This window comes from Balaenoptera acutorostrata, chromosome 6 (assembly GCF_949987535.1).
Source record: "Balaenoptera acutorostrata chromosome 6, mBalAcu1.1, whole genome shotgun sequence".
NCBI lineage: Eukaryota > Metazoa > Chordata > Mammalia > Artiodactyla > Balaenopteridae > Balaenoptera > Balaenoptera acutorostrata.
In genome coordinates this window covers 117,889,231-118,442,435 of record NC_080069.1, presented here as the reverse complement: position 1 = coordinate 118,442,435, position 553,205 = coordinate 117,889,231, and the positions used below count along the sequence as shown (strand labels likewise).

At 51.1% G+C, this 553,205-nt stretch overlaps 26 protein-coding genes, 2 long non-coding RNA genes, 2 other non-coding genes and 1 pseudogene across 88 annotated transcripts in view; 13 read left to right on the top strand and 18 right to left on the bottom strand.

Moving 5' to 3' along the window:
- SPOUT1 (SPOUT domain containing methyltransferase 1) overlaps positions 1 to 4,752 on the top strand; it is a 7,820-nt gene extending 3,068 nt beyond the window's left edge. For both annotated transcript variants that reach the window (XM_007194547.3, XM_007194548.3), the window contains 8 exons: positions 119 to 208; positions 310 to 359; positions 588 to 718; positions 2,520 to 2,592; positions 2,700 to 2,798; positions 3,284 to 3,386; positions 3,550 to 3,697; positions 4,614 to 4,752. In XM_007194547.3, coding sequence (XP_007194609.1) covers positions 119 to 208; positions 310 to 359; positions 588 to 718; positions 2,520 to 2,592; positions 2,700 to 2,798; positions 3,284 to 3,386; positions 3,550 to 3,697; positions 4,614 to 4,682 — 763 coding nt within the window. In that variant the 3' untranslated portion in view covers positions 4,683 to 4,752. The remainder of the gene's footprint in view (positions 1 to 118; positions 209 to 309; positions 360 to 587; positions 719 to 2,519; positions 2,593 to 2,699; positions 2,799 to 3,283; positions 3,387 to 3,549; positions 3,698 to 4,613) is intronic.
- An 85-nt stretch (positions 4,753 to 4,837) lies between these two features.
- ENDOG (endonuclease G) lies at positions 4,838 to 8,995 on the bottom strand. The gene is made up of 3 exons (XM_028161939.2): positions 7,597 to 8,995; positions 6,330 to 6,439; positions 4,838 to 5,120 (listed from the first exon to the last, which is right to left on the bottom strand). Exons 1-3 carry the CDS (start codon positions 8,107 to 8,109, stop codon positions 4,838 to 4,840), a joined length of 906 nt encoding a protein of 301 aa, XP_028017740.2. The 5' UTR covers positions 8,110 to 8,995.
- A 150-nt stretch (positions 8,996 to 9,145) lies between these two features.
- On the bottom strand, positions 9,146 to 24,450 carry TBC1D13 (TBC1 domain family member 13). Of its 3 annotated transcripts, none has more exons than XM_057548522.1 (12): positions 24,293 to 24,450; positions 23,105 to 23,178; positions 21,430 to 21,470; positions 20,765 to 20,826; positions 20,511 to 20,610; positions 19,561 to 19,643; positions 17,640 to 17,799; positions 14,546 to 14,756; positions 13,870 to 14,033; positions 12,947 to 13,107; positions 12,695 to 12,752; positions 9,146 to 11,781 (listed from the first exon to the last, which is right to left on the bottom strand). In XM_057548522.1, the coding sequence occupies exons 1-12, from the start codon at positions 24,313 to 24,315 to the stop codon at positions 11,716 to 11,718; spliced, it is 1,203 nt and encodes a 400-aa protein (XP_057404505.1). In that variant the 5' UTR covers positions 24,316 to 24,450; the 3' UTR covers positions 9,146 to 11,715. The 3 variants fall into 3 exon arrangements, with proteins under 3 accessions (XP_057404505.1, XP_057404506.1, XP_057404507.1); XM_057548523.1 differs by having other exon boundaries at positions 17,640 to 17,796; XM_057548524.1 differs by lacking the exon at positions 21,430 to 21,470 and having other exon boundaries at positions 24,293 to 24,349.
- Positions 24,451 to 35,404: 10,954 nt separating this feature from the next.
- On the top strand, positions 35,405 to 66,499 carry ZER1 (zyg-11 related cell cycle regulator). 2 transcript variants are annotated; one of them, XM_057548979.1, is made up of 16 exons: positions 35,405 to 35,554; positions 47,084 to 47,335; positions 48,651 to 48,801; positions 49,026 to 49,462; positions 49,775 to 49,951; positions 51,456 to 51,570; positions 51,715 to 51,861; positions 52,194 to 52,361; positions 56,413 to 56,628; positions 57,585 to 57,626; positions 57,793 to 57,912; positions 58,593 to 58,708; positions 59,056 to 59,244; positions 60,454 to 60,551; positions 62,187 to 62,289; positions 64,798 to 66,499. In XM_057548979.1, exons 2-16 carry the CDS (start codon positions 47,178 to 47,180, stop codon positions 64,853 to 64,855), a joined length of 2,295 nt encoding a protein of 764 aa, XP_057404962.1. In that variant the 5' UTR covers positions 35,405 to 35,554; positions 47,084 to 47,177; the 3' UTR covers positions 64,856 to 66,499. The 2 variants fall into 2 exon arrangements, with proteins under 2 accessions (XP_057404962.1, XP_057404961.1); XM_057548978.1 differs by having other exon boundaries at positions 52,194 to 52,367.
- A 2,310-nt stretch (positions 66,500 to 68,809) lies between these two features.
- ZDHHC12 (zinc finger DHHC-type palmitoyltransferase 12) lies at positions 68,810 to 72,114 on the top strand. Of its 3 annotated transcripts, none has more exons than XM_007194557.3 (5): positions 68,810 to 68,950; positions 70,434 to 70,570; positions 70,932 to 71,009; positions 71,176 to 71,342; positions 71,534 to 72,113. In XM_007194557.3, the coding sequence occupies exons 1-5, from the start codon at positions 68,851 to 68,853 to the stop codon at positions 71,850 to 71,852; spliced, it is 801 nt and encodes a 266-aa protein (XP_007194619.2). In that variant the 5' UTR covers positions 68,810 to 68,850; the 3' UTR covers positions 71,853 to 72,113. The 3 variants fall into 3 exon arrangements, with proteins under 3 accessions (XP_007194619.2, XP_028017777.2, XP_007194620.2); XM_028161976.2 differs by having other exon boundaries at positions 71,176 to 71,364; positions 71,534 to 71,821; XM_007194558.3 differs by having other exon boundaries at positions 68,827 to 68,950; positions 70,406 to 70,570; positions 71,534 to 72,114.
- Positions 72,106 to 83,814, bottom strand: PKN3 (protein kinase N3). Of its 5 annotated transcripts, none has more exons than XM_057548976.1 (22): positions 83,413 to 83,813; positions 81,180 to 81,420; positions 80,838 to 80,983; positions 80,084 to 80,195; positions 79,883 to 80,010; positions 79,494 to 79,677; positions 77,909 to 78,055; positions 77,716 to 77,825; positions 77,463 to 77,606; positions 76,971 to 77,046; positions 76,719 to 76,887; positions 76,418 to 76,520; positions 76,239 to 76,306; positions 75,846 to 75,909; positions 75,609 to 75,700; positions 74,870 to 75,046; positions 74,105 to 74,167; positions 73,889 to 73,965; positions 73,312 to 73,454; positions 73,117 to 73,211; positions 72,720 to 72,800; positions 72,106 to 72,610 (listed from the first exon to the last, which is right to left on the bottom strand). In XM_057548976.1, the coding sequence occupies exons 1-22, from the start codon at positions 83,434 to 83,436 to the stop codon at positions 72,490 to 72,492; spliced, it is 2,565 nt and encodes an 854-aa protein (XP_057404959.1). In that variant the 5' UTR covers positions 83,437 to 83,813; the 3' UTR covers positions 72,106 to 72,489. The 5 variants fall into 5 exon arrangements, with proteins under 5 accessions (XP_057404959.1, XP_007194616.1, XP_007194617.1 ...); XM_007194554.2 differs by having other exon boundaries at positions 73,117 to 73,224; positions 83,413 to 83,812; XM_007194555.2 differs by lacking the exon at positions 83,413 to 83,813 and adding an exon at positions 82,260 to 83,379 and having other exon boundaries at positions 73,117 to 73,224.
- A 3,412-nt stretch (positions 83,815 to 87,226) lies between these two features.
- SET (SET nuclear proto-oncogene) lies at positions 87,227 to 95,102 on the bottom strand. Of its 2 annotated transcripts, XM_057548876.1 has the most exons (9): positions 94,655 to 95,102; positions 93,045 to 93,102; positions 92,237 to 92,379; positions 91,795 to 91,898; positions 91,584 to 91,697; positions 90,570 to 90,740; positions 90,320 to 90,466; positions 89,559 to 89,612; positions 87,227 to 89,039 (listed from the first exon to the last, which is right to left on the bottom strand). In XM_057548876.1, the coding sequence occupies exons 1-8, from the start codon at positions 94,725 to 94,727 to the stop codon at positions 89,589 to 89,591; spliced, it is 834 nt and encodes a 277-aa protein (XP_057404859.1). In that variant the 5' UTR covers positions 94,728 to 95,102; the 3' UTR covers positions 87,227 to 89,039; positions 89,559 to 89,588. The 2 variants fall into 2 exon arrangements, with proteins under 2 accessions (XP_057404859.1, XP_057404858.1); XM_057548875.1 differs by lacking the exon at positions 89,559 to 89,612.
- Positions 95,103 to 103,863: 8,761 nt separating this feature from the next.
- Positions 103,864 to 105,583, top strand: LOC103010561 (cold shock domain-containing protein E1-like). Its single transcript, XM_057549178.1, has 2 exons — positions 103,864 to 103,989; positions 104,728 to 105,583. The coding sequence occupies exons 1-2, from the start codon at positions 103,864 to 103,866 to the stop codon at positions 105,331 to 105,333; spliced, it is 732 nt and encodes a 243-aa protein (XP_057405161.1). The 3' UTR covers positions 105,334 to 105,583.
- Positions 105,584 to 118,911: 13,328 nt separating this feature from the next.
- DYNC2I2 (dynein 2 intermediate chain 2) lies at positions 118,912 to 144,939 on the top strand. The gene is made up of 9 exons (XM_057549177.1): positions 118,912 to 119,208; positions 130,855 to 131,103; positions 141,447 to 141,556; positions 142,051 to 142,208; positions 142,789 to 142,898; positions 143,307 to 143,474; positions 143,672 to 143,904; positions 144,235 to 144,392; positions 144,608 to 144,939. Exons 1-9 carry the CDS (start codon positions 118,912 to 118,914, stop codon positions 144,844 to 144,846), a joined length of 1,722 nt encoding a protein of 573 aa, XP_057405160.1. The 3' UTR covers positions 144,847 to 144,939.
- A 26-nt stretch (positions 144,940 to 144,965) lies between these two features.
- SPTAN1 (spectrin alpha, non-erythrocytic 1) lies at positions 144,966 to 204,767 on the bottom strand. Of its 8 annotated transcripts, XM_057548502.1 has the most exons (58): positions 204,614 to 204,714; positions 201,884 to 201,934; positions 194,195 to 194,434; positions 193,096 to 193,221; positions 188,840 to 188,980; positions 188,465 to 188,611; positions 186,977 to 187,110; positions 186,665 to 186,809; positions 186,435 to 186,589; positions 185,609 to 185,744; positions 183,629 to 183,730; positions 182,612 to 182,749; positions 181,994 to 182,104; positions 181,348 to 181,425; positions 181,082 to 181,237; positions 180,650 to 180,854; positions 179,925 to 180,106; positions 179,324 to 179,567; positions 179,001 to 179,123; positions 178,215 to 178,432; positions 176,927 to 177,019; positions 176,494 to 176,628; positions 175,276 to 175,424; positions 174,131 to 174,190; positions 172,821 to 173,019; positions 171,228 to 171,332; positions 170,761 to 170,784; positions 170,173 to 170,208; positions 167,988 to 168,035; positions 167,143 to 167,234; positions 166,720 to 166,864; positions 166,447 to 166,628; positions 165,789 to 165,888; positions 165,470 to 165,667; positions 165,221 to 165,367; positions 164,091 to 164,194; positions 163,823 to 163,985; positions 161,620 to 161,751; positions 161,210 to 161,347; positions 160,286 to 160,390; positions 158,194 to 158,402; positions 157,234 to 157,354; positions 156,928 to 157,049; positions 156,195 to 156,327; positions 154,369 to 154,467; positions 152,707 to 152,866; positions 151,959 to 152,035; positions 151,111 to 151,320; positions 150,429 to 150,725; positions 149,931 to 150,043; positions 149,538 to 149,555; positions 148,309 to 148,371; positions 147,048 to 147,102; positions 146,385 to 146,581; positions 146,192 to 146,245; positions 145,960 to 146,106; positions 145,728 to 145,875; positions 144,966 to 145,417 (listed from the first exon to the last, which is right to left on the bottom strand). In XM_057548502.1, the coding sequence occupies exons 2-58, from the start codon at positions 201,914 to 201,916 to the stop codon at positions 145,292 to 145,294; spliced, it is 7,518 nt and encodes a 2,505-aa protein (XP_057404485.1). In that variant the 5' UTR covers positions 201,917 to 201,934; positions 204,614 to 204,714; the 3' UTR covers positions 144,966 to 145,291. The 8 variants fall into 8 exon arrangements, with proteins under 8 accessions (XP_057404485.1, XP_057404489.1, XP_057404486.1 ...); XM_057548506.1 differs by lacking the exon at positions 167,988 to 168,035; XM_057548503.1 differs by lacking the exon at positions 201,884 to 201,934 and having other exon boundaries at positions 144,967 to 145,417; positions 204,614 to 204,767.
- An 11,048-nt stretch (positions 204,768 to 215,815) lies between these two features.
- On the bottom strand, positions 215,816 to 258,112 carry GLE1 (GLE1 RNA export mediator). Its single transcript, XM_007194571.2, has 16 exons — positions 257,926 to 258,112; positions 251,181 to 251,402; positions 245,195 to 245,305; positions 241,914 to 242,062; positions 241,595 to 241,655; positions 241,106 to 241,360; positions 229,639 to 229,870; positions 228,929 to 229,041; positions 228,699 to 228,768; positions 224,013 to 224,155; positions 223,718 to 223,908; positions 223,107 to 223,236; positions 222,228 to 222,332; positions 219,069 to 219,151; positions 218,214 to 218,277; positions 215,816 to 217,008 (listed from the first exon to the last, which is right to left on the bottom strand). Exons 1-16 carry the CDS (start codon positions 258,022 to 258,024, stop codon positions 216,940 to 216,942), a joined length of 2,097 nt encoding a protein of 698 aa, XP_007194633.1. The 5' UTR covers positions 258,025 to 258,112; the 3' UTR covers positions 215,816 to 216,939.
- LOC130708385 (60S ribosomal protein L27a-like) lies at positions 245,515 to 246,168 on the bottom strand. The gene has a single exon (XM_057548264.1). The coding sequence runs from the start codon at positions 246,166 to 246,168 to the stop codon at positions 245,569 to 245,571; it is 600 nt and encodes a 199-aa protein (XP_057404247.1). The 3' UTR covers positions 245,515 to 245,568.
- Positions 258,113 to 260,043: 1,931 nt separating the features above from the next.
- On the bottom strand, positions 260,044 to 290,238 carry ODF2 (outer dense fiber of sperm tails 2). 8 transcript variants are annotated; one of them, XR_009008602.1, is made up of 22 exons: positions 290,075 to 290,238; positions 287,342 to 287,432; positions 286,339 to 286,455; positions 285,938 to 286,063; positions 280,087 to 280,257; positions 279,006 to 279,166; positions 278,093 to 278,222; positions 277,407 to 277,538; positions 274,035 to 274,106; positions 272,884 to 272,955; positions 272,646 to 272,762; positions 271,792 to 271,977; positions 271,168 to 271,277; positions 269,007 to 269,142; positions 266,574 to 266,684; positions 266,324 to 266,428; positions 265,135 to 265,293; positions 263,681 to 263,781; positions 262,034 to 262,196; positions 261,485 to 261,610; positions 260,587 to 261,036; positions 260,044 to 260,487 (listed from the first exon to the last, which is right to left on the bottom strand). XR_009008602.1 is itself a non-coding variant. In XM_057548374.1 (22 exons), the coding sequence occupies exons 2-22, from the start codon at positions 288,836 to 288,838 to the stop codon at positions 260,848 to 260,850; spliced, it is 2,607 nt and encodes an 868-aa protein (XP_057404357.1). In that variant the 5' UTR covers positions 288,839 to 288,946; positions 290,075 to 290,207; the 3' UTR covers positions 260,044 to 260,847. The 8 variants fall into 8 exon arrangements, 7 of the variants coding, with proteins under 7 accessions (XP_057404357.1, XP_057404361.1, XP_057404358.1 ...); XM_057548374.1 differs by adding an exon at positions 288,807 to 288,946 and having other exon boundaries at positions 260,044 to 261,036; positions 290,075 to 290,207; XM_057548378.1 differs by adding an exon at positions 288,807 to 288,946 and having other exon boundaries at positions 260,044 to 261,036; positions 285,995 to 286,063; positions 290,075 to 290,207.
- Positions 290,239 to 298,684: 8,446 nt separating this feature from the next.
- LOC103019001 (peptidyl-prolyl cis-trans isomerase A-like) lies at positions 298,685 to 300,972 on the bottom strand (annotated as a pseudogene).
- On the bottom strand, positions 300,972 to 311,236 carry CERCAM (cerebral endothelial cell adhesion molecule). 2 transcript variants are annotated; one of them, XM_007194581.2, is made up of 13 exons: positions 310,979 to 311,236; positions 309,433 to 309,543; positions 309,142 to 309,259; positions 308,449 to 308,583; positions 308,090 to 308,294; positions 305,763 to 305,882; positions 305,428 to 305,504; positions 305,228 to 305,334; positions 304,233 to 304,365; positions 302,742 to 302,869; positions 302,420 to 302,623; positions 301,777 to 302,029; positions 300,972 to 301,466 (listed from the first exon to the last, which is right to left on the bottom strand). In XM_007194581.2, exons 1-12 carry the CDS (start codon positions 311,173 to 311,175, stop codon positions 301,777 to 301,779), a joined length of 1,788 nt encoding a protein of 595 aa, XP_007194643.1. In that variant the 5' UTR covers positions 311,176 to 311,236; the 3' UTR covers positions 300,972 to 301,466. The 2 variants fall into 2 exon arrangements, with proteins under 2 accessions (XP_007194643.1, XP_057404178.1); XM_057548195.1 differs by having other exon boundaries at positions 309,142 to 309,261; positions 309,377 to 309,543; positions 310,979 to 311,205.
- Positions 311,237 to 319,767: 8,531 nt separating this feature from the next.
- Positions 319,768 to 319,976, bottom strand: LOC114235564 (small nucleolar RNA U3). The gene has a single exon (XR_003621713.1). It is a non-coding gene; the product is annotated as a small nucleolar RNA U3 (small nucleolar RNA).
- Positions 319,977 to 329,777: 9,801 nt separating this feature from the next.
- On the bottom strand, positions 329,778 to 346,281 carry URM1 (ubiquitin related modifier 1). Of its 3 annotated transcripts, none has more exons than XM_028162000.2 (5): positions 346,187 to 346,281; positions 342,057 to 342,127; positions 334,014 to 334,095; positions 332,452 to 332,500; positions 329,779 to 330,049 (listed from the first exon to the last, which is right to left on the bottom strand). In XM_028162000.2, the coding sequence occupies exons 1-5, from the start codon at positions 346,219 to 346,221 to the stop codon at positions 330,026 to 330,028; spliced, it is 261 nt and encodes an 86-aa protein (XP_028017801.1). In that variant the 5' UTR covers positions 346,222 to 346,281; the 3' UTR covers positions 329,779 to 330,025. The 3 variants fall into 3 exon arrangements, with proteins under 3 accessions (XP_007194649.1, XP_028017801.1, XP_007194650.1); XM_007194588.3 differs by lacking the exon at positions 329,779 to 330,049 and adding an exon at positions 330,994 to 332,089; XM_007194587.2 differs by lacking the exon at positions 332,452 to 332,500 and having other exon boundaries at positions 329,778 to 330,049.
- A 1,424-nt stretch (positions 346,282 to 347,705) lies between these two features.
- On the bottom strand, positions 347,706 to 366,120 carry SLC27A4 (solute carrier family 27 member 4). The gene is made up of 13 exons (XM_007194589.2): positions 365,937 to 366,120; positions 364,454 to 364,620; positions 362,451 to 362,845; positions 361,024 to 361,182; positions 359,511 to 359,580; positions 359,312 to 359,403; positions 358,382 to 358,491; positions 357,903 to 358,112; positions 357,607 to 357,733; positions 356,914 to 357,051; positions 356,616 to 356,780; positions 356,378 to 356,524; positions 347,706 to 353,837 (listed from the first exon to the last, which is right to left on the bottom strand). The coding sequence occupies exons 2-13, from the start codon at positions 364,612 to 364,614 to the stop codon at positions 353,680 to 353,682; spliced, it is 1,932 nt and encodes a 643-aa protein (XP_007194651.2). The 5' UTR covers positions 364,615 to 364,620; positions 365,937 to 366,120; the 3' UTR covers positions 347,706 to 353,679.
- Positions 366,121 to 366,201: 81 nt separating this feature from the next.
- On the top strand, positions 366,202 to 375,557 carry LOC102998965 (uncharacterized). Its single transcript, XR_452197.2, has 3 exons — positions 366,202 to 366,570; positions 367,926 to 368,020; positions 374,788 to 375,557. It is a non-coding gene; the product is annotated as an uncharacterized LOC102998965 (long non-coding RNA).
- On the top strand, positions 366,602 to 366,691 carry TRNAR-UCU (transfer RNA arginine (anticodon UCU)). Its single transcript is given in 2 exon segments — positions 366,602 to 366,638; positions 366,656 to 366,691. It is a non-coding gene; the product is annotated as a tRNA-Arg (tRNA).
- Positions 372,156 to 385,416, bottom strand: COQ4 (coenzyme Q4). 2 transcript variants are annotated; one of them, XM_007194594.3, is made up of 8 exons: positions 385,356 to 385,373; positions 385,053 to 385,246; positions 384,819 to 384,950; positions 383,657 to 383,753; positions 383,029 to 383,131; positions 374,217 to 374,346; positions 373,518 to 373,611; positions 372,683 to 372,989 (listed from the first exon to the last, which is right to left on the bottom strand). In XM_007194594.3, exons 2-8 carry the CDS (start codon positions 385,120 to 385,122, stop codon positions 372,818 to 372,820), a joined length of 798 nt encoding a protein of 265 aa, XP_007194656.2. In that variant the 5' UTR covers positions 385,123 to 385,246; positions 385,356 to 385,373; the 3' UTR covers positions 372,683 to 372,817. The 2 variants fall into 2 exon arrangements, with proteins under 2 accessions (XP_007194658.2, XP_007194656.2); XM_007194596.3 differs by lacking the exons at positions 373,518 to 373,611; positions 374,217 to 374,346 and having other exon boundaries at positions 372,156 to 372,989; positions 385,053 to 385,416.
- LOC103015451 (myb/SANT-like DNA-binding domain-containing protein 4) lies at positions 377,536 to 379,407 on the top strand. Its single transcript, XM_057547939.1, has one exon. It carries the CDS (start codon positions 378,076 to 378,078, stop codon positions 379,108 to 379,110), a length of 1,035 nt encoding a protein of 344 aa, XP_057403922.1. The 5' UTR covers positions 377,536 to 378,075; the 3' UTR covers positions 379,111 to 379,407.
- Positions 385,417 to 385,437: 21 nt separating the features above from the next.
- TRUB2 (TruB pseudouridine synthase family member 2) lies at positions 385,438 to 410,831 on the top strand. 3 transcript variants are annotated; one of them, XM_007194591.3, is made up of 9 exons: positions 385,438 to 385,692; positions 386,179 to 386,310; positions 388,118 to 388,192; positions 389,319 to 389,380; positions 390,501 to 390,582; positions 393,083 to 393,155; positions 393,677 to 393,813; positions 410,098 to 410,288; positions 410,730 to 410,831. In XM_007194591.3, the coding sequence occupies exons 1-9, from the start codon at positions 385,584 to 385,586 to the stop codon at positions 410,814 to 410,816; spliced, it is 948 nt and encodes a 315-aa protein (XP_007194653.1). In that variant the 5' UTR covers positions 385,438 to 385,583; the 3' UTR covers positions 410,817 to 410,831. The 3 variants fall into 3 exon arrangements, with proteins under 3 accessions (XP_007194653.1, XP_057403923.1, XP_007194652.1); XM_057547940.1 differs by lacking the exons at positions 410,098 to 410,288; positions 410,730 to 410,831 and adding an exon at positions 409,636 to 409,944; XM_007194590.3 differs by lacking the exons at positions 410,098 to 410,288; positions 410,730 to 410,831 and adding an exon at positions 395,064 to 396,129.
- A 7,059-nt stretch (positions 410,832 to 417,890) lies between these two features.
- On the bottom strand, positions 417,891 to 423,377 carry SWI5 (SWI5 homologous recombination repair protein). Its single transcript, XM_007194788.3, has 6 exons — positions 423,354 to 423,377; positions 423,081 to 423,226; positions 422,699 to 422,747; positions 420,837 to 420,958; positions 419,936 to 420,030; positions 417,891 to 418,225 (listed from the first exon to the last, which is right to left on the bottom strand). Exons 1-6 carry the CDS (start codon positions 423,375 to 423,377, stop codon positions 418,161 to 418,163), a joined length of 501 nt encoding a protein of 166 aa, XP_007194850.1. The 3' UTR covers positions 417,891 to 418,160.
- A 63-nt stretch (positions 423,378 to 423,440) lies between these two features.
- Positions 423,441 to 438,913, top strand: GOLGA2 (golgin A2). 7 transcript variants are annotated; one of them, XM_057547738.1, is made up of 27 exons: positions 423,441 to 423,599; positions 424,905 to 425,027; positions 425,976 to 426,056; positions 428,893 to 429,009; positions 429,285 to 429,328; positions 429,430 to 429,493; positions 429,909 to 429,968; positions 430,172 to 430,252; positions 431,059 to 431,097; positions 431,372 to 431,434; positions 431,521 to 431,614; positions 431,714 to 431,820; positions 432,813 to 432,871; positions 433,174 to 433,315; positions 434,068 to 434,154; positions 434,262 to 434,369; positions 434,585 to 434,672; positions 435,091 to 435,428; positions 435,731 to 435,844; positions 436,575 to 436,799; positions 436,882 to 436,957; positions 437,167 to 437,258; positions 437,518 to 437,736; positions 437,827 to 437,929; positions 438,033 to 438,139; positions 438,213 to 438,363; positions 438,451 to 438,913. In XM_057547738.1, the coding sequence occupies exons 1-27, from the start codon at positions 423,519 to 423,521 to the stop codon at positions 438,666 to 438,668; spliced, it is 3,081 nt and encodes a 1,026-aa protein (XP_057403721.1). In that variant the 5' UTR covers positions 423,441 to 423,518; the 3' UTR covers positions 438,669 to 438,913. The 7 variants fall into 7 exon arrangements, with proteins under 7 accessions (XP_057403721.1, XP_028017748.2, XP_007194665.2 ...); XM_028161947.2 differs by having other exon boundaries at positions 423,453 to 423,599; positions 437,170 to 437,258; XM_007194603.3 differs by lacking the exon at positions 425,976 to 426,056 and having other exon boundaries at positions 423,453 to 423,599; positions 437,170 to 437,258.
- A 1,113-nt stretch (positions 438,914 to 440,026) lies between these two features.
- DNM1 (dynamin 1) lies at positions 440,027 to 485,868 on the bottom strand. Of its 14 annotated transcripts, none has more exons than XM_007194600.3 (23): positions 485,607 to 485,868; positions 470,364 to 470,437; positions 469,995 to 470,144; positions 469,429 to 469,632; positions 469,045 to 469,143; positions 468,781 to 468,941; positions 467,623 to 467,765; positions 467,354 to 467,489; positions 467,094 to 467,161; positions 465,809 to 465,947; positions 458,398 to 458,484; positions 455,832 to 455,902; positions 455,608 to 455,659; positions 455,391 to 455,402; positions 452,557 to 452,670; positions 448,658 to 448,767; positions 447,808 to 447,919; positions 447,332 to 447,343; positions 446,789 to 446,959; positions 445,462 to 445,703; positions 444,877 to 445,092; positions 442,237 to 442,273; positions 440,575 to 440,633 (listed from the first exon to the last, which is right to left on the bottom strand). In XM_007194600.3, exons 1-22 carry the CDS (start codon positions 485,765 to 485,767, stop codon positions 442,252 to 442,254), a joined length of 2,556 nt encoding a protein of 851 aa, XP_007194662.1. In that variant the 5' UTR covers positions 485,768 to 485,868; the 3' UTR covers positions 440,575 to 440,633; positions 442,237 to 442,251. The 14 variants fall into 14 exon arrangements, 11 of the variants coding, with proteins under 11 accessions (XP_057403726.1, XP_007194659.1, XP_057403734.1 ...); XM_057547747.1 differs by lacking the exon at positions 440,575 to 440,633 and adding an exon at positions 441,210 to 441,298; XM_057547748.1 differs by lacking the exons at positions 440,575 to 440,633; positions 465,809 to 465,947 and adding exons at positions 441,210 to 441,298; positions 464,013 to 464,151.
- Positions 485,869 to 494,670: 8,802 nt separating this feature from the next.
- Positions 494,671 to 511,594, top strand: CIZ1 (CDKN1A interacting zinc finger protein 1). 4 transcript variants are annotated; one of them, XM_007194606.2, is made up of 17 exons: positions 494,671 to 494,949; positions 495,509 to 495,632; positions 495,877 to 495,992; positions 497,503 to 497,574; positions 499,435 to 499,661; positions 502,072 to 502,150; positions 502,331 to 502,439; positions 502,940 to 503,568; positions 503,829 to 503,950; positions 504,587 to 504,784; positions 505,548 to 505,672; positions 507,990 to 508,077; positions 508,527 to 508,640; positions 508,839 to 508,988; positions 510,469 to 510,538; positions 510,763 to 510,884; positions 511,254 to 511,594. In XM_007194606.2, exons 2-17 carry the CDS (start codon positions 495,514 to 495,516, stop codon positions 511,467 to 511,469), a joined length of 2,556 nt encoding a protein of 851 aa, XP_007194668.1. In that variant the 5' UTR covers positions 494,671 to 494,949; positions 495,509 to 495,513; the 3' UTR covers positions 511,470 to 511,594. The 4 variants fall into 4 exon arrangements, with proteins under 4 accessions (XP_007194668.1, XP_007194669.1, XP_007194666.1 ...); XM_007194607.2 differs by having other exon boundaries at positions 502,057 to 502,150; positions 511,190 to 511,325; XM_007194604.2 differs by having other exon boundaries at positions 494,672 to 494,949; positions 502,057 to 502,150.
- Positions 511,595 to 513,070: 1,476 nt separating this feature from the next.
- On the bottom strand, positions 513,071 to 516,606 carry BBLN (bublin coiled coil protein). Its single transcript, XM_057548406.1, has 2 exons — positions 516,396 to 516,606; positions 513,071 to 513,554 (listed from the first exon to the last, which is right to left on the bottom strand). Exons 1-2 carry the CDS (start codon positions 516,472 to 516,474, stop codon positions 513,382 to 513,384), a joined length of 252 nt encoding a protein of 83 aa, XP_057404389.1. The 5' UTR covers positions 516,475 to 516,606; the 3' UTR covers positions 513,071 to 513,381.
- A 176-nt stretch (positions 516,607 to 516,782) lies between these two features.
- On the top strand, positions 516,783 to 528,669 carry LOC103001907 (uncharacterized). 3 transcript variants are annotated; one of them, XR_009008622.1, is made up of 5 exons: positions 516,783 to 516,940; positions 517,425 to 517,573; positions 526,848 to 527,017; positions 527,268 to 527,460; positions 527,562 to 528,669. It is a non-coding gene; the product is annotated as an uncharacterized LOC103001907 (long non-coding RNA). The 3 variants fall into 3 exon arrangements; XR_009008624.1 differs by having other exon boundaries at positions 517,425 to 517,601; XR_009008623.1 differs by lacking the exon at positions 527,268 to 527,460 and having other exon boundaries at positions 517,425 to 517,601.
- On the bottom strand, positions 520,057 to 523,963 carry LCN2 (lipocalin 2). Its single transcript, XM_007194608.2, has 7 exons — positions 523,769 to 523,963; positions 523,095 to 523,231; positions 521,778 to 521,857; positions 521,459 to 521,578; positions 521,120 to 521,221; positions 520,345 to 520,374; positions 520,057 to 520,239 (listed from the first exon to the last, which is right to left on the bottom strand). The coding sequence occupies exons 1-6, from the start codon at positions 523,904 to 523,906 to the stop codon at positions 520,352 to 520,354; spliced, it is 600 nt and encodes a 199-aa protein (XP_007194670.1). The 5' UTR covers positions 523,907 to 523,963; the 3' UTR covers positions 520,057 to 520,239; positions 520,345 to 520,351.
- A 12,697-nt stretch (positions 528,670 to 541,366) lies between the features above and the next one.
- PTGES2 (prostaglandin E synthase 2) lies at positions 541,367 to 549,593 on the top strand. Of its 4 annotated transcripts, none has more exons than XM_007194610.3 (7): positions 541,367 to 541,795; positions 542,981 to 543,178; positions 543,863 to 543,921; positions 544,293 to 544,442; positions 544,711 to 544,911; positions 545,241 to 545,358; positions 549,374 to 549,593. In XM_007194610.3, the coding sequence occupies exons 1-7, from the start codon at positions 541,526 to 541,528 to the stop codon at positions 549,560 to 549,562; spliced, it is 1,185 nt and encodes a 394-aa protein (XP_007194672.2). In that variant the 5' UTR covers positions 541,367 to 541,525; the 3' UTR covers positions 549,563 to 549,593. The 4 variants fall into 4 exon arrangements, with proteins under 4 accessions (XP_007194672.2, XP_007194673.2, XP_007194674.2 ...); XM_007194611.3 differs by lacking the exon at positions 549,374 to 549,593 and adding an exon at positions 545,827 to 546,473 and having other exon boundaries at positions 541,372 to 541,795; XM_007194612.3 differs by lacking the exon at positions 549,374 to 549,593 and adding an exon at positions 548,549 to 549,367 and having other exon boundaries at positions 541,376 to 541,795.
- The last annotated feature ends 3,612 nt before the right edge of the window (positions 549,594 to 553,205 follow it).

Here is a 553,205-nt window from a genome sequence, read left to right as displayed (position 1 = left end):
CCCACATTGTAACCCTGGCGGGTCGAGTTGCAAAGCAGGGGCACTGCAGAGGTCATACTGAGGGGAGGAGCTCTTGAAGGAAACCCGGTGGGCTTGAGCCCTATCTTTCTCTCTCCAGGACTGTGGAGGGGGAATTCAGGGGAGTCGGCAAGAAGGGGCAGGCGTGCGTGCAGCTGGCCCGGATCCTGCAGTACCTGGAGTGTCCACAGTAAGGGCATGAAGGACAGACTTGCCAGAGCATGTGGGAGGGGTGGGCACGGTGCAGGTCGGATGGGAGGTGGCCTCCCTGAGATCTGCATCCTTTCCTAGGTACCTAAGAAAAGCATTCTTCCCCAAGCATCAGGATCTACAGTTTGCAGGTAAGGCTGGGAGGGTCTGACCCCCATTTCCCATGGATCATCCCCCAGACCCTGAGAAATCATGATACAGTTGGGAAAGCAAGACCAGGCAGGACAAGGCCTGTGGCTGGTGGTAAGCAGCAGATCTGTGGCAGAGCTGAGACCTGAACCAGGGTTCCCAGCCTTACCTTCCACGCCTCCGTGTGCCTCTGCACCTCCCAGAATCTTCCTGGCCCTCCCCAACCACAGGGCTCCTGAACCCCTTGGACAGCCCTCACCACATGCGTCAGGATGAGGAATCTGAGTTCCGAGAGGGCATCGTGGTGGACCGGCCCACCCGGCCGGGCCAGGGCTCCTTTGTCAACTGTGGCATGAAGAAGGTAGGAATTGGAGGGTGGGTCGAGACACGTTTCCCAGACACACCCTGGCTACGGAGGGCACATGGGTGGGGAGCCCTGGCCCCAGGCATCTCTGCCTGCCAGTCCCCCATTGATGCAGATTTGGGCCAGAGAAGTGCCTAAAATGGGGCTCAACAGATAAAGCCAGGAGCAAAATTTACTGTTTTAGAAAAATCAAATCAACAGAAGATAGTCCTTATACGAAAAACAAACCAAAACAAAACCTGGGAAAATCAAGTTCACAATGCCTCTGGGGCTGCTCCAGGGCGCTGCCAAGCCAGGGATCGGAGCATTCATTTGCTGCCTGTTAATCCTAAGTCTCCTAGAGAAGGAGGCAGAAACATTTAAATGGATGAGGATCACAGATCTGAGATAACTGGCTAAAAACAGACCAGGATGACCCAGACCCAGATGAAGAGAGAAATGAATGTGCAACCCTCAAAAGAGAAAGTGTCCCATCCTGAATTCAAAACTGGTACAAGGGAATTCCCTCGCAGTCCAGTGTAGGACTCCACGCTTTCACTGCCGAGGGCGTGGGTTCAATCCCTGGTCAGGGAACTGAGATTCCACAAGCCATGCAGCACAGGGGGAAAAAAAAAAACTAAAATTGGGACAAAACACAAACATCAAGTGTCCTTCCTCACAGGCTCCCATGTAGTCAGCATTTACTTCATGCCAGGCCCTGTGCAGTGTAACAATAGCTATTGTTTATGGAACATCTTCTGTTTGACAGATTAGGACACTAAGGCTCAGAGGGGTTAAGTGACCACTCAAACTGCTATAGCTAGTAAGTGGCATAGCCACCAAAATGTAGGAAACTGGGATTTCATCTACTCATGAAATACTTCCTACTCTGTGCCAGGCCTGGACCAGTGTCTTTTTTTTTTTTATAAATTTATCTATTGATTTATTTAATTTATTTTTGGCTGCGTTGGGTCTTTGTTGCTGTGCATGGGCTTTCTCTAGTTGCGGTGAGCAGGGCCTACTCTTCGTTGCGGTGCACGGGCTTCTCATTGTGGTGGCTTCTCTTTTTGTGGAGCACGGGCTCTAGGCACACAGGCTTCAGTAGTTGTGGTGCACGGGCTTCAGTAGTTGTGGCTCGCGGGCTCAGTAGTTGTGGCGCACGGGCTTAATTGCTCTGCAGCATGTGGGATCTTCCCAGACCAGGGATTGAACCCGTGTCCCCTGCATTGGCAGGCGGATTCTTAACCACTGCGCCACCAGGGAAGTCCATGGACTAGTGCCTTGCAGTAGTCGTTTTGCAAGAATGGTCTCTTGGACTTCCCTGGTGGCGCACTGGTTAAGAATCTGCCTGCCAATGCAGGGGACACGGGTTCGAGCCCTGCTCCAGGAAGATCCTACATGCCGCGGAGCAACTAAGCCTGTGCCCCACAACTGCTGAGCCTGAGCTCTAGACGCCCAAGAGCCACAGCTACTGAGCCTGAGCGCCACAACTACTGAAGCCCATGCGCCTAGAGCCTGTGCTCTGCAACAAAAGAAGCCACTGCAATGAGAAGCCCGCGCACCTCAATGAAGAGTAGCCCCTGCTCGCTGCAATTAGAGAAAGCCCGTGTGCAGCAACGAAGACCCAAGGCAGCCAAAATTAATTAATTAATTAATAATTTTTTTAAAAGAATGGTCTCTGTGAGCAGGTCTGGCCCAGGTGCCGGGGAGCGGGGCTCGAAGGGTGACCTGGACCCCTGAAGTGCCCCCATGCCTGGGAGAGCAGTGACCCCCGCTCTCCTGTGGCGAACAGCACCCGTTTCTTCTGGCTTCTTCCCAGGAGGTGAAGATCGACAAGCACTTGGAGCCTGGACTCCGGGTGACAGTGCGGCTGAACCAGCAGCAGCTCCCAGGTACCCTAAAGCGTCCCCAGCCTGGCCAGCCTGCGGGCTCGGAGCCACCTCCTTCCACTTCCTTGTCCCCTCGCCCCGTCTTCACAGCCTGTCTGCTTCCCCTCCAGAAAGCAAGACCTACCGTGGAAAAGTCGTGTCGTCACAGGACCCTCGCACCAAAGCTGGGCTCTACTGGGGCTACACGGTCCGCCTGGCCTCCTGCCTTAGTAAGGACAGAGCTTCCTCCTGTGAATATCCATCCTCTCTCTCTGGGAGGCCACAGAGAACCTTGCTTGACCCAAAAGTCAGACCGGGGTCCCAACCCTACTCACTTGCCGTGCGACTTGGGCAAGTGCCTTTCCTTCTCTGGGCCTTGGTCTCCTTGAGTGCACTGCCTGGAATGCTTTTAAGGACTTCTGAGGAAAAGCGTCTTTAATAATGTCTGCCATGGGGTCTGGAATGGAGGCAAAAGGGCCAGATAAGTCAGAGGTCCACTACTTGCTTTTGGAGCTCCTTGCTGCCCACCCTCTGCTTTGTCTCCCCAAGCCGATACATGCACGGTCTCTGCCTGTTCCATCGCTGACTTCCCAGCAAGAGTGAGGGTCCTGGCTGTGGCTCTCTTACCTAAACCACGCCCCCCAACACGCACGCGCAGCCAAGTGGCAGTGGCTTGTGGAGAACAGAGCCCCCAGTGAGCTGGCCTCCCCCCCAGGTGCTGTGTTTGCTGAGGCCCCCTTCCAGGACGGCTATGACCTGACCATTGGGACATCAGAGCGAGGCTCAGACGTGGCCTCCGCCCAGCTTCCCAACTTCAGGTGGGTCCAGCCAGGGGAGGAGGAATGGAGCAGGGGACAGGACTGGTGGGGTCAGAGCTGTACGGACCGGGCCCCTGCGCGTATGGGGGCGCTGAGAGCCCTGGGGGCTGCACTCAGTGGGCCTTGATGGGCAGTCAGTGACCCCCCCTCCTGTGGGCACCAGGCACGCTCTCGTGGTGTTTGGGGGCCTCCAAGGGCTGGAAGCTGGAGTGGATGCTGACCCCAACCTGGAGGTGGCTGAGCCCAGTGTCCTCTTCGATCGGTACGTCAACACCTGCCCCAACCAGGGCAGCCGCACCATCCGCACCGAGGTGAGCCCGCCCTCCTCCCCGACCTCCAGGCCCAGCCTGCTTTGGACGGAGCCTTGGGGTCCATCCAGAGGGGGGCGTTGCAACCCTCTCCCCATCCCCCACCCCGCCCAGGGCTGCCCTGAGCCAGCCTCCTCTAGGCCTCCTCGCCCCCTTTGGCCTCTCACCACAGCAGAACTGCAGCAGGGACAAGTTAAGAGTGAGCTGGGAGTTGGGAATCCTGGGTGCTGGTGCCCATCCAGCTGCTCCTAGGCTGGCTGACCCAGGAGACCCCACCCATCCCTGCTCTAGGCCTGTTCCCTTAGCTATACACTCTGTGTTCCACTTCCCCGTGTCTGACCCTGGTGGGCAGGGCAGCCCTCCTCTCTGGCACCTCTGTCCCACGGGGGACAGGATGCGACCAGCTCTGAGAGCTTTCCACCTGGGCAGCCACTTCTGAGGGCAGCACAGAACGCTGTACCTGTGGGCACTTCCTGGGGGAAGGTGCCACTGCTTCCACTGGTCTCCAAGGGTGGTGACCAAACAGGTGGACAGCCTCAGTCTACCTGTCCCTGAGAGCCCGGCCAGGGCCAGGTGTCACACGCTTGCCAGCCACAGCCTCCCAGCAGGAATCCCTGCTCCCACCCTTCCGACACCTGCACAGAGGGCCCTCCTGCCCGTCACCTCCCCCTCCCCCTCCCCGACCCTGGGAAGCAGCTATTACGATCACCCCCATTTTATAGAGGAGGATACTGAGAAGCAGAGAGGTGAGGCCCTTTCTTGGCCAGTGACAGATCTGCAGGATGAAGCTGGGCCTGTGCTTCACACCCCCCTACCCCAGGCCCTGCTGAGGGCAGCATACCCCAAGGGGCTGGGTCCTGGGCAGTGGGGCACCCGCTAGCCTCCCAGGCCCCAGCCTGTTGCTGCGCTTCTCTTCCAGGAAGCCATCCTGATCTCCCTGGCTGCCCTGCAGCCTGGCCTCACCCAGGCGGGTGCCCGGCCCAGCTGAAGGTTCTGTCGGGCCCAAGATGGCACAGAAGCAGTGGTGAAGCCAGAGGTTTCCATGGGTCACCTGGGACAGACACACCTAAGACTTGTCTCCAAAAATAAACACCTTTAATTCGACCCAGTCCCCCCGACCCCACAGTCTGGCTGGGGCTGCCTTTACTTGCTGCCTGCAGTGATGGCCTTAAGGCTGCCTGTCCGTGCCAGGATATTTGGCACAAAGAGCAGCCCCGAGGCCCGCTCAATGCTCTCGATGGGCACCAGGAAGCGCTCCAGTGGGACTGTCTCATCCACAGGCACATTGGGCATCACATAGGAGCGGAGTTCGATCTGCCCGCCTGCTGCCTCCAGGATCAGCACTTTGAAGAAGTGGGTGGGCACCGCCACGTGGTTCTTGCCAATTACCTGGTACTTCACATAGGACTTCCCATCAGCCTCCGTCCTGTGGGCAGACCCAGGCACACATGGCCCTTTAGGGCTCCTGGGGGCTTGGTCAGACCCAAGGCCACCGCCTCCAGGAAGCCTTCCCTGACCCGACCTCCAGCTTGTGTCAACCTGCAGGACCACCCCTCAGTGTGAGGCTTCTTTTCCCTGCTTGGCTCCCCCAGGAGGCTGGGAGCTCCCTGCAGGGTAGAGACTCACTCTTCCCCTGTTTTCTTCATGTCCAACACTGGGTCAGGCAGAGTGGGTGGTGGCAATAAACGCTGCAGAAAGAATCAGGCCTTCATTCACATTCATCCCTGTGGACCCTTGATTATTGTCTGTCTCCCCCTGTGGAGGGTGGGCACCAAATGGGCAGGGCTGTGGCAGCGGAATTCCCAGCACCAGCACAGGGCCTAGGGCAGAGCAGGTGCCCAGAGCACTGGATGGGTGACTTCAGGCTAAGCCTCCACGGCCTCCGCTCCATTTCAGCAGGCCAGAGGAGGCACTTGCTAATTAAAGTACATCAGTGTCCCAGCCACCGCCTCAGCAGGCCCGTGCTGAGCCCTTACTACGGTGACATCCACCATCCCGCTTTGTCCCTTAAACAACCACGTGGTAGCTAATGGGTATTATCCCCATTTTACAGGAGAGGATGTTGAGTTCATTTGCCCACGGCACCCAGAAACGAGGTGACAGGGCCTGGATTCCATCCCAGGCAGAGCCAGCTGTTTGGCCACAACCTCTAGCCTCACTCATCCCAGTCCTCAGCAGGCTAGAAAAATCACCAAGCGAGCTCAGAAGAGCTCAGTCCCTTCTACCTGGGAGGCCAGGCTGCAGAGGGACAAGAGTAAAGGCGCAGGGTCAGGGAGATGGAGTTCAAACCTGGCTCCAGGGGAAGCATAGGGGAAGGCTGCTCCAAGCAGGGGAGACCGAAGACGAGAGCCTAGTGCAAGGGTTTCTACCCGCGCAGAATAGAGTCAGGTGGATGTGAAAAGAGATGACACAGGAGAGAGGAACAGGGCAGATTCAGGGCCTGGTGCCCACGGGCAGAGGAGATGTCTAGGTGGGTACCCCAAAGGTCTCTGTGGAGTAGAACTGGGGGGCCCGAGACAGGGAATGGACAGACTCGCCAAGAAACCAGATGAGTGGGGACCTGGCGGTGTTGACACAGAGCCTGGGGGGAGACTGGACGGGATGACTGGGAGGTGCCCCCCAGCTCTAGCCTTACCTGGGCAGGAAGAGAGGCCCCGTGCAGACATAGACATTTTGGTAGGTGCGGGTCAGGCTGCGGCTGTACTTTTCCAGGTTGTTCCAGGCATTCTGGTTGAGGTGGGGCACCTGGCAGGAGAAGTGGGCTTCAGTGAGGCTGGCTGGGACACTTGCAGTCAGAGGGCTGCCCCAGGCCCTGAGGGGCTGGCACTGGCATGGAGCCAGAAGGTTCCAGCGGGGGTGGGGGGTGGGAACAAGCATGCGGAGGAAACAGGTTCATGGAAGGAGAGTCACTTAGCGCACATAGTCACGAGGGTGGGGCCCAGATAGAGCTCAAGGAGGTGCTACTTTCGTCCAGCTAGACTGGGAGAACTAGCATCCCAAGTCTCAAAGCTGTTTCTCAGCTCCAAAGAGCCATATGAAGGAAAGGAGCAAATCTCCCAGAGAGAAACAGGCCTGCCCCCTGCCCCCAGGGGCTCATGGCAAGACCAGCTCTCCCAACCATCTCTCCTTTCCTTTTCCTAGTCTGAACCGCATGCAGAGCTAAGCGGGGAAGGTCAGGAATCTGCTCCTGACTCCACCACTTGAGCTCTCCAGTCCTCAGCACAGCGTCTAGTCAAATGGGTAGCACAGTCAGGTCAGAGAGGCTGGGACCTCACAAGCCTCACTCAGAGCCTGACATCCGTCTCCACGTGGGTGTCAGGCCCTGGTGGGAACAGGGCTAGAGGCTAGTCCAGGCGCACAGCGACTGCTACTAACAGCCACTGCGTGCAGCTATCTTTCCTTTTACTCCTGGAAGGAAGGCAGGGTAGGACAATGGCTGAAAGCTCAGGGTCCTCTAGGCAGACTGCCTGGGTCTCCACCCACTGACACTGTGCCAGTCACTTTGTCTCTCCGAGAATCACTTCCCTCATTATAGCTGGTATTTATTGAATGCTTGCCGTGGGCCATAAAGTGTGCTCAGTACTTTTACGTGCATGGTATCCCGAGTTCCTCAGCGCCTCTGCACGAGGTAGGTGAATAACAGTTTTATCTCCATTTTACAGACAAGGAAACTGAAGATCAGAGAGGCGCCCGGGGGCCCTCGGTTAAGATCAGAGTGCAGAGTGGATGCTCAGCGCTCCACCGCTCCGTCCCTTCCGCCTGAGGCGCGCGGTGTGTTTAGCCAGGCCTCTGGCATAGAGCGCGCACTCGGCAGCTTTCCCATCTGCAGGGGAGCAAATCGAGGCTCAGAGGCGAGCGGTGGCCTCGCCTTCCGCCGCCGGGGCAGGGGGCACAGGCGATACCTGGGGTGCGATGTTGCTCAGGTAGAAGGTGTCGTCCATGGCCTTCTGGCTCCAGCGGTGGTTGGCGGCGGCGGCGAGATGGCCGCGGTCGAAGCCGCTGCCCCCGTAGTCGGCGTTGGTGGCACGGTGATACGCATGCACCGAGTCGTCCTCGTGGAAGTCGCAGGAGCGGCGGTCGCCGTCGCCGCGGAGACTCTCAGGCCGCAGCTGCTCGACCACCCAGAGCGCGCCGCGGGTGCGCGCGTCGTAACACAGCATGTACGACTCGCGGCTCTTGAGCTGCGCCACCCCGGGCAGCCCGTACTTCGCCAACTCGCCGGTGCTGCCGCCCGTCGGAGCCCCGGGCACGGCGGGAAGCCCGGCCGCCGCCGCCACAGGCAGCACGGGCAGCCGGCTCAGCAGCCCCGGCGCCGCCCATGCGTCCGCCCGCCGCCGCCGCCAGCCCTCGGCGGCTGCACCCAGCCCTGCGCCCAGCGCCAGGGTCAAGCCGGCCCGAAGCAACTGCTTGGCCATGGATTGTGGCCGGAGTGCGGATGGAGCGGTCTGCGGAGACGAAGGAAAGTCTCGCCCTCACGCGTGCGACCCGGGAGGCTCTGAAAGGGGCCGCACAGGCCTGCGGGGCCCACCGCGAGGATAGCGCCGAGTGGAGGCGTAAGACAGCGGAACGCAGGTCCCTTCCACTCCCGAACGCTCCAAAGTATTAATATTATACTCAGGAGGCCAACAGCAGGGGTGAGGACCGGCCCAACTGGACCTGGCGGCGCCCTTTCTTCGCCCTTAAGACTGGGCGCTGAGGGCGTGGCATCGCCGCCGCGGTTTATGATTGGCTGCCCCCAGAACCGGCTCCGCCCCGCCAGGTCGCCTTGGTCTCCACCGAGGGATCTTCCCGCTCTGCCAACTAAGATCCCGCAAGCCCCACAGCGGCCAAAAAAAAAAGCCTTAAAAAGGTTCATACCTTCTAAATCACTTAGAGGAATGAGCTGGGGAAATAAATCAGGAATGCAAGGATTCCCCACCGTATTACTTATAATAGAGGCCGGGGAATAAGCAAAATATTCGGAAATAGGCACTGGTTCCGGACATTTTTAGCACATTAGATAGAATAGTATCTAGACCATAAAAATATTTTAAAATCATACAGCAACTTGCTCACCACCTAACGTGAAGGGAGAGACAATACACAAAACTCCGTATCAAGAAAATGACAATTATATAATAGTAATTACATCAACGAAGAAAAGACCAACATGTTACCGGTGATTTTCTCCAGATTGTGGGCTGTGAACGACTTGTTGAATTTCAAAATTTTTTCAATCTAAAAAATAACTTGCTATGAAATCATAATGTAATAATACCTTCTGGCCCAGTGTACACTCTCTCCTCCCTACAACTGCAAATTGCAGTTGTTAAAGAAGAGTTGAATAGGCTCTTCCAACAATTTCCTAACCTTTTCCTTTGACCATTCTAAGAGCTTCCTGACTCCATCTTTGCTCAAACGTTTTTTCCTGCTCCGAGGTCTTGAAGGTTTCAGCCCATCACAGAACCAATGCCCACTGCAAAGAACACATGATTTATTAAAGACAACTTATCATCAACAGCACTGATTCAAAGAACAAAACAGACGAAAAAACAAAAGCAGACTAACATTCTGACCCTTGGAATGAGACCTGCTGAATTCATACAGCCCATTCTCTAAGTGTCCAAAGTCCTGGGGGCAGCTTCCCAAGCAGGAAGCCTCGGGGTCTCTAGCTCTCTGGGGACCTCCCTTGAGAGGCTGGGGAGGGAGAATTGCCAAGGGCAGGTCCTCCCATTGGCAAGCTCAGTCTAACCTGGACGTGGTTCCTGTGCTCTTTTGACCTTCATCACAAGGTCAAGGAGAGGGCACTGGACCCAGGTCTGCCACTGAGGCAAATGAGATGCAGTGATTCAAGTAGTATGGTACCAGGAGGGAAGGCAGAGGGACAGGCAAGAGGCAATGCATCAGGTGTCCTGGGCAGTGCCTGCTGGGACCCAGGCTGTGGTCCAAGCGACACGCTGTGAAGGGATCAAGTTGTGACTGAACCACCAGCTGACAAGTTCTGGGAAGAGGGTGAGCCAGGCTGCTGGGAAGCAGCGCTTCTACCCCATGCCGGGGTCTTGGAGGCTGGCAAGGATACCAACTCTCTCGTCTCCCTTACACCCAGTTCTATTACAGAGCTCAGGGCCCTCCCAGCCAGGACCTGCTGGAAAACCAGGAAGGTCCCAGAGGCAGGGGGAGAGGATGTTGACTGACCTTGGAAGGTCAGGAAGACCATGACTCCCGCTGGTTTCCACCATTCCAGCCCTACCCTTCATCCCCAAATCAAGCACTTGCCAATCTGCAATAAATAACCAGGAGTCTGAATAAATAGTAAAAATCTCCCAAATACTGTGCTCGGAGAGGAGGAGGAAAAAGGCAAGTGCATGGAGTCCTAGAAGCATCCAAGGGACAGCCTGGAAAGGCGCCTCCTTGGGGAAGCTGTTCCCGGCCCATAGCCACAAGTCCTGGCTGTCAGGCTAAGGAAGTTTCCGGGGGGCCTGAGGGTCCCTGCTGGCCAGTCTGGGGAGATGAAGAGGGCCCATGCTACGTCACCCAGCCTTCCAGATGCAAACCAGCTGCCTCCTCACAAAAGGAGGGAGGGCCTTGGTCAGAACAGGCCCACTACTCCCACAGCCCAGCGTGGGCGGAGCCGGCTGCTCCTACTCGGTACGCATGTGCCCCACATCCTGGGAGCAGCCCGAGCAGGTGACCGGAGAAGGGCCTGCACCTCCTTCAGCTCCCCTGCCTGAGGGAGACATGGCTCTCCTGGCCCTGACAGGACCCAGGCCTTTGAGCTCGGCCACGCCTGACCCAGAGAGGCTCCCTTCGGTCCCACTGCCCATTATGGGGTTCACCTGCCCTGGGCCGGCACCTGGAAGCCATGGGAACGACTACACCTCAGAAGCACCTGGATCCCAACCTTAATGTCCTTTTTCTTTTGGGAGAGAAGGACCTTTGGGGGAACCTCTGGAAGACCCAGCTCTCCCTCTCCTCCCCCCTCCCTCCCTGGGCAGGTGGGTGAGGCTCAAAGCTTCATGGGCTATTAATTCTCAGCAACTCTGGGTTTCCAAGAATCCTGCGGTGGGGCAAGGGTTCAGGGCCCTCGAGTGAGGCACTGTGGACTGGGAGCCCTGGGAGCCTAGAGCTGGGAGATGGGAACAGGCTGCAGACGTCAAGGCTGACCTCCAGGAGCCTGGCTGAGCCAGACTCTTCATCCTGTCTCCAGGGTTCTTGGGCATAGAGAGGAGGGTGGGGGAGAGGCTGGGGATAAGGCAACCCAAAGAGAGGGGAGAGAGCGAGCAACAGAGAGAGGGGCGGACAGAGTGAGAGCCACACCCCCTCAGTGAAAGAGGTGGAAGGAGAGAGAGGGAGACGGAGGCAGAGACAGACAAGGAGAAGCAAAGACCAAGAGGGAGTCACCTCCCTCCAGACACATGGAAACACACACAGACGGAAGAGAAGTACACACGAGGGGGATTAAAAAACATACACAGCAACCCACAACTACACACACACACACACACACACACTCACACACACACTCCGTGGGAAAGAGACAGAGGGTGAGACCTGGGCCTGGCAGCCTCTTAGCTCCTTCACGGTGTCACCTTCCCTGTGGAGAAGCCCAAGCACCAACCTCCAGAAGTGGTTTCTGGCTCATCTGCCAAGCACCTCCCCGACCAGCGCCCAGAAGATGGAGCAAGAGAGCAGGAAGAGAGCAGCAGAGCAGAGGCAGGGAGGGGCCCTTGACTGCCCCCAGGGCCCGCAATCTGCCCCAGCCCCAGGAAACCACCTCACAAGCTCCTGCCTTGCTCATCAGCCTGGGCGAAGGGTCCAGGGTGGAAGGGGTGGAGTGGGGGGAGGAGCCAGGGCTCGGTGGTTAGGAAGGAGCAGGGCACAGCGGGCCCCCGGTGGGATCGGCCAGGGTGAGAGGCCTGGAGCAGGCTGATCCTGCAGCGGCCCCTCTGGCTGGGACCCCACAGGCTCCTGCACGTCCCAGAAGCCAGGGCACAGCGGTCGGCGGTGGCTTCTCTCCCAAACCTGGGCCTCTTGCCGCCAGGCTACTGTGAGTCTTGGAGTTCCTTGGCTTTCTGTAGGATCTGGCAGATGTCTGTGATGGGGTAATCCTGGGCAGGGGAAAGGCCAACAGTATGCTTGAGAAGTCAGCTCACCCTTCACCACCTCTGCTGCTCCCGGCCCTCTCCAGTAGACCTGTCACCATGCTGGACCCCGGGCCTAAGGGATAGGGAGCACAGGATACCCCCAGTCTGCCCAGACCTTGCACGGAGCTATACTACACCCACTGCAGCAGTAACTTAACCAACCCAACCAGTCACCACCCAAAAGGTCTCACAGCCCCTTCCCTAGGACAAGGACCACCTGCTTCACCTCTCCCCACTCCTGCCGTCGGACCCTGACCTCCACTGACAATGAGCCTGGAACAGGGTCGGATGCTGTCCATGTACTAGCTCACTGGGTCACCTCAACAGCCCGATGAGGGCTTACTGTGAACCTGCCCATTTTACACATTTAGTCAATGAAGTTATTGAAAACCAACCCCAGGCCAGGCGTTGGCAAAGAAATTAAGGCCTAGAGAGGTTGCCACTTAGCTTAGGTCACATGACTAGCACGGGAGAACAAAGATGTGAACCCAAAATCGTCTGACTCTCAAGCCCATGTTCTTAACCACTAAGGCCCACACTTTCCTTCCCCCGGTCTGAGCACGATTACCAACGGACATTATTAGCACGTACTGGGTAATAAGTCGCAGCCTTGAGTGAATGACTTGGCTTCTCTGAACCAGCTTGGTTCAGAGAAGCCAAGTCATTCACTCAAGGCCACACCACACTCAAGGTCAGTGGCAAAGCCAGATTCAACCCAGATCCAAACACAGATCTGCCTCAGGGGTCTGGACTCTTAAGCCCTGCTACCCTCTCCTGATCCTGACGCAGACTATCACAGCAGCTGGCATGGGGCGGCCGCCTGCTAAGTGTCTGTCTCATGGCTAAAGACTGAGCCTGCCCCTCTGAACCCCATTACCTGCAGGAGCCGCATGTTTACGGTAAAGTCCCCTTCCAGCAACTGCTCCCGGATCAGTCTAAGAAAAACAAGCAACAAAAGCACTGGGCCCCTGGGTCACTCTGAGTGCAGGCCCACCGGGCCCCTTCCCGCTCCTGCCGCCCCACCGCACCCGCAGCAAGTCTGGTTTGATGCTCGCCTGAGAATCCCAGAAGCTCTCACCAGCCTCTCGAGAGCAGGCCCTGCCCGCCCCCTGCTCGCGGCCACACTCACATGAGCATGGCGCAGCAGACCAGAAGGAGGAAATCAAAGCGGCTGCTGTCGGCAAACAGGGAGTCCCAGATCCGGATGACATCAGGCAGCAAGAACTCCTGGGACAGCAGCAGTGTCAGCCAGCGGAAGGCGAAGAACTGGGGCTTGATATTCTGCTCTTGCTGGGGAGACAGAGGTGCAGGGTGGGTGCAAGAATCCGTGTTGGCTGGTTGCCACGGAACACCACGCAACCTACTAGACATGAATTCATATAAGCAGCAGGCCAGGCGTGAGCGCCAGGCACGCTCAGGCGCGGATGGCACGGGGCTGCCTAGGAAGCCTCGCTCAGTGAAAGGGGGCAGCTCCTGCTTGCTGCCAGCCAATGCTGTCAGATCGTCTGATGTTTTCAATTATTCCCAATGGAGACGAGCCCTCTGGTCAGCCACAGTGAATACTATTGACCGAAAAAGCGTGTTACAAAACAGCAAGACATGATTCCATATTTGTTTAAAAAGATATGTTTATATATATCTTCTTGTTCACGAAACTTGTTTTGTTTGTAAATAAATATCCTTTTTACTGAACTGTTTCCTGAAATAAACATGGAATGCCACTCCACTAATTTTTAAAAATGAAGTTCATACTTCCTTTCTTGGAGGACTAACAGGCTGAACTAAGAGCACACAGTAAACGCCCTGCGCCACGCCTGGCACACGGGGCACTGTATCCACCTCCCCCACCCCCAGCCCGCTAGGCTCCCACCACCTGCTGCCCAGGTCCCCCAGCCCCGCCTCGGCACCCGGCTCAGCACTCCCTGGCAGCAGCAGCCACTTCCAATCCCCACACGCAAGCCAGTCCTCATCCTGGGCCTGGGGTGCTCAGGAGCCTGCCGTCCTCCGCCCCCTTCTGTCTGCCCTGGCCCGTGTGGTGCTGGGGGTCCTCACCAGTTTCAGGTAGAGTTCCATGTCCTTATCCTTCAGGGTGGAATACACCTTTTCCATCTTGTAGGTGATGCCACACTGTGAGTCGTCAAGGCTCTTGATGAAGTTGTCCCGGATCTCAGCCATGAGGTTGGTGAAGCAGAAAAAGGTGTCCGCCTCAGCGTGCTCTGGGAGACGGGCAGGGTGAGGGCAGCCATGAGAGAACTGGCGCCCTCCCGTGTCCCACCCCACCGCTCAGCTACGTGAGACCCCCTCCCCTCTGAGCCTCACCAAGTCACCCCGCCTTGGTCAGGCTGCGCCCCTCCTCTGTCCGTGGCCACTCTCCACCCCCAGACTAAGGACATCACTTCTTTCTTCTCGCACCTCTGACAATGCTGTACACCAGCTCAGCGACTGACTACATGCTCTTCTGCTGACATTTTTTCAAATCATTATTTACTTAAATCCTTTCTATCGTTCAGCTTCCTATATATACAGCTCATCTCCTCTATCAGAAATTCATTTACAGATAGCAAGAAATCAGTAAACACCTAACATTCTAGAAAGTTCAAGCCAGAAAAGATCTCAGAGATGATCCAGGCCAACCCGCTTATCCGACAGAAAATGGAGGCCCAAAAGAGGGAAGTGAGCTGCACAGCTTGAAAAATAAAGCCCATTAGCCTGGAGCCCGTGTATCTACCTTTCCACTCGCTGTTGGGGTCGGTGGCAAAGGTGTAGTACAGGGGCCCCACGATCTCATTCATGCCCTGCACGTAAGCGATGCCAGGGTTGAGCTTGGCGTAGATGAACAGAATCCGCTCCACGACCTCCCAGTGGGCCTCGCAGCCGTTGGGCAGCACCTCATACTCGTTCAGGGATGAGGGCGCCGCGTTCTTGTGCGGGGAACTCATCTGGGGGAGAAGAGGAGGAGCTCGTTAAGGTGGGTGGCACTACCGACAGTATGTTCTCACCGGGTATGTTCACCCACAAGCCGAAACCTAACTTCCATCTCATGGGCAGCCCAGGGCACAGAGGAACGAGTCCAGCACCACCGGGAACAAGCGGACAAATCCAGAATGTGTGACATTCTACAAGCCAGCTGGACTGCAATCTAATTTATGGTGATAAAGGTCAGGATAGTGCTTACCTCTGAGGGAAGGCGTACTGACCAGGAAGGGGCATGAGGGGACTTTCTGGATGATGGGAATGTTCCGTGTCTTGATCTGGTCGGCAGTTACACGGGTGTATACATAAGAAAAAGGTCATCTAGTTGTATACCTAAGATTTGTGCATTTATTGTGTGTAAGTTATACTTCAATTAAAAAAAAAAACTTAAAAATATAAAAATATATCAAAAACAGACAACTGGTTAAGACTCTTCAAAAAGTCAAATGTTGAGGAGGGGGAAGTGGAGGCGTGCTCCAGATGAAGACACTAAAGAAACATAACATCCTAATGCAACGCATAAACCCTGAAGAGGTGCTGGTCTGGATTTAAAACAACAAAAACATTCTTAGTACGACTGAGGACACCCGATCCCGGACTGGATGTGAGGTCTTATTACGGACTATGGTTAATCTCCGTAGATGAGACAATGGTAAGGAGGATGTCCTTATTCTCACGGGATGCCTGCTGAAGTACTTGGAGGTGAAGGGTCAGGACGTCTGTCTATATATGACACACACACAAACATGGCCAAAGGTTAACAACTGTTGAATTTAGGTGGAAAGTATATAGGTGTGCGTTGTACTCTTCTTTCAACTTTTCTGAATGTTTCAAAATTTTCATAAGAAAAAGTTGGGAGATGAATGAAGAGATGATGATCCCCACTGAAAACTCATGCAATAGAGCAGAGGTCCCCAACATCAGGATCCCCTGGGAGTTTCATAAAGGTTCGGGTGCCTGGGGTTAACTGTATGAGAGCCACAGGCACACCCATGCAGGGACAGAGTATGAAGCTGTCCTGGAAGCCCAGGATCCTGGAAACAGGAAACTCCCTTTTCCACTATATATACACGTGTATACACATATACATGCATGTACATGTGCACACACACAGACACACACATCACTAATGTTTACCCAGAGTGTTCTATTGCAAAACAGAGCTGCACAAGCCTTCCTGTTTAATGCCCTGAACAGCATAGAATACTCTCTCAACATCAATTTCAAGATGAGGAAACTGAGGCTCAGAAATGTTAGGCCACTCATCAAACATCTCGCATTACAGTGAGCCCAGACCAGCTCACTCTAGAACCCGAGGTCCAGGCCTCAGCGAGTGCCCACTGCTTTCCAAGAATCTGCACAGCCATGACCTCATTTCACCCTCTGGGCAATTCAAAAGCCAGACAGGGCAGAAATGATTACACCCAGTTTACAGAAGAAGAGGCGGAGGCCCAGGAAGGTGAGTCTGGTGTTAGTTGCCCAGGGTCAAACAGTCCGCTTCAACTCAAACTGCCCAGCCACTGGTCCAGAGGTCTAGTGATGGAGCTCTATCACCAGGACCAGGTCCAAACCTAAAATCAGTTCTCAGCCACCAATTACTGTAGTAAAATGAATGACAGAAGCCAGGTCCCCATCTTGCCATGCAGCCAGAACATCAGCAGCCAAGCAGGAGGGCCACCAACCCAGCCAGCCACGGGGCCATTTAGCCAAGCATTTGGCACCTCCTGACACATCCAGCTCTGTCGTGAGCACGTGGAACCCAGGGATCAGCCAGAACGGCCCCGTCACCCCTGTGGTGGAAAACGGCTGCTCTCCTAGAAACACAAAGCCCTGATCGGTCACTCCACTTGGGGGAAACGAGCTTAGCTTGTTGGAGGTTACAGAGGATTTTTGCATTGTTGGAAGACAGCGAAAAATTTTGAGGAACAAGTCAAAGCTCCAGGTGCCAAAGCAGTAGGTGTAAATTAAGGAACAAGACAACATACTTGTTTAGCTATAAGCAGCTTCTCAGAATCACAGGAATCTGCTAGAAGGCTGAGGTTCAAACACTCAGCATCACCTGGCCAGCATAAGACCTATCATTCTTTTCTCCTAGGCTTCTCACACCCCTCCCCACTCCACCCCAGCCCCCACCCCCACCCACTCTTGCCTGGACACCTCAGCTGCCTCCCAGGCGGCCTCTCCACCTCCATTCCTGCCCCCGCCAGTCAAATCTTGTATAAAGGCAGACGTAAATCACATCCCTGCTCTTAGAATGGTGCAAGGGTCCCCAGCCCTCAGGATAAAGGCCCCGCGTGGCCTCACCACCACTCACCTCTCCAGCATCCTCCAGCAGACCTCCCCCCACCCCCCGACCCCGCCCCGCCCCACCTCATGCTGGACTCCCTTCCTTGAACACACCCCGCTCTCTCCGGCCTGAGGACGTCCACACATGCCATTCTCTCCACCTGAAGTCTCTTTCCTCTTCATCCTTGGAGCCTCAGCTTAAATGTCACTTCCTCAGGGAAGTCTTCCCTGATGCCCAGACCAGGTCGGCTCCCCCCATCACTGTTCCCACCGCACTTCCTCATCACACTGGTAGTTACTTTTCCAAGCGCCGTCTACACCACAGACCAGAAGTGTGGCTACTTCACTGCACAGCAGGGCCCTCCCCCACACCCATGACACCAGCCTTTGATGCCTGACTTTCAGAGAGAGCCAGGAGGGGGACCGGGCAGGACCAAGGCTGCTTTGGGTAACTCTCAGGGCAGACGGTCAGGGGTCTGATGGCCCGTGGCCACTAGTCCAAGAGAAGCAGGAAGGACAAGGTCATCACGGGGCGTCCCTGGGGCTGCCAGGCTGCCTCTCACATTTGTGACCCCGCTCCGGTTCCGGGCCACCGTCTGGGATTTCAGTGTCGTCTGTTCCACCCGCTTACGAAGGGTCTCGAACTCATTCTGCGGATCCAGGATGAGGAGGCAGGGGTACTCGGTGGCCCTCTGGAAGAAGGATATGTCTGGGCACAGCCTTCTGTCAAGAGGGAACAGGGGAGGACTGTTACTCAGCGTGGAATTTTTAGGCATCCCACCAGCACCCTGCTGCCAGATGCCCCAGCATCCCCAAAGCCTCTGTATGTGTGTGTCTGTTTTTTAATTAATAACATTTTATTTCAAAAGCAATATAGTCATGGTATATGTATACATACCCATATATCTTAACGTGTATTTGCAAATAGACACACACACACGCATATATATTTTTAAGTGTCCTTAGGGTCTTAAATCGTCTCCTAAAACAAACGTCTTTCCATGTCAAAAATACCTCATATGTACAAACGTATTAACTGCATTGTGGCTTAAAATGGTAAAAGAAGTTTAGTTAAGTTACGCATTATACAATAGAATATTACACAGCTGACATGGGAGATGCTCAAGACAGAGCAAGAGAAAAAAGCAAGTTGGGAGACAGGCTCTAGATCGTGATCAAGTTTTTAAAATATATGTACTGCAGTACACGCGCATTTTCCAAAGATCTTATACAGAGCACATTGCAAACCTGCCCTCTAGAAACACTGAACAACGTGCTACAATCACTACCAGGGCAAGAACCTGTTTCCCCAGAACTGGGTTCAAGACGTGGTTCCTGACTTAAATGGGGCTATTAAACACCTGGTGAGTAGAGGCTCCAGCCTGAGAAGGAAGGAGGCAAGAGCCCGTTCTGCCCCCTGGCTGAGCCGCCCAGGGTTGGGGTCCCACTGCGGGCACAATGAGCACAGGAGAGGAGCAGCCCCAGGTGGCGAGGGGCTGGAAACACAGCTACAAACAGTGAAGGCAGAACTGAAAGCAGGCGGGCAGACTCAGAACCCAAGCTCTAACCACTGGGTCCACTGCGGACAGGCCTGCCGGCTCCTCACCCAGCCCTGTGGGAGAGTCACCCGCTGCCAGACTCGCCCACTCAACAGGACAGCACAGCCGGCGTCTCCACACTTCTCTACCAAGAGGAACGGCACGCACATGCATACAGCGTAGCTCACAGTTTAAAAAAAAACACACTTCTGACCCTGTCGCTCCTATGCTTAAAACCTTTGCGCGTCTGCCCCACATCCCTGGGATGGAGCGATGGTCCGACCCCTGCTTGCCTCCAGTGTGGCCGCAGGCACACAGGCCTTCGCGCTGCTCCTCGGACAGCCAAGCTCTGCAGGCTCGCAGGGCCTCCCACGGCAGCTCCTTGCCCAGCAGCACACGGCCCTCCGCTCCCCTCCCCCTGCCCCAAGGTGCCCGCTCCTCCCATCTCAGCTGCTGCCTCAGGCCAGGCTTCCCGACCGCCCTGAAGCACCCTGAACTCTGCCTTCAGAGCGTTCTCCACAAACTTTAGTGACACGGAAGATCTGTTTTGTTGAACATCCGTCTTCCCGTCCTCCCTGCCAGCTTCTAGGTTCCTTAAGGAGAGAGGCCATGTCTGTCTATTCCGTGTTCAACACCCAGCCTGGCTCTGAGCCTGCCATGTAGCGGGGCCTCAGTATTTGCTGAAGGAAGGAAGAGATGAATCCACAGATGCCAGGGCTACAACTGAAACTAAGGCAGGGAGAGAGGAGAGCCGGGCGCTCACCGCACCGCCAGCCCCACCCCAGGCCTGCTATCACTAGGGCCTGGACTCAGCTAGCAGGACAACTCACCAGCAGTTCCTCAAACACGCCCCTGTGGGCCTGGGCTGGGAAGGGACAGGGCAGAAGAACTGGGAATCCCACAGAAGCCCCAGGGGCCGGCTGCCAGCGCCCGGCGCCCTGCTCACCGGACATCTTTGTCGATCTGCAGTAGCACCTCGTTGTCCTTGAAGTACGTGTTCCATCGGCTGTCGGGGTTAGGGTTGAGTGGCTGTCAGGGAAAACGAGCTGCTCTGTCCTCGGCCGGCTAGGAGCCCAGGGACAGATACCAGCCTGGGCGCCTGAGCAGCGGCTCCGAACCAGCATTCCCACCAGAGACCCAGCTGTGGCTGAGACAGCCTGTGAGCTAGCTGGGGGGCAGCACAGGCCTCGCGCGGCCTCCCGAAGCACCATCACACTCCACACCCGGCGGCCGAGCCCCGCAGTCCGCTCTGAGTACTTCCCTGCGCAGCAAGGACTCTGTCTTTCCTGTCTGTAGCTCTAGAATGCTGCGTGTAACAGGTGCTCACTAAATGCTTGCCTGATGAATGAATGAATATTGTATCATTAGGTCTCTTCGAATCTAACTCATTACTACTTTGAGTTGCCAATTCCAGTCCTTGGAGGATCGGCCTGGGTCCAACCCATCTCCACTTCCCGACTGCAAAGCACCAGGGAGGAGCTCGGTATTTGTGGCTGGAACGAGGCTTCCTCCAGGCCGCACAAAGGCAGTTTATCCTCCCACCGGCCCTGTTCTGACTCCCTTCAACTATAATATCACAGAACCTTCCTCGAGGAAGGGAACTGAGGAGGAAAGGAGACAATGCATGTGGAGGACCTGGCTCAGCGCTGCACACGCACGCTGCCGTGACCCCAGTCATCACTTACAGTCCCGAATGGGCCCAGAGCCTGCGGAGAACAGGGAGAGACAACAGTCTTCGGGGGCTGAGGAGCTAAATGCAGAAATGAGGTACTGGGAGGGCCAGAGGGGACCAAGACCAGCTGCACCTGGCCTCTGGCACGAGGGACCTAGTCCACTCCAAAGCCCACACCTCTCCCCGCTCTGCAGCCTCGGTCCCCACTGCTGACCCCTACTCACATGGTCCTCAAAGGTCACATCCTCCCTGGATACACCCATGTTGGCCTTGGCAATGCCAGGCTGGATGATCATTTCCCTCAGGAACTGAGAATACAGCTCCCTGTAGGAGAGAAGAGGAGAGAGGGATGATTCCCAAAGGTCTCCCTCAGGGAGCCCGGCGCAGAGCAGCAGCAATAGGAAGTGGGCCGGGCTCACGCCACCTGCTCTGTTTGATACAAAGGGCCTCCCATCATCCCCCTTTGTCAGGGTCTCACCTCTGCTTGGCCAGGATGGAGGTCCATGACGCTCTCTCCAAGGGGAGGTAGTTCAAGAGAATCTGCAGAGAGAGAGAAGAGCAAAGCTCTGGCGACTCCCCCAGCCCAACCCTGGAAGTAGATGGAGGCTGAGAGGCCTCAAAGAAAATGTCTGGTAAAGCCCGGAGACAGCAAGATGGGCTAAATAAAACCCAGGAACACAGGCATGGGCTGGGGGCAGCCTCCCCTTTTCTCCCCACTGGTTTCCCCCACCTTCATCCTGAACCAGCCCTTTCTACTGCATTTCCTCACACAGACTCTTCCAAACGATAATAAAACTCTGTGCTCAAAGGGGTTGGAAACCAGGACACCGGGGTTCTGCTCCCACCTCAGCGAAAGGTTTTAGGCGAAGCGCAGCCTTTTTTTTGTCCCAATAAGCATCACTTCCACTGAGCTGTCTGGACCAGGAAGCAGAGGGCTTCGCTGGCATTACAAAGTGTTCCACCCCCAAGGGGATCCTGGAGGGGACGCCAAGAGAACCAGAAAACCCAGAACTTCCCAGAAAAGCTTCCTGGGACAAGCAAGGAAAGACAGAGAGCAGGAAGAAGGGGCCAGGGATAGGGGCAGCCCACGCAGGAAACCAGGGAGTCTCAGCAGAGCAGAAGCTCCACCCCAGGCACACCCACCTTCCAGCAGAGGCACCGCAGTCCGCCCTCACAGGGGATGCCTGTGGACATAGCAGGCAAAGGTCACGCCCCCGCAGAGTCCCAGAACCCCCCAGTCCTCCACCTCGGAGCCAGTCGGCAGGGAATGGAGTGGGCAAGAAGTACTTCTTCCAGGATCGTTTTCTGCCAGAAAGATCACTAGACTAGATGCTAATCCTGTGTGTACTCTCTCTCTGTGGCCCGTCTGGAATGTTCTTTTGAGGATAACACCTTCTCACCCTTGATATTTCTTCCTCAGAGCGGCCTTTACCAACCACCACCTCTTCCCAAACAAAGTCAGGTCCCTTGACATAAATGATAATAGCTCCATCAATTCTTCACAACATCCACCACAAATGGGATCGTATAATGTAATTTGTATATCTATTTAACATCTTTAACTCCTACTACTGGGTAAGCCCCAGAAAGACAGAGGACCAAATTTGTCTTACAGTCCCAGTACCTAGCCCAGGGCATGGCCCACAACAGGTAGTCCGTAAGTATCTGTGGAATATAAACAAAGCTATGAATGCTGAGTGTTTTGGGCTTTATGGACATTGTTTCACTTAATCCTCATTACAGCCCTAGTAAGTAGGGAAGATCAGCATCATTGTCTCCATCTTACAGATAAAGAAACTCATCTGGAAAGACAGAGAAATCAAGGACTCACACACAGGTCTGTCTGACTCTAGAGCCCAACTCAGCAGGCTGCATCCCCTGGGGCCTGGCAGATTCTTCAGCTCAGCACAGATGCCAAAACCCCTCAAGATCTTCAGGGCCATGTTATAAAGCAGAAACTAACACACCACTGTAAAGCAATTATACTCCAATAAAGATGTTAAAAAATAAATAAATTTTAAAAAAAATAAAAAAAAGATCTTCAGGGCCTAAATATCACTCCTGAACAGAAAGACAAACTTCTCCTGAAATACTGTCATGAACCTCGCTAAAGCAGCTGTTGCTACCGTCTCCCCAGTACCGTGAACAGGAGCTAATGCCCCCACCTCAGAATCTGCATGGGGATGAAGGGGGCAACTCAAGCACTACTTGCTGACAAAGTTACAAGGGCAGTGCAGTCACAAGAAGCTACCCAGAACACCTTGGGGTATTTTTAAAGACAAGCAGAAGTCTCTGTGCTGAAAAGTTAACTAGGCCACGGAGGGCAAAGTCAAAAACTGCTGGGGTTCAGCTCCTTAAAGTGGGTGTCTCAAGGCTGGAATTTTACCATTAACCAAAGTTCACTGTTGCCTGAGTTGGCTTTGATCCTAAGCCAGGGATAGAACCAGGAACCACTCTGCAGTTAACCAAATTCTACAAGACAGGAAGCTTGCTGAGGAGTGAGGAAAGACCTGACCTCAGCTCACAAAGTCTCCCCTCTGCCCTCCAGTTACTCTCAGGAAGCAATCAGCATCATTCATAGGCCAATAAGCACCCTGTCTAAGGCCTACAGGCATGCTAATTGTGGCCGCCACTGCTCCAGGAACCCCCTCCAAGCTCAGGGTAGTCACTGGTTGTTCAGCTCCACAGAAGCTGGAGATGGCCCCAAAAGGCAGGCTGGCCCCCAGAACTGGCCAGGTGTGGCCTTGGGCACCCTCCCCTCCATCTTAGTCACAACGTTGCTCTAGGAAAACCCTGAAAACGGAGAGTTGCCTCTTACCACTAAAACTGAGTTCCTGAAGCTTTTCCAAGGCAATCGTGGGCTCCTTCAGGACATCCTGGAAATCTGCAATCCTAGAAGGAGCGAGGGGGAGGCAAATGAAGCACAACCAAACCCCAAGATGACAGGCTTAGCGACCACTCCAAAAGCCCACAGCTCTCTTACACCACCAGTCTCCAACCTGTTCTTCCCTCCCCTTCGGGACATAAAGATGGCAAAGCTCAAGCAAAACCTGGCCAAAGGCAGCTTTGGAGAACGAGAGATCACTTTTTCCTCTAAGCCCAGAAATGTAGAGATATTCTTGTCTATAGGTTCTCAAATGAGCACCATGAAATTAGACACATTCTAATATTTAGTGAGCTGGCATTTATGGGGCACTTCCTGCTGGCCAGGCCCAACACACTGCTGCTATCTTAACTCAAAAAACCCTAGGAATCAGGAGTAATTTGATCTGTAGACAAGGACCTGTGTAATCAGCGTTCCAAGCTCAAATATATAACCATTAAAAGACCTCTGGGCCTGCTCGCAGGCAAGGACAAAAGGTTTAAAAAACAAGTCCTGCACCAAGGGGGGAAAGTGGGGGGAGGGGGGTGAATTGGGAAATTGGGATTGACATATATACACTAATATATAAAACAGATAACTAATAAGAACCTGATGTATAAAAAATAAATTAAATTAAAAAAAAAAAAAAAACAAGTCCTGGAGGAAAACTGAAGAGTGAGCAAAATTAGCCAATGCTGCAGGATTTGGCCTGAGGGGAGAACAAACTGGAGAATCCAGGTTTTCTAACATTTCTAGTAAGAAAAGGACACGTGGGACAGGGAGCATCTGGATAGACTAGGGTACTGGGGCAAAGGGTTAACAAGGGAAAAAAGGACAGGAGGTGGGGGTGAGATCGGGCATCGAGGCCCTGGAAGAGGAAGACACCAGGGGAAGGGATCCAGGGTGAGGAAGAGACAGAGAGAGAGACAGTGAGAAAAGGGGCGACACCGAGGGGCAGGTGTCCACGCTCCGTGCCCCCCTCAGGCCCACAGCAAAGAGGTTGGAAAGTGGGCGCCCAAAACCTTCTGCCGGGGGCGGGGGGGGGGTCTCGGTTCATGGCCGCATCCGCGCGCCCCCTCCGCAGGTCAGAAGAGGCAACCTGGCCAGGAGTGGCCTGGCTGGTCTACCCCAGTGGCCCCTTACCGGCTCTTGTGCAGACTCGACATGGTGTTGACTTCCGGATCCCCCCGCTGCCTCCGCCGCCGCCAGCGCCGCCGCCCCTCAGGGCCGCGGGGCGCTGGGCAAAGGCCTCCGACCGGAAACTCAGCCTCAGGCGCGCGCGTTCTGCTCCGCCCCGCCCCGTTCACGTGCCACCGCTTCTCCGCTCTGCCGTCTGGCGGCGCGGCGGGGTGGGCGGGGCAAAAGAACGCCGGGAACACGGCTCCGCCTCCGCTCCCCCACCTACGAGGCTCGCGGACCTAGTGCGCAAAGTTTGAGGTCGTGCAGGTGACCGCTTAGTCTGTGCTCCCCAAGGCTATTCCTTGCCCTTTCCTGGGCCTCAGCTTCCAACTAGGCAGTATACCTGTCACCTTGTCCTCTTCCTTACACGTTCCTCACCTGCAATAAGCTATTGAGTTATCGTTTCAGGGATGTAGACCTTCCCTGCTCAACTATACAAGGCCTCCCGGCTGGTCTTTTCACTGCTGAACCCTCGACGCCTATAGCAGTGACTGCACAGAGCAGATGGTGCGGTAAACATTGGATGGAAGAGCAGGACTACAGTTCAGGGTTTCCTTGACTTTTGTATTTCATGAACATGAAATTTATCATAAAATCAGGACAATAGAAAAGGAAAGCCAAAATTTCAGGATCCTTCCTAAGAAAAAACAATTGGCAGCCTCACAATGTTTTTTCTCTACCCCTATATGTGCATATGTGCATAATTGTCCTTATTTATTTTTTAGAAGGGAAATTTTATTTTATTCATTTTATTTTTGGCTGCGTTGGGTCTTCATTGCTGCGCTCAGCCAGCTGGGCTGCTCTTTGTTGCAGTGCCCGGGCTTCTCCTTGCAGTGGCTTCTCCTGTCGTGGAGCACACACTCTAGGTGCTCGGCCTCAGTAGTTGTGGCGTGCAGGCTCAGTAGTTGTGGCGCACGGGCTTAGTTGCTCCGCGGCATGTGGGATCTTCCTAGATCGGGGATCAAACCCTTGTCCCCTGCATTGGCAGGCAGATTTTTTTTTCTTTTAATAAATTTATTTATTTATTTTTGGCTGTGTTGGGTCTTTGTTGCTGTGCACGGGCTTTTTAGCTGCAGCAAGCGGGGGCTACTCTTCATTGCAGTGCTTTCTTTTGTTGCAGAGCACGGGCTCTAGGAGCGCGGGCTTCAGTAGTTGCAGCACGCAGGCTCAGTAGTTGTGGTTCATGGGCTCTGGAGTGCAGGCTCAGTAGTTGTGGCTCACGGGCTTAGTTGCTCCGCAGCACGTGGGATTTTCCCGGACCAGGGCTCGAACCTGTGTCCCCTGCAGTGGCAGGCGGATTCTCAACCACTGCACCACCAGGGAACTCCTGTCATTTTTTAAATTTCTCTGCAGATCAGTGAAAAGTTTGTCACTGGACTGTATAATCTCGAAACCCCCTCCAGCTCTCAGCTGCTGCCCATCAGGATTTCACTACTCCATGGAGCAAGCACAGGGACACCTGTTCCTTTATTCACTCATCCCACAATTTCTGCTCCCACTATGTGCTAGGTACTGTGCTAAATGTTTCTTCAGAATACAAAGATTATGTTCCTTTGCATGAAATATAAGAAATGAATAAATGTTGACTTAATTGCACATCAGGACAGGAATTTTTTCCAGGTTAGAAAAAAAATACCACCAGCCCTTTGAAAGATTGATTAGGAAGACAGGGAAAAACACAACGTGTTAAGAAAAAAAGACAGTTGGCTATCATTTGGAAAAAAATAAAGGTCTGTTCTTACCTCACATCTGACAGGAAAGTAAATTCTGAATGAATTAAAGCTCTGCAAGGGAAAAAACCTATGGGATTAGAAGAAAACTATATAGAAAAATGTTTTGAATCTTGGAGAAGGAAGACATAAGGCCCAGAAGCCATGAAATATAAGACAGATATATAACTACCTAAAATTTTCAGTCTCTAAATGGTAAAGGAAAAGACAAGCATCAACAGGGGAAAATATGTGTACCCTTTATGATAAAGGGTTAATCTCCCTAATGTATAGAGAGTTCTTAAATCAACAAGAAAAAGACAAACACCCCAAGAAGAAAAAAAAAAAGCATTCAGTCATTCAAGAAATGTATTGAGTGCCTACAACGTGCCAGGTACGTCGTAGGTATTGGGAATTTAGGAGTGAATAAAAGACAAAAATCTCTGCCTTCGAAGCATTGACGTTTTAGTGAGGGGAGTTAGACGTTAAATAAGGTAAATAAGTAAACTAAATGGTACATCAGATGGTGATAAATTCCGACAGGGGAAAATAAAACAGGAGTGGGCAGTGGGAGGGGCTGCAATTTTACATAGGGGGTCAGGAAAACTGCTCTGAGGTGATGTCTAAGCAAACACCTGAAGGAGGTAAGACAACAAAGCTTATAAGCAGGCACTTCAAAGAAGAAATAAAAATGTCTCACTAGAACCTGAAATAACAATAAATTGGACTAATACTCAGAGGAATATGAATTGAACAACCATATTGTGCCTCTTGGTCTGGGAAAAGTCATCAGTATTTATTGTACCCACCATCCCTTGGTTGTAGAGAAACAGACCTCTCTCAAACAGCTTTAAAGAGAGTTAACCTGTACAGAGTTTTCACAGAGCAATTTGACAAGCACTAATACAATTTTTTTAACTTTTTATATTGAAATATTATAGGTTCTCCCCAGTGGTTTCTTTTTTCTTTTTCTTCTTTTTCTTTTTTTTTTTTTGGCTGCGCTGCGCCGCTTGCGGGATCTTAGTTCCCCAATCAAGGGTCGAACTCGGGCCCTCAGCAGTGAAAGCATGGAGTCCTAACCCCTGGACCGCCAGGGAATTCCTCTGGTTTCACTTTTTTTTTTTTTTAATTTTTATTTATTACTTATTTATTATGTTTATTTTTGGCTGTGTTGGGTCTTCGTTTCTGTGTGAGGGCTTTCTCCAGTTGCGGCGAGTGGGGGCCACTCTTCATCGCGGTGCGCGGGCCTGTCACTATCGCGGCCTCTCTTGTTGCGGAGCAGAGGCTCCAGATGCTCAGGCTCAGTAGTTGTGGCTCACGGGCCCAGTTGCTCCGCGGCATGTGGGATCTTCCCAGACCAGGGCTCGAACCCGTGTCCCCTGCATTGGCAGGCAGATTCTCAACCACTGCGCCACCAGGGAAGCCCTCTGGTTTCATTTTAATACAATTTTACCAACTTCCGGATATAACTGATGTTCCGTAAACTACACATATTTAAAGTGTACACTTTTATAGGTTTAGACATGTATGTAGCTGTGAAACCACAATTAAAATAATAAACACATCCATCGCCCCCAAAATTCCTCCTGCCCTTTTGTATCTCCTCCCTTCTTCCTCTTTTTGTACGTCCCGCCCCACCTCCATACCCAGGCAACCACTGGCCTGCTTTCTGTTGCTATAGATTAGTTTGCGTTTTCTAGAATTGTTGATTTTTTTTTATCTGGCTCCTTTCGCTAAGCATAATTATTCTGAGATTTGTACATGTTGTAGCATGTATCAGCACTTCATTCCTTTTTATGGCCGTAGATTCCATTACTAGATGAATCAACCATAGTTTATCCACTCATCTAGGTTGAACATTTGGGTTGTTTCCATTTTTTGGCTATTACACCTAAAGCTGCTATGAACATTCATGCGCAAGTCTTTATACGTACATATATTTTCTTCTCTCTTGGAGTGGAATGGCTGGATGAATTTTAAAATTTTAAACTGCTAAACCATTTTCCAAAATGGTTGTATCATTTTACACCCACACCAGAAGTGTATGAAAGTTTCTGTTGTACTATGCCCTCACCAACACTTAGTGTGGTCGGTCTTTTTTACTTTACACATTCTAGTAGGTATGTAATGGTATTTTATTGTTGTTCTAATATGCGTTTCCTTAAAGACTAATCACAGGGACTTCCCCGGTGGTCCAGGGGTAAAGAATCCGCCTTCCAATGCAGGGGACACGAGTTCAATACCAGGTCGCGGAACTAGGATCCTACATGCCACGGGGCAACTAAGCCCGTGCACCACAACTAGACAGAAGCCCGCACATCGCAACTAGAGAGAAGCCCAGGCACCGCTGCTAAGACACCCTACACAGCCCAAAAAAAAAAAGACTAATCACATTAAGCATCTTTTCATGTGTTTGCCATCTATATATCTTCTTTGGGGAGGTTATCTGTTCAAATCTATTTCCCTTTTTTTTATTGAATTGCTTATTTGCTTATTGAAATTGAGTTTTGGGAATTCTTTAGATTTTCTGGATGCACATCTCTTTTATTTTTAACTGTGGCAAAATGAACATAACATGAAATTTACCATCCTAACCACTTCTAGGTATACAATTCAGTAGTGTTAAGTACACTCACATTGTTGTGCATCTAATATCCAGAACTCTTTTCATCCTGCAAAATTGAAACTCTACACCCACTAAACAGCTCCCCATTCTCCCTCCCCAAGCCTCTAGCAACCTCCATTCTACTTTCTGTCCCTATGAATTCGACTACTCTAGGTATCTCACATAAATGAGATAGTACAGTGTTTATCTTTTTTGTGTGACTGGCTTATTTCATTTAGTATAATGTCCCCAAGGTTCATCCATGTTTCCGCATGAGTCAGAATTTCCTTCTTTTTTAAGACTGAATAATACTTAATGTTTTGTTTATCCATTTATCCATCAATGGACACTTGGGTTGCTTCCACTTTTGGGCTATTGCAAATAATGCTGCTATGAACATGGGTATACAAATATCTCTCTTCAAGACCCTGTTTTCAATGCTTTGGGGTATATATCCAGAAGGTAAATTGCTGGACCATATGGTAATCCTATTCTTAATTTTTTGAGAAACTGCCATACTATTTTCCATAATGGCTATACCCATTTACCTTTTCACCAACAGTGCATAGTGTTTCAATTTCTCCACATCCTCACCAACACTTGTTATTTTCTATTTTTATGATCATAGTCATCTTAATGGGTATGATGTGGTATGTCTTTTTAAAATATGTGATTTGCAGATATTTTCTTGTGGTTTGTGGTTTGCCTTTATAACTCTTAACAGTTTTTTTTTTCCAAAGAGCATTAGTTCCTAATTTTGATAAAGTCTGCACTCCCTTTGATGTCATATCCCTCAAACTTTTACATACTCTGATATCACAAAGATTTTCTCCTACATGTTTTATAGTTTTAGGTTCTACATTTAGATCTATGATCCACTTTAAAATGTTTACAATCCATCTTGAGTTAATTTTGATAAATAGTGTGAGTTATGTATCAAAGTTCATTTATTTTCATATGAATATCTAATTGTCCCAGCACCATTTGTTGAAAAAGTAATCCTTTCTCCAACTGAATTGCCTTTGCAACTTTGGCAAAACCAATCATAAACACGCAGGATCTATTTCTGGACTCTCTGTTGCGTCACACTGATCTCCTTGTCTATTCTTTTGGCCTCACAACACTACTTAAGTAGCTCTGTAAGCCTTGAAGCTCCATGCTGTAACTCTATAATTCTGTAGCTCTATAATGTCTTTAAGTTAAATAGTGTAAGTCCATCAACTCTTTTGATGGTTATTTTTGCTTTTGCTCTTGATAATTTGCATTGTATATGAACTTCAGAATCCGCTTCTCAATTTCTAGGAAACAAAATTTGCTGGGATTTTAGTTGGGACTGCTTTGAAACTACAAATCAATTAGGAAAGAATTGATATCCTAACATTATTGAATCATCTGACCCATGAACATAATATATGGCTCCATTTATTTAGGTCTTTAATTTCTCTTAGCTGTGTTTTGTAGTCTTCAGTGTATAGGCCTTACACATAATTGGTCATATTTATTCCTAAGTAACGCACATTTTTTGATGCTATTGTAAACGGTATTTTTAAAAATTTCAATATCTAACTATTTATTACTGGAATACAGAAATAAAATTGCTTTTTATTTGTTTTTGTTATTACTTATAATGATAAAATTAATTTCTAATAATACATTATTTATTTATTTTTAAATATTTTATTTATTTATTTATTTACTTTATTTTTTGGGGTGCATCAGGGCTTAGTTGCGGCATGCAGGATCTTTCATTGTGGCGCGGGCTCTGCGTTGTGGCGTGTGGGCTTCTCTCTAGTTGTGGTGTGCGGGTTTTCTCTCTTTAGTTGTGGCACATGGGCTCCAGGGTGCATGGGCTCTGTAGCTTGCGGGATGCGGCCTCTCATGTTGAGGTGCGCGAGCTCAGTAGTTGCGGCTGGTGGGCTTATTTGCCCCGCAGCATGTGGGATCTTAGTTCCCTGACCAGGGATCAAACCCGCGTCCCCTGCAGTGGAAGGCAGATTCTTTACCAGTGGACTACCAGGGAAATCCCTATTATTTATTTTTAATTGCTTTTCTTGATCTCGTATCCAGAAATCTTGCTAAACTCAATCATTAGTTTGAGGACATCCCTGCCGCGGAGCAACTAAGCCTGTGCACCACAACTGCTGAGCCTGCGCTCTAGAGTCCGCAGGCCACAACTACTGAAGCCTGTGCACCTAGAGCCTATGCTCTGCAATAAAGAGAAGCCACCGCAGTGAGAAGACTGCACACCGCAAATTTATTAAAAAAAAAAAAAAAAAAAAAGAATTCAGTTTATTCTGTGTTTATTCTGTTGAAAATTGTTAAAATTTTTGCATCTATATTCACAAGGGATATTGGTCTATAGTTTTATATTCTTGTCATGTCTTTGTCTATCTTTGGTATCAGGGTAGTGATGGCCTCATAAAATGAGTAGGAATGTCTTCCCTCCCCTTCAATTTTTTTTTTTTTTAATTTATTTTTGGCTGTGTTGGGTCTTCGTTTCTGTGCGAGGGCTTTCTCCAGTTGCGGCGAGCGGGAGCCCCTCTTCATCGCGGTGCGCGGGCCTCTCACTGTCGTGGCCTCTCTTGTTGCGGAGCACAGGCTCCAGACGCGCAGGCTCAGTAGTTGTGGCTCACGGGCGTAGCTGCTCCGCGGCATGTGGGATCTTCCCAGACCAGGGCACGAACCCGTGTCCCCTGCACTGGCAGGCGGATTCCTAACCACTGCGCCACCAGGGAAGCCCCCTCCCCTTCAATTTTATGGAAGTTGTGTAGAACTGGTATTATTTGGTATATTTACCCCTTAAGTGGTAGAATTTATGAGAGTTTTTTTTTAATTTTTAATAAATTTATTTTATTGGTGTAGTTGATTTACAATGTTGTGTTAATTTCTGCTGTACAGCAAAGTGATTCAGTTACACACATATATATATACATTCTTTTTCATATTCTTTTTTTAACGTTTATTTTTTATTTATTTTTTCTTATTAGTCATCCATTTTATACACATCAGTGTATACATGTCAATCCCAATCACCCAATTCATCACACCACCACCCCACCGCCTGCCGCTTTCCCCCCTTGGTGTCCATATGATTGTCTTCTACATCTGTGTCTCAATTTCTGCCCTGCAAACCGGTTAATCTGTACCATTTTTCTAGGTTCCACATACATGCGTTAATATATGATATTAGTTTTTCTCTTTCTGCTTTACTTCACTCTGTATGACAGTCTCTAGATCCATCCACGTCTCAACAAATGACCCAATTTCGTTCCTTTTTATGGCTGAGTAATATTCCATTGTATATATGTACCACATCTTCTTTATCCATTCGTCTTTCGATGGGCAGTTAGGTTGCTTCCATGACCTGGCTATTGTAAATAGTGCTGCAATGAACATTGGGGTGCATGTGTCTTTTTGAATTATGGTTTTCTCTGGGTATATGCCCAGTAGTAGGATTGCTGGGTCATATGGTAGTTCTATTTTTAGTTTTTTAGGGAACCTCCATACTGTTCTCCATAGAGGCTGTATCAATTTACATTCCCACCAACAGTGCAAGAGGGTTCCCTTTTCTCCACACCCTCTCCAGCATTTGTTGCTTGTAGATTTTCTGATGATGCCCATTCTAACTGGTGTGAGGTGATACCTCATTGTAGTTTTGATTTGTATTTCTCTAGTAATTAGTGATGTTGAGCATCTTTTCATGTGCTTCTTGGCCATCTGTATGTCTTCTTTGGAGAAATGTCTATTTAGGTCTTCTGCCTAAATTTGTCAACTAAATTCCACCAATAAGAAGATTGTGCAATTACTGGAATACAATGCAACCATTCAAAAGAATTAAACAGGATTATATGATCTGACATAAAAAGTGATAAAAATATGTCACAGAACAATTTGTACAGTATGATTCTATTTATGTTGTTAAATCCATCCTACATTATGAGTTTACATATACACGTTTATAAATGTATTTTTAACACCTTCATTGGGATATAATTCACATACCGTTTTTTTTCTTTTTTTTTTTTTTTTGGTCTTCATTGCTGTGTGCGGGCTTTCTCTAGTTGTGCTGAGCGGGGGCTACTCTTTGTTGTGATGCGTGGGCTTCTCATTGCAGTGGCTTCTCTTGTTGGGGAGCATGGGCTCTAGGCATGTGGCCTCAGTAGTTGTGGCTCGCAGGCTCTAGAGCGCAGGCTCGGTAGTTGTGGCGCACGGGCTTAGTTGCTCCGCAGAATGTGGGATCTTCCCGGACCAGGGCTCAAACCTGTGTCCCCTGCATTGCCAGGAGGATTCTTAACCACTGCGCCACCAGGGAAGCCCCACACATACAATACATTTAGAGCATACATTTAAAGTGAAAAATTCACTGTTTCTCAGAATATCCACAGAGCTGTACATATACAACTATCATCCATCAACCATGCAATGATCATCACCATCTAATTTTAGATCATTTTCATTACCCCAGAAAGAAACCCTGTACCCATTAGCAGTAATTCCTTTTTCCCCACCCCCTCAGCCCTAGGCAACCACTAATCTACTTTCTGTCTCTATAGATTTGTGTATTCTGGACATAGGAATATAATCATAAATGTATCATCTTTTGTGACTGGTATCTTTCATTTAGCATGTTTTCAAGTTCCGTGCATATTGTAGCATGTATCACTACTTCATTCCTTTTTCTCGCCAAATAATATTCCATTGTATGACTATATTATTCCATATCATATTCATTCACCAATTGAAGGACATTTGGGTTATTTCCACTTCTTGTCTATTATGAATAATGGTGCTGTGAAAATTTTCTCTTGGGTATATACTTAGAAGTGGAATTGCAAGGTTATATGATAAGTCTATGTTTAACTTTTTTGAAGAACTGCCAAACTGTTTTCCAAAGCTGCTGCACCATTTTAAATTCCCATCGGCAACGTAGGAGGGTTCCCATTTCTCCACATCCTGGCCAATACTTGTTATTGTCTATCTCTTTGATCGTATCCATCCTAGGATATGAAGTTGTATCTCTTTGAGGTTTTGATTTACATTTCCCTGATGACTAATGATGTTGAGTATCTTTTCCTGTGTTTCTTGGCCATTTGCATATCTTCTTTGGAGAAATGTCTAGTCAGCTCTTTTGCTTATTTTACATTAGGTTACTTGTCTTTTTATTATTTAGTCATAAATTCTTTATATAGTCTGGATTACTAGTTCTTTACCAGATATGTGATTTGCAAATATCTTCTCCCATTCTGTGAGTTGTGTTTTCACTTTCTTTGATGGTGCCCTTTGAAGCACAAAAGTTTTTAATTTTGATGAAATCCAGTTTGTCTATTTTTTTCTCTTGTGCTTATGCTTTTGGTGTCATATCTAAGAAACCATTGCCTAACCCTAAATCACAAAGACTTATGCCTTTATTTTCTCCTAAGAATTTTGTAGTTTTAGCTCTTACATATGCATGCATATATTTAAAGGACTAAGGGGATGGATACTCACCAAACTGTTAAAGAGTGGTCCCCTCTGGGGAAGGGAATGAAATTGGGGTTGGGTTAGGGTTTGAATGGGACTTTTCATTTTTTCCACCATGTATTTCTGTATTGTTTGGATTTTTTATTTAAACAAGCACATCTTATTTTGAGAATCCAAAATCAAAAGACTTTTTAAAGGATTCAAAATTGTACAAACATGCTTACACATTGTCAAAGACTAAAAGATACTGTGCAGAACGAAAACATCCACAGAACTAGTTATTAGAATTAGGAGGAGGGTCGTGTCAAGAAAGGGTTCCTCAAGAAAATAGCATCTAAACTTAGACCAGAACGACGAGGAGTGTGTGCTGGATATAGATGGGAGCAAGAAAAGTGTTTAGTAGGGAAGAAATTATTTCAGCCTATGGAAGAGAAGAGGATCATTAAAAGAACCAAAAATGCTTTAAACTGTCTGGATTGGAGAATGAAAGCGTGGGGGGGGGGCAAATAAAGGGAGAGGGTGGGGAGAGAGACGGGGGACAGATCATCCTTGTCTACCTTAAGGGTTATAAGCAGCGGGGTGCCCTGGTCAGATTTATTGGTTTTGGAAAATTCACTGTCGAACTGTGGAGAGAATGAGGGGAGGGAGCAGGGAGTTCTGTTAGGAGGCTGTTGCAGAAATCCAGAGGAGAAATGATGGTGGACAGAGTCGGGCACTACTGGCGGAGGAGGGGAGGGGCTGGTTTGAGAGATCCTTAGGACTTGGCGACTGGAAGAGGAGCTGAGGGAAACGCAGGGGCCAAGGCCGACTCCCCATTTCCCAGGTGACAGCCGTGTTGCCTGGAGGGCGCATTAACTAGCTGGAGAAGTAGCAGCGCGTTTGGGGGGGTAAGATGGTGACCGCTTTTGGACGCGTGGGTGCGAGCTACCTGCGGATAAGCCATGGATAGATGTTCAATAGGGCGCTGGATGTAGGGGCTGGCGCTGGAGGCAAGTCCGTGCTGACGAGGAAGGTGGAGTCAGTCCGCCCTTAACTATTCCCTGGACTCTGGGAAACCGCAAGCCAGAACGGGCCCGGAAGCCGGTGTCACCGAGCGGGTCCTCCCCAGCCCCCCGAGCCCAGCGAGAGCCCGTGAGAAGCGCGCTGAGGACTGGGGTGGGGACCAACCGCTCCCTCCTCCAACCGCAGACCCAGCCGGTGTCCGGGAGGGGAGCCGCCGCGGAGCTCCGGAACCTTCGGCCGCCGCCGCCCGCGTTCGCCGCGGGACCCATCGGGGGAACCCGTTAGCTGTTGCTAAGGGGCGGCCCCGGAAGTGACGCGCCCCGGGTTTGTTGACAGCGGAGGCGGCGGCGGCTGCAGGCTGCGAGCCGTAGGAGCCGGATCGGGGGAGGGGCCGGGCCCCGGAGCCAGCACCCGGCGTCCCTCAGCCCCGCCCGCCGCCCTAAGGGCAAGGTAATGGCCACGGAGTCCCCCCGGCGCGACCCCCATCCCGCCTCGGGCTCCGGTCCCTGGGATCCCAAGCTCCGCCCCTCCGACCCCCGTCTTCCGCAGACCCCGGCCCTAGCCTGACGATATCCCATGCCTCCCCAGCATCTCCCGGGCCGCATCCTCCGCTCCTCCTCGCCGAGGAAGCATCCCGTCCGCTCCCGGGGCCAAGGGATATCTCTGCGTCCTCCCCCCTTCCCTTCTTGCCTACGGTGCCTCACCATCGCCGCTGCAACCATTTGCAAAGGTCCATCTCGGCCAGTGGTGGGAAGACTCCCTTCTCTACCCCTGCTGCCAGGTCTGAGAAACATGCCTTTAAAAGTGAGCACCCTTCCTCCAGAAAGAAAATGACGCCCTGTCGCATGCCCCTACAAAATGGGGGATAGATGCAGGGCTGAAAGAGGCAGCCTCTGCCCCTCCTACCTGTTGGATGAGCTTAAGTTTCCCCAAAGCAGTGCTTGAAAGCTCAGGGATGACAAGGCGCGGGGAAATCCAACAGGGTGGCAAAGGGATGGGATGGTAGCAAACCTAAGGGCCAAGGGAGCCTGATAGGTGAGTTGAAAGTGAAACTGACTGCTGGCTGCTATAGCTCTGTGGGTGGAACTTGACTTGGCTGCTTTTTGGCCCAAGGAGTCCAAGACTTCCAGTCTTTGTGCCTGTCAGCACATTTGATTTTTAAATCAGAGGGGGAATGCCTGATGCCCTCATGGAAAAATCACCCCCTATGATCTTTCCCACAGAATGTTTCTCTTCAGGGTTCAAACTGGTTAGAATGAGCATTGAGGACAGCTTTGAAAAGGGTCACAGGAGAGTGTACTTAGGGCAGGAGGTGGTTGCCAGTGGTGAGGGGGTCTCTCTGTTTCACTTCACTAGTTCATTCAGCAAATCAGAAATATATGTAAGGTGGAGAAAAATATGTGTAGGGTGGAGAAAAATAGAGCAGGAAGGGCCACGGTAAGTGCCAGAGAGTGGGGTTGCCCTTTTTATAGAGGGTGGTCAGAGAAGGGTTCTAATAAGGTGATATCTGAGCAAAGCCCTGAAGGGAGGGAGGGAGCAAGCCATGCAGCAAGCGCAAAGGTCCTGAGGTAGTATATCTGATGATTTTAAAAAACAGCAGGAGGACAGTAGGGCTGGAGCAGAGTGAAGGAGAGGAAGAGTGGTTGACAAGGAAGTCAGAGAAGAGTAGGGGCCAGATATTGGTGGGGAGGATATCAGGGGCTGTTCATGTGATGCAGGGTCACAGGGTGTCTAATGGGGCACCCTTTCAGAACTGTATTAATTTGAAGTGTCTGGTGGTCAGAGAAAATACAGATTTGTTCTAGATGACAAATGGACATTGTGCTCTGGCCTGGCATTGTAAGTACCCTTTCTCCACCTTTATAATGGCCACTGATGGAATAAATTTTAAAAGGACAGCCATAGAACACTGTAGTTAAATATGGTCATGCCACTTGCTTTTTGGTTGTGAGAACTTGGGCAAGTCAAGCAGCCAAGTCAAGTACCACCCACAGAGCTATAGTAGCCAGCAGTCAGTTTCACTTTCAACTCACCTTTTCCCACCTCAACGTCCTCATCTGTAAAAATAGGATTGTTGGGCTAAATGAGAGGTCATGCACTGAAGCGCTTAGTGCATTATTTAGCACATATTAAATCCTCAGGACATTGCAGGTATGCCGATGGCAATGACAATGGTGAGGAAATATTTGCATGTGTCTACCTCAAAGCCTTTCTTTTTAGCACCAGCTGATGATGTCACCAGCTGTTGGCTGCCTCCCTGAACTAGTAGAATTTTGGAGAACAGTGGGGGAGACAAAGTGGAAACTTGCTGTCACCCCTCAGTGGGAACAGTGGTTGCACATCACTGTCATGGTGGCTTGGTCCTGTCTTTTTTCACACCAGTGGAAGGTTATGGGGGCTTTTTTTTTTTTTTAAAAGAGCAAGCAAATCCCTATTCTGCCATATAATATAGGCTAAATGATGGTGTTGAAATAAATATGACATGGAGACGGGTTGGGAAGGGCAGTATATGTTGGCTCTGTTTGTGTGGTTGGGTTGTGTGTGGCGGATTTGCTGGAGACTGTTGATCCTAGATGTGCCCAGCAGAGGCTGAGATTTTGCAGCCTGCCTTATAGGGAGTGGAACAATGGTTGCTCTCTCTCCTCAATCCCCAAGCCTGGACTATGTCATCAGGCCTGGGTCATAAGCTGAGCAGGGCAGCTGGGGCAGAGGATTTGAAAATGAGAAGTCAGAGCACACCAACGCTGAGAGCCAGGGTGCTGGAGCCGGTTGTTGGGGGTAGAAGCGCGGACTACTCATCTGGGGAGCTGGGTTCAAACCCAGCTCTGCTCTGGTTCACTGTGTGAACTTGGGCAAGTCCTATCCCCTGTCTGCGCCTCAGTTTTCCTATCTCTACACTAACTGAAGGCTACTGGGAGGATGAAAGAGTTCGGTGCATTCTAAAGCTCTCTACAAAGGTTAAAAACAGTTCTTGTTATCATTAGCACCACCAGGATTCTGCGACTTATTTTTGGGCAGAGGGCTTCAGTACCTCAGCTGTTCTTGACCCCTGAAATGCGAGTTCAGAGACCCCTGTTGGATCATTTACTTTGAGACCAACATCCTATATCTGGTTCAATCACTGAAGCTGATTTTCCAGCTTCAGAAATGAACAGAAGGATCTCTCCAAGCATTATTCTTAGGAAATCACTCCATAATTATTGGTTACCACCTTCTTGCTGTTATTTCATGGCATCTGCTCAGCAACCCCATGTGGTAGGTTTGCAACCCATTGACAGATAAGGACCCTGATGAATATTGAGGCTGGTAAATATTGCCTGGGGACGTCATGGAGCTGAGGCTCCTTCACCTGCAACCAACCAGTCATACACTCACTGTGTCATGGAGACCCCATGGGTCACACTAGGTCTTGTCCTCAGGAAGCTTCTAGCCCTGTGGTCAAAAAATGATATATGCCTGTAGAATAGTTACCGGTGATCCCCGATCATCTACGCTCAGTGCCCAGGACCCTCCAGGTTGTAAGCAGGCAAAGGCTCATGCCGCAGAAGGGAGACCTGAGGCTTGGAGAAACAGTTCCTGCCCATAGCATAATGGTGGAGAGAGCCAGGCACTTACTGGGGGACTTGGGCACATCATTGCACATCTTTGAACCATAGTTTCTTCATCTGGAAAACAAAAGAGTATGTCCTTATAGGTTATTTGTGGCTTCAATGAAAACATGCATCGAAAGCTCAAAATCCTGGGTCTCAAACTAATGAATACATGTATACATACTGATATGTACATATAGACCCTTGTACATATACATAGTCTGTGGCCAGTTACGTCACCACTGAGTCTCAGCTGCCTCATCTGTAAGTTGTCGATTATAATTCCTGCCTCATGTAGTTGTTGGGAGAATTAAGTGAGTTAATGCATGTGGAGTACTTAGCAGAGTCCTTGGAATACGGTGCTCAGTATGGCTGTGATCACTGTTTGACTGCCGGCCTGGAACCCAGGTATCCCCAAGGCCCTCTGCCTCCAAGTGACACCAGTGAGGGGCGATGCGCATTCCCCCCTCATATCTTCCTAATGTAACCCACCCTGCAGATTAGTCTGTGCAGGTCAGTGACCCCCTGGGATGCGCTCAGATCCTCAACTGCACCCCTGCCCCCAGGGGGCCCCTGGTACTTGCCCTGGCTCCCTTCACATCAGCCTTCCACCCCCAATATCTGGCCTGTGATCCGCTCCCTCCTGGAAAGCTTCCAGCCTCTGTAAATAGGATATTTGTTTGGGTTTTCCCCCCAGCTCCTGGGTTAATATTTCACAGGGTGGGTGCCGCTCCAAGGCTCAGAGCTTCTGGCTCCCCCAGCCAACAGAGAGGCTGGGGGTCAGGACACTCGTGGGGTCCCATGCTCCCTCCTCTGGACCTCACATTCTCTTCCCCCTACATTGGATAGACAGAAGACTGGATGGTTTGGTGAGAAGCATGGGTTTGGTTTAGGTTTGGATTGTGTCCCACTCTTGTTAGTTGTGTGATTTTATTTATTTATTTATTTTTGGCTGTGTTGGGTCTTCACTGCTGAGCGTGGGCTTTCTCTAGTTGCGGCGAGTAAGGGCTACTTTTCGTTGCGGTGTGTAGGCTTCTCATTGCGGTGGCTTCTCTTGTTGTGGAGCACGGGCTCTAGGCACGCGGGCTTCAGTAGTTGTGGCACGCAGGCTCAGTAGTTGTGGCTCGTGGGCTCTAGAGCACAGGCTCAGCAGTTGTGGTGCACGGGCTTAGTTGCTCCGCGGCATGTGGGATCTTCCCAGACCAGGTCTCGAACCCATGTCCCCTGCGTTGGCAGGCGGATTCTTAACCACTGCACCACCAGGGAAGTCCCTAGTTGTGTGATTTTAGACAAGCCTCAGTGTCTTCGTCAGAAAACGGGGTAACAATCTCTACCTCACGGTTTTTTAGTGTGATAACTCAGGCAAGAACAAACCTTTATTCTGTTACGTGCCAGGCACAGACCAGGCCCTGAGGATCCAGGAGTGTGGAAGCGGAAAGTGTTCTTGTCCTCCTGGAGCTTGTGGGCTGGGGGAGGGGTCGTTTGACAGATTGTTATATAAATGATGAATTAGCCGCAAGCACAGGATCCTAGGGAATGTCGTCTGTTGGTTAAGTTAGAGACTATATGAAATAAACCCCTTAAGGAGCTCAGACTGGAAACAGCCAACTTGGAGGTGTCTGCTGCTATTCGCTCTCCACTGCTGCCCACCCCCAGGATGTCATAGCTCCTGGTGGATCCAGGCAAGAGACCGGATGGAGAAAGACACAGGGTTCTTCTTACTGTGTGCTCTTCTGTCATAATCAGAGTTCCCTCCATCTCCCGTTGCCAGAATCCCAGATGGCTGGTGCCTGCCACGAGAATGAGAAACCCTAGGGGCTGGGCATGGGGTGGCTAGAGATGGCCACCTCTGGCCGGTGCCAGGCTGCAGCTGGAAGGGGCCCAAGTGGCAGGGTGCTCCGGCCCCCAGGCCTCCAGCCTTGGTGCCAAGACAGATGGCTCCTTCCTCCTCCAGCTCACGCCAGCCCCCTGCATCGGGGTCAGCACCGCGAAAACGTGGTTAGCAGATCTGTGCCACCTGCCCGGTATCTTTTTTTTTTTTTTTAAAAAGGATTTTCTTATTTATTTATTTATTTATTTATTTATTTTTGGCTGTGTTGGGTCTTCGGTTCGTGCGAGGGCTTTCTCCAGTTGCGGCAAGCGGGGGCCACTCTTCATCGCGGTGCGGGGACCGCTCTTCATCGCGGTGCGCGGGCCTTTCTCTATCGCGGCCCCTCCCGTCGCGGGGCACAGGCTCCAGACGCGCAGGCTCAGCAATTGTGGCTCACGGGCCCAGCTGCTCCGTGGCATGTGGGATCTTCCCAGACCAGGGCTCGAACCCGTGTCCCCTGCATTAGCAGGCAGATTCTCAACCACTGCGCCACCAGTGAAGCCCTGCCCGGTATCTTTTGGAGGCTTTTGGTGATCTTGGCAGCTGACAAGGTGGTGTTTCTTCCACCTGCGGAGCAGGGTTAGGGCAGAGTGGCTACCTGGGTGACTGGGCTCATCCTGCAGAAAGGGCAAAGCCCCTGGCGGCTCTCGCATCCAGAGTGGTGAGGGTTCCACTGTGGCCACTGGGTGCCCAGCACTGTCCTGGGCATGGTGGGCAGGAGGAATCTGAGAGCGTGCCTTGCCTCCCAGGTTCCCTGCATGTGCTGCAACCCTACAAAGTGTCAGGCCCACATGGGGTGTGCAGCCCCTTGTTCAGCCAATAGTTGTGGTATTGGGCCCATGGTGCCAGTGTCCCACACCCTCTGCCCTTTCAGCCTGTGAGCATCTTATCCTTCTTCCTGGAACGCCTTTCCCTTCTCTCCCCGCCACCGGAGTGAACTATGACTCATCTTTTGGGTCGCTGCTGAAATGTCACTTCCAAGGACGCCTGCCCTGACTCCCCAGTCCAGGGCAGGTCCCCTGGCATGGGCACCCAGAGTCCCAGGTCCCACCCTCTCCTTCAGAGCGCTGGGTCCAGTTACGTGGCATGGGTTTGTGTGCTTCTTAGGTGGAGATCTGTCTCGCTCCAGAGCCAGTGTGCTCCACGAGGACAAAGACCTTGTCTGGTTTCGCTCACCCTTGGACCTACAGTGCTCAATAGACAGTAACCCTGGGCTAAGTACAGGGATGATGTCAGAGGAGACAGCCCGGTTCCTGCCCTCGTGCAGCTGGCCGTCTGGCAGGGAAGCTGGATAATTAAAACAGCATCAGTCCCAAATGTTAGTTGTTATGGTAGGGCCTATGGGGGCACACAGCAGGAGCACCCTGGCGGGTCAGGGAAGGCTTCCTGGAGGAAGTGACACTAAGGCCTGAGGGTGCATAGACATCAGCTGAGTCAAGAGGAGAGTTCAAAGGTAGTGTGGGCTGGAGTGGTTGGGAGATGCTTCCTGGAAGAGGGACATGAATGTGTTTGGGGGGTTGGGGGCAGTATTTAGAACAGAAAGTGGATGACCAAAGGTCCGAAGGTGACCTTGTGCCTCTGGCGTATTGCCAGTACAACGAAGGAGGCCAGTTCAGCTGGAGTAGGGAGTCAGGGGGTGGTGAGTAGGCCGCAGAGCTGGTTCCACTTCTGGAAGCCCTGAATGACTGCTTGAAGAGATTGGACTTGGCAGTTTCCAGCAGGGTGCGTCTCCCTGCCAGCGGTGCTCCTTTTGGGTCAAGATCTGAAAGTGAGTGCAGGCAAAGGAAGTCCATGCCCAGGGTCCAGGCAGCCTGTTTCTTGTGCTTTTCCTCGAGGGTGTCACGGCACCACTGGGACAGCTGGCACAGTGGGCCTCGTGGCAGGAGACCCAGGCCTGAGAAGCAAGGGCCTGGAGCTGGGCAGGAACAGACCTTGCTCTAGGGCCCCGGGCAGGTGAGGTAGGAGAAAGGGATGATGATGATGAAAGCTGCCTTTTAGTGAGCAGTTACTGTGTGCCAGGCACCACGCTAAGCCTTTTCTGTATTGTTCCGTGTTATCTGCACACAGTGTTCTCTGTTTTAGAGAAGAAACTGAGGCGCAGAGGTGAAGACGCTTGCCCAAGTTCACCGGCTCTTAAGCAGCAGGGCTGAGACTTGGAGCTGGGTTGGCCTGGCTCCGGAGCTCTTAGAGCACGGTCACCCGTGAGTGGCGCTGCCAGAATTTAGAACTGGCCATTGCAAAGGGCACAGCGTTCTGTGGCCGCCCACTCGGTTTCCTGAGCAGCCTGGAAGGCTCACATGTGGACTAGGAGGCTCCAAGAAGCCAGGGGCAAACTGAACTCCTGCATAACCCTCCAAGAGATGAGGTTCACATGCCGGTTTGGACAGAGTAGCCCCTCTCTCTGAGCTTGAGTTTCCTCATCTGTAAGCTGGGCTCATAACCACCATTTGTTGTGCACTGAGTCATCTCAAGCTTGAGATGAGGCATTTTCCCAACAGCCCTGTGAAGTGGGGATTGTTGTCCCCATTTTCCAGGTGAGGAAACTGAGGTCCAGAGAGGTTAAGTAATACACCTGTGAATTGTGGAACTGGATTGAAACATAGATCTGTCTAACCTAGAGCCTTCACTTAAAAGAAAAAAAAGCAATAGCTATTGAAGGACAATATAGATAAGGAAAGGACCACAAAGCATGAGCAGACAGTTTGATGAATTTCCACAGGTGTACACACCTGTCCCAGCCCTCCCAGAGGCCCCCCTGCCACTTTCTAATTACTGCCTCCCTGCAAAGGTAATCACCACCCTTACTTCTAACACCATAGATTCATTTTGCCTATTTTTTCCCCTTTCTGATGTAAACTCTCATAGGAAAATGGTTTGGGACTAATTCCTGACTGTCCTCAGGTCTATAAATGGTGGATTGTTTTCTATCTTGTTCACTCAACTTGAATGTGAAGGTTCAGTTTTCATTCTCTCCTAGCCACTTATTGTAGCTGAGGATGCATAGTCAGTTAGATCGTTACTTAGCTGAACCCCGAATTCCTTTTAAACGTGGACCTCTTTGGTGTCCAGGCCATTTTCTTAACTTTTTGTTGAATCGCAATATACATTTTTAAAAGTGCACACGTCATAATATACAGCTCCCTGAATATTCACAGAGTGCACATGCCTGTACGCCCAGCACTCAGATAAGGGACTAGAAGCTTCTCAGCTCCGAACCAAACCCCCAAAGTAATCACAGTCCTGACTTCTGCCACCACAGATTAGATTTTCCTGGTTTTTGTTTGTTTGTTAGTTTTTTTGCCGTGCCACCTGGCATACAGGATCTTAGTTCCTTAACCAGGGATCGAACCCATGCCCCCTGCAGTGGAAGCATGCAGTCCTAACCACTGGACCACTGGGAAGTCCCAGATTTTCCTGTTTTTTAACTTAAGGGAGTAAAACATAAATGGATTCATTCAGTATATGAGTATACACTCTTTTGCGTCTGGCTTCTTTCACTAAACATTGTGAGGTTCATCCGAGCTGTTGTGAGGTGGTACATTCTCATTGCTGTGTAGTGTTCCATTGGTGAGTGGACCGTAATATTCATTCTCACGTCAGTGGACATTTAGGTTCTGTTCTATTAGGAATAGCGCTGCTGTGGACATTTTGTCTGTGTCTTTTCGTGAACGTTTATATGCATTGCTGGTGGGTGTACATCTGGTAGTGGAGCTGCTGAACACTGAACATATGTGTTTGTACAGCTTTAGTAGATAGTGTCACACAGTATTCCAGTTACACTCCCAGTTTACACCAATCCACACTCCCACCAGCAGTGTGGGTAACTTCCCCTCGTGCCATAGCTTCACTATAACACAAGCTGGGTGTTGCCTGTATTACTGTTGTTTCCAATGGAGCCTTTCTGGTGGCTGCAAAATGGTATCTCATTATGGTTTTCCTTTCCTTTACGCTTATTGTCCATTTCTTTATCCTTTATGAAAAGCCTGTTCAAGTCCTTTGCCTATTTTTTAACTGGATGCTATGTCCTGATCTGTAGAAGTTGTTTATATATTCTGAATACAAGCCTTTTGTTGGATATATTATTAGAAATGTCTTCCAATAATAAACGGCTTGCCTTTTCTCTTTCTTTTTTTTCCCTATTTTTATAAATTTATTTATTTTTGGCTGCGTTGGGTCTTTGTTGCCCAGTTGCGGCGAGCGGGGGCTACTCTTCGTTGCGGTGTGCAGGCTTCTCATTGCGGTGGCTTCTCTTGTTGCGGAGCCTGGGCTCTAGGTGCATGGGCTTCAGTAGTTGTGGCACGTGGGCTCAGTAGTTGTGGTTCGCGGGCTCTAGGGCACAGGCTCAGTAGTTGTGGCGCACAGGCTTAGTTGCTCCACGGCATGTGGGATCTTCCCAGACCAGGGCTCGAACCCGTGTCCCCTGCACTAGCAGGTGGATTCTTAACCACTGCGCCACCAGGGAAGTCCCTTGCCTTTTCTCTTTCTTAATGGTACCTTTTGATGAAAAGAATATTAAATTTTGAGGCAGTCCAATTTATCAGTTTCTCTCTATGGTTTTTTTGTGACCTATTTAAGAAATTATTGCCTACTCTAAAATCATAAAGATATACTCCTATGTTTTCCTCTAGAAACCTATCGTTTTACCTTTCACGTACAGGTCTGTGGTCCATGTCAAATTAATTTTTGTGTGTGTATGAACGAAGGTTCTGCACTTCAGTACATATCAGTTTATCATTTTTCCCTTATGAGTCCTACTTAAGAAAGCTTTACCTATCTCAAGGTCATGAAGGTAGTAGGAGACTTCACTTTTTTTTTTATTGAGGTATAGTTCACGTACAATATTATATGTTACAGGTGTACAACATACTGATTCACAATTTTAAAGGTTACACTTCATTTATAATTACTATAAAATATTGGCTATATTCCCTATGTTGTACAATATATCCTTATAGACTATTTATTTTATACGTGATAGTTTGTACCTCTTACTCCCCTACCCCTGTCTTGCCCCTCCCCCTTCCCTCTCCCCACTGGTAACCACTAGTTTGTTCTCTATTTCTGTGAGTCTGTTTCCTTTTTGTTATATTCACTAGTTTGTTCTATTTTTTAGATTCCACATGTAAGTGATATCATACAGTATTTGTGTTTCTCTATCTGATGAGACCTTACTTTTTTTTTTTTAATATTTATTTATTTATTTGGCTGTGCTGGGTCTGATTTGCAGCGCACGGGATCTTCATTGCCTCATGCGGGATCTTTAGTTGCAGCATGCGGGATCTAGTTCCCTGACCAGGGATCGAACCCAGGCCCCCAGCATTGGGAGCACGGAGTCTTAACCACTGGACCACCAGGGAAGTCCCAAGACCTTACTTTTTTAATAACAGTTTTATTGAGCTGTAATTCCTATGCCATACAGTTCATCTATTTAAAGTAGACAATTCAGTGGGTTTCAGAGATGTTCACAGAGTTGTGCAACCATCACCACAGTCAATTTTAGAACATTTTCTTCCCCCAAAAAAGAAACCCACAGCCATTAGCAGTCACTCCCCATCCCCGCCCCCCCAACCTCTTAGCCCCAGGCAACCACTAATCTACTTCTGTCTCTGTAGGTTTGCCTGTTCTGGCTAAACATTTCATACAAATGGAATCATGAAATATGTGGCCTTTTGTGACTGGTTTCTTTCACTTAGCATAATGTTTTTAAGGTGCAGTGTTGTAGCATGTGTCAGTACTTCATTCCTGATATTGCTAAATAAGATTCCATTACATGGCTATACCATGTTTTTGTCTATCCATTTATCAGTTGATGGGCATTTGAATTGTTTCCATTTTGACTATTATGGATAATACCACTATGTACAACGTTTATGTGGAAGTATATTTTCATTGCTCTCGTGAGGAGCCTTCATTCTTAATCATATACAATGAGATTCAGTGATGATGTGTCTTTAAAGCACTGGCACATACTAAGTGTACTAAGCGTTCAAACAGTGACAGCTATATACAGGTTTTATATATATATATATACACACACACACACACACACAGCAACGGACACCACAATTTAGCTGTTAACGAAAGACCCTGTAGGGAATTCCCTGGTGGTCCAGTGGTTAGGACTCGGCGCTTTCACTGCCGTAGCCCGGGTTCAATCCCTGATCAGGGAACTAAGATCCCACAAGCCGTGAGGTGCAGCCAAAAAAAAAAAAAGAAAGCCCCTGTAATCCCCACCCAAGCACTGGGGTCCCCAACACACACATCTGCCCACAGACATTGGGAGGTCATGGAAATGCTCAGACAACGCCCCCTGCTCTTTGCAGGTCAAATCACACGTAGGTGGTAGCACAGCAGGGCAGGGAAGGGAGGAATCAGGAGTCCTGGGCCCTGACCCTGCTAAGCTGCTAATTTGTATGTGCCGTTCAGGGGCCTCAGTTTTTCTACTAGAGAGTGGACGTAGGGCAGCTGGTAGTTCTGGCCCTTATGCATGGCTCACTTAGCTTCTTTCCCGTTTCCCAGGCCGTGGCTCAGCCAATGATCCTGTGAGTGTCAGGGAGTCACCATTGCCCCTGGGGGCCCCTGTCCCGGAGTGGCCCACCTGTCTGCTCCCAGCATGGCGTCAGACACCCCTGAGTCCCTGATGGCCCTGTGCACCGACTTCTGCCTGCGCAACCTGGATGGCACCTTGGGCTACCTGCTGGACAAGGAGACTCTGCGGCTCCATCCGGACATCTTCCTGCCCAGTGAGATCTGTGACCGGCTCGTCAACGAGTGAGCAGGCGTGGGGCTGGGGCAGGGGCCTGAGCCTCAGCATGAGTGTGGGTGGAGAGATTGGGAGCATTGTGTGTGCCCCCCCGTGGGGATGTGCACACACGTGGGTATCCGTGGGTGCAAGAGAACACTGGCCCCTCCATAACCGTAGAGTTGTAATTGTGCATGTTGGTATGTGTGTGGAGGGGGGCGCACGTGAAGGAATGTGTTTGCACACACGTGGGCTTCTGCAGCACAGGGTAGGTTTGAGTGTGAAACTGCAGGTATGCATTACATCTATGAGAGGGTGTAGAAACCTCTCATATAATATAAATGAAGGAGTTATATGCTGTCCTGTGTGTGTGTTTGTGTGTGTGTGCACACGCGTGTGCGTACACACACGATGCACCTGTGCCTGTGAACACGTGTCTGTGTGTGAACCTGAATACATACATATTTATGCACCAATGCCAGAATAATGGACCCCTGAGCAGGGATCAGATCATTCAGAAAATCTCTATGTGGCTTCTCCGAGGGACTCCCCACTAATAGAGGCTCCTAGAAGGATGATATACAGGCCTGACTGCTGGGGGTTCGGTCCAGATGCCCAGAGGGAAATTGTTAGACCAGACAGTCGCATATAAAAGTGGGAACCTGGGTGTGACCTGAGAGCCCAACTTGTAAAAATGTTCTGAGCATCTAATGTGGGTCAGGCACTAGATTGGACACTGCAGAGCAGAGTTGTGTCCATTTTACAGGTGAAGGAACTGAGGTCTGGGGAATTTCAGTTACTCGTGTGAAGTTGCCCAGGTAGTGAACAGCCAAGCCAGGATGGTGTTTGACTCCACAGCCTTTTCCACCAGACCAGGATCCTTGCATCTGCTGGTATCTCAACAGAGTTTTACCGAGCGCTTGCTCTGTACCCAGCTGGGAACTCCAAACCCCTCGGCTCAGTCTTCCTGTTGGACAGGGTTCTGGGAAGGGCTGATCAAGGAGTCAGAAGCTGGCTTAAAGAAGATGGGGAGTGTGGACGTGTATGTTTGTTATAGAAGCGTCTACAGTTTGGCGGGTAAGAGCTTGGGATTCGCCATCGATAGAGGCCCCTTTATCACCAGTTGGTCTGCCTTTGGACTCCTGGTTCCTGGGGCCACCCTTAATCTCATCTGTAGGGTAGTCAGGATCCAACCAGGTGCTGTGAGGAAGAGGAGGAGGAGGAGGAGATGGAGGTTGCTGCCGGGGTGATCAGGGAAGGCTTCAGAGGAAGGGGAGGGCTTGTGCTGGGCCTTGAAGGGAGGATGAGGGTCCCTGCCCTGAGCCAGGCTTCCGTCCCTCCCAGGTATGTGGAGCTGGTCAATGCCGCCTGCAACTTTGAGCCGCACGAGAGCTTCTTCAGCCTCTTCTCGGACCCCCGCAGCACCCGCCTCACCCGAATCCACCTCCGCGAGGACCTGGTGCAGGACCAGGACCTGGAAGCCATTCGCAAGCAGGTGAGACCTGGTCACCAGGCACCAGGGATGGCCAGGGGAGGCCACCCTGAGACGGTCAGGCGGAGTTGGGGCAGGACCGGTCACCTCCAGCCCAGGAATCCTGAGGCGCCGCCAGGGCTCTCCCCCTTGTGCAGACCCCTCCCCAAGCCCCACGTGTGGCCCAGGGCCAGGCCTAGGCTGGGGTGTGGGTGCAGAGGTGATAATGGGGCTGTGCCCGCCGCCAGGACCTGGTGGAGCTGTACCTGACCAACTGCGAGAAGCTGTCTGCCAAGAGCCTGCAGACGCTGAGGAGCTTCAGCCACACCCTGGTGTCCCTGAGCCTGTTCGGCTGCGCGAACATCTTCTACGAGGAGGAGAACCCAGGGGGCTGTGAAGACGAGTGCCTCGTCAACCCCACCTGTCAGGTGCTGGTCAAGGACTTCACCTTCGAGGGCTTTAGCCGCCTGCGCTTCCTCAACCTGGGCCGCATGATCGATGGGGTCCCCGTGGAGTCCCTGCTGCGGCCGCTCAACTCGCTGGCCGCCTTGGACCTCTCGGGCATCCAGACGAGCGACGCGGCCTTCCTAACCCAGTGGAAAGACAGCCTGGTGTCCCTCGTGCTCTACAACATGGACCTGTCGGACGACCACATCCGTGTCATTGTCCAGTTGCACAAGCTGCGGTGAGCTGCGAGCCCAGAGCTCGCCGGGTGGGGGTGGGGAGGTGGGGATTGTCAGTCCCAGAAGATTCCTGAGCCCCCGGCCAGGCAGAAGGTGGGGATAGAAGAGACAGTCCCATTCCTTAAACCCACTGTTTTGGTCTGATCGGGGCTGTTAAGGGCACCTGGGTCCCAGCACGTTTTTTCCCAGAATGCCCTGGAGTGGTTGTAACAGGGATGGGCCCTCCCCTGCCATGGACTGAAACAGCAGGGGTCTACGAGGCAGCCCCAGTCTGTGTCCAGCTCCTGACCTGTGCCCCCAACTCCAATCTCCAGACACCTGGACATCTCCCGAGACCGCCTCTCCAGCTACTACAAGTTCAAGCTGACTCGCAAGGTGCTGAGCCTCTTTGTGCAGAAGCTGGGGAACCTGATGTCCCTGGACATCTCTGGCCACATGATCCTGGAGAACTGCAGCATCTCCAAGATGGATGAGGATGCAGGACAGACCAGGTGGGCACCCACCTGCCATGTTTGCTAGCAGGGTATCATTCAACAGGCATTGACCAAGTGCTGTCCTGGCTGCTGGACAGAAAGAAACAAATTAGGCCCCCCCGAGTCTGTGTGAGCTCGTGGGGACAGATGGGTCATTGTTAGGGCTGCACAGAGCTCTGGGGTTGCCCTGAGGGTCAGGAAGGAGGGAGGAGGAGGAATGGCACCCAGGCTGTGCAGAAAGCTCATTCTGAGTTTGCCAGAGGAAGGGTGTTCTACCAGAGGAAACAGCATGTGCAAAGGCTGGAGGTACCGCATGGGGAGTGACTGGGAGATTATGGCACTCAGACTGGCCGGAGCTGGTGTGGTGGTATTAAGGTAAGGCCAGCATACCCGCCACTCATTAGGTGTTGCGGCAGACAGGCTGGTCCCCAGGTTCGTTGTTTGGAGGAGAGAGCTGATTCAAACCCATCCAGCTGTCACTGGCCGTAAGCCCTCTCCCCGACCGGAATGGAGTGGGGTTTGGTTGACGGGCATGTGCCTTCATGACTGTTGGGGGAACCTAAAGGTGACACATCCTCACTAGAATGGCAGATAGGATTCTCCAAAGATGGCTGCAACAGTATCTCCTGTCCCACGTGTTCTCTACAGTGTGACCTTGTCACCCTCCCATCAAGAGGTGGGGTCTCTGTCCATCCCCTGCCTTTTTTTTTTTAAAGATTTATTGATTGATTGATTGATTGATTGCTATGTTGGGTCTTCGTTTCTGTGCTAGGGCTTTCTCTAGTTGCGGCAAGCGGGGGCCACTCTTCATCGCGGTGCGCGGGCCTCTCACTATCGTGGCCTCTCTTGTTGCAGAGCATAGGCTCCAGACACGCAGGCTCAGTAGTTGTGGCTCACGGGCCTAGTTGCTCCACGGCATGTGGGATCTTCCCAGACCAGGGCTCGAACCCGTGTCCCCTGCATTAGCAGGCAGATTCTCAACCACTGCGCCACCAGGGAAGCCCTATCCCCTGCCTTTAAAAAGAAAAAAAAAAAAAAATGGGACTTCTCTGCTTCCCTGGTGGCGCAGTGGATAAGAATCCACCTGCCAATGCAGGGGACATGGGTTCGAGCCCTGGTCCGGGAAGACCCCACGTGCCGCGGAGCAACTAAGCCTGTGCGCCACAACTGCTGGGCCTGCGCTCTAGAGCCTGCGTGTCACAACTACTGAGCCTGTGTGCCGCAACTACTGAAGCCCACATGCCTGGAGCTCATGCTCCGCAACAGGAGAAGCCACCCCAGTGAGAAGCCCGTGCACCGCAACAAAGAGTAACCCCTGCTCGCCACAACTGAAGAAAGCCCGTGCTCAGCAACAAAGACCCAACACAGCCAAAAAAAAAAATAATAATAAGACAAGGCTGGAGGGCCTATCAGAGGGCCCCAAGGAAATGCCTCGCCACCCCCCAGGGAGAGGCCCCCGTTTGTGCTGACCCAGGGCAGCCCTGGGCCCCAGGCCACTCACCCCAACACTCTCTTCCCTCAGCATCGAGCCTTCCAAGAGCAGCATCATGCCTTTCCGGGCTCTGAAGAGGCCACTGCAGTTCCTTGGGCTCTTCGAGACCTCCCTGTGCCGCCTCACGCATATTCCGGCCTACAAAGTGAGAAGGGGAGGGGGAGGGGAGGACCAGGGCGCCCCGGGAGAAGGGAAGGAGGGGTCTGCCCCAGGCCTAGAGATGGCGCTGGGATCGGGCATCCCACCACTTGGCCTCTTCTGGGATGTTCTGATCATGCTCCGTCTCCAGGTGAGTGGTGATAAAAATGAGGAACAGGTGCTGAACGCCATTGAGGCCTACACAGAGCACAGGCCGGAGATCACCTCACGGGCCATCAACCTGCTTTTCGACATCGCACGCATTGAACGCTGCAACCAGCTTCTGCGGGCCCTGAAGGTCAGTCCCGACCCTGGTGGCCCTCAGGCTCCGGTCCATTCCCACCACTCCCTCCTCTACACCCCTCCTGTTCCCCAGGACACCGGCCGTCCTGCCTCCCAAACCCCAGCCCCGCCTCGCGGTGCCTAACTTGCCCCAGCACTGGCCTTGTCCCAGCATTGTGGCCTGCCCCAGTTTCTGCTCCCCAATCCCTACTTCTGCCCTCAGGAAGCAGGATCAGGCTGAGCCCTGCCCTGGAGGACCGTCCGAGTCCCCTCTCACAGCCCCAGGCCTGTCCCCGCGCAACTTTGACAGGCCTGGCCAACCCCGGCCCGTACTCTGTCTTCATACAGCTGGTCATCACGGCCCTCAAGTGCCACAAGTATGACAAGAACATTCAAGTGACAGGCAGCGCTGCCCTCTTCTACCTGACCAATTCCGAGTATCGCTCAGAGCAGAGCATCAAGCTGCGCCGGCAGGTCATCCAGGTGGTGCTGAATGGCATGGAATCCTACCAGGAGGTGACGGTGAGCCCCTACCCGCTGCCTGCTCTGACCCAGCCACCCCACTTCCTGCTCACCCTGTGTGTCCCAGCCTCGCCAGCAGGCTCGCAGAGCCCTCCCGGTGCCATGCTTGCTCTCACCCTTTCTCTCCTGGCTCTGTACCGCCCCCCGCCCCCAACCCCCCTTTCCCGCGGCATCACTGCCAGACTCTGGGACCTGGCCCCACCCGGCCAGTCCATCGCCCACTGCCACCCTCCCCCAGGGGCCCTGTCCTCCTGACTCTGGGCCTTTGCTCGTGCTAACTCCTTAGCCCTTCTGCCCAGTGAGACTCTGCTGAGGTGGGTATTTTTTTCAATAACTGCTTTTATTATAAAAGTAATCAAAATTTTTACTGGAGAAAAATTACAGGTATAAAAGAAAAAAAATAACAACACCCGTAATCCCAGCACACAGAGAGCCAAGATTAACACTGGATATCTATTGTTCTGGCTTTTAGTCTGTGCATATTTATTTAGTAAATGGGACCATTCTGTGTATACTGCTGTGTAACCCGGATTTTCATTTCAACAGTGTCTTGTAAATGTGAACATCTCCCATATCAACAAAACATTTTACAACAAAATTTTAAAAGCATTGTTTCTTTTCTGATTACAAAAGTGAGATACCTAATGCTTAGAAAACAAATTCAAGTAATAGAAAATGCACTAACTAGAAAGTGAAAGTTCCAATCCCAGCTCTCCTCCCCCCTGGGCAGCTGGTTTGAACGGTCGGCTTCATAATTGTTGGTGTCAGCATAGCGTGAAGCGTTCTCATCCAAGGAGAGGCTGCCCTGGTGCTGACTCTGTGCTGGGGCTCAGAGGCAGTGGTCAAGCCCCATCCCCAGGGGGTAGCAGGACAGGGCTCCCCCGAATACACGGCTGCACTTACTGAGTCAGCCCCACGGTTGAACACTTAGGTTGCTTTTCATGTTTTGCTATTTCAAATAAGGCTTTGCTGAATACAAGTAATTGATGCTCCTCATGAGACACGTCTAAAAGGAGAATGGCTGGAGCAGTGGGTTTGTGTATTTTTAAAGCATTTGGGGGGCTTCCCTGGTGGCGCAGTGGTTGAGAATCTGCCTGCCAATGCAGGGCACGCGGGTTCGAGCCCTGGTCTGGGAAGATCCCACGTGCCGCGGAGCAACTGGGCCCATGAGCCACAACTACTGAGCCTGCGCATCTGGAGCCTGTGCTCCGCAACAAGAGAGGCCGCGATAGTGAGAGGCCCGCGCACCACGATGAGGAGTGGCCCCCACTCGCCACAACTGGAGAAAGCCCTCGCACAGAAACGAAGACCCAACACAGCCAAAAAAATAAATAAATAATAAATAAATTTACAAAAGAAATGTGAATACTGCCCTTGGCAACACAATCTCCTTAAAAAAAAAAAAAAAAAAAAGCATTTGGTACGTGTTCTTGCATTGTCCTCCAGAAAGGCTCTGGTGGGGATATAGCCTCTGCAGGGATGAGAAGGCCCCCTTTCCCACTGCCTGCCAACTCCAGACTTTAGAGCAACAGTTCTTCCTGCATTGAGATTGATTTTATAATCAGGTAAAAGGCGTGTCTTTTTTTTTTTTTTAACGAGAAAAGAATGCTAGTTGAAGACTCACAAATTCATAAACTCTTTCAAAGAAATAGAAATTCAAGTAACAAGATAATCACTTTTTGACTCGAGAGATTGATGATGTCCGTTGACAAAGGTCAGGGGAAGAACACACTTGCACTTTCCACTGGTGAGGTGTGACCTGAACCACCTCTTCACAGGGCAGCTTGCAGAACCTGCCAAAACTGTGAATCCATTTATCTTTTGGCGTAAATTCCACAGTTAGAAATGTTCTTAGAGGAAAAAGATACATGTACATCCTCCCTTTTTGATTAAATAAGAAGTCAGAGGCAACCAAAATGTTTTAGCAATAGGGGCCTGGTCCTGAAAGAGTAACGTAAGATCTGCCCACATCATGGGATATGATGGTAAATCTGTACATCCTAACATGGAAAGATGGATGGCCCTGCATGTTGATAAGTGAAGAGAAGTTTTGGACCAATATGGATAAAACCTTCTTTTGCCTCTCCCCTCCCCCAAGTATACATTTGTATTTCCATGGTAGAAAAATCTAGAAGGTTGTGCATCAAACTTTTTTTTTTTTTTTAATAATTTTGGCTGCGTTGGGTCTTCGTTGCTGTGCACGGGCTTTCTCTAGTTGCAGCGAGCGGGGGCGACTCTTCATTCTGGTGCGTGGGCTTCTCATTGCGGTGGCTTCTCTTGTTGCGGAACACGGGCTCTAGGTGTGTGGGCTTCAGTAGTTGTGGCACGTGGGGTCAGCAGTTGTGGCTTGCGGGCTCTAGAGCACAGGCTCAGTAGTTGTGGCTCGCAGGCTCTAGAGCACAGGCTCAGCAGTTGTGGCGCAGGGGCTTAGTTGCTCTGCGGCATGTGGGATCTTCCCGGACCAAGGCTTGAACCCGTGTCCCCTGCATTGGCAGGCGGATCCTTAACCACTGCGCCACCAGGGAAGTCCTGCATCAAACTTTTTTTTTTTTTTTTTTTTTTTAAAGGGATTTTTTTTTTTTTTTTTTTTTTGAAATTTGAGTCTCAGATTTTTTTTTTTTTTTAATTTTATTTTTATTTATTTATTTATTTATTTTTGGCTGTGCTGGGTCTTTGGTTCGTGCGAGGGCTTTCTCCAGTTGCGGCAAGTGGGGGCCACTCTTCATCGCGGTGCGGGGACCGCTCTTCATCGCGGTGCGCGGGCCTTTCACTATCGCGGCCCCTCCCGTCGCGGGGCACAGGCTCCAGAAGCGCAGGCTCAGCAGCCGTGGCTCACGGGCCCAGCCGCTCCGCGGCATGTGGGATCCTCCCAGACCAGGGCTCGAACCCGTGTCTCCTGCATTAGCAGGCAGATTCTCAACCACTGCGCCACCAGGGAAGCCCTGCATCAAACTTTTAACGGCAATTACTTCTGAAGAATTAAGTGGGGGACTTTAAGTTTCTGCTCAGATAGTATTTTTTGAACATTTTATAGTAAGGATTGCTTTTATGATTTAAAATAAATTTTTTTCTCAAGTTACAAAATATATATATATTGTGGGGGGAAAAAAAAAGAGTTAACAAGGGCTAACAAGTTAATTGGAGGATTAGGATATCCTCTAATTTATATAAGTAATGAAGTGTGGTGAACTTCCAGTATCTAATGAGAAAGGATGGAAGGAAATTATGAGGAAAATGCACTGAGAATACTGTAAAATAAATAAATAAATAACCCCACAGACAAGACAAAGAGTAATTGAGGATGTGGAGCAACTGGAACTTTTCTGTGCTTCCGGTGGGAGTATAAACTGGTACAGCCACCTTGGAAACAGTCTGGTGTTACCTGGTAAAGCTGAAGACGTGCACACCTTGTGACCTAGAAGCTCCACCCCACGCGTGGGTGCCCTAGAGGAGCCCACACACATGGACACCAGGATGCACTTACAGGACATTGTTTGAAGTAGCCAAACACTGAAGTCTACCCGAACGTCCGCTAGCAGTGGACTGCATAAATAAATTAGAATTCCATACTGCGAATGAAAAAAAAAAAAAGCATTTCAGCTACTTATAACAAGATGGTTGATCTTGCAAACCTGTGGTTGAACAAAAAGCCACAAGATCCTAGAGAATCTTTCAAGTGAAAGGCAGGGATGGGGCTGTCTCGTAGGGAGAGGGACTTATGATCAGGAAGGGACATATGGGGACTTCTGGGTGCTGGCAGTGCTGTTTCTTGACCCAGATGGTGCTTACATGGTTGTTGAAAAGCTTGCTTGCTTTATAATTATTTGCAAAACTATACATTTGTGTTTTATGCACTCTTCTGTATATTACAGTTCACGTTTTTAAAAAATATTGGAAAAAAAAAAAAGCCTCGTAGTCTCCTCTTCCAGACAGCCTTCGTGGACCCCCACAGCGCTGGATGATCTCACACCTCTAGAGAGCCCCTCAAGTCCAGCTCCCAAGTCTGACCCTGACTGTGCTCCGCTTGTCTCCCGGCCCCGCCCAGGTCCAGCGGAACTGCTGCCTGACCCTCTGCAACTTCAGCATCCCTGAGGAGCTGGAGTTCCAGTACCGCCGAGTCAACGAGCTCCTGCTCAGCATCCTCAACCCCACACGGCAGGACGAGTCGATCCAGCGCATCGCCGTGCACCTGTGCAACGCCCTGGTCTGCCAGGTGGACAACGACCACAAGGAGGCCGTGGGCAAGATGGGCTTTGTTGTGGTGCGTGCGTGCGGGGGCGGGGCGGGGCGAGGCGGGGGTGGGCGGGGCTGCCCCACCCTCCCTCCCTCCGGTGCTGCCCCTCTCTCCCTCCCTCCCTCCCTTTCGCTCCCGCAGCCCCACTGCCACAAGGGAGGATTTAGGCCGCACCAAAGGAAGAATTTCCTGCGACTTCCCTGGCAGTCCAGTGGTTAAGACTCCGAGCTTCCAATGCAGGGGCTGCGGGTTCGATCCCTGGTCCGGGGAACTGAGATCCCACGTGCCGCGTGGAACGGCCAAAAAAAAAAAAAAAAAAAAAAACTACTTCCAAAGGAAGAATTTCCTAACGGTGAAAGTTGCTGATGACCCGTAGATTTCCTCCACCACCTAGAGAACACTCTGTCATCGTCTCCCAGCCCCTCCATTCTCTTGTTGGGTCCCACTGTAGAAGTCACTCCTGCCTCCTCAGACCAGGTGCCCCTCTTATGTCTTGCCAACTGGGATTAAATAAATATCTGAGGGCCTATCTGTTTAACATCAGCCTCCCCACTGGGTGTGAGCTCCGTAGGGAGAGACGCCATGCTTGTTCCTTCCATCATCCCGTCCCCAGCACTTCCTAGCACAGGGCCTGGTGCACAGTGGGGAGTTAATAAGTATTTGCTGAAGAAAGGAAGGCACATCCAGTCTCCTAGTTTCATTCAGCGCTGGGGAGGCTGAAACCCAGAGCAGGAGGGCCATGCCCACAGCCACGTGGGGTCAAGGTCGAGCCACGACTAGCACCCAGGCATCCTGATGCCAAGTATCAGGTCCGTGGGTGGCACTTCTCCCAACAGCCTCCCAAATAGAGAGGCAGATTTGGTCTCGTCAGTATGTATTAACAGGAATAGAATTGCTGACTCTTCCCTCCATTTTGGTTCTTGGGGGACATGGTAGCTCTTGAAGCCCTGGCCCCCCCGGCAAGTTCTCTTCTCTGCCCACAGACCATGCTGAAGCTGATTCAGAAGAAGCTGCTGGACAAGATAGTAAGTTGAGTCTTCGTGGAGCCACCCTGCCCCTCCCCTAGCCTGAGAAGGGACTGGCTTGCCCGTGGGGGGGTGTCCACATTGTGTCAGGGGACCCTGTCACCGGGTGCCAGGAGCCTGCGGGCCCATCCAGGCGAACCTGTGCTGAGCCCTCTCCCCGCTTCAGTGTGATCAGGTGATGGAGTTCTCCTGGAGCGCCCTGTGGAACATCACGGACGAGACTCCCGACAACTGCGAGATGTTCCTTAACTTCAACGGCATGAAGCTCTTCCTGGACTGCCTGAAGGTAGCGTCCTCTCCAGAAGCCTCCTTGACCCCCCACTTGGCCGCTCTTCTGTCCCCAGGTCCCCCAGCAACCCCTCTCCCCATGGTTCCCATGGAAGGGCAGTGGGGACCAACTCACAGGCCCGCCAGCCCAGGATTTGCTGCTAACAGGAGCTCCAGAGGTCTTCCCTGACCCAGACGGCCCGGCTGGGCCCTCTCTTAGAGCCCTCCCTCCAAGGGAGAACCCAGCCCCGTCCTTCTCAGCATGATTTCTCAGACTCTCCAGGTCTGGCTGGGGTCCACTGAGATATCAGCCAGACAGAATTCTGTCCAGTAGGATGGTCTGTTCATCCTAAAACTCATTCTTGATTGTCTTGCTCTAGTTTCCAAAAGGATTCCCTTAGACTAATATTTTGAGCTTTGGTAAATAGAATCATGTTTGTCCCATTCATAATTTTATAGGTCAGATCTCCACTCAGCCTTTGATTTTGTGGCAGGGAGCTCTACCATTTTAATCCCTTGTAGTGTGTACCCAGCACTGTCCTAGGTGTACCGGAAGGTAGGAGGGCAGCAGATTGCACCCCCCCCACCTTTGTCTAGTTGAAATGGCCAGACAGATGCTCATAAAGCTTCTAGGTTACCAATATCAGACACTAATTAAGTACTCATTGATATGACCCCCAATGGCTCTCATTTTTCCAGGAGTTCCCAGAGAAGCAGGAGCTGCATCGGAATATGCTAGGACTCTTGGGGAATGTGGCAGAGGTGAAGGAGCTACGGCCCCAGCTAATGACTTCCCAATTCATCAGTGTCTTCAGGTTGGTACTTCTCTTCTTTCCCTTTTTGCCTTGGCTGCCAGGATGCTCAGAGCTCTAGTCAGTGCTCAGTTGCAGCAATCGCTGTTAGCCTAGGTTTCTGTTAGGAATGCCGCCTTCACTTTATGATGCAGTTTCTTATTCTTTCAATCCTCCATAAATGGTCCTGTTGTAGCTATATCTTATCTTAAGCAATCTTATATCCCCTTTATAAGTCATCTGGGTATGGATGATAAGTGATAAAGAAATCAATAGTACCTCTGGCATCTTGCCTGTTAGTTGGGGTCCAGCAGCTGGTATCTGAAGAGGGACTTAGGGATCAGGACTCCATTTTTCTCTCTTCTTGGCAGCAACCTGCTGGAGAGCAAGGCCGATGGGATTGAGGTTTCCTACAATGCCTGTGGCGTCCTCTCCCACATCATGTTTGATGGCCCAGAGGCCTGGGGCATCTGTGAACCCCAGCGGGAGGAGGTGGAGGAGCGCATGTGGGCAGCCATCCAGAGCTGGGACATCAACTCACGGAGAAATATCAATTACAGGTGCGGAGTGGGGAGGGGTGGGACATGGATGTGGGGTCAGTGCTAGGACAGGATGCTCCTTCCCAACAAGGTCTGGTGAGAGCTACTTGCCCTTCTCCTAGTCCTGTGTCAGATGTTACTAACCGAGGTGTAGTCCACGTAGAGCACAGCATGTAAACGCACACATCTCACCTCTACAGTTTGGTGCCTGTTTCCTCACATCGACACCTGTGTGTACCCAAAGCCTGCTGTTTACAAACATTTGATACATGTCCAGTTGTGAAAAAAAAAAAAAGAAAAGAAAATACAGACACGCAACAGGAAACAAAACGGAAACCATTTGTTCCCTAAGAGAGCATCCCCCCCTAACATTCTGGCATCTCCCTTCCCAGCAGTTTTCTATGCACAGATTTAATTACCTCCAGTCCAGCTGGCATCAAGTCTTACTATCTCGTGAGTGAATTTCCAGCCGCAGCTATGGGTCTCCCTCATCGTTTTATGACTGAGTCACTTTCTATGTGCACCTGGGCCATCTTGTATTGATGGACATTGGAGTTGAAAACCCATGTTGGGAGGAACAGGCTCATGCTCGTGGCTTTGCCGACACGCCAATTACTGTCATTTCAGAGGAGAGCTGAAGTGGAATCACTGGCCCGGGGAGGGGGTGGAGGTTGCACATGCATTTTTCAGGCTTTTGGACCATGACTCCAGATGATGCGTAGTAGAAGGCCGTTATGGGAAGTGCAGTCAATCTCTTCTGCTTCCCAGGGTCCTTCGTCCCCCACCTCCCAGGCTGGGGCTCCCCTCCCTGGCATGGTCCCCAGTTTCTGCACCACCTGATCTGTGTTCCTCCTGCCTCCCTCATGCTCATGACCTCTCTCACCAGGGCGCTCTCTTTGTGGAGCCTGAAGGGCCGGGTACCACCCTGTCCCCTCCATCCTACTGGCCTGCTCATCATTTGTCCACGGGACCCTTCAGTGAGGACAAACCCCCAACAAGAGACAATGCACCTCCCCCCACAATGCCCGGCATCAAAAGTGACCTTGAAAAAAAAAAAAAAAAAAAAGTGACCTTGAGGGAGTTCCCTGGTGGCCTAGTGGTTAGGATTCCAGGCTTTCACTGCCATGTCCTGGCTTCAGTCCCTGGTCAGGAAACCGAGATCCCTCAAGCCACACGGAGTGGCAAAAAAAAAAAAAAAAAAAAAAGTGACCTTGATTTTTCTTCCTATAGGTCATTTGAGCCAATTCTTCGCCTCCTTCCCCAGGGCATCTCACCTGTCAGCCAGCATTGGGCCACCTGGGCCCTGTACAACCTGGTGTCTGTGTACCGTGAGTACCCACTCACCCTTTGTTCACTCATCAGCTGAAAAGCAGACTTGCCCTCAGGGAGGTGATAATCCAGGTGGAAGTTCTATGAGAGCTGGTGTCAGTGTCTGTGCCTCAGCACCCAGCCCTCCACTTTCTGGCATTGGTGGGACGCCCAGCATAATGGCTGGCCCCTGCCTCATCGGCAGAAGCAGGTCTGGCAGATGAGCCAGCCCATCCAGAGATCCCAGACAGCTTTCTTAATGTTTCCTGCTTCCATACAAGTTAATAGTCAAAAATCTCCATGCCTTCTGTAAGGCAGGGTAAGACCAACCCAAACCAAGAACTAACCCCCGAGGAAACAGACGTCCGAGAGAACAGGAGAGAACTTGAAAACAAGTCTCACTCATTTCCTCAGAGAGACTCCCACCCTCTCTTAGAAGAGCCTGAACTGTCCTCTGCTCAGTGGCTTTGGGGGAGAGGAAAAAGAGGGTGCAGCACCAAGAGACTTTGATTGCAGACCAGGTTTGACCCCTAGTTCTCTCCTTTACTGGTTATGTGATCTCATGCAGGTTTTTTAACCTCTCTGGGCCTCAGTTTTCTCCTCTGTAAAATGGGGATAATAACACTTACCTCATAAGATTGATGTGAAAAGAGAACCAGCGGAAAGTGCTGAGCCCTGGTGCCTGGATACTGCTCAGTCCTGCTACTGGCAGAGTGAATAAGAGTGCAGGCCCCGGGGGAAGACTGCCTGTGTTACTTTGAGCAGGTTTCTTAACCTCTCCGTGCCTCATTTGCCTCATCTTTAAAATGGGATAGTAATAGTACCTTCTGCATAGGATTGCTGTGAAATAAGACATGTAAAGTGTCTGGAAGAGTGCTTTGGCACATCCCAGCTGTTCAGTAAGCATTTGCCAATTTTTTATTACTCCTTGAGGTTAGTCTTACTAAAAAGTAGCACCTTACCTCAAAGAGGCAGTGTAGCACAGAGGAAGAGCCCTGAGCCCGGACTCCCTCAGACAAGCCTCTAGAGTGACTTTGAGTGGATAACTTCATCTCTCTGAAGCTCAGCTCTTTCATCATTAAATGGAGATGATAAAAATAGCTCCTACGACATAGAGCTGCTGGAGGGCCATTGAAATGCCTGTGTTCTCCGTGGAGTGTATAGCCCTGGATACCGAGCCCTAGAATGTTCTTTGTTGGAGTGAACCATGAAGCCACCCAATAGGTAGGCCTGGTGGTTCCATCCTGGCTGGACATATTTTGTTAAAAGTACAAATAAACAGGTTCCTGGATCTGTTGAGTCAGGATACCCAAGGGCAGTGCTTAGGAAGCTCTATTTTTACAAAAACTTCTCAGAGAGTAGAAGGTGCTGGTTTGGGTGACATTTGGGGGGGGGGGGGAAATGCCACTGTGCGGCAAAGAAGGGAAGAGCCTTTTCCAAGGGGTTCACCCCTTACTTCCCCCAGGTGGCCTCAGGAACTTGGGCCCCAGGGCTGGGCAAACATGGCTCATGGCCGGTTGCAGCAGTGCCCTCACTCAGGGCCAAGTCTTCATCCCGCCTTCTGGGAGGGCAGTTCTTGCAGCAAGGGTGGGTTTCTGGGCAACAGGCTGATAGAAATCCCACCCTGATCACCTGCTGTCTGTCCCTATCCACAGCGGACAAGTACTGCCCCCTGCTGATCAAAGAAGGTGGGATGCCCCTCCTGAGGGACATGATCAAGATGGCAACCGCGCGGCAGGAGACCAAGGAAATGGCCCGGTGAGAGACTGGCAGTGTTTCTGCTTGGAGCCTAGACTTGGGGGAGCAAGGGACACAGCCAGGCCCTCTCGTGGTTAGGAATGGCTGCAATTCCCAGGGGCAACTCGGGGCTGAGTGTGGAGGTGGACAGCACACTGACGTCCGGCTGGGGCCTCCCTGAGTGTCATTTTGGCCACAGTGTGGCCGGAAACTGGATGATCAAGCTCCGAACGGAGCATCATTGCCCTCATTTGTAAGCTTTATTTTCTTTTATTCCCAGAAAATCCCATCCTCTCATCCCTGGGCATTAGCAAGTCAGGTCAGAACTTGTCATTATTTTTGGCCAAAGACATTCCAACTAAAGAGAGGACACGTATGGTAAAATACATTCTAGGGATCAGGCAGAATGCATATGAGTTTCTGAAAAATGTGAAGGTCCCGGACACGGCAGAGCCATCCAGGCCTTCCGCTGCTGTGTGGTTTTCACTACCGGGTCTAAAATATCATCTACCGGGATCTCACACCCATCAGTGCACAGGAGAGACCCTCAGAGATGCTACGTGTCGCAATCAGCAGTAACGACCTTGCTTTCTCCAGGATCCATTCTAGAAGAGAACGGAGTTAAGTTTACCCCAGTTCTAAACACAGCGCAGAATAAAGAGTATCGTGGGGGAGGGGCCTGGAGCTCAGAGGCTCCCCAGACAACTACTCACTGGCTGTTTCTGCAGTTATTGTCGGCAAAAGGCACTGCTTAAACGTTTTTTTCGTTTTTAATTTATTTATTTTTGGCTATGTTGGGTCTTTGTTGCTGTGCGTGGGCTTTCTCTAGTTGTGGCGAGCGGGGGCTACTCTTTGTTGCTGTGGGCGGGCTTCTCCTTGCGGTGGTTTCTCTTGTTGCGGAGCACGGGCTCTAGGCGCGCAGGCTTCAGTAGCTGTGGCTTGCAGGCTCAGTCGTTGTGGCTCGTGGGCTCTAGAGCGCAGGCTCAGTAGTTGTGGCACACGGGCTTAGTTGCTCCACGGCATGTAGGATCTTCCTGGATCAGGGCTCGAACCTGTGTCCCCTGCATTGGCAGGCGGATTCTTAACCACTACACCAACAGGGAAACCTCCTGCTTAAACATTTAATTGACAGATTGGTCTGAGTTTGAGAATGGTAAAATGAGTGGTTCTCCCACTTAATCTCCCTAAAGAATCACCTAAAAAGATTGTTAAAAACGTTCGGCCCGGGGCTTCCCTGGTAGCACAATGGTTGAGAATCTGCCTGCCAATGCAGGGGACACGGGTTCGAGCCCTGGTCTGGGAAGATCCCACATGCCGCAGAGCAACTAGGCCCGTGAGCCACAACTACTGAGCCTGCGCGTCTGGAGCCTGTGCTCCGCAACAAGAGAGGCCGCGATAGTGAGAGGCCCGCACACCGCGACGAAGAGTGGCCCCTGCTTGCCACAACTAGAGAAAACCCTCACACAGAAACGAAGACCCAACACAGCCATAAACAAATAAATAAATAAATTTAAAAGTAGTCGTAAAAAAAAAATCATTTCTTAAAAAAAAAACAAAAAACGTTTGGCCCCACCCTAGATTTTCTTTGCCGGTGGGCCTGGGAATGTCCATTGTCAACAGGGTTCCCAGGAGATTTGAGAAGCACTGGGTAAGACTGACCCATAACCTACCCCAGTCACTTTGAACATCTCTGTAAGACCTGAGATGTGTACCCATGCTGGCCAGCCTGATGGCAGGGTGCTTAGGAGAAATCTCTCTGCCTGTTCACCAGTCCTGTCCCACCCCAGGCATCCCTTACTTCCTAAAAGGCATTGAGGCACCTCTTTAGCACATGGAAGCTGCAGTGAACACATACACACACACACACACCCGCCACCAACCCAGAGGCTTAGTGTGAACGGGAAGGCCATGCAGGGTTCAGGGTGACACCTGACGGTGGTTCCCAAGGGCCAGACTAGAGTGGGAGATCTGAGCATGAGGGGTGATTCCCAAACGCTGCACGGGGACTTGGCCGCTGCAGGGTGTCGGGCCCTTGTACTTGTGCAAGCACAGCTGCCCTAGCCCTACACGGACCTGCCGCTGGATCAGGATCTCTGGGTGAATCTGATGCGCGGCCAGTTTGGGGACCACCAGTAGACTTTGGGGAAGAAAAAGGCCTGGGTGTACAGGGAAAAGGTGAAGAAGGAAGATGTTGCTGAAAAAAAGACCAGAAGGTTTTGGAGGTTAGGCCTGAGCTGATTCAGGGAAGCCCCTAACCGCAGATGCCCAGGCACTGAGAGGTGGGAAAGGGGGCCTGGGGAAGTAGGAGGGGAGCACGCGGGGCTGATGGTATTCGTGGCCACAAGTACCATTTCCTGGGTACCCCGCACATGCTGCACTGTGCCCGCCACTTTGTACACTTCATCTCATTCAGCGTCAGCATCATGGTTAACACTGGCTAACAAATCCAGCAGCCTGATCAGCTGGGAGGGGCTGGGCCCACCCCAACCCAAGCCCACCCTCCAATCCTCTTTCTCCCATTGTCTCCAGCAAGGTGATTGAGCACTGCAGTAACTTTAAAGAGGAGAACATGGACACGTCCAGATAGAGGCCTCTGCCCCCATGGCCGCCACTGCTCTGGACCACGAGGCCGGGAGGAAGCGCTCTCAAGCAGCCCAGCTGGCAGATCCCCACCCGGGGAGCCTCCCACTGGATGAAGGGACACAGGGGGACTTTTGCACAACCGACGCTTTTCCTTGACATTAGTGAGATATATATATATTATATATATATATATATATATATATATTATTTTTTTTTGGTTAGGAAGTGTGAAGTTTTGTGTGTATGATTTCTGTACAAAAACAAAAGAAACACTCCCTGAGTCCTCGCAGCTTCCTTGGCCATTCTCAAGCCCCAACTCAAAGCCTTCATTGCTGCCACACTCACTCCTACCCCTGCCAGACTAAATGCCTCTAACATTGTGAGTGTCCAGCCCTTGCCCTGTAATCTCTGACCTTGGCCTCCCTTCCTGTTAGGAGAGGCAATGGGCTTTTGATAGCCCACTCCAGCACCCTAACCCACCCACCAAAGCCTGAGAACGCCCTCTAGGTTCCTGGGTGCAGCTGATGGGGTTTGGAGATTAAAACTAACCCCACTGGGTCTCCCAAATGCCTTGGTGCTCCCGGCTTGGGCCTCTGGGGCGAGCAAGTAAGCCGTACCTGCCTAGGCCCAGGCAGTCCCAGCCCCAGAGGGCCCTCGAGGAGTGGAGCTCACAGTGGTTCTGCTGCCCTCTGGCCAGGCCTGCCTGAGGCCACGCTGCTATGGAGGCTGCCTCCTAGTCTCCCACCAGGTCCCAGGCTGTCGAAGGCCCCAGCCCAGGGCTGGTCAGAATTCGGGCAGATTCCACTGCCCCTTCTGCCAAACATATCCAGAACCTGCCCCCCACCCTGGAAGCCAGCACCTCCTGGGGCCAGGGGCTTTTTCCCCCTCACCCCCTACCCCTCATCTGCCCGCAGCACCCACGGTGCCCAGGCACCCCACCAGCAGAACTGAGCCTGCCTCACTCGCCCCTGCCTGCCCCGCTGCCCAGAGGACCCCACACCTCTCTCACAGGCAGGAGGTCCCCAAGCCAGCCTTTCCCGGTGGCAACAGGCAGACATCTCCAGACCAGCATTTGGCACGTCCTGCAGCGGCCCTGCCTGGCCCTCCCGGGCCCTTCCCGCGCCCCTCCCATTCTGACCCCAGGCTTTCCCTTGGAAACCTCCGTGCTGTGTTTCAGAGAAGTGTGAGACACAAATCATCTTGAAATATCTTGTGCTCCTCCCTTGATGTCACTCCGAATTGCTTCTCATGGCACAGACGGCGGTGAGGAGGCCCCTCTGGAACAAGGGGCTGGGGAGCAGAGCTGACTCTGCCCTTGGGGGGTGGCTTTTCTTCCCTCTTCCTTCCCTGGGCCTGTTTTTGGATTCTCCTGGCGTTTCTGCCTGCAGACAGAGCAGTCTGGATGAGCAGCCCAGGGGAGAGGCACCTGGCCTTTCTCCCCTGGGGTCTTTCCCTCCCAGCCGTGGGAAGGGCCAGCTGCCCTGTGTCCCTCAGCTTAGCAGATGGGCCACATCTGCCCCTCCCTTCCATGCTCACGTGGCCTGAGCCAGGCCCCGGGCAGAGCTCACATTGCATTGCTTTACCACCTGGGGCCTGGGTAAATGTCTGTACTTTGGGATGTCACAGAAATACATTTTTGTGCAAAGTGGAGCAGAGTGTCTTTTTTTGTGGAAGGGACGGGGTCTGGGGAGGGCCCTGGGCTGGCTCAGGCAGTGGGCCTTGAGTGAGGGTGCGTCGGGTCGGTTTGTGTGCCCAGCCCAAAGGGTCAACTGCAGACTGGGGACAGGTGGCAGATTGGGCTGGAGCACCTGTTTTTCCTCTGCAGTCTCTCCACACCCCTGTGCCCAGACACTGAGGGTACAGCTGGCAACAGACCAACAGGGGCCCTGCCCAGAATGGCCATCTGATGGTAGAGACAAATGTTAAATACGAGTTTATGACCCAGTGTGCGAGGAGCAGGGAGAAGGGAGCACAGAGCAGGCCCCTCCTGTGGGCCGGTGGGAGTGCGCAGGACAGACTGGAGTTAGCTGGGCCACAGCCCTTTAGGGAGAGGGAAGAGCATATGTGCAGATAAGGGACAGCGTGGTACCCTGGTGCGGGCAGGAGAGGCTCCTCACAAGGGGAGACATGCGAGCTGAATCCAGCAAAAAGACCAGGCTGCCAGCCCTGGCTGTAGGGGTCCAGGGAAAGGGTGTCCTAGGCAGAGGGCCCTGCCAGGAGAAGACCTCGCAGGGAGAACCACGAAGCAGCCCACGTGGCTGCAGCAGAGTGGAGGGCGAGGGAGCCAGCAGGAGGGGATGAAGAAGCCGAGGCCAAATCCTGAGATGACTCTGCTTTGGCCCAGGATGGTCCTGGTTTACACCTGTTGTCCTAGTGTAACTATCAGCAGTGACTTCCGTGCCCCTGAAGTACTACTGAGGCTGCACCCAATGAGGGGGAGCTCTTCCCCAAAGAACAGTCTAGGTGCTGGTCCCAGATCACGTGCAACCATTCCCAAACGTGCCAGGTGGTGTGTCCCCAGTGCCCAACGACAAAGGTTCTCTCCTAGACCAAACTGTAGCCAGGCTCCAAGCCCTCTTCTCCTCTAGGCCTCAACCTTGGCCTGTAAAAACTATAGACTTCAGCACAAGTGATTTCGTTCACTCCCACCTCTGACGTTAAAAGACTTAAACACTAACATAGCTTCTAACAGCTCAAGGTCACATCCCTAGGATGATCCTAGCCCCCCCTTAAAGTGCCTGCCTGAGAAAGCTCCAGGCTGCCAAAAGAATTTACTGTTTTTAACCAACACCTGACCACAGGCCCCTGACCACCCTTTCTTAGAGCATTTACTAAAAAGGGCTTACAATTGTGAATGCTTTCTCTGTCCCTTTGAGGTGTATTTGTACCTCCTACAACTCAGGGGTGTCTTTCTCAAGGACCTGATAGCCATCCCTTTAAAATGTAATCATCAGGAAGGATCAGGCCTCTGTCTCCCAGTCTCTGTGGGAGGATAGAAGCTGAACTTCAATTATTGCCAGATAGCAGACACAGCTGGCCTAATCAGCATTTACCCTGACCCACTCTTTGTAATTTTTCACTTCTCTGAGTCTCTTCAAGCCCCTGCCCTTCCCCATCTCAACTCCCTCATTCTCCCTTTAAAATACCCAGTCACCTCTATACAAATCAAAGTTGCACTGGGACTTTCCTGGCCTGAAGCCCTCAGTTGGGCAAGTCTGAAGGGTGTAGGTGCTGGCTTAGAGCTGGGGAGACAAGACAGTCCTGTGCTAGACACTCTATTTCCATTATTCAGTCCTCCAACCACCTCAGCAGGGGGGTACTATTATCATCTCCATTACATAGACAGAAAACAGAGCTCGCAGTTGTTCAGTAACTTGCCCAAACTCATACAGGTAGGAAGAGGCAGTGCTGGGATTTCTGACTATGACCCAAGTTGGGCCCCTCATAACCAGAATCTGCACCACGTACCTCCACTCTGCTCTCATCCCATCTGCAATATCTGAAAATGAATAGAAGGAAGTAAGGGTATCACCATGGAGCAACCTAGGGCGAGTCCTGCCCTCTCGAGGCCTCAGGCATCACATCTCCGAACAGCGCACAATTCTGCAACCTGAAGTCACAACACCTGGATCTTTGAAGCGTCCAGGAAGCTGTACGCATGCGTGAGGCTGTGGCCCTGGGGCTGGTGGTGGAACCCCAGTGGGGCTGGGTCGAGACTCCCGACGGCTCCCCGGCTTTCGAAAGTTACCTGGCTGGTTGGGGGTGGGGTTGGGGGAGTTACCAGCTGCGCGCGCGCCGGCCCCGCCCTCAGCCTCTTCAGGCACCTGTGGGCTCGAGGGCCTACTCGGCCGCAGCTGCCGTCCAATAGGCAGCCTCCCTGACCCAATTAGGCCCCGCCCACAGCCTGCATCCTCCAATCCCCGGGTGGCGGCGGGCCCTCTCCCTCGGAGGGCCCGCCCCTCTGAGCGCTTCTTCCGGGTGGGGCCCCGGGCAGAGGCGATGGCGCCCTGGGCGCTCCTCAGGCCTGGGGTCCTGGTGCGGACCGGGCACACCGTGCTGACCTGGGGGATCACGCTGGTGCTCTTCCTGCATGATACCGGTGAGCCGGACCCCGCGCGACCCTGGACCCCCCCCGATCCCGCGTGATTCCCTAGATGTTTGGGTCTCACTGAGTCCCTTGCCGAAGCCCGAGAGATCCTGGGATTCACCCTATCTCCTCCAGCTCCTAAGGCCCCCTCCCCATCTCTCATTCCAAGAGCCACCTGCTTTCTGCCTAATACCCAGTTGATCCCTAATTAATTCCAGAATCTTCCTGATCCCTGCCAGATACCCTGTCTGTCCCAGGACCCACCTGGTGCCCACCAGATCCGACGACCGACTCGAGCCCCCATCTCCCCTGATCCTGGGACCCGCCCGACCCTTCCCAGGAATTGACTCCCAAGATTCCGAGGATCAACTAGATGAAGGACTGGCATCCCGCCCAGCCCTGTGGCCACTAGCTGCCCAAGTCCAGGCTCCCCAGCCTCAGGCAAGAGAACACGGCACAGGGGAGCAGCCTGTCCCTCACGTCCTCATCCTTGATTCTCGCCCTGGTAGCATTCATTCATCCCATCAACCCCCTTCCACCCTTCCCCCTCTTTACCCACCACAGACCACCTCCGTGGCCACCTCCAGCACAAGTTTTCACCCTCCCTCACTACCACCATCACAGCCCCCACTCATCATCCCTCCTTGCTCCAGCATAAACCCCTGGACCGGGGGCGTTCTCACTTTCCTCCCAAGATCTCAAGTCTCCTCCACTGCCTCCGCCCCTTAGCCTAAATCCTGCTCAGTCTCCCCATCAGAAAGAACCCCCCCCAGTGCAACCCCCCTTCCTTCTCCGCTCCCTTTTACAGTCAAGGGGCACCAGAGTTGGCCACACTCTGCTGTCTGGCTGTCTCCTGCCCCTCGCTCTTCAGCCCCCCCGCCTCCCAAAATCCTTCAGTCACCTCCATGGGCTGGACCCTTCCTGGCCTGGGCTCCCCTGTTGTCCCTCTGCAGCATGCCAGCCAGCCTGCCGACCCTGCCCTCCTCTGTCTCTTGGGCATCTTGGACCTGGCCAGCCTCTCCTCATCTCAGAGCCAGACCCCTCAGCCAGACCCTTCCTCCCTCTCCCCCACATCCAGCCAAGTGTGGCCCCATCAGCCCCCTTACCCCCCTCTGTCCATCCCCTCTTCTCCACCCTTCCTGCCAGTGCCCTCGTCCAGACACACTCCTCTCCGTGTCCCAGATAAGCCTCCCCTCTGATCCATCTTTACTCCAGCAGTAAGAGGGCTTTCAGAAACATATCTGACCCTATAACCTTCCATGGTTCCCTATTGCGCTCCAGAGAGAGTGTAGATGAACTGCTTTTTTTTTTTTTTCGCTGAACGTGAACTTCTCCCTCCTGCACCCTATGCAGTGGCCACACCTGACCATTCATCAAACTCCATCTCCAGGCCTTCCCTCAGCCAGGGACACACTTCCCACCTCCAGCTGCACCCCTCACCTGCACCCTCCTATTCTATCGCCGCAGCCTCACTCTCCCCCTCTGGCCTCTCCAGCACTGCGGCAGTGGGAAGAGCAGGGGGAGCTGCTCCTGCCCCTCACCTTCCTGCTCTTGGTACTGGGCTCCCTGCTGCTTTACCTGGCTGTGTCACTCATGGACCCGGGATACGTGAATGTCTTGCTCCAGCCCCAGGTAACCAGGGGTCCCAAACATCTCCTCCCCCCAACAGGGAACTCAAGGCCCCAGTAACAATCTCATGCTAGACCCTGTGCTGAGGGCTTTTCTAGGGAATCCCAGGGAATCGTCTTGCCAGACCTAGAGCCCCATCCTACAATGAGGAAATTGCCAAGACCCAGAGAGGGGAAGTAACTGGCAGAGGTCACACAGCCTTGCAGTCCAGGGCACTCTGCCCCACTCTACCACCTCCATTACACAGGGGATGGATCCCCAAACGTGCACACTCAGAGTTAAGCTGGCCCCCAAGGGAGCTACCCACCAGTGCCCTCTGCCTCCCAAGGGAACCCCATCTCATACTGTGTCCCCCCATTTTCAGGAGGAGGCCAAGGAAGAGCAGACAGCCATGGTTCCTCAAGCCATCCCCCTTCGGCGCTGCAGATACTGCATGGTGCTGGTGGGTGATGCAGGGACCTCCGTGGGAGGGGTCGGGCAAGATTGAGACTCCTTGGCCTCATCCCTCCTCCTGGAAGGCCTCCCAGATGCCAGCCCTGACCTCCCGCCCACATCGTTGGGTCCAGAAGGGAGCCGGTGTTGAGGCCCGACTCCCTGTGTGCCCACAGCAACCCCTGCGGGCCCGTCACTGCCGTGAGTGCCGTCGTTGTGTCCGCCGATATGACCACCACTGCCCCTGGATGGAGAACTGCGTGGGGGAGCGCAATCACCCACTCTTCGTGGCCTACCTGGCGCTGCAGCTGGTGGTGCTTCTGTGGGGCCTGTACCTGGCATGGTGGGTTCCCCCAGCGCCCTGGGTGTGGGGGGCCAGGCAGCAGGCACCCACCAGGTGTGGAGAGAGCCAGGCTCCCCCTTCAGGGGCCTCGGACCCTCTCCCAAATGGCCGGCCCACCGGGGGTCCCTGGGGCAAAGCCGCCACACACACACCCGCCAGCTCTGGGTCCCTGTCGCCCTCCTTCCCTGCAGGTCTGGCCTCCGCTTCTTCCGGCCTTGGGGGCTCTGGCTGCGGTCCAGTGGGCTCCTGTTTGCCACCTTCCTGCTGCTGTTGCTCTTCTCCCTAGTGGCCAGCCTGCTCTTGGCCTCGCACCTCTACCTGGTGGCCAGCAACACCACCACCTGGGAGTTCATCGCCTCACACCGCATCGCCTACCTCCGCCAGCGCCCCGGCAACCCCTTCGACCGCGGCCTGACCCGCAACCTGGCCCACTTCTTCTGTGGATGGCCCTCGGGGTCCTGGGAGACCCTCTGGGCTGAGGAGGAGGAAGGCAGTAGCCAGGATGTTTAGGGTTGCCAGAGGCCGGGCCACCATCTTGTGCCTGAAAACCAGAGGGGCTGCACCCGGGGTCGTCAGCCCTCCGAGGGCCTGGGGCTCCTCACTCCTGCCCACTCCTCCCAGGCCTCAGAGTGGAGCTGAAGGACAGAACCCTGCCTCAAAGGCAGAAGAGGAGGAAGAGGACCCATGGTGGGGCTTGGGCACAAAGGACCTGGGCTGCGGAGACTTCCACCCTCCCCGCCCCCAAGCCAGGCTGCGTCCAATGCACAGTTTTATAAATTTAATAATTCATAAAGCAAGTCAAGTATTCAAAAAACAAACCAAACTGCTCCTCGCTGTACCACACTTTCGGGTCCAGGTCTTGCAGTGGGCAGGGGAGAGGTGGTCGGGAGAAGGGAGGGGAGGCAGCACTTTGCCCGGTGACTCAGCAACGCCCACAACAGCAGCCCATGGCCGCCACCTTGAGTCCCAAGGGCTCATCAATACCAGGGCGCCCAGGCGGGCAAGCAGAGGCTCCAATCGTCTGAGGGGCAGGGGGTAGAGAGCCCGGGAGGCCCTCAGGGCTCCAGGAATCGCTGAGACACAAAGTCGAAGTCCCGGAAGGCAGCCTGTTGGCGGGCGGTGAGGGGGCTGCGGGCATCAGGCGGCGTCAGAGCAGGCGGCAGCCCCGTGAACTCGCCCTCAAAGTAGCGCAGGTCTGTGGGGCCGCAGAGGGTGGGCACAAACGGGGGCCGGACGGCTCGGGCGAGCAGGGCCTGCCAGTCGGTGGTCTGGGGGCAAGGGTAGAGGTGCCTCAGACGAGGGGAGCGGCAGCCCCGCGGGCCCTTGATGCCTCCCACTGTGCCAGGCTCCTGGACCACTGCGGCCCTGGCCACTCACCCTGAAGAAAGGCTGCGTCTTGATCTCCTCGGCATCCCGCTCCCCCGCCCCCAGGCGCTTCTCGGGGCACTTCTGGAGGAGCTGGGGGAGAGGACAGGTGCTCATTCAGGGCGCTCAGGGCGCTTGGGCCCCAGGCACTGCCCGCCTCCCCCTCTCCAGCCTCTCGGGTAGGGATCCCCGAGCCACGAGCAGCTGTCGGCCCAGCCCTGGACCCTGCGGTGATTAACTTTTTTTTTTTTTTTTTAAAGAGTTTGTTTTGTTTTGTTTTGTTTTTTGGGGGACGCACCACGCAGCTTGCGGGATTTTAGTTTCCAGGACCAGGGATCGAACCTGCGCCCCCTGCAGTGGAAGTGCAGAGTCTTAACCACTGGACCACCGGGGAAGTCCCTGCAATTACCTTCTGAATGAGCTCAAGCCCTTGCACCGACAGAAAGCGCGGGTATGGGGCTTCCGCATTGACGATGCAGTCAAACACCTCCTCCTCGGTGTCCCCTGGAAACGGGCACTGCAGGGATGGGGCTCAGCAGGGTATGTGGGCCACCCCACCCCCACCTGACCTGGAGGCCCCAGCAGCACCCCGTCCAGCGCTCACCTCGCCCACCAGCATCTCGTAGAGCAGCACGCCCAGCCCCCACCAGTCCACAGCCCGCGTATAGGCCTCCTGGGTCAGCACCTCAGGGGCCAGGAACTCCGGGGTGCCACAGAAGGTGCTCGTCCGGTCCCCAAAGCCGATCCCTGCAAACCAACATCCACACTGATGCCAGCATGGTGTGTCATCCACAAGAACCTCTGTAAGACTCAAGCACCCACCCTTATGACCCCATGTACTGAACCTGTGTCGAGCCCTGCCCCATACCCTTGGAGGTGGAAACGGTTTTTATGCCACTTGATTGATGAGGAATCTGAGTCTCAGCCAAGCTCATGTGCCAGGGTCACGCAGAAAGCAGAACCCAGTGCCCTCTCCCAGCCCAGGATCTCCCTCTGGCCAAGGGCAAGGGGCTCTTTCAGAGCTTTTAGGGCTGAAAGGACGAGCCAATGTGTCCAGCTAGTCCCTGGAATGAGGGCTGAGAGGCAGATTTCCTGGGAGCTGCCACTTGCCCACCACCCTGCTGGCCTGGGCTGAGTGAGCACGGCTGAAAGACACGGGATCCTGGACAGGAGGCACCCACCTTCCTTACAGAGCCCAAAGTCTGCGATCTTCAGGAAACCCTGGGCATCCAGCAGAAGATTATCCAACTTAAGGTCTCTGAGGGCAAGGCGGGGCAGATCAAAGGGGCTAAGAAGCGCTGAGGCCCAAGGAACAGCGGCCCCACCCCAGAGCAGCCCAGGAGGAGGGTAGCATCTGCCCCCTCGCCCACTCCCCCAGCATTTCGGGGGCAAGTTACCTGTAAATGATCTTCTGCTCATGTAAGAATTGCAGGCCCAGGACCACACAGGCCAGATAGAACCTGGAGGGTTGATGTAGGGGGGAGTTCAGGCCCAGGACTGTGGGGGACAGGGCAGGGAGGCACCAGGATGGCCATGGCCTGGGGACCCCAGATGTCCCTGCCAGAGTCAGATGTGGGCGAGAGACTGGGAGGAGCCTCATGTGTAGCAGGGGCGGGGCTCCTCCAGATAACAGCCTGCCCTTCCTGGGCTCTTAGATTGTGCCAGGGATGACACCGAGTAACCTCACGCCTATCCTGGCATCCTCCCAGCAGCCTGCTGTGGATACCCATCATGCCTACTTTTCAAATGAGGATCTGAGACTCCTGGTAAATGACCCACCCAGGGTCGCACAGCTAGTGGCCGAGCTGATATGTGAATCCAGGCTCCAGAGCCCACACTCTGCTGGGCAAGAAATAACACCACCAGCTGTCGGTCACTTACTGCTCACCAGTCCCCGTGCTCGGCAATTTCTAAATGTTACGTTCATCCATGCAACAAGCCTATGAAATAGTTATCATTAGCCCAATTCACAGCTATATAAACTGAGGTCTGAGGTCACAAATGCTGTGAGGGTTGATAACCAGGATTTGAACCAAGGCCTCCCTGACTCCATGCTCTTCTGCTGATGGGCACCCTGGAGGAAGCAGGATGAAGGCGTCGCCAGGTACAGGGAAGCAGGGAAGGCTTGCTGGAAGAGGCAGACAGGAGAGATGGGAACCCACCGGGCCTGGGGCTCAGGGAAGACGTCCTCATGGATCTGCATCATGAGGTCGCCACCGGGCACGAACTCAGTCACGAAGCAGGCGTGGCTGGAGGTGTGGAAGCAGGCAAGGAGGGAGAGTAGGAAGGGGTGCCCCATGCGGCCCACAGCCTCCAGGATTCGCTTCTCGCAGTACAGGCTGCAGGAGGAGGGCGTGGGTTTTAGAGGGAAGGAGGGAACCCAAAAGGGAATGAAAACCTCCCCTGACTATGTCCTGTCACCCACACAACACCCCTGGGTCACTGGCTCTTGTCAAAGTGCCAGGCAACTAGAGTGATGGTTCATATGTATCAGGAGCTCACATAGGTCTTTTTTTTTTTTTTGGCCACGCTGTGTGGCATGCGGGATCTCAGTTCCCCGACCAGGGATGGAACCAGCACCCCCTGCAGTGGAAGCGCGGAGTCTTAACCACTGGACCACCAGGGAAGTCCCTCACATAGGTCTTGAACCTGTACCACCACCCTGTTCCCATTTCACAGATGAGGAAACTGAGGTGCATAGAAGAGGGGACCTGCCCAATGGCACACAGTTAACAACTGCAGTTGCTAACAAGAGAGCCCAGGCCTGGCTGGCCCCACAGGGTCACCTCTTACAAGCCCCAGTAGCATTCAGCTGCTTTCCTGGGCCACCAGCCCAGGCCTGCCATCCTGGGTACCCTCCACGTGCCCGGATGCCGGGAACCCCCTGGCCTCAGCACACACCTCTCTATCTCTTCCCGGCTCAGCACCTCCTGCTTCTTCAGCGCTTTGATGGCATAGTATTGACCTGTCCCCTTGAACTGGACCAGTAGAACCTGGGGACCAGAGAGAGATTGGGCTCCAGGTGGGCAGTACAGGAGTCTACTTCCCCCACCCACCGCCCCGCAGACCCCAGAGTCCCCCTAGCTAACATGTCGGGGCCTGCTCACCCCCCTCCACTGCACCCCCTCAGCCCACTACCTTCCCGAAGTGGCCCCGGCCCAGCACGGCCAAGCAGCGGAAGTCCTGAAGCCGGGGAGGTTTCCTGCAAGAGAGAGGGTACAGGAAGCCCCTGGGACAAGGGCTGGGGCTCCGCCAAGGGCCGCTCCAAACCCTCCCTCCATGCCTGGTCCTGGGCTGTCCCCACCTGTGGGGCAGGAGGGGCAGGGGCTGGAGAGGCCGGGTTAGGGCTCCTAGGACTGCCATTTCCTGGGGTCTGGCACGCAGGCGGAGCTCACTAACGTGGGCTCCACAAGTGAGAACCTGAGAGCAAGCCAGGGAGCTCGGGGCGATGTGAGAACGCCTGACATGCAAACACCCAAGTGAGTGGACAGATGTCTCTCTCAAACGCCAAGGTGAGCCTGCCAGGGGTACCTGGTGGCTGAGGCTGGCAGAGATGGCTCGAGTCGAGTCCTGGGCTCCATGTGGGGGCGTTTGGTGCTCTGTGAGGGCAGAGGGGCTCAGGGCAGAGGGGGCTTCCTCTCCCTTTTCCCTCCAGCCCTGCCGTCCCCACCCAGACAGCCCCCAGCATGACCAGCCCTGCCGCCGCTCACCGGCATCTCCTCGGGGGTCGGCTCCTGGGGCAGGTAGAGGCGCGGTGGCTTGGGTGGGCATTGGATCTCTTCTCGCAAGGGGGTCTTCTTGGGCGGGAAATTACTGTGGGGAGGAAGCAGACACACGACCGGGCACAGGCGAATGGAATAGTGGCGGGGCTGTGGGGGGTGGACCCACAGCCGTGTGAGACAGAGAGACAGAGAGACGGGTCAGAGGGCGAGCAACGGGGACAGGCATTGTCTGCATGTGTAGCGAGGTGACTCCACAGAGAAGCAGGCAGCCTGGGGCGAGCCTCCTCACCTGGGCGAGGCAGGGGCGGCGGCCCCCCGGGGTGTGGCTGGGGTCTGGGAGCACCCTTTCGGGGGGCTGATGGTGCTTGGGGAGCTGCAGGGGGGCAGCAGGCTCATGACCAAGCGCCCCCAGGCCGCCATGCTGAGGTTCATCTGGGAAGCCCTCAGGAAGTCCTGACCTGGGGCAAAAGGGGGCTCAGTCCCGGGGTGTCCTAAGGGTCCCAGCCCTGCCCCCTACTAGCCAGCCTTCTCCACTCCACACCTCTGCGTTTTGAGAAAATGCGTTTCTGCCTCTGCAGCCGGGGCCTTCTCTCAATGACAGGGTCACAGAAGGTCACCTGCGGGGGCAGGGGGCAGGGCTGAAGACCAGTCCCCTCCCACCCCACCTGCCACGGGCACCTCCTCAGCCTCCAGGCTCCCAGCCTGAGCCCATGTCAACAGACGCAAGAGCCAGAAGGACTCAGAGAGATGGATCCAACATCCTCATTGGTACCAGTGGGGAAACCGAGGCCCAGAGAAGAGAGGCGGTCCAGGGTCACACACGCAGCAGGGCAGTCAGGACAAGGATGCAGGCCGCTAGGCCCCCATGAAGTCCTCAGAGAGGGGCTGGGAATCCTTCCTTCCTCTAGATCTCCTCCCTCTGGGCCTCAATTTCCACTCCTACGTGCGGGTGCGGAGCACAGTCTCAAAGGCCCTTCTTTGCTCTAACGGAGCCAGGGGCCTGTGAGGTCAGAGGGCAGGGGCCAGTGGGCACCTGGGCAAAGAGCAGCCCCTGCGGCACCAGGCTGAGGGAGAGCTGGTGACAGGCATTGTCCAGGAAGTCCTCCAGCCTCAGGAAGGCCACGCCGCACAGCTGCCGCCAGTCCCGCCAGCGCACCCCGATCTCCAGCTCTCGGGCCTGCAGTGGGGAGGCCAGGTTGCGGGGTGGAGCGTGGCACCAGCCACTACCTGGCCAGCCTTCCACCCCACGGCCCACGGTCACCCCTGTCCACACAAGGCAGCCTCACCCGCTCCAGGGGGACGACAAAGGTCTGGTCCCAGGACTGCTTGGCCACAGGCCCCCAGCCCGTCTGGCCCACAATGCGATTGTCCACCTTCAGCACGGCCAACACCTCACCTGTGGGGCCAGAGCCGGGGTTCAGGGCAGGCCGGGAGCGGGGGTCCTTCGCTGTTCCCCAGCTTCCCATGCCCCCTACTCACTGGCCAGCTCGCCTCCGCCACGCTGCTGCTTGGCCCTGCTCCGAAGCCAGCCCTGGGAGGGGCTCCCGGCCAGTGCGGCCACGGGGGAACGACCCGGCACAGCTGTCAGCAGCTGCTCACAGCCCAGGAGGTGGACCTGCAGCGTCCCTGTCAGGGAGCATGGTGGGGGGCCATCATCAGGTGCCATCCTCCAATGGGCCCCTGGGACCCCAGGAATGCTACCTTCTCCTGGAGGTATAGCTAAACCCAGACCTTGCCCAGATTAGGCCTCGGCAGCCACCTGCCACCCTTGGGGCCGGCCAACTGGTCCTCCCCTCCTGCACACTCTCTACGTGTTGGGAGAAGCAGGGACACACAGGCAGAGGAGTGAGACTCAGACCTCAGCCAGGTTGCACGGGACCACAGCGCACGGTGACACACTGCTCAGGGCTCAGGGCCTAGGAATAGCGCCACGGCAGGGATGAGAGCCCGGGGAGGAGCAGGATGCCTGGCGGGCTGACCTGTCCCCCCTCTTCCCTGGGCCTGTGTCCCCATCTGTGCAGCGGAAAGGAGCGCTCAGCCCCACCTCCTGCAAGGGGTACAAGCGTGTTTTGCCAACCAAGCAGATTCATTTTAGGGTCATTAGAGATTTGTCCCTCAAAGGGTAGAGGAAGCAGTGGGACTCTGGCCGCCCTTGAGGACATACACTGGGCCTAAGAGTGCCATTTAGGGAGTCTGGGCCTGGGGTTTACACTCTGAGAGACCTCATAAACCAAGGCAGTGCCCAGGGTGGGAAGATCATCTTAGGAAGAATGATTGGAGGAATATGGGTATTCAGCCAGAAGACAGGATGTGGGGTGGCCCCAAGTACCTGAATTTTAGGCCATTTAACAAGCCCTTACCCCCACCTTCCCCAACCTGTCTACTTGGCTAACTCACATAAGCCCTTCAAGGCCAAGCTCAGACACCACCCCCTCCAGGAAGCATTCCTTGATTCCCTAAGGGCCAGGTGAGGGGGCCCATCCAGCCGCTGTACTTCCCCTTCTCAGCTCTGCTCACAATGAGATGTGGCCTGTCTACCCTGCATCAGCTCTGTGTTGGCAGGGGCTGGGCTCTCTAGTTGGCACCGTGTCCCAGGTGGGAAGCTCAGGGCTTCCAGAGTTGACACTGGTAGATTATTTGGAGGCAGATCCAGCTTGGGATAAGGAAGAACTTTCCAACAGTCCAAACTGCCCAGGACTGGGTATCAAGGCCTCCAGGGCTATGAGCTCCCTAACACTGGCACTTTAAGCACTCTCATGGTTCCTCACTTAAATAATAGCTTCACCGACTGAGCAATCTCTGTGCCCGCACGGTGCTGAGCACTTCACACGCAACAACTCACTGAATTTTCGCAGCAACCCTATGAAATAGGTGCTGTTATCACCCCCATTTGACAGAGTGAAAAACTGAGGTCTGGAGAGGGGATGTCAGTTGCACAAGGTCACACAGCTAGGGGATGGTGAAGCCAGGATTGGAAGTCTTCTCCAAGATTCTTCCCCACTGTGTTTCAGGCTCCTCCCTGGAAGGGAAGGAGAGCCCTGAAGTAGGAGGGACTCCCGGGTACCTGTCATGGCAGTGGGCTTCACGAGTGTCCCTGAAGGCTGGGCGTTCCCAGACACAGCAGTCCGCAGCTCCCGGGCCACTCTGCCACGCAGAGGGTGGGCAGGAGGCAGTCCCTCCAGCAGCTGCTCCAAGGCCAGCCGCAGGAGGTCCAGTTTCTGGGAGGACTCCTGGAGCTGGGCCTGAGCCTGCAGAAGGGATACAGGGCCATGGGGTAACGGCGGGGGCAGTGGCTCAGGCCACCTGGAGACACCCTGGATGAGGTCTAGACAAGAATGTGCCTCCTGTTTCCTCATTGCCACCCCTCACAACCAGTCCAGCGGCGTCTCCCGCCACTGCAGGGGGTGGTACCACTCAGAGAGGCGCAGCAATGGGAGGGGACCATGATCTGACCTCGGCTAGCACCTTGCGGTCCTGCGTTCGCCGGCTACCAAGCAGCTTCACCACGTTCTTGGCGCCCTCGGCCACGGCAGCCTCGATGCGTAGCCGGTGCCGCAGCTCCTCCACCAGCAGCTCCGGTCCTGGGAGGAGGGGGTCAGCCCTCAGGCCCACGCCCTGCTCCGCTCTGCCCATCCCCACTTCTCAAGGCCTCACCTGGCTCAGGGGACCCGCTGGCCTCCAGGCTGCTGATCTTCATTCGTAGCAGGGCCACCTTCAGCTGGCTGTCCTGTAGCATCTGCTGGGCGGCTGCCAGAAGCTTCCTCTCCTAGGGGGTTGTGACATATGCCCCCTCAGGCCAGGACTAGGCCAGAGCCTCCCTGGTCAGACCAGGGACTGGAGCAAGCCTCCCCCATCAGTCTAGGATTGAAGCTAAGCCTGTCTCGGTAGGCCAGATACTAGAGCCAAGCCTCCCTTTTTAGACTAGGTCTGGAGCAGACCTCCCCCATCAGACTAGACAAGGGAGGGCTAAGGTCAAGCCTCCCTTATTAGATCAGGGTGAGCCTCCACATCATGCTGGGAATTGGGACAGGTTGGGAGTTGGGCTGAGATTCCCCATTAGACTGGTGTTTTGCCTTCTCTGTTAGACGAGGGGTTCGAGCCATGCCTTTCCCACCAAGCTGAGATTTAGGGTTCTGCCTCCCCTGTCAGACTAAGGGTGAGACTGTCTCCTTTCCAGGGTCAATGGCTGGGTTGCATTTCCCTATCAGAATAGGGGCTGGTGGTTGGATGAATTGGGAGATTGGGATTGACATATACACACTAATATGTATAAGATAGATAACAAATAAGAAACTGCTGTATAAAAAAAAATTCAAAAATTCAAAAAAAAGAGAACAGGGTCTGGATCACCACCTTCTCTAATAATCTGAGAGCCAAACCTCTTCCCCTCAGATCCCAGGGGCCTTACCTTGGGAGTGCCACTGGCATACGTGTGGGTCATATTCTCGGCTCCCTGCTTGACCTTCAGCTCTACCTGCAGCTGCCTCTGTAGAGCCTCCAGGTGTCGGGCCCTTGGCTGCTCTGCCAGCGGCCAAGGTCCTGAGGCCGCAGGTTCTGTGTGCAAAGAGTGTGGGGCTCATGAACCCCTCCCCCAGAGCCGAGAGTCCCCCATGGCCTAGCTCTCTCCTCCCCGCCCCTCACGGGCAGGGGCTACATGAGGAGGCTCTGAGAGAGGTCAGGGCCAAGGCCAAGGAGCTGGGTCAGCCTGCCGCCTGCTGTCCCGAGGGGCCTGCTCAGACTCCTCACTCACCAGCCGGGCCAGGCCCGGGGCCGGGCAGCAGGATGCGGGCATGCAGCTCCCGCAGCTCCCCGTGCAGCTGCTCCAGGCGGCGGTTGGAGGACCGCAGCAGCTGCTGCACGTGGCCCAGGTGGCGGCGGTCGGTGGCTACCCGCCGCAGGTTCTCCACACCCTCCTTGATTTTCAGCTCCTTCTGGATGGCCCGGCGGATCGCCTCTTTCTCATCCCCTGGGGGCCACTGGCCCGCCCCAGGCTGGAAAGGCAGAGGCATTAGTCCCCTCAGTCCCCACCTCCACGGCCTCAGCTCATCACAGGCGGAGGGGGAGGGAGGCAGGCGTGGTCAGCACCCAGGACTGACACACACGGTTTGGGAAGCATTTATGAGCTTAGAGCTAGTATCCCTAAGCCAGATGGAAACCCCAAGGCTATTTATCCAGCCCGTGCTCCTGTCCTCTGCCATCAGAGAGAAAAGTAAGGGGGAAAAAATTGTCAGTGTTTACATGGTGTTCTGTCCTAAGAGCTGTGCAGACATTCACTTGTTGATCCTGACAGCAACCCCATGAGGTAGGTTTAGTTATTATCCCCATTTTATAGATGAGGAAACTGAGACACAGAGAGGTTAAGTAATTTGCCCAAGGCCACAACACAGGGAAGGAGATGCACCATTATCTCTTGGGCCCCAGCCTCTCCCTGCCGGTCATGCTTACATCAGGCTGCTCTCAGTCTGGGATCCAGGCTAAGGTCTGGGGACCAGAAAAGAGGCTCGGCACTGAGAAGGGCCCCCCCAATGTCATGCAGACAGGGCAGCCTGTGGCCTGAGGAGAAGCTAGGGCTGTTCCCCTGACCTTCCGACACCCCAGCTGGCAAAGCAGAGGCACAGAGGGGTTGAGGAGGTCTCCGAGGGCCCACTCCCAGCTCAGCTCCTGGGAGGAATTAGAAGGCTCTCTCACTGCTTCACCCCAAGTGGGAGCAAGAATGAGGAAAAACTCTTTCCCAGAGGCCATTTCAAACCAACCGGTGCCGATGCTGACCTCAGCCCAGGGTAACCCATGACGCCCCCAACCCAGGACTGCCTCAGAGCCCTCACCTTACCTCTCGGCTCTCCATCTCCTGAGCCCAGTGGAGCCTCGGGGACCCCCACCCCAGGCCTCCGCTGGCCCTCTGGCCCGTCTGTCAGAGGGCAGGGGCGGGGCTCAGGAAATCCTTTGAGGGCCCTAGGCCAGAGGGCCAGCGCCAAAGGCCTGAGCAAACAAAGATCCCACGGAGCTGGGGGCCCGGCACCGGGGTCCTGAGTCACCCAGCTGCCGCTGCTGGGCGGAGGTTAACAGGAAATCGGAAAATGTGTACAAGCCACGGCTGGAACAGGCAGAGGGACCTCCGGAGGAAGGGGGAGGGAGGGGACAGACGCAGCCCTGAAAGTTGCCCAAGGGGTGGGGGCACTCTAGGAGTCTTGTGGAGAACACTTCACCCTTGACCAGAGCCCATGGTCCTGCCTGCTCCGGGCTGGAATCCTGCCAAGTGCGCACACACCTCTCCCTTTCTGCGCCGCGGCTGGGGCGCTATCTTGTACACAAACGTCCCCACCCCCATTTGTTCTGGGCTAGTACCCCACCTCTCCCCACCCCCCAAAAAGACACACAGCCTCGGTCCCATGCGAACCTATTGCCAGCTCCGGCAGGAACCCCGCCCCCTCGCCATTTGGTCTGGAACCCTGTGTACCCGAGGGTTCCCCCGAGAACTGGGTAGGCCCCTCCCTCTGGGGTCCCCACTCCCCGCCTGCCTGTGTGCTCTGGGAAGGACCCCACGACCGCGAGGGAGTGGCACCCTCCAGGCGGAGGAGGGTTCTTCTCCCCTCCCAGAACCCGTCCCTAGGTGCCTGCACGGCCCCCCTTTGCTTTCGCAGCGGATGCACATCGGCCTTAGAGTGCTACCTGGAAGAACAGATTTTAGGAAACTTTGGGGCCCACCCTGGTGGCCCTGACTGCGGACTCAGATGTGCTCATGGGCAGGCCTGACTGGAGGCTCTGATTCACTTGGAGGTGATTTGGGGACGTCTCCAGGAGGCAGGAACGACTTACCCCCACTGCTCAGGTCTGCCCTGCGAAGGTGTAGGGGGGCGCAGGGCAAGGGCTGGGAAGGGACACGGGGAGGGGCTGGGGATGCGGCCGGAGCCCGGGGCGGTGAATGAGGCTCCCCCCACCCCCCAGCCCGCGCCCGCGGCCCGTCCCCTCCGGGCGCCGTTCACCTGCTGCGGCGCCCCCTCTTCCATGGCGCCGCTCGGGCAGCTCGGCCCCTCCTCTCGACCACTCCGGTTCCGGAAGCCCCGGCCCCTCCGCCAGGGCTTTCAAACTTGAAACTTCCCGGGAAGCGGCGCCGGAGTCGCGGGATCGGGCGCCCCCTCCCGAGGTCCGCTGGCCCTCGCGGGACCTGGGATCAGCGCCGCCTCTCGGCCGCGCGGGATCGAGCCTGGCTCCTGACCCAGAGGCCCCGGAGCCTCCCCCGGATCCGATGTTCCGAGGGATTTGGAGCCCAGTGCCCCTCATCTGAGGCCGCGGTTCCTGCTCCTTGAGACACTGACCCCCGCCCCGCGATACAAGGGCAGAAAAGGACATTTCCCGGGCCGGAGTTCTCGTTGTCCGGTCGCGCGCCCAGAGGGGCGGGCCCGGGTGGGGACAGCGCCGCCTGCCGGCCGCGGGGCAATGCCTGTGTGGCCTGTCCTCTCTGGGCCGGGTCAGCCTCTTCCTCGGAACCCCGCCGCGACCTGGCTCCCGCCCGGAGTCTCTCTTCCTCTCCCATGTCATTGGTGTAAAATGGGCTAATCCCATACCTGTCGCCCCCCAAGGAGCCTCGGCCCTGTCTGTAATCACTGTAAGAATGTATGCGTGGGAAAACAATAAAGCCTTACCCAAATTACACCAAATTACAAACGAATCCAAAATCCCTCAGGACCCCCGCCCCATCACTTGACTAAACTGGAGCTTTCTGGTTCAGCCAGAGCTGCTCAGCCTTTGCCCTAAAGGGCTCATCTAAACAGAATACACATTTAAACCTTGAGAAAAAGCCACCATTTCAGGAAACTAGCCTGCGCTAGGCGGTTCTTGCAATGGCTTAGGTACGTAGGGGACCCTGGTTCTTTACTGCCTAGTCTAGGGTTGTTTAGGCAATTCCTGTTATCCTGTGCTCACCAGCACTTTGTGCCAGGACTTTACTGGAAAGAGCCTCGTCCAAGGGGCCGGAAGTGAGTAAGGCTCAAATACTGAAGGTGGCTTATTTGCTGACTTGGAAGAGGTGCCCTCCAGTGCTTTTTTTTTTTTTAATTTTATTTATTTTTTATTTATTTATTTATTTATTTTTGGCTGTGCTGGGTCTTCGGTTCGTGCGAGGGCTTTCTCTAGTTGCGGCAAGTGGGGGCCACTCTTCATCGCGGTGCGGGGACCGCTCTTCATCGCTCTTCATCGCGGTGCGCGGGCCTTTCACTATCGCGGCCCCTCCCGTTGCGGGGCACAGGCTCCAGACGCGCAGGCTCAGCAGCTGTGGCTCACGGGCCCAGCTGCTCCGTGGCATGTGGGATCTTCCCAGACCAGGGCTCGAACCCGTGTCTCCTGCATTAGCAGGCAGATTCTCAACCACTGCGCCACCAGGGAAGCCCGCCTCCAGTGCTTTTATAGGAGGAAACCATGTCAGTTCCACTTTGCTCTATCACCTCCTTCACAGTGGACTGGAAAGTGAAATCGGCAAAACATGGGCAATCCTGGGATTGTCCTGCAATGGGAAATCAACCAAGTGACGTGAACATATGCAAAGGAGACTTGGTTCACTGGGGGACATGCCGACTTCATAATCAGAGCCAAGTGTGACACTTTTACATGTATACAAATCAGAATTATTGAAGGTTAGACATTTAACAGCGAGTAAGCAAGCTAGCCAGGCACATGGTAGGCTCCTTTAAGTGGGGGTTATCGAGGTGCCCTTAGCTGAATGTTAATGTTAACAAATAATTGAGATGTAAAAAGACTACCAGCTTCTGACTGTAGGTCATGGGTTTCAGAAAAAAAACATCAAACGAGCAAAGCTCTGCCTTTCAGGAGGGTATCTAGTTCCCATCTTGAGGCTCATTTATCCACTCCTCCAGCCAGAAAGCTGAATTATGTGGAAGAACAATGATTTTTAAGTTTGCTGTGAAGTGTTTCACTGTCTCAGTGGCCACTAAGGGAAAGGGGTTCAGAAATAGAATACATCCACCTTTCCTAATGAATCCCAGGCTGGACAAACCTATAGCCCTGGGCTGATGGATGAGTCTGACAAGATAGCTGCATCTTACATGTCTGATGGTGATGGTGCTTCATAAAATTCTAATTCTTAGGAAAACTGAAGTTCACATTTAACACCCAGTGGGGAGTGAACAGCCCAAACGAACTCTGGCTAACGAGCTATTAAAGTTGTGCAACATCAACCTGAAAGGAACTGTCCCAGCAGGCTACATAAAGAAACATTTACCCCTTTCTGTACTTTTTTTCCTTCTTGGTACTGCAGACATCAATCCATCTACATTTAGATTTGCCTCCCTTGGGTAGTATCTGAGTATGTGATGTCACTAACTAATCAAGTTGTAACACACCCTCCACTTTAAAAGTCCTCCCTGTTCTTGTTCTCATCCCAAAACTGCAGTCCCTTTCCCCTCAGACCCATTAAAAATAAAACTTGTAAGTCTTCATTAAATGAAATCCTGAAAGTCTTCATTTTTTGCAACAGAATCCCATTCTTAACAATAGCCAGAAAGGGTTTATAGCAAAATATAACAAAAAAGGCAGAAAAAACAAATTTGTATTTATGGGACCAAGTGAAACCATGAAACCAGTTGTGTTATAAAGCAGTAATGATAAAGATTACCAAATTAATACACAAACACAATTATACAGTCCTCTGAAGCCCCCAAACTCCCAAGAATCCATCAAGTAAAAGGCTGCTACTTTTCAGCACCCAAACAGCTAACACAGGTGAAGCAGGCCAGATGTCAAGCAAATCTGTCAGCCCAACAAGACATTCAGGTACTCCACTGTCATTTAAACTCTACATTTTAGAGCCAGCATTGGTTGAAATATAAGGGCCTGTCATGGAGGTCAGAGAGCACAGACTAAAGTCTTAAAACATCAGTACATCACTGGAGAGACAACCTCGATTGCAGAGCATTCCGTAAAAGTTTTGAAATTAAATGTAAAGACACATTACAAGCTACTGTCCTCTCTGCCCCAATTCATGCAGTTAAGTTCCCCTTGTAAGCAGAGTATGGCATACCTTTGGAAGAGGATGTCCCAAGAGAAACGACCTAAACAGCCACTATTTACTCTTTTCTTTTTAGATGTCCTTGTACCAAAGGCGCTTTGAGCCATTCACCTGGCACTTCCCAAAACATACTTGCCTAAGGGCCAGCCCAAGAACTCTTGCAGTTGGAAACAAAGCACACTACTTTGTAGCCATCTTCCAGTACACTGTTTGCCCCTTGTGCCTTCTCACAGCCTAGCACTCCTTCAGACTTATGGGCACAGTGGAAGCTAAAGGGTTGTCTCAATAATTGGGAAGAAATTACTTTTAGGGGCTCCTATTTTTTGACCACATTCCCCAAAATAAACATTGTAGTTTGATTAAATAACCTAACAGTGCCATGACCTCACCAGCACATTAAAAACCAGTTTTGATAAGCTGTCACTGTGTGAAACAAAAATCACAGGTTTACTTCATGAGTATTACTTCAAGTGACTTTTTTTTCTGTAGTGAAAAGTCCCTTAAATGCTGAGACTTCAAAATCAAAATACAGAATCCCCTCACGAATCTACTACATTCCAAGTTAACAGTAACTTGTCCATGACTTCCAAACATACCTTTCCACGTAGATGTACCTATGATCTGAAGCGCAGCTCTCCCCATTTCCCAGTCACTACGAACGGAAATAACAAGACCAAAAAACAAAAACAAAGCAAAAAAAAAACTAGCTTATCATCTAAATCCAAAAGCAAGTAGTAACATTTCTCTGTAAAACAAGGAGAATGACCCCAGCCAAAAAAATCTTTATGTTCCTTTATTGGAGCAAGATTCCTGACCAGTATACAGTGATGTATTTGCTACAGAGACCTGTGCAGAAATTACATACTATCCATCTAGACAGGTTTTCGTTACACTTTGCCTACTGATGGAATAGTTCCATTTATAAAGTTTTTATACATCAAAAAGCTTTGAATTTGACCAGGCGGTCCATTAATTCATCTCTGAAAAAGCTAAGTGGCATTTAATTTTAGCTACTATATTTTACAGCATTAAAAAGCTTATGCATTAGGTAGCTTCTCAAAATGTGATTTATGCACAATGGCATTTAGCAGACAGAGCAGAGTCCATCATCTCCCCCAGATTACACAGACAGGTCTCATTTGAGAGCTATATGCTAAAAGAGCTGGTACTTTGAGACAAAAGTACTCCTAACCTGAGTTTCTTACCACCAATACGGACTTCTTACTCTGAAAGCCTGTCTTTTCGGCCACATTTTACAGTGCCAGTGAAGACATGCCAACAATCGCCCTGTGTATTAACTCGGCAGTAGAGCACCAGGTCTGTCTGATGGTGGTGGCAGGCACTATTATATCCAGGTAAATAAAAGCCCATATTTTGAAATGCCAATTTGAGATACAAATCAAGGGTACAACATATTCAGAACTGAGTTTTCAGCAATCTGATATCCCAAATGATGTGAAAAATTTCAGAAACTGATGTCAAACTGTACCCATGATGGGTTCCCAGCTATGGAGACATTAATACATTGATTCAAATCCCTTTACTCAATCAACATAGCCCTGAGGTCATCCTGCAAAGTGCATATCAAAAAATACGAAGTTAAGGTGACAAAGTTTGACAGTAACATTATACAAGTCAAACTTAGGAAAGTCATATTAAGTATATCTGTTCTGAGAGAAAAGCATCAAATCCTTTGTGTACACATTTAGTTTTATTGTAACAAAGCAACTTGTACACTTTTAACGTTTAAAACTGAGCATCATCTTTCCTTTCCAGTGAAACAAAAAGAAAAATTTAAAAATAAACAGGAACAAAATTACAATAGAGAATGTCAATTGCAAATAAGATCCTACAGGTTCTGCTGATTCTCCCATCGAGTGGCAGGGCTCAAGTCATCATTAGGAGAGAATTTTATTTTAAAAGTGTCATCTTAAACTGCAAGGATGTCCGTTAAACATCACAATTAAACATGCCAAAGGAGAAGCCATGTTGTCAAAATGCCCACTTAACCCACCCAAACATCTCAAACCCACCCTTTGCTGACCTTCTATAACCCCATTTTTTTAAGTTTTTTTTTCTTTTTTTAAACAAGAGAAAGTAGACAGATACATGTTGGTAAATGCTAACTGTCCATATTCACATAGAGACACAGTGTAATCTCTGAGCCCAATATACAGAGAAAGGAGGAAAAAAGCTAGAATTCTATGCACTACTACACAGGGGCCTAGCACCCTCCAGCTTCCAGCAGAGCTAAGGGAGCAGAAGGTTTTTCTTTTTTCCCACAGAGCATGGTGGTGTTGATTCCATAAAGTTTTTGTTGAGACAGGAAGGGATAAAAATGAATCTGGAACAGAAAGGGGTAGAGATTCTTTTCCCACTGAATTCTGCTCAAGGTATTTCCCTCCAAAATAAGTTGTGAGCCATGGTATAAAGGAGAAAAGAGACCTCAAAAACAGGGCAACTGAGCACAAGAGGAGAAGGAGAAAAAAAAAAAAAAAGACTGCAACTTGCTCCCAGGGACTGGAGAAAATTAAAAAAGGAAGGTAGGAATCCATCAGTGTTCCATTAGTCATCTTCTCCTTCATCTTCCTGTAAGAAAAAAAAGCAGGCAGTTAATCTTTAGGGTTAATTCTAAGGTCAGTCCCCAGTAGTCATAATTCTAAGGTCAGTCCCCAATATTCATACGGACCATGACGGACTCCACAGAACATGACATGCCAAGGGAAATTAATTTTATGAATCTCCACCGTGGTCCCTTGGTATGTGCGAGGGATGGTTCAGAAGCCCCTCCACATACAAAAATCCTCGGGGGGGTGAGGGGGAGGAACTTCCTTGGCAGTCCAGTGGTTAAGACTCCATGCCCACTGTAGGGAGTACAGGTTTGATCCCCGGTGGGGGAACTAAGATCCCGCATGCCGCTCAGCATGGCCAATAAACAGATAAAGATATATAAATTTTTAAAAATTAAAAAAAATCCTCAGGATGCTCAAGTCCCTTAAATAAAATAGCACAGTACTTGCATGCAACCTACCCACTTCCTCCCACATACTTTTAAAATTGTCTCAGATTACTTATAATAACCAATACAATGTAAATAGTTGTGAATACAATGTAAATAGTTGCCAGCACTTGGAAAATTCAAATTCTGCTTTTTGGAACTTCCTGGAATTAAAAGAAAAAAATCTGCTGTTGGTTGAATCTGAAAAATGGGAACCCACAGATACAAAGGTCGAACTATACATCAGTCTTCATCAATTCCTTTTTTTTTTTTTTTTTTTTACCCCGGGCCACACAGCTTACGGGATTTTAGTTCCCCGACCAAGGACAGGACCTGGGACCCAGCAGGGAAAGCGCCCGGGTCCTAACCACTGGACCACCAGGGAGTTCCCCAATCTGTATCCCAATCTGATTCTTGACTGTAAGACCCAGTGATGTTTCAGACAAATTAACTTTTCAGAAGTAACCAAATCAGACATCTTTCAGACCAAGTAATACAAACCAAAACCCACTCTATCCCAATATGATCGTAAGAATTTTATAGTTTGTCCAAAACATGCGTATTTTTGTTACTTGGGAGATTTCTCAGAATTTGAGCAGCTGCACTGTCCACAGCACTTTCATTAAGTACTGGCTAGGGAATGACATAATTGAACAGTTATAAGAGCTAACCACAAAAGCAGAACTAATTGCATCATTAATACAATGAGCTTATCAAAATTTTCTTCAACCTTGGACGAAACAGCCTATCTTTTCTACAAGTCTTCCCACAATTTGTTGAGTCAGTTCCACTATACAATATAAATAATCTTCAAAGTAACATGGTGAATTCTTTGAAGATTTTCTTTTTGGATTTAACCAAATCTTTTTACCTCTCCTTCCTCCCCCTCATCATCATCTTCATCTTCTTCACCTTCATCCTCATCCCCTTCTTCATCAATATCTTCCAATCCTTCTTCCTCTTCATCATCATCATCATCTTCTTCTCCTTCCCCTTCCTCATCATCCATGTCCGGAACCTAGGGGAAAAAACACACACAAAAACCAAGAGTTACCTTAAGAACTCATTTTCAAACAAATGAAACAAGTGCAACCTTGAATAAAAGAACACTCTCAACTCACCAAGTAGTACTGTAATGGATTTGGCCAAATATCATCTTTGATGACCTCTCCTAACTCATCTGCACCTGCATCAGAATGATCAGTAAACCAGGTGAAGAAGCTTTCTGGTTCCTCATGCTGTCTCTTCCTGCTGGCTTTATTCTGCGTTTGACTTGAACGTTTTGTCAAATCCTAAATGAAGATGGAAGAACTTTTTTGACATAGGCTCACTACACCTTAAATCCCTATAATTTAAATAAGGTTTTAACCCAAAAGCAGAGCAAAAAATGGACGTTCCATTATCTACACTATTATTCTTATCTAAAAAAAGTTACAAAAAGTACAGCTAATAAAGAGAAAAAGAAGCCCAAGAATTTTAGGTCTACAAAGAATGCCATCAAATTTGTATGTCAAGCTTTTCTTGAAAGTTACCATCTAGACTTGGCTTTCTTTTTTAATTTTAAATAAAATTAGTTCCACTTAAAACAACCACTATCTTAACACAATATAATTTAAAATATATTTACTACTTAAACACAAAGAGGGCTTCCCTGGTGGCGCAGTGGTTAAGAATCCACCTGCCAATGCAGGGGACACGGGTTCGAGCCCTGGGCCGGGAAGATCCCACAGGCTGCGGAGCAACTAAGCCCATGCGCCACAACTACTGAGCCCGCGCTCTGCAACAAGAGAAGCCACCACAATGAGAAGCCCACGCACCGCAACGAAGAGTAGCCCCCACTCGTCGCAACTAGAGAAAGCCCGCGCGCAGCAACGAAGACCCAACGCAGACAGAAATAGGTTTTGGGAAACCGTAAGTCACCAATGTAGAAACCAAAATGATTTAGTCCATCTCAACAAAAACTTGCTCTACAATTTATAAGACCACAAGCTATCGTATTTGGCTTTAACAAAACAGACATTTTTATATTTTAAGGAACTGCATTTAACACGTCACAAAAACACCAAATATTTAATTAAATGGTTCAACTAGATCAAACTATAGAAAATATCACTGCCCAACAACCCCTCAAATACCTTTCCGGATTTCCATTTGATTTCAGTGGACTTTGAAGATGGATCACCACTCTCATTCAGATGAAATTCTTTGGAGAGAACTTTATTTTCAAAGTAAGGGTTTTCATCAAAATACTACAATAAACAGAGAATTAGAAATCAATACAAAACAGCCCTTCTAACCAATACTCAAGTTAATTTCCATAGTGACAAACAAGTTACTGATACTTACAAAATCTATTCTGTAACCTGATTTAATATCTTCAAATTCTGTCACTTCGACTCTTGTCAAATAATGCAGCGCCTCTTCATCCTCCTCCCCAAGCAATGCAGACACTAGATCAGCAAATAGGCCAAACGATTATTAAACAAACATTAACAAACAACTCAAGCAATCCCTTTTAAAATTTCCCAAATTTGGTTTCATAAATCCATTATAAACTGAAAACCAAATGGCTCAGTGTCAGAGCTGTCACTTTCTTTTATCAAGTAATTAAACAGAATCCCAAGTTAGAATAGGATCTCTTCTAAATAGAAAGCATGAATTGCAAGCCTCTCCCTGTTTCAACCTCTGCATGTAATCAACATGGTGGACCAAGTCCTCAACCAAGGTCCCTCCCCTCTTTAACAAGTGGACATCCCACACCCTTTAATAACGCTTTGCCGCAACATACCTTGTGGATGGTTAACAAATGTTGTTACCCAAAAATTTGGGATTTTGGCGATCAATTCCGACCTCTTCTGAAAAAATGGTTGGCGGAGTTTGTTATATTTCTGTTCTACTTTCAAAATCTCCTCACTGGCTTGTTCGTTAAGTCTGAAGCAAATGAAAAGACACGTTGACAAGGACGGTACTTAACAAATACAAAAATTTCTGAGATTACAAAATATTTACTCGTTAGCTTTAGAACAATGCAAAGTACGTATTTATAATAACCAAATCACCTAGATTTTTGTAGCCAGAGACCCAAGTCAAAATTGAGATGGCAATTTGATCAGCTTTACCAATAGGCACTAGATAATTGACAGTTCTTCAAGTGCCCAAACAGCATTTTGGTAACATTGTATATCTATCTACTCCAGTTACCAGGCCAACTTCAATTGTTTCCCTCAGGCAGATCAAGAAGAAGAAAAAAAAAAAAGCTGCGAATCAAGTAACAGAGTTATAAGGCAAGTCAGAGCAACACTGATGCCATAATACTAAACTATCACAAGTCCACACAATGCAACTCAGACAACTTGTAGCCTATGAAAGCAAACCCTGTCTTTACAAGGTCAATGTACTTTAATCAGAAACTTTTTGGTGACAGTAAAATGTTTCACAGAAAAGTAACACTGAATCCTCATATTGATATTTCCAACTAAGTTACAATCATCTCCACTTGGCCAGTAGATACAGATGTATTTGGCCATAGTTTCAATGATTACCAAACCATAAGATGCATGTCAGAAAACCTGAAAGCAAATTGAGAAAAACTTTACCTGTCTATTTCATTTTGTACTTCATCAATATGTTCAATTGCTTCTTGCTGTTCTTTTTCTGCAAAAAAAAGGTGCATGAGACTCAATACTAATTTGAAAATAAATTTAACTGGTTTTCCTTCCTGATGTTAACAGTCTGTGATGTGAGTTATATCAATAAAGCTGTTTAAAAAAAAAACTTGCCTCCTACTACAAGGCATGCTTTCCACGTGTTCATGTGTATAGTTGACATATTACTTTTCAATTAAAAGACTATTCACAAACCATGCTGTTAGACTCTTCAAAATGTTTGACTGTAACGCTTTTACGAGTTCCATTACAAGACCAATTAAAGCTTCTATAATGAGATAAGTAATAAACGCTATTCAGAAATCCTTAAGTTCTCTTAAAAAAAAAATCACATTATATGCCTGCAATAGAGTAGCACCAGCTATTAACTAAAATACGGAAACTAACCCATGACAATAACAAAAATTAGGACACCACCTATCTCCATGGTGGAATCACTTTTTACACGAAGTTGAAAATATTGCTCAGTATCGATCACTCTTAAGACATCAGACACGCCTACAAAGACAGGGAAGGCCCTGGGAACTACCTCACCACCGTAAACACTCGACTTTACCTTCTAAGAATGTGAACCCCCGGATTCGAATCCGACCTTTCTCGCCCCTCCAACCCAATTTCAGGCGGGTTGATCTCAGAGGCGGCCCCACACGACTTTGGAGCACACTTACAGGGAGCAAGCATGCAGTCAGAAACGAAGGGCCAAAGAACAGAAAGGAGGAAAAAGGGGTGTGCTACGGGAAAGGTACCCTTTTGTCCGGTAAAGACCGCAAAACCTACAAAGCTAAGGGGCGTGAAGGGGCCGGATCGCGCGGTTCATTTCCGGCAACCAGCCCGGGTGGTGCAGCCCCCCTGCCGAGAAAGCCTTTACGGAAAAGGCCAGTAGGTTTGCTACAAGCCATTGTAAAGACCCTCCGACACCCCGATCGCCGCGCCAGGATTCTCAGCGCCCTGCCGCGACGAGGTGGCCACCCCACGTGGGGGCTGCCCGGGGCCAGCCAAAGCATCCTCCGAGCAGCCCGGGCCGCGGCGCGGCCGCGTGCTTCCCCGCGCCCCCACCCCGCCCCAGCTCGAGACAGAGGGCCGCGCCGGGGCCGGCCTCCGGGTGGGAGTGCGGGGGCGCCGCCCGCGGGCCGGGCGCGAAGGGGGAGCCGCGCGGAGGCCCGGGCGCGGGGCCGCGTCCGGCCGCACCATGTGGCGGCGACGGCGGCTGATGGGAGCGAGGCATCATGGCGGAGCACAATAAAGAGAGGCTTCTCGGGAGGGAGGGAGGAGGAGGAGAGCGAGGGAGGGGGGAGAGGAAGGGGGGGTCTCCTCCGCCCGCGTCGAGCAGGCCGCAGCGCCCCCGCCTCGCAGCGCCGTCCGCCGCCGCGGCGCCACCCGGCCCCGGCCCCGCGCGCACAAAAAGGGCGCCGAGGCGCGCGCCGGCCCGTCCGCCCGGCGCCCCGCGCCCCCCGCGCGCCCCGGGCCCCGCCGGCGGCCTGCGGCCGGGCGGGAGGCGAAGATGGCGGCGCGGGCCGGCCCCCGCCTCGCCTGCTCCTCACCTGAGGTCTCGTCGGCCCCGTCGTGGTTGGAGTTGAGCTCCTTTTTACTGACTTTGGCCGCCGGCGCCGACATGGTGCTGCTCCGCGGTCGGGGGGGGAGCGGGGAGGGGGAGAGAAGGGAAGGCGAAGGGGGCGGGCAGCGGCTTCCCCTCACGCCACACGCGCGGGCGCTCGCTCGGTCCGGCCGCCTCCTCCCGGCGCTCGCTCGCTCGCTTTCCCTCCCCCTGGCTCGCGCGCGCTGCCCTCGCGGCCTGACGACGAGGGAGGGGCTGGGGCTGCGTGCCGGGCCCCGGCCCGGGCTCCTGCTTACGGAGGGGAGGCGGCGGCAGGCGGGCAGGCAGCTCTGCTCCCTCACTCACGCTCCGCGCTCCAGCTCGCTGCTCGATCTCCCCGAGCCGCCTCCTCCTCCACCTCCTCCTCACGGCGAGGGGCGGGCGGCAGGGCGCAGGCGCGCCAGGCCCCGCGCGCACGCCCCGCCTTCGGCCAGAGAGGCTCGCGCCGCCTCACCATTGGCTGGGGCGCCAGGACCAGGGGGCGGAGCCGCGGCGAGGAGACACAGGGCCTGGCGAAGAGGCGGGAGGAAGGAACGCCGCGACGTACGGGGACTGCCCCCCGCGCCGCGCTCCCCTCCCCCGCTTTCCCCTTCTCCAGCCCAACCCGGGACTTTTGCGCGCTACGGGCGCGCGGCGGCCCGAGGGGCGGGGCCTCGCCAGGCTGCGCGCAGGCTCCCAGGCGGGTGCGTCACGTGGTGGCGGAGCGGTTTCCCCTGTCGGCTGGGTGGCGCGGGGGAGAGGGGTGTCTGCAGCCCCCCGACAGCGCAGGCCTCGTAGTAGCCTGGCTTCAGGACACTGGAGCCCAGAAATATATCCACCCTGGGTTCTGCACTCTGGGACACTACTGGGGCGCCCCCTCCTCGTGAGGGAAGGAAGGCGGCACCTCCATCCTATTTCCCAGAGAGGGAAGCTGCCTTCGGAGTCAGGCTTGTTTGCAAAGCCCGAAGCTGCCCAGTCCACTCACAGGGAGGGCCTTTTCCTGGCTCTTAGTCCAAGCTCTGCCCAGCAGGCTATGTGCACTTGGGCAAGTCATTTTCCCTCTATTGGCCTATTTGTTATGAAATTACAAAATTCAAGAAAGGCTGACAAACGGAACGTTGTGTCAGTGGTGATGTTTAAGCAGGGCCACGCTAAAGTGGAAGTCCTCTGAAGGCAAGGAGGTGCCACATTCATCCGCGGGTGCTTTTGACCCAATTCAGTGCCTAATTAAAGGAGCTTGCAAGAATCAGTACAGAGTGCTAAGCGCCAATCCCAGCAACTGCGCCTGCATCGCACAACTTCGAAGATGGAGTCGGCTGTGTTAATTTCATTTCGCTACGTCAGAGAGGACCAACAAGGCCTGCTTTAGAGGCCAAGTCTTGAAACAGGAAGGCCAAGGCATTTCTGTTTAAACTGTGCTTTCCAGGTAACGCAAATGTACCACTCACTGCTCTACTCCTTCCTGCAGGGCCCCAAGACATGGACACAAAAAGTCTGAAATCTCTCCTTGGGTGTTTATAACCAAAACCAGGGGTTGGATTATTTGCCTTCCAGGACTCACATTTTACTATCAGCTCTTAAAGTTCAAGCAGTGTCTTTCATGTTCAAGATAATCCATTGGTGGGTGATCGATAAATGTTAAGTGGCTGACAGTCCATGGGAAGAGAATACAAATGTCTTATTGGGGCTTTCCCCAAAACCCAGAAATTATTCTTTCTTCTCCAAACCTTATTTTTCTCAATTGAGTCCAGCTCAATCCATACCCATCCCAATTGGACAGGATTTTTAAGGGAAGAATTATTAGCACCAATGAGAAGCTGGGAAATGTTTGACAACCAGCTCCCAGAAGAGAAAAAAACACACCAAAAACCTTGATTTGTAGCATTTGCTGATTTCAATGGTGTATAAATACTCCCACCATGGCAAATTTCCTGCTACCACTTTGATGTCACTGAACAGAGATGGAAAGAAATACCAGGCTCCAACTTCCCTGGTGGCGCAGTGATTAAGGATCCGCCTGCCAATGCAGGGAACACGGGTTCCAGCCCTGGTCCGGGAAGATCCCACATGCTATGGAGCAACTAGGCCTGTGTGCCACAACTACTGAGCCTGTGCTCTAGAGCCGTGAGCCACAACTACTGAGCCTGTGTGCCACAACTACTGAAGCCCGTGTGCCTAGAACCCGTGCTCCGCAACAAGAGAAGCCACCGCAATGAGAAGCCCGTGCACTGCAACAAAGAGTAGCTCCCACTCGCCGCAACTAGAGAAAAGCCTGTGCGCAGCAACGAAGATCCAGTGCAGCCAAAAATAAACAAATAAAATTTTTAAAAAATTTAAAAAAACAAACAAAAATACCAGGCTCCAGTGCACTGCTGAAGCATGTAGCATGGGCCACAGGCTGTGATAAATACACACATTTCGTTCTCTTTCAGTCCTCACAAAATACGAGACAGGTATTAATATCCTCATTTCACAGATAAACTCAACTTTTTTTGATACAGGTGGCAGGGCCAAGGCTAATGGATAACAAAGCTCCTGCCCTAAGGACAGAGTTTTTCCATTTTTTTGACATGAATTACAGTAAGAGGTACATTTGATATTAGGACCCAGTACACACCTACACACAAAACAATGCTTACCCTCACTGAGTGTGATGACTATTAATCTTCTATTTTCTTTAAATGCAGGTCACTCTCCACTAAAATGATTTCATGACCCACAAATGGGATGAAACGGTCTGAAAAACACTGTGCTGAAGGCTGCTTTCATACACAAAACAAAGCCTGCTCACCGGTTGGTACCAGTGACCCAGAGCATCTCCTAAGTGCCTGATCTACCAGTGTTTCCCATGTATCTGCAGGGGCTCCAGGGAGCCTTCTAATGCCTTCTGATTAGGCAATGGGCTTCAAGGCTCCCACCCCAGCCCTTAGGACCATCCTGTTCTTCCAGACCTTTCCCACAGCACTTCTCAAGATGAATTCAAGGAGCACACACTAGGAAGTGGAAGAGAAAGAGAAAGCAAAAAGCCAAGTTTCAGCAAACAAGGGAGTGGCATGGACACACTAAGAGATAATTCACCCACTGAATTATTCTCTGTGGTCTCTCTCCCCTCCAACATTAGGAGCTCTGCATTCTCTCCTTGGCCTCTCACCTCACTCTCAGAATTCCTCTCTCTTCTCCTTCCCAGCTTCCTTTGAAGGAGGAGAATCCCACAGCTTAAAGATTGGAACAGAGATGCTGGCATTCCCTAAAATGCAGCAGTGTCCCAGGATGAACCACCTTGGAGGGACTGTGGTTGCACCTTGCCGTCCCTTCTGGTCCTGTTAATTCTCCCAAGAAGCTAAACAGGAGGCGACCAGAAGGACTCATCCACATTTTGCTGCTCACAAGTGGGAAAGAGTTTACTATCCGTCTCAAGAGCACTGATTATGAGCCAATTGCTGTCTTGTGTTTCACTTCCACTTAAGCCTCACAGCAAGCCTAACAGATACTATGGAGCCCATTTTACAGAAGAGGAAAGAAGCACAGGTTATGTCACTTGCCCAACAAGGTCACACAGCTGGATGCAGCCAGGTTTCGAGCCCTGTCCAGCTTTACCACATCGGGATATTGGCTGGGCAGGAGGTCTTTGCATCTCATTTGGAAGGGGATGGACTGAGACCCATTAAATGTAAACTTTCCACATCACCCAACAGATCCACAGGAGCTCTGCAATGAGGGCTCCTCATCCAGTGCTCCTTCCATGAGCAAATGTGGACCTCAGCCAAGTGAGCAAATTAGGAAGATTCGTGGACTCCAAGCCCCTCCCCTCTGTGCTGAGCCAGCCCGCTGTCACTTCCTGGGGCAATGCTGTCCTGCCTTCCAGGACCTATCCAAACTCACCCTCACCCCCTCCAGCTGCCCCCCTGCCGCGAAGGCCCCACCACACCCGCAATCTATCCGGGAGGCCTAATCACCAGAACAATGCACTTTGTGCTTAACTCCAAGCTGTGTGTGTGCAAAGCACAGCCCTCACCTCCAAGTTAAGTGTTAATGGGGGGGGGGGGCAGACATGAAACCAACAATTAGAATGTACAGGCCAGGCTGGGGTGGCTCTGGGTGCTGCAAGGGCAGAAGGGGGCTCCTAACACACAGCAGCTGTTGCTCAAAGGAGAATACCTGCAAGGAGTGACTTTTCAGCAGGAAACTGCAGAACGAGTAGGCATGCACAGGTAGGGAGAGGAGAGCGATCCAGGCAGAGGACAGACAGGCTTCCAGGCCCCGAGGTGAAAGAATGGAGCCCCAGGAGGTGAAGAGAGGTTAAAGGTGCCGGAGGGAGCCTGAACCTGGAGAGGTCGGCAAGGACCAGGTGGGCAGTGCCCCGGAAGTCTCTTAGTCTGTACCTCGAGGGCAATGGGAAGGCTAGGAAGGGTTTTAAGCCAGGGAGTCACATGATTGGCTTTGCTCTGGCTGGAAGGGAGGAGGAAGCCGGAAGCAAGAGGAGGAGGAGGGGGCGGTAATCCGGGCCAGAGTTATGGGCGGGCGGCAACAGCAGGAAAGAGGTGGACGGATATGAGGTGTTGAGGAACTACTAGGACTCAGGGACCTGATGGCACGTGGAGGAGTGGAGGAGAGGAGAGGGGTCACCTATGTTTCCCCCAGCCTCAAGCTGGCTACTGGTGTCACTTGACCGAGACAAAAGGAATGAGTCTGGGGGCTGGGAGCGTAGGTGTGGGGTTGGGGCCAGGACCGAGCTCACGCGTGCTCCAGGCCTCCCACTTTCACCCCTTCTGGTTCTTCCTTCACATACACCTAATCCATGCACCCCATGCTTAAAATCCTTCAGAGGAATTTGCAGTCATCTCAAAAAGTGTGGGGCAAAAAAAAAGAAAAAATCACCTAGAAGTCAATCCTTGCAAATCCTTTAAATCTCCAATAAAACGTAGTGTCCGGACGTACCTTCCTTCGGCAAGTTCGGAGTAGCAGACGTTTCCTCTGGCCTGGAGGCAGGAGTCCGTCTTGGTTTTTTCGGTTTCTTTGCTTGGGGTGGAAGTGAAGACTGGTGTTTGGGGGCCATGCTGGGAGAAAAGCCAAGAATCCACCCAAGGGAAGAAGCTCGTACCAGGAGCTCAGAGAACTAAGGCTGCCCCAGGTGACAGAGGTTTAAATATGCTCTGGAGCCGCCTGGAGGGGATATTTACGTGACAGTGGGACACACCCCATTCCCCCTCCCCCAGCCTCAACCTCCTACCCACCCTCCAATCAAGATCAACCTCTTTGGGCTTCCCTGGTGGCGCAGTGGTTGAGAATCTGCCTGCCAATGCAGGGGACACGGGTTCGAGCCCTGGTCTGGGAAGATCCCACATGCCGAGGAGCAACTAGGCCCGTGAGCCACAATTACTGAGCCTGCGCATCTGGAGCCTGTGCTCCGCAACAAGAGAGGTCGCGATTAATGAGAGGCCCGCGCACCGCGATGAAGAGTGGCCCCCACTTGCCGCAACTAGAGAAAGCCCTCGCACAGAAACGAAGACCCAACACAGCCATAAATAATAAATAAACTTAAAAAAAAAAAAGTATAAGTATAGATTGGATGGTAGTATTATATCACTGGTCATATCTTGATTTAAAAAAAAAATCAACTTCTTTTACTTTCTCTTTGCTTTTCTCTCTAAGGGCTTTCAGCAGTGGGGGGGGGGTGTGTGCGGGAGGGAGGTGTTTTCCTTGGGCGGGGAGCAGTTCTGTGCTTTCCGGGACCCTCCTGGTCTTGACTTGAAGCACCAGTGGCCCATCCCCGAGTCCTGTCTCAAATATTCTCTGTAGGCAGCACTGCCCACATTGAGAACTGTACTCTTCTTTTTTTCCTCTGGCCTCTTAGAAGATTTAAACGTGCTCTTGTCTCACCTCAGCCTGGAACATTCTTCAGTCTCCCCACTCCCACCGCCTTGTCTGGCTAACTCCTTCCCAACCTCCACATCTCAGCTTGGAGAGATAAATGAATGTTAAAATAAAGGAATCTGGGACTTCCCTGGTGGTCCAGGGGCTAAGGCGCCACGCTCCCTGGTCAGGGAACTACATCCCACATGCCGCAACTAAAAGATCCCGCATGCCGCAACTAAAGATCCCGCGTGCTGCAACGAAGATCCTGAAACTAAGACCCAGCGCAGCCAAATAAATAAATAAATATTTAAAAATAAAATAAAGGAATCCCAGCCAAGTATTAGAAAGCAAGAGGAAAAGCAGGTACCCTTGAGAGGACTTGGGACAGCCGTTCATTCTTCTCTCATTTCAGGTACGATTAGAAGGTTAAGAGTTTGAAGAACCTGTAGAAGGCATGTTGTCTGGGGGTCCCAAAACCCAATGCCTGTCAGGTAACAACTATGAGTAAGGCAAGCAACTGGAATTCACAACAGCTGGAGGAAGGTAGGTTGGTATAACCACTCTGGAAAACATGTGCCGGCTCTATCAAAGCAGAGCCTGGGCTGAGTTACTCTTACCCAGCAGTTCTACTCCCGCCTACATGCTCAACAGAAATGCGTACCTGTGTGCGCCAATATGTGTGATAAATGTGTACAAGAATGTCCATAGCAGTGAGATTCATACTAGCCAAAATCTGGAAACAATACAGATGTCTACCAACAGCCGAATAAATAGGTTGTGAGATATTTATACAACGGAACGTGATAAAACGATGAAAACAAATGAACTACAGCTATGTGCCATCCTGTGAATGCAGCCTACAAACATAATGTTGAGTGAAAGACACAAGACGCAAAATAGGACAGGCTGTGTGATTGCACTTATATAAATTACAAAAACAGACAAAACTGATCTATGCTGTTAGAAGTCTGGAGTGTGGTTACCTTTGCCCTGGGGAGGGACATCATCTGAGGTGGGATTAAGGGCCTTAATCCTTTCTGGTGATGCCCAGTTTCTGGATCTGGGGTTTGCTATACCAGTGTGTTTGGTTTGTGAACCCCAAGCTGCCATATCTTTGATTCTTCTAAAGAACAGCCAGAGATATACATTTTGTTTTCAATCTTTTTTTTTTTTTTTTGGCTGCACCAGGTCTTAGTTGTGGCAGGCGGACTTCTTAGCTGCGGCATGCAAACTCTTAGTTGTGACATGCATGTGGGATCTACTTCCCCGACCAAGGATTGAACCCAGAGCCCCTGCATTGGGAGCGCGGAGTCCTACACACTGGACCACCAGGGAAGTCCCAGAGATACACATTTTTATATGAAATCTCTGGATTTTTAAAAGTTAGCAACTAGGGCTTCCCTGGTGGCGCAGTGGTTAGGAATCCGCCTGCCAATGCAGGGGACATGGGTTTGAGCCCTGGGCCGGGAAGATCCCACGTGCCGCGGAGCAACTAAGCCCGTGCGCCACAACTACTGAGCCTGCACTCTAGAACCTGCAAGCCACAACTACTGAGCCTGTGTGCCACAACTTACTGAAGCCCGTGTGCCTAGAGACCATGCTCTGCAACAAGAGAAGCCACCGCAATGAGAAGCCCGCTCACTGCAACTAGAGAAAGCCCGCGCGCAGCAATGAAGACACAATGCAGCCAAAAAAAAAAGAAAGTTAGCAACTAATTAAACATTTTAAAACACACTTTGTGGACGAAGTAAAGCATGTCATCAGGCCACTTTCAGCCTATGAGCCATGAGTTTACAACCTCTGAGATAGTGCAATGATTTTCCTTTTTTTTTTCTGTTTGTTTTTTTCCCATTAATTACCCTCTTAAAATAAATCTAAGGCATAAGTCAGTGATGTCAATACTGATAAAAAGCTGGGCTCTTTCCGGAGGAAGACCGAGCACCACCAACATCTCTTACTCCCTCCCATCCCTCCGTTCTCTGACAGCTTCTGAGGGACTTTGGGCTTCTTCTAAGACATTTTGGTTTCACAGCTAGGCAAGCTGAGACCTGAAAGAGGTGATTTACCTAAGGTCATAAGGAGAATAACAGTTAAAACTGGAACCCCAGTTCTGGGGTCATTTTATCACAGGGATGCACTTTCTAACCAGCCTAAGTGTCAGTGTTTACACCTGTAAAATGGATGATAATAATACATGCCTCTTTGTTTTAGGATTTTCAATTAAGGACAAAGAGTCATCTTTCTCCTGTTTTTACCAAAGAAACTGTCCAAAACAACAGCATGGAAAACAAAAACAAAAACTCTCTTTTTGATGAAACTGGGAGTCAGCTAAACCCCAAAGCACAGAATAGGTGGCTGGATGGCCAAAGCAGTGGAAAAGGAACAGGATGTATGCAGGAAGAGAGGACAGATGCCCTAGCTACAGATTTCTGGGTGTATCAGCAAAGGACACTTATGGAAGCTGAGGGGCAAACCCCAAATCCCTTGCTTGTAGCAGCCGGAAGGGATTGTACTGACAGAATGCTGCACCAGCTCAGTTCCTAGAAACAAAGGACAAGGGGGTCAGTGAGGAGTAGCAAAAGCAGCTTCATGAGACCCATACAAATTCCAATTACCTTGAGATTCCCTTTTATTACCCACCAACCTGAGATCCAAAAGTTAAAAACAGCCTACCTGGGAGAAGGCACCTGAAATGGATACAGCCCCTTTGGAGGGCAGTTTAACCATCAGAGTACCTATCAAAAGTGCAAAAGTACATACCCTTGACCCAGAAATTCTCCTTCTATTTTTTATCCTACAGATAAATGAGGTGGCACCTATGCAAGGCAATTCACTGCAACATCATAAAAGTGAAAGATTGGAAACAACCTAACAACTTCTTTGGGCTTTGGGTGACCAAAGGGTATAACCTATACAGTAGAATGAGCTGCAACCATTAAATCAAATAGGGAACAAGAGCCATGGTGAAGTGAAATAAGCAAGGTCCTACCAAGCAGGTAGTATGTTACCATTTGTGTAAAAGGGAGGGTAGAAAAAAAATACATGTTCACTTATTTGCCTGTATACTTGTAACAGCTATTAAAGGACTCCTGTGAAGGTGATAACTCAGCCATCCCTGGGGAGGGGACTAGGTGGTGAGAAATGAAAGGACAGGGATACAGGGAGATTTTTCACTCTTCACCCTGTTGTGCATTTTGAATTTTGAACCTGTGTATCTATTACATTAAAACAAAACAAAGATTACCTGAGCTCTAGTACTTAGAATCACTTACATCACATAAGAACAGCACCCACTTGGTACACGTCAGCTTAAACTCAAACATGCAAGACTCCACCTTTCCTTTCCTCCACAGCTTCCAAAACTTGAACTTCCTGGATTCCCAGAGGTGTTACCAGGCAACTGTGCAACTCTGCTCCATTCCAGAACTGGCTGCAGACAAGGTGGAGGCAAGGCAAATGGCCTCCCTCCACCCCACCCAAAAGTTGACAGGATCATGACAGTTCCATAACCCTGAGGCCAGGCTCTCTCTGGGAACCAGAATTTTCCAAAACATCCCAAACACCCATAGCTGTATAAGAGGATTTCAATAGCATTATCCTTTTAAATGCTCCCATCAACCTTTCCAGGACAGTATTATGTCCTTATTTTACAGATGAGAGAATCAAATCAAATGAAAAATTGACAGCCAAAGAATCTTGTCCAAAAATCAAAAGGATAGGAATAGAAGACTCAGGATTCAAACCAGTGTCTTTCTGGACTTCCTTGGCTGTCCAGTGGTTAAGACTGTGCTTCCAATGCAAGGGGCACAGGTTCGATCCCTGGTCAGGGAACTAAGATCCCACATTCTGCGTTTCTTGTCTTAAATGGGTGCCAGGGCCTGAGGGTCATTTGGTACCTCTTTCATTGCCCTCACACTATTCTCTGGCTCCTTGGTACTTATTAAAAAGTTAATAATAAGGAATTCCCTGGTGGTCCAATGGTTAGGACTCAGCACTTTCACTGTCTGGGGCGGGGACTAGGGGAAGGGGAGGATGGGGGGCGGGGGGGGAGGGGGAAGGTGGGGGGCCGGTTCGATCCCTGGTCAGGGAACTAAGATCTGCAAGCTGCGTGGCACGGCCAAAAAACAAAAAAAAAATTAATAATAGTCTTTAAAAAAAGTTACACCAGTATCCCACCATCAAGAGATAGGAACTACTCTTCGCCCCTTGAGGAGTGTTGATCCAACACAGACTGAGTACCAAGGAATGATTGCGATCATGGACGAAGGAGATATGAAAGGTGAGGTCTATCCATTTGGCATAGTTGGGATGGCCAACAAAGGGGATTGCCTACAGAAAGGGGAGAGCATCAAGTTCCAATTGTGTGTCCTGGGCCAAAATGCACAGACTATGGCCTACAACATCACACCCCTGCGTAGGGCCACAGTGGAGTGTGTGAAAGATCAGTTTGGCTTCATTAACTATGAAGTAGGAGATAGCAAGAAGCTCTTTTTCCATGTGAAAGAAGTTCAGGATGGCATTGAGCTACAGGCAGGAGAGGAGGTGGAATTCTCAGTGATTTTTAATCAGCACACTGGCAAGTGCAGTGCTTGCAATGTTTGGCGAGTCTGCAAGGGCCCCAAGGCTGTTGCAGCTCCACGACCTGATAGGTTGGTCAATCGCTTGAAGAACATCACCCTGGATGATGCCAGTGCCCCTCGCCTAGTGGTTCTTTGTCAGCCAAGGGGACCAGATAACTCAGTGGGATTTGGTGCCGAAAGAAAGATCCATCAAGCTGGTGTCATTGACTAACCACATCCACAAAGCACATCATTAATCCACTATGATCAAGTTGGGGGGATTCTGGTGAAGGGTTCTGAATATCTCCCTCTTCATCCCTCCCAAAATCTGGAATACTTATTCTATTGAGCTATTACACCAGTTTTAAAACCTTCCTCGTGTTATGTTTAAAAAAATAAATAAATTTAAGAAAACCATTTTAAAATTATGCACAGTTGCAGCCTGGAAAACTTAAGGTGGCGCCTTGTAGTATCAATTTTAGGAGCTTTATTTGGTGCATTTAAGGCAACTGGTAATTGCAAAATCTACTTTGCCTGTGTAAGTGAAAAATACAGACTGTTACCTTGTTGGCCCTATGAAATTCTGCACTTGATACTTAGTATATACTCTACCTTCATTACTTCTGGCAAGATGTTCTGCCTTAGCACTCAGTTGCATTCTTTCTCCTTTTCTTTTCTGTTCATTATGCTTTAATTCTGAGGACCATATGATGGTAGAATATATTAAAAATTACAAAAATTTGTATAGGTAAACCAATTCTTTAAGTTGATGGCCAAATGTTATTTTTCATATCATTTATAATCTTCTCACAGTCTATTTAATGAAGTTTGGTTAGATTTCAGTGAAAATTATCTTCCAGGGTAGTTTCCCCCCCGCCCCGGGATGGGGGGAGGTAACTTGATCACAATTAGTATATATGGTGCAGAATTTCATGCAAATGAGGTGTGTCAGCAGTGTGATAATTTAAACGTATTTAAACAAAAACAAGAGGATGAATGCACAAACTTGCTGCTGCTTAGACCACTGCAGCTTCTAGGACCCAGTTTCTTTTACTGATTTCAAAACAAAACAAACAAAAAATAATAAAAAAGCTGTGCCTGAAAAAAAAAAAAAAAGAGATAGGAACTACTAACAAAACATATATGTCCTATAATATGTATTTGTGTGCAGTTTAAACAGGATTATTGTACAAAGCTGGTTTTTAGTCTAATTTTTTCCATTAACGATTTTTCTTTAACATCTTTTCATGCCATTATATATACTCCTGTGACAACATTTTTCATTACTATATTGTTTTCTGTTGGGTAAATGTGCTATAATTTATTTAACCAAAACTTGACAATAGAAATTTAAGATGTTCCTACTATTTTGTTATTATAAGCAACGTTGTGATAAACATCCTGGCAACTAAATCTTGACACATATGATTATTTCCTTAGAATACATTCCTAGAACTGCAATTGTTGAGTGGGAAAGTATGTAAAATATTAAGGGTTTGTAACATGTTGCCCAATTGTCCAGCTGCTCTCCTGCAGTGTTTGTGTATATTTCACTGAACCCTGCCTCATTCTCTGAAGTTCATATTCAGTAGGTGGAAAATTTTATCTCAGAAAAACAGTTTTTCTTTTCTTTTTTTTTTTTGATTTGTTCTTTATTGAAGTACAGTTGATTTACAATGTTGTATTAGTTTCTGATATACAGCAAAGTGATTCAGTTATACATATACATATACATATATATATATATACATACATATATATGTATATATATATACTCGTTTTGGGGGGATTTTTTTGGCCGCATCGCGTGGCATGTGGGATCAGGATCGAACCTGTGCCCCCTTCAGTGGAAGCGTGGAGTCTTAACCACTGGACCTCCAAGGAAGTCCCTATATATTCTTTTTTTTTAATATAAATTTATTTATTTTATTTTTGGCTGCATTGGGTCTTCGTTGCTGCGCGCAGGCTTTCTCTAGTTGCGGCGAGTGGGGGCTACTCTTTGTTACAGTGCGCGGGCTTCTCATCGCAGTGGCTGCTCTTGTTGCAGAGCACGGGCTGTAGGCTTGTGGGCTTTGGTAGTTGTGGCACACGGGCTCAGTAGTTGTGGCTTGCGGGCTTAGTTGTTCCGCAGCATGTGGGATCTTCCCGGACCAGGGCTTGACACCGTGTCCCTCCCCTGCATTGGCAGGCGGATTCTTAACCACTGCCCCACTAGGGAAGTCCTATATTCTTTTTTATTATGGTTTATTACAGGGTATTGAATATAGTTCCCTGTGTTATGCAGTAGGACCTTGCTGTTTATCCATTCTGTATGTAATAGTTTGCATCTCTAATCCCAAATTCCCAATCCATTCCTCCTCCACCCTCCCTCCCCCTTGGCAACCACAAGTCTGTTCTGTATGTCTGTGAGTCTGTTTCATAAATAAGTTCATTTGTGTCATATTTTATTTTATTTATTTTTAATTATTAATTAATTAGTTTTTACTTTTTGCCTTGCTGAATGGCTTACAGGATCTTATTTCCCTGACCAGGGATAGAACCCGGCCCTGCACACACGCACCCCCACACCCAGGCAGTGAAATCGCCAAGTCCTAACCACTGGGACTGCCGGGGAATTTCCTGTGTCATATTTTAGATTCCACATGTAATGACATTATATGATATCTGTCTTTCTCTTTCTGACTTACTTCACTTAGTATGATAATCTCTAGGTCCATCCATCTAGGTTGATACAAATGGCATTATTCCATTCTTTTTTTATGGCTGGGTAGTATTCCATTGTATATATATACCACATCTTCTTTATCCATTCATCTATCGATGGACATTTAGGTTGCTTCCGTGTCTTGGCTATTGTAAACAGTGCTGCTGTGAACATCGGGGTACATATATCTTTTCACGTTATAGTTTTGTCCAGATACATGCCCAGGAGTGGGATTGCTGGATCATATGGCAACTCTACTTTTAGTTTTTTGAGGACTCTCCATACTGCTTTCCACAGTGGCTGCACCAATCTACATTCCCACTAACAGTGTAGGAGGGTTCCTTTTTCTCCACACCCTCTCCAGCATTTGTTACGTGTAGACTTTTTTTTTTAAGTTGGGTTGACAGTGCAGGTCTTATTTGCGGCATATGGGGCGTGTGGGATCTTTAGTTGTGGCATGTGGGATCTAGTTCCCTGACCAGGGATCGAACCCAGGCCCCCTGCACTGGGAGCACCGAGTCTTAGCCACTGGACCACCAGAGAAGTCCCGTTATTTGTAGACTTTAATGATGGCCATTAAAGTGAGGTGGTACCTCATTGTAGTTTTGATTTGCATCAGAACAATTTTTCTTATGCTTCTTGACAATGGCATTTCTTCTTTTATAAATAATCCATTCATATCAATTTGCCCAATTTCCTGTTATGATGCATCTCTTTTCTTCGTTAATTTATAAGTGTATTTTATATATTAGGCATATAAGCCTCTTTTTTACATATTACAAAATATTTTCCCTAGGTTATTTGCTTTGCATTGTATTTTTAGTGGTTTTTAATTTTTTTTGAGACTTATTAAAGTATTTTATTTTGATGTAAGCAAGGCTCTCGATCTTTTCTTTTTTAAAAAAAAATTTAGGGCTTCCCTGGTGGCGCAGTGGTTGAGAATCTGCCTGCCAATGCAGGGGACACGGGTTCGAGCCCTGGTCTGGGAAGATCCTACATGCCACGGAGCAACTAGGCCCGTGAGCCACAACTACTGAGCCTGCGCGTCTGGAGCCTGTGCTCCGCAACAAGAGAGGCCGCGATAGTGAGAGGCCCGCGCACCGTGACGAAGAGTGGCCCCCGCTTGCCACAACTAGAGAAAGCCCTTGCGCAGAAACGAAGACCCAACACAGCCATAAATAAATAAATTAATTAATTTTTTTAAAAAAATTTATTTATTTATTTATATATTTGGCTGAGCCGGGTCTTAGTTGCAGCACATAGGACCTTTTAGTTGCGGCATGTGGGATCTAGTTCCCTGACCAGGGATCGAACCCAGACCCCCTGCACTGGGAGTGCAGAGTCTTAGGCACTGGACCACCAAGGAAGTCCCAGAATTTTCTCTTTAAAAGATGAGAATTCCCTCGTCTGAGACTTTGAAAATTGCAAGGAATTGACAGCTCAGCCTTTTGTGGAGTGGATATTATATGTTGTCAGGCACTGAGCTAGGCCTTATGGTTGCAGCAATGAAAACGATATGGCTCCATCGTTCAAATCTCATAGACTAATGGAGTGTGTGTGCTTGCAGGGACTTTGAGGGCAACACCGTTTACTGAGCAATTTAAGTATTCTATTCCGCTCTGAAATGTCACCTTTGACAAACATTAAAATATATACTTGGGCTTCCCTGGTGGCGCAGCAGTGAAGAATCCACCTGCCAATGCAGGGGACACGGGTTCGAGCCCTGGTCCAGGAAGATACCACATGCCATGGAGCAACTAAGCCTGTGCGCCACAACTACTGAGCCTGTGCTCTAGAGCCCGTGAGCCTCAGCTGCTGAAGCCGGCACGCCTAGAGCCCGTGCTCCGCAACAAGAGAGGCCACTGCAATGAGAAGCCCACGCACCGCAACGAAGAGTAGCCCCCGCTCACCGCAACTAAAGAAAGCCCGCGCGCAGCAAGAAAGACCCAACTCAGCCAAAAATAAATAAATAAATTTATTTAAAAAAAAAATATATATATATACTTAAGTCTGTTTCTGGACTTGCTGTTCAGTTGAATTGATATCTATGATTATCCCAGTGTCAATTCCACATTCTATATTATTATTTTACCTGGACTATTACTCTCTCTTTTTTTTTTAACACTTCAACTTTTTTTTTTAAATTTATTTATTTTTATTTTTGGCTGCATTGGGTCTTTGTTGCTGCACGCGGGCTTTCTCTAGTTGCAGAGAGCAGGGGCTACTCTTCATTGCGGTGTGCAGGCTTCTCATTGAGGTGGCTTCTCTTGTTGCAGAGCATGGGCTCTAGGCGCGCGGGCTCAGTAGTTGTGGCGCATGGGCTTAGTAGCTCTGCGGCATGTGGGATCTTCCCGGACCAGGGCTCGAACCCGTGTTCCCTGCATTGGCAAGCGGATTCTTAACCACTGCACCACCAGGGAAGCCCATCGCTCTCTTTTTTTTTAACAGCTTCATTTAGGTGTAATTTACATGCCGTATATTTCACTCATTTGAAGCATAAGATTCAATGATTCCTGGTAAATTTACAAAGCTGTATAACCATCACCACAATCTGATTTTAGAACATTTCCATCACCCCCAAAAGAAACTTTATGCTCATTCCCACCCCCCGCCCCAGGCAACCACTAATCTACTTTGTGTCTCTATAAATTTGTCTTTTCTGGACATTTCATATAAATGGAATCATACAATATGTCATCTTTTATATCTGGCTTTACTTTATCTGTTTCTTAATATTTAGTGAGCCTGACTTCTTTCATTATTCTTCAATTTTAGGAAATTTCTCAGGCATTTCTCAGACTAAAATGATTGTTCCAGAAGAAGTTGTTATCACACAGAATTAAACTATAGCCCCAGGACTTCCCTGGCTGTCCAGTGGTTAAGACTCCATGCTTCCACTGTAGGGGGCCTGGGTTCAATCCATGGTCAGGGGACTAAGATCCCGCATACCTTGCAGCGCGGCCAAAAAATAAAATAAAATAAAAGTTAAAAAGAATACAAATAGGGCTTCCCTGGTGGCGCAGTGGTTGAGAACCTGCCTGCCAATGCGGGGGACATGGGTTCGAGCCCTGGTCTGGGAAGATCCTACATGCCGCGGAGCAAATGGGCCAGTGAGCCACAACTACTGAGCCTGCGCGTCTGGAGCCTGTGCTCCGCAACAAGAGAGGCCGCGATAGTGAGAGGCCTGCGCACCGCGATGAAGAGTGGCCCCCACTTGCCGCAACTAGAGAAAGCCCTCGCACAGAAACGAAGACCCAACACAGCCAAAAATAAATAAATAAATAAATAAATAAAATAATTAAAAAAAAAAAAAAGAATACAAATAGGGACTTCCCTGGTGGCACAGTGGTTAAGAATCCACCTGCCAGTGCAGGGGACACGGGTTCAAGCCCTGGTCCAGGAAGATCCCACATGCCGTGGAGCAACTAAGCCCGTGCGCCACAACTACTGACCCCGCGAACCACAACTGCTGAAGCCCGCATGCCTAGAGCCCGTGCTCTGCAACGAGAAGCCACGGCAATGAGAAGTCTGCACACTGCAACAAAGAGTAGCCCCCACTCACCACAACTAGAGAAAGCCTGTGCGCAGCAATGAAGACCCAACACAGCCAAAAATAAATAAACAAAATAAATAAATTTATTTTAAAAAGGATACAAATAAATAAACTATAGCCCCAGAATAATTATATACGTCATAACCTTACAAGGTAACTGATTGAAGGTTCTCTTTGTGTATTAAGCCAGTCTGCTTCCTAAAAACAAAAGACATATATACACTCAGCTGCGTGGCAAATCATTCTTCCTTTCTGAACCTCAGTTGTTTGTTCATAATCTGTATAATGGGGACTGTAACGCTTGGAATCGTGAATATCCACTTGCTTTACTTCCACTCTCCCTCTGTAGGGCCACACCAGCCCCTGGTGTGGCCCCACAGAGGCCACACAAAAGCATGCGCAGAACAGGTACGTTAATTATGGCTACATTTTATTAAGCTCTTTCAGGTGCCAGATGCACTGAATTTTTCACAATGACCAGGTGTGGCAAGTATTGTAATCATCCCACTTTATGTGTTCACTCAAGGTGGGCACATATTTATTGATGACCTACCTACTGTGGGTGAGCACTGGCCTGGCACAGGTAAACTTGAAGCCAAGGAGACAATGGTCCCAGCACATGGTAGAGTGAGGAGACACACACTGCCCAGCAGGAAACAAGCAGTGAATGTGTAATACCAAATTAAGAAGGCTGCCAAGAAGGCAGCCAAACAGGGTTGCAATGGAGAATAACAAGGAAAGCCTCTTTCAATCAAGTCTTCAGGGAAGGTTGGTCTAAGAAGAAAAATCTTGTCTCAGACTTAAAAAATAAAAAGGAGGGAATTCCCTGGCGGTCCAGTGGTTAGGACTCAGTGCTTTCTCTGCCGTGGGCCTGGGTTTGATCCCTGGTGGGGGAACTAAGAGCCCGCAAGCCACGCGGCACCACGAAATTAAAAAAAAAAAAATTAAAAAAAAAAAAAGGAGCCAGCACCTTGCAGGGCTGGGAGAGAAACATTCCAGGCCAAGGAAAGTGAGGCTCAGAGAGGGACAGGAAGGGCACAAAGTCACACAGGGACTACAGAATAAGCCAAGATTTGAAACCCTAATGCCAGATGCCAAACTCCCCTCCATGACATTCTAGTAACCGTCGTTAACCCGGCTAAGTGTGGGGACTCACACACAGGAGGTCCGAAGAAAAGTCAAGGCCTCGTTTGACGCTGAGTGGACGGATGGCTGCTCAAGGCTGTGGCTGAAGCTACAGCAATGCTTGTGAGTGCGGGGAGGATTTATCATCCTGGGCTCCCGGTTGGGGAAGGGGCGGGAGTTGTACCCCATTGTCCTTCCCTTCCTTCCCGCTCTCAGACTCCAGCTCTGACAAAGCTGTTTTAATAAGTTTATTAAGCCTTTGTCTTAGTCCACCTTTGAGCAGGGGCCTTTCCGGGTGGGGGAGGGATGGGACCTGTGCTGGGTGGAAGCAAAGGCCGAGAGGCAGAAAGCAGGCAGGCCAAGAGGGAATCTTGAGGCCTGGAGGGATTGAACTGACTTCTCAAATGTCACCTCCTCCTAGAGGTCTTCCTTGTCTGCCCTAGATAAAATAGTTTTTCCCAGATGTACCCTTATCCTTCTCTGTACCCTTCCCCTGCTTTGTTTTTCTTCTAGTCTTTGACTTATAGTAGGCATTCCATTAGTATTTGTTGAGTAAAATAGTTATTTGTGCTCTTCCATGTGAGAGGCATGGGGTTGGGCCTTTTATCACCACATCCTTCCCACCCCACCCTCCATCTCCCCAGTAGTAATGACCCTAGGCTTCTTCCAAGCCCTTTTTACCCTATAATTACTTATGTGTCAACGCTCAGAGTGTAAATTCCAAGAGAGCAGAACTGCTTGGTGGTGTCGGCTGCTCCTGAGCACAGTGTCTGACACGTAGGGGGTGTAGGATAATCATTTGCTGAATAAATGAATGAATGAGTGAATGAATGACTGAAGCGCTTACCTGGGCTGGTAAAGGCTTCCCAGGGCTGAGCTGGGAAGCCTGCCTATGTGACTTTGAGGTAATGCCTACTGCCCAGAACTCCAAGGGATTTTCCTCTTCTGAGCGGCTCTTATTTCACTGATACTGCCTTTACTCTAAATAGTTCTGGGATTCCTCTTGAGTAAGTGTCTCTTAAACCTCAGAGCACAAAAGAATGACCAGGGAAATCCCAGAGCACACCTTAGAGATAATGAATTAGCAGGGCTGTCCTGGGCTAAGGGAATCTAGCTGTTCACAATCCATTCTCCACTCTACATCCAGGCATCTTCTTAAAATACATAAATCCAGTCAAGTCACTCCCTTGCTGAAAACCCATCACTGGTTTCCTGGTGATCTAGTGATAAAAGTCCAAGCTCCATGTCCCTTTAGCATCTTCATGATCTGGCCCCTGTTCACATGCAGCATCAAGGCACCAGGTTCTCTGTTGCTTTGGGGACTTCTTCGCAGAGTTCTTCCTTCTACTTGGAAGACTCTCCCCCTCTTCCTACACCTATTTTTCATCTTCAAGTTGTCCTTGCCAGGCTGACTTTTTTTTCTTCAGACCTCAGCCTAGAAGCCCTCTCCTCCCTGAGGCCTGATCCGCAACTGCAGAGGGCCCTCTGCTGGCCACACATCCCTGGCCATCACCGAGAGCTGAGGCAGGGTTTTGTGACTGACTCTCTCTTGTGCAACTGTAAGCTTGTTGAGGGCGGGAACCATCATAGTTCCCAGAACCTATCACAATGCCTAGCTCATAATTGGTGTCAACCTGGGGGAAGACGGCACTTATTTAGATGGCCAGTCGTGTGTGTGTGTGTGTGTGTGTGTGTGTGTGTGTGTGTGTGTGTGTGCTGAGAACCTACCCTGTAACTTAGGACTAATCTTTCCCATCCTTTAAGGCCCAGCCTCCCTTTGTGTGGTCTCTCTGATCCCTTATGGCTTGGTGGTAATAATAACGTTAATAATTAAGAAGTACTGATAAGTACTGATAACATACTATGTACTGCTTTGTGTGCTTGCTTTCCAAGTATTAACTCATTCAGTCCTATTTCAACCCAATGGGATAGGCCTAGCAACCTAATTTTATAAATAAGAAAATTGAAGCATGGAATGATTTAAAGAAAGGAGAACGGTCTTTGGAATCAGGCAGTTCTGGGGTTTAGTCCAACCTCCACCTCACCAGCTATGCATGACCATGGGCAAGTCACAAAGGTCTCTTAGCCTTCGTTCTTTCCCACATCTGTGAAATGTGAGTTGTAATAATACCTGACCTATCAGGATGTTGTGAGAATTCATGCAAAGTGCTTAGCACATATTGAGAACTCCATACTCTAGGAGGTGTTATTATTATATAATTGTTTCGTCCTTGGAGCATGGTAGAGACATTCAGAAGTTGAGTTGTTTTACTAAATAGAACTGAATGTTCCTGAAAGAATTGCCACCAGGGTTTTAAAATGGGGATGTCTTCTTTTTTGACTCTTTTGTCTCCTTGAATGCATTTGAACATTCTCTGAACACACATTGGCTGAACTTTTTTGCAGCAAGAAGTAGAGGTAGGAAGCAGGAGTCTTCCTGGAAATGACCTGGGGTGAGGCCCAGTTGAGATTTAAAAGGGGCTCTGTCCTCAGGAATTCCCTGGCAGTCCAGTGGTTAAGACTCCACGTTTTTGCTGCCGAGGGCCCGGGTTCGATCCCTGGTTGGGGAACTAAGATTCCACAAGCTCATGGCGAAGCCAGAAAAAAAAGTGAGTGGGGCTCTGTCCTACGTATAAGGCTGGAAACTGTTCTCACTGATGGCTAGACATTCATTCAATTAGTCTTTTTTTTTTTTTAATTCCTTTATTTTTATTATTTATTTATTTTTAGCTGTGTTGGGTCTTCGTTTCTATGCAAGGGCTTTCTCTAGTTGAGGCAAGTGGGGGCCACTCTTCATTGAGGTGCGCAGGCCTCTCACTATCGCGACCTCTCTTGTTGTGGAGCACAGGTTCCAGACGCGCAGGCTCAGTAGTTGTGGCTCACGGGCCTAGTTGCTCTGCGGCATGTGGGATCTTCCAAGACCAGGGCTCGAACCCGTGTCCCCTGCATTGGCAGGCAGATTCTCAACCACTGCGCCACCAGGGAAGCCCCATTCAATTAGTCTTTACTGTATGCCAGGCACAGTGCTGGGCTCTGGGGACAGCTACGTTCCCCATGTTGGAGGAGCTGACTCACTGGGGCAAAGACAGGCAATACTACCTTGTTACTAAATTACAATTTTGAGGAGTGCTCTAGAGAAGAGAAACTCAGTCCCCTGAGAGCCAACAATGGGCTTAGGATCTGGTTTCGTAGTAAATAGGAGAGCAGGGAGGAGTGCTCCAGGTAGAGGGAAAGTACATGGAAGCCAGAGGTCAGGTGGAGGCGTTTGAATTGCTGTCAGGGTAACAGGGAATGGCCAGAGTGCCTGAGGCTTCAGGATGGGAAAAAGAGGGCTGGAGAAACACCACAGGGCCACTTGCTGCCCAACTGCTCCTCCTCCTCCTCCCCTTCCTCCTCTAGTGAGTCCTGCTCACCCTTTCAGCCTCCTCCTTTCTGGCATATCTGCCTGCTCAAGACTCTCCTACCCTGGAAATGTTTCCCCAACTGTCCTGCCCACCCAAGGTATAATACTCTCTCCAGCTCGCTAAGCATTTGTCTGTTCATTCATTCCCTCCTTTCTTTTCATAAATAAACCACATAAAACTTGAACCCTACAAAGAGAGAAAAACTTAAATTACCCAGAGGCATCTGTTATCCGTATTTGGATCTATACCCCTAGGTTTTGTTAGAAACATATATTGTTATAAAAACAGGATACAATGTATATAAATTGCATTTTATAAAAACTTTAATATCCTGCAAACATTTTGCCACATTTAAATAGCAAATAACAGGCTTCCCTGGTGGCGCAGTGGTTAAGAATCCTCCTGCCCATGCAAGAGACACGGGTTCGAGCCCTGGTCCGGGAAGATTCCACATGCCGTGGAGCAACTAAGCCTGTGCGCCACAGCTACTGAGCCTGCGCTCTAGAGCCTGAGAGACACAACTACTGAGCCCGCTCACCTAGAGCCCATGCTCCCAACAAGAGAAGCCACCACAATGAGAAGCCCACGTACCACAACGAAGAGTAGCCCCCCAACTCGCCGCAACCAGAGAAAAGCCCGCGTGCAGCAACGAAGACCCAACACAGCCAAAAATAAATAAAATTAAATAAATTTTAATAAATAAATAAATAAATAAATAGCAAATAACAACACTCTTAATGGCCACCTGAGATTCTATACCATGTATCATAATTACTCAACCAAAGGCTTACTGTCCATTCTTTCTCAAATATTTAGTGAATACCTGTTGTGTGCCACGACTTTGCTTGGAAATTTAGGCTGACTGCAGGATCTTGCTATTATCATAGTAATACTACCGTAAATGAATAGTTGCTGAATATCCTTGGGTCTCAGTGTCTGTGTGAATCAGATGTTGATTCAGGAAAAATTCCCAGAAGTAGGATTTCTGGATTAAAGAGGAGGCACACTTTAAGGTCAAATTACCCTCCAATTAGTTTTACCAATTTACACTCAACACTTACTTCCTATGTTGAGCTTCCCAATACTATCCATTACTTTCTCTACTTCCTCCTTTCCCTCCTAAACCCTCTGCAGGCTGGCTTTTGTTTCCACTACTCTCGTGCAATTGTTTGGGACATTTAATACCGTGGGCCACCCTTCTCTTCCTCTTCTTTTTAAAAAAATTTTTTTATTTATTTTATTTTATTTTTTATTTTTGGCTGTGTTGGGTTTCCGTTGCTGTGCGCGGGCTTTCTCTAGTTGCGGTGAGCCGGGGCTACTCTTCGTTGCGGTGTGCAGGCTTCCCATTGTCGTGGCTTCTCTTGTTGCAGAGCATGGGCTCTAGGCACGCAGGCTTCAGTAGTTGTGGCACGTGGGCTCAGTAGTTGTGGCTCATGGGCTCTAGAGCTCAGGCTCAGTAGTTGTGGTGCATGGGCTTAGTTGCTCCGCAGCATGTGGGATCTTCCCGGGCCAGGGCTCGAACCCGTGTCCCTTGCATTGGCAGGCGGATTCTTAACCACTGTGCCACCAGGGAAGCCCCACCCTTCTCTTCTTGAAATATTCTCCTTCCTTACTCAGGTGAAGCAGGTCTTATTAGCCTCATTTTTTCAGCTAGGAAACCAAGGCCCAGAGCAGTACCAAGTCTATTAAAGAGGACATAGCACTGTTCAGGCTTCATATCCAGGCCTCCTGATTCCCACAGCCTTGAGCTTCTTCTTCTTTTTTTTTTTTTTTAACGTTTTTTATTGATTGCTGGGAAGATGTTTTCATTTATTTATTTATTTGGTTGTGCTGGGTGTTAGCTGCAGCAGGCAGGCTCCTTAGTTGCGGCTCACCGGCTCTTTAGTTGTGGCATGCGAACTCTTAGTTGCAGCATGCATGTGGGATCTAGTTCCCTGGCCAGGGATCAAACCCGGGCCCCTGCATTGGGAGTGTGGAGCCTTAACCGCTGCACCACCAGGGAAGGCCCATTGAGCTTCTTTTTGAATGTGATTTTTGGAATCCTTGGTGATGTCTGCAAATGTTTCTAGTGTTAAGAGGGCCTCACCAGGAGAATTTTGTTTGGTTCTACTTTCTAGGAAGAAATTTCTATTGCATTCCATTCTTTCCAGTGTTGCTAATCTAATCGGTCCTCATGGCCTTGGCTGGAACAGGGTCCCAATGAGGACTCAGTCGTGGGTACAGAGGGGTCTCTGACTGGGCAGGTTTCCATCCTTCTGAGAGTTCAGGGTTAGGAGGAAAGCGGCCCAGAGGACATGGCCAGAGGATTCTTGCCAAGAGGCTCAGAACGGGGCCTTGGGGCCAAGCAGCTTTCCGGGGGGTCTTGGGCAAATGGGATGCAGGCTTTATGGGTGATCTAGGGCAGTTATTTTTCATACAGTCAGCACCCCCAAGCGACATGTAACAGTTGATTCCTCATAGAGTTATTTTAAGGATTATTAAGATCAACATACAGAAAGCTCTGGGTTCTACCTGACACACGGTAGATACTCAGTAATTGGTAGTTGTTCGGGCCTTTAACTTCGGTTTAACAAGCGTTTTTCTACATTCGAACTCATTTGGGCCTTCCAACTACGCAACCACACTGGATCCGCATACGGATATTTAAAATCGCCATTCTATTGTGGCAAAAACTGAGGATCAGACGGCGAGCACTTGGCTTCGAGGTGGTCGCCAATTGGAGCTCTGCTGGAGCACTCGGCTGCTGCGCCAGCCCTGCGCCCCGAAGCCCCACAACTCCAGCCCGCCGCGGCCACAGCCTCCCGCCCTCGCCTCTGCGCCTGGCCGCTCAGCGCCATCTTTGAACTTGGCACGAGTGCGTCGCTTCCGCACTTCCCTCCCCACCCAGAGTAGCCGCGCATGCCCTAAGCGGGCTCCCTCTGCGTTTGAAGAATCCAGAACTCGTATTGCTTGTCGCACTGTCGGAAAAGAATAATTTATCTCTTCTTGCGTCTTGGAACGGTGGGCGCGCTGACAAATTCAAAAATGGCGCCGATAGCCTCACCTTCCCAGCCTTCCGCTCTGGACGAGCGGGGGCGAAGGTTGCGTCGGAGTGCGCCGGCGCCGGAGAGGGGGTGGGGGGGCGGAGCCGTCTCCACGGCAACCCGCGCGCAGCCGGGGCAGCTCTGCCGCGCGGGAAGCGCGGGTGCTGAGGCGCTGGCTTCAGGCGGGGCTGCGAGTACCGAGCGGCCCGAACGGCCCGGGCCGCTGCAGGACGAGACCCTGGGCGTGGCGTCCGTGCCCTCGCAGTGGAGGGGCGTCCAGGGCATCCGCGGGGAGACGGTGAGGGCGCGGGCCTGGCTCGGGGCGACGTGGGCGGGAGGGCGAGGGGCCTCGCGCGGCTGCCGGGCCAGGTTCTGAGGTCCCACCGTTTTATTTTTATATTTTAACTCGCAGAAACTAACCATTTGGGATACCCTCGTCTCAATTTACCCAGTCTTTGAATAGCAACAAAAAGAGTTTCTTTAAAACCTCTAAAAACCCCACGTTTTGAAGGATTTCGTGTGAACTGCGGTTTTTAGGCATTTCAAACTAACTTTCACTTAAAAAACACGACCAAACTGCATCTTCAGGTCGAGATACACCCGTTTTCTAGTACGTAGTTTAAGCCAAAGCGCACAGACGAGGTAGTCTGAGATGAGGGCAGGGCTGCAGGGGGCCAGGGCTTCTGAGGGATCTCTGTGTAGACTTGGAGCCCCTGCTGCGTCGGTGGCGGTTCCTCCGTCACCAGTGGGTGAGCTTACACGGGGCGCTTGTCTGCAGCGGACAGGAAATAAACAGTGTACGTAATAAATAAGTATACTGTGTGTTAGAGGTGAACAGTGGACATGGACAAAAGAAAAAGGGCGAGGGATTAGAAAGACTGAGGTGGGGAGTGAGAGGGTGGGCTGCCGCGCGGGGCTCATGGAGAGAGTGATGTTTGAGCAAGGACTTGGAGTGAGAGAGTCCGCCAAGTGGATACCTGAGGTAGAACAGTCCAGGGAGAGCAAACTTCAAGTGCAAAGGCCCTGGGGTTGGAGCCAATCTGGTGTGTGTGAGGAGGCAGGTGGGGCTGGAGAGGAAAGAGAAGGGCAGAATAGTTCCAGGTGAGGTCAGAGAGGGTAAGGAGAGGCAGGTCAAGTATAGGGCTTGCTCATCATTGTAAGGATGTTGGCTTTTCCTTGGTGAAAATGAGCATTGCAAGGGGGCTGCATATTTCCCAGCAGAGGAAACTCAGGCTTAGCTTGCCACACAGGTGTTAGAACCTGCAGAGACCATGTCCTCACAACATCAATACCAATGAGGTTTCTATGATGTCGTACTCTTGTACTCTTGAGGACAGGTTTCTTGCCTCAGGCCAGCAGTCTGCAGGTCTCAAGCCAGATTTCATCTGGCTTCAGAGCACTTCACACTTCACCATGCTGGATAGAAATGGTTCTAGTTAAAAGCAAAGGCAGCGGATAGTTTAGTTATATCTATCCATCTTTACTGAAGGTAAATGTGTAATTCACATTCACTGGCTTTGAAAAAATACTTGAAATAGCTCGTTTGCTGAAGATTCAGATTTAATTTAATTATTATTATTTTTTTGGCTGTGTTAGGTCTTCGTTGCTGCACGCAGGTTTTCTCTAGTTGCGGCAAGCCAGGGCTACTGTTTGTTGCTGGTGCGCAGGCTTCTTACTGCAGGGGCTTCTCTTGTTGCAGAACGCGGGCTCTAGGTGCGCGGGCTTCAGTCCTTGCAGCACGCAGGCTCACGAGATGTGGCGCATGGGCTTAGTTGCTCCGCACCATGGGGGATCTTCCCGAACCAGGGATCAAACTTGTGTTTCCTGTATTGGCAGGCGGATTCTTAACCACTGCGCCACTGGGGAAATCCAAGATACAGATTTTAAAAGATTCCAGGTTGGGAACCACTGACTCAGTCTAACTTTTTACTTTTGTTTTTTTTTAAACAAAGAATGAGATTGAGGCTTGTTGATTTTCTTGTAGCTATAGTTTTAACCCGTAGGGCTCTAAGAACTGATTCTAATACTTGAGGTGTAAAGGCTTTCATCTCAGGTGGTTCACTTGAATCAGTCTCTCCTGTCTTATTGAAGGAGATTCTTGATTAAGTTGTAAGACTGTTGCAGGGGTCAGAGGAAAGTGGTAAATTGCTTTTTCCAAATTAACTTGTTTCTCTTTATAAAAGTTTCTGTGTCCAAAATTTAGGAAAAAATCTGGATAAGGAAAAACTGGAAATAAAAACTACCCCAGTCTCATTCCCCAGGCATTTGGTTTATACCTGCTCCTTTTTTGTTTTGTCTGTTTTCTCCCACTTTTTTTTGCAAAAATGGAATCACACTGTACATAATATTTTGTAGACCCACCTTTTTCACTCAGTACACACTGAACATCCTCTGTGTTTAAAATTTTTTTTATAACTTCATTTTATTTAATCTCCCCTTTTTAAAAAATTTTATTTATTTATTTATTTATTATTTATGGCTGTGTTGGGTCTTCGTTTCTGTGCGAGGGCTTTCTCTAGTTGCGGCAAGTGGGGGCCACTCTTCATCGCAGTGCACAGGCCTCTCACTGTTGCGGCCTCTCTTATTGCGGAGCACAGGCTCCAGACGCACAGGCTCCAGACGCGCAGGCTCAGTGATTGTGGCTCACGGGCCTAGTCGCTCCGCGGCATGTGGGATCTTCCCAGACCAGGGCTCGAACCCGTGTCCCCTGCATTGGCAAGCAGATTCTCAACCACTGCGCCACCAGGGAAGCCCTAATCAGTCCCTTTTGAAGGACTGTTTCCAATTTTTCTCTTATCGATAAACCCTGTGATGAGTGTTTTAGCTAAATTTGTATGCAGCTTCTTAATTTTTTTAGGTAACTTTGGAAAAGCCGAAAATTGTTCTTTGCTTGGCCCATGTAGTGGTGCAATATTGGAATGTAATTTTACGTCCCAGTGATGGATTTTTTTTAAGTATTAATGATCTTTGGCCTGATTTGACTTTTCTTGTCCTGTTTCGATTGGTTCACAGAGGAACAGGGTCCTGGACTTTGGGACCAGTCTGTGGGTTTGAGTGCACAGACTCTTTGGGGGCTTGGCCTTGGGCCAGTCATGTGATCTCTTTGCAAAGTAGGTCTTGGTAGAATACTTCTTTGGGATTAAATGAGATGCTCCTGAGAAAACAGTTTGAGATCCCAGTTCTGTTCAGGTGGGGGCGATCATGAGTGTCGTGGTCAGTCAACCAGTCAGCTGTTTGAGATGAAGGGCTCCTGATCGCCTTGACCTTACTCATCTGCTTTCTCAAACTTGGCCGACCCTGGAATGCCCTGGAGAGTCTTGAAAAATATGAATGTCTGGTCCTTACCTCCAGTGATTCTGGTTTAATCGGTATGGTGTGACCTAGGAATCTGGTTTTATAAAAGCTCCCCAGGTTATTCTAATGTGTGGCAAAACTTCAGAACCACTAATTTCATCCACCCTACTTTCCAGCAGAGTTGCCTTTCTGAAGCCCATTCTGATCCTATCAGAATGTAGGATGCATTTTTCCGTTTTTTGTGGTGAGATACATATAAAATTTACTGTATTAAAGTGTAAATTCAGTGATATTAAGTACATTCACAATGTGCAACCATCACTACCATCTAGTTCTAGAACGTTTTTATCAGCAGTTGCATTTTGGGCGTTCCAGTCTGTCTCCTTTGGACTCTGAGCTCCCAGAGGGGAGGGTGTGGGTCTTGTGTACTTTTGCATGTCCCAAAGGCCCCCAGGAAATACTGAATTGGATACTTTTCTTGTGTCCTGTCATCCATGGGCATGATTCTGATGCATTTCTCCCCTCCTGCTTTGAATTAAACTTAGTTGCCTAGCTGTCCAGCTCCTCACTCTTTCTGGGTCTGCTGCTGCTTCCTCCCCTTGGTGGGTTCTGTAGCATATGGAACCCCCTGCTGGAGGGTGTTTGTTTTTAACCTGGGGTTTGGCCTTTTACATGTTTTCAAGAATTAGATTTGTGGTTCTCAACCTTTTGGAGTTTGCTAATGGTTTTGATACTAGGGTTTTTTTTTTTTTTTTCAAGACACATGCGAAGACAACACCAGAATAGCCTGCAATAGTTATAACTCAAAGGTGGTGTGGCATAACATGGTCTCCCGGCTTCTATGAAAATGTTGATCATCACTGTCTTCATTGGTTGACTCTCAGCTCCAAGTCATCCTTTGAGTAACTGTTTGCTACCCTGATATACTCAAGAGGCAAGTTCAAGTAAACAGGAGGTCAGGGACTTCCCTGGTGGTCCAGTGGTTAAGAATCTGCCTTCCAGTGCAGGGGTTGCAGGTTCGATCCCTGGTCAGGGAACTAAGATCTTACATGCGGCGGGGCTACTGAGCCCGTACGCCTCAACTAGAGAGCCCGCGTGCCACAAACTACAGAGCCCACGTGCTTTGGAGCCCACGCGCCACAGCTAGAAAGAAGCCCATGAGCCACGACGAAGAGCCCACGCTGCAACTAAGACCTGATGCAGCCAAAAATAAATAAATAAATATTTTTAAAAAATCCCCCCAAAAACAACAACAAAAAGAACAGGCGGTTATACCTTGATGTTGGTTCTGGGTTCAGTTACCCCCACACTCTTGGAGGTCTCACACCAGCGAGACAAGAGACAGTGTAATTGTCTATGTTGCATCACAAAATCCACTCAGCTCAACTTGGTTTTTTTTTTTTTTTTTGGCTGTGCTGTGAGGCTTGCAGGATCTTAAGTTTCCTGACCAGGGATTGAACCCCGGCCCTAGCAGTGAAAGTGCCAAGTCCTAACCACTGGATTGCCAGGGAATTCCCATCAACTTTATATCCAAGATAGTCCCATCATACAGCTTCTGCTAGGTAACATCAAAATGTATTTCACACCAGGGTCAAATTTTGTTGGTGTGCTGATAAAGAGCCGCTGAATTAGGTCAGGAGTCATCTCAGCTCCCATCACACCTGAGTATCATCAGCTGTGTGTATAAGACTCAGAGGAAAGGACATGGAAGAGAGGGCTGGGAAGAGAACCTGAGGGAAAGGGAAATTCTGGGAGGGAGGGAGGGGGAGCAGGAGTGAGCCTGAGTGGATGGATGTGGAGGTGACAGTGCCGAGCCATGAGCACATTGGCAGCATTTCTCAGCCCCTGGGGAGGAGCCCTGTCTCACCCCATCCTACCCCAGGTGAAACCTGGGTCCCCAGAGAAGGGGAAGGGGGGCGATATGAGCACTGTCTGCACCTCGAGGGCAGAGATGAGGGCTCTGGGGCCTGGGGTGTGGCCACGGGAAGTATATAGCTGAGGGGCTAGGCCCACATCTGGGGTCTGAGTGCCCTCCCCGTGGCATCACCTGGGGGCTTGTTAGCAGAGCAAATTCTAGGGCCCCATCCTAGACCTACTGAACCAGAAACTGTACAGGGAGGAAGCAGCAGTTTGTCTATTAGGAGCTTCCCGGTGATTCTGGGGCCCTGCTCATTGACGACGCTAGTCTAGAATGGTCCCTGAGGTCCTCTTCTACTCTGGAGTCAGGTGTGTGGCTCAGGTGGGTTTTGGGGGTGAAATGATGGGCTGTGTGCTCCGTATTTGCTGGTGGTGGTTACTGCCGAGGGGAGTGAGGGGGCTCGGCCTTCAGCTGCACAGCGTCCCAGACCTCTGCCTATTCTCTGTGTGTTTCTGTATTTCGTCATCCTCCCAACCCCCATTTTAACAGATATTACAAAGGGGTGTGTCTCACAACTGATGGGTATATTTAATATAGTTTCCTCCTGAAGAGCTATTACTAAATAATTGGTATGTTTTATTTATTTATTTATTAAATTTATTTATTTATATATATTTTTTATTTTTGGCTGCATTGGGTCTTCGTTGCTGCACACGAGCCTTCTCTAGTTGGGTGCGCGGGCTTCTCATTGCGGTGGCTTCTCTTGTTGCGGAGCACAGGCTCTAGGCACGCAGGCTTCAGTAGTTGTGGCTCGAGGGCTCTAGAGTGCAGGCTCAGTAGTTGTGGCACACGGGCTTAGCTGCTCCGTGGCATGTGGGGGCCTGGACCAGGGCTCAAACCCGTGTCCCCTGCATTGGCAGGGGGATTCTTAACCACTGCGCCACCAGGGAAGTCCCAATTGGTATGTTTTATAATCAATAGTCAGGGAGATCTAGAAGGTATATTTTTAATAAGAAAGTGACTGTATTCTACTTACGACCTTGAAGTTTGTCCACTTCATGTTGACACCGTGTGAATGGGTTTCTTTTTGTTTTTAAATACTCTTGTTTCTTTTTTTAAAAATTTATTTATTTTATTTATTTATTTTTAATTTTTTGGCTGTGTTGGGTCTTCGTTGCTGCACATGGGCTTTCTCGAGTTGACGGGGAGTGGGGGCTACTCTTCCTTGCAGCGCGCGGGCTTCTCATTGTGGTGGCTTCTCTTGTTGTGGAACACGGGCTCTAGGCGCGTGGGCTTCAGTAGTTGTGGCACGCGGGCTCAGTAGTTGTGGCTCGTGGGCTCTAGAGCGCAGGCTCAGTAGTTGTGGCGCACGAGCTTCTTTGCTCCGTGGCATGTGGGATCTTCCTGGACCAGGGCTCGAACCCGTGTTCCCTGCATTGGCAGGAGGATTCTTAACCACTGCGCCACGAGGGAAGCCCCTGGCTGGACAGTTTCTGAATGAATGAATCATGCGTAGGCACTGTCGACATGGGATTCCTTTAACCTTTGGGGCTGAAGGTGGGGAAGAGTCCAGTTCTCTCACGGAACACCCCTCTGGGCCACTGTTGCCACCTGTTGCTGGAGAGTGGCTGGTCGCCTGGCTCATAAGGGCCATTTCCTCAGTCATGAGAAGTGTTCCTGAAATTGATCGACCAGTTCTGGAGGCCAGCAGAGGCATCTTATTTCCGAAGTGGGGCTTTGTGGGGTGGTGGTTTGGGAGGTGGAGCCCTCCTGGGTATGGGTTAGGGCTCTGGCAGAAAGTAACAGAAACCAGCCAAACCAGCTCCCGTCGGACGCTTTTCTTTAGGATGCGGAGGTGTCTCCTGGGCCTGGCATGGAGATGCAGCTGGTCCTGAGGAAGGGGCAGGAACCAGAAGCTAGGCGGCTTTGGGACCCTCCCTTCGCCTCTCAGCTCTCCTGTTGCCACGCACCCCCTGAGGCCTATCTCTGCACGTCTCCTGTCTGCACTGGGGCGCTGGCTGATGGTTGGCACTGTGTTTCAGTTCCAGGCATGTGCCGTTTATCTTGTTGAGTCTTTGTCTCAGGTCTGAATTTCCCTGAGAGAACCCAATTGGCCTGGCCTGGTTAGTCTCTGCTTCTCATCCAGTCAGTAGCTACAGGCCTGGTGTTTGGGCCCAGCCTGCATCATGGGTAGGAAGTTTTTGGAAACCTGGCCCTTGTGGGGAGGGCAGATTCTCTAGAAGGTATTTCCTCACCATACTGGGCCTCGGTTTCCTTTGTCAGCAAGATGCAGGAGCCCTGACATTCTGGGTGTCTGTAGGCTCTCTAGGGACTGGAGGGCAGGACTGCCACCTGGACTCTGCTCCCTGAGTCCCCCCGGCTTCCTGCTCCGCTGAAGGCTGCACAGAGTTTGAGGATCTTGGTTTGGGAGTGATTCTCCTGTTTCTTGGCCACATGTCCCAGTGTGATCAAAGTCTGGCTGGGTCCCACCTGTTTTCCCCTGCAGTGCCTCTGAGGTGCAGAAGGCAGGCGGCAGGCCCAGCATCCACAGTGGTCACCTGCCCAGGGAGCAAGGATCCTGCTCACCCCGAATTCTTCCTCTCACCTCTTAGAGGGCTTATTATGGGAGCCACGCCCTGGCGACAGCCACATGCTGCCTGGCATGGAAGGCACCACCCTGTGTGTGGCGGCCGTGGGCAAGCCCTTCCCCCGGGAGCCTCCGGGCCTCATCCCTAGATGGGTCAGGGTCGGGTGAGTTATGTGTATCTCGAACCATGGGAACTGACTTAGGTGCCCCAGAGTGAAGAGAGAATAATAGTGGCTTCTTACCAGTTAACAGAAAAAAATTATGGGTGCAGTGTCATTGGTTTTAAGTTTTTAAATTAAGTTTTAGTTAAGTTTCCCTCCTTAAATTTTCCTTAGTGTTTTGGCATCTGTTGTTTGCCTGAATAAGCAAACAGCAAAGGAACACGAGTAGCAATACCTGAAAAGTTAAGAGCTTGTTGTCTCTTTGGACATTTTTGCTTGTGGTTGTGACTTTACATTAATTTTTACATTAAGACATTCATGTAACATTCTCTTAGAAACATTGTTTTGAGTTCATCTGATGTGATTAGTGGCCAGGATTTTAGACTGAGAGAAAACACCTTAACTGAGAGATAATTTAGTGTCGCGTGTCAGAATGCCTGGGTTCAAGCTCTATTGTGATTGCCTCTTTGCTGTGTGACCTTGGGTGAGTTGCTTAACTTCTCTGTGCCTCAGTGCCGACCTTAGAAACGCAAAAATAGGATTTACTTTATAGGGTGGTCGTGAGCATGCATAAGATGATACAGGTAGGGGCTTCCCTGGTGGCGCAGTGGTTAAGAATTTGCTTGCCAATGCAGGGGAAACGGGTTCGAGCCCTGGTCTGGGAAGATCCCACATGCCGCAGAGCAACTAAGCCCGTGCGCCACAACTACTGAGCCTGTGCTCTAGAGCCCATGAGCCACAACTACTGAGCCCACATGCCACAACTACTGAAGCCCGTGCTCCTAGAACCCATGCTCCGCAACAAGAGAAGCCACTGCAATGAGAAGCCCGCGCACCACAGTGAAAAGTAGCCCCCGCTCGCCACAACTAAAGAAAGCCCACGGGCAGCAACGAAGACCCAACACAGCCAAAAATAAATAAATTAATTAAAAAAAAAAAAAAAAAAAAGATGATACAGGTAAAGCTATGGGGACAGTGCCTCAATTAACACTTAATAACTGGTACTGTTACAATCTTTGCGGCTTCCAGGAAGTTTGAGATTCACCCACAGTCTTTTAACATTTTGGCTCGGCATGTTTACTTTCTTTTTTTCTTTTTTTAAAAAAAATATTTATTTTATTGGGCTTCCCTGGTGGCACAGTGGTTGAGAATCTGCCTGCCAATGCAGGGGACACGGGTTCGAGCCCTGGTCTGGGAAGATCCCACATGCCGCGGAGCAACTGGGCCCGTGAGCCACAATTACTGAGCCTGCGCGTCTGGAGCCTGTGCTCCGCAACAAGAGAGGCCGCGATAGTGAGAGGCCCGCGCACCGCGGTGAAGAGTGGCCCCCACTTGCCGCAACTAGAGAAAGCCCTTGCGCAGAAACGAAGACCCAACACAGCCATAAATAAATAAATTAAATAAATAAATAACCCCCCCCCAAAAAAAGTTAAAAAAAATATTTATTTTATTTATTTATGTGGTTGTGCTGGCTCCTTAATTGCGGCACGTGGGCTCCTTAGTTGTGGCATGCAAACTCTTGGTTGCGACATGCATGTGGGATCTAGTTCCCTGACCAGGGATTGAACCTGGGCCCCCTGCATTGGGAGCTCGGAGTCTTAACCACTGTGCCACCAGGGAAATCCCATCGGCATGTTTACTTTCTGATTCCTTTGCCCATCCATTGATTGCTCAGTGTTCACGCTCCCTCAGTGGACTCCTCGTCTTGTGGCGTCAAGTCACATCTGTGGTTGGATGCTTTCCGGAGCCTCATGCCTTGTGACCAGTCTTAGAAATCCTCGACGCCTCCATGGGGATGTCTGAGAGGCATCTGTCTAAAGGGGGTCTAACAGAAAGCCTTCTGTGTTCTCTTCTCCTGGAATTTGCCCTCACTTTCAGTTCAGGGACACCCCATCCACTGGTTCTCATCATGGTCCTGTGGCTTATACTGCGAAGGAATCCCTAGCCCTTTGTCCTGGCTCACAGACTTTCTGTTGCCTGGACCTTGCCCATGGGCTGCCCTCCCTCACCCTCTGCTCCCAGGTATGCTGCCTGCCGTCCAGCCTCTAAGCATGGGGCCTTCTCTTCGTAAGGTTTTGTTCTGTTCTCTCCCCCACCCCTTCCTGGGACCCTATTTCCTGCAGCTTTCCACTTGTCCTTCACACCTTAGCTCAAATGCCATCTCCCCAGAGGCTTCCTCGCCATCCCATCCCAGTCGCCTCCCCAGCTGTTCCCTTCTCTCCCACACCTCTGCGTCCACCTAGCCCCACTTGTGTTCCATCATGTTTTTCTTGTGTGTTTATTTGCCTGCCCCCAACCCCTACGTAAGCTCCTTGGGCACAGGAATCTTTCATGTTTGTTTTCTGCTAAATCCATAATAGCCTGACAGCACCTGGCAAGTAGATGTTAAATAGAGAAATAAAATGTGTGTGTGTATACTATGAATGAACTTGTACTATCTGTCAAATACCATGCAAAGTGCTGGGGATGTAAAGATAGACAGGGTTCTTTCTTTTTTTAAAATTAATTAATTAATTAATTTTTGGCTGTGTGCGGGCTTTCTCTAGTTGCGGTGAGCGGGGGCTACTCTTCGTTGTGGTGCGCAGGCTTCTCGTTGTGGTGGCTTCTCTTGTGGAGCACGGGCTCTAGGCACGTGGACTTCAGTAGTTGCAGCAGGCGGGCTCAGTAGTTGTGGCTCGCAGGCTCTAGAGCACAGGCTCAGTAGTTGTGGCACATGGGCTTAGTTGCTCCGTGGCATGTGGGATCTTCCCGGACCAGGGCTCGAACCCATGTCCCCTGCATTGGCAGGCGGATTCTCAACCACTGCACCACCAGGGGAACCCGGGGCTACTCTTCATTGTGGTGTGTGGGTTTCTCATTGTGGTGGCTTCTCTTATTGTGGGCTTCAGTAGTTGTGGCACGTGGGCTCAGTAGTTGTGGCTCGTGGGCTCTGGAGCACAGGCTCAGTAGTTGTGGCGTACGGGCTTAGTTGCTCCGTGGCATGTGGGATCTTCCCAGACCAGGGCTTGAACCCGTGTCCCCTGCATTGGCAGGTGGGTTCTTAACCACTGCGCCACCAGGGAAGTTCTTATGCTGGAGGGGCTCAGAGTTTAATGGGAGATGGACAAGCAAAGAGAGGATTAAGTTGAATGTGAAGAGGAGCATGGAGACAAGTGCTGAGTTCTCCACGTTCTAACAAGAGCTACGCCTGTGTGCGGCCAGCCCCCTTCCTTCAGGCTTACTAACACTGGCCTGGTGCCCAAGTCTGAGCAGAGAGCACAGGGGTCCAGGCCTCGTCACTGTCCTGTAGCTGCAGGTGCCTGGTAAGTGGCCACATGAGGAGAGCCTCTTGTGGATGACAGTAATCTCAGTGGTATAGGGGCCCTCGCTTGGTAAAGATTGGTCATGTCTTCAAGAAAGGGAGGCTGCATCTCCTTCCCTGATCTGATGTCTCTCCTTCTGCCCAGATAAACAGGGGACAAGGAACTGGAGACAGGTGGCAGGGTGGAGAGGAGTGGCAGCTGGGGAGTTGTCTGTCTTCTCCCAACTAGCTCATCACGGACACACATGTGTCCTTTGATCACGGTGGCACCTTGGAAGGTACCCTACTGGAGAGGGCTGGCTGCCAAGTGGGGGGAGAAGAGGGGTGTTCCGTTGGTGGCCAGGTCTGAGGTTCTTCAGTGCTGGCTAAGACAGCCGCTGCTGGCTCTAAGATGACCTGATTCTTCTTGCTGTCCGTATTTTCAAAAAGGGCCCTCCCATGTTCCCTCCAAATAGTGTCACTGAAAGTCCTGGGTCAGGCCCTTACTGGGTCACCCCAAACCAATCACTGTGGCTGGGGGAGGGACCGAGTGCTCCAATTGGCTAGCTGGAGGTCATGTATCCCTCTCAGTGGGTCGTCTTCACCCCCGCCACAAAGAAAGATGGGCTAGTTACTAGAGGAAGGGGACAGACAGAATGAACTGCGGTCCATTGGTATTTATCCTTGGGGGAGGTTGAGTGCCCTGGGCAGGTGATGCTGGGAGTACATCTGGCTGGTGACTGTGTTTCGATCTCCTTCTCCAGAAAAGTTGCCAGACGGCCAGCATTGCCACTGCTGAAGCGTCCGCCCAGACCCGGAAGCATGCAGATGCTGAGGTGCAGACCAAGGCCCCTGAGCCGGTCAGCCTGCCATCTGTGCCCCAGTATGATGGCCCCCGGCTTGCGGCCTTTCTCCGGAGAGTGGAGGCCATGGTTACCCGAGAGCTGAACAAGAATTGGCAGAGCCATGCGTTTGACGGCTTCGAGGTGAACTGGTCTGAGCAGCAGCAGACGGTAGGGATGGGCTGGTGTGGGCCTGGGCTGCCTCAGGTTGAGGCTCTACCCCATTTTTAAGTCCTTCTTTTGTGCCATGCAAGTAATAGTAACACCAACAATAATAATAACAGCGTTCACCGAGCTCTTACGTTTTGCCAGGTACTAAGCTAAGTTAAGAAGAAGTCATTGGGCCTTCCCTGCTGCCCTTGAAGTAGGTGCCCTTGTTATCTCCATTTCACCGCTGGCAAGCAGTAGAGGCAGGATTTGAACCTGGACAGTCTGACTCTGGACCTTATTTTCTTAACCACTCAGCTGTGTTTCCCCAGGCACTCTCTGTGCCAACTCATCTATCCCTCAGGACAACTGTATGAGGTAGTGCTATCCTGATCTCCATTTATATATATATATATATATATATATATATATATATATATATATATATATATATTTACTTACTTATTTATTTATTTATTTATTTCGCTCCCAGGAAGAGCTCCATGTCTTTTTTTTTTTTAATCAGTCATCAGTTTTGTACACATCAGTGTATACATGTCAATCCCAATCGCCCAATTCAGCACACCACCATCCCCACCCCACCGCAGTTTTCCCCCCTTGGTGTCCATATGTTTGTTCTCTACATCTGTGTCTCAACTTCTGCCCTGCAAACCGGTTCATCTGTACCATTTTTCTAGGTTCCACATACATGCATCAATATACGATATTTGTTTTTCTCTTTCTGACTTACTTCACTCTGTATGACAGTCTCTAGATCCATCCACGTCTCAACAAAAGACTCAATTTCATTCCTTTTTATGGCTGAGTAATATTCCATTGTATATATGTACCACAACTTTTTATCCATTCATCTGTCGATGGGCAGTTAGGTTGCTTCCATGACCTGGCTATTGTAAATAGTGCTGCAGGGAACATTGGGGTGCATGTGTCTTTTTGAATTATGGTTTTCTCTGGGTATATGCCCAGTAGTGGGATTGCTGGATCATATGGTAATTCTATTTTTAGTTTTTTAAGGAACCTCCATATTGTTCTCCATAGTGGCTGTATCAATTTCCATTCCCACCAACAGTGCAAGAGGGTTCCCTTTTCTCCACACTCTCTCCCGCATTTGTTGTTTGTAGATTTTCTGATGATGCCCATTCCAACTGGTGTGAGGTGATACCTCATTGTAGTTTCGATTTGCATTTCTCTAATAATTAGTGATGTTGAACAGCTTTTCATGTGCTTCTTGGCCATCTGTATGTCTTCTTTGGAGAAATGTCTATTTAGGTCTTCTGCCCATTTTTGGATTGGGTTGTTTGTTCTTTAATATTGAGCTGAATGAGCTGTTTATATATTTTGGAGATTAATCCTTTGTCCGTTGATTCGTTTGCAAATATTTACTTCCATTCTGAGGGTTGTCTTTTCGTCTTGTTTATGGTTTCCTTTGCTGTGCAAAAGCTTTTAAGTTTCATTGGGTCCCATTTGTTTTTTTTTGTTTTTATTTCCATTACTCTAGGAGGTGGATCAAAAAAGATCTTGCTGTGATTTTTGTCAAAGAGTGTTCTTCCTATGTTTTTCTCTAAGACTTTTATAGTGTCTGGTCTTACATTTAGGTCTTTAATCCATTTTGAGTTTATTTTTGTGTATGGTGTTAGGGAGTGTTCTAATTTCATTCTTTTACATGTAGCTGTCCAGTTTTCCCAGCACCACTTATTGAAGAGACTGTCTTTTCTCCATTGTATATCTTTGCCTCCTTTGTCATAGATTAGTTGACCATAGGTGCGTGGGTTTATCTCTGGGCTTTCTATCTTGTTCCATTGATCTATGTTTCTGTTTTTGTGCCAGTACCATATTGTCTTGATTACTGTAGCTTTGTAGTATAGTCTGAAGTCAGGGAGTCTGATTCTTCCAGCTCCGTTTTTTTCCCTCAAGACTGCTTTGGCTATTCAGGGTCTTTTGTGTCTCCATACAAATTTTAAGATGATTTGTTCCAGTTCCATAAAAAATGCCATTGGTAATTTGATAGGGATTGCATTGAATCTGTAGACTGCTTTGGGTAATATAGTCATTTTCACAATATTGATTCTTCCAATCCAAGAACATGGTATATCTCTCCATCTGTTGGTATCATCTTTAATTTCTTTCATCAGTGTCTTATAGTTTTCTGCATACAGGTCTTTTGTCTCCCTAGGTAGGTTTATTCCTAGGTATTTTATTCTTTTTGTTGCAGTGGTAAATGGGAGTGTTTCCATAATTTCTCTTTCAGATTTTTCTTCATTAGTATATAGGAATGCAAGAGATTTCTGTGCATTAATTTTGTATCCTGCAACTTTACCAAATTCATTGATTAGCTCTAGTAGTTTTCTGGTGGCATTTTTAGGATTCTCTATGTATAGTATCATGTTATCTGCAAACAGTGACAGTTTTACTTCTTCTTTTCCAATTTGTATTCCTTTTATTTCTTTTTCTTCTCTGATTGCCATGGCTGGGACTTCCAGAACTATGTTGAACAATAGTGGTGAGAGTGGACATCCTTGTCTCGTTCCTGATCTTAGAGGAAATGCTTTCAGTTTTTCACCATTGAGAATGATGTTTGCTGTGGGTTTGTCATATATGGCCTTTATTATGTTGAGGTAGGTTCCCTCTATGCCCACTTTCTGGAGAGTTTTTATCATAAATGGGTGTTGAATTTTGTCAAAAGCTTTTTCTGCATCTATTGAGATGATCATATGGTTTTTTTTCTTCAATTTGTTAATATGGTGCATCACATTGATTTGCCTATATTGAAGAATCCTTGCATCCCTGGGATAAATCCCACTTGATTGTGGTGTATGATCCTTTTAATGTGTTGTTGGATTCTGTTTGCTAGTATTTTGTTGAGGATTTTTGCATCTATATTCATCAATGATATTGGTCTGTAATTTTCTTTTTTTGTAGTATCTTTGTCTGGTTTTGGTATCAGGGTGATGGTGGCCTCATAGAATGAGTTTGGGAGTGTTCCTTCCTCTGCAGTTTTTTGGAAGAGTTTGAGAAGGATGGGTGTTAGCTCTTCTCTAAATGTTTGATAGAATTCACCTGTGAAGCCATCTGGTCCTGGACTTTTTGTTGGAAGATTTTTTTTAAAAAATTTTATTTATTTATTTATTTATGGCTGTGTTGGGTCTTCGTTTCTGTGCGAGGGCTTTCTCCAGTTGTGGCGAGCGAGGGCCACTCCTCATTGCGGTGCGCGGGCCTCTCACTGTCGCGGCTTCTCTTGTTGTGGAGCACAAGCTCCAGATGCGCAGGCTCAGCAATTGTGGCACACGGGCCTAGTCGCTCCACGGCATGTGGGATCCTCCCAGACCAGGGCTCGAACCCGTGTCCCCTGCATTGGCAGGCAGATTCTCAACCACTGCGCCACCAGGGAAGCCCCTGTTGGAAGATTTTTAATCACAGTTTCAATTTCATTACTTGTGATTGGTCTGTTCATATTTTCTGTTTCTTCCTGGTTCAGTCTTGGAAGGTTATACCTTTCTAAGAATTTGTCCATTTCTTCCAGGTTGTCCATTTTATTGGCATAGAGTTGCTTGTAGTAGTCTCTTAGGATGCTTTGTATTTCTATGGTGTCTGTTGTAACTTCTTTTTCATTTCTAATTTTATTGATTTGAGTCCTCTACCTCTTTTCCTTGATGAGTCTGGCTAATAATGGCTTATCAATTTTGCTTATCTTCTCAAAGAACCAGCTTTTAGTTTTATTGATCTTTGCTATTGTTTTCTTTGTTTCTATTTCATTTATTTCTGCTCTGATCTTTATGATTTCTTTCCTTCTGCTAACTTTGGGTTTTGTTTGTTCTTCTTTCTCTAGTTCCTTTAGGTGTAAGGTTAGATTGTTTACTTGAGATTTTTCTTGTTTCTTGAGGTAGGCTTGTATAGCTATAAACTTCCCTCTTAGAACTGCTTTTGCTGCTTCCCATAGGTTTTGGATCATCGTGTTTTCATTGTCATTTGTCTCTAGGTATCTTTTGATTCCCTCTTTGATTTCTTCAGTGATCTCTTGGTTATTTAGTAACGTATTGTTTAGCCTCCATGTGTTTGTGCTTTTCACATCTTTTTCCCTGTAATTCATTTCTAATCTCATAGCGTTGTGGTCAGAAAAGATGCTTGATATGATTTCAGTTTTCTTAAATTGACTGAGGCTTGATTTGTGACCCAAGATGTGATCTATCCTGGAGAATGTTCCATGCGCACTTGAGAAGAAAGTGTAATCTGCTGTTATTGGATGGAATGTCCTATAAATATCAATTAAATCTATCTGGTCTGTTGTGTCATTTAAAGCTTCTGTTTCCTTATTTATTTTCATTTTGGATGATCTGTCCATTGGTGTAAGTGAGGTGTTAAAGTCCCCCACTATTATTGTGTTACTGTCAATTTCCTCTTTTATAGCTGTTAGCAGTTGCCTTATGTATTGAGGTGCTCCTATGTTGCTCCTATATCTTCTTCTTGGATTGATCCCTTGATCATTATGTAGTGTCCTTCCTTGTCTCTTGTAACATTCTTTATTTTAAAGTCTATTTTATCTGATATGAGTATAGCTACTCCAGCTTTCTTTTGATTTCCATTTGCATGGCATATCTTTTTCCATCCCCTCACTTTCAGTCTGTATGTGTCCCTAGGTCTGAAGTGGGTCTCTTGTAAACAGCATATATATGGGTCTTGTTTTTGTATCCATTCAGCAAGCCTGTGTCTTTTGGTTGGAGCATTTAATCCATTCACGTTTAAGGTAATTATTGATATGTATGTTCCTATGACCATTTTCTTAATTGTTTTGGGTTTGTTTTTGTAGGTCCTTTTCTTCTCTTGTGTTTCCCACTTAGAGAAGTTCCTTTAGCATTTGTTGTAGAGCTGGTTTGGTGGTGCTGATTTCTTTTAGCTTTTGCTTGTCTGTAAAGCTTTTGATTTCCCCATCAAATCTAAATGAGATCCTTGCCGGATAGAGTAATCTTGGTTGTAGGTTCTTCCCTTTCATCACTTTAAGTATATCATGCCACTCCCTTCTGGCTTGTAAAGTTTCTGCTGAGAAATCAGCTGTTAACCTTATGGGAGTTCCCTTGTATGTTATTTGTCGTTTTTCCCTTGCTGCTTTCAATAATTTTTCTTTGTCTTTAATTTTTGCCACTTTGATTACTATGTGTCTCGGCGTGTTTCTTCTTGGGTTTATCCTGTATGGGACTCTCTGCGCTTCCTGGACTTGGGTGGCTATTTCCTTTCCCATGTTAGGGAAGTTTTCGACTATAATCTCTTGAAATATTTTCTCTGGTCCTTTCTCTCTCTCTTCTCCTTCTGGGACCCCTATAATGCGAATGTTGTTGCGTTTAATGTTGTCCCAGAGGTCTCTTAGGCTAGCTTCATTTCTTTTCATTCTTTTTTCTTTATTCTGTTCCGCAGCAGTGAATTCCACCCTTCTGTCTTCCAGGTCACTTATCCGTTCTTCTGCCTCAGTTATTCTGCTATTGATTCCTTCTAGTGTAGTTTTCATTTCAGTTATTGTATTGTTCATCTCTGTTTGTTTGTTCTTTAATTCTTCTAGGTCTTTGTTAAGCATTTCTTGCATCTTCCTGATCTTTGCCTCCATTCTTGTTCCGAGGTCCTGGATCATCTTCACTATCATTATTCTGAATTCTTTTTCTGGAAGGTTGCCTATCTCCACTTCATTTAGTTGTTTTTCTGGGGTTTTATCTTGTTCCTTCATCTGGAATATAGCCCTCTGCCTTTTCATCTTGTCTATCTTTCTGTGAATGTGGTTTTACTTCCACAGGCTGCAGGATTGTAGTTTTTCTTGCTTCTGCTGTCTGCCCTCTGGTGGTTGAGGCTATCTAAGAGGCTTGATGGGAGGCTCTGGTGGTGGGTAGAGCTCTATATTTATTTTTATTTTTTATTTTTTCGTGGCCGCACCAAACAGTTTGTGAGATCTTAGTTCGCCGACCAGGGATCAGACCTGGGCCCCTGGCAGAATCCTAACCACTGGACTGCCAGGGAATTCCCATGATCTCCATTTTATAGATGAGAGTCAGAGAGGCTAAGGGACTTGTCCACAGTCATACAGCTGTAAGTGGCTGAGCTGGAATTTGAGTCCTGGTCTGTCTGGTGTCACTACCATGCTCTAGTGACTTCAGCATCGCCAAGTCTTTTTGGTCTCGAGGCACAGCTCAGAGGTGTCACCCTGTCAACTCAAATGTCCAGTTGGATACACAGCCTCTGCTTTGAGATCAGGTAACCTCTGAATGAAGGAGGGCCCCTTGGTGGCTTTTGCTCAGCCCTGGTGTTGCCTGTGGACAGGCTGCTGAGCAAGCAGTAAAAACTTTTCTTATACAACGTCTTCTTCCTTTAGAAATGGAGATAATTCTTTATTCAGAGGTCATAAGCCCTTCTCTCCTCCCCTCCTCTTCTTGTATCTTCCTTCTATCTATTTCCAGATACATAGCTGCCCTGTTCCCACCAAATTGTTGATAGGTATGGGAAAGTCGGTTTATTTGAGAGAAATCCTCAAAATCCCTCTGAAAAATTGTTGCCAAGTCCACACCAAAGTGTGGAGTCATTGTATCTTTTTAAGCAGAGCACAAGAAGAAGGTAATGAATGTTAAAAGCTCAGCTCAGCCTGCCCCCTTTTACAGTTGCATTCAGAGAGGTTAAGCTTTTGTTTTTAATTGTTGAGGCTTTTCCACCCTTCTGTGCATTAGTTTGGTCCACCTGTGTATTACTTTCTCCCCCTTTAAAAACTATTGTTTTCTGATTACAAAAGCAATACATGTTCATTATAATAAATTGAGTCATCGCAGAAATACGGAACGTGTAATACGTAGACAGTGAGTGGGAGCACTGGTTCAGAGGCCTTTCCCGTGCTACACTGACACATAGCATGAGTGCTACTACGGTTGTCATTAAGAGCATTTTAAACACAAATGGAAAGCACTGTACATTTTGTTTGTGACCTTTCTCACTCACCAGAGCTTTCCATGTCAGTTCCTGTAGAAGGGCCCCAGTCCCCCTGTAACCTGCTTCACGTCCCACTGCACAGACACACCGGCCTTTCCTGAGTCCCCGGTTGTTGGACATCCCAGCAGCAGCTTCACTTCTAGACACGTATCCTCCGGAAACACGTGAATGGGCGGGGGGTTGGGCAGCACCCTCTGGGTGGCCGTGTGGCGTGCGGTCCCCTCATGGCCCTGAAGTTTCTTGCCTTTCTGAATGTTGGGCAGAGGAGTAGTGCTTTCAAATTTTGCTATTATATGACAGAACTGAAGCGAATCTCTCTCTCACTGTTTTTCTTTTGCATCAATATTTTGATTAGTTCTTCCTGGTGGAATTACTATTTTGGCTGACATGTCTGGTTGTTCTGTCTCTACTCCAGCTGTCTAGGTGTTGGCCTTGACATTTCACTGCCGTCCTTGGCTCTAGTAGCCCCGGAAAGCCTGAGATGCCACTCTTTTTTTCTTTTCTTTTATTTATTTATCATTTTTGGCTGCGTTGGGTCTTTGTTGCTGCGTTGGGTCTTTGTTGCTGTGTGCGGGCTTTCTCTAGTTGCGGTGAGCGGGGGCTACTCTTCATTGTGGTGTGCGGGCTTCTCATTGCGGTGGCTTCTCTTGTTGCGGAGCACGGGCTCTAGGCATGCGGGCTTCAGTAGCTGTGGCTCGTGGGCTCTAGAGCTCAGGCTCAGTAGTTGTGGTGCACGGGCTTAGTTGCTCCACAGCCATGTGGGATCTTCCCAGACCAGGGCTTGAACCTGTGTCCCCTGCATTGGCAGGCGGATTCTTAAGCACTGCGCCACCAGGGAAGCCCTGAGATGCCACTCTTAATGAAGGACTGTAACTTCACAATTCTAAAATCAGTGACAATATGGCTGAACACTTCAGAATTAAAGATGAGGAAGAGGTGACCGGGGCGCCCCCTGAGACCTTTGACTTTTTTGCTGTGTCGTGTCCTGCCTCTTGTTTCCGTGTGGGTGTGGCTGACTGCTGTGAGGCACTGTGTCCAATCCTGGGGTCTTCTGTCTTCAGAAGCAAAGCCCATTCTGTGTTGTCAGGTTGCTACAGATGTCATCCATCTGTCTATCTCTCTATCTCTCTATTTCTCTATCCATTTATTTATTTTTAATATTTATTTATTTGGCTGCACTGGCTCTTAGTTGTGGCTTGCAGGATCTTCGTTGCCATGTGCAGGATCTTTAGTTGTGGCATGTGAACTCTTAGTTTAGGCATGTGGGATCTAGTTCCCTGACCAGGGATCGAACCTGGGCCCCCTGCATTGGGAGTGCGGGGTCTTAGCCACTGGACCACCAGGGAAGCCCCTGTTTATTTATTTTTTATTACCATTTTTTATTTTATTTATTTATTTTTGGCCGTGCCGTGAGGCTTGCGGGATCTTAGTTCCCTGACCAGAGATCGAATCCCGGCCCCCAGCAGTGGAAACGTGGAGTCCTAACCACTGGACCTCCAGGGAATTCCCTATTACCATTTTTTCAATTGAAGTATAATTTACAATGTTGTGTTAGCTTCAGGTGTACAGCAAAGTGATTCAGTTTTTTATATATATAAATATATATATATATATATATATATATATATATATATATATATATTCTTTTTCAGATTCTTTTCCATTATAGACTTATTTCCTTTTTAAATGCTACATGATGTTTCACCATAAACTTTTTTTTCTGGAGTCAGGTTTGTTGAGGTATATTTTGAATCTTGGCAAACACATACCCATCAGTGAAGGTATAGAACAGCCTGTCTTTTTTTTTTTTTTTTTTTTTTTTATTTATTTTTGGCTGCGTTGGGTCTTTGTTGCTGCCCAGGGGCTTTCTCTAGTTGCGGCGAGTGGAGGCTACTCTTTGTTGCAGTGCGCGGGCTTCTCATTGCGGTGGCTTCTCTTGTTGCGGTGGCTTCTCTTGTTGCGGGGCATGGGCTCTAGGCGCGCGAACTTCTGTAGCTGCAGCACTCGGGCTCAGTAGTTGCGGCATGCGGGCCCTAGAGCGCGCAGGCTTCAGTAGTTGTGGCGTGTGGGCTCAGTAGTTGTGGTACGCGGGCTTCAGTAATTGTGGCTCACAGGCTCTGGAGCGCAGGCTCAGTAGTTGTGGTGCACGGGCTTCGTTGCTCCACGGCACGTGGGATCTTCCCAGACCAGGGCTCGAACCCGTGTCCCCTGCACTGGCAGGCAGATTCTCAACCACTGCGCCACCAGGGAAGCCCCAGTGAGTTTTAATATATTTCCAGAGGTATGTAACCATTGCCACAGTCAGTTTTAGAACATTTTCATCACCTCCCCAAAACAGAAACTCCATATCCATTAGCAGTCACTCCCCATTTCCCCTGCACCTCCTGGCAACTGCTCCACTTTCTGTCTCTGTAGATTTGTCTCTTCTGGACATTTCATATAAATGGAATCATATAACAAGTGGTCTTTGTGGCTGGCTGCTTCTGCTTAGCAGAGTGTTATCAAGGGTCCTTGTGTTGTAGCGTCTATCAGTGCATCATTCCTTTTATGGCTGAATCACACTCTATCGTAGGGATATACCACACTCTGCTATTACGGATCGTGCTGTGAGCATTTGTGTACAAGTGTGTGTTTCCAGTTCTCTTGTGTATATACTTAGGAGTGGAATTGCTGGTCCATATGGTAACTCTAACATCTGAGGAGTTGCTAGACTGTTTCCCACAGCGGCTGCACTGTTCTGCATTCTCACTAGCAGTGCACAGTGCAGCTTCTTACAGATTTTGGATTCTTTCCATTGGATAGTTTCTTTATATGGGGTTATGAGGTCAAGAAGTGTGAAACTATTCACAGGAGTTTTGGTCTATGGTGCAAATACCTCCTGGAAAGTGTGTCTGTGGTGCAAAATCCCTCGCCGTGGCCAGCATCGCCGGCCTTCTCATTAGCTGCTGCGGGCCACCTATGGGCTGAGAAACAAGGTGCCAGAGTTTTAAAAAAAAATGTGTGTGTGTGTTTAAATACACATAACATAAAATTTACCATTTTAACCATTTTTAACCATACAATCCTGTGGCATTGAGTATATTCACATTGTTGTGCAACCATCACCACCATCCAGCTTCAGAAGCCAAAGCTTTTGAAACAGATGTGAGTACAGGGTCCAGCTCTGACCTGGAGCCTGGCGTCTGTCTCAGTTCCCAAGGCCCTTCCTTCTGGGTTTCTGGAAGCATCCTGTTAGGGGAGATGTTGGGATGAAGGCTCCACACTTTCCCCTAGGGCTGGACGGTGGACTTGAATCACTTACAGGGATTGGGCGGCCCAAGGCTGTGTGTGCTTTTCGTTACACTGCTGGGCGGCTTTGGGGCTCGGTGTTGGGGATGGTTTGTCTCTTGCAGGTGACCTGCCTCCACACCCTGGGCTACCCCCCAGCCCAAGGACGGGGTCTGCATGTGACTGGTGTCTCCTGGAGCACCACTGGCTCTGTGGTGGCCTGTGCCTATGGCCGGTGAGTGGCAGCAGGGCTGGGTGTGGGGCAATAGAAGGCCCTCAGACCCTCTTCTGAGCCTCTGTCTCCCCGTCTGTGCAGTAAGGGGTTGGCCCAGAGCATGGCCTTTCTGGGAGTCTTCCTTCTCAAGGCTGCCTGGGCATCAGGTTGGCAGGAAAAGAGCAGGGAAGGGACTCCCTTTGCCCACCTGCCAGCACTGGGCAGTGAGCCCCGGGCCTGCCTCACCTGCTCCAAGAGCTGTCTCCTGATATGCCCAGGTTTGCCCACCTGGAGACCCTTTTCCAGAGAAACTCATGCCCTCAGGGTGCCTCAGAGGAGCCTCTGCCGCTTTGATACCCAGCACAGTGTCTGTGTATGATGGGGCTATAGAGGCTCACCTGTTTGGGGGGGTAGGGGGTGAAGGTGGGTCAGGTGATAGGAGCACGGTGGGGGCAGGGTGGGTTGGGGTGAAGCCCGAGCCGAGGGGCAGAGCTAGCTCGGGCACGTCCGTGCAGGCTGGATGATGGGGACTGGAGCACACTGAAGTCCTTTGTGTGCGCCTGGAATCTGGACCGGCGAGGCCTGAACCCGCAGCAGCCGTCGGCAGTGGTGGAGGCGCCCAGCGCCGTCATGTGCCTGGCCTTCCACCCGACGCAGCCATCCCACGTTGCAGGTGAGCCGACCAGCCTAAGTTGCCTCTGCTTCCCACCCTGCAGAGGGTGGCCAAAGCCCTCCCTTGGGCCCTCAGCCCCTGGTCACGGCCCGGGCAGGTCTGTGGGGGAAGCAGAGACCACAGGTGGCCCTGACCCCTGGGCTCAGGTGAGGATGCTGGGGGTGCCCGTGCTGGGTGCAGAGCTTGGAAGAGGCGGCAGGTCCTTAGCTGAGTCTTGAGGGGGTGTGGGCCATGCAGAGATGCGGCCTGGTCGGGACAAGAGGCAGGACGGAGCAGGCACCCTTGGGGATGACAGAGGTGATGAGCCTCCCCACCCTTGGGGAAAGGGGGCAGGTGAAGCTGGAGGGAATGGGGGGTGCTGGGCGGGGGATGGTAGCCTGGCAGTGGGAGAAGCTTCCTGGGGTGGGGTACAGCGGGCTGGAGTGTGAGGCCTGGGGACCAGGACGTTTCTTCCTCAGGACTGTTTTCGAGAAAGTGGCCCCACATCCTGGCTCAGTGGGTGGGAGGGGTGGGGGCTTGGCCAGGAAGCTGGGCTGCTGCGTGTGGGTCGGCTCCTGCCCAGGCCCCCTTGGTCCCGCAGGTGGGCTGTACAATGGCGAGGTGCTGGTGTGGGACATGAGCCATCCTGAGGACCCACTCCTCTGGCGCACGGGCCTGACGGACGACACGCACACGGACCCCGTGTACCAGGTCAGAGCAGCGGCCTGCCTGGCGGGTGGGGAAGCACGTCCTCCCGGGCTGCGCCTTGATGTCGCGGGCCTGCTCCATGACGCGGGGCAGGAGAGGGGGCGCCTGCTCGCCACAGCCAAGGAAGAAGGTCACCAGGGAGTTGGCAGTTGAACAGCTGTCTCTGGCATTCTCGGAGCTCCCAGGCCATGAGTCACACCCGCCCCTTCCATCAGAGCCGCAGTCCCCACTGTCCTGGTTTTCTGCTGGGACTGGGGGGACCTTGGAACCCTCTGGTGGGTGAGGCGGCTCCCAGGCCTCCCGGCAGAAGTCTCCCTGGAAGAGAAGGGGAGGGGGGAGAGTGACACCTGGTCTTGCTGGGAGGTGGGGCAGGCGTCCTTTCTCAGCTCGGCCCCGCACCCTGTTGTCCAGGTGGTTTGGCTCCCGGGGCCCCAGCATGGCCACCGCTTCCAGGTGCTGAGCGTGGCCACAGATGGGAAGGTGCTGCTCTGGCTGGCGGTCGGGGCTGGCCGGCTGCAGCTCAGCGCGGGCTTCGCCCTGGCCGTGCAGCAGCTCCCCAGGAGCACCAAGCTGAAGAAGGTACGCAGGGGCGAGGCTGCTGCCCTGGAAACGGGCCCCCGAGGCAGCCCCAGGCTGTGGGACCCCTGAGCCAGTGAGCCTGGGGGCAGGCAGGTGGGAGCCACTGAGGGCCACAGCGTCCACGCACGTGCCTGGGCTCCTTGGGGACACCGTGAGCGGCTTCCCTCGGCTCTGCCCTGCTGTTCTTCTCTCCACAGCCTCCCCGGGGGGAGACCGAGGTGGGTGCCACAGCAGTGGCTTTCTCCAGCTTTGACCCAAGCCTTTTCGTGCTGGGCACGGAAGGCGGCTTCCCGCTTAAGTGCTCCCTGGCAGCAGAGGAGCCCGCCCTCACGCGGATGCCCAGCTCTGTGCCCTTGCGGGCCCCGGCACAGTTCACCTTCTCTCCCCACGGCGGTCCTGTTTACTCTGTGAGCTGCTCCCCTTTCCACAGGTAGGGAGGGCCCGAGCCTCCTCCGTCAGCCACAGGGCCTCTGGCACAGGGAGGGTGAGGGAGTCCCACCAGGCCACACCTAGCACTGCTTAAAGGACCCATGGTCTGCCCTGGGCCAGGTCTTCCCCATTTGAGCCCCAGTATCCGGAGCTCCTGGGGTTGGCGCCAGGGAATTGGCCCCTTACTTTCGAGGAGGACCCAGGTTTGGGGGCCTAGGGAGGCCTCTCATGAGCCTGACAGCCCATGAGGAGTCTGGCAGGAAGCCCCCAGCCGCACCTGAATCCCCAGCACTCATCCCCTGCCTGGCTGTCTGCCCTGCATCCTGTCTAGGAATCTCTTCCTGAGCGCAGGGACCGACGGCCACGTCCACCTGTACTCCATGCTGCAGGCCCAGCCCCTGACCTCCCTGCAGCTGTCCCACAAGTACCTGTTTGCTGTGCGCTGGTCCCCAGTGCGCCCTTTGGTGTTTGCGGCTGCTTCTGGGGAAGGTAGGAAATGGACACCAGGCTTGGATCCGTTGAAGTTGACATGAGCCCAGCCTATACCTGGAACTCTGGGTTGGGGAGATTGTACGTGGGGTGAGGATGACTTTCCTCGTGTTGGGTGGAGAGCTGAACTGAGTAACAGCCTGATCTTGTGCACAGGAAACTGTGAAGAGGCTGCTGCTCTGGGCCTCTCTTACCCCACGAATCTCTCCTTGAAGGTGATGTGCAGCTGTTTGATCTCCAGAAAAGCTCCCAGAAAGCCACAGTTTCAATCAAGCAAACCCAGGATGAAAGCCCAGTCTACTGTCTTGAATTCAATCATCAGCAGACTCAGCTCCTGGCTGCTGGCGATGCCAAGGGCATGGTAAAGGTGTGGCAGCTAAGCAGCGAGTTCACTGAACAAGGACCCCGGGAAACAGAGGACTTGGACCAACTGGCAGCAGAGGTGGCCACCTGAGGTGGGGGGAGTCCCAAGGTCAGAGGCAGGTGGGGTGAGGCTACATCTGTGCTGTATGTTTCTGATGGAAGCTGAATGAAGAAGACACGACAAGCTTTGGGGGGAGTCATTTATTTGTCTTTTATATGGAAACAGAAAATTGGGAGGGAGAACGAAAGGGGAACTAGCCAGCTGCTTAGATATTTCTGCAGTCGGAATGGGGCAGCTGGCTTCAAGACAGGAAGGGGTCCCCACAGCAACATGGCACCAGCGACTGGACCAGGAGCAGTTTACTGAAGCACCGTTTTCTACTAAGTCTTACCCCAAGCTAAGCAAGTTAAGGTTACAATGGAAAGCAACACTGTCTGTCTGGAGTATCTTTCTTAAGAGCACAGAGATGAGTTGACATGCAGCAAGGCGATGGCAGGGCAAGCGGCGTGGGCCAGGCTAACCTAGGAGCAGAGGATCAATTCACGAAGAGCGAGCGGGTAAATTCAATGTAGTCAAAAGCAGTGGGGAGTTCGCGGCCCTTGCCGTCCACGTAGGGCTTCATGTGGGAGACGCAGTAGTCGGCTTGTTCCCGAGTCAGGTTCTGGAGAGCAAGGCGGCACCTGTCAGCCAAGCCCCCACCAGCCATGCCCACTGAGGCCGGGGGACGAGGCCGACTTCAAGAACGTTAATGCCCAAGCTTCAGGACCTCTGCTGCTACGGCCTTTAGCCTGGACTGAGTTTCATTTGAAAATGGGGATAAAATGCCTGCACCCAGCAGCTAACGCTCAAAACTCGGGTGTGTTACTCTAGACTCGGCTCTGCCCCTAACCCAGGGGGCAACCTTGCCTGGGCTTCACTCTTCAAAGGAACCCCTCACCCCCACCCCACACTAGGGAAGCAGAGCCCCAGACCTGGTACAGCTCCTCCTTGGTCACATAAGGCTTCCCTTCGGAGCTCAGGGCCCGGAAGGCGCTCTCGATCTCCTCACTGGACTTGACGTTCTCGGTCTCACGGCTGATCATGAAGGCCATGTACTCTTGCAGGGAGACGTGGCCGTCCCTGGGGGGCCAAAGTGCAGTGAGCAGGGAGGGTGCGGTAGGAACCGCGTGCAGAGCTGCTTCTACCACGTTCCCTGATGCTCACCTGTTTGGATCCACAGTGTCCAGGATGGCCTCGAACTCGGGGTCGGGCTCCCCTTCCTCCACCATGGGCAGGTCGTAGCCCAGGGAGCGCAGGCAGGACTTGAACTCCTGGTGGTTCAGCCGGCCAGACTTGTCCTTGTCAAAGTGTCTGTGGCACAAGGCTGAGGGCTCAGCACAGAGGCCCTGCTGCTGAGCCCGCCTCCCCTGCCAGGAAGGGCGCAACGCATACTCACTTAAACATCATGCTGAATTCTTTGAGGGCCTCCTCGGTCACCCCGGTCGTGTTCCTGGAAGAAAGAACAGAATTAGGGACCGGATCCTCCACCCCATGCAGCTGGTGACACGTTCTGTCCTCCCAGTAAACTGACTGCTGGACGTGGGGGCGGGCCTGCTGCTGCTGTGCCCACCCGGGGAAGCTGCAGCTACCTGGCCTGGATCTGCTGCTCCAGGTTGTGCTGCATGCGCATGCCCAGCTGGTCGAGCTGGTCCCACTGCTGGGCCAGGCCCACGGTGCTGTGCTCTGTGTACTTGTTGTCCAGGATCAGGGCTTCCTCCATGGCCGCCCCCAGGTCCTCAATCTTCTTGAGCTGACTTCTCATGGCTCGAATCTCCTGGTGCTTGCGCTGCGGGGGTGAGGGAGCAAAGATGCGTGGGACAGGGGCTCTTGCCTCGGTTACCGGGCCTGAGAGCCTGCTTAACAGCCCTCCTCGGTCTCCGCACCCCCAGCCTGAGACCTGCAGGGCTGCCTGCAAGGGCAAAGTGGGGATGGGGTGAAGTTGAAGACATCCAGCAGCCTCAACAGAGGAAGAGGCGTCAGTGTGACAGTCACAAATCAGTGGGTTGACCTGCCAGGGAAACAGTATATACTGAGGACCAAAGGAGCCTCCTCCTTTCCCAGTAGAGCTCCTGGTAGCAATTGTCAAAGACAAAAAACTCTTTTAAAATGACGGAGGTCCTGGGCTGCTTTAAGCCAAGGGAAAGGGGGGTACCTGGCCAGCCCACCTTGTACCCGACCTGAAGCCAAGTACGCCTGCTGGCAGTGGTGGGGTGAAGGGTTTTAGCCGGGCCAGAAACACTAAGGGAACTTACTTTGGTAGCTTCAAGCTGGGATTCGAGGGTCCCGGATTCTTCCACCATGCAGGACCTAAACACAGAAGCACAGTGAGGCAAGAGGCCCGATCGCCAGCTCGAAATTAACTTCCCTCAGATAAAAGTGCCTGCAGTCTCAACTTCCTCTTATTAGGGTATGAAACCTATCTGCTATTGGCTATCTTTTCTTAAGCAGCTCTGGGAGCCAGGGAGGGCAGGTAATACTTCTCCAGTATACTTCTGGGAAGCTGCTGCCTGATGTGGTTGCCACCTGGTAAGGCCAACAGATAAGCCAGGGCTGAGCCCCCATCCAGCCTGCTCCCTGCTCCCCAGCTGGGACCCCTTGTCATGTGGCTGGCTCCTTAGGCCCTTGAAGGGGTACCTCGGGAACTGATTTTACGTTCCTCCATGGGAACAGAGAGGGGCTGCAGGCCTGGCAGCATGTTTCCTCCGCAACCAGGGGGAGAAGGACGCCTGTGCAACCCTTCAGGCAGGAGACCCGAAGGTGAGGGGAGGCTGGCAGCCACCCCCAGAAGTCCTGGGGTCTCCTGCAGGCTCCTGAGGAGGGGAGCCACACTCTAGGGTAAGCGACAGCAATGGGAGGAGATGCAGTCAGATGACCCCTTGACATGGGAACTGGGGTGTGAAGATCACGACCAGATTTGGGTTTGGTCCTGCCCAAAGGAGAGGTGGCTGTGACTAAGCCCCAGATTCAGGTTCTATCATCTACAGACACAGCGCCAGAGGCTCCTTCCAGGGCTAAGTTCTGAGGGAGCAGGGGGTCTCTGGGGAGCCGACAGAGGCTTTCCGAGAGAACAGTGTGAGGTCACAGAGGCTACCAGTGAACGAAGACAAATGAGGTTACGTGCAGGGATGAGTCACACTGTGTGCGTGTCCTGGGTGGGGTTTTAGCCCGGCCTCCCCTGTACCCACCTTTGCCCCAACCTACCCTTTCAACACCCAGCGAGCCAGCATTAGCTGTGAAATCTCCCCAGGTTCAAAGTGCTCTAGCAAGGCAAGGCACCAGGCTTCCTCCTACCCCAGCAGATCAGACTCACAGTCACGCCATGTCCCCCCAGGAAAAGCACACCCCCAGGACCTGGGGGCAGGAGGCCGGGTGCTGGTGCAGTGGGAGGAGGACAGACCCCTCCTTCCCACGCGGCCACGGGCGGTGGGTTAGTCAGAAAGCAGAGCCGCCTGGGGAAGTCAAGAGTGCACGGGTAAAACCACAGCGAGGTAAGAAAAGAAACAGGAGAAAAACCTTCCAGACAGATCATCCCCAACTTCATACTGATAGACACGAATGACCCGACGATACGCTATGCTATTCAAAGAAAAGAAACCAAATGAATACACCAAAGGAAGGGGAGGCAAGAGCATACCGAGACAGACACACACCACAAGGCCCAAGCTGGACAGTGCACAGGCAGGGCCTCCTGGCGCCCAGGCAGGGACGTGGTGGAGGCCGAGCCGACAGCCAGCCTGGGAGGGCAGGCAGCCTTGGGCGGCTCACACGGGGACCGGGCAAGACGGGACAGGGCTGGGAGGAGCCACGTGGTAAGGGGAGCATGGCACCTCATGGAGACAAGTCCAATGCCAGCAGACATGGCCACGGGCACCGGGGAGGAGAACAGACCCCAGGGCAGCTTATGAGCTCGAGCTGAACCTGCGATCCCTGGATCCCGCCCCGCTCTGCCTTCAGCACGTGCTTGCCTGAGTGTGGGTATGCTCCTCCCGCTGCCGCCTCTAACACCTGACGTGCCTGCCTGCAGGGCCTCGGGAGCGCTAGTCTAAGCCCATGGTCCCGGGAGAGAATGCAAGGGTGCCCGATCCGGGCAGAGGCCAAGGCCTCGTGGGGAGGCCCCACTGGCACCGGGCACGACGGCCCTGCTCCTCTCGGGGCTCCTCCCAAGTCCTGTGTCTCTCCATCACCCAGAAACCCTGAGCACTTGGGCTTCCTCTTGAGGCAAAAGACAGCCTCAGCCCTCCGTGGAGGCGCTGGGGGAGGAGGGGGTCAGTGCACAGACCGGGACTTAGTGCACCAGCTGGAGCCCCTCAACAATGTCATCCTATTTCACGCCCATGACCTCCTAGGCACTAAGCATGATCCCAACAGACACATGGGGGAACAAGGCAGAAAAGAAGTCCAGTATAATCCCAATGGCTGAATAAGCATGGGGATTCTCAGAGGCTTTGGACTCCAGCTCTGGCCTTCTGGCCCCATCTTATTCCCTAAGAGAACCCTTGGCATCTGAACAGGAAGGTGGGAGCGGCTCCCCTCCCCAGACTGCAGGCCGTCAGGGACAGTGGGCCATGGGTGCCAGGGAAGCGGGCGAGGGTAGGGCGGGGGACGTGCAGCCTGCCCCAGGCGGGAAGGTCCATTCTGGGATCCTCTGCAAGCCAGGCCACGAGGGGACAAAGGGCAGAGGGACAAGCACACGAGACACCATCACACCACAAAGCCCGGAGAAATAAGAAGTCAATATTAACCCATCGAGGAGATACGTTCTGTGGAGATGGGATCCAAGCAGCCACAAGACAAGGTGGTGTCCGGACAGCAGCATCGCGAGGTGGGGGACAGAAGCAGACACAAGAAAGAGAAAAAAAAAAACAAAACCAAGGTCATCAGTACCCACGCTGTGCTCAACCCTGTACCCTTGTCACCGTCGCTGTGCAGGGCAACCACGGGCCACGCTCAGTCCCACCCAATCCAGGACATCCGGTGACTCCATCTCTGGAGAAGTTCCTTCGAGAACCCTCCCAACCCTGCCCACCCCTCTGGCTCCAGCCAGACCAGGCTGCGCTCCTAACCCTTCTTCCCACACTCTGGGGCCCGAGGCCTGGGCATTCAGCCCCCAGGACCGAGCACTCCCGGGGCCGCACCTGGTCTCCTGGATCCACTGGTGGAAGGCGTTGGCGTGCTGGGCGAACTCCTGGCGCAGCTTGTCGTTCTCCTCCTGCCGGCGCTGCTCCTTCTGCAGCTCCAGCTCCCTTTCCTAAGGACCGAGGGAGGAAAAGGCGTGTCATCCCCGACCCCCTTCACGGACAGGCTCGAGGCTCAGCCACTGACCGGCTGGTCTCAACATTTGAGAGGAACAGGAGTAGTTTTCTGAAGCTACTCGGGGGTCAGGGAGGACGAGCTGTTCATCTCAACCCACAGACAGCACGGAAGGTGTCTGGGAGGCATTTGCCAGCCCGCTTCCCCAGAGACCTTGCAAGACGCGGGGCGGGGGAGGGCCGATCACAGCCATGCGGGCCTGTGGGACCCACACAGGGTGACTTGTGATGAATGAAACTGCGCTTCCTCCCCGACCTCCTCACGCTTCAGCCAGGAAGGGCTTCCCTGCCCAGGGCCCCACCCGGCCCAGCGGAGAAGGGCACCTTGATGATCTTCTGCAGGTTCCTCCAGGTCTCCTCCAGGGCCTCCATGGTGAACCAGGTGTAGGGGTTGGAGGCCACGCGGAAGCTCTTGATCTGGCGGTCCAGCTCCGCCAGCTGGTTGAAGTCGGCCTGGGCCGAGCTGAGCGAGGAGCGGAAGGCGTCGTGGGCCTCGCGCAAGGCCTTGATCTCTTCCAGGGAGTTGCAGCGCACCGGGTCTGTTAAGTCCTCCTCTGCGTTTTCAAACCAGCTGTTGAAGGCAGAAGCCTTTTTGGCAAAGGTCAGGAAGAGGTCCTCCACCTGAAAGCAGAGGAGACTGAGTCAGCACAGCTGCAAGGGCTGTATGGACCATCCTTGGTGGGCGGGTGGGCGGCGGTGTGGGCACCAGAAAGGCGGGGGTAGTTCCCAGGGCGTCGGGCTTGCTCAGCTTGGCTCGGCTCGGCTCTCTGCCGCCCTTCTCCCACTGCTCGAAAGTCCTCCCTCTTTCTCCCCTTGCTCCCCCTTCCCTGGGACATGCAAGCTCAGTCTTCCCGGAAGCCTCCGAGCAGCAGCCTCACGAAGGCAAGGGTCCCATTTCCCTTGGTTTACGTTGACTCCACACCCCCGTGCAGAACCTCTGTCCCGGGAGAGGGGTTTGCTTTCCCTATGCGTTGAGCTGGTTGAGCTCGGCTGGGGCCAAGCTTACCTTGCGGAAATGACTCTGAGCCTCCAGCAGCTTCTTCTTTCGGGTGGCTGAATTGGCCAGAAGCTGGCTCCACCTTTTCATGAGGGCGGCGTGCCGGGCCTCGATGGCCTTTGACTGGATGTGCTTGGCGGCCAGCAGCTGATCTTTGAGGGTAGTGATGTTGGCGATGCCCTCCTGCTGGAAGGCCTGCAGGCCAGCATCGAAGGTTTCCTGGAACAAGGAGCGAGAAGGCAACATGCAGGGACCGCACTGAGATGAGATCGTACACCTTCCGGCGCCTCAGCTCGGACGGCACCTGCATCTGTCCAGCCAGCTGCCCAGGCCAGACTGTCAGCCTCGAGTCCCCACCTCCTCCTGACGCTTGGTCACACCTTGGTCACCACTTTTCTGCATCTCCTCCAGACCTCAGGTCACTGAGGCAGCTCCTCCCAGACCCTGCTTTCAGCCTCGGGCTGAGGCACCCGGGCTCTCCACACTACCTCTGCCAAGAATACCCGCCCAGCTCTTCCCCAACCACTTTCAGTTTACCCTCCGTGATCTAGCTTGGATGTCACCTCCTCTGGGAAGACTTTCCCGTCAACGCCTGCCTGCTGGAAACCGAGTCAGACACCTCTTGACTGAAGTCCACATCCTGCTGTGCTCAGCCCTTTTAGCACCCATCAGGCTACAGCTCAGAGGCCTAGTCTGAGAGCTTCCTGAGGACCAGGACTGTATCTTGTTTATGGCTGGCCCCTAGGGCCTAATATAAATAGTCAAATGTCTCAATGAAAGATGCTGACCGTCATTCATCCACCAGGAAATACTATGTGAGAATATTTCAATCAATCAACAAAGTAGCCACGACTGACCTGTTTGGTAAGGAGAGTTTGGACAGAAGATAGATCTCGACCATAATCATCTGTCTTCAAGCTGTTCTCCTTTTCACCTAGAAAACCAAGCATGGGAAATCAACCATCCCTTCTCAATGTAACAAATTTAAAAAAAAAGAAAAGAAGAAAAAAGAAGAGCGAGGCACCTATTATTTTGCTTACATTTGAATTCCAATACTACTGACAGCAGTCTCTGAACCCCAATGAGCTGGCTCCTCCCTGCACCCGGGCCCCCTTCTATGTCTGTGTCCTGAAGAGGGCCCTCCAGCCTGTCCTAGATGCTGTTCAGTCGCTACTTATGCGACAGCAACTACCAAGGTCATGTGGGTCCTGAAATCAGTGCAGTTCCTTGTCGCCTGGGGGCTGGATCACACCCTGGACCCGTGTAGCTCAGGGGACAGTGCCGGTGTAGGCTGGTCTGGCTCGTGTGGCCCTTGTTTGTGTTGTGGTGCCCACTGCTTCTTTCAGCGTTACAGGACCTTTGTTTTGTTAACCCTCGTGCCGGCCCAGGGGCACCGCTGAGGCTCGGCTCTCTGCCTCAGGACCCTGTCTCCCGCTGCCACCAGTGGTCTGCCCGGCAGCAGGGGTCTCTGATACGCTCACATTCCAGCAGTTTCTTCTCCGCAGAAGAAAACCAGCTGCGTAGGAAGCAGACAGGCTGTGGTTCTGAACAATCTTCCCGGCCCGGGAGGGTAAGAGGCTTGGGCAGCGCCGAGGCCGTGCTTACCAATCCAGGACTCCACCACGTCAGCCTTCCAGTTGAACTGAAGGAAGGCCGAGTTCTCGTCGAGCTTTGCCTTCCTCTGGGCGGCAGCTTTCTCCAAGTCTGATACTTTCCCATTCAGGCCCTTCATCTTTGAAGAGATGTTCTCCTCATGGTGATTGTTCTAGGCCGTGGAAAAGGCACACTCTGTCAGCCTCGCCCCTGCTGCAGTTACCTGATCTGCACCCTCCCTGCAGGGCGCAGGCAGGCTTGCAACCTCTGTGACAGGCCGTGCTCCCCTGCCCACCGCCAGGAGAATGGGGGAAGGCTTTTCTAAGAGCCTTAAAGAGATGAACACTGGCAATTCTACTCCTACAAGTAATAATGAGGAATGTGATAAAATGTTAAGTCACAATGATGTATTCATCAGTGTCATTTTTGACAGCAAAAAATTAGAAAAAGCCTAAATAATTATGACTCAATGGCTACTATACGTATGCAATAAAAACAACGGCTTGGAACAATATTTTCACACTGTGGATATTAAAAATTATTAAGCCCCAAACACTCTGATGCAGTCTTGGTTAAAACTGTATGTGAAAACACAAACCATAAGTCCGCATAAAATTTAGAAAGAAACTCAGGGAGGAAACAAAGACTGCTGCTGGAAACAGAGCACCAGGCTCTCTGCCACAAGGCCGAAGGACAGTCACAAGCTGTCATCTCACAGGTGGGGCGCACTTGTGTGTGCTGAGTCGTACACAGGCCTCATCTACGTGGACATGGTCTGTATCTGAAATTAGTCTCCGTAAGGTTATTTGCCCACAAGAGTGAGGAGAAAAGCTCCCCAGTGAACACGGATTTTAACTACAGTTACCTCCTGTGGACCAAATCCCTAGTCTTAAGTAAGGCCTGATCAACAGTGCAAATTCTGTGATGAGGAATTTTACTCATTATGTGTTTGTGACAGGAAATCAGAGTCGATAGAAGTCATTTGTCTTGTGCAACTACATGTCTTGTGGAACTTGTGACAGATGGCGGCACCCCGTCTAGTCTGGATTTCAACTGGGGAGTGACTCGACTTCACTGCTGCTGAGAAAGCACGAAGACCCCTTATTTTTTGCTTTCTCCCTAGAAAGCTGTTTGAGTGAAATGAACCTTGTGATTCTGACAGACAGATTTATAAAACATCCTGGATAGCAGCCAGCTTTTACACAGCGATGTGCACCCACTGAACAGCTGCTGTTTAACCTGGTGGATGGCTCAGCATGAGGAGAGTCTGGAGGGTCAGGCACGGAGGTCTCACTGGGGTCATCTCTGGTGGTGGTTCTATGGGTGACTATTTTGATCTGCCCACTTGTGTTTTCTGCCACCTCTATAAAGAGCTTGTATTCCCGGAGAAGTAAACTGGAAGAGCAACCATGTGGGAGTGCCAATGTCACAGTAGGGATGCTTCTTAATTAAAGCAGAGAAAAACAACTGCTGCAGAATGGCTTTACTAACTGGCTTCAAGAAGGGGGTAAATATCCAGTTAAACACGGAATGCAGGAATGGAGCCGCCACTGGTCTCCACGCAGACCTCTGTTTAGTGAGTGTCCCAGGGGAGGAGCTTTGTGGGCAGTTGTGGTACCAGCACGCGGTGTCCCAGAGCGGGAAATGAGGGTCTTACCAGCGGGCCGGGCTCACCTTCTTAATGAGGTCTTGTCCGTTAGTGCAGACGTCATTCACCCGGTCCTTGTGCACAGTGAAGTCCGTCTCGAAGGCTTCATGTTTCTTCAGTAAGCCCTGGAGGGGAAACAGCAAGGCTTGCTACTGAGAGCCTGGTATGTGCGGTGGGCCAGGTCCCGGGCACAGAGGAGCAGGGCTGGAAGGTGCCCGCACATGCACCCCAGTCCAGCTGGGGCTCAGACAACAGACAGACACAGAATAAATAGGAAATCCTAAAACAGTAAAATGAGGACACCGCGCGCATAACCAGGGGTGGGGGGGCTCGGGAAGGCCTTTCTGAAGCGGTGAGGCTCCTGCCCGTCAACCAGCACAGGCCCCTCTTGCCCTGTCGGAGGCCCCAGAATGGATACCGAGCAACCTTAAAATAAGCACCAACTGAACAGCGACACCCACCCTAAGGTTTAACCCGAGCACACCTCCTGAGGGACCTCCCAAATCTTGTCCTTTCCTCCGTACAGTTGAAGTGCTGGAGACAACACCCCTTGTGTCGGCCTCCAGGAAACACAGCGATGCAGAGAACAGGAAACCACTGACTGCATCTGCCTCCTACCTGCGTCCCCCAACGAGCTGAACAGGATTCCCGGCGGGAGGAGCCCAGCTCTGGGGCTACCCTGACTCTCAGGAATGCTAACTCTGCCTCCACAGCTGGCGGCACGGACGGAGGAACACCCGACCACAACGTGCAGTTCCTCCTATGAAGAGGGGAGTCGCCTCACCCCCGAGACCCGGGGCTGCTCTGTCCCACAGGCTACGCCTTAGGATCCCTCAGCCTTGCCTTTGCCTCTTTGAACGCTGCCTGAAGAAGCTGATCTAAGCTGCCGGATGGTGAGAGGCCACGTGGAGGGGACTGAGACGTCCCAGCTGGAGCCACCGGAGTGACATCACCGTGCACCTCTCAGCCCAGCTGCCTTCTGCCTCAGTGCAGCTGTGTGAGAGGCTCCCAGTGAGAGCAGGAGAGGCAATGCCCATCAATGCACAGAATCGTGGGAAATAGACTGTTGTTTTTAGGGTTGTGACACAGCAATAGGTAACCTATGTATTTAAGAAGTATGTTACGGGTTGAACTGTGTCCCGCCCCAAAGATATGGGTTCAAACCTCAGCACCTAGGAATGTGGAAATGAGTTCTCTGCAGATGCAATCAAGTTAAGACAGGTCATCAGGGTGGGTCCTAATCCAATATGCCTGGTGTCCTACATATATAACAAGAGGGAAATCTGGACACAGACACACCCAGACAGAATGCCACGGGAACACAAAGACACAGAGGGAAGACAGCCATGTGAAAGCACAGGCAGAGGTTCGAGTTACGCTGCCACAAGCCCAGCTACCAGAAGCTGGAAGAGGCAAGAAAGGGTCCTCTCCTAGAAGCTTCGGAGAGAGCAAGGCCCTGTCAACACCTTGATCACAGACCTCTAGCTCTCCAAACTAGGACAAAACAAGTTTCTATTGTTTCAAAGCCACTGGGTTTGTGGTACTTTGCTAAGGCAGCCACAGGAAACTAACAGGGTACTAGTAAGCTGTGGTTAACGATACCAGCCACACTGCCGGGCTGACAGCGGGACTCCATGAACTGGGGCTGACAAAGTCACCCCAATTTTGTCTACAGAGGGGCAGCATCTCTCGCGTGGGATCTTGAGGACTGAGACCAGCCAACGAGACGCTGGCTGCCGGCTCCGAGGGCTCTCCCGGTAAGAGCACGGCCACCGAGCAAGCTGGCAGGAAAAGGGTGGAGCGGGCAGCGGCTAGGAGGGAAGAAGCAGGCAGCATCTCCGGTTTCTCTGACCTGGATGGCAGCAAGAGTGTCTCCATAATCTTCACTGGCCACCAGGGTCATCTTCTCATTGATCCAGGCTTCCTCCTCCTCCACGTTGGCTACAAACTGCTGATATTCCAAGGACTCTTCTAGCCGCTGGCCCCTAATCACAGGGGACAGTATAAAATCAGCCATAATCTCCTTTAACCTGGATGCTTAAAAACACGAATGATGGGGCTTCCCTGGTGGCGCAGTGGTTGGGAGTCTGCCTGCCAATGCAGGGGACATGGGTTCGAGCCCTGGTCTGGGAGGATCCCACATGCCGCGGAGAGGCTGGGCCCGTGAACCACAACTACTGAGCCTGCGTGTCTGGAGCCTGTGCTCCGCAGCGGGAGAGGCCGCGACGGTGGGAGGCCCGCGCACCGTGATGAAGAGTGGCCCCCGCTTGCCGCAACTAGAGAAAGCCCTCGCACAGAAACGAAGACCCAACACAGCAAAAATAAATAAATAAATTAAAAAAAAAAAAAAACATGAATGATGAGTGTGGGATGTAAACGGTTCATTCGAGCCCTCTTCCTAATACAAAGCAGAGAGTGCTGGTCCAACACGCAATTCTGGAACCATCTGCTCGGTCCGGATTCACATAACAGGACCAGCTCGGCGTGGGCCTGTCAGAGCAACCCAGGCGTGGTGCTGGCACAGCCAAGAGGCGGGCCCGCCCGCTGCCCACGCCCCGCCCGCTGCCCGTGCCCCGCCCGCTCACCGGGCGGCCGCCAGCTGCTTCAGCTCCTTCCAGTGCTCCACGAACTGCGCCAGGCGCTGCTCAATCTCCTCCTTCCCGATGGTGTTGTCATCGGACAGCTTCTTTCCGGTGTCCAGGACACCCTGACAGGCAAGAACGACTGGGTCAACAGATGCTTCCAGGAAAGGGCCTCGACATCAAATTCAGGCCTTCTCCACCCCGCTGTGGGATGAGGGGCCATAACCACGGTAGAGACCTCGGTGAGACGGGCTCACCTGGACCCATTCAAGCCCCGCTGCCCGCTTGGCCAGGAGAGGCCCTCCTCACCTGAATCGCCGGCTCATGGGCAGCCAGTTCTGCCTCCAAACGTTTGTGCTTCTTCCTCAGGTTCTGAACGCCCGTCAGGTCGCGGCCATAGTCCTCCGAGCTCACCAGCAGCTTCTTCTCCCTGGGCAGCACAGGCAGGCGGTCAGCCTCTGCACCTGCGTGTCTTCAGCTGCAGACGTGCAGTCAAAGAGCGTGAAGCTCACGGACCCCGTGATGTCCTTCACCTGCATCTACCCATCTCTCTGGGAAAGTCCTTCAGAAGCCAGGCTTCTGGGGAAAAAAGCCTCTACTTCCCCAATGAATGGGGTCCACGTACGTCTCCAGGAGCACCTCCTGTGTCCGACTCTGCAAAGGGTCGGGGTGCACTGGAGAACAAGGAGGTGCCACTGCTGTCACCCTATCAATCCTACCTGATCAAATACACACGTATCACACGTGGTAACATATGAAAATGCTAATGTAAACAGCGTTTTAAGGCAGTGAATTGAGAGGATCCTGTCCTTAAAAATGGTCTGTTTATAGGCTACATCATCTGGAAAAGGCAGACTGAAATTCTGGGGGAGGGGAGACAAAAACAAACAAGACGAACTTTTCTTCCTGCAAGCAGCAATCTTCCCCAGGAGATCAGACCATCTTTCCCAGATGGGAACTCACTAATGTCGCCAGTGACCTAAGGGCAGGGACTAGACAAGCCCTGGACGCCACCACACACACCGCCACGTGGAGGCCATGGCTGACCACTATCACCGCATGCCCAGACACCAGGAGGGGAAGCCGGGGCGTCTCCCCGCGGCTGTGCGGTGAGGCTGGGACCAGCCGGGCACAGCTGCCGAGTCCGTGCCGTTTCTGACCCACTTCCCATCTCACCACCACGGTCCAGGAGAGGATTAGCCCGGGGTTCCTAACGTCCTCCGTGAAAGGCTCCGAGGGCACCGAGGGGACCCGGAGCGGGGCACGTACTTGATCCAGGACTCCTCGTCGTCCATGTCCCGGAAGAACTGGTGCAGGCGGTGGGACTCGTTCAGCCTGGCTCGCCGGGAGGCCGCCATGCCCTTGATCTTCTGGAAACGGCCGTTGATGGTGTCCCGCTTGTCCTTCACTTGGGAGGTGTCGAAGGCACTGCTGGTCATCAGGCTGTCGGCCTGGCTGTTCAGGTCCTTCAGGCGATCCTGGGCAGGGGACATGACGGAGGGGTCAGAGATCTGGGTCACCCACGAATATCTGCTTGTAAACCAGAACTCGGGACTTCTTCATTGACGGGTTGGTTTAAGATTTATTCAGGTTTCTCTCAAAGTGTGGTATGTGGACCCCTAGAGTTCTAAGAGATCAAAACTACTTTCATAACAATACAAAAACATGATCTGCCTTTTTTACTGTGTGAACATTTGCACTGATGGTGCAAAATCCATGGTAGGGGTGGTGCTGCTCAAGGCAGTGGCAAACTACGAGCAGAAATCCAGCTCTTCACTGCCACGCACTCCCAGTAGAAATCGCTGTTTCACTTAAGAACATCCTTAAAAAAGCAGCAAAGTTGTTAATTTTATTAAGTCTCCATCTTTGAGTATGTGTCGTTTTAATATCGTATCTGATAAAACAGGGAACCCACACAAAGCACTTCCGCCGAGTGCCGAAGTTCAATGACTGTGCTGAGGAGAGGCATGTGTTCCGAGCTGAACTGGCCACTTCTTCCATGGACCGTCAGTTTCACTTGGGAGAACAGCCAACAGACAAACTATGGTCATTCTGACTTTGAGAGCTGACAAATACTTTGTCGAGAATGAATAAAGTGAACCTGTCACTTTAAGGAAAACTGAGTTTGCTGCTAATGATAAAATTCAAACTTTCATGAGGAAATTAAATTTTGGAAAATTGGCATCCACCTCCGCGAGCCTGACAGCTTCCCGATACGTGTAGATTTTTCCATTGAGACTGGCTGTGATGTTAACGAATGTGATGTTTGATACCATATACAGACATGCGTCAACATTTAGAAGATCTAAACTCTACGAATCAGTATTTCCCAAATGATTCTGTAACCTCAGGCCTGAGTAAATGATCCATTCCAAGTCCAAGATGGACCAGTGGATTTAAATATAAACAGTATGAAAAGCTGACAGTGTTTCAGAGTCCACTTTCCAACTAACCTTTAGAAACTACCACTTACTGAGTTGGATGTAGTATCAAAAAGTATCCAGTTATCTGAATTAAGATACTACTCCCTCCTCTACCTGTGTGAGGCTGTGTTTTCATCACACACAACAAACTGAATTCAGAAGCAGCTGTAAGAATCCAGCTGTCTTCTATCAAGCTGGACATCAAAGAGATTTGCAAAAAATGTAACCAGTGTGACTCTTCTTGCTATATTTTTGTTTTTGGAAAAACAGAGACATTATACATAAAAAATGTTACTTACGTTAACTTGTGATGGGTTTATTATTTTAAACGAATTAATACATTTTTCTCAGTTTTCTTACATTGCTACAATTCATAGACCTTATTCAGATTTCACCAATTTTTATATGCATTTGTGTGTCTCTGTGAGTATGTGCATGTAGTTCCATGCAGTTTTATTGTATGTGTAGATTTACGTAACTACCGCCAAGATCAAGATATGGACCTTGTTCTGAGAGCACAAAGGAACTTCCTTATAGTCTTTACAGTTGTACCCCTACCCTGTCCCTAACTCCTGGCAACCACTAATCTGTTCTCCATCTCTATAATCTGTCATTTTGAGAATACCATATAAATGAAATCATACAGTAGGTAACCTTTTGAAATTATTTTTAAATTTTTTTGAAATTATTTTTAAAAAATTTAGCTCTAAAAATTTAAGTTTTAATAATGGCAAATACCAATAGATAAAACCTACATAACTAACTCTCCTAGGGGCTCTCAATAATGGTTCAGAGCACAAAATAGCCCTGAGACCACAACGTTTGAGCACCTTGGCTTTAAGGGATGAACATCACTGTCCGTCCCCAAATGCGCCAGGTCTCCTTAGAGTCACGCACGGCCGTGTCCCAGAGCCCGGCCTGGCGCCCCCTCCGCTTACCTCATGGGCAGAGATGTCCGCCTCCAGCAGTTGATGTTTTTTTAGCAGGTTGTTCACAGAAGCCAGGTCTTTGCCGTAATCCTCAGAGGCCAGCAGGGCTTCCACCTGGCAATGAAACATGAACGGGAAGGCTACTGTCTGGAGCACATTCCGTGTCCTGGCGAACCCAGGATGCCCACTCGTCCCCCAGGCGCCCCTGTCTGGACAGCTGCAAACTTCCCCACCACACGCTGCTGTTGTGCCGGCTCGGCGTGGACCCTCCCCTGAGCAGAGAGGCGGCAGCTCGGGCAAAGACTAATGTACAGAGATGTTCACTGCAGCAAAACGTATCCCCCAAAGCTGGGAGCACCAGCGTGGCCCACAGTATGGGAATGGTTAAATTATGGCCTAACTCTGTGATGGTCTAAGGCAGTTATTCAAATGTTCAGGAAGACTTTTTCATGACTTGAAATAACACCACCAATACGTACTGATGAAAAATTACGTTATGAGCTCAAACACATAAAAGTACAGCTACACAAAAAGTCACGGAAATAGGTGTAGACCAGATAGATACAGAATAGTGGTCTTTAAAATTTTTTTATTTCTTTTTACTTTCTGTACTCTCTGAACAGTCTACAGAGACCGCAGGACTAACTCTGGCCTCCGGGCTCTTTGCTGTTCTGGTTTCTACCTGGGTACCGTGAGAGCGGCCTGCACACAGACCCCACCACCCACTCCTGTTTGCGTTTTCCTGTGGAAACAAGTGACCCACGTCCAACCAGAGATAAGCTCTCTCTTCTGTAAACATTCCCTCCCCCTGACTACAAACCCCTCAGAGTACACAGCTCACACTTGATGATGATTTCTGTTAAAAGGGATGTCGGGAGAGCCCTGCCTTTCCACGGAACCCTCCAGTGGGGAAGGGAAGCCCCGTGGCCTCACCTCAGAGAGCCAGAAGTCAAAGTCCTTGATCCCAGTGTTGAAGTTCTGCTGCTTGTTGGCTTCTTTCAGCTTCTGGCTCTTCTCAGCCGACTTCTGCACCAGGAACTGCCACTGGTCAGCTAAGGCGGCCAGCCGGGCCTGGGCAAGAGAAGGGAGCCGTTGGAGATGGCCAACTCCACGGTCCGCGCCCTCTCTGGAAGCCGACCTGACGCCCCTCACAGAGGAGGATGGAAGATGCTCCCAGGAGCCACTCTCACTAGCATCCCCTCAGCAACACAGCCAGAAGTCTTCTGTTTATTTTCCTAAGACTGCATTCCAGGGTCATCATCAAGCTGACGGTGATGCTGGAAGTCAAATCCAGCCCCCTCTTCTTCCCGGGCCAGGAGGAGGGGAGCTGGGGGACGGCGTACCTTGACGGCGTCCTCGCTGCCGGCACAGGCCCCGCGGTCAATGAGGGAGTTGCCCATGTCGATAACCCCTCGAATCCGGTCCGCGTTGGCGTGCAGTTCTGCTTCGAAGGCCTGATGCTTCTGGTGCTTGCTCTGAAAACACCAAAGAAACCCTGCCACAAACCTTTCAAAACCAGGTCCTGCTAGGCTCTGTCTTTTCAGGGAGAAGGGGTTCTCAGAAGGGAGGGAGTGGTAGCAGACTTGAGGAACTAGGGGCAAGTGTCAACATTTTTATAGAAGGTGATCACAGAATCTGTGCAAAATACTTCAGGGGTCAGTCTGATGGAAGTTCAGCAGAAGGTCCGAGCTGGGAGACAGGAAATGCACCAGCTCAGGAGTAGGTGAATTGAGTCAACTCCTAAATCAGCTGGACTAGTTATCTGTGAGTGAAATCCTAGAATTACACACTTTCTAACATTTTGCATGAGCTGGTAACGGCCAACTGTAGTTTTGAATCTACTTGCGCATCAATTTCCATCCACGGCTTTCTCCTTAGTGGAAAACAGCTCTAACTAATAACACACATATGGCCCTCTCATCACCTAAGGTGGCAGGCACTATGAAATAAGGTATCCGGGGGCCAGCCTCCCCTCCGTCGACAGAGAAGGCTACAGCTGCCGCAAACCCTGGCTTTGCTGGTTTCTCATCTGGCAGCTGCAATCAATCAAAACTGCTGGATTTGTCAAAATCCAGGCTTGACTGTAGGTAAGAATTTCTTTTTGCTAGAAGAGAGGGCTGGGAGGATGATGGGCATCTGAGGCTGGGGGGCACCACGGGAGACAAGTGGGAGGATGCAGCTGTGGGGCAGTTCTGGGTGAAAAATGCAGGGTTGCAGGCAAGAATGTGATCTGGGGAAAAAAGAACTAAAAGGAAAAAAGCAGTACAACTGGGGAAGGATTCTGCATCAAATGTTTCATTTCAGGGGCAGCAACTGTCAAAAGGTGGAGCCATGTGGCTGGCGAAATGCAGCACCAACATGAAGCGTCCTTGCACCAACTCTGTGCCCAAGCCCAACTACAGAAACAAAAAGAGTCTCAAATGCCCACACATCCTGACAAAAGCCCCTCTTCTTCTGTTTCTTGTTCTGATCGTTCTTTGCCTCAATTCCCATCCATTCTATTTCTTCATTTCTTCCATCCATTTAGGCAACTTCTAAGCTACATTTTGACTAGAAAGTCTCTTTCACTGCCCCTTGGGTAATGTTCACTTTTATCTTAACTTCTCACCCCCAGTTCCTCTTAGACTTAGGAAGCAGATCACCTGCCTCTCTGTGGATCTCTAGCTGTCCCTCTCCAGTGACCAGCACTTCTGGATGCCAGACTGCGTGGGCAACGAAACTCTCACACCTGGCCCTGCCCTAGTCCACCGAGAGCCACGAGCCCAGAGCAAGAGGAACCCAAGTTTACACAGAAAAAGCTATTTCATTTTTTAAAAGAAGCACACCTCTTAAAAGAAAGCAGTCAACTACTGCCCCCCAAATCAAACACTGTACAGAACTTGCCTAAGTGATAAATTGGGAGGGGGGAGGGGGAGTGAAAGGTTGCAGGCTAATTACAACAGAGAAAGCCACGTCCCACGGGGACACTTGAATGGAGGCTGATGGATGATTAGAAATGAAAAGCGTGGATGAGGAGACACCGGCAGAATCTACAATTACGAGAATCTACACACAAGAGCACAAACACTGGAGCTCGTTTAACTAAAACTCTTAAAAAAAAACATAAAACTTACCAGCAGCTTGGAAAGCTACAAAAATAGATTAAAATAACAAGAGTTCAGTACACTTATGTGAATATGCATATCAGCTATTCAACAGAAACTCATTTTGCTGTCATACTTCCCCTGGGAAGGTGAGCATTCAGGAACAGCAAATACAAGGGGGCCTTTTCTGCAGACTCTTTAATAGCAGACATGGTTTCAACAGAGGCAAATGAGGAAAGCGGCTTCTGAAATGGCTCTCATCATTTAAGTGAGGCTTTCCCACCGGTTCATCTTATTAAAATACTTTTTCAAAAAAAAAAAAAATACTTTTTCTTGGCATCACTGGGGGTACGAGGAAGTTGTCTTAGAGGTATCTCCCTCTTTTAAAGATACCTTATTTTAACAAGATCAACTCAATAACACAGGCTACTTCGGAGATAAACAGCTAATCTGTTCAGCTCACCTGGATGTTGGTAGGATCCTTATATGACTCATCACTTGCAGTCTGTAATTTTTCGCTGATCCAAGCTTCAATCTCATCCACATCCCGGCTGAACTGCTGGAGAGTCTGCGATTCTCCCAGCTTTGACCTTTTCTCAATCATCTGGGCTTTAAGACGTCGCCACCTGAGAAAGTGAAACCGAGAGCAAAGGTGAGCACCCCACAGAACTAGACAGGCCGGGCCGCTCACACAAGGGCGGCAAGACCCGTCGGCTGCACAGACCACCCACCTGTCCAGAACCTCATTGCGCCGGCTGGAGATGTCGCCTTTGGCGTAGTGGCCGCCGGCGATGAGCTGGTCGGCAAAGGACTGCAGGGCGGCAATCTTCTCCTCCTGTCAGCAAACAGAGGCGTAAGGTCAAGGCGGGCAAGACGACTCTGCCTCGCCTGGACTGCAGGTCTCGAGAAGAGAATGGTTATTTTGGGTGACTAGCTGGTGACGGGATCAGAATACACTGACACTCTAGAAGCAGGAGTGTAAAAAGCCAGAGGAAAGCTTGATTTCAATCATTATTAGAGTAGAGTTTAACTCAAGAAGATTCCAGGTCACGCTGGGGTGGGGCCGGGGCTTGAGCACCAGCAGACGTCACGTACAAAATTAGGTTTCATACGAAAACATTGTCCGATTTTCAACAAAATGGTTTATAAGCCTAAGAGTTTTGCATCTTTCTGGTTTATGTTCATGGATTCACTTACCTACCCATAAGTTTGTTTTTCTTCCCTTTCGGTATAAAATTTTTTCCCTGTGGCATCTCTGTTATTAAAACCTCAGAAATGGGACTTCCCTGGTGGCGCAGTGGTTAAGAATCCGCCTACCAATGCAGGGGACACAGGTTTGAACTCTGGTCCGGGAAGATCCCACATGCTGCGGAGCAACTAAGCCCGTGTGCCACAACAAGAAAAGCCACCGCAGTGAGAAGCCCGCGCACTGCAACGAAGAGCAGCCCTCCACTCCCCGCAACTAGAGAAAGCCCGCGCGCAGCCACGAAGACCCAACACAGCCAAAATTAAATAAATAACATAGAAAAAGACACAAATTGGATAATATGAACATTTTTAAAAGCATGCCTCAAACAAACAAACAAAACCTCAGAAATGCCAGAATTTATATATAAAGTTTAAAAAACGATTAACGTATGTCACTTTTCCTAGACTGCAGAGCTCTGCACTGGACCCAGTGGGGACCACGCTGCCTCCTCTGTAGTCAACACCAAGTATTTTCATTTGAGGACGCTACCAGAGCTCTGCAGCTGAGTTAAGCACACAGTAACTATTTTTTTCTCTAGTCACTGGGAAGGGAAAGGAGAATACGCCAACAGAGAGACAGAAGCTGTCCACCTGGAAAGGCACAAGGCCTCACCTGGACGTTGATGGCTTTGTCGAAGTCCTCGTGCTTCTTGATCAGTGCCTCCACGCCGTCCAGCGAGTCGCCCCTGTCCTCGGTGCTCAGGAAGGCCTCCCGGGCGGCCATCCAGCTCTCGGCCTGCTCGCAGTCCCGATGGAAGAGCTGCAGGAGGGGAGAGGCCAGTGAGGAGACAGAGCCTGCGGCGACCGGACACCCAGCCAGAAACCCCGCGGCAAATAGGGAGTTACTGGCCAGCACGGGCACCTGCAGCTCAAGGCACTGATCCAACATCATCCTGCGCTGCACCCAGGCCTTCTCCAGGTCTGCACGCTCTTGATCTAGAATCTGTAGTTTCTCCTTGATCTCGGGGCTGGCGTAGTGCCCATGAGCCAACAGCTGCTGCCCAAACTGCTCGAAGGCCTGGAAAGTGCCAGCCCTGGCGTCAATTTCCGTCCGGTGTTCCTGCCAAGAGGAGGGAAGGGATTAGGTAACTGGCAGGAGCTGCGTACTCTCACGTCAGCTGCAAAGGTCCTCCCGGCCTGGCAGGGCCACCACGTCTCTGCTGCTCAGCAGGCCCACCCACCTGGTGCCGTTCCAGCAGGGCCTCGGCTCCGGTGACATCCTTGGCTAGCTCGTCTGAGGACACCAACCCTCGGATTCCATTGATCCAAGACATGAGGTCCCTGGAAACCAGATCCACAGAGGAATGGCTATTACGCTACCTGGCAAGCAGGCCTTCTGCCCAGGAAAAGAGAGAACTACATAATTCTTATCTCAGAGGGTTATTTGGGGTTAATCTAGTTAATCTATTGAATGGGGCTAGAACTCCAGGCAAAGTATTTCAAAGCTTCTTGTTTGTCTTATTGAAATAATAAGAAAAGAAAAAATCAAGAATTCCTCAGAGGAAAAATGAACAGGTTTATAACTAAGATCTTCTCACCCTACAGAATAACAGGTTCTTACAGACAGTAGCTGTGGTTAAGTTTTCTACAGCTTCAAACGCAAATGCTTTTCTTTAGGATTAAGTGGTTTTTTTTTTTGTTTTTTTGCTGTGTGGCTTGTGGGATCTCAGTTCCCCAACCAGTGATTGAACCCGGACTCCCAGGAGTGAAAGTACCGAGTCCTAACCACTGGGCCGCCAGGGAATTCCCAGGATTAAGCCTTGTAAGTGCTAGATCCAGGCATGCATTTAATCCAGCTAGAAAGGCCCCTGGCCCAGAGCCAGCGAGCCGGCTTCTCACCGGAAGTCGCTGAGGAAGCGCTGCAGGTCGTGGGAATGGCCCAGCTTGGCCTTGCGCTGGTCGGCGCGCTTGCCCAGGCTGCTCCACGCCTGGTTCAACTCGGCGCACTTCTCCTGCAGGTCCGCTGCCGACTCGGGGTGGGACTGGATCAGGCGCTCGGCTGTTTCGCCAAGGGAATTCACCTGGGGAAGAAAGCGGTGAGCAGCGGGAAAGGAGGGGGCTCAGCCTCGGGCGGAATCGGGGGGAGGCGGCTCCCCATCCACACGCTCTCACCTTGTCGCCGAGGGCCGCGAGGTCCCTCTCAAAGCCCTCGTGCTTGCGCTGCAGGGCTTGGACACTGGCCAGGTCGTGGCCATAATTGTCTGTGTTTAGAGCCTGATTCTTCTCTTCGATCCACTCTTTGGTTTCGTCAGCATCTCTGTAGGTGAGACACACGTTCAAGTTAATGAGTGCTGAGTACGGCTGCCTTAACCTCAGGTCAAGTAGGGAAACTTAATTTCACTGGCACCAGCACATGTGTCGGTGGCCCACCAACAGCTCTAAACAGCAAGGAACACAAATTGATCTGCTTAGCATTACTGACTGAGAGCGTCCACCAGGTGCCAGAGCACAACCATCGACAAGACCCAGCCGTTACCGTCGGCGGGAACCCAACTGTCGCCTGCTCCTCCCCTGCCAGCCCCGGCCGACCCTCACCTGTGGAACCTCTGCACTTCGTGGGCACTGCCCAGGAGCTGGCTCCGCTCCTCGGCCAGCTGCTGCAGGGACCGCCAGCGTTCGTTCAGCTCCTGGGGGAGGGCAGCAAAGTGTCAGCCACACCAGACTCTGGGAGAAGGGCCAGAACCAGAGGACTGGTGGCTTAACGTGAAAGGAAAGGCTGGGGCACAGATGATTTCCTGTTTCCAAGCTTCCTAGTTCAGTCGTTGAGCACACCACGACAGCAAAAGTCCAGAAAGCCAGACCCTGCCACAGCTCGCCGGACGCCACGGCGCAAACACTCCACCAACACCTGACTTGGAATCACCGCGGAAGCAGTAGGAGAGACGCAGCTGACTTATCTTCACTCTCAGCTCCTAGCCTGGTGCCTGCCTCAGAGCAACTGCTTCCTAACAACCACCGAGTGGACAAGTCCCCAAGTCTACTGCTCCCCGACACCCCGCACGGCTGTATCGCCGGGCAGCAGCAGCCCAAGGAGCGCAGCGCAGCTGCAGGACCTTGTACTGGGGAGACAAACCAGCTCGGGGTCCAGAAAGGAGGCAAGAAAGGCAGTCACTGCCTTCCGACAATACGCTCCTCGCAGCTCCGGGCCCTCCTGGGGGTGAGGGAAGAAGCTCACCAGGCTCACCGCCAGGACCAGGCAAGCTGAGCACAGCCTCCTGCTGCACAAAGAGAGTAATACTGGCCAGGACACCCTCGGGCCCAGGAGAGTGACAAGTGCTACAGTTCATACAACTAATTAGGACAAGAGCCTTGCTGAAGACAGGAGAAGGAGACAATGAAGGAGACCGGGGAAGACAAGGAAAGCTGCCATGGTTTCTTACCTTGATGGAATTAAAGGTGGCCACGGTGTGAACCATCAGGCGAGCAGACTATGTGGGGAGGAAAGCAGAAGAGCAAACTAATCAAGTGTCTGCTGATTAAGAGAGAAATCTGAGATGCAAGTGCCATTAATTACGTCCCAAATGTCCACCAAAATGATTGTTAAAAGGATACCATCAAATTTCTGAGCAGAGCAGCAATGAGAGTATCAACAACTAGAAAGTCAGGCAGAAACCCAAGTGCACAATCACACCCAACTCAATGATTCATTTTACTCGAAGAGTGAAAAGAGCGGTGAAAACCACAATTAAAACGGCTGGTTGGACGGGAAAAAAAAGGCTCAAAGACTACTGATTGGTGTCTTTTTCTTGTCCCTACTACAGGAGAAGAGTCCAGAAAACACACTTAGTTGAACAAATGCTGGCAGCTGGGACTATTTAAATAGTCAAGGACATCACTAACTTCATTTCTGTTTATGGTTACTGGACTGTGGGTCCTTCTAACAGTATCCCCCTTGAACTAAGGGCAAGAGCCTTACTAGATGAAAAAGAAAATACACTGGCGACAGCTTCCTTCTCATCAATGTAGTCACTTCCAAAAATCAAACGCCCCTTGGGATCTCAGAGCCCACCTAGTTTTATGAGAAAGAAACCCTACTTGGCAGGCACTGTGATGCTCGTAACCTTCAAGTATGTAAAGAGAAGGAGGAGCTGAGCTTGGACGCAGCGAAGTTAGGCTCCTAGGATGTTCCTGTGACACACCCAATGGCATGTTCAACCAGTGTGGGTGCGTACAGGGCTCGGAAAGCAGACACCCATTGTTTCCAATCCTTTTCAGAAACAGGAGGTACTGACTGGTGTTTGTAAAGTCATCTAAAATACATTTCTGAAAAAACACCTGTTACCAGAAGAACTCTGGCAGGAGATCAGGTAGGTAAGGCTGCTGCTCATTCATGTCACCAATGACTGATTTTTGCTACGCAACGAAAATTAAGATTGAGAAAAGGGGAGAAAGCGGAATCCAAGGAAAAATGCACCCTCCCTGCCAATTTGGAGCCTATTTAATAAGCAGAATGGTCAGAGCCTGGAGGGATAAGGAGGCCAAAGAAACAAACCCCTTTCAGCCTAGGTCCTCACAACAGGTCAGACCTCATGACAGGGCTGAGAAGTACCAACCTAGGGACCGGTGCGGGGAGCCTTTTTGTTTTTAGATTTTCATGCTTTCTTCAGATTTTAGGAAGATGTACTTTCATAAAGTAGAAATCTGCTCTTTCTAGCTTGCCTATAACTCAAGTGGCATATTCCTGAAGAGCTGGGTCAGGAGGAAAGATGCTAGAATTGGCATTTAGGCAACTAGTTCCATAATCATGGCTATAAACGCTTCACATGAAAAAGCTTATCCCCTGTCCTCCTGGAAGTTATGCCCACCCGGGTCAAGCACCACCCCTGGATCTCTCTGGAATAATGTCCACTGAAGCTGGTAAACATCTGGTGTCCCCCCTTTATGTGTCTCGTCAGGATGTGGACCTTCTCTCAAGCCTTTCTTAGGCCATGGGAGAAAGCGGTCAGGCAGACGATGAGTGGAGTTTATGCTCCTTTTCATCCTCACTTCATGTGTCCTTTTGGGCTGTAGTCCTATTGGTGGGACCATGCCTGACGATGCAGTGTGACCTCTGTGAACTGCAGTCACCCCTGTAACCTTGGTACCCGAGAGGGAATGATCCCAGGACCCCCCCGAGGTACTAAAATCCACAGATGCTCAAGACCCTTGGAGCCGGCGCCCTGTATGGGCGGGTTCTGCATCCTTGGATTCGACCAACCATGGATCGGATGCTAGTATTTTCAATTGTTGGTTGGTTGAATCCGAGGATGTGGACCCACGGATGTGGAGGGCCAACTGTATACCCTGGCAGCGACGGTGCATGATAAACTCGACCTAACTGAATTTGTGCTGAGCATCTGCAGGGAGACATTTTGCTTCTGTGTATTAAGCATCACATTTCAAGGCATGACAGATTCCAAGAATACAACACCAGGGTCAGAACGACACCAGGCCAAACAAGTCCAGAAACAACCACAGGCTCAGACAAGCCTAAATACTCAGAAAACAGTCATGCCAGAAAAGGACGTAAAGTATTTCTGTTCCTGGAAAACCTTTGGAAATAATAATTTGCCAAGAAGCTCTTACCTTCCACGGGGAAGCCGTCTTGGAATCAGTTTCATCCTATTCAAAGAAAAAGGAGGCATTTAGGCAGCCAGGCAACTGTGCACAAAACAAAGCAGCCCCAGCCTTCCCTCTGGACGACAGGAAGTTCACAGAGGAATCAGCTGGAACAGCAATTCCCTCTGTGACTCAGAACTCAACACTGGCTGGCAGCGAACTGCAAGGCTGCTCGAGGGACATGAAGCGAACAAATAGGAGAGAAAAATTCCTTTTTTAATGCAGTAGGAGAAATGGAGACAATGAGGACATTTAATAAAATGTCCAGCTTTTCTTTATGTCATATTCAGAGGATTCTTCGAAGAGGGATAAACAAACCTAAAGAACTGCTGTGGAAAAAGTTCTAGGTAACTGAACAGAGAAAAACTCTTTTGATCTTTGGAGGATGGCAAATAGAGACCAACTTCTGCTATTTCTTTTCCACAGATTTTTACACACAAAAGGCATCTCTTGAGGTTCAAGAACAGCAATCCTTACGAGGTTCTTGACTTTATACTCTTCCCAGGATCTAATCCTTCTCAAGTTCAAGTTCCACACGGGGCACTGGACACTTACCCTGGGCATCGCGCCATACACCTCCTACAAGCAGAGAAGAAAACCAGTTCGATTATTAGAGGAAATACACACTTCTAAGTTACACTCATCACTGTCATGTCAAACCTGGAGACACGGGAGAGAATTACAAAAAGACAGGCAGCCTGACTGGCCAGAGGAACTTCTTAAAGTCTATAGAGAGACCAAGTGTTTCTATGTAATACCTTTTCTTTATTTATGGAACTGCATGAATTTATTACTAGTTAAGGGCTAAAGAAACATTCAACAACTTCCACAATATTTAATGGGCATAAGGAGGAGAGCTGTTTTGCCCTCCCGTCAAAGGTAACCAAGACAGTGCAGGTCACACAGAGAACCTGTGCCCTGGCCACACTCTATGCTACGGAGCACGCGTGTTGAGCTATGTAGGATGAAGGGGAAGCCAAACTGCTTCCTTAACAGACACCGTGCAGGGGCCAGACCCCCACCTGCTGCTGCACTGCCTGCACCTCCTCCGCCATCAGACCTTCGGACTCCAGGTCTTCGGCCACCTTGTTAATGTCCTTCAGCCGTGACTCATTGGCCTTGAGATCCTTCAAAGAAAAAGACATAATAACTAAAACCCACAACAGCAATTCAAAGAAGAGCAACAGATACTCATAAACTATGGTTTGAATATATAAATTTCTGTCCAATAGGTATCTTATAAATAGTTTTTCTACTCCTTGACGGTCACCTAAATCAGAAAATCCTGATTGTCACTATCAAGGAAGTAAGAAAAGAGCACGGCATTGGAGACGGTCTGTCTCATGTTTAGTGAACTACCTGTAGTTAATAATAATCTATTATGGGACTTCCCTGATGGTGCAGTGGTTAAGAATCCGCCTGCCAATGCAGGGGACACAGGTTGAAGCCCTGGTCCGGGAAGATCCCACATGTCGCGGAGCAACTAAGCCCCCAAGCCGTAACTACTGAGCCCGTGTGCCACAACTACTGAAGCCCACACACCTAGATCCTGTGCTCCGCAACAGGAGAAGCCACCGCAATGAGAAGCCCACGCACCACAACGAAGAGTAGCCCCCATTCGCCACAACTAGAGAAAAGCCCACGCGCAACAACGAAGACCCAACGCAGCCATAAATAAATTAATAAATAAATAAATTTTTTTAAAAAGTCCATTATTCTGGTTGGAGATTTTTTAAAAACCTTTCTTTGTGGGGGACAGGACACATGTTCAAACTGTGATGAAATTTTAATGCTAGCCACTCTGGGAGAAAAGCCCCCCACCCATCTGAATTGGTTATAAGAATACTTTTTTATTTGGCCATACCGTGCGACATGCAGGGGGGGGTCTTAGTTCCCTGACTGGGGATTGAACCCACACCCCCTGCATTGGGAGTGCAGAGTCTTAACCACTGGACCGCCAGGGAAGTCCCAAGAATACTTTTAAACTGAGGAATGGATAAACAAGATGTGGTATATACACACCATGGAGCATTAGCCATAAACAGTTAACGGATCACTGATCCATCTACAAGGATGAACCTTGACAACGTTATGCTCTGTGAAAGCTGTTAGTCATAAAATACATAATCTATGATTCCATTTATAGGAAATGTCCAGAATACATAAATCCAGAGACAAGCAGCAGCTCGGTGGCTGCCAGGTGCTGGGGGGGAGGGAAGAGGGGGATAAGGAGTGGCTGCTTAATGTGTCTGTGGTCTCCTTTAAAGTGATAAAAAATGTTTTAGACAGAGGGGATGGTAGTGCAACACTGTGAATGAACTAAATGTTTCTGAATTGTACCCTTTAAAATGGTTAACTCTACGTTACGTGAATTTAACCCCAATTAGAAAAACTACTTTTACACATGTTTGTATGTTAGGTTTAGGAAAGTTCTTAAAACAACATGTAGAAAAAACTGCATGTATTTCCTCAAAACTAAACTGGTGTGAGAAAAGTTTCGATTAAACTCGTTTAAAAATGGCTACAGAGATGAAGAAATATAATCTCTGAATTTTCATTCTGGTAATCCGCAGTCAAAAATCAAGAGAACCAAGTCTCTGAACAACTTTCCGTACCTTCTGGAAGTCATCGAACTTCTTCTGCAGCACTTCGACCTGCTCCAAGTCTGCGCCGACCTCCTCGTTCGTCAGGGCCGCTTCCTTCTCGTTGATCCACTGCTGTAGCTCGTTCGCTTCACGGAACAGCATAAACTTCTTACAACTCTTCTCCAACATGCCTTTACGCTTCTCCCCCAGTTCCAGCAAAGAATGGTACCTGATGTAATTCGAGAGGGTGACAAGAGGGAGCAGGGGACACAGTTAGCTTCCGACGGTGGCAAACTACCAGCTGTCTCCAAGATGTGGGTCCCAGGCTGTGAGTCGGTAACGATGATGCCCTGGTGACAAAGTATCGGAAGGCAGACGAAGACCCCAAGCACCCACAGACAGCCTCAGGGACAAGCACACACTGCACTGTTCACAACTGGGTGGCTGGGTGGCCCGGCACACTCATGCCCAGCCACGTGCGCACTGACATCACAACCACAAAGGACCGAAACCAAGCGTCTGGCACACCACCACAGGCTCCATGCGACTACAGCTGCGAGATGAGATGAACTTGCTGTGCGTAATGTATACAGAGGGCTTGTTCTCCTGTCGTATGATTCTGCCAGCAGCCCCCAGGCGGTGGGGGAAGGTATGCTGAGCTATCTTAAATAGCCTCATACAGGATTTTAGTTATCTCCGGAACAGTAGGAAATTTCTACTGTTTCTAAAATAATACATTTATTTCTCAGAAAGTTTTGGCCACTTCAGAAGGAGAAATCACATAAATCACATTTCATTAGCTGAACGTTTCTTATGAAGACTCAAATGACACTCACCCTTGGGAACTAAAATACAAAAGACTGAACTCCTAGTATCTTTAGAGATGTGAAAATGACAAACTTAGTACAACTGAGTTAAAAGTCAAAAAAAAAAAAATCTAGAATCCAGTCTAAGCTTCCAAAAGTGAAATAAAAAAGGAACGAATTACCAAGTACCAGAGCACTTTACGAGGCATGTGGTTTCCTGCCTACTGAGGAGGACGACGGCATCACCGGCCTCCAGGTCTGCTGAGAGTGGCTGGCCCAGCACAACAGCCACCAGCAGGGGAACCAACAACACTCTGAACGCACAGCTGCACAGAAGCAACCGACGAGAGAAGCGGCCACAGCTGACACAGCTTCACCCACACCCCTTCCCTGGTGAGCGAAAGCTGCTGCCAGAGACGGGCCCCTCCCGCCACCTCGCCTTCCTGGACCCACGAGCGCCTTCAAGAGAAGCGGCAGCGGGAGGGTGGACGGGGAGCCAAGGGCGGTGCTCGGCAGAGCTTCCGGCCTACTCACAGTTCTTCCACCTGTTTCATACGCAGAGACACGCTGCCGGCCTCCTTAGTTACGCGCGTCCTGCACAGAGGGGCACAGCAAAAGCACGCATGGATTAGGGGTTAATCCACGGGGACGGAAGGCGGCGGCTCCAATGGGTGCTGTGACGGCAGACGCTTTGAGTGGGGAAAATTAGGGAGTCACTCAAGAGCTCTTGGAAGCAGGCCAGGCCGGGAGTAAAATCACAGTAAGGAAAGAGCAGGAAAATCAAATTAAATTAGAGGGTTAGTTCACCTTCATTTTCCTGACGTCTGCCACGCTTAAGGCAGTAAATGTTCCTGTGCTAGAAACACTGGTCACTTCGCAGAGCCAGGCCAGGGGATACAATGACCACCCCGAGGAAGAGATTTTCCTGAGGGCTAACACGCAACTGTAGTCAGATATCTGGTCCACTTTTTTGCTCTCGTATTTATGATCCAGGCCAAAACCTCTCATTCTTGTCTTAACAGTAACAGAAAACGTCTAAGTGTACAAATAACCGATCTTCGCGGGGATCATCAGGGTCAGAAAAGTTCTATTATTCTAAACTCTAGTGAGGATGTATTTTCTGGATCTCTCCCAAGTGTCTAAAGCTTTTGATTTCATGAGCAGAGTAACATATGCCCTAAAGGAAGAACATAGCTCTTTATGGGGGCTTAGCTACAGAAAAGAGGACAAAGCCGTTTCATAAAAAATACACTCCATTCTCAGAGCACAAAGTCATGATAGACAGAGACGCTCTCTACGCGGCCTTTTACAAAGGGCAGAGCAGGAGGGGTGTGGAACAGCTAAAAACCCAATTTCAAGAGCATCTCCTGACCCGGAGGACAAAGACTGAGATGGTAATAATTAGCAAATGTCTAGGAAAAGAAACTTGCCAATGCAGGGGAAGACAACAAAACAAAGGAAAATAAAGGTACGGGTCAGGGACTTTAGGTTCCAGCAGAGCTGTGTGGGTTGGAAGTGACTTGGGAAAGGCAGGAAGAGTGTGTTCTTGAGTGCACACAGGCATCGTAAGAGCCTTTGCTCTGGAGCCTCGGGACGCTGCCTAAACCTCAGCCCATGTGTGATGCAGACTAAGCCCCAAGCGGCGCTGGGCCCTTCGTGCCCGACGGCGAGGCCCTTACTGGTTGTCGATCTGCTCCTGCCGCAGCGCAATGCTGCCCTGCTCCTCCAGGAGGTTCTCCCGGGAGGCCGACTGCGCGGGGTCCAGCTTCTTCACGTACGCGGCCGGCACGAAACCCTGACGATCGTTCACCTCCACTTTCCACCAGTCCTAAGGGAAAAAAAAGAGAGACTTGAAAGCCAATTCCTCGCCTGAGGAAGGAAGGATCCAAGGAGGCCTGTGTGCATACAAAAGAAAGCTCTCATCAAGTCAAGAGAATCCCGTGACGTGCCAAGTATGCAGAGGGTCTCGAGTGCAGCCCCGATGACTCGGGGCAGGAAGGCCAGCCTTCTCTTCGCGTAGACGCCCTGCAACTGTGCTGATACTGCAGCCATGAGCCACGCTTAAGTTAGTTCAGTGAAATTAAATAAAAACGCAGCTGCACTTGCCACTTGTGAAGTACTTCCCAACCACCCGCGGTTAGCAGCTACTGTGGGGCCAACACAGACATAAAACATCCACCACCGCAGAAGGTTCTACTGGATGAGGCTGCTGTTGAGTAAATCAGTCAGCCCGGATGGTTAGTTGAGGGTGAGAGTCAACATAAAGACACCAGTCAGGTTTTCTCAAACTCCCACGACTGGGGTAAGCTGAGGGTGTGGGAATAGGAGGTTCTTGACGACGGCCGGGCCGGGGACACTTGCCCAGCCTAGACCAAGAGGGGAGGCAGGCTCTTTGGGGATCAGTCCTATGACACGTGGAGGACCATGGCCTCACTCCAAGGACACTGCCAAACCAGAACGTGTCAGGCGAGAAATGCTGATGAACCAGGCGGCATTTAACTCTGACAAGACGGAGCCTATGGGGTGACGTTGGCGCTGTCTTCAACTGTCTGCTGCAGTCGTACAGTCTAGAACCAACAGGTACAAGCTACAGAGGAGCAGACTTTGGTTCAAGAAAGAAAAAAATTCCACGTGGAATTTTTTTCAGTGGTGAAAAAAGCTACCCTTGAGAGGGTGGGTCATTACACTAGCTTCCAGGTATTCAAGGAAACAAGACTGGTCATCCTGATCACAGGCAAAACAGGATAAACCTGTATGAAGTGGGAGGTGGACCAGGGAACTAAAGTCTTCAAACTCGAAACCAGCCTCATCCTGGAAAGACACACTCCCAAGACACCCAATTGAGCGAAACTGGCGGTGCTGATGGAGACCAACACACGGCCTCTTTCTGCGCTTGCCTTGTTGGTGCTGTTGAGTAAGGTGAGGATATCTCCTTTCTTCATGGTGACCTCTCGAGGACTCTTCTCCTGATAGTCATAGAGCGCCAAGACCAGCTCCTTCCCAGTCTCGTCATCCATGGGGGCCACTTGTTGCTAAAAATCCAAAGGAAGGGCAAACAAAGTTATAGGATGTCCCCGGTGTGCCACCTAAGCTCACGGCGGATTCCAACTTCCACAGCTGTCCCAAATTTACCAAACACACCTTTGTGAGAGTTCTTCTCTGAAGTTACCAACAAAATCTGATTCAGGAAGTTCAGCTGTCTGGGATCTTTAAGGTCCCAAGAACATCACCTATGACCGTGACACTTGCTGGCCGCATCCGGGTCCTTCATCTTCCCTGGCCCCCCAGCCCCCAGGGAACTCGCAGCTGCTGAACGGAAGCCACACTCACCCGGCACGACTGGGCCTGCTCTCGCAGAGCCTGGATGCTGCTGCCGTAAGCGCTGAGATCCGACATCAAAGCCTCGTGTTTCTTTAGCAGAGCCTGGAACCAAAATAACACACGGCGACCCTGAGCAAGAAGCCAGAGCCGCCCCGCTGCCTCTCCCACACGCCACCTGCCTCTGAAATCTGTTTAGTTACCCGGCGACCTGATCAGTCCTCCACTCTCTCCCTTTTTTTTTTTTTTAAACATCTTTATTGGAGTATAATTGCTTTACAATGGTGTGTTAGTTTCTGCTTTATAACAAAGTGAATCAGTTATACATATACATATGTTCCCATATCTCTTCCCTCTTGCGTCTCCCTCCCTCCCACCCTCCCTATCCCACCCCACTAGGTGGTCACAAAGCACCGAGCTGATCTCCCTGTGCTATGTGGCTGCTTCCCACTAGCTATCTATTTTACATTTGGTAGTGTATATATGTCTATGCCACTCTCTCACCCTGTCACATCTTACCCCTCCCCCTATCCTCAAGTCCATTCTCTAGTAGGTCTGTGTCTTTATTCCCGTCTTGCCACTAGGTTCTTCTTGACCTTTATTTTCCCTTAGATTCCATATATATGTGTTAGCATACTGTATTTGTTTTTCTCTTTCCCCTTTTTGATAAACATTTAATTTGGAGGAAATACTGTGATTTCTATTATCATCTTTTCAGCCTGCCTTTACATGCTTAACCATGCAACCCCTGAAGCACATGAAGGGACATAAAGAACAACATCACACATACAGCGGATCCACCCCCATCCTAAGAAATAAACATTCCCAACAAGTGGCAGCTCCCTCCTCCAAGGAACCCCGTTCCCCACCACACTCGGTACTTCTCCATTTTCCTCTACCACCACTTCCAAAAATCATCTCAGGTCGTGTCAATATTCAGCTCACTGTGGTTTTTGTGAAGACTGGCAAGAGAAGAGGTAGGCACACGGCTACACCTAGACCTTTATAAATAAAATTTAAGGGGTCCACTGAAAAAAGATGACTAACAAAGAACTGTGTTTATGTACGTATGTGTACACAGATGGGGGAGAAAAAATGAAACAAGAATGGAGAAATGGTCACAGCTGATGGTGAAAGGCCGTCTGCTCTCCTCTTTAAATATGACTGAATTTCCATAGTAAAAAGGGAAAGAAGACGCTGAAACACTTTGAAGAGCGACCACCGTGAGGCTGCACCTTCCACGTGGTCGTTCTCCTAACCAGCCCCCAGCCCGAGCCCGGCAGCCCCCAGCTCGCGTCACCTCAGCCGAGTCCTCGTCCTTCCCGTAGTCGGTGCTGCCTACGATGGGCTCCTTCTCCCGCATCCACGACTCGGCCTCGTTGGCGTCGGCGAAGTACTGCTGGGCCTGCAGCGAGTCCTCCAGGTCCTGCCGCCGCTGGGAGGCCTTAGATTTCAGCGACTCCCACTTCTGGTTCAGCTCGTTCAGCTTGGCCTTCACGTCCTCTGCAGCAAAATGGCCTGCGAGGCGGGCAGGGGAGGAAGGACGAGAAGCACGCGGACACGTTGCAGCAGGACAAACGTCCTCTGTGCGCTCAGTGCACCTACGACACCACATCCTGGGGAGCCAGGCCCCTTCATATTTTCAGTTTTATGAGAGGCCCAGGTTCCAGCCCAACAGATCTGCTTGTCTTCTGCCTCCTCAAACCATGAAGTCTACCTAGACTCTACGAAGCAGGTATCCCTAGTTGGCATCAGTGATGTTATCATAAAGAAACAATAAAAATAACAGCCCCCACTCCCCCAACTCTCAGTCACGGAGCCTCACCCTTGCCGGGCACTGTCTCAGGCTCCTCAGTATCTGACCTCGTTTAATCCTCACAACTGTGGGAGCAGGTGATATCATCCCCACCTCACAGGTAACAAGTTCGGCTCAGAGAGGTTATGGGCAAGTCAAAGTCATACCTCAGGAGAGAGTGGGGACGGTCTTCAACCCTACAGCCCGGCCTGACTTGGGTCCACGCACTCAGCCTTCTAAGAAGAGCGTCGTGATGAATGAGAGTGAAGCCACTTTTCCGACGACACTCACCTTCATCCACCATGGCGTTCCCCTTCTGTGTAACTGCTTTGATGCGGGGCTCGTGTCCGGCAATCTCTGCTTGTAGGGCTTGGTGTTTCTTTAGCAGATTCTGGACTCCAATTAAATCTTTGCCTGAAAGAGAAACCACTCCCAAGTCACCCAAGCCATCAAGAGAAGAGGCCGCACTACTGTCACGTAGCTTCCACCACGATTTACCTAAACTTCCAGTTCAACTTAAACTTGACCTTGCTCATTCTGACACTGGTCCCCTTCCTGCCATAAGGGTAGAGCCCTTTCCCAACTGGATTCTTATCTGATGGTGGGAGGCTGACCTCTGTTGGTGGATGCAGCAATGGGTTCTTTCTCTCGAATCCATGTCTCCTCATCCTCGACATCACGGAAGAGCTGCTGCAAACGCAGAGAGTCAGCCAGCTTCTGCTTCCGGGCAATCATGGGCTCCTTGAGAGCCTCATAGCGAGCCACCAGGGCTTCCTGCTTCTTCTTGATGTTTTCAGCATCGAAGTGGCCAGCATCCTGGAACTGGCGGGCCTGGATGGTGATGCCATCGATTCGATCCTGGGAATGGGTAGGACAGAGTCTTGAAAGCCTGGCCCAGTGTGGGGCAACTACGTTCTGGACATTTCTAGGCTGACTTGATTACTTCAGGTGTGGTTTGCTCACATACCGAGAAAGTATAACACGGTTCTTTTCCCATACCCGAGAGCATTCTTTCTGCCATTGTTTCCCCTCATTCTGGGATCCCAGAAAGGTCCGAGGGAAGGCAGTCTAATTTGAACTGAAGCATATGGCGCATACGTGGTTCTCTAAGAAAATCAACACACTTCATCCCTCCCCACACCAGCTGGTCTTGACTGACTGGCCACTCTCACTCCTGTGCTCAGTGGCCCAAAAGCCGCGCCCAGGTCACCGTACCTGGTGTGCTGCCACATCGGCCTCCAGCAGGGCGTGCTTCTTCTGGAGGTTCTGGACATTGGTAAGGTCTTTGCCGTAATCGTCCGAAGCCAGGTGACCCTCCACTTCGTACAGCCACAGCTCGATGTCCTCAACGTTGCGATTAAACTGCTGCTGCTGGTTAGCCTCGCGGAGCTTTATTCCTAGTCAAGGAGGCAAGTTTGATTTCATTAGTTAACACTATCCTTCTGCCAGCGCTGCTCTCAAACGACGGCACCTCACAGAAGGACCACGGGGCAGGATTTCAGCTACAGCTTCACTGCTATCAAGAGGGTAACGAAAAACCGCAGCCTCTGCTCTACCTTTCAGATGCTGAATTGGAAGTCGTTTAAGAAGCCTTCTAACCCCCATGGGATAGGGGCTGGTGAATGGTTAAGTGCCCTTGGCTCACGGCTGAGCTCTGACTTTCAGTGATGAGGCCCAAGTCAGTCAGGCCCAACGACCAAATCATCCTCTTCTCACTCAGGCTCCCTGCCCTCCCCGACCAGCACGCTCAACCACATTCACCAAATCAGCAAAGCATCAGGAACCCACGGCAGGTGACCCCTACCCAGGAAGTGAGCCCGAGTGCTCAGGTCACCCAGCTCAGCTTGGCTGGGTGGCACATGTCCCCAAAACACGGAACGAGGGAGGAAGATTTAACTCCCCAAACGGCCTCCCGTAACCCCGTGCACACCTCCTCTCACCTTTTAGTTCCGTGGCCTCCAGCAGTTTCTTCCACAAACTGATGACCTCATTCATTCGAGCTGCCACCTCGTCCTTGGCATAGTGGTTGACGTCAATCAGCTTTTGCCCGGCTTTCTCCAGGGCGTCAATGCGGCTCTGGTTTGCCGAGAGCTCAGCCTCAAAAGCCTGATGCTTCTGTACTTTCCCTTGCAGGTTGGATGGGTCCTGCCAAGGAAAGGAAGAAGGGGGTTCTATCTTGAACCTAAGGACATCAAGTTACACTGCATTACCCTCACATTTATCTTTATAGGGGCACGTATAAAATGGTCAGATTACATTAAATAGTGTGTATTTTGAAATTTCCGATTTCTTTCTTTAGCTACAATTTATCTGTGAGTGCTGTGTTTAGCTTACTAACCAAGTGCTACATGGCAATGCTAACAGGACATTACTTTATAAGCTTCATCTGTGGCGGTTTTCATCTTCTCATTGACCCAACTCTTGAGCTCATCAGAGTCACGGAAAAACTGCTGCAAGTGGAAGGAATCAGCCAGCTGGGCCCGGCGATACATGGCTCTCTCGTGAAGGGCGTTGCGGCGGTTCAACAGCTGGAAGGCAAGGCCCCCTGTGAATCTCCAGCTCTTACCCCCCTGCAGATCAGGCTCAGAAGGGCCACCCACGGACAGAAAGGAGGCGTGTAAAGAGGCTGCACACTTACCGCATCTCGGCGAGTAGCCACGTCTTCCATCGCATAGTGGTTGTTCTGAATTAGCTTGGTGGCAAACTCGTCTAAGGCCTAGGAAGAAGAATAAGGTTCTTCACTGGTGAGCGACTCTTCCACAGCTTGGCCCCCAGAGGAAAGTGCAGAACAGGGCGTGAAATGCTCTAGACCTGAACACAGGTCAAGGTTTTCACTCTGAGGTTTGCTATGACAACCTTTATCCCTCAACTGTTGAGTTTTTGCTTGATGTTCTTAGTCAGAGGGCACAGAGTTACGCTAGCTTCACTCAGGACTGGAGACATTAGCTGCAGCTAACGTCACAGCAGGAACTGACGGAGTCAGATATGGGTCAAGAGCCTTTCAATTCCTACTTCTAAGGTCTGTGTTCAATGGGAAAATATCTCTTACATTAATTCTTAATGACTTTTAGAGGAAGGTAATCTCAACTTGGAGGTTTACATCAAGAAAATGACTTCATTCTAGAAGTCGTGCTGTGTCTCCAACAAGGTGGTCAGTCATCACCGTGAGACTTTAAGCACCCGGAGCCTTCACTGAATCTGCTCAGAAACCTTTTGGAACGAGACGAGACCTCTGCTGACGCTAACGATCATTTGAAGGCACTGACAGCAAGGAGGGATCTTACTGTAATCTTCTCCTCCTGGGCACTGAGGGATTTCTCGAAGTCCTCGTGCTTCTTGAGAAGTGCTTCCACGCTATCCAAGGAATCTCCCAGGTCTTCATTCAACAGGAACGCCTTACAAGAGGAAACAAAGTGTTGAGATAATGTCTGATTCCTTTCACCTCCTAAGGCTGGAAAGCAAAGGCTATTCTGGCAGAAGGACAAAAAGAAGGAAAGAAGTTCTATGGCTATTAAACCTTCAGATCTCCCCCAGAAAGCCAGAAGTCTCTTCAGATTCCCTTTAAACTAATCCAACAAGAGCATGAAATCCTTATTCCACATTCCACTGAAACTTTTTTCCAATAGCTTCTGTTGCTTCTGTTAGATTTAAATTGCGCATAATGCTATGTTCTAAAGAAACAAAATCTCTTTGACAAAAAACTTCACACCATCACACTCCCCTGAAAAACTGGGGCCTTTTCTGAGGGCCTTTCAATCTCGGCAGCAAGGACCGTGCTGGCAGAGCCCACAGAAGCTGGCACCCCCTCCACTTGTCGCAGAACTGAACCAGTGGTGGCCCCGCACAGAATGCGCTGACGGAGCAGCGGATAGCACAGGCGGCCGGTTCCCGTCCCCAATCACCTCCTGTTTGCTCATCCAGTTGTCCACCTGCTCAGTGTCGCGGTAGAAGAGCTGCAGGTCCATGCACTGCTCGTACTGCTGCCGCCGCAGCTCCCACAGCTCCAGCAGCGCGGCCCGCTCCTCGGAGAGGATGGTCAGCTACGGGGGAGAGGGGGCAGGCAGAGGGAACCTCAGTGCCCACGGCCGCTGGGCAGACACAGAGGCTGCCCTGGCATTTCCAACCCTCTGCCGACCTTCAGGCCTCTGCTCCGATTGGCATAAGGGAAGGAGAACATTTCCTTGCACGTGTCAGCCAAGCCACAAGAAACCACAGATCCTGAGTGGCTTGCTGAAAGTTTATGTTAAACCTAAGAGGGGTGGCCCTGCTCGAATGAATCTAGAATTAATTTATTGCCACATTATCACAAATAATGTTAGGCAAAAATGGCAAATAAACCCCTAGGTAGAAGAAAAAGGGCATCTATGTAAAAGTGAGGCAGCATAAATGGAGTAGGGGCTCTTAGGTGAGAGATGTCAATTGAGTGGGTACTCCCCAGAATACTCTGACTAGACCCATGAATGCCCTAGGCTTAATTTTTAGGCTCTGAAGTTAATGACAATAAAGTGTGTCTTTGAAATGTCTCTTCTTGGTCTCTATAATATTAAAAATATATATCATTATCTAATGTTCCTCAAGCATCTTCATAAAGATACTTTGAAACTCTGGAATTATACACACACACACAAATAATTTAATACAAATTTGTTTCCTCTTGGCTCCAACTACTAATGCAGGACTCAGCTCCCTGCAAAGCCCCCTTTAAGTAGGAAATGTGTTGCATGTATCCCAAACAAATGGAACTTTCTCTCCCTGATCAATCACCACACATCTTCTTTTTAAATCTCTGGAGTTGCTGCTTCCAGGCGGAATCTCTTGTGTAAGTTTTCTCGCACACCAGGGTGAATGCAACGTCTGGATATTTAAGGCTGGATAACAGCTTTCGGAGACTTAGTAAAAGAGCCTTTCTCCTCTCTTACCTTCTCCCTCACTTCATCTGAGGCATAATGACCAGCAGCAAGCAGGGCCTGTCCAGACTCATCTGCAGATTTAAAGCTATCTTCATGAGCGTCAATTTCACCCTAATGGGGGGAAAAAAAGGACAATTTATGCCCAGCATCTTGTAAAAGAAGAGGAAGTTACTGAATTTCACATAATCATTACATATCAGGAATATCACATCTAGAATGAGGAAAACATCAAAGATAAGGCCAGGTTTCCTAATAACAGCCTAGGTCATCAAACAGGAGAGCATCATTTATTAAGAAGTCTGTTTCCTACTGGCTTTTCGTGCCACCTGTCAAACTGTCAAGTTTCCACACATCTATAGGGTCTGAGCTCTCTGTCTTCTGCTCCATTGGTCTATTTCGGGTCTTCCTTGCGCCAGATGGATTTTTTTTAACATTTAAAATAATTAATTAATTAATTTTTGGCTGCATTGGGTCTTCGTTGCTGCGCACAGCCTTCTCATTATGGTGGCTCCTCTTATTGTGGAGCACGGGCTCTAGGCGCGCGGGCTTCAGTAGTTGTGGTATGCAGGCTTGGTAGTTGTGGCGCACAGGCTCAGTAGCTCCACAGCATGTGGGATCTTCCCAGACCAGGGCTCGAACCCGTGTCCCTTGCATTGGCAGGCGGATTCTTTTTCTTAATAAATTTATTTTATTTTATTTTTGGCTGCATTGGGTCTTCGTTGCTGCACATGGGCTTTTCTCTGGTTGTGGCGAGCGGGGGCTACTCTTCGTTGTGGTGTGCAGGCTTCTCATTGTGGTGGCTTCTCTTGTTGCGAAGCACGGGCTCTAGGCGCACGGGCTTCAGTAGTTGTGGCACACGGGCTCAGTAGCTGTGGCTCGCGGGCTCTAGAGCGCAGGCTCATTAGCTGTGGCGCACGGGCTTAGTTGCTCCACGGCATATGGGATCTTCCCAGATCAGGGCTCGAACCCGTGTCTCCTGCATTGGCAGGCAGATTCTTAACCACTGCGCCACCAGGGAAGCCTGGCAGGCGGATGCTTAACCACTGCGCCACCAGGGAAGTCCTGCCAGATGGATTTGTTTATGATTTTGTAATACCTGGTAGGGTGAGTCCCTCCCCTTTCTTCATAATTGTCTCAGCTGGTTTTGATTTTTTTCCTTCCAAATTAATTTTAAAATCATCTTGTCTCATTCCAGAAATAAAGGCCTTCCCCTGGAATTGCACTGAATGTATAAATCTTGGGGAGGATTTGTACCTTTATAAGAGATCATTCCATCCCTGCCCATCCCTTTATTCAGTGTTTCTTTTCTTTCATCAAAACTTTACAGCTTTCTCCACAGATGTCTTATACAACTTTTGTTAGATTTATTCCCAAGTATCTTATGTTTTCCGATGCGATTATAAGTAGTATTTTTAAAAATTACGCTTCTAACTGCTGCTAGTGCAGAGGGGCATATCTGACTTTTGTATATTAATTTTTTATATCTAGCACCTCTCAGAAGACCTATAGTAATAATAATTTTTAAAATCTTGTTTAACAGTGTTTTCCAGAATTTCTTAGCCATAGAAACCCCTTCTTCTTCAGGTAAAGCCTATTAAGATCTCATAAAACTAGTTTCCCATGGATGCTCTCTGGGCAAACAGCAAATCATGAAATTTAAATTCACTCAAACCAACTGAAATTCAGCATTTAAACAAAGACATTGTTTAAGGTGGCACAGGACACACGTGCAAAACAGTAGCACCTCCACCTTGCCAGAGCTTGGCCCTTTGCTTTTACGAACCACAGTTATTCTCCTGACATGTAACTCCCTTAACCATCTATTAGAAGCAGGTAAAGCAAGTCTCCAAAGGAAAAACCAGCCACAATCCCTATGGTGAGAGCTACCTGTGAGCAAGGTTTCAGCCACTTCCGGCTATAAGTGACAGAGCTACAGTGATGCATTGTTTAGCTCATGGCTTTGCTTCTGGAAGACCCTGGAGACCTCACCTTGTGCTCCTGATGCCTATCCAGCAGGGCTTCGGCCCCAGCCACATCGTTGGCAAGTTCATCTGCATTGATGAGGGCTTTCATCTCAGTGACCCAGCTGGTAAGGTCTCTGAAGTCGGCAAGGAAGCGCTGAAGCCTGGGAAACCAAAGGTCAGTGAGGAGAGGTCTCCAGGGGAGGCCCCAGATGGAAGATACCGCCCTAGAGCTCTGAATTCATGTCCTCAGATGTCTAATGAACCATACAAACTCTAGCCCTTGGAAACATGGGACTCTTTCAAATCTAGACTATAAAGGAAAGCAAAAGAAAGCTGAAATCAAGCCTTTAAAATTTAGGTTCTGTCCATCACTATAATTCCCCAAGCTTGTCCCTTATTTTCAACTTCCTTGTCACTCCCCAGTTCAATCCTTAGTTATTAGTAAGAAGCATTCTCTCCCTTTCAATCCTTGATTTACTCAATTTTAACAGAGTATTTCACATGATGCTCAGATTGCTAAAGAGATTATTTCCATTTCTATTGGTTCTAACACAGTGATATGGGATGGAAAAAAGATACTTATAAAGTTATAAATATTATGTGTGTATATGCAAACACTACAAAGTTTCCAGTCTCCAAATATAACACAGAAATATATTAATATACAATATAAAAATACATAACAAATACAGTAAGAAAAAGTCATCTGCCTTTTCTTACTAGAGGAAAGCTGTCAAGCTATACAGAAGGTTTCTCAGCAGAGAGAACTGACCGTCAAGTCTGCCTTCCTCTCACCTCTAAAACAAAAGCCCCCTGGTACGGGCTGCGGGGCCCCGGAGGAGCATTTCTACCTGTAGGAATCATCGAGACGTGCGTGTCTCTCTGCGGCCAGGGTGCGGATCTGCTCCCAGTTGGTGATCAGCTCCTCTCGCTTCACTTGGATCTGGGTGGCACTCAGAGGGTGGGACTGCTGCAGGCGGTCGGCCTCGGCGCACAGGGCTTTGACCTGCAGACATACTCTGTCAGGGCTGCTCTCCTGACCGGGCTAACTCATTTATAGTCAGCTGCTTTCAAAACCCACCTTGTCCTCCAACGCAGCGAGATCTCTCTCCAAACCCTCGTGTTTCCGAAGCAGAGCCTGGACGCTGGCCAGGTCCCGGCCAAAATCATCAGAGGCCATTAACTGTTCCTTCTCCTTAATCCAGCTGATGGTCTCGTCCACATCCCTACAGCACAGAGGCACCTGTTAATCCATGGTTACGACGTCCATCTGGGACTGGGATGCCACGCAGGGCCAAGACCCAGTCAGCCCCACATCTTCCTAGACTCGCCCTGGGCTTCAGCACGCCCCCCGGGGGACCCCTTCCCGCAAGCCCCTCACTCAGCTCGGTACCTGTTGAAGCGCTGAACCTCGGCGGCCCCGAACAGCTTCCCCTGCCTCTGGAGGGCCAGTCCCTTCAGCCGCTGCCAGCCTGCGTTCACCTCATCTTGCTTCGTCTTGATGAGCTCCTCCTCGGGGTGCTGCTCCTGAGCCAGGAAGGGCAGAGACTGCGCTCAGACCAGCACCTCCGGCCCCACCAGCTGCCCGCCTGGCCTTGGCTCCCTGATGCGTCCGCCTCGGCAAACCTTACTGTTCTAAAGAAACACTGGCTTTTTGTGTGGAATGAAGGGGAGCTCATTCAAAAGGAGCTTCCATTTCTTGCTCTATAAAAAGGCGAGAGCCATTCTCTGCGCCCTGGAGCCGTGAGGCGAGTCTCTTTCTGTGCATCAGCACCAAACCCCCTGCGTTAAGGCCCTTCAGCTGCACCTCAGTTGGCGGCCTCGTCAACGCACCGCTCACCCCAGCTGCTCCAAAGTTCACTGTTTCAAACGTCACGAGGCTATTAATAAGCATTCCTGCCCAGACACATGGTTTTCCAGGTCTGTTCCTGACTTCAGACTGGAGAAATTCCTTTGAAAGTATCCTTCCCCACTAACCACATTCTGTCTTGTTTAAATAAAAATAACATGTAAAGTAATAAGGTGAAGCCCTTCCGGGTTGTGGGATCCACCTGTGAGATCTCGGGCTTGGCCTGCCTGCTCTCCTCAGCACAACCCTGGGACGGCCCAGGATTCCGGGGGCAGCTCACCCGCCACTTGGAAGGGTGAGATTACATCTGAGGAATGCTGGCTCTGGATCCAAAAGGGAACAAGTATCGGTCCCGAAGGATCTACATACATAAAATGTGTACCCCGCCCCCCAAATCAAGTTTTCCCTAAAGCAGAAACTCCCGAGTTCATCCTACTCGATGTCTCTGGAGCCCTGTGGTAGCAGGTGAGAATAAAGCGGCAGTGACAGGACCGCACATGCATGCAACTGGGAGAGGCTGCCCCACTCCCCTCTTAATGGCTCCTGAGCTCCCGGTGGAGAGCCATTCATCACGGGGCTCCCCAGGCTCCCGGGAGCCCACGGAAGCTCCGACTCAAAAAGGAAGGGAAGAGCAATCAGGCAGTGGTGGACGTCTGCCAACCCTACGACGCTTTCACCACCACACCCTAGTCTGAGAAACCCCGACACCCAGCGTCAGCAGCCCAATAAAAGCTTCAGCCCTACCTGAAAGTGGGTGAAGGAAATAGATCAAAGGAACTCTGCCCTTCCTGCCCACGGCCACAAGTTAAAAAGCATTTTCCAATTTAGGAGTGATCAGTATTGCCGCCTTACTTAGACCTAAACAGAACTCTTAGACATGCTTACCAAAACCTGCTCACTCAGAAATCAGGGACCCAATCAAAACTTCTCTTCTGGAAAAGTTAATGTAATGACGGTACATTACATTAATGTTAAAGCAAAGGAAGTTAACGTGACGATGCTGTGAGAAGCACACAGCACTTCCCCATTTACCTGAATGAGCTTGGCGGCAAACTGGTTCACTTCATTAACTCTTTCTTCGTGGGCAGCCATGTCTGTTTGAAACTCTTCAAATTTCTTCTGTAAAACCTCCACGTGCTCCAGGTCCTGGCCCAGCTCCTCAGAAGTCACAATTGCTTCCTATTCAGGGACCACAACAGAGCCACAGTCACCAAAAAACACTTGGGAACAATGGCTTCCAGAACCCCATCATGAAATGGGCTCCGGAAGGGGCCGCGGCAGCCTCGGCAGACGCAGTTTTCTGTGTGCTGCACTGCCGCTCTGCCGGCTCTCAGCTGCAGACGTGGAGGGGTCTCGTCCCCTTCTTTCCTCAAGGCCTCCCCAGCACACCTTCCTTCTCAAACACACCTTGTCGTTGATCCAGTCCATCACGTCCTCACATTCTCGTAGGAACTGCACCAGCTTCTGGGCCTGCAGAAGCTTGATTCCTTTCTCCCGCATCTTCTCCAGAAGTAATTCCCATTGGCGGTGCAGCTCCATCAAACGAGTCTGGAAGTTAAAGAGCCCAACCCCACAGATTACAATCATTTCTGTGGGATCTGGCTCCTCCACAGAGTTCCAACCAGTTAGAAACCTCACAGAGCTCTGAACAAGTCTTTTTAAAAAGATAATCCCTACACTGAGGGGAAATTGTAAAGTTAACTGAGAAGAGGAAAATGCATACACTTCACAGTGGTTTGGTAGGTCTTAAAGTACAAAATAACTGACTTTTAGTAGGTAGATGTATTCTAGTTTACGCCAAGGAATTTACTATTATTTTATAATTATCAATTATTATTGATATCACATTATTTGGTAAGTATTTAGGTAATGTTTTTAGTTATATTAACTGTTAAATTATTACAGTGGGATTTCCAGGTCAGAAGACTATTGGGGAAGGAAAGATGAGGTGTGATCGTGCAACCGCAGCAGGAATCACTGGAGTGCGTGTTCTGAATTCCCGGAGGTAAAGGGGAGAAAACAAGAGGTCCCATAGGCATCATACATGTAAAGAAATAACTATGAGGCACAAGTAAAGAGGAAAACCTTAGTATAAAGGTAAAAAGATGGAGTCCTGAAACACAATCAGCTATCAAAGAGGATTCCTGGCAGAAGCTGTTTTGGTGCTTCCGTGAAAAGATGCAGCTTGTGGTACATACAGTGCATCCCAAGTGAGGTTTACATCAAGCTGCGCCCAGGTGGCAGCCACAGGCCCAAACAGTCACTTCCCAGCATTTTGGGTTCTCATAGCACAGTCCTAGTAAGGACTCATCAAGAACTAGGGGGATTCTCATCAATTCAAGCTTAGGCGATGCAGTCTGGCATTCTAACCCAATCTCTAGGTGTTGATTACGCCTACCCAAGATACTGGGAGTTTCTGTATAACACAGACAGAAACAAGTGACACAAACACAAACAGTACCAGAAGAGAAACCTGGGATCCACCCATCGTTGAGATGCCACTCCCCACAAACTGAAAAGTTGAAAGCCACGGGATAGTCAACATGGGTGGATTCTCTTAGGAGCAAGTACTGGTGGTTCATTTGAAAGGAGAAAGCACTGGGAGGAAAATAAAGGCTCACACAATTCACTTCCACCACTACAATCACTTCCATCGCTGATGGTTCAAACCGGAGTCCACCACTGAGAAGGAAGTGAAAGGCATTCCCAGGCAAGGGGGAAAAGGCAACCAACAGCAAGTCAATACTCCACCTACTCGGATGTGGGAGCCAATGTGGGTGGCAGTCACTATGGGGCGCCACGCCGTCCGGTACGGTGTGAAAGTCTAAACCGGTGACAGACAGGTTATCCAGGACACAAACAGTCTTCACACCCCACCCACCTTCCTCTACGTTAACGTTGCCTGCCAAACTAAGCTACTGAGTTACTGGGCCAGGTCAATTGCCAAGCCAGGATGACCGTGGGACCTGGGAGCATGAACGCAGGGATTAAATGAGAACCCTATTTTTTTTTTTTTTAATTTTTTGGCCGTACCGCGCTGCATACGGGATCTTGGTTCCCTGACCAGGGATCGAACCCGCACCCCCTGCAGTGGAAGCGCAGAGTCTTAACCACTGGACCGCCAGGGAAGTCCCCCTTTTGCTCAAATTAAAATGAGGCCACAGAAGGCTCAAGAAAATCCTCACCTACAAGTCAGCCGTCAGTCTATCACAAATCTCATTTCCATACCCTCGAGGGAAGAACCAGGGCCAAGCCTGTTCCAGGACTGGAACAACTTTCCCACTCCCAGTATGTCTCCTCTTGTCAATACTGCAGTTTTGACAGAGGCCAGTTTCACAAGCTTGCTGGTGTCTGAGAGCGTGAGAGGGCAGGGAGGCAGGTGTGCTTAGGGAACGTGTGGACAGCTGGCAGGGTGGCGGAGAATCCTGGCTGGCTCAGGCAGAGCTCTCAACAGGGCCCCGAGCAAGCAGCAGCAGCTTTCAGAGAAGCAGTTGCGGGAAAAGAAAGGAAAGCTGATAGGAGTGAAACTCGGGCTGGGAAAATAAAGTGAATAACTGTAACCAAAGAAAGGAGTAGACTGAAGCACTGGTTCTGTCACCTATTAACTGTGCGGACCTGAGCAAGTTGCTCAAAATTCTCTAAGCCTCAGCTTCTACCCTTCTATACTATGGCTACCTCGCAAGCTTCTTGTGAAGATTATAGAGATAACGTATGTAAAAGTCCTAGCGAAGTGTTCGCACATAAACAGCTATTAACAGCTTCTCAACAAACAGTAGCTAACGGTAGTTTCAATTTTTTTTTTTTAAATAAATTTATTTATTTTTGGCTGCGCTGGGTCTTTGTTGCTGCACGTGGGCTTTCTCTAGTTGCGGCGAGTAGGGGCTACTGTTCGTTGCAGTGTGCGGGCTTCTCATTGCAGTGGCTTCTCGTTGCGAAGCACAGGCCCTAGAGCACGTGGGCTTCAATAGTTGTGGCTCATGGGCTCAGTAGTTGTGGCTCGTGGGCTCTAGAGCGCAGGCTCAGTAGTTGTGGCGCACGGGCTTAGTTGCTCCATGGCATCTTCCTGGACCAGGGCTTGAACCCGTGTCCCCTGCATTGGCAGGTGGATTCTTAACCACGGCGCCACCAGGGAAGTCCCTCAAATGCTGCTTTAGTAAGATCTCTAAACAGGGAAGAGGGGAATGAAGAGAGCTTTGGGTCTCCCTCCCCCACATTAATTACTAAAGACAAACACTTGATCTATTTCTCATATTCCCCATCTGTAACCTGGTTAAACTAATACAAAGCAGCTGAATCAGCAAATCGGCACTCTGGCGGATTTCATTTACATTAAGACTATGTACAAGAGTGGGGAAATGAGCAGATGCATCTTTGTACTTTCTTGGCTGCGCCACGTGGCATGCGGGATCTTAGTTCCCCAACCAGGGATCAAACCCACGCCCCCTGCAGTGGAAGCACGAAGTCTTAACCACCGGACCACCAGGGAAGTCCCACGTCTTTGTATTCAACTGCAGAGACACGTATTATATTGCCTGCATGGGTTGAATGTAGTAATTAAATGGCATATAGCATTTAGAATTTACTTTTATTGCCTGTTTACAATCATTACTAGTAATAGTTTATTATTAATAATAAGCTTAAGGCTAATTGCAAGTCTTCAGTATAAGACTGCAGAGTATATTAGAGCAAAAGAGACACAGTAAGTATTTACTAGACCAGAACCTAAGGGAATGAAATCCCTGTGGATGTTCCACTGTGGATCTCAGGGAACAGCAGAGGATGAAACATCTCTAGCTGGGGCTTAAGAATGTGGCTTTCATCTTAGTCTTTGGGACTGCCTCGACAGGTCAAGGACTGAAAAGGCTGGTCCCTCAATGGAACGAGATTTTGGATGACAAAGAACAAAACACAAAGATAGATAAGAAGGAAATCAAAGTAGATGAGAGCATCCAGTTATGAGAAACTAAGCATGCACACTTCATCCTAAAGAGGCTTGTTAGCCCTTAATACCTTGGTATTCAAAATGTTAAACAAAACAGAGAAAGACCAATTATTGCCCCAGCCTCGACAAATGGCACCCAAACAAGCCAGACCAAGTTTGAGGACTCCTGCTTCAAAGTAAGCTACATCGCCACGGTCACCGACCAACAGGTATCACACGTCATTCCTCGCAGCTGGACCTTCAACAGGCTTGCTGACCAGACCTCAGTAAACCCCTCCTGGGGCAAGGCACCAAGATCCAGAGAGCAAGCTTTCCAACAGAGAACTGTATAGTGTCTGTGATTAATCCTATTTATCTTTGTGTCCTAATCCCTAAATTCACCAATTTCACTAATATGCTCTCCCATCCAATTACCATCTGAAAATGTTAAAAGTTTAATATATGCAATCTTCTTTAAAGTCTAATTGCATCCTAATTTGTTCTACAAAAAGAAAATTAATTTCCTCACTGAGTACACAAATGCTTGTTTATAGACATACTGAATCATCATATTACAAAAGCAGGAGTTGGGTAACTCCATCAGGATACTTCCCAAATTCCTTTAAAAAGCTAGAAAAATCTATCTTTTTAGGAACCCAAATTTACATGTAAGCATTAATCCACATTCCTCTACCAACCAGACAGAGGAAGGCCATCCATACCAGGCACTGCTCTTACTCACCCTGATGGTTTCAGATGCAAAGTGCCCTTCTGAGATCATGAGGTTGCCAGTTTCATCCAGCTTCACAATGGCTCCCGAGTTGGCCTGCACCTCAGCTTCAAAGGCTTGATGCTTCTGCAGCTTGCCCTGTCAGTGGACCGTGAAATGAGCCACACGTGCTCCTTGGCACACGTCATTCTGCCCCCAGCTCCCTATTATTCACCCCCTCCTGCATCCCACTCCCTCTCTCTATGGACGCCTCACTCAGCCTCCCAACCGTCCCTCTACCGGTTCAATTACTCAAATGCTCTGCCTGCATCTATACTTGCCCTCTGAAAACTTGGCCATTGAGGACAACTTTGCAGACAGCAAGATACTACAAAATATCATAATTTTCTTGTGTATCAGGAAATTAGCCTTTATGGACATCCAATCCCTTTTAGAAATACAGAACCATACTGAGAGCCTTCTTAGCATGTAGTGTTTATCTTTGACTAATCCATTCACATTCATTCATGATATGACTTTTTTTTAGCTTGCTTTAGAAGCCATACTCTTTGAGTGATTTGATACATTCCATTTCTCAATACCTCTCTTTACTCACATGCTGAGCTGGGCAGGGCCTGCACCTAAACCAGCGTTCATCATTTTCTCTTCTCAGACGACTTTGGCATAGTAAGAGAACCATGGGTACAACCACTGTTCCACTTGCTAAAAAAAAGTCTTTCACCAAAATCAACAAGAAGAAAGGCTTTTTTTTTTTTTTTGAACAGCTATACAAATTTTCACCAGCAACAACATTGTTAGCATACCTTTCTCAAAAACACATATTCCAAGAGATCAAACTAGACCTTCCCTGAAAAATGATGAAGGATCACTGATGGTTGTAAGGCAGTGGATTGAGAACCATCAGCTTAAAGCATCCGCAAAAGATAAATTAAAACCTGCAGGATTCCACATTCATGCTCACTGATACAATCACTAAGGGCTTTTCAGAATAGCGAGTTAGTCCTTCCTTATGTCTGATCTACATTCAGTCTCTCAAGGTCATAATTAGGTCTGTATAAATTTTGGGCAAAGACATCTGAGCTCCAGAGTTCTGGCAGCACCTCAAACACACCTGCAGGTTGGTTGGGTCTTTATAGTTCTCATCAGATGCAATCTGAAGTTTCTCCTGAATCCATTTCTCCAGCTCCTCAGCATCTCTTTGGAAAAACTGGAACCGGTACGAATCTTCAAGCTTCTGGCGCCTAAGCGTCGAAAGCTCCTTGAAGCGGTGGTATCTGTCCAGGACCTGCTGCCTCCTCTCCTGGATGTCCTCTGCTGTCTCCAGCACTTTGACCCCGCTTGGGTCCATTTTCTGAAAAGACAGAAAGTCCTGAAGTAAGCACATGACACCAAAATAGACTTAATGGCATTAGCCTCTTGGAAGGAAATAAAGAATTACGAGAGCCCGAGCAGACAAATGAATTGAAAGTGGTCCCTTCTCAGGAGCTAACAGTGAAGCCCAGGCCCCATTCCCTCGTAAAACATGGCTGCCCAAGTGGGCCCCTCAGAGGATGCCTCACCAACACTGCAATGAGACCAGGCGAGAAGCGTGAAGGGGAGAACTGCGGTTTACACTGTCCCCTCTACAGAGCCTTGAGAATTCAAAGGAAACACCAACCTTGGAGCTCAAAGAATTACTGAGAAATCCATTCAACAGTCCTCTCATCTGGTCTGTGCATTTCATGGTGTGGAGATTAGATAACATTTACTGTTAATTCAGCTTTTCTATCTTTCTAGATCTCAGCCTGTTATTCATTGAAGAAAAGGGAATGATTATCAAGTAACTTGAGTCTTTTTTTTTATTAATTTATTTTTGGGGGCTGCGTTGGGTTTTCCCTGTTACGTGAGGGCTTTCTCTAGTTGTGGTGAACGGGGACTACTCTTCGTTGCGGTGTGCGGGCTTCTCATTGCTGTAGCTTCTCTTGATGCAGAGCACGGGCTCTAGGTGCGCAGGCTTCAGTAGTTGCGGCACGTGAGCTTCAGTAGTTGTGGCTCGCGGGCTCTAGAGCGCAGGCTCAGTAGTTGTGGCGCACGGGCTTAGCTGCTCCGCAGCATGTGGGATCTTCCCAGACCAGGGCTTGAACCCGTGTCCCCTGCATTGGCGGGCGGATTCCTAACCACTGCACCACCAGGGAAGCCCAGTAACTGAGTCTTTAGCATCAAAATCCAATAGAATTTACCTAAAGTAGTGGATTTCTCAGTCACCCCAAAAAGTCAATCCTACAATCTCCTTCAGGCTGGGCAATGAACAGGCTTTGCTTCATCTGAATGCACAAAATTAAAAGAAAATCACAGCATATCTTTAAAAAAAAAAGGTGTGGTGAAAGATTTATCCTACCTGACTCTTACCTGCTCCAGTTAACCACAAACACAGGCTAATTGAGTAGGTGGTACTTCCCCATAGCACTCAATCTACCCCAACTTTAAACTCTCAGATCTGGACAGTTTCACCAGCCTTTAATGTCAAAAAGAAAATCTGACCTATTTATGGGACAAACCCAGAATATGCTACCTGCTCTTCTCTCAGGAATAAGTCATTTTATCCTCTAACCAAGGAAGGACCCACAGAAGGAAATAGGTACACACTAATGACAAACAGCATGTAAATTTGTCAGTAACATGTGACCTTGTACGAGCTGCCTTCCCTCTCTGTGTCTCAATTTCCCAGAATGACTAAAAACACCAGTTGAAAATGAGATGGTCCCAAGACCCTTCTAACTTTAAAATTACATTCTACAGAGAAGAGTCTGTGACCTGGTAAAAAAGCAGACCAGATAAGCTTTATGGTCTTTCCAGCTCTTGTTCCATAATTTATACAAGATATAAAAACTGTGCTGCCCAGGAAACATATTTGACAGCTCTTCCTGTTACCCTGTTCGCCTGGCCCAGCCAATGGGAAAGGATAAGCTGGCTAAGGATTAGGTCTGGAGGCCCCTGTGTGCCCTCTACTCCCTGCCCCCATCCAGCTGTGAGATAAACAACACTGCTAAGCTTGGGGCAAAGTTTCCAGCTCTTCAGAGAGAAAAGCAGCTTTAAGAGGTGTCAAGAAAAGTATCGACTGCACCTAACCAACTCTGAGGCCTATCTTTTCTATGAAGAGACCTAGCTTCCTAGGGAGACAACGTGAGGGGATTTTAGCCCTATCACCATTCCTTCCAAATTACTCTCCACATATTAACCAGTTATCTTTATTGTTTTTCTCCCACAAAGTCCAATGTATTTATTTGACTATAACAAGAAACATATTCTTTGCCACGTCATTCCCATGCTTTAAAACCTTTCATCACTCCCTTCTGAGAGAGGAAAGAATCCACCTCTTCAGTTGAACCTTCCAATCTGACCCAGCACACCTGACTGATATGTCTCACCCATGCCCCATACCCTCTTGGCACAGAGAAATATTCTCTTCCCAAACACATAGTTCTCTCTAAAGACTCCAAGTCAGTTGTTCAGGCTTCCTTTGCCCAGGATGTTCTGTCTCTTCTCTGTCTGGATAACTCCCATTAATGTCTCAAGAGGAGCTGAAATGAGGAAGCTGCAGGGATCTGGCCTCCTTACCAAGCTGTACTGAAGGCTCCTTCCCTCCCTCCTTCTCTGATTTAATCACATTTTTCTGTAGATTTACAAAGCACTTGCACATACTTCTCACGGTATGATGAGACTGAGCAATGTAATCTTTGTTGTTGTGTCCCAATTTCTTTCTTTCTTTTTTTTCTAAAGATTTTTTTGATGTGGACCATTTTTAAAGTCTTTATTGAATTTGTTACAATGTTGCTTCTGTTCTCCATTTTGGTTTTTGGCCACGAGATCTTAGCTCCCTGATGCCCCACATTGGAAGGCGGAGTCTTAACCACTGGACCACCAGGGAAGTCCCAATTGTGTCCCGATTTCTAGCAGACAGATGTCATTAACAAATGTTTGTTTGAGTGCTGGAGAAGCAGCCCTGAGCTCCTCTGTGAAGGGTGGAGAGAGCTCAGTAGCCCACCCCAGTTTCATTTCTGTATCGTCAAACTGGAATTCTGGCCAGGTAACAGCTAGATTTGGGGGCTGAATGAACAGCTGGAATGTGCTGACTGAAGCTACACAACGGGGTGTCAACCTAATGACCAGACCTGAATTACTGAGCTTGGGTGGCCCACACCCGGTAACTGCTCTTTTCACGCTGGCAGGGTGGGACCTTGGGGAAATCAAGTTCAAGAAGGCACAGTTTTGTATCATCAATAGATAGCTGCGTCTGAAAAAAATAGTTTCTATTCTTAAAATGGGCTTCAAGAGAGTCCTTAAAACCAAAAACTGAGGGTAACCTTGACAAAGGAAACGTCTGTTAGGAACAGGGCAGTTCTGGTTTACGCTGCCGCCCTAGGACATCAGCCTCTTTGGGATCTTGACAAGAATCACTACCGGGTCCGGCCACATTTACGATTCACTCATTCACCTGCATGACCTGCTCCAGGCATACCTTACATCAAACTCCCTCATCAACCCCAAGTTACAGGCCCGGGGCAGGTTCACTTCCCAAACCAGAAAGTTCCCTCTGGCCGAAATGTTCTCTTCTCCCCCACTCCCAACTCAACCATTAATACCATTCAAACCCCTCCAAGTCTAAAGCAACTACGCTGTCCTCTCTGCAGCCCTGAATCAGAAGCCCTCACTCCCTCTCTGGCCCCCTTAGAGCACCATCACGTCACATTCTGCCACGTGATTACTGTCTTTTCCCTGCGTTTTTGTAAGTTCTTTAGGGAATTTAGAGTTCCTAAGGGACTATAAAAGAGACCTTATCTTACTCTCTGACCACAGAACTCAGCACACATTTAGAGAGTCAATTACACTCTGAGCTTAGAAATAGAGAAACTGCTGTCACTTCATTATTAAGTGGTCAGGAGACAAAAGATCATCTAATAAGCACGTTGTAGAGCTAGGGTGACCCAGGATGCTCCGGTTCCCAGACCAGCATGCTAGAACCAGTGATTCTTAACATGACCGGAGCTGACACACTCTTTATTAAAGGCTGTTCAGTTATTTATTAATTCCTTTTACTACCTCTTATCTTTTCCATCCCCACTTAAGGGGGGAAAAATAGGGGGAAGGAGCATACATGAATCATTAAAAAAAATCAAAATTAATTTTTTTAAGATTGAGTCTTCTTAAAGTTAGTAAACAATTAGTGTTAAGAATAATTTATATACTTCCTTTGTTCTCATCTCTCCGGAAACAGTTAGGTGGAGAAACAGTAGGAAACTGTGTGTCTAATTTGCTTGCTTATAAAATTTCCAAGGAATGTATAGCTAGTTATGCATGTAACAAAAGCTCCAATGTATGTGCCTTTCTACAAGATGCCTCAGTCTTTAGATTAATGTCTATGGTGTTTGTCCTGCCTCCCCAGATGACAGGATTCACTGCATTTCCTTTAGCTGCCACGGAAATCTCTGAACGGTCACATTCGGAAGCAGCCCTTTCTGATGAAAAAAGAATTCCCAACATAATACTGAAAAGGTTCCCCCTGAGCAAGCCCCTCGGCCTGGGTTCCGCTTGCTGATCTGACCCTACCAATCCAGGGAGACAGTCCAGCGAGGCCCTGCTGAAATTAACCAACCTAAAAGGCCCTCTTTGTCACCCCAGTGAAGTAGAACAAGTCAATTCTATACCAAGTGCTTTGGTCAGGCAATAATGGACTTTTCTTTCCTGCAGTAGATCAGCTGACGCCAGTAGGTGGGAGCTTGGCCAAGTCATAACTGGCTGTTTCCAGGGAGCTGGGCATCTGAAAGTCAGCAGTGCTCTCCCACTGCTGTGGGCACTCAGAGTTTTCATTTGCGTGATTACAGGAGCCAAGGATGACAGGTTAACGGCAGTTCCCCCCCGACCCCTTCTCCTGATAGGGAGCTGTCTCTATACAAGTTCCAGTTTCTCTTTGCTCCTAAATGGCTCATTTCCACAGACTACATTAAACACAGGAAAAAATCTCCTATCTCCAAAGAACTATTGCCACCCAAAGGTGCTACGACCTCTCACCCAAAAGTCTGTGAGAGTTAGTGGAATTTTCTGGACTCTGCCTGTGTGCACCGTGTTCCCTGAGGCTGCCGCACACTGCAAGAACTCCACCCCAGGCCAGAAATGTGCAGCTGACTGATAAGGCGGACTCCACAGAGAATGCCCTGGGCTGTTCCCAGCCTTAATGGGATTAACACCTTTTGAGAGCTAGAAAGGAAGACTTTGGGAAATGTGCCATTAAAAAAAAAAAAAATCTCCAACTATACCAGCCTATCTATCTATTCCACTAACTGCCTAAAAACCGCAAAGGAGCCAAATTCCAGGACAGCAATCAACTGACTGCTTATCTCAACTCTGATTTTGTCAATCAGGTCTATGCTTGCGGCTAACGAAGGAGGGGAGATGAAGGGCTAAATGTACTCTCTGTTTAAGGACAGCTTCCCATTTAAGGGAACTGAAGAAAAAAGGTCATATTTTGGCAAATAATTATTAGAGAAGACTGGCTATTTTTAAATGCTGCTGCAATGCAGCAGTCAAAATGTTAGCTGCATCATTCAGCAAGTAATGTGAATTGAGCACAGAGGATAAAACAGGAATTACAACTATGTCCTCTATTGTAATAAATAAAAAGAACTTGTCAGCATTCTTACAATACAGCTACATCTCTGAGAAGAAAGCCAAGATATGAATCTTGGCTAGAAAGTTCTGGTTTAATCCAAAGTCATGCATGAGAATGACTCCTCATAACCAACACCAACTTATACACATTATCAACGGAAAATGATTCCTACAAAAAAAGCTAGCCATTAATTAATATCTTTGTCTTCTTGACAACTGCCAACAGACAGCTGTTCGAGGCAGTTCTTGGTATGTACTTAGGGAAGTTTTTAAAGCCTTACCCTCATCCACAGAAGCTATAAGGCCACTGTGCAAGGGGAGGTGTCTGTCTCTGGAGGGCGGGGAGAGGCAGTGGGTGGGAAGGACACTGTTAAGCAACAGAAAAGACTGTGGAGACACACACTTTCAAACCAAAGGTCAAACGCTTCCAACTCTGCTCACTTGGCACCTGCAGTGAGTGAGTAGCTTAGGACACCCTCACGCAGATCTTGGAGACTGGAAGAATTCACTAGTCAGAGCTTCCTTCTGGAACCTCAGAAGAGAGTAAAACTTGTGAAGACAAGAGGAGTATCTACTTGGAAACAAAGGTCTGGGAGTGCCGACATCTTAGCGAGCTGAATGTGGCAGACAGGGGCGTTTGGAACACTGCAAGATGAATTCAGACCTCAGGCAGGACATCAGATATATTGTTTCGCAGGGAAAGGGATTTTCAGGATGAAGAGTGCATTTGGCTCTATGGAAAAATTCATAAACATCACCCAGAGCAAAATGTCAGAGGAACCATCCACCAGTTCTGTTTTTGTTGCTTAGTCAGAGCCCAAAGGTGCAGAACCAACAATGCCCTTTTTCCCTGGCTTAGAAAGCCAGCATATTTTACATTTCCAAAGCAGGAGAACTACATCCACGGATGCGCAAGGGCTCCCTGAGAACAAAGCACCAAAGAATTGGTGAGCACCATAAAATTTGATGCCAACTGATTCTCAGATCAAGTGAATTAAGTCAAAACCAGCTCGGCTGCAGATTTTAGTGGGAGACCTGAGGGTAAGCAAAGAGGTAAATAATGTATAAATTAAGAATTTTAACCATGGAAAAACCAGAAATATTTTTGCTTAAACCACATTCCAATCAGGATTGTAGATCTGCACGTCAGCCTTCAAATTGATTAATTCATTTCAGCTTGTTAGCAGGATTCTGCAGAGGTGAGCAGGGATTTAGCTTAAAGAAGCAAAAGATTCATACTGCACTGCATCAAAATCCAGAAACGCCAAGCAAGGTTGAGAACACTTACTTCTGAATGCCTCCCAAACACTACCTTGCTGCTACTTACCTTTTATAACCTGTAAAATCCAGATGAGACGTGTTTAAGTGCAAAATATTGTTACTGAGATTCAAAACAGGAAAAAGGTATATAACGTGCCTATTTTTATAAACCTTGTTTAAACAATTAACCCGTCTGATTTATAAAAGGGCTTGCCTTGGATTTATCACCCATAATCACTAGAAATTTGCAGAGCTTATATTTCTGCTTATGGGATATCAAGACATTAATTTTAAGCATTTTTCTTTCTGAAAAAGGTCCAATTTAGCAAACACTCAAAAACTGTACACAAATAAAAACATGGGTAGTGAGCTTTTTTATAAACAAGGAAATGCAAGTTCCGTTTCATTATAAGGATTGTGGCAAAAAACGTAAATCAATGCAAACAGGAAACAAACCCAAGTTTACAATATTTGTCAAATTGAAAAACACTATTTTTACATGTTTTCAGATTACTTTTTCTAAATATCTAAGATAATGTGTTTAGTCCCTTGGTTTTTAAGAATCAAGTAACCATCAATAAAAAAAATTAGCAAACAGTACATGCAGACACCAGTAGGGTGATAAGAAATTAATATATTCATGCCTTAAAGAGAGGAAGGTAAAAAAACAAAGGCTTTGGAAATTTTAGAATAAATCTACTAAGACTTTTGTTCATGTAACACCAAAGAAAACAAACAAAAGCCCAAACCCTAACCAATTTGCTTAACAGGTCATGCAGGCAGGGTTTTTTCCCCCTCTCTTTGCATCATTCAACCTCTTTGACACATATGTGTCTTCACTGCAAACCAGGCAAAACCGAAAAGGTAACACATTTCCTGCATGCTGGTCAAATACCTGGGCTCTGCGTTTACGAAACGATGACAACATGATGGAAAAATGTGGCGTCTGAAGAGGGAGGGGGAAGAGCAAGATAACAAGCTTCTAAGGGCAAACTGAACACAATAATTTCACAATGAAGAAAACAGATCTTTAAAAATATATGAATACAGGTAAAAATCAAATTTCAGCTATTTTCCCAGCGCCCTTCTCATTCTACAGAGCTTCTAAACCAGGAATTTAAAGTGCAGAAAGAACCAAGGTTCTCTGGTCTGAGCAGATGTGCTGCCTTGGCCACGTCATACCCTCTTCTGGGTCTCAGTTTCCCAATTTTCAAATAATCCTGAATAATACTAAATATCCCTTTTAACACTAGACGTGCACTCCCCCAATCCACGTTCCGATAAATTAGCTGAGATTCCCAGTACTAGATGATTTCTGTACCCCCTTCCATTCAGTAATAAAATAGCATAATTTCGTGAAGTCATCAGAAACAAGAACGAACTCAAGCTACGAAGATCGAATTTGGGCCTAGTTTACTGGGACATTTCCTTCACAAAATACTATTTCCTGTTCAAAACCCATACAAGAGGAGTATGCAGAAGAGGTGGAGGGAAGTACAAGCGCAGCTGCTCCTGCCCACTGGCCCCAAGCGATCAGTTCTGTGGGCCTCCTCTGCATTCCTGGAGTCGGCATTTGCCATCAGGGCGCTGCATTCTTCTACCTACTCCGACCACAGCTGATGGGCTGCAGCAGACCCACCGCACGACTAGCAGAGTCCTCGCATAGCCCATGGAGGATTGATTACAAGGCCGGATTCGTGCCCACTGTCCTTAGTGCAGGTTCAGCAATGACAGGACTGTGGACTACTCCTGACACCCACGTCTCAGCATCTGCAGTCGCCCCCCACCCCCGCCGCCCCCACGCCCAATGGAAGAAGGCAGGTAAAGGAAAAGCAGAGGAAATTCTAACCCAGGGAACCAAAAGATATACTTAAAAACAGCTCTCCCCACCTAAACCTGTTCATGAGATTGCTTGACAAGCTCATATTGTGAGCCTGTGACATATCAGGTTGCTAATTATTCGATTCCTACAAACGCCCTGCCAAAGACCAAAAGCATATCGGAGAATGTTACCCAGCTGACCGTTTACTGCAAGTCTGCCTCACACCTGTCCAGCAGAGAGGAAATCCACCTTCTGAGTCTCAGCTCTCCATCTAGGTCCCTGGATAACAGCTAACACACTTTCAGGGTCCCTTTGAGTAATACTGGCCCAGTTACTAAAAAAGCCTTACTGTTAATTTCCTGCACAGAGGCCCTTACTGCAGCACGTTTTTATTTTCCTGCAGCACATTTTTAAAACTCGGACTTCAATTTGACCTTTCAAAAGCTGACATTAGCTGCAGACAAAAGGGAAAATACATGACTAGTCAGATGAGTTGGAACCTTGGCTCGATGGCTTCATACAGCTGAGTGTTCCCACCGCTGTTCTTCAGGTTTTCTGTTTCCTGGCTGCAGACACTCCCACCCTTCCATCTTTGACACATTCTGTTTTAGTTAAGTCCAATTGCTATGATGACGCAATTTCTCAACACATTCTGAAAATATTTCATATGGTCTCTCTTCTCTTCTTCCCTAACAGCCATCATGGTAAGTTCTTCTAAAATACCATGATGAAGACAGAACAAAGGGCCTACATAGTCTAGGATCTATTATACAAAAGAGATCTGACAAGGTGTTGGCCAGTTCAAGCATCATCTCAACCCAGCTTCCTGAGCTATTCAAGCTTTTAATTTAAAACATATTCAACCCTTAACCTTGACAAGCCCTTTCTTTAAAATACATTTTAACCCAGTACCTCAGAGACTTTTAAAAGCAATTTTCTTTGGGAAGCATCTAATGAAATTCGCAGGGACTGCTTTCAAACAAAAGGCTGCTCTATCACTCAACACCGACATGGCTGTAGAATTTTTGACAAATAATAATTATGTCCTCGACTCGAAAGACCCGGTCTCGGGGCAAGAAAAAAAAAAAAAAAAAGAACTCTAAGCTATTAAGTTATTCGGTTTGGGTCTCATACAAAGCAAGCGCCGCGCATACCTGCTATTTACAAGCAAATCACAGTTGGGTAAGAAAAATATGTTTATTACAGATAAGAAACGGAGATGGCCGGTCTCGGACCTTTCCGTCCAGAGAAGGCCAAGAACCGCCACACAGGATGAAATTAAGGTCAAAGAGCCCTTTACTCCCGGCTTTTCCTCCTTCAAGGGCTGGGCCGGCACTGCTGGTGGGGATTTGAGAAAAGGAGCTGCACAAGTCGCTCCCCACTGAGGGAAGGGATTGGGGGCGGTGGGGGGAGCGCTCTGCGGAGAGGGGGATGGAGTAACGATCCAGACCAGGAAGCCCCCGCCCCACCTGCCGCAGCCGGATGGAGCAGGGCGGGGCCGCAGCCAAGCTGGGCTGCGGGGAAGGACCCGGCGGCCTCGTCGCCCCCTCCGCCCACTCAATGACATTCCAGCGGCCAGCGCCCAGGCTCGGCCCGGCTGCTCCTCCGCAGCCCACGCACCACAAGCCGGTCGCGGCCGGCTCGCCCGGTTCCCCGCCCGACGGAGGGAGCGGCGAGGCCGGCCGGGCTCACCTGTCCGCGCGCTGGCCCCGCCCTGCCTCAGGGGCCGTCCGGCTCCCCGCCCAGAGGTCGGCCGCCCTCGGGCCTCGCTCCCGCCCTGAGTTCGCCCGCTCCCCCTCTCACCGGCTCCTGGGGGTGAGGGCAGTGGGTGCGTCGGGCCGGGGGTGCTGGAGGAACCGACGGGGCTCAGCGGCCTCCGTACCTCCCCGTTCGCTCCGCAGCGAGTAGTGACGGCGACGCGCGCGCCCCGCCTCTTTTATAGGCGGCCACGCGCGTTCCGGCGGCGGGCGGTCGCGAGCTCGGGGGAAGCGCCGCAGCGCGGCGCGAGGGGCGGGGGCGAGCGCCGGCCAACCAAAGGGGGCGGAGCTCCCGCCTGCTCGCTGCCCGATCACCCGGCGGAAAGGGCCGAGCGCTCGCGGAAGGAGCCGAAGCGGCAATGCGGCGGAAGAGTCGAGCCCCGGGAGGGCCGCGGGAGGGTGGGGAAGGAAGAGTGCGCGCGCCAGGGGTGGGGGTTGATGGTGCAATGGAGTCGCTGCCTCCGCCCAGGCAGGCAGAGATGCTCCAGCCGCACCGCCCTCCCCGCAGCTGGCATCCTCCAATCTTGCCCCTCCCCGCCCTGCAGAGAATCTTCGCCAGCCACCCCTCCGCCCCTGGGAGCCCTTCCAGGACTGCAGCGAAGGGCGGGGCAGGGCCATCGCCGCAGTCTGGCTGGGGATGCTGCGCGTCCCAGCCGGAAAAACGCCCAGTCCCAAAGGGTGAGATCACCCGTGTGTTTTTCTTCCTCCTTCCCCCTTTCCCTAGGAGAAGGCTGGTGCCGGGGCCCCAAGTCAGCCTTCTCTGGTGGGAGTTGGGGTCAAGAAACCGAGGATGATTTGGGGCTCCGGGTTTGAGAAGGTGGTAAGAAAAGGCCGAATCCGATCATAAAAAATAAAGTCGACTAATTTGGTGTTTATGTCTGTCATTCCGAGATTTGAAGAGTTAATAATTTCTTATATTCTTACATCAAAAGCTTTCGGACAGCTCAGCAGTGGAATAGGATGCCTTCGTTGTATTTTATAAATGAGACATTGATTCTACTCGCCATTATTAATTGACCTTTCCTTTTGTACCAAGCACTATGCTATGTGTGTTACCTTTTTAAAAAATCTTTTTGCAATAATTTTATGATTTAGGTATTATTTCCTCATTTTACAAAAGAGCCCTGACATGGAAGCTAGGTCTCTTGCCCTGGATCAGGCAGCTAGCAAGAGGAAAAGCAAGGATTTGAATCCAGGCAGTCAGAACCTTCTCTTAAACAGTGTGCTATACTGCCTTGCCATAGGAAAGGGAGGCATTGTGATGGTGGATGCTGGAATGCTGAGAAAAGAAAAACAGAGGATTTCTGGAATTTCTGTTCCTTACAGTCTTAGCAGTTTAAGGGCCTGGCTCTGTAGCTAGAAGCCCTCAAGTAGGACGCCCTTTCCCCACCCCCATGACAGCTGGGCGACAGCCATAGAGAGTAGCATCCAGATCATTCCTGTGCAGTCAGGCAGACCAGGAGCTCTGCAGCTCAGGAAGGCCTCAGCCTCCTGGTTACCAAGCACTCTCCCCTTTAAATAAATATAAAGGCACTAGGCACTGCACCAGAACTTGGGCCCGGGCCCAGCCCTGAGCTTCTTGGTCCTCAGTAGTTTGGCTTCTTCCCTGTGCCTGGGATCTGTAATCGGGTTTCTGAGCTGCTCGGGCTGGAGCCCTGATAATGAGGAAAAACTCCCCTATTCCCTTACTCTACCAGAGTGCAGAGAAAAGAAAAGGAGCGGCCACACCCCAGAAGCGGCTTTACGGAATCTGGAGGAAAGATATCGGAGCTGAGAGGCATTTCCTGCAATCCTCCATGTAGAGAAAACAGGACCGGGTAACTCCTGCCTGGGGTGTGCATTTCTGGGAACAGCTGATGGCGTCTTCTCCAGTGGGTAGCAGCAAAATGTTTAACCAAATACTCAGCTCTGGGTACAAAATGGCTAACACAATCATAGCTCTCCAAAATTTCCAAGACCGTCTGCTCCAGCAAAGAACGGGGCTCAAGGCTGTGGACAGGAGCTGCAAAAAAGGAAGTAATTTTCTTTTATATCAATCTGGCCTCCTAGTGAAATGGGGGTTTTGCTTTTACCAGGCGCAAAACAGATTTGAGATCTTAGAGACAGCTTCTGTATTGATACAGAAATGAAAGTCTTATTTGTCGATCCTTTGTCTGATCTGAGACGTGGCCAAAACCCAGTGCCTCCAGCCCTGTGTAGTGCCCACCCACTCACCCACCCCATCCGCATTTGGCGCTGGAAATGAGACATTTAGAAAGCCCTTCTTCCTGTGTTCTACTGTCTGCCTACCTCACCTCCCACCAATTTCACCATATGCCTGACACTCTGCTAGGTGTGGGGAAGGAGATGATAAAGCAGACACTGGCTTTCTTTGTTTTCTGAGAGCCGCTCATTCAGAACAAAAACAAAAACAAAAAAGGGCAGCACAGCGGCTCTGTAACCAATCTAGTCATGTCCATCCCATCCTCTTGCAAAGGCGGGGGTACGGTTAGGACTGAATTCCGAGCTCCTTTTTCTTTTTTCTGTTTTCGGCTGTGCTTTGGGGCTTGTGGGATCTCAGTTCCCTGACCAGGGACTGAACCTGGGCCACAGCAGTGAAAGCCTGGAATCCTAATCACTAGGCCACCAGGGAACTCCCCCAAGCTCCTTTTTCTATTCTAGCCGTTCTAGGAAGGTTTGATATGTGCCCTAAGCTTAGGCACTTAGGTAGTCCCAATACCTTTTCGAGTCATTCGAGAGGTCAACCATTGGGAGAATCTCTCTCTTTCTCTAACACACACAAACACACACACACACACACACACACACACACACACACACACACACACACACACACACACACACACGAAAGTTAACAGGCAAGCACCACTCTTTTATCCCCCCCAAGAAGGGAGCCGATTGGGAAGTCACCCTGGCAGGTGCACTGTACTTCTTCCCAGATGAGATTCTGCAGTGTCAGAGCTGGCAAGGAATAGCACAGATCTTCAAAACAGTGACTGGAAGAACCTTGAAGACATTCTGCTAAGCGGAATAAACCAGACACAAAAGGACAAATATTGTATGATTCCACTTACAGGAGAACCCTAGAATAGTCATATTCACAGAGAGAAAGTGGAGCTGGGGTTGCCAGGGCCTGTGGGGATGGGAAAATGGGGAGCTAGTATTTAAGGGGTACAGAGTGGCAGTTTTGCAAGATGAGAAAGTTCTGCAGATGGATGGTGTTGATGGTTAACACAACAGTGTGAGTGTGCTTGATGCCAGACAACTAACTGTACACTTAAAAATGGTTTAAACTGTAAATTTTATGTTAAATTTTAAACTGTAAATGTTACATTACTTTACAATGACTGCCTCTGAAATCAGGGGCCACATTAGAGGAGAGGCCTGATAGCTGCTGGGAGCATGGACTTGACAGGCTGGTTTGCCTAACAGGACGGTACGTGACAGCAGAAATGTGAGCCCCTCACTCCCCTGGCACACCTTCCTAATCCAGCTGGTTTATTTCCCGTATGTACTCTCGCGGGACCACCTTTTAAGCCCCATCAGTCTCTCTCCTTCCTATTCATCCTGAACACACAGAATTAGTTTCATAAACCATGTGAAACCTTCTCAAAAAATTCTAGTAGTGGACTTCCCTGGTGGTGCAGTGGTTAAGAATCCGCCTGCCAACGCAGGGGACAACAGGATCGAGCCCTGGTCCGGGAAGATTCCACATGCTGTGGAGCAACTAAGCCCATGCGCCACAACTACTGAGCCTGTGCTCTAGAGCCTGTGAGCCACAACTACTGAGCCCACGAGCCACAACTACTGAAGCTCACGTGCCACAACTACTGGAGCCCCCGTGCCTAGAGCCCGTGCTCTGCAACAAGAGAAGGCACTGCAATGAGAAGCCCGCGTACCGCAGCCAAGAGTAGCCCCCGCTCACTGCAACTAGAGAAAGCCCGTGCAGCAATGAAGACCCAACGCAGCCATAAATAAACAAATAAAATTCTAGTAGCTTCCCACTGCCTACCGAATCACCCAAACGATTTTATTGATTATTTTTTAATATAAATATTTTAATTAATTTATTCATTTTTGTCTGCATTGGGTCTTCCTTTGCTGCACGTGGGCTTTCTCTAGTTGCGGCAAGCAGGGGCTACACTTCATTGCGGTGCGTGGGCTTCTCATTGCAGTGGCTTCTCTTGTTGCGGAGCACGGGCTCTAGGCACACAGGCTTTAGTAGTTGTGGCACGTGGGCTCAGTAGTTGTGGCACACGGGCTCAGTAGTTGTGGCTCGCGGGCTCTAGAGTGCAGGCTCAGTAGTTGCAGTGCACGGGCTTAGTTGCTCCTAGGCATGTGGGATCTTCCTTGACCAGGGATCGAACCCGTGTCCCCTGCATTGACAGGAGGATTCTTAACCACTGTGCCACCAGGGAAGTCCCCACCCAAACTATTTTAATAGAGATTCCGAAGCCTCCACAAACTTTCCACAGCATTATTTCCTACTGCTCTTCTCTAGGTCTGAGCTTAGCCACTTCCTCAACAGGTTATTTATTCTTCCAACATCATGCTTTTGCTCATACTTTCCCCCTAAATTAGAATGTCCTTCTTTCCTAACACCCACTCCTCATTTCTGACAAATCTTACCCATTTTGAGTTTACGTAAGTAGAACCTTTCTGGAAGAGCAGTTTGGCGATATGGATCAGCATATGAAATTTGCATGCCATTTGACACAACGTTGTATTTAGGAATACAACCTAAGAAGGTAGAAAATATATTTAAGAATGTTAATAACTGTAAAAAAAAGAATAAGAAGCAGCTAGTCACCAACTGAAAAATGGTTAAGATTCATTAATTCAAGACTATATTGGTGATATAGTTCATACTGATTGACTTGAAAAATATCTAAGATGTTACCGAACAGTGGCAGTCAGTTACTTAAGAGCTATTTACTTAAGAGCTGTATTTGTATATCCATGTATATATGCACAGAGATGATTAAAGAGATGTTCACAGTGGGTACCTAGAATAAAAGGCTTTTTGGACTTTTTTATCTCCTTTTAAAAAATTTACAGATAGTTTTAAGTATCTGGATCAAGTACTATCTCAAGATATTTTCTTGACCATCCTAACCTCCAACTAAAGCATTTCAAAAAGTATATTCTCAGAAATACTAGTCCCAAGAGAAGCTCAAGAGTTCCGTGGTAAGTTGGGGAAACAATATAAACTCTTGGAGGTTAATTCAAAGTATCATAGTTAAGGCACCAAAAAGTCCTGCAAGAAAAGTCCTTTTTCTCTTCTTTATAATCTAAACATTTTATTATGGAAGATTTCAAAGATAAACCTAGAAAATGGAATAGTACAATGAACCTCTATCTGCTCATTACCCAGCTTCAACAGTTATCAACATCCTGCCATTCTTATTTCATATAGTACTTCACCTAGTTTACCTTTAACACAGTAGCTGCCAAACTTCTTTGCTGAACTCTTTTTTAGGATCCTGCAGAAAAACTTCCTGGACAAAGCTGACCTAAATGAAATGGAGCTATCTTCTGCACTATGGTAACTTTTAGTTCAAACCATCAAGCACTCCAAGTTTGTAAATCACATTCTCCATTGAATTAAAATTCTACCCCCCAGTCACCTACTTCACTTTAAGTAGGAAGCATTTTGCAAAACCTGTTTATTTTTTAAAATATTTATTTATTTATTTGGCTGCCATCGGGTCTTAGTTGCGGCACACAGGATCTTTGATGCGGCACACAGGATCTTTTGTTGTGGCGCGCAGGCTCCAGAGTGTGCGGGCTCAGTAGTTGCGGCACATGGGCTTAGCTGCTCTGTGGCATGTGCGATCTTAGTTCCCCGACCAGGGATTGAACCTGCATCCCCTGCATTGAAGGTGGATTCTTAACCACTGGACCACCAGGGAAGTCCAGCAAAACCTGTTTAGAGTCAACTTTCCATCCCTGCTACAGGTTGATGGCTTCAAGGTCACCTTGGCATCACCGTCCTGTTTTCAGGGTTGTAGGTTCTAGAGCTTGAATTTGTCACCTCATCAGAATTGTAGGCCTGATTTTGTTGTTGTTGTTTTTTTAAGTGGGGGAGAGGATTATCTTTTTTTTTAATATGTTTATTTATTTATTTTTGTCTGCGTTGGGTCTTCGTTGCTGCACATGGGCTTTTTTCTTTAGCTGCGGTGAGCGGGGGCTACTCTTCTTGCGGTGTGCAGGCTTCTCATTGCGGTGGCTTCTCTTGTTGCGGAGCATGGGCTCTAGGCGTGCAGGCTTCAGTAGTAGTAGCATGTGGGCTCAGTAGTTGTGGCTTGCGGGCTCTAGAGCTCAGGCTCAGTAGTTGTGGTGCATGGGCTTAGTTGCTCTGCGGCATGTGGGATCTTCCCAGGCCAGGGCTCGAACCCATGTCTCCTGCATTGGCAGGTGGATTCCCAACCACTGCGCCACCAGGGAAGTCCCAGCAAAACCTGTTTAGAGTCAACTTTCCATCCCTGCTACAGGTTGATGGCTTCAAGGTCACCTTTGGCATCACCGTCCTGTTTGCAGGGTTGTAGGTTCTAGAGCTTGAATTTGTCACCTCATCAGAATTGTAGGCCTGATTTTGTTGCTGTTGTTTGTTTGTTTTTTAAGTGGGGGAGAGGATTATCTTTTAATTTTGAAATAATTTCAAATTTGTAAAAAATTACAAGAGTAATAGAAAGAAATCCCATACAACCTTCATCCGGATTCCCCAATTTGTTAACACTTGACCACATTTGCTCTATTATTCTGATGGTATATACTTACACATACACACACACGTGTAGATATTTTCCCCCTGAATCATTTGAGAATAAGTTGCATGCCCAGTCACCCCTAAGTACTTTAAGAACAAGTACTTTTATTTTTATAACCACAATACAATGATCAAAGTCAGGAAATTAATGCTGACATAATACTGCTATCTAACATACAGATCTTATTCAAGTTTTGCTAATTGTCCCAACATCCTTTACAAGACAAACACACAGAAAGATCTTTTTTTTCCTGGACCAGGTTCCAATCCAGCATCATGTACTACATTTAGTGTAAACATCCTGAAGGAGCTAAAAGAAAAATGTTTCTTGAATACATCATCTGTGTAGACTGATATTTACAGTAAATGGAGCCTGGCTGTAAACTAGATATTATAAATTCCTCTATAATGGGTGTTTCTGTAAATCCATCACATAGCTGGGAGACCATAGCTCTCATCTGCTTTCTGCAGGTCCACAGGACCTAGTATCAGGGATTCATTAACGGCACAGAGAAAAGGGAAGTGAATGGCCAAGCCTGATAAGGCACCTGTGGGAAGCTCTGTAGCTCTTTTTTCCTGGCACTGAGATAGAAGACATCCAAACCTAATTACGTCACTGCTATCACCACAGGAAGCTTGAGAAGTGGGGGAAAGCTCCTAGCATGTGGGTGGGAAACCTCCAGAACAACTCCATTCTTCTATCCAAGGGATGTGTTGGGTTTCTCTCCCATTGGAATTTCCAATTCATCATCAAATTTGCTTTAAAATGATGTAGGACAGGATTTCCCTGGTGGCGCAGTGGTTGAGAATCCGCCTGTCAATGCAGGGGACACGGGTTCAAGCCCTGGTCTGAGAAGATCACACATGCCGCGGAGCAACTAAGCCCATGCGCCACAACTACTGAGCCTGCACTCTGGAGCCCGTGAGCTACAACTACTGAAGCCCATGCTCTGCAACAAGAGAAGCCACCGCAGTGAGAAGCCCACGCGTGACAATGAAGAGTAGCCCCTGTTCGTTGCAACTACAGAAAGCCCACGCGCAGCAACGAAGACCCAACGCAGCCGAAAATAAATAAATAAATAAATAAATGATGTAGGACAATGATAAGACAAAAATATGGGCACTCAGCCTAAGAAATGAGGTCAAACTTGAAAGGAGGCAAGCAGGCAAGTGAGTGCTTGAATTTAAAGACAGATGCAGTCCTTGGTATTCTACTCTTAGAAATCTGACGCTAGTAACCACCAGGAGTCACCACTATCGGCCAGCAATCTCTACCTCTGGAGGCAACGCTATCCGTGAGTATCGAAAACCTGGCCTCCCTGATGCTCTCCTTTCTTGGTTTACCATCAAGAACCCAATAGGAATACCAAGCATTAAATGACATGTGCAACACTTGTTAAACATGTCTAGAGAAAGAAGATTCAAATATTCTAAGAGGTGTTTGCTATGGAGTGGTACAAATTCAAAGTGGAGGAGACCTTAGAGATCATCTTGTCCAGTGATTTTTTTATATTTCATTTTTGGCAGAACTTTCCCATATATAATCTTACAAAGAACTCCAATATATACAGCACATAAAGCAAAAAGGCTGTGGCAGAGAGAATCCCAGCGTTCCATGCAGGCCCATTAGTCCTATTAAAGGCTGTGCAAATGTGAGCTGCTTAACTCCAGTAAGAGGCAGTGCTCACCTCCTGGTTCCATTTTCATAATTACTAATAGAACAGCTTTCCAGCAGATGGCAGTAGTAGGAAGGGAAGGCTTTTAAAAATTTGCACAAAGCCTCCATATGCTGACTGACTATACAGCTGAGCCCCATACACTCAACACCCTGAAGTCAGTGCTTCCCAAGTTGTTCCGTCATGATGCACAGAAAATGCCATTTGTAAAGCACAGGTAGAGAGAGGAAGTGCAAATGGCCACGGGCCCCATGGGCTACAGAGATCAGTGGGCTATGACACACAGCAGGGAAGCTCTGCCCTAAGGCACTGCTACTGAGCACAATTTGAAAACTACTCATCTGGTGACTGGTCCAATTCTTGTGTTTCGCAGGTGGGGATACTGAGGTTCAGAGAGTGGATGACCCACTCAAGGTCACAAACCTAAAAGTGAATTGAAAATCTGAAAGATGCCACCAGAAAACTAGTAGAACTAATCAATGAATTTGGTAAGGTTGCAGGATACAAAACTAATGCACAGAAATCTCTGGCATTCCTATACACTAACAATGAAAGATAAGAAAGAGAAATTAAGGAAACAATCCCATTTACCATCGCAACAAAAAGAATAAAATATCTAGGAATAAACCTACCTAAGGAGGCAAAAGACCTGTACTTAGAGAACTATAAAACACTGATGAAAGAAATCAAAGATAACATGAACAGATGGAGACATATACCATGCTCCTGGATTAGAAGAATCAATATTGTGAATATGACTATACTACCCAAGGCAATCTACAGGTTCAATGCAATCCCTATCAAATTACCAATGGCATTTTTCACAGAATTAGAACAAGAAATTTTACAATTTGTATGGAAACACAAAAGACCCTGAATAGCCAAAGCAATCTTAAGAAAGAAAAATGGAGCTGGAGGAATCAGGCTCCTGGACTTCAGACTATACTACAAAGCTACAGTAATCAAGACAATATGGTACTGGCACAAAAACAGAAATATAGATCAATGGAACAGGACAGAAAGCCCAGAGATAAACCCACGCACATATGGTCACCTTATCTTTGACAAAGGAGGCAAGAAAATACAATGGAGAAAAGACAGCCTCTTCAATAAGCGGTGCTGGGAAAAATGGACAGCTACATGTAAAAGAATGAAATTAGAACACACCCTAACACCACACACAAAAATAAACTCAAAATGGATTAAAGACCTAAATGTAAAGGCCAGACACTATAAAACTCTTAGAGGAAAACACAGGAAGAACACTCTATGACATAAATCACAGCAAGATCCTTTTTGACCCATCTCCTAGAGAAATGGAAATAAAAACAAAAATAAACAAATGGGACATAATGAAACTTAAAAGCTTTTGCACAGCAAAGGAAACCATAAACAAGATGAAAAGACAACCCTCAGAATGGGAGAAAATATTTGCAAACGAATCAACAGACAAAGGATTAATCTCCAAAATATATAAGCACTCATAAAGCTCAACAACAACAAAAAACAAACAACCCAATCCAAAAATGGGCGGAAGACCTAAATAGACATTTCTCCAAAGAAGATATACAGATGGCCAACAAATACATGCAAAGATGCTCAACATCACTAATTACTGAGAAATGCAAATCAAAACCACAATGAGGTATTAACTCACATTGGGCAGAATGGCCATCTCAAAAAATTTAGGAACAATAAATGCTGGAGAGGGTGTGGAGAAAAGGGAACCTTCCTGCACTGTTGGTGGGAATGTAAATTGATACAGCCACTATGGAGAACAGTATGGAGGTTCCTTAAAAAACTAAAATAGAACTACCATATGACCCAGCAATCCCACTACTGGGCATATACCCTGAGAAAACCATAATTTAAAAAGAGTCATGTACCACAATGTTCACTGCAGCACTATTTACAAAAGCCAGGACATGGAAGCAACCTAAATGTCCACCAACAGATGAATGGATAAAGAAGATGTAGCGCATATATACAATGCAATATTACTCAGCCATAAAAAGGAAGAAAATTGAGTTATTTGTAGTGAGGTGGATGGACCTAGAATCTGTCATACAGAGTGAAGTAAGTCAGAAAGAGAAAAACAAATACTGTATGCTAACACATATATATGGAATTTAAAAAAGTGGAAGTGATGAACCTAGTGGCAGGGCAGGAATAAAGACGCAGACGTAGAGAACGGACTTGAGGGCATGGGGGCAGCGGGGGAAGGGGAAGCTGGGATGAAGTCAGAGAGTAGCACTGACGTATATACAGTACCAAAGGTAAAATGGATGGCTAGTGGGAAGCTGCTGCATAGCACAAGGAGATCAACTCGATGCTTTGTGACGACCTAGAGGGATGGGATAGGGAGGGTGGAAGGAAGATGCAAGAGGGAGGAGATATGGGATATATGTATACATATAGCTGATTCACTTTATTGTACAGCAAAAACTAACACAACATTGTAAAGCACTTATATTCCAATAAAGATGTGAAAAAAATTTTTAAAAAAAGTGAATTGAACCCAAGTCTCTAGACTCCTTCCCCAGTGTTCATTCCATTGTGTCCACATCAAAAGACTTTAATTCTTTCCCATCTGCTAGATAAAACAGGGTCAGTTATTGGTATATAATTCCACAAAAGAAATGACAGAAAAAAAGCAGCTTTCCCAAGGTGAAGGTCAAGAAGACAAAAAAGGGAAAAACATACCACTCTATACCTAGACTCGGGCACCACCATGCCCCTTATGATTTACACAGCTCCAGGTACAGGAAGTTGATCATACTGAACCGACTAGATACCAGCAAGGGGTTTTTAAAAATCAAGCTTTATTACTTATCTTTTGGCACTACAGTCAATAATTCACAGAATGGGTTGCTTCGAGCGACTCAAGATTACCAGGGAATCCTCCACAACAAACACAACCCCACATACAACATTTACTACAGAGGAATAGATCCAAGAGAATGAGTCTTTCCATAAAGCAAATCTCAACTCTTCTCTGAACAGCCAGACTCTGGATTTTTGTAGTGGCTTTAGTCAGGCAAATCTATCATCATTCATTACTCAGAACATGTAAAAAAAATTATAAGGCAGTTCTCAATTCTTCCCCAACATCTTTATTAAACCCCTGATTCATTGCTTATGGATGCTCAGCTCATGTACAATGTTGCAAGCTCCATCTCAGCCCATCTTAATTCAAATTGAAAAACAAAGTTTGGTTCATGCATCCTGAGTCATCCAGGAACCAAATTCCAAAGTAAGAGGACAAACAGTGCTTCCTGGTTCAATATAACATGTGTTAACAGTCCTAATCCCAGACACTAAGCTACCTCCGATGCAATTTGGGACTGACTTAGCCCATGTCTACACCAGGCATTTCTTCTGAATTTATAATTACTTCACAAGCTGACTAAGGCAAAACAAACATAACCCAGTCCTGCATGTGAGGGTTTGGGCCTCATTTATTAACTGCTACTTTAAAGGTGACCTTGAGTCTTTGCTCCTCCTGGGAATTATTCTGAACGGGGACAGCATGTGGGGAGGGGCTGGGGTGTGGTGGTGGAGGGAAAACCACTTCAGCTCAGAGTGAAATGGTCAAGGTATTAACCTACCTTCTGAAAGATACTAGAGACAAAGGAAATCAAGGGTGAGATCAAGTGCTAAACTCTTCTCCTAATTTTGTTTTCAAATTTTTTGCAAAAATGAGAAAGGTCAATTCTGCTTACTCTGTCATGCGGACCCCTTTAAGGAGTCATCATATCTACTAAAGGACCTCTTAGATTTGTGACCCATGAAAATCTGCTCTCCTAGTCACAAGATACAAATACACAAAACACATATTGACATGACTTCTCCCAAATACAGCTGTCTTCAGTTGCTTTATTATTGTCCCTTTGCAACAAAATGGTGATGGTGGGTGATGGAGTAACATCAGGAACGCCAGAAGGAGGAAGTCAGAAAGCCCTTGGGGAGAGGAATCTCCTTGCGCTGCAAACATTTCTGGTCAGGGAAAGACAAAGAAAACAGAATGATTCTCTGATAACACTGCTTCCAACACTTAAAGTTTGGAAGAAACTTTGAGGGACAGCAAGTGGAAGTAAGTCCTATGGATGTAGTACATATATAGCCAATGGAATATTACTCAGCTATAAAAAAACCCAAAATAATGCCATTTGCAGCGATGTGGATGGACCTAGAGATTGTCATACTGAGTGAAGTAAGTCAGAGAAAGACAAATATCATGTAATATCGCTTATATGTGGAATCTAAAAAAATAGTACAAATGAACTTCTTTACAAACCAGAAATAGAGTCACAGATGTAGAAAACAAACTTATGGTTATGAGGTGGGGGGAGGGATAAATTGGTTGATTGGGACTGACATATACACACTATATAAAATAGATAATAAGAACCTACTATATAGCACAGGAAACTACTCAATACTCTGCAGTGACGTATATGGGAAAAGAGTCTAAAAGAGAGTGGATATATGTTTATGTATAACTGATTCACTGTGCTATACAGCAGAAACTAACACAACATTGTAAATCAACTATACTCCAATAAAAATTAATTGGAAAAAAAAAAAAAGGTTTTCTATAAGACTTCTCCTTCTGCATGAATTGCAGCGGAGGACAAATGCCAGGGTATTGTTAATGTCCGTCCCACTCTCATCTCCCACAGCCTGGCCTCACCTTTCACTACTGCAATTTCCCCAACTGGGCTACTGGAAACTGGAAGTCAGTTGGCTGTCTTGGCAGACGTACCACAGAGTTCTCAATGATCTGTCAAAATTCACCTCTTAAAGTTTTTTGGCACTTGGAAAAAGGAGAGGAGTCTGGCTCAAACTGCAGTCTGTTCTCGTGGAGAAAAGTGACCACACCTACCTGTCCCCTAGACCTGAGACTGAGAAAAGAACCTTGGCCAACATGCAAAAAGTGTATCAGTGAGGTAAGATTCATTACATATATTTTATTCGTCTCTTAGGAGAGCTTTTCCCCACGGGCAGTATGGACAACGACGTGTAGGAAGACGATGAAATGGCAGCCCTTAAGGTGAAGAGGGGTTGATGGACAAAAAAGTAGGGTTCGGAAAAATCAAAGAGGAAGAGACCGCAGTCAGAGTCTGGATGTGCAAGACACGTCGGACACAGGTGCACTGGAGGTCAACAGTCTGGGACGTGCTGGTCTAAGGGCATCTTACCTCCAAGAACTGCTTGAGGCGTATGAAGGAACCCATCTGTCCTGAGCTGGTGATGGCTTCAATCCTACAGGGAGAGAAAGAAGACAGGTGAGTCACACCTATGACTCACACTTATCTTTTGGAGGAGTTAAGAGACCTGCTGATCTGGAGGAAGGTGCAGATCAAACGACTCACAGACATGTCTTCTAAACTGGATGCTGTCGCTCTACTAAATGGTCTCAACATTTTTTTCTTTTCTTTTCTTTTTTCTTTTTTCATGCCCCCTGCAGTGGAAGCACAGAGTCTTAACCACTGGACCGCCAGGGAAGTCCCTCAACATTTTTTTCAAGTAAGTGGATGAAGGAGAAGAGAACACTGTTCCTTTCCAAGGTCTTTGTGACCAGGTGGGATGGGCGCTGCCAATGCCTTTCCCCACTTTGAAAGGCCAGTGAGTTGAGAGGAATGAGAAGGGTCCTTGAAGGTGAATGCCACAACAGAGTCAAGCAAACTGGCTGACCAATCAGTTTCACCAACTGATTTACTGAGGGGGTTTGCCTCCTTGGTTTCATTCATGACTGCATGTAAGCACCATCCCAGATTATCTGGGGGAGTTTAGAAAAGAAGAGAGTTTAAAAAATGTCAGGTATCTGAATCCAAGATCTTCCTAATTTGTTTTTTTTATTTAGTCAACAATATTTAAGAGAGACTTCAGAAGCGTTTATTCAAATAACAAAGAGGAGAAGGATGGGAGCAGATGTTACATGTAACACAGGTGCTTAACTGAGTCAGAAACAGCATGTAACAGCAGCCACGGTATCTGACGTCGTAAGTTTTCACCTACCAAATCCCCTGGTGTCTACTCAACAAGTCTAATACCTGGGGAAGTAGTCCTCTTTGATGAGAAGTATCATCTTCCAGAACTGGAGCTGGTACTGCTTCATGAGGGCATTCCCACACACCTAGAGAGGAAGGTGGGCACCGTCAGAGCAGAGAATGAAAATTCACACTCATATGAGAGATCCATAAAGGACAATCAGACCTTTGCCTTTTGTTCCTATAAAGAATTTCAACCACAATGCCACTTAGCCAGCTAAGCAAGGGAATTAAAATCCAGCTTTCTTCTGAAGCATTTCTCATATATGGTAATACCTCCATTTAACCAGACTGCCAGGTAGCCAGGTGTTTCAGAAAAAGTGAATCAAACTTAACTTACTATTGATTCTATGGAACAGGATAGAAAGCCCAGAGATAAATCCACGTACCTATGGTCAACTAATCTATGACAAAGGAGGCAAGGATATACAATGGAGAAAAGACAGTCTCTTCAATAAGTGGTGCTGGGAAAATTGGACAGCTATATGTAAAAGAATGAAATTAGAACACTCCCTAACACCATACACAAAAATAAACTCAAAATGGATTCTAGACCTAAATGTAAGACCAGACACTATAAAACTCTTAAAGGAAAACATAGGAAGAACACTCTTTGACATAAATCAGAGCAAGATCTTTTTTGATCCACCTCCTACAGTAACGGAAATAAAAACAAAAATAAACAAATGGAACCCAATGAAACTTAAAAGCTTTTGTAAAGCAAAGAAAACTACAAACAAGATGAAAAGACAACCCTCAGAATGGGAGAAAATATTTGCAAACGAATCAATGGACAAAGGATTAATCTCCCAAATATATAAACAGCTCATGCAGCTCAATACTAAAAAAACAAACAACCCAATCCAAAAATGGACAGAAGACCTAAATAGACATTTCTCCAAAGAAGACATACAGATGGTCAAGAAGCACATGAAAAGCTGCTCAACGCCACTAATTATTAGAGAAATGCAAATCAAAACTACAATGAGGTATCACCTCACACCAGTTAGAATGGGCATCATCAGAAAATCTACAAACAACAAATGCAGGAGAGGGTGTGGAGAAAAGGGAACCCTCTTGCACTGTTGGTGGGAATGTAAATTGATACAGCCACTATGGAGAACAGTATGAAGGTTCCTTAAAAAAATAAAAACAGAATTACCATATGACCCAGCAATCCCACTACTGGGCATATACCCAGAGAAAACCATAATTCAAAAAGACACATGCACCCCAATGTTCATTGCAGCACTATTTACAATAGCCAGGTCATGGAAGCAACCTAAATGCCCATCGACAGATGAATGGATAAAGAAGATGTGGCACATATATACAATGGAATATTACTCAGCCATAAAAAGGAACGAAATTGGGTCATTTGTAGAGACGTGGATGGATCTAGAGACTGTCATACAGAGTGAAGTAAGGCAGAAAGAGAAAAACAAATATCGTATATTAACGCATATATGTGGAACCTAGAAAAACGGTACAGGTGAACCTGTCTGCAGGGCAGAAATAGAGACACAGATGTAGAGAACAAACATATGGACACCAAGGGGGGCAAGTGGCTGCGGATGGTGGTGGTGGTATGAATTGGGAGATTGGGATTGACATATATACACTAATATGTATAAAATGGATAACTAATAAGAACCTGCTGTATAAAAAATAAATAAAATAAAGTTCAAAAAAACCCAACCTGGGCTTCCCTGGTGGCGCAGTGGTTGAGAGTCTGCCTGCCGATGCAGGGGACACGGGTTCGAGCCCTGGTCTGGGGGGATCCCACATGCCGCGGAGCAACTGGGCCCGTGAGCCACAATTGCTGAGCCTGCGCGTCTGGAGCCTGTGCTCCGCAACAAGAGAGGCCGCGATAGTGAGAGGCCTGCGCACCGTGATGACGGGTGGCCCCCACTTGCCACAACTGGAGAGGGCCCTCGCACAGAGGCGAGGACCCAGCACAGCCATAGATAATAAATAAATAAATAAATAAATAAATAAATAAATAAATAAATAAATAAAAGAGAAGTAAAATCTATGTTACCTTGCCTTGATTCTGGATGCTTATGGAAAAAAAAAAAAAAAAAAAAACCCAACCAAACAAAAAAAAACTTTACTATTGATTCTAAAGGTATGACATACTTCCCATATTGTGACTTCAGGAGCTTTAAGGTGACTAGAAACTGTTGGCGTTATAGGCCAAATGGTCCCAGATTTGTTATGGCATGTGCCCCAAGCCTTTATTCTTTAAGAACTGTCTCCTTTACACAGAAACCCTTACCCTTTCCCTATAGTGGGTCCCTAATAGGCAGTTAGGACTATACGGAGCCTTCTAGATGAGACTGGTGCCTGACCCACGCTGGTTAATCATATTTTCTTTCCTGGGAATTAGCAATCACAATGGTGGGACATTAGTCCCATTACACTGGGTGACCACACTGAGGCTGAGGGATATAGCCCAGGATGGCATCTTCTCCACTATGCACAGAAAACTTCAGAAAGTTGGCTTATAGAGCAAGAAGGAGGCAACCTGCAGGAAGAGCAGACATGAAAGACCACGTGGTCCCAGAGGGAGGCTGCCTTGCTACCTGGTGACATTCCAGTTCCTGGTTCCAGGCCCTGATGAGATTCAACCGCACATCTTACCCTTGATTCTGGAGTGAGTCACTTCTATATCCCTAAAACAAATTCCTTTTCACTTGTACTGGGATGTACAGTTTTCTGTTCTTTAGAACGAGAAGACAACCACACAGAGAAGGAAAGTACACTGGGAAGAAAAATCAAAAGCTTGGTTTGTCTTGGGGATCAGGAAAAAATTTATGACACTGGACCCTAATGCTGTCCACCATTAGTCTCTATTTCTTTTTTTTTAGCTCCTAAAATCCTTGTAATTTCCTAAGTGATAAAGGTAAAAAGAGTATCTTTTGTTGTATATATATTTATGTATTTTTTAAATTTTTTGGCTATGCGGCATGTGGGATCTTAGTTCCCTGACCAGGGATTGAACCTGCGCCTTCGCAGCAAAAGCGCAGAGTCCTAACCACTGGACCGCCAGGAAATTCCCATTAGTCTCTATCTCCATATTCCTTTCCCAGTCACGTCACACAGTGGCCCAAGGCTGCTTCAACCACTGGCTCTCTCTCGTGTGATAACTGTATTACGTACCTCCAGGAAATCAAAGAGGAGGGTGGCTGTCACATCTGACAGGGGCTCCATGTTTAAGATCTGTGCCAACCAGCGCCAGCCATGATTTAAGCCATGAGGGTGAATCTGGGAGGAGAGAGGCTTGGTCACTGTTTAATCTCATTTTATGCAGAGATCTAAATTTCCACCATTATCATCCAGCCATTACCAACAGGACATGAACCCCCAGATCATCTAACCTAAGCACATGCCACAGGGCAGAAACAACACAAGCCAAACAAATTCTGTTTTTAAATACTGCATATATTGGTACCCACACATTCTTCACAGCATCCCTTCAACACATGGCTGTCAGCTTCAGTTTCAGGGATTCCACAGTTACGCTCATAGACATTTTATTTATTATTCTTGGTATCTTTAGCACAGAACCTGGGACATAGCAGATGCACAATAAAAACTTCTTGGATTCAATCAACCTATATTCCTTTCTCTTTAGGTTTCCAAGTCCATCAACTTCTCCAACCCTCTAATCTCCATTCCTTGAAAAAAGGACTGGGCTGGGAGGTCAAAGCCCTGGCCCCCAGCCGTGGCTCTGTCATTGACAAGTGTGTATCACAACAGCTTGCTAAGCCTCCGTCTGTCCATCTGTGAAGTAAGGTATGTGACCTAGATGGCCTCTAAGGCACCAATTGGTCTCTGAACAAATGACTCTGATGATCCAAAAGTTTCCTAATAATCAACATCAACTTCTCTGAAGAGTACCTATGAAGCAGCAACAGTCTTTAACTTATCATGTGACTGGACTGCCTCTCTGAAAGGTCAATATTTCCTGCAGGTAAGATACACTAATGTGGACTCTGGTCCAACCTCTCATTATCAATACTAAGCCGCTTCTACTACCTCTTGTTGGTTTCCATACGGCCACCGGAGCTGGATGATGGCAGCGTAGAGACGGATCATCCCAGACATGCGTTTTAGAAAGTTGTCTTGCTGTTCTACTCTGGAATCCGTCACTTGGTAGCCAAGCATCCTATGTGGGAAGAAAATATTCAATGTGACAAGGCCAAAGTGAGGGTGACCAATTACTTTTTATGGCTAAAAGTAACAATATATTATTATTACATTTAGCATTATTATTAATACATTTTTACATGCTACTCACATCTATTATCAAATCTGTGCATCATATAAACCCTGAGAAGTAAATTCCCAGGAGGTAATGGATACCATTACCCCCATCTACAAGTCATGAAAAAAATGTTTAAAGAGATTAAATGATTTCCCCATTTTTGCAAATCTATTAAAAGACAAAGCAGGGATAAAATTCTAAGACCCCTGGATTCTAAATCCAGTATTCTAAAGCCATCCAGTTTGCACGAAAGACGCTGTATTCTCTGATAGAATGTTCAAGGTACATAAGAGATGTTCTGAGGAGAGGAAACAAATCCCAGTTCTATTTCTATTTCATTCATCACTCTAGGGATAGTGAGTAAGGAGAAAAACAACTTCACCTCTGATAATCTTCCAAAGCCATTCCCTCTTTGAAAGCTGGATAGAAAGGAACAGAGTAAGGACACTTCTTGTGCAGATGAGCAAGGATGAGGTCCCCCACTTTGGGGTGGAGCTCCCAGATCCCGGATGCCACGACTGCGATGGGGAATGCTGCTTCATGATGGGAGGCCACTTCCTCCTCCCCTTGTTTCTGGGAGCACAGAGAGGGGGTGATTTTAAGTTAATACTCGAGAAAGGTTTAAAGGTTGTACACCAGCCTCTTCTTCCCATACCTTTGGCAACAAGGTTCCTCACCACAAATTTCTCTGCCAGTTTGTACTGGACAAAGTCCAGGCCCTGTGGGTTAAGTGTGACGGACACAGAGCGCCCACCAGACTGAACGGGTTTTCCAGAGAGTAAGCTGTGGATCTTGTCAAAGATCTCCTTCAGCTTTGAGCCTGGGTATGAAAGACAAAGTTAGTGAAAAGATACAACTGCAGTCAATCTATTTTTTTCATCACTGCAGTAACAAATCCTCTATACAAACCCAGCTGTGCAGCCCTACAGAAAGTCAGAGCCTAAAGCCAAAATACAGATGCGGGAAAATGTATGACAATCAAATCCATGCTGTGGGGGATGAGAAAGTACATAAAGCGTGGTACTATTTCGAAGGAATTCCTTATTTGCAGAGTGAACTAATTCTGAAACTGACACAGCCGAGAGATGAACAGTAGTATAGAAATAGGTGTTGAATTGTTACAGATGCCAAGGGTGTGGCGGATGTCCCTAGAGAAGTCATTTGCAACTCTAGGGAAAACCTTCTAAAGGATCTTCCCCAACTCACAGTGATTCCCCCCTTCTCTTGGACCTGCCTTCCTCCATCCTCAGCAACACAGAAGCTACATTTGTATTACAGATCCTGTGCGCCCTATCTTCCACACGGGCTAGTTAGATTAGGACTAGTCACGCTGAGCTGATCAGCCAGCTGACAGAGTCGATTCCCTGAAGTGGCCGCTCCTGTGACACATACACATGTAAGCAGTGGGGTCGCCCCTGCTATGTGGACCAAAGAACAGCAGTCTACAAAATTAGAATGGAGGTGGGCAGAGGGAAGCCAAGAGGAGAGAGAAAAGGGTCCTAAAATTTCTGGCTCCTGAGATCCAGCTCCATTCCTGCCATAGGTTCTGTGAAACTGCTTTTTTTTTTTAAATAAATTTATTTATTTATTTATTTTTGGCTGTGTTGGGTCTTCGTTTCTGTGCGAGGGCTTTCTCTAGTTGTGGCGAGCGGGGGCCACTCTTCATCGCGGTGCGCGGGCCTCTCACTGTCGCGGCCTCTCCCTTTGAGGAGCACAGGCTCCAGACGCGCAGGCTCAGTAATTGTGGCTCACGGGCTTAGTTGCTCCGCGGCATGTGGGATCTTCCCAGACCAGGGCTCGAACCCGTGTCCCCTGCATTGGCAGGCAGATTCTCAACCACTGCGCCACCAGGGAAGCCCTGTGAAACTGCTTTTTAAAAATTAATTAATCAATTAATTAATTTAGGCTGCTCCAGGTCTTAGTTGCTGTACGTGGGATCTTCCTTGTGGCACGCAGGATCTTTTTTTTAGTTACGGCGTGTGGACTTCTCAGTTTCGGCATGCAGACTCTTAGCTGCGGCATGCATGCGGGATCTAGTTCCCCAACCAGGGATCGAACCCAGTCCCCCAGCATTGGGAGCACAGTGTCTTACCCACTGGACCACCAGGGAAGTCCCGAAACTGCTTTATCTTTAGAACAAACCCCCCCACCCCACCCACTTTTTCTTTCCTTTCTTTTTCTTTTCTTTCTTTTTTTTTTTTTTTTGCTTAAGCAGAAATCTCAAGGCTAATAATCCCAGAAAAACAGAAACAGAGACTGTAACCTTACTGAGATATTAAAATGTGTACATTTCCATACAAATTTACTCAGCTCACCTTCCTGCTAAGTCATACCCTACTATTCCTTGACTGACGGTTTCAAAGGGTTCCACTGGCCAAATCCCCAGCCGGCCTCTCTCCCTGTGGCTCTCCAGTTAGGAAAATCAGGTCCCAACCCTATGCCTGATATGGCCTCCCACATCCCATATGCCACACCGGCACCATATCCTTCTTTAAATTCTGCTCCGAATCTAACTACTCATGGACACCCACCTTTAAAGAGGCAGCAATTAGGTCACCTCTCTCTCAGTCATTCAACATTTACTGGGTACTAACTCTAGAAAATGTTTGTGTCTGACTGGGCTGTAAGCTCTTAAAGGGCTTACAATAATGATGGAGACAAAGGGACATAGTTATGGAATAGGCAGGAAAATGAAGAATGGCAAAACTAGAGTCTAATCAGATATAGAGAATGAACTAGAGGAAGCAGTCAGGGGGATGACTCGCAGGTTTCAACGAAGGTGACCGAGTAGATAAGGTGCTATTGATTACTTAGAGCGAACAGGAGAAAAGGCAGGCAAGAGGAAGATGATGAGTTCACATCGGAACGTTCTAAACCTGACAAAGCTGAGGGACATCTAGGCAGAGCTGCCCCTCGGGTAGCTGGAGAGAGGGAACCTGAAGCTCAAAGGAAAGGAATGACCCAGAGACCGATCTGGGTGTCATGTGCACAGAGGTCAAGTCTGACACCATGGGGGGTCTTTAGAACGAGAAGAACTTCGGGGTGGAAGCACATCCCTGAGGACACACTTACCACTGATGTGGGGGCAGGAGACTGAGGAACCCACAAAGGAGAAAGAGAGGGAGGAGGAGAAGCTGGAAATTAATGCTGCTGCAGAAGCCAGAGGAGTAGAGGTGATGGAGGGAATAATCAATGGTACCAAAAGGCAACATGGGGACTTCCCTGGTAGTGCAGTGGTTGAGAAACTGCCTGCCAATGCAGGGGACACAGGTTCGAGCCCTGGTCCGGGAAGATCCCACATGCTGCGGAGCAACTAAGCCCATGAGCCACAACTACTGAAGCCCGCGTGCCTAGAGCCCATGCTCCGCAACAAGAGAAGCCACCACAATGAGAAGCCCATGCACTGCAACCAAGAATAGCTTGCTGCAACTAGAGAAAGCCTGTACACAGCAACGAAGACCCAGTGTAGCCAAAAGTAAATAAATTAACCAAAAGGCAACAAGAAAATTAGAAAATACTAAGAAGACACAGAATCAAAAGAAACAGATTTTAGAATGTGAGTGACAGGCATGTTTAAAGGGAATGGAGCCTGTAAAAGGGAGTAATTTTGCAGAAAACAGGAGAGATCTCTCTTGAAGGAGATGGGAGGGGATGAGAATAAGGCTCCCGAGCCTCGTTCAAGGCTCAGGCAGAAGGGTAAGTGTGGGCCGGGAGGGTACCGCATCGTTTGAAGCAAGAGACGAAGAGGTAAATACAGCTGTGTATCGGTGCAAGAGGGCGCATCTGAGGATCTCACACCTGGCGTCTCAGATTTTCCTGATGAAGGAGGAGGCAGGGCTGCCTGCGGTCAACTGAGGGGTAAGGGCTTGAGGATGAGCCTGAGGAGAGCAGCGAAGGTGTGGAACGGCTGTTCAGTCAACCTCGCCCCCGTTGCCTTGGCTATCAAAGGAAATGGCACTTTCAATTCTAGAAAGTGATACGTTTTTACTTATTTAGACCTTGCCCTGTTCCAGAAGGAATTCCAGGCAGCCACGTGATATGGAAGTTCGGTCACGTAGCCTCTCAAGGGCAGGAACTGCAACTGCTTATGCTTTCTGGGCACAAGTTACTCAAGGGAACTGGGACCCAGGCTAAGTCAGAGCAGTTTGCCCGCTGCACGTGCTCCCCAGCCCCTGGGCAGCACAGTCTGTACTGTGGAGGCTTCCACATCTGAGCTCTGTGAAAATGAACCTCTGTTTCTAAAGAAGAAGAAAAAGGGGTCTTTCCCCTGTCTGGTTCTTCCTCTCTGAATCTCACGTCTCTGGAGAGAAAAGGAAAGCGTTCTCAAGTGTTAACAAGCAGGTTTCGAGTCTGGAAAAGCTAATGTTGTAGGACAAAAAGCAAAGAATACAAGTCACATCCTAGGTTCCCTTAGGGGTGCTTTCTGCAATAACTTCTAACTTTAGGTAAGAGCCTTCCTAAACAATTCACTTTTTTTTCTTTTTGGCTGCCTTGGGTCTTCATTGCTGCGCGCGGGCTTTCTTTAGTTGCAGCAAGTGGGGGCTACTCTTCGTTGCGGTGCGCGGGCTTCTCATTGCGGTGGCTTCTCTTGTTGCAGAGCACGGGCTCTAGGCATGCGGGCTTCAGTAGTTGCAGCAAGCGGGCTCAGCAGTTGTGGCGCACAGGCTTAGTTACTCTGCAGCATGTGGGATCTTCCTGGACCAGGGATTGAACCTGTGTCCCCTTCATTGGCAGGTGGATTCTTTCTTTTTTTTAAAAAATTAATTAATTTGTTTGTTTCTATTTTTGGCTGTGTTGGGTCTTCGTTGCTGCACGTGGGCTTTCTCTAGTTGCGGCAAGCGGGGGCTACTTTTCGTTGCGGTGCCCGGGCTTCTCATTGCGGTGGCTTCTCTTGTTGCGGAGCACGGGCTCTAGGCACGCAGGCTTCAGCAGTTGTGGCACGTGCACTCAGTAGTTGTGGCTTGCGGGCTCTAGAGCGCAGGCTCAGTAGTTGTGGAGCACGGGCTTAGCTGCTCCACGGCATGTGGGATCTTCCCTGGCCAGGGCTCGAACCCATGTCCCCTGCATTGGCAGGCAGATTCTTAACCACTGCGCCACCAGGGAAGCCCCCAATAATTTACTATTAATATATAGCTTATTTTTCTTTAAATGTGTCAACAAACACATAATGATTACCTTCTACATGTTGAGAGAAAACAAAGGAGAGTAAGCTATATGCATATAGCTTATATACCTAATCCAACGGTCAACATTTGTTGAAACACATTCTATTTATAGGAACCTTACAGATAAGTGGATTTGGAATCTCAAAAAATACTTGTACGATGAAGTGAAGTGCCGTGTTCTTAATCCCTCTGACCAACCTGCAATGGTGGAGATTTGGCTCACTGGAATGGTGGCAGCCTTCTGGAGGTCCATCTTGATCTTTTTGGCCTGCCAGAAGAGAGCAGTGAGAAGGCAGACCGTGTTCTGAAGAGCTGAGTAGATGCCCTTACGGTTAGGGAATGTGACACGCTGGCTACATTCCTCTGGGACACAAGGCTGTGGGTGGCACCGTGCGGCCCAGAGAATTCCCAACTCCCACCCCTCCTACCTGACTGTCTTTGCTGTTGCTCAGTCCCTCAAAGGCCAACACACACTGACGGGAGGCCTCCTGCAGCTGCTGGTACCACTGCATTGTACTGTCTTGCACCTTCACCTGGAGGTCTGAGGGATGAAAGAAAGGATTTCATAATAGGAGAATTTATTAAACATTTAATATGAGCCAGGTACTGTTCTAATCACCTTATATATGTATTAACTGCTTTCACTGTCATAATAATCCTATGAGGTAGATTCTATTATTATCTTCATGTTACAGATAAGGAAAACAGTCATGGAAAGGTTATGTAACTTGCCAAAGTCACATTGTCAGGAAGTACAAAAACTAGATTCCCACTGATCTAGCTCCAAAGGCAGCATTCTGAACCACTATGCTATATCGATGCTCTTATGCATTCAATAAACATATATTCTATACATACTTATTTAAAATACTCAGTAGCAGCAATACTTGGAATAATACATCTACTAGAATTATACAGAATTTCAAGTCCTCACGGCAAATGTTGGAATCTGACGTCAGGCTCCACATCAACGAAAACTAAATGTAATTCACTGAAAGTACTGAATTTTACCTTATGTAAAAGTTCTGGTAAATTGTCCTGTAGCTTACATATAATGTTCAAAACACGTCTTGTTTCTTTTCCCGTTCTGAAACTTTTACACATCAAGTTGAAGGACCATTTCCACACCAAGACCCACCTTCATTCAGTTTCCCTCCTGGGCCCTGCCTGGAAGCTGGGGGCTCTTTGCGGACCTCTGGCCCCTGCCGCACCTGTGACTCCTGCCGCTTTACCCGGGCCTCCTCTTCATCCTGCCTCCTCCTGTCCTCACAGGCCCTGGCGATTTCCTGCTGCAAGTCCACAAGGAGGTCCCGCATTTCCTGCAGCGCTCTCTCAGCCACAGCTTGCTCCTCTGCTGTGGGAAAGCCGTTCTGTCACAGTGACAGAGGCAGAGTTTAGTGGTTATTTCCTAGGTACCTGAGGTGCTGAATCATACCTCACGCAAGTCCACAAATTTCTAAACTGGAATTGTGACAGTGGAGTACCCACATTCAACACGTTGATACCTACTGCTTTCCTGTTCTCTTAAAGGTAATACCGATTTACCATCACACCCACAGGATCGACGGAGAGATTTTTCAATGCTCTCACCAACACTGGCTGGAATAACTTTTTTCTTTTTTTTAAAGATGGTAGCCAATTCTTTTTTAATTTAATTTTATTTAATTATTTATTTTTTGGCTGCGTTGGGTCTTTTTTTTTTTTTTTTTTAAAGGATTTTCTTATTTATTTATTTATTTATTTATTTTTGGCTGTGTTGGGTCTTCGGTTCGTGCGAGGGCTTTCTCCAGTTGCGGCAAGCAGGGGCCACTCTTCATCGCGGTGCGGGGACCGCTCTTCATCGCGGTGCGCGGGCCTTTCTCTATCGCGGCCCCTCCCGTCGCGGGGCACAGGCTCCAGACGCGCAGGCTCAGCAATTGTGGCTCACGGGCCCAGCCGCTCCGCGGCATGTGGGATCCTCCCAGACCAGGGCTCGAACCCGTGTCCCCTGCATTAGCAGGCAGATTCTCAACCACTGCGCCACCAGGGAAGCCCTGCGTTGGGTCTTCATTGCTGCGTGTGGGCTTTCTCTAGTTGCGGCGAGTGGGGGCTACTCTTCCTTGCAGTGCGCAGGCTTCTCATTGCAGTGGCTTCTCTTGTTGTGGAGTATGGGCTCTAGGCGCGCAGGCTTCAGTAGTTGTGGCACGTGGGCTCAGTAATTGTGGCTCCCGGGCTCTAGAGTGCAGGCTCAGTAGTTGTGGCGCACGGGCTTAGTTGCTCCACGGTATGTGGGGTCTTCCCGGACCAGGGCTTGAACCCGTGTCCCCTGCATTGGCAGGCGGATTCTTAACCACTGCACCACCAGGGAAGTCCCTGAATTCTTATATTAAACCAACTTGTCCCAGATAGTAAAACAACAGCAACAAAAAAATTCTACAGGATATTCATGATAAGTTTTGTCTTTTAGGTATTAAAATGTATTAAAAAGCTATATCAATTAAATTAGAATGATCCTGATATAAGAATAAAAACACATCATCAAGGAAACAGAAAAAAATACTGAATAGATACATGTATATGTAAAACTGAATCACTTTGCTGTACACCTGAAGCTAACACAACATTGTTAATCAACTCTACTCCAATATAAAATAAAAAATTAAAAAAAACAAGAATACTGAGAAAGAGCTCCTAGGATACTATTTAGTGTGATAAGAGATATTTACAAATCAGGAGGGAAAGTGGTAGTAAAATAGTATGAATATTTTACAGCATAAAGATCTTTATCTCCCACCAATCATCAAATAAATTCCAGGTGGACTAAGTGAGGGGCAAAAACCCAAAGCATTCTTACATCAAAAATGTAATAAGGGCTTCCCTGGGGGCGCAGTGGTTAAGAATCCGCCTGTCAACGCAGGGGACACGGGTTCAAGCCCTGGTGTGGGAAGATCCCACATGCTGCGGAGCAACTAAGTCCGTGCACCACAACTACTGAAGCTCATGCGCCTAGAGCCCATGCTCTGCAACAACAGAAGCCACCACAATGAGAAGCCCACACACTGTGACGAAGAGTAGCCCCTGCTCGCTGCTACTAGAGAAAGCCTGCGTGCAGCAACAAAGACCCAACGCAGCCAAAAGTAAATAAAAATAAAAAATAAATTTATAAAAAAAAAGATAAAGACCTTAAAAAAAAATGTCATAAACTATGGTTGCAACAGAACAGAGTGCTATGCAGTTACATAAAGAAATGAAGAAAACTACATGTTTCAAAGCAGTGATCTCCAAGGTAAATTGTTAAGTACAAAAAAGCAGGGTCCAGAACAGTGTATATAGCAAGTTATCTTTTATCTGGGAAGGGATATATACATACACACACACACACCCCCATATGTGTGTGTGTGTATATACATATATATATACACACACACCCCATATATATATATACATTTATGCTTTTTTTTTTTTGGCTTGTGGGATCTTAGTTCACCAACCAGGGATTGAAACCGTGCCCCCTGTTATGGAAGCGTGGAGTCCCAACCACTAGACCACCAGGGAATTCCCTGTATTTGTTTTTTCAATAAATTTATTTATTTATTTATTTTTGGCTGTGTTGACTCTTCGCTGCTGCACGCAGGTTTTCTCTAGTTGCGGCGAGTGGGGGCTATTCTTCGTTGCAGTGCACAGGTTTCTCACTGCGGTGGCTTCTCTTGTTGCGGAGCAAGGGCTCTAGGCACATGGGCTTCAGTAGTTGTGGCACGTGGTCTCAGCAGTTGTGGCACATGGGCTCTAGAGCACAGGCTCAGTAGTTGTGGCGCATGGGCTTAGTTGCTCTGTGGCATGTGGGATCTTCCCGGACCAGGGCTCCAACCCACGTCCCTTGCATTGGCAGGCGGATTTTTAACCACTGCACCACAGGTAAGCCCCCTGCTTTTGTTTTTAAGGAACAGATACAACACCCATACGCTAACAGAAACAACCACTGGCAGACAGGACAAGAACAGGGTGGAAGCAAATGAGAAGGAAGCCAGACTTCTCCAAATATACCTTGTTTTGTAGTTCTGACTCTGGAATCATGTAAATGTTTTAAATAAGTATAAAATAAAATTAAATCCAGTTGGAAAAAGCTCTTAAAAATCAAAAGCAAAAATGAAACAAATGAACCCAACTGTTTATCAAGTTGGTAGCTTAACAATAAGGAGAATTACTTCAAGTGAAATGAAACAGTAATTTAATCATACATCCCTTAGTGGTATATAGCTGTAGGCAAAAAGAACTGCAAATCTTTTTTTTTTTTTTTAAGATTTTTTTGATGTGGACTATTTTCACAGTCTTTATTACAAAGCCTTTGTTACAATATTGCTTCTATTATTTATGTTTTGGTTTTTTGGCCGCAAGGCATGTGGGATCATAGCTCCCTGACCAGGGGTCGAATCTGCACCCCCTGCACTGGAAGGGGGAGTCTTAACCACTGGACCGCCAGGGAAGCCCAAGAACTGCAAATCTTTTTTTTTTTTTTTAAATATTTATTTATTTATTTGGCTGCTCCTGGTCTTAGTTGTGGCATGTGGGATCTTTAGCTGTGGCATGTGGGATCTAGTTCCCTGACCAGGGATCGAACCAGGGCCCCCTGCACTGGGAGCACAGAGCCTTAGTCACTGGACCACCAGGGAAGTCCCAAGAACTGCAAATCTTAAACTGTTATCAGCAATCATATTGTTAGTATTGGTATTATTATTTTGAAATTACATGTTATGAAATTACACATATATATTACATATATACACACCTATATTTTACTATAGACAGTAGGGTAAGGTAAGTAAGTAATGTTCATCAATTTAGAAACTGAGATTTTCAATATGGGATAAAAATGATACATGCATAAAAGTAAAGAAGTTAAATAAATGCTGTAACCCTATACTCAAATGGAAAAGATCAGCATTAATTAATGATGCATTTTCACCTAAAAAAAAAAAAAACACAACACATTTCCTAGTGTAATCCATTGAAAAGGGCTAAAAACAATGACAAATCCTAGTAACTAATCTGTGTTTTCTAATACCTTTACCCATTAACAAGTAATAAGTCTTTGTGAAGAAATGCCCGATTCTAGCTCTGGAGAAGAAAACGTTCAAGATGAGATAGAAACAGCTTGCCTGCTTTCTGCTGCAACAAGTACTACTGGGGCCATGTCCAAAGGACAGAGGAGCCAATGTGAAGGTGTTCCCACTGGACAATTTGAACAACAATGAATCTATAATAGACTGAAACATATTACACATCAAGTATATAAAATTTGTATGTTCTTAATGATAGCTTAAAAAAAAAGAACCTCAAGTCACTGTGGGAGAATACTAGAAAAGCAACTCAACACTCTGAAAACGGATAAAGGGAAAGAATCAATCATTTATCCTTCCTTCCCTATATAGACTACACTTCAAGATAAATAGTTTACGGGGAAATTTTCTTCTTTGTAGTAGAATTCTAGCTAATAAATGTAGAAAAATGATAGCATTAGAAAAACTCAAAATTTACCACCCCTATTGAAATAATAGATATAAGTAATGATCAGCAATGGCTACTAAATCATTAGCTAAAGGCTCAGAGGAATCTTTAAAATGGAAGATAAGCCTGACGATATCTGAAGCCACTGGTTGATCTTAACATCACATATGGAAAGACCATCAGATACCCTACGCCTCCCAGTGTGATGCAGTAACAAATACACACTCCCAACTATGAAGTACTGTTGCAGGGGGGAAAAAATTCAAACCTGAATCTGATCAAGCCTCTAGACTGCACTGTGCAGTAAGGTAGCCACATGAGGCTCTTTACATTCAAGTTAATTAAAAACTTTTTAAAAATTAAAATTCAGTTCTTCAGTCACACTAGTCACATTTCAAGTGCTCAATAACCATATGTTGCTATTGGCTGCCGTATTGAATAGCACAGATATGGAAGATTTCCATCATCACGGAAAATTCTCTTAGCACTGCCCTAGAGAAAGTTACCAATTCACAGGAAATACAGGGAATAAAAGAACATATTAGGGACTTCCCTGGTGGTGCAGTGGTTAAGAATCTGCCTGCCGATGCAGGGGACACGGGTTCAAGCTCTGGTGTGGGAAGATCCCATATGCCACAGAGCAACAAAGCCCGTGCGCCACAACTTCTGAGCCTGCGCTCTAGAGCCCGCGAGCCACAACTACTGAGCCTGTGTGCCTAGAGCCTGTGCGCTGCAACAAGAAAAGCCACTGCAATGAGAAGCCTGCTCGCCACAACTAGAGAAAGCCCACGTGTGCAGCAACGAAGACCCAATGCAGCCAAAAATAAATTTATAAAATACATCCAAGGTGAGAAGCAAGACAAACTACAATCCTGCAGCCTGTGGAACAAAAACCACATTCACAGTAAGACAGACAAGATGAAAAGGCAGAGGGCTATGTACCAGATGAAGGAACAAGATAAAACCCCAGAAAAACAACTAAATGAAGTGGAGATAGGCAACCTTCCAGAAAAAGAATTCAGAATAATTATAGTAAAGATGATCCAGGACCTCAGAAAAAGAATGGAGGCAAAGATCGAGAAGGTGCAAGAAATGTTTAACAAAGACCTAGAAGAATTAAAGAACAAAGAGACAGAGATGAACAATACAATAACTGACATGAAAACTACACTAGAAGGAATCAATAGCAGAATAACTGAGGCAGAAGAACGGATAAGTGACCTGGAAGACAGAATGGTGGAATTCACTGCTGCAGAACAGACTAAAGAAAAAAGAATGAAAAGAAATGAAGACAGCCTAAGAGACCTCTGGGACAACATTAAACGCAACAACATTCGCGTTATAGGGGTCCCAGAAGGAGAAGAGAGAGAGAAAGGACCCGAGAAAATATTTGAAGAGATTATAGTCGAAAACTTCCCTAACATGGGAAAGGAAATAGCCACCCAAGTCCAGGAAGCGCAGAGAGTCCCATACAGGATAAACCCAAGGAGAAACATGCCGAGACACACAGTAATCAAATCGGCAAAAATTAAAGACAAAGAAAAATTATTGAAAGCAGCAAGGGAAAAACGACAAATAACATACAAGGGAACTCCCATAAGGTTAACAGCTGATTTCTCAGGAGAAACTCTACAAGCCAGAAGCGAGTGGCATGATATACTTAAAGTGATGAAAGGGAAGAACCTACAACCAAGATTACTCTACCCAGCAAGGATCTCATTCAGATTCGATGGAGAAATCAAAAGCTTTACAGACAAGCAAAAGCTAAGAGAATTCAGCACCACCAAACCAGCTCTACAACAAATGCTAAAGGAAGTTCTCTAAGTGGGAAACACTAGAGAAGAAAAGGACCTACAAAAACAAACCCAAAACAATTAAGAAAATGGTCATAGGAACATACATATCAATAATTACCTTAAACATGAATGGATTAAATGCTCCAACCAAAAGACACAGGCTTGCCGAATAGATTCAAAAACAAGACCCATATATATATGCTGTCTACAAGAGACCCACTTCAGACCTAGGGACACATACAGACTGAAAGTGAGGGGATGGAAAAAGATATGCCATGCAAATGGAAATCAAAAGAAAGCTGGAGTAGCTATACTCATATCAGATAAAATAGACTTTAAAATAAAGAATGTTACAAGAGACAAGGAAGGACACTACATAATGATCAAGGGAAAGATATAACATTCATAAATATATATGCACCCAACATAGGAGCACCTCAATACATAAGGCAACTGCTAACAGCTATAAAAGAGGAAATCAACAGTAACACAATAATAGTGGGGGACTTTAACACCTCACTTACACCAACGGATAGATCATCCAAAATGAAAATAAATACGGAAACAGAAGCTTTAAATGACACAATAGACCAGATAGATTTAATTGATATTTATAGGACATTCCATCCAATAACAGCAGATTACACTTTCTTCTCAAGTGCGCACGGAACATTCTCCAGGATAGATCACATCTTGGGTCACAAATCAAGCCTCAGTAAATTTAAGAAAATTGAAATCACATCAAGCATCTTTTCTGACCACAAAGCTATGAGATTAGAAATGAATTACAGAGAAAAAGATGTAAAAACCACAAACACATGGAGGCTAAACAATACGTTACTAAATAACGAAGAGATCACTGAAGAAATCAAAGAGGAAATCAAAAAATACCTAGAGACAAAGGACAATGAAAACACAATGATCCAAAACCTATGGGATACAGCAAAAGCAGTTCTAAGAGGGAAGTTTATAGCTATACAAGCCTACCTCAAGAAACAAGAAAAATCTCAAATAAACAATCTAACCTTACACCTAAAGGAACTAGAGTAAGAAGAACAAACAAAACCCAAAGTTAGCAGAAGGAAAGAAATCATAAAGATCAGAGCAGAAATAAATGAAATAGAAACAAAGAAAACAATAGCAAAGATCAATAAAGCTAAAAGCTGGTTCTTTGAGAAGATAAACAAAATTGATAAACCATTAGCCAGGCTCATCAAGAAAAAGAGGGAGAGGACTCAAATCAATAAAATTAGAAATGAAAAAGGAGAAGTTACAACAGACACCGCAGAAATACAAAGCATCCTAAGAGGTTACTACAAGCAACTCTATGCCAATAAAATGGACAACCTGGAAGAAATGGACAAATTCTTAGAAAGGTATAACCTTCCAAGACTGAACCAGGAAGAAACAGAAAATATGAACAGACCAATCACAAGTAATGAAATTGAAACTGTGATTAAAAATCTTCCAACAAACAAAAGTCCAGGACCAGATGGCTTCACAGGTGAATTCTATCGAACATTTAGAGAAGAGCTAAAACCCATCCTTCTCAAACTCTTCCAAAAAATTGCAGAGGAAGGAACACTCCCAAAGTCACTCTATGAGGCCACCATCACCCTGATACCAAAACCAGACAAAGATGTCACAAAGAAAGAAAACTACAGGCCAATATCACTGATGAAACAGGATAGAAAGCCCAGAGATAAACCCATGCACTGGTGGTCAACTAATCTATGACAAAGGAGGCAAGGATATACAATGGAGAAAAGACAGTCTCTTCAATAAGTGGTGCTGGGAAAACTGGACAGCTACATGTAAAAGAATGAAATTAGAACACTCCCTAACACCATACACAAAAATAAACTCAAAATGGATTAGAGACCTAAATGTAAGACCAGACACTATAAAACTCTTCGAGGAAAACATAGGAAGAACACTCTTGACATAAATCACAGCAAGATCTTTTTTGATCCACCTCCTAGAGTAATGGAAATAAAAACAAAAATAAACAAATGGGACCCAATGAAACTTAAAAGCTTTTGCACAGCAAAGGAAACCATAAACAAGATGAAAAGACAACCCTCAGAATGGAAGAAAATATTTGCAAACGAATCAATGGACAAAGGATTAATCTCCAAAATATATAAACAGCTCATGCAGCTCAATATTAAAGAACAAACAACCCAATCCAAAAATGGGCAGAAGACCTAAATAGACATTTCTCCAAAGAAGACATACAGATGGCCAAGAAGCACATGAAAAGATGCTCAATATCACTAATTATTAGAGAAATGCAAATCAAAACTACAATGAGGTATCACCTCACACCAGTTAGAATGGGTATCATCAGAAAATCTACAAACAACAGATGCTGGAGAGGGTGTGGAGAAAAGGGAACCCTCTTGCACTGTTGGTGGGAATATAAACTGATACAGCCACTATGGAGAACAGTATGGAGGTTCCTTAAAAAACTAAAAATAGAATTACCATGTGATCCAGCAATCCCACTACTGGGCATATACCCAGAGAAAACCATAATTCAAAAAGACACATGCACCCCAATGTTCACTGCAGCACTATTTACAATAGCCAGGTCATGGAAGCAACCTAACTGCCCATCGACAGATGAATGGATAAAAAGTTGTGGTACATATATACAATGGAATATTACTCAGCCATAAAAAGGAATGAAATTGAGTCATTTGTTGAGACGTGGATGGATCTAGAGACTGTCATACAGAGTGAAGTAAGTCAGAAGGAGAAAAACAAATATCGTATATTAACGCATGTATGTGGAACCTAGAAAAACGGTACAGATGAACCGGTTTGCAGGGCAGAAGTTGAGACACAGATGTAGAGAACAAACATATGGACACCAAGGGGGGAAAACTGCGGTGGGGTGGGGATGGTGGTGTGCTGAATTGGGCAATTGGGATTGACATGTATACACTGATGTGTATAAAATTGATGACTAATAAGAACCTGCAGTATAAACAAACAAAAAATAAAATAAAATAAAATTCCTGTTGCCATAGCAAAAATAAATAAATAAATAAAATAAAATGGATGACTAATAAGAATCTGCAGTATAAAAGAACAAACAAAAAAAACAACTAATACTGAACTTTCTTTGGGTTATTTGTATGGAAATATGTTAATATAAATGTTTCAGACATAACCAAAAAAAAAAAAAAAAATACATCCAAGGGTTAGGGTTAGCAATTGCATTGAAATTTTCCAGAATGTAGGAAATTTTATAGAACAAATGATCCAGATTCTTCAACAATGGCAAGAAAAAAGAGAGAGATAAGGGAGTCTTAAGATTAAAAGACCTAAGTAAGACATAGCAAACCAAAAAATTGAACTTTGTATGGATGTTAATTTTCCAACCAATTGTAAAAAAAAAAAAAATTATTGAGACAGCTGGAGAAATTTGAACACTGGCTAGATATCTGATCATATTAAATGAATTATTAGTTTTTTAGGTATGATATTAGTGTTTTGGTTATGTAATAGAGAGTTATATCTTTTAGAGATACATATTAAATTATTTTCCAGATGAAGCAGTATGTTTGAGATTTACTGTAAAACCATCTGGGGGAAGGGGTGCAGGTGGCAGCATAGATGAAATGAGACTGCCATGTGAGGATTCTTGAGGGAGCTGGGGAATGGGTGCCAAAAGGTACATCATGCTGTTCTCTCCACTTCCGTGTAGGTTTGAAATTTTACAAAAAGAAGGGTAAACAAAAGCCAAAAAGAGAATTGAAAGGTAACAATAAACTATAAATTTCTGCCTCAAATATGATAAACGCTTAAGGTTCTTAATATTTAGAACTCATATAAGTTGACTTTTCAAAACAAAAACTGGTAGAGATATGAACAAAGGGCAAAGAACATACAATTTAGGAATTCCCTGGCGGTCCAGTGGTTAGGATGCCATGCTTTCACTGCCGAGGGTGTGGATTCTATCCCTGGTAGAGGAGTTAAAATAAGATCCTGCAAGCTGTGCGGCGTGGCCAAAAATTTAAAAAAAGGAAAAAAAAAGTTAAAGAAAAAAAAGAACATACAATTCATAAAAGTGTGAACTGGTACAACTTTAGGATGCAAATCAAGAACCTTAAAGTTGGGACTTCCCTGGTGGTTCAGTGGATAATACTCTGTACTCCCAATGCAGGGGGTCCAGGTTTGATCCCTGGTAGGGAACTAGATCCCACATGCATGCCACAACTAAGGAGCCAGTGAGCTGCAACTAAGGAGCCCATGTGCTGCAACTAAAGAGCCAGCGGGCCGCAACTAAGACCTGGTGCAACCAAACAAAACCAAACAAAACAAAACCTTCAAGTTCTTTGACCAAGTAATCCCATTTCTAGGAATTTACCTCAAAGAAATAATCAAAAATACAGATAAGACATACACAAAGTGATATCACTGCAGTGTTACTCATGATAGTGAAAACACAGAAACTTAAATATTCAACAATAGGCATGTTTTTTCAATAAATTTTGGTATGGTTACATGTTGGAAGTATCCAATTTCATCTGTTCATCAAATATTTATTGAATACCTATTATGTGTCAAGGCAATACTTGCAGTTTTTAACACTGCCTTAAAAACAACAAAACATTTGTAATGACTATAGTAATTACGTGTTCAAAATACCGTATCAACTGAAAAAAAGCAATATACATTTCTGTAAGGTTTTAATTTTTATCATAAGCATAGCAGGCGTTCAGTTTATATTAATGAATGAACTAAAGTATTTTGCAGTTGGAAGAAACAAATTTTTTTTTAACCTAAGATAAGAAACTATATCTATATTAGCCCAATTTAGGGTGGGGATCACACACACACACACACACCCACAGGCAAAAAAGAAACTTAAAACACTAACAGTGGTTATCTCTAGGTAAGAGGATGACAAGTGATAATAAGCAGGTGTTATTTTTAAATCACAAAACAATTTTGCTTGCAGTGTTCTTCATTTCAAAGACAGAAGACAGGGCTTCCCTGGTGGCGCAGTGGTTGAGAATCTGCCTGCCAATGCAGGGGACATGGTTTCGAGCCCTGGTCTGGGAAGATCCCACATGCCGCGGAGCAACTGGGCCCGTGAGCCATAATTACTGAGCCTGCGCGTCTGGAGCCTGTGCTCCGCAACAAGAGGGGCCGCGATGGTGAGAGGCCTGCACACCGCAATGAAGAGTGGCCCCCGCTTGCCGCAACTAGAGAAAGCCCTCGCACAGAAACGAAGACCCAACACAGCCAAAAATAAATAAATAAATACATAAAATAAAGACAGAAGACAGAGTCTTCCTGAAGTCCCCTCACCTCAGAAGTGGCCCGGATGATCCCTGAGATGAGGCCGCACAGCTGGTTGCCGCGGGTCCGGAAGGCAGACAGGTCGACCTTCGGCAGGTCTCTGTGCTGGTCGGAGGAGTCCAGCTGCTGGCTGAGGTGCAGCACCTCCTCCTGCAGGGCGTAGAGGTTCCGCAGGCGGATCTGGCCTTCTTCCTTCCGGAGCCGCTCCTGCTCCGCTTGCTTCAGGCGCTGCTGCTGCGCCTCCCGCAGCTTCAGGTTGAGAATCTACAGAAAGGGCGGTCAAAGTAAGGGCTCCTGGGCCTTCTCTGTCTACATTCTTCCAGTCCTGTGTGGGCTACCTATTTTCACAGATAGGCCCAGAGCGAAAAAAGGACTGCCCCAAGTCAGCCACACAGCGGCACGACAGGGGCCAGGTCCTCTGTGACTGTGCTGGAGCCCGACTCCTCAGGCACGTCACTCAGACACTGAACACCCACACGGACTCTCCCAGGCTCTGACCTTCGCCCTGTGGTGATGCTCAGCTTTCAGCTTCTCTTGCTGCCCCAGGGCTTCTCTGGAGCTGAATGAAAAACGGAGGGAGGAACAGTCAGGGATGCTTCCTAAAATTGTTTTACCTCTCCTAAAAGCCTCCTCCCTTTGTGTTGCATTGATCGTCTTTCCAACGTTGGTCATTTTTCTAGGTTATAAGCTTCTCTGGCTATTTTATTTTGATATTTAAGGACTCAGAAGAAGTTCAACTCCTTCCCTTTGGGTTTTATGTAGGGAAAGAGTTCCGGTGGACCACGCTGACATTCCCGTTGTAATTCAGGGAACTCACCTCTTCTCCATCACTTCCCGTAAGTCCTGGAATTCTTTATGATGCTTCAGTTCCTTCCGTTCATCAAACCGCTTCAGCTGTTCAGATGCCATCTCAGAGAGGGCCCGCACCTTCCTCTCCTGCTCCTCCTGCCATTGCCTCAAGCCCTCCTGCAAAGGATCAGCACCAGCTCTCTGGAGCTCCATTACACCCTGCTCATTTATCCCTATGGGATGCCCTCCCATCAGCCCTTAACTCCATCAAAGATACTTCGGGGTATGGAATCATCTGCCTATTTCTTGGAACCTTTGCTTGAGTCACCTCTCCCCTTTGGGTTGATCTTTAAACTCAGCCGTTGTGGAAAGCTTTTCCAATTTGCTCCATGTGGTTTATGTCACTCCAGTATAAGCTAAGAATGGACGGGTATTCACCAACATAGTATCAAATAGCCCTGCACTTTTAAGCTTCCATCCTTAAGCTTACTGTACTCTTTTTCTTTTTTGGCCACACTCTACAGCTTGTGGAATCTTAGTTCCCTGACTGGAGATCGAACCTGGGCCCTCGTCAGGGAAAGCGTGGAGTCCAGTAACCACGGGACCACCAGGGAATTTCCATCCTGTGTATTCTTATGAGAGTTTCAGGGTAATCTAAAGAAATCCTTATTCTAATTCCATAAACATGCTATGCACATTCCTATCCCACTCCTTCCCTCAAGTTATTATCTCTGCCTAGATTCTTTTCCTCCACCCTCACTTAGGAAAGTCCCTTTCCTTTATACCAGGGAAGCCCTCTCATTTGGTTTTTAAGAGCAATTTGACATTTTAACTATCAAAATTTAAAGTGTATATATCCTTTGACACTCACTCCATTTTAGGAAATGTCCTGAGGAAATACTTGCATATGTGTGCAAACATATATGTACAAGGGGACTTCCCTGGTGACGCAGTAGCTAAGAATCCGCCTGTCAATGCAGGGGACACGGGTTCGAGCTCTGGTCTGGGAAGATCCCACGTGCACGGAGCAACTAAGCCCGTGCGCCGCAACTACTGAGCCTATGCTCTAGAGCCCGCAAGCCACAACTACTGAGCTCACGTGCCACAACTACTGAAGCCCCCATGCCTAGAGTCCGTGCTCCACAACAAGAGAAGCCACTGCAACGAAAAGCCCACGTGCCGCAACGAAGACCCAAAGCAGCCAAAAATAAATAAATAAAATAAATAAATTTATTTTTTAAAAAAAGATATATGTACAAGGATGCTCATTACAGCCCTGTTGATAATGGCAGTAAATTTGAAACAATTTAAATTAACAGGGAAATAATTAAATATATTACAGTAGGTCATACTAGAAAATACTCTGCAGCCCTTAAGGAAGATGACATGCTACATACACTGGCATGGTGATATGCTAATATATATTAAGATATTAGGCTATTGTATTTTAAAAGTTATTTTAAAACTTCCAGTAGGGCTTCCCTGGTGGCACAGTGGTTAAGAATCCGCCTGCCAATGAAGGGGACACAGGTCCGAGCCCTGGTCCGGGAAGATCCCACATGCTGCGGAGCAACTAAGCCCGTCGCCACGGCTGCTGCTGCGCTCTAGAGCCCACGAGCCTCAGCTACGGAAGCTGGCACACCTAGAGTCCATGCTCCGCAACAAGAGAGGCCACCGCAATAAGAAGCCCGTGCACCGCAGCGAGGAGTGGCCCCCACTCGCTGCAACTAGGGAGGGCCCGTGCGCAGCAACAAAGACCCAACTCAGCCAAAAATAAATAAATAAATAAATAAATTTATAAGAAGGAAAAAAAAAAACTTCCAGTAGAAGGCAGCAAATTGAACACAAATATATATATATACATATATATATATGTATATATATATATCTTCTCTTTTCTGAGACTGTTTAATTAAAAGTTGGGAAGAAAAAAGAAAGACTCAACAACAGAGAGCACATGAGGAAGATTATCAGCAAGGAAAAACTTTCTACTTGCATCTGGAGGACAGAAAGTCCATGGAGGAGTGATGACTGAAAGAAGAGAGCTGAGAAAACCCAAGAAGAAACTCTCTCTCTCTCTCTCTCACCATCTCCATTGCTACCGGCTCCCTTCCAGTCTAAGCAACCGTCATCCTTTTTTATCCAGTGTCAAAGTGAATGCTTCAATGACTGTTGCTGTCTCTCACTCAGATTATAATAGTCTTCTAACTATATTTTAGAACCTTGGTTCTATGTCTCTCCCTCCAGCATATAAACTCTATGAGGACATGAATTGTGTCTACTTTGTTCACTGTTTTTTTTTTTTTGGCCGTGCCGCGCAGCTTATGGGATCTTAGTTCCCCAACCAGGGATTGAACCCAGGCCATCGGCACTGAAAGCAAGGAGTCCTAACCACTGGACCGCCAGGGAATTCCCTGTTCACTATTTTATCTAGGCCTAGAACAAAAGTGCTCAATAAGTATTTGGTGACTCCATGAATAAATGAATGAGGGTAGATGTTAGAAGACTTTCAATTTATAAACTTATGTACTCTTTAAAAAGTTTTACAGGGACTTCCCTGGTGGCACAGTGGCTAAGAATCCGTCTGCCAATGCAGGAGACACGGGTTCAAGCCCTGGCCCAGGAAGATTCCCACATGCTGTGGAGCAACTAAGCCCGTGCGCCACAACTACTGAGCCTGTGCTCTAAAGCCCGCGAGCCACAACTACTGAGCCCACGTGCCGCAACTACTGAAGCCCGCGTGCCTAGAGCCCGTGCTCCACAACAAGAGAAGCCACCGCCATAAGAAGCCTGCGCACTACAACAAAGAGTAGCCCGCACTCGCCGCAACTAGAGAAAGCCTGCGCGCAACAACAAAGACCCAACGCAGCCAAAAATAAATTAAAAAAAAAAAAAAAGTTTTACAAAACATGCATTGTTTTTCTAATTAAAAAAATAAAGTCAAATAAACTAATTAAAATAGTGCTATTCTTTTCTCAAGAGGCTGCTAAGGTCAATCTTCTCAGTATAACCTTATCTGACAACAAAGATCATCTTCAAATTTTGGAGAAGTAAATGGAAGCCAGGAAAGCCCAAGTAATTTTCCCAAAGTCACACGTAAAATAGAAGAGGTAGGATTTGAAACCAGATTTGACTTTAGAGAGCTTACTGTTGACTGCTATGTTATGCTATCTCCCCAACTGAATCAGAGCTACTAGTAGGTGGGGCACGATGATTATGAGTACATGGTGGACATTCATAATCCCTGAGGAACTGCATTTAAATGTGGCTCCCTAGGGTTATGCCTGTCTTACTTCAAGGGTTACTTACTGCTCCTTTCATTCTGTGCAGCAGCTCATACATTCGGATGCAGCCTTCCACTTTGATCCCCCGGGAGGACTGAAGTACCATAGGTTCTGTATGCTGAGACTCATGTTTGTCCTATACAGACAGAAGATGGAAAAATTAAGCTTTTAAGACGGTAAAGTCGGTGTTATTCAATCTGAACAAAAATCACATCCTTACTTATGAACAACCAATAACAACAACAAAACAATATATGTTAGAACCAGTGTGCTTTTCATGATATTGACCTTATTTTAATTGTTTTCCTTAATAAATTAAGTGGATGTTTTCGCTTTGGACAGTTTTTTTTTTTTTTTTTTGAAAAGCACTTATCATTTAATGAATCCCACCATGTGGCTTCAAGCTACCAGGACACAAGCCCCACCGACACCCTTAATCTTCTCCTCAGCTCTTCTGCTGAAGAATTTGGCCTTCACGATGACAGGCTGCTTTGGGAGCTTTCCCTTCCCCAGAACTTTGTAGTAACCCGATCGCACATCAATGATAGGAGCAGCTCCAGTCTTGTTCTTGGCAGCATTTACCCGTGTCTGCTCACTGACCAAGGTCCACAATTTATCAAGGTTGACAGTTGGGCAGAAGCTCTGGTTCCTCTTTAAGTGGTAATGCCTCATACCAACTTTCCCAAAGTATCCTGGGTGATATTTGTCGAAGTTGATCCTGTGGTGATGCATGCCACCAGCATTACCGCGGCCTCCCGGGTGCTTCCGGTGTTTGCCGATGCGGCCGTGGCCGTGGCTCACGTGGCCCCTAAGTTTCCGGGTCTTCCTTAGTCTGGATGGCATGTCAGCGGCCGATACGAAAAAGCTGGACAGTTTTTTGTGTTTTTTTTTTTTTTGCTTGCTCGTTTGTTTTGATTTGTCCAGCACATTTTCCCCATTTCTTCTAGTAAGTGTCCATTTTTGCTGGGGTGGTTTGGACAGAGAAACCCCAGCCCACATCCCCGATTCTTCCACGCCCCCTAGCCTCAGGGGTCACTAAGCATGTGACCAGCCTGGCAATCAAAGTATTCTATCCCCCTGTACCCAGTATCTACTTCAGGAATGAGGCTTATGACCTAAGCTAAGCCAGAGTCCATCTCTGAATTTTCCTGATGGAGCTATTTGGGATGGCTTTCTCTTATTCTGGGGATGCTAAGCTAAGAAGATATGTTTCTAGGGTTACCAAGAGACATCCTGCCACACAGTCTATCTGAAAGATGAAACCAAGACGAGTTAGACAGAATTGAGAAATGGAGAAGCAACGCCCTGGGTCTGAGTCACTGAATCAAGTCAGAAATAATATCAAGGACAGACAAGCAGAAAATAGATTCTCTAGATCTAACTGATTTGAAATGCACTCCTAGATTTCCTGGTTATATGAGCTAATTAATTTCTCCCCTGACTCCCTTGTTTTGCTTTAGCTAGTTTAAACTGGGTTTCTGTTACTTAAACACCAAAAATTCGTAAATGATACAATTCATTATATAAAGCCATCCAAAACTTTACTTAAACCTTAAGAATTACGGAATTTTATACCTGGAGAGGACCTTGGCAATTTAGTCCAGTACCAGATTTACAGATGAAGAAACTGAGGCCTAAGGAGGGAAAGATGCCTCCCTGAGGGCATGCCACACTATTGGCAGGATCAGAACTAGAAACTGCTGCCTCTGAGAAGCTGCTCATAGAAACTTAATTTTTTTTTTAAATTTTGAAATAATTATAATTTACAGGAAGCTGGAAACAGTAAATTGACGGTACAAGCCACAGAACTTATTCAGATTTCACCAGGTTTTACAGGAATTCATTTGGGTACGTGTATAGTTTTATGCAATTTTATCACACGTGTAACCACCATCACAAAGTACAGAACTGTTCCATCACCATAAAGCTTCCTTGTGCCACACCTTTATATCGCTAACCTGTTCTCCATCTCTATAATGATAGCATTTCAAGAACGTTAAATAAATGGAACCATACAGTACATAATCTTTTGAGACTGACTTTTTTCATTTCGTATAATGCCTCTGAGATCCTAAGTTGTTGCATATTATCAAAGATTTGTTCCTTTTTATTGCCAGTAGTATTCCATGATAGAGATGTACCAGTTTGTTTAACCATTCATCTGCTGAAAGACATTTCATTGTTTCCAGCTTGGGGATATAATAAATAAAGCTCTTATGATCACTGGTATACAGATTTTTATGTAAATATAAGTTTTGATTTCTCTGGGGAAAATGCCCAAGAATGCAATTGCTAGGTCATATAGTTAAGTACCTATTTAGTTTTATAAGAAACTGCCAAACTGTTTTCTAGAGTGCCTGTACCATTCCACATTTCCAACCAAAATATATGAGTGATCCAGATTCTCCACATCATTGTCAGCATTTGGTGGTGTCACTGTTTTTTATTTTAACCGTTCTGATAGGTGTGTAGTGCTACTTTGTCCTGGTTTTAATTTGCATTTCTTTAATGGCTAATGATGGTGAACATATTTTCATGTACTTATATTGTCTATATATTATCTTAGGTGAAATGTCTGTTCATATCTTTTGCTCATTTTCTAATTGAAGGTTAGAAAGTTTTTGTTTAACCTTTGAGTTTTAAGAGTTTTTAAAATATATTCTAAATATATATTCTCGATATATATTTTAAATATATTCTAGATACATAAACCTTTGTCAGATACGTGGTTTGCAACTACTTTCTCCTGGTCAGTAGCTTGTCTGATCATCCTCTTCACAAGGTCATTCACTGAGCCACGCTTTTCATTTGATGAGGTCCAATTTATTAATTTTTCCTTCTATGTATTAAGTTTTTAGTGTCAAATCTAAAAACTCTTCACCTAGTCCTAGGTTCTGATTATGCTTTTTTTTTTCCCTAAAAGTCTTATAGTTTTACATTTAAGTTCATGATCATTTTAATTTTTATGTAAGTCGTAAAGTTTAGGCTAAAGTTCATTTTTGTGTCTATAATGTTCAATTGCTAGAAATATTTTTTAAAGACTAATATTTTAAAAGATGAAGTGTGAAATATAAACTAAAAAGTAAACTTTTTATGTATGTAATCATGCAGTCTTTCATAATATGAATAATTATCTCTGTCCTATATTATTTTTTAGGATTATTATTTACTGTACAATAAATTCTTTCTTATTGTGAATAACTCTTGCAAAGACATTTCTCCAAAGAAGATATACAAATGGCTAATAAGCACATGAAAATATGCTCAACATCACTAATCATTTAGGGAAATGCAAATCAAAACCACAATGATACACTTCATGCCCACTAGGATGGCTTTCGTAAAACAAAACAAAATAAAAACAAACAAACAAAAACAACCCAGCAAATAACAAATGTTAGCAAAGGTGTGGAGAAACTGAAACCCTTGTGCATTGCTAGTAGGAATGTAAAATGATACAGCTGCTGTGGAAAACAATATGATGGTTCCTCAATAATTTAAACATAGAATTACCATATGATCCATCAATTCTACTTCTGGGTACATACCCCAAAGAATTGAAAACAGGTACTCAAACTAATACATGTACATGTGTATTCATAGCAGCACTAGTCACCAAGAGCCAAAAGGTGGAAGCAAGCTAAACGTCCAGTGACAGATGAATGAATAAACAAAACGTGGTACATACAGTGGAATATTATTCAGCCTTAAAAGGAAGGAAATTCTGACACATGTGACAACATGGATGAACCTTGAAGACATTATGCTAAGTGAAATAAACCAGTCACAAAATGACAAATATTACATGATTCCACTTATACGAAATATCTAAAATGGTCAAATTCATAGAGATGGAAAGTAGAATGGTGGTTGCTAGGGACTGGGGGTAGGGGGAAATAAGGAGTTATTTATTTATTTATTTATTTATTTATTTTTGGCTGTGTTGGGTCTTCATTGCTGCGCGCGGCCTTTCTCTAGTTGTGGTGAGCGGGGGCTACTCTTCGTTGTGGCACACAGCCTTCTCATTGCGGTGGCTTCTCTTGTTGTGGAGCATGGGCTCTAGGTGTGCAGGCTTCAGTAGCTGTGGCATGCGGGCTCACTAGTTGTGGCTTGCGGGCTCAGTAGTTGTGGCTCACAGGCTCTAGAGAGCAGGCTCAGTAGTTGTGGCGCACGGGCTTAGTTGCTCCGCGGCATGTGGGATATTCCCACACCAGGGATCGAACCCGTGTCCCCTGCCTTGGCAGGCAGATTCTTAACCACTGCGCCACCAGGGAAGTCCTGGAGTTATTGATTAATGAGTGTAGTGTTTTTAGTTTTGGATGATGAAAAAGTTCTGGAGATGGACAGTGGTGATGGTTACACAACACTATGAATGTACTTAATGCCACTGAATTGTACTCTTAAAAATGGTTAAATGGTAAATTTTATGTCATGAATATTTTACAATTAAAAAAAAGGTTTAAAATTAAAAAAAAATGTTCATACCCTTTTATCTTTGACGCCAGTCAAATCATTTGGGCATTTATTTTAAGATATTAGCTAGAAGACATATTTTAAGATTAAAAACGGAAAAATCTCTCTGCAGAAAGTTTCTCAGTGTAATATTTTTAAAAGCAATCAAATGGAAAAATATAAATGCCTAATAATAAAGGAGCAGTTTAATAAATTACAGGACACTACATATCCTCTAAGTAGACATTTACAAAGGTGGAAATAACGTGAACAAATAATTCAAATAGTTCATGAACAAAATAAAGTTAGGAAGGAAAAGCAGAATATGAAAGTGCACATACAATTTAATCATGCCAAGGTACAAGGATGCAGGCATATGAAACTGGAAAGGAGTAACTGATGACTGAAATGATGAAACCATAGGGAGGTTTAACTTCTTCCTTTTGTTGAATTGATAATATATTTTCAGTAAACAAAAGTCTGCAGTGAGTATGAACAAAAAGAACAAAGAGCTTTGTCTTTTGGAAGCTAAACGTGAAAAATGTAATCTCTACCTTTCTAAAGAGTTGCCTAGTCTTATTTTGCTGGCACAAAAATCTAAAACTTGAAAAAGCACAGTAGTGCTTAGAAGTTTAGAAGGCTTTTTTTCTATTAACTCTTTACATTCTAGGCCAAATACTACTTGTTATACCTTACTTTGATCCAGAAAGGATTTAATGCAGCTTATAAAGGAACCTAAAACATAACAACAGGACTTCCCTGGTGGTGCAGTGGCTAAGAATCTGCCTGCCGGTGCAGGGGACATGGGTTTGAACCCTGGTCCAGGAAGATCCCACATGTTGCGGAGCAACTAAGCCCATGCACCACAACTACTGAGCCTGTGCTCTAGAGCCTGCAAGCCACAACTACTGAAGCCCGCATGCCTAGAGCCTATGCTCTGCAATGAGAAGCCACTGCAATGAGAAGCCCGCACACCGCAACGATGAGTAGCCCCCGCTCGTTGCAACTAGAGAAAACCCTTGTGCAGCAACTAAGACCCAACACAGCCATAAATAAATAAATAAATACCTCTAGAGATACAAAGAAAGAGAAGAGAAGAGCAGAGCACCAGCAACAATTTAACTGTTTTAAGTGGGAGAAACAAAGGCAGGAACAAAATAGAGCCAAAAAGAAGGTAAAAACTCATACAGAAGCAACAATAAGGTATGTAAATCTAAGAGCAAGTATAAAATTTACTCTAAGCTTTCCAGCAGCCAACAACAAAAAGGGAGACCTTGTTGAGTTAAACAGATGCAATGCTCATGAGAAAAAACAATCCACTTGCCCATGAAATTAATTACTATTCTTGGTACTAAGAATAGAGAGGAATTTCTCTCTCTGGGTCTTCATAAAGAGAACGCTGGGTGATGTGGTAAACACTGTCGCTACAAACAGCTACAAGGATTCGAAGAAGCAACCATTATTTTCTCCAGAGTAAGGTCACTGTAGTATGACAATGTTAAACACTTCAACTTTGCAGCCACCATTGTCTTTTGCCTTAAGTTGATCAAAAGCCTTACCTTGGTTCCATTTGGTGTTGCTGAGGAGGCTGGTGAGAAGGCAGGGTCTCTGACAGGAGATTTGGGAACAAATGAAGGTTGGTCGAGGGCTGAAGTAGATCTAGGGGATGTTGAAGTCTCAGAGGGAGGTGGGTTCTCTTGCATATGGGGTAGGACATGATCTACTACCCATCCAGAGTAAGAAGACAGCTTGGGAAGAGACATACATTCTTCTAAAACATCCTAGAGAGAAGAAGAAGGTTAAGCTCAACTTGCATGTCAACTGATCTAAGCAATCAAAAATAATTTTGTCCTTATAATCCACTACATGCTTTACTGAAAACCTAAGAAGGCCTAAATAAATATATACATACATACATACCAAAGACCCAAAGTAACTGTATTAACAATCAGAGATGAAGAGAAAGTACAGTAGCTTCTTGATAATGACCTTGACTATTATCCTTTTAGAGTATCAGACTAAATAACCCTAACTACAGAAAAAGGAACAATGCACAAAGATGGTCAAAGCAGATTTGAAAGCAATCTAAAATGTTGTAACAGAAAAGAACATGAAAGGAATTTTGAAGTAAACTATGGTATACACACTCAGTGAATATTAGTCATTTAAAAATACCAATTGTGAATCCTATGTAAGGTTCAAATTTTTCCAGTTTTATTGAAAAATAAGTGACATACACCACTGTAAAAGTTTAAGGCGTAAACACGATGGTTTGCTTTTTATATATTGTAAAAATGATTAAATAGGTTCAGCTAACAACATCCATCTTCTCATATAGATATAATCAAAAGAAAGGAAAAAGGAAAAAAAATTTCTTCTTGTGATGAGACTCTCAGCATGTACTCTCTTAACTTTCCTATATATGGTATAGCTGTGTTAGCTAACAGTCGTCAAGTTGTATATTACATCCCTAGTACTTATCTATCTTACAACTGGAAGTTTCTATTTTTTGACGACCTTATTCCATTTCCTCCTCCCCCAAGATTCAATTTTAAGTGAAAAAACAAGAGTATAAATAAATGTCTACAATGATATAAAATAAATACAAATAAATACCCTAACAAATTTGAAGGAAATATACCAGAAGTTAAGCTTGGGTGATCAGTGACATATTTCTACTTATTCTAATTTTCTGTATCTAATTTCTAAATGAACATGTTATACTTTTTAAAATGAAAATAAGCAAATAAAAAATAGGCATAGAAAAGTGGTTACGAGGGACGTCCCTGGTGGCGCAGTGGTTAAGAAGACACCTGCCAATGCAGGGCACATGGGTTTGATCCCTGGTCCGGAAGATCCTACATGCTGCGGAGCAACTAAGCCCGTGTGCCACAACTACTGAGTCTGCACTCTGGAGCCTGTGAGCCACAACTACTGAAGCCCGCACGCCTAGAGCCCGTGCTCCACAACAAGAGAAGCCACCACAATGAGAAGCCCGCACACTGCAACGAAGACCCAACGCAGCCAAAAATAAATAAATTAATTAATTAATTAAAAAGAAAAGTGGTTATTGATGTAAGAGCCAATGGCTTAAATAAAATAGGTTCTACAATATAAAGACCATAAAACAAGTCCCAGACACTCTCCAATATGTGTGTGGAGTTGTTCAACTGTACCAGTTATCTATTATCTCTATATGTTTGGTGTACACTGCTCTAAACCAAAGAAACGTATACTACTTAACTGTAGTTAAAGTATACAGCAAATTTTGGCTGAGAACTTTACTCAATGTCAGGAAAATATTATCAGGAAACATGGAAAAACAGTATAATAGTGTTAAGAGTCTTGAGTTTGGAACTAGCCTTTCTTGGTTTGAATTCCATCTCTGTATTCCACTTACCTGTATAACCATGGGCAAATTACCTAACCTCTCTGTGCCTAAGCTTCATTTCTTCTGAAATGGAATAATAGGGGATCTACCTCAAAACATTTGGGGAAAATTAAATGAGTAATAGATATAAAGAACTCAGCACAGTACCTGGCATATAATAACTACTCAGAAATCACAAGCTATTATGTTACGTAAGTCAGTGGTTCTCCAGCAGGGATAATTTTACTCCCCAGATGACACTGGGTAATGTCTGGAGATATTTTTGGTTGTCACGACTGGGAGGATACTACTGGCATTTACTGGGTAGAGGCCAGGGATGCTGTTTAACACCCTACAATGCCCAATACAGCAACAGCAGCCCCTACCACAAAGAATTATCTGGCTGAGCCCAAAATGTCAATGATGCTGTGGTTGAGAACTACTGATCTAGAGTGTGTATACAATAAACAGATATTCAACCCATGGGGAATAATCTAGACATAGAAGCAAACAGGCTGTATGCACACTTTATACAGTGACAAGGCTCATTTTAAAGACATATTGGAAGTAATGTTGAGACAACAACTTTCTTTTTTAAACTTAAGTGTAGTTGACTTACAATGCTGTGTTAGTTTCTGGTATACAGCAAAGTGATTCAGATACACATACCTGAATATATATATAAGTACTTTTCCATATTCTTTTCATTATGGTTTATTACAGGATACTGAATATAATTCCCTGTGGTATACAGTAGGACCTTGTTGTTTATCTATTTCTTTTTAAAATTATTTATTTATTTATTTATTTATTTATTTATTTATGGCTGTGTTGGGTCTTCGTTTCTGTGCGAGGGCTTTCTCTAGTTGCAGCAAGCGGGGGCCACTCTTCATCATGGTGCGCGGGCCTCTCACTGTCACAGCCTCTCTTGTTGCAGAGCACAGGCTCAGCAATTGTGCTCACGGGCCTAGTCGCTCGGCGGCACGTGGGATCTTCCCAGACCAGGGCTCGAACCCGTGTCCCCTGCATTGGCAGGCAGACTCTCAACCACTGCACCACCAGGGAAGCCCTGTTTATCTATTTTATATATAGTAGTCTGCTAATCCCAAACTCCTAATTTATCCCTACCACCACTCCCTTTCCCCTTTCCTCTTTGGTAACCATATATTTGTTTTCTATGTCTGTGAGTCTGTTTCTGTTTTGTAAATAAGTTCATTTGTGGGCTTCCCTGGTGGCGCAGTGGTTAAGAATCTGCCTGCCAATGCAGGGGACACGGGTTCGAGCCCTGGTCCGGGAAGATCCCACATGCTGCGGAGCAACTAAGCCCGTGCGCCTCAACTACTGAGCCTGCACTCTAGAGCCCGCAAGATACAACTACTGAGCCCGTGTGCCACAATCAGTGAAGCCCGTGCGCCTAGAGCCCGTGCTCCACAAGAGAAGCCACCGCAATGAGAAGCCCACACACCACAATGAAGAGTAGCCCCCACTCGCCGCTACTAGAGAAAGCCCACGCGCAGCAATGAAGACCCAATGCAGCCAAAAAAAAAAAAAAAAGTTCATTTGTATCATATTTTAGATTCCACTTGTGGTATCATATGGTATTTGTCTTTCTCTTTCTGGCTTACTTCACTTAGTCTGATAATGTCTAGGTCCATCCACGATGCTGCAAATGGCATTATTTCATTCTTTTTATGGCTGAGTAGTAGTTCATTGTATACATATACCACATCTTCTTTATTCATCTGTCAATGGACATTTAGGTTGCTTCCATGTCTTGGCTATTGTAAATAGTGCTACTAAGAACACTGGGGTGCAGGTGTCTTTTCAAAAGGGAAGCCTCATACACTGAGGTGCAGTGTATGAGGCTTCCCTTTTCTCCACATTCTCTGCAGCATTTATTATTTGTAGACTTTTTAATGATGGCCATTCTGACCAGCGTGAGGTGGTACCTCAGTGTAGTTTTGATTTGCATTTCTCTGATAATTAGCGATGTTGAGCATCTTTTCATGTGCCTATTGGCCATCTGTATGTCTTCTTTGGAGAAATGTCTTCTGCTCATTTTTGGAATGGGTTGTTTGTTTTTGTTATTGAGTTGTATGAGCTGCTTGTATATTTTGGAAATTAAGCTTTTGTCGGTTTCATCATTTACAAATATTTTCTCCCAGTCTGTAGGTTGTCTTTGTTTTGTTTATGGTTTCCTTTGCTGTGCAAAAGCTTGTAAGTTTGATTAGGTCCCATTTGTTTATTTTTGCTTTATTTCTATTGCCTTGGAAGACTAAGAAAACACTGCTATGATTTATGTCAAAACAGAGAATGTTTTGCTTATGTTCTCCTCTAGGCATTTTATGGTGTCTTGTCTTATATTTAAGTCTTTAAGCCATTTTGAGTTTATTTTTGTGTATGCTGTGAGGAAGTGTTCTAACTTCATTGATTCACGTGCAGCTGTCTAACTTTCCCAACACCTTTCTGAAGAGACTGTCCTTTCTCCATTGTATATTCTTGCCTGCTTTGTTGAAGATTAATTGACTGTAGGTGTGTGGGTTTATTTATGGTCTCTCTATTCTGTTTCATTGATCCATATGTCTGTTTTTGTCCCAATACCACACTGTTTTGATTACTGTAGCTTTGTTGTATTGTCTAAAGTCTGGGAGGGTTATGCCTTCAGTTTTGTCCTTTTTCCTTAGGATTACTTTGGCAATTCTGGGTCTTTTGTGTTTCCATATAAATTTTAGGATTACCTGTTCTAGTTCTGTGAAAAATGTCGTGGGTAATTTGATAGCGATTGCAATAAATCTGTAGATTGCTTTGGGTAGTATGGCTATTTTAATAATATTAATTTTTCCAATCCAAGAGCATGGGATATCTTTCCATTTCTTTGAATCATCTTCAATTTCCTTTCCTTTATCAGTGTTTTACAGTTCTCAGAATATAAGTCTTTCACCTCCTTGGTCAGGTTTATTTCTAAGGTTTTTTTTGGGGGGGGGGAATGTGACTTTAAAAGGGTTTGGTTTTTTTTTTTTTAACTTTCCGTTTCTGATATTTCATTGTTAGTGTAAAGAAATGCAACAGATTTCTGTATGTTAATCTCATATCCTGCTACCTTGCTGAATTTATTTATCAGTTCTAGTAGTTTTTCTGTGGAGTCTTTAGGGTTTTCTATAGATAGTACCATGTAATCTGCATATAATAACAATTTTACCCCTTCCCTTCTGATTTGGATACCTTTTTATTTATTTCCCTTGTCTGACTGCTGTAGCTAGGACTTCCAATTCTATGTTAGATAGCAGTGGTGAGAGGGGGCATCCTTGTCTTCCTCCAGATTTTAGCAGGAAGGCTTTCAGCTTTTCACCACCACTGAGTATTGTGTTGGCTGTGGGTCTGTCCCACAATAATAGTAGCTTTATTTGTCCCATAATAAAAGTAGCTTTTATTATGTTGAGATATGTTCCCTCTATACTCACTTTGGGAAGAGTTTTTATCATGAAAGCATGTTGAATTTGAGACAACTTTTTACTCTTTCTTTACGCCAAAATAAATTCCAGGAGCAAAGTTTCAAATGTAAAAAATAAACCCATACCCATAAAAAACACCATCAACGGAGAAAACAATTTCAACTGACAAACTAGAAAAAAAGATGCAATATATATCACAGATAAAGGAATATTATCCCTAATACATACAGAACTTGTAAAATATTGGCAAAACCCCAATAGAAAAATGAGCAAAAGACATAAACTGGCAAATATACACACACAAGGTTACAAGTAGTGGATCACGACTCACTGAATAAAATAGGAACCCATAAGGATACTGATATAAACAATTAAACAGAAGGAACCCATGAGGATTCTGATATGAATAATTAAACGGAAGAGAAAAGAAAACTCTTCCTTACAGTAGAATGCCAGCTAACAAACGTAGGAATGGTAGCTATAAAGAAACACCATTCGTCTACATCACAGAAAAGACTGATTCAGGAAGAAATCACCAATAAATGCTAAGGGTGGAGGTTTGAGAAGAAAAAAATATTTTGGTGTAATCTTGGACTACCTCCCAACAAAATACTAAGAAGTTACAAAAGGGAAAATGATGAATTTTAAGTGAATTTTACGTGGAAATATCTGGAAGTTACCATTGTAACCAAGTGATCAAGGTGAGCATCACCAGTGTTGGGATGGGCTGAAGCATCTATGTGTGACTGATGTGACTTACTGAGAGCACAGCATCATTCTGTGGTATTCCTGCCAAGAATGCATAACCTGAGTCTACACCATACAGATTCATGCTGGAATTCATCCTATAGAATGTAAGGTATGTATTCTTTAAAACCGTCAAAGACATAAAGACAGAAATGCTTTAGAAGTGTTTCCCATTTAAGTCTGAAGAGACAAGACATCATACCTGGAGCTAGATTACCAGCAACTCGGGAAGAGAAGCTATGCCTTAACTATCTCTATATTCCCCCACCTGCGCGGTCTAGTACAGGGCTTTGCGTATCTTAGATGCAGTGACCAAGCCCCCATTAAAGTTCCCAGGTCCGTCCAACGTCGTCTAAAAATTTGGTCATTTCACTGGCAGCAATAGGTTAGGTCCTGTTAACCGTTCACCGCTAAATCTGGATCTCCTAACACAAGAGACGCGCAGTAACCTAACTGACCCTGAGAGGCCAGGATTGCTTTGACAACATAGGCGCAGGCACCTAACGCCAGCTGCGGGGAGCAATGAAGCCTTCAAAGAGCACCTCTGAAGGGGCGCTCCACGGAAGGCTAGAATAGGCGAGAGACGGTGATGCACACACGAGTCAAGCAGCAAACCCGGGCTGTTACAAGAACGCACGGGTTCCCGGGCGCAGGACATGCCAAGGGCTAGGGAAGAGCAGAGTCCCGTGACGAGGGGCAGGAAGAACCACCGCCCCCTTTGGGGCCACTGCTCACCTCGCCCCGCAGCAGCCAATCGCGGTGGTAGCAAAGGTGACCTTTGTCAGACCTGCGCAGCGCCTGCAGGGTCTCCCAGCAGCGACCCTCGGAAGGCATGGCCTGCCCCGCTACAGTTCTCCAGGGGCGCCGCTTGGTACAAAACAAGTCCTCGAATCAGCCGCCCGGAAACAGGTGCTCGCTTCCGCTTCCGGGGCGCACACGTAGCGGCGCAGTTCAACCCCGCCCCTAACGGCTGCATGGCCCTGCCTCCGGCGCTGAGCCCGCCCACCAACGCGCTTGCGCACAGGGCTTGGCCCGAGGCTCGTTACCTTGCAGGGACCTCCGACCTGGGGGATTTAGAAGGCTGGGCCTTCCAGGTTGCAGAAAACTGAAAAGGTATTGATGAGCATGTGGAGAAATTGGAACCCTCATACATACGCTGCCAGTGGGACTCTAAAATGGGGCAACTCCTGTGGAAGACAGTATGGCAGTTCATCAAAAGGTTAAAGAGGGACTTCCCTGGCAGTGGTTAAGACTCTGCGCTTCCACTGCAGGGGGCGCGGGTTCCATCCCTGGTCGGGGAATTAAGATCCCGCCTGCCTGCGGCCAAAAATAAAGTTACCATTAACCCAGCAGTTCTACTAAATATATACGCAAAAGAAATGTGTCCACAAAAAACTGGTAGAATATTGAATTACTTATAACAGCCAAAAAATGGAAACACATGTGTTCGTCAACCAATGAGTCAATAAAATATGGTGTATCCACACAATGTAATATTATTGGGCCATAAAAATGAAGTACAAATACATGCTACGAAATGAACCTTGAAAACATCATGCTGAGTGAAAGAAGCCAGTCACAATATGGTATGATTTATGTGAAATGTCCAGAGTGACAAAGCCAGAGAAACAAAGAGACTGTTAGTGGTTGCCAGGGGCTGGGGGGCGGGGAGGGGAATGGGGAGCAGCTGCTAATGGTATGGGTGTGTCCACTGGGGTGTGATGAAAATGTTCGAGAATTAGATAAAGGTGGTGGTCGCACAACTTTGAATATACTAAAAGCCACTGAATTATACACTTTAAAAGAGTGAATTTTATGTGAATTATATCTCAGTAAATGAAATGTTCACCATTGCCTGAGGCCAGCTTTAACTAGGATCTTTTAACTTTGGACCCTTTTGCCCATTTCATGGGATCTCAGTCTGACACAGAAAGGAAAACTGTCGAGTTTGAAGCAATATAAACATTTTCCACAAACTCTCTGGACTTTTTGGAATACAACATTTTACAAAGAAAAATAGAACCGCTCTTGGGAGAATCCCAGCAATGGACCGGAAAAGAGGTGTTTCCCACACCATCATTACAAATAGCAGAACCCTGCACTGAGGAGGTTTTCATTAGTTTGACAAAAACAAGAATAATGGGATATACAGAAATGTATGCACATTGGTGTAAGTTTGCCAACTGTCTTTTCTTAGGAAGAGCTTTCATACATTGTATGAAAGTTCAAGTCCATTTATGTTTAGGGTGTGAAAATAGGTTTGGTTTTGTGGCAGTGGTAGCTGGTAGTAGTGATTTCAGTGAACTTCCTCGGCAAAATCAAAAGCTGGAAATAAAATTAAAAACCAAACAAACAAAAAAACCCAAAACATTAAAAGCTGGAAACTACGAATGTCTCCAAAACGGGGGGATGGGGGGCAGGGGCGGTTCTGGTAGTGAAATCCAGATGCCTGGGTGGGAGCCATTGCTTTTGAGGACATAGGGGAGTTCTTGGACTTGGGTTAGAGTGGCTGAGAGAGGACCAGACTGGATCACCCAGAGGTCAGTACCAGCATAGTATACCAAATTTGTTCTCTTCTCTCTGAAGAATTTTCTTTTCTTTTAAATACAGGAAAATGTGAAGAGAACAAAAATAGCCCATAATCTTATCATTCAGAAAGCAATTAACATTAAAAAAATAGTAGTACATACACATCCCATCTTCCTCCTAACAGCTAAAGTAGTCTGCCCTCACACACTGAGCAGTGCCTTTCAGTGTGTCTCCTCCAGGCCTTTCATGGGATTGTAAGTGAAAGCACACAAAGGAGAAAGAGCCAACCTGGCCAAAATGAAATGAAGAGTCTCACGCACCAAGTCCTTTAAAAACGTTTACTGGCTCTCCTGCAGCATTTTACTGAATCATTTTTAGAAGAGGGCTGGGGTGGGTAAAGGAAATCATCCGATGGAGCCTTAAATATTGATTATAAAAGCTTTTTGTAAAACAATGCACATGTTTCAAGAATAAATGCATTCCACAGATACAAACCTGGCAAAGAGAAAAATCAATGAGATTGGGATTGTATTTTTACAAGGCGAACTGGACATAAGCCCTCGAGTGTCTATTGGCAAGTGCGTGACGGCAAGTGGCCTTGAGGAAACTTGGCCAGCAGAGGTTTCCACTGGGCTTGGGAAGCGAGCACCTTGGGGAAAACACCATACCCATGAAATAAGGAAAACAGCAAGTGAACATGAGGAGCGGTGAGGACCTCTGGCGAACAGCTCCTGCTGGTTCAGGTCAGGGAAAACCCAAGAGAGAGTCCTAAAAAGAAGAGAGGTGTAAGGGAACTGGAGGCAAAGTCCAGTCCAAACATCCTCTTGGGGAAGGAATGAGCAAAGTCACGGTGAGTTAAAATCTGACCTTAATAGTAGTAACTTTAAGGCCTGTCAGGGTAATTAAAAACTTCCATCAGGCGATGCTATCAGAGAGGAGAGAACTAAGTGGGTTCTGCTTCATCCCCTGCTGCTTCAGGCACTTTTCTGGAGCTAGTAGCTAAGACAAGATCCTGAACATACTTCATCACAGGACGAGAGAGGAAACCAACAGGCTTTCCGGGTATGGCTTAGCAACGCCTCAGTTCCCACGGCATCCATCCGAGCTCCTAGCCCAAGAGTGGCCGCCTTAGGCAGGAGGAGACCGGGAGCGGATGGGAGAGCTTGTTAGGTAGGAAGTGTAGGGACCATCCCCAAACACGTTGGCATAGGACGACTTGAGGAACTGGACGTAGTTCTGCATGCTGCGGTTCGTGCTCTCCGACTGCTCCAGGCGGTCTTTCAGGTCTTGCAGGCGGCTCTGGTAGCGGCGGTCAGCCTAAGAGGAGGAACGGGGCCAGGGCCAAGTGTGTGTGACATCCAGAACAGACAAACCCATAGCGACAGAGACATTATTAGTGGTTGCCAGGGGTTGAGGGCAGGGGAATGGGAGTGGCTGCTAACGGGTAATTTTCTTTCTGAAAATATTCTAAACCTGGATTGTGGTGATAATGGCACAACACTGAATATACTCAAAACCACTAAATTGTGCAATTTAAATGAGGGAATTTTACGGTAAATGCTGTCTTAACAAAACTGTTAATAAAAAAGGGGATTGGCCTGGGATATCCTGAAGGGATGGGAAAGTGATGCGAGAAAAATAAAACCATGTCATATTCATAAAAACAACAAAACATCTTGCCCTGCAGGCGCCAGGAAACTCAGATCTCAACCCACTCCCTTCTTGTCTGCTCCTACCCCATCCTCCCACCCCCAGCCCGACTCACATCGTCCCGGCTCCGCCGGAGCTGGCTGAGTTCAGTCTTGGTCCTGCTCAGCTGGGTCTCAAGGTCCAGGATTTTGTTCTGGGCTGCTCGCTCCTTGGAGGCTGCGTGCTCCTTGGTTTGTTCCACCTGCCCGAAAGGCACAGAGGTGGGGCTGGCTTACCTGGCATGGGGAACACCTGGTAAAGAGAAGGCTGGGCCGCTCCCACTAACTGGTCTCGCTGCAGACAATTCTCTGGAGCCTCAGGGCAGGAGCAAACTATGGGGACAACTTCTGCAACCCCGCTTTACCTGCCCTTTGCCAACGCTCCATGAGTCATCACCTAAGACGTGGTACACCTGTCTGAGGCCCACTCAGGCAGCAATCAAAGGAGCAGTTGTGAAAAAAGTGCCAAGTCCTTTACAATAATTGCTCACTTGATCCTTATGATGATTTCATGAGGCAGGTACTACTTCTATATGCCCATTTCTCAGATGGAGAGATAGGCTCAGAGAGGTTAGGCGATTTGTCCAAAGACACAGAGATAGGTTAGTAATAGAATTGAGACTGACCTGCCTCCTGGCATCTTCAATGGCGCTCTCCAACTGCCTCGCCAGCGTCCCACATTCCCGGGTTTTCTCCTCTAGTCGCAGCTGGGACTGGTGGATTGCCTCCTCCCTCTTGGCAATCACCTGTAGGAACTCGATATTCTGGGCACTGGTCGCCTCCAGTTTCCTAGGTGATAGCATTCAATCAGATCCTGCTCGTCCCCCTACCTGTCCTGTTCCACACAGCTGGGGGCTGCCAGCCACCCCGGGCTGGGGTTCTCATCACACCAAGAATCTCCAGGGAACAACAGGAATAAACCAAAGAAATCTGCTGAGCAGCAAGGCGGCAAGGAGCTGTACGAAGAGTGGGAGAAGCACAGACTGACCGCGGCTGTGCTAAGTCTGTATGTCATCACATGTAATGTGACAACTTGCGGCTCAGGCAGGTGGGTTCCACCATGATCCCCACTTTACAGATGAAGAAACTGAGCTGAAGAGAGGTGAAGTCATTGGCTGAGGCCAGCACAGCTAGCATGTCTGTCACCGAAACCCACGCGCTCAACTTCTTCTGTTCACTGTTGCCTCCCTCAGCAAAGGGACTTCAGCTGGACCACTCAACATCATACATGACCAGCCATGGGGCAGCAGTGACCACCCCGTGTGTACACATGGTCCCCGCTGCACTTCCAGAGCACCTTCCAATTTAAGGAGCTCTGCAAGTCCTGCTGAATCCAGCTACATCTTCGAGGCCAGCAGAGTAGAGGTGGAGCCCAGGGAAGACCACCTGCTTTAAGTCCCTGCTGGCAGGCTGTGTGAGCCACCTGGGCCAGTTACAGCCTCCTGGGACCCCAAGCCTTTCATCTCTGAAAACTGAGGCTCCAGCCCTCATTTTACAGACGCTAAAAGCCCTGGAGGAAGACAGTCTAAGTCGCAGCTTTGCCAAGTACCAGCTATGTGACCTTGGGCAAGTCACTTAACCTCTCCCGGAGGTCAGTTTCCTCACATCTAAAATACCAACTCGTATATACTAACCTATATGGTGCATTTTTGCATGCCGGGTAATGTGCTAAGCGCTTTGAGGATTATCTCATGGAGGACTCACAATAACCCCATGAGCTGGATTGTTATCCCTACCTTGGTCCCTTTCTCAAGATGAGTAAACAGAGTTCAAAGGGTGAAATGACTTGCTCAAGATCACAATGCAGGTTAAGTGGCCAAGTTGGGACCAAGGGCCAGAGCTTCTGATTCCAAAATGTGTCCTCATTACCCGACTGCTTCCAACAGTCCGTGAGGAACAGGGAAGAACAGATCAGAAAGGTCTTGGGAAGGACGATCGGGAACAAAGAGCAGAATGGGGGGAGGCCCCCACCGCAGCATCCTGGCCCTGCCGGTTTGCTGGGACGAAGCATGCCTTTCTGATAGGTAATGTCTATGGATGGTCTGATTTTGATCACACTGTTATGGAGCGTCCCCCCCTGGTCGGAGACCACCTTCCTCTCTCCCACAACGCTTACCACTGCAATGGAAGCAGCTTTTCCTCTAAGGTCTGCCTAGTACCTTCCAGGGCCTTGAGTCCCTCAAACACTTCTGCACACTAAGCCCAGAGCAGCTAAGTGGCTGAAAGTCTCAGGTCCTAGGAAGAGGACAGAGATGGGACCAAGTGCCTCTAACCTCTCCAGTTCATCCACCTTCAGACTCAGCTGTTTATTTTCCTTCTGGGAAGCCTGATGTTTCTCTCTCGCCATCTCCAGCTTGTCCCCCTGATGTTCGATCTAAAATGACAGGAACACAGACTGGTTTACGAAAGAACTTCCCGGTACAGCCCTCCCTTCTCCCTGTGACCTGTCATCCACACCCAGGAGAAAGGCACACTGCCCTCAGCAGGCATCTGAGTCTCAACGCACAACCTGGAGGAGAGGGGAGAGAGGGGACAGGTTAGGCCCGACCCCCGAGACTGAAGGCTTTCCCGCGCCGAGAGAAGCCAGCTTTGATCCTGAAGAGCCACGACGACACTTCCTTGATCAGGAGAGGCCAGTCAGTGGGATCTGGGTGGACGTGAGAAGGCAGAAGCAGACGGCAGGCCTAACTGGCCCACATGACACACCACGGAGCTTTACCGAGGATGTTGTTGGGACCGCTGAGTTCATTCTTCTTAACTGGGGACAAATGCAGGCAAGGCCACAGAAAATCTACTGAGTCCTTCAGGCTGGCAAGTTTGAGAAGTTATCCAGAAGGCTGCTTTCTGCAGAAGCCTCAGACGTCTGGGCCTGAAAGGCCCTGAGAACGCTCAGGTTCAAGAGAAGCCTAGTGATTTAAGAGTGCTGAGAACCTGGGCTTGGGAACCAGACAGAGCTGGCTGGGTTCCAATCCCTGTTGACAAGTATTAGCTCTGTGACCTCAGGCAATGACTTCTCCTCTCTATGCCCTGGGCTGCTTTCTGTAAAACGGGGAAAATAAGACCCCTTACAAAGTTCCTGGGAGAATTCAATCAGGGAATGCTGGAGCACCGAGCACGTGCTCAAACAATGGTAGCTACTTTCACTGGTACTACAAGGAAACAGGTTAAGAGGGGGCAAGGGTCTTGCCCAAGGTCACAGTGCAGACGAGAGGCATAGCATTTCTTCCTCTCTTAGACACCGTAGGCTTGGTTCCAGTAACCCAGAGGCAGACTGCTTCTGGTAGAAAGGAAGTCCGGTTTCAGGACCCCTAGCTCAGGCAAGGGGTCTGTTAAGACTACAGAAAGGCAGCTAAAGCAAGAGAAAGATGGAAAAAAAGAAAACCTATGGCTTGGTGTCTGCTGGTGGCGCATGGTTGAGGGCAGCAGCGGAGCGTGAAGGGCAGAGGCCGGCGGAGACTTGGAGCCCTCGGGGGGCAAGAGCAGGAGGGCCCGGCAGCTCCAATCGAGTGGCGGCTCCTATGACTACAATCACTTGGTGCAAACACAAGGCATTTGGCACACCAGACTTTTATTTCACAGCACTGATGATAGCTCACTCCTCTGAGAAAGCGGCAGCCAAGAAAAAGGAAGTGGTCCTCCCTGGGGCGGGGTGGGGGCGTGCAGCTCATCTTGGTAAGCGGGCCCCTGCTCGGGCCAGTTCGTGGGAACCTTTCTGCCAGTCCCTTACCCGGCTGCGCAGGTCTGATATGATGGCTGTGAGGTCGATGTTCTTCCTCTCATAGCCCTGCAGCTGGTCTTGGCACTCTGCCAGCTTAGCCTCGGTGATCTTGAGAATATCAGGCAGCTGCTGCAGGTCAGCCAGCTGGGACTGGAACTGCCTCCGCGCCTGGAGTGGGAGAGAGGGGCCCGCCGTTGGGAAGGGCCTGGCTGCTGAAGAGACCAGGCAGAGTGCTTTGGATTTAGAGCAGGGCTGCCCTCAGTCCCCAGAAAGGATCCTGAAAGATCCACGGGCAGAAGTGCGGCCTCCCTGCAGGCCACTGAGGGTGTCTAGCTGTTCTCTGGGGGGACACACTTGGCCCTGACTGGCCACTTGAGCCTGCCACTCCTTCAGTCATTGAAGAATAATGGCAACCACGTAGCAAACTCCAGGACCCAGGCATTACTCATTAAATTCATACAACAACCTATTAAGTAGGTGCTGTTATCCCCATATAAGGACGCTGAGGATCAAAGGATCATTTGCCCATGGTCACTCAGCTACAAATTGGCAGAGCCAGGATTCAAGTCTAGTCTAACCTCAAAGCCCCTAGGAAGGCAATCACGATGCTCTAGGTCAGAGGGAAAGCTACGACCTATCTGTTCTTAGTCCATCCTTGTATTAACGAGGGGCCTGAGGACTAGAGAGAGGCAGTGACTTGCCCAAGGATATGCAACAAGTTAATGGCTGAGCCTGGACTCAATCCATCTCCAGGGTTACTATTAAGATGACCCCTTTGCTTCTAGAGAGCCAAGTCGTCTCTAGAAGAATAAGGCTCTTTGGGGAAGGGGACAGGAGGAACACTTTTGGTTGGCACAAAATAAAGACACCACACAGAATGAAATAGGCACAGCTAAGGCCTGGCAGATCTGTGGATTTGAATCCACTTGGATGTTCCAAGCAGGGGAAATTTTTTTTGAGGAAAGTGAAGAAAGAAGGAAACAAGGATGAAAAAGAGGGATAACGAGGAAGCAGGAGAGAAGGAAGAGATGAGACGAGGAAGGAGAGACTACGTACACGGTAGAGTGGACCAGCCCAGCAATAAGAACCTTCATGGATCTCTGTCACCCACATCGGAGAGGGCCAATGACAAACAAGAGGGACAGACTGACAGACATGGGACTGGGTAGGGGAAGAAGGCGAGCAAGGGGAGCAGTACCGTTTCAATCTCTTTGTTCATCTCATCTTTAAGGATCTTGTTCTCTTTGTCACAGCGTTCCAGCTGGGCAGCCACTTCATCAGCCTCCAGTCTGGTCTTCATCACCTGGGGACCAACAAAGCGTCGGGCCATCTTGGGCAGAGCCAAGTTTTGGTGAAAAACACCTTCCCAGGAGAGGCCTTATGGTGAATCTCCATCCCAGCCTGCTGGGAGGCGCTGCCCTGGCAGGCTTGGCACCTGAGAGGCCTACCTGACTCTTATAGTTGTCAATCATTCCCTCGTAGTTCTTAACCGATGCCTTCAGCTGCTGAACCTCGACGTGCGCCTGGTTGAGTTTCTCCTCCATCGGGGCGAAGCTAGCCTAGAAGGGATGGTTCGTCGGTAACCAGCGGGAAGGTTCCGGAGCAGGTGGCCATCCCAACCCCAGCTCCTACTCCGAGGGGCCAGCAAAGGGAAGCCCCACCTACTCAAACCCACGCCAGCAGTTTTCCTCAGAGAGGCACCAGGGCAGGATTCCTGATAAGACCAACTCAAGTGAATACAGATGCAAATAAGAGACTCCTATGTTTTTTGTTCTTATTACAAAAGCAGTACATTATGGGGGAATTCCCTGGTGGTTCAGTGGTTAGGACTCGGCACTTTCACTGCCGGGGGCCCGGGTCCAGTCCCTGGTTAGGGAACTAAGATCCCACAAGCCTTGTGGCTTGGCCAAAAAAAAAAAAAAGAGCACTACATTATCACTAAAGAAAAGGGATATAAAACCAAGAAAAATGAATCATGATGCCTTATTATATGGCTATATATTGATAACTGTGTAGCTATTTTATTTTTTCCAGTAAGAATGGGATTATGATATACTTACTGCCTTGCAATGAACTTTTTCAATTAACAAGTAAGTTGGGAACTACTTCTCTCATCAATGAATGTTCTCCTACAACCCAAATGCTCACCTTAGCAGATGGGACAAAATAAATCACGGTATCTCAATAAAATAATAAGCAATCATTTAAAAGAAAGAGATAAAGCAAAAAAAAAAAATCTAAAAAGATATCCATGGAATATGGTTGAAGGAGAAAAGCGAGCTGCAGAATAGTGGCTGGATGAATGGATGTGCATGTGTTTGAATGTGTATGTGAGTATCAGGGAAAAAACTGGAAAAATACACATCTACGGTAACAGAGACCTTCACTTCTCTATAACATTTCTGTGATGTTTTCAACTTTCACTACGAGCATATTTTACCTTTGTAATGATAACAGCTAGGAAAATACACTTCTACAATCATTTTGAACAGTCACACTGTGTTTCACCACACAGACATACCATACTGCAACCAATACCCCAGCTAATTGTTAGACATGGGGGTTGTCTGTCATTTATCCAACAATTGCACTACAACAAATGAGATACTACTATACTCCCACCAGAGTGGCTAAAATGAAGAAGATGGACAATACCAAGTGTTATCTCACATATCCCTGATGGGAGTGGAAATCTGTACAACTGCTTTACTATTTGGTGACATCTACCAAAGCTGAATTTGTGTATATCACCTGATGACCTGGCATTTCTATTATACTTCAAGGTATAGAAACTGTAAAAATACACCAAATATATGCACCAAAAGAGGTACAAGGGTGTTCTACAACCCAAATGTCCATCTACAGTAGAATGGATAAACACATCGTGGTACATTCATACACTGCACTGCACTGAGAATGATGAACTGCCACACAGGACATGGATAACTTCCACAAACTTAATGCTGAGTAAAAGCCATAAAGGCCAGGCACAAAGTTCAAAACCAGGCAAACTAATCTGTGGTGACAGAAGTCAGGATAACCGTGCCCTTGGCAGGGGGTGTCTGTAACTAGGCAAGGTCACCGGGGTGCTGGTTTTAAGGTTCAATCAGGGTGACTGATGGACAAAGTTATGTTCATTTTGTGTACCTTTCTGTATTATACTTCCTCAAAATCAATTTTACTTAACAAAAATCAGTAATAAATAAATAAATAAATAGATCTAGATGTTATTGCCCAGATCAACTAAAAACCAAGATCAAACCTGGCTCTGCAACATCTACCTCTTTTCGGTTGCCTCTCGCCCTCGGTGTGCTGGGAGGGTGTAGAGGGAGTGGTCAAGAGCTAGTGGTTAGAACCCCAGAGTCAGACTGAGGTTCAAATCCCAACTCCAACGCTTCCAAGGGCAAAATTTTGGCAAGAAACTCAAACTCTCTCTAAGCTTCAGTTTCCTTATTCTGTAAAGTAGCGACAATAATTACACTACTGGGAGGTTAAAGTGAGAATTAATGCATGTGAAGGGGCCCAGCAGTGCCCCAGGAGAGTCAATGTTAACCTCAAAGTCAGGTCCATCTCACGTGCATGGGCTGACTGTCATGCTAAGCACTTCACATGCATCACCACCTTCTCAGAAGGACCTCATTTCCCCCCGCTGAGGAAACTGCAGCAACACAGGAGGAAACATCCCGTTCAGGTCCTGCAGCTCTAAGAGGCAGAGTCACGACTTGAATCGGGGTCTTTCCGACTCCAGAACAAGCCCTCTTATCACACTGCTGCCTCCAGGCCCTCTGAAGGCCCCGGTGGTCATCTCTGGGGCCCAACCAGGAGTACCACCAGCCTCTGCTCTCCACCCAACCGTCCTGGTCCCGGCTCTCACTACCGACCTTCAGCCTCTCATTCTCTAGCTTGAATGCGGAATACTCGGCAGTCTGCCGGTGTAGTCTCTCCACCAGGCTGTCCCGGTCTTCCCGCATCTTCTCCTCCAAGGTTTGTTGTTGGTTTACAAGATCTGTCACCCGGCTGGAAGGTCACAAAGTGAAAGCAGACAGAATCAATTCCACAGGTTGTGAGCAGCCCGGGACTTGGTATGGAGTAGGGCCAAGTGTTCCTACCCAGGTCACCCATGTCTCTCTTCTTGGCACCCTGCCTGCTCCCCAGTCTCCACCCCGAGGAGCAGCTGCCCTGCCACTGCTGCCTGTGGCATTCCCAGGTATCCCACTTCGTATTAACAGCCTTTTAAGATTTGTCTCCCATACCACCCCCTCCAAGAAGCCTTCTCTGTTCTGATCCTCCCGTGAGGCTGAGACACTCCCTGAAGACAATGGCCAGAAGTCGCAGTCCCTCCCCAGCTCCCCACGGCACCCCCTGGATCTCTTAACCTATTAGGAACTGAAGTTAGGACAGAACTCACAGGCCCAGTGGTCAGGGATAACCCCAGGCACCCGTCTCCCTCAGACACATATTACACTGGGGTTCTGTCTCCCCCAGGCGAGGGCAGGTGCCATGAGCAACAACAAGGCACATGCTTCCCTTGGTCCCTTCCCCTACCCGCAGGCCCTCAGCAGAGCTATAATCCAAGAATAGAGACTGAGGAGAGGAGCACTGGGGCTCTGGACTGTAGACCCACCTGATACTGCAGAACCTTTGCACAGTGTATTTTCAGTATTGATAAATTACAGTTCACCGCTTAGCAAATATTTAGTGAGTACTGACTAGGCCCAAGCAAACACCTTGTATTGGTTTACCGGCAAACTCCTACGCAACTTTATTTTTTAATTTTTAATTTTTAAAATTTAGGGCTTCCCTGGTGGCGCAGTGGTTGAGAATCTGCCTGCTAATGCAGGGGACACGGGTTCGAGCCCTGGTCTGGGAAGATCCCACATGCCACGGAGCAGCTGGGCCCGTGAGCCACAACTACTGAGCCTGCGCGTCTGGAGCCTGTGCCCCGCAACGGGAGGGGCCGCGATAGTGAGAGGCCCGCGCACCGCGATGAAGAGCGGTCCCCGCACCGCGATGAAGAGTGGCCCCCACTTGCCGCAACTGGAGAAAGCCCTCGCACGAACCGAAGACCCAACACAGCCAAAAATAAATAAATAAATAAATATTAAAATTTATTTATTTCATTTATTTATTTTTGGCTGCATTGGGTCTTCGTTGCTGCTCATGGGCTTTCTCTAGTTGTGGTGAGCAGGGGCTACTCTTCGTTGCGGTGTGCGGGCTTCTCATTGCGGTGGCTTCTCTTGTTGCGGAGCACAGGCTCTAGGCGCGCGGGCTTCAGTAGTTGTGGCACGCGGGCTCAGTAGCTGTGGTTCATGGGCTCTAGAGCGCAGGCTCAGTAGTTGTGGCGCACGGGCTTAGTTGCTCCGTGGCATGTAGGATCTTCCCAGACCAGGGCTCGAACCCGTGTCCCCTGCATTGGCAGGCGGATTCTTAACCACTGCGCCACCAGGGAAGTCCAATGCATTTGTTTTTTTTACTGCTGTAGCCCTCAAGGCCAACACATAGCCTGTTATATAGTAGATGCTTGATAAGTATCTGTAAATGAATGATCACATGACTATAGCTGACTCTGAGAATGGTCACTGTTGACAGTTCACCAGTGGCAAGAAAGGTATGAGTTCAGTCACCTTTAACTTGAGGCCACTTTTGCCCCCTACTCCCAGGCCATACCTCTGACCTACTGACTGGCGGACAAAACGACTGAGAGAAGACAGAGGGATTACCAGCTGCCCCGTGCCCCAAGGACAGTAAGGAGGATACCAGCGTGCCTGTGCCCATTTCCCATGCTGTGCAGACTGGGGCCCAGCTCAAGCCCCTGCATAGTGCCTGCCGGGGGGTAGGACGCTGGGGCGGGGGCTGGAGCCAGTCCAACCAGAAGGCCGACCCCTGGGCCACCCACAGCTCAGTCCGATGCAGCCCCTGACCAGAGGAGACCAGATGGCAGCCGTATGAGCGACGTGAGCTGTCGCGGGTTGCCTGGCGCCGTGCACTAGCACACCCCCCTCCTCTCATCGGCCCACACGCCCTCTCCTAACACAGACGTACTCATTCAGGACAATAATTTCCAGCTCGAGGTCCCCCTTGTCTTTCACAACTTGGTTGTAGCGGCTCCTCCATGATTCCAGAGTGGATAAAGCTTCAGCAACATAGAGATCCTGGGAACATGGGACAGAAGGGCCCATCAGCCTGGTGTCACCGCTGAAGCCAAGCGAGCTGGGAGTCACTCCAGGTCACCCCTCACCCTGATAACTTCAACCTCACTCCTGCAATTCCTTCCTAGAAGCACTGAGAGTGAAGCGGGAGCCCAGCTGTTGCTTTTCAGTTTCCAGCATCCCACGCGCCCTGACTGCAAATCCTTCCTTAACTGTCATTCCCACCCACAATATGGACGCGGTTAAAATGTCCCACAAACCCTCCACTTGTCTCCAGCCAACTGCCCACCCCCATCGTCATCCTTTTACCCATTTACTGCCCCCCCACCTCTCCCTCCACCCAGCCAGCAGTCCTCCCAGCTCATTCACCCTTTCCACTGCCATCTTCCTCTCCGTTCACCCGCCCGGCCACCTCTATTCAGCTTTCGCCTCGCCCTGCTCAAAGCAGCCATCCGCCGGCAGCCAACCCACCCACGACGCTTCACCGTGGGCCTGCCCTTCTCGGGGAGGCAGCTACCTTGTCAGCAAGCTGCACGTGCAGCTGCTCAGCGTACTCCTCACTCTTCTCAGCTCGTTCCTTCTGGGCTCGGATGGCCCTCTTCAGGGACTCTTTGTCTCGTTCTCCCTTCTGCTTCAGTTCCTTCAGCTGCTCCATGATGGCCTCCACTTCCGCCTTGTGCTGGTTTCCGCTGCGCTCCAGGTTCTGGGAGAGGACGGCCCAGGAGCAGGTGCGGGGAGAGGGACAAGGATGAGGGAGAGACGGAGGAGAGAGACAAGGAAGGCCGGGAAAGGGCAAGGCAGAGAGCAGAGGTGAGAGGGGACGACCAAAAAGAAGGAATGAGGGAGAGAGAAATCAGGTCAACCGCGTGGAGGCTTAAAGCTCCCCCAGTGCAGAGCAGAGATGAAGGCCCTTCCCAGCTCCCCGTAGCACCTCTCCCATTACTGAACCCACTGGGGTCTTAGTGTTAAGATAGAACTCTTCTGGAATCCTTCCTTGAACTCAGCATAGTGGTCAGAGATATTCCTCAGTCACTCAGCAGAGCTGTGACCTCAGAAGGTCCCTGGCTCAAAGATGCAAGCAAGCTGCATTTGAGCCCACCCCCTACCCCATGGGTAGTTATGAGAACTGAAGGCCTAAGGGATTAAGTGATTGGCTCAGGGGCATGGCACCCAATTGGTCACTGCTGGGAAGGGCACCCAAGACCCTCAGGGTCCACTGCTCTTGCCACTGGCTCAGAATGCTTTGGCAACAGCGGCCCCGTATACCTTTAGGGCAAAGCCTTCCTGAGCGTGAGAGCCTTGGCCAGGCCACTGCCCTTCGACTGCCAGGCCCCGCCCCCTCCCTTCCCCACCTGTGGGGCTGGCAGGTACCTTGATCTGCATGCACAGGCGACTGTTCTCTGCCTCTTTGCACCGAAGCTGTGCCTGCAAATGCCCACGCATGGTCTCCATGGACTTCGAAAGCTCAGATGCTGTCTTCGCTTGAGCCTTTGGAGAGACGGAGAAAGTGGTAGAGCCGGGGTTTGAACCCAGCTCTCCAATTCCAGAGCACACTCTACCCACTAAGCTCTACTGGCCCATATCGAGGAGCAACTGTTGGGGACGGTACCTTCTCACATTGTATTTCCTGGAGGAGCTCTTCCACCTCCTTGTCTTTGTCTTGCAGCAGTAATAGCAGGCGCTGGAGAGAACACACACTGTCATGAGCTCCCTGCGAAGGGTGAGGAGGCCCCGCCCAGGGAGGACAAACACTCCTGTGAGTGCCTGGCCACTGGCTCAAGTCCCAAATACAGCGGCCCATGTCACAGAGACCCTAGCAGGAAGCACCTAACATCTGTACCACAATTTTTTACAACAATTTAAAATAATGTTAGTTGTGGGACACACTGAAACACAGACACACAAAACACTAAGGAAGCCCCATAATCCGCCACCCAGAGATAACCATTGTTAGCACACATTAAAAAGTCAGATACCTATTTTGCTCTATAACCACATTTACCATAGTGTGATTAAATCTTCTATATCTTTTGAAAAAGCACTTTAACATTTCAATTTACGGATGTATCATAATTTGATAAGGCTCTCGAGCTGGGAATGCAGGTTTAGGCATTATCGCCATGACCGTTGAATCCCCTACAGCGATGTTTGGCCAGGCACCGAGGGCCAAGGGCCAAACCTCGGGAACCATGGTCTCTACTTCTTTCTTTCTCTTGGAGACTCCCAACAGGCATTAATACATCAAAGGCTCCAAAAGGTATTGTAGTTAAGCAGCTGGTTTAACTTGTCATTCAGGCTAAGCAGTAGTTCCCCAAATTTATTTGGCCATGGATCAACCCCCCCTTTTGTTTCTTGTACCCATTAACACCTTGAGGAACTCAGGGTTCTACGGAACAGACTTTGGAACATGCTGCCTTGGGAGAGATTCCTTGGGAGAATTGGAAATGTTGAGTCAACAAGTCTGCACCATAATACAAATAAGGAAATTCAGGGAACAGACTCTGATGATTTACAAATCCATCACCGTCATCACCATCCCTCAAGCTGATGTCCAGCTTGGTGGTTCAAGTTCTCGAGTGATTGACTAGACAAGCCTGGTGGGGCAGGAGGGACGGGGATATGTGTTTCATGATTTCACAGATCATGAAACTAAGACCCAAAGAAAAGTCAGAGTGGGGCTCCAGCCCTCCTGCCGCCCACTCAGCACCTCTACGCCGTCGCCTATACCCCCTGGAGCAGGCAGGGGGCGCTGTGTGTTACCGCTTTCTCGGAGTCCGCCTCTGCCAGCCGTTTCAATAGTGCTCCTTGTTGCTCCATCAACTTTTCGGAATCCTTCAAGGGAAGGCAGGGAAAGCCAACTCATTAAGCAATAAACTGAGATGTCTACATCCTCTAGGTCCTGTTCCTTTTCCAAAAATTATATTTCTAATGATAGAAGTTGTAAATTATATTCTCATTATAAAATATTTAATGAAAACCGATAAAGCTAAAGTCCCCCTCATCCCCACCTCCAAACCCAGCCCTGCTGTCATGAGTTTGGACCGTCCTGCCCATCCTTTCTCTATGCATTTATACGTAGCTATACCTAGAGAAGTATCTTTTGGGGGATGAGGGGTGGGAAGGGATTAATGTGTAATTTTACCAAAATGACATCATACTGTATTTTTGTGTCACAACTGGATTTTTTAACAACAGTTTTATTGAGATATAAATTCAGATACAAGTCACCAACTTGAAATGTATAATTCAATGGTTTGTGGTATATTACATTATGATTTTTTTAATTGTGGTAAAATATAACAAACTTTGCCATTTTAAGTGTGAAATTCAGTGGCATATGGTACATTTCCAATATTGTGTAACCATCACTACCATCTAGTTCCAGAATTTTTTCATCACCCTAAAAGGAAACCTGCACCTGTCAAGCAGTCAGTCTCCATTTTCCCCTTCCCCCAGATCCCCCCAAACCCCTAATTTGCTTTCTTTTTTAGGGGGTGGGCGCACCACATGGCTTGCAGGATCTTAGTTCCCGGACCAGGGATTGAACCCAAGCTCCGGCAGTGAAAGCGCTGAGTCCTAACCACTGGACCACCAGGGAAATCCCCAACCCCTAATCTGCTTTCTGTCTCTAATATGCCGTGGCATTTTTTAACCTCTCGCCGTAACCTTTGGGCAATAAGGTGGTTCCCAGGTTTTGCAGCTGTAAACACTGCAGCAGTGGACATGTTGGGCACGTACTAAGTGTCTCTCCAGGATTGATACAAAGAGTAAGAATGGCTGGGCCCAAAGATCTGTGATTTCTGGCAGGTGACACGCCCTGCAAAATGCCTGCACTGACGCACACGGCCACAAGCAGGACGTGAGAACGCCAGGCAGTAGCCAGCCTCTGCCTGTTGCCAGTCTTGCCAGCATGAATCCTGCTGTTTTAATTTGCATTTCCCTATTTATGCATATGCTTATTAGCCATTTAAGCTTCCTTTTCCCCGGACTGCCTGCTCACACCTTTGCCCACTCTCGCATTGGTCTGTGTCTTTGAACTGTCTCTATTCTTCCCAGTCACCTAAACAAAGTGTCCCTAGAAGAAGTCTCACCCCCTTTCCCTTTCAGTCCCACAGGTCACCTTCACAGGCTAAGAGAAAAGGGCTCCCTGGTCCCAAAGTTTCCCAGGGACCTAGGAACTGAGGGAAGACAGCATTATGGCTTCTCTAGCAACAAGAGGAGGCAAAGAACGAAAACCTAGGCCAGGGACCCAGAGCCTGAAGCTATTCTCACTGCCCCGACAGGCCATGCCCTCTGAGCCTCCGGGGGACTCTACACAAACTAACACACCATCTCACCAAATCCCCCGCTCTAAGGAGCCAGGCACTATCACCACCCCCACTTCACAGATGAGGAGATCGAGGCTGGGAGAAGTGAGGTGAGCTGCCTGAGATCACACAGCCAGAAATGGCAGAGCTGGCTGCTAAACCAAAGGACTCCAGAGCCAGAGCATTCCCCCACCACACTGAGCACTCCCCAGTAAGCACCGCAGCAGAGCCTGTACAGAACCTGGAACGCCTGCTGCGGTGGGAGTTTAAATTAGCTGACCCTTCACCTCCAATTGGAGATTCTGGGATTCCGGGATTGTAGGAGCTAAGAAGGCGAAAAGGGAAAAAACTGGTAGGAAGAGGTTTTCTGAAGCACCCCCCTCACCGCCCCCAGTCCCAGAACAAACAGCAGCGACAGCCACCATTTACCAAGTACCCACTGCATGCCAGGAGTACACACAGTCCTCGCCCACACATCACCTCTAAGTCCCTCACAACCCCGCATGCAAGATGCTATTCCCATTTTATAGGTGGAAAAACTGAAGCCCAGAGAGGTAAAAATCACCCACCCATGAACATTGAGCTGGAAATGAAACAGATAAAACTATTTTAAGAGAATAATTTAGCTATAACTAGTAACATTCATAGAAATATATTCTGGAAACCCTCAAGTACACCAGGATAGTACAGACGAATGCGCAAAATAACACTTGTAAGAGCAAACAACCAAAAATTGTCTCCATCAACAGAAGAGTGGGTAAATAAGTTGTGGTATTGTCATAAAATGAAATAGAGCGGTGGAAATGAAATACCTTAGGCTTCAAGGATAACAATGGACGGATCTCATAAAAACATTGATTGAGAAAAGCAAACTCAGAAGAAAACATATGGAACAATATCATCTATGTAAAGTTTGAAAACATGCTAAACAATACTATATGTTGCTTAGGGATACATATATAAGTGAAAAACTCTCAGATTCCAGATAAAGTTTCCCTCTGATGGGAAGGAGATGAGGTTATTGCCAAAGGAGACACCACGAGGGATTTAACCATGTGGACAAGGTTTTGTTTGGAAAGCTGGAGAGTGGGTACACTATTACTTATTTTGAATATTAGTTTTTAAACTAAAAACAAAGGAAGTTGACACTGTTTTTTAAAAAAAGTTTAACTAAAAAAAATATCATCTCATCAGGACGGGCGTTTTTTTTTTTTTGGCTGCGTCTCGAGGCTTGCGGGATCTTAGTTCCCCAACCAGGGATCGAACCCGGGCCCACGGCAGTGGAAGCACCGAGTCCTAACCACTGGACCGCCAGGGAATTCCCAGCATGGGCATTTTGAGACTCTCGGTATCCCTTTGGTTTTGAACCAAACAGGAAGAGAGCTGTTTACACTGTCAGTCTTTTCAGAGTCATTTGCTAACATAAAATATATTTCAGAGACCATCTTTTAAGAAAACAAAGTGATACCATACAATGTGCCCGCCAGCCATTAAGCCTCCTACTTCACCAAAACTCAGGTCTAGTCTTTTCCCCGCTTTGTCGCATGACCCCTGGGTTGGGCTGAACCCCTCCCTGACTCTCCACTGCTCTTCTGACTTCCAAGGTCCTTCCTGTGCCACCAGGCCCACTTCAACAACAAAGACAGCACTCGTCTACCAGATGCCCAGCACTTCACATGAATGACTTCAGCAAACCTTTCTATGGCCCCCTCAGGTCAGGCAGGCACCAAGAATATTTTCTTTTTACAGACAGGAGCCTGCGGCGCTAGAGGGCCAGGGCTCCGAGCGAGCGCTGGGTAGGGGGGCAGCTAGGACCGCAGCTCACCTCTTTGCAGTGCTGTTCCCTCAGCAGTTCTCGGAGGGTGCGGTTCGTCTCCTCAAATGTGCTCAGCTTCTGCAGGAGAAGTTCCTTCTGCCTCGTTAGGGTGTTGATGTCCGTGCACGTCATTTGTTTCTCCTGGAAGACAGCAGGCAGTCTTGCCAGGCACGGGTGGAGAAGGGAAGAGCTGGCACAGGGAGTCCCCGAGGGGAGCTTAAGAGGTATTGGTGCCAGGCAGCCTGGGCAAGAAGAGCTGGGCAAAGGCAGGCTTCCCGGAGGAGGTAGACCTGGAAGGATGGGCAGGTTCTGAGCCTGCTGAGAATACCAGGTGGGGAAAAGGGCTGGAGAGCTCAGTGTGGGCGAGTGCAGTTAGGGCAGGCTGTCTGGACGAGGTGCGCTTCCTGGACGACAACGTTTGGTGGCTGATACTGGCAGGAACCAGACACATGCCTTGACTCACTGTGATCCCAGGAGACCCACGATGACACCTCAGAGGCCCTGGCTACCAAAGGTCATCCTCGAGGGTCAGGCCCCAGAAGTGAGAAGAGGGGTGGGGGCCGAGGAGTTAAGTGTGCCCTGCCCTGGCCTGAAGATGTCATAAAGTCAGCATGACGACTGCGTCAAGACCCCTCCACAGTGTGCAGCTGCCCCCGCTCTGGGCCCGGCCCTGGGTGGTTGGGCTGGCCACCTACCGTCTTCAGTTTCCCGATGGTGTCCTTCAGGGCCATGACTTGTTTGGCCGCGGCAGCCCCATCCATTTCAGCCTCCATCAGCTTGGACATGAGGCACTCCTTCTCCTGCTGGAGGTGTTTCTTCTGAAGCCTGGGCCCAGAAAGAATAGGGCTCTGTGAGCCCTCCCAGGCCCCTGCCCACCCGGAGCTCCGAGGCTCACCTCACAATGCCCTGCGAGGCTCATCTCCTGGTCAGGGAACAGTGGGGGAGGGGGCAGGGATGGCCCTTCTGGCCTGGGTGGCCTTCTGGAAGGACACCTGGTCACCAGAGCAGGGCCTCCACACCAGGTGACATTATGCCACCTGCTTGTCTCTCAGACAGAAACCAGTGTCACCTTGTCCCCCAGCCACTGCCATGGCCACCTAACTACCATCTTCAGATCCGCTTTTGAGCCCTCCCCTCCACTCTCCCCATTGGAGCCAAGTCTGGTCACACCACATCCTGCTTCGAAAACCCTTCTGTGGCTCCCAACCGCCCTCGATGCAAATGCCCCGAAGTGGCCACCAAGAGCCGGCCCCTGCCAACCTCCTGGGCCCCCTTCCCCTCGGCCCACCCTCTCCCCTTGCTCTGCCCCGCTTTTCATTTCTCAGTCGCAAACTCCTCCCGCCTTGGGGCCTTCCTGCAAGATGTTCCTGCTACCTGGCGTGTTTTCTTCCCCCACACTCACCTGCCTAGCTCCTAGCTATCCTGCCGGACTCCCGTTTTTTCCAGAAAGGCCTCCCTGACGCCCTCCCCCCAGAACTCTGCGGGGCCCTCTTCCCTGACCGGGAATCATGAGTGCATTAGTGACTTTGTTGAACACTGTAACCCGGGCTAGGCTGGTGCTCGGGCAGCCCCACAAGAGGGAAGGTGCCCAGGGCAGCGCCGCCTTACATGGTAAAGTCTTTCTCCTCCTTGATGCGCTCGATGTTGTGCCGTAGCACCGTGTTCTCGTGCTCGGTCTCGGCCAGCTCTTGGGCCACCTCCTCCAGCTCCTCCTTCCGTTCCTCCAGGAATCTTTTGGCCATCTGGCGCTCTCCCTTCTGCATCTTGACCTGTGCAGGGGCAGGCAGGCAGGGGCCACTGAGGGGAGGCAGCTCCTCTCCACCAGTTCTCAAGGCCCGTTGCTTTGGACAAAGCGAGGGGCACCTCTGATTGAGCGCTCCATGCTACTGAGGTCCTTTGGGCGCAAGCTCAGTCAGTCGTCACAAAGACTCTGGACAGACACGATTCCTCTCATTTCCTCGTCACCGAGGAAAGGGAGCGAAGGGAGCCTGAGTGACTTTCCAGTTGGGGACAGAGCCAGGATACAAACCACTGTTCAGCTGGCACACCACGGGAGGAGAGATGTCACAAAAAGGCCCCTGCCCCTCGGGCTGTGGAGAAAGGCGGGCCTGTTGCCAGGCAGCCACCAGCCACAGGTTCTCCAGGAGGACCCTGGGCCCCGGGCGCAGGGGAGGACTAAAGACACAGGCCCCGTCAGCAGCCACAACGTGGATTCCATGGCAGCTCCGCCAACTTCTTAGTTGGGGGTCTTGGACTTCCAGGTTGTTTCCAATTTCACTGCCACCTCCCACCCAAAGACACAGCCCAGCAACCGAGGACAAACTTCCTCTGCCTGTTTGGGGCATTGTTTCCTGTTTTTTTTAAACTTTTGTATAAAATGGAAAACAGAGGCCCCAGTGTCCCAGTCACTTCATCTCCAAGACAGGGATAATAATACCACCGGCTTCGTTTACTGTTGTAAAAAATCAAACCAGGCCATCCATACAGAGCACCAGGCAAGGTCAGGGCCAGGCCTGGGCTAAGTGCTTGATGGAAAGGGATCCCAGGTTGCCCCAACTACCTCCCCAGGGGCATCTGAAACCCTGGGAGGCCTGCAGAGGCAGCTGGAAGGAGGCGTCCACCAGGAACTCACCTGGCAGTCCCAAGTGTCCTCGGGACACTGGCCAGCCCAGCCCCCTACCTCCCTCACCTCAGACTTGAGACAACCAACCGCGTTCATTAGACTGTCAATCTTCTTATCATAACGGTTCATTTTACAGTGACCCGAGTCGTCATCTTCGGTAGAGAGGTCACTTAACCGCATCACTGAGACCAGCTTTTCTGAAGATGGTGGCGTGACCTCCAGGCAGTGAGGTGGATTCTGATGTAGAGGAGGGAGAGACACATGAACTCATAAGGCAGAACTGCAACCATTGGTCCCACCATCCCTGGCTGTCCGCTGGGCAGGAAGAGCTAAAACTGCTAAAGGGCAACCACAGAGACCCCAGGGGGAAGGACACACCGACTTTCTTGGTGGAACATTACCTCATTACCTACCCTTGTTTAAATGTTGTTTCTGAAGCTCTTCTAACACAGAAATAAAATGCCTGTGTTACACAACTACTGAAGCCCACACGCCTAGAGCCCGTGCTCCGCACCAAGAGAAGCCACCGCAATGAGAAGCCCGCGCACTGCAACGAAGAGCAGGGGCTACTCTTCGTTGCGATGCGCGGGCTTCTCATTGCGGTGGCTTCTCTTGGTGCAGAGCACGGGCTCTAGGCGTGTGGGCTCCAGCAGTTGCGGCACATGGGCTCAGTACCTGTGGCTCGCAGGCTCTAGAGCGCAGGCTCAGTAGTTGTGGCGCTCGGGCTTAGTTGCTTCGTGGCATGTGGGATCTTCCCGGACCAGGGCTCAAACCCGTGTCCCCTGAATTGGCAGGTGGATTCTTAACCACTGCGCCACCAGGGAAGTCCCCAGTGTCAAGTTTAAAATGAAGGATATAACAAATTGGCAAAAACTGTGATTCCCAAAGCTGGCAAAAGTTGGGGGCAGTAAATATTTTCATACACCTAGGGTAGACATGAAATATGTCAAAAGTCTTTTAAATGAATATGAATACATGACAGTGGATAGTTGCAAAGGCAAACAAATCTTCTATAACAGGTATTTTAAGGACAAGTGGAGAAATTTGAATATTAACCAGATGTTATATGATTAAGAAATTAAGTTTAAAAAAAAAAAAAAGTGAAGTTTTTAGGACTAATCACTGTTATTTTGGTTATGGAGAAAATGTTATTAGAAATGCATACTGAATTATTTAGGGTTAAAATGGTATTTCTGGAAAATATTTACCTAAATACATCAGCATAAAAAAAATATTTTTTAAAATGCATGTGCCCCTCAGAGAAGTTTATGCAAAGCTGTATAATACTTTCAAGACTTCAAAAAGATATTCTAATCTGGGGGAGAGTGTTTCCATGTTTTTTTTGTTGTTGTTTTTTTAACTGTCTTTTAATTAATTAACTTATTTATTTGGTTGCACCGGGTCTTAGGTGCAGCAGGCGGGCTCCTTAGTTGTGGCAGGCAGGCTCCTTAGTTGCAGCTCACAGGCTCCTGAGTTGTGGCATGTGAACTTTTAGTTGCAGCATGCATGTGGCATCTAGTTCCCTGACCAGGGATCGAACCGAGGCCCCCTGCATTGGGAGTGCAGTCTTATCCACTGCACCACCAGGTAAGTCCCTCCATGGGATTTTGATATACTGAATTTGACTCTCTCATTCTATACATTTATTCCGTTGTATTAAGTAATTGCCATTTCTCATTGTTTGCACCGTTTTTTCCTTCTCGTAAGCTGAGGTGGCTAAACTTCTGTGCTAATTTCCAGGGAAAGATGACGGCTATCAGGAATAAAAGGAAGTGTTTTATTTTTTTTTAACATCTTTATTTGAGTATAATTGCTTTACAATGGTGTGTTAGTTTCTGCTTTATAACAAAGTGAATCAGCTATACATATACATATATCCCCATATCTCCTCCCTCTTGCGCCTCCCTCCCACCCTCCCCATCCCACCCCTCTGGGTGGTCACAAAGCACTGAGCTGATCTCCCTGTGCTACGTGGCTGCTTCCCACTAGCTATCTATTTTACATTCAGTAGTATATACAAGTCCATGCCACTCTCTCACTTCGTCCCAGCTTACCCTACCCCCCTCCCAGAGGAAGTGTTTTATAAGGGTGTAACTGTTATGTCAAGTCAAGTAGGACTCATAGGGTGCAATTTAAAAAATGTATGTGCCCTTTGTCCCAGCAATTCTATTTTTGAGGGATTTATCAGGAATATCTAAGAATGTGAATCAATATTTAAATTCAAGGCTAGGATATAGATAAATGTACAGCAAGATAGTATTGGTTAAATACTTAACAGTACACAAATGTACACACAATGGAATAATGCCTTAAAAAAATAATGTGCGATGTAAATATAGTCAAAATATGTGGAAAAAAGAACATTACAACAATAAGTAAAATATAAACCCATTGTTACAAAAATCAAAAGAACGAGTCTATTTACAAGAAAAGATCCAGAAGGCTTGCACCTAGAAATTACATGGGTCTTCTCAGGGTGGTGGAATTACAGGTGGTTTTTACTTTCTTCCTTGCGCTGATTTAGATTTTCTAATTTTTCAAAAATGACTGTGCATTGCTTTTATAAGAAAAAAGTTATTTTAATATATAAAAGAAGGACAATAGGAAAATGTATAGACAGTATGATTACAATTTGAAAAAAAAAACTCCTCATAGGAAAAAGTGATAATAAATGTACAGAAATATTAATAGTTTTAGGAGAGTGGTTACCCTTGGGGGTGGCAGTGAAAAGAACAGGACCAGAGAGGAGCTTCTGGGGAAGCTGGTGATGTTGTTTCTTGAGCTGGGTCTTTGTAAAAATTCATCAACACACTTCTGATGCATGTACTACCCTGCACTTTCCAATGAAAAGGTTTTAAAACTTAATAGCAGCCAGATTATAGAGTAGTAGAATTACAGTGATTGTCTATTTTTCTGTATTTTCAGCTTTCTGTCATAAAAATAGATGACTTACTTAGTAATAGGGTAGAGAAAAAACCCAGACCTGCTTTTTCCCAAAGATCTTATCTTGTGTACCAGGAGGGGTTTTAAAAATGAAACACGGGGACTTCCCTGGTGGCGCAGTGGTTAAGAATCCGCCTGCCAATGCAGGAGACACGGGTTCGATCCCTGCTCCAGGAAGATCCCACATGCTGTGGAGCAACTAAGCCCGTGTGCCACAACTACTGAGCCTGCGCTCTAGAGCCCATGAGCCACAAGTACTGAGCCCACATGCCACAAATACTGAAGCCTGCTCGCCTAGAGCCCGTTCTCCCCAACAAGAGAAGTCACCGCAATGAGAAGCCCATGCACCGCAACGAAGAGTAGCCCCCACTCGCCACAACTAGAGAAAGCCTGTGTTTAGCAACAAAGACCCAACACAGCCAAAAATTAATTAATTAATTAATTTAAAAAAAAAGAAAGAAAAGAAACATGAATCCCCACAAGCACATAGCAGCTTCCGGGGTCCATGTCCAGCTCCACCACAAACTTTTCCTCCTGTGGTCTTTTCTCTCTTGTCCATAATGGTAAGGGCAGGCTGGGGCCTCCCAGGAACATGGAAGGCCACTGAAAAATGGAAAGGGGCTGAACCAAGAGGACAGCATGAAAGACAGCTACTGCTTGAGAGATGTTAAGTCACATCTCTGGGCCCCTCCGTTTCTAGGATTCTGTGGCCCCAGGACTGGAAGGGGCACTGAGCTTTCCAGGGGGGGACCATAGTCCTAGCAACCCATGTCAATAGGAAGTCCATTTCCATAGCGGCATGACTTTGATATATAATTTGAGAACTACTAAGTCTCTTCATTAAAAAACAAGAAAAGAAAAAAAGCATTTTAAATAAAATATAGTATGTTTGTTATAAAGAACTTCAAGCAAACCATGAAAAGATAAAGCATTAAAGCCTCCCACACCCAGAGGTAATCACTGTTTATCACTTCTTGTATTTCCTCCCCAAAACAGGTTTGCACATACAAACATATCCATACATACATGGACACACAGATGCCCTTTTCTGCACAAATAGGGCCAAACTCTCCGTGCTGTGCCGCTTGGTGCTTCATTATCATGTAGAAATATCTACCTCAATCTTGTAGTGGTTGCATGGCATTCCATTGTATGGATGCATCATAATTTAACCAATACCCTCCTGACAGACATTTAGGTTGCTTCTAATTTTTCTCTATTGCAAACAATGCTTTAACAAACATCCTGATACACACACAGAGCCCTGTACTCTTCTGTGACTTTTAGCATCAATTCCCAAGTGTAGCACTATAGAATCCATGTTTGGATGGATGCTGCCAAACTGCCTCCAGAACGGCTGAATCAGTTTCACAATCCACTCAAAACGGTCCAGGGACTTCCCTGGTGGTCCAGTGGTTAAGACTCCGCGCTTCCACTGCAGGGGGCACAGGTTCGATCCCTGGTCGGGGAATTAAGATCCCACATGCCACGCTGCGCGGCCAAAAAAAAAAAAACACAAACAAAAAAACCATCTAAAAAGATTCGTTGATACCTCCCATATGCTTGTCAACACAAGATATTCATAATCTTTTCAACTTTTTTCCATTCAATAAAAATGATAGCTTGTTTTTTCTAAAATGTAGTTGTTTCTAATTTACATTTCACTGATTAGATATGTCAGAACACTTTTCATTTATTCCCTAGAATACCAAACTCCCTTTGTCTCTTAGGGATAACATGGTAAATCAGGGAGTCAAGAGAGTGAAGTATGACTCTAAACTTCAGACTAATTACTATTATTTCTAATTTTAAAAGTAATAAGCTCTCAGAAAAAGAATCTTTCAAAATAGGTCAGGCATCATCATCTTAAGGTATAGTCATCCCTTGGTCTCCACAGGGATTGGTTCCAGGACCCTCATGGATATCAAAATCAAAGGATGCTCAAGTCCCTTGTATAAAATGGTGTAATATTTGCACATAACCTAGGCACCTCCTCCTGTATACTTTAAATTAGCTCTAGATTATTTATAATACCTAATTCAATGTAAATGCTTTGTCAGTAGTTGCTGGCACACAGCAAATTCAAGTTTCGCTTTTTGGAGCTTTATGGATTTTTTTTTTTTTTCTTAAATCTGTGGTTGGCTGAATCCACAGACGTGGAACCCACGGATACAGAGGGCCAACTGTAGTCTCAAGCCCTTTACTTGTCCCAATAATGAGATCTTTGTCTAAAACACAGTCACAGGCCTTGTCTTGTCAATGAGTTTCTTCACTGCAATTGACTAGAATGTAAGCATAAGGAAGGCACAGCTGCCAGTTTGCAGCTGTAACCCCAGTGTGCGGCAGTGTCGCAAGAAATGCATGAATTACTGCACGGATGGATAGATGGACAAGCAAAACGTTTTGAGGTGTGGCTAAAAAAAGACAACAGGTCTCTTGGAACCTTGGCAACTAACACGGAAGGCAGTTATTCCTCAGGAGATCATTCCAGTGGTTTTGATGACATCTATGGAATACGTGCATGGTCTCTTATGGGGCAAGCGTAAAAGTGAAGATGCTTTCTTGGATATGTACGTTCTGGTACATATTTTAAAATTATGCTTCGGACACTAGCAAAGTTACGTGGGGCAAGACATGTAGCTCCTCACATACAAATCAGAGAGCCTACGAGTACCGCCTCTAGAATGAGACACCCCTGAGTCCTAACTCCATCTCTGCTACTCTCTCTCTGAGACTTCACCTCTCTGAGCCTTGGTTTCCTCATGTGCACCTTGGGAGAGCGGGACCTACCGCACTGCAGTGTTGGCAGGACTCAAGAAGATTCCCATACTTTCAGGGTTTAGCAAGGCGCTCAGTAAGCGGGACCTACTGGGATGTCTCTGAGAGCTCCCGCCGACCCTGAACCATACAGAGTGTGAGGCCTGCTAGAACCTGACCAGTCGGAGAAGAAAAGCCTGAACGAGAATGAGCCTACCTCCCACTTGCATCCCACATGCCGGGCGGATGATTTTCCAGGGGGCATCCAAGGTACCTTGGTTTTCACCCGGACACTCCGACGCACATTCACGGTGTCCCCTTTCATTCCACGCTTATGAGATTTCTGTGGAAAGGGACAAACCCAGGGTCACTTCCCCACGCAGCTGCCCGTGGCATCACTCTGGTGGCATCTGCTTCCAACTCTGCTGGGGAACCGCTTCTGACTAAGGCTACTGCTGCCACTTCTGGGTGACCGTCCTACCTTCCAACCAGGCAACTGACCTCAGAAAGCCAATGTGTCTGTCTCTCAAACCTTTGGAGTTAGAAGTGTGAGGAGCTCAGCTGGGAGGTGTCACCTTGCTCCACAGCCTTGGCCTTGCCCCACTGGCATGCTCCTACCTGGCTGTTGATCGCTGATGCTTTCGGGAGTTTTTTTATGTGGACATGGACAGGGGTGTTCTCATCCACGTGAACATGTAAAGGGGGAGTTGAAGAGCGGTCCTTCATGGTTCGCTTCTGGCAGGTGGGGGAGGACAACACAAAAAAGGTTGATCTGTGGATGAGTAAACTGGGCGTGAAAAACCGAGCTCACAGCCTCTGGGGGCCACTGAAAGCCTAGCCACAAGCGAGCAGGACACCAACTACTGGCATGCGGGCAGGACACCAACTACTGGCATGCGGGCAGGAAGCGAGGCGGGCGTGCCATTCAGCAGGCTCCTGCAGAGATCCCAGCTGAAGACCACCGGGGAGATGCAGGTCCGCTCAAGAGAAGCGTCTGTGAGACCCACAAGTTCTACAAAAGAGCCCAAACCCAGGCCCCGGGGTCCTCAGAGCTGCATCTCTTTCCAAGCCTGCTGGAATGCAGAGCTCCTCCTGAGATTCAGCGCAGCACAGATGGAAAGCAGGCGAGTCCTCCTGCACCGGAATCTGAATGGGGCATGCGGATTAGCACGGGACACGCACAGAACGGTTACGGTGCAAAATACTTCAAGCAGCAGGTAGAATAAAGACGATGAAGACAGAAAGCTGGAGGAAATGCCGAGATGAGAAGGTTTTATGGATTCTAAAGACCACTTAAGCAGGGCTGAACACATACCCCTCACCTACCACCAGCTCCTGTCAATCCCCCTTTTTTTTTTTTTTTTTTTACTTTTTTCTTTTTTCCTTCATGTCTTTTGTTTTTGAAATTCTGTTTTAAGATTTTTGAAGTTTGTCTGGAAGGATTAGGTTAACACAACCTCCTCACACCCGGCAGCCTTACCACAGGCAAAACCAAATCCAATCAATCAGCAGGCTATGCATGAAGGCACCTAACAGAGCACCTGGCCACCGGGCTGCCAGCAGAAGCGTTTTTTCTGGCAGGGCACAGACCACGGGGCTGCTCTGGGCGCATGTCACCTACCGTCACACTCACACTGGGTGAGCCACAAGGTGTCCTCAAGACCTTTTTCTGCGTGAGACTCGTTACTCTGTTCTTCTCACACGATGGAAACCTGTACCCAGGCACAAGAAGCAGATTATAAGCAGAAAACTAGGGCTCTTCTATTTCTTAGATCTCCCGAAGTTATATACTACATATGGTGTCTAACGAGTCCACGGCTAGGAGAACCAGTCTGGAATCATTTGGCTCCCTTTACACAAGCACCAAACACTCATGGTGTGCCCAGCAGGGGGATGGAAGCAGGGGGTGATGGGCATTCGCAGGACTGGCCTTTTAACCTGCCATCGCATCACACATATTGTGACCTTTTACTGAAAAGCCCAGCTGTCATCCTGTCTGTCAGGAGACAAAAAAAGCAGGTAGCACGTGGGCAACAGCCAGCATACTAGTCTGGCCAAGGGTGAAAGTGCCCAGGACACCGCCTGGAGCAATGCTCAGTGAATGACTGCCATGAAAAGACAGAGGCATAAGCTCAGGAACAAGGTCTCTGTGACTCAGTTTCATAAAATTAATAGTCAAATATTCAAATAAGAGGATGAAAAATGACTGTTTTCCAAAATATTCCGCTTGCTACTCTTTAAGCACCTAAGAGGCAGGGTTCTTTTTGCTTTTACGGATTTTTTTTTAATACCATGTGTAATTCATCTTATACATAAACAGCCCCATCACCAAATTTGCAAATAAAGCAAAAGTTTAATCTCCAAAATCTGGCAGCAGTCAATCCAAGAATTCCAGGATGGGAAGGGACTTGGAAAGTACATTTGATCCATCCCACTGCCTGATGACAGCCCCCAAAATATGACCTTGCCCTCGTCCTCCATTATTTTGGAAAAAAATAATGCAACATAAAAATTCTTAAGCACTTTAGCATACGTTTTGCTGTATGTATATCACACCCTGATATAAAAGAAAAAAATTTGAGTCCTACTAATCATTTAGCCAAGGAATACCAAATCTGAGCAGATGGGTTTTTTTTTTTCCCTCCTCACTTAGAACATTTCTGTTCACTTGAAGCCAACAGATTTGAGAAAGCTCTCACCCTCAGCGGGTTTTAAATCAAACTACCTGGATTCCACCAACATCTGACTAACTGCTGCGTCCACCTCTTACGTGGTTGTTATTTATTTACACCTAGCCTCCTTTCAAAAAGGATCTGAGCCTAGTACTCCAATGACAACGATGGTGATCCTATTTGCTACCAGGAACTGGGGCACCTGAGGAGGGAGGGCCAGAGAGAGGCAGAGCTGGGATTACATGTGTGCATTTTCCTCTTTCCTCTTAAAAATTATTTTTAAATGTTTTGGCCCAGGCTTTCAGTACACAGAACAGAGAGCTGAAAAGAGAATCCTCCAGTGAGCCTGGCCTGGGAGCCCCTGCCCGCTTTTCCCTGCCCTGTGGCGGAGGCGCCCCCCCACAATGGCAGTACCTGGGGGAGCCGCCTGAGGATGAGGCAGACATGGTTAGGCATCAAAGCCGCAAAGGTGGGCAACTGGGTCAGCAGGCTCTGCTCAGGGGGACCCAGAGGGGCGTGTCAGTGAGAATCTCAGGGGCCCGGCATCAAACGTCCTGAGGGGAGGAGAGTGTAAGCTTTGGGGGTGACAGTTGGATGAAAACTTGGGAGGTGCTCCTCTGCTGTCCAAGTCGCACAGCAACTGACTGTCCTGCCAAAGTGGGGGGAGATAGGAGAGGCTGAGCGACCCGGTGGGCGGGGCAGTGAGAGCTCCCCTCCCCAGGGAGGGCCAGGGGGCGGAACTTCGAAGTAAAGGACCACCACACCCAGACCCCACGCGGGAGGGAAGGTGGGTGGCCACCAGGGAGGAAACCTGAGATGCTGGCTCGCGGGCGAGGAGGGCGGCAGAAAACCGCTAGGCTCTAAGTGGGCCCCAAAGGGCCGGAACCGGCGCAGGGAGCGGGAGGGATATTCGGGGCGGAGCCAGGGCAACTGTCTCCTAGGAGAAGGGCGTTCCCGGCAGAATAGACACCCGAGAAGACCAATAGTATTTTAAGGAGGAAGGAGCGGAGGCTGCAGGGGGAAAGGGGCGCTAAGCAGCGGGTGCCCCGACGGCACAGGGAAAATCCTCCCGGGCGAAGCAGCGGCCGCTGGGATTTAGTATCCGAGTTAGAGCGGGTTCGACGTCGGGTGGTGCAGGGAGCGGGGCGGGATCCCCGGGAGGCCCGCTGGACAGGTGAACCCACCCAACGGGGTAGGGCAGCGCGGAGGCGGTCCCCGGGGACTGCGCTGCCTACGAGGAGCCGGCAAATAACTGCCGGGCCGAGGCCCTCAGGGAGGGCGAGGCGGACGGGGCGACGCCCACCGGCGGGCAAGAGGGCGCGGGGCCAGTCTCCGTCGGCGGAAAGAAGGGACGACCACCCACCAGCGGGCAGGAGGGGACCAGTTTCTGCCCATAGAGAGAAGGGCGAAGCCCGGAGGGAGCAGAGCCCTGCCGGTGACCAGGTGAGGAAAGGCCCGCCCGTTAGCGGGAGGAGGAGAAGGCCCGCGCCGGTGGGCGGGACGGGGGGCGAGATTCTGACAACTGGACGAGCGCGCCGGAGGGTGCCGGCGGGGGCGGCCCGGGGGGTGCAGCGGGACCCGGCGACCTCGGCGGGGGCCACCCCACCCGTGGGGACCAGGCCCGGCGGCGGCCGCGGGGCGCCCCGGAGCGCCCTGGCTCCCGCCTGCCGGCGGCCTCTCACCAAGAGCGACACGGCTGCGCCCAGAAACGCCTCCTTATGAAGTCGTTGAAGTCGGAGGCCAGGGTCTTGCCATGGAGACGCCGCGGCGGATACAGTCCAGCTCTGGCGGCGACTCCTCCCCGCTTCCTCCTCCTTTTCAGACACCCGGTCGGCAGCTCGCCCATTGGCCAGTTCAAACCCCCCCGGGAGCCTCTCGGGTTTCGCCATTTAGGCCCAGCCCCTGGCGTCACAGAGATGCCCCGCCCACCAGAAGCTCCGCCCTCTTCCGGGCCACGCGTAGCGTCGCCATGGAGACGCGCGACGCCACTGACGGGCCTGGCCCGGGCTTGCCTCTCCCGGGCTTGCCTCGCCGTTCATGACCTAGCTTTCCCCCCTACGCCATTTTTACCCTGCCTTCAGCCCTCATCGGTTCCCCTAACTCAGAGGAAAGCCCAACTTCTAGCCTACTCCCTCTGATTCATATTAGGCCACTGGGCTCAGGGGTCAGGAAACATGTTACTGCCCGGAGCTGCGCGCTGCTTCTGGAAGTACAGCCCTGTCTCTCCTCCCCTGTTGGTGCAGAGATGGAGCCCGCTTCTGCACACCACCCAGACTCTCTCCCCCTCCCACATCGCCTGTCTTTGTCCAGGCGGGAGGAAGGGTCCACGTTCGCCTTGCTCCTCACTGCCCTCCTGCACACTGTATGCCGCTGTTGTGTACAGACCTACTCCGTTGAAGTTCTCACTGAGTCTCCATCTTCTCAACTATGCTTCACTGTCAGCCAATCATGGGGGGCTGTCACGTGGCTCACGCAGCCGCCCTAGATTCTGGGAGACTTTAACATCCTCAGGGCCATCCTGGCCTCAGTTCCTTGACATCCTCATCTCCATGACCTTCCCTGCACCTCAGCCATGCACTCCCAGGGTCACACAACTGGTCCACCTGAAATCTTAAGTTCCAGCTCCCCCCTCTCCATACAGAACTCATTCTTCTGCCTTCCCGCCTACTGTCTAATGCTTATGGCGTTCATTCCTCAGTGTTAGGGAGCCCTCCACTCCCTTGCCCCGTTCATTTTCTCCCTGTTGAATAAAATGATGGATCCCCAATCCCTACTGTAATCCAACCACCTGAGTCTCTGCAAAGATCAAATGCACAAATCATTTCCTCCACCCTCAGCTGAGCTCTCACCACTGCCCAACAATGGTTTAATTTATCCCTGGACCCCCTCTGCCTCCCCACGTTGGCTTTTTATTTATCTATCTATCTATTTATTTATGTATTTTTGGCTGAGTTGGGTCTTTGTTGCTGTGTGCGGGCTTTCTCTACTTGCGGTGAGTGGGGGCTGCTCTTCGTTGTGGTGCGTGGGCTTCTCATTGCAGTGGCTTCTCTTGTTGCGGAGCACGGGCTCGAGGCGCAAGGGCTTCAGTAGTTGTGGCTCGCGGGTTGTAGAGCGCAGGCTCAGTAGTTGTGGTGCACGGGCTTAGTTGCTCCGCAGCATGTGGGATCTTCCCGGACCAGGGCTCGAACCCGTGTCCCCTGCATTGGCAGGCGGATTCTCAACCACTGCGCCACCAGGGAAGCCCGCCATGTGGGCTTTTCCAAATCTTTGCCTCTTCCCCATCCCATATGACAACTCTCCTTTTTCATAGAGAAACATAAATTCATCCAGTGGAATTCTCTCCACCTTCTCCCACCTTCCCTCACCTTTAACTTCCCCCACCTTATGCCCCCCGCTTCAGAAGAAGTGATGTCATTTTTGCTGCCCAAGATAACCTTCTTGTTTCCAGGCCTAGGTCAAACATCTCTGTAAAACGTCTCTTGCCACCCCCAACGCAGAGTTGTTGATCATTTCTCAGTGCTCCCACATTCAATGAACCAACATTTATTAAGTCCCTACTGTGTGCTAAGCCCAGGGTGAGGGACACCAAACCAACACATCCCGCTCGGTCTTCAAGGAGTACACAGCCAACCCCTGTAACGTGACCAGATGAAATGATTAAAGCTTTCCCCTCCCCACCCACTGAAGGATTTTGCCTCTGTGGTTTTGTCCCCTACCCACCATCTGAGGAGGGTTTTTCTCTGCCAGTGCAGTTCTTCGGGGCTTTTGTGATGGAGAATCTGAGAATGGACAGGACTGAGAGGTCACCACCCTCAACACACACACACATACACATGCACACACTAGAAGCGAGTGACAGGAAGGAGAAGGAGGAAAATCTTAGAGACAGGCAACAGGGAGGAAGGGGTGCTGAAGACAGGGACGCAGGGACACCTGTAGTGGGTGAAGGACGTGCGATGGGAAAGAGAACAGGAATTTTTCTTTAAATATTATTAATTTATTTATTTGTCTGCGCCGAGTCTTGGTTGCGGCTTGCGGGATCTTCTTTGCAGCACGCAGGATCTTTTAGTTGTGAGATCTAGTTCCCTGACCAGGGATCGAACCCGGGCCCCCTGCATTGGGAGCTCGGAGTCTTAACCACTGGACCACCAGGGAAGTCCCAGAGAAGAGGAATTTTTAAAGCATAGCTGTGGTCTGTATATCTGTCCCTTTTGTGGGGTTTGAGAAATGCAGGTAAAGAACTTGAGTTATTCTGATATCACTTTGTTTTTTTTGTTTGTTTTTGTTGTTGTTGTTGTTTTGGCTGCATCAAGCAGCTTGCAGGAAGGACGTGCGATGGGAAAGAGAACAGGAATTTTTTAAAAAATATTATTTATTTGGCTGCGCCGAGCCTTAGTTGCAGCTTGCGGGATCTTCTTTGCAGCATGCAGGATCTTTTAGTTGTGAGATCTAGTTCCCTGACCAGGGATCAAACCCGTGCCCCCTGCAGTGGAAGCATGGAGTCCTAACCACTGGACCGCCAGGGAATTCCCTGATATCACTTTGGATTGCTGGACCGTGTTTTCTGAATTCAAGCCACTCCAAGCCTGGCCAGCACTGGCCACTTTTTCTTTTAAGAGCACTACCTAGCACTGATGAGGACATTGGGAAACAAGCAGTCTCACACATTGCTGGTAGGTTTAAAAATTGATGTAACTGGACTTCCCTGGTGGCGCAGTGGTTAAGAATCCGCCTGCCAATGCAGGGGACACGGGTTCGAGCCCTGGTCCGGGAAGATCCCACATGTCGCAGAGCAAGTAAGCCCATGCACCACAATTACTGAGCCTACACTCTAGAGCCTGCGGGCCACAACTAGTGAGCCTGCGTGCTGCAACTACTGAAGCCTACACGTCTAGAGCCCGTGCTCTGCAACAAGAGAAGCCACTGCAGTGAGAGGTCCGCTCACTGCAACGAAGACCCAATGCAGCCAAAAAATATATATATATATATAATAAGACAGATCAATTGTTGAATGTGGAAAGGTTTCCAAAACATATAGCTGAGAAAAGTAAAAGGCAAGGTGCAAAGCTGTAAGTCGACCATGATGCCATTTCTGTAGGAAAATAACCTGTGTATGTTAATACGTACATGTAAAAAAATCTGGAGGACTAGACACTGAACACTTAGGAGTGTTTATTTCTGGAAGGTGGAGTCAGAGATTTTTCACTTGTAAAGTGTAAATTTCTGTAATGTTTAAGTATTTTTGCAAAGGAATATGTTTTCAGTCAGAAGAAAAATCAGCAGATTAAAAACTTGTTGGAGGGACTTCCCTGGTTGTCCAGTGGTTAAGACTCCACGTTCCCTGGAGGGGGAGCGTGGGTAAGATGCCTGGTCAGGGAATTAGATCCTGCAGGCCGCAACTAAGACCCAGCGCAGCCAAATAAATAAATAAATATTTTTTAAAAAAAGGGACTTCCCTGGTGGCGCAGTGGTTAAGAATCTGCCTGCCAAAGCAGGGGACACAGGTTCGAGCCCTGGTCCAGGACGATCCCACATGCCACGAAGCAACTAAGCCCGTGCGCCACGACTACTGAGCCTGCACTCTAGAGCTCGCGAGCCACAACTACTGAGCCCACGTGCCACAACTACAGAAGCCCGTGTGCCTAGAGCCCGTGCTCTACAACAAGAGAAGCCATCGCAATGAGAAGCCCCCGCACCACAACGAAGAGTAGCCCCCGCTCACCACAACTAGAGAAAGCCCGCGCGCAGCAATGAAGACCCAACACAGCCAAAAATAAATAAATAATAAGAAGAAAAGAAAACTTTGCGTTAAAAAAAAAAAACTTGTTGGAGAAGATAATCGTGATCTATTGGTTGAAAAAATAGATTGTAGGAATAGCAAGTTCAGTATAAGACCATGTATTTGTTTGGGAGGCTGAGGAGAGATATAGATATATATTCACAGAGAAAAAAACTACAAATTTCGGGTGGAGGATATATGGGTGTTTCTTGTATTACACTTATATATCCTCTTTTTAAAACTGTGAACAGGGACTTCCCTGGCGGTCCAGTGGTTAAGACTCTGCGCTTCCACTGCACAGGGTACAGTTTTGATCCCTGGTCGGGGAACTAAGATCCCTCATATCGTGAGAGGTGGCCAAAATTTTAAAAATAAATAAAAAGTAAAACTGTGAACAAAAGAGGGTATGTAATGTGTATTAGTTTCCTAGGGCTGCCTTGACAAAGTACCACAAACTGGGTGAATGAAACAACAGAAACTAAACAGAACTAAACAATTCTGGAGGCCAGGAGTCTGAGACCAAGGTGTTGGCAGGGCCATGCTCCCTCTGAAGGTGCTTGGGAAGGATCTGGTCCAGGCCTTGGTCCTAGCTTTTGGTAGTTCCTTGGTAGCGGAACTCCAGTCTACCAATGGCCTTCTCCACGTGTGTGTGTCTGCGTCCAAATTTCCCCATTTTATAAGGATATCAGCTGTAGTGGATATTAGGGACCCATCCTTCTCCAGTATGACCTCATCCTAACTAATTACAACTACAACAAATCTATTTCCAAATCAAGTTGCATCCTGAGGTACTGGGTGTTAGGACTTCAACATATTAACTTTTGGGGGACACAATTCAACCCAAACATAATGCATATGTTCCATTTAAAGATGTATAATAAAATCGGGACTTCCCTGGCGGTCCAGTGGTTAGGACTCCGCACTTCTACTGCACGGGGCATGGGTTCCATCCCTGGTCAGGGAAGTAGGATTCCTGCATGCCGCGCGGTGCGGCCAAAAAATATAATAATAATAATAACAATAAAATAAACACTACTGGAGCCACCACCCAGCTTAAGTAAGAAAAGATTTTTTTTTTTTAATTTTTAACCAGAAGACACTATCTCAAAATGTTAACACTGACGATTTTAGTTTCCTCATTCTGTTTCTCTAAATTTCAACAATGAACGTGGGCTTTTCTTGTTCGTTGGAAGTAACCACAGGTGAAGGAGGAGCTGTCAGCTCCAGCGCTGGACCCAGCCCTGCGTGCAGCTCCCGCCAGGGGGATGGCCCGAGTCCTTAGGCTCTGGAGCAAGCAGCCTCTCCATTTCCTCTAGGGCCTGATTACCAGTTGTTTCCATCTTGGAGCACTTCCTCCAGGGCCCTGTTGCAATGGTCACAGCATAACCCTGGGGAGAAGGAATCCGTGCTCCAAACAGGGTCTAACTTTTTCTTTCAGGTGACTAGAGATTTCAAGTCGTGGGTAGAGTAGGGAGAGAAAATTCTTCCAGGCCCTGTCAAGGCTTGGCTCCTCTTGGACCTTTAACCAGCACCTCACTGACCCTGGGCCTCTGAGATTGGATGGACGCTGGACTCAGCTGAGAAGAGAGTCCAGGTTCTACGGTGGCCCAAAGCAGCGTTTCTCAAAGTGGGGTCCCTGTACCAGCGACATCAGCATCGCCAGGGAACTTGTTAGAAATACACATTGTTTAGGCTCCACCCCAGACTTACTGAATCAGAAACTGGGGGGCGGGGGGAGCAGCAATCTGTGTTTTAACAAGTTCTCCAGGTGATTCGGATGCACTGTAAAATTTGGACTCTAAAGTTTGAGAACCACTTCCCGGACCATCCGGGAGTGATCTTGGAGGGCAAATCTGGTCATGCCCCTTCATTTTAATGAAAGGGAAACAGACATTTTACAGAGAGGAGAAGGACCTGGCTCAAGGGGTACAGATAATTAAGTGGCAGAGGCGAAATTGGAAATTAGATTACCTGTTTAGAGAGACACCCTCCTCTGCCCTGCCCCACTTTTTCCTCTGACTCAGGCAGACCACCCAAGTCCATCCTGATTCACGGTCATCGTCTGGAGGGTCACCGTGATACCAGTGACCCTCAGTGCAGCACTCCCTCTGTGCCAGGCACTGCGCTCACCTGCATCAGCTCAATGAATCCTCACAACATCCGGTGAGGTTGGCTTGAGTATAATCCCATTTTACAGAGCAGAAGACTGAGCCTAGAGAGAGGTCAGGACACTTGCCCATGGTCATAGAGCTAGAAGGGGCTGAGACAACTCAAGCCAGTTTTCTCTGCCCGCAGGGCCTACGCTGTGACTAGTAGGTTTGCAGGGAGGGCTCTTCTCCAGCATTCCTTCATTTTTTTTTTTTTGGCCGCCCTGCTGTTTAAGGGGTTCCTCCTTAGTTCCCCCACCAGGGATTGAACAAGGGCCCTCGGCAATGAAAGTGCGGAGTCCTAACCACTGGACCGCCAGGGAATTCTCCAGCATCTACAATTCGGCTAAGAAACCAGAAGGAAGACAAAGAGCGCCCCAAGCAGGCAAAACGGTTGGCAAACAGCCAATGCCCAAAAGCTGCCGTTTACTCATAGCAAAGCCCCTTGTCTCTTGGTTTGCACACTATTGTGGCAGTAGCGGGGTGGGGGGGAAGAGCAGATTAGAAGTGATCCAGCAGGAGCGAGAAGGAGACGTGGTTCTTGCCCCTGACCCATCCCCACTCTCACTTTCTCGCAGTTCTCCATGCCTCCCCCAAGCAGTGGGTATGCCTTGGAGCAAGACTTCCCAGCCTTTTTTCAGAGCAGGGCACCCACAGAAAACCAAAATATTTACACAACATCTGAGTAGTCTGGTGGGTAGTGGGGGACGTTTGGAAGTCTTGATGAAAATTTCATACTTCATTCTTCATAATATATATTAGGATTAGACACTGTGGTATAAAATATTAGGGAAGACTTTAAAGCTCAGTTTTGTATAAAACTTCCAAATAAAACATTATACTGGCTAAAAGAAGACAGACACAAAAGGCCAGGTACTACATGATTCCATCCAGGTGACAGTTTGGAAAAGGCAAAATCAGGGACAGCAAACAGATCAGTGGTTTCCAGGGACTGGGGTGGGAAAAGGGAATTGACTGCAGAGAGGCAGAGGAGAACTTTTTGGGGGGATGTATATATTCCATATCTTCATTGTAGCACTGGTGGCATGACTGTTTACATTTGTCAAAAATCATCAAAGTACAGAGAAAGACAAATACTGTATGGTATCACTTATATGTGGGATCTAAAAAAAATACAACTAGTGAATAGAACAAAAAAGAAACAGACTCCTAGATACAGAGAACAAACTAGGGGTTACCAGTGGGGACAGGGAAGGGGGAGGTGCAGTAGAGGGTTAGGGGAAAAACAGGGTTATTATGGAATTATATGAAATCATGTGTGTGAAACTTTTGAAAATTGTAAAGCACTATAGAATTTAAAGAATCATTCATTCAAAAAAAAAATCAAAGTAAATTTTACTGTATGTAGATTTAGCTACAGTTCCCAAACCTGTCAGCTCCTCAGAATCACCTGCGATAGTTTTGTTCAAAAACAGTCAGGCCGGGCTTCCCTGGTGGCGCAGTGGTTGAGAATCCGCCTGCCAATGCAGGGGACACGGGTTCGAGCCCTGGTCTGGGAAGATCCCACATGCCGCGGAGCGGCTGGGCCCGTGAGCCACAATTGCTGAGCCTGCGCGTCTGGAGCCTGTGCTCCGCAACAAGAGAGGCCGCGATAGCGAGAGGCCCGCGCACCGCGATGAAGAGTGGCCCCTGCTTGCCACAACTGGAGAAAGCCCTCGCACAGAAACGAAGACCCAACACAGCCATAAATTAAAAAAAAAAAAAAAAAAAAAAAAGTGTTTGTCCTTTGGACCAAAAAAAAAAAAAAAAAAAAAAAAAAAAAACAGTCAGGCCTCACCCACAACCTACTGAATCAGAACCCTGGGCAGGAGAATTAGGAGGGGGCAGAAATCTGCATTTCAACCAGCTCCCCAGGTAACAGGTGGTGGAGTGTGTGGTTTGGGGCCAGGACTTCTGGGTCAGGACAGGGGATGCCAAGCTTCTATCTCCAGCCCAGACCCGACCCCTGAATCCCAGGCTCATGTATCTAACTCCTAATTGACACCTGCACCTGAATCTCAAATGTAGCACATCTGAAAATGATCTCCTGCCCCGCCCCCAAGCCAGTCCCCTGCCCCACACTCTGTAGTTTTCTCCATTTCTGTTGATGGCAGTTCCATTCTTCTAGTAATTTGGGTCCAAAACTTTGACATCATCATCAATCTGTCTATGTCTCTCTCTCTCTGTTGCTGTTTAGCTTCTATTTCATAATCATAAACTTAACTCTGCAATTCAGCTAGACCTGGAGCGGGGAATGGAAAATGTGAAACCCAAAGAACTGCAGCAAAAGCACAAAGATTATAGGATGCCACGAGCAGATGAGGGTGAGGGATGCTCTACCGAGCTACGGAAGGAATGGGCTGATGTTTAAGATAAAGCACGAGTCAGATTTATTACAGTTGTCCACAGACAGCAGTGGTGAGCTTCTTGCTGGTCTTGCCATTCCTGGAACCAGAGTGCTCCATGGCTGCCACACCGTTCATGCCCTTTTCCACCTTGCCAAAGACCACACACCTGCCATCCAGCCACTCAGTCTTGGCAGTGCAGATGAGAACCCGGGAACCACTTGTGTTGGGTCCAGCATTTGCCACGGCCAAGGTGCCAGGACGTGTGTGTCTCAGGGTGAAATTCTCGTCATCAAATTTGTCCTTGTGGCTGGATGCCACCAGTGCCATGATGGTACCACCCTGGCACGTAAATCCCGGAATGCTTCTGTGAAAGGAGGACCCTCATAACCAAATCCTTTCTCCCCGGTGCTCAGAGCACGCAAGTTTTCTGCTGTCTTTGGAACTTTGTCTGCAAACAGCTTGAAGGAGATGCAGCCCAAGGGCTCGCTGACAATGTGGAAGAACACAGAGGGGTTGACCATTGCTAGGCAGCGCAGGGAGCAGCTCCCAGCGGTGGCGTGTCAGTGTCTCCGCCTGAAATTCTGCCGCTGCCTCTCACCACCCCCACTGTTAACACCCTGGTCTGGGGCACCATCATGTCTCACTTGGATTATTACAATGGGTTTCTAACCCATCTCCCTATTTCTACCCCGGATCCAACTACAGTTCATTACAGCAGCCAGGGTAATCATGTTAAAATAAAAATTAGATTGTGTCATTTCTCTGCCTCAAACCCTCCAGGGGCTCCTCGTCTCAGAGTAAAAGCCAAAATGACCTCCAAGGCCCTCCGTGCTCTGGCCCTGACCTTGGCTCCATCACCTCCAGAACTTGGCTCCTCCTTGCTCGTTCTGCTCCAGCCACAGTGCCATCTTCCCTGTCTTTTGAGCCTGCCAGTCCTGTTCCTGCCTCAGGGCCTTTGCATATGCTGCCCCCTTGGCCTAGAATGGTCTTCTTTCCCATATCCCCATACTTCGTCCCCTTACTTCCTTGAAGTCTTTGTTCATGTGTTACCTTCTCAGCTCATGCTTGATGTTTCCTCCCTCATTTTGTTCTGTAGGACTTACCACCCTCCAATATTTGCTTCTCTGTTTTTGTCTGCCTCCCTCACTAGAACGTCAGCTCTATGAGGTCAGGGATCTTGGGGGACAGTTTTATTCACCGCTGTATCCCTAGTATCTAAACGTGGCCCACAGAGAGTGCTCAATAAATGTTCATTTTAATGAATGAAAGGGACGCCTGGAGCCTGGAAGGGAGAAGTGACTTACTCAAGGTCATAGCCATCCAGAATCAATGGCTTTTAGTCTTGGAATGAACAAAGCAGCAGTTCCACAGCTCTGGCCCAAAGTCCTTCTCAGAGCCATGCCAGGCTCTGGAACCAAAGCCAGGCCAGCGGGACCTCATCCCTGGTACGGAAGGAGGGAAAGCCCAGCCCCAGGGGGTGCCTGACTGACTCTGCCAAGACCCAGGTGCTTACAAGACCAAGTCAAGGGGCTGCATGAGGGAGAGGCTCCTCTGAAGAAGGAAACCTGGAGATGGCAGGTCCTGCGCTGGTGGAGGCCACGGCAGCTACAGACAAGACAAGGAGCCACCTCCCCATCCCCTCCGGCTGCCTGAGTGCAGGCACTGGAGACAGTTGCTGGGCCTTACAGGGGTGGGGAGGGAGGAAGCCCGGCAGGTCCCAAGCAGGAGAGCAGAAGAAGGTGAAGCTGCTGGAAGTAACCCAGAGCACAGGGCGCAGATTCCAAATGCCCCAGGCTCCCTTCCCATTGTTGGCCCCAAACCAGCAGAGGGCGCCCTGGCCCACAAGGTCCAGGTTCTGCCACCTTGCGCCCTCTGGCTGCCACACTAGTTAGGGCGGGAGGGGAGCCCTGGATCTCCCCAGCCACTTCCAGGGGAGGGGTTCCAACTGCACAAGTGAAGGTCCAAAGGCAAGGAGGCCTCAGCAGCCCTCGGTCTGGCCTGGGCCCACCCTGGCCAGCAAGGCGAGGCCGGTGATGACCATGACAGCCGCAGTGGGTAAAGCACTCACTGTGGGCTGGGCTCCAGGCCTGGCTACTTTATACCCACCTGGCCCGTGAGATACTTCTCCTCCCACCTCCACTTTACCAATGAGCAGACTAAGGAGGTCATGCCAGATTGATCACCTGACTCCTTCTCTAGGCTGCCCTCCCCTCTCTGTCTCTCCACCTGCTCAACCACAGATCAGGAACACCTCCCTCCCAGCCCTCAGGACACGCAAAGAGGCTCAACCATGAGTTAAAAAGTATAAAGTGCAATACCAGCCAGCTTTTATTGTGTGCTGGGTCCTCCTCCCACCTCCCTGCACTTCCCACTGGCCAGGGAAGAGGGTGGCAGGTGAGACCCATGTGTCAAGCTGGGTAGGGAGCTGAGGTGGAGGTAGAAGGCGGCAGAGGGGCCCCAGCAGCTGGGTCCTTAGCTGGGGGCAGGGCTCCTGTGTCCGCCCAGCTTGAAACTGAAGGCTGGGGACCCTCCCTTCTTCCCTCCACCCCAGGCCCTGAATCAGGCTGGCAAAGTAAGAGGGCCTGTGAGCCCTGCCCTTGTGCTACGTGACCTTTGGGGAAGGGGACCCATCTCTGAGTGGTTTCTCCCAATGGAAGACGGGTCCAGAGGGCAGAGTGGCCATGCCCAAGGTGGCAGCCAGGTCTCTACTGGGTCTATGGTTCCTGGTGGCGGCTCTTGCTCTGCTCCCTGGACAGCTATGGCCTATTCCCGGGTGCTTCTCTGGAGTCACCACCCTGACCTGGTGGGACAAGAGAGGTAAGAGGAGAGAAGTAGAAAGAACTAGAGTTGGACAGTGAGAGACAGAGACAGAAACAGACACAGAGATAGTGAGAGACACAAAGAGATAGAGATAGACAGAGAGAAAGAGAGCGAGAGAGAGGGAGTTAGAGGTGGACAGAGAAATGCAGACACAGTCAGAGATACAAACAGAGACAGAGAGAGAGAAAGCCCGAGACAGGGAGAGGGAGAGAGAGAAGACAGCTGAGAAGAGGAAAGGGAGACCCAAACACAGAGTCAGTCGTTAAAGGGGAGAGAAAACCGAGGCGCACCTAGAGCTCATCCTGTGGGTGGGGATGGAGGCTGTGCCCACTGCTGCCAGCCAGGTCCAGGCGGGGGTCCCGCAGGGTCTTATAAGAGCCACTCCAGCTGATGAGGCGGCCGCTGTCATCGTCCCAAGGCGAGGACGTCTCTGTGTCGCTGAACCACTCAGCGTCCCCCGCGTAGTGGGTGGGAGCAGCAAGCAGGGGCCGGACTGAGAAGGCCCGCAGGTCCCGCGGCCAGAAGTGTGCCTTGTACTGCTCGCTGGGAGGCGGGAGGCTGGCTCAGGGGGGCTGGGGTAGGCCCCTCCACCCAGACCCATGCCAGCCCGGAGCCAGGCACCTCACCCCCAGAGCACCTGACCGCCCTCCCCATCTAATCCTGAGGCAGGATTTCTCTTATCCCCATTTTCCGGATGGGGAAACTGAGGCACAGAACAGGAAAATCGCTTGACTGAAAACCACAGGGCATCACAGAATTCACACATAGATTGGTCTGACTCCAAGGCTAAGCTGGGCTATTCCTTGGTGACCAGAAGGAAGTGACTCAGCCCTGCCAGCCTGTCTCTCCACCTGCCCAGTGAGGGGACTTACTACTTGCTGAGGTGGGCTCTCAGGACAGACTGACCCTGCCCTGCCCCCATCTGAGGCTCACTTGGGGTGCTGGTCAAACATGATGGGTAGGAACTCATCCACGGGCAGCATTCGGCGCAGGGGCTGGGAGGCCAGCAGCTTGCGGGCGCCGGCCAGGCTCAGGACGTATGCCAGTGTCCAGTAGGAGTAGCTGGCCACCACCAGGTGCGGCAGCCCCTCCACGGCTGCCTCCTCCTCAGGGTTCACCTGCTTCCGGCCGAGGTAGCTGCAAGTGACACCAGGGGTCCCAGGAGTCACTGTAGATGTCCCAGGACCCCTCAGGAGGAGGCAGACCCCTGGAGGCCCACCCCTCTCCCTGGCCCCTGGGGGCAAAGGCTGCCTACATCAGGTCCCAAGGAAGTTTCTCCGCCTCCACCTCCTTCATCAGCTGCTCCAGCCGCATCTTGAAATTGCTCTCAAAGCGCACGTCGTCCTCAAACACCACGACCTGGGCCAGGCCCCGGGCAACCACCTGTGGTACACGGTGGGGAGCCTCTTTAGACTCGGGCTGTCCCCTCCCACCTGGCTGACCCTGACAGACGCTCCTGGCCTCAGTTACAGGCCAAATGCTCAGCCCTGGCTGCGTCGCTCAGCTGCTGAAGGCTGGGGGGGCCTCCCTTCTTCCCTCCACCCCTGGCCGCGAATCAGGCCGGCAAAGCAAGGGGGCCTGTGAGCCCTGCCCTTGTGCTACGTGACCTTCGGGGAAGGGGACCCATCTCTGAGTGGTTTCTCCTGATGGAAGACGGGTCCAGAGGGCAGAGTCTTGCTCTCCAAGCAGATCACAATGGCAATCAGAACCCTTGCTGCAGTCACTGAGCACTGGGGCCACAGTGTTCATCTCCAGGGACCCTCAGGAGGTACGATGTCCCCGTACTGCAGCAAGGAGATGGAGACACAGGGAGATGAACCCACTCGTCCAAGGACACACAGCCAGGAAGTGGCAGAACTGGGATCTGAACCGCATCTGCTGGACTCCAGGGCCTGGCTCCTCACTTCCGCCTCTGGAGCTTTCCTCGAGGAAGCTAGGCTGGGGGGTGGGGGGTGGAGGAAGACCCTAGCCCCACACATCCCTGAGAAAAAATACTTTTTGTAACTTTTGGAAATGTGAAAAGAGCATGAGATCAGCTCAGTAAGTGGTGAAACGTACATCATCCTTCAATCTGTTCAGAGGTAGCAGAAAAGCAGAAATATAAGCTCACACGCCCATATTCTGGCTACAGTAGAAAATAAAAACAAGGAGTGAGTCTGTGCTCCACCTCCTGGAGGGGGCACCCCTTGGAGGGCCAGGCCCGGGTCCTCTCCTGCCGTGTCCAAGTAGTGACCTCTCCCAGGCACTCACACCCCAGCCCTGGGCTGAGGCCGCTTGGCCAAGCCCTAGGCCTTTCTTCTTCCCACACAGAACACACCCAACTCCTTCAGCCCCAGGGCCTGTGCCCGCACTGTCTTCCTCTGCTGAGAAGGCTCTTCTCCCTGCCCCTCAATGGTGAGGCCCACCCTGACCCCACAGGAGGCCAGGAGGCCAGCCCAGTCCGCACTCTCAAACAGCCTGTACATCCCCCCTCCGTGGCAAGCTTAGTTCTTTCTTGATTTCTGCGCCTTGCTCTGGTCCCTTTGCCCCAGGAGGGACCGGCTGCATTCTTCTTGTTCACCTCTGTGTTCTCAGAGCAGAAGCTCTCCTAGCACACAGTAGGTGCTCAGTGGAGACCGCAGGGTGAATAAGGTATAGGGTTGGGCCCTTAGGAGGCTGAAAGCTGCTGGCCGGGTCTTTGTTAGTGTGCTCGGTCAACCCCCGGTCACACGAGTGCTGGCACAGAGCAGTGGGTGGGGGTCCTCACCTCCTCCCAGATGGAGTAGTGGCTGAGGAAGCAGCCCACCTCGCCCTTGGTCAGCGTGCGGCCCGAGTAGGGGTCCTGGTAGCCAGGAAGCAGGTCCACGCCGAGGTTCCTCATGACACTGCTGTTGAGCATCCTGAGGCAGATGGTGTAAGGGGGTCAGGGGTGCCCGCCAGGGACCTGTCCAGGGGGAACTGGCCTGTGCAAGTTGCGGACAGTCACACTGGAGTCTGGTTGGAAGGAGGCTTCAGTCTTGTTACTGCTTCGTGTGGCCTGAAGCCATCAGTGACTGGACCTGGAAAGCCACTGCCACCTTGGGCGGGGGGGATCCTAAGGGGAGGGGGCAGCAGTCTGAGGGGGACACACCCCAGGATGAATGCGGGGAACGTGGCAGATACTTCTTACGCAGCGGCCCAAGCAAAGGATGGACATCCTGCAGTGCACAGGGCTGGGGCATATGCAGCAAACAGCAGTGGGCACATGGGGCCGTGTGACCCCTGGTTGCCGGGGGAACACGACTGGCCTGCTCCCACCCCCGCCCTGCCCATCAGGGACCTAAGTTCAGGATGGAAAAGAATAACCCTGATAATCGTAATGAAGACATTATTAACCTTTGGGATACTTACTACATTTCAGGCCCTGGCTAAATCTTCACTGAACCCTTACAAACCCCTAAGAGGAAGGCAGTTACTCGCCGTTTACACAGTAGGGCTGAGAGATGGAGGTCACGCAGCTGGTGACCACGCCCAGAAGCTCCAGACCCTAGGCCTTAACCACTGTACTCTCCTCCCTCAGGTGGGCTGAGGGAGGGCAGCCTGTCCTGTTCTGTCTGCCCTGCGACTCCCCGAGACAGAATTACTCAGGCCCTGTTTGAACACCTCCTAGAACGGCAAACTCATTCAGCTCGTTGTCTGCTTTTCCCACCCCCAGGGAGCCGTGATGGACCACCCGGTCCCCACCGGCTGCACAGGGTCCTGTCCCCACCCAGGAAGCCTCACCGGCCGTCCACGGCATCCACCAAACGCCCAGAGATCTCCATCTCCCAGAGCGAACTCAGCATGCGCTCTCTGCGGTCGGGCCGGCGGGCCAGGCTGATGACAAACACCTGGAGGAGGAGGGGAGGCAGGGGAGTGCGTGCAGGGGGAGGGGAGAGCCCACCCACCTCCTGGCCCCAATCCTGCAGGCCGGGAGGACTTACCTCATCAAACCCCATCTTGCTGGGCCTCTTTGGGGGCCGGGACACATGAGCTGAGGCCCACATGGGGGGCCCATCCACTGCAGAGGAAAGCAACCCCCCATCAGGAGTCCCTACTGGCTCTAGTCAGCGGCAGCCCTGGAGTCCTAGCCCCCCTCGTTCCTGCCCCTTGGCAGAACACCCAGCAGGAGATCACAGAATCCACCTGCCTCCATTGTACGGATGGGCAGACTGAGGCCCAGCGGGAAAAGGGACTTGCCCAGAGTCAGGGAATGAGCTGGGGAGAGGCTTCAACCCCAGCAGTGGGGAGAGGGGACACACCGGCTCGCAGCCCTCACCCAGCGCTTCCAAGATCAGGTGGATGAAGTTGACTCTCTCATCCTCCAGCCCCTGGTGGGATTTCACAGGCACGTTCATGTACCCATAACGGTGCTCGTTGCACACGTGGGCCGAGACCCCTGTGGAGAGAGGCGGAGTGAGCACTGGAGTGCAGGGTAGGGCTCTCAGAACCCAGATGGGAGGTCCTAGCCCCAGTCCTGCCAGTGGCCCACCACGTGAGTCCTCTCTGGGACCCGGCGTCCCCACCTGGGCTTGGAGGGAGAAATGGCTTGGCTCAAACAATATCTAAGGGATCTTCCTGCCGAAATGGTTTATTCATGCAATAGACGCGTCTAGAGCACCAGCTGGCTGCTGGAACGATGGTGGTGAGAAAGACAGACAATCCCTGCCCTCGGGGGATCAAGGTGAGGAAGGAGCAGGCAAACTCACACCTGGCTACAGCCACCTGATGCCACCGGGCGTTGCTCCACCCCCTAAATCTTTCCCACCTCTGCCCATCCCCCCTCGCCAATCCAGCACCATCACCTCTTGCCCAGATCCCTACACTTAACCCCACCCCCTCGCCTGCCCCACCATGCTGTCCTCCACCTGGCAGCCAGAGTGGCCTTTTTTATTCCTTCAATGTTTATCATCTTTATTATAATTATTTATTTGGCCTTTGTCTTCTATAGACTGTGAGTCCTCCAGGGCAGGCACATGGTATCTATTAAAAAGTTAACCCCAGGCCCAGCATTGAGCACAGAGCCTGGCCCAGTGCAGGTGGTGGAAGCATGAATGATGGAGACAAAACCCCTGTTCACGAAATTCCTACAAACCGCTGACCAATAAAGAGCAGCTGATACTCAAAGCAGAGGTAGGAATGAAAAAATAAGGAAATAGGGTATTCCCTGGCGGCCTAGTGGTTAGGATTCTGTGCCTGGGTTCAGTCCCTGGTTGAGGAACTGAGAGCCCACAAGCCACCCGGTGTCGCAAAAAAAAAAAAAAAAAAAAAAAAGGAAATACTTTTGCTGCTTCTTATTTTTTTCTCCATGTATTTGTTTCACCTTCACTTGCTTTCTGCACTTGATTTTTTTTTCTTCCTGCATCTCTGCACTGCAGATGTTGCCAGCATCTCATGCACAAAAAAAAAAAAAAAGATGACACTCTTCTCCCTGGACACTTCTCACACTCTGCTTGCCCAAGTGCAACACTTCTTGATTAAATCATCACTTCTAATTCACCTCGCCCACAAGCAGAGTTCTCCACCCACCAGACAGCCTTCATGTCCTCGCCACCCGTGAGTACACACTGTGAAATACATTCTCTGTAGCGTTCTCAAGATCTTTATTCCAACAGCAGTATCTCTGTCTCACTCTCAACTTCGACTCTTCCTCAGAACTGGGTTTATCCCATCCAAACCCAAACACTTTTTCTTCTTTTTGTTTTTTTTTGGCTGCGCTGCACAGCTTGCGGGATCTTCGTTCCCTGACCAGGGATCAAACCTGAGTCCTCAGCAGAGAAAGCACAGAGTCCTAACCACTGGACCGCCAGGGAATTCCCCAAACCCAAACACTTTCTAGTAACCTTCATCTTAAAAATAACCACCAACAACAGAATGATATTTTCTAGTGTTCAAATCCAATCACGTGATCCTCTGATGGCTGCCCGACACCCACAGGCTAAAGACCAGATGCTTGCCCATCAGGTCCACACAAGCTGGCCCCTGCCTACCTTTCCTGCCTCAGCCTGCACCATGCCCCCTTTGTTTACTGTGCTCCAGCTGCCTGCCTTCTTGCGTCCCCTGCCACCACAGGGCCTTTGCACCTGCTGGTCCCGTTGCTTAAAATGCTCTGTCCTGCTCTGTCTACCTTGTTAATGTCTGCCCATACTTTAGATCTCAGCCCCAAAGTTTACATCCTCCAGGAAGCCTTCCCTGACAGGTTAACTCTAGTCTAAGCTCCCAAAACATCTATAATCAAAAAGCTCTTCTTCCTGTCATTGTGATTGGACATTGATTTGCGTGATCCTTTGATTGACTGGACTGGAGGATCCAGGAGGTCAGAGACTGCCTGATTTTACTCACCACTGTCTCCCCAGTGCCTGGCACCTGGTAGGTGTCCCATAAATATTTGCCTAATGAAGGAATACATGAAAGTGCCATGGTGGGGGCAGCCAGAAGGACATCTAACCTACTGGGGCAGTGGGCCCAAGAAAGGCTACGACCTGAAGGACAAACAGGAATTAAAAAGATTAATTGCAGAGTGGGGAAGGGCACGCCAAGCAGAGGGAATAGCATGTGCAAAGGCCTAGAGGCCTGGAAGAAATGCTCAAGGAGAGCTGTCCTCACCAGCAGCCTGACAGGCGTAGGCGAAGATGATGATGTCGTCGAAGGGCCAGGTATAGTTGGGGTGAGGGGGGTAGAAGCCCAGCCGTTCTGTCCCCTCCGCCCGCAGGGATACCAGGAAGGTGGAGTGGACCATGGGGACATGGAAGCAGCCCCGGCGCTGGCGGTTCTTGGTAGGGAAGTAGTCGGCTGTGCGGCGGTAGTAGCCCTGGGGAAGGGGTGGCTCCGGGCTGTGAGAGGGCGCCCCTCCATCCCCAGCACACTGCTCCCCTGCCGGGGCCCACGGACCCTAAGGCCTTCAGTCTCTCCACGTCCCTCCTCCCAGACCTCAAGCCTCCTGAGGCCCCCGAACCTGGCCTTACCTGGGGGGTGATCCCACACCAGAAATTGGAGTAGTAGGTCTGAGAGTCCAGCATCGGGGCCACCACGGGCAGCCCCTGCTCGATCAGAAACCGCAGTGTCTGGTTGTTGGTCAGAATGTTGTCCGTATCTGCAAACTGTGGGGAGGGGGATGTCACAGGCCCCAGCCTTGTCTGGGCTGCGGTCCCCCAAGGATTCACTGAGTGGGATCATTCCAGATTTCCAGAAACCCAGAAAGTCTCCCAGGATCCAACAGGGTTCCCTCAGAGAGGTCTAACCTATAAACCAGTAGATCCGTTTCTGGACCAAGGATCTAGTCTGGGGCACTGGCTCGGGGATTGGGTCCAGAGATTACACCCGAGTTGCTGATCTAAGAACTTTATCTGAAGTTTTAGGAAGTAAATCCAAAGACGTACTCTGAGCTCTAGTTCTGGGAACTAGGCTCAGTTTATACTCTGGGCTCTAGCCCAGGGATCGAGTCTCAGTATATACCCTGGGCTCTGACTCAGGGATCCAGGCTTAGTACCGAGTCTGAGCTCAAGCATAGGGATCCAAGCTCAATATCTGATCTGGGTTCTGACCCAGGTTGCTAGCTGAAGGAGCCAGCCTACAGGTGGTTAAGTCACGCCAAGATTTCTGTCAAGGACAGGTGCCACCACCTGTGGGAAGCCCAATTGTAGGCCAGGCTTCCTTACCAGGATATAGTCGGCCCCCCAGTCCCTGGCAAAGGTCAGGGCTTCCTGTTTCAGCTCCATCAGAAACTGGTGCCTTTCTTTGGTCCAGTGCTTAGGGCCCTCTTCGTCTGGGTAGGACCTGAGGGGGTAAAACGATGAGATGTTCCCATGGGGTAGGTGCATGTGGTGTCCCTCTCTGCAGGGCAGTGGACAGAGCCCTGGTCTGGAGGCTGTGGCTTGGGGCTGTCCCTTTCCTTCTCTGGGCTGCAGCTGTCGTCCATCTTCCCCAGAACGTTCCCCTCAGGTCACCACCTGGGCTCCCCCTCAGGCCTCCAGACCACAGCGGCATAGTCGTCGCCCACAGCAGCCAGCCACTCCTGCAACATCTCTGTGGTGTTGTCCACGTTGTGGTCCGTGGCACACCTGAGGACACAGGAGGAAGAAGGGTGAGGGGGCACAGCCACCGAAGGACCAAACCCTGAGGCAGCCTTGACCCCTGGAGTACCAACGCTTGCAGGGCTGGCCTCTCCTGGGAGCAGAGGAGGCAGGTGTGCTCCAGAGGAAGGCAGGAAGCCAGGTCCCAATCATAGCTCTGTGATACACTGTGTGACCTCAGGCAGGTTCTGACCCTCTCTGGGCTTCACTTTCTCCCTGTAACTTTAAGCTGTCCTGGCATGCTCAGGGGCTGAGATGACAGAACTCGAATGCATTTTGAAGGATGAAAAGTACCTCAACTTTGAGGAACATACCTGCCACATTCTCTGGTTACCTTCCTTCCCTGCTGTGTGACCACAGGTCAGGCGCCTCCACTCTCTGAGTCAGGACTGGACAGAGCAGCTGCTGCTTCCCTCCACCAGATAGTTGTAATAACGACCAAACCACACTCTGAGCGTCCCTGAGAAATGCTGATGGGCCCGAGCTCCATTGCCACCACGAGTAGCCTCTCTGAAGGAGCTCTCATGACAGAGGGGGGTACAGGGAGCTTAGCCAAGAGCCCAGGTTTTAGGTGATACTGCCCCTTTAAGTCAATTCCCCAGAAGTGAAGATTAACTACGTGTCAAGTCTTCTATGGGTGGGAACTAACTAACTCCCAAACTAGTAATTGTGGGCAGCCTCCTCAGGCCACTGGCTCCAACCCAGCCCAACTCTGGTGTGTTGGGGAGGGAGGGTAGTTTGGTCATTTCTCTCAGTTTATCCCCAACCTCAGCTTGGGACTCCTCCCTGCTCTGGCTTCCACAGACTGTGGCCTCTGATTCCAGTGCCCTGTGGGGACGCCTAGGGGGAGAGACTGCAGGAAGGGGGCTTTGCCCTTGGCCGCAGGACCCAGCCCCTCTCCTGAGAGAGGCTGGAACCAGCCCAGGGGAAGGGGGAACGGGTATGACTTCCCCATAGGGCAGCATGGAGCCCAGGGCTGACAGCACCCTCACGGGCTCCCCAGGAACCCGGAGGCCTGCTGGTCTGTGCCACATCGGGCCCCAGGGGACGCCAGCTGCTCCTGTCTGCTCCACTCCAAATCAGGCCAACCACAGGTCCCACGGGTTCAGTTTCAGCTCTGAGGGCTAGGGCAAGAGGGACTGGGCCCAACTTACACCCAGAGGAGGTCCCAAGAGGAGGAATAGGGGCCAGAATTAGGGAATGGTGTCCCCGTGTCAACCTAAGGCCTCAGAGGTCAGTCTGCAGGGCCAGGGGGATAAGGGGTCCTGTCCGGGGACACGGGTTGCGGAGGGCCTATCTGCGAGGGAGGGGCCTGTCTGGGTGGTGTCTGGGCAGCGAGCAGATGGGGCCATCTGGAGCCCGGACTGTCGGTGGGGTTGGGGGATAGATGCCCGGTGGATGCCGATGCCCGGGTCTCTCTCACCAGAGGGCCAGCCTGGCCCGGGGGTAGTCCAGCCGCTCCAGCGCGCCCAGGTAGTGGGGCAGAGAGTGCTCGGCATTGCGGGCCAGGATGGCAAGGACCACGGCGGGCAGCGGCGGTTCTGCGACGCCCGCAGCCTCGAGCCGCGGCCCCAGCAGGAGCAGCAGCTGGAGCAGCGGGGCGGCGGGGGCAGCGCGCATGGCGGGCGCTCTGGCGGCTGCGGCGGCCCCCGGGGCTCCCAGCCCGGCCGAGGGTAGTGGGCGGGGCCTAGGGCCGGGGCGGGGCCGAGACGGGCCCGGAAGGGGTTGTGGGGGGCGCACCCCCCAAAGAGTGGACTCCCACTCCCAACCCCTATTCGTGGATTCTCAAGTGTCCTCTCCTCGACCAGCGGCATCGCAGGGCCAGGGCCCGGACACCAGCCCCGGACGCGATCCAGGAGCAGCTCCCTCCCGGCTGGAGGGTCGTGGGGGACGGCATCCGAGCCGCCCGGGCATCTCAGAATGCTCGACTACGAATCCCTGGGCGTGCAATCGCCAGAATCCGGCTCCACTGAGCGCCCCTGAATCCGGATTCCCTGGCCATCCATCTGACCCTCCGCAGACCCCGCGGGGCGGGACCCACTGGGCCGCGGCCTTTCCCGGTTCCCCCGCTCCAGCCCCCTCCACCGCCCCCGGGCGCCCTCTGGCGGGCCCAGACGAAACTTCTCAGACCAGCCAGCCGACGCGTGGGCGGACAGCAAGACCGGCTTGGGGGGCGGGGAGGGGGTCCCCCTGACCTGCGGACGTCATGCCGCCGCGGTCCGAGCCTGGCGTCCCCCGCGCGTCATCGTCCTCGCCTCCGTCGTCAGCACCGGCACTGCTCCGGCCCTTTAGGAGAGCAAGGCCTACTCTTAGATTGAGTGTAGAACATGGGGCACCACTCAGCCGCTCACGGTGACCCAGCCCCCTCCAAAGCAGGGTGACTCCTGTGTCTGGTCAGAGTCGGGGTCCTAAGGCCCCTGCTGAGATGGAAGAGGGTCCCCAGACTCTCTTGGGGCAGGGGAGGGGAGGGGAGGGGTCTGGAGGCACCAGTGATGGGTTCTAGCTCCTCTCTACCACCAACCTCAGGCAGGCCACTTTCCCGGAGCCTCAGGGCCTCCTGGGTAGAATCGGGCTGCTAACAGCACCCACCTAGGAGGGTTTGCAAGAATTCCTTGAGAGCGTGAATGCACTTTAATTCTATGCATGGGGACTGGCAGGCGGGAAGAGTTCCTGGGGCTGGAAGACAGAACTGGAGAAGCCAGCCTCTCCTTCCATTCAGCCCCTCACCCATGGGAACCTACTCTCCTTTGGCACCTTTGGGTCTCCCTTCAGGTTCTTCCCAGGGTCAGGGAGGGGGGCTAAGCCTGTGCACATTATCCCCACTGCAAGGAAAGGGGTGGGGGCCCAGCAAGGAACAGCCTGGTGATGGGGCAGCATGTGGAGGCATCAGACCCCAGAGTCCTGGTCTCTAGCCCAGCTCCAAAGCCTCCAACAGCTTCCAGGTGGGGCTGCTTCACAGCCAGTGCCCTGCAATGGAAGGCTTGAGGCCCCCTGAAGCATCCTGGGGAAATAATGAGTCCCTTCCCTTGCATGGTTGCCTCTGCTGGAAGGCACTCCGAGCCCCAGAAAGGGGATACCTTTTTTTTTTTTTTTTTGGTCATGCTGAGCAACATGCAGGATCTTAGTTCCCCGACCAGGGATTGAACCCGTGCCCCCTGAAGTGGAAGCGTGGAGTCTCAACCACTGGACCGCCAGGGAAGTCCTGGGGATACCAAAGCAATGTCCCCAACCTCACCCATCCCAGGATCATCCCAGAGCCTCTGCCCATGCTATTAGTCATGGGGGCTTCCAGATTCTTCTCTCACCTCAGTCATCCTCCTCCTCCCAATGCACTGACCTCCCATCTTCACCTCTCTCCCTCCCCAGTCCACCCAGTGGTCCAGCCTGTCACTGACTCCCTTGCCCCAGGGTTCTCCCATCACTCCTGCCTGAAAAAACTCTACAGCCATCTTGCTTTGGGACACGTTAAGACTGCTGCACACTCCTGATCTCCACTCTCCACTGGACTTTCACTGAGCCCAACAATCCAGTTTCCCTGTGCTCCTGCCCCCGCTCCTCAGTGGCATTTCACATGCCCAGGTCTTCTGAAGCCCTCACTCCACTCCCTCTCCCCAGTGAAAATCTTCCTACCTTTTTTGGAAAAAGAGAAGCCATCACCTGAGAACTCTTATTCCAGCCTCCAAACCTTCCACGCCCTGCGACCAAGCTGGCCTCTGCTCTCACGGCCTATTACCATGGAAGAGGTACCCTTCCTCATAACAGAACCATCCTTGGACTCCAAAAGCCATTCCCTTGCCCTTCCTGGATCACCAACACCCGTCTCTTCTGGATCCTTCCTTCAACATTCCAAAGGACTTAAATCTCCCCCACCTTAAAATGTGAATACAGGGACTTCCCTGGTGGTCCAGTGGTTAAGACTTCACGCTCCTAATGCAGGGGGCCCTGGTTTGATCCCTGGTCAGGGAACTAAATCCCACATGCCACAACTAAGATCCCGCATGCCGCAGCTAAGACCTGGTGCAGCCAAATAAATAAACAAATATTTTAAAAATATATATGAATACAGTCAGCTCCCTGCCTGTGCTTTGCTCCCGGTCTCATTTCCTCACCTTCATTCACTGATTGACACACACCAAGGCTGCTCCAGCCAAACTGCTCCCGTCAAGACCGGCATCCTCCTGGTCCCTCATCCAAGAGGGCTCCCTCCAGCAGTTGACCTCATAGAGCACTCCGTCTTTCTGCAAAACTGACATGTGTCTCTGCTTCTCACCTGGACCCACATTCCATCTGTCTAAAACAGAACCCCAGTCTTTCCCCCAAACCTGCTCCCACTCCGGTGGCCTCCCTCAAGCTGGGGACCTGATGACAAGTGCCTCTCTCTCAGCCCACTCCATCTCCTCATCCTGGCTAGACCACCTCAGTGTCTCTTGCACGTGGCCACTTGCGTGGCCCAGGGCATCAGCACCACTCACCTGGGCTACAGCGCCTCCCAGTACTCACCCCTGCCCCCGAGGCTTTCTCCCTGGAAACTGTTCTTCACTCAGTGGTGCTTTCTCAACTGCATGGTATTACACCCTTTGGGGGCTGCCATTGCCCTCAGCATAGAGCTCAAACCCCTCAAGGGACAAGGAGGACCTTCATGGCCTGCCCGGTGCTTCTCCAACTCCTCTGACCTCCCCTCCCCTATCTCCTGCTCCAGCCAAATTGGACTATGTACAGTTTCCAGAACACTTCATGCTTGAAGACCTTCCCACATCCTTTTTTTTTTTTAATTCCTCTGCTTGAACTGAGCCAACTTCTAGAGGCCCTCTGGAAAGACTTCCCTGATGTCATGTCAGGGGGACCTACTCCTACAGGGAATCCTATATAATTCCATTCATTCAGCAAATATTTATTGAGCACACGCTATGTGCAGGTAGAATTCTAGGTACTGGGGATACAGAGGTACAGACAGTCTCTGTTCCTAAGTTGCTCACATTCTGATGAGGGAAGACAGACAGGAAACAAGCAAACTGATAAATTAATAGATAACTTCGAAGAACAGTAAATGCTACGAACAAAATAAAACAAGGTAATGAGAACAGAGAGTAGCTGAGGGTGGGAGGCAACATTGAATAGAGGGGTCAGTGAAGACATTTCAGAGCATAAGGGGAGCCAGCCAAGAGCAGATCTGGGGAAGAGTGTTCCAGATGGAGGGAACAGGTGGGAACAAGCAAGGAGGCCAGGGTGGCTGGAGCAAAGTGAGCAAGGGGAGTGTGGTAAGAGGTGAGGACCACTTAGGGCCTTAAAACTATGGCAGGATTTTGGATTCTTTTAAAAAGTGCAACAGGAAGACATTGGAGGGGGTAAGCAGAGGATTGACAGGATTTCTCTTAAAAAGATTGCTCTGGGGCTTCCCTGGTGGCGCAGTGGTTAAGAATCTGCCTGCCAATGCAGGGAACACGGGTTCGAGCCCTGGTCTGGGAAGATCCCACATGCCACGGAGCAACTAAGCCTGTGAGCCACAACTACTGAGCCTGCGCGTCTGGAGCCCGTGCTCCACAACGTGAGAGGCCGAAACAGTGAGAGGCCCGTGCACTGCGATGAAGAGTTTCCTCTGCTCACCACAACTAGAGAAAGCCCTTGCACAGAAACGAAGACCCAACACAGCCAAAAATAAATAAATAAATAAATAAATAAATTTATTAAAAAAGATTGCTCTGGCTGCAGCTCAGAGGGTGGACCACAGGGGCAAGGATGAAAGCCCAGGAGAGCCTGGTACCGGGAGAGATGACAGTGGGCTGGGCGGGCTGAGATGTAACGGAGGCAGAGCCCACAGCCTTATGGGATTAGATGTGAGAGATGGAGCGAGGAGTCAGGATGACTCACAGGGTTTGAAGTGGGCTGGGTGGTGGGATAGCTTCTGAATGGGGAAGACCTGAGAAGGAGCAGGTAGAATGTGAAATCAGGTTCTGCGTTGGACCTTATTTTGAGCTGCCTTTTAGACTCACAAGTGGAAAGATCACATGCCACGCCTGCCCAGCTGTGAGTTCTGAGGCAGGGACCCGTCCGCCGCCTTCACCATTTTATACCAGCCCTAGAGCAGGGCCAGCCAGGCACTGGCTGGGCTCTCAATAGAAACATGATGAGGTCATAAGAACCTACTGTATGGCACAGGGAACTCTACTCAATACTCTGTAATGACCTATATGGGAACAGAATCTAAAAAAGAGTGGATATATGCATATGTATAGCTGAATCACTTTGCTGCACAGCAGAAACTAACAACATTGTAAATCAACAATACTCCAATAAAAATTAATTTAAAAAAAGAAATATTATGAGGTCACTGACTAGGGTGGGCTGACCAAGCACCTGTGCTCCTACTTACACTCATTTCTTTGCCCCCACATATAATAATACGACATTCTCTGCAAAGGTAATATTGCGCCAAACCCGCCAAAATTCTAAAGCAGTGGTTCTCAAAACATGGTCCCTGGACCAGCCAGCAGCAGCCTCACCTGGAAATTGTTAGAAACGCAGATTCCTAAGCCCCTCCCCATATCTACTGAACCAGAAACTCTGGGAGTGGAAGTTAAACCAACAAGCCTTTCAGGTGATTTTGATGCCAGCTCAAGTTTGAAGCTGCTATTCTATGGGCCTAAGGACTCATTCTAGGGGTCACGTAGGACACGTGCGTAGAAAAAAATGATTGTTTTGGGTCCATCTGGCTGAATAGGACCCAGACCACCCCGGACCAACACATAGCTGGGCTCTGGATTTCCCTCCCCACAGCAGCTTCACTCCCGTCCCTCAGCCATTGTAGTTCTGGCCAAAGCCAGGTGGTGGCGCCAGTGCCTCAGGCTCCACCCTGGCTTCCGGAAACAGAGACCCTGGAAGAATTGTCCCCCTCCCCGCCACCTTCTTCTCCCCTCTGGGAGCCTCAGCTCCAAGGTCTGCCTACAGGCAAGGACCCTGAAGAGTGACCTTCATCAGGGAGAGGGGGCCTGAGGTTGGCACACCCAAGGTGAAGGCCAACCCCCTCTTCCTGGAGGTTAGGAAGGTGGGCTAGAGGAGCCCCCTAGGTCAGAGAGAAATTAGGGGTGTCTGGCCTGTGGGACTTGGGGGTCAGGAGCCCTGGCAGGTGGCTGTGGTCCAGTGGACCCTGGTCGCACCCCCATTAACCCTCCGCCTTCGCTGCCCAACCTAACACGAGGTCTCAGGTGCTGCTTCCCTGCCAATGGGTGGGGGCAGCCTAAAAGTACCCCAGGGCCCACACAGAGCCCCAGGGTTGTGGGTCCTCACAGCCTGGCAGCCAAGCAGGATGGGAACGGGGGGCCCACGGCAGAGGGGATGCATGGGTGGAGCTCTTACCAGCTGCGAGCTTCACATCTCCTGGGTTGGGGGCTCTCTGGGCCCCTGTCCTGCTTTGTGGCCAAGGGAGCCCAGGATCCTGGCCAGAGCAGGAGCCCACACCCCGCTCCTGGTCCTGGTGCAGCTCGGCAGATGGGGGTCCAGGAGCTCCAGTAGGCTCCCTCCTACCTCAAGTTCCAAGCCCGGTTCCAAGCGGACCCAGGGCTGAGCGCCAAAGTCTTGCCCCCCATCTGCTCCCCTGCCCCTCATCTTTCCTATCTGAGGGGAGACTGAGACCCCCAAATTCCAGCTGGAGTCACCACTCCGCTTAGACCTAGCATATCTTAGTCTCTGCTCGAGGAATCTGCCCACGCCCCCTCATCTCCCAGGGTCCCACCCAATGCCCACCCCACCCCAAAGGACCACCCTCTCGCTCTTGGCCATGCCCTCCTCTCCCAGGAGCCCAGATGTGGAGCTGTCCTCCTCTGAGGCTCTGCCTCTGTCCTCAAGAGGCTGGGTCCAGGCCAGCTGTTTTCCCCGTGTAGCCAGCTGTTTTGCCCATCAGGAAGCAGCCCTGGCTCCTCTGCTAAAATCGTGGCAGTCCTGCTGGGCCAGGGCCCGGGAGCTGTTAACTCCTCTGGGACCAGGCAGCCCCTTCCCCTCCCAGCCTGACCCCTTCTGCCTTCCTCTGACCTGCAGGAGTAGCGTGTCGCAACACTTCTAGAAACCCCCAAGCAGACCAAGCATTGCTATCCCCACCCCCACTCAGCAACTGCTAACCCACAGCCCCTCCCTCCCCTCAAAAGAGCCTTGTCCTCAGGTGACCCCAGGTGAGAGGAGGGTTCAAAAGGATAAATGTTACCCCATTCAGAATAATAACAGTAATAGCTATCACTAACTGTCTGCTGTGTGCCAGGCATTGTGCTAAGTGCTTGAAATGTATTACCTAACTTAGTTTTCACAACAACACTGTGAAGCAGGGAATATCTTCATCTTATAGATGAGAAAACGGAGGCATCGCGAAGCTAAATCACTTGCCCAAGCCCACACGGAACTGGGGTTTGAAACCAAAACCGGGCTGCCTGCCTCTCTCTGGCCGGCCCTGGTGGTCCCGGAATCCCTGTTGGTGTTGCTATTTAAGTTTCCCCGAGCTTCTCACCCCAGGCTTTCTCTCTCTGATCTGGGCCTCAGTAGCGCCCTCTGTGAAATGGGAAGCTGACGGGTGGAATTACCACCACCACCCGCTCTGTGGGGTGAGTCCGGAGTAGTGCCAGGCTCTGCGCTCAGAACCTTCCAAGTACTTATTAGTGGATCATTCCTCTCGGTGGTGGCGGTCAGCCTGGGCTAAGATCCCAGCTCTGCTGCTTCCTGGCAGCCTAGTTTTGGGCAAGGGACTTTACCTCTCGGAATCTCAGTATCCAAAGCTAGAAAATGGATAGAAGAACAATATCTACTGCGTCCTTGATTTTGTTGTGAAAAGGATGAGATAATGCAGGTAAAGCGGTTAGCCGGTACCTGACACAGCGAGAGTCGGTGAGAAATGTTGCCCCTTTACTATCACGACTATAAATGACAATCCGGAAGGATCTGAGTGGCCCACCCACCATTGTGCGCCCCCATGCCCAGCACGGAGCTGGCACATAGGAGGGCTCTGTCATTTCTTGTGAATGAATGCACCCTGGTCCAGTGATGCCCACGCGAGAGCAAAAGGCTGCGAGAGGGGGCACAGCTTATCCAGATCACACAGTTAGCGGGGTAGAGCAGTGGGAATCCCAAAGCGCCCTGCTCTTAACTCTTCCTGAGCCCGGAACCTGGTCTATCGGGAAGGGGAGGAGAGACAAGGGAACAGGGACAATCCCAGGGCTGAGACGGCCCAGAAGGTGACTGGGCTGTGGCTGGGTGGGATCTCAGGGTCTGGGAATGACCCCTCAGGATGCAGTGACCCGTGCTCTCCCCCTCTGTCCCCTCCCCCCTGCCCACCATGGGTCAGCCCCCTGGTCCCAGCCTAGACATCTGGAACTGGGGCAGACAAAGGGCTGCGAGGAGGGACAATACCCTTCTGTCCATTTTCAGAGGCCGGGCCGGGCCTGGCCAGGGCTGGGGGCCGGAGCCCCGGCAAGGCGGTGCCAGGCCCCCCGTGGGCAGCGGACAATGTTGGCAGTGATGGAGAGGAGGCATTTCAAAGCGTTTTGTTCCCGCTGACCCCCTCCCCCCAACATCTCGCCCCAGCTCGGGGTGAGGCCCCAGCCCCACCCCCAGCCACCCAGGCCCCTGCTCCAGGCGGCTAGGGGACCGGCCACATTCTTGACCTCAGGGGAAAAGTTTAGACTCTTTGCGCCCTGGGCAACAATAACAATGTCACAGAACTGATTTAGGAGCAGCACTTACCATCACAAAGCGACAGACAAAGAGCCGGGGCTGAGAACGCGCCGGGCCTCTGGCCTACTCTTCCAACCGCTGCTCACTTCTCTCCTGGGCACGGCCTGGGCAGGACTGGGGGCCAGGGCCCGACCCTGGGCACGGAAAGCCAGGGCAGGACTCGAGGTGGGAAGGAGTGAAGGAGAAGAGACAGGGGATCCAACTGGGAATGAGGGGACCTGAGAGCTTTCCTGCTGAGAAAGCCCTTCCCCACTCTGGGCCTCAGTTTCTCTCTCTGTAACGAGGAGGCTAAACTATAAGGCTGAAAGCAAGAGGCTCCGATCCTGCGGGCAGAAGGGTCTCAGTGACGATGATGATGACGATGATGAGAAGGATTTACCACTTCATTCTGGGCACTTCACAGGTGTCAGGCGCTGTGATCACTGACCCCTTTCTGCCTTAAGCCACCTCCCCCCACCTTGTTCTTTTTCTCTTTTTCTTCCTTTTTTTTTAACGACGGCAAACACTCAGGCAGCATCCTCTGCCTCTTACTCTCCCAAGAGAAGAACGATTATCAATGGCAAATGGCAGTTGCAGAAGCAACACCAAGAGCAGGTTTCACACTCAGGCGAGGATGCCGTGCCTCCTCCTCGCGGTTTCCGGTGCTCGACACGTTCAGAGAAACTCTTCTAGTAACAAACTACAGACATGATTCCTGAAAGTAGAGTTTTTCATCCGCTTTTATCATTTAATCCTCACCAACCTCACAAAGCGGGTGTACCATTAACCCTAGTTTACAGTTGATAACTGAGGCTCAGAGAAGTTGAGTCACTTGTCCAGGGACACACAGCTTGGAGGTTATGGAGCCGAGACACGAGGCAAGGCTCGTTCTCTTCTGATTATAGATTATACTGCAGTGGGAAGGAGAGAGGGACAACGAGGCAGCTGGACCCTGCTGAGTCCTGGGTGGGAAGGCCTATCCTCCCAGCCAGAAGGCTATGAATAAATAAATGTCTGATTACCCCCAGGGGGAACTCCACTCTTGGAGCAGGTGCCTTTAAAAACTAGAAGGATTCTTGTCTGTGAGCAGAGGTTGGCCTGGGCAGACACCCAGATGCGGGGGCTGGACACAATGACCTCTAGTGGAGACCTCCTAGGAATTTAGAGGCAGGATAGGAGAACATTTAAGGGCTCAGGGCACTGGAGCCAGGCTGTGAGTTCGAATCCCAGCTCTGACTTTTCCTGGCAGTGGGTCCACGGACAGTTACTTCTACTTTCTGTGCCTCAGTTTTCCAATCTGTAAAACTGAACCCACCTTTTAGGAGTGTGGAGACCATTCAGCGAAGTACATGCAAGGCCTTAGAACAGCACCTGACTCAGTGAGGGCTGCCTGTTTTTATTCAGGAAGGTGCCATGGCCAGGGCACCTCAAGGTGGGCACTTTGGGGACCCTGTAGCAGGCAGTCAGCTGTTGGCCTTGCTTTCCAAGGAGTGGTTGGGCTTTGATTACAGCATAAGGGACTACAGTTAGACCCTGAGATCTAAGGGGGCCACATTCTCTGGGATCTGTAAGGTCAAGGCCAAACCATGCCTTCTCATCAGAAGAGATTGTGGCTTCTCTGATGCCTGGGCAGGGGTTGCTTGGCCCTGGGCATGGTGCCTGGAGAGAGGATAGAAAGGGAAGGATGCCCTGGGAGGTGCTATCCAGAGTCTGCCCTCCCCCAACTGCCCCTGAAATCCAGAGGGACCAAACTGTATGTGGAGGGCGAAGGCAAGGTGGCCGAGCACAGCGCCCAGAGCACAAACAGTACTGCCCTTGGCGTCATAAGGGGGCCTGGTGGGTTTGAGTTCCAGTTCCACCAACTCGCTGTGTCACCCAGGATGAGTTGCTACCCCTCTCTGAGCTCATTCCAGAAGTCTTTTAGGATCCAAAGTGTTCAAAGGAGACCATCACAGGAGCCTCTGTGATTCCATAGGTCTTAAGCAAAAAGTTGGCTTGGAATCCAGAAGTCTCGCTCCCCAGACTCCAGCCCCTTCTGTCTCCCTTCATCCCCAGATCACCTCCAGCTCTCCTAATCATCCTTTTGGTTCCTCTCACCAAACTACAAATGCCACACGCACCGCAGACAGAGGGCGAGACAGTCCGACAGAAAATGTCACAGATTTCTGGGGACACATAGGGAGCCCCAACAAAGCCTCCCGCTCCCTCACTGCCCAGCTGTGGGGCCAGAGGAGCACTCACCTGGGCAGAGCATCTTGGGGTCCCCTCGGCCCGGGAGGTGGATGGCACTGCTGGGGCCGTCTCTGGCACAAGGTGACTTCCCTACCCAGTTCCTGCTGCTGAGAAGGGCTGGTCTGGCAGGCCCTCAGGTGCTAGCCCGCCCTTCCTGGGCACAGATTTTCCTGGCACCTGCTGGGCAGGAAGGGCACTGGCTGAGGGTTGGGCAGGGGGGCAGGGAAAGATTGGGGCAAAGGTGTCTCCTGGAGGGCTTGTCCCCAGTCCCTAAACCCACTCCTTTTCTGGACACTGTGGGCTGAGGGTCCAGGAAGCCATGGGCCCTTGGGAACCAGGGGAGGGTTGATGGGGCGAGGGTGAGACGAGCCCAGTCCCCTGCCCCATCCTGCCCCCCGCCCCAGCAGGCCAGCACAGCCCAGGCTGAGGTGTTTGCTTTTCCTGTCTCCACACTGACTCCATTCAGAGAGGCCTTTCTCCACCCCGGGCCAGCGGCCAGGGAGCCGGGGCACCAGGGAGAGAGATCACCACCCCACCCTCCCGCCTTTGCAACCCCTTCTGCCATCTTCCCTTTAGGAACGTCAGCCTCAAGAGCTTCCTGGTTTGTGGGGGGACTGCAGAAGTAGGGGGACTGTGGCAGGGGGCGCACCCTGGAGAAGAGGAAAAGAGGGAAACCAAATGGAGACGAGGGTGGTGGGGGAAGAGGGATGTGAAGTGAGGTCAGGAAAGAAGAGGAAGAGGGACAGGGCTGTAGGAGGGCCGGTGGGGAGAGCAGGGCTCCTAATGCAGGAGGCCCAGGCAGAGGTGGGCGGGACGGGGTGCACAGAGCCCGAGCCACGGGGCAGGGGGCTGGCATGGGAGGCAGGGAGCACCTTTACAGGCTGCCCCAGGGCCGCCCGCCTGGGCTCTGTGCCGTCGAGGCTGGGAGCTCCTGCCTGCCCCCTGAAGAGCAGCCTTCTCCTCGTCTCTGGGACCGGGGCCCAGGCGGGGCTGTGACCTGGTCTGGGGCCCAGGGAAGGAGGAGGGTGAAAAGTTTCCCCGAGTCAGAAGGCCGCGGGGGAGGCATCTCAGGGGGTCCTGCTCCTTGCTCTCTCTTGACTGTCATGTTGGTACATAAAGGGGGTAGAAAGGTCAGATGCGGTCTTTCAGGCCCGTGGGAAAAACTCTGCCCATTTCCCTAATCCATATTTATTGGTGTGAGACAGTGGGGTGAGAGGAAGCCCCCTGCCCCCACCCGTCGCCCCGGCCAGGCCAGGTTAGCACTAAGAACAGGCTCCATGTCACCCAAATCCTACTCTTTGTCTCCAGATTGGCTCCAGAGTCCTCCCCCTTTCCTCCTCCCCTTTGCTCCCCCCACCCCCCTTTGGGGTTGCCAAGCAACCGTGGAAGGGTAGCTGAGATATTTTCTTTATTACAAGCAAAGGCAAGACAGCATCATGGCCCCAGGAGGGGTGCAGGGTAGGGGCTGGGGGAGAGGGCGTCTTGTGCTCTGGGGGGATCTCGCTACCTCAGTCTGCTCATGGGCATGGGCAGCGGGGAGACAGGGCCTCAGAGCCCAAGAGAAGGGGGAAGATGGGGAAGATGGAAGAGAGTGGTGGTGGTGGGCTGGGTGGGTGCACAAATGTTGACCCAGCCTACATCACGCTAGAAGAAGCAGCGGTGCCCAGAGACCCAGGCCAGAGCCCCTCACCTGTCACCCACCAGCTGTGCATCCTAGGCCAAGTCACTTCCCTTTTCTGGGCCTAAGTCTCCCCCTCGATAAAATGAGGATAATAACATGTATTATCTCATTTAGTGCTTACATTAACCCCACGAGACGTTTATTTTCCCCATTTTACGGGTTTAGGGACCTGAGGCTCAGAGACGTGACGTGATGTGCCTCGCGGGTAAGCGGCAGAGGTGAGATTCTTGAGCCCCAACCATTTTCTTAATACCAGCTTTACTGAGATGTAATCCACATACCATACAATTCGCCCATTTAAAATGTACAATCTAATGGTTTTTAGTGTATTCAGAGTTGTGCAACCATCGCCACAATCAACTTTCGAACCTTTACATCACCCCCAAAAGAAACCCCATACCCATTAGTTTTCACTCCCTGTTCCCCCCAAACGTCTCCTCCCTTCATCCCTAAGCTACCATTTTTTGCTCTCTGTTTCTATAGATTTATCTATTCTGAATACTTCCATAACTGGAATCAGACAATATGTCTGAGTCCCAGCTCCTAACTTCCAATGGCTCCAACATCACCGGGTGCTGGGAAAATAGACGTGTCAGATGGTGGCTTGGATACGAACATGGCCTTTGCTGATAGGCAGACTTGGATCTAGAACCTGGGCTCTCCTGGAGCCCACGCGTTGCAAGTACTGAGCCCACGTGCTGCAACTACTGAAGCCCGCATGCCCAGAGCCCGTGCTCTTCAACAAGAGAAGCCACCACAATGAGAAGCCCACGCACCGCAACGAAGAGTAGTCCCCCGCTCGCCACAACTAGAGAAAGCCCGCGTGCAGCAACGAAGACCCAACACAGCCAAAAATTTAAAAAAATATAAATAAAACCTGGGCTCTGCACCTGGGGACAGTCACTTTCTCTCTCTGGGCCTCGGGTTCCTGGTCTGTACAATGGGAACAGTAACAGCGCTCCTCACGAAGCTGTCATGATCCATGAGAAGTGCTTAGCCCAGTGCCCAGGACTTAATATATGGTCGTTTTGAACTGGATTACAATGACCCATGCATCCGCCCGTCTATTTATCCCTTTACCCAGGCATTTAATAAAAGTTAGCACCTTCTAAGGGTCTGGCATTCTTCTAGGTGCTGGGGACACAGCAATGAATAGGACATGATCCCTGCCCACGTAGGGCTTACATTCCAGTGGAGAGACGAATTCCACAGTGGGTAAATATCAGGCTTTCAGAGAGGGGTACGTGTAATAAAGACAATGGCACAGCATGATGGGATGAAGCATCCCAGGTCGGGGAGGAAGGCTTCCCTGCCCTTCCTTCACTCATCTCGTGGAGAGGAACATCTTTTGTAAACGGAAATATACTATGCAGGGTGTAGGGGTCCTTAGGATCCCCTCTGAGTGGGGTCAGTGGCCTGGCTTTGTCATCTTCTGAGATTGGGGATGTATCAGGTTGTCAATTCATTTCCAAGGCAGGTTGCTCAGCTCGTCACCATGTAAGAGCACTGGATGCTCTTAGAGAACTCTGCACGGATGGGGCAGTGGGAGCCCCGAGCAGGCAAGGGCCTGGCCCGGGGAGACACACAGAGTCATAGCAGGGCTCTTTCCTCTCTCCCAGGCCACGGTGAAACCAGATGAACGGGAGCGTTTGGGGACAGGACTCCAGGGTTGGACATATCTGGATCAGAGATGCAGCCTGACCGACCTGTTGCCACAGCTGTTTCCTGTGCACCTGCCTGCCAAGCTCTGGTCATAAGCCTGCCTCTGAAGCACAGAATCGAGGCTGCAGCATGAAGGAAGCCCCCTTTAGTGAGCACCTCACAGCAATGCGTCCAGCTCCATACTTAGAACCTCAGCTGAGTGGCTACCTTAGGTACCCACAGTCAATTCTTTATTCATTTTCTCTTCTATTCAGCTGTCCCAATGTCTTCTTTTTCATCCATCTGTCTATCCATCCACCCATTCATTGAATTATGACTCCTATACAGCATTCATTCATTCATTCAACAGACAATTATGAGCATATCCTTTGCGCCGGGGACAGTGTTTGGTCTAGTTCCTGGTCAGATGCCAGTCCTGGTAGGAACGGCATGCCTAACTGGCAGTGTGGGAGACTTTGCCACCTTCTTCCTGAGAGCTGGTCTTTCTTAACAAGGGAGAAGGGAGAGAGCAGAGGCTAGGAAGAGTTGAGTGCATGCCTGAGCCTGAACGTGTATATATGTGTCTGTATATGCTGGAAGATAATGATAAAACCTGACTGCAAGCAAATGCAAGGTGTGTTTGGACCTTCCCAACACCACGACCATCTAATAACCATCTCTAGGGACACAGGACAGGCATGATGGCCCCATTTCACAGAGGCAATAACTAAGGTTCAGTCTACCGGAATTCACATGCCTGGAAGCCCGAGGCAGTGCTGCCTCCCCTAGCCGTTTTCCCACATCCTCCCCGTGGGAATGAATCGCTCAGTCCTCTATAATCCCAGAGAATTTTGCTAATGCTTCAGTTAAAGGGTTTTCCCGTGGCTCCACTCCTTTCACTGGGGCTGGCTCCTTTTGCTGTGTGTCTGTCTGTCCACTGGTCCACTGGATGGATACTTTTAGACAGGCAACATCAGACTCTGTTCATCTTTCCCTTCCCCCTCCCCCCAGGCTCCAGCGTACACACAATACAGCACAGGTGCTCACTAAATGTTAGTCATTAGTAACAAGACTGTCAGAAACACAGTTGGGGACTCTGCTCTGCCATCACCTCAGTCCAGGTCCCCCCACCAGCTCTCACCTGCAAACCAGCAGTAGCCTAACTGGTCTCCGTTGTTGACCAGCTTGCCCCTATCCCGCCCCCCTGCCTCCCATTTGCTACACTCCAGTGCCAGCACACCTTTAAACATGTAAATCTGAACTTGTCAGACCTTTCAGGATCCCCACTGCGTTTAGGGTAAAATCACAAATCCTCCCAGTGTCCTACAGGGCCTGGTGGGGTCAACCCCAGCTCCAACTCCATTTCCCCTTCGTGCTCCAGCCACGCCAAATCTCCTTCCCTCCCAAAACTCACCAAGTTGTTTTTTGCGTGTTAGCTTTGGAGGTGCCCTTCCCTCCTCCTGGAACAGTGCCCGCCTCGGCGCTCCGCTCGCCTTCACCTTGCTGGCAGCTCCTCGGGGCGGCTCTCCTTCCCTGGTGCTCTGTTGTGCATCTCCTCTGGGGACATCTGCCCATGCCGAGTCCCCGACTAGCACACAGTAGGCATGCTATAAATATCTGTTCAATGACTAGCAGGAGGACCCTTCTAGGCTCCTCAGTTTCCCTGAGGATGAGGGTGAGGGGAACTGACCCTTTTCTGCCCAGGGCTGATGGCTTTAAGTAGTTCTCACATACACGGAAAAGCCTTCCTCCCGACCCACTCGTGCAGAGACCACTCTTGTCCTCTCTGTCAAGGTTGTGTTTCTGCCAGGCTGGGGTGGGGCTGGAACTGGATTATAATTTATAAACAGACACGGGGTGCCTCCGGGGTTTCACCGTTTGGGGTGCACATTTACGCCAGTCCCCTCCGTATCTGCTACGTAAAGGCTGGGAATCTGTAGTGTGCGGCGGGTTCCAACTCTGGCTCCATCACCTTCTAGCTGGGGACTAGGGACTTAACTGCCACCAATCTTGGTTTCTTCATCTGTAAAATGGGGCTGATAACAGTGCCTACTTCCCAGGGTTGTTGTGAGGAGTCAAAAGGCTCCTACCTTTAAGGCGCTTAGTGCTTGGTACTTAGGGTACTTGTCACAGTTATTGTTGTTATTATTTTTATCAGATGGAGCATTCACAGGAGTTAGGACCTGGTTAGCCGGGGTTCCCTCTCTATAAAACCTTGACTTCAAGTATTACTCCCCAGAAGCCTTATTTTTTCAACTTCCGTAAGAAACTCCAAGAAGTTCACGTGGCTCGTTTTTAAGTCAGCAATGGCTTGTCAACGATTGGTTGGGGGGAGGGCACTGTACTAGGCTCTGGACACACTAAGATCATCAGTAAGACCCACTTCCCGTCCCAGGGAGGAAAATAGACCAAGCAATAATCACAATTCAGTGGGGCACGTGGCGGTGGCCCACAGACCACAGACCACACAGGAGAGGAGAGGATTTCAGGGCATGGGCAGGGACGCTTGGGGTGCCTGGGGAACCCTGGGGTAAATGGAGAGCAGAATGCATGGGAAGAAGGGCCACAAAGTCCCCTCCAGGGTGTGAGATTCATTGGGAAAGATAGGCTGAGTGAGCTCTGCAGGTGAGGAACTGGGTCTGTATCTCCCAGTAGACTGAGAACCTTCTTTGTGCCAGACCTGGCTGGGGTGGGCTGGGGTGGGGTGGGGGCATACCAGACCTAGACAGAGCCCCTGCCCTCCTGGACCAGTGTGGCTGTCCAGTGGAAGAGACAATGACAAGAATTAACAGATTTCATGCCCCTCTCACACCCTCCTGCTCCCCCACCCCCATCCCCACAACCCTGCTAGAGCTGAGATATCCAGGAGCCTGCAGGAGGTATCCTGGGAATAAGCCCTTGTCCTTGGCCGCAGAGAGGGCAGTCTCCAGATCCCTAGTGGGAGTGTGGTCTCTCGAGATGGCATCTTCAGCCTGGGGGTTGGGACTGCATCCCCTCCTCCCTTATCCTGCAGCACAGCCTTTTTTTTTTTTTTTTTTTAGCACAGCCTTTTAAGGGGGTGACCCTCTGACCTCTAGACCGTTCCCCCTCACCCTCCAGCTAGAAGCCCCTGGGGCAGGAGCTTAAGGCAGGAGGGCTCCAGAGGCCTCAGGTTTAGATGCAGATGGAAGGCCAGAGTTGAGCCTTAAAAGATTCTGGAGTCCCCTGGGCTCTCCTGGGGAGCTCAACCAAGGCCAGGGGCCTAAGTTGGGTCCATGGGAGTGCAGGGCCGAGATGCGGGTGCCTGGCCCAAGAGGAGGGAGGGGGAGATGTGCAAAGGGTTCAGGCGAAGGAGCTGGCGGGGCACTGGGAGTCTAGGATGCTGGGTGGGGGTGGGAGGGCGAGGGGTCCGGCCGATGCAGGGGGGGGGCGGCCCCCGGGGAGGGGCACGCTATGTCTTTAAGAGCTGCCTGAGCGCAGGTTGCAGCTGCCTGGCCAGCCCGAGAGACAGCGGAGATTCATTACCCGCCGACACAATGACCATTGATGGCCCCGTGGCGTTATTCAAATCCAGTACCAATTGCAGCCGAGCCCCTTTCTCCGCGCCAGGCCCGTATTGTTGGAGCGGCCCACTAAAAGCCCGCCCCGGCCCCGAGCCGCCAGAGGCGCCCGCTCGGGCTCAGCCCTGCGCCTCGCCAGCTCGCCGGCTCCCAGCCCGGCTCCCCGGGCGCTGCAGGTGACCCGGCGGCGCATTCCAGCGCTCCCCGCCGTCCCAGCCACTGCCGCCACTGCTACCGCCGGCGCCCCGGCCGCGACTCAGCCACAGGGAAGCGGAGAGCGCCCGAGCCGGTGCGTGCGCGGGGCTGGGCGGGGACGGGAGACCCACGAGTCCAGCAGCCCGGACCCCGGGTTCGGAAACGCGACCTAGCCTCGGGTCCCTGTTTTCCGGATTCCCGGCGAAACCGGGGAGCCCAGGCTGGGGGCGGGGAGAGGGGAGTCGGGGGTTCCCCGGGACTGACAGAGGAGATTCCCCCGACCTGGGGCGGCGTAGAGACCCAACGCGGGCTACTCTAGGGACCCCGGGCCGCGATCGAAGGAGACACGCGCCAGGGGCGACCGGGATCCCCACGCAGGGTAGGAATCCGCGTGCTTGCTCGTCCACCTTACCGCGGGATGGGCCGCGACTGCCGAGCATCTGCGAGGTCCGCGAATCTCCGGAGATCTGGTCCGGCGCTTTTAAGGAGCGAGGCGGAACCCCGCAGGAGACCGGGGCCCTGAACTCAGGGGCTTCGCCACTGATTGTCCAAACGCAATTCTTGTACGAGTCTGCGGCCAACCGAGAATTGTGGCTGGACATCTGTGGCTGAGCTCCGGGCACGACAGGGGCGGGAGCCGCAGGGACCGAGCTCAACGCGGGCGAGACTCCTCAGGGTGGCGGCTGGCTGGCCCCAGCGCGAGGATCGCGGCCCTAGCCAGGCGCGCGAAGGAGGGACACCGGTCCCTGTCACCAGCGCCGCCATCCTCCTCCCCTCGTCGTCGTCCTCGTTCTCCTCCTCCTCTGCGGGTGACCAGTCCTGGCTGGCGGGGTCCTCCAGTCGATAGCGTCGTTCTTCCCTTTTTCAAATTTCGGCCGGGAACGAAGCTGGCACGCCGCGGCGGGGCCCAAATGTGGTCCGGGGAGCTCGCCCTCGGCCCGAGCCGCAGAAAGTCCGGGACGAAAGAAGATGCCGGCGGACTGCTCTCGCTAACTCGTTTTGAATTGATTCTAACCCATCCTCCCCCACCAATATCCCCTAAGCAAGCCTAAACCGACCCCTAAATCCCAAATAAACCGACCCCTCCCGCCAGCCACTCCAGACCGACCCATGGGCTGAGCCTCCTCCAGCCGCTGCTGCTGGAGTGGGAGAAGCGCCGGGAATGATGCGCTCATTGCCCCAGAGGGGCAATCGCCTCGGCTTTGGAAATAGAACTTGGACAAACGAATTCTTTTCATTAAAGACAAATTTTCGGAGATAGTGGGGTTTATTTATTTGTTTATTTCCTCAGAAGTGGGTTCAGGAGTTGCGGGGTGGGGGGGCAGTCGGGTGTCATCGGGTCTGAGCCCAGGTCATCTATCCCTGACCCCTTTCGCGCTCAAGCTGAAAATGACCCAAAATGCTTGGAGTGTGGCCCCGGCCAATTTCAGCCGTGATGCTGGCATCCCTCGTTGCGGTGGAGAACCTGGCTTCCCCAGCACGTCCTCCTGCCCTACTCCTCGGCATTGACTGCATGCTGTGGAGGAAGGGATATCCCGTCTTTACCCCTCCTCTCCCCAGTGCAGGCAGGAAAGGATTCCTCTCGCCCAGTTCCCAGGACTTGGAATCCTGTGGGGGTGGATACAGGGGCACTCCGAAGCTCAGCGGGGCTGGAGGCAGGAAGGCACTTCCAGGTTACAAGAATCGGGACAGGTTGATCCTTCAAGTGAGGCTGTCCCTTACCCTGTTCCCTAACATGCAGACCCTGACCTCAGCACCTAGTGCGGGCTGGTCAGACAGCCTCTCCCTAGACAGCACCTGCACCCGTTACCTCAACATGGCCACTCCCACACACACACACATACCCAGGGGGCCTCCACCTGCAGCAGTGCTGGAGAGAAGCTCACCAGCCCGGGGGTCGTCTGCCCACAAAGCCTTGAGAATGAAGTGCACACACCACCGCCAACACTGTTAGGACAACCATTTGGCACTTTCATCTCCAGAGTGAGAGAAATTCCACCTTAAATTATTAACATTTAATGGAAAGCAAAGTTTGGGGGCGGGATGATGTTAATGCCCTAATTTTTTTTTTTTTTTTTGAGGTCTCCCTCCAGCAAACAAAGCTTTTCCTCCAGGTCATGGGAAGTGGGGCTCTGCAGTCTTATCTATGCCTCCTCCGTCCTGAGGCCGCTGGCTGCAGCTGGTGGGACAAAGCCTGGCCTCGGACAGACGGGTAGGGAAGTATCTTGGGACCCAGACTGGTCAGCATAGACTGGCTCTGCCACCCCTTCTCCAGATGGCCCTATCACATCACCCTTTCTCGGAGAGTCTGGACAGTCTGACTTTCAACCCCTGCTCTCTTTTCGGGTGAAGGGCAGTTCTGAAAGCCCTAGGCTAAGGACAGAGAGGTTGGACCAGAGACCACGGCTGGGGGAAATGTGGGGTGCCACCGGTTTCTAAGGATGAAGTTCCAGGCAAGGCCAGTAAACAACCTAGTCTTTTATTTGCCCAAGGCCAGCTGTTGCAGGCACTGAGGCCCCAAGACTTCCAGAAGGGATGGAGGGAGGAGGGGTGAACCATCCTGCCTACCAGGTGCTGCCTGCCCCCATCCTGCTTCCTGCAGAAGGTGAGCGAGGAGATCAAGTGTACATTTGTGCCATCAAATATCTCCCCAGTTTTCAGATACTATAAAAATTCAGTTGTTGTTGAGGAGGAAACTGAGGCACATTGACCCCCCAAACCTCTATCTGCCAGTCCAAGGTTTAGCCCACACCCTCCTTCTCTCCCCCCTCAGCGGAATGAGCTGCATGCTGGCAGCCTTTTGCCGGGAGGAGGGTCTCAGGAGCCCATCTGGTGGCCTGTGTGGGGGGAGGCCAGCCAGGGTCAAGGGCTGTGGATGGGGGAGCAGGAGGAGGGGTGTGGCTGGAAGAGCAGCTGCTGTGTGTGTGGGGGCAGCACTGAATAGGGGACCCCAGCTGGGGTTCCACAATGATATCAGTGGGGGACAGGCAGAGCCCTCTGCTGTCCAGATGGGGAAACTGAGGCGGAGACCCCTCCAATCTTTGAGAAGGGAGGGGCCTGCCATCAGCTATTCAGGTCCATTCATCTTCCCCCAGGAAGGCACCACGGCCCAGGAGCTGGAGTGCCTCGTCAGCGGTCACTCAGTGTTTAGACTGAGACACAGGAGTAGAGAGCTGCAGGGTCACCTGGCCGCACAGACCCCACCACTCCTGACAAACTGAGGGGCACCCTCCCCCACCTCAGCTGCTGGGAGAGGCAGTGCCGGGCTCGGGTGCCTGCCCGCCTGCCTGCCTTCCCCTGCTCACGTGCCTGAGAAAGGCTCATTTTTAGCACCTGGCCTCTTTTCCCTGCCTGGAGGGAGCTCAGGGGACAGAGGAGGGAAGAAAGCAGCCAAGGGAGACAGGGAGATCTGGAAGCAGGGCCCAAGGGGATGTCTGATTGTTCTGTTCTCCCCACCCCAAGGGGGCCCAGGCACAGAGAAGGGCCCTCAGCCGCCGTGCAGCGTGGATATGAAGAGGATGCTGTCCTGGTCCTGAAGCTGGTAGTCCAGCTCACCCTGGTCCAGAAGAGAAATAAGGAGACCGTCAAGGGCACTTTTCCAGTTTCTCCCCAGGTGTTGAGAGGGAAAGAGGGGGAGCCTGGCTGCTCTGGGAGAGAAAGATAGAATCTACCAGAAAATAACGGGTACCCTATACATTAACTAGCAAATCTCCAGGGTGGAGGAGAGCTCATCACTTCCCCCAGCTACCCATTCCTTCCTCACTTGGGGTGGGAGACTCAAGTAGCCTCAGTCTGGAGGCCAGATTGGGACAGAGGATTACGCAGCCACCCTATCTGCGTCTTACGAGAGGCCCAAGGCTTTCCTACCAAAGCAGTGAGGGGAGCGGTTGAGGGAGGGCTGTCCCCCGAGGTACTGACCAGCAGTTCCCAGTCGGCATCGTTAATCAGCACCAGAATCCCTGGCCGCCTGTGGGAAAGATGGTGGTGAGTAGCAGGGCGTGAAGGGCGGGAGCTGGCAGGGGCAGGGGCAGAGGCTTAGACATTTGGGCTGCAGGAGTGTGGTGGGAGCCTTTTCTCTCGAGGGTCCCCATTAAAGATCTCCCAGGGAGTGGAGGCGACAGGAAAGTCTGAGGGCCAGATGGAACACAGGTGCAAATTCCACTGCCACCTCCCAGACCTCGGGCAGGTCATTTTGTTGCCCTGAGCATCAGTTTCTTCATCTGAAAACAGGGTAAATCACAGTGCCTTCCTCACAAGCTCTGCCAGAGGACGAAGTGGGATGATGCGTGTGAGGTGCTTGCTTGCCAGGGTCTAGCACGGGAACCACTGGTAGCAGCCTGTCTTTCCAGGGGTCTAACCTCACTGTCCTAGGCCTCCCGCATGCATGTCCTGGAGAGGAGGCTACCTTGGCTTTTCTGAATCAGGGAAACCTACCAGTGGCCCCGAGCCCCTGAAGGCCTGAGAGCAGCCCTTCCTGGAGTAAGGCAGGGTAGGCCAACATTTGGACAGGTACCTTAGCCTGGTTCCTGCTGGCAATGACCCAAAGAGCACTGCTGTCCTTGGGGGTGACCTCCACGACTGTTGGACCATGACCTGAGCCACAGGTTGGATGGCAGCCCTAGCCCCCAGGGCCTGCTGGTGAACCTCTGCTTCGAGGCAGATGAACAAGTCCCACAAGTGCCCTGGCCACTTCTGTGACATATCAGGCTGGCCTTGTTGTAGGAGTATAGTGACTTCATGCCACATGGAATCTGGATCCTTTCCTAGGAGGCTAAGCTGGGTCTGGGACAGATACAGAAGCTTTGGGCTGGGCTAGGGGTGTCCCCAGTGAGCATGAATGTGCATGTGTGTGCACACGCGTGCAGTGACTCCCTGTAATCCTAGACCTGCGCTGTCCAGCCCAGTATCTACGAGCTACATTTAAATTTAAATTCCATTTAAGTAACACTGAACACTTAGTTCCTCAGTCACACTAGCCACATTTCAAGGGTTCAATATCCTCATGGGCCTAGCAGCTACCGTATTGGACAGCACAAACAGAGAACATTTCTATCATCACAGAAAGTTCCATGGGAGAACACTCTCCTAGGTTGTCAAGAGATGAGAGAGACCTTGGGTAGCATCTTTTCCTCAGTAATGTCTGTATGGAGAAAGTAGCTGAGGCCCAGAGAAGTGAAGTAACTTGCCCAAGGTTCCACAGCAAGTTTGTGGCAAGCAGAAGGCGGAATCTAAGTTTTTTGATAAATTTACCAGTCTCCTGACCCAGGTTTTGAAAAAAATCCCCAGCAGTCCAATGTGGTAGCAAGAAAACTGAAAATAAACTTCAACAGAGCTGGACAGAGCCAGCCTTTTCCTTGGAGAGCTAAGAGGAGGATAAAGGGAGAACAGGACCCAGAGAAGGCTGTGTTTGAACCAAGGACAGGGGCTCAAACCTCCTTCCCTTCACCTGCCCTCCTCAGGGAAGGGAGAAAGGGACTCACACGCTGTCTCCCTGGATGAACAACTCTGGCCGCTCTTTTAGCAAGTTCTTCTTGATCCAGACAAGGAGGTTCCGGATGTCCCCTGGAGAAGAAGGCACAAAACAAACTAATGTCAAATCCAAATGATTCTTGGCCCTCAGGGCCTTGCCTGGACCAGGAGGAAGTGAATATGGGGCTGAGAGGGCCTCTTTTAGACCAGGCTGTCATGGCCCCTGAACTAGTGGATTCCCAAGGTGAGGAAATGGACCTGGAGAGGCCAGTGACCTGCCCAGAGGTCTTCAGAGAAAAGTGGCATCTGGCACTGCTGAAAGCTTGAAGAAGAGGCAATGGGGATGCAAGGCAGACAGCAAGAGGAATGGTCACGTCCGAAAGGGTTGAGAGACAGACCTCCACCCACTAGCCCTTGTAGATGGTCTGAAACCGCCATGGGTAGGCTTCTGTGAGAGCCCCTCCACCTTTATCTCCCCAGCCAGTCCCAGATGGGGAGCATTCGGCTTTGCTCTTGGAAGGTCTGCATATATTTCCCTTTGTGAGGGAAGAAAAACAATTGCTGAGCCGATAACATCATTTAATTTCCTCTGACAGAAGGAGAGAAGGATCCTTCACCAGCCGGAGACGCTGACAAATCACTGCCCCTCTACTCCCCCTTCGCAGAGCCCTCCAGGCCAGGGGCGGCCACCCTGAAGAGGCAAGAGGTTCAGGGTCGAAAGGGCCTCTCCTGCTCAGCTGGACACTGCGATCTGCCTCTGTGATTCTGGGACAGCCACCAAGCTCTGTACATCATCTGGAGGCTCAGAGCCACCTGTCTCCCAGGCCTTCTCTCCTTTTCTGGGAGCCAGGTCCCAGGCCACAGCACACTGAAACCTGGCTCTACCGTCTCCTCGAAGGCTGTGGCTCTCAACGATCCACGGCTCAAACAGAGCATCCCTGAGGCTGCAGGAGTAGCCTTCTCAGAGACTAGCTGAGATGACAGCTAGTCTCTGAGAAGGCAGCAGGGGGCTGAAGGTTAGCCATTCCCATCCTGAGTCAACATCTCAGAGGGGCCTCTGTCCTGGGTCCGTGCCTGAGACAAAGCTCAGGGACTAAGCTGGAGAAGGGCCCAAGCAGTGCCTTGGTTTCCCTGACTGGAGGTGAACTCCAGGCGCGCAGGCAAGGGAAAGGCTGCCAATTAAGGAGAGGCCCAGCGCGTGTCACACACAGCACCAGCCTTGGGCAGGGTTTTAAGGCACTCAGGCAGGCTGCACCCTGGATGGACTGGTTCACTCTGCTCTGTGCCAGCTTCCCTGGATTGTACGCCAGCAGAGCACAGGGCCATGGGCAAAGTGTCCACGGACTGAGACTGCGCCTTTCAATTTTAATTCCTATTTTTAAACAAAGCAGATGGGAGTCTTCACGGTCCCTGGAGCGGGCAGGGGGCAGCGAGTGTTGCCTCCAACTAGCTGCAGTCCATTTAGACTCCTGGCTGGGTTCCTCCCAGAGGCCTGGGTTTCAGAGGTTTCCCCTTGGCCTCCATCTTGGCACTGTCTGGTGGGCCGCCAGCCCATACATCTTGTGGCCGCTCGATAGAGCCACCGGGGTCTGACACATCCATCAACCAGCCCCGGCAGGCGGGGTTGTGCCTGTGTGCGCAGAGGCACTGAGGGACTGGGCAGTGCCGGGCCTGAGGGCCACCAGCTGCACCTCCACAGCCCCCGCTGGCCTGTTCAGAACCAGGACCCAGTTGGGTGACAGCCCTGGCTCCCTCCAAGAGGGGACTTCTGCTCCACTCTCGTAGGCTGGGGGTGGTGGGGAGGACTAATGGTCATGTCGGGGTCATCCAAGTGATGGTCGTGGAGTCCCCAAGGGGTGGGCTGGGGGGAGTCTGCTGTGGGTGCTGGCTCATTTATCATGATGCTTCTCTTTGCTGAGGTCATTCCCTCCCTCCTCTGCACCCCCCAGGCCTGCCCACATTCTTGATAGCCTGTTACCATGGTGAGGCCACCGCATCACCACCCGTATTGTTCCCCCATGCCTGGATTTGGGGGTGGGGAGAGGTGGAACTCCCAGCTCCCTTCGCAGGCTGCAAGGGCCACTCCGCCTAGCCTGAAACACACCCCCAGGGACATCGTGCTAGGCTTGCCGAGGCCCAGACAATATGCAAATAGCCTCCAAGCCAGATGGTCGGCTTCCAAAGGCGCCCAGGGGAGGAGGAAGGGTTAAGCAGAGTCAGGGGCTGGTGGCTCGGGGATGGCTCTGGGGAATCTCACTTGCACCTTCCCCCTCTGTGTCCTCCTGCCTTCCCATTGCTACCGATGGTGGCTTCCCTCATGGGATCCCATGCAATCACTCACAAGACAAATATTTACTGAGCAGCTACTACGTGCCAGGTGCCAGGGAGATGGCGGAGAGCAAGGCGGACACAGAGCCTACCCTCATGGAGCTAAGAGGCCAGCAGGGGAGAAAGACATTACTTAATTAGTCGTGACAAATGCTCTCTCCTTTGTGTGGGATCAGAAAGAGCTCTCCTGAGGATATTAACATTGAAGCTGAGGCCTGAAGGATGAGAAGGGTGGGATGGGGGAGTGTGCCAGACAGAAGGAAGAACATATGGGAAGACCTGAGGCAGGCTGGAGTTGGCAGGTTCAAGGTAACAGAACAGAGAAGGCCAGAAGATCGGCCTGAGACAAGGCCAGAGATGTAGCCAGGGCTGGACTATGCGGGGCATGTGTGGGCCTTGAGAGGGGCTGCTTGGGAAGAGGCCTCTCCGTCCTCGGGAGCCCCAGGGGTATTTCCTGAGTGGGAGCCCCAGCATGCAGCAGGGAATCTCTCACACAAAACGCCCCTGAGACGTTTACTGAGCACGCGGACAACTGTGGACGGAGTGGGGGAGGAGGACTGGTTAAGAACGGGACTCAGCCCTGGGTCTGAGTTCGACTCCATCACTTCCTAGTTATATGACCTTGGGTAAGGAATTCTCTTGAGCTTCCTCTTTGTCAAATGGGAACTGTAAGAATGCCTCATAGTGTCGTTGTGAGGCTCAAATAAGATGGTCCACATAAAGCTCTTGGCACTGTGCCTGGCACAGCGATGCTGTAATTCTTCTATGAGCCAGAGGAAGAACCTGTACCCTTTAATCTCTCTTGCTGCCCTGAGCTTCCACATGCTCTGCCCAGGGGCCTGGCACCTCGAGGACATGCTTAGGAACCTCTGGAGGGTGCGGTACAGTGAACTATTGAACAGACACTACTGGGACTGGCTGGGGTTTTCTGTGGGATCCACTACCTTTCTATCAGACCTGGAGAGGGAATGAGAGAATGGGGGCATTGGGAGAGTGGCGAGGGGGCCCCAAACACCGGCCTTCCCTTCACTTTAGATTTTCAAACTCCTAAGATGCTCCCTAGACAACCCAGGTGGAAGGAATCACACTCTGAGGGCAGGCAGCCCAGGGCAGGGAGATGAGCACCCCAGTGTAAGGTTTCCAGTGCAGGAAGCCTTGGGACCTGGCCTGCCTACGTGGGGAAGAGCAAGCGATGGGAGCTACTGCTCCCACGGCAGAGGGGTGAAGAGTTCGGGTTCTGGAGCCGGAGGGCCTTGGGCCGTGCACTAGATGGCCCTGGGTAGGACGTCACTTGACCTAGGTCTCAGGGTTATCCTCTAACAAATGGGGATAATCATCCAAACTCCTAATGCCAGCAGCAGGCCCAGCAGTGTCAAACAGACCAGACAAATGCACATTTGCCCGCAGTGACTCAGGATTGCTTATCCTGTGGGCTGCCAGAACCTTCTCCTAAAGACTGCTGGGAAAGGGGCACCACACATGCCCCTCTTAGCACGTACAAAGGCTCCCACCAGAATCCCGTGCCCCGGTGGATTTGTCCTTGTCTGGGGACAATCACCACCCACTGTGGCAGGGCCCCCATGGTGTCCTAGCTCTCTGGTCTCATCTGATATTGCATCCCGGCTGCGGTGGACCCTCATTCAGCCTCTTCTTGAAGGCCTCCGGGGAGAGCTTTTCTCCCAACCAGAAATCTGGCTTCCTCTCCCTCCCACTCACCGAGCCTGGCTAATCCCGGGGACCACGCCAACAAATGTGGCCCCGCTTCCCCACACTATGCAGACTTGGGAGAGACGGATCCCCTACGTCTTCTCTTCCACAGGTTAAGCCGCTCCTGTCCCCACCAAGTCCACCAGGCTCCAGGACAGGGCTCTTCTGGGAGCCCACCCCAGGCCTTAGTTGAAAGGGGAGAAGAAAGAGCTGGGATGGGGGGAGTAAAAGACAAGAGAGGGTAGAGGGAACATCAGAGGGTCCATTTACAAGTGAATGGGGGTAAGAATGGAGCAGTTTGTGGGCTAAACTGGCCTCAGAAGGAGGTTTACAGATGTGCGTGGGGACGCTCCTCATTGTTTAATTAAGCAGAAAGTGGATCTTTTCAAAAGCAATTTTGCACAGGGACTGAGAGTGGTTGGGGGGAGAGGAGGGTGGTGGGGAGGGGATCAGCAAACAGGCCTCAGAGCAGAGAAAGGAACAGCTGGCCCCAGAGAGGCTGTGAAATGCATGCTAAGCAGTTTAAAGCGCCTGGGAGCTCCCTAGCCGCCCCTGCCTCCCGCGCCAGCCCCCCTTTAATACAATGGCAGGGCAGAGGGGCAGGGAAAGGTGAGGCAGACAAGTCTCTTCCTGGGGCCAAGGCAGGTAATGCCCACACTGGGACGGCCGAGGTTTTGGGTTTGCTCCAGGCCACTGACCAACCATGGGCTGCGAGCCTTGTGTTCAAAGGATCCTTGAGGCAAAAAAGCCAGCTCTCGGTGGCCAGTGCCCAAAGCTGGTGGGTGCCTCCCAACCCTGGCCACTCAAGGCCTATTCCATGGAGGTAGCGGTTAAGACCCACCCCCCTTTCCCCTGCACACGCAACTGCTCACTGGATCAGTGCACCCTGTTTCCCAGAGCCATATACTTAGATCTGGAAGCAACTTTTCCAAACTGCAGATGTCAAACAGATAACCAGCTCACTCCAGACTAAATCTAGCCCAACCTCCCGTTTTACAGGTGGAAAAAAAGAGGCCTGCAGAAATAACTAATTTGCCATCGCGCGCTGCCAGGGCTCCTCTCTTGCGATCTCACCCACTTTGGCCTTGCCCAGCCTCTTCTCCCAAGTTGGCTGGGCTGGAAGCTCTCCCCTGGCCCAGGACCCAGGGCCCTGTTTAGTCCCCTTGTTTGTGAGCCTTGTCACAATCCATGACCTTATGGCTGCTATTTTCTCTGCTGGAGTCTCCAAGACCTGCTTGGCCAAGTGGCAGCCCCTGGGCTGGGAACGCTGCCAGATGGCAGATCTGGGCACGGGCTTGGGGGAAGAGTGTTACTTTCCCAGTGGCACCAGGCCCCTGCCCTCCTGTTGGGCTCCGTGTGCCAGGGTGAGGCCTGGTAGCTGCCAACCAGCTCTGCAGCTGTGATGTGACTTACACCTCTGGGCACAGAAGGGCAAAAATGGAAGCCAGAGGTAGACATTCACAGCCAAGGGCCCAAAACTGAGCACATGGGCCATTTCCGCTTGCCTCTCCTGCCTCCTTTTCTTTATTCCAGAGCGGGGAGGATAGGCCCCCACCTGTTCCCTAAGCAGTAGATGGGGCATCCAAAACCTGGGTCTCAGCCCAGCCTCCCTACTTGAGTAACTCTGGACAGGTCACTCTCTTTCTCTCTCTGTGAGGTTTGGTTTCCTTGTCGATAGATAATATATACTGGGCTCATAATGAAAATTGAAATAAGTAGCTGTTGGAGGCATGAAAAAAAGTGTAAAAACTGGAAAATACACTGCACGTTTGAGATGTTATGTAATTCAGGGAACCTCTTGGGATAAACGGTAATGGGTTAGTGGTACCATGCAAGGACGGCAGCGACCCTGACATCTGCTTCTGAACCCCAGCTCTGCCATTCATATAACAGTATGACCTGGGGTAAGACTTTTGACATGTCTGGGTTTGGGTTTCCACTTTTTAAAATGGGAATAATAATGATAGCTACCACCTAAGAATTTGTGACAATTATTGGTACAACCAGCTGGGGCTTTGCCTACCATGCCACACTCAGCCTGTGCCCCTTATGACACTGGCCTTCCTTCAGGTCCTTGACCACCCCAAGGCCTTCTGCCCAGAAGTACTCTGTACTTGGAGTGGGCCCCCTGCATCTCTACTCTCCCTCCAATTTATTAGGGTGGCTTCTTTTCGTTCTTCAGGCCGTAGCCTCAAGGTCACCTCTGTAAAGAGGCCTTCCCTTACCACCTGTTGTCTCATTCAAAGCACCTTTTTGTTCTCCTCATGCCAGTGATGACCACTTGTTCAGTTACGCATTTGCGTGTTTACTTTTTCACTGCCTGGCTCCACTTCCGTTACTCTGTAAGCTCCGTTAGGGCAAGAACCATATCTGTTTTGCTTACGACTAAATACCCAGCAACTAGTACAGTGCCTGGCACAAAGGAGACATTCAAAAACACGTGTGCCAACTACAGGAAAGAATAAAGTACTTACTTCCATGCCTGGCACTTGGTGCCAATGAATGAATGAAAAGGGGCTGGAATGATTAAACTCGGGGACTTGCATGCCAAGCAAAAGCAGGGGGAAATAAATCATAACTTGTGATATTTTAATACCTTCCCAGATAAGTCTTTATGGCTGAATCTTTGAGAGGCTTCTGAGAGCCCCTTGTTCTCTACCAAGGCTGCAGAGACATCTGTCAAACTAAGAAACCATCGCCTTTATCATCTTGGGTCTTCCCCACCAGGGACACAATCCCACAGTCCTGACATTTAACCCCAGCCTAATGCCCACACCCAGCTCCAGGGGGCAGTGCCCTGTCCCTTAGTGAGTGTTCCCCGGCCTCTGAATGTGGCACACAGACCCACCCTATGCCATTGCTCTCCAACCCAAGGCAGGGTCAGAAACAGCCTTGGTAGCCAGTGAATCTGGGCAGTAATTGTCTGACTCTTGGCAGATGCATGTCCAGCCCCAGTAGACTCCTGTCGAACCTCACTTGACCATTTTCTACTGCTCACCTACAGGAACCTCATTCCCCTGCCTCCTCATAGAACTGATTTCCTCTTCTTCCCAGAAGTATCTCAGCCCTAGGCGAGACGGGTGCCCGTCCCTGAACATTCTGCTCTTGCTAGGATCCACTGCTAGGGCTGCAAAGCACCTCCCCAGTTGCAATGTCCAGCCCCTGCCTCTAGGTTACACTGCTATTTACCCAGCTGGACCTCTGGAAATCAACTCCTCACTCCCTCCCCCTGTCTGAAGGCAGGGTCTTGTCTCCCCAGTGCCTGGTACATGGTCTGCAACATGGGAGGTGCTCAGTGCACGTTCGCTAAAGAAAGGTGAACAGGTATTTGAATGAACACATGGAAAAACCCCCATCTCCCTTAGTCAACCTCCCTCCTCCAACCTCCTTTCTGGCTGGATGCTTTTCTTCTCATCCAAATCCTGTTCCCACCATGTAAGCCCGTGTGCATTGTTCCATTCTTGACGAACGTTACCTCCTTCACGAGGACATCTCTCTGCTGCCATCCAGTGCATGGTACAGCTGGCTGACACCTTCTAGCAACCCTGAGAGATAGGGATTACCATCCCCACTTCACAGATAAGAACACTAAAGCTCAGAAAAGTGAGGTGACTGGCCTAAGGGGCTAAGGGGATTCAAACTCAAGTCTGTCCAGGGAGTTCCCTGATGGCCTAGTGGTTAGGATTCCGGGCTTTCACTGCCATGGCCTGCGTTCAGTCGCTGGTTGGGGAACTGAGATCCCACAAGCTGCGTGACGCGGCCAAAAAAAACCAAACCAAAACAAACTCAAGTCTGTCTGAATACAGAACCCGCACTCGTAAGGACTAAGCTAGGCCATCTCCTCCCTACAAAGCTGGCTGATTGCGGAGAGGATGCGGGGACAACTTGGTGATCTCTCTTTCTTCCTCCCCACTGGCCAGGGAAGTTCCACCCATTCTCACTTGAACGGGGCTGAGCGACCCTGTGGAGCAGCTCCTGCCCAGTGGCCCCCAGGGAGGGGTTCAGAAGCCCATACTCACAGGGTTCCTCCTGTCCAGGCAAGGTGACCTGATGCTTCTTCACACCGTCAAACAGGAGCTCCGCACCGCCTCTGCAAAGGAGGGCCAGAGAAAGAGCTGGGTGAGCTCCTGCACACGCCTCAGAGACTGAAAACTGAGGAGGAGGTTGGCTCCAGAGGCCCAAGAGATGCAGAGACCAAGGTTCAGGAACACCCTGGGTACCAGCGATCAAGCCTCAAATGTGGCTTCCTGATGTGGTAAAGCAGGAGAGAAACAATTTTTATTAATATTTAAGTATCCAAATTTGCAGATTCTTGTTTTTATTCCTCTGCCTTAGTGCACAGGGGCAGAGCACAGGCTTTGGAGTTGTGGGCCTTGAGATGGAGACCAGGCTCTACCTGCGCCTGACGGCGAGACCTTGGGCACGTGACTTCATCTTCTGAAGCCTTAGTCTTTCCATCTGCAAAAATGTTGAGAAGCTACCATGTGGCACACTAGAGACCCTGTGTATCCAGAGGTTTCCTCTGGCTTGGCGATGCTTTGAAATTTCCCGGCCTGTGCCCCACGCCCACCCCCGCTGCTGGCCTGGTGGGCGCACCACAGTGCTGTAGGGTAAGAGACCCCACTGGACTTAGCAATAACCCTGCCATTTGCTACAACATTCTTCCTCTCATTTCATCTTCAGGGACTCCCAGGGAAGGCGGGAGGGAGGCGGATATTATTAACTCCAACCAGTGGAGAAGCAGACTGGGGCCAGGAGAAGTTAAGTGACGTGTCCAAGGCCAGACAGGCAGTGGCTGAACTAGGATTTGAATTCTAACTGGTTTCTGGCAGAAACAACCAAGACTCCCCCAAAGGTCAGGAAGCCCCTTGAGGGCAGAGTCTGGTTCACTTCTGTGTGCCAACACCTGGCCAAGGGAAGACTGGGACAGCAGAGATGCTCAAAGCCAAGTGCAGAAGCCAGGGCTCAGGATGCAGACACTTGGGCTCTTTCAGTGCCCCACACTGCTCCTCCCCCTGGGTCTCTCCATTCCCGTCTCAGACTTCACGTGGATCTTAACTGAGAAGGCCTTAACAGACTTTTGACGGATGTGATGCCTCCCACCCCACCACCCTTTCCCAATTTCAGAGAACAGAGATGTCCTGAGACAGTCCACTGGGAGGCAGAGGCAAGGCAAGCATTGTCATGGGGGAAACATGGGGCGACTGTCATCCAAACAAGGTCACGCTTTGTTGATGCAGAAATGTGGAGGGGGAGAGGAGGCCCATCTGTGGTCGTGCACAGGGCCATTTCAGCTGCAGGCCCGCACAGAGCGTCCATTTATCCCCTTCCAAGAGCCTCGTTCTCTCCTGGGTGGGGGCTGGCACATGCAGCAGCTGGGGTGGGGGAGGGTGGCAGGCAAGGGGCGACAGGAGTTGGGGGTCAGAGGAGTGGGAACTGGAAGCACGGGGATCCAGGCAAACAACTCAGATCGGCCAAACCTGGTGGTGCCAGGCTCAGAGGCCAGGGCTGTTTTTCCCTTCACAAGCGGATAAAGAACCAGTCTGGCTCAGAGAGTGACCTGTCACTGCTGGGTTCACTAGCCCTCGAGGGAGGGGTTGGCATTTTTGTTGTCAGCACATCTGGAGGGGAGGAAGGTGCATGCCCAGCCTCTAGAGTGATTCAGGGAGGCAGGAGGGGCCTGTTTTGGTCCCAGCAGAGAACCAAAGCCAGCCTCTTATGTTCTACAGGATTTGCTATTCAAACGCAATTAAGGCATTACAACCTAAGATACCTGTCTTTCCTCCGCTCCCCAGTTCTCGGTGGGAGGTGGCTGTTGGTACCAGTGACTGGTACAGACATTCCCAAAATGGCCTTCACTTTTTCTAGTTTATCGTCATTTTTTACCTTATATATTTTTATTTTTATTTATTTCCCCTCTACCTGCTGGCCTGGTACACAGCAGGCACTCAAGAAATATTTGATGAATGAATGAAAATGCCCATTTCCCTCACTTCTTCTCTGACCTCAATGGCATTCCCTCCCTTTGCCAATACCTACCTCCCAGACTAAAGGAGGAGGAAAAGGGAGAAGGAAGAGGGCATCTCACATCTGTACTACATACTCTGCATCCTCTGTGACCTGAGAAAATGCTCTGTTCAGGAGGCAAGATGAGGATGGCAGAACTGGTCAATGACAAGAGGGAGAAAGGTGGGCGAGGTCTTCTAGAGCGTCTATCAGAGCTGGTGGGGCTGAGGGGACCATATCTGCTCAGGGGAAAGAGGCAAAGGTCTAACCCAGTCTTTTCAAGGATTGGGGTGGCACTCAGGGACAAAAGGGAGAGAATGATGGGCAAGGCAGCTTCTTTGCACATCTACTTAGGTTCAGAATAAAGGATGAAGGAAGTCTGCTAAGAGATGTAGGAAATGAAAGAAAGGCCGGGGCAAAAACATGCATTGAGACAGAGACAAAGAGGGAAGGAATCTGGGCTTGGCATACATATTGGGCATTCTTGCTTCCCGAGAAGCTGCAGTTCTCAGGGGACACTGGGGTGGTGGGTGAAGGGAACGCTGTCTTGCCTTGCCAGGGTTCACTACTGCTCTTGGGGGTAAGGGAGGCTGAGATGGTCAAACCAGAAAACGGGTGCTCAAGCTAGTCTGTAAGCTCTGCAGGGCAAGGACCATATCTTCCTCATATGACTTCCCCCCTGCTGCCGGCACAGAACCTAGCAAACAAGACATTTCTGAGAAACAAATACCATGTCTGACTCAATGAGCATGACAGGTAAGCCGGCTGTAGATAAGCCTTAACACTGGCAATCTGCAGCTTCTCCCTCTTCAGCTCTGCTGAGGCCTGTCAAAGCAGCAGGGATCCTCCTAGAACCCCCAGGCTATGGGGGTATAGCTGGGCAAAAGGTCAGAAAAGCAATAGAGTCAGGAGGCCAGACAAACACAGTTCTAATTGGACCCATGGGGCCAGACAATATCATCAATTAAAATGCAGTTAACATTCATGAGACTACCCCCTTGTAAGGGCCAGAAACGCTGAACCGCTGGAGGGCATGGACAAAGTTCTATTTATCTTTGTATCCTCTGTGCCTGGCTCACCGCCTGGCACATGGTAGGCACTCAATAAATGACTGGTGAATGGACTATGCAATGAAGGAAAAACATGAAAGAAACTGGGGGCATCCAATGGAAGGAAAGGCATTTATGGGCAGAGGTTTTAGATTCCCATCCCGGACTTTTCCTTTCACATAAGCCTTGTCTTGTTTATCTTCACACACAAAGACAAATCTAGTCCCAGCTTTTCCACGGGACTCTGGAAATTATATCACCCATCTCCTAGGGTCTGAGCTTCTTTGCCTTCTCTCTAACCTCTGCAGTTTCTCTTAGCTCTGAAATCAGATGAAAAACCTTCTGTTTGTAGGAGGCAGAAGACAGTGGCTTGAGGAGACTTCCTCCCTCCTCTGTGTTTCTTCAGTTATTGGTGTGTGTGCCCCAATCCTGCACTTTTCATCCTGTGCATACTGTACTGTCATCAGGGTTAGTCTCCTCCGCTGTGCTACCTCACTTAGCCCCGTACCGCCACCTGACTCAGGAGCTGCAGGAGGCACTCAGTAAGTGACTGGTGAGTAGCAAGTTTACGGAATGTACTGAAAGGGGTTCAGGTCTGTTCAACACCCCCAAATCTTGGGGAAGGGAGGAAAGGAATCTCGTCTTGGCCACACACCCCACGAGAAACAAGGCTCCAAGAACCGTGTAAACGGAAATTGCTGCCAGAAGAAAGAAATCAGGGGGTGAAGGTGCTCCTTCTCGATCCGAGAAACTCAGATACCAGACACACGGGCCTGCTCCAAAACTGGGTTGGCAAAAAAGGTAGAGAGGCCGCCCGCTAACCGTCAAGCCTTTTGAGTCTGGCAGGGCTCAGGGTACGGAGGAGTGCCAAGACCGCACCTCCACGCCCCGGCGTGCGCCTCTATTCCCGGACATACGGCCTCGTGGCCCAGGCGGACCGAACCTCTCAAGCTCTCCGAGGCGGGTGCCGTAGCTCAAGGAAGTCGCCGGGAGCCTCGGCGATTCGGTCGTGACAGGCCCCAAGGCAGAGGGAGGGGAGTTCCGAGCCCGACGACTTCAATCCATCCCCACGGCGCCCCAGCTCTGTGACTCACCCGAACTCCACCTCCACAGACAAGGGCGCTGCCATGTTGAGGAAGCCGAGCTCACAGGAAACTCTCTTCAACTTCCGACGCTACTGCCTCGTTTCCGGTTGCCGCGGACGGAAGAGGCGGTGCCAGGGAAACGCTCCTGCTCAGCTATTGGAGGGAGGCCTGGAGCAGAGAGCTGAGCTTGGAGGATAGTGGGTCCGGTTGAGGGCCTTTGAGTTGGTCCTTTTGTGCAGTTTAGGGATGGGGCTCAAACAACCAGGGCGGGCAGCGACTGGCATGAGCCACAGCTAGGCGGAGGAGAGCCCTGGCATCTTGGTGCTGAGACTGTGAGCCACGTTACAGTTTATCTTGCATTAGTTACCAGTTCTCTTCAGTGCGCACACCGCTTGGACGAGCCCGTCCACTCGTCTTGAATTATAAGTGACCCCCAAATCTTTATTTCCGGCCCAGAAATCTCTCTCCTGAGCCATCGACTCGTAATCCAACCGCCCTGTCGATTTGGATTGCACTCATTCAACAGATATTTATTGCACGTCCTCCGTGTGCCTGGCATTTTGGTTGGTGCTAATGGATGCGGGGGTGAACGGGATAGGCAAGGTTCCAGCCCTTAGGGCACTCACAGTTTAGTGGGGGAAACTAATCAAATAAACATACGAGTCATGCTAATAAATGTAAAATCTCAAACTGAAAAATGATCTGGAATTATAAGAACTTCAAAAAGAAAATGGACTGGACGACTTGGGCTGAGCGCTAAAGCCTGAGTAGAGCAAACTAGGTGGACGTGAGGGGAGAAAAACCTCTGGGAGCATTCCAGCGAGAACAGACGGTGCAAAGACTCTGGGTGGGAGAACGTGCTGGAGCACCAAGAGAAGGTGGAAATTGGGGAGCAGAGGGCCTGGAAAGAGATGAGGCTAGAAAGGTGGGCAGGGGCCAAATCATGCCTTGCGAGCCAGGTAAGAATTTCAGTCTCTATTCTAAAAGCAATGGTAGACCTTGGAAGGATTTTGGGGTGTGTGTGTGGTGTGTGTGTGACATTATTAGAACTGTGTTTTAAAATATCCTTCCTGGGACTTCCCTGGTGGTCCAGTGGTTAAGACTCTGTGCTACCACTACAGGGGGCGCGGTTTCAATCCCTGGTCGGGGAATTAAGTTCCTGCATACTGTGAGGCGTGGCATATAAATAAATATATACATACATAAATATATTTAAAAATATCCGGGCTTCCCTGGTGGCGCAGTGGTTAAGAATCCGCCTGCCAATGCAGGGGACATGGGTTTGAGCCTTGGTCCGGGAAGATCCCACATGCCTCAGAGCAACTAAGCCCGTGCGCCACAACTACTGAGCCCACGCGCCACAACTACTGAAGCCCACACGCCTAGAGCCCGTGCTCCGCAACAAGAGAAGCCACCGCGATGAGAAGCCCACGCACTGCAACGAAGAGTAGCCCCCCAGCTCACCACAACTAGAGAAAGCCCGCTCACAGCAACGAAGACCCAACACAGCCAAAAATAAATAAATAAATAAACAAATAAATAAATTTATTAAAAAAACCCAAAAAAACCTTCCTGGCTGCAGTGTGGAGAACGTTTGGGGGGAACAGGGAAGGAGATAGGGAGACCACTGCAGCCTGTTACAAAAGCCCAGGGCACAAAAGGGGTAAAGTGGATCTCCCAGGGCATCTAAACCACACTTCCAAAATCGAACCCAGCATTAGTAGAGTAGGTGGGGTAGCCTGGTGGTTAAGTGTGGATATAAGGATGCAGTCATCACTAAGAGCTGCCGGCTTTACATCCAGGTCCCACCACTTCCTACTGTGTCTTTGGTTAAGTCCCTAACGTCTTTGTGTCTCAGTTTCCTCATCTGTAAAATGAAGATAGTAACAGCCCCCATAGGGTTGTAGTCAGAACTAAGTGAGTTCTTGGCACAGTGCCTCGCATCCTAAGACAGGCTCCCCGTGTTCCCCATCTCAAGGATACCACTGCCATCCACGGAAACACCTCAGCAAGACACCTTGGACATTGTTCTTAATTCTCTTCCACACCCAGACAGTCACCACATTTGGACTCATCTCCTTGTTAAGCTGATTTTGCAACCCCACGTTCTTCCACCACCACCACCCCCATCACCTCTCACCTGCACCTGCTTCTCTGGCCTGCCTGCCTCCCACTCCCTCCCTCTGGCCTTGGCTTCCTTGTACAATTCGACTCCACAGACAGCCCTGAGTGCCTTCAGTGTATCAGGCACGGTTCCAGGGCACTGGCAAAATGAGGGCAAATGAGACACAGCCCTGGTCCTCGAAAAGTACAGAAGAATCCTGTGGTAAATGGAAAGGCCCCAGTGGAAACTGTGGAACTCAGTTTCCCCAATCTGTAAAGAAGGTTTTGGGGCCAAATGATCTCTTAAGGTCTTTTCAGCAAAAATATTCTAGGGAATTCCCTGGTGGTCCAGTGGTTAGGATTCTGCACTTTCACTGCCAAGGGCCTGGGTTCGATCCCTGGTTGGGGAACTAAGATCCCACAAGTTGCACAGTGAGGCATTTAAAAAAAAAAAAAAATATATATATATATATATATGTTCGCACACATACACACATGCACACACACACACACACACATACACTCACATATTCTAAGATATTTCCACCAGCTCCTCCAAGGGCTGAGCTCTAGAAACCTTGCCTGATTCATCCTAGAGCCTTAGCTCATAATAAAGAGCTTTATACATTGTAGAGATTTGGTAAGTGCTTGCTGAATGAGTTAATGAATGAATGCATGAGTGAACACATATCAATTCCCTGCTCAAAGTCATTTAATGTCTTCTCTTTGCCAACAAGGTAAAGGCCTCTGATTTTAGCCCACCTCTATGAGTTGAATATCCTCTAACCCTGTGAACCGCTGCCTCCTGAGGCTGGAATGGGAAAGCTAAGGAGCTTTTGAAAAGCTTCATCCATTTGACAAACATTCATTGAGCACCTATTAAGTGCCAGTTCCGGTGCTGGTGCTGGGAACACAATGGTGAACAAAACCAAGGGGTCCCTGCCTTCCTAGGGCTGATGTTTTGGAAAAGACACAGATGTGAAAATAGACCACACAGTGCAATCAGTAGCATGAAGGGGAAACACGGGGGCCTGTGGGAGCTGGAGGAGGACTCTGTCCAGCCCTGGGGTTAGGCAAGCCTTCCCAGAGGATGTCACATCGAAGCCCAAGTCCCAAGGAATTGTGGGAGGTGGAGGTGGGCAGTAGAGGGCATGTAGGGAGGCCAGAGGAGTGGGAACCCTTCCCACATTTCAACAGGCAGGGTGGCCTCCCGTTTCTCCTGGCAAAGCCCCATACACTGGGAGCTCACTTCTCAGTAAGTCAGCCCACTCTGAATGCCTGGCTCTCATTCTTAGAAAGTCCTTTCTCCTGACCCCAAGCCTACCCTACTCAACCTCCTAATTAGTAACAATAACAGTTTAACATATTATACTCATTCAGCAAGTACTGACCCCCACTCTGCCTCTGCCAGGAGCTTCACATGCATGACCTGATTGATGCCTCACAGGGGTTACTATTAGCGCCATTTTTCAAATGTGAAAACTGAGGCTGAGAACCGGTGACTTGTTCATGGACCCCTACGTGTCAGGCCTCGACCCCAGGTTGTTGTGCCTTCAGGATCCCTGACCCTCACTGCGTCCTGTTGGGCTTGGCTCACCCAAATGCCTTCCCCTGGGATCCACGCAGAAGAGGGGCTTGGGCCCCAACCCCGTCCCTCCAGCAGGCTGGCTAGCCGGGCGTTGGCCTCCTTCCCCTCTGAAGCTCCTAGGGAGACAATGGCGGGGTCTGCAGGGGAGACGAGGGCGCGGGGGCCCCCCTGCCCGCTGCCCTTTGTCTCCCCGCCTGCTCCCCTCGTGCGCCCCGGGAGGCTGGGAGGCGCCTCTTGCAGGCTTCCACCTCCCATTCTTGTGCTAATTGGGTGTCAAGCTGAGATCAGTGAGAAAGAAATCCGCCCCGGCTCGGGTTAAACTGCCGCCAAAGATGAGGGCTGAGCCCAGAATATCATTAGGCCGGGAGGAAGCAGGGCCCCCTCCTCCAGGGGAGGGGCTGGCCACGCATTCAGGCCCCTTTGAAAGTCACTCAGTCGCCCCTTCCCTTGCCGCCAGCGCCTCAATAGGCCCCTCAGAGGTATTTAACCTTCTTCCCAGGGATTGAAAGTGATACACCAAGCACTGGCCTGGGCAGCCACTCGCCTGTCTAAGGGTGGTAGGACCTCTGGGACGCTCAAGGCAGGCCCCTACCAGCCTCCCCGGCCCAGCCTGCAGATGGGAACACTGAGGCTCTGGGAAGGGGGCTTACATCCTAGCACTGCTATTCACAGGCCCTGTGGTCTGTGGAGAGACTTAGCTTCTCTGAGCCTCAGATTCCTCATCTGTGGAGTGGGGATAAAAATTGTAGCTGCTCTGTGTTACGGATTTAATGAAATAACGCACATAAAGTGCTTGGTCTCACGTCCTGCACATAGGAGGTGCTCCACACGCAGTGGCTGTCAGCAAGTCGAAGGAAATGGGTTTGGCCTGATACAAGGATTACCTAGCTGAGCTCCCAGTCCTCAAGTGTGCAAGAAACGCCCACAAAGGATTCACTCTGCATACCTTGCCTCAACTCTCCCCCCAGCCCCACCGCTGCAGCCTCACTGCCCTTCTTTCATCTGCCCTGCTTGCCCTTCACCTCCAGGCCTTTATGTTTTGTGGCTCCTTCTGTCTGGGCCATTCTTCCCTCTCCTATTCTTGGATGACTCTTCCGTGAAAAGCCTCTGTGACCATGAAACACGACTTCCTCACCTCCCCCACACGCCGACCAGGGCTCTGGGTTAGGGTGCAGCTAAGCACACACCCTTTGCTTCTTGACTGGCTAGGCCCCTCTCCTCTGCCCCCAGACAGTGGGCTCCCTGAGGGCAGATCTGACCATGCCCCGTCCCCCTGCACAGAGTAGGGCTTTAGCATCTGCTCCGTTGATGTACTTACACAGTGCTTTGTAAACTGTGAAGCACTATGTAGATGTCAGGAAATGCCCAGTAAACAGCAGCTATCGTTAACTTCACAAGCATGTATTGAGCACCGACTGCAGGCCCAGGGGATGACTCACACAGCCGTGGTTTGGGATGACCAAAGGCAGACAGGAGAGCTGCAAGGCCCAGGGGCCCACCAGCCCCGTCCCTACATGGAGGGGCTGGGGGCGGGTGCTGGTGCAGAAGTGGGAAACAGGCCTAGTCTGGGGTCTTAACACCTCAACACTGCTCCTTTTTTCTTTTAACTACCATGTACTGCACAACTATCAGCACCAGACCCCGTGCTAAGAGATTTCCAAGCACGATCTCATTACACGTTCACAATTGTCCCAAGGTAGGGATTCCTAGACCACCATTTATGGGAGAGGAAACTGAGGCCTAGCCTGGCAAATGGACTTGAACTCAGGCCTGATTGGCTCCTGAGTGGGAGCTTTTAACCACCACTCCATACTGCCTCTGGGTGACTGTGTTCAACCAGGGAAAGGAACAGGGACCACTGGGGGGCTCCTTCCCGTCGGAGAGCAGTCATTGCTGAGGGTTAAAGACACGAAGCTTCACTGTCAGCCAAGTCCAGCCCCTTGGGAGCCTGATCAAAGGCCCACCACAGAGTCCTCTGGGCTGAGTACCGCTGGGGGTGAAGTGGGGACTTGCACTCCCTCCTTCCAGCTTCCCTTGGCTGAGCTCCAAAGGCTGGACTGGATTCTGCAGGAGCCGTGCGCCCTCCGCTGGTCACACTAGGGCACTGCAGCCATGCCTGCCACTCCCAAACCCCACCCGCACCAGCCTCGCTCTCCAGGGGCCAACTCCAGCGCTGCCTCCTCTTCTCCCAAGAGTGGCACCAGACTCTACTGTCTTTCAAAGGTCACTCCCCCAGGAGGCACCCCAGATTTCTCACCCATGTCACCCACCACCCAGTCAGCTGCTGGCCTGGGGTGTGGCTCACAGTTGGCTCCACAAGCATGCGTGGAATGGAAGCTCATCTGGCTTTCCTGCTGCCTTCTGCACCAAGGAGGCAGCGGAGCAGCGGGAAGGGCGAGGGGCTGGGGCTGGCATTCCAGTCCCCACTACTTGCTCTGTGGCCTCAGTCAAGTGACAGACGGTGCTGAGGGTTAAATAGTGAAGATGATGCCCTGGGGCACACACGCTGCCTGCTGCCCTGGCTTGGGGTGGACCCTCTTTCCATTGGGCTGCGCATTTCCAGCCTGCGTTCAACTCCAGGGTTGGGCCCTAGGGGACAGCTGGCCCTCCGCTGGCACTGCTGACAGCTCTGGAAAGACTGCTCCAGGAAGCTTTCCTAGACTCTACCCAGCTGGTTAGGCAGCCCTGCTCTGCCTTGCACAGCACCCCTGCCAAAGCCCTGGGAAAATGCACCCCTGGCAGAAGGAACAGCATGAGCAAGGGTCTGGAGATGGGACCCTGTGCTGGGTTAGGGTTTCCTCCCTCTAGGCCTCTGAACAGCCCTTTCCTCATACTGGCTCCCTTTAGCTCTCTGAATCCTAACTGATCATTCCCTTGTCACAGAGAAGACAAAGTCACTTGCCCAAGGCCACAAGCTCATAAGTGACACAGCTGGTTTAGACTCTCAAGATCATGCTGTTAAAACACCCTGCCAGGCTCAGGTGGGAACTGCCCCCCCATCTAAGATAACCTGCTATATCCCTCAGTCCAAATGAACGAATGAATGGAGGAGTGAGTGAATGGGGCAGAAGTTGGGGCCTGAGCAGGCTGGGGTGAGCTCAGGTGGCATGCACACAGGCAGGGGGAGGAAGGCAGAGTTTATTGGCCCCTGAGCGCCCCCCACCCCTTCTCCTTTCATAGCCAGGCCAGGCCGGAGACGGAGGAGGTGACAAGGACAGACCCACAAAGACAGAAAGGGCCTGCCTGAGGGACAGCGAGGCAGGCACCCAGAGAGAGGAGGATGAGAGGGGTGCCCCGTCCAGGCTGCTGCTACAGCTCAGTCCCTCTCCTGCCCTCCTACAGGCACCGGCAGGGCTGAGGACGCTTGAGCGGCTCCAGGGCCTGGATCTTATTCGGACACCTGATCCACGGCCACCGCTGCCCCCACCCACTCTGCTGGCTTCCTGAGTCTGGGGGCTTCTGCCCTGGTCCCATTTACAAGCTGCCTGTTCTCCGGAGAGTGCTTGGTGACCCTCCACCTCCCCTGTCCTGCCCTAAGACATCATCCTGAGGGGCCCAGTCTCAGTCTCAGCCTGGGGCCCAGAGGCCCCCTGAAGACATAACATGGAGATGAGGCTTTCACAGAAAGCCTCGGGGGGAGGGGGAGGCGGCAGTGAGTCCCTTGGCAGTTTTGAGGGGTAGGGGTCGGCACCTTGGGGTTGTGAGGCCAGGCCCTTCTTGCTTTGGTCTGGCTTTGCCCAGGAACCCTCTGGGGTGGGAGCTGGTGCTCTGGGTCCAGCATCCGGTGGCCCTCAGAGGGACTCGGGGCAAATCACAGCTTCTCCTCGCCCGCCTGGATGCGAGTGTAGGCCTCTCGGTCCAGAGGGACATAGCGGCCCTTCCGGGCATCCAGGTAGAACAGTGGGTCTTTCAAAACTGTTGGGTCAAAGCCCTCCTTTCGCAGGTCTGTCTTCTGTAGCTTGAAGGTCCCTGAGGGAGGGAGAAGACAAGGGGGAAGAAGGGTCAGAGGGTGCAGGGCAGGGGCCCGAGTTCTCGGAACCCGCCCTCCCGCCAGGGTTGAGGAGGGGCAGAGGAGGAGGGCTGGAGAGGACCCCGGAAAGGGGAGGCGTGGGAGGAAGGGCACAGCCCTCTACAGTTTGCAAAGGCTCCATCCATTACATTATGTGTCACTCCTCAGAGCAGCCCCGGCAAAGGGGAAGGGGCCAAGTTACCCACCCCTTTTTGCAGACAGGGAAACGGAGACCTGAAGAAGAGAAGCTATTCCTTCAGGGCCACATGCTGAGCGACAGCAGAGTGAAGACCAGAACGCAGGTCTTCCCTGATGGCTCCCTTTCATCTGAGCACCGCCCAGGTACAGACGTGATCTCATGCAATCCGCACATCAACCCCAGGGGCAGGTGCGCAACCATATTCTATGGATTCTAAGATGCACAAGATTTCAGATTTCAACATCTCTGAAATAGCTCAATTAGTGTTTTTCCCCCTAATAGTATGTAATATAAATGATGCATCTTTCAATCAACGGTCTTAGCCCCTCTATATATATGAGAAGACTGAGGCTCAGGGACACGTCTCTGAGCCAACGTCACACAGCTCGTAGGCAGTGGAGCTGGGATTTGAACCCAAGTGTGATAGATGCCAGAAATGGCTACAGCTTCTCCCCAGGTACTCCTCTGCCGTGTGGACTGGCCACTTCTCCCAGCAAGAGATGGAGTCTTTCTCAAGGGCTACTTGAATCCAAACTGGCCTTACAACTGGCTCTGACTCACAGACTGCGGAAGAGGCCATGTTGTGGGTGGTCTAGGCCTCAAGGGGCCTTGCAGCTTCCATCCCCACCCTCTCGGGGGTGCCCTGAGACCAGTCTAGCCTCTGAAGGAGGAGAAACCACATGGAACAGAGCAGAACCACCCCAGGAAGGGCCGCTTAGACTGGCGCTAAGTGGGTAGCCACTGGCCATATGTGGCTATGCAAATTTAATTAAAATGAAACGAAATTTAAAATTCAGTTTCCGTGTCACACTGGTCCCACTTCAAGTGCTCAACAGCTACCTGGGGCTGGTAGCTGCCGTGATGGAGAGCGCAGAGCGCGGATAGAGCACACTGCCATCACCACCGTTCTGTGGACATCACTGCAGAGCCAACCAGCCAGAAGCCCCACGTGAGGGAGGCCCTCTTACACCCGATGGCACTATTTGACCCTAGATGGGGCCAACAGAAGAACACTCAGCTGAACTTAACCCCAAACTGCTGACCCACAAATTGTGTGAGCAAATAAAATGGCTGTTTTGAGTCCTAAGTAAGTTTGGGGGTGTTCTGCAGCAAAGCCTGTCTGAAGCCTGAGGTCTGACAGCAAGCTGTCCCTCCTGGACACAGAAGTCACAGCGGCCGCCCAGCCCTCAGGGAGCTCGCAGTCTCGGTTCTGAGCGCAGTACCAGTGTCCGCGTCCGACCCTCCCCAGAGCTTCAGGTGTGCCCAGGGGCCACGTTAGTCAGGGAAGGCCTTCCATCCAGGCGGGGCTGACACGATGCCGCCCCGGGGGCGGCCGGGCAGCCTCGGCCCCGGCTGAGCAGCCAGGGAGAGGCTGAGCAGTGGGGGGAGGCAGGACAGGCAGCAAGGACCGAGGAGAGCGGAGGGGAGGTCGGGGCATGAGCCTCAGAGCTTCCTGCCCGGAGAAACTCCCGAGAGGACCGACAGACAGAAGGACGGCACCACCCCGCCGTGTGCCGGTGGACCCACCACTCGCCCCTCCCCTCTTTCGTCTCCCCCTCCCCCTGGGCCACCTGCAGCCTCCCCCAGCCTCCACACAGGACACGACTCTGAGCAGGTCACTACCTTGCTCAAACACTTCTGTGGCTCCCCACTGCCCCCGGTAGAGTCCAAGCCCCCCTCCCCGGCCCACAAGGCCCCTGCCGCCCTCGCCGTCCCACCTCACGCCGCTGCCCACCCCTCACTGCTCCAGCTTCGGGGGCCTCCTTTCATTCCTCTAGCAGCCAAGCGCCTCCCTGCCTCAGGGACTCCGCACTGGCTGTTCCCAGAGCCCGGAAGGCCTCCCACCCCCACGAAGTCCTCCCCCCGGCTCCTCCTCTCTCTCTGGTCTCCGCTGAAACCGCACCTCCTCAGGGGAGCCTCCCAGTCACCCCCAACCCCCTCATTCACTTTCCTGTCAGTTTCATCTGCATTCCATTCTTTATCTTTGGAATTCCTTATCCTGTCGCTGCCTCCCCTGCTGCTCTAGAAGCTCCCAGAAGGCACAGGTCCTGCCCCCAGGGCCTAGCACAGTGCCTGGAGCAGACTAGACACTCAGTCGGTATTTGTCCCACTGAGAACGGATGCACCCTCTCTCCCTGAAGGCTGGGTCTGCTCACAGGTAGGTCAGGTTACCAACCACTTGGCAAGGCTGTGGCTGAAGAGAAAACGACAGGCACCCCAGCCTCTCAGAAGGACCCAGGAAGGGGCCTTGGCCTCCTGGCACCTGTGAGTTGGAGCTGGGGTCAGGGGGTGGGGACAGACCTGTTTTGTGCAGCTCAGGCAGGAAGCGCAGGAAGATGGGGCGGGCATACAGGGGCAGCTCCTTCTCCAGGAGCTGGGCTAAGCGCTCCAGATCACAGCTGCCGGAGGGGCTGGCCACAGCGGCCATGCCGGCCCGGCCCTCGTTTCCTGGGGGTGGCAGAGTGGACGGTGAGCGGCTGGCGATGGCCCCTGCGGCCCCTCCGCACACACGCCCGGCACCTCCCGCCTCCCCGGGTACCTGGCACCTCGACGCCATACACGGCCACGTCGGCCATGGCCAGCAGGCGGCTGAGCGTGCCCTCCACCTCCGTGGTGGACACGTTCTCGCCTTTCCAGCGGAAGGTGTCCCCCGTGCGGTCCCGAAAGTACAGGTAGCCCAGCTCGTCCATCACCAGCACGTCGCCTAGAGAGGGGCTGGGTGAGGTGGGGCCCGGGGAGTCCCGGGGAGGTGCTCTCGGAGGGTGGCGAAAGGCCCCTTCAGTCCTCTCCCCCCTCCCCAAGGGGCGGCAAAGGCCTAGGGAGAGGTGCCCACCCACCGGTGAGGTAGGCCTGGTCCCCCTTCTTGAAGACATCCTTGGCGATCTTCTTGTTGTTGGCGCCCCGGTTGAGGTAGCCGTCGAAGCGCCGCAGGGGGTCCTGCTGCATGATGGCGCCCACCAGCTGGCCCGGCTCACCTGTGGGCAGGGGAGGCGGGGTCAGACCCGCCCTGGGGTCTCTTTCACACCAAGTCCGCCTGGCAGCTGTCCACAGAAACGCCCACTTCTCCCCGCCCCACCCCGGGAGCCCTGAGGGCAGGGAGCGTCTCGGTAAAGTCTGGTCACTGAACAAATGCAAAGTCGAACAAACAAATGAAAGGGTCGTCAAGCCCTACGTGGACGGCCTAACCAGAGCCAGCACTCCCCGGGCCCTGGCTCTGCTTAAAGAGCTTTACATTCCGTGCCACATGGTCTCCTCAGGACAACCTCGTGCAGGTGTGGGACTCAGGCACAGAGCTGGGGGGCTGAGGCGGCCTGGGCCCGGGGTCCACAACACGAAAGTGCACCAATAGACTGGGTGGATGGGACGGTGACTGAATGGATGGACGGATGAAGAAATAAATGCCTGGCAGCCTTGAGAGAAGAGCTGACTTCCGGCTGCTGATCAGGATGGGGCTCCCCACCCCGCGGCCCCATCTCCCTCCTGAGCCAGCCCCTCCCACTCTGACCCCCAACTGCAACCCTAGGGTAGACCTGGCTGGCAGGGAAGGCAAATGCCGTCAGGCCCCCGGATCAGCTCCATGGTGTCCTCGTTGACGCGAACCAGCCGGATGGGGTACACGAAGGACAGGATGCGGCTGTTGAATCCACAGGCCCCCACCTGCAAAGGCCGAGACTTGGGCCCAGGTGCTCCCACCAAGGGCCTGAAACTGGACAGTTTGGGGGCTGGGGGGGCCCTCCAGCACCCACACTCCCACACTGGAACTCTGCTCTCCCCTCTGCCACCCGTGCCTTCCGTGGTCCATCCGCGTCCCCAACCTGGGCCGCACCTGGCCGTCGAAGTTGCCCAGGCTGCAGTTGCACTCAGTGGCCCCGTAAAACTCGGCCACCTGGGGAATGTGGAAGCGGCTACAGAAGTTGGTCCAGATGGACTGCCGGAGGCCGTTGCCGAGTGCCATGCGCACCCGGTGCCGGTTTTCCGCCTCCCGGGGCGGCTGGTTCAGGAGGTAGCGGCACAGTTCGCCAATGTACTGCACGATCTGGGGATGGACTTGGTGTGAGTCTGGGCCCCTGAGGCTACTCTTACTTCACTGCCCCCCAACCCCCCAAGCCCCTACCCCTACTACCCCAGGGGCCGGCTGTGCAATCCCTTCCCTCTCTGGGCCTCAGTCTCCCCATCTGAACAATGGGAGTGTTGCCCCAAATAAATGGCTGGCTGCCCTCAGCTGTAAGAAAGATGTCCCTGGGTAGACCTGGTGGGAGGGTCACGATGGGACAGGGATGCTCATCCCTTTCCCCTCTCACTCACTGTGCAGTTGTATTTGATACAATCGTCCCAGAAGCGGGAAGCTGAGAACTTCTTCCGGATCACCACCGTCATGCCATGGAGCAGGCACTGCCCGATTCCCACGATGTTTCCTGAAGGCAGAGGGGTGGGCCTCAGAGGTCAGGTAGACAGGAGACCCTTCCCTCTAGAGCCTCCTCTTGTACAGCCCAACCTCCTCAAAGGCTCTTTCCCTTTCTCTCTCCTGTCCTGTCCCTCCAACACTAACTGGTCATATCTCTCTCGCCAGTCAGACACCTTCCATGGCTCTCCAGTGCCTATAGGATTGAGTACGCACTCCTTAGACTGTCCCCTGAGGCCTCTGGAGCTGGCCCCAAGCTCCTGCTCCCAGACCCGTAACGCTACCATTCAGCCAGGAGGCACTGAGCTAGCCCGCCTAGCTTCTGCACCTCACATCTGCCTGCCTTGGGTGCACCTCCTCCAGGAAGCCTTCCAGGCCATCACTGGGCTCTTCCCTTGAACTGAGCTCCTGCTCCCTGCCTCTCCCCACACTCAATGCCATTTCTTGTATTAAGAGTCAGGGTAGGGTCCCATCATTCATCCTGCCCCAAACACACACACCCAAACCCTAAGCACCTTGAGGGCAGGAATTATATTTATTCCATCTCTGTCTTTCTAAAAGCTCCTAAGACCAAGCAGCTCCTAAGACTGTGCATACCTGTGGAAATGAACTGAATGGTCAGACCAGCCCAGGTGCCCTGCAGGACACAGCCATACACACCACTTTTGCTGGTGTGGCCACTTTCATTCAGAGATCAATGCCCACGTCTGTATTTGAACCCAGATTTGACTCCAAAGCTCAAATGTTTCTACTTCAACATGCTGCCTGCCAAGAAAGGTGGGGCTTCCAAGACTCTGGGGGTGCTGGAGGCTGAGTGGACAGGCCTGGGATACCTGCAGAGTGGTAGAGGGGGAGACAGTCGTAGATGATGTCGTCGGGCCGCATGCGGAAGCCGTAGTACACCAGGGCAGCCATGCGGTAATACCTGGGAGGGCAGAGGGCCAAGGGCTCGGTGGGCCGCTGGAAAGGCAGGAAGAGTGGCTCCGAGGCCCCACCATCCCCAGGCCTCCCCCCAGGGCAACTTCCCCTTACCTGCTGTGCACCACGATGGCAGCTTTGGGCAGCCCTGTGGTGCCTGACGTGTAGATGTAGAAGAGCTTATCTGAAGAAAACAGACACAGGAACAGCTGTGAGAGGGGGCAGAACAGCGCTGGGCACAGAGTCAGGCAGACGAACATCTGTAGGTGTACATCACTCAACACCCACTCCCATCACACCTCCTCCAGAAAGCCTACACTGATGACCCCAGGCACCACTCTGCTCTAATGCCTGCACTGCATACTTCAACGAACTTTTTCTGAGCCCTCGCTCTGTGCCAGGCCTGGGGAGACATCAGTGACTAAGATGAGCACAGGCCTTGCCTGGGTGGAGGTGAGAGCCAAGTGGGACAGGAAGATGAGGACATGGTTATTTCCAATACTGAGCACAGAGTGTTGGGAAGCACAGGGCCTGCCAAAGCCCAGCAGCAGCACTTGACCCAGGCTCCAGGGAGGGGAGGTGCCAGGGAGGGCTTCTCGAAGGAGGTGATGCCTACTGCGTGGGGAGGGTTAGCTGCAGGAAGCCGGGTGCAGAGGTAGCTTTCGCACCACTGACCATTTCTGTATTCCCCCACTGCCAGGACCAGGGATTGTCACGTTACGGTTTCTGTATGAGGTCAGCCCCACCAGGCTGGAGGTTTTAGGAGGTCAGGAATGCCGCTGCATGTCATATAGTAACTATCTCACGTTCTCAGGGTGCATGCAGTATGTCAGCCCTAGGCTTGGCACCAGGCTCAACCAGCCAGAGTCCTGCCCTCAAGGAGCTTACAAAAGCACCCAGCGGACCAGATCCACACATGGCAGAGGTTAAACGATAATGACGATGACGGCCAGTTACTGAGCACTTCCGGTCATACCCTAGCTTTCCACTGGACCTTTTCCAACCCTCAAACATAGGTTCTGTTGCCATCCCCAATTTTATGGCTCTGGGAACCGAGGCTCAAAGGGCAGCTCAGGTGTTCAGGGTCATACAAGGGAAGCAGTAGAGCCGGGATATGAACTTGGCCCAGGCTCTGAACCCCCAGGCAATGCTGCAAGCCGTGGGCTCCACAAGGCAGGCTGGAGTGGACAGGAAGAGAGGTGAGAGGGTCTGGAAGGCTGCCTAGAAGTCGGGGGGAGGCAGCCCAGAGCAGGGAGGGGATCACAGACCAATAGGGGCCTGCACTGAACAGGCGGTGGGTGACTATGCACAGGGTCTCGCCCCTGGTCCAAGCCCAGCCCAAACTCAGGCGAGGCAGGCTCCTGGGCTCCACGTGACCCTGCACATGTCAGGCGTCAACGAAGGCTGTTCAAGAACTGTGCTTTGTGTGCCGGGCACTTTCACGCACATCAGCTCATGCAGCCTTCGTAGTAAGCCCAGGATTACTGTCCTCATTTTCCCAGACAGAAAAGGGAGGTGACATGACTCACTCCAGGTCACACAGCAAGTTTACAGAAGAACCCAGGCTTGAGGCCACTGCTCTGTCCCTGGCCATCTTAGAACCCCCCTGTGGGGGTGAGGGGCCCACCTACGAAGCCCTTGTTGGGGCGGCTGGGCAGGTGCTTAGGGGCATCTTCTAGCAGGGGGTCCAGGTGCTCCGTGCCAGCGGGCACTGCGCTGGCCTCCCAGGCACCGGTGCAGAAGAGGCTGACGGAGGGGTCCAGGTTGGCACAGATCTCAAGGACAGCTGTGGGGGAAACAAGGCAGATCAGCAGGCAGGCCAGGACACCCCGTGTTCCCAGAACCTCTGCTTGTGCCGGAGCTAAGCATGTCGTCAGGGGAGGCTGGCTGGGTAGGGCAGAGAGATGAGTGAAGCACCTGGGACCTCGTTGTAAGGAAGATGCTGAGAGGAGCAACAGCTCCCAGTAGCTGCTGGCTAACTACGCTACGGGCTCTTTACATGCATGCTCCTGCTCACACACCCCAGGAAACAGGTACCAATAACAGCCCATTTTACAGATGAGAAAATTGAGGCTCTGAGAATGGGAGGGATTCACTCACAGCTTGAATGTGCTGGAGCTGGGACTCAAAGCCAGCTCTATCTCACACCAAGGCTTACTATGGCCCTACCCACTGTACTATGCTAGTCTATGGGGGACTGGTTAGGAGGGAGGAGTGGGGGTCAGAGGCTGGCAGCCCTCCAGCCTCTTCAGAGGGTGGGAACCTTCTCTCAGGCTCTCCTGTGCACTACACATGTCCAGATACTCACCCGCCCTGAGCGCAGGCCAGTCTGGCCCACTCAGCCACAACTCCTCTGGCTTCCTCTTGACTTGTCCAACCCTCTCCCCTCTCCCTGCTGCATCTTTCCTCCTCCCCTGTCAGCATCTTAAGAACCTCTCCTGCCCATTATCCCACAGTCACAGCAGCATGGGGAGAAAGAACAGGGACACTGTGGTCACGCCCAGGATCAAATCCCGGTTCTGTCACTTAACGGCTGCATGGCTCTGGGTGAGTGCCTCACGCCACTCTCAACCTCAGTCTCCTCATCTGTAAAGCCAAGATGACAATCTCTACCTCACCAGGCTTAGTGGAGATTAGAGCTGCTTTCGTAAAGCCCCAAACTCAGCACATGGTCAGTGCCCAACGTGGCAGCCAATAAACATAAGCTCTGCAGGAGAGCAGGGAACAGATTCTTGCTCCCATTTTATAGATGAGGCCTAATTAGTCACAAGAACAGTTACCATTATGCCTGAGGGGTCACCTAGCATCGGCCACTTTGTTAATGCTTCAGGTCAAGTGTCTCCCTGAAAACAGCAGGAGGCAGGTGCTATGGTGAGGAGACCGAAGCACAGGGTCTCACTCGGGTCTCCAGCCTACCAGGGGCAGAGCCCAGGCCATCTGACTCCAGGGCTCATGCCCTTAACCGGTGAGCCACACAGGCTCCCCCAGGGCTGGAGGGGGGTTGTGGCAGTCCCGTGGGACTCCCTGCCTGTCCCCTGCCCCTTTGGGGCTCACCTGGGGCCATCTCGCTGCCGAAGATGAGGGCCCGGGCCTGGGAGGAGGTCAGGCAGTGGCGCAGCGCGTCCCGCCGGAGGTTGGTGTTGATGAGCGCTGCCTCCACGCCCAGCTTGGCCATGCCCAGCCACAGGCCCACAAACTCATTGCGGTTCTCCATGAAGAGGGCGACCACGTCGCCCGAGGCCAGGCCCCGCGCCTGCAGGAAGTTGGCCACGCCGCTTGAGTAGTCATCCAGCTGGCAGAAGGTCCAGTGGGTGTCCGTGCCCTCGAAGATCAGGGCCGTCTTGTTCGGGTGGCGCTGGACCGTGGAGGCGAACAAGATGGGCACCGTGCGCCGCTCCCGCAGGTACTGTTGGACCTTGGCCTTCACCTTCAGGAGCACTATGCCGCCGCTGGGTGTGGGGCGGGAGAGGGATGAGCAAGGGAGCTGTGACTGCTGGGCTTGGGAGTGGGGGTCCGGAGGCCCTGGTCTGAGCACTTGTGACACCCCTTTCCCAGCACCTGTGTGCGGGGCAGCGATACATGCAGCGGCTCACTGATGCTGCACGATAACATCAGGGACCCGATAACACCAGGGACCCGGGCGGTTACTCCCTCCCCGGTACAGAGGAGGAAACCGGTGCCAGGGTTTGCCCTCGGCTTTACGGGTGGAACGTGGCACTGTTGACATTTGAACCTCAGTTCTGTCCGGCTCCAGAGTTCAACTCCTAGCACACTCTAAGCTCTGCTCTGAGTCTGCTGCTCTGTTGGGGACTTCCACGACTACAGGGCCCCAAGTCAAAGTCCAAACTCCTCATCCTGGACCTCCCACACCCCCGTATCGTCCCTCTCCCCATAACTGCCTCAGTGAAAAAGGACGAGTTTGCGATTTGTCCCGTCTCCCTTCCAGTGAGCCCAGCAAGGTCCGCCTTGTTCACCATCTTGCCCCCGGGCGCTGCTCAGTGCCAGGCACAGGGTAGATGTTCAATAAGTGTTTGTGGAATCACTTGGCAACATCCTCCTTTCCTGCCCCACCCGTGGCACCTCTGACCCCTGAACTTTCCTGGCCCCCCAGCCTCTGTGCCTTTGCTGATGCCGTGCCCTCTGGCTGGAATCCCCTGCTCCCACTTCCTTGAGGTGACTCTCAAGTACAACTGCTTTTCCTCCAGGAGGTCTCCTCTGATTCCCCAGGGCCTGGGCCTGAAGCCATCTCCCTTTGTTCACGCTCCCACAGCTCTCTGCTGCGACCACCCTTCCCGCAGTGGCCACTCGATACCTCCTTCTGCAATCAACTCAGATTGACAAATGCCGAGCCACCTGTTCTGGGTGTGGGTCGGGGTGCTGGGCACTGGGATACTACCGTGATTAAGACTGCCAGGGTCTCTGCCCGCATGGCACTGCCAGTTTAGAGATTGACTGTGTGCCCTTCCGGTCTCCCTGACCAGTCTAAGCTTGGCCCAGGTCTGGGGCTGCCTCATTCCCCTCCCCACCCCAGCCCCCAGAGTCAGCTCAGCACTTTTCACAGAGAAGGTGGCAGCAGGTGTTTCTGGTACAGGATATCCCCATGAACCATCCCTGACTTTCTCTGGGAAGCAGGTTCTCCCTGACATGATTCAGGGCCTGCTCTAGAACTCAGTGCCCTCTCAGACTCATGCCAGCCGGAGGACAGGGCCTTCTCCACAGGGTTCTTCTTCACCCTCTCACAAGTTATAGCATGTTCTCGGGACTCCTTACAGATGTCTCCTCAACACGCCTGGTGTTTGATGTATGTCCCAGGCCCCCAAGTCTGCTCCAGGCTAAAGAGCACCAAGTTAAGGAGATTCCCTGGGAGGAGACTTTGACCTTGGCGATGGAGGTACCACATACTATTGCAAGGGGAAGGGTGTGGAACAGAGACTGCTCCTTTGGGGCCTGGGTGCCCTGTGCTGGTAGAGGCCATAGGGTCTGGCCTGGGGAGATTTGGGGGATTAGGAGCCCAGCATAGTGTAGGAGACCCAGGAAGGGTTGTACCAGGTACTCACAAGACATCACGCCTGATGGTCTTGACAAAGACTCGGACGAAGCGCCAGCCGCCAGACCCCAGGTAGAGAAACAGCAGGGAGAACCCTACTTGGGTCCAGGGCAGTTTCAGCACCAGCTTGGAGAACAGCAGCAGCCCCACCAGAGACGCCCCAAGCAGCATTGTGGCCTGTGGGCACAGGGCAGTCAGTGGACCCAAATGCCTGGATCCCCTACCTCCTGGCTCGGGCAACCAGGCCACTATCATCTCAAAGGGTTAACCTGTAGTGAGGCCATATTGAGTAGGGTAGCTGAGGACTGGGTCCCTTTCCGGGGCTGTCGGGAAGGGTCAGGCTAGAGGCATGGGACTTGAGGTGAGGAGTTCCAGGGCTGAGAGTCAGAGGCTGGGTTCTAGCCCCTAAGTCCCATCTCTGCCTATGACTCTCTGAATGACCTTGGGCAAGTCCCTTTCCCACTTCAGTCCTTAGTCTTCCCCTCTGTGCAATGGGTGTAATGAGAATTGCTCTCAGAGGCCCTTCCAACCAAAAGAAGACAGTCCACTCTCCTGACATCCAGGATCCCAACCAAAATGCCTTGAAGCGGGTATTGACTTGAGTGCCTCGGGCTCGACTCCCCACCCAGAGACCTACGGAGTTTCTGTGGATGATCAGGCCAAGCCACAACACCCAAAGGGGCAGCTTCTTGAGAAGGGGCCCTGCTCAGTCCCTGCCCATAGGCCCAGGCAGTGCCATGCCTCTGTTGGCCCACAGAGGGCGATGGAGAAAACAGGTGAGAGCCTGGAGGTGCCTGAGAGGTGACTGCCCAGAGGGGAAAGGTGATTGAGGGAGAGGAAGAGGGGCTTGAAGTCACCCCCACAAACACACTCAGCAAGCCACTCAGATGAATCTTAGGGGATTGGGGCTTAAGGGGAGAGGAACAGCTGGCAGGGCTGAGATTAGGACTCTTGGACTCTATTCCTGGTGCTTTACAGACTTGCTCAAGGGGTTAGCAGATGGGACTGTTTTCCTTCAGGTTCTCCTGTTCCTGCGGAGGGGCTGAAGATCACGTCTATGAGGTAGCCTGAGATTCTCCAAGCCAGGACGAAGACATGGTCTGGACCACAGGGAACCCTTACACCATCTCCCCCTCCTCCACACGAAAAGCAAAAGCCGGGAGGGGGACCGAACCAGCGCCTCCAACTCCAACGCCAAGGGTCTCCAAGGTCCTCAGACCTCTGGACTCCCAGAGCCCGCCAGGGCAGAAGGCAAGGAGCCGTCCCGGAAGGCTGGGGGATGGGACGAGGAGGGAACGGGATGCCCAGATCTCCCGGACCCCGATCCCGGGTCACTGTGGACCGTCCTGACCCCCAAAAAAGCCAGGGTAGCAGAGCGCCCGGCAAGGAGACAGCAGCAGGGCGCGCCCCCCACCCCAGACCGGTACCGCCACCTCCCCCGGACTCGGCCGGGCACATTCGCCCGGGGACCCATTGTCCTAGCCTGTGCTCACCTGGCGTCGGCCCCGCCGCGGAGCACGCAGTTCAGATGCGGCCCGGCTGCTGTAGCAGAGTGGGGAGCGCGGGGGGCATCAGCCGCGCCTGGGCGCGCAGAGCCAAGTCTCAGCAGCGTTTCGGCGGCTCTGCGCCCTACATGGCCCAGCAGCTCGGCCGGCCCCGCCCGCCCGCTGCGCTCCTCCCCTGCCCGTCTCCCGCCCGCCCGCCTCCCGCCCGCCTCCCGCAATCCAAACCCGCTGCGCCGGCCGGCAACGCAGCCTGCCACGCCTTGCCCAGGGTGAGCACGCCGCAGAGCTGGCAACGCTGCGCAGCCACCGCGAGCCCGACGCCGCCCGACCCAGCCCGTCCTACGCGCGCGACGGCCCCTGACGGCACCCCGCGCGGCACGCTGGGAGTTGTAGTCCGCGCCGCGCAGCCCCGCCGGGCCACAGAGGACCCCGGGGCCGTGAGGAGGAAGGTGGGCTCTGCCTGGACCCCGACCCCCAATCCCTGGGCGTCCGGACGTGGGGGAGAGCACCCCCATCGCACCGTTGGCGGAGAATCTGGAGTCTGCGCCCGGACCCGAGCAGAGTTCAGCAGAGGCCCGGCGCCACACCTAGAAGAACGCTAAAAAGGCTGTTTCAGGCAGAGGTGAGTCGGGGGTGGGAAGAGTCCTGCAACTGGCTCTGTGGCGCAATGGATAGCGCATTGGACTTCTAGCCGGCCTCGTGTGGTTATTCAAAGGTTGTGGGTTCGAGTCCCATCAGAGTCAGATTTTGACAGCTCCTCCTTCACTTCCATTTGGAAATTTTACGGCCTCCAGGGCCACAAGGTTCAGAAGACCCAAAGGCTCCTGCAGACCTCAGACTGGCACCTGTGCTTCTGGGACAGCAATAAACTTGGTGTAGGGATTGCTGCGTAGGAGCCCTTTCCCATCCTTGGTATCTTGAAAGCAACCTGGCACACTTGGTGGTACAAAGGGCATGGATCTGGAGACCCATACGTATCTTTGGCCTCTGAATGGTCTGGACCCTGAAGGCTGTGACCACGTTTGTCATGCCACCTGCCCAGCTCTGGGCCATCTGCCAGCTTCCCACCCCCTGTGTCACTCTGGGCCTCTGAAAACTGGGTTCCTTGATAATCAAACATGTTGGGCATCCACAGTTGCCACTTGTCCTTAAATAGATTCCTTAATCCCTTAGTCCAGTCAAAGTCCTTAAAAGTGAGGAAGGACAGTTTTCAGGGTATGTTTATAGGAATTAAAAATGAAATTTTGGGGCTTCCCTGGTGGCGCAGTGGTTGAGAATCCGCCTGCGCATGCGGGGGACATGGGTTCGAGCCCTGGTCTGGGAAGATCCCACATGCTGCGGAGCAACTAAGCCCGTGCACCACAACTACTGAGCCTGCATGCCACAACTACTGAGCCCGCATGCCACAACTACTGAAGCCCGTGCGCCTAGAGCCCCTGCTCCACAAGAGAAGCCACCACAATGAGAAGCCCGCGCACTGCCACGAAGAGTAGCCCCTGCTCACCGCAACTAGAGAAAACCCGCGCGCAGCAATGAAGACCCAACGCAGCCAAAAATAAATAATAAATAAAATAAATAAATTTATAAAAAAAAAAAAGAAATTTTGGTCTGATAAGTACTTGGACCTATTTCTTTCAGAGCACAGGGTATGCCTTTTTGGGGGACCAAGGTAAATTAAAGCACCACCTCCCCCATGGGTATTACATTCGGGAGGCAATGTGGTGCAGTGGTAACGGGCATGGGCATTGGCATCCAACAGACCTGGGTCAACTTCTCAGTTGAAATTTCAAAGTCTCCATTTCTTATATATAAAAATGAGGACATACTAATGGTGTCTACCTCACAGAGTTGGCGTGGAGAGTCACAGGGAGCATTTGAATTAGCGCTTGACATTTTTATTATTGAACCTTACAGGCCCATTGACCACAAGCACATACAACAGCTAGACATGAAGATTATCTCTGATTGTATCCACAGGCTTAGCAAATAACAGAAGCTCGATAAATACTTGTTGAATGAATGACAGGGAGAATGAAGAGGAGGCTTGACCTTGTCCACACATGGATCCATAGGTATGAGCACGATCATTGCCACATCAACTGCTGAGGTGCTGTGCAAGTGGGCAAGTGAGAATTTGGAGAAAGAGGCAGTGGTGAGCAGCCCCCCCTGTTCTCCTCCACCTGGGACACACTGGAGAAGCCAAAGCGGTACCCCACCAGACGCTAGGCCCAGCTTGAGGGGGAGACGCAAGGGGATCTAGAGGGAACAAGACAGTCTGCCTTCCAGTTGCTTACAGCCTAGCTGGACACACCGAGAGGGTGGGTGGAGATTAGGTCACTGGAATAGGTTGTCACCAAGCGCTGACTGTACTTCTGTTAACACCTACCACACGTTATTGTGGTTTGTCTGCTTTGCTTTCCAGTCAGACATACCTGGTTTGCCCTCCCAGCCCCAGCTGTGAGACGTTGGGTAAATCCCTTCTCCCCCTGGAGCCTCAGTGTCCTCGTCAGTAGAATGGGACTGGAGTCATCACAGTCTCTGCCTCCCTCCTACCTTGGGCTGAGCATGGATTCAGTGAGATGATGCATATCAGGCTCTCAGCACAGGGCTGGCGCGTCCAAGGCCCTCAGCTGCCATGACTGCTCAACTCCAAGAGGCCGGGGCTGCAGCCGTCTCAATCACTGCAGAACCCCGGCATTCAGCAAACGCTTAGAAGATCTTGATGACACGATTGAAGACTAGTGGGCTTGCGCACCAGGCTGCATGGGGAGGGGAGGGCCATGTGGTGGGAAAAGTGACTGGAAAAGGCTTGGTGTGATAGGCTGAGGAGTTTATGCTGGGGCAGTGAAGAACCACTGAGGGTTCTTAAGAAGGGCAAGCTGGGTGCTGTCATTTGTGGGACTGTGGGACTGGCTGAACTGAGGCTGACCTCACAGTGGGCTCCTTTCCACTGACTCGACCCCCACCTGCTCTGCATTAGGGAACTAACATCAGCACTTAAATCTCCAGACTTAACAGAGACTGACATTTTGGAACTCACTTGAAGGAAATAAACCTCCTCAGGGGACTGAAGTGATTTGGCCCTGGCACAGAGTAGGTGCTTACCCCGTAGATATTCAGTTGTATTTGGCATCAGGACCTCTGAGCTGTATGAGTCCTCCCACTCTGGGTGTGTGCAAAATAAATACCTCTGGCTGGAAGTACATGGTGACTTCAGAGGCTCAAAGGGCCTTCATGGTAAATGACAGCTTCCATTTCCTAAGTTCTTACTAGGTGCTAAAGCACTATACTTGCACAATGGCTTTGTTGTGAGATAGGTATATACTCTCCCCATTTTACAGATGAGAAAACGGAGGCTCAAAGGGGTGATGTGATTACTGCAAGGGTGCAGGGCTGGTCAGTGGCAAGGCCAGGTCTGTCTGCCTTAAGAGCCTGTGCCCCCAGAACGCAGGCAGAGGGAAAGGGAACCTCCCCTTGGCCACTGGGAGAGGACTTGGGGCCTGCACGTCCCAGGACAGGCTCCACCACACCCCAGCTGTGTGACTCTAGGGCACTCCCCAAACCTGAGCCCCTCACTGTGAAATGAGGTTGTGGGGACCGAATGAGATCTTGCAGGCGGGGTGCTCAGCACGGAGCTTGGCACCCATTCCTTCAACCACGAAGCAGGAAGCCCCTACTGTGCGCCAGGCACGATTCCCAGCAGTGAAGGGAAAGAACAAGGTCCCTGCCCTTTTGGGAGCACATGGAACTCATAAATAAACAAACAAGTAAGATAATTTCAGGGAGTGGTAAGCACTGGAAAGAAAATCGGGTGATGCCATGGCATGAGGGCGAGGGGGCTGCTTTAGACAGGTGGTCTGGGAAGGCCTCTCTGAGGTGATGTTTGAGCACAGGTGTGAATGACAAGGAGCTGACCATGTAACGACCTAGGACATGGTGTTCCCAAAGGTGGGCAGAACACCAACACGGTTTATTCAGATGAAGAATGGAAGTTTCTGGGCAGAAGTTGGAGGGCCTCACGAGCTGTAGTAAGAACTCAGTAAGTGGTAGCTATCGCCACTGTACTTTTTCTCCTGTCGTGAGCTGGAGACCAGGCTCCCTCCCCAGCTAGCCCTGAGGCCCAGGGCCCATCTCTTGAGGGCTGTAAAGGCCCAGGGTCATCAGGGCACTGAGTAGCTGGAGCAGGTGAGCTCACCAGCTGGGCAGAGAAGGCCATCTGAAGGTCTGACCTTCCCCCACGACCTTGGCACTGTCAACTTTTACTGACCTCACAGTAGAGGTGCCTAGAACCCTGGGAAGCTGTGGAAACAGCTGGCAGTTCTGGAAAGGTGGCCTGTACTGCAAAGATGGATGAGGTACAGGGAGCTCACCTCAACCCTCTCCTCTTTCTGCATAAATTCAAAGAGCTCAGGACGAGGCTTCCCTCTTGAAAAGGCCATGGTTCCAACGTAGGCCTCCAGCCTCCCACACCCTCCCTCTGCCGCTGGGAGCCCTGGACTGGGATGTGGTGGGCACAAGGAAGGCTGAGGCACCGGTGTGGCAGTGCTGGACAGGTCTTCCCTGACTCCAGCCCCAGCTCTGCGCCTACTGCCTCAGTAAAATACAAGTAATCGTACCACCTCCCTCCTTGGGTTGTTGGAAGTGTCCATGTGATAACGCATCTCAGTTGCCTAGGCACACGGTACAGCTATAAACTGCAGCCCTTATTATCCACAGGGAAACTGAGGCATAGGAAAACCAACCAGGCCATGTGGCTTGTGTTCTAGTTACTCCAGACAACTCCTTGCCTATCTCTGGGCCTTAGCTGCCCTACCCACACAATGAGGAGCTGGCCTCCAAAACTTCTAAAGGCTCTGCCACCTTGGGAGTCTTTCTGGCTCTAAATCCCAAGACAGGGCAGCCTACTCCTCCAACGATACTCTTCACCCTGCCCGTCCCCACTTCTTGGCTGTGACTCAAGGAAAATGCCTGGTTGCCAGTCCAAAGTGAACCTACAGCCTCACAGCTGCCTCCTCCCCCTGCAAACATGGCAAGAATAAAACTGCTCCCGGGGCTTCCCTGGTGGCGCAGTGGTTAAGAATCCACCTGCCAATGCAGGGGACACGGGTTCGAGCGCTGGCCTGGGAAGATCCCACATGCCGCGGAGCAACTAAGCCCGTGCGTCACAACTACTGAGCCTGCGCTCTAGAGCCCTCAAGCCACAACTACTGAGCCCAAGTGCCACAACTACTGAGCCTGCGCTCTAGAGCCCTCAAGCCACAACTACTGAGCCCAAGTGCCACAACTACTGAAGCCTGCGCACCTAGAGCCCATGCTGCGCAACAAGAGAAGCCACGACAATAAGAAGCCTGTGCACCGCAACAAAGAGTATCCCCCGCTCACCGCAACTAGAGAAAGCCCGCACACAGCAACGAAGACCCAACACAGCCAAAAAAAAAAAAACGCACAAAAAAACCCAGCTCCTGCTTGGGCCCTTTCTTTGGGCATCACCTCACGCCCCGCCCCCCCCACAGCAACCCTAAGAGGTGGGTGCTGTTTCATCCCCCTTTTACTTATGATTAAACAGGTCCAGAGAGGTGAAGGGACTTGCCCGAAGTCCCTCTACTAGAAAGCGGAGGAGGAGTGGGGAATTTGAATCCCAGTCTGCCCGACCTCAGACCAGACAAGGGACAAGCAGCGGAAGCTTAGGCTGGAGGGGACGTCTGCCCTCAGTGCTCGAAGGCCCAAGGCTGCCAGAGTCATGGGCAGCACAGGGCAAAGGCAGGAGAAGCAGACTCTTGACCTGATGGGAGCCTTTATTCAGACAGCAGAGACTCGCCTCCCGCCCTGCCTCCCTCTTCTCAGGCCTTGGGAATTGGGTACAGCCCTCCCTCCTGCGAAGACCCCCAGCCTGGCACCCAGAGAACTCTGGCTGGCAGGGAGGGGTCGGGAACAGGGGTGGTGGACCTGAGCCATCCCGGCACGAGCCTAGACAACTGATTCCTACGCACACGTGGTTCTGAAACCGTGCACCTCAGATTGGAACTTGAACCCACATGCCGACTCGAACCCGGCCAAAACCCAGATTGGGACTTGAACCCACGTGGCTGGGACTCGAATCTGGCCAAAACCCCCACTCTTCCAACTGAGATCACACACCTGGTTTCAGGACTTAATGAAGCTCAGGTTCTTGTTGTTTCATTGCAGAAAATATTCAGTGAGACAAAGTGATAGGTAAGAAGTGGATTTATTTAGAGAGAAACGCTCTCCACAGACAGAGTGTGGGCATCTCAGAAGGTGAGAGAGGCACCAGGGTATGGGGGTTGTCAGTTTTTACAGGGGTGGGTAATTTCATAGGTAATGAGTGGGAGGAGTGTTCCAGCTATTTTTGGGGGGAAAGGGGCGGGGATTTCCAGGAATTGGGCCACAGCCCACTTTTTGATCGTTGTGGATCCTTGGAACTGTCATGGCGCCTGTGGGTGCGTCATTTAGCTTGCTGACGTGTTGCAGTGAGCATATACTGAGGCTCAAGGACTAGTGGAAGTTGACGAGTCCGCCACCTTGGACCCATTTGGTTTTAATCAGTTTATGTCATGTCCTCGGGCTTTGTTGTTCTTTCAAAGGTTGTGCCCTGCCCCCTTCCCTCCTGTTTCAGTTCTCTTTGGGCAGCTCCTGGCTCCCTTAGGAGCTCCACCGCTGCCTGCTCCCTCCCGAGTTGGCCCTCAAAGCCACTGAGCAGTGGTTATGATAAATTATGATTAGTGATGTCCAAGGGTCAGTGTTCAAAGAAAAGGAACAAAGGTGATGGCAAAGGAGCGCTTCACCCCCAGAGGAAGCAGGGGTGGGGGGTGGGGAGCCAGGCCAGGCCCTCCGGCTCAGGGGCGCAGGGCCTAGGCTGGGCCCTGGATGTGCATGGGGGGCCCTGTGATGCTCAGCTCCTGCCGTAGAGCCTTCAGGGGCTGCTCCCAGCGCCGCTCGTAGTACAGGTTGAGGACACACGGGGCTCTGCGCGCATTCTGAACTGCCCATGGGATCAGCTTCGAGACCAGTGCTTGCAGGCTCCTGTGGGGCAGCAGAGGAAAAAGAAGACAAAAGACATAAGGTCCTGAGTGCTGGGCACACCACGTTCCCTGCAGTGGATGTGCATTTTCTCAGTTAATCCTCACACAGACCCAGGAAGGAGGTAGTTACTATCCCCACTTTACAGATGAGGAAACAGAAGCTCAGTGAGGTAAAGCCCTGTGCCCAAAGCCACACATTTTGAACATGCCAAAGCCCAGCTTTAAATCGAGGGCTACCTCACTCCAGAAACTAATGCCAGATTGCATCCCCCGGCCCCACCCAGCTCCCTGACTCTACTGTTCTCACCCGATACTGAGACCTGGCCCAAAAGACCCTAGAGTCCTATGAAACGTCCAGGCTTCATTCATCGTCCTGGAGCCCCTGTGCCAGGCCAGTCTCACCTCTCTGCCCCATTCTTCCCATCCTGGATTCCTGAGAACCACTGGGGCTGCTCAGAAAGGCTGTAGGCTCTTCCTATTTCCTGGAGCCCTGAGCCTTCCCCTGACCCCTCACCACTTGAGAACTTACTGGGCACTGAGTTGGATCGGTCCGAAGAGTGCACTCAGGATGCACATGGGCAGGCCGGTCTGGACAGCCTCAAACCACTTCACCACGATCTCCCCTGGCAGGCAGAGTGGGGAATGGGGTGGGAGGTGAGCAGGGGCCAGGAGGAGAGGCCAGTGATGCTCAGGGCAGGACACAGTGAGGCGTCTGCTCCGCTCTGAATCTCTACTAGGGGTCAGCAGCGCCCAGTCCCAGCCTGTGCTGGGCCCTGGGGCACTTGGCTTGGGGCTGGGGAGAGGGTCCAAGAAAGAGCAGAAGGAAATAAGGGCTGGAAAGGAAGCTTGGGGTCAGAATGCAGAGGACTCCAAAAGCCAGGCTGCGGACTCCAAGCCTTAGGGAATTGCTGAGGGTTTCAGAGCGCAGGGAGCTAGCAACGGGAACAGGGCAGGGAGCCCTGGTGTTTGGACGCTGCTACATCAGTGTAGGAGCCGTAAGAGGCAGTGGGGATGGAGGACAGGGGATGCACGGCACAGGTGCACCAAGATGTTCGGGTAAAGCAAAAAATGAGGCACTGGGCCAGCTGATTGGTGGGTGGCTGAGACAGGTGTGCCCTGCCCTGGCCCTGTAGACAGACTTGGGAGACAGGCTGGCCAGAGCGCCCTGCCCCACCCATGCCCCACTCCCACTCTGGATGCACTCAGCAGCCGGCTGGCTGGCACTCACCCAGGATGTTGGTGGGCATCCCCAGCAGGGTGTGGAGCATGTCGTGCACCTCCCGGTACCGCTGGATCACGTATGCTAGCTCCTCATCGTCCACGAATCGGGTGGGCGCTCTGGTGTCTGGGGAGACCCTCTGACAACCATGAACCTCCCCTAGACCCCTTCCTGATGGCTCCCAGGGTCCAATTTGCCAGCCTCTCCTTGACTCTCAACCACGCCCACCAAATTCAAACCCCACCAAAAATCCCTGGGGGCTTTGTTTCTGTGCATACCTGCTGACAGGGGAGTCCTCAGGCAGGGAATATGGTGGAGTGGTGCCCCCTTTGCCTACCCCAACTCACACATAATGTACACACCCTGTTGGAATCTATGGCAAAGAAACCCCTGGGGGTGGGGTGCGGGGAAGCAGGAGTTGTTTGGTTAATGAAACAGAGTTTCAGTTTTACAAGATGAAAAAGCTCTGGAGATTGGTTTCACAACAATGTGACTATACTTAACACTGTTGAACTGCCCATTTAGAGATGGTTAACACAGTAAATCTTATGTTATTATTTTTTTTAAAAACCACAATTAGGGGGCTTTCCTGGTGGCGCAGTGGTTGAGAATCTGCCTGCCAATGCAGGGGACACGGGTTCGAGCCCTGGTCTGGGAAGATCCAACATGCCGCGGAGCAACTAGTTCCGTGAGCCACAACTACTGAGCCTGTGCGTCTGGAGCCTGTGCTCCGCAACAAGAGAGGCCGCGACAGTGAGAGGCCCGCACACCGCGATGAAGAGTGGCCCCCGCTCGCCGCTACTGAAGAAAGCCCTTGCACAGAAACGAAGACCCAACACAGCCAAAAATTAAATAAATAAATAAATAAATAAATAAAAGATTACTTAAAAAAAAACAAACAAACCACAATTAGAAATAAAATGGGGGGAAAAAAACAAGAAGCACCCAAGGTCCCGAATTCGTCAGATGAACTGCTCCCAGCCTAGCGTGCTCTTTCCCTCCACCCTCATCTTCACCTTGACAGTTCCTACCTATCTTATGGTCTCTTGTAGCAACCCGTACCTTTTTGTGGCATTCGACATGATTGTATCGTGATGTTTAGTGCATGTGATTGTTAATGTCTCTTGTCTAGACCCGCACTGTCTAGTACAACAGCCAATCATGGCAGCCACTGAGCCTTGAAATGTGACAAGTTCCAATTGAGATGTGCTGTACATGTAAAACGCACACTGGATTTCGAAGACGGTATGAAGAGAATAATGTGAAATCTCAATAATTTAAAAATATTGATTACATGTTGAAATGACATTTTAGTATACTGGATTAAACAAAATATCTTATTGAAATTAATTCCACCTGTTTCTATTTGCTTTTATTTATCTGCTAGCGGCAGATTCTAAATTACCTCTGGGGCTTACGCACTATTGCTATGAAGAGTGTTGCAGCAGGCTGTCAGCAGCACAGGACTGGGGCTCACTGTTCTATCTCCAGGGCCTGGATGAATAAACATCCCTTAAATGCAGGAGTAAAAGGCCAGCCCCAGGCACTTTTCTGACCTCAGGTAGGGATGGCAACTGTCCTCCTTTACCCACCCTCTCTGAGTCCTCGGCAGCACCCATGCACAGTAGGGACACCCTGGTCTTCCTAGTGCCAAAGCATGGCCTCAGCCTGTCCAGAGGCCAAGGGATTTGATGCCTTTATTGCTTGGGGCTGCTGGCCCTGTGCCATGGTCTGTGTCTGTGACTTCATTGGGTACCAGGTCCTAATTTCTTCTACAGAGTTCTACCTGCTGTGTGAAGCTGAAGGTGGTCAGTGACGGCCTACATTTATTGAGTACCTGCTATGTGCCGGCACTGTATGAAGTCCTTTACACATATTGTCATTCTGCATCCTCGAGACCACCTGGGCGCAGATACTGTTATGAGCCTCAGATACAGATAAGAAAAATGAGGCTCAGCGATAGAAAGTAGCTTGCCCAAGATCACACAGCTGACTAATCAAGCGGCTGAGTCAGGATTCGAAACAAAGCCTGCTGGATTCCAAAGCCAGTCGCCTTAACATCCATTATTAATCAGCCATATAAGTGCCTTGGAAGATAAACATAAGGTTTCCTTACCTCAGATAAGGAGTCTGAGGCTCAGAGGTCAAATGATTTGCCCAGGGCTTTAAGGCTGGGAAGAAAGGCAGACTTCTAACTCAGGCTACTCCAGAGCCCATGCCCGTAATCTTGATGCCACAAGGACAACCACCCACGCCCCACCCCCCCCTCCAGAGTCAGCCTCAGGGAGGGCAGCCTCACCTTGAACTTTGATCTAAACCTCTGCTGGGACAAAGGTGTTCTTTTACGGTGTGTGGGCTGCTGGTTTCCAGGTTCCAGAAGTGTCACAGTCTCTAGGGCTGTTACCACAACTAAGGCTGTGGCTGAGCAAGGCACCCAGGGAGGCCTTGGCAGTCCCATCCCCTCCACAATAGGACAAAAGGCTCTAGGGGAACTTCAGAAGATTCTCCATTCCTGGGTGGCACCTGGAGCAGGTCACCCTGGTGGGTTTCCCACTGATGAAATAAACTTGCATCTCGGTGAAATCTCCGGGTGATGGTATAAAATGGGGCAGGGGCAAGTGTTAGGAGAGTATGGGAAACAGATTATTTTCTCAGGGACAATAATCTCCTAAAGCAGGGGTTCTCAACTGTCCACCAGGGGACATCTGCAATGTCTGAAGACATTTGTGGTTGTCACAACTTAGTAGGGCGAATGCTACCGGCATCTAGTGGGCAGAGGCCAGGGATGCTGCTAAACAGCCTACAGTGCACAGGGCAGCCCCACAGCAAAGAATCATCCAGCCCCAAAGTCAACAGCGCCAAGGCTGAGAAACCCAGTTCTAGAGCAACCTTTGCTCACTCCTCCAGCCTGGCTGGCTCCTGCAGCTGGACTGGATAGCCACTTGACAGAGGTGCTTTGATGGGAAGTATATGTGTTGGGGCAGGGAGGGGAAGGGACAGGGAAGGTGCCCTGCTGTATCCTTGGGTCCTTCTATAAATCAGATCATGTTACTACCCTGCTCGAAACCTCGATGGCTTCCTATTGCGTCTATTACAAAATACAGACTCTGTCTCTAAGCAGATAGGGTAGGGGATCCCTGGAGAAAAAGAACCAGGCATGGCATTCTTGACATTAGAGAAGCCATTTTGACCTAAGCCATTTTGTGACCTAAGCCTAGACACAATGCTTGCCCTTCAACAGGTCTCAGTAATTAATGATCTTCAAGGAATAAAGGAATGCAGGAACAGAGGAAAAGCAGTCAAGAAACAATAGCTCGAGAGGCGAGCGTGGGGAGGTGCTGCCAGCGTCGTAGAAGATTTTAAATTACATGTGTGGATCCCTATTTCTATTGGTGTAGTCCAAGGACCAGCAACATCGGCATCATTTGGGAATCTGTCAGAAATGTAGAATCACTGGTCCCACTCCAGACCTACTGAATCAGAATCTCATTTTAATAAGCGCTGCAGATGATTCAAATACATAAGGAAATGTGGACCTTAACAGCCTCATCCCACCCTCTCATTTTGCAAGCAAGGGAAAAAAATCAGCTCTGTAGCAGTGATCAGTATGTGAATTTGAAGTCATAAACCATGGTTGACTCATTTATTCATTCAAAAAGTTTATGGTATGCCTGCCATATGCCAGGATCTCTGCTAGACTCTGGGGACATGATGGAATCATCCATCCTGCCTGTGCTACTGGATGAATGGAAAACTGATTTAAACAAAGTACTAACAAGGAATTGTCCTTGATTTTTGTACTTCGTAGCATTCCTCAACATTCTTTTTACATTTTCTCTTACTGTAAAAACTGCATTTAAGTTAGAAAATGAAGCAATTGAAAAGGAAAAGGAAAAGCAATTTCAGTGTACAAGAAACTCAGACCCTTTTGAAAGAAATTACAAAAAGGAAAGAAGTCATTTTTTCCAAGCAGCTCAATACAACAATTAATGTGATGAAGCGAATGGCTTGGGAGGAGATTGCACAGTGTGTGAATGCTGTAGGAGAAGAACAGAGAACAGGGACAGAAGTGAAAAGGAGGTACCTTGACTGGCGAGCACTTATGAAGAGAAAGAGGATGAAGGCGAACATTAAGCTAGTTGGTTCGGGGTTTCCCCTTCCCACATCCGATTTAGATGACTCTCTCACTGAAGAGATAGATGAAAAGATTGGATTCCGAAATGATACAAATTTTGATTGGCAAAATGTGGCAGATTTCAGGGAGGCAGGTGGATCCTTAACTGAGGTCAAAGTGGAAGAGGAAGAAAGAGATCCCCAGAGTCCTGAATTTGAGATTGAAGAGGAAGAAGAAATGTTGTCATCAGTCATACCAGATTCCAGGAGGGAAAGTGAAATTCCTGATTTCCCCCACATTGATGAGTTTTTTACTCTGAATTCAACACCATCTAGGTCTGCATATGATGAGCCCCATTTGCTTGTAAACATAGAGAAACAGAAACTAGAATTGGAAAAACGACGGCTCGATATTGAGGCTGAAAGACTGCAGGGAGAGAAGGAACGCCTACAGATTGAGAAAGAGAGGCTGCGACAGTTAGACATGGAGCATGAGCGGCTTCAGCTGGAGAAGGAGCGGCTGCAGATTGAAAGAGAGAAGTTGAGGTTACAGATAGTCAACTCAGAGAAACCATCTTTGGAAAATGAACTTGGTCAAGGAGAAAAGTCCATATATCAACCACAGGATATAGAAACAGAGAAGTTAAAACTTGAGAGAGAACGCTTGCAACTGGAAAAAGATAGGCTGCAGTTTTTAAAATTTGAATCAGAGAAGCTGCAGATTGAAAAGGAGCGCTTACAAGTAGAGAAAGAGAGACTACGAATGCAGAAGGAAGGACACTTGCAGTGATTTATTTAGGTCTCCATTTATCAGTTGTTTGTAAACCATAGGCTTAGATAATATAAAAATGGTTGCAGGATTAGCTGTATTATTTTTTTTTCCTGTTTAATATTAGTGTTTTCAGTAGGAAAAAGATAGTTATTTGTGGGTAATTATATGCTTAAGTAGTATATTGTATAAAAACTATGTGCCCTTGCATAAACAGTATAGCAAAAACTATTGTGCTATACTCTTTAAATTAGTAAAGTTACATAGAGTCTTGTCTAATCTGTGCACTCAGAGTTTACAATTATGTCTGTAAAATTCTAGCTCAATAGTTCTCAACTGGGGGTGACTTTGGGTCCCAAAAGACATTTGGCAATGTCTGGAGACATTTTTGGTTGTCAAAACTGGGCAGTGGGGCACGTTGCTACTGGCATGTAGTAGGGAGAGGCCAGGGATGCCTACATCCTGCAATGCACAGGACAGCCCCCCACAAAAAAGAATGATCCAACCCAAAATGTCAACATTGCTGAGGTTGAGAAACCCTGTCCTAGCCTGACTGAGCACCTCTTCAGCTTTGTTTCAGTTTCAGAATATTAAAACCTCAGATATTTATGTGGGAGTTACTTAAATGGCCCAAAACTTTAACTATGAAACATTACTGTGTAGTATATTGAATATAGAAAGTAATGAAGATTATAGGTATTTTATTCATATGTTTCCATCTGTAAATAACGTGAGAGTCAGAAAACTGCAGGGAACATCAGAGATTGTCTAAAGTGGGTCACTTTGAAAAGCAGTTCATTTGTCTAGCTATTGATGCTTTAGAAACCACACACACTTTTTAAGCTTTAGTTAGTTACCCTTTCTTCTTTGATTCCATTGTCTTAGTTTAGACAAAAATTTTCATTTCAACCATGTACTGAAATCTTAATGTAAGTGGTTGAATCTAGTAAACATGTTACCAGTTTAAAAATGGTACCAGTAGTCAATGAGCTTGAACTCAGTAAGTGGTAATTTGATTTTTAAAATAGATAATAGCTATTTGGAACTGGGAGTGGGGGTGGGGGGAGAATGTCCTTGTATCCAATAGTAATGATGATGGTGATGAAATAATGATAGTAGCTGTGTGTTTTGAATTAGGAAATCACTGCACACTGCCTGACCTAATCTGTAGAAAATTGAGAGTAGTATCTATTATTATTCCTGAATCTGAGGCTTAGAAGTCATACAGTGTGTAAATGGCTAATTTCATATATCATGATGTATTTTGTCTTTGCCCCTCCCTGTGCAACAAAGTATGTATCTTTAGTCCCTTTGGTATTTATTCTGAAACCAAGGGCTTGCTTTAATCTGGTGATTTGCCTTCAATCCCCTGAAGGTACTTCTTCCACAATCCAGGTGATTCTAATGCACACTAAAGTTGAGAATCACTGCACGAGATCACTTTGTATTTTCCCATTTCCAGGGCTGATATGTAGCCTTAGTATATCTCTTCTATTGACAGGTACTACCTTGATTCTGCATTTGGTCCTTGTTAATTTAAGAATGTCTTGAAACCATATGTGACATTTGAGTCTGGGTATGTAAGGAAAAAATATACTTCTTCTTAGTTAAAAAAAAAAAAAAAAAAAAAAAGAAACAATAGCTCAGGGACTTCCTTGGTGGTACAGTGGTTAAGAATCCGCCTGCCAATGGAGGGGACATGGGTTCGAGCCCCGGTCCGGGAAGATCCCACATGCCGTGGAGCAACTAAGCCTGTGCTTCACAACTACTGAGCCTGTGCTCTAGAGCCCGTGAGCCACAACTACTGAAGCCCGTGCGCCTAGAAGCCGTGCTCCACAACAAGAGAAGCCACCGCGATGAGAAGCGATGAGAAGCGATGAGAAGCCCGTGCACCGCAATGAAGAGCAGCCCTTGCTTGCCCGCTGCAACTAGAGAAAGCCTGTGTGCAGCAAGGAAGACCCAATGCAGCCAAAAATAAATAAATAAATAATAAAATAAAAATAAAAGTGAAAAAAAAAAACCAATAGTCCTCCTCAAAGAATATACATAACAATCTGAGGTGTATCTTTAAGCTTTTCTATAGGAACTAAGGCCCACATCCAGGTGGAGGATGGTAGCTACATGCTAAGATCCCAGACTAGTCAGTACCTAAGAAATGATGACGTTGACCTTTTCTGACCCTCTTGACTTCAATCAACTAAGACTTGGACTCCGTTGACCTCTGCCCCAATTCTATGCTGAATTCTCCTCTGCTCAAGCCCCTTTATGAACACGCATATACCCTTAGCTTAAAACTTCCCCAATTTTGCTGTTAACAGACACTGCTTTGGGAAAGATCCCTGGTGTTCGCCTTACTTGCTGCAAGGAATAAATCCTTCCTTCTCCCCATCTTTGGCTTGATTGTTTCTTTTGGCTCAATGCCCACCAAGAGGTGAACGCAGTTTTCAGGTAACACTTCCCATGGCAGGCAGGGTCTGGCTGGGCCAGGCTGACCTCCCAGCCCATTGCCTGCCTCCCCCCAACTCACTCCTCTAAGGCCATACTGGCCACATTGGTCAGTTTTCCTTTTCCTAACCACACAGAGCCTTGCACTTGCCAGTTCCTCTGCTCGGAATGTGCTTCCGCATCTCTCCTCAGAACTGGCTCCTCCCCATCTTCCACGTCTCCCCAGCAGGGCCTCCCATGACCACCCTGTTAGAAGTGGCCACCTGCCACCCTGACTCCGCCCCGTCCTCTATCATGTTGACTGCTGTCCTAACAGCACCACCTGCTAGAGCAGAAGCCCCACAAGGGCAGGCTCTTTGCTGGTTTAATTCATTGTATCCCAATTGCTGAGGACAGTGTCTGGTATGTTCTAAGTACTAAATAAATATTTTGCCTGAATTTTTATATGAAAATTTTCTTCTTTTACTGCTTTATAGTCTACCTCCCCAACTAGAATATTAGCTCCATGAGGGCAGGACCTTGTCTGTCTAGTTCGCCACTGTATCCCCAGCACCTGGAACAATGGATGGCACATGACCGATTCTGAACAAATGAATGAGTCCCTTGGTAGATGGGACTCTGCCCCCCAGTCCCTGTCCTCTCTGCCTGGGGTTGGAGAGTGCCACACTTGTCACACCCAGGGAAGACACTGTCTCTAGAACAGGGGGACACAATGCGACAGTTAAGAACATAATCTGGGTTTGAATACTGCCTCCATTAATACTGGCTTGTGAAATCAGCAAGTTGCTTAAGTGCTCTGGGTCTCAGTTTCCTCATCTATGAAAAGGAGATAGGGACTTCCCTGGTGGCGCAGTGGTTAAGAATCCGCCTGCCAATGCAGGGGACATGGGTTCGAGCCCTGGTCTGGGAACATCCCACATGCCGCAGAGCAACTAAGCCCGTGCGCCACAACTACTGAAGCCCGCACGCCACAACTACTGAAACCCGTGCGCCACAACTACTGAAGCCCGTGCGCCTGGAGCCCATGCTCCACAACAAGAGAAGCCACCGCAATGAGAAGCCCATGCACCTCAATGGAGAGCAGCCCCCGCTCGCAGCAACTAGAGAAAGCCTGCGCGCAGCAACGAAGACCCAATGCAGCCAAAAAATATAAATAAATAAGTAAATTTATAAAAAAAATAAATAAAAATAAAAGGAGATAATAATAGAACATACTTGGCAGGGTTGTTGGGAGGATTCAGTGAGATCATGTATGAGCCTGGCACCTGGCATGCAGTAAGAGGTTAATAAGTGCTGGCCAGTGTAATTGCTCGCAGCGATGTTCCCGGCCCATCTGCCTGCCCCATAGAGAATGACAAAGCCTTGGCGCAAGAGACTGCAAGGCACTCCTGCCCATGCTGGCAGCTCAGGCTCCTCCTTCCTCAGGACATTACTCCTGTGCCATTCCTCTGCCCTTCCTGGTGACTACCAAATGCACAGAAGCTGGAAACTCACATTCACATCCAGGAAACGGAGATACTCGCGTCCAAGAGAGCCCTCAGGCAGACTCCGGAGCTTGCCCAGGTCAAGAGTGGACAGCGAGATCCGGGGACGCTCCCTGTGAGGCAGAAGGCAGGACTCAGGTATTGGGAGGGCACCAGCAAGGCAGATGAAAGGTCCAACTAGATCAAGGGTGTGAGAGGTGAAGGGGAAGAGAGCAGCAATGGGGCCACAAGTCCTAATGGAGCACTTACTACTGGCCAGGCCAGTGGCAGGGACTGAGGAGAATACCACAAGCTAAGGCTATGGTTCCTGCCTTAGGTAAACGGGCCTCAGATGTGATCAGGGTATTCACAAAGGGCACTGAAGGGGTGGGGGTTATAGGCAGCATATGTTATGGGACCTTAGTGAAGGCACAAGAGCCCTGTTGCTGGAACTGGGCTGAGGCCACCATATTGCACTACCCAGGGGTCATCACAGTGTCTATGTGAATGGCACCCACGGAGTTGGGCAGTGCCCAGCCTGTGCAACCATCCATGGCCAAGGTATCAAGAAGAGCTCTCTAGAGGAACACAATGTGATTCCAGAGAGATCAGAATCCCCAAAGAATGCCCTCAATCCCCCAGGCAAAGCTGGGACCTACTGCAGGATCTGGGCACCCTCTGGATCCCTCCTCATCTGGTCCCTGAGGACCTTCAGGGTACGGCATCCTGTGGTCTCCCCCAGAACTGCAACCATGTCTGAAAGGAAAGAAATGGGGACAAATGGAGAATATGATCTTAGGTAAGTTACCTGACCTGATCTGAGCCTTAATTTCCTACATGATAAAACAGAATATCTACCTCTTAGTTATGAAGATTCAAGTTAAACACTTAGTGAATCACCTGGCACACAGTAAAAGCTCAATATATCTACAGTTACTACTATGGTTGTTAGTTTAATGGGGTGAGATGGCTCTGGTTAGTACAGTGCTCTAAAGAGTTCATAAATCACTTCCACATCCATCATCACGACAGAATACCATGTCTCCATGGATGGGTATAGGCTTTGGTATCAGAGAGTGCTGGGTTTGAGGGCTGGTGTGATCACTATCTAGGTGACCGTGTGCAAACTGCTTCACATTTCCAACCCTCAATGTCCTAATTTGTGAAGCGCAGGTGATACCTTTCATATAGGGTTAATGCAAAAAATCAATAACAACACTCATATAAAACAGCACAGTGAGTAAGCAAAACAAGGGCTCAGTGAGCAGTTAGCATTATCGTTTTTAGTAGGAGTAACAGTACTTTCCAGACTTAAGAATCCTGGAGGAGATGAGAAAAACACTGTAGGATCCCAGAACGTTCTATTAAAACATCCAGCAAACATTTATTGAGCATTTATTATGTGCCATGCACTATCCAAAATGCTAATGGGATGTTATAATTTGATGGGCCCTCATAAATCATCTAATCCAGAGGTTCTCAGTGTGGCTGGATGACAGAATCTCCCGGGAAGCAGTTTAAAAAGGCAGAAGCTCAGATTCCACGCCCCTTCCTCCCTCCCCTCCCCTCCCCACTCCCGGCAGATTCAAATTGAGTAAGTTTAGGGTGGGACCCAGGCATCTGCATTTTTATGAATATTGCGGGTGATTATGAGGTGCAACCAGGGGTGGGTACCCTGGCCCAGTCTGGTCTCCAGTTACCCAAAGCAAACGGAGGCTTTGACAGTGTCCGGGACCTCCCCGGTCTTTCAAGGCAAGGCAAGGCAAGGGCGCGCCCAGACCCCAAGCCGCCCCAAGGAAGCGCCGGCGCGGGCTGCCTTACCGTGGCGATACGGGTCATAGAGCGCCATTCCAGCAGAGCCCGCGGCCAGCAGCGCCTTCTGCAGCGGGGAGGTGGGGATGTGTTCGGGGTAGAGCAGGCCGGCGCCATGGCTCGTGGCTCGAAGGGGCACATCTGCGGGGAAAGAAAACAGCCGCGGTGAAAGGAGCGGGGGTGGGGTAGGGGGGACGGCGGCGTGGCGGGTCCCCAGCACTCCTTCCCGGCCCCGCCACTTGCCTGCAGCGGGCCTGGGACGGCTTCGGAAGGCGCGGAGGGGGCGCAGGACCCCGCGCAGCAGCGTCGCCATGGGAGCGGGCACTGGAGGACTTCCCAGGGAAGATGGGCGGAGCAAGGCCGACTCCTCAAGCTTCTCTGGCGAGGACGTGCAAGAGAAGTCACAAGGACTCGATCCCTACTGCGCTGAGTAGGACCTTTTAAGGGGGAAAGATAGCACGGACAGGGAAGGTCTCTAAGTATGCGGAAACCCAGGCAACCTGTTTACCTCCTACTTCCACAGATATAAAATTCTCCCCGTTTCACCTAACCCCAAAAAGGGTCTCCAAGTAAGCTCCGCTAGCTTTGGGGGTTCAGCTCCGGACCCTACTCCCTTCTCCGAAGCACGTTTTCCCCGAGGACAATAAGACACGAACCTCTTCCGGCTGTGAAACATGGCGGCGCCCACTGGAAGGACCACATTTGGGAGCGGGACCGTAAGGCACTTCCGTCCGGGTTCAGCTCTTCCGCGAGCCCGGGACGCGGGCTTTAGGCATGGGGTTAGCCGGCCTGGCGCGGCTGCATGGGCTCTTCGCCGCCTACAAGCCCCCGGGGCTAAAGTGGAAGCATCTGCGCGATACCGTGGAGCTGCAGCTTTTGAAAGGTGAGTGCCTCGAGCGAGACCCACGATCCCGCTCCCATTTTCCCGGGAGGCCATCTCCGCTTCTGATCCTTGCTGCTAAATAAAGTCATGTGACCTAGTCGTCTGGGCAGAGCGGTTTCCTAATCGACTGTTCTATACACTCCTCGCCTTCCCCTGTGTTCAAATGGGTAAACAGACTCAGTATTGTCCGTTGTCATAAGTAGTTAGTAAGTACTAAAGTCAGGATTTGAACCCAAGTCTGTTTCTTAACTTCCGCTTTCAGAAGCAGAGTACTCTAAAACCTCTAAAACCCCTTGGACAGAAGTAGTCAGCGAGTTTACAGTATAACAAAAATAACAAGTATGATGTGTTGAGGACCTAGTCTGTACTAGGCGCTGTGTGGGCTTTCATCTGTCTTCTACATCTCCATACTTACCTGTCCCTCCACCCCCCACCCTCGGTGTTCAGACAGAATCGACAAGATGTTCTTTACTTGTGTGTGCTCAGGTCTCAATGCTGGGAAGCGTCCTGCCTCTGAACATCGTGTTCGCTTCCTGCTGGGCCCCATGGAAGGCAGTGAAGAGAAGGAGCTGACCCTCACAGCCACCAGTGTGCCCACCCTCATCGACCATCCGCTGGGTAAAGCACATTCAGGAAGGGGCCTGGGTGTCACTTCCCAGGAAATTCCTGCCCAGTGTCAGTGTCCTAGCCAGACCTCAGACTCCTTCTGTCCCAAACCAGTGTAGGGCCACAGTGGGGATGAAGTATTGGACCAGGGATTGGCAAAATTTCCTGGAAAGGGCCATAGTCAATATTTTAGGCTTTTCAGGCTCACCTCTGCCATTGTAGTGCGGAAGCAGCAGCTGTAGACGGTATGTAGAGCAATGAGCCTGACTGTGTTCCAATAAGACTTTACTGGTGGATGCTGATATTTGAATTTCATATAATTTCATATGTCATGAAAATTATCCTCTTGATTTTTTTGAACCATTGAAAATGTAAAAACCATTTTAATTTGTGGGCCATAAAAAAAAAACAGGCTTGAGGATTTGACTTGTGGACTATAGTTTGTTGACCTCTTTATTATTCTGGGACTCCAGGTAGGAATTGAGACCCTCAGGTAGAAGTCATAAGGAGGGAGTTTTGAGCTCCTGTGAAAGAGTGGTCTTTTTTTTTTTTTAATTTATTTTATTGAAGTACAGTTGATTTACAGTGTTGTGTTAATTTTTGCTGTATAGCAAAGTGATTCAGTTATACATATATGTACGTTCTTTTTCATATTTTTTTGCATTATGGTTTATCACAGGATATCGAATATAGTTCCCTGTGCTATACGGTAGAACCTTGTTGTTTACCCATTCTGTATATAATAGCTTGCATCTGCTAATCCCGAGCTCCCAATCCATCCCTCCCCCACTCCCCCTCACCCTCAGCAACCACAAGTCTGTTCTCTGTGTCTGTGAAGAGTGACTTTCTATAGTCAACAAAGCTGCCCAACAGTGAAACTAGTTCTGACAATGAGCCCCTGTCATTAGACATGATTAAAGCATGTGTTGGGGAGGCTCTATAGGAGGGCTAAGGAGCTTGACCAGGAACCTCTAAAACCCCTTGGAGAGAAGTAATCAGTGAGTTTACCGTATAACAACAATAACAAGTCTGATGTGTTGAGGACCTACTCTGTACGGGGTACTGTGTTAAGCTTTTCCCAAATACTACCCCACTGAATCCTGTGAGGTGGGTCCTAGTTCCATTTCACAAATGAGGAAACTGATGCTCAGTGTTGACTAACGTTAAGTCCTGTAGCCTGGATTCAGTAGGCTCTTAACCACCCCATACTGGTCTCCGAGGTTCCTCTTGATCTACAGAAGTGTAAAAGCATCTAACTCATTGCTGCATTCATTCTTTTTTTCTTTTTTTCCAGCTTTCTTGAGGTATAGCTGATATACAAAAAAACTGTACATACTTAATGTATACTAATTTGATGGGTCATTCATTCTTTTGGGAAATAGGTTATTTCCCGAGCAGTCAGTGAGTTCTGGGCTCTGGGGGCAGAACTGTGAACACACAGACCCAGGCCCTGCCTTAAGGAGCTCACAGCCTCCATTTTCTCCCTGGGAGAGTGGCCAGGACTCTCCTTCTACAGGAGCTGGATAGGGAACCCCCAGTCCTGATTCCAGTGTTCTGCCCAGTCCACTCAAAGCGTCTCACGGGGGGAATGGTGATGGACGGACTTCACAGGCCTCCTGGGTTGCCCTTTCTCTGGGCCCAGGAAACTGAAGAAGTGGTTTTGGGCCCCAAATTCCATGGTGAGGAAGCCTGAAAGTCCAGCCTGATGCTGGTTTGGGCTCCATGAGGCTCCATTCTAGGAATGAGGTCACCATGCAGCCCAAAGCCATCCTGGAGGCTGGATTCTTTGAGGAAAAGGACCTCGTTTGTTTCTTTCCAGTATGTGGACCAGCATTCACCAGCCTGAAGATTGGCATCGGGCACCGACTGGATGCCCAGGCGTCTGGGGTGCTTGGTAGGTGGTGTGGTGAGCCTGGGGTGCAATGATAGAGGCTTGGGAGAGGATTGGGGAGCTACCAGGAGCCCAGCCCATTTCTAACCTGACAGCCATTTCCCACTACTGCCTTGCTCCCCTGATTCCTGTCAAGTCTGATCCTCTGGAGAGGTGACTGGTGGGAAGGGGGAGGTCGTGATCGCCCACGTTTATCAAGTGATTACTGCCTGTGACGTGTGGTTTGAAACTCTTTGTGCACATGCATTCACCATAATAACCTTATTTGGTAGATACCATATGATTTTAGGAAGAAAGTAAGGCTCCAGGAGCATAGGTGACTCATGCTGGGTCATGTGGCTAGTGAATGTCCCTGGACCAGAGAGGGAAAACTGTCATCGCTTGCATGGGATAGCCAAGTGTGTGACCCTGGCCCCACTGGCTGGGCTCTGGATGTCGCTGGAGCTGGACACACAAAAAGCCCTGAGTCATGAGCCATCTGTGTCCCCAGGATCAGGCGGTGGCCACGTCCTCCATACACAACAGTCACAGCAACTTGTCTTGCTTCCTGGGACACAGGCAGGCGGATGTGATCTCATGCCCCCCTCCCTCCAGGAGTGAATGGGTGGTCATTCTTTCCTTCAGCCAGAGGGAGACACAGACCGGGGGAAAGGCAGGGAGTGGCCACAATGCCCCCATTTATTTGCCGGCTTCTTCCTTCGTGTACATTGCCTCGATCATCACAACACCCACAGGGACCAGACAGTATTTTTATCCCCATTTTACTGATGGGGAGCCTGAGACCCAAGGAGGTTAAAGGACATGCTTAGAGCCACCCCAGATGTGAATGTAGGTCTGTGTGACTGGGCCAGTGGTCTCTTACTTCTGAGTGCATCAGGACCCCAGGGAGCTTGCTAAGGATCCCTAGGCCCCCTCCCCAACACGAGTCAGAGTCAGTATATATGGGTGGGTCCCGGAAATCTGCATTTTCATATATGCACAGAGGAGCTCACTTGTTCCCTGTAGAAGAAGCTCTTCTTGCCCCCTTGCTGGCTTCCACAGCCTTGGAAGTGGGAGGGGGTGAGGGTTGGAGGACCCAGGGGAACAGGAAGGGGGAGCCAGGTGTGAGATCAGGCTGGGTGCCTTTCAGTGCTTGGCGTGGGACGTGGACGAAGTCTCCTCACCGACATGTACAACGCTCACCTCACCAAGGTACGGGGGCTGGGGACGGCCTGCTTATCCCTTGGCCCTTTCCCTGGGGGTCACTGGTACGATTCTGAAGCAGAGATGATTCCATGGGGAATACCCAGGCCATCAGCAAGCATTTGTTTTCGGGTCATGTACCAAGGGAGACTGTAACATCATAATGACAGCTGGCATTATCGCATGCTGGCTACTCTGTGCTGAGCACTGTATGCGGACTCCCTTGTGGATGCCTTACAGCGTCGCCGTAAAATGGGATCTATTGTTAACCCATTTTACAGATGAGAGAATGAGGCTCAGGAGACGACACTTACTCGGGGTCACACCGACTTTAAGGGGCAGAGCTGGGATTTGAATCTGGTTTTGTCTGACACCGTCTTGGTGTCAGGAAGCTTGCATCCATGCTGGGCTGTGGGGTCTGGCATCACGATCGTGTGCAGAGACGCCACATTAGAAGGCCCGTGTTTTTAGTGGTTAAGAGCACAGATTCTGCAGCCAAGTTTTCACTTCAAAACTCAGATTGTACCACTCTGCCAGTTCTGTCTCCTTGGGTGGATTACTTAACATCTGTGTGCCTCCGTTTCCTCATCTTTGAAATGGGAGTGGTCGTAGTACCTCCTCTGTACGGTTGCTTTGAATGTTTAATCAGTGACCATACGTAATGTGCTCAGCACAGCCACTGGCACGTGGTGGATGGTCAGTCGATGTCACTGTTGTCGTCCTCTATCATCGTCATTGCTGTTATTTGACGCAGAGGCAGGTAGCTGCACAGATCATATTTGGAGGGGAGAGAGAAGCTGACAGAGCATCCTGGGAGGGGCCTGGCATTCTGAGTTGTCAGGTTGGGCAGAAGTGGAGAGGTGTGGAGGCCCGGGGTGGTTGCAGGGTGGCTCGGGGCACCCCTTGCAGGCTGCTGATGCTTGCTGTCATAGGAGAGGAAGTCGGGTGTCCTTCCCCAGGGGCAGCTGAGCAGGGGCTGAGCACCTGACCTCCCTGAGGGGAGACCTGAGGGCCCCCCAGCCTCAGTCTAGCACCTCGGGGGCCTGAGCTGCTGGGCCACACCTCCGTCCTTGGCATGGCGGCTTAGAGCCGAGAGGCTGATCATACCTCCCCCTCCCTGTCCTCGCAGGACTACACAGTACACGGCCTCCTGGGCAAAGCCACAGATGACTTCTGTGAGGACGGGCGGCTGGTGGAGAAGACGACGTATGGTGAGAGCCCATGGGAGCCCAGGGCGGGCGGGAGGGGCAGTCGCGGCTACCTTTTCATTTGCTTCCTTTGATTCCTCACCCTGACGTGGGCTGTGAGGGCCCCCGCTCAGTTATTCTCAGACACACCAAGCCAGGGCTGGCTGTTGACGTGGACCTGTGATTCTGACTTCCAGGAATGCCCTGTGCTCCCCTGTGCTCTGCTTAAATGGTTTCAATGTACTGTCAGAAAAGTAATCAACTAATGATTAGTGATTATTTAATATCTGTCTCCCCACCAGAATGTCAACCATGAGAGCAGGAACTATGTAGTTCCACTCCTGTGGTCACACACAACACAGCGCCTGGGACATGGGAGGTGCTGTATTGATGGATGGATGGATGGATGGATGGATGGGTAGATGGGTGGGTGAATGGATGGATGGATGGGTGGGTGGGTGGATGCATGGGTGGGTGGATGGATGGCTTATTCTTCATTTCTCACTCTCCCCATGTTCTGAGACGTCCTGTATGATCTGTTGCATTTGCTTATTTGACGTTTTTTGAGCACCAACCACGTGCCAGGCACTGGGGGCAGGGGTCAGGGGCATATGATGAATCAGATGGGTCCCCAATCTTAGGCCTCACAGTCTAGCAGGGAGAGCAGACACACACCTCTGCATCTCCTGGAGAAGATTAAAAACGTGGCGAAGCAGTGCTGTCTATATATTTGTACTTGTATGTATGTGTCAACATCCAAAAAATGTCTAAAGACAACTACCAAGTTGACACTTCTGAGAGGGAGGAAGCCAGAATTTGGAGGAGGGGAGATGTTTGTTGGTGTTGATCTAAATTTTATTTTTTTTTAAAGAAGAGGAGCAAGTGTTATTTTTTATTATTATTATTAATTAATTAATTATTATTATTTTTTTATGGCTGTGTTGGGTCTTCGTTTCTGTGCAAGGGCTTTCTCTAGTTGTGGCGAGAGGGGGCCACTCTTCATCGCGGTGCGCGGGCCTTTCACTATCGCGGCCTCTCTTGTTGCGGAGCACAGGCTCCAGACATGCAGGCTCAGTAGTTGTGGCTCACGGGCCTAGTTGCTCCGCGGCATGTGGGATCCTCCCAGACCAGGGCTCGAACCCGTGTCCCCTGCATTGGCAGGCAGATTCTCAACCACTGCGCCACCAGGGAAGCCCCCTAAATTTTTTGAAGAAGATTCTTGTATCAATTATATAATTAAAAATAGGACTTCCCTGGTTGTGCAGTGGTTAAGAATCCGCCTGCCAATGCAGGGGACACGGGTTCAAGCCCTGGTTGGCGGGGCCTGGGTCCCCCCAAAATAATAATAATAATAACGTAAACACTAAAGAAAACTAAGTGCTGGGAAAGAGACCCAGGTGCAGAGTGGCAGGAGCCAGAAGGAAGAAGCCACGTGCTCCAAGAGGGGCTTCCTGGAGCAGGCGGCATTTGAGCTGGGCTATAAATGAGTGGGGAGGAGGCTGCAGCAGGCGCCTCCAGATAAGACAGCAGCATGAATGAGCCCAGACAGAAGGGATAAGAGGCCCAGGCCCTTCCCAGCTGGCCAGGCCTTAGTCACCACACCTGCTCCCAGAGCTCTGGCCTGTGGAGTCAGAAGTTGGTGGCTGCCCCAGCTGGCCTGCAGGCTCGGCCTCCCTGCAGTCCGTGGGCATCCCCCGGCTTTGCTGCTGCCTGCTCCACAGTCACTTGGTTGGACCAGCAGGCAGAGCCACTCCCACTTCTTGCCACCCATTTCTGCATTTGGACAGATGGCACCCTCCCTCCTGGTGTCCCTGGCCTGAAAAACCCCAGACTGGGGCTCAGGGGACCTGGCTTACAGTATGGGGCAAGGGACTTCCCTGGTGGTGCAGTGGTTGAGAATCCTCCTGCCAACGCAGGGGACACGGGTTCGATCCTTGGTCTGGGAAGATCCCACATGCCGCAGAGCAACTAAGCCCGTGCGCCACAACTACTGAGCCTGTGCTCTAGAGCCCGTGAGCCACAACTACTGAAGCCCGCGCGCCTAGAGCCTGTGCTCTGCAGCAAGAGAAGCCACCGCAATGAGAAGCCTGCACACTGCAACAAAGAGTAGCCCCCACTCACTGCAACTAGAGAAAGCCTACATGCAGCAACGAAGACCCAACACAGCCAAAAATAAATAAATAAAATAAATAAATTTATATATAAAAAAAAAGAATATGGGGCAAATCACATTACATCTTTGGAGCCTCATTTCCAGAAGAAGGTGTTCTTAACTTGGGGTGTGTGAGCCCCTTGAAAATGTCCTCAAAATGTTGAGTTCATGTGTATCTTTCTGAGAAGCGGGTCCAGAGCTTTCATAAGATTCTCAAAGGACTCTCAACCCCCTAAATGGGAACCCTGGGACCAGAGGATGCTCTGGGACCCCATCTAGGTTCCAAGGACAGGGCTGGTTTATGGGAAGGGAATTTGCCAGTTTGCCTCCTCAGTGGGCACCTGTGTGCTGACCATCCCCTGGCTTTTCCAGACCACGTGACCAGAGAGAAGCTGGAGCGAATCCTGGCCCTGATCCAAGGTTCTCATCAGAAGGCTCTGGTGATGTAAGTGAGGCCCGACCCACACCTCCCTGAAAGGGGACCCTCAAGGAAGTGCTGGAAGGGCAAGAAGTTGCCCACAGGGCTCCCTGTAGGCTCCGCCCACCTCTGGGGCAAATTCCAAAACCAGACGCAAGCACCCATTCCTTTCACAGCCTGCAGAAGTGTTTCTTTATGCTGGGTCTTGGGCCAGCCCCTGGGGAGACCAAGGGGAACAAGAGATCCCAGCTGGCCTCCTAGGGAGGATATGAGCTAAGGGAGAGGAGAGCTAGGGGTCCACACCATCACGGCACAGAACCAGGGGGCGGAAGTGGTCAACACAGGTATGACCGTTGAAGCCAGGGAGAGTGTGAGAGGGGGTCAGAGCCTGCAGTTAGGGATTGGAGGGGACAGAAGAAGCCTGTTGCAAAGGTGCCTAGAGGGGCAGGGAAGGTGGAAAGCGAATGAAGAGCTTCAGGAAAGGCATGAATAGGGCAGGGCCAGGGGTAGGCAGTCAGCTGCCCACTCTGGGCCCTCCGGATCCCCAGGTACTCCAACGTTGACCTACAGACCCAGGAGGCCTATGAGATGGCCGTGAGCGGCGTGATGCGGCCCACGAACAAGTCCCCGATGCTGATAACTGGCATCCGATGCCTCCAGTTTGCGCCTCCAGAGTTCCTCTTAGGTAAGTTGCTCCAGGAAGTTGGGGGCAGTGCCACGGGGCTCCTGGGTTTGGGGAGTCACTGTGGAAGGCCCTTGCAGAGGCCAGCATGTGTGAGCCCTAAGCTCTGCTGGCCAAGGCACCGGGGGCCGACTTCCTTCCTAGCCTAAGGCTGGACTTGGCTGATCACACAGCACACAGAACAAATGCTCTCCTATCTCCTGCCAAGTCCCCCTTTGAAGCCAGACCTTAACAAGCAGAGATTATATTTAGTGGCTCGTTTCCAGAGCCCAGTGTTTCAAGTCATCGAGCGGCATCAGACACCACTCTCCCCTCCCGGATCCCACCCAACTCAGAAACCCCACCACCACTTCTTTCTTTGTTTATCGTATTAACGAGGGCTCCTTGCTCCTTTTTTTTTTTTTTTAACAGCTTTATTGCAGTATAATTGCTTTACAATGGTGTGTTAGTTTTTGCTTTATAACAAAGTAAATCAGCTGTACATATACATATATCCCCGTATCTCCTCCCTCTTGTGTCTCCCTCCCACCCTCCCTATCCCACCCCTCTAGGTGGTCACAAAGCACTGAGCTGATCTCCCTGTGCTATCTTGCTCCCTTTCTTGAGTGCTGACCAAGACTCTCCCGATGCTAAGTGCCTTAGAGAAATTATCTCTTAGATTCCTCACAACCACTCATTTTACAGATGAGCAAACCAAGCCTTAGAGCAGCACTTTGCGAACTTTAACTCGCCCACAATCACCTGGGTGGGGTTCTTCTTCTTCTTTTTTTTCCCCCTGGCCATGCCACATGGCTTGCGGGATCTTAGTTCCCTGACCAGGGATTGACCCCAGGCCCTGGCAGTAAAAGCGCTGAGTCCTAACTGGTGGACCGCCAGAGAATTCCCAACCTGGGATTCTTCTTAAAAGGCAAATTCTAGGAATTCCCTGGTGGTCCAGTGGTTAGGACTCAGTGCTTTCACTGCCGGGGGCCACGGGTTCAATCCCTGGTTGGGGAATTAAGATCCCACAAGCTGCGAGACCAAAAAAAGGCAAATTATGACTCAGCAGGTCTGGGTGGGGCCTGAGATTCTGCATGTCTAACAAACTTTCAGGACCAACCCTGGGCTACACTTTGAAGAACAAAGCCCTAGAGAAGTAAGGTGTCTTGCTAAGGTTATTACACAGCCAGGAGGTCTCAAGGGGTGTGGATCTAGATCAGCGGACACCAGAGGCCGTGCTTCTGACCACCGCCTCTGTTGTGTGTCCCTGGCAGAGGTGCGGTGCGTGCATGAGACGCAGAAGCAGCTGCGAAGACTGGTGCACGAAATCGGCCTGGAACTGAAGAGCACCGCTGTCTGCACCCAGGTGCGGCGTACACGCGATGGTTTCTTCACCCTGGACGATGCCCTCCTAAGGACCCAGTGGGACCTACCCAGCATCCAGGATGCCATCCAGTCCGCAGCACCCCGAGTGGCAGCAGAGCTGGAGAAGAACTTGAGGCCGGGGCTGGGCACCCAGCAGCCCTCCAGTCCAGGCTGGCCCTGGGACTCCGAGGGGCCAAGCTCTGCCTTGGGGCTGGAGAGCCATGCGGGGCATTGAAAGGCCAGGCAGCTGGTGGAGCAGTGGGTGTATAAAGATAAGAATTGTTCATGAGCCAGAACTGATGACTGTGCAGAACGTGGGGGGGGCGGGGGGTGGGAGCTTTTTAACACGTGACAGAAAACCCTGAAGCTTTAAGAGAAAAGATCAACAAGGACTTCCCTGGTGGTCCAGTGGTTAGGACTTGGTGCTTTCGCTGCCGGGGCCCCGGGTTCAATCCCTGGTCAGGGAGCTAAGATCCTGCAAGCTGCATGGCATGGCCAAAAAAAAAAGATCAACAGACTTGGCCTAGTTAAAAAGAAAAAACTTCTGTACAGAGGAAAAGATGCTAAACGAATGACATTGATAAAAATATGTTATATATTTAAGAACTAATATCTATAATATATAAAGAGCTCTTATAAACAATAAGAAAAAGATGACAAGAAAAGATGGGTCAAATGACATGAATTGTGTGTTTATACAGCAAAAGAAATCCAAATGGCCAGTAAACCTGAAATGATGCTCAACCTCTCTAATAATGAAAGACATTCAGTTGAAAATGAGATGACTTTTCCTTGCCTTTCAAATAAATTAAGAAAAGATAACACCCAGTATTGGGGAGGATGTGAGAAGATGGGCAATCTGTACTGTTGGTAGGAATATACAACTGTGTAACCTTTTAGGAGTAATTTGGTAGTATGTATCAACATTTAAAATATTCCTGCCCGAGTGAAGTAAGTCAGAAAGAGAAAAACAAATACAGTATGCTAACACATATATACGGAATCTAAGGGGAAAAAAAAAAAAAAAAGGCCACGAAGAACCTAGTGGCAAGACGGGAATAAAGACACAGACCTACTAGAGAATGGACTTGAGGATATGGGGAGGGGGTGGGGTGAGATGTGACAGGGTAAGAGAGTGTCATGGACATATATACACTACCAAATGTAAAATAGATAACTAGTGGGAAGCAGCCGCATAGCACAGGGAGATCAGCTCGGTGCTTTGTGACCACCTAGAGGGGTGGGATGGGGAGGGTGGGAGGGAGGGAGATGCAAGAGGGAAGAGAAATGGGAACATATTGTATATGTATAACTGATTCACTTTGTTATAAAGCAGAAGCTAACACACTATTGTAAGGCAATTATACTTCAATAAAGATGTTAAAAAAAAAAAATTCCTGCCCTGGGGAATTCCCTGGTGGTCCAATGGTTAGAATTCAGCACTTTCACTGCCGTGGCCGGGGTTCAGTCCCTGGTCAGGGAACTAAGATCCCGCAAGCCTCACAGCGTGGCCAAAATAGAATAGAGCAAAATAAAATAAAATACTCCTGCCCTAACCAACAAGAACCTACTGTATAGCACCGGGAACTATACTCAATATTTTTAATAACCTATAAGGGAAAAGAATCCAAAAAAGGATATACATAACTGAATCACCTTGCTGTAGACCTGAAACTAACACCACATTGTAAATCAACTATAATAAACCAACAAACAAATACTCCTGCCCTATGACTTAGCAGGTACAGTTTCAGGAATCTGTCTTCTGGAGTAGGTTGCAGAATGTTTTAGGTACATAGGTGTTCATGGCTGCACTGTAATAGTAGCCAACAGGAAATGTAGGGACTTCCCTAGTGGTCCAGTGGCTAAGACTCCATGCTCCCAGTGCACGGGGCCCAGATTTGATCCCTGGTCAGGGAACTAGATACCACGTGCCACAACTAAGAGTTTGCGTGCCGCAGCTAAAAAGATCTGGCACGTGGCAATGAAGATCCCGAGTGCTGCAACTAAGATCTGGCGCAGCCAAATAAATAAATATTAAAAAAAAAAAACAGGAAATGTGATTACCATCCATCAGTAAGGGACTGGTTAAATAAATATGGCATGTGCAGGGTCAAAAGTCTCTATTCTTGGGACTTCCCTGGTGGTCCAGTGGTAAAGAATCCACCTTCCAATGCAGGGGATGCAGGTTCGATCCCTGGTCGGGGAACTAAGATTCCCACATGCTGTGGGGCAGCTAAGCCAGCGCGCCACAGCTGGAGAGCCTGCGTGCCACAAACCACAGGGCCCACACGCTCTGGAGCCCGTACACCACAACTAGAGAGAAACCCGAGAAGACCGTGCACCGTAACAAAAAGATCTCTCATCCCTCAACAAAGATCCCGTGCGCCACAACTAAGACCTGACACAGCCAAAAAAAAAAAAAAAAAAAAAAAAAAAAGGGAAAATAAATAAATAAATTTTTTTTAAACAATTCTTTATTTTTTTTTTTAATTAATTAATTAATTAATTTATTTATTTATTTTTGGCTGTGCTGGGTCTTCGGTTCGTGCGAGGGCTTTCTCTAGTTGCGGCAAGTGGGGGCCACTCTTCATCGCGGTGCGGGGACCGCTCTTCATCGCGGTGCGCGGGCCTTTCACTATCGCGGCCCCTCCCGTTGCGGCGCACAGGCTCCAGACGCGCAGGCTCAGCAGCTGTGGCTCACGGGCCCAGCTGCTCCGTGGCATGTGGGATCTTCCCAGACCAGGGCTCGAACCCGTGTCTCCTGCATTAGCAGGCAGATTCTCAACCACTGCGCCACCAGGGAAGCCCAATAAATATTTTTTAAAAATCTCATTCTCTTGGTTTTGGACACCTTGGCCTCGTGTGTCTTTTTTTTTTTTTTTGACTGCATGGCACGCGGGATCCTACTTCCCTAACCAGGGATCGAACCCACACGCCCTGCAGTGGGAGCACGGAGTCTTAACCACTGGACCGCCAGCGAAATTCCTTGGCATGATTGATTGTCTTTTAACCTCTTTCCATGTGGGTATTTCCCACTCAGAACACTTGGGCTAGAAGGAGCGAGTTCGCCTCTGGCCAGGGCTCTGATTTGTGCCCTGAAGGGGAGCACTGCCTGTCCCTTGTCCCTGCTGTCACCCTGGGAGAGGGGGCCCAGCCACTGAGGCTCCCTCACCTTCACTCGGGCAGCCCGCAGCTTGGAGCAGTGCCGAGCTGATGAGGCCTCAAAAGCTCAGCCCCCTCATGCGGAACAGAACAATGATTTCACCCACCTCATGAGGTTGTTGTGAGGACAAACGAAGTCATGGGCAGGTGCTTGTCATGTAAGAACTGCTCTCTACGTATGAGCTGTACCCTTGCTGTGGTTACTTTCTCCTGAACGGTGCCACCCAAGAGGGTGGTCACAGGTAGGGTCAGAGGCCTTCTCTCTGTCACCTCTTGTTTCTCTGGCATAAAAATGAGTTGGGAGCTGGGTCAGTACTGCCTCAGCTAGAAGATCAAGGTCAACAACAATAAGTCATGCTGCAAGTATGTACTCTTGATAGGATGTGATGAAAATGGCCCTTCACCTCTAGTCTTCCTCCCAACACCCCATAACCCCAATATAATCCTGGGAAGTACATCAGACAAATGCCGGTAGCGGGGCCTCCTACAAAATACCTGAGCCGTCCTCAGAACGGTCAAGGTCATCAGAAGCAGTGAAGTCTTAGAAACCACCATAGTCAAGGGGAGCCTGAAGAGACTTGACAACTGAATGTACTGTGGGATCCTGGAACAGAAAAAAAGGACTATAGGTAAAAACAAAAGGAAATCGAAAGAATCTCTGGACACTAGTTAAGAATATATCAGTATTGGTTCATTAATTGTAACAAATGTATCACACTAATCTGTTAATAATACGATAATATGGGAAACTTGGTGCTGAGTATGTGAGACTTCTCTGTACTGTCATCTCAATTTTTCTGCAAACTACTCTAAAAAGACAGTCTACTGGGGAAAAGAAAAAAGATCACCTGGAGAGATCTTTGAGAATCCAGTTTCTAGCCCCAACCCTCGGATTCTGACTCAGTAAGTCTGGAGTGGGGCCCAGAAATCTGCATTTCAGCAAGTCCCCAAGGAATCTGATACCAGGGCTTTAAAAAACTGGGCCCTCCAGAGGCCAATTAGGTGTTGTCATTCCCTTTGGGTCTTTTTTTTGTTTGTTTAAGATTTAATTTTTTAAAAATTTATTCTTGGCTGCGTTTGGGTCTTTGTTGCTGCACGTGGGCTTTCTCTAGTTGTGGTGAGCGGGGGCTACTCTTGTGGAATGCGGGCTTCTCATTGCGGTGGCTTCTCGTTGCGGAGCATGGGCTCTAGGCGTGTGGGCTTCAGTAGTTGTGGCACGCTGGCTCAGTAGTTATGGCTCTCGGGGTCTAGAGCGCAGGATCAGTAGTTGTGGTGCACGGGCTTAGTTGCTCTGCGGCATGTGGGATCTTCCTGGGCCAGGGCTTGAACCCGTGTCCCCTGCATTGGCAGGTGGATTCTCATCCACTGTGCCACCAGGGAAGTCCCCCTTCTGGTCTTCAAGAACAACTCTGATGGCTATTTGAGAGGCCATTTAAGAAGAGCAAACAACCATGAGTGGTGAGGCATGGTGCATTAGTTTACTAGTGCTGCCCTAACAAAGTGCCTCAAACTGAGTGGCTTATACAATGGAAATTTATTGACTCACAGCTCTGGAGCCTAGAAGTCTGAGGCTGTGAGAGAGAATCTGTTCCATGCCTCTCCTAGCTTCTCTGGTGCTTTGCCGGCAGTCTTTGGCATTCCTTGGCTTATAGAAGCATCACCCCAATCTCTGCATTCATGTTCACATGGCATTCTCCCTGTGTGCATGCCTGTGTCCAAGTTTCCCTCTTTTATAAGGACACGAGTCAGATTGGGGACCCACCCTATTCAATATTACTTCATCTTGACTAATTATAACTGCAGTGACCATAAATACATCCAAATAAGGTCACATTCCGTGGTACTAGGGATTAAGACTTTGACATGAGAATTTGTCAGGGACATGGCTCAACCCATAACAGATGGTTAAACATTCACCTGGGCTGCCCAGTGCTCCTCGGAGCACTACTGTCCTGTAGCCAGAAAACTCCCCCGAGTTCAGGGCAGGCCGCTTCCTCCCCTCCACTACCTCTGCTACGACCGCAGCGTTGGCCCCTCCACACCTGCTGCAGGTTGACTGGGGCACGTGTGATGCTGTGGTTGATAAATGCTCCCGCAGGAACCCCTCCATGGGAGCATTAGGGGCCAGGGCTGCTCACAGCTTTCTGCACTGCCAGCCCGTGGAAGCGGGGAGGGTGTAGGACCCCAGAGGGTCTAGAGGGTGGCTACCCGGGTCAAGTAATCTAGCTGTCCCCTCCAGGTCCTCTGCAAGCAGCTCCTCTTCCATTGTCCAAATAAGAACTTAAACTTTTTATTTGATTGCACTGTATGTAAGAAGTATATCTGAATTTCATTCTGCAATCTACAAAGTTTGGGTTGGTCTTCGATTATAAAGCTAAGTTTCAGGAGTCCATTGAGAGATGGGCTTTGTCTACTTCACTCACCTGAGCCCTGCCATGGGTTTCTAGGACAGGATGTGTCTTAGCGTTCTTCAGAGAAACAGAACCAGTAGGATGTGTATGATATAGATTTATTTTAAGGAATTGGTTCATGTGATTGTAGAGATTGGCAGGTCCAAGATCTGCCAATTTTGGGTAGGGCAATCTGCTGGGTAGGGCAGCTGGCTGAAGACCCAGGGAAGAGGTGATGTTGCAGCTCGAGTCCCAGGACAGTCTTTTTTTTTTTTTTAATTAATTAACTTATTTATTTATTATTGGCTGCGTTGGGTCTTCGTTGCTGTGCGCGGGCTTTCTCTAGTTGTGGTGAGCAGGGGCTACTCTTCGTTGCGGTGCATGGGCTTCTCGTTGCAGTGGCTTCTCTTGTTGCGGAGCATGGGCTCTAGGCGTGTGGGCTTCAGTAGTTGTGGCGCATGGGCTTAGTTACTCTGCAGCATGTGGGATCTTCCCAGACCAGGGCTCGAACCTATATCCCCTGCATTAGCAGGCAGATTCTTAACCACTGCACCACGAGGGAAGTCCCTCAGGACAGTCTTGAGACAGAATTTCCTCTTCTTCTCTGGACCTCTGGGCTTTTTCCTCTGAAGGCCTTCAACTGATTGATGAGGCCTACCTGCACTGTGGAGGGTAATCTGGTAAATCTACTGATTTAAATGCTAATCTCATCTTGAAAATACCTTCACAGCAACATCTAGACTGGTGTTTGACCAAATATCTGAGTGACTACTGTGGCTCAGCCAACTTGACACATAAACTTAGTCCCCACAGGATGTATCTCTCTTTTTCATTTAGGAACATGACACCTGCTCCCCATGCTAACTGAAATGGTCCAAGGGGTGCTGTGGGATTGACCACTGGGTTTGAATCCCAGCCCTTCCCTTTCCTCAGGATGCGAACTGGACAAGTGACTTCATGTTGGACACTTCTTACTTGAGTCTTAGTTTCCTTACCTGTCAGATGGAAGTGGTGACCAATAGAGCCTGTCTCATACAGGGACCAGACAAGCCCAAGGTCACAGGGCAAAGGCTTACAGAGAGCTTGCTCTGTGCCAGGCCCTGAGCTAAGAGTGGTTAACATACCTGATCTCATTTAATCCTCAAATGGGCCTAGAGTTTAGGCACTATGACTATCCCTGTTTTACAGATGAGGAAACTGAGGCATGAAGAGGGCAAATGACAAGCCAAAGGACACCTAACAAGGGAGTCCAGAGCCAGGGTTCACATCTATGCTGTCCAGAGTCAGCATTCCTAACCACTACACCATCCTGCCTCTCTGCTGCAGCTATTGCTGCTTTTGTGGTGGTGGTTTACGAACCTAGTCCCGGACCTGGCACATAGTAGGTGCTTAGTAAATATTTGTTGAAGGAACCAAATACCTATTGTGATATTGGGATGTAATAAGAAATATACTTTTTGGTCTTTGTACCCAGCTCCCAGTCAGAGCTCCTAAAATCCTTGTAATTTCCTAAGTGATAAAGGTAAAAAGCATCTTTTGTTGTATATTTTGTCCCCAGTTCCTGAAAGAGCTCCAGAAGGGGAAAGGAGCAAGTGTCTTTTGTTATTCATAACAAGCCCCTTTCAACCACACCTGCCTACTTAATAGAAGCTCCATAAAAAACCTAAAGGATGGGATTTGGAGAGCTTCTGGGTTAGCAAACACATCTAGGTGCTGGGAGGGTGGTACACCCAGAGAGGGCGTGGAAGCCCAGCACCCCTTCCCACATACCTTGTCCTCTGCACCTTCACCATTTCGCTGTTCTTGAGTTGTATCCTTTATAATAAGCTGGCGAATGTAAGTAAGTGTTTCTCTGAGTTCTGTGTGCTATTCAAGCAAATTATCAAACTTGAGGAGGGGGTCATGAGAACTCCCGATTTATATATATATATATATATATATATATATATAGCCAGTCTGTCAGCAATGTTCCAGGTGACAACCTGTGACGTGTGATCAGTGTCCGAAATGGAGGCAGTCTTGTGGGACTGAGCCCTTGACCTGCATGGTGTGTGTGAATTCCAGGCAGTTAGTGTCAGAACTGAGTTAAACTGTAGGTCACCCAGTCCTGTCCACCAAAAATTAGAGAATTGCTTGGTGTGGAAAACCCTACACATCTGGTGTCAGAAGTACTGTGTACAGAAAGGAAACAGGAGTTTTTCTTTTTACTTGTATATGTGTTCAGTATATACATGTTGAATGAATAAATAACCCAAGTGGTTAATTTTTTAACAAAGTGGAATTACAATATACACAGTTATCACAACTGGCTTCTTTCATTTAACAGTAGAGTGTGGCCCTTTCTTCCTGTCTGTCCATCAGGTATGAGTGTTCTTTCCTCCAGACCCCCTGGGGGTGCCCAGCGACACAGGCTGTCTCGGAGGAAGGGCCTGACCTCTGCCCCTCCTTGGGCTGTTCCTTCCCATTGTGCAAATTGTGCCTCCAGGATGGGGTGGCTTTCCCAAAGGCCTGGGTTTCAGCCAGTTTATTCAACATTTACTCAACAAATATTCACTTAGTGCCCACTATTTGCCAGGTCCTGGTGTAGGCATCAGGAGTACATCAGTAAACAAGACAGCCCAAATACCATGTGGGGAAAGGGAAGTTGGCAATGTTAACGAGGGCTGCCTGAGAAACAGTCATTTGAATAAAGAGCTGAAGGAGGTGAAGCACTGAGCCAGGAAATTATCTGGAGGTAGAAGCCTTTGAAGCCAAGGGAACAGCCAGTGCAGTTCAAAAGGTATCCAATGTATTAGGGGACAATAATGGCCCACGTGGAGATGTGGTGTCCACTGATACACTTGACTGCCTGTCAGTGAGAATCATCCTGAGGCCTTCACACCTGAGGTGAGTGTCCCACATTCTCAGAAACTGTGGCCTTGATCCTTTGTATCAGAATCGCCCTGAGTCAGCGACCACTGTGTGGCCAGGACCCTGGACAGAAGATCTGAACCTCGGTTTCGTTGTCTATGTGTTTTTTTGTTTTTTTAAATTAATTTATCTTTTATTTATTTATTTTTGGCTGTGTTGGGTCTTCATTGCTGTGTGCAGACTTCCTCTAGTTGCAGCAAGTGGGGGCTACTCTTTGTTGCGGTGCGCAGGCTTCTCATTGTGGTGGCTTCTCTTGTTGCGGAGCACGGGCTCTGGGCACGCGGGCTTCAGCAGTTGTGGCTCATGGGCTCTAGAGCGCAGGCTCAGTAGTTGTGGCACATGGGCTTAGTTGCTCTGCAGCATGTGGGATCTTCCTGGACCAGGGGTCAAACCCATGTCCCCTGCATTGGCAGGCAGATTCTTAACCACTGCACCACCAGGGAAGTCCTATGTGTTTTATTTAACCTCACAGGGTTAAGAGCCGGCATGAACAGTGTTTGTTCCTTCAAAGGGACCCCAACTCTGAGGGCCTTTCCTCTGGCATTTACACCAGTGACTTCTACAGAAGGTAAGAAGTGGCTGGTCACACTGTTTTTCTTAAAGGCCGGACTGATGCCATCATTGTAAATTGTTTCCAGGGCCCAGGGGCCAGCCCAGGGCCTGGGTGGGTTTGGCAGTCTGCAGGCCAGGTGACCTGAAGGGACAATGATGATACTGATATTAATAATAGCAGCTATCGGGCTTCCCTGGTGGCGCAGTGGTTGAGAGTCTGCCTGCTAATGCAGGGGACACGGGTTCGAGCCCTGGTCTGGGGGGATCCCACATGCCGCGGAGCTACTAGGCCCGTGAGCCTGCGCGTCTGGAGCCTGTGCTCTGCAACAAGAGAGGCCGCGATAGTGAGAGGCCCACGCGCCGCGATGAGGAGTGGCCCCCGGTTGCCGCAACTGGAGAAAGCCCTCGCACAGAAATGGAGACCCAACACAGCCAAAAAATAAATAAATAAAATAAAAAAAAAAAAAGAAAAAAAAAAAAGAAAAAAAAAATAATAGCAGCTATCACTTACTGAGGGCTTCTGATGTGTGGTCTCTGTGCTAAGATCTTTACACGCACTATCTCACCTAGTATGGAAGTTATGATGATTATCTCCACTTTATGGGTGAGGAAAGCTGCTAGGGAGGGAGGGACATCCTGTCTAGCAGAGCATCTGTGTCTCAATAGGACCCTGCCTCCACACCCCCATTTCCGAGCAGGTAGTTGCTCAAGACGTCAGTTTAACCTGCATGCCTCCTGCATCTCTATATTGTATTCCACGCAAATGGAAATCAAAAGAAAGCCGAAGTAGCAATACTTATATCAGACAAAATAGACTTTAAAATAAAGACTGTTACAAGAGACAAAGAAGGACACCACATAATGATCAAGGGATCAATCCAAGAAGAAGATATAACAATTGTAAATAAGTATGCACCCAACATACGAACACCTCAATATGTAAGGCAAATATTAACAGACATAAAAGGAGAAATCAACAGTAACAGGATAATAGTAGGGGAACTTAACACCCCACTTATATCAATGGACAGATCATCGAGACAGAAAATCAATAAGGAAACACAGGCCTTAAATAACACATTAGACCAAATAGACTTAATTGATATATATAGAGGAGTCCATCCAAAAGCAGCAGAATATACATTCTTTTCGAGTACACATGAAACATTCTCCGGGATAGATCACATGCTAGGCCACAAAACAAGCCTCAGCAAATTTAAGAAAATTGAAATCATATCAAGTATCTTTTCTGACCATACTGGCATGAGACTAGAAATAAACTATAAGAAAAAAACTGCAAAAAACAAAAACACATGGAGGCTAAACAATATTCTACTAAACAACCAATGGATCACTGAAGAAATCAAAGAGGAAATTAAAAAAAATACCTAAAGACAAATGAAAATAAAAACACAATGATCCGAAACCTATGGGACACAGGAAAAGTAGTCCTAAGAGGGAAGTTTATAGTGATACAAGCTTACCTCAGGAAACAAGAAAAATCTCAAATAAACAACCTAACCTTACACCTAGAGGAACTAGAGAAAGAAGAATAAGCAGAACACAAAGTTAGTAGAAGGAGAGAAATCATAAAGATCAGAGCAGAAATAAAAGAAATAGAGAGTAAAATAAAAAATAGAAAAGATCAATAAAACTAAAAGCTGGTTCTTTGAAAAAATAAACAAAATTGACAAACCTTTAGCCAGCCTCATCCAGAGCCCCTGCTCTTAATCTCTTTTTAACCATGACCTCCCTATCTTGACCTTGGCCCAATTTAGGCCCAACCCAACTCTACCCTTGGTGTGTCTCAATTTTCCTATTGAGACCTAGGAACCTGGGGAGATATGCATGATTCAATCCCATCTAAGAGGTGTGGCCCTGTTAGATAGGAAGGATATGGAAATACATATTTTTGCAAGTAGAAAGTACAGGATATAATCAAGCAATAATTGGATCAGCTGGATCCAATTCAATGGTGAGGAAACCTGGGTGGGGCAGAGGGTGTTTGCAAATCTCCATTAGTTGGAAATATTAGGTAACTGGACCCAGGATACATGGGCCATCCCACCACCCCATTCGGATTTCTTATTGGCAAAGAGATTATAAAAGAGGACTCATTGTGGTCTATCATGATCTTGGGATTTCAGGGAGCAGAGGAACCCTGAGTCATGGCCAAAATATTCAGTCAATATGCAGCCCCAGTCTGCCAGAAAAACCACCCCAAATCCCTTGTTTTCCTTAGTAGATGTCTTCAACCCGGAGAGTACTTAACAACAATTGTTAAATTGTACCAAGTGTATAAGCAACATGAGATTTGGAAACTGAGCTTTTAAATTTAAGTTAAACTATTGAGTTTCTTTTTTAAAAAATAATTTTATTTATTTATTTATTTTTGGCTGCATTGGGTCTTCGTCATTGGGTCTTCGTTGCTGCACATGGGCTTTCTCTAGTGGCAGCTAGTGGGGGCTACTCTTCATTGCAGTGCGTGAGCTTCTCATTGTGGTGGCTTCTCTTTTGCAGAGCTTGGGCTCTAGGCGTGCGGGCTTCAGTAGTTGTGGCTCGCGGGCTCTAGAGCGCAGGCTCAGTAGTTGTGGCACGCGGGCTTAGTTGCTCCGCGGCATGTGGGATCTTCCCGGAACAGGGATCAAACCCATGTCCCCTGCATTGGCAGGCGGATTCTTATCCACTGCGCCACCAGGGAAGTCCCTTGAGTTTCTTATTTCAAGAAATAGACTGTTTTTGAAGACAAAGAACGTGCAAAATAGTCCTTACTGTGCACAGAGTGGGCTCTCAAGAACATCAACTTCATTGACAAACCCACTGGCCTCCACACTGGCCAGTCACCTGCTGGGGTAACATAGGGTGGCCCAGGGAGGAGGGATGCAACCCCAGGCTTTGGTGGCGGAAGGGCCTGCGTGTGAACCCCAACTTGCCCTGTTTACCGACTGGGTGATTTGATCTCTGTGAGACCAGTCTACCTATCTGTCAAATGGGGATGAAAATGACACCCACATTCCCCAACTCAGCCCTCCCCCAGGTATTAATTGCGTTCTTCTGTGGGCCAGCCATTGCTCTGGCATGGCGAACTTGGTGTGGAAGTGATGCTGAAAACTCGGCCTCTGTGCACCAGGTGCCAAATTGAATCTTGGAGACACAGTTCTGGGTGAAGTAGAAAAGAATATCTTTACTGCTTTGCCAGGCAAACGGGGACACAGCAGGCTTGTGCCCCTCAAAACTGCGTGTCCCAACCCGGGAGGATTTGGTGAGGAGTTTTATATCAGTGGTTCAAGGGTGGAGTTGCTAATAAGGGTGTGTGCAGGGCCTGCACTCCTTTAATCTGGCCTCAGATAGTCTCCTGATGAGCATCTCTGGTTCCTTTAATATGGCTTAGGTGGTCTCCTCCCTTGTCTCTGCATCCCCTCCCTTCCCTGATTAGCAGCTGTTCACATCTGCTCTTTGGAACTCAGGGAAGGTCATGGAGGCTGGAGTCTATTCCCTACAAACAAGAAACAGGGGACACAGAAAGGCTTCTGTGCCCAGGAGCCCCTCAGGGTCCTGCTCAGTTTCAGAAGGACAGATAAGGTCCTTGGTCTCATGGAGTGTACATTGTAGGAGGAGCAGGCAAGAAAATAATGGGAGAGACTATCCTTTGGAAGGAAATCAAACAGGGTGAGTGAAGTGGAGACAGGGGAGCTACTTTAGGCCAGGCATCCAGGAGGGCCTCTCTGAGGTGGTGACATATAAGCTGGGACCTGGAGGCCAGAGGAGCAACTGCTGCAGACATCTGGGGGCAGAGCTTTCTAGACAGAGGAACACAGATACTAAGCCCTAAGTGGGCAAAGGGGAGAAGGCTGAGGATGGAGAAGGGGGGAGGGCAGATACTCCGTGAGGCCGTGGGGCCCCAGTGAGGAGTTGGACCCTGGTTTTGAAACCACACAACTCAGATTGGGACTTGAACCCACGTGCCAGGACTCGAACCCAGCCAGAATGCAGATTGGGACTTGAACCAATAGTCTTTTAATTGAGATCACACACCTGGAATGCTATTGATACTTTCAAGTTCACTGTTTTTGGCACCTAGTTCTAGACAAGTGCATGCAGCTGCCTAACCACTGCTACCACAATCAGGATACAGTCAGGTCCATCACCCCCAAAAGTCCCTCATGCTACCCCTTTGCCGTTGACCCCTCCCCCCTCCCCAGCCCCTGGCAACGTCTGTTGTTCCTATCATTTTTCATTTCCAGGATTTCATATGAATGGAATGAGACAGTATGTAAACTTTCAAGACTGGCTTCTTTCAGCATCGTGCATCTGAGACTCATCCACGTTGGATACCTCAGTAGTTCATTCCTTTTTGATCCTGTGTAGCATTCCACTGCATGGATATACCACACTTTGTTTATCCTTTTACTAGTTGAAGAGCTTCTTGGCTGTATTTAGAGATTGTGAATAAAGCTGGATAGTGCTTTCTTCTTTGATACATGTTGTTCCTCCTAGTTTCACTGAGAATATCAAAGCAATTGGAAGAAGACTTGCATAAGCTCCCTCTACCGCATCCTGGTCCATAAAATCTGTAACTAAGGATAAACTTGGGGCTGCTACCCACGGCCAAGCCTCCACTTGTACATGAGATCCCACCTTCTTTCCTGACCCAAGGTCATTACCCCAGCAATTCTCTCCTCTCTTTTGCTTCATCAATTTCCTCCTTTCTATTTGATCATTTCCACCACAATACAAACATGCTATTTAATCTCCTATCTTAAAAGCAAACAAACAGAAAACAGCATGGCAGGTCCTCAAAAAATTAAACATAGAATTACCGTATGATGCAGCGATTCCATTTCTGGGTCTATACCCAGAGGAATTGAAAGCAGACTCAAACAGATGTTTGTGTACCCATGTTCAGAGTAACATTATTCACAGTAGCCAAAAGGTGGAAATAATCCAAGTGTCCATCGATAGATGAATGGATGAGCAAGATGTGGTCTATCCACACAACAGAATATTATTCAAACACTAAAAAGGAAGGAGTTCCTGACACCTACTACAACATGGTTGAACGTTAAAGACATTATGCTAAGTGAAATAAGCCAGTCACAGGAAGACAAATACTGTGTGATTCCATTTATATGAGTTACTTAGAGTAGTCAAATTCACTGGGACGGAAAATAGAATGGTGGTCACCAGGGGCTGGGGAGTGGGGAGTTAATATTTAATGTGTACAGAATTTCAGTTTTGCAAGGCAGAAAGAGATATAGAGATAGATAGTGGCGATGGTTGCACAACAATGTGAATGTACTTAATGCCACCAAATTGTACACTTAATGATGCTTAAAATGGTAAATTTTATGTGTATTTTATGTATATTTTACCCCGAAAAAAGCTCCAAACAGAAAAACAAGCATACTCTTTCTTGACCTTCCATCTCTCACCAGTTACTGCATTTCTCTGCCTCCTTTAAAAGTAAAACTCCGGGCTTCCCTGGTTGCGCAGTGGTTGAGAATCCATCTGCCAATGCAGGGGACACAGGTTCAAGTCCTGGTCCGGGAAGGTCCCACGTGCTGTGGAGCAGCTGAGCCCGTGTGCCACTACTACTGAGACCGCGCTCTAGAGCCCACAAGCCACAACTACTGAGCCCGCGTGCTGCAACTACTGAAGCCCACGTGCCTAGAGCCCGTGCTCCGAGAGGCTACCACAGTGAGAAGCCCACGCACCGCAACAAAGAGTGGCCCCCACTCTCTGCAACTAGAGAAAGCCCGCGCGCAGCAACAAAGACCCAACGCAGCCAAAATTAAATAAATAAATTTATTTTTTAAAAAAAGAGTAAAGCTCCTGGAAAGATTGTCTCTAGTCGCTGCCCCCAGTTCTCACCACATGCTCCCTGGAACCCACTCTAATCAGACATTCACTCTCCACTGCTTTTCAGAAACCTCTCTTGCCAAGATCAAGGACGACCTCCTCCTCTTTAAATCCAGCGGCTCCTTCTCAGCAGGGTCTGCCACAGCCAGTCACTGCCTCCTTCTGGAACAGTCTCTTTCTTCCTCCCTGGCTCCTTCTCAGCCTCTCTGCTGGAGCCCCTCCTCCCCTGCTCTCCTCCACGGTGCCCACAAGCTCCAGGTAGCTCTTCTCTTGGCCCACACCCACTCCTTGAGGATGTCAGTCTGAAATCACATGGCTTGAATCCCATCAATCTGTCATGCTGCTGGTGCCCACATTTATGTTACCTCTCACTGGACCTTTCCCATGAACTCCATTCCTAAATATCTGTTCTTTAACATTTCCACTTCCATGTTGAGCCGGCATCTCAAACCTAACAGATCCCCAGACTGACTCCTTATCTTCCCCTGCACCCTGCTCTGCCCCAGAATTCCTCACTCCAGTAACTCACAGTTCCACCCTTCCACTCGCTTAGGCCAAAATCCTAAAAGCCCCCTTTTCCTCACACCCCATATTTAACCCATCAGCAAATCCTGCTGGCTCTACTGTCAAAATACTGTTGTTTCCAGAATCTGACCCCTTCCTTCCCCCCTCCCTCCCTCCCTCCCTCTCTTTCTTTAGTTCCCCATCTGGGATCGAACCCGTGCCCCCTGCAGTGGAAGCATGGAGTCTCAACCACTGGACCGCCAGGGAAGTCCCAGAATCTGACCATTCACCTCCGTCCACCCTTCTACCCCCTCATTTTGCTGTACACCTGAAATATTGTAAATCAACTATACTTCAGTTTAAAAAATGCTATTTATAAAATTTAAAAAAATATATGTATTCGGCAGGGAGGGGAGGGGAGGGAGGCCCAAATTTTATGAGCTTCGGGTCCCAACCCTTTTTGGCGTCGTGGCGTGCAGGATCTTAGTTCCCCAACCAGGGATCAAACCCGTGCCCCCTGCCGTGGAAGCATGGAGTCTTAACCACTGGACCGCCAGGGAAGTCCCTGGGTCCCAACCCTTTTTCATAAGTGCCAGCACTTACCACCATCTGAAGAATGATTTATTTTTTATTTGCTTTATTGTCTGTCTCCCCCACCTTAGATGAATGAATATCAATACCCAGATAACCACAGTTTTCAAGGTAATGAATTTTCTCTTCTTACATTCCCCAGCTCACTCCCCCCACCCCACCCTATTGCACCAAGAATGTTAGCTCATTAAGGCTCCACTTTGAGCTGTAAGGACCTTGCATTCCCAGGGGAGCCAGGAATATGCTTAGAACGCACAAATATATCATCATAACAATGAGCTGACATTTGCCTATTTCATTATAGTCATTAATCCAGCTTTTATATCTATGATCATTTGTGAAGTGGCCACTGCAGGTATTATTTTACCTACTTTATAGATGAAGAAACTGAGGTCTGGGGAGGTCCAGCCACCACCAGCCCAGCCTCCTGCACCTGTCTATACATGGCATGGCCTGCTGAGCTTTAGCTCTGTTTGGCCACAGAATAAAAACAAACAAAACCCCATTCCCACCACCGTATCATCATCTGATTTCTTCTGCAATATCCAGTCAGACCCTGACTAACCCCCTCCTCCGAGCACTTCAGCAGGAGGCGTGGGACTCATCTGGAGGTGGGCTGGGTAACCAGAGGGACAGACATTAGTTACTCCAAGAAGTTTCCCTCTTGGTGAGACTTGGATCGGGATGCTGTCGGGGCAGTGGACGTTGACTAAGAGAGACAAGCATCAGGTGGGTGGCCGGGTGTGAAGGGTGAGGTGGTGGGCTGTCCCGGGGCTTTCCAGCCCCCTTGTGGTCTGCAAAGCAGCCTGCGACCCCCTGCCCAGCAATCTTCTCCAAGTAGTCCCCGCCCCCAACCCTACAGGTACTTCCTGAGCCCCTAGTAAATCAGAAGCGAGAAGAGCCCTAATATGGCAAAACAGACCAGTCTCCTTCCGGGCAAACCAGCTGGGCAGGTCTGCTGGTGCCAGGGTAGAGGTCGGAGGAGCAGAGCTAGCAAATGCCTGGGCCTATGAGAAGGCTCTGGGGAGAAGCCAGATACAATCTCACCTAGGTTTGATCCAGAGCTGGCTCTTAGGGTCTGGTGGCTCTGTAGATGGGTTTGAAGATGGCTGGTTTGGAGGCAGGATTTGATTGGATGTTATTCCTGGTGGTTAGAAGCAACCTGTCAACCATCCAGGAATGCTCATCGGAGAGGCCAGATATCAAAAACACCTGGGGAGCTTGTTACAAAAAATACAGGCCTGCCCCAGGCCTACCAAAGCAGAATCCCTAGGGAGGAGTTAGAGACCCATATCTTTTTCTTTAAAAGCCCTCTCAGGTAATTGTGACACTCAGAGGTTTGGAAATCATTACCTGGTCTTTAAAGAGAATGACTGTGGGGGCTTCCCTGGTGGTCCAGTGGGTAAGACTCCGTGCTCCCAATGCAGGGAGTCCGGGTTCAATCCCTGGTTGGGGAACTAGACCCCTCATGCATGCCGCAACTAAGACTCGGTGCAGCCTAAATAAATAAATAAATAAATATTAAAAAAAATAAAAAGAGAGAATGATTGTGGAACCTTCAACCTCGGAGTTGGCCACTTAGCTTTGTTTCCTTGGGAAAGTGACTTAACCTCTCTGAGCTTCATTTGCCTCATCTGGAAAATGGGGCTAATGATGTACCTCTTAGGGCTGCCATTGGAAATACTTGTTGTAGTCATGCTGAGCTCTAGGCTTGGGGCCTGGCACAGAGTGTGTGCTCCCAGTGTTGGCTGCTATGATTGTCATTGCTGCTGAGATCCTCTGGGATTCTGGAGTGAACACGAGAGGCTGAGGGAGCTAAAGGCTAGGAGAGGATCTCCACCTGTTCAGAGTTCCTAATGTTGGGGATGAGAGGTTCCCTGGGAAGGGAGCGAAGCCTCCTGCTCAGAGGAATTAGGAGAGAGGCGCCAAGGCCAAACTCAAGGTAGAGGCCTCTAGGTCAGGGCCTTGGGCAGGTAAAATTCGAAGAAGCACAGTGAAGATTTGTGGCTAAGACCTTGGGCTTAAAGGCTCAGAGTTCTGGATTCAAGTTCTGACTTCTTTTATTAATGTATGACCTTGGGTGAGACTCAAGAGAGGCTGATGGGCTTCCCTGGTGGCGCAGTGGTTGAGAATCTGCCTGCTAATGTAGGGGACACGGGTTCGAGCCCTGGTCTGGGAAGATCCCACATGCCGCGGAGCAACTGGGCCTGTAAGCCACAACTACTGAGCCTGCGCGTCTGGAGCCTGTGCCCTGCAACGGGAGGGGCTGGGATAGTGAAAGGCCGGCGCACCGCGATGAAGAGTGGCCCCCACTTGCCACAACTATAGAAAGCCCTCGCACGAAACGAAGACCCAACACAGTCAAAATAAATAAATAAATAAATAAATAAAGTAGCTATTAATTAAAAAAAAAAAAAAAAGAGAGGCTGAGCCTCAGCTGGGAGGAGGACAGCTCACCGTCAGCCAGGCTCTGGAGCCAGACGGCTCAGCTGCTTCTTGGAACTGTGACCTTGAGCAAGTTATTCCACCCCTCAGACCTCAGTTTGGAAATGGGGATACTCCACCTACCCACACTCTGGTTGGGAGGTGCCGGTGAGATACTGCCCATGAAGCACTCATCTCCCTGCTGACCCACAGGGTTTCAGAAATGTTAGTTATCTCCATCAACCCTTCTCTGGGGAAACCTTCGGCTTGTGACTGGTTTGAATGGTGGTCGTCACCTTTCACCTGGTGACAACACCTGACTTGACAGTACCCAGAGCTTTCATCACAGAGCCTCCAGGCGTCAAGGTTGCAGGCCCCTCAGGCACCACTCTTCCATAACAGATGGCCCCGATCTGGCCTTCCTCCCCTCTGCAAATTGTCCTCTTCTTCTGAGCAAAGCTAAAGCAGGGTGTTATTTGGTGACACTGCCTTGATGAGGTCAGGCTGCCCGGAAACGACCCCTTTCTGCCCTCAGGGATGAGAATACAGGCTGTATTTCATAAGTGTTTTGAACTCCAGTATGTACCAAATGATGAATGTGTTGGAGTAAGGTTTACACTGGATGTGATCAAACAATGTTCCTGCACTCACAGTGTCAGTTGCCCTTGGTAGCCTGTTTCCTAGCACCATCAGGGCACGCCCTGACCAATGGCATGCGTCACTATGCACATCTCACAACCAGTTGGCTCCTTACTGCCCAGGGTGGTGGTTGGGGTCACTTCAGACTCTGGGAGCGGTGCTGCCATAGAGAACCCCCTCTTCTATGTGGGGCATTCTGAGGATCTTGTCTGTGGCCAGTGGCTTGGCAGGACCAGACCTTCCCAGGCAGGGCCCTCCCAGGGGCAGCTTCCCCGGCAGCTGAGTGCATCTCTGAGCAGACACTGCCCCCTTGAGGCCTCTGCTTGCCATCACACCTGGGAGAGCTGACCTCACACAGAGGGAAATGGACCCAGATGATGCTTTCCAAGCATCCTCCAGGGGTGCCTTAAAATTGGCCCCAAATGCAAAAGTTTTTGGAGCACTGGCAGTGTATTCATTCTTAACTCGAGAACCTGGAATCTACCTTAGTGCCTTTTGTTGCCTTCCAGAAGAATGCAGCTCTGGGCGATCATCAGAAAACAAGCGCATAGCCACAGGAGGTCTGTAATTTGTAAAGAGGCAGGGGGATCTCCCTGGTGGTCCAGTGGTTAGGGCTCTGTGCTCTCACTGCCGAGGGCCCGGGTTCGATCCCTGGTTGGGAAACTAGAATCCCACAAGCTGCGCGGCAAGGCGGAAAAAACGAAAAACCGTAAAGAGGCAGGGATTTTAGGGAACTAGTGAGAAGTGTCCTTGCTTTCTAGTAACATTTGGAATTACGGCTGGAATTAGGGTTGAGGATAAGGTTAGAGTTAAGCAAAATGACTAGTATAGAGTTAAAGAGGAAAAGATATCTTGCTATAAGTTTTTTTTTAATATAAATTTATTTATTTATATTTATCTTTGGCTGCGTTGGGTCTTTGTTGCTGCGCGCAGGCTTTCTCTAGCTGCGGCGAGAGGGAGCTACTCTTTGTTGCGGTGCGCAGGCTTCTCATTGCGGTGACTTCTCTTGTTGCGGAGCATGGGCTCTAGGTGCGTGGGCTCAGTAGTTGTGGCACGTGGGCTCAGTAGTTGTGGCTCATGGGCTCTAGAGCACAGGCTCAGTAGTTGCGGCATGTGGGCTCTGGGGTGTGCAGGCTTCAGTAGTTGTGGCTCATGGGCTCTAGAGCGCAGGCTCAGTAGTTGTGGCGCACGGGCTTAGCTGCTCCATGGTATGTGGGATCTTCCCGGATCATGGATTGAACCTGTGTCCCCTGCATTGGCAGGCGATTCTTAACCACTGCACCACCAGGGAAGCCCTCTTGCTATAAGATTTGAAATTAGCTACCAAAACGAGGTGGGAGAAATAAAGAAAATAAAAGAAAGGATGAATTAATTACAGGAAGGTCAACATTAACTAGCTAGATTGAGAACTAAACGAGTAAGAAGTGGTGGAGGTGTGGAGACGTGGTCCTACAACTGTGGTACTGACGACAGTATAATAACATTGCATGCTGTATAGAGAAGTGGGAAAAAAAGGGGAAAACCACCAATAATCCTACCGTCTTAAATAAGCATTATCATGGTTCATTCCCTTTGTTTTTGTTTCCTACATGTCTGCTTTTAATGTCTTTATTGGATTTTTTTCAAATCATAAGAGTTAAATTATAGGGACTTCCCTGGTGGCACAGCGGTTAAGAATCCGCCTGCCAATGCAGGAGACACGGGTTCGAGCCCTGGCCCGGCAAGATCCCACAGGCCGCGGAGTAACTAAGCCCGTGCACCACAACTACTGAGCCCGCGTGCCACAGCTACTGAAGCCCGCGCGCCTAGAGTCCGTACTCTGCAACAAGAGAAGCCACCGCAATGAGAAGCCCGCGCACTGCAACAAAGAGTAGCCCCCACTCACTGCAACTAGAGAAAGCCTGCATGCAGCAGTGAAGACCCAATGCGGCCAAAAATAAATATAAATAAATTTATTAAAAAAAGAGTTAAATTATGAAACATGTAAGTTGTGGAAAGTAAAAACCACACCCATCTCAAAAAAAAAAAAAAAAAAAAAGATTGGCCCAAAATGCAGAGTTGGGTTACAATTGTGTTTGGGAGAGGCTTCATTCCTAATCACTCTGCAACCAGAGTCCCTTGGAGTCCTGGCTCCACTAAGTTCTCGGCCTCTGGGCCTTTGTAAATAGTTTCCCCCCTGGAATACTACTCTCCCACGTTCTTGTCTGGCTGACTCTTTTTACTGCACAGGCTTCGATGTCTCTTCTCCCAGCATTTCCCCAATGTCCCAAATTGGTTAGGTGCCGCTTAAATGTGCTCCTGTAACCCCATGACAGCCTTTATCATGTTGCACTGTCACTGCTTCTTACTTACTGCTGGCAGAGAAGCACTGTGTGGCAGAGACCCAGACACCGTGGCTCCCAGAGCTCCTCTTTCTGCGGACAGAGGCAAGACAAGCCAACTGTCTGCAATCTGCAACAGGACCAGAGCATGGGCCTGGGTCATGCCATCCCCTGAGCAGGACGGGTTGCTGTCCAGTAATAAAGGGGAGCTGGACTGACGTTCCCAGGTGTTGGGTCCCATCAAATCCCTGAAGCACTCTTTGGAGGTAGGTACTTGTGGCTGTGACAGCAGCTGGTCCCTATCAAATACCTGGGTGCTCACCCAGAGCAGTTTAGGCCACATGACTAGTTCTGGACCATTGTCTGTGAGAAGTGACGTCTGCCCATTTCGGGGTGAGTCAGTTCAGAGCTGACGTGTCTTCTCCACCTCTTTCCCCCCACTGTGGGTTCCAGCGGTGAAGCTCCAAAACGTAGGAGGGCTACCAGATCCTCATCAGACTTTGTGAAACAAAGGCACCTTTACTGCATTCAGCCAAGGAGGTTTGGGGGTTGTTGAGGCAACTAATGCTAATTGCCCTGATGCATACAGCACTACTATCATTTCTACTTATCGAGGCCAAGCCAGCTGCCCACGGTCACACAGCTTGTAAGCGGGCAGAGCTGGAACTCAAACCCAGGCCTGACTTGCATGGCTGGTTTTTAGAAACTAAACTTACTTCACCTCATGAAAGCCTGTCCCCAAACACTGCTATAACTTCTGAAATCTTATGAGAATGTCCAGCAGGGACAGGGCAGAGGGGCAGCGGGAACAGTCAGAATACTTAGCAAGTCCGACGTGAGATCCTGCTGTTCTGGATTGCACTCAGCAGTTATAACACTCAAGTTGTACTTCTGCCAGTGATGGTTGTTCAGGATGCACAACACGCGGTGAAGAAATGACAACAGCTCACCCATGCTTGGCAGAGAATTACAATTGGGGAGTGGAACCCTGATTCTATAGATCAGGGAAGAATTCCTCCCAATGTCACTATTTCACTCTCAGCTCTTACCCACTTGTTTCCCAGCCCAGAAAGGCAGTGTTGCACACCAGAAGCTTCAGAGTGAAGACTTGGGCTCATATCCCTGCTCTGCTACTTACTGGCTGTGTGACCTCAGGCAAGTCACTGTGCCTCTCTGAGCCTCAATTTCCTCATCTGTAAAATGGGGATAGTAACACTAATTCCTCATAGGATGGATTGAAGCATTAGAGGTAATGGATATAAGGCATTTAGTACAGTGCCTGGCACATGGAAGTTTGTTATAATCCAAGGCAGGCTCTCTTTTTCCAGGGTAGGATCAGGGGGCTATCAGAGGAGAGGGAATCAGCATACAGATTTGCACCAAAATTGCTCATATGTTTATTTACAAACAGGATACATATACACATACACAGGTGTCACTGGAACATTTCAGGAACCTCATAGCTGGGAACTCCCCTTCTTTCTGCCCCCTCTTCTTCTCTGGGCTCCCTCCTGACTCGGCTTGGGCTCTCTAGAAAAGGGTTTCTGACACTTTCTCACTGGAAAGCCTGTAGGTGCTCTGGTTGGGCTTTCACTGCTTCTCATGTCCACATCGGCCTGTCCCAGTGGGCCGTGGACAAGGGGCTGTGAGCTCAGTCATTCATGTCCAGGTCAAATTCTGGATACAACTCTTTGGTGGTGACACCTCGGATCACGGCTGAAAGGAAGGAAGGAAGAATGTCCAGTGGGAGAAGTGGGAGGGAAAATGGCCAAAACCCTGGCCTACCCAGGACCCTCTCCAGCACTTTCTTCCTGCTCCCCTAGTTGGCCCAGATAACCCTCCTGCTACTCCTTCCAGGCTCCTCCACTGTGGGCCCTGTCTGGTCCCTCCAAACTAGACTCACTTAACCCTCACCCACATGAAGCAGCAGCAAGAGTCATGTGCTGAAAATGTAAGTTTACACTTACATTGTATCAGTGGCCAGCTGCAAACCCTGGCCCATGTGCGTGCCCTTGCCATTTGGTGATGCCCTTCCTCATGCCTCCTCACAGACTCTTCTCTCCTCCCAAGGGAAGGGGTCTCCTCAGAGGCCCTCCCTGACCACCCTGGCTCATCCCCCCCTGCCACCCTGTTCATACCTCAATATTTTCCATCTCTGTCTTTTGTTTCCTTCACTGCACTTAACACATTTTATAATTCATTTATTTGTGTTCCTTTACTTCTTGACCATTCCCCTCCCCCACTCCAACACCAAAACATAAGTCACATGAGAATGGAGACATTCAAGTGTCCGGTTTGGACTTCCCTGGTGGCTCAGTGGGTAAGACTCCACGCTCCCAATGCAGGCGGCCGGGGTTCAATCCCTGGTCAGGGAACTAGATCCCACATGCATGCTGCAACTAAGAGTTCACATGCCACAACTAAGGAGCCCGCCTGCTGCAACTAAGACCTGGTGCAACCAAGTAAATAGATAAATAAATAAACATTAAAAAAAAAAAAAAGTGTCGGGTTCACCAAAATGTCCCCATACCCTGTTGAGTAGCACAGAGTAGGTGCTCAGGAAGTACTCACTGAATGAATGAAAGAGGACACTCCGCCTGCTCCAGGTCCTACGACCTGGAAGGACAGGTCTCAAACTGGGTTCTCACAAGAGCTTATTCCCCCGTTGGCCTCTAGGCTACAGTCCCCTCACATTCCTTTCTTCTTGGGCCCTGATCATCCTCCACCACCTTCTGTTTTCTCCCTCCCCTCCTTTGAGACCCATTCCCCACTGACACACGGAGAAGCCCTTCCTGCCATGGAATCCCGGATGCTGATGGGCAATTCTGCGACGAGAGCTGCAACTCAGGCAGCCAGCGGGCCGACAGCCCAGCTCTGAGCGCTGTCCCAAAGGGTCCCTGCTGGTTGAACATCAGCGTGCCCACCGATCCAAGCCAGGTGATGGAACCAAGGCCACCTACACATTTCCTCACCTCCAAGGTGGGCTGTCCCAGCCAGCTCAGACACACAGGTGCCTGTGTCTCGGCTCAGCCCTCTAGATAGTGAGACTGTGTTCAAGGAGGAACAAAATACCCCTTTAAGCCACAGAGTTCCCCTTGCACTTTCTGCCTCTGTAGCATGTCGGCCACTTGAGGCGAGGCTGGGGTCTCCACTGGTCTGAGTAGGCCCCGGGGGACTGGGAACCCTAGTCCTCAGGCAGGCGGGTGAGCCCAGGCTCAAACCTGCCTGTAGCTCCAAAGCAGGCTCTATACCCGAGGGAAAAACCGCAGGCACTCAGGTAAGAGCTGTACAGTGGCTTCGCTAGGTGGCCAGGAAGGGGAGGAGCATTCAGGGAGCGTGGCAGCTGAGAATGGTAGGGGGGTTGGGTAAGTTTAGAAGGCCCAGGAGCAAAATCCCACCACCCCTGGGGCATGGGGACTCCCTCACCTAGTTTGCCTAGCAGCATCTGGCCTACATCCTTGATGTCATTATACTCGTGGAGCTGGGAGATGTGGTCCTCCAGTTCATCTACACTGTAGCCTCTGAGGTGAGAAATGGAGAGAGAGAGAGAGAGAATATCATTGAGAAAGCCGATGAGTCTCCAAGGTTCAGAGAGTAATGAGGCATCTATTTAACAAATGTTCACTAAGGGCCTACTGGGTGCTTGGCATTGGGAACCAGGATAGTGATGCCAAGATAGACCCTGCCCTCATGAAGCTTAAGGTAGGGCAGGAGATCTGTCCACCCCCTCACTGCTGGCAAATTCTCCCTGTACTCTTAGGGAGGCATCCTCAGCCACGCTGGTACTATGTAACCCTGGTCACAGCCAAGGGATTCACAGATGGGCACATGAGTGGCTAATCAGATCCCCTCAAGTGTGACATGCACGTTCAAAGGCTGCTCAGTCTGTGCCATGTGGCTGGAGCAAAGGGCATGGGAAAACCCAGGGGCTGTGGAAGAGCCAGCTTCCCCTGGGCACTGAAAACCCCACCTGCAGAGGGAGGACAGAGCCCATGTGCAGACAGAAGCAGAGGCAGAGACCGTGGGCCCCAGAAGAGACTGGGAGAGCCATGGCTTTCCAGTTCCTAGTTCCCCTTATTCTCCTGGGAACTCCCGGCGCAGTCCTGTTTTTATGCTAAGCTAGGTTGCAGTTACTGGGCACTAGTTAAATGTTATCTAGAGAATCCCTGGCAGTCCAGTGGTTAGGACTCGGTGCTTTCACTGCCGTGGCCCAGGTTCAATCCCTGGTCGGGGAACTGAGATCCTGCAAGCTGCATGGCATGGCACGGCCAAAAAAAAAAAAAAAAAAAGTTATCTTAAGCACACTGAGGAACCCAAAGAGACTTACTCAGATATTAATTGGGAGATTTCCTTGTCCAGCATGTCCTTCTTCTCCTTCAGCTTCTGAATGTCAAGGTGCAGAGAATCCTCGCTGGCCCCATCAGCCTGGCCAGACTTGGGAGATGGCCGCTGCGTGGCACAAAGAGTTGTAAGCCAGACTGACCAATTATCTACAATTCAGAACCTACACATTATCCCCCAATATCCACTCCCTGCTTCTGGTTGGTAACAGACACCCTCCACCCCAGAATAAGACTACATTTCCCAGCTTCCCTCGGAATTAGATGTGGCCCTATAACTAAGTTCTGGCAAGTGGAACTTAATTAGAAATAGCATATGCGATGTCTGGGAACTGTCCTTCCACGGAGAGGGCATGCCTTTCTCTAGCCTTCCTCTTTCCTACCAGCTGGAGGGATGCTGGAGTTGAACGGTGTCTTGGATGATAGAGGCATGGGTCCCTGATGACTGTTCAAGCCACCATTATTTGGGGTTTTCTTTCACTCCCAGCCAAACCCAACTTTAACTAAAGGACCCATCCTGGTTCCCAACCTGACCCCAGAGAATCTACTTCAGGTCTACCTCTTGGATTCTCCTGTCAAGTCTATGATGTCGCTGGCTTTATAATCGCATTGGGTAGCAAAACCCATCCCTGGGGCTACAGTTCATCTTTGTCCTTTCTGCGTCTAAAAGCTGTGAAGGCCGGTGCCTGGTACACTTCTAATTTTCAGGAAATGTTTGTTGGAGCAACTGTAATACAAGAGACCGAGGAAGACGTGGTTCCCATTCTTAGGACAGGGGATTTTAACCAGTCAGTCAACACATCGTGAGTAAACACTAGCTGCCAGGCACTGGCAAAGGCTCCAGGGGTTCAGCAATGGATAAGACATCAAGCCTGGCCCCTGCCTTCATGGAACATATAGCCTAGTCCCAGACATAGAACCCCCAACAATCATGCTCTTCCTCCAGAAATTTCCATTTAAAGCTCTGCTCACAGGTCACACGTCATCAGAAAGTCCTTTCCTGACCACCCCGTTTAAATGGCCACACCTCAATCACTATCCTTTTGTCCTGAAGTTTTCTAACATCTATCATCACCTGACATATTGTATATTTGATTAATATTATTTTCACTGACGGCCTTATACCACTGGAGTGTAAACACCATGACGGCAGGGACTCTGTTTTATTCACTGCTGATTGCCCTGTGTCTACAACAGTACCTGGCACATAGTAAGCACTGTTTCAAATGAATTTGTCAAATGAATGAGTCAATGACAAATAACCAATCAACTAACTACCAGTCTGAAAAGTGCTTTGAAGTTGAAGTACAGTGTGCTAGGGGAGTGGCTAACAAAGCTATTGGCCTGAGCCCGAAGTGGGGCTAAGACTTCTCTGAGGAAGCTCAACTTTAAAGGATGAGTAGGCATCAGTTTGGCAAAAAGCTGGAAGAAAAAGTATTCCAGACGGTGTATTCAAATGCCCTAAGGCAGGAGAGAGTACATGCCTTTGAGGGAAGTTTCCATGTGGGTGGAATGGGTGAGGGAGGGATAGTGGTGTGAAAAGAACAAAATCAACCAGCCACTTGTGGTGCTGTCAGGAAGGATGAGAGACAGAGTCCATTTGGAGAGCCTGGGTTACCACTGACAAAGTACAGGACGCTGTTTCTTCTCTGAAGCTTGGTGGGCAGGAGGAAAAGATGGGGAAGGACTGAGAAATGACCTAGAGTTTCTCAGCAGAATGAGGTCAGCTGGGGGAAGACCTTGAAGAGGACTGGGGGTGGGTCAGCTGCTGCTGGGGACGGAGAGGAGGACTTAGAGCAGCAGTGGGGTACAGGGTAGAGGGCAAGGAAGGGGACACAAGCATACTCACAGGGGATCGGAAAGCCCCGCGGCAACTTTTGGAAAGTCCTGGTTGAGTCCTGTAGAGGAATCCGAGGGAAAAAGGCTGATTGGACCTAGAGGCCGCTTTGGGAGGAAAGGGGTACTGTGCGAGTGTGAGAGGAGGAACTGCTGTGAAGTACAGAGACCGGGACTGGATCCGGTTGGGAAGAGGGTAGATAATGCTCCCGGGATCGGGGTAGGGATCCTGGAGGAAGGAGAGATTCTGATGTGGAGCAGTGGAAGCGGGGGGGCGGGGGGGTGGTCTCTGGAGGCGATCTCTGGGGAGAGGAAGTCTGGGGCAGAGCTACGGGGAGTCAGGAAAGTGACTGGGAAGAGATGTGCTTTCCCCCTGCTGTCCGCTCCTCGCCCACCTCCTCAGCCCTGGGGTCCGGGGTCCCCGACTCGGGGAGCTCTGCAGTGCCGGAGGGTCCAGGGCGCGTGCGGGAAAGCGGCCCCTCAGGTCCGCCCAGTATTCGCAATTCTCTGACGCACACCGCAGCGTCACAGAGCTAGCTAGCTACATAAGCCCGCTGAGAGGTCGGGCCCCGCCTTTCCCCGCCCAGATAGGCAAGGAGAGCGGCTGCGCACGCAGTCTTTATTAGGCCTTCCCCCGTCCCTCCTGGCTAACTGTGGTTTAGTCACGCCCCTTCCCCTTTCAACTTTCCCATCGACTAATGGGATTAGGGATTTGAGGCTACGCTCACACCGCTGCGGCCTAGTACCGCCCTGGTCCCTCCTTTTAGGGCTACGTCTCACAGCGGCGCGGTGGCTGCGGAAGCAATTCCGCGGGGGTTGCCGGGATCTTGCTGATGTGGCACCCCTTTCCCCCGCCCCGTCCCGGGATGTCGGAAGAAACCCGACAGAGCAAATTGGCTGCGGCCAAGAAAAAGGTAAAACGTGCGGGGTCGCGGCTCCCTGACCCAGCCCGAGACCCCTCCGACGGCCGGGTCATGGCCAGAGTCTGTGCTGCCTCCGAGGCACACGGGGCGAGCCTCTCGGCGCCCCTTGGCGCCCCCCCAAAAAGTATTCTCAGCCAGTCCCGCCCCCCGGCAGCCCAGCCCCCGCCCTCGTTCGTCACTCCTGGGTGACTTTGGGCCGGTGACCCCGGGGGCTTCCCGCACCAGGCTCGGCCCTCGCCTCCTGCCGCCCAGAACCGGACCTGTTGGGCTCCCTGGGCTCCCTAGGGTCCCGGTATCCAAGGACCTCGGTCCTGGCCTTGCGTTCCCCTCCCCCACCGCGAAACGGCGACTCGGGCATCGTTAGGGAGGAGTGAAATGTAGTTACGTCATAATCCCCCTCTGAACTGTCATTACCGCCACGAGCCCGGTGTTTGATCTTACGACCCAGTCCCCCTGTGTTTTCACATCCTTTCCGGTTTCTCTGGTCGCAGCACAAATTTCCAGCTTGAAGGGGACTCGGGACTATGGGACTTAGGTCCCACCTGGGTTTCAGGCTCCCTCACTCTAGACTGTACCCCATCCTTTGGTGTTGATAGCGTAAAAAGCCTACACTTCACCAGTGATCTCGAAACATTGACAATATCTCTGGGTGGCAGTGGGGAGAATGTGCTTTGCTTAGTTTGGTTTTCTCCCAGGTTTCTATCCAGAGAGACTTTCACAGTTTTAATCTGAATCTTCTACCTTACACTCTAATTCGCTATGATTCTGAGACCAGAGTGCCCATCATTCAGTGCTCCTTTGGAGTGAGATCTGCTTATCCTCTGTGGAACAGATCGCGTGAAACTGAGCTTCACAGCTGGGAATCTTTCCCAAATCATCATCTCAACATGGGGTGCCCTGAGTGCCACAGGATAAACATGGGACTGGAGCATCAGTTTTGCTTGATTCTCTTGAGAGAGAAAAAGCCTTTTATATTAATGTGCTTAGGGATGACATTTGCATAGATTTGTAAGATTATAATAGACTTCTCTCCGAAATGGTGTTTGGGTTGTCCTCTTTCTGTTACGTTCCCAGATTCACTAGGGTTGTGTGCCTTCACTGCCTTCTGCCATTAGGATACACTGATGTAAAAGTTTGAGAAGCAGTGGTGTGCAGCTCTAACAGAGGTGTAAGAAAGGACCCTGATGTCTGATTAAATGTTTACTTTTCACCTCTGCTTCTTGTAAACTGTAAAGTAGGATGTGAATATAGGGGGCTTATAGTTCTCATGAGCCTCACTGCTTTTCCTTTTTGCAGTTAAGGGAGTATCAGCTGAAGAACAACCTTGGTGTTCCTGCAGGAGCTAAGAAAAAAAGAAAGATCAAGAATGGCAGTAGCCCGGAGACAACCACTTCTGGTGGTTGTCCCTCGCCTGAGGATGTGAGTATTGCCACCTTCCGGGGATGGGGTGCTCAAGGGACAGCAGGAGAGGGTAGTGGTTAAGATTGTGGAAGAAATGTCAGATATTGGCTAAGAAGTTTGGGTTTGAATTCTACCTCTCCCTCTGTTGGGGATATGGTTTTGGGCAAATTGTTTAAGCTCGTTGGGTCTCTGGTTCCACACTGGTAAAACTGGGGTAATACTGTCTTACACTTATGAAGTTTAAATGAGATTGTTGTTGTTTTTATAACAATCCCCTAATACAGGGCCTGGTGCAGGGTAAACGTTCAGTAAAGAGTAGTTGCTATTTGACTTACTGCTCTGGTGATCTTCCTCAGCCCCAGCCTCAGTGGGAAACCAGGCAGTGAGAACAGCCTCTTGTCCTCAGGCTCTCCATTTAGAGGCACCAACAGAACCCCAGGGTGTGGTGAGGAGAGTCCCAGGCCCTTGGATTAGGAGATCATCTGAGTTTCAAGGCCATCTTTGCCACCAGCTTGCTGGGTGATGTCAAGAAAATCACTTCGTCCCCTGGGCCTCAGTTTCCTCATCTGTAAGATGACACTGTTGGATCAGATCATTGTCTTTCAGACTTATTTTTTAGCTGTAGCCCGCTTTGTTCGAGTGGACCCTTGTTCTGAAGTCTGGTTTTTAAAAGTCTGGGCCTGAGGGTCTAAGAAGCTATTAAGAGCTGCATTGTTCGCCTAAGGAGCTATGTGACTGCATTGTTCCGGGGACTTTTCCATCTGTTTACCTTGATTTCTGCCTCTGGCAAGGCAGCAAGTGGCTGTTTGGAAAATGGCACAGGCTGTGGTATTGATCCCTTTCTCTCTTCTCCAGCATTCCATTGCCCTGAACCCATCTCTTCTTCCTTCCCTGACTCTCTTGCCTCTCTAAGCCACTTTTCTCTTTCTCTCCCTGCCCTTGTTTTTCCCTTTTTGCCTCCTATAGATTCAGGACATTCTGAAGGTGCTGGTGTCCGACCTTAACCGCTCCAATGGGGTAGCGATCCCCCCATTGGACAAGTGGAAGGTGAGGCAGTGCCGAGACCCCCTCTCTGGCTTGCTCCCTCCCGGCTCTGCATGCCCTGAGGCTTCTCTGGTTTGGGGGATACTTTGCCTCTGGCTTATTTTATGTTGCTGTCATTAACCCTGGGCCTGTTCATGTCTGCTTTTTCACCTGCTTGGTTGATTGGGTTCCCCCCCGACCCCCCATCTTTTATCGTCTTGGAGAAGGTGAGATGCTCCTTGGAGGTTAAAGGTAACTTGGGAATAGCTTCCAGAGCAGGTGTGTGGGATTTGGGCTCTTTGAGCCTCCAGTTTGAATGTCAGTGGTGCTATCAAACTAGGAGAGGTTAAATAAAACCAAACCTTCAAGTCTTGGCCCCTGGGCATCTGACCCCAAAAGACCAATAGACCACAAAGTAGTTTGTGATTTTTTTTTGAGTTGATCAATTCATTTTGGTTTGGCAGTAGGGAATGTAGGGTTGAGAGAAAAGGAGTTTGCATTATAGTCACAAGGACTGAGGTTATTTTTTTCAATGAAACTATCTGTAAGGGGTGTGAGGTTAACCAAACACATGAGTGATCAGGACATTCTGCCCCTCTTCTCTTTTAAAAATTAACTGGACGTTTAACCGTATTCAGTGGGCCCTTGAGAGCAGAGGCATGTGGTAGGGGCTGTAGAAAACAGATGAAAGAAACATTTGGAATAAGGCAACATTCCAAATGCTCGACAAGGCAGAGGTTGGTTCTAAATGGACTTGAGGCTGGAGGGGGTGGCATTTGAGGCCGGTTTGAAGATTAGAGGTGGGTAGCAGTCATCCACATTGAGAGCAGGGGAAATGGGAGTCCCAGGCAGAGGGTGTAATACAGGTAACAGCCAGGGTTATGAGCTCACAGAGAACTTTCCAGAAAGGCGGGGAGCCTGGGGTGCCCCTGGACTAGGAGATGACCTCCTCCGGACGTGATGTTGGCACTTCCTCCTTAATTAACTTCCTCGGGGGACATCTGCCAGGCTAGAGGAGTAGGGCAGGGGGAGAGGGCCTGGGACAGGGAACTGTTGGCTGGGGTTAGAGAGTCTTTCAATCATTAGGACTGCTCATGCCCAGTCGGTCGGGTCTGTCCAGGTGCTGTGACTCACCTTGTTGGCTCAGAGGAGATGCTGGGTGGTGCGGGGAGTGGAGTGCAGGCCTACAGGAGTCCCGAAGCTGTGCATCTGTACTCTTGTTCCAAGGCCCTGGGCCCGCATCCTTCTGCCGTCCTGGAAGTGAAGACCCAGATACCCATATTCCCTTCTTGTCGTTCTAAAATCCTCTCTATATCAATAACTGTTTCTCACTTAAGTTTTCTGCTCTAGTAGTGCAGGCCTGTGATTGCAGTATCCTGGGCAGAGCTGATGGCATTTCCAGAACTGAGGACTAATGGATAGAAAAAAAAGGTTTTTTTTTAATGGAATGGGACATTGGAGGGGAGTGGGCAATGTTTTTAAAATTCCATACTTAGCTATATGACTCAAAATTATGAAGTAACTTGGTTGCTCACAAGATAGTCATATTAAGTATATTTAAGTCCTCAGAAAAAGACTTTTTTCCCCTTCTGAGCTTTCTTGTTTCTAATGCTAGGGATCCGTGGGCACCCAAGAGGCCAGGAGGGACCCAGGGCTCGCCAGGGCCCATGGCTAAGAGTGTGCTCCCCTCCCCCGAAGTCTCATGCCTAGCCAGCTGCTGAACCCCTGCTCTTACCTATTAGATTCAGTAGTCCAGGTTGACAAGGCAACACCAGGTTCTGGCATCAAAGGTCACAGTGGGGACAGTCACCAAGCAAATAGCTTGATTCATCCTTAGCTTCCCAGGCTCTGCGGTGCTTGCTCTAAGGAGAGCAGTAGATTTGGGTTTTCAGAGGCCAGGGCTGAGGCTCCAGAGAGCAGGGAGCCCTTTCCCCCAAGAGAGGTGCAGCCTCTTCCTTCCAGACTCAGCTTCGTTGGCCAGGCCTTGGCTCCCCGGTACTCTTCTGTCGTCAAGCTTTGGCTTATCGGCCCTCTTCCCCATCTCACCTATTGAATATTAGATCCCTCGAGCCAGAGGCTTGGACTAAGTGTCAGGCCTGAGCCTGGAGAGAGGCCGAGTGGGGCTCTGGTCAAGCAAGTGGATCCATTTGGGCCAAGAGAGAACTTCTCCATGGCTCCTGGCCCTCAATCCCACGATTGTTATCCAGGATGACAAGAGTCAAAGGGTAGACGTCTTACCTCTGGTTTCTCAGCTGTTTCTTGGTTGGGTAGGTGTTTTGGAGCCAGGAGGTTGGGATGGGTAGTGGCCATGGTTTTCTTTTTATCTCTAAGAGCAGGGAGGGCCTTCTCGCTGGGCAGCTTCTTTCCCAGAAAAGGCCTGAGTCATGGAGACACACCAGTAGTTGCAGGAAGGAGGGAAGGAAGGAGGAAGGGAGAACAAGAAGAAAGAGGCAGATTGCTCTGCTCCTTCATCACTGCCACCCTCTGCCCAGCGTGGGGCCCCGGGAGAGGGGCCCTCTGGGCACAGACTGGCTTTCTGGAAGAGCAGGGCCTGCTTCTCCCTGACTTGGCACACCTTCCTTCCACCTGCTGTAGCTGCCGTAGGTCAGCCAGGGAGCTGAGCTCCAGGGAGAACAAGGCCCTCGTGTTCTCGAAGGAGGCTGTGCAGCCCCGGAAGGCTGCAGACCAGCCCGAGGTCTGCGCGAGCCATAGCCACCCCCCAGAGTGGCTCCCAGCATGCGTGACTGTCACTCTGACTGCAGCAACACCTGTCCTACCCGCTCTGCACCCCTGCGTTCATGGCAGTGAGGCGACTTTTGCCCTGCCTGGCCCCCTAACCCCCTGCTCTGTTCTGTGACAGGCGCCCAAAGACCGCGCCGCTCCTGTTACACCGTCTGCTGATGACACCGTGTCACCTGGCGGTGTCCCTTCCCCCTGTGCTAGTCCCCGCCGTGTCACTAGCATGGCATCAACTCAGGTTCGTGCCTCTTCCCCCTTGGCCTGCTGCCCCACTCTATGCTCACCCCCTCCTCCTTCCTGGAGGAATAGACCTACCGTGGAGCCTCTTCCCCTTTCTTCAGGTAGCTTGGCTCCTAGAGCGAGGCGCCCTTCCAGAGGACTGGGGTGGGGGAGGCCAAAAGCAGGTTCTCCTTACGGTGCGGGCGGACGGAAAGCGGTTGGAATGTGCTTGGCGCCCGTGGGTGGTTCTTACTGGAAACTGAATGACCGATTCATACGTTTCTTTCCAAACAGAACCGTGAAGCTGACCATGATCCTAGTCCCATTGATGAAAGCACGTGAGTGTCTCCCACGGGGCCAGCGGTCCCTAGGCCACTGCCCATGACCCCCTCTTTCCCATCGAGCCTCCTGCACCCCTGACTGCTGTGTTCATCCCCAGATCTTTCTCATCCACCGAGAGCCTGCGACAGCTATCTCAGCAGCTCAACGGTCTTGTGTCCGAGGTACCACCCCCAAAATTGGAGCCCGGAGTGGGCTATAGAGGGAAGGAAAATATGACGGAAAGAAACCGAGGCAGAGTTTCCCAAGAGGAAGGGGAGGTCCTGGGACCAGGCAGCTTGGCTGGATAATGTTTAGCTAGTCATTACTTCTCTGAGTCTCCTCTTTGACACTGTCCAAATGAAGGGGTTGGACCATGAGATTGGTTACATCATTTTATCCTGCAGATGAGAGCTGCTTGGGAGGTGGAGGACAAGGGGGAATTAAGAATGAAGAGAAATTGGCACAGGGAGGGGTTAAGGGGGTGTGGCAAGTTAGGCAGAAAAGGAAATGTTGCCAGTTGATGGGGAAGATGTTGGAGGGCTTAGGCCTTGAGAGGGATAGATCACGTTTCCATGTGAACCCTTTCATCTCTCCTAGTCTCCATCTTACATCAACGGGGAGGATCTAGCATCCTGTACTGACATAAAGAATCTGGAGGTAAGGGGGCCTGCATCATGGCCCAGTGACCCTGCAGGCCAACCACCACCTGCCCCCACCTCCCTCCTCCCACAGAGGGGGCTGGGTGCCCCACTGCCAGCTGAGACAGCCCAGACACCCCCCAACCCTAATGATTGCTCTCTCTACCTCTCTCCCCCCCCTCCTCCAACTCCTCCTCCTCCTCCTCTCTGCATGCGCCTCAGAGCCGGTACCAAGAACTATCAGTAGCCCTGGACTCCAGCAATCTAACAAACACACAACTCAGTAGCAAGATAGAGCAATTGGTAAGAGTCCAGTGTTGTCCCCAGATTCCACGCTGCCAATCTGGGGCCCCAGTCTCACCTTGGGGCTCTGAAGAAAGGGGCTGGGGACCCCTGGTGCCATGGGAGAATGGGGTGCCGGGGGGCCTAGGTCTCAGTTGGAGGGACCCCGGAGCACGGCATGCAGCATGGCTCTCTCTGTGGCTGCCCTCTTTGCCTGCTCTGTTCTCCAGAGACCCCTGCTTGAGTCCTCCCCACGCTTGCCCTGGGTCTGTTGCCTGTAGGGGGAGCACTAGCTTGACTGGTGTGTCCCAGCCCTGACTCAGCCCCTGATTTGTTCCGACTTTGACCTTGGACAAGTCAACTGTCCTCTCTGGGCTTTAGTTTCCTGAGGAGGTAGAATTAGAGGGTGTCCAAGGTCCCTTTAAGCTCAAAAAATCAAAGATTTAAAGGTCCTTTTCGTTCCCATATCTGTGCTCTTAAGAACAGAACCTGGCCTGCAGTGTGTGCTCAGGAAACATTCCTTGAGTGAATGCCCCCTTCCAGACCGTGAGCTGGCAGAGGGTGGTCTGACCTTCTCAGACTCCATTTCTAGAGGTTTATGTCATTGTCCCTTCAAGGGAATCAGATCCAGACTCTCGCTACTGTAGCTGTGAGCAAAACTTCCCAAGACCCAAAGTCTCTTAGCTTGAGAAGCGTTCGTCCGTTCATGTCCCCATGAACTCTCCCTTTCTAACCCATTCCTGGCCCCTGACCGTCCCTCCTCCTTGGTCTGAGGATCGTGGGAACGGGGGACAATCTCAGTCACCTTCCTATGACTCTCCCCACAGAAACAAGAGAACCAGGAAACTTTGGATCGACTGGAAAAAGTAACGCGATTTCTTTGTCTGCTCCTCCCATGGCTGATGGGTTTGGGGGAGGATTCAGATGTAGAGGCCCATTCTCCTCTTGCCTGCTGGCAGCCTGGAGAAAGAGGGGGCCTACCCCCTGCCCCTCCCCGCCCGTCCCCTACTCCCGGGGTGGCTGATTATCTGTTCTCATCGGTGGGCCTGTCCTGGGCCAGTGATGACATTCTGGGGGCTATATCCTTTGCTGTTTCACCTCTGCCTACCAGTAAGAGCTGTTTCTTCTCTTTTCCTGCAGGAGAAGAAGGAATTTGAGAAGAAGCTCGTGAAGGAACAAGGGGCTCTGAGAGAACAGCTGCAGGTGAGTGGGCTGAACCAGGGTCCCTCATGGCCCCCAGGAAACATTGCTTTTCTGCTTTTAGCACTTGTTTGGCCTTTCTCCCAAAGGTCCACATTCAGACCATAGGGATTCTGGTGTCCGAGAAGACGGAATTACAGACAGCTCTGGCTCACACCCAACACGCAGCCAGGCAGAGAACAGGTGGGAATCTAGGCACCCTTTCACCCCTCGGCCGGGCACACTGGCTGGCCTTCAGTGGGATTCCTTCTTTGGGCTTCCCTTCTCATGCTGTCATTTCAGGAGAGTTGGAGGACCTTGCTCGTCGCCTGCAGTCGTCCAGGCAGCGTGTGGGAGAGCTGGAACGGACGCTGTCTGCCGTCTCCACGCAGCAGAAGCAGGCCGATAGGGTGAGCCCAGCAGTCTGCCCATCCGCTGGAGGTGGTGTGTGTGTGGGGTGAGCCTAAAGGTCCCTTCGGCAGGATGGAGTGACTTGCTCCCCAGAAGGCAGCACTGGCCATTTCTTGCTGCTTTAAAGTTGTGTGATTGTGAGAAGCAACCCGGGCGTGAGTTGGTTGCCATGGCGAGTTGTTGGGGGAGGGGGGAGTACTGTCTAGAGCGAGCACTGGATGCAGAGCCCAGAGCCAGAGCGCCAGCCTTGCCCTTTACTGGCTGTGGGCTCTGGCCCAAGTGCTAGGTCTTCGGGCTGTGAAGGTTCAGAACAGTATTTTTAGTCCATTACCGCACTAAGAGAGAGAAGTACGTGTGTGAAATATATATAAGACAGGTCGGAAAGGATTCATAAAAACCCAGGGGAGAGGAACAGGATGGCTGAGAGAAATGTCACTTTGGTACCTTCTGAGTTAGGGGCTATGTGAGTGTATCATCCATTCAAAAAATGAACAAGAAATTACAATACAATTTAATCCCCCCATCACATCTGTGCTCGCACCCCGGGGAGAGAACGTGGTTCAAGAATCCCAGCTCTAAGTGACGTTAGGCGAGCCACTTAACCTCTAATGCTCTGTGTTGTTCACCCGTAAAATGGAGATAGTAATAGTAACTGCCTCCCAGGGTGCTTGTGAGTTTGAAACGGGAATGTTGGCTGAGAGAGTGTTCAGGAAAGGTTCAGATGTGGGGCTGATAACAGTGAGGATGATGGCAGTGTTATCTGCTGTCCCCGGGCCTGTGAGCCAGCCATGAGTTAGAGCTCTCCGCCTGCCTTTTCCACCCTTCCCGAGTTCTTATTAAAACCAAATGAGAACATGAGCTTGGAAGTGCTTTGAAAAAATATAAAGCCTGACACCAGGTGAGGCCGTGTTGCTGGGAGTCGTTCCTGTTGCTGCTGTCTGTCTGCATCTTCCACCTCCCTTCTCCTGACCTCGCCTCTCTGTGTTTGCAGTACAACAAAGAATTAACCAAAGAGCGAGATGCCCTCAGACTGCAGTTATACAAGAACAAGTAGGATGGGGATAGTGGGGGAGGGCTGGGTGGTGGGGGGGAGCCAAGGGAGTGGGGTGAGGAGCTGGTACAGGTTTGCATGCGTGCAGAGCCAGGCTCTGCTGTCCCAGCTGTGCCACCAACTCCTGCTGTGGCCTCAGGCAACTCATGTCCTCTCTGTGGCCTGCCACTTGTGACTCTTGATCCTGGGGTCCCTTCCAAAGAGACTGTTTTGTGGTTCTGCGGCAAAGGTAGTGGGCTGGTCACCGGAGCGACCCTTTCTGTTCTTTACTCACGTCTCTCTCCACTACCGCCGGTCACAGCAAAAGCAGCGAAGACCTGAAGCAGCAGACCTCAGAGCTGGAGGAGAAGCTGCGGGTCATGGCGAAAGAGAAGGCGGCCATGCAGCTGGGGATAGAGGAGCTGCAGAAGAAGATGGAGATGTCCGAGCTGCTGCTGCAGCAGGTGGGGCTGGAGCCCCAGGGAGTGCGGGCCCCACCTGGCGGGGCCAGGGCTTCTTAGGGTCATTGTGGGTGTCCTCCGGCCAGGAGCCAGAAAATTTGGATCCTTGTTCTGGTCCTGCCATAGACTCCTCTAGAGATAGGAGAAAAATTGGGGCCTTGCCCAGACCTCTGGAATCAGAATCTCAGGGATAGGCCTTTTTAATTTTTATTTTTAAAGCATCCTGGTTGAAAACCATTGTTTTATGGATGACAGTTATAAGGCTAGCCCGTGAGTCCGCTCCCTTCCTCTCGGGGCCAAGCCTCCAGGTAGACAGGGTGCTCAAGTCTCAGAGAGCCTCCTCTTTAGTTTTCCTGCGTGCACAGTGATTCTCTGCCTTCCTGCCATCAGTAAGGGTGTGGTTAAAGTATGCCATGTTCATGTATTGGACTACTGTGTAACCATTACAGAAATTAAGTATATCTTGTTTGCAGCAAAGTGAAATTAAATTGCAGAACCGTATATGATACCACCCCGTGACAGCACAACTGCACTGTGCATTAATTAAACATGTTTGCATATGTGTGGAAAAGGGTCCAGAAGGATACACACTGGATTGGGGTGGTTGGGGAGCAATGAGTATTTAGTAAAAATAAAGCCTGTGGACCTGGTTCTAATAGCATGAGGACAACCTTGAGTTGTACATTGACCTTTTGGGGGGCATTGCATGGAACAGCCTGGGCTTCCCAGATCCAACCTCATTTTTCACCATCCAGTTTTCTAGTCAACCTACCCCTGACAGCAGCCAGCAGTTACAGCAGGCCCTGGAAGAGCAGGCACAGCTGGAGACCCACGTGGAGCAGGTGAGATTGTGCAGAGAGGGGGGTGCGGGAGGAGGATGACCCCAGGTGACCGGGAGCAGGCGAGGCCCCGTGACAGCCCGTGGTAACTTCTGTGCCCACTCTCGCAGCTGAAGGATTCTCTGAAGCAGCTGCAGGCAGAGAGAGACCAGTATGTGGTGAATATGAAAGAAGAGAACGCCGTTTGGCAGCAGAAGATGCAGCAGATGCTGGAGCAGGTGAGAGGTGACCTTCCACCCCGCTCCTTAGACAGGTCATTTGGTCTTCCTGGGCATCTGTGAAATAGGAATCACGTCACTTGCTGTGTGCAGCCAGAGGTGGAAGTGTATATCTAGAGGGCGGGGGTGGAGAGGGAGGTGGTTGCCCAGCCTTGACCCCCTCTGCCTCCCTCTTTGTGCTCTCCCCCCACCCCCCCCACCCATGCTTTGGGCAGATGGGCAAGTTGAGGGAAGAAAAGGAGTGCAGCATGAGTCAGGTGCAGGAGCTGGAGACCAGTTTGGCCAAACTGAGGACCAAGATCGGTAAGCCGGGTTTGGTGTTGGGGCTGGTGAGGGCGGCTGAGAATGGAGGTTAGTGGGTAGAAGGGCACCGTGGCCAAAGGAAAGAGGTCTGTCCCAGGAGTTGGCAAGTCTTGCAATTTCCCTGAGCCTCAGGGTCCCCATCTGCAAAAAAGGGGTGAAGTGCCCAGTGTTGTCTTGAGCATAAAGATGTAAGGAACTCTGTTTGAACGTGTCTTGAAAGATTGAGCCAGGAAGCCAAGATTTGGGGCAAGGAGGCTGAATCAGAAGCTGTGGACCAAGAAGAGGGTGTTTTGGAGGGACTTCCCTGGCGGTCCAGTGGTTGAGGCTCTCTGCTTCCGCTGCATGGGGGCACGGGTTCGATCCCGGTTTTTGGAGACTGCAGAGGCGAGAGGCCCTGACGGTGTGCTCCCTTTCTCAGCTGTGCCTCCGCCTCAGGAGCCCCCAGCCGGGCCCTCGGAGGTAGAACAACGGCTGCAGGCGGAGGCCGAACAGCTACAGAAGGAACTGCAGAGCCTGGCACAGCAGCTGCAGGCGCAGGTGAAGGACAACGAAAGTCTGAGTCGCCTGAACCAGGAGCAGGAGCAGCGGCTGCTGGAGCTGGAGCAGGCAGCCAGGTGCTGGGGGGAGCAGGCAGAGGAGTGCAAGCAGATTCTGGAGAGCATGCAGAGCGACCGCACCACCATCAGCCGCGCGCTCTCCCAGAACCGCGAGCTCAAGGAGCAGCTGGCTGAACTGCAGAACGGATTCGTCAGGCTGGTGCGCAGCCCTACCCGGCCAGCCTGCCCTCCTCCCTGGCCAAGTCCTTTGGGGCGGGGCGAGGCACTTAACCTGTCTGGGGCCTTGGTTTTCCCACCTGTAAAATGGGTGATATGGACCTTTTGTGAAATGGTACCCACGAAGGCACGCTGTGAGCCGGAGAGCCCTGCTTGGAGGGTTGTGGGGGGAAGGGGCAGACTTTCCTACCTGCCTCCACCCTTCCCTGAGCTGTGGGAGGCGGACACCAAGTTCTGGGGTCTCCAGCTGCATTGGGTGGCCGCTGATTGCTTCTCTCTGTGCAGTCCAATGAGAACATGGAGACAACCAGCACGCTGCAGTCGGAGCAGCACATCAAGAAGGAGCTGGCCAAGAAGCTGGGCCAGCTGCAGGAGAAGCTAGGAGAGCTGAAGGAGACGGTAACCGCTGCCCCAGTGGAAGGGCTAGGAGACAGGCATCAGCCTCTGGGGAGTGAGGGACCTGGGGCCAGGACAGGTGACCCCAGAGTCCTTCAGAGCCTGTGACTGCTTGTTGCCCCCTGGCCTCTGACTTTCAGAGTTGAGTAGCCCTGGGCCATAGGTCGTTGTCCCCACTAGAGGCATCGAGCCCCTAATTAGAGGGGAAGAGAGGGTGTACGGTGGCCAGCTCCTTGGGTTCAGCCCTGGATTCAGCCCTCGCATCTCTAAGCCTCAGTTTCCTTATCTTAAAAGGTTAGCGGGACTTCCCTGGCGGTCCAGTGGTTGAGACTCCACTGCAGGTGGTGCGGGTTAGATCCCTGGTCGGGGAACTAAGATCCTGCATGATGGTGTGGAGCTGCCAAAAAAATAGAAAAAAAAAAAAAGGGTTATTATTTTCCTCCTAGAGGTGTTGGAGATTAGAGAATCATGCATGTAAAGCCTTAGGCATTCAGTGTGCACCTCACAGATGTTGGCTGGAGCTCTGCTTTTCCACCCGTCTGCGGCCTCAAGTTAAGATAGAAAGAAGCTTGTTATGAGGGCTGGGTGAAGGCGGCATGGGGCTCTGGACAGCCAGCAGAGCCTCGCGGTGCCTGCCTCAGGCAGAGGGGTCTGTGCCCAACCTCCCCAGTCTCTGGGCTCAGACTGCGGAAGCAAGCCACCGCCTGCCCTCACCCCCAGGGTCTTCCCGCAGGTGGAGGTGAAGAGCCAGGAGGCTCAGGATCTGCAGCGGCAGCGGGACCAGTACCTGAGCCACCTGCAGCAGTACGTGGCAGCCTATCAGCAGCTGGCCTCTGAGAAGGACGTGCTGCAGAAGCAGGCGCTGCTGCAGACCCAGCTCGTGGACCAGCTGCAGCACGAGGAAGTCCAGGGCAAGGTGGCGGTCCAGATGGCCCACCAGGAGTTACAGGAGACCCAGGTGAGGGCGTCGGAGTGCTGGGCCCCTGACGGGGAAAGCCTGCAACCTGTGTCCCTCCTCACTTTCTTTCCTGGCCCCTTAGGAGCGCCTGGAAGCAGCCAACCAGCAGAACCGGCAGCTACAAGCCCAGCTGAACGTCATGGCTGTGCCTGGGGAAGGTAAGTAGGACGGCCCGGAGGGAGAACACCCAGCCTGAGGAGCAGGGGGACGTTTAGCAGCGTGGAACTGAGTTAGGAGAGACCTTTAGGACAGCGAATCCTCTTCCTGCAGCGAGTGAGGTGCGGGGCAGAGCTGGGCCGCACGCTCTCTTCCCGGCCTGCTCCACCTGCCTTGTCGGGTTGTCTCAGGACCCTCCATCTGTCCCCAGCAGGAGATGGACTGGACGGTGAGGAGAAGGAGGAGGAGGCTCCCCGGCCGAAGCTGAGCGTGCCGGAGGAGCTCGATAGCCGAGAGCTGCTGGTGAGCCGACCTCCCCGCTCCTTGCCTGTCTTGCTTCCCACCTCCCTCTGTGGTTCCGCTCAGACGCTCTTTGCGGTTTCCCTCCATCTGACTTCTCTGGACCCCCAAGCTCGCCTGGGAGCCATAGTCAGATGCCATGTCATCCTTGAACCACAGGCCTGCCCACTAAGACCCCGAGACGGGGAGCATCTCTCTGCCCCCGCCCCTCGCTGGTCCTGAGTATCCCGCACAAAAGCATGCGCACACCTCTTGCCCGCAGGTGGCATTTTTTAACTCGGCCTTAGCCAGTGCTGAGGAAGAGCAGGCCCGGCTGCGCGGGCAGCTGAAGGAGGAAAAGCTGCGCTGCCGGCGCCTGGCTCACCTGGCAGCCCCGGCCCAGGACGGGGCGGAGAAGGAGGCCCCAGCCTCCGGGATCGGGGGGGACAGTGTGCCTGCGGAGACCCACCAGGCCCTCCAGGTGGCCATGGACAAGCTGCAGGTGAGTGAGTTGCCCCCAGTGGGGTCCAGGAAGGGTGGGGGCCTGCGGTCATGTCGCTGCTGAGCCCTGACCCTGCTGTTCTGGCTTCAGGGCCGTTTTACAGCGCTCATGCAGGAGAAAGTGGATCTGAAGGAGCAGGTAGAGGAGCTGGACCATCGCTGTATCCAGCTGTCCGGAGAGACAGACACTATTGGTGAGTGGAGAGGCTAGGGCCCGGGGCGGGGGGGCAGGGGGCCGCAGGCTGGATCAGCGCAGCCCCGCACCTGAGCCCTGTTGGCCCTCCCCGCTCCCCGCAGGAGAGTACATCGCCCTTTATCAGAGTCAGAGGGCGGTGCTGAAGGCGCGGCAGCGGGAGAAGGAGGAGTACATCAGCCGCCTGGCTCAGGACAAGGAGGAAATGAAGGTAGGGGTCCTTGTGACCATCTCTGCGGGCAGGGGTGGGGTGGGGTGCGGGTGCTGAGCGCCTCTCCCTCCAGGTGAAGCTGCTGAAGCTCCGGGAACTGGTATTACACCTGGTGGGCGAGCGAAATGAATGGTATGGCAAGTTCCTGGCTGCCCAGAACCCTGCTGGTGAGCCCACTACAGCGCCCCCAGCCCCCCAGGAGCCCGGTGCTGCTGACAAGGGTGGTGAGTAGCGCCCTCGGGGAGGACCGGCGGGCGGGCAGGGGAGAGCTGGCACACCACTCCGAGCCCTGCCTCTCTCTCTCTACAAAGGTCTCCGTGAGGTGAGCCTCGAGGACCACGTGGACCCCACCCAGGGGGAAGCCCTGCGGGGCCAGACAACCCCTGAGAACCCCACTGCACAGCAGATCATGCAACTGCTGCGCGAGATCCAGAACCCCCAGGAGTGCTCAGTCTTGGGCAGCAACACCTGCATCCCCTTCTTCTACCAGGCTGACGAGAACGATGAAGTGAAGATCATGGTGGTCTAACTGCCCAACACTAGCGGGCAAAGACCAGAGACCTGGGGCCGGGGCGCTCTGCCCCTACCCGTACCTGCTGCCCCGTCCCTCCTTCCTGGCACCCCTTCATCCCTAAAAAAACCCCTGAAAAGGGGGTATAGACAAATAGGTGCAGACCCCTTGCCATCTTGGCCAGGGCTGTGTCTTGATCTCTGGGCTATTAATAGTTCCAGAAAAACAAAGAGCCGGAGGCTCAATAAAGGTTGTTTATTTAAGAGGCTGCCGTTCTTGGGGAGCAGGGGCTCCCTGCTCGTCTCGTCACCGCCACCAAGCAGTCCTCCATTCAGAGGGGCTCATGCATCCTCTATTCAGAGGCACTTTGGGGCACAAGTGCCCCCCCGCCCCCTCGCCCAGCCAGACAACTGGGCAGCACTCTCACAGGCCTTGGGCAGGTTGGGCAAACCGAGGCCAGGCAAGGACATAAGCTGGTGGTGGGGTGGGCTCCCTCCCAGTGTTTATACTGTAACTGTGTAACATTTTGTATATTCTGGAGGTAGGGAAGCCCCCTGTATCACAGTGGAGGTCGGCGCTGGTAAATGGGGAGGACCTTCTATTAAATATTTGGGGCTGGGGAAAATTATTTATTGATAGTGTAGGATGGAGAGAGAAGGTGGAGGCGGGGACGGGTTTGTGCCCGGGTGATTCGACTCCAGTTTCACTTGTTTCACTTTTTATTTCAGAATAAATGAATTTAGCCATACTGCTTGTCCTTGCATGTTCCTTTTTCTTCCGTCACTGGGTCCTGTGCCGTAAGCACTGAACAGGGAGCGGCTCCTGCCAGCAGAGGGCAAGCTTCTGGTTGTGCTGGTCCCCAATGTGTCTGAGCACATCCAACCAGGCTGTTAAGAGATCTTCCAAGGCCTGTCACCTGCATGCTGCCTGGTGAAGACTGGGGGTTCCCAGGGGGACTGCCGCGGGGCTCTCGGGGCAGTCTTGCCTTAATGGCGGAGAGACTCAGAAGTCAGATCTAATCCCAGGGAGGGAAAGCGGGGTGCCACAGCACCCTGAGTGCTGACTTCTGGTCCAGGTGTTTTCCATTCCATCCCCCTGCCCCTCTGCTGGCCTGTCCTACCTGTCCTTCCACAGTGCCTGCCAGGCCAGCACCTCACAGGCCTCCCTCCGGGCCCCCTAGTGGCCAGAGCAGGTTTCACAGGACGAGGATCCGCTGACTCCAGGTGCTTTCCCAGGAGGCCTTGGAAAGGATGGGGCTATTTCCTCCACATCTTACAGCACCCTAGCAATAGCTGGGCCCTTCCCCATCCCTCACCCCAATGTTTAAACCTTTACCTCTCCCTGAGCGCCACAGAGAACACAGGCCACAGAGGATACGCTGTTCCCCATCATCCAGAAATGGGTTTTATTCTCAGCCAAGAGACAGCAAGACTGGTAGTGGTCAGAGAACCACACAGCTGCCAGTACAGCACCCCCGTGTTCGAGGGGGGGTAGGGACGGGAGGGTGGCAGAGGGGGGCTGGCTGTCCACAGGCTGGGTACGACAGGGGGGCTCATCGGAGGTGGCACGCTTTGGAGGGGGATGTCAGGGTGACGGCGTTCCCGTGTAGTTGGGCCACAAGACTCCTCAAGGACAGCATGGTGATTGATTCCCGACACTAGAGGTGAGGCTTGGCCATATATGTGTGTGTGTATATATATATATATATGAGTATTTATAGATATTTATAGAACTGGGCAGGAGCAAGACCACAGAGGGGCACAAGTTTCACCAACGTCACGCCTGGATGTGTCAGCTCACCACAACAGACTAAGTCACAGATGAAGGGGAAGCTCTGGGGCTGGGTAGCCACTGTTAAGTCACAGAACAGCCGTCCAGGCAGGCTTGGAAAGGGAGGTCTCCGAGGAATAGGAGGGATCTGGTTAGAGGTCGAAGGGGGGCCTGGGGCTCTCAGGTCGGGATGGACTTGCCTGACCCGATCGGCTGGCAGTTGGAGAGAAAGCAAAGAGAGAATGGGAGAGAGAAAAGGGGGAGAGAGCTGGTAAGGCAAGGGCAGCTTAGCCTGGCAGTCAGGGGAGAGGAGGGCAGGGGCAGAAGACCCAGGTGTGGGCAAGGGTTCTGGAATAGAGAAGAGAGACGAGAAAGGGAAGGTAGAAGGGCAGGAGATGGGCAGGGGCCAGAGCCTCACGGGGGTCTGGGGTAAAGGCTGGGGCAGCGCCCACCCCTCCACACACGCTGGTCTCTCACACACCACCAGGCAGTGCACCCACAGCTCCAGACACGTGCTCGGCCCCCTCTGGCTTCCCTCTTCTCTGGCCCCCTGTCTTTCAACCCACTGGCGCAGGGCCATCCCTAGCCTCAGGGAGTATGGGGCCGTGAGCCCCACGTGACAGCCACCAGGCCTGATGGAGAAAGACAGGAGAACGAACACTGTTTGAACCAGGAGGGCAAAGCTAACAGAATGGCTGGAGGGAGCACTAGAGGCCCCTCTGGGTGGGCAGAAAGCCCACGAGTCCTCTAAAGGGACCCTGGGGAGGCAGGGAGGGCAGGCGGCCGGATGCCAGTGGCCACAGGCTTATAAGTCTAAGAGGGGAGCCTCAGCTGGTCGGGGGACCGCAGGTCGTGTAGGTGAGGCTGGGCCCTTCCTGCTGGGGAAAAGCAGAAGAGCAAGAGTCAGCGCAGGTGCAGAGTGGCAGGCAGGTTCGCTGGGCGAGTTTGGGGGCCCAGCTGGGGCGGAACTCTGAGAAGCTGGCTTGCCCAGGTCCGCAGACACTGTCATCCCCTTAGCGGAAAAGTGGAGGTCACCCCTAGGAGCAACAGGCCCAGGTGGATGGGCCTGCGGGCTGGCTACGGTGCTCCACCTGGGGCTGAGGACGCTGCCTTCAAAACTGCACCAGCAGGAGTGACAGTACCGTGGAGGCAGGGGAGGGGGCTGTGTGACCTGCCTGGCCTGTGAGCTGTGCTCTGGGCTGATGGTGGGGGGGACACTCAGGCTTTCCCAAATCATCAAATAACCAGAGCCTTCACCCCCAGCTGCTGCTCGCTTGCTGGCTCGATAAAGGAGGTGGGACTTTGACTTCCTCTGCCCTATCGTGGATTCGGTTTCCAGAGCTCCCAGACTGGGAGCTGGCTGCCCTGCCCCAGCAGCAGGGCTCAGATCGGGGAATGAGTGTGGCACCCCAGGGTGAGATGCCAAGGCCTCTGGATGCCTGAGTCCAGCCCTACACACACCCCCCGCCAAGCTCCCTGCCCCTAACACCATGAACCATGAGCTCTGCGCTCTTTCTGACGCCTCCAGAGAGCACCCAGGTTTGCCAGCTTGGGTGCGGAGCCTGTCCCAAGACCTCCCCAGGCTCAGCCATGGAGGTCTTGGGCAGTGGCACTGAGTCCCGAGGCTCGCTGAGAAGGGAGGTGAGAGAGCCAGCTGGCAGCGAGGACAGAAAGAGGAAAGAATAAGTCTGGAGCTGCAGAAGGGAGAGGGAGGGGGCCTGCCTCTGAGGTCCCAGGTTCGCCCTGCAGTGTGGAGCTGGTGCGGCAGGGGGCAGACACACCGGTTCATGCAGCAGGCGGAGAGGCCTGTACCTACCGTGGCTGACGCTCCTCAGGGGTCACTGATAGTGATTCTGAAAGACAGCACGAAATCAACGTGGCAGTTCACGTTCACGGACGGGGCAGGCCTGGGGGTGGGGGGACACGCACACGCACACGCCCGGGCGTGCACACACATGCGGTGAGGCCCCACGGCCCCGCATGCACACGCTGACACACATGCCCACAAACAACACGCATACACCCTACCCCCCAATGCCCAGCAACCTCGCTGGCCGGCACGTGCAGCATGGATCTGGGGCATGCAGCCACTTGGCACACTGAAGCACACGCGGGCGCGGAGTCACAACACAGAAGCTCGCCCGCACACAGGAGGCATTTGCACCAGCTCCCTGCACACTCGTGCCTGGTGTGCTCAGAAGGCCACCTGCATTGCTCCAGGAGAGACAGGTCTTGCTTTCTTAGGGTCCAGCTGTCATGTCTCCACCCAAGAGCCTTCCATGGCTCCCTACTGCTCACAGCAGTGAGTCCCAACAAGTCAGCCTCTTCTGTGGACTTTGAAGGTTCTCCAACCTGCCCCACCTTACCCAGGGCAAACTTTTTTTTCTTTTTTTTGGCCGTGCTGCGTGGCACGCAGGATCTTAGCTCCCTGACTAGGGATCGAACCCATGCCCCCGGCAGTGGAAGTGCAGAATCTTAACCACTGGAACCTCCAGGGAAGTCTCCAGGGCAACGTTTTCTTATTCTTCCTCATTCTACCTGCACTCTGCTCCGGCCAGCAGCTCTCAATGCATTCCACACTAAACCTTTGCCCACTTGCTGCTCCTTACCCAAACGCCCTCCTGACTCCTCACCACCTGAGCCTTATCTCCATCAGCCCTGGGATCTCACTGAAGTCAAGCTGCCTTGAAGCTCCCCAGACTGCTCTCTCCTCTGAGGCTGTGACTTCCCATGTGTCAGCCAGACTAGAGTCAGAGCAGGTGCTAAATCTTACAGTTCTCATGTCACACCTCAGCACAGGCCTGGGCATGTCAAATACCCTTAAGAATCTGAACTCACATTGGAAGTTAGCAAATAGTTCCTATAGCCACTTTTGCAGTTAATGTGGCATCCCTATAGCCACTGTCTCCCCTGATCCCCACACCAACCTGGGAGAAAGGCAGAATGTTAAATATCATTTGGTAGAAGGGAAACTGAGGCCCTGGAAGGGAAAGTGACTCGCCTAAAGGCCCACTCCAGTCCAGTGCCCCTGACCAACACCATGCTGCCTGCTTTACCCCATCTGCCTTGGCCGTTAGGTCACCAAAGAGCAAGCCCCATCTCTGCTTCACTGTAGGTTCATGGAGGTTAGACCCATGGCCCTACCCTCCAGCCATCTGGAAACATAAATGGATATTATTGGTCTGATGTGTTCTTCCTCAGAGAACATGGCCAGTGGAAACAGGGCAGACTGAGTTAAATATCAGAGTGAGCTTCCTTGAAAGAAGGTCATGGATCAAGAAGGCAACGGCGGGCTTCCCTGGTGGCGCAGTGGTTGAGAATCTGCCTGCTAATGCAGGGGACACGGGTTCGAGCCCTGGTCTGGGAAGATCCCACATGCCACGGAGCAGCTGGGCCCGTGAGCCACAATTGCTGAGCCTGCGCGTCTGGAGCCTGTGCCCCGCGACGGGAGGGGCCGCGATAGAGAAAGGCCCGCGCACCGCGATGAAGAGCGGTCCCCGCACCACGATGAAGAGTGGCCCCCGCTTGCCGCAACTGGAGAAAGCCCTCGCACGAACCGAAGACCCAACACAGTCAAAAATAAATAAATAAATTAATTAATTTAAAAAATAAATAAATAAATAAATAAATAAATTAAAAAAAAAAAAAAAAAAAAAAGAAGGCAACGGCAAGGGATGAAGTAGAACCCTTTTCCCTGGAGATTTCTGGGAATGGGGCAGCCTCCACCCACTCCTGCCGCCACACACACCACGTTGGTCCAGGCCAGGTAGGGCCGGAGGCAAGGGGAAGGAAGAAAGCCATCAGGCTGTCCCATGGCTCCCAGGCCCCTTTCCCAGCTGCTCCATGTCCTACCGCATGCCTGGGTGCCATTCTTACACTCTCACATCCGTGTGCACGCCCACGCACACATCACACACCTTGCTGGTCACACAGTCACAACCCTCGGGGACAGGTCCAAAGAGTCAGGACTGGGAAGTGCGGGCACCAGGGTAGCCTTGAGTGTAAGTGAATAAAATCTACCCATCCAGAGAGGATTTGGGTTCAGATCCTCAGACCTGAGGTAGGCTCACTAGGAGCTGGGAGACAGAAGTAGAGGACGGAATGGAGAACGGAGGAGAGCGGCTAGAAGGGGAAAGGAGAAGGGAGGCAACGCGTGGAAGAGAGAGAGAGTGAAAAAGGAGGGAAGCGCCATGCAAGTGCTGGAAAGAAGAGGGCAGGTGGGAAGCCCCACGGCCCCCTCCCCAGAAACGACCACCTGCGGAACTCAGCGCTCCCTGGGGGCAGGCTCCGCCAGCCCTCGGCCACACCCCGGTGGCTCTGGCACCCACGGTCCGAGTGACCTGGACGGAGAGGGCCGGCTCTGGCGACCTGGGCCGATGCTCCGGAATCCGGCCCCACCTCCCTCCCGGCCACGCCCGCCCGGCGGTCTCTGCCGCCGCTTTCAGCCCCTACTCACCTGGGGACCCCGGGCGGGGCGCGGTTGGGGCGCGAGGGCACCTGGGGGGGAGGACCGAAGGGGTCAGGGGAAGCCCCCGGCCTGGAGGGCACGGGGGGCGCCCCCCCTAGGGCGGACCCAGCAGGCGGAGGCCCAGGAGCAGGGCCCCGCGACCCGGGCCGGGCTGGGGGCACCGCGGGGGCTCGGCGCTGCGGTGTGGGGCTGGACGTGGGTGACCTGCGGGCGACAGGGACCGAAGGACAACGAGGGGAGAGAGATGAGCGGCTCCGCCCCACCGTGAGGCCTCGCCCCCAGCTGGGTGCCGGCCACGCCCATGCACGCAAGCCCCGCCCCTCCGCGCCTTAGGTTTTCGCCGGAGTTTAAGCCCGCCCCCAGAGGCTCCAATGTTCCAGCTCCACCCCTCCCGGCAGCCAGCTCTCCAGGCAAGCCCCGCCCCGCGATAAGCCCCGCCCATCTCTAAGGCCCGCCCCTCGCTCCAGGTGGGAGCCATCCCGGTGACGCCGGCGCGCCACTGCCCGGTCCCGGCCCTCTTCCAGCGGGCCCCGGGCTGGGGGGCTTTGGGGCCGTGGGAGCCGGCCCTGGTACCTGCGTCCAGCCGGTACGCTCTGCACCTGCAGCCAGGAGTCGTCCACGGGCGGGGGCATGGGCGTGCTGACAGTGGTCGTGTTGATGTCGCCGATGATGCTGAGCGCCTCTTTCAGTGCGTGGTACATGCGCAGCATCTCGTCGCGCCGCTGCGCCTGCTCGGCCGACTCCTCCATCAGTGTGTTCTGGTCCCCGCACGAGTACAGGTTGGCCAGCAGCTCCGAGAAGATGAATTCCTTGGTCTGCGGGCGGGCAAAGAGAGGAGAGGGCTGGGACCTGACGCCTGTACCAATTTGTACCAATCCCCGCCGGGCCCTACTAACTCGGGGATGCGGTTCTGCCACTGCCTAAACTCAGATCTCCCTTGCTTCCCCGCCCGCCCTTTTTCTCAGATGGTCCAGAGAAGAAAAGTGAACTGTTCAAGGTCATAGATCTAGGAGAACACTCAGGGCCTATTATGCACCAGGACACCTGGTTACTCAGCTTACTTCAACCTCAGTTTCCTCATCTGTAAAATGGGGTAGTTACACCCTTTCCAAAGACTTGTATGCTCCACTGGACCAAAATAAGGAAGACGACAGTTTAAAATTTTCTGAGCCCTTGAGTAACAGGTGTGAATGTGTGCCAGGACTGGGTGAAATGTGAGTCTCTGTGTGTAGGGCATGGGTTAATGTTCTCCTTAAAAATTCCCAGATGTTACCTGGCCCAGGCTCTGGAATATTTGTGGAGAGATGCTGAGGTTTTTTATGCCGTAGGCCTGTGTCTCATTTATTCGTTATCTAAATTTATGTTGAGCACCTACTACATGCCAGGCATTGTGTTGTTATGCACTTTATATTCATTTAATCCTCAACTCTATCATTATCCATATTTTGCATATAAGAAAACAGAGGCTCAGAGAGGGTAGTTCGTTTGCTCAAAGTCACACAGGGAATTTGCGGCAAAGCCAGGATTCCAACACAGTTCTAATTCCCCTCGGGCCATGCTTTTTCACTAAGCCATGGGTGGAAGTGGTTCCGGGGGGTGTGTATCTCAAAACATGGTGTGGGAGATCTCAAAACATGGTCTGGGAGTTCTCAAAAGATGCAGATTCCTAACCGCTCCTGGAAAGCATTTAAGCATTCTTGGAACAACTTGGTTGTGTGAATCTACAAAATAATATACGAAGCTCACATTATATTTCTATTGGATAGCTCTGGCTTGGACCCATGCCTCCCTCCCCAGACTTGGTCCCACGTGACTAGCCCGTGCCTACCCCAGGCCAACCTGGCCACCTGCCTCCCTGGTCCCACGAGAGCACCCGCCCCCCACGCCGTGGTGCACCCACATTGTTGATCATGAGGTGCATGATGGTCTTAGGCATGAGGTCCCGGACGGTCTTGTTGACGATGGCCATGTATGAGTCCACCAAGTTCCGGATGGTCTCCACCTGCCGCTCCAGCTGTGGGTCCATGGAGTGCATGAAGTTGTCTGAGCCATTCTCCTCCGTCTCACTGGCCTGCCATTGAGGACAGGGCATCAGGATGGCTGGGCCCTCAAAGTCAGGTTCCAGACATCCCCAGGGTCCCAGCCCCTTCAAGGATGCCTGGAACGCTGAGGTACGGAGAGAAGCTATCTCTGTGTACAAAGACACCGGCTCCCCCGTAGCTCTGGGTCTCTGGGCTCTGCCCACCCCAGTGCCTCTCAGGACCCCAGACCCTCATTCAGCCTTATCTTGGCTCTGACTCTAGTACCTAGAATTTGCCTTACTTTCCCAGTCCATAAATTAGGAAAGGACATCTCCAAGGACCCTTCCTGATCCTAAAGGCCTGGCCAGATCTGTCGCCAGGCTAGAGACGCCTGGCAGAAGGTGAGAGAGGGACACACTCACTTTCTCTTTGTCCTGGGAGGCCCACACCAAAGCCACAGAGGTCACCACACCAGCATTGCCATCGTCGCCGCCGCCACCAGCGAGCACAGCCGTAGCAGACACACACAGAGAGGGAAAGAGGAGGGACTGAGTAAACCCAGGGCACTGCACGCCAACTGTAAGGCAACTCTAGACGTTGTCACAGTGAAAGAGGGTAGAAAAGTGAAGGCAGTCACAAGAAAGCATGATCATATGCAAGGGATGCCGGAAATGCCATCTGTGTCAGAGAAAGGGTCGTGTAAAACTTCACTGGAGAAGGATGGGAGGAAGGGTTAACTCTGATCCCACCCCAGAGCAGGTAGGGGGAGGATCCCTGCTATTTCTGAGCCCAAGAAGAGCTCGAAAATATGCCATAGCTTGGCATCACTGTGGATGGCTCCCCCCGGAGCCCCTTATTTTAAGCAGCTTGCCCCTCCCCTACCTCCCCTGCCACTCACCCCAACACGCTCGGGGTACACGCCAGCCCTCAGGAAGGAGGCCTTCCAGCTATCCACCTCCTCCTGTGTCTCGCACGCCAGTTCCAGCTGCCGATAATCCTTGTAGACGTTCCTGCAAGATGGGGCAGGTGGTGAGGGGAGATGGGGGGCAAAGCCCATTTACCTTGGTGGTTAAGGGCGTGCGTGGACTGGGGTCATCGTGCCTGTGGGCCAATCCTGGCTTTCTTACTTCCCAGCTGTGGCAAGTCCCTTCTTCTCTCCCAGCCTTAGTTTTCTCGTCTGGAAGATGGGTTAATAATAACAATTCTTGCCTTTTAGGGTCATTGAGAGGATTTAGTGAAATGAGCAGTAAAATACTCTATTAGAAAGGGACTGAGCTCTCATAAAATGGGCACCCATGACAGTGCAGCCCCTGGCTTAGATCTCAACCCCCATTGGCCCCCTCCCAGGCTTTCCCCTCTTGGCAGCTGTATTGAACCCTCATCTCTGAGTAGGAGAAAGTCCACTAGAGTCAGCCCTGGGTTGGGAGGGGAGAGGCCTAGTACTGCCAGTATCTTATGCAGGGCAGGTACTAACCAAGTGATTGCAGAAGGACAGGAAGGGAGGAAGGAGGGAGGGAGGGAGGGAGAGAGAGACGGAGAGGGAGGGAGGAAAGGCAGGAAGGAGAAAGGAAGGGGTGGCAGGAGGGAGGCCAGGAACGAGATCTTGACATGAGTCTAGCACAGATTAGAAACTCAACAAATATTTGTCAAATGAATGACTTGCTGGGGAGCCCGGGGCAGATCTCTCTCTCTTCTGGATCTGTGGGCCCGTCTTTACTCCCCAGGGCCCCGTGGGGGCAGGCAGGCACCTCTGCTCCGTGTTGAAGAGGGCAAAGATGTGCTTGCTGGACATGAAGCCCTTCTCCACGTCCCGCAGCTTCAGGTTGTCCACGGACAGCATGTATTTCTTCTCTTTCTCCTGGGGGAGAGGGAGGAGTGATGGGTGAGGTTGGTGCTGTCTCTGCTACGCCTCACTCCCTAAGGATGCTCCATGTTGCAGGGCGGGGGGACCTGGGACTGTAGACCACCAGCCGCCTTGCACTGCACGGGCGCTGTCTGATGAAAGCCTGGCCACGAAGCCCTGGGTCTGCTGGGCATCTCGGCTCCCCATGGCGTTCAAGCCCTTCCCACCACCTCCGCATCCATGCCAGAGCTCAAGAGCCTGGGGTGGCGAGGCTGAGCTTGGCTCCCACATCCCGCCCCAAGCAAGCCCTGGACGCAAGCCAGGCCAGCCCCAGCCAGGGACCCCGCACTCGGCCTCTCTTGCCCCCAGCCTGGCCGATGGGGCCTGCTTTGGATAAGCCTCTGACTTCATTTCCTGACTGGAGAGACGGGGAAGGGGGGCGGCCACCAGGCCTGGCAGCTTCAAAGGGCTGGCTCAGCCCACTCCCCACAGCTGCCCATGTGTTAGCAATCAGGCACACAGCACAAGCTTGGAGATGGTGAGTCTGTGTGTGCAACGTGTGTGGTTGTATGCCTGTGCAAACATGTGCACGTCTGAGCACGTGTCCTCTCACCACTGTGCGTGTGCCCATGTGTCCCTGTGTGTGCACGAGGTTGCCTGAGGAGGTGCCAGCCCGGCCGTGTGTGCGTGTGAGCATGTTTGTACGTGTGCACAGTTTCGTAGGTGTGGCAACTGTAAATGTCCATGTGTCTGCATGAATGTACCTGCGGGACATGCGCTGTGGGTGCACATACTTACGTGCATATAGTTTTCGTAATGGGCTGAATCTGTTTGGTTTATCTGTATCGTCTGGGAGGAGTTATGCTTATCTGTGGATGGCATGTGGGTGCCAGGCCTGTGTGCACATGTGTGTACGTCTGGTGGGGGCTGACACGTGACTGTAGGCTTCTCTGTCCTACAGACAGAGGGGAGGAGCTCAGGGATCTTCGGAGGAGGTACCCCAGGATGGGGCTCTGGGAGGAGGGGAGGGGTTTCTGCTGCCTGTACCCCACTAGCCAACCCAACACCACAGGGCCCACGCCCGGGGACGCAGTGGGGGGTGACTGTGTGGGTTTGGAGGACTCGGGGCTAGGGCATGAGCCTCGCCTTGGATCTCGGGTCGGGGGCTGGGTTTCGGAGGACCCCGCTCCCCGTCCTGGCGTCATCCTGCCCACCTCCCTCTGCCCCCCACACCCCCCTGGCCCGTCCAGCCACATAAAGCCCTCTTTATGCCAGGCGGGTGGCCGGGAGCCCCAGAGGGCGGCTGGGGGAGGAGAGGAGGAAGTTGCACACGCGGCCAGGGAACATCTGGAAGCATTCGAGGGAGGCCCCGCCGCCACCCGCCCTGCGCTCTGCTCTGGGGTTGGACACTAGGTAGGAGCAGCCTCCTTCCCGCAGGCCGGCCCGTCCCCAGGCCCCTCCTCCCCAGCCAGAGCTCCCGCTCACCCCTGCCACGTCAAAGGAGGCAGAAGGGGAGTCAGAGCAGAGAGGGGACCCCGGGCTGGCTGGGCTGGGCTGGGGACCTTGCATCTCCAGGACGTGGGGCTGAAGCTCTCACCCAACGGACAGACATTGCAGCCTGGAAGGATCAGAGGACACCTCCACTCCGTCTACCCAGTGTTTAGACTATCTGTTCAGGACTCCCAAATTGTACAGTAGTCTGCACATTGGTTAGGCTGGGCTGGGTTAGACCCTCGGCACCGCCGCTGGAGAGCTGGACCGACCCCCGCGCGCCATCCCAGAACCGGAGCCTGGAGCCGGGGCAGGGGGCTTGGGGGGCACTGGGTGGGCTGGGAGGAGGCAACAGGGGTGGGGGCGCCACCATGCTGTGGGACGGGGTGGGGCTGCTGATGGGTGGCGGAGGAAGAGTGAGAAGGTGGGGGGTCAGTGAGGGCTGGGGATGTGGGCGGCCGCCTGTCTGCCCAGAGGATCACCCAAGTCCCAAAGACCAGACGGCTGGTGGCTGGGTGGAGAAGGGGGACAGATCACCCTCCGCCCAGCCCGGACCACCTCCGTGTCCCCAGCTGTTTTAGGGCAAAAAGATGCACTCACAACCCAACACACACACGCAACCTTACCTCGGCACGAACACACCTACAACTCGGAAACATACATTCCCGCACTCGAATTTTAAATCACACATCCGTGTCCCAAGCACACACAAGTGCATGCACACACATGCGCGCACAGACGCACACACCCACTCACAATGGAGCACCAGCCCTCCCCCATCCTTACATCCCCAATACATACAATACACATCCTCAGACGTGCCACACGCACGCCCTCCCTCCTCAAGCCCACTCGCCACACATACACACAGACGCTTACACACCGGGCACGGGCACACACGCCTCAGGCACACATGGTCTGCCCCCAAACACACATGCAAACCCTCATACACCGAACATGCCCCGACGCTTATACCCCAGACACTCTCCTGTCAAACTCCCACACCCCACGTCCACAAGCCTCACATACACCCTCACCTCCCAGCACTCACTGCCCAGCCCTCCCCCACCCACACATACACTCAACGCCAGGTCACACACGACTTAACTCAAATGTACACACGAAGTTCCACAGAGACCAGCCCCCCGACACACACACACACATACAAGGATGGGGGCCCCGCTCAGATATACTCCCTCCTCCCCACCAGTGTAGCCCGTCGCTGGCCCCCAGCCCCAGGTCACACTGTCCCCTGGCCCTGTGCAAGGAACCTCAACACAGGAGCCCAAGGAGTGGTGGGGCATGGGCACGTCTAGGGAGGCTGCCCGGGCGGTAGAGCAGGAAGCGGTCCCCACACCCGTGCCCCGCACCGCCCCACACTCCACCCCTTCGAGGGGCCCCATGCTCTGGGAGAGGCCAGGGTTGGGGTAATGAGGTCCAGATGGCTTGGCGCCCCCGCCGGTGACGACAGAGGGCCCCGCCCAAAGTGAGGAGGGGGGCCCTGCCTGGGGAGACTTGGAGGGGGCAGGGATCAAGGAGGGGGGCTTGGAGAGTGAAATCAGAGGCCACCGCCCCAGGCTCTGCTCCCCCATGGAGAGCACCTTCGCCTTCAACAGACCCCTCAGGAAGAAGGGGGTCCCTCCCCCCAACTCTTTGGCCAGCTGGAGTTCATTACCACAAGCCCCCTCCCCCCCAGCCCTCCCTGCTCTCTCTGGTCACCTCTGGAATCCAGATGTGGAAGCCAAAGAGACTTGTTCTTAAAGGAGACCAGCAGTAGGGAAGGGGGGTGGCTGGGCTTCTCTGTGCCCAGTGGGCAGGGAGGGGCTTGGGGTGGTGCCTCTGTGGGGCCCCATCGCTCCTCGCCCCTCTAGCTGGAGGCACCCTGGGCATCCCCCTCGGACTGCTGGGGGCTGGGGGGCTGGGGTGCAGGGGTTAACAGCGTGTCTGGCAGCTGGACTCGTGTGTGTCATGGGCCTGTGGAGGCCACGGAGTAGAAGGCACGCCCTGGAGCAAGAAAACAGGAAGGCTGCGGGGCTGGTGGGGTCAGGGAGGGATGCCCAGCACCCCTGCCCACCCCAGGGCTCTCAGCCCCAAGCTCCCCAGTCCTGCCAAGCCATCTTCTCCATCCAGCCTGGATAAGCCCCCAGGATTGCCTGCCTCTGGTCCTGACCTCCCACCTCCACCCCGAGGTCTTTGATGGGATTTTTAAATACCCCTTTTGGGTGGTTCAGTCCACTCCAAGCCTGTGGTAGGGTCTCAGCCTGCCTCTGGCCACCAGCCAAACCCCTTGATGACCAGTGGCCCTTTACTTACCTCGTCATCCTTGTACCAGGACAGATTCTCGGCGGTCAGCACAAACCAATACTCCTTGGAGCCCCCCTTCATGATACCGATGTTGTTGATGGTCAGCCAGCCCTTCCGGATGACCTGGAGGGTTGGGGTGGGCAGGAAGTCAGTGGACAGAGGCCAGGATTCCCCATGGAAGATGGGGTAGGCAAAGAGAGACCCTCAAAAGCTCACCCCTCCCCCAGGTCTTCAAGGCCTGGCTGGTCAGAGAGGGTGGGGGCCAGACCTGCCCTGGTTTGAACCACAAGTGAACAGAGGGGAAGACAGAGGAAGGCAGAGGTCAGCTCAGGATAAAGAGCCTTCTGACAGAGCCATCTGAGTAGGGGACTGGTGGCCTTGGTAGGGGACAAGCTCCCCACTGCTAAAAAGTGTGCAAGCAGAGTTTAGGTGGCTGATTGGGCAAGATAACTCTGAGTATCTTTTCAGGTTAACAGTCAGTTTATTCAAAGACTTTTTCTGACCTCAGGGACTTTGCACATGCTTCTGTTGACTCTGCCTAGAAAGCACTTCCTCCTGTTTGCCTGGCAAATCCTACTCATCCTCTGGGTATGAGCTCAGAAGTCACATTCTCAGGCAGGCTCTCCCCGGCCCCCCATATAAGCCAGGACCCCTATTGTAATCGTTCATCACTCCCTTAAGCTTTCTTCTATGACGATGACTGGAATTTTGAATTTGTGTGTGTGTGTGTATGCGTGTGATTATCTGTTGATGTCAGTCTGTCTTGCTAAATTGTGAACTGTCTCCCTCACTGGTGTATCCCAGCACTTGGCAGAGTGCTAGGCAAACAGTAAGTGATCAATAAATATTTGTGGCATGAATACATGAATGCTATGATAGTAGGGTTCTAAGAGTCTTTGCCTTCAAGCCCCAGACAGGGGTGGGGTGGTAGAGCACGGACGCGGGGGGGTGGGGAGGGGCTGAGCACAAATTGCCCAGACTCCTCTTCCTCGGAGAAGCCCAGAGTAGCAGGCAAAGGTCTCTTTTCACAGCAGGAAGCAGCTGTCCCTGGGACTGTCCTGAGCCACTGACGCAGATTAGGGCCTGTGGATTCTGCTCCAAGGGCAGGACCACTGACCAGACCCTGGTGGCGGGACAGATGAAGGAACAAGGGAGCTACTTCTGCTCCCTCCCCCAGCCCTGGCCTCCCTGGCTTCTCCCCTGAGCATCCGGAGAAGACTGAGCAGCCTGGGGCTGGCAGGAAAGCCCTCTGGGGTCAAGCCTGCTTCTAAGGCCCTCAAAGCCGCCCCCCCGCCCCCACTCCCAGCCCTCCTTAAACCTCTCTGGCTTCCCCAAGAACCTTGCGGAAAACCCAAGTCATACAGCGGATCACAGCTAGTAGCTGCCTTAGTCATTAACAGGGATGTGGTAGCCAAGTGCCGCATGACCACTCTCCCACTCTCCCGGTCTGGAGAGGATCCCCTCAGCATCTTGTCACTGTCTTTGGAATTGAGTCTGAATACCACACCCTGGCCCTCCATCTCCCCAATCTGACCAACAGACCTCTCCACCCTGCTCCTGCCCTGACTCGCAGCCTTTGTCCTCCCTCGGCCACCCCCAGCTCTGCCCTCCTCCCTGCTCACCCAAAACCCCCTTCCAGAGCCCCAGCACCAGGGGTCTCCTGTTCCTCCCACTCCCACCATGCCTGGGGCTTGACTACAAGCCCAGGCTTCCAAGGGGCAGGGCCAGAGTCTGACTCCTGTCCAGGGGCCAGCACAGTACAGGCACCAGTGAGTGTTTGATGAACCGAATTGCCCTGGGATATTGCATTCATTAGCTTCTTCATTCTATTTAGCACCTACTGTGTGCCAGGCACTGCACTGGGGGCTGAGGATTTACTGGTGAACAAGACAGACCCAGCCCTTCCCCTTATGGGGTTCAAGAGGGAAATGATATGATGCCAGTAATCACACAAACACCTAGATTATCACAAAGAAACTACAGCCTCTGGAAGAGCTCAAACTCTATGGCTGGTGGTACAACCAGGGCTGAGAAGTGATGTTTCAGCAGAGATCTGAAGGACCGAATAGGTAAGGAGGCACTGGTCTCTTGACATTTCATTCATCTCTTTACTCAACTCTCTGATAGAGATGTCAGCTTAAAAACATTCTCTTGGGCTTCCCTGGTGGCGCAGTGGTTAAGAATCTGCCTGCCAATGCAGGGGACACGGGTTCGTGCCCTGGTCTGGGAAGATCCCACATGCCGCGGAGCAACTAAGCCCGTGAGCCACAACTACTGAGCCTGCGCATCTGGAGCCTGTGCTCTGCAACGGGAGAGGCCGCGACAGTGAGAGGCCCGCGCACCGCGATGAAAAGTGGCCCCTGCTCGCCACAACTGGAGAAAGCCCTCGCACAGAAACGAAGACCCAACACAGCCAAAAATAAATAAATAAATAAATGAATTAAAAACAAAAACAGAAACAAAAAAACCCCCAACATTCTCTCTCATCCATCCGTCCATCTATCCATCCATCAATCCAGCCATCCATCCATCCAACAGATATTTAAAGAGCTCCTACTCAGTGCCAGGCCCCTGCCAGGCATTTTCACCCACCCCAGCCCACATGGTCTACCTCTGGGTGAAGTAGATGCTTAGTTCATGCGCAATGATGGACAGATTGGTGGGACTCTGTGTGTGGCTAGACCCAGCCTCTGGCCTGAGTGCATATGTGGACACCCATGTGCTGGTGTGTGCAAGCAGCTCAAGCCAAAGGCTGCCCTCTTGACCCCTGCACATCCCCACTACAAATGGGTCCCCTCCTCCCCCTCACTACACAAACCAAGAGCCCCAGTCCTGGTACTCACCAGAATCTCATCCTGCAAAGAGGTAACCATAGCAACCACGAGAAGCACCGGGAGAGAGGAGAGAGGGTTACTGATGCAGAGTGGGAGGCTTGTGGCTGGCATCTGACAGGCTCTCTGGCCCCTGTGGGACCCTTCCCCTCGGGGGAGGGGGATCTCAGAGCTTGGCGTCCATCCGGCACCCTCCATCCCTCCGGCTGGGGCACTGGAGTTCACTCACCTGGTTCCCTGAAGCCTTCTTCTTGTTCATCTGGTTGCTCCTCTGCTGAGCACTAATGAGGAGAGAAAGAAGAGTCCCAGAAACTTCTCTCAAGAGGCCCAGCTTCATTGCTACTGCTCAGTGGGCACCAGACCCAGAGGCTTAACCCAACAGGCCTGGGTCCTACACACACATACACACACAGTCACACGAGGTGTCACCTTCTCTGACCAGGGAGCACTCACTTGGCAAAGCCTATGAAGTCCTCATGGTTGGTATTCATGTAAGCCAGTTCAATATCGATGAGGAGCATGACCTTCAAGGATACACAGGTCAGCAGTAAAGTGGAAAAGATACCACAGAGTTTTAAAATGCATGAAAAGCTGGGAGAAGCATACTTGCAGCATGTATAGAGTCCATAATAAATCAATCTATAATCCACAATAAATAAATGTATCCATAATAGTATCCATAATAAACAAAGAGTTCCTATAAATCAATAAGTGGAAGACAAGAAACACAAATCAAAATAGTCAAAGAACATGAATGGGTAACCCATAGAAGAAATGCATACAACCAATAAGGATATGTAAAAAATGCTCCCTCTCATTAATAAAGAAATGTGAGTTAAAATGAGACCCCTTTTTAACCTAGCAAATTAATAGTAAATATTGATAATGACCAGTGTGGGCACAACTGTGGGAAGACAGATTCTCTCACATACCATTGGTGGAACTGTAAATTAGTATCACCTTCTTGGAGGGCAGTTTGGCAATATCTGACAACATTAAAATGCATATATTCACTTCTAGAACTATATCTCACAGATAAGCTCCTTGAGTGAGCAAAGATACATGTACCAGGGTGTTCAGTCTGGTGTGGTTTGTAGCAGAGAAAAACTGGGAACAAGCCAACGGCTATCAGAAGGTGAAATAGATTATGGTATCCTCGAAACTAAAAGGCACTCTACAGCTGTTCAGAAGAATGAGGATAACTTCTAGATTCTGGCATGGGAAAATCCCCTTTGCAAATAATTAAGAGTGATGGGATTTGTAACCAAATTGTGATGGGGGTGACATTCCTGACGCTCAGTGCCGGGTTCAGACCCAGGCCCTGCTGCTTCCTGTGAGTTTGTCCTCACCGAGCTTCAAATTCCACAAATGAAGGGTTTCAGCCTCACAGTAGTGGTGAAGACACAGTGAGAGGAGGAAGGTCATGGGTCTGACCTGTAATAGGTGCTCAACAGATGTTAGCTACAATTATCTTCAGAGAAAAAAAGGCAAGACACACCGCAAGATTGTGATTCTTTAAGAGTAAGAGGAAATCTGGAATCTGTATGTGCCTAGGGAAAATGTCTGGAAGGAGACACACCAAACTTTTAATAATGGTTCTTTTATGGGAGACTGGGGGCGGGGAAGAGTGAATGGAGGAACACTTACTCGTAATTTAATGACTTCTATACTGATTGAATATTTTATTGAGTATTTATCATTTTGTCATTAAAAAGAGACCAGTGAGGATTTAGAAACACAACATGGGCAACAAAAATGTGAGTGATTAGGGACAGCACCATTGTGGAGAAGGGGTGTCTGAGGATGGAAGCTGGGAATTGGGAGCCAGAGGTGGGTATAGACAGAAGATGACAGGGAGATGGCCAAGGAAAAAGGACTCGCCTGTGAGCTCTGTGAGAGCCATGAGAGAGCCTGCTCACCTCTGCTCCTCCCAGCTCAGAGGAGCATTCAGGGAATATGCTTCTTATTTAATGAATGAATGAATGAATGAATATTTGATAAATGACTACATAAAAGGAAGGGAGGGAGCCTATGAGGGGTGTATGGTGACCCAGAGAAACAGCAAAGAGAGAGAGAGAGGCCCAAAGTGAGATGACCAGAGTATAGATAGTTGAGAAGCAGATGGTGGGATTGTAAAATGGAGCAGCTTCTCTAGAAAACTGTATGGCAGGTCCTCAAAAAATTAAACATAGAATTACCATATGATCCAGCAATTCCATTTCTGGAAATATACCCTAAAGATTTAAAAGCAAGCTCTCAAAGAGATATTTGTGCACCTGTGTTCATAGCAGCATTATTCACAATAGCCAAAAAGTGGAAACAAACAGATAAACAAAATGTGGTCTATTCATACAATGGAATATTATTCAGCCTTAAAAAGGAAAGATATTCTGACACGTGCTACAACATGGATGAAGCTTGCAAACATTATGCTAAGCGAAGTTAGCCAGAAACAGAAGGACAAATGTTGCATGCTTCCACTTATATGAGGTACCTAGAGTCATCAACTTCATAGAAACAGAAAGGAGAATGGTGGTTGCCAGGGGCTGGGAGGAAGGGGGAATGGGAGTCATTTTTGTTTGTTTGTTTTTGACCGCACTGTGTGACATGTGGGATCTTCGTTCCCCAACCAGGGATTGAACCCGCACCCCCTGCATTGGGATCGTGGAGTCTTAACCACTGGACCGCCAGGGAAGTCCCTAGGAGTCACGGTTTAAGGGGGACAGAGTTTCATTTTAGGAAGATGAAAAGTTCTGAAGATGGATGGTGGTGATGGTTGCACAGCAATCTGAATGTACATAATACCACTGAACTGCACAATTTAAGTGGTTAAAAGAGTAAAATTTATGTTATGTATATATTTTCTCACAACAAAAAAGAGCAAGAGAGAAGCAGAAAGTTAATACAAGGAGAGGAAGTATAAGAGAGACTGAGACAGAACAGACAAAGTGGGAAGAAGGAGGTGAGCCCAAGGACAGGAGTGAAAGGTGAGGGAAGAGGGGGCGGTGCGTGGGCTCACCTGCTCCTTGGTGCGACCCTCGCGCTCCCGGATGTGGGTGGTCACGATGCGCTCCATCTCCTCCCGCAGCCGGGGGTACTGCTGGAGCTGGGGAGGTGGGGAGGGGAGAGAGCCACGTACACTGGGGGCACGGGTAGGGGGCACCCAAACCCCACCAGAATCCAGGGGCGTGGGGTGGGAGAGACACGCAGAATGCCCCACACCTGGGGGCCCAGGAAGCTGATGGCACCAAGCCACAGCCACCCCTTTCCCCCAACTGTGGGTTCCAAATGGCAAGTCAAGGGTCTTCCCAGTCCCGGGCCGTCTTCACTAGCCTACCTGGGCAACTTCATGGGCCCGGCAGTTCTCATGAGCACAAATGCCTTGGGAATCGGCCTGCTCCTCGGCTGCCATCTTGGTGGCAGCCATATTGGAAACAGACCTATTCGATTGAGGCCTTTGTTTGGGGCGCTGTTAGCGCCCCAAACTTTCACTGCTCCTCAGGGCTACCCCTTGCCTCCTCAAAGGCTTGGAGGCACAGTCAGGTGGGGAAACAGGCAGGTAACAGCCTGCAGATTACGATCCAGGGAGAATCTGGGGAGGGCAGGGCCCGAGGTGCCAGGTGGCCTCCTGAGTCAGGCTGGGGACAGGCAATGCTCCTTGTCAGAGCTGGGGGAGGGGAGCAGGGGAAAACCAGCCGTCACACAAAGGACATGCAGGAGGCACAGGCATGCGAGGGCGTTGGGGGGTGGGGTGGGCATGCGGAGCGGGAGTGCCAGCGGCATGAGCAGTACCCTGCGGGGGCCCTCTTGGTAGCATCCACCCGGCTTTGCCTCCCTTTGCATGCCCTGTCCTGGCACCACTACACCGACACATCTGCCTGGCTCAGAGCTGGCCGGCCAGCCTGTCTCTACCCCACTCCTTTGGGGGTAGAAGCTCAGTAGCACCCTTCTACCCAACCACCCACCCCCCTCAGTTTTTATCAACTGAGGCCAAAGGGGAAGTTGCTCCAAACCCTTCCCCCCTGCCTGTGAACTCTGCCTTCAGCTCAGCCAGGCTCTGGACAAAACCCGGGTTGACTCCTCCTTCAGAACTCTGTTGAATAGCGTGTCTTCCAGAAAGCCTACTGTGACCACCTCCACGTGCCCCATCCCTCTCCACCCCCCTTCCCTCCCCAAACTGGACTGTAATTGCCCTGAAGGTAGGGCCCAGGGCTGGGCACACTGCCAGTGCCCAAAGAGGGCATGTTGAAAGAATGAGGGAATGAATGAAGGATGGAAGTCTTTGCCCTCCTTGCCAGGGTGAGCAGACATGGGCTCCTCTGCCCTCTGGCTCATGAACCGGCAGCTCCTTGGAGAGAGGGACTCGCTGAGCTGCTGATGGTGGGAGTCTACCCAAGGGGACCTCCTCCTCTGCCATGGAGGGGCCCAGGCTGGGCAAAGCTAGACCCACACCTTGTCCCTCTTCCCATCCTGGGTCAGACCCCGCAGGTGGATCCCCCTATGTGGGAAGAGAGCTGGAGGTTAGCGTGCCTGGGTCACAGGTAGTGATTCTGAGGGCAAGATGGAGGCCAAGGGGATGGGGTGGGGGGCATCAGGAGAGGCAGGAGGGTGGGGGAGAAAGCAGCGCCCTGGATGCCAGCCCAGGAGAGGCAGACTTGAGAGATGCCACATCCTCCCCACTCCCCCCCGACTGTTCCATGGCTCTGCCAAGGGTGTGGCTCATGTGGCCAAGCTCAGGGGACCTGGGAGAGAGGCAGCCTGAGAGCCGGGGCTTAGAAACAGCACTGGCTGGAGGGGCCCAGTGGACCCTGCTGCCCCGAGAGGCTCAGGGATGGATCATCACTCCTCACAGTCCCCGAGTTGGGGCGGATTTGGGACCGAGTCACGGCCACCAGAAAAGCCTCCTCTGAGATGGTCCCAAGTGCTCCCTCCCTGGGTGGCATTGCGGGAGGGGCAAGGAGGGAGGAGGAGGGAGCAATTTGCCAAAGAGCGTGACCAGTTCTCCCACTAACGGCCTGGATATTAACATTTGTCAAGTTTTCCATGTGTCACAAATGACAGGGCAGCCTCAGCCCCTTTGGGAAGTTCTGTTCCCTTTGAGCATCTTTTTCCATTCTGGCTGCCTCTGCGCATTTCCAGAACTTTCAGCCAGTTTTTAAAATGGAACTTTTCTCTCTCAGGTCTTGGCTAAGTGGGGCAGTCAGCCTGGAGCCCACTGTTTAGTGGTCAGGAATGCAGACCCTGGAGCAACCATGGCTCTGGGTTCAAAGCCAGCCCCCTACCCTGCTGACTTTCCTTGGAAAAGTGCTTGGCCCCCTCTGAGCCTCAGTTTCTCCATGTGTGAAATGAGGTAATAATGGCACCTTCCCTCTTAGGGTTGTTGAGAGGACTGAGCAGCACACCCTGTGCTGGACATTAAACTCCAGATTTCATCCAGAGATGAAACTCTAATCCCAGCAGGGCTAGGAATAATCAGCAGGAGTGGCTTGCTAAATTTAGAAGATTTGGGGAGGCAAAAAAAAAGAGGAAGATGGGTGAATTTTGCTATGTAAACAAAAAACTACTATGCATTAAATCAATTAAAAGGCAAGTTTTTAAAGAAATAATTTATAAGCTTTCCTTTCTAAAGTTTTTGTTGATCAATTTTTCTCCTTACAAAAATTTACCGACTCACTGTAAGAAATCTGAATATGACTAAAGTTTGTGAAGTAGAAATGAAAAAATTCCTGTGTTCTTTGCCTTCTTAAAATAATGGTTAGTAACTATGCCTTTGGAATTGTATCACTTATGTAGATTATTATATTATATTATATATTTTATATATTTATCATTTATATATATTACTTTCCCCCCCCAAATTCTACACGTTCGTCTCTGAAACCTGCTTTTCCCCCCACGGTACATTGTGGAAGGACACGTGAATGGAAATAAATATCCCTTGCCCTTTTAACAACTATAGTCTTTCATTGTCTGTGTGATACCATAGTCAATCCCCTCTTGATGGACATCTGGGTTGTTTCCAAAATATTACCATTTACGCTAATTAGTGCTTTTTTGGAAGGCAATTCAGCAAAGTGTTCCACAGTTTTTAAATGTTTATATCTAGTAATCAGTCTTCTAGGAATCTATCCTAAGGAAATAATCCTAGAGAAAGAAAAATAAAATTCTTTATACACAAAGATGTTCATTGCCAGGGTATTTATAATATTGAAAAACTAGAGACTGTTTCAGTGTTCACCAATAGGAAAATGGTTAAGTAAACTATGATAAACCTATTCAATAGAATAGTATGCAATCATTAAAAATGTTCACATAGGGACTTCCGTGGTGGGGCAGTGGTTAAGAATCCACCTGCCAATGCAGGGGACACAGGTTTGAGCCCTGGTCCTGGAAGATCCCACATGCCGCGGAGCAACTAAGCCCATGCGCCACAACTACTGAGCCTGCGCTCTAGAGCTGGTGAGCCACAACTACTGAGCCCACGCACTGCAACTACTGAAGCCCGCATGCCTAGAGCCCGTGCTCCGCAACAAGAGAAGCCACTGCAATGAGAAGCCCGCGCACCGCAACGAAGAGTAGCCTCTGCTCGCCGCAACTAGAGAAAGCCTGCGCACACCAACGAAGACCCAACGCAGCCAAAAATTAAATAAATAAATAAATAAATAAATTTATTAAAAAAAATGTTCACATCGACTATGTAATAACACCCACCAAAATGTATGTTATTAAGAGAAAAAGCAGGATACTAAATATATTCACAGTGTAAATACCTAACAAAGTAAATAAACCTATGTACAGAGAAAAACAGTTTGGAGGAATAAATTGGTGAAAACTCTTTGGCGAGCAAATCTTGCAGAAGTTACCAAAACTGTGAATGCTCACATCCATTGACTAGGCAATTCTATACTAGAAATTTGCTCTAAAGAAATGACAGGATAAGTACTACAAATATATTTATAAGGCTATTCACTGCAGCACTGTTTGTAAAAGAAAAACAAAAAAAAGGTGGAAACAACCTAAATGTCTGTCAATAGGATATTGAATATATAAATCATGTCATATTTCTACAGTGGAATACAATTCAGCTGTTCAAGGGCATGATCTTTACGTAGCTACTACAAGGATTCCACTCCGCATTGCTCAGTAAAAAAGAAGAGTTCACCGATCAGTGTGGTCAGTGTGATCCCTTTTAGGTTAAAACCGGTGTATATTTGTAATTAGTTAGGAAAGGTGTGCTGCTAGGACACCCTAGTCCTTATCTCTAGGGCTGTGAGCTTATAGGGACTTTTGCTTTCTCTGTGCAGTTTGAATATTTTGATAACAATCATGTATGATCAGAACAAAATCAATACCGATAATTTCCTTTTTTTAAAAAAGGAGTGTATTTGCAGGAAATGTACAAAAATCTCAGTGTGGCTCTTGGAAAGGGAGTGTTGTTGCCTCCTTTTCACTCTTGGGCATTTTCCAAATTTTCTCTAATTGAGAATGTATCCCTTTCACAATGAAAACCCAAAGTTTTAAAAAATTTAGATATATTTTGTGTTCTTTTGTAAAGAGATTTGAGGTAGCTTAAAATAAACTCGGTATTTTTTAGTTTAGCAAAAGTTAAGATTGCGTTGCTTAGTATTCATGATGCAGTGGGACCGTGATTTAGATGTCATAATATATACTATGCAATGGAGAGTCCAGCCCAGATTTGATTCTACCTGGATCAGGCACTGAGTGGATGCTAATTTGCTTAATCTATCCCCGTTTGGCACAGAAGTGAGCAAAAGTGAGATAGGATTGTGTAAGGGGCGCACAGGACTAATTATATATGAGCCACGAAAACCGCGATACTTATTTAAAACATGAAGTTAAGGCAGATGTTCCCCCACCTCTCAGTGTAGGGAGTTTTTTCAAATACAAGTGAGGCTGGACTCATGCAGGCCCCTGGGAAGAACTGCTTTAGACGATCTGGCGAAAAGTCCCCAAAATGCCCCAAAGTAGACAAATAGGAAAAAGCCATCTAAAAGGTCACGGATGACTCAAAAGAGGCTGACCCTGTCAAACATGTATGGATTACAGTAAAGTGAGTAACCCAATATGCTTTTAGGCAAATTGGTTTTGAGGGACTGGGATAGCTCCCCTGCCCCAGGAGGCCCTGATCCCAGATCTCTTCCCTCAGCCTCCCTAAATCTGAATCCCACTCTGCTGTTCCTTTTCTGAGACTCAGTTTTGTCATCTGTAAAATGGGGATAAGACTACTCACTGCTTAGGGTTGTTAAAAGGATTAAGTCAGATAACAAGGGCAGGCACTTAGCCTAGTGCTTGGCACACAGTAGGTGCTCAATAAACAGCGGCCACCTCCTTATCATCATCACCATCAAAGCGGCCATTGAGGATGCTTGGGTTAGAGCAAAGTCTTCTGGCAGAGGTGGGGGCCTGAAGGAATCATGAGTACAGTAGACCCAGGGTTAGAAGCTGGCATGAGACCCTGGGGCCAGGAATCACCCGGGCCGGCCTGGGCGTCTGGGTCCACCTGGGTGGCTGAGAGGCTGCCAGCCTTGCTCAGCAGTTGGTTCTTGCCCACGGGAGGCCCTGGCCATGAGGAAGGGGTGGCCAGGCCCAGCCCCTCCCGGGCGGCCATCATACCTTTTCGCTACACTTTCTGATGGTGGCCGTGAGCTCACTGACTACCATATCCACACACTTGATACTAGGCTCTTTAAGCTTCTGCACCTGCTTTTTCACTGTGGCTTCAAAAGCGAGGTCAGGTGTGAAGAGGCCTGTCCTGCACCCGGGGAGGAGGAGGGGAACAGGAGGAGGAGCAGCCGGGGGTGGGCGGGCGAGGAGAAGGAGGGGAGTGAAAGCCAAGCAGGGCCAGGGTCCGGGGTGGAGGATGGCACGGACACGAGGGAAGAGAGAGAGACACCGACACAGAGAAAGAGAGAGAGAAAAGAAGACAATGTGAGCATGGGACCTGGCCCTCCTGCCGCCACCTGGATTGGCACCTCCCAGGTGCTACCAAGCAACCCCCAGGGCTCTGAGGGCGTGGGAGGGGTCTGAGGGACCAAGCCCCTGCCCCATCCAAGGGCACTTACTGAGTTCATATTCTCTCTCCAGGGCTTGCCTCCCTCCTTTCCCCCACTCTTCAGCTACACTGAACCTGCCCTCTCTCTCTTTTCCTATGCCGTTTTTGTCCTTTTCCTATGCCATCCTGCTGAGGAGCTGACCCAGGCCAGGACCCCAATCACCCACATTCTGTTCAATTCTAGGTTTCCCAGAACCTCCTGTATTCGCTTCATCCCGACTCCAAAGCCCAGCACCATTCCCTATTCTCCACCAAGGTTGTTGCATTCAGCCTGCTGCCCAGGCTGTGCACTGCACAACTCCAGGGGGCTCCATTTCCATAGACTATGGGGCAGATGATGCCTCCTGGAGTTGCTGTGTAGCTGCCTGATCGCCATTCTCCAGCTCCCTGCTCTACTCCTGCCCTTCCCTTTCTCCTCAAGGGGCATCCTTTGCCTCTCCTCCTAAGGAGTCTGGAGGAGCTCAGTTTGGAAAGACAGAGAGAGAGAAGAGGAAAGACAGAAAGAGTGGAGATGGTGATAGAGAGGGGCCAGGGCAGCAGTGGGGAGGGGAAAGGAAGGGAGTCTGGGGGTGGAATCAAACGAGCACTGGACTTGGAGTCCAAAGCCTTGGCTCCAAGTAACAGCTCTGCCACCTCCTAGCTCATATGACCTCGGGCAAGTCACTTGATCTCCCGAGCCTCAGTTTTCCTGCTGTGAAATGGGTGCCATCCTCCCTGCCCTGCCGTGCCCTCCTCGAGTGGTTCTGTGAGGCTCAAATGACATAGCAGAGGGGGCTCTGTCCCTGGAAGGCTGGATGTGGATGGAAGGGACGGGGAAGGTCCCGAGTGAGGGTCTTGAGTGAGGGTCCTGAGTGAGGATGGCGTGAGATGGGGAAGATGAAGGACAGTGGGGAGTCAGGGTACCTGCTTGACCTGGGTCCTCTGAATCCCTCTGGCTGTCCAGGCCCCTAGGGCAGCACCCAAGAAGGTCCTGTACTTCGTCTGTCTCCAGGGACAAGACTTCCCCAAGACCCCTCCCTGGAGCCCCCAAAGATGACCCCACCTCTGAGAGCAGGGAGGGGGCTCAGGGTCTCCTCTTCTCCCTGAGCTGGGGGAGCTCTTGGTGGGCTCTCAGGGCAAATTACCACCATCATACCTGTCTTTCCAACGTCTAATCCCTTGGTTCCCCTGGTCTGGGGGATGGGGCTGGGTGAGGCCCCCTCAGAGAGTCCCCCTCCCCTGGACTGTGGTGGCCTGCCTCCCCCACCCCGCTGAGGTCTGTACATGCTACCAGGAGGCACTGGGGGAGGTGGGGAAGGAGCGCCTGGCAGCAGAGCAGGGCGGGGCAGAGGCAGGGGCTGGCCGGGCAGCTGGTTACCTTCTTGGTGCACTGTCTAACGGTGCTGATTAGCTCCGAGATAACCATGTCCACACACTTGAGACACGGTTCTCGGATCTTCTTCACCTGCTTTTTCACAATGGTCTCAAAGGCCATGTCTGGGGTAAAGAGCCCCGTTCTGAACGCCCGGAGCGGAAGAAGGGCACGGTGTCACAGACCGGCTCCTGCCAGGAGCACCAGGCCAGGGCCCCGCCCCGCCCGCCTGAGCTCTGCCCTCGGGGTCCTCCCACTACCCCTCTCTGGACTTCAGTGTCCCCATCTGTAAAATGGGCAGGAGGGATTCTGATGAAGGCCTTTCAGTGGAAGCTCTTTAGGGCAAGACAAGGTCTGCTTATAACTGTTGCATTTGTCCTGCTTTGTCTTCAGATTCTGCTCATACAAAATGTTCTATGGCTAGAAATGGTTTGAAAACTGTCAAACTGGGTTTTCTTTAAGAGCCTTTCTGGGAATAAAGCATTTTATTTTAAGACTAGGAAAGAGATTTTTTTTCTTTTTTGTGCCTTAGCCAATGCAGTCTGTAAATTCCATGCCAAACCTTGGAATTGAACCTGCATGAAAGCAGTGACATTTTAGTCTTGTTCACTGCCTGGCACATAGCAGGTGCTTTAAATTTTCTTGTTGAATGGACAGTGTAGATCTGGGTCCCTGGAGCAGGGCTAAGCTTTTTAAGGAACAATCTATTCTCCAGTCTTTGTCCCGGCTCCACAGGCCTTGGGGTTGGCTAGGAGGAGGAAAGTGGGGTGGAATGGGGCCAACTTCGGGCTAATGGGACTGTGGGCGGGTCTGGACGGTTGAGAGGCCTCATCCCATCATAAAAGGTTCACAGACTAACACCTGATGCTCCGCCCCAGGCCCCACCCAGCGGTTTGGGCAGCTTTGCACTGGATAGCACGGGGTGGGGGGGTGCGGGGGGGAGAGCTGTCCTACCCTGGGGATGGGCAGGGGGCCCAAGCCCAAAGGATGCTTCCCCAGCCACCTGTGTCTCGGGCTCTACCCCACTGGTCTAGCCTCTGGGCTGCTCCCAGGGACAAGCAAAGGAGGGTAGCAGGCTGCAGGTAGGGGGGTGGCCTGGGTCTCCCATCCCCCTCCCCTATCCAGAGCCTGTCCAAGTTGGGAGCCAGAAAGTCGGGGTTGAGGAGATTGGGGACTAGGTAGGGCTCTTGGTCCTTCCTGAGGGAGGCTCACTCCATCACTCCCTCTGTCTCTGCAATAGACCCCTCCTGCCTTCCAGGGTTCAGCTCCCCTCCCCGGTCCCAATACGTGCCTAATGCCATGTATATTCTTGATGGCATAGCTGATCTCCCTTCGGAGTTCCTTCTCGTCAAACTCCATCTGTGTAGGAGACAAAGAGATGGCTGGTCAGGGCCTGTTCTGCTACCTGGGAGGTCAAACAGGGTCCACCTCACTCCCAGAGCTGGGCATCAGGGCCTCTAGTGGGGTCAGCACACGTACGCATGAGAGAGTCTTAGGTAGGTGGGTGGGAGGATAGTCCTGAGCCCTCCTGCCCCTGGGGGGTGTGCCTACCTTGACCAGCTCAAAGGGGAAGCGCTCATGGAAGATCCGGTTGATGCGGGCTCCCCCCGACAGTTCATAGGTGTCGATCTGGTCCCCTGAGCCCTCAATGCGCTTCTCAAAGTCTACAGCAAATTGCTGGACCATCCTGGGGAGAGAGTGGTATGACCTGAGGGGGCAGCAGCAACTCAGTGCAGCGAGCCCTGGGAGAGCCCTGTGCTGAGAGGCTGGGGGGAGGGGCAGCCCCATGATGGGGAGTCAGGGGTTGGGGAGGGCCTCACTGCAGCAGAGCCTTGGTCTTGCGCGCTGGGTCATCAGGGCGGAAGTTCTTGTACTCCTCCACCTCCTTCTCAATGGACAGCAGCTGGCTCTGAAGCTTGTTCCGCAGCCCTGGCAGCGTGTCCCGGATGTGGTTTGTCAGTTGCTGGCGGTGGGGGCGAGGAAAGGGTTAAGGCCATGGTCACAGGCCCAGAATGCCCACAGGACCAGGCAGGGGCCAGGATGTCTGGAGCCCAGGTGGACGTGGTGAGGTGCAGAGCCACAGCCCTGCCCAGTGCTGTCCTGCCCACCAGAATGAAAGCTACCTGAGGGCAGGGACTGACACACAGTAGGTGCTCACAGAGGTGTATTAATTGAATTAATGAGTCAATAACTCCATTTTCAGTAGAAGCCAGAAATCTAGATTTTTATTTGAAATTACCTGTTTTTGACTAATAGTTTTAGACACCACAAGAGCCAGATGAAATGAATCAGGGGCAGTGATGGCTGGAAGACTGCCCCCTTGTGCCCTTTGGGTTTAAGGCCTCCCTTAAGGTAATTCTCAAGTTCTGAGGCTCACTCTGGTTAGGTCCCCACACACAGTATCTCCCTGAACTGCAGAATGACCCTAAGAAACAGGTCTCATCACCATTATCACCGTTTTACAGATGCAGAAATAGAGGCTCAGAGAGCTGGAGAGTCTTGGTGGGTGAGTGACAAAGCTGAGACTGGAACCCAGGTATGTGGCCTCCAGAGACTCCAGTTTTGTCCCATGCCACACTGCCTTCTTACTGTCAACACACATACACACACACACCCCTCAGTAATTCTGGAAGTCCCATTCCAGATGGAGAAACATCCTAGGGAAGCCCCTGGGATCACCCCCTCCGCAGATCAGCCTCTCCCCATTTCAGAAGGAGCAAAGGTCTTTAGCCAACCATACTCCAATCCTAGCCCCCAAGCCCAAGCCCTTGTCAATGCCACCCTCCACACAAGGTCTTGGACTTCTCTCCATTCTGGGGCGTTCCTAGGGCTCCCCTTCCTGGCCCCAGACAGGGAATGGTCAGCAAAGCTCTGGTGCTACCTCACTGTGGGACAGCGGGCAACCCTCACAAAATACGCTTAAATGATTCTGTTCTCATGCTGGTTTCCCCAGGCCTCATCCTGGCCTGAGCCCCTACCTGGTTAAGGACCTTCTGCAGGTAGGGCGTGCCCATGCGGTCAGCCAAGTGGCGGTAGGAAGGGTGGGAGAGGAAGAACTTGCGTTCAGCAGCCAAGGCAGCCGTGATATCTTTCTTACCATCGATGTCCTTCTGGCTCCGGTTCACCACTCCAATGTAGCCTGTGGATGGGGTGGGGGTCAGGGGCAACCAGCCTTGCGGGGGGTGGGGGGGCAGTGTTACGAGGAGGGGCAGTGGGGTGGGTCAGGTGTGTGGCCTGCCGACCTCTGCGCAGCGGGAGCAGCTTGTTCTCCAGAACATCACGGGCATCTGTGCCCTCGTCCATCAGGTCCAGCTTAGTGATGACCCCGATGGTGCGCTGACCTGGGGGTGGCAGGAGAGGGTTGTCTACATCTGCACTTGCCCTCACACAGGCGCCCCAGGCACTCCCAATCCCACCCCACTCCCCCCATCTCCCAGCCCACACCCTCCCTTACCCACTGCCTGCCTCTGCTCTCCCTGCCTCATTCATTCTCCACAGTAGCCAAAATGATTTTTAAAGGCATAAATCTGATCCCAGGCCTATTCGCTTAGACCCTCCAGTGGCTCCCCCTTACGCTGTGAATAGACCCCCAGGGCCTTGCGCATCGGCTACCTGTGAAAACCTACCCTGGGGGTCCACCTCCTTGGCGACCTTGAGGGCATCAGAGTTGGCCAGGTCGGAGTTGGCTGGGGACACGGCCAAGATGAGGCAATTCTCCTTGGTGACGAACTGCATAAGCATGTCCCGGATCTGGAACTCGATGTCGGGAGGCTGGTCCCCCACTGGGACCTTGGTCATTCCGGGCAGGTCCACTAAGGTCAGGTTCAGCACTGGACAGGGCAGCGAGAGGGCGGGCTCAAGGCGAGGGGCGTGGCCGGGGGCGGGCGGATTAAGGAACAGGGCCGGGCTTAGAGAGGATCTGTTAGGGAATGTGGCCGTAGGTGGGTGGGGTTAGGGAAATGTGAAGGGCTAAACGAAGGCCCGTTAGAGGCGTGGCCAGGGGTGGGCGGAGCCGTGGCAGTGTGGGACTAGGGGTAGGATACGCAGAGGAGGAGTCGCTGTTGGGGCGGAGGAGTGAAGCCCTTGAGGAGGTGCCAGCTAAGGGGCGGGGCCAAGAAGATGGTTCCCAAGGGGCGGGGCTCAGAGACGGAGCCGAGAGGCTGGGGGCGGGGCCAGGGCCAGGTCTCCTCACCGTGCGGCGAGTAGACGCGGAGGTTGATGGGCACCGGAGAGATGCCCTTGTTAGTGCCAGTCACCCGGTCGGTCTCAGCCTCAATCTCCTGGCGCACCTCCTCGAAGTCGGTGAATTTCTTGCCCTTGCAGTGCAGGAACTCAGCATATTCTGCCCCAGAAGGAGGGGGGCAAGGGGGAGTAAGCATCATAATAGCCGGAACCCACCTGGGTCCCATCTTCCGCTGGGAAAAGACACCCCCCCACACCATACACACACACAAAACATTGCCTTCTTCTTCCTCCCCCCACGCAAAGCCACCTCTCTGTTACGCATTTTTATCCCCGCTGTTCGGATGGGGAATGAGGCCCAAAGAGGGGAAGCCCATACCTGTGGTAGCATTGACCAGCTGCAGGACCAGGGGGCGTCGGGTGACAATGCCAGATCCTCGGGGCAGGAAGTCCCTGCAGTGAGTTGGGGGTGAGAAGAGGGGCAAGGTCTGAGGAGGCTCCCTCTGTCCCAGGGGCACTTGTCCTGCCATTGGGAGCCCCAAAACTTGCCCAAAGTTCCCTGCCACACCTTAGCCTAAGGGCTTCACTATGGGGAGAGGGCAGCTGAGAAAGGTGTAACAGATCACCCCAAAATCCTGTGGGTCACAGAATTTGTGCCTCTGAACTGACCCCTAGACCTCTCTCAGGTCTGCCCTGTGTTAATTCTGAGCCAACAGGAAGTCCCTGCCCCAACCCAGCCACTGCCATTCAACTCAGGAGAAACTGAGGCATGAGGTGCCCCACCCCACGTGCCCAAGCGTCCAGTGGCCACAGAGTGGATGCCAAGGAAACGGAGTTGCACCTCCTCCCAGCCCCTTCCGCTGTGGGGAAAGGCAGCATCTCACTTCCCCTTCCCTGGGCCCCATCTGGCTGGGGTTGAGGATGAGGGGGATGGGGGGAAGGAGGAGGCAAGGAAAAGAACTCATGCTCCTTAAGTACCTACTGCATGCCAGGCTCTTCGTGGGCAATATCTCCTGGACTCCACACAATAGCCTCATGAGGAAGACACTGTTATTATCCCCATTTTACAGACGAGGAAACTGAGGCTCAGAGACATTCAGGTTGCCCAGCCAGTATCTACCAGACCCTGGGCACAGATCTGTTTGACTCTCTGGTGAAAGCTTTCTGCCCTTCAACTCCCTGAAGACCCAGCTCCCTTTGAAGGACTGGACTGAGGCGTCCCAAAGTCACCTCATGCCCGTAGACCTGATGTCTATTCCTCAGACATCTGCTGTGTCACTGTCAACCTCAGCAATCCTTTCAGCTAACTCTTGAGGGTGCCACTTCTCTCTGTCCTGTCAGCTCTTCTCATCTCCCCACCCACCCACCCACGGCCCCACCCAGGCCAGCACAAGAAGGAGGGTGGAGGCCTCTCCAGGGATCAGGCTGTTGGGATCACAGTTATGGGATTCCCAGGACTCAGGAAAGGGGGGAGCAGGCCAGAGCCTGAGGGACCACAGAGATCTGGCCAGTCACCTCATTCATGGAGAGGCACATGGAGGCCCAGGGAGGGGAAAGGATACACTCAAGATCCTATAGGGGGGACTTCCCAGGTGGCGCAGTGGTTAAGAATCCACCTGCCAATGCAGGGGACATGGGTCCGAGCCCTGGCCCAGGAAGATCTCACATGCCACGGAGCAACTAAGCCCGTGTGCCACAACTGCTGAGACTGTGCTCTAGAGCCCGTGAGCCACAACTACTGAAGCCCGTGCGCCTAGAGCCTGTGCTCCACAACAAGAGAAGCCACTGCAATGAGAAGCCCGCGCACCGCAACGAAGAGTAGCCCCCGCTTGCTGCAACTAGAGAAAGCCCGTGTGCAGCAACGAAGACCCAACACAGCCAAAAATAAATTAAAAAAAAAAAAAAAAAAGATCCTCTAGGGTTGGGACACAGCCAGATCATGAACATGGGTCCCCTGCCCCCAGCCCAGAGCCTGACCCGGACTCACAAAGCAGGTTTGGGGCAGAGGGTTTGGGGACAACAGAGTAGGCCCAGGTTTCTGGGCTCAAGGCCTCATCTGGGGGCCCTGGGGAGGCCTCTTCCATCCCCTGTTCTCACCTTGCCCCACCTCTGGGGAGAGCAGAGGCTAATGGGGAGGAGTCAGCCACCTTATGGGGAAGGAGAATGATAAATCCTGCATTTATCCATCATTTCTAGGTGCCAGGCAAATGCTTTTCATTTGTGCAAGACTGTGAGCTTCAGAAGGGTGGGCTTGCATCTTTCTGTCTGTCTCTGTATCCCATGGCTCAGCACAAGGCTTAGCACACAAGACGTCCTTAATAAATGGGCACTGAATTCCCAAGTCCTCAAAAAGTGCTCTCATATGGAAATGATCATTTTACAGATGAGGCAACTGAGGCTCAGAAAGGTGAAGTGACTTGGCCAAGTTCACCCAATGAGGAATGGCAGAGCTGGGATTCAATCCTGGTGCTGTTGAACTCCAGAGCCTGTGAACTTTCCCATCAAACTCTGCTGCCCCCTAAACCTGAGGAGCCAGACTTGGCTTTTTATGTAATTCAATTAAATTCAGTCTAGAACATATTTGGGAGCAGCTGCTCTGTGCCAGGCTCTGTGCTGGGCCCTGGGGATGGGAGGAGATGAGTCAGACCGTTCCCACCCCGAGGAGCTCACAGCATGGTGGGAGAGACAGAAGTAAACAGATAATGCAATGCAGTGTGACATGTGCTGGAATGGAGATGCACCAGGCAGCACAGAGAGGGAGGTGATTAACTGGGGGGGAGGCGAGCAGGGAGGGAGCTTCCTGTCTCTGTCTCTCCCATCCTTTATTCGCTGATGCCTTTGCAGGGGTGAGCCCCTAGTACTTGGGATCCCTTAGGGCTGTGGAGGTAGGACATCTGTTCTCACAGAGGCTGGGGTGGGCCTGGGGGCCTGGGGTCTACCTTCTTCCCCACCAGCTCCTCACCCAGCAGTACCATGGCAACAGTAGTTGCCATGGAAACTGCAGGAGGGGCTGGGAAGGATGGGACTCCCCACAGAGAGCCCCCTCCCCATGCAGAGACATGAACCTTCCCTGGAGCTCTTCCCTGAGAGCACCCCTCCGCCCCTCACACAGATGGGCCCACCTGGCCCTGGCAGGCCTGAGGGGTGGAGGTCCCTGAGGTGCCACATAGAGGGTGTGGGGAGCCCAGGGCCCAGCTGGAGGGGTGGTCAAGGGTCTGTGCCAGCCTGCTCCGAGTTGCTGCCTCCCAGGGCTACTTAAAGGACAAGCAGCTTATGGGAAGCCGAGATTAGAGCACAGGGCCATGTGTGGGAGCAGAGAGCCTCCTCAGACCAGGATCTCCCAGGGCCGGGGTGGGGATGGGGTGCCCAGGTGGGGAGGGGCCCCATCTTGGCCCTGGCCCAGGTTCTCAAAGGGAGGCCCTCACACAGTCTGTGTCAGAGTTCCCCAGGCAGCTTGTTCAAATGCACATTCCTCAGACAGGCTGGGTTAGAATCTCGGGGGGCAGGGGAGGGGAGGAGGGAATCTGGATTTTAAACACGATCCCCATATGATTTTCATGTTCCTGTCAAGTTTAAGGATCACTGGCTCAGTGATGAGAAGCCAGTGCCAGGCAGAGGCCCTGGGTTCGAATCCTGCCTTGGCCATTCCCCGGCCTGGTGCCCCCGGGGCAAGTTGCTTCACGCTCTGGGCCTCAGGGTCCTCAGCTGTAAAGCACATGATCTAAACCGGGCATCACATACTACCACGCACAGCTGCGGGAGGATCCTTGGAGCCCTTTCACCAAAAGAGCTTAGCCCATGCCTGGTACATAGTAGGCGCTCAGCAGCCGGAGGGGCCTGTCAAGGAGGTCCTCCTGTCCTCAGTCTCTTCCCTCGGAGGCTCCCCAAATTTCAGCAAGGAATCCAAGATCCTGAAGAGCCCTCTGCCTCACCTCCTTCGGGCACTGAATTGGATCTTGGGATTCTGACCACAGAATGTTGGGTGGAAACGATGGACATCAAGGAGGTGCAGTTTTCAGAGAACATCTCACTCCCCTGTCATTGTCCAGAGGGTGGAACAGAGGCCCACAGAAGGGCAGGGAGCTGTGAGGCCACACAGCAATGGGAGAGGTGGGAGAGGTGGCGGGGATGGGACCAGGACCGGGAGGCCGGCTTTCCAGTCCCATGCCTGGACAGGCAGTGACAAGCACAGACTGGTTCCCATGTCCAGACTGAGCGCCTTGCTCCCTGTTGGACTCCCACGCTGGGCACAGGCTGGGCTACAGTAGGGGCTCAGGCAACCCTGGGAGGAGCGAGCACGGCTGAGCGGCTCCACAGCTCCTGCCTTTCAACCGGAAAGACTGCCCCACGCCCTCTGTTAAAGTGTACCTTGGTGCCGCCCCACTGGGGATTCGGGCCTGATCTGGCCTCCAGCCAGAGCCCCCCCTGCACCTCCCACCCAGCTCCTGGTTAGCCTGCGGGAGGACAGAACAGGTGCCCAGAGAAAAGTGTGCCGGGCCCACCAGCCTCGATTGACGTGTGGGAGGGGTGGATGGTGACAGGCCAGCTCCTCCCACTCATTCTGGACAGATGGTGGTTTCCCGGGGAGGCCTTGCCTTGCCATCTGCAGAAGTACCTTCAAGCCCGAAGCACAGGGAGGATGAAATAAACACATCTCACGACCTCCAGGCACCACATACTCCCTGTCTGAATTGGCCCTGTCACCCCAGAGGGGCCTGGAGAAATTACACCAAAGGGCCGAAGTGACCCCACCCCTACTCTGGTATCCGAGATCCGGGACTATTGCTCTGGAACCCTGGTTTCCAGGTCCTGCTGAATGTAAACAACAGCAGAAAGTAGCATGCTTGGTCTCGCATGTACCCAGCGGCAGTCATCCTTATAAGTCTCTTGTTTCCTGGGCTCTGATGTCAGACAGGCCAGGCGTTGGATGTCAGAGCTGCCACTTAGGAGCTGTGTGGCTATGGACAAATGACCAGGCCTCTCTGAGCCTCAGTTTCCTTATCAGTAAAATGGGTTTCTGTGAGGCTTATATAAATTAATGCCTGAATAAATGGTAGCAATGATTATAAATATAACTTGTTGAGCAATCTGAGAACACAGGCTGGGCTCCCACAACCATGTCACCAATTGATGCAGCAGGGAGGGAGTTGGAAGGTGGGTCTCCTGGGGGCTGGCCGGAAGAGTGGGCGGAGACCAGGATATTTCCTGCCAAACCTTGCCTTGGAAGTGGAAGGCAAGGGGGCCAGGCAGGCTGTGAGATGCCCTCTGAAGCAGGGATCCAGGGTGGAGGTGAGGGAGTGGATGGGCCAAGAAACACAGTGGGGAGGAGGTGAGGCCAGGCAACAAGTCCCTCTCTGTTCCTGCTGCCCCAGGAGGCCCCTGGCCGGCCCACTTCGTTGCACAGCCCATGAATTTCCAGCTGAGGTTTGAACATTTTAGGGCAGCCCTGGCCTTAGCTTCCCCTGATATTTTGATGTCCTGAGAGCAGGGGCTGGGTTGGTCCTGTTTACCACCGTATTCCCAGCACCCAGCTCGGAGCCTGGCGCTGAGCGGGCACTCGGGACACCCCTGTCGACCGAAAGAATGATTTGATGAAGCTCCTACAGTTTTCCCACCATCGCCCTCATTGCACAGATGTGGAAACTCAGGCATAAAAAGGGGAAGAGTGTTGCCCAAGTTCACAGTGCAAGTTGGCGACAGGGTAGGACTGGTGCCCAGGGCTCTGGACTCCAAGCCCAGTGCTCTCTCCACAACATCCATTTTCTCTACTAAAGAAAATCTATGGGGCTTCCCTCGTGGCACAGTGGTTAAGAATCTGCCTGCCGGGGCTTCCCGGGTGGCGCAGTGGTTGAGAATCTGCCTGCCAATGCAGGGGACATGGGTTCGAGCCCTGGTCTGGGAAGATCCCACATGCCGCGGAGCAACTAGGCCCGTGAGCCACAATTACTGAGCCTGCGCGTCTGGAACCTGTGCGTCTGGAGCCTGTGCTCCGCAACGGGAGAGGCCGCGATGGTGAGAGGCCCGCGCGCCGCAATGAAGAGTGGCCCCCGCTTGCCGCAACTAGAGGAAGCCCTCGCATAGAAACGAAGACCCAACACAGCCATAAATAAATAAATAAATAAATTAAAAAAAAAAAAAGAATCTGCCTGCCAATGCAGGGGACACGGGTTCGAGCCCTAGTCCAGGAAGATCCCACATGCCATGGAGCAACTAAACCCGTGCGCCACAACTACTGAGCCTGCGCTCCAGAGCCCTTGAGCCACAACTCCTGAAGCCCGGGCACCTAGAGCCCATGCTCTGCAACAAGAGAAGCCACCGCAATGAGAAGCCCGCGCACCACAATGAAGAGTAGCCCCCGCTCACCGCAACTAGAGAAAGCCCGCGCAGAGCAACAAAGACCCAACGCAGCCAAAATAAATAAATAAATAAATAAATAAAATAAATTTTAAAAAAATGTTTAAAATAAATAAATAAATAAATAAATAAATAAAAAAGAAAATCTGTGATCTTTCCTTCCACCTTATCCTTCCATCCTTCCTACCTTTCTTCTTTGCTTCTTTCCTTCCTGCCTCCCTCCCTTCCTTCCTCTTTCCTTTCCTTCAAGTGTTGATGACTTTATATTTTCAAAATGAAGATCAATTTCTCTTTTGCCCATACCTTAAAAAATCACAAGTTCTCCCTTTAAAAAAACTTTCGACTACTATATATAAAATAGATAACTAATAAGAACCTACTGTATAGCACAAGGAACTTTACTCAGTACTCTATAATGACCTATATGGGAATAGAATCTAAAAAAAGAGTGGATACATGTATATGTATAACTGACTCACTTTGCTGTACAGCAGAAACTAACACAACATTGTAAATCAACTATACTCCAATAAAAATTATTTTAAAAATAAAAAATTAAAATAAAATTGAAAAAATTTTTTTCACAAAATAAAATGTTGAGATGGCCAAGAAGCACATGAAAAGCTGCTCAACATCACTAATTACTAGAGAAATGCAAATCAAAACTACAATGAGGTATCACCTCACACCAGTTAGAATGGGCATCATCAGAAAATCTACAAACAACAGATGCTGGAAAGGGTGTGGAGAAAAGGGAACCCTCCTGCACTGTTGGTGGGAATGTAAATTGATACAGTCACTATGGAGAACAGTATGGAGGTTCCTTAAAAAACTAAAAATAGAACTACCATATGACCCAGCAATTCCACTACTGGGCATATACCCAGAGAAAACCATAATTCAAAAAGACACATGCACCCCAATGTTCATTGCAGCACTATTTACAATAGCCAGGTCATGGAAGCAACCCAAATGCCCATCGACAGACAAATGGATAAAGAAGATGTGGCACATATATACAATAGAATATTACTCAGCCATAAAAAGGAACGAAATTGGGTCATTTGTAGAGACGTGGATGGATCTAGAGACTGTCATATAGAGTGAAGTAAGGCAGAAAGAGAAAAACAAATATCATAAATTAACACATATATGTGGAACCTAGAAAAATGGTACAGATGAACCAGTTTGCAGGGCAGAAATAGAGACACAGATGTAGAGAACAAACGTATGGACACCAAGGGGGGAAAGCGGCGGGGGTGGGTGGTGGTGGTGGGATGAATTGGGGGATTGGGATTGACATATATACACTAATATGCATAAAATGGATAACTAATAAGAACCTGCTGTATAAAAAATAAATAAAATAAAATTCAAAAATTCAAAACAAAAAGAAATTGCTGTTCCAAACTATTGAGTCAGAAAAATAAATAAATAAATAAAATGTTGAAAAAATAAAAAGCAACCAACACTGCAACACCTGGGGCTCACCGCTGTAAACATTTTATCATTTATAATAATAGTCATGGCAAACACTGATGCATTGTTGACTGCTGGCCAAGGACTCTGCCGGGGGCTTTAAAATCTGCATCATCACGAGGTTTCTTTTGGGGGTGATGGAAGTGTTCTAAAATTAGATAGTGATGATGGTTGCACAAGTCTGTAAATATGCTAAAAATCATTGAAGTGTGCACTAAAAGTGGGTGAATTTTATGGCATGTAAATTATACCTTGATAAAGCTGTTTAAGAAATCTGCATCCTCTCGTTTGATTCTCGAATGGCTGTGTGAGGTTGGCATGTCCAGTTTCCCCAACTTAAAGGGGAAGAAACCGAGGCTCAGAGAGATGAAGTCAGGTGCCCCTCACATGCCCACTTGTGCCCGGGGCTCTGAGCCACACTTGGGCAGTGGCTCTGCTTGCCTAACAGCTCAGCACAAACTTTTCCCAAGTCGTTCAATACAGAGCTACATCTGGATCCTTATTTCTTATCACCAGCAGCTTGCTGTGAAGGAATCTCAGCTCCACCACTAAATTATTTCCCTGCTCCTAACCTCAGTTTCCTCATCAGTGAAATGGGACACAGTCCAGCAACTCCCTCCTAGGGTTGTTGAAGGGATGCCTTGAGATCCTGGCTGTAGAAGGATCTAACAGAGTGCCCATTGGTGATGCCATGAGCCACCTGAGAGCCCGTCATGTGCTAGGTGCCTGTGTGTGCTAGAGAGCATTGCATTCACCTGCTGAGATGTTTCTCCCTATCCTGGTTGGTGGCCTTGTTTCCCTGTGCTAAGACCAGTGATAAAAGAGTGACGCAGTAATAAACAGGTAAAATGTCCATAGTAACCTTGGTTGGAACTCCTCTGCCGGGAGCTCTCAGCCCAAGGCCATGGGCCTCGTTCTCCCTCTATGGTCCCTCATTCTGGAAAAACTGAGCCCTACCATACACACGGAGGTCATGGGCTGGAGGGTGATCAGGGAAGGCATCCTGGAGGAGGTGTTGGCTGATGTGAGACTTGGAGGTTGAGCCAGTGAAGGAAGAAGACGGAGGTGTGGTGAAGAGCCTTCCCGGCAGAGAGGACAGCACACGCAACGGCACTCAGGAGAGTGAGAGAGAGGGATGGCCCATTTTCCCATGAACTGCAAGATACCCAGGTGGCCCAGGAGGGAGCGGCTGGAGGGGAAGCCAGGCTGGGTAAGGCAGGCCTCAGGGTCCCAACTCAGGAGCTAGGGCTCTGGTTGGAGGGCAGGGGGGCTAAGGAGGGCTTCAAGCAGAGGGGATCAGATTGGGAAGCCATAGAGAGTTCTGTGCTGTCAGACGGAGAATGGCAAGAGAGGTGGCTGCCCCAGGTGCTAAGACAAAGGTGGTGGTGGCCAAGGTAGAGAGAGCAGGGTGGACTGGGGCAGAATACTCAGGGCTTGTAGACTGAGTGGATGGAGAGGATGAGAGAGGAGCGGGGAGCTGATCCCGGGGCCTCTGGCCAGGGCACTGGGAAGATGCCATTTAGGTGACTGTCTCAAACACCTTCCAAGGCCAATATTCCTCTTTTTCCTGTTGCCTGTAGTAATTCCAAGTTGCTAGAGCTGACTGCTGCAAACAGTTCATATTCCCTAGCCAGATTTCAGTCCAGGGAGGGGGTAAGAGTGCCCGAGAGACAACCAGAGAGAGCAGAGGAGGAGAAGCTGAGGTGTATGGAGATGTAGGCGCATGGGTTGGGGTGAAGATGGTGGGCATTCACATGCAGGCAGGAGACCTGTGCTGCTTCCTGTCCTGCCTCTGATTCCACCGCTGTGTGACTTCAGGCAGGTCCCCTACCCTCTCTGTGCCATTTCACCATCTGAAAACTTGGGATGATGCTCCTCCTACTGACAGGTTGTTGGTTCCAAGAAGACAATAATCAGCGCTGCCCTTGGACCTGGGGAATCGGGGCCCTGACATTGCACCCCATCCCAGTTGAGATCTCCAGCCTCACCTTCCCCATGAAGCATGGGGTTCCCAAGGACCAAGGGAAGGTGCCCAACTGGAGCCTGTGCACCCCTCCTAGGGGTCTCAAGCCTACCTCTAGCTTCTGCCCCGACTGGGGGCGGCCCTCCCTTCGGGGAGGCAACCCCGGGGGCTAAGGGGGATCCTTTCTGGGGACAGGGATGGAGCTGGAATATGAGGGCAGCCTGGAGAGAGACGCTTCCCATCCCATCACAGAACTCGGAGGAGTCTGAAATTCTATATTCAACACCAGCCTGCCAGGTTGCTTTGAAGGTGTGTTTGTCAAGGCGGGAGGGCAGAATGTATTGTATTTAGCAATTCCTTAGCTTGATTTATAACAGGAATATTTAGACATACAGCACGTGGGCTCCACTTCTGCTCTTGTTCCAGGGCTGATAACACCACGTCCGTGACTGGCTGCCTCCAGCTCCCGCCCGGCCCCTCCTCACCCGCCCGCCAGTTTCCGACCCTCCGACCCCAGCCAAGGCCTGGGAAACTCGATTCTCCTGGCGCCGGGATCAGCTGCCGTCTGCCAGAGTCACCTTTCATTCCCAGCTCCTTGGGGCCAATGGGTGGGGCGGGGGTTTGGGGAAGACGTCCTCTGGCGGGTCTGGCTGTGGGCGCGTGGCAGGTGCGCGCTCTGAGCAGGGAGAGCGGGAGCAGGGTGTAGCTGCCCAGCAGCATTGCGGGCTCTCCAGGTGGGGATGGCTGAAGGGCCGGCAGCGCCTCCCCGACCCTCCTGGTCTCACTGTGACCTCTGCTCCTCACTGCCCTTCGTCCGGGTTCTCAGACCCACTGGGCTCCCTCCCACCTCGGGCCTTTGCTCACGTGGGACCCTGCACCTGGAGTGTGTTCACTCCTTTGCCTGACCAAGTCCTATTTTTGTTCAGGCCCAGACTTAAATGCTCAAATGCCTTCCCTGGCCCCCTGACGACTCCCCTCCCTTCAAAATCGAGGCTCCTGGTACCCTTTTTCCAACACACAACAGAAGAGCTCTTTGTGTGATGTAGCGTCTGTCTGTCCTGCTCAGCTGTGAGCTCCCTCCCCCGCAGCCCCCCCTCCCCCAGAATAGGGGTGGGTCTGGCTTCTTCAGAGCTGTATCCTTAGGGCCTGGCACGCTGCAAGTGCCAAGGAGATGTCAGTTCTCTCTGCTCCCTCCAGTCAGTGACTTTCTACTTTTGATGTCTCAATTATCCCCTAATCATCTTTGGCCTCAGTCTCCAAACCTGGGAAATGGGACCACTAAGATGTAGCCCGAAGTGTTCAGAGGAAGCAACAGATCTTAGTAGTGGGGAGTGAGCCGTCCCCCATGGCAGGAGCTGGGGCTGACCAAGAGAGAGGCTGGGCTCTCTGACGCCAGAGACCAGCACAAGTCTGTGCTGGGACGCGAATGCAGAGGAAGGGGCAAGGGGATTGGTAGGAGGCAGGGAGCCTGAGCAGGGGTAGGCAGAGTCACCAGGGAAACCCAAAACACTACCCCCAGGCTGCCCGGGGGCTCTGGGCAGAGGCTCACTCCCCAGGCTCCCTTCGCTACCCTGGCTAGAGGAGATTCTCCCACCTCCACCCTCACCCTGGCCCTCCTCCCAGCTGGTACCTATGCCCAGGCAGGAACAGAATGGGTGCATCCTCTGTGCCAGACCTTACCCTGAGTGCTTCACAGGTATGACGTCAACACTCGCCACAATCCCATGAGGGAGGTGCTATTATTATCCCCATTTTACAGATGAGGAAATAGCAGCCGAGCAGGGTTTAAGAAACATGCCCAATGTTGCCCAGCTTGTAAGTGGCAGAGATAAGCTACAAACCCAGGTCTGATTCCAGAGCCTGAGCGCTCAGCCCCTCTGCCACACTCCCACTGGCCTTGGCCTCCCCAGGGGCCAAACGGGAGGGAAGGTGGGCACTGCCCAAATGTCAGCGTGCCTGGGTGAGCAAGGCCAGGGTCGTCGGAGGCTGGAAGTCTATCCCAGGACACCAGACTTGACGCCGGATGGGTATTGTGGGGAGGAGGCACGCAACTGGGGGCAGACAAAGGGAAACCTAGGGCACCAGACATCCGCTCACAAAATGCTGGGGTGTCCTGGGGCCCACGCACACTCCTCTGTCTGCACTTACCCCCAAGATGATCTCATCTATGCTCACGGGTTTACATCCCATCTCTTCCAAATTTATATTTCCAGCCAGCCTTCCCCCTGAGCTTCCGACTTGCATCACCACACTGCCCACCTGACATCTCAGACTCAAAGAGTTCAAAACCAAACTCCTGATCTTACCCCCAGCCCCCCAACTGGCTCCTCCCTAGTCTGTTAATGGCGCCAACACCCACCTGGGGTCAAAGGTGCGGAAGTCATCTTGGATTCTTCTTTCTTCACCTTCCACATCCCATCCACCAGCAGGTTTTGTGGGACTTTCCTCCAAAATACATCCTGAACCCCACAGGTCTCCTCCTCTCTCTGCTAAAGCCCTGGTCCAGGCCCTGCCACCTCTGCCCACCGCAGCAACCTCCTCATCTGTCTCCTGCCCCCCTTCCCAAGTCACATACTTGCTGGAATCAGCTCAAGTCACTCCATTACTTAAAAGCTTCTGATAATAATGAAAACAAACCCAGCTCCTCAGCATAATCTGAGGGCCTTGTAGATCTAGCCCCAGCCTACTCCCCGATGCTGTGTCTGCCTTGCTCACAAAACACCAGCCCCAGTGCTTCCTTTCTGTTCTTCAAACACACCAAATTCATTACTGCCCCAGGGCCTTTGCATTTGCTGTTCCCTCTGCCTAGAATGCTCTCCCCAGATAGTCACATGATTTCTCATCCCTCAGTTCTCCTCTCAGATGCCACCACCTCCTAGAGACCTTCTCTGACCTCCCTGTGGAAAGTGGCCCTTTTCCCTCCCAGCATTGACCCCATTCCCCAGTTTTCTTCTTCATATATCTGCTGAATGACTCAGTGAATCAGCCTCAGTTTTCCCTTCTGTAAAAGGGGGACAAAGAAATAGCATAGATCCAGACCAGTCCTAGCGGGGTCCTGGGCAGCTACTTGGGTCACCTCCATTGCAGAGCTGACAACAGGGTCCTCCTGTTTGCCCGGGAGCCCGGGCTGGTCTGGAGCAATCTCTGCTTCCTCTGTTGTATTTTCCACTTCCTCTCCATGGGGGGTTGACTTCCGGGAAGCCCCAGGAGGCAGAGCCACTGTTACCATGCTTATGGGTCTGGGGATCAAGTCCTAGGTAGAGAGGTTGGGACCCATGACGGAGCAGGCAGGGCTGGCTGGGGGCCCCGGTGAACCTCAGTTTCCCGACTGCACTCCAACACCGGCCTCCTCACTAGCTTTCATGAGGATCAAGTAATGCTTCCCTGCTCACTCCTCCGCCTCAGGCCCAGTGACCCCTGCTCTGCCCCTGTACACCCCTGCATCCTCCTGCAGGGCCACAGTCAAAGGGTATTGGGTTGCGAGAGGGCCCAGGCCTCCTGGGGCAGAATCCACATCTCACTCCACCACTCAACAAGCAAACGGTTGCCGAAATCAGCTGTGACCAGGCTGGCCTGCTGTGCTGTCTACTTACTGGCACCTCTCTCTGCTGGACGGTGAACTCCGAAACAGCAGGGGCCTGGTCTGTCCTGGTACATGCAGGCCCCAAACCTAACTGACAATCAACACCTCCCTCCCACGTGTTTACAAAAGCGGGCTTTTACACCCATGAATTCACTGGAGCCCCACGGCCACTGTCTCAGGAAGGCAGGGCAGCAGCTGTCAGTCTGCCCATCACTCAGATGGGGAAAATGGGGGTCCACACCCCTGCACGTCCCTTTGCTCAGTGCAGAGCTGGGCTCTTAGAGGCTGTGCAGGCTCCAGATTGGAGTCTAATAGATTCTGTCCTTCCTGGCCCTGTGACCTTGGACATGGCCTCTAACCTCAGTGTCTCAGTTTCCTCACCTGCAGGATGGGCATCATGGTACCTGCTTCATGGGGCTGTTGTGACCCATCTCATATTGCATGGCATGGGGCACATGGGAAGGGCCCAGCAGATGGGAGCTGAGGTCACCTTCCCCTCTGTGCCCCCTACCCAGAGCATGCAGCAGGCACAGAGCAGGCGTTCAGCAGATGTTCAATGGATGAAAGGCAGGCCTATGGTTTGTACACTGGAAAGTGCTGGATGTCCACGAGTGCCATATAAAGCACAGAGACCCCGGGGCTTTATTGTCTCCAGGGTCCTCCCACCCCCTCACTCTGACAGCCAGGCGTAGGGACGGGGACCATCTGTGTGTCTCTTGCCTGTGCCTCTGCTGCTCTGGGGGGTCACATGACTAGGAGGGGGGTTCTTTGGGAGCCCGGCCCTGGGAGACAGGGCCTGCTGACCAGATGGGCCTGGCCGCCCCCCCAGATTCATAGCTCCAGGCAGGATCCTTCCCTCTCATCCCTGGGGTTGACACTGGGCTTCCCAGGTCATTTGTGGGGCAGGAAAAACCATCCGGTCCAACTGTCCATATTAGAGATGGGGAAACTGAGGCTCTGAGAGGGCAGTGACTCGCCTGAGGTTTCACAGCAGAAGCTGGCTTGGACCCAGGATGTCTCTCCCGGAACTGCTGTCCCTCTGAGGGCGGAAGCCTCTACCTGCCTCCCTCTCCCTCATGTCGTTTGCTTCTTTAGCCATGAAGGTCATTGGCACAAAGCTAGGGTTTCTGAAGAAGGCGAGGGAGGGAGATGACACAGTGGGCCGGTCAGTGTCAATTCTCCCGCCCCCCCCCCTCACTCCGCCCAGCCCGCACTCGGTCTCCAGCACCGGGCTGAGAGCGCCATCCTCTCTCTCTCCTTCTCAGCACTCGAAAAGCCATCTCTGCCTCCCCTTTCTTGGGGGACCCTGGGGTGGGGGTCACGACCCTGCCTGCCTCCCTAAACCCAGGACACCCTTTGTCTTTGTGGTTGCCCCCGACTCCTTGCCACCCGGCCCTCCCAGCGCCTTGTGGGATCAGAGCCAGGAGGGGGATTAGGTTGTGCAAATGGCTCCCCCCTCCCCGCCATCCTGCCTCCCTGTCTTAGTCATCTCTGCCCTCCGCCGCCTTCTCCCTCCATTACAATCCCTCTGCCAGGCCAAGGGGAGAACGACATTGACAGGTGCCCCCACCCAGGGGCGGCGGCGGGGCAAGGGGCCGGCTGCTCAGTAGAGGATCAGAAGCGGTTTCTCCCCCACCTCGTCCTCTTCCTCATCCTGCAACCCGCGCCGCCCCCCTCTTCCGCGCTGCGCACGGATGGCGGCTGGAGCCGCAGAGGTGTGTGTGTGAGGGGGGGAGGCTGCGTCTGATCCCCGATGCCCACGGGGCTATGTCCTCTCCCAGGGGCTATGGCGGGGGGGGGGGTTCCCCTGCCACGGTCCGGGAATTCCCATGAGAGGAGGGAGCTGTCCTCCGTAGGGCCTGGGGTTGGGGGCACTGCCCCAGGGATGCTGCCCGCCTCAAGAGACCCCCAGAGCCGAAGGGAGGAGCTGAGTAATGCAGGCCCCTCAGTACCCAAGGGGGGTTGGGGGTACAGCCCTTTGCCAGGGTCTCGCTGTCTTCCCCAAAGGATGGGGCTAAGGAGGGGGGCGTGATCCCGTGGCCGCTGGCTTGACGTTTGCGGACAAGCCGGGGGCGCTGCGCCCCTGAGGGGCTCTCGTGGCGGGGGTGGGCCGCCTCCTTCTGGCTGGAAGCGGGGGGCGCGCCTTCCGCGGTGCAGCGCCAGGGGCTGCCGTCGGGGCCGGGTGGCGAGGCCCGGAGGACCTGGGCGGGGGGAGTCCGAGTTCAGGGGCGCGCCGCTCCTACCTGCCTACGAAATTCTCGAGCACCGAGCTCTTGCCGGCGCTCTGGCCGCCCACCACGGCGATCTGCGGCAGGTCGAGGTCCGCGTTCTGGCCGATGGCGGAGAAGGCATCCTGCAGCCGGTTGACCAGCGGGATGAGATCCTCCATGCCACGGTTGCCCATGGTTGCGGCTGGTCCCGCGGGCTGCGATCCGGCGGCCGCTTGGGCTCCCGGCTTTGGCTCCGCCGCGGCAGCCGCGCGCTCAGACTGCCTGCGCCGCGGGCCCCCCGCCCCTCGGGGATCGGAGCGGAGCGCTGCGCCAGAGTACCGCTAGAGGGCGCCCGCAGCCCTTCGGGCCGGCAGCCATGCGCAGGCGCCGCCCGTGGCACTATGGGGACTGTAGTTTTCTCCTTCTGCGGCTTTTGGGGAGCTCGAGCCGTGTCTGGGGGAAGCGCAGATGCTGCACCGCAGATATCATTCCTGGAAATGGTCACGGTCTCCTAGGTACTAGGTACCGTTAGTACCAGGCCCCTCGGATAGTGGTCATGACTGCCTCACTCCATCGTACAGATGAGGAAACTGAGGCTTGGAGACATGGGCCTCCTCCACGGTCATAGTCTCCTGACCTTCGGTTCCACTTGCCCTCACTGCCTTCTACTCTAGGTTGTGGCTAATTTATCTCCGGCATTTCCCTTCCCTCCTTTGGGCCTCAGTTTCCCTGTTTCTAGAAGGAGAAGATATAGAACATTAATTCAACAAATATTTACTGAGCACCTACTGTAAGCCAGACCCTGTTCTAGGCGCTGGAGATACAACAGTAAACAAGACAGACAGTTGGAGATACAACAGTAAACAAGAACAAGAACAAGATCTTCCCTCATAGATCTTACAGTGGAGACAGACAGTAAATGAATAAACAGATAAATGAAACAGTAAAAGTGAAAATAGTTTATACTAATAGTGATGGGAGAAATAAACATGGGGTGTGAAGAGAGGTACCTGTGTGGGTGCAGAGTCCTCTTTAGCCTGGGAGGTTAGGGGGGTTCTCTGAGGAGGTGACATTTGAGAAGAGACCTAAATGTTGAGAAGGAGCCAGCCAGGCCAAATGAACGGCAAGTACAAAGCCCCTGACGCTTGGAAGGGCCTTCTTGGGACAGTTGGGACTTCTTGTCCTGGAGAGTGACAGTCTTTTCCCCAAACCATCAGGGTGGTGGTAAAACAGTGGGATCTGAATCCAGGACTCCTACAACCCTACCCTGTTTATCCTTTTCGCATGGAGAGACCATGGGGCCCCAGGCCTAGCCATCCACCTCTGCATTTAAGGAACCTAATTTGGACTCCCCACAAGGCTGGAAAGAAAGGCCAGCCTACCCTGTGCTACTGGGGATCAGCAGGTCACTCTGTCTGTGAACAGAGTGGGGGCACTGCTGGGAGATCAGTGGCCTGTGAATTGGAGACTGTTGTGCATTCACCCATTTAATGCATATTTATTAAGCCAGGAACTATGCTAGACCCCAGAGATAAAGCAATGAGCAAAATGGATAAAGCCCTTACCCACATGTGGCTTAGAGTCTAGTGGAAAAAGAAGAACAAAGCACAAATAAGCCAATAACTATGACTGTCAGATGGTGATGAGTGCTTTGGAAAGCAAGAAAGCTGGGGAAGTTGGAGGAGGGGGTAGTGTTGCTATTTTGTATAGAGTGGTCAGAGGAGGACTCTGGTAAGGTAAAAATTTGAGCAGAGACCTGAAGGAAGTGAGGGAGCAACTCATGTGGACATCTAGGGGAGGAATTTTCCAGGCAGGCAGAGGGGAATAAGCGGATCCCATCCCAGGAGCCAGGCCTGGGTCTCAGACGAGCTGTGTGATCCAGGTCCCTCCACATCTTTGAGCCTCAGTTATCCAATGTGGGAATGCCTGCGAAGGGCATGGCCCTGGTCTGGCACTTAGGAGATCCTTATTAAACTGCTGCTGCTGATCACAGCCTTCCAGATAGCTGGAGCATCAGTCACACACAACGCACATCCTGTGCAGCTGCTCCGAGCCAGCCCATTATTATGCTCTGAGAGCCAGAGAGGGCAGAGATGAAGCCTGAATTGGAGACATTAATTTGGAAAGAGGGTGCAGGTTACAGATGTCTGCCTAGAAGAGCACCATCATGGCTGGGTTGTTTTTCCTAATTACAATAGGGAAACTTATTGTAAAAATCAGACTTTACACAGTGTTTGAAAGCTTCTGGTCATTCTCCCACCCAGAAATAACCACTACTTATAGCTTAGAGTTTATTCTCTGGCTTATCCCATATATATTCATTTTGTTTCATTTTGTTTTTATAGAAATAGGATCATACTATAAATCCTGTACTGCTGTATCACCCATGCCAGACCAGCAGCCTGGGCATCAACCCGAGTTTGTCAGAAATGCAGACTCTCAGGCTTCACTCATGACCTGTGGGATCACAACCTGCATTTAACAAGAACCAAGGGCCCTTGGAGATTCCGGTGCACATCAAAGTTGGAGCTCTAATACATATTATATGCAACTTGCTTTTTTAGCAACAGTATGTCTTTGACGTCTTTCAGCGTAAGAACAGTTTGGTCACATTCCTTGTTCACGGCTGCATAATTTCCCACTGTATGGCAGTGCTCTGGTTTTGTCCCCTGGTCTGCTAAAAATGACTGTGCTGGGCTTAAAGAATGGATGGATAAAATGCCACTTGGGGGGAGTGTGAATAGAGAAGTGCTGATGTTCTGGGCAGAGGAATCAGCATAAGCAAAGGTATGGAATCAGAAAAGAAACGAACCTGAACTCTACGCTGTCTTTGTTCCCACAGGGCTTGGTGAGGACCGAAGGAGGGATACTGGAGATGGTTCTCCCAGGTGCTGAGAAGTTGGGGGTCCAGAAGGCCAATGAGTTAAATGAGAGTCTTAGAAATGGCTTTGACCCTCCACTTTGAGCACTAATGAGGGAGAATTCTCTCTGGAGCCCCTGAAGCTGTAACCACCACCTATGCTTGCAGATCAGTAGCAGGAACACTCACTGGGCATTTCCCCCTGGGCCAGGTGTGCTGAGAGATTCCACCCTCGGGAGGGAGAAGTTCTTATTAGTTCCCCTTGACAGATGAGGCAACTGAGGCACAAAGAGGAATGTGGCTGAGGTCACAAAGCCAGAAAGTGATGGAGTGAAGATGTGAATGGAGGTAGGTGAGACCCAGGGCTTCTATGTTTATATCCTATACTGCACCAGCTCTTGCAACCTATACACTTTTAATGCACATGAAATAAAACACTAGTCCCTTCTGATGGGGTTTTTGTTGGGCATACAGCAGGTGCTCAATAAATGCTGATTGTATTGAATTGTGCAATGGCCTTATTGTGCAGCCTTGACCCTATAGCTCCTGGGTCAAGCCATTATATTTAGTCACTAAGTCTGCTCAGGGTCTGGCCCTTTGGATTCATTCATTCATTTATTCTTCAGCAGGTATTAATCATTGGCTACTTCATGCCAGACCTCAAGCAAGACATAGGGGGATGAAGAGGTTAATAAGATGCAGGACTTATCCTGCTAGAATGCGGATCCACTGGGAGAAGAAGACAAACTAAGCAGACCAGGTGCATGAAGCCAAGACACCTGGCCATGTCTGGGGCAAGGTCACTGCTGAAGAAGCATCTGGGCCAGTCTGGGGCACACATAGTGCCCTCCTCTGTGTGGCTGGTGGATGGGCACCAAGATTTCCCAGGGGCTTTGGGGCACCGATGGTCCAGGCATCTGTGCTTGCACTGCCCCATCTTACAATGAGGGGCTCCCCATAAGCCTGGAAGAACAACATAAGCCTAGATCCCTTGTATGCTGAGGATCAAGGGCGCAGCTCCAAAGCTAGATTTCCTGGTGTTCAAATCCCACCCCTACCACTGTCTAACCCAATGACCTTGGGCAAGTCAGTTCACCTCCCTGGCCCTCAGTTTCTGCATCTGTAAAAAGGGGATAAGACTATTACCTAACTCATAGGGTTGTGTGAGGAGGATTCAGTGATGTAATAATTCAGGTAAAACATGAAAACAGTGCATCATTAGAGCTATGATTAGTATAATTATAATCATTATTACCGTTGTACTGTCTGAAGAAACTTCAGCCTCATGAAGGTAGCAAAGCATGTCACCTCTTGGTGGGAAGGATAAGGGATCATAAACAAGCCAGGAGAGACAGAGGTAGGTCTGGAGGTGTGGATTGGGGGTCAGCTCTATCCCTGGATGGCTCAGCTTCTGGAAATCCCAGGCCCCAGGGGGCCCCAGATTACCCAATTATTCCCCCTGTGGACAGAGGGCTTTGAAGGTATATCTGGCAATCAGGAAAGGCCTCCTGAAGAGGTGATGTTTGAATTGAGCTGGGAAGACTGGACAGGAATCGGCCTGGTGATGAGTGAGAGGAGGGGGGAGCATTGTAAGGGAAATTTAGTTACTTTGGGGACAGAAGGCAGCCACTGTGGCTGAACCTGGTAAGCGGTGGGGAGACCGTATTACACACAAGCCAGTCCTGTCCAGCAGAGATGGCCAAACTCAGATCCTAAGTCGGGAGGGGTCCTGCCCCAGGTCACTCTGGAAGGTAGGGGCAGCAACAAGGCTGTGCCCACCGTGCCACTCCCACCTCTGTTCTCTGTTCCCCTCACCCTGCTTAATAATAGGTAAAGGCACAGGTGGATGACAGATACTGGGGAGGCAACATGATAACCATATGGCCTTATATTTTTCTCTGCTCTACTATGACCGGGAGCTGTCGCTAAGCACGGACTATTCCTGGGGTTTCTGAGGTGGGTGTCTGGTTGTGGGCATACTCTGTGAGCCTGCGTTGGTGTGCTGTGCTGGGTGCCTTGATGGGACTTGCTGCTGTGCGGTGATGGACATAGATGTCAAGAAGGGAAGAGCTGCTGCGATGAACACCAACCTGAGGATGGAAGGAGGAAACTGCATCCTGGAGTCATTCGTTCATTCGTTTGCTCATTAATCAACCTTCCCCAAGCAACCATGATGTACAGGGCTCTGAGCTGGTGTCCCAAGGACATGGGGACAACTCTGCAGCTGCTTTCTACTGTCAAAGGGCACATGACATTCCTGAGGGCAGAAATAAGAGGAGGAAGTAGCAGGTTACAGGATAAAGACACCATAATCAATAGCTGGTTAGAAAGTGTACTGGGAAAATAGCGACAATAGCCACTATAGAAACTGCGCAGATGCTAGATCAAGAAGCCTGCAAAACCATAACATAACGCAGTGCTTGAATAGATGGAGATGTTTACCTCATTCTTTTTTTAAAATTTATTTTGTTTTTATTTATTTTTGGCTGTGTTGGGTCTTCATTTCTGTGCGAGGGCTTTCTCTAGTTGTGGCAAGCGGGGGCCACTCTTCATCGCGGTGCGCGGGCCTCTCACTATCGCGGCCACTCTTGTTGCAGAGCACAGGCTCCAGACGCGCAGGCTCAGTAATCGTGGCTCACGGGCCCCGTTGCTCCGCGCCATGTGGGATCTTCCCAGACCAGGGCTCGAACCTGTGTCACCAGCATTGGCAGGCAGACTCTCAACCACTGCGCCACCAGGGAAGCCCCTGTTTACCTCATTCTTAAACTGAAAAACTTGGGATGAAGTTGGCTGTGTTTCTCCAACTTAAACACATTTCATGCAACACCAGTCGAAATTCTGATGGGATTTTGGCATGGGTGGGGGAGGGAGAAGGTTTGACAAAAATCATTCTATAACTTACCCCCCAAAATTTACATGATTGGGAATTGGCAAGAAATTTTAAAAAAACATAACAGTATCAGGGGCTTGTGTTGTTAGGCATTAAAATATATTCCCAAACTATAACAATCACACTATGTGATATCATCACGGGAAGAAACAAGTAGATTCCTGGAGCAAATAGGTCTGGACATAGAGCCACATGAGTATGAGTCTATTTCATGATAAAGGTGCATCTCAAAGTAGAGGCAGGAATGAGGCCTCCAGGTGATGTTACATCGTCAGACTTCATTTGGGATGCAGAGAGATGGGGCCTCTCTTCTCCCTCTGAACATACTTCACTGGGGGGCTTTGCCTGTAAGGGACTGATTAAAAGCAATTAACACGAGTCTAGCCCCAAACAGTGTCCCCAGAGAGTTTCCATCCACAATCTAGTCTGGTCTTCAAGGAGGCAGCACAAGGTCATATACATTAAAAAAAAAAAATGTCCACTCCCTCCCCATGATAAAGTCATCCAACTGGTCACAGCAAATTAGTAAAAAAGGAGAGAAAGTGAATCCCCCAGCCCCCCACCCATGAGCCCACTACACACATTTATTCTTTCCAAAACTGGGGTCATAATGTGTATGCACTTTTGTAACCTACTGAGTTCAATTCATATCATATCATGAGTGTTTAAATATCCTTTGAAGACATACTTTCTGAAGGCTGTGTGCTATTCCTTGAAAGGCAGACACCATGATTTATTTAGCTGTTCTCCAAGTTGATTATTTTCCAGATAGCTATTATAAATAATGTTTCTGTGAGCGACCTGCTGGCTTTTTAAAAAAAGTATACTTTAATTTTATTGGAGTATAGTTGATTTATAATGTTGTGTTACTTTCAGGTATACAGCAAAGTGATTCAGTTATACATATACATATATTCATTCTTTTCTAGATGCTTTTCTCATATAGGTTATCACAGAAACCTGCTGTCTTCTTAAAAAATAAATTTATTTAATTTATTTATTTTTGGCTGCGTTGGGTCTTTGTTGCTGCGCGCGGGCTTTCTCTACTTGCGGCAAGCAGGGGCTACTCTTTGTTGCGGTGCGCGGGCTTCTCATTGCAGTGGCTTCTCTTGTCGCGGAGCATGGGCTCTAGGTGTGCAGCCTCAGTAGTTGTGGCATGTGGGCTCAGTAGTTGTGGCTCGCGGGCTCTAGAGCACAGGCTCAGTAGTTGTGGCACATGGGCTTCGTTGCTTCGTGGCATGTGGTATCTTCCCGGACCAGGGCTCGACCCTGTGTCCCCTGCATTGGCAGGTGGATTCTTAACCACTGTGCCACCAGGGAAGCCCAAAACCTGCTGTCTTTTTTTTTTAATTAATTAATTTATTTAATTTATTTTTTTGGCTGTGTTGGGTCTTCATTTATGTGCGAGGGCTTTCTCTAGTTGTGGCAAGCGGGGGCCACTCTTCATCGCGGTGCGCGGGCTTCTCATTATCCCGGCCTCTCTTGTTGCGGAGCACAGGCTCCAGACGCGCAGGCTCAGTAATTGTGGCTCACGGGCCCAGCTGCTCCGCGGCATGTGGGATCTTCCCAGACCAGGGCTCGAACCCGTGTCCCCTGCACTGGCAGGCAGATTCTCAACCACTGCACCACCAGGGAAGCCCCCAAAACCTGCTGTCTTTTAAAAGGTTTGTTTCTGATTATTTTCTTGGGCTAGATTCCTACAAGTGGGGACCAGGTCAAGGGGCAGAACACGTTTAAGAGCCTTGATAGAGAATTTTCAGATTGCTTTCCAGAAAGATAAATTAACACAGGAAGCCACCGCTGCCTTCCCTACCTTCACCAGCATGAGCATTATTTTTAGTTATTTTTTTTCTTTACTTTGGCAATTTGCTAAGCTCCCCTGTGCCAGGTGCCAGTGCTAAACATTATGTAATATCATACACAGACACAGACACAGACACGCAGACACAGACACACACAGACACACACACACACAAACCCCGGGAGGGGGTACTCATTTTACAGACGAAGAAACAGGCTCAGAGAGGACTCCTGCATCAGCCAGGTCGCCTAGCCAGAAGGCAGTGGAGCCCCAATTCAACACCGGACCTCTCCAAGGCCAGCACCCAGATCTATTGGTTGGAAGCCTAGGCGATCTTGACTCAACCCACCCCTCTTTCCCCATTGCCTCTGTCTTGGTTCTTACCAGAGCCGAGTGATCTAATCTGGGCGGATATGATGCTGTCACACTCTTCCCTAGCACTCCCTGCCCCTCAGGGGTAAAGCCCAGCTCTTCAGGCCCGCCTTCAAAGCCCGCATCTTCCGGGCTTCCCTTCCACCCAACGGCGCAAAGTCCCCTGTGCACGACCCCGCCCCGCCCTCCCGCCATGCCTAGCCGCGTGCGCGCCTCTAAGTCCAGGCAGAGTTAGGCACCTGTGCTGCCGCCCGGGGCTGTAGTTGAGCCGGTCCCTAGCTTTAGGGCAGCGCTAAAGTCACATGACTGCAGTCACATGACTTCAGTGATTGGTTGGCACTAGGGTCTCCGCTGGGCAGACCTTAGGTCTGCGCGTCCCTAGCGCCACCGTGCGCCGTATGGCACACAGTCGGCGCCTAATGCAAAGTGAGCGCATTGCCTAGGGCTGTTACAGCTGTGGTCGGCTCTGAGCAACAGAAAAAGCAAAGGGGATTGCTCTTAGTAACTGCGAATTGTTTGGCTCAGTGCTTGTGTGGGGACCGAGGAGAGGTGCACCGGAACGCGGGACAGAGTCGAAATTAAAGGGTCCTTGCGGGCAGGACCGTTCAGGGGCAGGATGAGCGCCGTTTTTTACCATTAAACTCTGCCCTCCTTACCCGCTCCCCAGCCAAACCGGAGAAACAAACAGACAAAAAAACACTTTCAAACCGATCTCCCCACGCCTTCCAGGGCTAATTCTTCTGCCCCGTTGTGCCGGTAGTCCTCTCGCTGGGTCTCGGTCCCCGAATGTACAGCAGGCGGCTGCACGCCCCCTCCCACCCCAGCCCCGCGCGGGGTCTCCGGATCGCAGGACAGTGGCGGCCGCGGCAAGGTCTGCTGGGGATGGTCCTCCTCAAAGTCGCCCGCGATGTCCCTGCCAGACGAGAGACCCCTCTGGGAGACAGACGGACCTGGGGCTCCGAGCCGCCCCTTCCCGATGCGGAGGACGCGGGGCAGAGGGTCTGCGCTGCCCAGGGTCCCCTAGCAGCTCGGAACCACTCCCACCGCCGCCCAGCAGCTGGGTGAGCAGATACCGCCCCTGTAGCGCGAAGGGTGCGCGGGGCGGGATCTCGCGGGGCGGGATCTCGCGGCGCGGCCGTGGGCACCCGGACCTCCCGTCCTCCAGAGGGCGCTGCCCTGCCGCGGCCCGCAGACTGGGCTTCGGAGTGGACAGGCCGTGGCGTAGTCGTGGGGACCCCGGGAGCTGCGGGGACCCCGGGAGCCGCGATCCGGAGCGCGCGGCCCGCCCCCGTGGTGGGGGCTACGCGACTGCGGAGGGGGTGCGGGGAGGAGGCTGTGTGGTTCCCGCGGCCAAAGCCGCGCTGGGAGGCGAAGTGCGCGGGCCGAGCGCGGCTGGGGGGACGGCGGAAGCCTTAGGGGCCACTTGAATGGAGGCCGAGGGCTTCGTGGGCAGGTGGGGACAGCGGCTTTGACGTGTAATGCTGGCTCTGTCTGTAGAGGAAGGGGTCAGCGGAATGGGGGCGATTAGAGTGGAGGGAAGCCTTCCTCCTACTTTGTTCGTGGAAGAAAGGGAAAGGTGGGGGTGGGGCGGCGCTGATGTTATTGACAGAACATGTGCACAAGGGACAGGGTGGGAGTATCAGAGGGGTGTGAGTGGACAGGGGCTGGCTTCGCTACGTGATTGGCGCAGAGAAAGGCTGAAGGGTGGGGTGGGAGGTGTATTTGTGTCGGACGCTCATCCTGGAGCTGCGGAGCGGAGGGAGTCGGAGGGATGGAGGGCGGGGCTGGGCATTTGGAGGAGGGACTATTGGGCAGATTTGGGGGAAATTGGCGGGAGGGTGGTTGAACTCTGCTGCTGGTGGAATTGGAGGTGTATGGAAGGGATGGGGCGCACGCGTGGCACGCTCTGGGCAGCACCGGGAGGGTAGCTGTGAAGCTCGGTCGGCAGCGTGTGAGGGCCGCGGCTGGGGGTGGGCGACGGGGATCCGGCCTGACTCCCTCCCTTCCCCCAGCCGCCATGTTCAACCAGCAGCAGCAGCAGCAGCTCCAGCAGCTCCAGCAGCAGCAGTTGCTGCAGCTCCAGCAGCTGCTCCAGCAGTCCCCACCGCAGGCCCCACTGCCCATGGCCGTCAGCAGGTAAGCTCCCCACTGGAGGGGTGGGCGGCTCTAGACCTGCCCCTCTGACCCATGCCTTGGAGACCTCCTCCCAGCCCTTTCTCTCAGGGGCATCCCTGTCTGAGTCCTGGAGGTCATCAGTTCCCACCCTAAGGGGATGCTCTGTCTGCAGTAGAGGGGGGTAGAGAATGGAGGTGAGGGGTCTCAGGGAAGATGGAGGGTTTGACTCTCCCCAGAGCCCTCTGACACCGCTCTCAACACACAGGGGGCTCCCCCAGCAGCAGCCACAGCAGCAGCTCCTGAATCTCCAGGGCACCAACTCAGCCTCCCTCCTCAACGGCTCTGTGCTGCAGAGAGCTTTGCTTCTGCAGCAGTTGCAAGGTATGACTGCGGGCCCTGTCTCGCTCCATCTTAGTGGGAGCTCCCCAGCAGCCCCACGGCACTGAATCTCATCAAATCCACACAGTAACCCTGAGAGGGAGCTGTGTCAGCGTCCTGGTTTACAGATGAGGACACTGAGGCTCCAGGAGGTGGAAGTCCCTAAGTTGCTCAGCTGAATGCAGGTCTGTCTGATCACAGAGGTGCACCCTTGGCCATGGTGTTAGCTCTGTGGGTGCTACTCGGCACAGTTTGCTGACATTCAGATTAGATGATATGATGGATGGCAAGATCTATTTTGACCACCCTCCTTTGCATCCTGTTTGACAGTTGAGGATGCCGAGGTCCAGAGAAGGGAAGTCATTTGCCCTGCCTCACATAGCATCAGCAGTGGCTGAGCTAGACGGAGGCCTGGGCCTCCTGACCCCCTGGGTCTCTGAGTGGGTGTCTCTAGCTCTCTGCATTAAGCCTGTGTCCTTACCTGAGTTTCCCCATGTGGAGAGTAGTCTTTCATCTCTTCCTTACAAGAAGCTGCTCCCGATACCTTAGCCCCTGCAGGAGTAATCCAGGGGTCCAGAGACGTGGGGCCAGCTCGTCTTCAGACCCAGCCTCTCCCGCACGGTAGCTGTGGCTTGCTGGCTGGTTCCTCAGGGGTGGGCACTGTGCTGAGGCCCTGACAAACCCAATTCCTTGACTCTGCTGACAACCCTAAGGGGAGATACACTCATGATCCCATTTTACAGATGAAGAAACTGAGGCCCAGGTGTTGATTAGTGGTCTTACTACAGAGCTGTGTTCTGAGACACCAGGCTATCCTGCCTCCCAGCAGGGTATGCAGTCAGGTCAGAAGATGTGATGGTCATCACTCTTCAGCCCTCCTGGGGCCACATGGATGTGGATGGTCCTGAGAGCTGGCTTATAAATGATAGATGGATGGGTAGAGAGATAAAACCACACACAGGGACCCACAATGTATATATATTTTTTTACTTTTTCTTACTCATTTTAAAAGTCATACTCTTCAAAGAAGAGTGAAAGAAATATTTTAAAAAGAGTATAAGAAAACCCAAATTGTCATATGCAGATTCACTCCTAAAGAAAAAACCACCCTTTAAAGTGTTGGTGTATTTCCTCCCCTTTTTTTCTAGGCACAGACTTGGGGACTTGTATATGATTGTGGTTATTGATATAAGTGAAAGGCTGTATCTTGTTTCTTTTTCACTGAATATAGTGGCATGATCATTTACCAAATGATTTGAAAGTCTCTGTAAAGATTGTTTTTGAACAGCTGTTTAATATTCTACTGGAGGTGTGTGCCCTTGTGTCCCTAAACTTTCTCAGCTGTTTTCTTCTACTTCTTTTCTTTTTTTCTTTTTTTTGCTTTAAATAATGGAATGAATATCATGTTTGAGAATATTTTCTTAGAATGGATTCCCAAAAGTAGAATGACTGGGTCAGAGGGGATGGATATATTATGGCTCTTGATAAGTATTGCCAAATTGCTTTTCCAAAGGACTGGACCAGTTTGCAATGCCACCAGCCACGTATGACAGTGCCGGTCTCACCATGTCCACGGCAACATTGGGTATTATACTCTTTATATATATATATGTATATATACATCTAATCTACTAATTTGCTTGGCAAAAGCTATATCATTAATGTTTTAGTTTATATTTCTTGGAGTGCTAGTGCGGTTGAATATTTTATATTTGTCTGTTAAACATTTGTAATTCTTTTTGTGACTTGTCCATGTGCTTTGTCTATTTTTCTTTTAGAGTGCGCCACCTTTTATCTTACTGTTTTTAAGAGCTGGTTAGCGTTCTCTCTGCACATATGTGTATATGTATTTGTTTTAAGTTAATGTTAATTAAGCCCTTAGTAAATACCAGGCACACTTGTATATCTCATTGAATCCTCATAAAACATTGTGAGTCAAGCACTATTACTATCCCCATTTTACAGATGAGGGAACTGAGGCTAAGAAGGGGAAACTGATTTGCTCAAGGTCACAGATCTTGTACTGTGGAGTCTGCATTTGAACCAGTTCTCCCAGCACATCTGACCCATGCATGCCCTTAACCCCTGTGCCTCCCATCCCAGCACTGGGTCAGGGATTTAAACTGTCCTTTATTGGGTCACACACTTCCCAGTGCTGGACCTCTGAGTCAGATGAGGTACCTGCCCTTAAGGAGTTCCCAGGGTGGTTAGGTGGTGGGCAATGGGAAGCAGACAAGGAAATTGTGCAGGTGGTCCTAGAACAGGGAAGCTGGGGCCTCTGGGGATACAGAGAGGGTCTGGGAAGGCCTCCCAAAGGAGAATCACCTAAAGGGAGGAATGAAGGATGATTGGGATGTAGAACAGTCCAGACAGAAGAAACAGCATGTGCAAAGGCCCAGAGGCAGGCAGAGACCAGGCTTGTTTGAGGGATGCATGGGAGCATGTAGCTGGAATAAAGTGGGCACACGTGTGGGGAGAATTGCGAGAAAGGAGGTCGGGGAGGAGCGCAGGACTGGACCTCGCACGGTGAGGAGTGGGCTTCGTTCCTGAGTATCAGGGAGCTATGGAGGGGTTTAGGCAAGGGGAGGGGCGAAGTCAGAATGTGGTTTTAGAAAGATCACTGTTTGCTGCTATCCAGTGCAAAAACTGTGGCTGAAATTCACACAGGGGATGAAGTGGCTTTGGAGGAAGGGGGTGGTAGGAGTGGGGATTTGAAGGGGGGTCAGGCTAGACTGAGAAGAGGAGTAGGAGTCAGTGTTAATAGAATTTGGTGTTGGCTTGGATGGGGGAGGGTAAAGAGAGGGAGGAGTCAGGAAGACCCCCAGAATCCTCTCCGGTAGCCAGCTGTGGACAGCAGTGCCGCTCCCAGAGACCCTGGACAAGCCACTCCTTCGCTTTGTGTCTCTATTTTGTCATCAGTAGAGAGGATAATACTTACCCTGATGGTGGCTGGGCGGGGTGACTGAGGCCATGCATAGAAAGTGCTTAGCAAACGCCTGCTTCCCAGGAAACTTTTGATGAAGGGTAGCTGCTGTTGGTAGGAGAGTGTCTTATTATTCCAGGGACCAGTCATCTTGCTGGTTCTCCCTTTGGGTCCTGTGCTGACTCTTTCACATACCTTAAGGGGTACACTAAAGCATGCCTGAGGGTGAGCGGAGTTGCTGGGGGTGCTTAAGCCACTGACCAGGGAGGCATTTGGGGTGGGAAAAGGCCCCCTTCCCTCCCCAGCTGGAGCAGAAAATGCTAGCCCTAAAGCCCCCTCTCCACCAGTGCTCCAGGTGGGACTGCGTCTTCGGCTCTCATCTCTCCCCTCTGGCTGCCCTTGGGTGGGGAGGGTCCCCTTGGAAGTTAACTGTGATGATGCTTTGGGGGACTGACCCCTGACCCTAGCCTCTACCACCCAACCACAGTTGTAATCCCTCTTCTCCCCTCTTTTCACACACAGGTAACCTCCGTGGCTACAACCTGGCAACCCCAAACCTGACAGCTCCCAGCCTCACACCCCCGCAGCTGGCCACCCCAAATCTACAGCAGTTCTTTCCCCAGGCCACTCGGCAGTCCCTGCTGGGCCCTCCTCCTGTTGGGGTCCCCATAAACCCCTCCCAGCTCAACCTTTCAGGGCGGAACACCCAGAAACAGACCCGGACCTCCTCTACAACCCCCAATCGCAAGGTGAGTGGTATCTGGACTGGAGCAGGCGAGGATGGGAATGGGAGAGGGTGTATCTGGGGATCAGCCCAGCTCTGCCCTCTCTGGCTCACATTGGCCTTTGGGCAGGTCATACCCCTCTTTGTACGTCAGTTTCCTCATCTGTAAAATGGGGAAGGGGGCAGGAGTTAGACTTGCTTAGTGTTTCCCCAACATTAAATATTCCTGAACCCCGATGTGATTTTTGCTATATCCAGACACCACCAGTACTATTATTTATTCCCTTTTTAATTACTATTTATATTATTTACTAATATTACTAATATTATTTACTAATATTTCTCTCTTTGAAAAAACTGAGATGTAACTGACATATAATATTGTATTCATTTTAGGTGTATTCTACCAATTTTCTTTAAATCAGCTCTGCCCAGTGGAAATAAAATGTGAGCCATACATGTAATTTAAAATTGTCTAGTAATCACAGTAACAAAGTAAAAAGAAACAGGTGAAATTAATTTTACTCGCATATTTTATTCAACATAATATATTTAAAAAATTATCATTTCAACCTGTAATCAATATAAAAAATGAACACTGCATTTTACATTTCTTTTTTTTTTTTTTTTTTGTACTAAGTCTTTAAAATCCGGTGTATATTTTATGCTAACGTCTCAATTCGGCTTCCAGCATTTCCAGGGCTCAAAAGCCAGGCACATGTGGCTAGTAGCTACTGTCTGGGATAGCACAGCTTTAAATGAAGTAGCTGCTTCTCTGTTACATTTAGTTAAAAAGGAAACATTATATCACTGTTTGAAATTAAAAAAAAAAAAAAAGGCTAAATTAACTGCCATACATAGAAGTAAAAGAAAAGTGATTGGGGGTAAAACAATGGTATAAAATCCTAAACTCTACACTGTTGCCAGGTGAAGGTTCTGAGCCTCTACAGGCCTTTCGCTGACAAAAGCAGGAAGACTCAGAGAGATTTTCAAAGGGAATAATATCCTCCCTGAGTCTGTCCTGTCCCTGAACGCCCTGGCAGCTCCTCACACACACCACACTCCTGAGAGCATCCGGCGGTGGAGGGGTGGAACACCCTCCTTTTCTGGCTGCTCTGGCGCCAGCCCACATCTGGTGGTGAGGCATTTCCCCCCAGAGAGGGATCCAGGCGTTCTCTGACTTTACGGTCGGGCTTGTCCTAACACAGTCTGGCCTAGTGTTTACCCCCTTGCCCCCATTTTACATATGGGAAAACCGAGGCAGTGGGGTGGAGGTGGCCCTGGACTGCACAGCTGTCACGACAGACCCAGAGTCCAGCCCTCCTGACTCGCAGGCCACTCGCAGGCCAGTGCCCATGTCGTGCAGGGTGAGAGCTGGGTAGTTTCTGAAGGGTGTGGAGTCCTCATGTGGTGCATGTTTCCACTCAGCCCTGGTTCCTCGGGCTTAGTAGGGAGGAAAGCTGCATGCGGATTCCTGAGGCTTCCTGGGGTGCCCTGGAACCATGTGGAGCTGTGTTCATTTCACAAATGTCTGTTAAGTCCTGCGGAGGACTCACTGGTGCAGAGAAGGCATCTGGAGATGCTCTCCTGGAGATCTTGGGCTGGGGAGGGGGTGGTGGTAGTGGTGAGACCTTAATGCAAATAATGCTCCAGCCAATGAATTATGACTATGAAAAGTGCCACAGAAAGGAAGCCTGGGGCCCCTGGGGGCCTGTACTATGGGTTAGGCAGGCTTCCTGCGAGAAGTGCCTTTGAGGCTCTGGGAGAAGGCCTGGGGCTTTGCGGAAACAGAGAGAAGGCCAATGTGGACACAGAGAGGGGGAGGGGGAACGTGGGGAGAGCTGAGGCTGGAGGGGTGGGCATGGGGTAGGGGCCAGATTGTGCAGGGGGGTGGGGAGGGTGGGTAGTTTCAGGCTTGGGGTAAGGAAGGAGTCATCCAGGGCTACGGGAAATCACGGGAGGGTTGCAGCCTGACAGAGATGAGAGACATGATCAGGTTTGAGAAGGGTCCCTCAGGAATTCCCTGGTGGTCCAGTGGTTAGGACTCTGCGCTTTCACTGCCTTGGCCTGGGTTCGATCCCTGGTCCGGGAGCTAAGATCCCGCAAGCCAAGCGGCATGACCAACAGAAAAAAAAAAGAGAGAGAGAAGGATCCTTCTGGCTGCTTTGTGGAGAACGGGGTGGGGAATCAGGAGGCAGCACCGTGGACCACGTGAAGGCATTGCATCCCCCAAACCTGCATTTCCTTAACTGGCAGGCAGCTAGATGGAACCCCCTGGACAGAATTCCTGGGGTGTTTAGGATCTTCTCTGGGGCCAGGCCCCGTCATCCCCTGAGGGACGTGTTGCAGCTGCTCTTGGGCAAGGGAGTATTTACTGGGGTGGGTGGCACGTATCATAAATGGTTTCTGAAAGGAAGCAGGATTCTTCTTCTCAGACGATGCCTGTGGAGGACAAGTCGGACCCCCCAGAGGGGTCTGAGGAAGCCGCAGAGCCCCGAACAGACACACCTGAAGGTGAGGGAGGGAGGTCTCTGACCCTTCAGAGGGGACGCGGGTTAGGGCAGTGGGGTGCAGGGGTGGTCATGGAGGCAGGGATCTTGCAGGGTGGGTGGGGGGGTGAGCCCAGGCCCCATCTCCTGGAGCTCGTATGTGCTATATCCGGCACGGCAGTCATTCACCTGCCCTCCATTCCAGACCAAGAATCTCCCCACTGCCCAGATGGCATCACTAAGGAGAAACGCACTGCAGCACCTGAGCCTGAGTCTTGTGTGGCGTCTGAGCCACCAGCTAAAAGGTCAAAGAGGTAACTGAGGCTGAAAACCTGCCCGGGGCCCAGGTACCCTGTACCCTGATTCCTGCAAAGGCAGAGGGTAGGGGGTAGGTGGGGTGAGATTCTTCAAGGAAAGGGCCTTGGTTTCTGGCTTGGAGGAATGTCAAACCTAATTCTTCACCTTACCTGGGAAGGCCCTCAGCCAGACGCACTCTGGCATCTTCACTGTGACTGAACCACCTGGAGGCAGGTGAGGTGGCCTGCTTGGAGGGGTGAAGATGTGAATCTGGAACCTCAGAGAGTGGGCAGAGGGTAGGCAGGCTTACAGGACCTCGGATACATATTAGCAAGTTGTGGGAGGTGGGAGCAAGTGATCCAATTTATTTAGGTGAAACTGGGACCCACAGAGCCGAGGGGGCTTGTCCAAATCCCTAGCTTTGTATGTGGCATAGCTAGGACTGGAGCCTAGGTCATGGCCTTTCTTGGGAGCCCCTGGAGCCAATTGAATTTGATCTTCTTTTGATCCTTCCTAGCTCAGAGGAGCCCACAGAGAAGGGGACCCCAGGGCAGCTGCAGGCAAAGGTCCAGCCACAGGCCCGGTTGATGGCACCAAAGCAGACACAGACAACCGAGCTGCTGCCTGAGCCACTGGAAGCTCGAGTGCTGCCACGATTTCAGCCACGAGTTCTGCAGATCCAAGCCCAGGTGCAGCCACAGACTCAGCCACAAACTCAGTCACAGATGCTACCATTGAAGGCCCAGGTGCAGCCAAAGCTGCAGAAGCAGGCACAGACACAGACCTCTCCAGAGCACTTAGTACCGCAACAGGAGCAGCTGCAGCTGCAGAAGGAGGCAGAGCCACAGAAACAGGTGCAGCCACAGGCACATTCACAGTCCCCAAGGCAGGTGCCGCCACCGCTGCAGAAGCAGGCACAGACGCAGACGTATCCACAGGTCCAGACAGAGGCACAGCCAAGGGTCCAGCCGCTGGAGCTGCCACTGGAGCAACCTCCAGTGCAGTTGCCAGTGCAGCCACTGGAGCCAAACCAGAGACAGCCTCAGACTCAGGCACAGGTGTCGGTGCCGGCACTGGAGAAAGCCCCAGTTCCGGTTCACTGTGCAGTGCTGGAGACGCCGCCCGATACGGTGGAAGCTGGAGCAGGTAAGTGAGCAGTGGCTCCCAGCCGGCCTGGTGATGGGACAGCTCTGCCTGAACCCTTCAGTCCTACCCTGGCGCTGTCCAACCCTGACTGGGTGCTGCCTGGGACTGAGGGTTGGGCCTGGATCAAGGGTTCGGGGCCGTCTGCGCTGGAGGCTTCAAGGTCCTGGATGTGGGCAGAGAAGGCGTCTCTTGGGCCTGGGTCCCTCAGGGCCCAGGTGGGAGATGGACCCTGGGGAAGCAGAGCACATCTGTCATTTCAGGCCTGGAGGAGGCCTCGCCGGAGCCAGTGGGCGCCCAGGTTGGCCTGGAGGAGAGCCAGGAAGAGTTGACCAGTGGCCTGGATGTGGGAGAATGTGAAAAAAGAGCAAGAGAGATGCTGGGGGTGGGTAGAGATGCTGATGAGGACCACGTGGTGCACCCAGTGGTGGGAGGGCCTCCTTCTGCCTCGGACCCCCTCAGCGCCCCCTCGGGTTTCCCCTGCTGTGAAATGTGGCAGCAGCCCTCCACCTGGGTTCGTGGGCACACCAGACTGGGTTTACCAGTGGTTCAGTGACAGTGGTTCAGCAAACTCTCATGTGGTGCCTTCACATGCCTTTGCTCTGATGATCTGGAGGTACTTTTAGTGATAAGGGTCCCTTCCAGCCGCCTCACCCCGAAACTAGAGCCCCCAGAGCCCCCCACAGGTAACGTCGCTCGTCGCTCGCGCAGCGTGGAAGCCTGTGCCTGGGGCTCGGGGGCCCAGCCCTGCCTTCTGGCCAAACCCGCTCCCTTCCTCATGCATCTCCATCTATCATGTGGGGGGTGGGGTGGGTAGACTTTAGAGTGAGGCGGACCTGGGTTTGAATCCTGACTGTGGTACTTCCTGGCTGAGCGAGCTTGGGCAATCACCTAACAGCTCTGAGCCTCAGTTTCCCCACCTGTAAAGTGGGCTGTCAGGAGGGCTCCTAGATGTTTAGCATGGGGCTGGCCCACTGTAAGCGCCCAGCTGGTGGTAGCTCTGCTCCTGCTCCCGGTGTAGGTGTGGGGTGCCGGGGGCTCCCTGAAGGTCACCATCCTGCAGAGCAGTGACAGCCGGGCCTTTAGCACCGTACCCCTCACACCTGGGCCCTGGTCCGGCGACTCTACCTCTGCCACCCCTGCGGCGGCCAGCACGCCCTCTAAGCAGGCCCTTCAGTTCTTCTGCTACATCTGCAAGGCCGGCTGCAGCAGCCAGCAGGTACCACCCCCAGCGGGTGGGTGGGGAGGTCACGTGGGTGAGCGGAGGGTTTGGGGTCTGTGTGTGATGCCTAGCCTGCCCTTCCCACGGCTGCCTCTGTGGCCACATGGGCCCTCAAGCCCCACCCCCAGCAGCTGTACATTTGCTCACAAAACATTTCCTGACCAGCCAAGGGGGCCGGATTTTAGAGTTGGGTGGACCTGGTTCAAATCAGCCCTGACTGGCCGTGTGGGTTTCGGAAGGTGAATTCCACCCTTTGTGCCTCGGTTTCCGCATGTGTCAGAGGAGGAAACATTTAGAACCCACCTCTAGAAAAAAAAAAATAGAACCCACCTCACTGGGAGGTTCTGGGGATTCAGCGACTTGACATTGAAGTCATAAGCCCCAGGCCCGGCCCAGAGCGAGTGCAGCATTAATAACAGCATCATACTGGTATGATTATTACTATCGCTATTGTTACCTTCATCCCTCTGTGCCTCCCCTGAGCACAGTCATGGGGACCTGGAATTTGATCAGACTGCTCCTCGCCTTGGAGGCGCTCACGGTCTCCAGGGGGAGCAGAGGCTCTGGCTGGCGTGTACTCACTCCGTGCCTCCGTTCACCATCCTTCTCTGGCCCACACAGCGTTGTAAGAGAAACAGCCTCCCAGCAGAGGTGGGGTGACCATGAAGCTAAGGTTGGAGGCCTCTTCCCCAGGCCCCACTCTTGCCCACCGTTCTGGGGCTCACTCCTCACGCCCCTTCCTCTCTCCCGCCTGCTGCAGGAGTTCCAGGACCACATGTCGGGGGCCCAGCACCAGCAGCGGCTCGGAGAGATCCAGCACATGAGCCAAGCCTGCCTCCTGTCCCTGCTGCCTGTGCCCCGGGACGTCCTGGAGCGAGAGGACGAGTGAGTGGGGGATCTCAGAGCCGCTGTAGGGGGGGTAGGCGGTCTCACAAGCCAGCCCCGGCAGAGAGGGGCCCTGAGTCTACCATCCACAAGGTCTGCCTTTGGGTTAAGCATTGCCCTCCCCGAGACACCTCGTCACACCACTAACTGTGTGGCTTTGGACCTCAGTTTTCCTTATCTGTAAAATGGCCTCACGAGGGGTGTAATGCAGGAACTCATGAGCTAGACAGTCTCTTAAGGTTACATCCAGGCAGGAACAGTGTGACCATCTATGTGGGAGGGAAGTGGGTTGTGGCACAGACCCCTGCTCCCCTGGCATATGTGCTGACCCCAACCACAGGGGCCTGAAGGTCAGGATCTGCTCATCTTGTGGCTTGAGGTTAGAGCTTCCCTGGGTCACCCCCTTTCTTTGTCGTGGGGGCTTGGTCCATCAGAAATGTCAGCCCTCCCAGAGTCTGGGACTGGCTCTTGGGGTGCTCTGTGGGCAATCACTGAGGCCTGCAGGGGCTGGGCGGCATCATCAGTGAAAGAAACAGGATGGTGCTGGCTCAGGACACCTTGGGGGATATGGGCTGTGTCTCACAGGACAGCTGCCACTTAGCTCCAGACCTCCTGGTTTTTCAGAGGCATCTAGAAACCTAGATTTGTATGTGAATCTCCCAATTTCAAAATGTTAACAGCTAGTTCAGAATTAAAACAAGATGAAACAAGTCCTGCGGAGGCCAAATCAGACCCTTTCAGAGGCTGGATAGGCCTTGGGTCAATGGTCAGGGACTGTGCCATGAGCATTTATAGAGGGTCACAGCTTGAAGCTCCCTGCATGGGGTGAGGGGACAGGAAGGGCCCTCGGGTAGCCTCAGCGTGCATCTCCTGAGTGACGGGGCGCGCTCTCTCCAAAGGCTTCTGTGTCTCTGTTAGCCAGTTCTCACTGAGAGAAGAGCTTCCCTGTGGCTTTGTAGGATGTTCTCCAGCCTTAAGGCTCCCTTTGCTTGCTGACCTAGGAGTTATACTTAGGCCAAATCATCATAAAGACAGGAGAAAGGTGACTTACAGAGTTGTTCCTTGCAGAGTTAATGCAATGGTGAAAAAATTTAGTTGGGAATGATCTATCCAAAACTAGGGGATTAGTCAGATCAGTTTAAGTCTTATCCACTTCGTGGTAGAACTAATTCTAGGGAATTTCTGATAATGTGGAAACATATGTGTGATGCAATGTCAAGTTAGAACAGGATCCAAAATAGTGTTTGCAGAATGAGTTTGATTATATTCAATATAAAAATAGATCTTGGGCTTCCCTGGTAGTGCAGTGGTTAAGAATCTGCCTGCCAATGCAAGGAACACGGGTTTGAGCCCTGGCCTGGGAAGATCCCACATGCCGCAGAGCAACTAAGCCCATGCACCACAACTACTGAGCCCACGTGCCACAACTACTGAAGCCTGCGCCCCTAGAGCCCATGCTTCGCAACAAGAGAAGCCACTGCAATGAGAAGCCCGCGCACTGCAACGAAGAGTAGCCCCTGCTCGCCGCAACTAGAGAAAGCCCGCATGCAGCAACGAAGACCCAACACAGCCAAAAAAATTAAAGAAACAAACAAATTAATTAATTAATTAAAAAAAAAAAGATCTTGTGACAGAAGAAAACTGCAGGAATGTAGCCCAAGCTACAAACAAGCTTCAGGTGGAGGGGATTCTGATTACACTGTCTTCTGATGATGTCTGCCCTTGAATCTTGACTTGGCCCTGTACAGAATGTGGCAGTCCTTCCGATAGGCTGTGTGTCCTTCTGACACAGTCAGAAACTCTGGGCTGATCCCATGCCAGGCCCCGGGGATGCTGGGGTGGTGTCCTGGCTTCCCAGAGCTCGCAGTCCAGTGGGGGCAGAGAAGGGATCAGGTCCTCCCAATCCATCGTGGAAAATGCTGTAGCGGTGGCACTTTGGGGTCCCAGAGGGGGGCCTGGCTAACTGGGATTGGGACAGGTCCAGAAATGGGGGGAGGGGCAAGAACAGCTCTGGGAAAGTGAGGGCATCTAAACTGAAGGATAAGAGGAGTTCTCAAGGCCAGATATCCTCAGTTCTGTCACCGTCCTGGTGGCCTCCTGGTATCCCAGATGCTTCTAAATCTCATTTCCCCCCAAGTTTTCTCTCTTATTCCTATTTAAGTATTCTTCCAGATGAGCCTCAGGACCATTTTGTTAAGTTTCCAAAAAAACGATTCTGTTGGAATTGCATTCCGTTTATGGAGCGTCTGGAAGAGCTGCTGTCTTTCCAACAAGAATGCGGTGTCACACTGTACTTGTTTTGATTGTCATCGTTCAGAGAGCCTCCACCCAGGCGCTGGTGCAACACCTGCCAGCTCTACTACATGGGGGACCTGATCCAGCACCGGAGGACGCAAGACCACAAGGTACGAGGGCCCACCTGCTGCGAAGGCGCCCAAGCCCAGGGCTGGGGAGGAGGGAGCCCAGGTTGGGAGCAGAAAGTAAACGTCAGTCTTTGTCATTGCGTGGCCGTAACTCATGACGAGTCAATCATGTTTCCTCTTTAGGCTTCAGTTTCCCCATCTGTCCAATGTGGGCAAGACACCATCTCACCCTGCATTCAGCCTTGGGGCTCGTGGGGTCCTCAGGCACCTGCCCTCTCTCCCTGTCTTCCGACGGTCCCATCTCTGTTACCATCTGTCATCCTACCTTATAGCACAGGGATGGGATGTATTTGCCTGTGTTCTGTGAAGCACAGCCAGCTGATTACAGAAGTGGTGGGCCTGCAAGTGGGAGGCGAGGTCTAGCTGGGCCCTGCCTGGCTGCACCGGGGGATGCTGCCCGCCGCCCACTTGGCCTGCCTTCCTGTCCCCAGATCGCCAAACAATCCCTGCGGCCTTTCTGCACTGTTTGCAACCGCTACTTCAAGACCCCCCGCAAGTTTGTGGAACATGTGAAGTCCCAGGGGCATAAGGACAAAGCCAAGGAGGTAACCCCAGCTCCCTCAGAGGACATGGGCCCGGAGAAGTAGAGTCTTGGCCAAGGCCACACAGCAAGTTTAGGTGTATTCCAGTCCAAATTCATAGCAGGTCCGGAGGGACTGGAGTTCCCTGGGGTGTGGGGTGGATGGGGTGTCACACCCTGGCTGCCCAGAGCTGACTTGAGCCTTCACCCACTCCCTGGGAAGCTGAAGATGCTCGAGAAGGAGATTGCCAGCCAAGATGAGGACCACTTCATCACGGTGGACGCCGTGGGCTGCTTTGAGGGTGATGAAGAAGAGGAGGAGGACGATGATGATGAAGAAGAGATCGAGGTTGAGGAGGAATTCTGCAAGCAGGTGCTTGGGGGGAGGTGGTGTGGAACGGAGGCTGGAGGCTGGACTCCCAGCCCAGGAGAGACCTCACCCCACCTCCCAGGGGCCAGGAGGCACTGTGCTGGCATCTTTGGGCACTAAGGCCTGCCACGATTTAGTATCAATAGGAACTCTATTCAATATGACGATATGTAAATATACATCATGACGCCTATAGGGTGGCAGGTGAAATATGCAAGGTCTTCAAAGCCTGGCTGAAATTTTTACTTGCGGAAGAGAAAGGGCATCCTAGGGCAAGAGAACAGCATCATAAAAGCATGGAGAGGGGAGCTATGTGGTGCATACAGGAAAAGTCAGTGAAAGATGATGATGAGGATGATGATGAGGATGATGGCGAGAGCAGTCAACATTTTTTGAGCACTTACTATATGCCACACGTGTACCAAGGACTTTCCTGGCAGAATCTCACCCACTTGCATGCCAGGAGGCGAGACTGCAGAGCCCGTGCTCAAAATACCCCAGCTCTGCTGCTTCCCATGAGCGAGGAGCTGGAGGAGCTTTTCAGTTTAACAAGTGTTTCCAGAGCATCTATTCTGGGCCAGGCCCTGGTGCTGGATCCAGGAGTACTTGGGGATGAAGTCCTGGCCCCTGTCCTCACAGAGCTTGTCTGTTACAGCCCGGGGTGGTGAGGGGGCAGCCAAAGGGGGTGGTGCACAGCGGGGCTGTGGATGGAGGGTCGCGTGGGTGGCCTCCAGCCCTCAGCAGGTTGGGGGAGATGCCAGCTTTGCTACTCAGCGGTCAGCAGTGGCATGACCCTGGGCAAGCCCCTTGGCCTCTATAAGCCTGTTCCTCTGCTTAGAATAGTCCCAACTCAGACTGTAAGGAAGGGTCACAGCCCAGGGGGTGGTCGTTATTCTTAAAAGCCAGATTTGTTTGCAAGGCACTGCTAGGCATGGCCTTGTCTGGAAGGGGCTCATGTCCAGCCAGTGAGACAAGGGATCCTTGATCACTTGAAACCTACCCCCTAAGACTGTGGTTGCTGCAGCATTAGGGAGCTGGTGGGGGGCTCATGGCAGAGTGTAGCCAGGGCTGGGGGCTCACCAGGGCTCACTACCCTGCACCTCCATAAACCTGCTGTATGACCCTGGGCAAGTGAGTTCATGTGCCTGGGCCTCAGTTTCCTCTTATGTAAAATGGGCAAACCATAGAAAGTTGTTACGAGGATTCAGCGAAATGACACGTGTGATGTGTTGGGCATACCTGGCATGGATTATGGCCAGTGTGGGAGCAGGAGGGCTTCCTGGAGGAGGGGACTGATTGAGCTGAACCTGGAAAGTATAGATTGGGAAAGGCACTCGGGGGGCAGGATCAGCATGTGCAAAGGCTCAGAGCATGCCACCCACAACCTCCTGGAAATCAAGGGGGGGTTCCAGTCCCCGCCTGCGTTTGGGAGGAGGCTAGGGGAAGCCAGAACCAATGGAGGCTCACACCTGTGTGTTTCCAGGTGAGAACCAGAGATATATCCATAGAGGAGTGGAAAGGCTCGGAGACCTACAGCCCCAACACGGCATACGGTAAGACCCCAGCCCTGACCCCACCTGCAGGAGCTGCGGCCCTCAGGTTGCCTCCAGGCGACCCCCCAGATCCCAGCCACAGCATCCTGGCCAGGCAGCCTGTCCCCTCGTCCTCTTTTCTTTTCCCATCTGGAGGGTGGGGGGGGGGGGCAAATGGGCCCCTAGAGAAGGGGGGACACCTGGCTGGTGAGGCATGTGAGTGCACAGACCCTGCTGTCCCACAGGTGTGGACTTCCTGGTGCCCGTGATGGGCTACATCTGCCGCATCTGCCACAAATTCTACCACAGCAACTCAGGGGCGCAGCTCTCCCACTGCAAGTCCTTGGCCCACTTTGAGAACCTGCAGGTGAGTCAGGCCCCCTGCCCGGCTCTGCCCTGCCCAGGGAGTCAGACTGTGTCCTAGCTGACGGGGACAGCCAGTGGCCACCTCCCTCCTGTGCTTGGCCTCAGCCCCTGGGTACAGCTCCCAGTGAGAGGCTCTACCCACAAAGGGAATCAGAGCCATGTTGGGGCCAATGTCTTTCTGCAGTTGTTCTGGTGGGTGCTGAGGGCTGGGCTGTTAGCTCTAGAGCTCTGGCCCAGAGAGGCTGAGCACATCACACAGGGTCACACAGCATGTCTGACGCTGTCTCAACTGGGCTGGGGAAACAGCCTCTGGCCAGGAGCACACCAGGTGGGGAGGAAGCCTGGCCTCACCTGCACTCTCTGTATCCAGAAATATAAGAAGGCCAAGAACCCCAGCCCCGCCACCAGGCCCGTGAGCCGCCGGTGTGCAATCAACGCCCGGAACGCCCTGACTGCTCTGTTCACCTCCGGCGGCCGCACACCCACGCAGCCCAGCACCCAGGACACAGCCAAAACCCCCAGCAAGGTGACAGCCCAACCCGCTCAGCACCCACTACCCCGGCGCTCAAGCCGCCTCAAAACCTGATGGAGGGAGCGGCCCACAGCTGCCCCGTCTGGGTCCAGATCTGCTACGCTTTTTAGGAGTCTGTGTGGAGACTGTGACATGGTGGTGTTTTTACTCAAAATCCAATAAAAGAAGGTAGTTTGGCTGTACAGTCCCCACCAGCACTTCCGTCTGGGTGGACAGGGAAAGGGGGCCCCCAGCTAGCTCTGTCAGCACCCAGCCCCTGCGGGTAGTGTGGTGGCAGAACCAGAAAGCTGAAGACAGGCTCCCTAACCAGGGACTCTGGGATTATGAGGTGTTTCACCTCCTGAGCCTCAGTTTCCCTCTTTTTATTTATTTATTTATTTATATTTATTTTTGGCTGTGTTGGGTCTTCGTTGCTGTGCGCAGGCTTTCTCTAGTTGCGGTGAGCAGGGGCTACTCTTCGTTGCAGTGCGCGGGCTTCTCATCGTGGTGGCTTCTCTTGTGGAGCAGGGGCTCTGGGCACGCGGGCTTCAGTAGTTGTGGCATGCGGGCTCAGTAGTTGTGGCATGCAGGCTCAGTAGTTGTGGCTCATGGGCTCTAGAGCGCAGGCTCAGTAGTTGTGGCTCGTGGGCTTTGTTGCTTTGCAGCATGTGGGATCTTCCCGGACCAGGGCTTGAACCCCTGTCCCCTGCCTTGGCAGGCAGATTCTTAACCACTGTGCCACCAGGGAAGTCCAAGTTTCTCTCTTAATAATGTACCCAGGCTAGGAAAGTACTACCTTCAAGTAAGATCTCATTTAATCTTCACAATGTCCCTAGGAGGTAGGTCTTCTTGTTATCCCCAAAATATCCCCACATTATCCCAGATGAAGAAACTGAGGCCTAGCAAGGTCAAGTGCCTGCTGAAGGTCATATATCTGGTGAGTGGCCAGGATTTGACCCCGAGCCTGAACTCTGGACCCCTGTCCTGGCCTCTCCCAGCTGGACCCTACGGAAGTTGAAGTGCAGGAGCGGGGGCCCTCGCTGCTCAGGCCCTCTGGTTCCAAGTTCATGTTCATTAGCGGGGACCCCACCCTTCTTGTCAGGAGACCTTACGATAAATCATTAGTGAATGGGGCCCAGGCTGAGCTGGCTCTTTAGTTCCACTTCCCCATTTGGAAAGACCCTTAGAGACAAGATAACCAGACCAGCCCTATTATTGGCCAGCTGGAGAGACTGAGGCCAAGAGAAAGAGGGTGAAACCCAAGGTTGCAAAGCATGTCTTTTTTTTTTGCATTTTATTTTTTTTATACAGCAGGTTCTTATTAGTTATCTATTTTGTACATATTGCACAGCATGTCTTGGTGTTGGTTGTCTTAGTGAAAGGCCCTAGAACCCAGAGAAGCTGAGCACATCATACAGGGTCACACAGCATGGCTGATGCTGTCTCAGCTGCGCTGGGGAAGCAGCCGCTGGCCAGGAGCACACCCGGTGGGGAGAAAGCCCTGACCTCACCTGCACCTCTGTGTCCAGAAATACAAGGCGGCCAAGAAGCCCAGCCCCACCACCAGGCCTATGAGCCGGTGTGTGATCTATGCCTTGGACGCCTCCACTGCCCTGTTTACCTCTGGTGGCCACTGGGGTCCTCATCCCGGGATACAGAGGAGAGAGGAGGCGCAGTGGTGTTGGAGACCAGTTTAATGTGGACGCTCAAGGCCTGGGCAGCGTGGGGAGCGTCCAGGAGTTGGGCAGGCAGGCAAGGTGGGTAGGTCGCTGGCCCACACCTGGCCAGCAGTGGGGAGGAAGCCCTGAGGAGGGGATGCCGGGAGGTGGGGCGGGCCTAGGTACGCCAAGGGAAGTACCAGAAGAGTGGCCTAGGCCAGCAGACACCACCCCACCCCCACCGGAAGATCTGTAGGCCAGCCCTTGAGAAGGTATCTAAGCCAGGTGGTGAGTGCTCAGGCCAGAGCCTGGCCGGGGGCTCCCAGAGCCTAGGGGCTGGCATCGCTGGGGGCCTCCCCGAGCTGCTGCTGGAACTCAAGGCGCGTCTGCCGGTTGGATTCAAGCAGCTCCTGGAGGCGGGCGTGGAGGTGGTCATTCTTCTCCTCCAGGTGGTCCAGACAGGAGTTGATCTGGTCCAACATGGAGTTGATGGCAGCATATTCTGGGAGGAAGGGGAAAGAGAGTCAAGGTCCCATATCTCCTCAGGGATCACAGGCACACCCCGCCCCCCCCGCCCCCGCCACTGTCCCCCAGCCTGCCTCTAAAGAGCTTTGGGCAAGTCCCTACTCCTTCCTGAGCCTCACTGTCACCAACTGGAAAATGGGTGGATATCAAAAGAGGAAAGGCTTTGGAGAAATACCTTAGTGTACCAGCTTTTTCTAGGGTTAGGTTGGTCACAGGGAGGTTAGCCAGACAGTGTCCTGCCTGGGAATTCCTGCCAGGTGCCAGGTCTCCTCTCTACTTCCTGCATCAGCTGCCTAGAGGCCAGAGCCCATGCTCCTGAGCCAGGCAATCAAGGCCTCTGTCCCCAGGCAGGCCCTACTCTCCAGCCCTTTCTGGCTCCCCCTGCCCTAGCTCCTAGCAGACTCCAAGGCCCTGCTCCCTTCTCTAGCCCCACCTCCCCTGCCTTTTCCTTTCCTCTCTCACACCTGCCTTTGCCCACCTCAGGCCCCTTGAACATGCTGTGGCCTCTGCCTGGAACGTGCTGTGTCCTCCTTTTGTCTTCCTTCCCTCCTCTCCTCCTGGATGAGCCCCCCTCATCCTTCAAGTGCGAGCGTGGATGTTGCCACAGGGAGCCCTTCCATGCCCCAGCCTGATCGGGCCTCTATTCGTGATCCCCTTGCCCTCTCACACCTCCACGGCCCCCACCTCCGGCTCAGCTGCTGTGACTGTGTGCTAGTCTGTCTCCCCCACCAGACTATAGTGAGCGCTGTGTGAGAGGTGGAATGGTCTTGTGTTCACTGCTGTTTCCCCAGTGCCCTCAGTGTCACACAGTAAGCATCTGTTGAATGAATGAATGGATGAATGAATGAAGCCTGACTTTCCAGCCTTTCTGCCTTTCCTCAACTGTCCCTGCCACCCAGAATGCCTCAGCCGCTCAAGGACCAGCTCCAAATGCCTCCTCTTCCAAGAATCCTTCCCTGGTCTCCACCAGAAACCATCACTCCCTCCTCCACAGACACTCCTGACCTGCCTCTCTCAGCCACACAATGTCCCCTAGGACCCAAGGTCTGGGCCTGTGCCCACTGCGGGACCCAGTTCTGAGCCAGCCCATGACTCAGATACACTCAGCTGTCAGCTTGGGACAAAGGGGAAGCGGCTGGCGGTGTATGGAAACAACCAGGGCTAGAGGAGAGTGTCTGGGATAAGGGTGCAAATGTGTCTACATTCTGGGGGAAGGGTACCCATTGCCCAGAGTTGTCCTAACTCACAGAGAACAGAGTCCTGGAAAGCCTCTGCTGGATCCTGGAGTCCAACTCCCTTGTGGTACAAATGGGGAAACCGAGGCCCAAGAAGGAAGAGACCTGCCTAGGGTCCTCCAGCTGGTTGGTGGCAGAGCCAAGATTCAGACTTGGGGAACAGGGGCACTTGGGTTTCAGTCCCAGCTCTGCCCCATCCCAGCAAGTTACTATGCCTTTCTGGAAAAAGGGAACAAGAACTGGGTTATTGTGAAGATTCAAATACATATATGAAGAACTCAGGGTCTGGCCACAGCAAGCACTTAGTAGATGGTCGCAATTATCAACATTTCACATTCCGGTCAAGAGACACAAGTGGGGAGAAGGATGGGGGAGGCGGCTCTCTCTGCTACTGGGACTAGGCTTTGTCTGCGTCAAGTGTCATGGGTACCTCCCGGTTCCAAGTCTTTGCCTTCCATCGGGGACACCCTCCTCCCCAATGCCCTAAGTCCTGTGAATCTGCCAACTTCCACTCAGTGTGACTCTTGGGAGGCCCTTCCAGATGCCCCCAGCACAGCTGCCAGCGTGATTACCACACCTGGCCGCTGTTCACCAGCAGTGCCCCAGGCAAACCGGGCAGCCCACCACTTACCCCACTTACTCTATCTCTTTATTAAATGCAGACCTTGAGTGATGAAGTGTTCTAAAACTATTGTAGTGATGGTTGCACAACTCTGTGAATATCCTAAAACCCACTGAATTGTACAGTTTAAATGGGTAAATTGTACAGTGTGTGAATTATAGCTCAATAAAGCTGTTACCCGAAACAAAACCAAAATCAGACTCCATACGTACCCCACATTTACTAAGTCCTGCCCTCTAAGTTAATAAACTAATCTTTATTACACTAAAGGGAATAATAACCACTTACAGAACACTTGCATGCTTGGAGCCTACTATTTTCCATTCACTTTCTCATTTAATCCTGATACATCTCAATGCGGGAGACACTAACCATTATTCTTATTTTACAGATGGGGAAACTGAGGCTCCAGAAGGGGAGAAGGGAGCTGATGGTTCTCTCTCCTTCCCCCCCTACCCCCACCCCCTGCAGTGCTGTGTAGGCAACAGGCTGCTTTGTAAGCAAGTCACATTCGCCAGGGCTCCAGGCCACACCAGCAAAGGTGCCTGGGGTTGCTGACTCAGCAGGGCGGCACGCCCACCCAGATAGCCCCTCCTGCCAAGCCAAGACGGTCCACTCCCGGCCCCGGCCCCTTAGGAGTCTCCAGCTCCACAGGGGCTGAAAGAAGTGTCTAGAGCAAATCCCAATCCCAAAGGGCGAGTGACCTGAAGCGGCCTCAGTTTCTCCATCTGTAAAACGGGGCCTGTCGCCCACAGTTCTCGAAGGCTGCGGTTTCCAGGGACCCGCTCGCAGGTGCTCGTCCCAAACCCCCGGAGGGCGCTTGCTGCTCCGGAACCACCCTGGGGCGGGGGAATGGGAGGGCTCTGTGGTTCCTTCCCGGTCCCTATCCCGGCCCCGACTCCCCTTCCCCGGAGGGCACCCCGGAGAAAGCAAAGTCGTTTCAGCAGCCCCCCTGGGTCACCTGCTTCCCCGAAGCCGTCGTCCTCGCCTTCCGCGCCCGCCTCCACCGGCATGCCCAGGTCCCCGTTGGGGCCCGACATTGCGGGCTCGGGCGCCGCAAGGGCAGAGCGACGACGGAACGCGGCGACGCTCGCGCCGACAACCGGCACGGGGCGGAAGGGGGAGGCGGTGGATGGAACTCGGGGCCGGAAGGGCGGAACCCCGCGGCGGAACGGGCCCCGTACGCTGGGACCCCGCCCCCAAGGCGGAGCCCGGCGGCCAGAGCTCCGCCCCGCCCCGCCGCCAGAACCCCGCCCCCGCCCCCTCCGCAAGACTCCGCCCCCACACTCGAGCCCCGCCCACACCCTGCCTCACAGTCGAGCTCCGCCCACTTCCGCCGGTCCCCGGGCCCGCCCCTCTCCCGGCGGCCGGGTTGGACCACCAAGGGATACCCCATGAGAATCTTAGGCGGCGGGGGCTCGGCCCTCAGGTCGAGCAACCCGGCCCAAGGGCAGGGCAGTCTGGGACCCCCCCACTCTGCCCCATCGTGCTGCTGGGGACCTGCGGGTAAGCTAGCCGGCGCCTCTGCATGGGCGAAATCTGAGACGAGTTGTTTCTAAGCCCCCCAATGTGTAGGGAAGATATCCGTTCACAGCCTACTTGAGAGTCACCGTCAGCAGAGTGCAGCTTGTGGCTGTCAGTCAAGGAAGGCTTCGGGATAGTCGGCCCAGCTGCCATCATACCCCACCCTTTTTACCAGCTGGGAAAGGGGGCCCTGCCCAAAGTTACCTAGCCGGAAAGTGTCGCTCCTGAGCTGGAACCAGAGGTGTGATCTTGGCCAGGGATACAGCTGAGTGAGGCCCATATCCACGGGAGAGGGGCTCACTTACTGGGACTCCTGTAGCTCTAGCTGCTAGGAGACCACATGGCTGCTGCAGCCTGGTGCTGGTCTCACACTGGTAGTTCCTGAGAGCAGGCCATCCCTGGGTGGCGGTCAGACGGAGCTATGTTCCCCGATGATGACAATGGGAAGGGATCCTCTCTGTCCCAGGAGCTGCCTTACCATTTCACTGAGGAACGTGAGCCACCACTGACATCTGGATAACGGCAGCCCCGCCTTCTCCTTGAAGCAGGTTGAGTGGAGGCGAGGCCCACGCTGAACCAGTGCAGGAAGAATTGCAGTGAAAACCCCTCACCCAGGTCAGCTGACCCTCCTTGACTATAATCGGTGGGTACCCTTCGTCCCATCCCCCCAGCTGCCCTCCTCCAGCCAGGCATCCACTTACTTCCCACCACCTGGGGCTACCACAATATTTCTATTATTTCTTCCCACTATCTGGAACTGGACACATTGGCCAAATAAAGTTGAAATTTTCTGCCCAAAAAAAAAGGTACTAGGCCCATGGATGGAACAAGTGGCAGACAGCACCTGGGCCATTCCTGGAGAGGGATGAGTCTTTGGCTTCGGGAGGGTGATGGGAGTGCGCCTCGGGGTAGCCGGGGGCTCTGATGGGTGGACACGTGCATCAGGCATCCCCATGCACGCTGCACGCATGAGCGCTCGCCTCCAACTGCTATGTCTGTGTGGTGTGTATCTGTACGTGCCTCGGCATGTTTCTGAGAACCTGTATGTCTCTCTGAGGGTCTGTTGCCCGTCCCTGTGTGCCTGGGAGTCTTTGTGTTTCTCCCCTTGTCTGTGGGGTCCTGTGATCTCAGGTGTGATTTCATAACTGGGAGAAAACATGTGCCTGTGCTTTTCTTTGGGTGTCCTATGCTTGTAGGGATAAACGTGTTTGGATTGTGTCAGCATGTCCACATATGTGACCTGTGTTTCTGCCATGTCTCTGCGCACTTGTGTGCTACACAGACACAGGTGTTTCTGCTTTCATCAGAGGACACAGGGCTCTTCTGTCTTAGTTAGTGAAATGCCAGGGTCTCAGGGAGGGCCTCTCACTGATCAGCCAAAGGCGGGTGCCCAGCCCTCCTTCTTTCTCAGCCCTGCTCACACCTCTGCCAAGTGTTGACCCCGCTCAGCTCCTCTCTTTACCAAGGAGACAACGCAGCCCCAGAGAGTACCCCCTCCCCGACCCCGCGGTGCCTGTCCCATTGTGGGGACCAGGCAGGGGAGTCACTTAGCTTGTCCTGTTGAAAGCCAGACTCCACGGAGAACTGGGCAGGGTCTGCAGGACGCTGCACAGCCCCTAGCAGGACCCCACCATAGCATTCAAGGAGTGGCCTTTCTCCTGGGCCTGAGCATGTGCCCGGGGCCTGGGGCTAGTGGTGTGGGCAGAGGGAGGCAGGCGGGAGGAGAGGAGAGGAGAGCCCGGCCAAAGCCTCATCCTCCAAGTGGCTGAGTGAGGGTGGGAGGATGGAGAGCTGGGTGGCACAGGTGGTGAGGCCCCTACCTGCCTGGCCCCTTCTCTACTCCCAGGAGCCAAAGCAAACCTGGACTCTGCCCACCCCACTCCTGTGGTCAAGGTCCACATAGCAGCCCACAGGACAAAACAGCCACTACCCCAGCCAGCCCTGATGGGGGGAGGGGGTGTGCTTTGGTGCTACCCTGCCTCTGGCGTCCCTGTTCACCTCTCACTCCTCATCTCACGAGCCCTGCCATCACTCCCTCTGCAAGCCCAGTGTGGAAGGCTGAATAACAGTCCCCAAAGAGATCTGGGTCCTAGTCCTTGGAACCAGTGAATGGTACCTTATTTGGGAAAGGGGCCTTTGCAGACATGATTACGTTGAGACTTTGAGATAGAGAGATTATCCAGGATTATCACAGCTCCAATATCTCCCCTTCCCCCAGCCAAAGGTGAACGGGTAGGTGTGCAAGTTTGTGGGTGGAGAAGCCTGGGTTTCTTCAGAACCCCACCCTCTCTGACCTCTGACCTTGCAATGGAAGAAGAGGCCAGGGAAGGGGTTCCTGTGTGTGGTGCAGACAGGGAGGGGCTCCAGCTGCGGCCTGTGGGTGAACAAGGGCTTGTTGGGCCCAGCCAAGCGGCGGGTACAGGTCTGGAGCCCTCGAGTCTCCTGGAATCTGAACTCCTGGCAGCGTATTCCCCTCCCTGCCACCCCCGGCTCTGGCCCTGGTGGTCTGGAGGTCATCGTAGAGGCGAGGCGTGGGTGAGGACGAGATGCTGAATGGGGTCAGCGTGGACGCTGCCACCCACCAGTGGGAGCAAGAGAGTGAGCCCTGGGCCGACAGGGGGCTGGGCGGGGCGGTTGACATAGGGGCAGGGGACCACCCCTGGCGACCCTCAAGCTGGGCATGCCTCTGCCCCACCCACTGTGCACCCCTCCTGCCCTGGCTGCTGTCTTCCAGCATCCACAGGAGTCCTGGTGAGTTGGGGGTGACAGCACCTCAGCCCTCGCAGCCCCCTCCAGCTCCCCGGCCCTGGCTGGGCCTCTGCTGCGGCCCCTACTGCAGGTGATGGAGTGTGGGAATGAGGTGCGGCCCCCTCAGTGTTCCTGTTGGACCAGGCATCCCTCGAAGGCAGGGACAGGCCGGGGGGTGGGGTGGGGGTGGGTGGAGAGCTAGGAAGTGTCCAGCCAAAGCTGGCCATGGGTTCTGTGGCCGCCATCACTTGCTGAGGACCACAGGGGTGTCCAGGAGTGATGCTAATGTGAGCCCACCCTTTGCCTGTCCTCCTCCCAGGCGGCCCAGGGGTCAAGGAGCACAGATTGGGGACCGGGGCATGTGTTTATTTAGCAGGCAAGGTGGGGCTCCGGAGAGCAGCTGGTGGGCAGTGCCATGAGAAGGGTCTCTGGACTCTCTCCTGTCACTGGTGTCTGGGCTGGTGGGGACAGCTGGGCACCAAGCCGGGCAAAGGCTGACAGGAGGGCGATGGGAGCAGAGAGACAGGAGGCACCTGAGAGGGAGACGGGGAAGTAGAGACAACAGCAGTCCTGGGCGGGGAGGGCAAAGGCAGGCCTGCACCCTGGCTCCCATCAGCCCCCTCCCCAGCCATACTCACTGCACCCTCACTGGTCATCGATGCACTGGTCTGTGGGGGAGAGAGTCTGTCAGAATGGGCAGGTGTGTGTGTGTATGACCCCTGCCCACTGGGACCCCTGCACTGCCCCTGGGCACCCCAAGCCCCAGCCTGGCCCAGCAAAGGCATATCTGGGGGTTCCCTTCAGGACTGGGGGGCTGGGGCAGGGGATTGGGAGAAGGTCCTGAGGACGAGCAGACCTGAGGGACTCCCGTTCTCCAGAGGAGGCAGGTGAGGCCCAGCCACACATCTGCTCGGGCACCCAGGCCTCCTGCCTGTTTACCTGCTGACCCTGGCAGCCCTTCAGCTTTGGAGAGCCAGTGGCTCTCAGAGTGGCCTAGCTGGATCCCCCTGCCCAGTCCAGGCCACCTGAAGACAGGGGCACTTTTCAAGTCAGTGGTGAGCAGGCCTCAAGGCGAGGGGGAAAGTGGCCCCGGACAAGGGGTGTGAGGAGGAAGTGGTCTAGGATGGTAGGGCCTGGGGTGTAGGGGAAGTGGCCTGGGGCAGGGAAACTGGGGAAATTTGGACCCGGGCCTGAAATTCTCATCTGTCAGGGAGGAACACTTGGGGCCCAGATCCCTGGGTGCCCCACGGACCCTTGGGTGGGGCAGGATCTTCCTGAACCCAAAGTGGCTCCCAGGGGCTCCAGTGACTGGAGTAGAGGACCGAGCCCCTCCTCACCCCCTTCCCCTGGCGGGGCAGCATCAGGCCTGGATAGTCCCACATCCCCCTTTTCCTCTCCCCAGCTGGCCATTACCGATTGGGACAGGGAAGAGGATGTACTCATCGGTGAGGCCCAGGGATTTGGCGAAGTGGATGAAGTTCTCCTTTAGTTGAGGGGTCAGCTCCTTGGTTCTCCCTGTGGCCAGATGGCCAGTGAGTGGCCGGCAAGTACTCCATAAATATCGTTGAATGCGTGAACAAGGCCTCTGATCCCTTCCTCATGGAGGGTCTGCAGAAGGACCTCCCTCCCTGGCCGCCCACAGGGACTGGGAACTGACACTGGAGAGGATCTGGGGGGGTTGGGGGGGCCTCTCCCCTCTCCCCCGACAGTGTGACCAGGCGCCGGGTCCCCGAGGTGGTGGGGAAGACCCACCGTAAAGGGTGGTCTTGAAGTACTCCTGGTTCTTGTAAACCTTCTTGAAGTACACTATGGCAAACTGGTTGTAGTCGGTAGTCGCCACTCGCACGGTATAGCTCTGCACCCCGGGGAAGCCTGTGGGGAGGACGGCGAGGGGTCAGCCTGCCCAGGCTGGGAGGAGGGAGCCGTTCCTTTCTCCCCGGCCCATCTGCAGGGGCTTCTCCCACAGAACAGCATCTGTGTGGAGGGGCAGGGAGGTCTGCACCCCTTCCTGGAGGACCCTGTCCCCCCCCCCGGAAGCCCAACCCCAGGGCCCACCTCATTCAGGACTCACCCTTAATATTGCCCAGGGTGAACTGGCCGGGCTGGGAACTTGGGACAAAAGTTCTGATCCAGTGGTCACAGCGCTCATCCCTGTGGGAGGGAGAGATGGATGAGTGAGACCGGAGGGGACACAGGCTTGGACTCCTTGGGCTGGATGAGGTGGGGGCCAGGGCTGTAGCTGGAGGGGGTGGGATTCTGATGCCCCTGGCCTGGCCCAGCCCAAGACAGTCCAACCCCACCACAGCAGGCGGTCCCTACCCCACCCAGCTGAGATGGGCCTGGGTCTTCCCCTCTGAGCCTACCCCTGTCTGTCCCTGCCTGGTCTGCCCTGGGACATCTGACCCTGCTCAGACCCTCCCTCCAGCACCCACTGTCCTTTCCTCTTCAGGGCTGTCTCCCCTCGGTGGCCTTCCCTACACACTGTCCCCCTACCCCCAACCCCAGGCATTTAGCCCCTGCTCCTATCTACCCTCTGCTGCTTCCCTGTCTGTAGCCTCTCCTGGGGGATTCACCCTCCAAGCTTCCAGTCTGCTCCCTGCCAAGGACTCCGCTAGCTCCTGGGCCAACCCTGACCTGAGTCCCACCCTGTCTCCTGGTATTCCAGAGCTGATCTCCCCAAACCCATCCTTCTTCTGCTTCTTGCCCCAGAGATGCTCCAGCCTCAATCCCCCTGGGTGCCAGAGCCAGAAACTCACAGGGGCTGGGCGATCCTTGGCACTCTACCATTTCTCTCTCCACCACCCCCAGAGGGACCCTGTTCAGACCTACTCCTCACCAGATCGCTTCTGTGCTGGTGCCTGAGGCCCCTGGCAGTGTGAGGGCTGCCCCCCTGCCAAGCCACTCATCAGCTGCTGCTCAGGGCAGCTGTACGATGGCTGCTTCCTGAAGGAGTGTTTCTCGCTGACTCAAGAGTCACCAGCCCCTGCCGTGGACGCCTCATGACTCCTTCTGAGGCAGGGTGGCTCGTTCAAGGCCCAGTTCCAGAGGCTACCTCCCTGTAAGCCCTTGATGAAACCCTGGGGGGCGGGGTTCCAGGCTGGAGGCAGGGACCCTCCTCCCCATCCAGGACACCCCTGCTCTCTCTGTCTTGTTTTCTGATGACTGTGTCCATCCCCAGCACTCTCTGTGTGTCTGCTCTGAAGTGACCAATAAATGCTGATGTAATGAAGGAAGAAATGAACAAGTATCTGAATCCAGTGCTGAGCAGAGGGATAATGGCTGTCTGTCACCTTCGGTCAGCCCTTGACTGTGACATCAGTCTGCTGCTAGACCCTCAAGCAGCCCCTCAGGTCCCCCCCACTTTCCCCAAGGAGGTGGCAGCTCTCACCTGAGCAGGGTGGAGGTGACATTGTAGCTGCGATCTTCTTTCAGCTCGTAGGTGGTGGCGTACATCTTAAACTGGCCTTGTTCTTCCTTCTTAAGTGCATTCCCTGCCAAGCCTACGATGTACCACTTCCCCTGGAACTACAGGGGGCTGTAATAGGCAGAGCCCACAAACGACCCTAGGGCCCCCCGGTCCCCACTGCTCTGTCCCTGCAGGCCCTGAACCAGGAGCCCCTGTAACTAAGCAGCAGAGCCTGGGACTGGGCATTCAGTTCCTGCACTGATGAAGCCAGTGGGAGCTGGAGGCAGCCAGGCCAGGAGGGAGCCCTGAGGATGGCAGGGAGGGGGCGACCCTGGGCAGGGTGGCCAGCTGGCCTCCCTGTGCCTCAGTTTCCTCCTCATGCAGAGGGACTGAAGATGTTCCCACCACGCATGGACTACAGCAATTATGGGAGAGAGACTGGACCTGGGAAGGTCTGCCCAGGTGATCCTCTTGCCAGCAAGGTCGGGGTCGGTGTGGGACAATGGAGCGTGGCTTCCATCGGGGGACCCAGGGCAGGCTAAGCTGAAGCCTGGGCGTCCTGCCTTTACATGTTTGCTAGGACCCTTCACCTCTCTTCCCCTCTGCTCGCACTCTTCCCTGGGCACCCCCTGCAGCTCTCCCTCCAGGGCCCTTACCTGGTCAGCCTGGAAGTTGGGCTGCAGCGGGACCCTGAACAGAGGTGGGGCCGGGATCAGGTTGGGGGTGGAATCCTGGGCTTGGGTGTGCAGGGCCCCCAGCAGGCTGAGGCCCAGCCACAGGAGACCTAGGGGCATGGTTTCAGGGCTGAGGAGGCTGGCGCTCCCTACAGCAGCTGAAGGAGGAGGTGAGTGCGGAGGCTGCCTAGGCAACCCTATTTATGGTCCACCTGACTCATGGCCTATCCCAGGGCGGAGTGATTCATATTTTGCCAAATCCAGGAAGGGTGAGGCAATTGCCAGCACTCCTGCTGAAACACCTGGCAAAGTTTCTGCCCCTTTCCCCGCTGGTCAGGATTGTGCAAGACCGGGGCAGAATGCCCCTGGCAGAAGACCAGAGGGGACATTGCCCAGAACTCTGCACGCACAAGGACTCCCTCCACTCTCTCTATGCCCCTTCCCTTCATTCTGGTTGGCTCTGTATATGGTTGGTGGTCCCCGATCAGGACAAGCTGTCATCTCTGACTTTCAGGAGCCCCTGCTCAGCCCCAGCCCAGGGTGGGTATGTGTGGTGAGACCCCCTTCCCACATCCGAGGAACACAGACAATTGCTCACCCCGGCAGCCTATGTGCTGTGGCCTGGTTCTCAGAAGGGACAGGGAAGGGTGGGGCAGCTGAGAGTGAACATTTCTGACCAGGAAGAACAGAGTGTGGTGTGTGCCCTGAGCTCTCGGAGCCCAGATCCTGGCCCTCCCAGGGGCCGCACACCAGGCCAGAGGCTGAAGGAAGAGCTACTTCCTTGAGTCGGCCCCTCCCCTGTTCCATGCCTCGGACCTTAGCCAACCCCTAAAGGACTTGGTCCCTGCTGTGGGCCCAGGGGATGAGACCCCAAGCTGGGCACTAGAGCCCCACGCGTGGACACTTGGCAAAGCAGAGAGCAGGTGTTGCGGTCCCAGCGCCATGCTGGTGGGGGGCAGCGCGGGGCATGCATCTGTGCCGGGTGAGGGGCGCTGGGGGCTGGGGCCTGAAGGTGGGCTATCCACCCAGCTGCTCTGGACACCAAGTGCTTTGGGGCACAGGGAATGCGGGGACTTGGCCTTGTCTTTGAGAGGTCCTTGAGGCCATCTGCTGTCTCTGGCCACAGCCTTGGAGCCCAGTGCCCTGGGCCTGGGACCCCAGAAGTGTCCCTGCCATGGCTGATCCCAGCTTTGTACTTGGAGGGATGCAGTTTCCTCACTGGGAGCCTGGCCGTCCTTGGGAGGCAATGGTGGGTCCCAGGACCTGGGCAGTGTCTCCCAGATAGCTTACCACGAGGGCCAAGGCTGTCTGGATGCCTGATCTGCAGCTGAACGGAGGATCCGCTGGCCTCGCATGAGACTGACAGGGACCTCACTGGCTCTGCCTGCCTGCTGCTTGGGAATCAGCTTCCCCAGCCTAGGCTCTGGGGTGCCAAGCCCTGAGGGTAGGGGCTTTGGAGGGGTCCTGAGCTGGTGGGTAGGACACATCCTACTGAGGCAGAGAGGCCCCCAGAGGACCCCTGCCCTCTCAGGCCCTGCCCTGCCGGCCTGTCCGGGTGATGAAAGCACAGGAAGTAGAGATGAGCAAAGCCTCTTCGGGGATGTTGCCACCAAAGGCTGTGCCCTCTGCAGGTGCCCGTGGCCACCGCCACCCCACCCCTTTCATCCCTGCTCGCAGCCCCAGGGCCTCTACCCCTGCTATTCTCTTTGACCTTAAAAGGTACCCTCGAGTCTGTGGTGACTCCTAGACGTCGGGGAAACTCATGGATGGAGGCTCAAAGAATTTTAAGTAAGAGAGGGACAGTACCCTGGATCACCAAGGAGCCACTGCAGGGAATATTCTAGATTCTAAAAGTCAGGGTTGGGACTTCCCTGGTGGCACAGTGGTTAAGAATCCGCCTACCAAGGCAGGGGACACGGGTTCAAGCCCTGGTCCGGGAAGATCCCACATGCCGCGGAGCAACTAAGCCCGTGCGCCACAACTACTGAGCCTGCACTCTAGAGCCCGTGAGCCACAACTACTGAGCCCACGTACCACAACTACTGAAGCCGACGCGTCTAGATCCCGTGCTCCGCAACAAGAGAAGCCACTGCAATGAGAAACCTGCGCACGGCAACAAAGAGTAGCCCCTGCTCGCTGCAACTAGAGAAAGCCTGTGCACAGCAATGAAGACCCAATGCAGCCAAAAAAAAAAAAAAAAAAAGTCAGAGTTACTCTGAAAAACAAAAAGGAATGGGTCCTAAGAAAAACACTAACTGAATGAGATAGAAGGAGGAGTGGCCTGTTCTCTTCCGTGTTTTAAGATTTCCCATTGATGTTGATGAGCAATAAATATGAAGACCTGTTCACATTTTTGCTCACATTGAGCGATCTCAAAAAAAAAAAAAAGTCAGGGTGAGGGAATTCCCTGGCGGTCCAGTGGTTAAGACTTGGCACTTTCACTGCTGTGGGCCCAGGTTCGATTCCTGGTCCAGGAAGTAAGATCCTGCAAGCCGCTCAGTGTGGCCAAAAATAATATAAAATAAAATAAAATAATAAAATAAAAATAAAATAAAATAAATAGTAAGATAAAATAAAAATAAAATAAAGTCAGGGTGGCCAGTGCTCCCCTGGTATGAACTGGGGAGGGGCGTTTGGGCCGGGTCTGCAGCATGTGAAAACCAGGGCCAGGTGCAGGAGGGGAGATGGCCCAGCTGCCCAGCTCAGGGGCCCCTGTTGGAGCCCTGATGCCTCCGGGTGCTTGCAAATCTCTGTCCACCCCCCCCACACAATCCGTCAGTCTCCCCGTCTGTAAAGAGCGCTGCGGGCAGATCCTGCGAGGCCATGCAGCTGGTGCACACACAGGGGGGTCTCTACAGGAAGTCACCTCTGAGTTTCTTATTACACCCACGCAGGGCCCATTCTCTCTGTGCTGGCTCCAGGCCTGTCTCAGACCCACTGGCCTTGTCTATCTCTCTGTCCTTATCTCCGTGTGGTCTTGGCCTCAGCTGACACACCTGGTGACAGCCATCTCATCACCCCTTCCTCACCTGGCTGCCTTCTGCCTTCTCTCCTGGCCCAGCCCTGGAGATTGGCCTGGTCCAGGAGCCGAGAGAGGAGTGAAGGGGACGAGGCCCGTCCAGGGATTTGAGTCTCAGCAGTGTGCCGTGTCTCAGCCATACCTCGTGGGGGTCCAAGGATGGTCCTGGCCTTGGCTGGAGCAGAGGTCAGGCCAATCCCAGCCAACAAGAGGTGGGTTTGGGGCTGTGTGGAGCTGGGTGGCAGGGGATCAGCCGAGGGTGCTTGCTGCTGTCTGCCTTAGGAAGGGAAGGGTCCTGCAGGGTGGACTGGGGATAAAGGTGAAAAGCTCTGCCCACCCTCTTCAGAGTCCAGCTGGGCTTCAGGGAAGGGTCAGCTCAACACGCACACCCACCTCGCACAAGCTGCAGAACTAGGTACTAGGAGGGTTGGGTGAGGACCGTGGTGTAGACCTCCTGTTTAGACTTGGGCCGACTCCAAGGACAGGACCCTGGAGGCCTCCTCGTTCCTTGCCCAGCCCCCTCCCACTGGGCCTGGGCCCCCGGCCAAGGAAGGCACTCGCAGGCTCACACTGCCCAGAGCTGGGAGCAGTTCCTGGACTCCAGGGCTTCAGAAAGTTCTGCGCTGCACTCGTGGCACCATGTGGGGCATCCCAGGTACTTGTTTGACTCCCCTTGGCCCCTCTCTTTGTTTCCACTGTGGCCCCTGGGCTGGTCTTACAGGCCACCCCTGCCGGCTTTCCCCACTGTCTCTCTAGGAGCTGCAGACGTCCTGAGTGAGGCCACAACAAGCCACAGGCTGCAACAAGCCACACGGGAGTCTTGGGGCCAGGCCCCTCTTCGGAGAAACCAGGGCTGGACCTTCCAAGTCCTGCTCTGGGTCTCTTCAGCAACGGCAGGAACTTAAAAACCATCCACACGTGGCTCTCTGTGGCAAGAAGCCAGGAGAACTGTGGCTTCTCTGAACCTGTTCTGGCAGGTGCTCTCCCCCTCCACAGGCCCCAGAGGAGAAGCTCCCCAGGGACTGCAGTGGCCTGACCTCCCATGGAAGGGCCCAGGCCTCATTCCTGGTCTAATCCAATCAGGAAGGCAGTCAAATGCTCTCTGACAGTTCTTGCATCTCAGGAATCCACTCTAACCCCCTGGACTTGTTTCTGGAAGCTTGGGAGCAGTGTTCAGCCCAGCCTGGGATGTTTGGGGCAAAAGCACCCCTCTCTCCCCTGCTTGAAGGGCTGAGCAGGAGGTCCCCGGGGCAGGGGCGACTAGGCTCCTGGGAGCCAGGGCGACACCTGGGAGCAGCCTACAGGCAAGATGCCCCCAGGAGGCCAGTTGCGGCGACAGCAACTCTTGGAGTCCACAGATAGGCCCTCCTTGGCCACTGTGGGTCCAAACACCCAGAAGAAGGAAGGACTGTTCAATGCGAGGTGCCTGCTCCTCCAGAGATTTGGTTTGAGTCTCAAGTTTCCAGAAGCAGCTTTCCAACCCCCATCGCTCAGCTGTCAGCCAGGGGTCACTCGAGGATCTCCTGGTTCCTTCCCTTTCCACCTACCAGAAAGCCTACCTGTGGCAAAGCTTAGAAAGGCAGCCGCGGACTTCCCTGGTGGCACAGTAGTTAAGAATCCTCCTGCCAATGCAGGGGACATGGGTTCGAGCCCTGGTCCGGGAAGATCCCACGTGCCGCGGAGCAACTAAGCCCCTGCGCCACAGCTACTGAGCCCGCGTGTCACAACTGCTGCAGCCCGCGTGCCTAGAGCCTGTGCTCCACAACAAGAGAAGCCATCGTGATGAGAAGCCCGCGCACCGCAACGAAGAGTAGCCCCCACTCGCTGCAACTAGAGAAAGCCCGCTCACAGCCACGTGACCCAACACGGCCAAAAATAAATAAATAAATAAGTTAATAAATAAATAATAAAAACAAAACAAAACAAAATTTTCTGTTGTTTATAAGCCATGTAGTTTATGGTATTCTGTTACAACAGCCCAAGGGGACTGATTCAGCCACCTGCCCACACTGCTGGGTCTCCCAGCCGTGGGCCACCTCTTCCCCACATCAGAGGTCTCCTGCCTAGACACACCCTGGGCCTTCTCTCCAGAGCATGCTTTCCTAACAGTGAATTTCATAGTTTTAGTATCTTCTTCAGTCTAGACAGGCTGAGAATTTCCCAAATCATCATATTTCTGTAACAAATGACCATTGAGAGTTCCCTGGTGGCCTAGAGGTTAGGATTCTGGGCTTTCACTGCTGCAGCCTGGGTTCAATCCCTCGTCGGGGAACTGAGATCCCACAAGCCATGCAGCACAGCCAAAAAACAAACAAACAAACAAACGACCATTTGTTGGCTTAAAATAACACATTCCATAGGCCAGAAGTTCAAAATCAGAAATTCACTGTGCCGAGATCAAGGTGTGGGCAGGCCGCATGCCCTCTGGAGCCTCCAAGGGACCATTCCTTGCCTCTTCCAGCTTCTGGTGGCCCTGCCACTCCAGTCTCTGCTTATCTTCACAATGCCTTCTCCTTTGTGCATAATCTCCCTCTGCCTCATCTTTTTATTTATTTACTTATTTGGCTGCGTTGGGTCTTGGTTGCTGTGCCCAGGCTTTCTCTAGTTGTGGTGAGCGGGGGCTACTCTTCACTGCAGCGTGCAGGCTTCTCGTTGCAGTGGCTTCTCTTGTTGCGGAGCATGGACTCTAGGCACTTGGGCTTCAGTAGTTGTGGCACGCAGGCTCAGTAGTTGTGGTGCATGGGCTTAGTGCTCCTCGGCATGTGGGATCTTCCCGGACCAGGGCTCGAAACTGTGTCCCCTGCACTGGCAGGCAGATTCTTAACCACTGCGCCACCAGGGAAGTCCTTTGTTTTTTTTTAATTTAAAAAACACTTTATTGCTAAAATATATACATATATATATAGATAGATAGATACTAACCATCATCTGACTCTTCAGGAGGTCACAAACTTTTTGCTGGTGGAGGGTTTGAAATATTTTTGAAAATTACCAAAACGTGACAGAGACATGAAGTAAGCAAATGCTATTGGAAAATGCCTACAGACTTGCTTGATGCAGAGTTGCCAAAAGCCTTCAATTTGTAAAAAAAAAAAAAAAAAGCACTATGCCTGTTATTACTTTTTAAGTGAGGCCTTCCCTCCGGCAGCCTATTTAAATTGCAGCCACACCTGCTCCCCACACAGCAAGCACTCTATCCCCTTTTCTTCGCAGCCGTTTTACTTGTTTACCGTCTGTCTTTGCGCAGAAGAAGGTAAACTCCAAGAGGGTGGGGATTTTTGTCTATATGGTTTTTAGCCGCTCTATCCACAGCCCTGTAACAGTGCCTGGCATAGTGCTGGCACTCAAAAATGGCTGTTGAATGAGTAGAGATATATACACCTGGGACCCTCTGGATGCTGCAGCCCTCAACATGGTGCTGCCTCCCAGTCATATTCTGTATTTTAAAAGCCTTGAACCTGCAATGGATGTTGCAGCCACTCTCTATAGGAGGACTTTTGGGAGACTCTAGTCCTGTGCTACCTGGGCCATGACATCCTATAACGTAATGATCCTTTACTTACATTAAAAATAAACAATTATGGGAATTCCTTGGTGGTCCAGTGGTTAAGACACCACGCTTCCACTGCAGGGGGCACAGGTTCGATCCCCAGTTGGGGATCTAAGATCCTACAGGCCACGCAGCACAGCCCAAAAAAAAGGGAAAAGAAAAAAAGAAAAAAAACAGTTACGAGGGACTTCCCTGGTGGCGCAGTGGTTAGGAATCCGCCTGCCAATGCAGGGGACGTGGGTTCGTGCCCCGGTCAGGGAAGATCCCACATGCCGCGGAGCGACTAAGCCCATGTGCCACAACTACTGAGCCTGCGCGTCTGGAGCCTGTGCTCCGCAACAAGAGAGGCCGCGACAGTGAGAGGCCCGCGCACCGCGATGAAGAGTGGCCCCCGCTCGCCGCAACTGGAGAAAGCCCTTGCACAGAAACGAAGACCCAACACAGCCAAAAATAAATAAATAAATAAATAAATTTATAAAAAAAAAAAAAAAAAAAAAAAAAAACAGTTACGAAAGAATTGGCGATGGTAGCATCCCTGAGTGCCTATTATACGCCAGATTCTGTGTTACACACAGCACAGTGCTAGTAAGAAGCTCATACAGAATTATAACTAGAAATAATTATTACAGTTCACATACAACTATAGTAATCAAATCTATTCAGGGCAAAATCATGGAAGATCCACTTGAATGCTTCATTTCCTTGCGTGGAAAATGAGCAGCTCATGAGGTCAGTTGTGATTCATTTCTACTGTTAAACGCCTAAATCTCCCTTCTAGAGGTGGAGCTGGTCAGATTTGCTCTTTAGTTCAAAGTCACTCCCAGCCACAAAGTCCTTTGCTAAAAGGAATGGCAGCTGCCTACGCTCGCCAGAATAGACACCTGGTAAACAGTTACCCCTTCGATTTCTAAATTGATGTTGTACAGCGTCCTCTGCAAGCAGAGGTCCCCCAGGTGGATGTGCTTGCCCTCTTCCTCCTCCGGATGTTCGCCACCATCCAGGAGGAGGTGGCCCTTCTGCTCTGATGCTCAGGGCACTGCAGCTGCTTCCCCTTCTCTTTCTTGCCCCTGGCAGTCCTCTTGTCTTTTTTCATTTTGGGGGTCAACTTGGGTGAGTTCTGGATACTGGAGTGGGAGGAGTCCCAGGCCAAGATGGCATTTTTCATCTCTATTATGATGTGAGGGGCTGGCTGGTTCATTTGTTCTTTCTTTATTTCTTTCCTTCTTCCTTCCTTCTTTCTTCTTTTTCTTTCTTTCTTTCTTTCTTTCTTTCTTTCTTTCTCTCTCCCTCTCTCTCTCTCCTTCCTCCCTCCCTCCCTCCCTTCCTTCCTCCCTTCCTTCCTTCCTTCTTCCCTCCCTTGCTTCCTCCCTCCCTCCTTCCCTCTTTTCTTTTTTCCTTCCTTTCTCTCTTTTTTTTTTTTTTGGCCAGTCTCGAGGCTTGCAGTTTCTTAGTTCCCTGACCAGGGATTGAACCTGGGCCCACGGCAGTGAAAGCGCCGAGTCCTAACCACTGGACCACCAGGGGATTCCCTGGTTTTTTCTTTATCATGTGAACCTCTTCCATTAGAAACAAGGTCTGATAGGAGTTGTGAGAGAGGCGCAAAGATGATACACTGGATCAAGATCAGGGAGACAAGCCTAGGGCGTCCACTCATGGAGCAAAACACATTAGGCTGTACAGTGGAAGGAAGCTGAAGGGCAAGAGGTAGCTCCTTGGCATAGCCCAGCCTCAGAGGTTACAGGAGTGTGGGGACACCCTCAGGAGGGACAGGGGCCTCCTCAACTGGCCCAACACTCTAAACTACCAGTTACATGCTAAACCTACTCTTTCCTTTTCCACCAGTCTAATGTAGACCAAAGGCTATACCGACCACAATAAACCTCAGCCCATGAGTTTGAACCCACTTCTGACACTTCCCTTAACCCAGTGATCTTTCTCTACAGGGCGCTCTCCCAGCTGGCTTCCCAATATGATTAAAAAAAAAAAAAAAAATTTGGCCGCACCACTAGGCATGTGGGATCTTAGTTCCTCAACCAGGGATGGAACCTGCGCCCCCTGCATTGGAAGCGTGGAGTCTTAACCACTGGACCACCAGGGAAGTCCACCCCCCTACATTTTTTTTTAAACATTAGAAAATCTTTAGAGAAAAGATAACTTTTAGCGGTAGGACTCTGCTCAGTTACTGAGAACCCCTAACTATTTTAAAGTCTGCAGGTGCTATTAAATGTAACATATAATCCCCTTGCCCAAGAGCAAGCCCTGACTCCTAAATGCTAAACTTCTAAGCTTGCTCTTTTTGTCCCTAAATTGCCACATTTCCTATCCATTCCTAATCCCCCATCTTCCTAGAAGTGTCATGTTTGTAAATCTCCTAGATAATCTTCATTCCTGGTCAACCTTTAAAAAAAAGTTTTTAAAAAAAAGTTAGTTTTTTTTTTTTTAATTAATGGAAGTTCTGTTTTTTTTTTTTAAAGATTTATTTTATTGATTAATTGATTGATTGGTTGATTGATTGCTATGTTGGGTCTTCGTTTCTGTGCGAGGGCTTTCTCTAGTTGCGGCAAGCAGGGCCACTCTTCATCGCGGTGCACGGGCCTCTCACTGTCACGGCCTCTCTTGTTGTGGAGCACAGGCTCCAGATGCGCAGGCTCAGTAGTTGTGGCTCACAGGCCCAGTCGCTCCGCGGCATGTGGAATCTTCTCAGACCAGGGCTCGAACCCGTGTCCCCTGCATTAGCAGGCAGATTCTCAACCACTGCGCCACCAGGGAAGCCCCATTTAGTTTTTTTTAAAGTTTAGTTTTCTGAAAAGAAAATTGATTTCACTTGTTCAGAGCCTTCCTGAAAGACTGGGCTAAGAAAACATCCCAAATATTCTGTCCACTTTCACAGAGTGAAACCATACACTGACAGATTTCCCATCATTTCTCTCTCCTAAAGAGTTACTAAAGGATCTTTTAGGCCTCCTGGACTATTAAAAGTACGCTAGTGCCTCTAGTTTGCACAGCTGCCCCCCACTGTCCCTTCCCACAGGCTCCCTGCAGCCCCGCCCTCCTCCCAGGAGGATTTCGGCTTCAGGTCACTCTGCCAGGACATGCTGAGCCACACAAGGGCCTCACGACACTTGAATTTATATCTACTTGGATTTGCACCTGCCAGGACAACAGAATCTTAGCAGTACATAAACTATAAACCTCAACTTTACCACAGGTCACTGACCATCAGAACACTACTCTTGGGAATTCCCTGGTGGTCCAGTGCTTAGGATTCCAAGCTTCCACTGCAGGGGGCACGGGTTCGATTCCTGATCGGGGAACTAAGATCCCACAAGCTATGCGGCGCGGCCAAAACAAATAAAATAAATAAAACAATAAATAAAACAGTCTAGAAACCAAAACAGAGTACGAAGTGTGGCAACCAGAGTCACGGCAGGACAGGCATTTAGAAAGTTTCTTCCCCTCTTCGACTGAGTATTAGTTGAAAGAAGTGCAGCCGAAACTGTAACCGAAGGAGGCATTATGCTTCCAGAAAAATCACAAGGAAAAGTATTGCAAGCAAGGGTAGTAGCTGTTGGATCAGGCTCTAAAGGAAAGGGTGGAGAGATTCAACCAGTTAGTGTGACAGTTGGAGATAAAGTTCTTCTCCCAGAATACGGAGGCACCAAACTAGTTCTAGACAAGGATTATTTCCTATTTAGAGATGGTGACATTCTTGGAAAATACATCGACTAAAATAAGTGACTATTGAAATGGCATCACATGAAGCTGCCCGTTCCCCCAGTGGCATCACGTGAAGCTGCCACTGAAGTTCTGAAATCTTTCATCATGTAAATAATTTCCGTGTTTCTTTCATAATAAAGTCATGATATCCAAACTAATGATTAAAATAAACCAAAACCCCACTACTCTCATTCACTGAAAGAATCAAATCAGAATGTACCTGTTGAGTGGAAGACGGGACTGCTCATATGGTTGCCAGATAAAATACCAGTTGCACCGGATGCTTAATTAAATTTTGATTCTGGATAAACAATGAATAATCTTTTAGTATAAGTATGTCCCATGCAGTTATTAACTGGGTGTCCTGTGTTTTTATTTGCTAAACCTGGCAACACTGTACTGGTGACCATCTTATCCAAAATATTATAAAGTGGCTTCTCACAGCCTTTCTACAAATAATTATTCTCCTAGAAGTGGAGACAGGGGGAGGAGGAGGAGGAGACTGCCAAGAGGAATTAGCTAGAATGTGACACGCTCTCATGCCTCTGCCTCATCTTCTGAGCACACTCATGATGATATTTAGGGCCCACATGGATAATCTGAGGTGCTCTCATGTCACATCCCAATTTATTTATTTGATTAAAAAAATTTTTATTGCGATATTCACTTTATTGAGGTGGTCTGGAAAAATCCCAATTTATTTAAAAGGCAAAGAAGGAAGGAAAGACGGAAAGAAAGAAAAGGCTGATCATCAGGCTGAGAACATGTCTTCTACTATTCAAATATTGGTGAGTTGTAAAAATAATTTTATCCCTTTAGAAATTTGAAAACAGAATGCACTCTACTGTATTATGAATCAGGAATTAGGATATTGTCAGTCTTCAGGAAAGGAAAAAATCTGGGCCATACCAAGGAAAGAATAGCTTGTTTTGTTTGTTTTTGAAGAGAGTAACACATTTAATTTATACACCTTAAAAGTCAGGCATTAGGACATTAACTACTATATAAATTTTTTTCACGTATTAATAAAGAAAAAAATCTTTAACTGAATCACATCTGCAAAGCCTTTTTTTCCAAATACAGTTACATTTACATTTGCAGATGCCAGGAATTTGGACATGAATATCTTTGGGGGGGGCATTTTCCCTCCTATCGTAGTCCCCTTGACCCATATAGACCTCTTTTCTCCACACCCCAGACCCCACCTGTCCTGCGCCATCCACACCCCAGACCTGCTCACAAAGAGACCTGGGTTCATCTCAGGAGGGGCCCCAGGCCCCCGGCAGGCTGGTCTGTGTAGGCAGCTGCAGCCAGGCTGCTCAGAGGCCCTAGGCTCCCTGGCTGAGGAGCACCAGGGCTCAGCTCTGTCCAGGCAGGGTTCCTGGGTGCCCCGGCAGGTGCCACGGTCCTGTGGCTGGAGCGTGGAAGCCTTGCCCTTCTCCCACTGTCTTCTCTTCATCCTGCCTTCCAATGTTCCCCTTCCTGCATGGCTGAGGGTTCTCACAGGCTCCCAGTGCACACCAAGTGTTTCCTCCGAGTGTGTGCTGTATTAGGTGGGAGAGGCCCGTCCAGAGGGCCTTGCCGGTATTCCAGGGCCGCAGGGTCCCTCCCTTCCGTGATCAGAGCCCTCCCCTTTTTACCTCCTAATTATCCCCACTAGGAGCAGGGAGCTGCTTCCTCCAGCTCCTGCCCAGTGAGGCTATTTTGGAGAATCGCTGGGGAAGGTGGAGGGCTGACTTCTGGTCTTGGAGCTTGTGGATGGGAGTCAGACTACTGCCAAGAGAAGTCAAAAGGCGAGGGATGGGCAGGATCGGCCCCTGCTGGCGAGGAGAGAAGGGGAGGCTATCGGGAAGATAGGGCTGTTGCTCTGAAGGGTAGGCACGGAGGGGTGCCCAGTCTCCCTGTGGCCTGAGTGGACCTTGGGGAGTACACCTTGGGGAGGACTCATGTGAAAAGCAATCCTGGTGAACAGCAGTCTAGAAACTCTGAAGGGCCCTCCCTCCACCAGACAACCAGATCTAGCGTGAAATAGACTCTTAATGCCCTGCTGGGCTCACAATAAACAAGGGACATGCATGGCTTTAAGGGTGTGTTTTAGAATAACTAGAAAACCTGCAAAGTCATAAGCAAGGTGTCCAAAATAAAAATTTATAAAAGAAACCACAGAACAAATTCAAAGAAAACAGAAGGAAGGAGAAAATGAAGTTAAGAGAAGAAATTAATAAATTAGAAAGACACAATAGGAATATCAAAGCCAAAAGTTGACTCTTGGAAAAGAGTTATAATTTAGATAGAAATTTAGAAAAATTTCTCAAAACAGAAAGATATAAGGCACAGATAAACAGAAGTAAAAGAAGGATATAACTATAGATTCTATAGACATTAAAAGAATAGGTAAATGTTACCGGTAATGAAATGGGAAATTTCCCAGTAAATTGTAATTTACCCAAATGGATTCAATCTGAGCTGCCCTATAGCCACCACAGAAATCGAATCAATCATTAACAAATCTTCCCACAAATACAAGCAATATAAACTAAGCATGTTCAAAGTACACAATTTGACAAGTTTTTAAAAGTAAACTTTTAATTTTAAAATAGCTTTAGAGTTACAGAAAAATTGTGAAAAGAGTTCCCATATACCCTGTACCCAGTTTCCCGTATTATTAACATCTTATATTAGTTTGATACATTTGTTACAATTAACAAACCATCAACGATACTTTATTAACCAAAGTCCATGCTTTATTCAGACTTCCTTGGTTTGTACATAATGCCCTTTTTCCTGTTCCAAGATCCCACATTACATTTAGTTGTCATGTCTCTTTTTTTTTTTTTAACATCTTTATTGGAGTATAATTGCTTTACAATGGTGTGTTAGTTTCTGCTTCACAACAAAGTGAATCAGCTATGCATATACATACATTGTCATGTCTCTTTAGGTTTCTTTCGGCTTTGACAGTTTCTCAGATTTTCCTTGGTTTTGATGACCTTGACAGTCTGGAGAAGCACTGCTCGGGTATTGTGCAGAATGTCCCTCTCGGGATTTGTTGGGTGTTTTCCTCGTGGTTAGACTGGGATTATGGGTGTTGGGGGAGAAAGAGTGCAGAGGTCAAGTGCCATTTTTGCATCACATCCTATCAAGGGTACATACTATCAATATGACCGATCAATGTTGATGTTGACCTTGGTCACCTGGCTGGGGGGTGACTGTCAGGTTTCTCCATTGCAGTTACCCTTCTTCCCCCTTCCCACACTGTCCTCTTGGGAAGAAAGTCACTCTGCACAGCCCACACCTAAGGAGGGGGGAATTTTGCTCCACCTCCTTGAGGGCAGGGTGTCTACACAAATTATTTGGAATTCTTCTCTACAAGAGATTTGTATCTTCTCTCCCCTTTACTTATTAATTCAATCATTTATTTATATCAGAATGGGCTCATGGATATTTATTGTATACTTTGGGTTATAAGCCAATACTACTTTATTTTGTTGATCAAATTGTTCCAACTTTGGCCATTGGAGCTCCGAAGTCCTTTGTTTTATATATATAAATTTATTTATTTTTTATTTATTTTTATTTTATTTTTGGCTACATTGGGTCTTCGTTGCTGCGCACAGGCTTTCTCTAGTTGCCATGAGTGGGGGGCTACTCTTCTTTGCAGTGCACGGGCTTCTCATCGTGGTGGCTTCTCCTGTTGCAGAGCACCGGCTCTAGGTGCCCAGGCTTCAGTAGTTGTGGCTTGCAGGCTTCAGTAGTTGTGGCTCACGGGCTTCAGTAGTTGTGGCTCGCGGGCTCTAGAGCACAGGCTCAGTAGTTGTGGCACACGGGCTTAGTTGCTCAGTGGCATGTGGGATCTTCCCGGACCAGGGCTCGAACCTGTGTATCGGCAGGTGGATTCTTAACCACTATGCCACCAGGGAAGCCCTCTGAAGTCCTTTTGACATACCGCTTTCATTGTAGTTTTCGAGAAATTTGTTATGACGTATATAAATACCCATGGAACCACCACCACAATCAAGACAGTGAACATATTCATCACCCCCCCAAAAGTCCCTCATGCCCCTTCCCGCCTGCTCCTCTTCATCACACACCCCCTACCCCACCCCCAGGCAACCCCCAGTCTGCTTTCTCACCATAAATTAGTTTGCATTTTCTAGTTGTATATAAGTGGAACCAAATAGTACATATGCTTTATTGCCTGGCCTCTTTCATTCAGCACAATTATTTTGAGATTCATCTCTTCAGTAGGTTTTGGGTGAGATGAAGGGGCAGTGGGACATTTGGGTAGAACCCACTGGGGTGTTAGAGAGGGGTGAGTGCTGGGGTCAGGAGGAGTGGCAGAGCAGGGGCTGGGCAGTCGTGGAGGGTGAAGAGGTTGGCAGGACTCTTGGGTTCTCCCTTGACGATGGAGGCAGGAGCAGAAAAGGAGAAAATGGTTAGGTGGGAAAGATAGCCAGTTGGGTGATTATGCCAGGATGAGGGTGGGGTGCCTGGGGGACATCCCGGCTGACCCAGCGGCAGTTGTAAACCCAGGATAGGGCTGACCTGAAACCGTAGGCTGGGCATTCACAACACAGATGGTAACAGAAACCAGGGGAGGGAAGAGGTGGCCGAGGCCACGTGTACGGGGCCTAGCGGGTCCAAGATTGAACCCTGAAGAACCCAATTCTTAAGAGGCAGGGCTGGGGCTTCCCTGGTAGTGCAGTGGTTAAGAATCTGCCTACCAGTGCCGGGGACACGGGTTCGAGCCCTGGTCCAGGAAGATCCCACATGCCATGGAGCAACTAAGCCCGTGTGCCACACTACTGAGCCTGTGGTCTAGAGCCCACAAGCCACAATTACTGAAGCCCACGAGCCACAACTACTGAAGCCTGTGCACCTAGAGCCCATGCTCCTCAACAAGAGAAGCCACTGCAATGAGTAGCCTGCACACCACAAGGAAGAGTAGCCCCTGCTCGCCACAAGGAAGAGTAGCCCCTGCTCGCCACAAGGAAGAGTAGCCCCTGCTCGCCACAACTAGAGAAAGCCCACGTGCAGCAAAAATAAATAAATAAATAAATTTATTAAAAAAAAAAAAAGAGGCAGGGCCGCAGAAGAGAGGGTGAAGGAAAACAAGGAGGGTGGGGTCACGGACTCACAGAGGGACATGTGTCCAGCAGACTGGCCAGTAGGGTCAGATACCAATGGGAGGTCACAGAAGCTACAGCCTGGAATGGGGCTCCTGGGCTGGCAGGATCTGGGCTACGCCTGGACAGAGTCTCTGTCCTCTCTTCCGTGTGAGAGCCCTGGGTCTTGGCCACCTGTCCCCAGATGTCCCACAGCAACAGGGAACAGCACAGCTATCCCTAGGGTTTGCTCAGACTTGGGCCTAGGGATCCATCCAGCTCAGCCACAGACAGAAGGTCGCTGGCTGGAATGAATTAAAGAAGAGGCCGTATAGGGACCCAGGGCAGTGAGCACTGGCTGGCAGACCAAGACACGTGGGCCTGCCCTTACGGCCTGTCCAGTCTTGGCCAGGAAGACAAAGTGAGAATTTGCCAAGTATTTTGGTGGAGGATTGGGTTATTGGGTTTCCTTCCTGTATTTGGCAAAGATGGAGCAAGCTGCCAGGTGGGCAAAAAATAGGGGTCTCTAAAACAATGGCCTCACTAGCCTCCAGACTGTCTCCATTCATTTTCCCACTTAATCCTGACAAATCTCATTGCAGGAGACACTAACCATTATTCTTATTTTACAGATGGGGAAACTGAGGCTCCAGAAGGGGAGAAGGGAGCTGATGGTTCTCTCTCCTTCCCCCCCTACCCCCACCCCCTGCAGTGCTGTGTAGGCAACAGGCTGCTTTGTAAGCAAGTCACATTCGCCAGGGCTCCAGGCCACACCAGCAAAGGTGCCTGGGGTTGCTGACTCAGCAGGGCGGCACGCCCACCCAGATAGCCCCTCCTGCCAAGCCAAGACGGTCCACTCCCGGCCCCGGCCCCTTAGGAGTCTCCAGCTCCACAGGGGCTGAAATAAGTGTCTAGAGCAAATCCCAATCCCAAGGGGCGAGTGACCCTGAAGCGGCCTCAGTTTCCCCATCTGTAAAACGGGGCCTGTCGCCCACAGTTCTCGAAGGCTGCGGTTTCCAGGGACCCGCTCGCAGGTGCTCGTCCCAAACCCCCGGAGGGCGCTTGCTGCTCCGAAACCACCCTGGGGCGGGGGAATGGGAGGGCTCTGCGGTTCCTTCCCGGTCCCTATCCCGGCCCCGATTCCCCTTCCCAGGAGGTCACCTCCGAGAAAGCAAAAGTCGCCTCAGCAGCCCCCGTGGGTCACGTGCTTCCCCGAAGCCCTCGTCCTCGCCTTCCGTGCCCGCCTCCACCGGCATGCCCAGGCCCCCGTTGGGGCCCGACATTGTGGGCTCGGGCGCCGCAAGGGCAGCGCGAAGATGGGACACAGCGATTGTAGCACAGAAAGCCGGCGCGGGGCGGAAGGTGGAGGCGGTGGATGGAACTCGGGACCAGCTGGCCTGAATGCCACAACTGAACGCGCCCGGGCCCCGCCCCGCCCCGCTGTCAGACCCCGCCCCACGTCCCGCCCCACTCAGAGCCTGGTCCCTGTCTCGCACCTCATCCCGGGAGCGGAGCTTTGTGCCCCACTGGCCTTCAGACTCCGCCTCGCCCCGCCCACAATCTGTCCAGCCTTCAGATCCCCGCCCACTCTTCGAGCTCCACCCTTCTCCCGGCCGCCGGGAGGGGCCATCCCGGGGCTGCCCGCCGAGAAGCCTAGGTAGTTGAGGCTCGGGCCCTCAGTTTGGGCAAAGGAGCCCGACAGAGGGGCGGGAGAGCTTGGAATCCCCACGCCGCCCCATCCTGCCGCTGGGGACCTGCGGGTCGGCGACTCGGCGCCTTCGGGTGGGCGAAATAAATCTGAGACACGTGGTTTCTAAGGCCCCCTGTGTGTATGGAAAATTTTATGGTTCGGGCCACAGAAGAAACGGTGCAGCGGTGCGGGAGGGCAGAAAAAGCCCGATTCGAGGACACCCACCTACTGTGGGTCGGGCTGGGCGGTTTCTGCGCCTCTCATGGACCCGATGCCGTGACGCTTTCCCTGATAGTCTGAAGGGTTCACTCTCTTTCGATTGGGTGCGTATTACGGATTACGCTGACGGCCACATGGCGAGCTACGTGGCCGAGTTCCTGCGTTCGTCTCCGGGTCACCACCGAGACCAGTTACATCCACACTTTAGAAGCCGGGACATTTAGCAGACGTCCCCAGGTGTGTTTCTTCGGCTCTGACGGATGTGTGGAACTGGGCTCCGAGGACTCACGCCCAGTCCCACGAGAGCTGGCTCTCCCCACTCGGCATCACTGTCACTCCTGGCAACCTGCGGGGCGCCGGAGACCTGCTCCTTTAAGAGGAGCCTGAGCCTGGGCCATCTTTGTTTCTCGCGCCCTCCCGCTGCGCCGGCGGAGCAAACATGGCCCACGCTGTGCGGGCGCTGTGGCCCGGCGGGCGCGCTCTGACCTGGAGGCTGGGCGGTCGCCCCGCGCTGGGACTCCCCGCGCAGAGCCGGGCCGGCTTAACCGGGGCGGCGGGAGGTCCGGGCCCCGCCGCCACGACCCGCAAGGGTTGCCCACGGCTCCTGGGGGCGGCGGCGCTGGCCCTGGGAGGAGCCCTGGGGCTGTACCACACTGCGCGGTGGCACCTGCGCGCCCAGAACCTCCGTGCCGACCTCTCAGCCGCGCAGGTAAGCCCGGGTCGGACCAAGCCTTGGGTAGGGGCGCTCGGGTCAGCGCCGAACTTCGGGACTTCTGGGAACCGGCGGTGTCAGGAATCGCCTCCTCCGTCCGCTCTTGACCTTGGACCAGTGACTTGGTTTTAAGCCCCCGAGCCCTCAGCGTCCTCATCTGTGAAATGGGGCGCTACTGATGCCTGCTGACTAGAATTCTCGTTGTTTCAAAGTCGTTTTTCTAACGTGTTTTAAGACTTTTTGATGGAAAGATTTGGAGATCACTGAAAAGGGAAAGCCTCTTGTACAGTGGATGGCTTTACAAACATTTTATCGTGTCCCTCCCACTGTCTCCAAATCCCGAGGTTGTGTATTTATTAGTGCTATTATTAGTGTTTTTACGGAACTGATGACCCTTAGACTCCAGGCCCTGAGACACGGAGGAACAAGGGTATGTCCCCCAAGCCGGGAGGTGGCCCAGCTGCCCTTGCGATGCTTTGTACACAGCACCAGCACCCCCCCCCCCACCAACACCAACAGGCGCCCCCTTCCTGAACCCATGGGAACAGGAACGGTAGATGGGGAGTGGAATTCTGTGTCTCCCTGCCCGCCCACCTCCATGTCCCAGCCTCAGTCTCTCATCTCTGAACAATGGGGGAGCAGTACTGCAGCTGTGGCTTTCAAACATGAATATGCTGCAAGCTCACGTGAGCCTCTCCTGCCCTATGCAGGCCAGTGGCCCAGATATAACGCTCCCCTCTTGTAGATTTGAGGTAGACCCCGCTCGGAAACGCTGGGCTCTGCCTCCACACCCCTTGAAGGGGTCGGGGTGGGCACTCCCAAGTTGAAACAGTTGCATCTGGGGGGGCACACCTAGCGCTGTCTGAAGTTCCCTTGGGACAGGAAGGAGAGGAGAGATGTCTGTCTAGCGTTGGACAGAGATGAGAAGATTCCTCCTACACAGAACAGACTTTCTACCTGGGGAGCCCACTGGATGGGCGCTTGGCTGTCCACTGCAGGAGTCTGCTCCCCACCTCCCTTCACCTCCCTTTCTCCCTGTCACCCACCCCCCATTCCTCCTGAAGGTCTCAGGTCATCCTAGAAAACTCTCATGGGAAACTTTCGCTTGGGGGTGGGGCCTAGACCTGGGGGCGGGGCCTGGGCGCCAGGCCTCAGAAGCGCCCTCCTCTGCTCCTCATCCAGCTCTCCCTGTCCAGCCGCCTGCAGCTGACTCTGTACCAGTACAAAACGTGTCCCTTCTGCAGCAAGGTCCGCGCCTTCCTCGACTTCCACGCCCTGCCCTACCAGGTGGTGGAGGTGAACCCTGTGCGCAGGGCCGAGATCAAGTTCTCCTCCTACAGGAAGGTGCCCATCCTGTTGGCCCAGGAAGGAGACAGCTTGGTGAGCCTTGGGGAGCTCACCCCCTGCCCCATTGTCCAGGCTTGTCCTGGAATACCCCTGAGTTGGGCCCTGCTCTGCAGCCCTGGAAGGAACTTTGGCTCTCCGGGCCTCGGCTGAGGATTATGAACCCGTGAGTCTAAGGGAGACAGAGGACCACAGAGCTTAACAACATGGGTTCTGAAGTCAGGGTGGTCTGGGTTCAAGGTGGGGCTCTGTCACTCACTGGCTGTGTGACTTGGGGCCAGTCACTTAGCCCCTCTGGGTTTGCTTCATTAATCAACAGAGAACCATACTCTCCAGGATGTAGGGCTTGGCTCCTAGTACGTAGCTTCTGAGTCTTCCCGGCCCCTCAGTGCCCAGGAGGCCAAGCGGGTGAGTGGGCAGAGCTCAGATCCTGGGTCCTCCCCACATTCTCCTCCCCATTAGTCACACTTGGGTCTCTCTTACTCAGGACAGGCTTCCCTGAGGGTGGGGAGTGGGTCCTGGGGGAAGGGAAAGCTCAGTGGGCATCGATTTTAGGGGTGAACCTCCAGGGACAGACAAACAATGCCCAGGTTCCACCCGACCAGTTTCTGCAGAGTGCTTGGGTGTCAGGATTAAGAGCCCCTGGTGATCCTGCCACTGGCCAGTCAGCCAGTACCCCCCGCCCCCCACAATCTTGATCTAAACCATCCTCTTCTCCAGCAACAACTGAACGACTCCTCTGTCATCATCAGTGCCCTCAAGACCTACCTGGTGTCGGGGTAAGGAGCCCCTGAGGCCCAGGCTGGCACTGCATCTCATCCCGTCCCCTATCTCAGGGAGGCCTCCCCTAGGTTCCTGCATGGGAGTGGGGTGGGGCTGCTGCTGAGATTTCCAGAATGGGCCACGGGCATCACTCTGAGACTCCCCCTTCTTCCGCGCATCTCCCTCTGTGGGGGAAGTGCTTCTGGTATCTGCCCCAAGTCCCTCTTGCCGCAGGACCTCCTGTGTCACCCACAAGAGGGTGGGAAAGCTTTTGTGGGTCAGTCCTGGGGCTGGATCAGGCTGGGGTAGATATTCATCCCGAGGAGGTGAGGGCTTAGTCTCCTGGAGGAAGAGGGAGTCAGGGTGAGGCTCTGGATATCTCCCAAAGGCAGCCCCTCGAAGACATCATCACCTACTATCCACCCATGAAGGCTGTGAACGACCAGGGCAAGGAGGTGACCGAATTCTGCAACAAGTACTGGCTCATGCTGGATGAGAAGGAGGCCCAGTGGATGTATGGTGGGAAGGAGGCCAGGACGTGAGTGGGGCCGGGGCCGGCCCTGGGGATGTGGGGAGGGGCTGGCCTTCCCCAGAGGGGACCAGGCTGAGCGAGATGCTGTGAGCGGGGAGCAGCCTGGGAGACCACGAGGGCTGGGGCTGAGCCACGGGCGTGACTGACTCTCCTTGAGGACCTCCTGCTCCCGTCCGTACGCTGGGCTGTCTAGATAGTGCATCTGCTCCCCCACCTCCCAGGCCCTGGCTCAGGAAGCCCACCTGGGCTGCCTTCTGTCCCCCCTTGCCCCCAGGGAGGAGATGAAGTGGCGGCAGTGGGCAGACGACTGGCTGGTGCACCTCATCTCCCCCAATGTGTACCGCACGCCGACCGAAGCCTTGGCCTCCTTTGACTACATTGTCAAGGAGGGCAATTTCGGGACCGTGGAGGGCGCCATGGCCAAGTACATGGGCGCAGCTGCCATGTACCTCATCAGCAAGCGGCTCAAGAGCAGGTGATGGTGCACACGTGTGTGCGTGTGCGCGCATGCGTGCATGTGCGCGTGCACCTGGGGGCCTGCCATCCCCAAGTCCCCAGCATTAGCCAAGTTGACACTCAAAGCCAGAACCCCTGATTGCCTCCCCCAACCCAGGGGAAGCAGGGCTGGCCTGGGAGTCCAGAGCTGGGTCCCTGCCTTGTACCTTCCTCTGTTTCCCTCTCCATGGTTGGGTCTCTTGTCCCGCTCCACCCCCCGAAGTAGCCTTGGCCCCCGGGCCTTCTCGCTCTCCCCACCTGTGCCAGGGTTTGGAGTTCCCCTGATGGACTTCCCCCATTCCTACCCAGGCACCACCTCCAGGATGACGTGCGTGAGGATCTCTACGAGGCTGCCAACAAGTGGGTGGCAGCTGTGGGCAAAGACCGGCCCTTCATGGGGGGCCAGAAGCCGAACCTGGCTGATCTGGTGAGTGTGGTGGTGTCAGACAGTGCACAGACCAGAGGGTCTGTCCTTGGGGTGGGGGAGGCCCAGGCAGGCAACACCTACGTCTCACAGCTCCTCCATCCCAGAGGCATTTGCCTCCACCGGTTGTCAAGGGCTTAAGGAAAACCAGTGCTCCAGGCTTCTACCCAGCAAAATTCCTGGGACAGTGTCTTGTTGGCGTGACTTCAATGCCAATCCTTGAAGCAGTCCTACAGCCAGGGTAGAATATATTGATTGCAAGGCTCTGGTCTTGGAGCGAGTGGTGGGATCCCCTCTTCCCGAATCCTGCAGCCAACCCACACACTTCATTCAAAGCCCTGCGTGCAAAATTGGCCCATTAGTGGGTCACGGGGCTCCCAGAAAGGGGAGGTGATGGGCCCAGGGCACACACCTGGCAGAGGGCGGGGCAGGTGTGGACACCCCCTCTGTACCCGCCCCCCCCTCCCCCAGGCAGTGTACGGTGTGCTGCGTGTGATGGAGGGTCTGGAGGCCTTCGACGACCTGATGCGTCACACTCACATCCAGCCCTGGTACCTGCGGGTGGAGAAGGCCATCGCTGAGGCCCCCCAGTGAACTGAGCACCCCTGCCGGGAGGAGGGAGGGAACAGTGGAAGACACCGGCTGTGGGGGACCAGGGCCGCTGGGCCAGCACCTGCTGATGCTGTGATACAGTGCAGCAGGGGACAGGATCATTCGACCTCTTGCCCACCCCACCCTAACTGCCCCCTCGCTTCTAACACTGGACGTCTGCTGGAGCCCTGGGGCGCTGGGGGACAAAGCCCAGGCTCAGTTTCCATTCACAAATGTACCCCCGCCCCCCGGGGCATGGAAAGCTACCTCCCTCACCAGCTGGACCCCCTCCTGGGCCTCCCTGCTCTTTAGCCTTCTCAGGGGCTCTCAAGACTGCCCTGTCTGCGCCCCGTGGGTGGGAATCAGGTTGGGCTCCTGCCCTGGGCAAGGGAAGTGGGGACCGTCTGGTTTGGGGAGGCCCCACCCCTGGCTCCCCCTGGTTCCTGCTCTTCCCAGGTGTCCCCAGGACTGTGTGTCATGTTCACAATAAAGAAAAGGTTTGCTGCTCCCCGCCTGGCGGCACCATAGTGGAGGTCCGCAGCCAGTAAATACCGTTTTTCCTGTGCTTACTAGGTGTCAGGCCTGGGTGAAAGGCTCAGTGGGCTTTGTGTCCCATAACCCCTGGGACACGGCCATGGGATGTGCAGCAGGGAGGTGCAGAGATGGCCCAGGGTGCAGGTCCATTTCTGCTCCCCACTGACCGTGGGGCTCTGGGCAGGGGCACCCCTCTCGGCCCGAGTCTCCTCATCTGTCAAATGGGCACAATGATGGTCCCCACCTCAAGGGGAAGTTGTGAGGCCTTGATGACAGGATACAGGTCAAGTGTGCAGAAGGGTGCCTGGCTCAGCAGGGGCCGGGGTTGTTCCAGTCCTGCTCTGGAGACCAGGAGACGAGGGTCCAGAGGACACAGTGCCTTCCGGGGGCCCCTCTGGCAGCAGACAGCCACCCAGGGCTTCAGATCCCAGGCCTGGCACTTCATGGTGGGAGTGGGGGGGGATGCTGGGACAGGGGTCTATAGAGAGAAGCGGCTCTGGGAACGAGGCAGGGCTGTGGGGTCCCTGTTCCCCTAGTTTCAGCAGATGAGGGGCATGCTGGTCTGCCGAGGTGGCCCTGCAGAGGCGGGACAGGCAGCCAGTGAGCTGAATTCTACCTCCCGGGCCCTCCCTATTGTGCAGTGACTGGGCAACCCTCTCAGAGCCTCGCAGGAGAGTTCAAATTTTTTCTTTGTTAATTTTTTTAAAAAGAATTTATTTATTTTATCTATTTATTTTGGCTGCGTTGGGTCTTCGTTGCTGCGCGCGGGCTTTTCTCTAGTTGTGGCGAGCGGGGGCTACTCTTCCTTGCGGTGCACAGGCTTCTCATTGCGGTGGCTTCTCTTGTTGCGGAGCATGGGCTCTAGGCCCGCGGGGTTCAGTAGTTGTGGCACGCGGGCTCAGTAGTTGTGGTTCGCAGGCTCTAGAGCACAGGATCAATAGTTGTGGTGTACGGGCTTAGTTGTTCCACAGCACGTGGGATCTTCCCGGATCAGGGCTCAAACCCGTGTCCCCTGCATTGGCAGGCGGATTCTTAACCACTGTGCTGCCAGGGAAGCCCTGTTAATTTTTTTAAAACATAAAAACAATTCATGGTCTTTGGGGACTTCCCTGGCAGTCCAGTGGTTAAGACTCCGTGCTCCTAATGCAGGGGGCACGGGTTCGATCCCTGGTCAGGGAACTAAGATCTCACAAGTTGCACGGTGCGGCCAAAAAAAAAAAAAGAAATTCATGGTCTTTGTATTAGCAAACATTCAAATAAGGTAGAAGTGACCAAGCACTCTGGAGGCAGACAGTGTCATTTTGGGAGCAGTGGCCTCGGCTTCTGCAGGACTGTCTGCCACCTGCTTGTTTTTGTTCCCATGGCGAGCATCTGTCCTTGTCACCGTGTCACACTGGCTGGGTCTTCATGGCTGCAGAGTGCTCCTTCCTCTGGGAGGAAGGAGAGAAGCTGAGGCCTGAGGCCACACCAGTCTGTGGGATGAGGAGCCGTGGAAGCTGCCTCCATGGGACCAACAGGTGTTGAGGTCTCCCGAGTCACCGCTGTGTCCAGGATGCAGTTCCCCCTTCACTGATCAGCCTTTAAGTCCCAAGGCGCCTTTGTTCCAGGGACCTGCGATAGCCTGTGGACCCCAGAGCCTCCCTCAGCAGGGCAGGAACTAGGCCAGGAGCGCCATGGGGCTGCATCCCTGCCCCCCCTCCCCACTTTCCCTGCTCTTCACAGACGGCCTTTTCCTTGTCACCCCCCGGGGTTACTTGGTGCTTTTCCAGCTGCTCAAGGAGGCCGACTCGCCTTTCTCTGTCTCGATCCCAGATTCCCCAAAGGGAGCATTTGATGTGACCTGCTTGGGATAAGGCGTCCACCTTCAGTCCATGGCACCGTGGCCTGGGGAGGGTCTCACGTCCCACAGCCCCACCCTGTGCTCCCTGCCCTTTCTGCTCCTACTGCTGAATCCAGTGATCGTGTCTCCCAGCCTCGGCTTCCTCTTGAGGCCTGGTCTGGCTAAGGATGCTCCAGGGGCAGGCCAGACCCCAGCTACTCATCACCACCCCTCTCCTTGTTTTCACAGAGATGTTTTCTTCTGTCTTTGCATTTCTCAGAGGAGGATATGGTTGATGGCAGAGCCATGCCGGGGATAGGGGCCTGACTCCTGACTGGGGCTTTATCCCTGGGGCTGTGGCAGGCAGAGAGGAGCCTGCCCACACCCTCCTCACCTCCACTAAATGGTCACCTTGATGAAAAGTCACCTTGATGAAAAGGACTGTGCTAACTAGACCCATTCCCTGTGACGGGCTGGAGAATGGCCAGTCAATGCAAGGCCACTACGGGGCACTGAGTCCTGCTTCTGTCACGGAGTATTTCCCCCAGAGGTGACAACCTCGCCTCAGTTACCTTTTCCCATAACCAGCAGAGGGCGGTAGAGGATGCAAAAGCCCTGTAGGGGACGGCAACAAGACCTGGTGCTGCCACCTTGTGGCCAATTCTGGGATCGCATCTTTGGGCCATCCTCATTTTCCAGGGACTCTATTTGCCCATCTGTAAAATGGGTTTAGCATGCAAAGTGCTGAAGATGAGTAGGTAGGAAAAGTCACACCTTTCAGGGGAAAAGGCCGCAAGCTAGGAGCCCTTGCCCCATCTTGGTAATGCTCGGGTCATGGTGTGTGCCTGTGGGCATTGGTAGCAGCAGAAGGCCTGAGGTGGGAACTCTGCAATTGTTTGCTGTGACCTTGGGCAAACCCCATCCTTGCCCACCCATGGGCAAGCTCTCGGAGGTCAGTTACCCTTCATGGGGTTGTTGAAATCAGGGATAAGAAGGTTGCACAAAGTTGATGTGCATTGTTGATGTGTGAGGGGTGTTTTTCTGCAGCTGGTGGGGTCTGCTGTCTCTTCTCAGAACACACTCCCTGCTGTTTCCTGCTGGGCTCCTGGAGTTCACGGCCAAGTGCTCCAGGAAGTAAGAAGGGAAGAGAGTCGTGAGAATGGCGAGATCCCTCCTCCCTGGGAGTCAGGGAGGGCTCCCTGGGGAGAGCAAGCCACAGCAGGGGCTTTAAGGATTAGGATTCTGGTTCACTTTTTTTGTTAGATTATTAAATTTAAAATTTTCACTTTGATTATGCAAGTAATTGTTCATTGTGCATAAATAGAGCTTGTGGATAAGAAAAAAGATGATACCAATTATTCACAGACCCATCACTGAGATTTAAAAATTTAAATATCAAAAATTAAAAAGTTTTGGGACTTCCCTGGCAGTCCAGTGGTTAAGACTCCGCGCTCTCAATGCAGGGGGCACAGGTTCGATCCCTGGTCAGGGAACTAAGATCCCACAAGCTGCGCGGCACAGCCAAAAAAAAAAATTTTTTTTTTTTGGAGAATAGCCTTCTAGTTATTTTTTATGTAGTCTGCATATAGTGTGTATGTGTGTGTGTATATATATATATATATATATATATATACACACACACAAAATATATTTATATATATAATTTATATTTTATGTACAATATTTATATCTAACAGTTAAATGGGGCCTATTTTGTGGCAAGCACCATTTTAAGCACTTTACACATATTACCTCATTTTATCCTTTCAACATCCCTATGAGGTAAGTACAAATTTCCCCATTTTACAGATGAGGAAGCTGAGGCATCAGAAAGGTTAAGTGAATTGCCTGGTGTCATACAGTAAATGGCACAGGCAGGATTTGAACCGAGATCTCCTGGCTCCAGAGTCGATGATCTTAATCTCAATGTCACATTACTTCTCTCTCTCTAGATACATATTTTTTAAAATAAAAATTCAGATCACACAGTAGCTCCTCAGTCACATTCCAGATCAGTAACTGTTCTCCCTCACCATTTCTAATGACTGTTCCACAGTATGCCATGCTCCACTGGATGACTCTTCCCTAATTTTTTTAACCAGTCCAATGGGAAGGATGTGGATGGGCAGAAGTGTTTAATGGGGAACAGGGCTGGTAGTGGGGGGACAGTGTGGTGTGGGCTGAATAATGGCCCCCAAATATATCCAGGTCCTAATCCCTGGAACCTGGGAACGTTACCTTACGTGGTAAAGACACTCTGTAGGTGTGATTAAATTAATGATTTTGAGGTGGAGAGATTTTCCTGGATTATCCAGATGAGCCCTAAATGTAATCACAGTCTCTTTGTAAGAGGGAGGCTGAGGGAGGTTTGACTAAAGAAGAGATGTGAGAACAGAAGTGAGAGGTTGGAATGACGCCAGGAAGAGGTCGAAAGCCAAGGAAAGCAGCCGGCCTCCAGAATCCAGAAGAGGCAAGGAAATGAATTCTCCTTGAGAGCTTCTGGAAGGAACCAGCCCTGTGGGACACCTTGATTTCGGCTCAGTGAGATTGCTTTTGGATTTCTGGCCTCTAGAACTGTAAGGGAATAAATCTGTGTGTGTGTGAGTGTGTGTGTGTTGTTTTTTTTTTTTTTGGCTGTGTCACGCAGCATTCGGGATCTTAGTTCCCCGACCAGGGATCGAACCCGTGTCTCCTGCAATGGAAGCATGGACTCTTAACCACTGGACCACCAGGGAAGTCCTGCTTTTGTGTTGTTTTAAGATGCCACGTTTGTGATGATTTGTAGCAGCAGCCATAGGACACTAATACAAATGGTACAGACCAGTGTAGTCAGGGAAGAGAAGCGGCTACAGGGAGCCAGGTGACCTGGGGCAAGTCCCTTGCCCTGTGTCAGTTTCCTCCTCCCTAAAATGAGGGGCAGGGGTTGGGCTCTTTGGTGCAGCAGGGGGCCCCCACCCTGGCAGGCGTGGGTGGAGCCAGCTCATGGGGCTTTCACAACTGTCGTGGGGAGATAATGTTTGGTCCTCGGCCACAGGGACCGTGCTGAGCGGCGATAGCAAATGGCCCGAAGAGACTGTTCCTTTGTGCCGCTCCCCCGCCAGCCTCTGTGTTATGGGACGCTGACAGCAGGAGAGGCCTAGGCTTGCCTGGCCCCTGGGGGCTGGGGTGGGCCTCTGGCCTTCTTGCTTCCTTCCTGCACTCCTGCATCACTCCCCTCCTGCTGGCCTTCCCACCCAGCGCTGGCCAGCCTCTCCAGCCACTATAGCTGGGACTCGCTGGTCTGCTTCTGCTTCTTGGCCCTGGAGGGCAGGGACCAAGGTCCACGCCTGGGCAGAGGGGCCCGGCAGGCAGGCTGTTCCTCTTCTCACCCTTCCCCTACATTCCAACCCGCCCAGACCAGCGAGATGGGGACTGGGGGCAGCCTGGCCAGAGCTGAGGTTGAGAACAGGGCTTCAGAGTCAGCAAAACTGGTTTGAATCCCGGCTCAACATGTGCCCTCTTTTGGGGGGTGGGGGAACGCTGTGGCTTGTGGGATCTTAGTTCCCTGAACAGGGATCGAACCTGGGCCCTCAGCATTGAGAGTGGGAAGTCCTAACCACTGGACCGCCAGGGAATTCCCAACATTTGCCCTTTGTATGAACCTGGAGGAGTCCCTTCCAGCTCTGAGCTGTAAGGCAAATATTGTGCCCATCTTGCTCGTGAGGAAACTGAGGCTCAGAGAGGCATGAGGTTTGCCCAAGATCACGCCGCCAGGTGCCAGGATTCAAGCACAGGCCTGCCCCACTTTTCCCTGGTTCTCTGTGGCCTCCTGGCCAGGAGAGCAGCCAGACGCCAGGTGTCACCCACCTGAGGTGAGGCAGGGAGCACCTGCCCCTCAGTGAGGGTCCCTGCGGGTGGGTCGTGGCGTGGTTCCAGGCTGCCGGGCATGCTCTGGGGGCAGCGGCCCCAGCGGAGCCCGCGGCATCTTCACCCCCAAGCATGCAGCGCGAGTGGGGTCCTCTGACCTGCCTTTGAGGCCGCGTCACCTGCTCACGGTGAGGCCCCGGGCAAGTCCCTTCCCCTCCTGGAGTCTTAGTTTCTGCCTCTGTAAAATGGGGACATGGTGGCAGCAGTACTTGTGCCCTGTGTGTGCAGAGCCCCAGCTGGCGCTCAGCGATGGTGCTCCCATGACTTAAGAGATGAGATGAGATGAGAAGGTCTGACTTCAGAAAGGAAGCACGAAGAGGATGGGCCAGATCCCACAGTGGGAGCTGCCCCCACCCCCATCCCATGCCAGAGATCCCAGGCCTCCTCACCAGGGGAAGGAGGGAGGGGGGACTGGAATGAAAAGCCTTTAGGGGAAATCACTCTGTGAGTTTGGAATCCGGGATGGGGCAGGGGAGCTGCGAGATAAAACTCTTTATTAAGGACCGGCCATTTCCGTTTCCTGTCTCATTTCAACTTTCCAGCAGCCCTCCCAGGCTCGTCTGGAGGTAGGACGGAGGTCTGAAATGCGTCTCGCTGGGCTAAAATCAGGGTTGTCAGCAGGGGAGCGTTCCTTCCGGAGGCTCTCCGGGACTTGGTCCTTGCCTTTTCCAGTTTCTAGAGGCCGCAGCGTTCCTTGACTCAGGCCTCCTTCCTCCATCTTCAAAGCCAGTGACCTCGGGCTGAGTCCTCGCCCGTCTCCCCGCCTCTCTCCCTGCCTCTGTCTCCCACGTGGAAGGATCTTGTGACTACATTGGGTCCCCCTGGATACTCCAGGCTACTCTCCCTATTTTAAGGTCAGCTGATTAGCAACCTTAATTCCATCTGTGACCTTAATTAGCCTTTGCCATGCCACCTAATTCACAGGTGGTGGGGATTAGGACGTGGGCTGTCTTTGGGAGGGGGTATAATTCTGCTTCCCACACCATAGAATATTTGGATG

Bases quoted from the DNA above. Each gene is read 5' to 3' on its own strand.
- ENDOG (XM_028161939.2), bottom strand. From the start codon at position 8,109: ATGGCCAAGCAGTTGCTTCGGGCCGGCTTGACCCTGGCGCTGGGCGCA. The intron at 6,440-7,596 runs GTATCGCCTGTG...TTCTCCTGCCAG, and splicing joins TGAGCAACATCGCACCCCAG to GTGCCCCACCTCAACCAGAA. The intron at 5,121-6,329 runs GTAAGGCTAGAG...GTCTGCCCACAG, and splicing joins GGGCCTCTCTTCCTGCCCAG to GACGGAGGCTGATGGGAAGT.
- TBC1D13 (XM_057548522.1), bottom strand. From the start codon at position 24,315: ATGTCGAGTCTGCACAAGAGCCG. The intron at 23,179-24,292 runs GTAAGGGGCCAC...CGCTCCTTCTAG, and splicing joins TCGAGTCTGCACAAGAGCCG to GATTGCAGATTTCCAGGATG. The intron at 14,757-17,639 runs GTGAGAGGCAGC...CTTCTCCCCCAG, and splicing joins ACCGGAGCGGGGTCACAAAT to ATGAGTTCCCCGCACAAGAA.
- ZER1 (XM_057548978.1), top strand. From the start codon at position 47,178: ATGGCGTCAGACACCCCTGAGTCCCTGATGGCCCTGTGCACCGACTTC. The intron at 49,463-49,774 runs GTGAGCTGCGAG...TCCAATCTCCAG, and splicing joins GTCCAGTTGCACAAGCTGCG to ACACCTGGACATCTCCCGAG. The intron at 60,552-62,186 runs GTGAGTACCCAC...CCCTATCCACAG, and splicing joins CAACCTGGTGTCTGTGTACC to CGGACAAGTACTGCCCCCTG.
- ZDHHC12 (XM_007194557.3), top strand. From the start codon at position 68,851: ATGGCGCCCTGGGCGCTCCTCAGGCCTGGGGTCCTGGTGCGGACCGGG. The intron at 68,951-70,433 runs GTGAGCCGGACC...TGGCCTCTCCAG, and splicing joins GCTCTTCCTGCATGATACCG to CACTGCGGCAGTGGGAAGAG. The intron at 71,343-71,533 runs GTGGGTTCCCCC...CCTTCCCTGCAG, and splicing joins TGGGGCCTGTACCTGGCATG to GTCTGGCCTCCGCTTCTTCC.
- PKN3 (XM_007194554.2), bottom strand. From the start codon at position 83,436: ATGGAAGAGGGGGCGCCGCAGCAG. The intron at 73,966-74,104 runs GTAACTTGCCCC...CCTTGCCCTCAG, and splicing joins GAGCAGAAGATCATTTACAG to AGACCTTAAGTTGGATAATC. The intron at 72,801-73,116 runs GTAATTGCAGGG...CCTCTCCCCCAG, and splicing joins GGCTTGAGCTCATTCAGAAG to CTCCTCCAGAAGTGCCCCGA.
- SET (XM_057548876.1), bottom strand. From the start codon at position 94,727: ATGTCGGCGCCGGCGGCCAAAGTCAGTAAAAAGGAGCTCAACTCCAAC. The intron at 91,899-92,236 runs GTATGTTGCGGC...TTGCTGATCTAG, and splicing joins ATTTGTTAACCATCCACAAG to TGTCTGCATTGCTTGGGGAG. The intron at 89,613-90,319 runs GTAAAAAGATTT...TTTTAATTCCAG, and splicing joins ATGAGGGGGAGGAAGGAGAG to GAAGTTCCAAAAAGCAGAAT.
- LOC103010561 (XM_057549178.1), top strand. From the start codon at position 103,864: ATGCAAGACTCCACCTTTCCTTTCCTCCACAGCTTCCAAAACTTGAAC. The intron at 103,990-104,727 runs GCAAGGCAAATG...CACCATCAAGAG, and splicing joins TGGCTGCAGACAAGGTGGAG to ATAGGAACTACTCTTCGCCC.
- DYNC2I2 (XM_057549177.1), top strand. From the start codon at position 118,912: ATGGCGCCGATAGCCTCACCTTCCCAGCCTTCCGCTCTGGACGAGCGG. The intron at 119,209-130,854 runs GTGAGGGCGCGG...CTCCTTCTCCAG, and splicing joins AGGGCATCCGCGGGGAGACG to AAAAGTTGCCAGACGGCCAG. The intron at 143,475-143,671 runs GTACGCAGGGGC...TTCTCTCCACAG, and splicing joins GGAGCACCAAGCTGAAGAAG to CCTCCCCGGGGGGAGACCGA.
- SPTAN1 (XM_057548502.1), bottom strand. From the start codon at position 201,916: ATGTTGTCATCGTTTCGTAAACGCAGAGCCCAG. The intron at 161,752-163,822 runs GTGAGCTGAACA...TGGTGTTTTCAG, and splicing joins AGGATCCTACCAACATCCAG to AGCAAGCACCAGAAGCATCA. The intron at 160,391-161,209 runs GTGAGGCCACGG...TTTCATTGCCAG, and splicing joins TTGACTTCTGGCTCTCTGAG to GTGGAAGCCCTGCTGGCCTC.
- LOC130708385 (XM_057548264.1), bottom strand. From the start codon at position 246,168: ATGTGGGCTGGGGTTTCTCTGTCCAAACCACCCCAGCAAAAATGGACA.
- GLE1 (XM_007194571.2), bottom strand. From the start codon at position 258,024: ATGCCTTCCGAGGGTCGCTGCTGGGAGACCCTGCAGGCGCTGCGCAGG. The intron at 251,403-257,925 runs GTGAGCAGTGGC...TCTTCTCTCTAG, and splicing joins ATTGGCTGCTGCGGGGCGAG to GATGTTTTAGAAGAATGTAT. The intron at 218,278-219,068 runs GTATTAGACTTG...CTCTCCCTGTAG, and splicing joins AAAGAGGACTACTTCCCCAG to GATTGAAGCCATCACCAGCT.
- ODF2 (XM_057548371.1), bottom strand. From the start codon at position 290,238: ATGGGCGAGCTGCCGACCGGGTGTCTGAAAAGGAGGAGGAAGCGGGGA. The intron at 278,223-279,005 runs GTAAGGCGGCGC...TTCTGGGCCCAG, and splicing joins GAGGAGAAAGACTTTACCAT to GCTTCAGAAGAAACACCTCC. The intron at 272,956-274,034 runs GTAACACACAGC...TGTTCTCTCCAG, and splicing joins AGGCGGACTCCGAGAAAGCG to CGCCTGCTATTACTGCTGCA.
- CERCAM (XM_007194581.2), bottom strand. From the start codon at position 311,175: ATGCGCGCTGCCCCCGCCGCCCCGCTGCTCCAGCTGCTGCTCCTGCTG. The intron at 309,544-310,978 runs GTGAGAGAGACC...CTGTGTCCTCAG, and splicing joins CGGGCCAGGCTGGCCCTCTG to GTGTGCCACGGACCACAACG. The intron at 309,260-309,432 runs GTGGTGACCTGA...TTACCCCCTCAG, and splicing joins AGGCCTGAGGGGGAGCCCAG to GTCCTACCCAGACGAAGAGG.
- URM1 (XM_007194587.2), bottom strand. From the start codon at position 346,221: ATGGCAGCGCCCTTGTCTGTGGAGGTGGAGTTCGG. The intron at 342,128-346,186 runs GTGAGTCACAGA...CCTCCTTTGCAG, and splicing joins TCTGTGGAGGTGGAGTTCGG to AGGCGGTGCGGAGCTCCTGT. The intron at 334,096-342,056 runs GTGAGTATGGGC...CTTCTTCTCCAG, and splicing joins GCCTGGACAGGAGGAACCCT to GGGACATCCGGAACCTCCTT.
- SLC27A4 (XM_007194589.2), bottom strand. From the start codon at position 364,614: ATGCTGCTTGGGGCGTCTCTGGTGGGGCTGCTGCTGTTCTCCAAGCTG. The intron at 361,183-362,450 runs GTGAGCCCCAAA...TTTCCCCCACAG, and splicing joins CGGCAGCGAGATGGCCCCAG to CTGTCCTTGAGATCTGTGCC. The intron at 358,492-359,311 runs GTATCCCAGGCC...CTCTGCCTTCAG, and splicing joins CCCCCTCTACCACTCTGCAG to GAAACATCGTGGGAATCGGG.
- LOC103015451 (XM_057547939.1), top strand. From the start codon at position 378,076: ATGAAGCAATTGAAAAGGAAAAGGAAAAGCAATTTCAGTGTACAAGAA.
- COQ4 (XM_007194594.3), bottom strand. From the start codon at position 385,122: ATGGCGACGCTGCTGCGCGGGGTCCTGCGCCCCCTCCGCGCCTTCCGA. The intron at 383,754-384,818 runs GTAAGGCAGCCC...CTTTCCTTTCAG, and splicing joins CTATGACCCGTATCGCCACG to ACATGGTTGCAGTTCTGGGG. The intron at 383,132-383,656 runs GTAGGTCCCAGC...TCTGCCTCACAG, and splicing joins GAGGGTGCCCAGATCCTGCA to GGAGCGTCCCCGGATCTCGC.
- TRUB2 (XM_007194590.3), top strand. From the start codon at position 385,584: ATGGGGTTAGCCGGCCTGGCGCGGCTGCATGGGCTCTTCGCCGCCTAC. The intron at 389,381-390,500 runs GTACGGGGGCTG...CTGTCCTCGCAG, and splicing joins ACAACGCTCACCTCACCAAG to GACTACACAGTACACGGCCT. The intron at 393,814-395,063 runs GTAAGTTGCTCC...TGTCCCTGGCAG, and splicing joins GCCTCCAGAGTTCCTCTTAG to AGGTGCGGTGCGTGCATGAG.
- SWI5 (XM_007194788.3), bottom strand. From the start codon at position 423,377: ATGGGAAAGTTGAAAGGGGAAGGG. The intron at 423,227-423,353 runs GCGTGACTAAAC...GGGCTTATGTAG, and splicing joins GAAAGTTGAAAGGGGAAGGG to CTAGCTAGCTCTGTGACGCT. The intron at 420,031-420,836 runs GTAAGTCTCTTT...TTCTCACCTCAG, and splicing joins ATCTCCCAATTAATATCTGA to AGGCTACAGTGTAGATGAAC.
- GOLGA2 (XM_057547738.1), top strand. From the start codon at position 423,519: ATGTGGCACCCCTTTCCCCCGCCCCGTCCCGGGATGTCGGAAGAAACC. The intron at 434,155-434,261 runs GTGAGATTGTGC...CCACTCTCGCAG, and splicing joins TGGAGACCCACGTGGAGCAG to CTGAAGGATTCTCTGAAGCA. The intron at 435,845-436,574 runs GTAACCGCTGCC...GTCTTCCCGCAG, and splicing joins TAGGAGAGCTGAAGGAGACG to GTGGAGGTGAAGAGCCAGGA.
- DNM1 (XM_057547743.1), bottom strand. From the start codon at position 485,767: ATGGGCAACCGTGGCATGGAGGATCTCATCCCGCTGGTCAACCGGCTG. The intron at 467,490-467,622 runs GTGAGGCCCTCC...CTCTCTCCCCAG, and splicing joins AAGACCAAGGCTCTGCTGCA to GATGGTCCAGCAATTTGCTG. The intron at 458,485-465,808 runs GTAACCAGCTGC...CCACCTCCCCAG, and splicing joins TTAGACAGTGCACCAAGAAG to CTCCAGCAGTACCCCCGGCT.
- CIZ1 (XM_007194604.2), top strand. From the start codon at position 495,514: ATGTTCAACCAGCAGCAGCAGCAGCAGCTCCAGCAGCTCCAGCAGCAG. The intron at 495,993-497,502 runs GTATGACTGCGG...GCTTTTCCAAAG, and splicing joins GCTTCTGCAGCAGTTGCAAG to GACTGGACCAGTTTGCAATG. The intron at 502,440-502,939 runs GTAACTGAGGCT...GATCCTTCCTAG, and splicing joins CCAGCTAAAAGGTCAAAGAG to CTCAGAGGAGCCCACAGAGA.
- BBLN (XM_057548406.1), bottom strand. From the start codon at position 516,474: ATGTCGGGCCCCAACGGGGACCTGGGCATGCCGGTGGAGGCGGGCGCG. The intron at 513,555-516,395 runs GTGACCCAGGGG...CCTTCCTCCCAG, and splicing joins CGACGGCTTCGGGGAAGCAG to AATATGCTGCCATCAACTCC.
- LCN2 (XM_007194608.2), bottom strand. From the start codon at position 523,906: ATGCCCCTAGGTCTCCTGTGGCTGGGCCTCAGCCTGCTGGGGGCCCTG. The intron at 523,232-523,768 runs GTAAGGGCCCTG...AGCCCCCTGTAG, and splicing joins CCAACTTCCAGGCTGACCAG to TTCCAGGGGAAGTGGTACAT. The intron at 521,858-523,094 runs GTGAGAGCTGCC...TCCCTCCCACAG, and splicing joins GTCACCTCCACCCTGCTCAG to GGATGAGCGCTGTGACCACT.
- PTGES2 (XM_007194610.3), top strand. From the start codon at position 541,526: ATGGCCCACGCTGTGCGGGCGCTGTGGCCCGGCGGGCGCGCTCTGACC. The intron at 541,796-542,980 runs GTAAGCCCGGGT...CTCCTCATCCAG, and splicing joins CCGACCTCTCAGCCGCGCAG to CTCTCCCTGTCCAGCCGCCT. The intron at 543,922-544,292 runs GTAAGGAGCCCC...TATCTCCCAAAG, and splicing joins AAGACCTACCTGGTGTCGGG to GCAGCCCCTCGAAGACATCA.